The following is a 506,657-nucleotide window of genomic DNA, read 5'->3' on the forward strand; positions in this document are numbered from 1 at the left end:
CTCTCTTGTGGTTGCTGTGGCACCTTGCCATCTCCTGCCCATAGAAGACACCCCGCCCTCTGGCCAGCTGGCCTCTCCAAGAGCAAAATTCATGCCACCCATTTCTGTCCACCCTCAGTATTCCTAGGCAGGACTGGGGCAGTGGGAGAGGCCCAGCCTTCTGGAGACACAGCCCTTCACACAGTGATGGGTTATCTGGGGTCCTGAACAGCCCTCCACACACACACGTTTTAGAGCCAACCCACTGCCAAAGAGTTTCTGCTCCCATCTGAAACCCTGCAGACGTGCAGTGCCCCCCCATCCCCCTCGTGGCCCCATCCACAGGGCCTGCTCCCCATTCACTTGCCCTGGTACTTGATCTTAAAGACATGGACGGTGCTATTGGTGAGGGCTACCACAAAATGTCCGTCCCCGGCAATGGTGACCACTCGTGGCTTGAAGATGTTGTTCTCTGCTGTGAGAAAAGATCCCAGCTCCTCCCCGGCCTCTGAAAAGGCCACAACCTTGTTCAGCTCCCGAAGTACCACATAGACGATCCCGGGGGCATCAACACAGACGCTGCCCGGTTGAGACTCCCTCAACTGCCCTTCCTGGAATTCGGTCACCAGATCCCCATTCCTGGCAAGTAGCACCACACTATGTCGGTACCAGTCAGATGCCACAAATCCCTCTTTCCATCTGCCCAGGAATACCAGGCACCTGTCGTGAGAGCCCTCTGGCACAATCTTCTCCAAGAGTTGTCCTTTCATGTTGAACACCTCCAGATGTCCTTCCACAGACACGACCACGCAGTTCCCGTCACAGGTGGTCACTGCGTGGCTGGCCTGGCCCCCCTTGAGTGCCTTTTGCCATATAATCCCCCCTGTTTCATTTAAAACATAGAGCTGAGATCCAGCGGTGAAGACCACCTTGTTACCCACGGCAGCCACGCTGAATGGGGCCACATTGCTCGGCACTGGAATTGTGCCCTTGAACTCGCCCTGCAGAGAGAAGCGCTTCAACTTCTTGTTCTGTTCATCGGCCATGAGGATTTCGCTGGAGCCAAGTGGGCACAAACCCGTGATTTGTGGCTGCTTCTTGTCACTTGGGACTTTCCCCCAGAAACTGCAGAAAAAGACAGGCTTCGGGATCAAGCGGGGGACCTCTGGCCCATTGGAGGAAGGAAGCCCACCAACTTCCACCAGCCCAGAGCTTTCCCCATTTGGGGCCTTTTCCTGTCTGAAGGCCTCGCCCCCTTCTGCTCCCTGGGGCTGCTTCTGCCTCTGCTTTGCTTTCTTCTTAGCCAGTTTGGTGGAGTTCCTCACGTTGCACTCTGTGGTTGCTGTGGCCTTCTCATGAAATTCCAGGTGGAACAGGTTGCAGCCGCAGAGGAGATCTGGCTGGATGCGGAGCTTGGGGACCTGCATGGCGAGGGTCTCCCATGAGAAGCTCTGCAGCTGCCTCAGCCTCTCCGAGATCATCTGCTCCAAGGACACGATCTCCTCCTCTTGACCCAGATTCAGCACCTTCTGGGTGAAGGCCACTGTGGTAGAGGCCACCTGCTCCTGGAACCCTAGCTCACAAAGCAGCAGCCGAGAGGCCTCCTTCCGCTCCTCCAGGTAGCCAGAAAGTTGGCCCAGGACCTTTCCCTTGTGGTTGAGCAACTGTTCCATGGCCTTGGCACACGTCTGCTCTATCACGCTATGAATGTTCATGTTCCACACCTCCATCTCCTTTATCTCGTTCTCTAGGTCAGCCTTTCCCTTGGTGATGAGCTGCATCTTCTCCTCCACCCCAGCCAAGAGGCCTGTGATGACGGGACGGCGGGCTTTTGCGGCCTCCGACAGGGGCAGGGATGGGTGCTCTAGGTGAGGGCCAAGACGACACTCTCGGCAGAGGGCAGCAGCGCAGGGAATGCAGAAATACTGCAGGTCTTCGTCCTTGTGCTCTTTACAGCGTGAGGCCTGACGTTTCCGGACCTCCTCATTGTACTTCCCAGAACGGTAAGCCTCCATGTCTACCACGAGATGGCTGTGGGTAAGTCGGGAGCAACGGTGCCCAAGGGCACAGGCCTGACACAGATGGTCAGCACAATCGATGCAGTGAGACACAGCGACAGAGCTGGCATCTTGCCCAATGAGCGGGCACAGGCTGCAGGTGGCCCTGGCCTTCTCAACCGGAGGTACCAAGTCCAGGAAGCCATTGATAAAGAAGTTGGTCTTTAAACCTTCAATGCCAGCTGGGAGAGGCACCGGCTCACGGCATTCAGGGCACCGCAGTTCCCGCTTTGACCCACCTAGCAGTTTCTTCAGACAGTCCTGGCAGTAACTGTGGAGGCAGGGTAAGATTTTGGGCTGACAATAGTGCCCCAGACAAATGGTGCAAGTCAGGAAGCTGCTGGAAAGGTTCTCCCAGAGGGAAGATGCTTTGGCAGCCATCTGGCCACCTTCTGTCCAGAGAAGCAGGGATGAAGGCCAAGCTCACCTTGGCCTGCACCTGGAAGGGAAGGACAGAGTGGTGGAACCAGGTCCAAGCAGACACCCACCCCTGGCCTGCTCCTCTAGCGGTGCCCTGGGGAGCCTTGTGGGGCCATGAAGCAGAGGGGCTCTGGGACCCAACCTGGTTTTAGCCCCAGGGAGAGGGAGCTAAAGGTCAGGAGCTTGAGCGGTCAGGGGCCCTTGCTGTCCCAGGAAACCAGCTCTTCTTGCAAGTGGAAGCTGTTCTGGCTGACTCAGGGATGCCCCTTCCCCTTCAGGAACTCCCAGCATGGCCGTAGGACCTGCCCCCAACGCTTCCCCCACCCACAGAATTACAGAGTTGGAAGGGACCTTGGAGGTCTTCTGATCCAGCCCCCTGCTCGAGCAGGAGACCCTAAACCAAGAGGGTCCCCATGGTAAGGCAGGGAGAAGTCTTCCCTGCCGGGGACCTTGGCCAGCGGCCAGCGGGGCTCTGAGTCTCCAAAGGTGCAACCAGGGTGGATAAAAATCAATGATTTTTTTTAAAAAAATCAAAAAAATCAGATTTTTTTATTTAAATCGGATTTTTTTTAATTTAAATTGGATTTTTTTGATTTTTATTGAATTTATTTTAATAAAAAACTTTTGGGGTAAAAATCTATCGTAAGATAGTTTTCTATTTAAGATACATAAATAATTTAGTTTATTCAGCATGAAATGGAGCTTAGTTATGTAGCACAAGACGAGCCTTGGTAGTACAGTAGTCTAAAGCACCCTGTTATTAAGACCAGCTGCCTGCAATTACTGCAGGTTCGAATCTCGCCAGGCTCAAGGTTGACTCAGCCTTCCATCCTAGGTAAATTGAGGACCCAGTTGTGGGGGCAATAAGCTGACTTTGTATAAATATACAAAAGGATGAAGGCTATTGCTTAACGCATTGTAAACCGCCCTGAGTCTCCGGAGAAGGGCGGCATATAAATCAAATTAAAAAAAAAAAGACTGTATATTCTGCAACACTGGGACTATCGATGAGTCAACAGTGGGTCAAAGGAGTAGCAGAGATGACAGTTGCTCTTCAAAAATTATGATTTAAATCGAGTTGATTTAAATCAAGTCTTTTTACTAGTGATTTAAATCATGATTTAAAGGTTATTGCTGAGCACATTGTAAGCCGCCCTGAGTCTCCGGAGAAGGGCGGCATATAAATCAAATTAAAAAAAAAAATCGACTCGATTTAAATCAAATCCACCCTGGGTGCAACCTCCCCTGCGGCGGAAGACTGAGAGCCGGCCAGGGCTGCCAGGTTCCTACCTGGTCTGGAGAAGATATGGGGTACACCTTGGGCTGGAGGGCACCTCCTCTTCTCACCTTGTGGGGAAGCCAGTGGGGGAACCCAGAGAGCTGCCACTGCTGCAAACCACGGACTTTGTGGAAGCAGAAACAAAACCAAAAGAAGCTGCCCTGAGACACACGCAAAACCTGGAAGGGAACAGAGCCCATAGCCGGGAGGGGGAGAGCGCTTCTCCACTCTTACCCTCTGAGTGGCTCAGAGTCTCCCTCAACCTATCTGGGTCCCAGCTTCCCCCACAGCCGCCTTGCCTCAAATGGCCTTTCCTGACAGCCAAGCCAGGACAAGGGTCTTGGGGGCTGCGGAGGCCTTTCCTGCTTGGGTTGCTCCGGGGGGGGGGGGGTCTTCCAGAGGAGGGTCCCCTGTGAGGGAGCCAAGGGCTGTTTCTAAGGAGCCCTGGAACGCCTGGGGGGAGCCTGCTTTCTTTGAGGAGGTGGGGCACTTTGGAGCAATAAGAAAAGACCAGCTACTCTTGAAACGCTGGCAGCCACTCAGCGTGGGCTCATTCCATCCCATCCATTCCGGCTTTTACACCACTCCTCCATTCCCAAGCGCTCCGGTCCTCGGGCCCAGGAGTAGGAAGTGGGACGGGGAGCGAGAGTCAGAGCAGCTGTGCCCCCCCAAAACAGTCAGTGGACTTGGCCCTCCCCCCCTCCTTTCCCCAGCGCCTTCCAGCGAGAGCTGCCCTCAGAAGGGACAACTGAGTCAAAAGTCTACCTGTGGCCCTGCCAAGAAGTGAGGACTCACCCCCCCCCCTGCATACAGGTTAACCCCTGTGCAGCTGAAGGGGCCCTGCAAGGAGGCAGCAATCTCCCTGAGGAAGTCTGGGTGGCCTTTTCTGACTAGCCCCTTTTACCAGGCACCCCGCCTGAATCTCTGCACACACACACACACACACACACACACACACACACACACACACACACACACACACACAATGGGCCAGGCTCTGGCATTGAAGAGAGAGCCTGGGTTGGTGTAAAAATCGGAGTGGATGGGATGGAATGAGCCCATGCTGAGTGACTGCCAGCCAGCCTTTCAAGAGTGGCTGGTTTTTTCTTATTGCCCCAAAGCGCCAAAGCCCTTCCTCAAAGCAAGCAGACTCCCCCCAGGCCTTCCAGGCCTCCCTTGAAACAACCCTTGGCGCCCTCGCAGGGGACCCTCCAAACAGGAAAGGCCTCCGCAGCCCCCAAGACCCGGCTTGTCCTGGCTTGGCTATCAGGAAAGACCATTTGTTCCCTTCCCTGGCCAGATGGCTGCCAAAGCACCTTCCCTCTGGGAGACCCTTTCCAGCAGCTTCCTGACTTGCACCATTTGTCTGGGGCATTACTGCCAGCCCAAAATCTTACCCTGCCTCCACAGCTACTGCCAGGACTGTCTGAAGAAGCTACTAGGTGGGTCAAAGCAGGAGCTGCGGTGCCCTGAATGCCTCTCCCAGGCCGCGTTGAAGGTTTGAAGACGTTTTGAAAAAGCAACTTTGAGATAACCATGGCCTGGATGACTGAGAATCTCCCTAGATATCCATTGTATGTCTTAGCCTCCAGCCCCCTGATCTTCTTTCTTGCTCTTCTCTGCACTCTTCTTAGAGTCTCAGCATCCTTTATGTATCCTGATGACCAGAAAATGGCTTTGTTCCTTGGCCACCAGGCCCTGGTTCCAGGATATTCCACTCCAGTCTTCCACCTGCAAGGCTGGGGCCCACTCACAGCTCCTGGCAGGGTGGCCCTTCAGACAGTCACTCGTGTCTTGGTCACCTCACCGCTGGACTGCCGTAAAGTGTTGCCCTTGAAGACCAACCAGAAGCTGCGGCTAGTCTAGTGCAAGTGGCCAACCCCAGCCCAGCTCCCCCTTTCCTGCCTTTGGCGGCCATTTCCATTTGAACCGCAGTGAAAAGGCCCTCCCAATCCTGGCTCGCTTTGCCACCAGGGGGAGGGAAGAGGGAGTTGCAGGCAGACCAGGAGAGGGTAAAAAAGGACTTAGAGATTTCAAATGTATTGAAATGTTGAACAAATCGCCTCTCAGTTACTGACAGAGCCAGTAGAGATGATCCCAGAACCACTCTTGGACTCCTGGGGGGCTGTTGAGAGCCCCCAAGGGAAAGGAGGATTTATTTATTTATAATTTATTTATTTTTATTTTTTTATTTTTTTTAAAAAAATTGATTTATATGCCGCTCTTCTCCGGAGACTCAGGGCGGCTTACAATGCGTTAAGCAATAGCGTTCATCCTTTTGTACATTTATACAAAGTCAGCTTATTGCTCCCACAAACTGGGTCCTCATTTCACCTACCTTAGAAAGGATGGAAGGCTGAGTCAACCTTGAGCCTTGGCGAGATTCGAACTTACAGTAATTGCAGACAGCTGGTGTTAATCACAATGCCTTTTAGTCTGCTGATCTACCAGGCCCGCTATTTAATTTATATACCGCCCTTCTCCTGAAGGACTCGGGGCAGTGTACAGCCAATTAAAAACACAAGACACAAACAACAGTTTTAAAATAGTTAAAAGTATTAAACAATTTCGGCCCGAATTTAAAACCCAAAATTTAAAACACCCAATTTAAAATCATTCACATAGATAGCATTTACATAGATAGGATGGCAAACGTTCCCATCTTCGCAAAAGCGGAAGACCTGGGATATGACCGACCTGCCACTCTGACCTCCTCACTGGTCAGGCAGATGATCAAGGAGGCTGCCGAGTCCACCAGCCCAGAGATCAGGTCACAGGATGCCGTCTGGTGCTTCCTAGCCCACTGGCAGCCCTGGGTTCCGGACCGGAAAGGGAGAGGTTGGAGGAAGGGCTGTGGGGAGGCCATATTGAGACAGCAAAGGCTAGAAACCTGTCCTGCGAAGTGTGGTGGGGGGACAGCAAAGCAGCAATTGGGGGAGGTAGGAGGGCAGCCTTCAGGTGTCTTAAGGGTGAAGGAGAATCTCTGCCTCCTCTCGGGTCATGCTTGTTATGGGTGCTTCAGTGTCTGAAGAGCTTCCTCCGATTTCAGCCCTTAAGGATTTGAACCGCAGATAACGGCCGGCCAGCTGTTTGGGACCAGTGAATCTGCATGCGGACAAACTCCTCCCGCTCTTCTCAAGGAACAGGGCATGTCATTAAAGGGACGAGACTAGCGAGGAGAACTGAAGCTGGGCTTCAGTCCTCCCCACGGCTGCCCACTCACTTCCCTCTGCCGCAGGGAATCAAGCAAGTGCCCTCATTCGCACGCTGCATTGCGTGACCTCTTCATTGTGCCACACTCTTCCTCCATATCAACAGCATTTCAAAAACGCTCTTCCCCGGAGTGCTGTTTCTAAGGGAATCTCGGAAGAGCCAAAGTGACCCACGCTCTGAAAAGCTGCATTTCACTTCCCCAGTTTTGCTCAGTGCCGCCGGCAGGGGGCGCTGTGCTCTCTCCTCGGCTTGGAGGCTTAGCGTCTCCTCTCTCCAGGACGCCGCTAGAGGGCCTGCGCCGGAGCGCCTGAGCCGATAAGACCCCCGCAGCAGCCGGAGACTCCGCTCTGAGAGCAGTGAGCCCCTTGGGCTGGGGGATTCGCTCGGTGGCTCAGCAGCTCAGAAAGGGCCAGATGCCCTCCCTCTCGCCAGCAGGCAGGGAGGACTCCCCACAGACACGGGGAGGGCCCTGAGACCCCCCACTTTGGAGCTTTGCGTTTCTGCCCCCCCCCCCCAGCAGCCGGAGCTGTGGCAGGAACTCCAGCTGGGGCGGGGAGCAGCCCGCGCTGGGCTCAGCAGGAGGAGGAGGTGGGTGTAGCCCTCGTTTGCCAAACAGGAATCTCGGTGCAGAGGTTCGGCTGAGCTGCTGCCCCCCCTCCTGCCCACAAGAGACCCAGACGAGGCTGTTGCGTTAACTGCTTTTATTACCCATAAAGGCAGGCAAAGCACTGCTCCTGGAGCTGGTGCAAGGCCGGAGCGGGAGGGGCTGGTGGAGGTCATGGCACAGCACGGAGCCAAACAATTGCCGGCAAGATGCACCCCCTCCACCAAAAGGGCTCTAAGCCTGAGGTGAGCCGGTCGGTGTCCAGGGCCAAAACGACCCTCCCCCCTCATCATCAACCCCCATAGCAGATTCATGGGACTTGCATGGCCTGGGGAGGGGGGTTATGGATGTGCTCAGGGTCACCGTCACCGCCTGCAGAGACAGCGTGTGAGTCACGGGCGAGGGGGCAGCACACGCAGCAGTTTCTTGACCCCATATCTTTGTAAACTCCGACGGGGGTGAGGGTGCTGCTGGCAGAAGCGTCCCAAGTGCATTTCAGCATCCAGGCGTAGCAGAAGTCACACAGAGGCTCCTCCTCCTCCCACGGCCTCAGGAGCTGCTCCAAGGCGCCCCAGCCCCCAGTTCAGGGGTGGGCCAGGACCCTTGGGACGAGCAGCCCATCAAAGCTGCTTTGGTCCAATCTGGCCTTCCAAGGCGTCTTCAGAGCCGGGTTACCTGGGGTCGAGCAATGTGTGCCTGCAGAAGGAAGGAAGGAAAAGGCAATGGGGGGAAAGAGCATCAGGAGGGCAAGCCAGCTTTCCCGGCCCCCAGAGACAGAGGGGGGCCCAGGGAAACCCTGTAGGAGCCCTGCCTAATTGTCCTGGTGTTTGCAGCCCCATGTGGGATAGGGGCAGTTGGCCCTCTCCCTCCCCACCCTCTAGGACCTGTCCTTCCTGGTGTTCCCTGCCACCCCCCTCTGCCCCCTCCCCCAGCCGCTTTGTTCTGGGTTCCCTGGAAAGGTGACTGCTCCTCCTGCCTCCCTCCCTCCCATCCTTGTGTCTCCCAGGGAGGGTCCCCACCCAGATGCCCCTCCCCCTTCTGGACCTGGAGAGAGGTGTCCACTTGGTCGAGCCGAGGTTGGAAGCTGCCCTGGGTGGGCGTGGGGCAGGCATCCTCCCTGCTGGTGCTGGCAGAGGGGGCTGCAGGGAGAGAGTGGAGAGGGCGCAGTGAGACGAAGGTCCTTCCGCCAGAGAGGCATCCAGCTGTGGGGCACATCTTTGCCCTTCTCAGATGGTCAGGAGCCCTTGGACAGCCTCAGGAAGAAACCAGGATCCCTCTTCCAGAGAGGCTCCTGGCAGGACCTACCTGGCCGCTGTTGCTGGGCTAGGGGGCTCTGTGGGGGCAGGCCCTGAGGCCTGGCCGCCCAGTCCGAATCATTCTCATACCATTTCTCCTCGTTGGGGTTCGAATACAACTGCCTGGAGAGAGTAGGAAAGGCGGTCAGGGAGACCCAAGCTCTGACCCCCGGACTGGCTGGCAAGAGGACTCCGGACTGAGCCTGCTCCCCCAGCAGATGTTCCACCAGGAAAGAGGGGCTCCCCCCTCCCCACAATAACACAAGAGGAGGGAATCCTCTGCGGCTGCACCATTTGAACTCGGAACCCCAAATGCAGCACAGCCTGCCTTGGCACAGGTGCCACCTGGTGAGGCCTTCCCCTGGCCATCTTGGATGTTTGACAGTGCCAGGGCTGGGAGCTGCGGCTGGGTCCTGGCTTCCTCTGCCCTCATTGTGTGGGGAGGCATGGGCAACTGCTCCCAACCTGGCTCTGGGCAAGTGTCCTGCCCCAGTTACGGACCCAAAAAACGCAGCACACACAAAGTCCATAAAACTTTAATTTACTAATTAAAGACTACTAATGAGCTTTCTTAGTAGTTGTTAGAACACAAGTAAATAAATCAGTCTCTTCTGAACAAGGACTGTTAATTTAACTTCATTAACAGCCAACAAGAATTCAAAGAATAATAACTCAGTTCTGAGGCACAGTATTTCAGATAACCATAATCTTACTGGGGTTGGCAGAATGCCCAGAAACAATTTGCAGGAAAACTGATAAGAGAAATGAGCCAAATCAAATGTTTTCTGGAATCAAGATGCGAAGGAATTTGAATGAAGTTGTTTCCTGCAAATTGCATCAGTCGTCATCCTTCCTTAAATAGGCTAGGGGAGTGGCCAATTAGCCCCAAGCCTTACTCTCGAGAAGACCTCCTCCTGAGGAGCCACTCCTGCCTTTTCGCAGCTCTGCGCGCTCGTGCATTGAGAAGAGGCTCCTCCTCTTCTTCCTCTTCCCTTATGGGAGCTTCTGGAGGTTCTGAAGGCCCTGACTGAATCCCCGCCTCTGGCATCACATCTTCTCCAGCCTCCTCATTGTCCAACTCTAGTGCCAACTGCACAGGCTGCTGGCGCAGCATCACACCAGCCTCCTCGCTGTCGGAATCAGCTACTAACTGCACAGACCGCTGACGGGCCACAACAGTGAGCCACCTCCGGAGCCGCCCATAAAAGCAAGCAGCATTCCCTGGCAAGCGGTGCTGGGCACTGTAGTGCCAACCCTTCCAGCAGGACAGCCCCCTTTCAAGGCCCACTCCAGCTCTGCTTTCTCCGTGACCGCTCCAGAACCGCCTTTGGGACAAGCCTCTCTGGGTTAGTAGTGGCTGCTGAATGCCCCTTGCTGTTTTCAGCCTTTCAGGGCCGGGCTAGAAACCAGGCAACTGGGAGCTCTAGTCCCGCCTTAGGTGTAAAAACTGGCGGGGGACTTTTGGCCGGTCCCTCTCCAAGGGCAACCCGCCTTGGAGAAAACAGGGCCTGCAGACCAGTCGTGGGAAGGATATCCCCTTTCCAGAATGGCTATTAGTTCACTTTTTCAGAACAAGCCTGGATAAGCAAATTGTCCCAGTACAAATGTGAACGGGAGGAGGTAGTAGACGCCATCATCCCCCCTACCCAAACAGCTGCCCAAGTGACCACCAGACAACAATGCTGCGACCAGCAAGACCAACCTGCAAGCGATCTAACCATGAAGCACAAAACCAAACTGCTAGCAGACCCTGGTTCCGTGACAACCAACACATCTTGACAAAAAGGAGTGGCCTAGTATGGAAGGGGACAAAACTCTACTTTCCAGAGTCCCTACACAGCCTCGTCCTCCAGAGGAGCCATGACATCAAATCAGTGGGCCACTTCGGGTTCCTAAAGACCTTACACTTAGCACGGAGGCAATTCTGGTGGCCCGGCATAAAGAAAGATGTGGACAGTTATGTGCAAAGTTGCACCATCTGCACCACAATGAAAAAGCGACCAGGAAAACCCCCTGGACTGCTGCAACTGGTGGCAAAGCCAACGAGGCCATGGGAGGAAATTGGAATGGACTTCAGAGTAGTTTTAATCAGGGATCTTCAAATATCTGAATTAAATCTGAGTGCGAGGGGTGGTGCCTGCTTTTCTGCAGTGTTTCCCTTTGTAAAGGGCTGTACGTGGAGGTACTCCATACTCAAAACCAGTAGACGGCTCTCTGATGAAGAGGTCCCTGTTTCACAGGGGGAACCTTTGGGCTAGTTTCATGCCTGCGACTTGACCTTCCAATTGTTTGCTGTTTCTGTTTGGACTGCAGTTTTAAGCTGTTGGCAAATCGCCCCATGGAAAGGGTTGCCTTGAGGAACCTGCCCAGAACAAACACGCCACCCACAAACCAGGCCCTTGTCACCAGGCAGGCATTGGGCGGAAGACTCGCCAGGCAGCTGGGAGAGGCTAGAGAAGAGCTTCCCGAGCTCCAAACAGGAAATGCCCCTCCAGGCCTGGCTGGGAATGAGCCAACTTCGGCAGCAGCCCAGAGGACAGGGCCACCGTCACCCGGGAGGCCCCACCAACGTACCTGTGGTCTTTCCTTCGGCGTCTGCACTGCCAGCAGAGGAGGGCGGCCAGGAGCAGAATGAGGAGGAGCAGGACTGCCAGGCCCAGGGCCACCCCCACAGCCACCCCCACCTTGCTGATGCTCTGATCACAGTGGCGGCCAGTGTACCAGTAGGCATCCGACTGCTGGCAGCTGGAAGAGAAGGACAGAGTCCCAGGGCTGTGGGGCAGGTGCTGGAGAGTGGAGGGCCACCTTTCTCTAACTGGGAGGTTTTAGTTCTATCTATATTGCCTTTCAAACACTGAATGAGAACAGGGCACTGGGAAGGGGGGCCATGCCTGGCCATGAGACCAAGAGGAGGGCCCCGCCTTGCTCCCGGGGCACCGTGCCAGGAAGAAGCTGGGTGGAGCTCTGCAAGGAATGCTCTCCATGGCTGCTTTGGCAACAGATGCTCAGAGCAGCCACTCCAGATCCTTCAAAGTCTCATGGGCGGCTCTGTCTCCCCCTCCCACAACCAGCCCACTGTCCCAGGCCCTTCCGCCCTCAAGCCCAGGCGGGGTCCGAGAGCAGGGTCTGGAGTCCACTCTGCTGGCCCTGGGGCCCTTCCTCTGCTGTTCCCTTGGGATGAAGTGCCAGGGGCTCTGAATATCATGCTGGGGTTTCCAAAGGAAGCTCCATTGGTTGGGTAGTGACTGAGCGGAGGGGCCCACCTGCCTCTGACCTGCCCTTCCCCACTCTACTCACTAGCAGTTTGGCCCGTCTGCCTGGATGTAACAGCTTCCCTTGTCACAGCGGAAGGGATCCGGGTGGAAAAAGCTGCAGTTGGAGATGCACTGCAGCTGGTTGCTAATGTTTCGGGCCAGGTAATATGGCTGCAGCTCTTGCGTGACCACAGAGTCATTTCTGCAGATTTTGGATAAGTCTAGCAGGCAGGAGGAAAGGAGCTGAGTCAGCCAAGGACCGGCGCACCCCCATTGCAGTCTTCTGGGACCCCAGGGTCCAGTCAGCCTCTGCTGCTGGTTTTGGCCCGGAAATGCCACACAGCCCCTCCCCCACCTCTGGCATGGCTCCAGGTCCGTCTCGGCCCTTGCCTGCTTCCTTCACTCACCGACGGTTAAAATGCGCTTTCCAGCAGAAGGGCCTGCCTTCTTTCCCTTCAGTAGTTTCTCCCTCCGTGCCCAGGAAGGTTACCTGCGCAGCAGGCATCACCCTTGGCACACACACACTCTCTCTCTCTCACACAGACGCACACATGCACGCCAGTGGTGAAATCGAATTTTTTTTACTACCAGTTCTGTGGGCGTGGCTTGGTTATGGTGTGGCTTGGTGGGCGTGGCAGGGTAAGGATACTGCAAAATTTCCATCCCCTCCCCACTCCTGGGAGAAGGATATTGCAAAATCTCCATTCCCTCCCCACTCCTGGGAGAAGGATATTGCAAAATCTCCATTCCCTCCCCACTCTGGGGCCAGCCAGAGGTGGTATTTGATGGTTCTCTGAACTACTCAAAATTTCCGCTACGGTTCTCCAAACTGCTCAAAATTTCCACTACCCGTTCTCCAAAACCTGTCAGAACCTGCTGGATTTCACCCCTGATGCACACACAAACATTGCCTGCACCCACTCTCACCTTGAGGACTGAGAGGCACTTGAATCACCACAGAGTCACTCGAGTTGAAACACAGCTTCCCTGAAAGAGATCCGGTTATCACATTATTAAAAGCTCTGATTGCTGTTGGAAAATAGGTTCTTTTAAGGGCCCCAATCTAATCAAAGGGCCAGGAGGAGAAGTGAACAGAGGAAGCTGCCTCCGGAAAGGGGCTTTTCCCAGGCTTGGGATATTGCATGTCAACCAGCCCCCAGGAACTCTTTCCCTCCCCTCTCCCCCACTGGGTTAGGGTAACCCTAACCCTAACCCTCTTTCTCCCCCAGGGCACTGGGGCAATCGGGGGGAAGGGGAGAAGTGCCCCCTCCTCCTCACTCTCCTGTCTGCAGTAGTAGCAGCCAAGAGCTGCCACTGCCCTTCTGCCACCCCTTTTTGCCCAGTTTTCCAGCCTTCATCCTTTCATCTCAGGATTGGGGGGAGGTCAGACTCTCCGCACCCCTTGATCATGTGCCCAACCTTGCTGGCGTGCTGTCACTCCCCCCCCCCAGGAGCCAGGCCAGGGCCTCTTGGCCAGGAATTGGCCACCTGCTGGCCAGCTAGCCCAGAGTGAGTCCCTCCACACCCAGGGCTGCTGTGGTGGGGCTGAGTCCCCTCACCTTTCAACTCGGAGGAACAAACTTGCTCCTTGCTGTGCAGCTTAGTCTGGATTTTGTCCACGGCTGCATTGTAGAAGGCATCGAATTTGGAGAAAGGCACCTGCAGGACCACCTGGTGGTCCACGTTGATGCTGCCATTGCTGGTGGGAAGAGAAGGGGAGGAAGAGGCTGCTTCACTGGGTCCCGAGCCCTGCCCCAAGGGCACCAGGATTGTGGGCTTTGGGCCATCCACAGAGCCCCCAGGGGGGATGCCTGCTGCCTTGGGTGGGGCTTTTGTGTAAGGACAGGTGGAGGGGGGCAACCCAGCAACTGTCTCCCCCAAACGGGGTCCCAGCCTGATTCCAAAATAGCTCACCTCAGACGAATCACAATTACTTTCTGGTACCCAGGAATGTTTGCATAGAAAATATTCATCTGGAGAGAGAGGAGGGGGGGAGGGAGGGAAGGGGAGAGAAGGGGCAGTTACAGAAACTGACGAGACGTCATCATAATGAAAGTATCTCTGAGGATACGCAGTGAGGCTGTTGCCCAGCTCAACTGTGTCGTTTCACCCCAGAACTGTGGGGGTGGGGAGGCTCTAAGCAGGCATCAGTCCTTCCAATGTTTTCTCTAAGAGACTACAGGCAGAAGTCCAGGCCTCCACCCCAATGATGGAGCACCTGGAGCCTGATCAGCAATAGGTCCAAATGAGAACAAGGACTGGAGTTTCAGAACAAGTCTGCCAGCCTCCAAACTTCATTGAGCTACAAAGGCAGATCTGGGGATCCGATTTGGAGGATGTCTCCCTGCACTGAAGTCTGGTCAATAGCCAGAAAAGATCAAAGGGCTTCAGGGGAAAGCCGTATGCCTCTTCCAGCCCACCCATGGCCAGGCAGAGGGGAGCTAGGACAGCCGGCCAACTCTTCTTTGGACCGGGCAGCATCTAAGCGGCAGACCCCTGAGCCCATGATCAACCCTCACCCCCCCCCCCCCAGCTGCCCCTGGCTCTCAGGGACAGGGCAAGGGGAGCTCTGGTGGATGGACAGAGGGTCTCTTCACATCGCCCAGCCACCCTCTTCACCTGATGATCAAATTGGGCCGCAAAAGTCTGGAAAGCAAGAGAGCCAGGAATAGCCATCTCTGCGGTAAAATTCTCTTTGATCACTTTGACGAAGACGTTGATTGTAGCCATAATCGTCTCTGCCAAAAAGCAGAGAAGAGTGAAAACCTCCGGGTGTCTCTAAGCCAGGGCCCCCAGGCCTCTCCCCTCTTCTGGCCCCTTCCCTCTCCCCAACAGGTGGTAATCAAGTGGGCTTATTCACTTATCCAATTATTTGTAGGCCCTCCAACTTCCCCAAAGCCTGGCTTAGAGTCAAAGATTTGCTAACTCATAGACTCAGAAGTCCAGCTAATGCCATGGAAGTGTGGTTGCCCATGCGCCCATCTGGCAAATAAGCCCATAAAAACAATGTTCCCGTTAACTCCCTTGTACCTTCTGTGCCCACACGCCCTTGGATAACAGCCTGTTCATGGCCATGGCTGGGAGGGGTCCCTTCCTTGAGAAGGCAGGGCAAGCTGCGCTCTCCTTCTCAGTCCACGGGGTAGGAGGGAGCTCACTCTTTCAATTGCTCCTGAAGACCTACAGAATTGGGTCGCAGCCCTGAACACCCATAGCCCTGAGACCCTCCCTTCTACACCAGATGGGCTTCTAAAGCAGGCCCTTGTATGGTGCACTGAAGTAGTCCAGGCGAGCAGGACTGAAGGCCTCTCTATCCAGAGAGCACCGCAGGTGTTGCACCTGCCAAAGTTGGCAAGGGACCTTCCACAGTGGAAGTCCGGGAAGACCCTTTCCGGGCAGTGCCATCTCCTGAAGAGAGACTGTGGACCTGCCTGACTGAGAGCTGTGATGGACAAACCACACCATCTTGGTCGGGTCCCCTTCAGCTCCCACCCAAATCCTTAAGGCTGACCTCAGGAGGTTTTCTCTCACAGCAGAACAGCCAATGGTGTCCTTGGTGCTCCCTGAGCTGGGTGGTGTCCTTGCAGATGTTTCACGGCCCAACTAAGTAACATCACGAATGTGACCATCATTGATTAATGTCATCTGGCATTGATGTTGTTTCCTAGTTGGGTCATAAAACGTCTGCAAGAAAGCTCAGAGAGCACCAAGGACAAACACTCCCTCCCCCCAGTTCAACCCTGAGCTACAAAGCTTCTCTTCTACAACAGAGGAATGCTGTGGGTTTCTGACGGTGACGTGTGTGTGTGTGTGTGTGTGTGTGTGTGTGTGTGTGTGTGTGTGGTGAGCAGGTGCTCCACATTTGTGGTGGAAGAAGAAATAAATGATCCATAAGAGTATTTTTAAAAAAACACAGGTGATTAAGCATTTTAATTATTATCTGCCTTTACTAATTATCATGAGTCTACTCTAGGTTTCCCAATATGCTGCATTCATCTTTTTATTTCTGAGTACAAATATACAGCATTATTTTTTAAAACAGAATGGGAAGATGGGCAGGGAGAGATAGTAAAAAAGATGTGAAAAAGGAGAAAGTTTCCTCTTTTGTTTGCCTTTGTAGGTTTTTTTTTTTACTTTTTCCATCCTCCTTTTTCCTTAATTTAGCCTTTTAAATCTATTATTAAAACAGAGTATTTAATCCATTTTTTCTATTACTCTCATCAACACATAATTTATAAGAAAAAAGGACTGTTGATGACATAAGAGGATAAACCTACAGTATCAGACGATCTTTCTAACACCAAAAAGTAATTTTTTTGTACCCATCCTCCAGCTTAATAAATCTACACTTCTTTATAAAATAATGTTTCAAGTTTTTGGTATTTCCTCCGGATCATATTCGCATCTTTAAATCTTCTTCATCTTTCTGACAACACCTAAACAGTCTTAGAGGGAGCAAGACAAAACACAACTGTGGCACAAAAGCAGGGAGGCCTAAATCATATTATGCTTCCAATGTAAAGACCCATCTTTTTTAAAAAAAAATTCTCTGGGGAATCCAGTAATCTATGTTTTCTGCTGCATTTTTTTTTTCACTGAAATCTTGTTTTTTTTTTTATTGTATGCCACTCGGAATCATACTTTTTATAGAAACACTTTAAATAAATGAATCCTTAGCTGAATTTGTTTGATAAAAACTATGGGTTAATTTTCTGAAGACTATTAGTATTAGATTAGCCACAGATTAACATAATTTTCCCCAACTCTCCCTTACTTGCCAATAACTCTCATCAAGGGTCTTTCCCAGATCCAGTCAGAAAGATGCCGATACCTCCTTTCCATACTAGCTGATGCAGGAAGAATGACTGATGGTAACATTGTCTGTGATCATAGATGCCTTTGACAATGAAAACTACACTCTAGCTTGCAAAAACAGCAGGACCTCCCCCAGCCTTCAGAATCACAGATCTTCTCTGAAGAAGGCTGGAACAAACACTCTTGACCACGGGTGGAACTTGAACTAGAACTCAATCATGTGACATATTGTGATGTTTTTTGCCTTTGCGGAGCCGGGATGGGCATGGCCTGCACAGGATGCATCCAGCCCACAGGCCACCAGTTTGATGCCCCTGCTATAGGCTACCAGCAGAAGAGTCATGATGGTGTCAGGCATTTTTACACATTTGATAGATACGTAAATTAGGCCAAATCATTCAAAAGACACCTTATGCTACTCAATAAGGTAGTAATTGAACACACAGGATTTAAAAATCATCAGTATCACCAAAATAAATTCCAATAGGTCTGTTTTTATCTTAATAGTATGTTCCTATATGTGTCATTATCCAAGATGGCGCCACCAAAGGCTGCCTTGGTGAAATACTCTCTAATGGTTTCTTTATTTTTAATTATTCTCTACAACTCACTATGGATTTCTTACAAGACCATCTGCCAAACATTAAGCAACGTTTCTTTAAGGAGCAGCTTTCTGTGATCGCACCCTCCCCCCTGTCTTTACAAACGCGAAGGAGATTCTAACACAGGAAGAAGCAATTTCCCCGGAGCCATGGATTACCAAAACAACCAAATGGAGGAAGCGGAGAAAGAGAGAGAAAAAGGCGGGAATTTTAAACAGTTTAAGGAGTAGGAGAAATAAAACCTTTAATTTTCTGCCTTTAATTTTCCTAACCAGCGTATGTTCACTTGCTAATAAGATGGATGAAATACTCCTTTTAAACAGATACAATTCTGACTTTTACAATTCAGCAGCCCTATGCTTCTCTGAAACCTGGTTAAATGAATCAGTTGAAGATAGCAGCCTGCATATCCCAGGGTTTCAGATTCAACGATCAGACAGATTTGCAGAAACATCTGGAGAAAGAAGAGAGGAGGCTTATGCTTATATATCAATAACAGCTGGTCTCAGGATATAACTATAATATATAAATTCTATGACAAAAACCTAGAGACATTAATTATCAACTGCAAACCATACTATTTGCCTCATGAATTTTCCTCATTTCTTCTGATTGCTGTTTATGTCCCACCACAAGCCTGTGTAAACAAGGCACTACGAACTCTAGCTGACCAAATTATGGAGGCTGAAGCCAAATTCTTCGATTCACTGCCCATTATTTTGGGAGATTTAAACAAGGCAAACTTAAGGAAAGAGCTACCAAAATACTTTCAGCATGCCAATGGTCCCACTAGAGGCAAGAATACTTTAGACCATTGCTACACAACATTAACAGATGCTTATCAGTCTTTACCACAAGCAGCTGTAGGACACTCTGATCATTGCATGATTCACCTTGTACCTGCCTCCAGGCAAAGACTTAAAACCACAAAACCAACAATTAAATCAGTGAAGACTTGAACTGAGAAAGCAAAGTTAAAGCTACAGGCTTGCTTTAACTGCACTGATTGGAATATTTTTGAAGATACCTCTGCAGACCTGGATGAACTCACAGATACCGTAACTTCATATGTCAGCTTCTGTGAAGACTTATGTGTACTGACCAGGAACTTGCGAATATACAGTAACAACAAACCTTTGTTCACAGCTAAACTTAAGCAGCTACGTCATTCCAAAAAGGAAGTCTACAGAAAAGGTGATAAAATGCTGTACAATCAGGCCAGAAATGTATTAACAAGGGAGATCAGAGCAGCAAAAAGAAGCTACTCTGAAAAGCTAAAGAATCAGTTCTCAACAAACCAACAAACATGTGGAAAACTCTTAAAAATATCACTGGCTATGGCAAGCCTCCTTCCCAAGCTGAAGGAAATCAACAACTGGCAGATGACCTGAACGTGTTTTACTGCAGGTTTGAAAGGAAACTATCTCCACAACCCCCATCTCAGATGTACCAACAGCCAAGTCTCCTACAACTGACCCTATCCCATTAGGTTCACAACCCCTAGTGATCACAGAAAAGGAAGTGCAAGACCTATTTTGCAGACAAAAGCCAGGAAAAGCTCCAGGCCCAGACAAGATAACTCCTTCTTGCTTAAAAGTCTGTGCTGACCAATTGGCCCACATCTTCACCCATATCTTCAATAAATCACTAGAGATGTGCTATGTTCCTTCTTGCTTCAAACACTCTACTATCATCCCACCATCAAGGAACTGAATAACTACAGACCAGTTGTTCTAACATCTGTAGTCATGAAAACCTTTGAAAGGCTAGTGCTGTCCCACTTGAAAACCATCATGGACCCACTTTTAGACCCCTTGCAATTTGCATACCGAGCAAAGAGATCAACAGATGATGCTGTTAAAGTGGCTCTGCACTACATCCTACAACATCTTGAATCTCCAAAGACCTACGCAAGGGTCCTCTTTGTAGACTTTAGTTCAGCATTCAATACCATCATTCCAGACACTCTTCTAACTAAGCTAAACCAGCTACAGGTACCTGAACACACTTGTAAGTGGATCATAAGCTTCCTAACAAAAAGGAAGCAGCAGGTGAAGCTAAGCAGAATCACATCAAATACTTGTACAATTAGCACAGGGGCCCCCAAGGCTGTGTGCTCTCTCCACTTCTCTCTGTATACCAATGACTGCATCTCTAACGATCCATCTGTTAAACTGCTGAAGTTCGCAGATGACTCAACAGTGATCAGTCTCATTTGAGACAATGATGAATCCACATACAGATGGGAGATTGAACAACTAGCCTCATGGTGCGACCAGAACAATCTGGAACTGAACACACTCAAAACCGTAGAAATGGTGGTAGACTTTAGAAGAAAACCTTCCATACTTTCACCTCTCACAATACTAGACAACACAATATCAACAGTAGAGACCTTTAAATTTCTAGGTTCTATTATATCTCAAGACCTAAAATGGACAGCTAACATCAAAAATGTCATCAAAAAAACACAATAAAGAAAAGCTCAAACTACCCATGGAGCTGCTGATACAGTTCTACAGAGGAATTATTGAGTCTGTCATTTGCACCTCTATAACTCTCTGGTTTGGTTCTGCAACCCAACAAGACAGACACAGACTTCAGAGGATAATTAGAACTGCAGAAAAAACAATTGCTACCAACCTGCCTTCCATTGAGGACCTGTATACTACACGAGTCAAAAAGAGGGCTGTTAAAATATTTACAGACCCGGACTTCCGGTGGCAACCCGTCATCGATGGCAGCTCCTTTCGGAGCGCTAGCCCCGCGATCTTGTCAAAGCTACTAGAACAGCGAAAAACAGCTGTTTAGCGGCTTGAAAATTTTCCCCTCGGGAAAAGGGGGGAAAGAGAGCAGCCAGGCTTGGGTAGAGCTCCCCAAAAGTCCCAGGAATAACTCTTGGGGCACGAAGGGTGAGAGCTCCCTAGAAGCCTGACACAAGCTCCGGACCTGGGACGCTTCTGCATTTAGCAGAACAAGATGCCGCGACCATCCCTGCAACATTTTAACAGCATTTTGGATACAAAAGCAGGCAGAGCAAAGTGAGAAGGAACTCCAATTGCAAGTATTAAACTTTAACTCCTGTGTACTGAATACTTCCTTCTTGATTGCTGTGGGAAGAAAGTGAAAGGAAATGGCGCCGAGCCTTAATTGGGTGTGGTAACGAAAGTTAACTTCAAAGTATTCATTTGCGCTGACAGTCTCTGCTGCTAATAAACGGAACTTGTCTCAAAAGAAAGAAGAATTAAATTGGACTGTAGATAAATTTAAATTTACTGAGGACTGAAACTAATTGGAAACTGAGTTAATTTCTGGGATTGACTGTTGTAAAAGTTTTAATCTGGAACTGAAAATTGGAAAATGGCTTTTAAGCAAATAAAAACTGCTGGGGCTAAAATTACTGTGAGTTCCCCTATTCCACCACCCAAACCGCAATCTTTGACAGCTCCAGTAGAACCACAAGTTTTAACCCTGGAAGCCTTGCAGCAAGCCTTAAAGCTGCAAGACTTCTCTTTAGAAGGAAAAATTACTTCTGTTCTTGATGAAAAAATGAAAGTGGTGACTGATAAAATGGATGAAGTAACTGGAGAAGTGACAGAAATCAAGGATGAAATTCAAGCTCGAAATAAGGCAATTAGAGAAGACATTATTTTTGCATTTAAAGGTTTGGCAAGCCACATTGAAGGGTTAGATGAAAGATTAGAGGAAGTTAATCAAACATGAATTTGGAGAATAAAATGGGAGAGGTTCAGACACAGATAGAAAAAGCAGACTCAGAGGTGATGATGATACAATATAGATCGAAGGAATTTGCCATAAGAGTAAGAGGCCTGAAAGAAAATACCCAAGAGAATTTGAGAGAGATCTTTGCAGAAGCTTTTGTACAGATAACTCAAGAAAGAAAGGAGGATCTGGATTGGCAAATGGATAAAATTTATTGTGTTAATTCATGGGTGGCCAGGCAGAGAAATTTACCAAGAGACATTGTAATTTACTTTATAACAAGGAGGCTAAGAAACATGATATTGCAGGCTTCCTACAAAAATAAACTTCAAGTGGCAGGGCAGGAAGTTTTAACATTAAAAGAAATCCCTCCCAAAATGTTGAGAGCAAGGAAGGACTATGTCGGCTGGCGACGCCCAGGGGGAGGGCCTTCTCTGTGGGAGCCCCAGCCCTGTGGAACGAACTGCCCCCGGAAATTCGTAAGATCTCCGACCTCCAGGTGTTTCACTGTGCATTGAAGACCCTGTTGTTCTGCCAGGCCGGACTATCAACACAATAGTTTTAAATTGGGGTATTTAAATTTATTGGGGTTTTAAATTTGAGCCACTTTATTTAATTATTTTAAATTTTATATTGTTGTTTTGTCTGTGTTTTTAAATAGGCTGTACACCGCCCTGAGTCCTTCAGGAGAAGGGCGATATAGAAATAAAATTATTATTATTATTATTATTATTATTATTATTATTATTATTATTATTATTATTATTATTATTTTGTGGTGGATGAACTTAGAAAACGTCAGATACAGTATAGATGGGAGATTCCAACTGGACTGGATCTTCCACAAGGAAGATATATTGCAATTGAAATCTTAATAGAAGGGAAAAAAACATTATTGATTGGAATATATGCATCAAATCAGCAACAAGAAAGTTTTTATAAGACTTTACATGCTAAATTAATACAATGGAATTATAAAACACATATAATGATGGGAGATTGGAATGGAGTTTTGGATATTAAAAAGGACAAAAAAGGATCTCTACAAAATATTCAAACACATGCTAAATTGCCTAAATCTTTTTTTGATATGATGGAGAATATGGAGCTGAGAGATATTTGGCGTGAGAGGAATGGAGAAGAGAAAGATTTTACCTTTTTTTCTGATAGACATCAGTCATTTTCCAGGATTGATTTTATATTAATTTCTAATGATTTTTTTTCTAGGGTGAAGAAAACGAAAATATGTCCAAGAACATTAACAGATCATAGTCCGGTTTGGATGGAATTAGAATATGAAAAGGCACCCAGGAAGTCCTGGAGGCTGAATGAAAATTTGTTTAGATATGAGGAAAATGTGAAAGAATGTAAACAATTTATGAAAGAATTTTTTGTTATGAATTTGCATAAAGGTACACCTATGGAGATGGTTTGGGATGCAAGTAAAGCATATATGAAAGGTATTTTAATTTATTTGAATAATAAATATAGACGTAAACAGGAAAGGAAACCGAAGGAGTTAGAAGAAGAAATAAAAAATAAAGAGCAAGTATTAATTTTAAACCCAATTGACAAGAAAACAAAAGAAGCAATTAATTTATTGCGAGGACAATTTAATATGTTGATGGCAGACCAGGTAGCAACTAATTTGCAATATGCCAAACATAACTCTTTTTATAATGCGAATAAACCAGGCAGATGGTTGGCATATTTGCTTAGGAAAAAACAAAAGCTACGTACTATAGAGAAAATAGAATATAAGGGTAAAGAGGTGTATCAGCAAAATATGATTAAAAAAGCATTTTCAGAATTCTATATGAAGTTGTATACTAGTGATAAGATTCAAGGTATAGATATAGATAAATATTTACCCCTTCTGCGCATGTCCAAGATGGCGGCGCCCGCTGGGATCGCGATCTGAGGATGGGGCGCCGACCTACCCTTTGGGTCCTTTGGGGGCCATTTTGAAGAGCTTCGACCCCAGGACCAGTCAGGGGAGCTCCTGGCCAGCACAGAGAGGGTTTTCTTTCCCTCCGTGACTGAGCAGAGAGCAGAGAGGAAGGGGCGATGTGTGGAGCGTCAGGCTGATCAGCTGGGCGTCGGCGGCGTTTTCCTAACAGCCGGAGGCCATCAACTAACTGGAGCGGCATTGTGCCGGGGGCGCCCGCCGTGCGGCAAGTTTTCTAAGCCCGGGGGGTTGCCCGAAGGGTTGCAAGATGTGTCGGGCACCCCCTGAAGATCTCTGGGATGTCGCCAGGCTCTTTCGGGGGCTGGCGACAATGGCGCGGGGGCAGCGGTGATGGCGGTTGCTGTGGAGGCAAGCTGACGGTCAGACGGCGCTGGGGACCCCCCCTTTTGGAAAAGGAGCTGGGGGGGCAACAAACCAACAGGACTGGGAGACCTGCAACCACGGTTGGGGCGGAAAAGACCCAGAGTGATCTTCTGGGCCTTGGGAGGCCTCAATTTGTGGTTGTGTGGGGGCCTGGGGGCTCGAGAAAACTGCCCCATTTCTCTCTCCCCCAGCGTTCCTCTTTAGAACTGGGCCCACCTGGACCAACTGTCAGCCTGTGGGACTCATTGGCGCTATGCTCTATTACTATTCTGAACCCCCCTGACTCTGGAGAGGGCTATTTCCACCTGAATGGGAGACCGGTACATGGCTGCATCCCGTCGGCTGAGGGGGCTAGACATTGCCTGACCACCGTGAGAGGGTGGCCAGGTGTCAGAGCCCCTGGGGGCTGAACCGGGACGCTTTCTACATATATGCACTTTACCAGCTTTCTACATATATGCACTTTACCAGCGAGGGGACTTTACCAGCGAGGGGACTTTACCATCGGTCTTTACCACCGGACAAAACGCCGTGAGAGGGCGATTTTTGGACCCAACCTCCGGACGCTGTCTATATGCATTGGTTCATTGCTGCCACCCCACCACAAGAGGGGGCTGTCCAGCTGACCTAACCACCGTGAGAGGGTGGTTGGATCTATTTCCCCCTTGGAACTGTGGTCGTCCTGGCTTTGGACAATGTCCTCTGTTGTGAGGGGACAGGGGACTTGGTCCTGCAAATATGTCTCTGAGATCCCCCATCCCTTTGTCTTCTCCTCGGTCCTTTATATACACCCTCAGGATATGGTCGTGTCACCCATTATGATTAATGTACTCAGCAGCGGAGCTTCTTGGTCTGTGAGACTCCCCCCTCTCGCAGGCTTGGCCCTCCATTCTATCGAGGGCCTACCTCGATGACGGGCTCTGGAGTCCCGAGAGGTGGCATGCCGCAAAGAGGGGGCTGCGGGGTTTTGTTTTTTTTATTGAAAAAGTTTTCAAATACAAATTTTTCCCCCTTTTTTCTCCCCCTCCCCCTCCCTAACCCCCCCTCCCCACCCATCCCCCCCTGTGACTTCTTCATAACCAAAAACCTAATTCATAACAGATTACTTACTCCCACCTCTAAATACTGACCGTTACTTACTAGAAATATTATTAATATTATAACATCCCCCTTTAACCATACATTTCAAGAAAGAAAGAAAAACATTATACTATAACATTGTATGATAACTTCTAATTTGGCATAATATTATTATAACTCCCAATTTGGCAATAATCTGCCCTTTTTCTCCTCTCCCAAATTTATATCTATATATTATTACTACAATTCAAAACCACCTTCCACTTTAAAACTATACAATAAATCCTACTTTAGCATTTAATCTTTTATATATATTAATATAGCATTTCAAAGCGGCCTTCCCCATAAAACCTAATTTAACATTTATTCAACTCTATCCATTTCCATCTTCTTTGAAGTCTTTCCACTGGATTATTAAGACCATCATCCATAATAGGGTAACATAGCTTCCTGATGCAACAGTTTGTTCAAAATCTTCAATCATATCTGCCCCCATCAGTAGTAAATATCCTCATATATATATAAAAGTAAAAACAACCACCCGAGTGACATTATAATTATATTCCATATAGTTGTAATTGTGGCTTTCATCAGGATTTTTGATTCCCATCATCCTAGTGGGTAACAGGGCCTTCTCTGTGGGGGCTCCCACCCTCTGGAATCAGTTGCCCCCGGAGATAAGAAGAATCCATGACCTCAATGCCTTCCGTCGTTCCCTGAAAACCTATCTTTTTCAGCAAGCCGGGTTGGCTTAGAACAAATTTTTAAATTCTTTTAATTAGTTTGTGATTCTTAACTTCGGGCCAAAATTTATATATATTTTAAATGTTTTAATATTTGTATTCTATGTTTTTTATCTTGGCTGTACACCGCCCTGAGTCCTCAGGGAGAAGGGCGGTATATAAATTGGAAATTAAATTAAATTAAATTAACAACCAGATCTTCTGCATGCCCCAACGTAACTCTCTTGCCTTATAACTCAAGATAGTTATAATATATTTATCGATACAAGAAAAAAAAAAATCCAAAGTAGATAATTCAAATCCAACAGTTTAAGGCTCTTTTCACATCCCAGAATTACGGCAACGCAGAGGTCTGTCACTGTCCTCAGGATAATATTGACCAATACTTCGCCTCGGCTATCTTTTCACATATTCATTCATTTTTTAAAGTCACTGGCTTCACTGTTGCTTGATTTAGAAATTTCTATTTTTGTGCGACCTATTTCTTTTTTTCTTTTCTTTTTGTGGGTTTAATTTCCATCCTGGTTTCCTTTCTACAGGTTGTGTATCAACTAATCGGTTTTCATTCTGCTTTATAAGTTGATCTTGTTGGTTTTGTTTTTGTATCTCATGTTTCTTTTTTGCCCCTTGTATATCATCTAATTGGTTTCCATACTTGTCTTTGACTTGATAAGTCATCACGTTAAAGTCAGATACAAATTCTCTTGAATTTGTAGATAATCCAGCTGGGGTATCCAAAAGATCCAAAGGCAATTTATCTAGTGCAGTCTCTGTAGTTCGATATTTTCCCTTTATTTCCAACTCCTTCTGCTTATCCTGTATTATGCTTAAAGATGTTAAGTTCATTTTCAAAATGTTTTGATAAAATTCTTCCGCTCTTTCAACAGTATTTAGCTGGTATCTTTCTCCTTGATATCTCAGTATAATACCAACTGGGGCGTCCCACCTAAATGGGATATTTCTTTTTTTTAACTCAGTCACCAGAAAACCAAATTTCTTCCTTTCCGTTAATATCTTAGGTGGGAGTTCTTTGTAAATCCAAATCTTTCTTCCATACAATTGCAAGTTAGAATTGAAGGAATTTTGCACAATGTTATTCCTAATTTCTTTATCTGTAAAATAAATCACCACATCTCTAGGCAATTGCCTTTGCTTTGCAATCCAGGAGTTTATTCTGTAAACTCTGTCAATCCTACAGAACACTTCCTCAGGTTGAACCTTTAAAATCCCAGCTAGAATTTCAGAAGATATTTTCCTTAAATCATCTCTGTTATTTTCCTGCAAACCTCTCAGTCTTATCGCATATTCAGTGAAATTATATTGTACCATTAAAACCTCTCTTTCAATCCTCTGTTGCAGATTTTCTACATTGCCAGTCTTTTGATCAGCCTCCATTTTAGGTTTTTCTTCTGAGCTATTATCTTGAGTATTTATCAAATCATTTTCAATTTTTTGAATTCTATTGTCCAATTTATCTTGAGTTTCTTCCATTTTAGACTCTAATAACTTAGTATTTGTATCCATCTGTATCATAAATTCTGAGAAGCCATTAGCCATTTTTAAAATTTTTCGCTCCAAAAAATCAAACTTAGATTTCACCAATTCTTTAATTTCCTGCTTAAATTTTTCAAGATGCTGATTCACAATCTCATCCCTTCTTTCAATCTCCTCTAAGAGAAATTCTATTATGTTTAAATCAGGTTTCTGAGACTGGAGACTTAAAACTTGTTCCTTCAAGTTGTTAGTGGGGGAATCCCCCCCCACTGCTTGTTTGTCTGACTTTATAAGTCTCAGTGCCATGTTTCCACCCAGGCAAGCTTTGTTAAAAAAAAGAAAAAAAAACTTCTTTCCAACCAAAAGCAATATCAGATCTCCAGGAAAAAAAAAGAGAGAAAAAAAACACGGGAGCGAAGTTTTACAATTGTAGCCAATGGTATTTATTCCGCTACATTGTAATAATAGAAAACGGAAGGACTTTCCCTTTCAGCCTCTTCTCAAGCCGCGGCAGACGCCATTTTAAAAGTTTTTTCCTTTCCTTTTTTTCTCTTAAATAATTTTTATAAAATAAGTAAAATACTTGCGATTCAGTATCACAGGTCCAGCTCACATTTTCTTTAATTGATCTGTTAAATTCGCAGGCTTGCTCTTGTCGCCTGGCTCTGCACATAGCAGAGGTCTCCCAAAGCCCGGAGCAGCGGCTGGGGATATGGGGAATCTCATCCGCTCCACCCCAAAAGTAAAAACAAACTTTTGGGACTATGCAGAGAGTTCTACCCACCCCAGCCGGCTCTATCTCCGTTTCCTCATGGAAACGGAGTTTTTTCGAGCCGCCATTCCATTGTGAAGGCGGCTCTAAACAGGCAATGGAAGCTGACGATCCCGAGGGAACATCTGGCGGCGACCAGCAGCAAACCGGAAGTCTGCTGCGGGGTTTTTTAAAATTGTCCTTGATTAAACTTTTAAGGGGTTCTGGGAGGGGGGAGGGGGGTGGGATTGGAATTAGGGTTGTGGGTTTGGGGGATAACCCACTAGGGGGAGAGTCGGGCTTGGCCAGGACGTTCGGCGGGGGTGGTGGGGGATCCGGAGGGGGTCGAGCTGGTCCAGACTGTGTTTTTACCATTGGTACTGTGTGTGGGAGAGGTAGATATGGCGGGAGCAGGGGGCCATATTATGTTAAGGGAGCACGCACCCGCTGTCTTCAAGCGGTAGAGTGCTCCGGCCCCCAAGGCTCCACCCGTTCTCCAGGTAGTACAGACCTTCAAGGCCCGGGCCTTCGCCTGATGTTGTGCAACACCAGGTCTGTAGTAAATAAAGCCCCCCTCATCTGTGATCTTGTTTACGAGGGGGGAGCGGACCTGGCGGGTATTACGGAGACCTGGTTGGGCCCAGAGGGAGGGGTCCCTCTGGTAGAAATGTGCCCACCAGGTTTCCACGCATTCCATCAGCCAAGGTCACAGGGGAGGGGCAGGGGAGTAGCGGTTATTATTAGAGAAGGCCTTAGGCCGAGGGAGACCACTGTACCTCAGACAGCTGGTTGTGAGTCCCTCCTTGTGAAGTGGGGCCACGGGGTTCAGATGGGCTTGCTGATCACGTACCTGGCTCCCTGCCACGTGGCGGCAGCCCTGCCCGAGCTACTCAACGTTATTGCCGCGGTGGCGGTTGATACCCCCAGACTTATGGTCATGGGGGATTTCAACCTGCCATCCGTGGGTGAGGCGTCTGAGGTGGCTCGGGAGTTCATGGCTTCCATGACGGCCATGGACCTGACCCAACTAATTCATGGCCCTATGCACACTGGGGGAAACACACTGGACTTGGTTTTTGTCTCTGGACAGTGGTTGAGTGATCTCGAGATAGGGGATATAGTCATTGAGCCCTTGTCATGGTCAGATCACTCGCTCCTTCCCCTTGACCTTCGAACCGCGGCACCCCGCTGCAGGGAGGCGGAACCGGTAAGATGGTACCGCCCCAGGCGCCTGATGGAACCTGATAGGTTCCAGATGGAGCTTGGGCCAATCCCGGAGGTTCTGGCTCACGCCTCATCTGGGGACCTAGTGGCCGCCTGGGATAGGGCGGCTGCTGGAGCCCTGGATCGAGTCGTGCCTTTGCGGCCTCTGACCCGGCGCCGATCTCGCCTGGCTCCTTGGTTCACCGAGGAGCTGAGGGAGATGAAGCACCGGAAAAGACGCCTAGAGAGCTGTTGGAGGGCTAGTTTTTCTGAATCTGACCGAACACTGGTAAGATCTCATATTAGGAGTTACCTAGTGGCGATAAAAGCAGCAAAATGTTCTCATTTTACTGCTCTTATTGCGTCATCAGATAATCGCCCGGCCACCCTGTTTAGGGTGACCCGCTCCCTGCTCCACCAGGAAGCGTGGGAGGACCCCTTGGAGGGAAGAGCCGAGGATTTTGTTCAGTATCTGTATGACAAAATCACTCAGATTTGGACAGGTCTAGACTCTGACGGGATAGATCCAGCGAGGGTAACGGAGACAGCTCTTGAGACTGTTATCTGGGATGAGTTTGATCCTGTGACCCCAGATGACGTGGATAGGATTCTGGGTAGATTGAACGTGACCACATGTTTGTTGGACCCGTGTCCCTCCTGGTTAGTGCTGGCTTCCCGGGAGGTGACGCGAGGCTGGCTCCAGGGGATTATAAATGCTTCGTTGGGTGAGGGTGTCTTTCCCGCCGCCCTGAAAGAGGCGGTGGTAAGGCCTCTCCTCAAGAAGCCTTCCCTGGACCCGGCAGTATTGGCTAATTATCGTCCAGTCTCCAACCTTTGCTTCGTTGCGAAGGTTGTTGAGAGTGTGATTGCGCGACAGCTACCCCAGTACCTGGATGAAGCGTCGTATCTAGATCCGTTCCAGTCAGGCTTCAGACCTGGGTACAGCACGGAAATGGCATTGGTCGCGTTGGTTGATGATCTCTGGAGGGCTCGGGACAGGGGTTGTTCCTCTGTCCTGGTCCTGTTAGACCTCTCAGCGGCTTTTGATACCATCGACCATGGTATTATGCTGCACCGGCTGGAAGGGTTGGGGGTGGGAGGCACCGTTTTATGGTGGTTCTCCTCCTTTCTCTCTGACTGGTCGCAGTCTGTGTTGACAGGGGGGCAGAGATCGACCCTGAGGCCCCTTATATGTGGGGTGCCGCAGGGATCGGTTCTCTCGCCCCTTCTGTTCAACATTTATGTAAAGCCACTGGGCGAGATCATCCGTGGTTTCGGGGTGAAGTACCATCTGTACGCTGACGACACCCAGCTGTACACCTCCACCCCGGACCACCCCAACGATGCCCTTGAAGTGATGTCCCAGTGCCTGGAAGCTGTACGGATCTGGATGGGGAGAAACGGGCTCAGACTCAACCCATCCAAGACCGAGTGGCTGTGGTTTCCGACGTCCCGATATAGTCAGCTGGCGCCATCGCTGGCTATTGGGGGCGAATCATTGGCCCCCACGGAAAGGGCTCATAACTTGGGCGTCCTCCTGGACTCACGGCTGTCTTTAGAAGAGCACTTGACGGCCGTGACCGGGAGGATTTTTCATCAGGTTCGCCTGATTCGCCAGTTGCGTCCCTTTCTAGATCGGGACTTGTTACGCACAGTCACTCACACCCTCGTCACCTCTCGTCTGGACTATTGTAATGCTCTCTACATGGGGCTCCCCTTGAGGTGCACCTGGAGGCTCCAACTGGCGCAGAGTGCGGCCGTGCGGGTGGTTATGGGAGCAACATGGAGCTCCCATGTAACACCTCTCCTGCGCGAGCTGCACTGGCTCCCGGTGGTCTTCCGGGTGCACTTCAAGGTTCTGGTTACCACCTTTAAAGCGCTCCATGGCTTAGGACCTGGTTACTTACGGGACTGCCTACTACCACCAATAGCCTCCCACCGACCAGTACGCTCCCACAGAGAGGGGCTCCTCCAGGTGCCGTCGGCCAAACAATGTCGGCTGTCGGCCCCTAGGGGGAGACCCTTCTCTGTGGGGGCACCGACGATCTGGAATGAGCTCCCCCCAGAGATACGGAGGATTCCGGATCTGCGCACCTTCCGCCGCAAGTTGAAGACGCTTTTATTTCATCAAGCTGGCCTCGCCTAAATCTTCTCCCTTTTAAGTGTAAATTTTAAATTTTTAATGTATTTTAAAATTATGGGTATTTTAAATTATGGGTATTAATTCAGCCAAATTTATTTAATTCATTTTATTCGATTTTAAATTTTGTATATCTATGTGTTTTATTTCATGGCTGTACACCGCCCTGAGTCCTTCGGGAGTAGGGCGGTATAGAAATTCAATAAAATAAATAAAATAAATAAATATCTCTATAATTTCAGAAGAACAAAGGGAAGGTTTGAATCAATTGATAACTGTTGAGGAAATTATTTTAGCAATTAAACAATTGAAGGTGGGAAAAGCCCCCGGGACGGATGGGTTGACAGCGGTTTATTATAAAAATTTGCAGGCAGAAATGGTGGAACCACTTAAAGAATTATTTAATAAAATACAAACTGGAGGACAAGTGCCTCCTTTTTGGAGAACAGCATTTATTTCCCTGATCCCAAAGGAAGACCAAGATCATACTCAGCCAAAAAACTATAGGCCTATATCATTGTTAAATACAGATTACAAGATCTTTACTAAAATATTGGCAAATAGGTTGATGCCAGTTATGCAACAAATGATTCACAATGACCAAATTGGTTTCATTAATAGACGATATATGAAGAGTAATGTAAAACAAATAGTTAATATATTGGAGTATTTGGGGGAAAACAACTAGGTCCCTGCGGTGCTTATATTTTTAGATGCGGAAAAAGCGTTTGATCGACTGAACTGGAATTTTTTATTGAAAATAATTGAAAAGATGCAATTTGGAGAGTATTTTATACAATCTATTAAGGCAATATATCAGCAACAAACAGCACAAGTAATAGTTAATGGTAGTTTAACGGAAACTTTTAATATAGAAAAGGGAACAAGACAAGGATGTCCTTTATCTCCATTATTGTTTATTTTGACTCTGGAATTTTTGTTGAATAAAATACGAGGTTCAGATAAAATAAGGGGAATTAAAATTAGGAATGAGGATTACAGGGTACGAGCATTCACAGATGACCTGGTTGTGACTTTGACCCAACCAACAAATTCAGTTATAGGTTTAATGGATATAATTAATCTGTCACAAGTAAATGCCTTATTCTCCATTATGTAAATAGTACATGAACAGGGTATCAGGGGTTAACTTATTCTTCACTTCTTAATGTATTCATACTTCACCACTCCCATATCTAGCTCCACCCATTGTATATATAAGGAGCTGCATACATCCCTTCCTTGCTTCTATCTGTGAATATTCAGTGAATATAGAATGCCTTATGTAAATAAAGAGAGATATATTTGAACTCTTAATTCTCAAATTATTTATTGAGTCTGATCCTGAAAATATCGCAACAATATGGTAGCAGAGGATGGTTGAATTGACTCAATAAAAACTTAAATATGTCTAAAAGAGATAGGCCCAACACCAGGGCATACAGCAAAGAAATGGAAACGGATAAAGAAATAATCGATGAGTCCACGAACGCAATTTCAAGAGAATCTGAAGAATACACCACAGAAGACGAAGAAATAATAAATGGAAATGATGACCAAGAAGAAAACGAAATAGAAAACAACGAACTCAGGTCAGAGATACTAAAACTTTTAAAAAGCCAAAAGAGCGATGAAAGCCTCATTGCGAACCTCCAAGATATGCTAAAAAACAACGGAGCAGCGAGAGAGAAGCACATCACTACTGAAAAGCCAAAAGATTCAAAAATAGTGAGTGATACGCTTACAGACAAAAACGCAGTGAAGAAGAAAAACAACGATCCCGCGCAAAATTTTGAATGGCAGCCATCTTGGTTTCAACAGACCTCCAAGGTGAGCGAAGCAGAGCCAATCAGAAAGCTTGATTCAAAATTTCTGGCGCGAAAAGCATTACTCGATAAAGAAAATGAAAAAGAAAAAATATATACCTCAGAAGAATCAGAATCAGAGAACGAAGAAGATTCAACAGACATGCAAATAAAGTCAGCAATGAAAACGCTTTTTGCTGCATTTGGACCGAAACTGAAGATTACCAAAAAATCAACCAAAAAACGAACAAGCAAGCCAACGCCTCAAAATCTACCCGCTCCTATCCAGACGACGAGAGCACCGACACCTGAACCCAGAGAGCCCTGCAGATACCACCCCACGCCGCAGACCGATCCAAGGACCAGCGCTTTCAACAGAAGAGAACGAGCACCCGCTACCACCAGGACTCCCAAGATCGAGCCGGAGACCGATTCATCGGAAGAAGAACAAAGCGAACAAGCCGCAGCGACGAGAACCTCTCACGACGACTCCAGGAACGAAATGAGCAACGCGCATGCGCAAGACTACGCGGACGGCCCAGGAAGACATGAGACGCGGAGAGAATCATGCAGACTCGTTGCGAGCATTCCCACGCCGTTTTGTAACTTCCAGCATTTACGAGACCACGGACTACCCCCGGTTGTAAGTAATGGACCCAACAATGTTGGAAATTTACCCAGTGACTTCCCAAAGCTGAGAATAGATGGCATTAATTTGCAAGAATGGTATCAGCAGCTCCAGGTTGTCTTTATGAAAGAAAACTTACTGTTTTTTATCACTAATCCCCCAAAAAGACCTTGGACTCTAAAGTTAGATTACTTACACCATAGAGCATTTTTCTTATTAATTTCCAGTGTATCTCCTGCAATGTATCACAGCATTAAGCAAAATCTGACTGTCTCAGAAATTATTCAATGCATGTTCAACTTGTTTCACAGTGATAGTGTAGCTACTACCACAAGAATGTCTAAAGATTTCTTCTCTTCTAGGATAAAACCAGGGGTTACTATAAGTGAACATTTAATATCCTTAAACAAAATTAGAGCAGAACTGCATTTAAGGGGGGAGGTGATTTCAGATCAAACGATGAAAAGTGTTATCATCAACTCATTTGACCCATCATGGGATAATTATATGTCACATTTAGACACAATCAATCTAGGATACTTATCCATAGAAAGTCTATCCAATAAGTTAATAGCTGAGGACAATTCAAGGAGGAGTCGCTCTAACAACCACATAGAACACAAACTATATAGAAAGGTAGCATTTCAAGAAAGATATCATGAAACATTTAGATGCCACAATTGTGGATCTAAAGAACATAATAGGAGGGATTGCCCTAAAATTCCAAAGGAAAGACATAGGTCAGAATATAGAAATAAGTACAACAACAGACAGTCTTCCATTGATAGACATAGGTATAGGAGTCCACCCAATTATAAAGAAAATAGAGGGGGCAGAGATAATTCAAAGGATAGAAAATCTGGTTCACTGAATGGACTAAACAAACAAGACAACACTAACATACAACAACCAGAGAACAATAATTAGCTTATTGATTCTGGAGCAACTAATCACACTACAAATAATAGAAATATATTGTCTTCATTTGTAGAGGATAAATTTGTAATAAAAGTAGCTAACCAAGAAAAAGTCCAAGTAATAGGTAGAGGGAATGTAACCTTACCTGGCCTAGGAAAAATAGAGGGGGTATTACTAATACCTGAAATACCTCATAACATACTTAGTGCCATAAAACTAAGCAGAGATTCTGATATTAACATTGTGTTCTCAAAGGGAAAAGCAACATTAGAGAAAAATAGAATAGATATAGGTACAGTAATAATCAAAGGAGGCCTACCTTATTTAATAACAAAGGAGAAATGGTTACACAACATTGATTCAAATATGGATGATAGCATTGAAATAGATAATGGAAACAATAGTAACAGTGACAATGATGAATGTAAAGTAACTCATAATCACAAAGATACACATAATGAAAAAAAACCTAAAATAGGTAAGCCAATTCACGATGAGTGTGCTCATGTTTTGCATAGGAAGTTAGGACATGCCAGTTTTCCTGTAGTACAAAAGATGGCTGAACACGCAGAAGGTGTTAAAATAAAAAATTGTGAAAACTATTTGGAATGCTCAGTATGTAAGTCTACAAAGCTTAAAACTAGTCCCAGACCTAGAAAATCAACAAGGTCAACCAACAAAATTTTTGATTTGGTACACATGGACCTAGTTGGTCCACTAACACCATCAATTACTTATAAAAAAACGTTACTTTCTAACCATTGTGGATGTTTATAGTCGTTATGGATTTGTTTACACATTAAAACATAAAGATGAAACATTTCAGAAATTTAAAGAGTTTTACAAACGTATAGAAACACAGCACAATATTAAAATAAAGCAAATCATGACAGATAGGGGATGTGAATTCATGTCTAAGGAATTCTCCCAATGGCTAAAGGACAAAGGAACGTTACACTACACATCTAGCCCATTTTCCGCATTCCAGAACGGAGTGGTAGAGAGAAAGAACTCAACATTACAAACCATGATTAGATGCACATTAGAGGATGCTGGCTTAGGCAAACAATTCTGGTCAGAAGCCCTACAATATTCCAATTACACACAAAATAGAACTTGGTCCAGCATTGTAAATAAGACACCATATGAAGTAATGTATAATAGGAAACCAAAATTAGCACACATGCACATATTTGGAGTCACTGCAGACGTACACATACCTAAACAATTGAGGCGAAAAGGAGAAAACATATCCAGAAGACTTAGATTTATGGGATACGAGACAGGTACAAAAGGATACAGATTCATAGATAATAATAACAAATTTATAGTTTCCAGAACGGCTGTGTTCCATGAACAGGCCAACTGGTCTAAAATACATCTTAATGAAATATTCCCAAACACCAACACAGATACCAAATTCCAAGGAAGAAAGACTATAGAAGAACACAGTAACAACATGCATAGAAACAAAACCAAAACATGAACAAACAGTCAACACAAAATAAAGACAGATTCATTAACAAAAAAGGAAGCAAGGTACTTACACGACAATGATAGTAAGCCTGAAAAAACAATCAGAAGTACCAGAAATCAAATACCAAACAAATACAAGGATTATGTAATGCATATGGATGGAGAATCAACAACACCTAATACATATGAGGAAGTGTTAAAACTTCCTCCTAAAGAAAAGGAAAAATGGGAATCAGCAATGACTAAAGAGATGGATAGTTTACGAGGGCTAAATGTATTTACACCTGCAATTGCACCAAAAGACAAAACCATTATTGGCACTAGGTGGATATATAAAATTAAAAATTTAGAGGGAGGCAATGCCCTATACAAAGCTAGATTAGTTGCACAAGGTTATGCACAGAAATATCCCGAGGATTATACAGACACATACTCTCCCACAGTAAGAACTGAGAGTGTCAAAACAGCTCTAGTTATAGCATCAGCACTCAATCTCGATGTGTTCCAATATGACATACAAACTGCATATTTACACGCAAAATTAGATAAGGAAATATATGTAAGAGCACCTCACAGTCAATACACAAACAAAAATGAGACTTGGTTATTAAACAAAAGTTTATACGGGTTGAAACAATCTGGTAAACGATGGTATGATTGTTTAGTAAAAGTACTTAAAACTATGGATTTCAGTGCCACTACTGCTGATAACTGTTTCTTTGTAAAAAAGGATGATGATTCCATAGAATTTGTATTGATCTATGTGGATGATATTTTGTACATAGGTAAACATAAAGAGAGGAGAGAAACATTTGTAACAAAACTAAATGAACATTTCTCACTGAAATCTTTGGGCAAAGTAAATAAGTATCTTGGTGTTCAAATCAGTAAAACCAGAAGGGGATTCAAACTTTCCCAAAGAGATAAGATCATAGAACTCTTGAATAAATGTAATTTAAGTGATGCTAAGCCCTGTGACACTCCCATGCAAACTGATTTTCTAAAGAACGCAGACGAATCATCCCCTGAATTCAAAGATAATACATTTTATAGGTCAATCATAGGTTCCCTTCTTTACATTTCCAATTGGACTAGACCTGATATTGCTTTGCCTCTCAACTTATTATCCAGGCATGTCAGCAAACCAACATTATACCATTGGGAAGCTGTCAAAAGGATATTAAGATATTTAAAGAATAGTTTAGACTTTTGTTTGTTATTGGAACCTAATAATGTAAAGGAGCCCATCCTCACATGTTACGCCGATGCGGATTGGGCTGGCGATACTTCATGTAGAAAAAGTACATCTGGTTATATATTCCTTCTTAACGGTTGTCCAGTTTACTGGTACACTGGCAAACAAGATTTAGTGGCCACTTCAACAACAGAGGCAGAATATGTTTGTCTATCTAAAGCAGCAAATAACCTTGTATGGTTTAATGATTTACTTTCTGACATTTGGGAAAAACCCACTTTGCCATTTATCATGCATGAAGATAACAAAGCTGCTATCGAAATATCTAGATCTGATGCTATTGGACAAAGGTCCAGACATATAGATATAAAATTTAAACATGTGAGACAGTTATCTCAGGATGGATTTATCAAAGCAGTTCATTGCGAAACATCAGAGCAAATAGCTGACATATTAACAAAGCCTTTGCCGTCTAAGCAGCATAAATACTTGACTTCTAAGTTATATGTTTTATATTGTTCTGAATCTGAATGTAATTGGTGTGGTATATCGAATCGGCATTTAGAGGGGGATTTGTCACAAGTAAATGCCTTATTCTCCATTATGTAAATAGTACATGAACAGGGTATCAGGGGTTAACTTATTCTTCACTTCTTAATGTATTCATACTTCACCACTCCCATATCTAGCTCCACCCATTGTATATATAAGGAGCTGCATACATCCCTTCCTTGCTTCTATCTGTGAATATTCAGTGAATATAGAATGCCTTATGTAAATAAAGAGAGATATATTTGAACTCTTAATTCTCAAATTATTTATTGAGTCTGATCCTGAAAATATCACAACATAATCAATATGGACAAGTCTCTGGATTTAAAATTAAGCAGGGAAAACGAAGGTAATCATTAAAAATATGGTTACAAGTCAAAAAGAAGAAATTGAAAGAATAACAGGATTTGAATCAGTTAAGAAGGTTAAGTATTTAGGGGTTTATATTACAACATCAAATGCAAAACTATATAAATGTAATTATGTGGCAAAAAATCCAGAAAGAGATGGAAAGTTGGAAAAAATTGCAATTATCATTGCTGGGAAGGATAGCTGCAGTAAAGATGAATATTTTGCCAAAGTTCTTATTTCTTTTCCAAATGATACCAATATTGAAAAAAGATGGAAATTTGAACGAAGGGCAGAAGGGTATTACTAATTTTGTGTGGGCAGGAAAGAGACCAAGGATAAAACAAAAAATAATGCAAGATATACGTGAAAGAGGAGGTCTCAAAATGCCTAACTTAAGATTGTATTACGAGGCAGCTGTGCTCTCAGCAATTAGTGGTTGGATTAATTTAACAGAAGAGAGAATATTGAATATTGAAGGGCATGATTTGTTATATGGATGGCATGCATATTTACTATATGATAAAAAGGTGGATAAGAATTTTAAAAGTCATATATTAAGAAATGCATTATTACGTGTATGGAAAAAGTATCAATATAAATTAAATAATAAATTATCTGTTTGGACAATACCTAGACATATGATAGAGAATGTAAGCGTGGAGCAGAAAAAAGATGTGATTACTTATAAAGAGCTTCTTATTTTGGAAAGAGGTATATTGCAATTAAAGTCTTTAGAGGTATTAAAGGAAGAAAGGAAAATTCAAACCTGGTTTCAGTATGGGCAGTTGTATACTAGGTGGAAAGAAGATCAGAAAATTGGCATTTTATTTATTTATTTATTTATTTATTGCGATTTATATGCCGCCTTTCTCCCTAGGGACTCAAGGCGGCTTACAAAATGACAACTTCAATACAAATCACAATACAATACCAAATTAAAATCAGTAACCCAATTAAAAACGATTTAAAATTATACCAGTGTACCCCCAAACGGATCAGTTTAATTGGCGGAAGAGCCACGTCTTCAGCTCGCGACGGAAGGAAAGAAGGTCGGGGGCTGTCCTGAGCTCAGTGGGCAATCCATTCCAGAGGGTCGGGGCTCCCACAGAGAACGCCCTCCCCCTGGGGGTCGTCAGCCGACATTGTTTGGCCGACGGCACCCTGAGGAGGCCGACTCTGTGAGAGCGCACAGGACGATGGGAGAACGGCTGGAGATGGTCCTGCAAGTACCCCGGGCCTAAGCCATGAAGGGCTTTATAGGTGAGCACCAGCACCTTGAAACGTATCCGGAGTGCCACCGGTAGCCAGTGCAGCTCACGCAGGAGAGGTGTTACACGGGAGTATCTAGACGCCCCCGTAACTACCCGCGCGGCTGCATTTTGGACTAGCTGAAGCCTCCGGACACATCCCAAGGGCAGCCCCATGTAGAGGGTGTTACAGTAGTCCAACCTAGAGGTAACAAGGGCATGAGTGACCGTGGCGAGGGCATCCCGGTCTAGGAACGGGCGCAACTGGCGCACAAGACGGACCTGTGCGAAGGCCCCCCTGGTTACGGCCGTCAGATGGTCATCTAAAGACAGCCGAGAATCCAGGAGGACACCCAAGTTGCGGACCCTGTCGGAGGGAGCAAGGATTTCACCTCCGATCATTAAGGATGGAACCTCCAGATCCCGGGATGCCGGCATCCACAGCCACTCAGTCTTGGAAGGGTTGAGTCTAAGCCTGTTCCTCCCCATCCAAACCCGCACCGCTTCCAGGCAGTGGGACATCACGGAAAGGGCATCCCTAGGGTGGTCAGGGGTGGAGATGTAAAGCTGGGTATCATCAGCATATTGATGATACCTCACCCCAAAACCACGGATGATCTCACCCAGCGGTTTCATATAGATATTAAAGAGCAGAGGGGAGAGAACCGATCCCTGAGGCACCCCACAAGTGAGAGGCCTCTGGGAGGATCCCTGACCCCCTGCCCAAACAGACTGCAGACGGCCCGAGAGATAGGAGGAGAACCACTGTAAAACAGTGCCTCCTAACCCTATCCCCCTGAGCCGCTGCAGCAGGATACCATGGTCGATGGTATCGAATGCCGCTGAGAGGTCAAGAAGGACCAGGATGGAGGAGCAACCCCCATCCCTGGCCCGCCAGAGATCATTTACTAGGGCGACCAATGCCGTTTCCGTGCTGTGGCCACGCCTGAAACCTTCATTTTGCAAAATGAAGAAAACTTAATAAAACAAATCAGGGATCAAAGTCCAATGCATATTAAAAGGTTGTATAATGCATTGATAGAAATAGATTCAGAAACTGAGTTAGTGAAGGATTGTATGATAAAATGGCCACAAAACTTTGGGGAATCAATATCTATGGATGTATGGGAGAAAATATGGGTTAGAAATGTAAAATTTACTCAAGCCCAAAACCTGAGAGAAAATTTTTACAAAATGTTTTATAGATGGCATTTAGATCCCCAAAAGTTAGCCTGTATGTACCCGAGTTTACAATCTACATGTTGGAGATGTAAATGTGATGATGCAACGTATTTTCATGTATGGTGGACATGTAAGAAAATGAAGGCGTTTTGGATTAAGATATGATGGATTATACAAAATATTCTTAAAAGGAAGATAAAATTTACTCCACAGTTGTTTTTATTGGGTATAATTGAAGGATGTACAGTTATAGAGACTAATCTGATTTTGAATTTAATAACTGCAGACAGACTTTTGGTGGCGCAATATTGGAAGAAGGAAGAAATACCTACTTTTCATGGGTGGGTTCTAATTATTTTTACTACCGGTTCTGTGGGCGTGGCTTATTTTGTGGGTGTGGCTTGGAGGTCATGTGACTAGGTGGGCATGACTAGCTGGTCAGAGTAATTTCTGGAAGGTCCTCGCACTTACAACCAGTCCTCGCACTTACGACCCAACTCATTTGTTTGCTTTTAACACTGATCAGCTGTAAGATGGCCTTTTGAAGCCCCGCGGCAAGAGTTTAAACAGTTTTTTTCCCTCTAGTCATCAGCTGGGACTCAGGAGACAGCAATAGATTGGGGGTGGGACCAAATAAAAGGTAAGAATAACGTGGGGGGTGGGGGGGTGGGAGGACGGGGGGGAGAACCGATTCGGTGACGTCATATCGTCACCGCTACCGGCTCGGCCGAACCGGACCGAACCGGGAGGAAACCATCACTGCTACTATTGAAGAATGGACATTAAAAGTAGCTAATTTGGCGGAGATGGCTAAAATCTCGCGGCGGCGGCGGCATGGAGTGGGCCCTCTCCTCCCAGGCCCTGGTTATTTTTCTGGTGGTCCTGGGATATACTGAGGGGCAGGGTTCCGGACGGTGTCGACGGTGGCAGCTGAGGCGGCAATGGCGGCTGTGGCTCGATGGTGAGACGATGGTGGTGGTGGCGGCCTGGTGCTTAGCAGCAAAGTAGGGGGGGAGATATGGCCAGCTTGATTCTGGCCTTACCATCTATACCAGGAATAGACCATCTGACCTGGGGGCTGGAGTCTGAAGGCGGGAGACACGATTAGGGGGATTTATGAAGTTCTGGGGGTTGGAGAGGCTGGAGTGCAGCCAAAAACTGGTCATCTGGTCACCTCGGTTGGTCTCCCCCCCCCCCATGTCTGTGGCCTGGTCTCTGGCTTCCCACCTCCAGATTGTGTCCAGCTGCATGTTACCCCTCCCCTTTGAACATCTTCTCTCCCTCGGGTTTAATATCATCGTGCCTCTATGGTTCGGCTTCCTTTCTCATCTGAGCCCCCAGCTGGAGGGAGTCTGGGCAATTGTCATGCGGTAGCTGAGGGAGCTGTTGCCTTTCACCAATGGAGGAATAGACCATCTGACTTTCCTGAGCCATTTCCATCTGGGCTAGCCACTGTGAGAGGGTGGCTTGGATCCTTACCTCCGATTTTGGCGAAATGACACGGGACTCCTCCCACTGCCGTGAGAGGGCAGTGGAGTCCAGCTTACCGGCACTGAGATCCATCTTGCTCCAGAACCTTTAGACTATTTATCAAACTCCTGACCAGACTTTTTACCTCCCGTCTATGTATGGCCTATACCTCGGCAGACCTGCTTGCGCTGCGAGATGCCCCCCTCTTGCGGCGATGGCCTTCCACGTTATCAAAGGCCTACCTTAAGGACGGGCTTTGGAGCCCCGAGAGGTGGCATGTTTCAAAGCGGGGATTAAGGAGTTTTTTAATTAGGGTTTTTAATAATTTTTTAAGGGGAACTGGGAGAACGACCAAAGGGGATGGGGGAGGGGTAATCCACCAAGGTCAGAGCCGAGCCCGGCATGGGGTAAAGGTTTGGAGGGTACAGGACGAGGGAATGGGGAGGGGGCGGAGGGCTATCCTAATGAGGGATGTACCATCAGCACGGTGGTTGGGAGGGGCAGATATGGCAGGAGCAGGGGACCATATCATGTGTTGGGGGCGCGCACTCGCTGTTTGAGAGCAATTGCGCGCCCCAGTCCCCAAGGCTCCTCTCGGATACTAGGTGGCTCAGATACTCAGGACCTGGGCCTGCGGCTGATGCTGTGCAATGCCAGGCCTGTGGTAAATAAGGCCCCCCTCATTCACGATCTTATTCAGGAGGGGAGAATGGACCTGGCAGGTATTACGGAGACCTGGTTGGGACCAGAGGGAGGGGGCCCTCTGGTTGAGATCTGCCCACCAGGTTTCAGAGCATTCCATCAGCCGAGAGCCCAGGGGAGGGGAGGGGGGTGGCGGTTATTATTAAAGAAGGTCTTGGTCTGAGGGAGACCACTGTGCCTCAGATAGCCGGATGTGAGTCCCTCTTTGTGAGATGGGGTCATGGGGTTCAGATGGGCTTGCTGCTTACGTACCTGGCTTCCTGCTGCGTGGCAGCGGCCCTGCCTAAGCTACTCGACGTGATAGCCACGGTGGCAGTTGATACACCCAGGCTTATGGTCATGGGTGATTTCAACTTGCCGTCCGTTGGTGAAACGTCTGGGATGGCTCGGGAGTTCATGGCTTCCATGATGGCCATGGACCTGACCCAATTAGTTCATGGCCCCACTCACGGGGGGGGGAACACACTCTGGACTTGATTTTTGTCTCTGGCCAGTGGTCGAGTGATCTTGTTATAGAGGATATAGAAATGGAACCCTTGTCATGGTCAGATCACTCGCTCCTCTGCCTGGACCTTCGAACCGCTACACCCCGCCGCAGGGAGGCGGAGCCAATAAGATGGGTCTGCCCCAAGCGCCTGATGGATCCTGATAGATTCCAGATGGAGCTTGGGCCATTTCCTGAGGATCTGGCACACGACTCAGCCGAGGACCTGGTGGCTGCCTGGGATCAGGCAGCTGGTGGGGCCTTGGATCGAGTCGTGCCTTTGCGGCCTCTGACCCGGTGCTGATCCCTCGTGACTCCTTGGTTTACCGAGGAGTTGAGGGAGATGAAGTGCCGGAAAAGACGCCTGGAAAGGGCCAGTCTCGCTGAATCTGACCGAACACTGGTAAGGTCGCATATTAAGACCTACCTAGTGGCGATCAAAGCGGCAAAGTTTAACCACTTTTCCGCTCTTATTGCATCATCAGAGAATCGTCCGGCCGCCCTGTTCCGGGAGCGCAGGGCGGAGGCTTTCGGACAATATCTGTATGACAAAATCGCTCAGATCCGGGGGGAGTTGGACTCTGACTGGGTAGATTCGGGCAGGGTGATGGGGAATAGTCTTGAGAATGTTATCTGGGAAGAGTTTGACTCTGTGACCCCTGATGACGTGGAAAGGAGACTTAGTGCGGCCACATGTTTACTGGACCCGTGTCCCTCCTGGTTAGTACTGGCTTCCCGGGAGGTTACACGGGGCTGGCTCCAGGGAATTATCAATGCTTCGCTGAGTGAGGGTTACTTCCCCACGGCCTTGAAAGAGGCGGTGGTGAGGCCTCTCCTCAAGAAGCCTTCCCTGGATCCGGCAGTATTAGCCAACTATCGTCCTGTCTCCAACCTTCGCTTTGTGGTGAAGGTTGTTGAGAGTGTGGCTGCACGACAGTTTCTGCAGTACCTGGAGGAAACGTCTTATCTAGATCCGTTCCAGTCGGGTTTCAGGCCCAGGCACAGCACGGAAACGGCATTGGTCGCATTGGTAGATGATCTCTGGAGGGCTCGGGACAGAGGTTGCTCCTCTGTTCTGGCCCTGTTAGACCTCTCAGCGGCTTTTGATACCATCAACCATGGTATCATGCTGCACCGGTTGGAATAGTTGGGGATGGGGGGCACCATGCTACGGTGGTTCTCCTCCTTCCTCTCCGATCAGTCGCCGTTCGTGTTGGCAGGGGGGCAGAGGTCAACCTCGAGGCCTCTCATATGTGGAGTGCCTCAGGGATCGGTTCTCTCGCCCCTTCTGTTCAACATTTATGTGAAGCCACTGGGCGAGATCATCCGTGGGTTTGGGGTGAAGTACCACCAGTACGCTGATGACACCCAGCTGTACATCTCCACCCCAGGCCACCCCAACGATGCCCTTGAAGTGATGTCATGGTGCCTGGAGGCTGTGCGGATCTGGATGGGGAGAAACCGGCTCAAACTCAACCCTTCCAAGACTGAGTGGCTGTGGTTCCCGGCATCCCGATATAGTCAGATGACTCCATCTCTGATTATTGGTGGCGAGTCTTTGGCCCCCCGCAATCTGGGTGTCCTTCTGGATACGCAGCTGTCCTTGGAGGAACATCTGACGGCTGTGGCCAGGGGGACTTTTTGTCAGGTCCGCCTGATACGCCAGTTGCGGCCCTTTCTTGATTGGGATGCCCTGCGCACAGTCACTCATGCCCTTGTCACCTCTTGCCTGGACTACTGCAACTGGTCCAGAATGCGGCCGCGCAGGTAGTTACGGGAGCTGCATGGCGCTCCCATATAACACCTCTCCTGCGTGAGCTGCACTGGCTCCCAGTGGTCTTCCGGGTGCGCTTCAAGGTGTTGGTTATCACCTTTAAAGCGCTCCATGGCATAGGACCTAGATATCTTCGAGACCGCCTGCTGCTACCGTCGGCCTCCCATCGACCTGTGCGCTCCCACAGAGAGGGCCTCCTCAGGGTGCCATCAGCCAAACAATGTAGGCTGGTGACCCCCAGGGGGAGGGCCTTCTCTGTGGGGGCACCCACCCTCTGGAACCAACTGCCCCCAGAGATAAGGAGAATCCAAGACCTCGGTGCCTTCCGCCGTGCCCTTAAAACCTTCTTTTTTCAGCAAGCCGGGCTGGCTTAACTTTTTTTCTTAATTTTTTAAATGTTTTAAATGGGTTTGTTATTGTTCTTAAACTACAGGGCCAAATTTATATATATTCTTTTAATACTATTTTAATGTTTGTAATTTATGTTTTTATTCGGCTGTACACTGCCCTGAGTCCTCAGGGAGAAGGGCGGTATATAAATTGGAAAATAAATAAATAAATAAATATTTGAAGGACTGTTCGAATGAAAGATATGTACTGGAATGGAGAAGATGGATTGACTATATACAAAATAAATATGGGACTAAAAAGTTGCAAATATCTTATGAATGAAATATTTAGATGATTTTTCTTTTTACTTTGACATTTTAGTACCTATGGCGGAGTTAAAGAGTAAGGGGAAGTTAAGAGTTTATAGTTAGTTTGCTTATGTTAGATTATGTTTGTTAAATGCAATACCCTGTATTTTGCTCTGGGAAGTTGGGGGTGGGGGAGGGAGAGGGGAAGGGGTGGGGGAAGGGGGGGAATTTGTTTGTAAAACATTTTAAAACTTTTCAATAAAAAGAAAAGAAAAAAAAAAGAAAAAAATATTTACAGACCCCTCGCATCCTGGACATAAACTGTTTCAACTCCTATCCTCAAAACAATGTGATAGAGCACTGCACACCAGAACAACGAGACACAAGGACAGGTTTTTTCCCGAACGCCATCACTCTGCTAAACAAATAATTCCCTCAACACTGTCAAACTATTTACTAAGTCTGCACTACTATTAATCTTCTCATCGTTCCCACCACCCATCTCCTCCCACTTATGGCTGTATGACTGTAACTTTGTTGCTTATATCCTTACGATTTATATTAATATTGTTTCCTGATTGCTTATTTGTACCCTATGACTATCATTAAATGTACTTATGATTCTTGATGAACGTATCTTTTCTTTTATGTACACTGAGAGCATATGCACCAAGACAAATTCCTTGTGTGTCCAATCACACTTGGCCAGTGGCTAAGACGCTGAGCTTGTTGATCAAAAGGTTGGCAGTTCAGCAGTTCAAATCCCTAGTGCTGCATAACAGGGTGAGCTCCCGTTACTTGTCCCAGCTTCTGCCAACCTAGCAGTTTGAACAGCATTCTGTGCGCCTTTGGCATTGAGTCATGCCAGCCACATGACCACGCAGACGTCTTCTGACAGCGCTGGCTCTTCGGCTTTGAAACAGAGATGAGCACTGCCCCCTAGAATCAGGAACGACTAGCACATATGTGCGAGGAGAACCTTTACCTTTACAGTTGTTAACCACCCAAGGTTTAAGGATTCTGGCAGGATATAAATATATAAAGATGCAAATAAATAATTATCCGATTTATTTCATGGGCTTCCTCACAGCAACAAAGATAGCTGTCCGTGGCATCAGAAAAGAGAATTGCTAAAGCTCTTCAGATGCAGAGGAGTCCCAGCTGGGCCTGCAGAGACTGCCATGAATTCCACATGAAACTCAACACCCATCATCACCTTCATGGAAATCGGGAGGAGCACAAAAGAGGACTTACCCACTACAACTTCATTCCTTGCCTCACTGCAAAATGGCTCAATGTAAGGCGACGGACAGTTACAGCGATCTCCAATAGGAACCCCTCCATTAAAACATTTGGGGGGCAGAATTTCAGTTGCAGAGGCTCCACAAAAAAAGAGAACAAAATTAGTCAAAACAAAGAAGAAATCATTTAAATAATTTAAAACATTATGCATGGTTTCTGAAACAAAAGATATAAAAACTGGGCTCTTGGTGCTCTTCCAGAGGGGTTTTCTTGCAGACATTTCATTAGAAAAATAGGTATCATCAGCATTGCTAGTAGGGAGTGGGGGCACAAAAACTCCCACATCTAAGAACAAATTGATTATCAGAAAGTTCTGAATTACATCACCTTGCAAACTAAGCAAATGTTCATATACACAGGTTGACAAAGGGAAGAATCAGAAACTCTTCTCAAACTAGAGAGATCACCTGACTTCAGCCATGAGCAACTGGGGCTCCCTGATACTGGGACCCATGTGGGATTTCTAACACACAAAAATATAAAAAAGGAAATTATATAACCTCTATGACAGAGAGGAACATATGCCTGGAGGAGAAAGAGCACACAAAGGAACAGAAGCGGCCCAGCTCCCCACAGTAGGGATAACAATAATTGATGTGGGAGGAGTTGAAAGGAGAAGAGGAGAACTAGACACACCAAAAGCCGAGTGGAGGTAGATGAAGTGTATAAACCAAATGAAGAGGCATAAAACCAAAATCACACGAAGTATTAATAGCACTTTATGAAGCCTTAATAAGGCCACACCTGGAATACTGCATCCAGTTTTGGTCACCACATTATGAAAAAGATGTCAAGAGTTTGGGAAAAAATTCAAAGAAGAGCAACTAAGGCAATTAAAGACCAGGAGACAAAATCATATGAACAATAGTTGCAGAAATTGAATCAGGCTAGTCTAAAGAAAATAAGTTATTAGCAGGATTTTAGTATTTGAGAGGCTGCCCCAAAGAAGAGGGGGGTCAAACTGTTTTCCAAAGCAGAGGGCAGGAGAAGAAAAAATGGATGGGAAAAAATCAAGGAGAGAAGCACCCTGGAATTAAGGAGAAATTCCCTAACATTGAAAACAATTAACCAGTGGAATATCTTTCTCTCAGAAGCTTGGGGGGCTTCAAAACTGGAGGTTTTAAAGAACAGAATGGACAGGCACTTGTCTGAAATGGTGTAGGGCAGGGGTGAAATGCTCCCGGTTCGGACCGGATCGCCCGATCCAGTAGCGATGGTAGTGGGTGGTTCAGAGAACCAGTAGCAAAAATCCCTGCCCCCCCCCATGCCCAGCTGAACCGCGTAATCATCAAAGGCTTTTTTTGTATTTATTTTTAAAAGCATTTTTTCTACAACCTCTTCTGTCGAAAAAATGCTTTTAAAAGTTAAAAAAAAGCCTCTGATGATCACACGGCCCAACTGGGATTGTCAGAGGCTTTTAAAAGCATTTTTTCTACATCCTCTTCGGCCAAAGAGGTTGTAGAGAAAATGTTTTGAAAAGAAAAAAAAGCCTCTGATGATCAGACAACTCAGCTGGGATTGTCAGAGGATATTAAAAGCATTTTTAAACAACTCTTCGGCCAAAGAGGTTGTAGAAAAAATAGTTTAAAAAGTTGGCCACTCCCACTCAGTTCAATTCCTCCCCACCAAGCCACACCCACAGAACCGGTAGTAACAAATTTTAAATTTCACCACTGGGTGTCCTGCTTGAGCAGGGACTGGATTAAGTGCAAGGTCATTTAAACCTCTATTTTGATTCACTAAATTGCTAATAGCAAAAAAGGGGGCTCTTGGGAAAAATACTTGGAGGAGGAAGAAGGGAAAGAAAACAAAGAAATCCTTCAGTGGAACAGGAGTTCCAATACGATTCACATTGTACATATTAAAGACAATCTCGATACCTGTACTCAGAGTCGTGGATTGCAACATTCCCTCCTGGGATGTGTACATTGTAAATGAAGGGGAAGGGGATGAAAAGTAAATAGTACTTCGTTGCTCAATAGTCCGAGAAGGAGGACTTGGTAGCCCTGGACTGCCAGAGGTGACCACGTAAGGGCCAACGGTTACTGAGGAAGTGATGGACACTGGAGTCGTTTTCTGACTTTCAGGTGAAGAAGTGCTAGAGGCACTGGAAGTCGTAGGAAGTGATGTTGCCTTGGTTGATCGTGGTCTCCGACTGGAAGACACAGAAAAGGTTGAGGGAAAAGACACCATAGTCCTCTGTGATTCTTCCGAGGTAGGAGCTTGAGAAGGCGTTGTGATTTGTGACTGAATGGAAGTCGCCTCCGGTGTGCTGGGATGGGAGGCATTTCTCCCAGTAGTAATCTTGGGTCGTTGGGTTTGGGAGGTTGAAAACATAGAGGAAGAGCTGGTCTCAGGATTTGTTGTCCTGGAGGAGAGGCTACTGTGCACAACACTTGATGTCTCCACGCTGGGACTTAGAGTGGTGAATCTCAACGTCCCCTCCTGGGATGTGGTCGTTATGGAAGAAAGGGAAGGGGATGAAACGTGGCTTGTGCTTGGGTGCTCAGCAGTCGGAGAAGCAGTGCTCAGCAAATCTGAGCTTCCATTGGTGACCACTCGAGGGCCAGTGATTACTGAGGAAGTGATGGACACTGTAGTTGTTTTCCGCGTTTCAAGTGCAGACGTGCTAGAGGCACTGGATGTTGTAGGAAATGAGGTCTCCTGGGTTAATCTTGGTCTCTGACTGGAAGACACAGAAAAGGTTGAGGGAGAAGACACCAAAGTCCTCTGTGACTCTTCTGAGATAGGAGCTTGAGAAGGCGTTGTGACTTGTGATTGAATGGAAGTCGCCTCCGGTGTGCTGGGACTGGATGCAGGTCTGCCAGTTGTGCTCTTGGGTCGTTGGGTTTGGGAGCTGGAAAACGTAGAGGAATGGCTAGTCTCAGGATTTGTCATCCTAGATGAGAGGCTACTCTGCCCGACACTTGATGGCTCCACGCTGGGACTTAGAGTAGTGGATCTCAACGTCCCCTCCTGGGATGTGGTTGTTATGGAAGAAAGGGAAGGGGATGAAACGTGGCTTGTGCTTGAGTGCTCAGCAGTCGGAGAAGCAATGCTTGGCAACTCTGAGCTTCCATTGGTGACCACTCGAGGGCCAGTGATTACTGAGGAAGTGATGGACACTGTAGTCGTTTTCCGCGTTTCAAGTGCAGAAGTGCTAGAGGCACTGGATGTTGTAGGAAGTGAGGTTTCCTGGGTTGATCTTGGTCTCTGACTAGAAGACACAGAAAAGGTTGAGGGAGAAGACACCACAGTCCTCTGTGACTCTTCCGAGATAGGAGCTTGAGAAGGCGTTGTGACTTGTGACTGAGTGGAAGTCGCCTCTGGTGTGCTGGGACTGGATGCACGTCTGCCAGTTGTGCTCTTGTATCCGTCGGTCTGGGAGGTGGAAAAGGTGGAGGAAGCGATGGTCTCAGGATTTGTCGTCCTGGAGGAGAGGCTACTGTGCACGACACTTGATGTCTCCATGCTGGGACTTAGAGTGGTGGATCTCAACGTCCCCTCCTGGGATGTGGTCGTTATGAAAGAAAGGGAAGGGGATGAAACGTGGCTTGTGCTTGGGTGCTCAGCAGTCGGAGAAGCAGTGCTCAGCAACTCTGAGCTTCCATTGGTGACCACTCGAGGGCCAGTGATTACTGAGAAAGTGATGGACACTGTAGTCGTTTTCTGTGTTTCAAGTGCAGAAGTGCTAGAGGCACTGGATGTTGTAGGAAGTGAGGTCTCCTGGGTTGATTTTTGTCTCTGACTGGAAGACACAGAAAAGGTTGAGGGAGAAGACACCACAGTCCTCTGTGACACTTCCGAGATTGGAGCTTGAGAAAGCGTTGTGACTTGTGACTGAATGGAAGTCGGCTCCGGTGTGCTCGGAATGGATGCAGTTCTGCCAGTTGTACTCTTGTATCCGTCGGTCTGGGAGGTGGAAAATGTGGACGAAGGGCTGGTCTCAGGATTTGTCATGCTGGATGACAGGGTACTCTGCCTGACATTTGATGGCTGAACGCTGGGACTTAGAGTGGTGGAACTCAATGTCCCCTCCTGGGATGTGGTCGTTATGGAAGAAAGGGAAGGGGATGAAATGTGGCTTGTTCTTGGGTGCTCAGCAGTCGGAGAAGCAGTGCTCGGCAACTCTGAGCTTCCATTGGTGACCACTTGAGGGCCAGTGATTACTGAGGAAGTGATGGACACTGTGGTCGTTTTCCGCGTTTCAAGTGCAGAAGTGCTAGAGGCACTGGATGTTGTAGGAAGTGAGGTTTCCTGGGTTGATCTTGGTCTCTGACTGGAAGACACAGAAAAGGTTGAGGGAGAAGACACCACAGTTCTCTGTGATTCTTCTGAGGTAGGAGCTTGAGAAGGCATTGTGACTTGTGACTGGGTGGAAGTCGACTCTGGTGTGCTGGGACTGGATGCAGGTCTGCCAGTTGTGCTCTTGTATCCATCAGTTTGTAAGGTGGAAAAGGTGGAGGAAGGGCTGGTCTCAGGATTTGTTGTCCTGGAGGAGAGGCTACTATGCAAGACACTTGATGTCTCCATCCTGGGACTTAGAGTGGTGGATCTCAACGTCCCCTCCTGGGATGTGGTCGTTATGGAAGAAAGGGAAGGGGATGAAACGTGGCTTGTGCTTGGGTGCTCAGCAGTCAGAGAAGCAGTGCTCGGCAACTCTGAGCTTCCATTGGTGACCACTTGAGGGCCAGTGATTACTGAGGAAGTGATGGACACTGTGGTCGTTTTCCGCGTTTCAAGTGCAGAAGTGCTAGAGGCACTGGATGTTGTAGGAAGTGAGGTTTCCTGGGTTGATCTTGGTCTCTGACTGGAAGACACAGAAAAGGTTGAGGGAGAAGACACCACAGTTCTCTGTGATTCTTCTGAGGTAGGAGCTTGAGAAGGCGTTGTGACTTGTGACTGGGTGGAAGTCGACTCTGGTGTGCTGGGACTGGATGCAGGTCTGCCAGTTGTGCTCTTGTATCCATCAGTTTGTAAGGTGGAAAAGGTGGAGGAAGGGCTGGTCTCAGGATTTGTTGTCCTGGACGAGAGGCTACTGTGCAAGACACTTGATGTCTCCATCCTGGGACTTAGAGTGGTGGATCTCAACGTCCCCTCCTGGGATGTGGTCGTTATGGAAGAAAGGGAAGGGGATGAAACGTGGCTTGTGCTTGGGTGCTCAGCAGTCAGAGAAGCAGTGCTCGGCAACTCTGAGCTTCCATTGGTGACCATTCGAGAGCCAGTGATTACTGACGAAGTGACGGACACTGTAGTTGTTTTCTGAGTTTCAGGTGCAGAAGTGCTATAGGCATTGGATGTCGTAGGAAGTGAGGTCTCCTGGGTTGACCTTGGTCTCTGACTGGAAGACACAGAAAAGGTTGAGGGAGAAGAGACCACAGTTCTCTGTGATTCTTCTGAAGTAGGAGCTTGAGAAGGCGTTGTGACTTGTGACTGAGTGGAAGTCGCCTCTGGTGTGCTGGGACTGGATGCAGGTCTGCCAGTTGTGCTCTTGTATCCATCAGTTTGTAAAGTGGAAAAGGTGGAGGAAGGGCTGGTCTCAGGATTTGTTGTCCTGGACGAGAGGCTACTGTGCAAGACACTTGATGTCTCCATCCTGGGACTTAGAGTGGTGGATCTCAACGTCCCCTCCTGGGATGTGGTCGTTATGGAAGAAAGGGAAGGGGATGAAACGTGGCTTGTGCTTGGGTGCTCAGCAGTCGGAGAAGCAGTGCTCGGCAACTCTGAGCTTCCATTGGTAACCATTCGAGAGCCAGTGATTACTGACGAAGTGACGAACACTGTAGTTGTTTTCTGAGTTTCAGGTGCAGAAGTGCTATAGGCATTGGATGTCGTAGGAAGTGAGGTCTCCTGGGTTGACCTTGGTCTCTGACTGGAAGACACAGAAAATGTTGAGGGAGAAGAGACCACAGTTCTCTGTGATTCTTCTGAAGTAGGAGCTTGAGAAGGCGTTGTGACTTGTGACTGAGTGGAAGTCGCCTCTGGTGTGCTGGGACTGGATGCAGGTCTGCCAGTTGTGCTCTTGTATCCATCAATTTGTAAGGTGGAAAAGGTGGAGGAAGGGCTGGTCTCAGGATTTGTTGTCCTGGACGAGAGGCTACTGTGCAAGACACTTGATGTCTCCATCCTGGGACTTAGAGTGGTGGATCTCAACGTCCCCTCCTGGGATGTGGTCGTTATGGAAGAAAGGGAAGGGGATGAAACGTGGCTTGTGCTTGGGTGCTCAGCAGTCGGAGAAGCAGTGCTCGGCAACTCTGAGCTTCCATTGGTGACCACTCGAGGGCCAGTGATTACTGAGGAAGTGATGGACACTGTGGTCTTTTTCCGCGTTTCAAGTGCAGAAGTGCTAGAGGCACTGGATGTTGTAGGAAGTGAGGTTTCCTGGGTTGATCTTGGTCTCTGACTGGAAGACACAGAAAAGGTTGAGGGAGAAGACACCACAGTCCTCTGTGACTCTTCCGAGGTATGAGCTTGAGAAGGCGTTGTTACTTGTGACTGAGTGGAAGTCAACTCTGGTGTGCTGGGGCTGGATGCAGGTCTGCCAGTTGTGCTCTTGTCGGTCTGGGAGGTGGAAAAGGTGGAGGAAGGGCTGGTCTCAGGATTTGTCGTCCTGGAGGAGAGGCTACTGTGCACGACACTTGATGTCTCCATGCTGGGACTTAGAGTGGTGGATCTCAACGTCCCCTCCTGGGATGTGGTCGTTATGGAAGAAAGGGAAGGGGATGAAACGTGGCTTGTGCTTGGGTGCTCAGCAGTCGGAGAAGCAGTGCTAGGCAACCCTGAGCTTCCATTGCTGACCATTCGAGGGCCAGTGATTACTGACGAAGTGACGGACACTGTAGTTGTTTTCTGAGTTTCGGGTGCAGAAGTACTATAGGCATTGGATGTCGTAGGAAGTGAGGTTTCCTGGGTTGATCTTGGTCTCTGACTGGAAGACACAGAAAAGGTTGAGGGAGAAGACACCACAGTTCTCTGTGATTCTTCTGAGGTAGGAGCTTGAGAAGGCGTTGTGACTTGTGACTGGGTGGAAGTCGACTCTGGTGTGCTGGGACTGGATGCAGGTCTGCCAGTTGTGCTCTTGTATCCGTCGGTTTCGAAGGTGGAAAATGTGGAGGAAGCGCTGGTCTCAGGATTTGTCGTCCTGGAGGAGAGGCTACTCTGCCCGACACTTGATGTCTCCATGCTTGGAATTAGAGTGGTGGATCTCAACGTCCCCTCCTGGGATGTGGTCGTTATGGAAGAAAGGGAAGGGGATGAAACGTGGCTTGTGCTTGGGTACTCAGCAGTCAGAGAAGCAGTGCTCGGCAACTCTGAGCTTCCATTGGTGACCACTCGAGGGGCAGTGATTACTGAGGAAGTGATGGACACTGTAGTCGTTTTCTGCGTTTCAAGTGCTGAAGTGCTAGAGGCACTGGATGTTGTAGGAAGTGAGGTCTCCTGGGTTGATCTTGGTCTCTGACTGGAAGACACAGAAAAGGTTGAGGGAGAAGACACCACAGTCCTCTGTGACTCTTCCGAGATAGGAGCTTGAGAAGGCGTTGTTACTTGTGACTGAATGGAAGTCGGCTCCGGTGTGCTGGGACTGGATGCAGGTCTGCCAGTTGTGCTCTTGTATCCATCGGTTTCGAAGGTGGAAAATGTGGAGGAAGGGCTGGTCTCCAGATTTGACATGCTGGACGAGAGGCTACTCTGCCCGACACTTGATGGCTCCACGCTGGGACTTAGAGTAGTGGATCTCAACGTCTCCTCCTGGGATGTGGTCGTTATGGAAGAAAGGGAAGGGGATGAAACGTGGCTTGTGCTTGGGTGCTCAGCAGTCGGAGAAACAGTGCTCGGCAACTCTGAGCTTCCATTGGTGACCACTCGAGGGCCAGTGATTACTGAGGAAGTGATGGACACTGTGGTCGTTTTCCGCGTTTCAAGTGCAGAAGTGCTAGAGGCACTGGATGTTGTAGGAAGTGAGGTTTCCTGGGTTGATCTTGGTCTCTGACTGGAAGACACAGAAAAGGTTGAGGGAGAAGACACCACAGTCCTCTGTGACTCTTCCGAGGTAGGAGCTTGAGAAGGCGTTGTTACTTGTGACTTAGTGGAAGTCGACTCTGGTGTGCTGGGACTGGATGCAGGTCTGCCAGTTGTGCTCTTGTCGGTCTGGGAGGTGGAAAAGGTGGAGGAAGGGCTGGTCTCAGGATTTGTCGTCCTGGAGGAGAGGCTACTGTGCACGACACTTGATGTCTCCATGCTGGGACTTAGAGTGGTGGATCTGAACGTCCCCTCCTGGGATGTGGTCGTTATGGAAGAAAGGGAAGGGGATGAAATGTGGCTTGTGCTTGGGTGCTCAGCAGTCGGAGAAGCAGTGCTCGGCAACCCTGAGCTTCCATTGCTGACCATTCGAGGGGCAGTGATTACTGACGAAGTGACGGACACTGTAGTTGTTTTCTGAGTTTCGGGTGCAGAAGTGCTATAGGCATTGGATGTCATAGGAAGTGAGGTCTCCTGGGTTAACCTTGGTCTCTGACTGGAAGACACAGAAAATGTTGAGGGAGAAGAGACCACAGTTCTCTGTGATTCTTCTGAAGTAGGAGCTTGAGAAGGCGTTGTGACTTGTGACTGAGTGGAAGTCGCCTCTGGTGTGCTGGGACTGGATGCAGATCTGCCAGTTGTACTCTTGTATCCGTCGGTCTGGGAGGTGGAAAATGTGGACGAAGGGCTGGTCTCAGGATTTGTCATGCTGGATGACAGGGTACTCTGCCTGACATTTGATGGCTGAACGCTGGGACTTAGAGTGGTGGAACTCAATGTCCCCTCCTGGGATGTGGTCGTTATGGAAGAAAGGGAAGGGGATGAAATGTGGCTTGTGCTTGGGTGCTCAGCAGTCGGAGAAGCAGTGCTCGGCAACTCTGAGCTTCCATTGGTGACCACTCGAGGGCCAGTGATTACTGAGGAAGTGATGGACACTGTGGTCTTTTTCCGCGTTTCAAGTGCAGAAGTGCTAGAGGCACTGGATGTTGTAGGAAGTGAGGTTTCCTGGGTTGATCTTGGTCTCTGACTGGAAGACACAGAAAAGGTTGAGGGAGAAGACACCACAGTTCTCTGTGATTCTTCTGAGGTAGGAGCTTGAGAAGGCGTTGTGACTTGTGACTGGGTGGAAGTCGACTCTGGTGTGCTGGGACTGGATGCAGGTCTGCCAGTTGTGCTCTTGTATCCATCAGTTTGTAAGGTGGAAAAGGTGGAGGAAGGGCTGGTCTCAGGATTTGTTGTCCTGGACGAGAGGCTACTGTGCAAGACACTTGATGTCTCCATCCTGGGACTTAGAGTGGTGGATCTCAACGTCCCCTCCTGGGATGTGGTCGTTATGGAAGAAAGGGAAGGGGATGAAACGTGGCTTGTGCTTGGGTGCTCAGCAGTCGGAGAAACAGTGCTCGGCAACTCTGAGCTTCCATTGGTGACCACTCGAGGGCCAGTGATTACTGAGGAAGTGATGGACACTGTGGTCGTTTTCCGCGTTTCAAGTGCAGAAGTGCTAGAGGCACTGGATGTTGTAGGAAGTGAGGTTTCCTGGGTTGATCTTGGTCTCTGACTGGAAGACACAGAAAAGGTTGAGGGAGAAGACACCACAGTCCTCTGTGACTCTTCCGAGGTAGGAGCTTGAGAAGGCGTTGTTACTTGTGACTTAGTGGAAGTCGACTCTGGTGTGCTGGGACTGGATGCAGGTCTGCCAGTTGTGCTCTTGTCGGTCTGGGAGGTGGAAAAGGTGGAGGAAGCGCTGGTCTCAGGATTTGTCGTCCTGGAGGAGAGGCTACTGTGCACGACACTTGATGTCTCCATGCTGGGACTTAGAGTGGTGGATCTGAACGTCCCCTCCTGGGATGTGGTCGTTATGGAAGAAAGGGAAGGGGATGAAATGTGGCTTGTGCTTGGGTGCTCAGCAGTCGGAGAAGCAGTGCTCGGCAACCCTGAGCTTCCATTGCTGACCATTCGAGGGGCAGTGATTACTGACGAAGTGACGGACACTGTAGTTGTTTTCTGAGTTTCGGGTGCAGAAGTGCTATAGGCATTGGATGTCATAGGAAGTGAGGTCTCCTGGGTTAACCTTGGTCTCTGACTGGAAGACACAGAAAATGTTGAGGGAGAAGAGACCACAGTTCTCTGTGATTCTTCTGAAGTAGGAGCTTGAGAAGGCGTTGTGACTTGTGACTGAGTGGAAGTCGCCTCTGGTGTGCTGGGACTGGATGCAGATCTGCCAGTTGTACTCTTGTATCCGTCGGTCTGGGAGGTGGAAAATGTGGACGAAGGGCTGGTCTCAGGATTTGTCATGCTGGATGACAGGGTACTCTGCCTGACATTTGATGGCTGAACGCTGGGACTTAGAGTGGTGGAACTCAATGTCCCCTCCTGGGATGTGGTCGTTATGGAAGAAAGGGAAGGGGATGAAATGTGGCTTGTGCTTGGGTGCTCAGCAGTCGGAGAAGCAGTGCTCGGCAACTCTGAGCTTCCATTGGTGACCACTCGAGGGCCAGTGATTACTGAGGAAGTGATGGACACTGTGGTCGTTTTCCGCGTTTCAAGTGCAGAAGTGCTAGAGGCACTGGATGTTGTAGGAAGTGAGGTTTCCTGGGTTGATCTTGGTCTCTGACTGGAAGACACAGAAAAGGTTGAGGGAGAAGACACCACAGTCCTCTGTGACTCTTCCGAGGTAGGAGCTTGAGAAGGCGTTGTTACTTGTGACTTAGTGGAAGTCGACTCTGGTGTGCTGGGACTGGATGCAGGTCTGCCAGTTGTGCTCTTGTCGGTCTGGGAGGTGGAAAAGGTGGAGGAAGGGCTGGTCTCAGGATTTGTCGTCCTGGAGGAGAGGCTACTGTGCACGACACTTGATGTCTCCATGCTGGGACTTAGAGTGGTGGATCTGAACGTCCCCTCCTGGGATGTGGTCGTTATGGAAGAAAGGGAAGGGGATGAAATGTGGCTTGTGCTTGGGTGCTCAGCAGTCGGAGAAGCAGTGCTCGGCAACCCTGAGCTTCCATTGCTGACCATTCGAGGGGCAGTGATTACTGACGAAGTGACGGACACTGTAGTTGTTTTCTGAGTTTCGGGTGCAGAAGTGCTATAGGCATTGGATGTCATAGGAAGTGAGGTCTCCTGGGTTAACCTTGGTCTCTGACTGGAAGACACAGAAAATGTTGAGGGAGAAGAGACCACAGTTCTCTGTGATTCTTCTGAAGTAGGAGCTTGAGAAGGCGTTGTGACTTGTGACTGAGTGGAAGTCGCCTCTGGTGTGCTGGGACTGGATGCAGATCTGCCAGTTGTACTCTTGTATCCGTCGGTCTGGGAGGTGGAAAATGTGGACGAAGGGCTGGTCTCAGGATTTGTCATGCTGGATGACAGGGTACTCTGCCTGACATTTGATGGCTGAACGCTGGGACTTAGAGTGGTGGAACTCAATGTCCCCTCCTGGGATGTGGTCGTTATGGAAGAAAGGGAAGGGGATGAAATGTGGCTTGTGCTTGGGTGCTCAGCAGTCGGAGAAGCAGTGCTCGGCAACTCTGAGCTTCCATTGGTGACCACTCGAGGGCCAGTGATTACTGAGGAAGTGATGGACACTGTGGTCGTTTTCCGCGTTTCAAGTGCAGAAGTGCTAGAGGCACTGGATGTTGTAGGAAGTGAGGTTTCCTGGGTTGATCTTGGTCTCTGACTGGAAGACACAGAAAAGGTTGAGGGAGAAGACACCACAGTCCTCTGTGACTCTTCCGAGGTAGGAGCTTGAGAAGGCGTTGTTACTTGTGACTTAGTGGAAGTCGACTCTGGTGTGCTGGGACTGGATGCAGGTCTGCCAGTTGTGCTCTTGTATCCATCAGTTTGTAAGGTGGAAAAGGTGGAGGAAGGGCTGGTCTCAGGATTTGTTGTCCTGGACGAGAGGCTACTGTGCAAGACACTTGATGTCTCCATCCTGGGACTTAGAGTGGTGGATCTCAACGTCCCCTCCTGGGATTTGGTCGTTATGGAAGAAAGGGAAGGGGATGAAACGTGGCTTGTGCTTGGCTGCTCAGCAGTCAGAGAAGCAGAGCTCGGCAACTCTGAGCTTCCATTGGTGACCATTCGAGAGCCAGTGATTACTGACGAAGTGACGGACACTGTAGTTGTTTTCTGAGTTTCAGGTGCAGAAGTGCTAAAGGCATTGGATGTCGTAGGAAGTGAGGTCTCCTGGGTTGACCTTGGTCTCTGACTGGAAGACACAGAAAATGTTGAGGGAGAAGAGACCACAGTTCTCTGTGATTCTTCTGAAGTAGGAGCTTGAGAAGGCGTTGTGACTTGTGACTGAGTGGAAGTCGCCTCTGGTGTGCTGGGACTGGATGCAGGTCTGCCAGTTGTGCTCTTGTATCCATCAGTTTGTAAGGTGGAAAAGGTGGAGGAAGGGCTGGTCTCAGAATTTGTTGTCCTGGACGAGAGGCTACTGTGCAAGACACTTGATGTCTCCATCCTGGGACTTAGAGTGGTGGATCTCAACGTCCCCTCCTGGGATGTGGTCGTTATGGAAGAAAGGGAAGGGGATGAAACGTGGCTTGTGCTTGAGTGCTCAGCAGTCGGAGAAGCAGTGCTCGGCAACTCTGAGCTTCCATTGGTGACCACTCGAGGGCCAGTGATTACTGAGGAAGTGATGGACACTGTGGTCGTTTTCCGCGTTTCAAGTGCAGAAGTGCTAGAGGCACTGGATGTTGTAGGAAGTGAGGTTTCCTGGGTTGATCTTGGTCTCTGACTGGAAGACACAGAAAAGGTTGAGGGAGAAGACACCACAGTCCTCTGTGACTCTTCCGAGGTATGAGCTTGAGAAGGCGTTGTTACTTGTGACTGAGTGGAAGTCGACTCTGGTGTGCTGGGGCTGGATGGAGGTCTGCCAGTTGTGCTCTTGTCGGTCTGGGAGGTGGAAAAGGTGGAGGAAGGGCTGGTCTCAGGATTTGTCGTCCTGGAGGAGAGGCTACTGTGCACGACACTTGATGTCTCCATGCTGGGACTTAGAGTGGTGGATCTCAACGTCCCCTCCTGGGATGTGGTCGTTATGGAAGAAAGGGAAGGGGATGAAACGTGGCTTGTGCTTGGGTGCTCAGCAGTCGGAGAAGCAGTGCTCGGCAACTCTGAGCTTCCATTGGTGACCACTCGAGGGCCAGTGATTACTGAGGAAGTGATGGACACTGTAGTCGTTTTCTGCGTTTCAAGTGCTGAAGTGCTAGAGGCACTGGATGTCGTAGGAAGTGAGGTCTCCTGGGTTGATCTTGGTCTCTGACTGGAAGACCCAGAAAAGGTTGAGGGAGAAAACACCACAGTCCTCTGTGACTCTTCCGAGTTAGGAGCTTGAAAAGTCATGGTGACTTGTGACTCAGTGGAAGTGGACTCTGGTGTGCTGGGACTGGATGCAGGTCTGCCAGTTGTGCTCTTGTATCCATCGGTTTCGAAGGTGGAAAATGTGGAGGAAGGGCTGGTCTCCAGATTTGACATGCTGGACGAGAGGCTACTCTGCCCGACACTTGATGGCTCCACGCTGGGACTTAGAGTAGTGGATCTCAACGTCTCCTCCTGGGATGTGGTCATTATGGAAGAAAGGGAAGGGGATGAAATGTGGCTTGTGCTTGGGTGCTCAGCAGTCGGAGAAGCAGTGCTCGGCAACTCTGAGCTTCCATTGGTGACCACTCGAGGGCCAGTGATTACTGAGGAAGTGATGGACACTGTGGTCGTTTTCCGCGTTTCAAGTGCAGACGTGCTAGAGGCACTGGATGTTGTAGGAAGTGAGGTTTCCTGGGTTGATCTTGGTCTCTGACTGGAAGACACAGAAAAGGTTGAGGGAGAAGACACCACAGTCCTCTGTGACTCTTCCGAGGTATGAGCTTGAAAAGTCATGGTGACTTGTGACTGAGTGGAAGTCGACTCTGGTGTGCTGGGACTGGATGCAGGTCTGCCAGTTGTGCTCTTGTATCCGTCGGTCTGGGAGGTGGAAAAGGTGGAGGAAGGGCTGGTCTCAGGATTTGTCGTCCTGGAGGAGAGGCTACTGTGCACGACACTTGATGTCTCCATGCTGGGACTTAGAGTGGTGGATCTCAACGTCCCCTCCTGGGATGTGGTTGTTATGGAAGAAAGGGAAGGGGATGAAACGTGGCTTGTGCTTGGGTACTCAGCAGTCGGAGAAGCAGTGCTCGGCAACTCTGAGCTTCCATTGGTGATCACTCGAGGGCCAGTGATTACTGAGGAAGTGATGGACACTGTGGTCGTTTTCCGCGTTTCAAGTGCAGAAGTGCTAGAGGCACTGGATGTTGTAGGAAGTGAGGTTTCCTGGGTTGATCTTGGTCTCTGACTGGAAGACACAGAAAAGGTTGAGGGAGAAGACACCACAGTCCTCTGTGACTCTTCCGAGGTATGAGCTTGAAAAGTCATGGTGACTTGTGACTGAGTGGAAGTCGACTCTGGTGTGCTGGGACTGGATGCAGGTCTGCCAGTTGTGCTCTTGTATCCGTCGGTCTGGGAGGTGGAAAAGGTGGAGGAAGGGCTGGTCTCAGGATTTGTCGTTCTGGAGGAGAGGCTACTCTGCCCGACACTTGATGGCTCCACGCTGGGACTTAGAGTAGTGGATCTCAACGTCCCCTCCTGGGATGTGGTCGTTATGGAAGAAAGGGAAAGGGATGAAACGTGGCTTGTGCTTGGGTGCTCAGCAGTCGGAGAAGCAGTGCTCGGCAACTCTGAGCTTCCATTGGTGACCACTCGAGGGGCAGTGATTACTGAGGAAGTGATGGACACTGTAGTCGTTTTCTGCGTTTCAAGTGCTGAAGTGCTAGAGGCACTGGATGTTGTAGGAAGTGAGGTCTCCTGGGTTGATCTTGGTCTCTGACTGGAAGACACAGAAAAGGTTGAGGGAGAAGACACCACAGTCCTCTGTGACTCTTCCGAGATAGGAGCTTGAGAAGGCGTTGTTACTTGTGACTGAATGGAAGTCGGCTCCGGTGTGCTGGGACTGGATGCAGGTCTGCCAGTTGTGCTCTTGTATCCATCGGTTTCGAAGGTGGAAAATGTGGAGGAAGGGCTGGTCTCCAGATTTGACATGCTGGACGAGAGGCTACTCTGCCCGACACTTGATGGCTCCACGCTGGGACTTAGAGTAGTGGATCTCAACGTCTCCTCCTGGGATGTGGTTGTTATGGAAGAAAGGGAAGGGGATGAAACGTGGCTTGTGCTTGGGTACTCAGCAGTCGGAGAAGCAGTGCTCGGCAACTCTGAGCTTCCATTGGTGATCACTCGAGGGCCAGTGATTACTGAGGAAGTGATGGACACTGTGGTCGTTTTCCGCGTTTCAAGTGCAGAAGTGCTAGAGGCACTGGATGTTGTAGGAAGTGAGGTTTCCTGGGTTGATCTTGGTCTCTGACTGGAAGACACAGAAAAGGTTGAGGGAGAAGACACCACAGTCCTCTGTGACTCTTCCGAGGTATGAGCTTGAAAAGTCATGGTGACTTGTGACTGAGTGGAAGTCGACTCTGGTGTGCTGGGACTGGATGCAGGTCTGCCAGTTGTGCTCTTGTATCCGTCGGTCTGGGAGGTGGAAAAGGTGGAGGAAGGGCTGGTCTCAGGATTTGTCGTTCTGGAGGAGAGGCTACTCTGCCCGACACTTGATGGCTCCACGCTGGGACTTAGAGTAGTGGATCTCAACGTCCCCTCCTGGGATGTGGTCGTTATGGAAGAAAGGGAAAGGGATGAAACGTGGCTTGTGCTGGGGTGCTCAGCAGTCGGAGAAGCAGTGCTCGGCAACTCTGAGCTTCCATTGGTGACCACTCGAGGGGCAGTGATTACTGAGGAAGTGATGGACACTGTAGTCGTTTTCTGCGTTTCAAGTGCTGAAGTGCTAGAGGCACTGGATGTTGTAGGAAGTGAGGTCTCCTGGGTTGATCTTGGTCTCTGACTGGAAGACACAGAAAAGGTTGAGGGAGAAGACACCACAGTCCTCTGTGACTCTTCCGAGATAGGAGCTTGAGAAGGCGTTGTTACTTGTGACTGAATGGAAGTCGGCTCCGGTGTGCTGGGACTGGATGCAGGTCTGCCAGTTGTGCTCTTGTATCCATCGGTTTCGAAGGTGGAAAATGTGGAGGAAGGGCTGGTCTCCAGATTTGACATGCTGGACGAGAGGCTACTCTGCCCGACACTTGATGGCTCCACGCTGGGACTTAGAGTAGTGGATCTCAACGTCTCCTCCTGGGATGTGGTCGTTATGGAAGAAAGGGAAGGGGATGAAATGTGGCTTGTGCTTGGGTGCTCAGCAGTCGGAGAAGCAGTGCTCGGCAACTCTGAGCTTCCATTGCTGACCATTCGAGGGCCAGTGATTACTGACGAAGTGACGGACACTGTCGTTGTTTTCTGAGTTTCGGGTGCAGAAGTGCTATAGGCATTGGATGTCGTAGGAAGTGAGGTCTCCTGGGTTGACCTTGGTCTCTGACTGGAAGACACAGAAAATGTTGAGGGAGAAGAGACCACAGTTCTCTGTGATTCTTCTGAGGTAGGAGCTTGAGAAGGCGTTGTGACTTGTGACTGAGTGGAAGTCGACTCTGGTGTGCTGGGACTGGATGCAGATCTGCCAGTTGTGCTCTTGTATCCGTCGGTCTGGGAGGTGGAAAATGTGGACGAAGGGCTGGTCTCAGGATTTGTCATGCTGGATGACAGGGTACTCTGCTTGACATTTGATGGCTGCATGCTGGGACTTAGAGTGGTGGATCTCAATGTCCCCTCCTGGGATGTGGTCGTTATGGAAGAAAGGGAAGGGGATGAAACGTGGCTTGTGCTTGGGTGCTCAGCAGTCGGAGAAACAGTGCTCGGCAACTCTGAGCTTCCATTGGTGACCACTCGAGGGCCAGTGATTACTGAGGAAGTGATGGACACTGTGGTCGTTTTCCGCGTTTCAAGTGCAGAAGTGCTAGAGGCACTGGATGTTGTAGGAAGTGAGGTTTCCTGGGTTGATCTTGGTCTCTGACTGGAAGACACAGAAAAGGTTGAGGGAGAAGACACCACAGTCCTCTGTGACTCTTCCGAGGTAGGAGCTTGAGAAGGCGTTGTTACTTGTGACTTAGTGGAAGTCGACTCTGGTGTGCTGGGACTGGATGCAGGTCTGCCAGTTGTGCTCTTGTCGGTCTGGGAGGTGGAAAAGGTGGAGGAAGCGCTGGTCTCAGGATTTGTCGTCCTGGAGGAGAGGCTACTGTGCACGACACTTGATGTCTCCATGCTGGGACTTAGAGTGGTGGATCTGAACGTCCCCTCCTGGGATGTGGTCGTTATGGAAGAAAGGGAAGGGGATGAAATGTGGCTTGTGCTTGGGTGCTCAGCAGTCGGAGAAGCAGTGCTCGGCAACCCTGAGCTTCCATTGCTGACCATTCGAGGGGCAGTGATTACTGACGAAGTGACGGACACTGTAGTTGTTTTCTGAGTTTCGGGTGCAGAAGTGCTATAGGCATTGGATGTCATAGGAAGTGAGGTCTCCTGGGTTAACCTTGGTCTCTGACTGGAAGACACAGAAAATGTTGAGGGAGAAGAGACCACAGTTCTCTGTGATTCTTCTGAAGTAGGAGCTTGAGAAGGCGTTGTGACTTGTGACTGAGTGGAAGTCGCCTCTGGTGTGCTGGGACTGGATGCAGATCTGCCAGTTGTACTCTTGTATCCGTCGGTCTGGGAGGTGGAAAATGTGGACGAAGGGCTGGTCTCAGGATTTGTCATGCTGGATGACAGGGTACTCTGCCTGACATTTGATGGCTGAACGCTGGGACTTAGAGTGGTGGAACTCAATGTCCCCTCCTGGGATGTGGTCGTTATGGAAGAAAGGGAAGGGGATGAAATGTGGCTTGTGCTTGGGTGCTCAGCAGTCGGAGAAGCAGTGCTCGGCAACTCTGAGCTTCCATTGGTGACCACTCGAGGGCCAGTGATTACTGAGGAAGTGATGGACACTGTGGTCGTTTTCCGCGTTTCAAGTGCAGAAGTGCTAGAGGCACTGGATGTTGTAGGAAGTGAGGTTTCCTGGGTTGATCTTGGTCTCTGACTGGAAGACACAGAAAAGGTTGAGGGAGAAGACACCACAGTCCTCTGTGACTCTTCCGAGGTAGGAGCTTGAGAAGGCGTTGTTACTTGTGACTTAGTGGAAGTCGACTCTGGTGTGCTGGGACTGGATGCAGGTCTGCCAGTTGTGCTCTTGTCGGTCTGGGAGGTGGAAAAGGTGGAGGAAGGGCTGGTCTCAGGATTTGTCGTCCTGGAGGAGAGGCTACTGTGCACGACACTTGATGTCTCCATGCTGGGACTTAGAGTGGTGGATCTGAACGTCCCCTCCTGGGATGTGGTCGTTATGGAAGAAAGGGAAGGGGATGAAATGTGGCTTGTGCTTGGGTGCTCAGCAGTCGGAGAAGCAGTGCTCGGCAACCCTGAGCTTCCATTGCTGACCATTCGAGGGGCAGTGATTACTGACGAAGTGACGGACACTGTAGTTGTTTTCTGAGTTTCGGGTGCAGAAGTGCTATAGGCATTGGATGTCATAGGAAGTGAGGTCTCCTGGGTTAACCTTGGTCTCTGACTGGAAGACACAGAAAATGTTGAGGGAGAAGAGACCACAGTTCTCTGTGATTCTTCTGAAGTAGGAGCTTGAGAAGGCGTTGTGACTTGTGACTGAGTGGAAGTCGCCTCTGGTGTGCTGGGACTGGATGCAGATCTGCCAGTTGTACTCTTGTATCCGTCGGTCTGGGAGGTGGAAAATGTGGACGAAGGGCTGGTCTCAGGATTTGTCATGCTGGATGACAGGGTACTCTGCCTGACATTTGATGGCTGAACGCTGGGACTTAGAGTGGTGGAACTCAATGTCCCCTCCTGGGATGTGGTCGTTATGGAAGAAAGGGAAGGGGATGAAATGTGGCTTGTGCTTGGGTGCTCAGCAGTCGGAGAAGCAGTGCTCGGCAACTCTGAGCTTCCATTGGTGACCACTCGAGGGCCAGTGATTACTGAGGAAGTGATGGACACTGTGGTCGTTTTCCGCGTTTCAAGTGCAGAAGTGCTAGAGGCACTGGATGTTGTAGGAAGTGAGGTTTCCTGGGTTGATCTTGGTCTCTGACTGGAAGACACAGAAAAGGTTGAGGGAGAAGACACCACAGTTCTCTGTGATTCTTCTGAGGTAGGAGCTTGAGAAGGCGTTGTGACTTGTGACTGGGTGGAAGTCGACTCTGGTGTGCTGGGACTGGATGCAGGTCTGCCAGTTGTGCTCTTGTATCCATCAGTTTGTAAGGTGGAAAAGGTGGAGGAAGGGCTGGTCTCAGGATTTGTTGTCCTGGACGAGAGGCTACTGTGCAAGACACTTGATGTCTCCATCCTGGGACTTAGAGTGGTGGATCTCAACGTCCCCTCCTGGGATTTGGTCGTTATGGAAGAAAGGGAAGGGGATGAAACGTGGCTTGTGCTTGGGTGCTCAGCAGTCAGAGAAGCAGAGCTCGGCAACTCTGAGCTTCCATTGGTGACCATTCGAGAGCCAGTGATTACTGACGAAGTGACGGACACTGTAGTTGTTTTCTGAGTTTCAGGTGCAGAAGTGCTAAAGGCATTGGATGTCGTAGGAAGTGAGGTCTCCTGGGTTGACCTTGGTCTCTGACTGGAAGACACAGAAAATGTTGAGGGAGAAGAGACCACAGTTCTCTGTGATTCTTCTGAAGTAGGAGCTTGAGAAGGCGTTGTGACTTGTGACTGAGTGGAAGTCGCCTCTGGTGTGCTGGGACTGGATGCAGGTCTGCCAGTTGTGCTCTTGTATCCATCAGTTTGTAAGGTGGAAAAGGTGGAGGAAGGGCTGGTCTCAGAATTTGTTGTCCTGGACGAGAGGCTACTGTGCAAGACACTTGATGTCTCCATCCTGGGACTTAGAGTGGTGGATCTCAACGTCCCCTCCTGGGATGTGGTCGTTATGGAAGAAAGGGAAGGGGATGAAACGTGGCTTGTGCTTGAGTGCTCAGCAGTCGGAGAAGCAGTGCTCGGCAACTCTGAGCTTCCATTGGTGACCACTCGAGGGCCAGTGATTACTGAGGAAGTGATGGACACTGTGGTCGTTTTCCGCGTTTCAAGTGCAGAAGTGCTAGAGGCACTGGATGTTGTAGGAAGTGAGGTTTCCTGGGTTGATCTTGGTCTCTGACTGGAAGACACAGAAAAGGTTGAGGGAGAAGACACCACAGTCCTCTGTGACTCTTCCGAGGTATGAGCTTGAGAAGGCGTTGTTACTTGTGACTGAGTGGAAGTCGACTCTGGTGTGCTGGGGCTGGATGCAGGTCTGCCAGTTGTGCTCTTGTCGGTCTGGGAGGTGGAAAAGGTGGAGGAAGGGATGGTCTCAGGATTTGTCGTCCTGGAGGAGAGGCTACTGTGCACGACACTTGATGTCTCCATGCTGGGACTTAGAGTGGTGGATCTCAACGTCCCCTCCTGGGATGTGGTCGTTATGGAAGAAAGGGAAGGGGATGAAACGTGGCTTGTGCTTGGGTACTCAGCAGTCAGAGAAGCAGTGCTCGGCAACTCTGAGCTTCCATTGGTGACCACTCGAGGGCCAGTGATTACTGAGGAAGTGATGGACACTGTGGTCGTTTTCCGCGTTTCAAGTGCAGATGTGCTAGAGGCACTGGATGTTGTAGGAAGTGAGGTTTCCTGGGTTGATTTTGGTCTCTGACTGGAAGACACAGAAAAGGTTGAGGGAGAAGACACCACAGTCCTCTGTGACTCTTCCGAGGTATGAGCTTGAAAAGTCATGGTGACTTGTGACTGAGTGGAAGTCGACTCTGGTGTGCTGGGACTGGATGCAGGTCTGCCAGTTGTGCTCTTGTATCCGTCGGTCTGGGAGGTGGAAAAGGTGGAGGAAGGGCTGGTCTCAGGATTTGTCGTCCTGGAGGAGAGGCTACTGTGCACGACACTTGATGTCTCCATGCTGGGACTTAGAGTGGTGGATCTCAACGTCTCCTCCTGGGATGTGGTCGTTATGGAAGAAAGGGAAGGGGATGAAATGTGGCTTGTGCTTGGGTGCTCAGCAGTCGGAGAAGCAGTGCTCGGCAACTCTGAGCTTCCATTGGTGACCACTCGAGGGCCAGTGATTACTGAGGAAGTGATGGACACTGTGGTCGTTTTCCGCGTTTCAAGTGCAGAAGTGCTAGAGGCACTGGATGTTGTAGGAAGTGAGGTTTCCTGGGTTGATCTTGGTCTCTGACTGGAAGACACAGAAAAGGTTGAGGGAGAAGACACCACAGTCCTCTGTGACTCTTCCGAGGTATGAGCTTGAGAAGGCGTTGTGACTTGTGACTGAGTGGAAGTCGACTCTGGTGTGCTGGGACTGGATGCAGGTCTGCCAGTTGTGCTCTTGTATCCGTCGGTCTGGGAGGTGGAAAAGGTGTGGGAAGGGCTGGTCTCAGGATTTGTCGTCCTGGAGGAGAGGCTACTGTGCACGACACTTAATGTCTCCATGCTGGGACTTAGAGTGGTGGAACTCAATGTCCCCTCCTGGGATGTGGTCGTTATGGAAGAAAGGGAAGGGGATGAAACGTGGCTTCTGCTTGGGTGCTCAGCAGTCGGAGAAGCAGTGCTCGGCAACTCTGAGCTTCCATTGGTGACCACTCGAGGGCCAGTGATTACTGAGGAAGTGATGGACACTGTAGTCGTTTTCTGCGTTTCAAGTGCTGAAGTGCTAGAGGCACTGGATGTTGTAGGAAGTGAGGTCTCCTGGGTTGATCTTGGTCTCTGACTGGAAGACACAGAAAAGGTTGAGGGAGAAGACACCACAGTTCTCTGTGATTCTTCTGAGGTAGGAGCTTGAGAAGGCGTTGTGACTTGTGACTGGGTGGAAGTCGACTCTGGTGTGCTGGGACTGGATGCAGGTCTGCCAGTTGTGCTCTTGTATCCGTCGGTTTCGAAGGTGGAAAATGTGGAGGAAGGGCTGGTCTCCAGATTTGTCATGCTGGACGAGAGGCTACTCTGCCCGACACTTGATGTCTCCATGCTTGGAATTAGAGTGGTGGATCTCAACGTCCCCTTCTGGGATGTGGTCGTTATGGAAGAAAGGGAAGGGGATGAAACGTGGCTTGTGCTTGGGTACTCAGCAGTCGGAGAAGCAGTGCTCGGCAACTCTGAGCTTCCATTGGTGACCACTCGAGGGCCAGTGATTACTGAGGAAGTGATGGACACTGTGGTCGTTTTCCGCGTTTCAAGTGCAGGCGTGCTAGAGGCACTGGATGTTGTAGGAAGTGAGGTTTCCTGTGTTGATCTTGGTCTCTGACTGGAAGACACAGAAAAGGTTGAGGGAGAAGACACCACAGTCCTCTGTGACTCTTCCAAGGTATGAGCTTGAAAAGTCATGGTGACTTGTGACTGAATGGAAGTCGACTCTGGTGTGCTGGGACTGGATGCAGGTCTGCCAGTTGTGCTCTTGTATCCGTCGGTCTGGGAGGTGGAAAAGGTGGAGGAAGGGCTGGTCTCAGGGTTTGTCGTCCTGGAGGAGAGGCTACTGTGCACGACACTTGATGTCTCCATGCTGGGACTTAGAGTGGTGGATCTCAACGTCCTCTCCTGGGATGTGGTCGTTATGGAAGAAAGGGAAGGGGATGAAACGTGGCTTGTGCTTGGGTGCTCAGCAGTCGGAGAAGCAGTGCTCGGCAACTCTGAGCTTCCATTGGTGACCACTCGAGGGCCAGTGATTACTGAGGAAGTGATGGACACTGTAGTCGTTTTCTGCGTTTCAAGTGCTGAAGTGCTAGAGGCACTGGATGTTGTAGGAAGTGAGGTCTCCTGGGTTGATCTTGGTCTCTGACTGGAAGACACAGAAAAGGTTGAGGGAGAAGACACCACAGTTCTCTGTGATTCTTCTGAGGTAGGAGCTTGAGAAGGCGTTGTGACTTGTGACTGGGTGGAAGTCGACTCTGGTGTGCTGGGACTGGATGCAGGTCTGCCAGTTGTGCTCTTGTATCCGTCGGTCTGGGAGGTGGAAAAGGTGGAGGAAGGGCTGGTCTCAGGATTTGTCGTCCTGGAGGAGAGGCTACTGTGCACGACACTTGATGTCTCCATGCTGGGACTTAGAGTGGTGGATCTCAACGTCCCCTCCTGGGATGTGGTCGTTATGGAAGAAAGGGAAGGGGATGAAACGTGGCTTGTGCTTGTGTGCTCAGCAGTCGGAGAAGCAGGGCTCGGCAACTCTGAGCTTCCATTGCTGACCACTCGAGGGCCAGTGATTACTGAGGAAGTGATGGACACTGTGGTCGTTTTCCGCGTTTCAAGTGCAGAAGTGCTAGAGGCACTGGATGTTGTAGGAAGTGAGGTTTCCTGGGTTGATCTTGGTCTCTGACTGGAAGACACAGAAAATTTTGAGGGAGAAGACACCACAGTCCTCTGTGACTCTTCCGAGGTATGAGCTTGAGAAGGCGTTGTTACTTGTGACTGAGTGGAAGTCGACTCTGGTGTGCTGGGGCTGGATGGAGGTCTGCCAGTTGTGCTCTTGTCGGTCTGGGAGGTGGAAAAGGTGGAGGAAGGGCTGGTCTCAGGATTTGTCGTCCTGGAGGAGAGGCTACTGTGCACGACACTTGATGTCTCCATGCTGGGACTTAGAGTGGTGGATCTCAACGTCCCCTCCTGGGATGTGGTCGTTATGGAAGAAAGGGAAGGGGATGAAACGTGGCTTGTGCTTGGGTGCTCAGCAGTCGGAGAAGCAGTGCTCGGCAACTCTGAGCTTCCATTGGTGACCACTCGAGGGCCAGTGATTACTGAGGAAGTGATGGACACTGTAGTCGTTTTCTGCGTTTCAAGTGCTGAAGTGCTAGAGGCACTGGATGTCGTAGGAAGTGAGGTCTCCTGGGTTGATCTTGGTCTCTGACTGGAAGACACAGAAAAGGTTGAGGGAGAAAACACCACAGTCCTCTGTGACTCTTCCGAGTTAGGAGCTTGAAAAGTCATGGTGACTTGTGACTGAGTGGAAGTCGACTCTGGTGTGCTGGGACTGGATGCAGGTCTGCCAGTTGTGCTCTTGTATCCATCGGTTTCGAAGGTGGAAAATGTGGAGGAAGGGCTGGTCTCCAGATTTGACATGCTGGACGAGAGGCTACTCTGCCCGACACTTGATGGCTCCACGCTGGGACTTAGAGTAGTGGATCTCAACGTCTCCTCCTGGGATGTGGTCGTTATGGAAGAAAGGGAAGGGGATGAAACGTGGCTTGTGCTTGGGTGCTCAGCAGTCGGAGAAGCAGTGCTCGGCAACTCTGAGCTTCCATTGGTGACCACTCGAGGGCCAGTGATTACTGAGGAAGTGATGGACACTGTGGTCGTTTTCCGCGTTTCAAGTGCAGACGTGCTAGAGGCACTGGATGTTGTAGGAAGTGAGGTTTCCTGGGTTGATCTTGGTCTCTGACTGGAAGACACAGAAAAGGTTGAGGGAGAAGACACCACAGTCCTCTGTGACTCTTCCGAGGTATGAGCTTGAAAAGTCATGGTGACTTGTGACTGAGTGGAAGTCGACTCTGGTGTGCTGGGACTGGATGCAGGTCTGCCAGTTGTGCTCTTGTATCCGTCGGTCTGGGAGGTGGAAAAGGTGGAGGAAGGGCTGGTCTCAGGATTTGTCGTCCTGGAGGAGAGGCTACTGTGCACGACACTTGATGTCTCCATGCTGGGACTTAGAGTGGTGGATCTCAACGTCCCCTCCTGGGATGTGGTTGTTATGGAAGAAAGGGAAGGGGATGAAACGTGGCTTGTGCTTGGGTACTCAGCAGTCGGAGAAGCAGTGCTCGGCAACTCTGAGCTTCCATTGGTGACCACTCGAGGGCCAGTGATTACTGAGGAAGTGATGGACACTGTGGTCGTTTTCCGCGTTTCAAGTGCAGAAGTGCTAGAGGCACTGGATGTTGTAGCAAGTGAGGTTTCCTGGGTTGATCTTGGTCTCTGACTGGAAGACACAGAAAATTTTGAGGGAGAAGACACCACAGTCCTCTGTGACTCTTCCGAGGTATGAGCTTGAGAAGGCGTTGTTACTTGTGACTGAGTGGAAGTCGACTCTGGTGTGCTGGGGCTGGATGGAGGTCTGCCAGTTGTGCTCTTGTCGGTCTGGGAGGTGGAAAAGATGGAGGAAGGGCTGGTCTCAGGATTTGTCGTCCTGGAGGAGAGGCTACTGTGCACGACACTTGATGTCTCCATGCTGGGACTTAGAGTGGTGGATCTCAACGTCCCCTCCTGGGATGTGGTCGTTATGGAAGAAAGGGAAGGGGATGAAACGTGGCTTGTGCTTGGGTGCTCAGCAGTCGGAGAAGCAGTGCTCGGCAACTCTGAGCTTCCATTGGTGACCACTCGAGGGCCAGTGATTACTGAGGAAGTGATGGACACTGTAGTCGTTTTCTGCGTTTCAAGTGCTGAAGTGCTAGAGGCACTGGATGTCGTAGGAAGTGAAGTCTCCTGGGTTGACCTTGGTCTCTGACTGGAAGACACAGAAAATGTTGAGGGAGAAGAGACCACAGTTCTCTGTGATTCTTCTGAGGTAGAAGGCGTTGTGACTTGTGACTGAGTGGAAGTCGACTCTGGTGTGCTGGGACTGGATGCATGTCTGCCAGTTGTGCTCTTGTATCCATCAGTTTGTAAGGTGGAAAAGGTGGAGGAAGGGCTGGTCTCAGGATTTGTTGTCCTGGACGAGAGGCTACTGTGCAAGACACTTGATGTCTCCATCCTGGGACTTAGAGTGGTGGATCTCAACGTCCCCTCTTGGGATGTGGTCGTTATGGAAGAAAGGGAAGGGGATGAAACGTGTCTTGTGCTTGGGTGCTCAGCAGTCGGAGAAGCAGTGCTCGGCAACTCTGAGCTTCCATTGGTGACCACTCGAGGGCCAGTGATTACTGAGGAAGTGATGGACACTGTGGTCGTTTTCCGCGTTTCAAGTGCAGAAGTGCTAGAGGCACTGGATGTTGTAGCAAGTGAGGTCTCCTGAGTTGACCTTGGTCTCTGACTGGAAGACACAGAAAATGTTGAGAGAGAAGAGACCACAGTTCTCTGTGATTCTTCTGAGGTAGGAGCTTGAGAAGGCGTTGTGACTTGTGACTGAGTGGAAGTCGCCTCTGGTGTGCTGGGACTGGATGCAGATCTGCCAGTTGTGCTCTTGTATCCGTCGGTCTGGGAGGTGGAAAATGTGGACGAAGGGCTGGTCTCAGGATTTGTCATGCTGGATGACAGGGTACTCTGCCTGACATTTGATGGCTGCACGCTGGGACTTAGAGTGGTAGAACTCAATGTCCCCTCCTGGGATGTGGTCGTTATGGAAGAAAGGGAAGGGGATGAAACGTGGCTTGTGCTTGGGTGCTCAGCAGTCGGAGAAGCAGTGCTCGGCAACTCTGAGCTTCCATTGGTGACCACTCGAGGGCCAGTGATTACTGAGGAAGTGATGGACACTGTGGTCGTTTTCCGCGTTTCAAGTGCAGAAGTGCTAGAGGCACTGGATGTTGTAGGAAGTGAGGTTTCCTGGGTTGATCTTGGTCTCTGACTGGAAGACACAGAAAAGGTTGAGGGAGAAGACACCACAGTCCTCTGTGACTCTTCCGAGGTATGAGCTTGAGAAGGCGTTGTGACTTGTGACTGAGTGGAAGTCGACTCTGGTGTGCTGGGACTGGATGCAGGTCTGCCAGTTGTGCTCTTGTCGGTCTGGGAGGTGGAAAAGGTGGAGGAAGAGCTGGTCTCAGGATTTGTCGTCCTGGAGGAGAGGCTACTGTGCAAGACACTTGATGTCTCCATCCTGGGACTTAGAGTGGTGGATCTCAACGTCTCCTCCTGGGATGTGGTCGTTATGGAAGAAAGGGAAGGGGATGAAACGTGGCTTGTGCTTGGGTGCTCAGCAGTCGGAGAAGCAGGGCTCGGCAACTCTGAGCTTCCATTGCTGACCACTCGAGGGCCAGTGATTACTGAGGAAGTGATGGACACTGTGGTCGTTTTCCGCGTTTCAAGTGCAGAAGTGCTAGAGGCACTGGATGTTGTAGCAAGTGAGGTTTCCTGGGTTGATCTTGGTCTCTGACTGGAAGACACAGAAAAGGATGAGGGAGAAGACACCACAGTCCTCTGTGACTCTTCCGAGGTATGAGCTTGAAAAGTCGTGGTGACTTGTGACTGAGTGGAAGTCGACTCTGGTGTGCTGGGACTGGATGCACGTCTGCCAGTTGTGCTCTTGTCGGTCTGGGAGGTGGAAAAGGTGGAGGAAGGGCTGGTCTCAGGATTTGTCGTCCTGGAGGAGAGGCTACTGTGCACGACACTTGATGTCTCCATGCTGGGACTTAGAGTGGTGGATCTCAACGTCCCCTCCTGGGATGTGGTCGTTATGGAAGAAAGGGAAGGGGATGAAACGTGGCTTGTGCTTGGGTGCTCAGCAGTCGGAGAAGCAGTGCTCGGCAACTCTGAGCTTCCATTGGTGACCACTCGAGGGCCAGTGATTACTGAGGAAGTGATGGACACTGTAGTCGTTTTCTGCGTTTCAAGTGCTGAAGTGCTAGAGGCACTGGATGTCGTAGGAAGTGAGGTCGCCTGGGTTGATCTTGGTCTCTGACTGGAAGACACAGAAAAGGTTGAGGGAGAAAACACCACAGTCCTCTGTGACTCTTCCGAGTTAGGAGCTTGAAAAGTCATGGTGACTTGTGACTGAGTGGAAGTCGACTCTGGTGTGCTGGGACTGGATGCAGGTCTGCCAGTTGTGCTCTTGTATCCATCGGTTTCGAAGGTGGAAAATGTGGAGGAAGGGCTGGTCTCCAGATTTGACATGCTGGACGAGAGGCTACTCTGCCCGACACTTGATGGCTCCACGCTTGGACTTAGAGTAGTGGATCTCAACGTCTCCTCCTGGGATGTGGTCGTTATGGAAGAAAGGGAAGGGGATGAAATGTGGCTTGTGCTTGGGTGCTCAGCAGTCGGAGAAGCAGTGCTCGGCAACTCTGAGCTTCCATTGGTGACCACTCGAGGGCCAGTGATTACTGAGGAAGTGATGGACACTGTGGTCGTTTTCCGCGTTTCAAGTGCAGACGTGCTAGAGGCACTGGATGTTGTAGGAAGTGAGGTTTCCTGGGTTGATCTTGGTCTCTGACTGGAAGACACAGAAAAGGTTGAGGGAGAAGACACCACAGTCCTCTGTGACTCTTCCGAGGTATGAGCTTGAAAAGTCATGGTGACTTGTGACTGAGTGGAAGTCGACTCTGGTGTGCTGGGACTGGATGCAGGTCTGCCAGTTGTGCTCTTGTATCCGTCGGTCTGGGAGGTGGAAAAGGTGGAGGAAGGGCTGGTCTCAGGATTTGTCGTCCTGGAGGAGAGGCTACTGTGCACGACACTTGATGTCTCCATGCTGGGACTTAGAGTGGTGGATCTCAACGTCCCCTCCTGGGATGTGGTTGTTATGGAAGAAAGGGAAGGGGATGAAACGTGGCTTGTGCTTGGGTACTCAGCAGTCGGAGAAGCAGTGCTCGGCAACTCTGAGCTTCCATTGGTGACCACTCGAGGGCCAGTGATTACTGAGGAAGTGATGGACACTGTGGTCGTTTTCCGCGTTTCAAGTGCAGAAGTGCTAGAGGCACTGGATGTTGTAGGAAGTGAGGTTTCCTGGGTTGATCTTGGTCTCTGACTGGAAGACACAGAAAATTTTGAGGGAGAAGACACCACAGTCCTCTGTGACTCTTCCGAGGTATGAGCTTGAGAAGGCGTTGTTACTTGTGACTGAGTGGAAGTCGACTCTGGTGTGCTGGGGCTGGATGGAGGTCTGCCAGTTGTGCTCTTGTCGGTCTGGGAGGTGGAAAAGATGGAGGAAGGGCTGGTCTCAGGATTTGTCGTCCTGGAGGAGAGGCTACTGTGCACGACACTTGATGTCTCCATGCTGGGACTTAGAGTGGTGGATCTCAACGTCCCCTCCTGGGATGTGGTCGTTATGGAAGAAAGGGAAGGGGATGAAACGTGGCTTGTGCTTGGGTGCTCAGCAGTCGGAGAAGCAGTGCTCGGCAACTCTGAGCTTCCATTGGTGACCACTCGAGGGCCAGTGATTACTGAGGAAGTGATGGACACTGTAGTCGTTTTCTGCGTTTCAAGTGCTGAAGTGCTAGAGGCACTGGATGTCGTAGGAAGTGAAGTCTCCTGGGTTGACCTTGGTCTCTGACTGGAAGACACAGAAAATGTTGAGGGAGAAGAGACCACAGTTCTCTGTGATTCTTCTGAGGTAGAAGGCGTTGTGACTTGTGACTGAGTGGAAGTCGACTCTGGTGTGCTGGGACTGGATGCATGTCTGCCAGTTGTGCTCTTGTATCCATCAGTTTGTAAGGTGGAAAAGGTGGAGGAAGGGCTGGTCTCAGGATTTGTTGTCCTGGACGAGAGGCTACTGTGCAAGACACTTGATGTCTCCATCCTGGGACTTAGAGTGGTGGATCTCAACGTCCCCTCTTGGGATGTGGTCGTTATGGAAGAAAGGGAAGGGGATGAAACGTGTCTTGTGCTTGGGTGCTCAGCAGTCGGAGAAGCAGTGCTCGGCAACTCTGAGCTTCCATTGGTGACCACTCGAGGGCCAGTGATTACTGAGGAAGTGATGGACACTGTGGTCGTTTTCCGCGTTTCAAGTGCAGAAGTGCTAGAGGCACTGGATGTTGTAGCAAGTGAGGTCTCCTGAGTTGACCTTGGTCTCTGACTGGAAGACACAGAAAATGTTGAGAGAGAAGAGACCACAGTTCTCTGTGATTCTTCTGAGGTAGGAGCTTGAGAAGGCGTTGTGACTTGTGACTGAGTGGAAGTCGCCTCTGGTGTGCTGGGACTGGATGCAGATCTGCCAGTTGTGCTCTTGTATCCGTCGGTCTGGGAGGTGGAAAATGTGGACGAAGGGCTGGTCTCAGGATTTGTCATGCTGGATGAGAGGCTACTGTGCAAGACACTTGATGTCTCCATCCTGGGACTTAGAGTGGTGGATCTCAACGTCTCCTCCTGGGATGTGGTCGTTATGGAAGAAAGGGAAGGGGATGAAACGTGGCTTGTGCTTGGGTGCTCAGCAGTCGGAGAAGCAGGGCTCGGCAACTCTGAGCTTCCATTGCTGACCACTCGAGGGCCAGTGATTACTGAGGAAGTGATGGACACTGTGGTCGTTTTCCGCGTTTCAAGTGCAGAAGTGCTAGAGGCACTGGATGTTGTAGCAAGTGAGGTTTCCTGGGTTGATCTTGGTCTCTGACTGGAAGACACAGAAAAGGATGAGGGAGAAGACACCACAGTCCTCTGTGACTCTTCCGAGGTATGAGCTTGAAAAGTCATGGTGACTTGTGACTGAGTGGAAGTCGACTCTGGTGTGCTGGGACTGGATGCACGTCTGCCAGTTGTGCTCTTGTCGGTCTGGGAGGTGGAAAAGGTGGAGGAAGGGCTGGTCTCAGGATTTGTCGTCCTGGAGGAGAGGCTACTGTGCACGACACTTGATGTCTCCATGCTGGGACTTAGAGTGGTGGATCTCAACGTCCCCTCCTGGGATGTGGTCGTTATGGAAGAAAGGGAAGGGGATGAAACGTGGCTTGTGCTTGGGTGCTCAGCAGTCGGAAAAGCAGTGCTCGGCAACTCTGAGCTTCCATTGGTGACCACTCGAGGGACAGTGATTACTGAGGAAGTGATGGACACTGTAGTCGTTTTCTGCGTTTCAAGTGCTGAAGTGCTAGAGGCACTGGATGTTGTAGGAAGTGAGGTCTCCTGGGTTGATCTTGGTCTCTGACTGGAAGACACAGAAAAGGTTGAGGGAGAAGACACCACAGTCCTCTGTGACTCTTCCGAGGTATGAGCTTGAGAAGGCGTTGTGACTTGTGACTGAGTGGAAGTCGACTCTGGTGTGCTGGGACTGGATGCAGGTCTGCCAGTTGTGCTCTTGTATCCGTCGGTCTGGGAGGTGGAAAAGGTGGAGGAAGGGCTGGTCTCAGGATTTGTTGTCCTGGAGGAGAGGCTACTGTGCAAGACACTTGATGTCTCCATCCTGGGACTTAGAGTGGTGGATCTCAACGTCCCCTCCTGGGATGTGGTCGTTATGGAAGAAAGGGAAGGGGATGAAACATGGCTTGTGCTTGGGTGCTCAGCAGTCGGAGAAGCAGTGCTCGGCAACTCTGAGCTTCCATTGGTGACCACTCGAGGGCCAGTGATTACTGAGGAAGTGATGGACACTGTGGTCGTTTTCCGCGTTTCAAGTGCAGAAGTGCTAGAGGCACTGGATGTTGTAGCAAGTGAGGTTTCCTGGGTTGATCTTCGTCTCTGACTGGAAGACACAGAAAAGGTTGAGGGAGAAGACACCACAGTCCTCTGTGACTCTTCCGAGGTATGAGCTTGAGAAGGCGTTGTTACTTGTGACTGAGTGGAAGTCGACTCTGGTGTGCTGGGACTGGATGCAGGTCTGCCAGTTGTGCTCTTGTCGGTCTGGGAGGTGGAAAAGGTGGAGGAAGGGCTGGTCTCAGGATTTGTCGTCCTGGAGGAGAGGCTACTGTGCACGACACTTGATGTCTCCATGCTGGGACTTAGAGTGGTGGATCTCAACGTCCCCTCCTGGGATGTGGTCGTTATGGAAGAAAGGGAAGGGGATGAAACGTGGCTTGTGCTTGGGTGCTCAGCAGTCGGAAAAGCAGTGCTCGGCAACTCTGAGCTTCCATTGGTGACCACTCGAGGGCCAGTGATTACTGAGGAAGTGATGGACACTGTAGTCGTTTTCTGCGTTTCAAGTGCTGAAGTGCTAGAGGCACTGGATGTCGTAGGAAGTGAGGTTTCCTGGGTTGATCTTGGTCTCTGACTGGAAGACACAGAAAAGGTTGAGGGAGAAGACACCACAGTCCTCTGTGACTCTTCCGAGGTATGAGCTTGAGAAGGCGTTGTGACTTGTGACTGAGTGGAAGTCGACTCTGGTGTGCTGGGACTGGATGCAGGTCTGCCAGTTGTGCTCTTGTATCCGTCGGTCTGGGAGGTGGAAAAGGTGGAGGAAGGGCTGGTCTCAGGATTTGTCGTCCTGGAGGAGAGGCTACTGTGCACGACACTTGATGTCTCCATGCTGGGACTTAGAGTGGTGGATCTGAACGTCCCCTCCTGGGATGTGGTCGTTATGGAAGAAAGGGAAGGGGATGAAAATGTCCTCTGTGACTCTTCTGAGGTAGGAGCTTGAGAAGGCGTTGTGAATTGAAACTGATTGGAAGTCGCCTCTGGTGTGCTGGGACTGGATACAGTTCTGCCATTTGTGCTCTTGGATCCGTGGCTTTGGGAGGTGGAAAAGGTGGAGGAATGGCCGGTCTCCAAAGTTGTTCTGTTCATAGTTGAGGTGGTGTCTGAGGTAGATCCCTCTGTAATTAATTTAAACCATATGTATGTGTCAAAGATAGAATAGGATCAAGAGTTCAAAACCACAATAAAAGATATTTGTTTCTTTTAAACCATCTTGTTAAATCTTTTCTGAAATGCCATGAATGGCGGATTTCTCAGCCCTGTCTGGCTCCAGAGCAGTCAGGTATTTTGGGACAGGCAGAGTGCCAGTGTGAGTAATGGACTCTTCAGCCTCTTGGGCCAAAGACAGTCCTTAGCCCGGCTTCCTGTCTCCTGCCAGACTTGGAAAATGACACCATCAGTGGCTGTATGCTTTCCCACATGTTATGAATGATGGTGATGGAGGGGTCATTTATCAAGTGTTGTGGTATTTAATGCAGGTGATAGTGGATTAAGAAGATTTCACATAAATACATTTTTTGCTAAAAAGGGAGGGAAATCAAATGCCAAGATATGGCAGGAGGAGGGAGTGTCCTGGGCTTGGCAGTATGACCTCCAAAAAAGTTTTGCATAGTCCAGCAGCTTTAGGTCTGGATCCCAGGAGGGCCATTCCTATGCCATGTTAGGAGAATAACTGAACAGTGAGCCCAGCTTGGCAGGGAGGCCAAGGACCCCCACGCTGAGACTCCTGCCAAGAACCTGTTGAAGGGGGGCAGGACGTGTTTGGCTCTTGGGAAAGGGCTGTATTCCATGTCCCCAGGACCCGTTTCACTCTCTGTGAACCTATCGGCAAAGGGAAGATAGACGTGCCCCACAGGGTCTGATCTGCTGCTCAGGCCATGAGCCCAAAGGAGCTGCCCTCTCTTGAAGCTGAGCCCCTCCCATATGAGGAAGCATCTGCACACTTTCCTGAGAGCCCAAGGAACCCCTCCCCACATTTTTTTTTTAAATTCCCTTTACAATAAACATTTCATCATTCATTAATCAGTGTGTCATCTGAGTACAATTTTTTGTTTCATAATAGTTATAGCTTACTATTGAATTCTTTATAGGCATCTATTCTTATTTTAACATTACCACTTAACTAAATTATTTAATTTTATCTTCCTAAATCTTCCTAAATTTTATCTTCCTAAATTATTTAATTTTATCCTTTTTTCCATATTCATTTTCTAACTAATGATAACCCCATATCAGTGGTGGGTTGCTCCCGGTTCTATAGAACTGGTAGTAAAATTGGTGGGAGGCTCTACCCACTTCCCCAGATGTCATAAATGACTATCTGCACATGCGCAGAAGCTTCTGTGCATGTGCAAAAGTGCACACACGAGCGAAGCAAGCACTCACACGTGGCCCCGTTGCGAACCAATAATAAAGGTAAGTAGAACCCACCCCTGCTCAATATATTATAATAATCAGATTCTTCCTTCCCTTTAATTGCTAGTGTTAATCTACTCATTTCTGCACAATCTAATATTTTCTTAATCACCTTTTCATCTTTAGGGATTTCTTCAATTTTCCAATTTTGTGCAAATACAATTCTAGCCACAGTTAATAGATGAATAATCAAATATGCATTTTCTTTACTATATTTCCCTGGTAAGATACCCAACAAGAACAATTCAGGTTTTAAATCAATATGTTGCTGCGTCATCTTCTCCAACCACATTCAAATTCTTGCCCAATATTTTTTCGCTTCTATACATGTCCACCACATATGATAATACAACCCCGGTGTTTGGTGGCATTTCCAATATTTAGTTGATTTGTCTTTAAACATTTTTGCCAATCTTTCAGGTGACATGTGTCATCTATAAAACATTTTATACAAATTCTCTTTATATGCAGTTGCCATTGTTAATTTATAATTTCGTTCCCATAGTTGCTGCCATTTATCTAACTCTATCAAGTATCCAAAAAATTTTGCCCCCGCTATCATTGTTTCTTTTACCTGTTCTTCTTCTAGTTTAACTCACAGTAAATAACTATACAATTTTTTAATCATTTACTCTTCTGTTCCTGTATCTCATCCAATTCTGTCATCTCCATATAAAAACGATATAATTTAGCATCTTTTTCATATCTAGATAGTATCTGCAATTGTGTGTACCAAGCCATGTCAATCCCTTGTTCTTCTAATTCTTGTTTCTTTTTAAGTTCCCCCTTTTCTGTCAAAATATCTTTATATCTAACTATACTGTATTTCCCATATTAATAATATTTGGATGTGTTAACACTTCCATTGTCGAAAGCCAAGCTGGTATCTTCAAATAGTGTTTTTCTCTAACTTTCTCCCATACTACTAATAAAGCATTTCTTATATAATGTCTTTGAAAATAACCATATATCTTGTTTTTCCCATACCATCAAAAGGTATGCCAACCCAACTGTAAATCATGTCCCTCCAATGTTATTTCTTTTTTTTTGTTTTTTCTTTTTTTTTAATTGAAAAGTTTTATAAGAAATACAAACATTTTCTCTCCCCTCCCTTTTCCCCTCTCCTCCTTCCCCCCCACCCCCCTCCCTAGACTTCCCAGAACAGGCACAGGGTATAGCATTCACAAACATAAAGCTAAAATATGCTAACAAATTATTGCATTCATATTCTCCCTAAGTCTTTAACTCCTTATAACTCAAAAACTATAAACAAAAACTACTTAAAAATATTTCATTCATAAGCTATATGAATCTTCTTATTCGGATACTTTTTTTGCATATAGTCAATCCATCTTCTCCATTCTGATATGTATCTTTCATTCGAATGATCTTTAAGATTTGATGAAATTTTTGCCATCTCTGCCAGATGCACATCTTTTAAAGTCCATTCCTCAATGGTAGGTGGATCTTCCTTCTTCCAGTACTGTGCCACCAGTAATCTGGCAGCTGTTATTAAATTCAAAACCAACTTAGTCTCTATTACAGTACAATCCGTGACTATTCCCAACAAAAAAAACTGTGGCGTAAATTTAATTTTTTTTCTTAAAATATTTTTAATATCCACCATATTTTTATCCAAAAAGCCTTAATTTTTACATGTCCACCATATATGAAAATATGTAGCATCTTCACATTCACATCGCCAACACTTGGGTTGTAAATTTGTAAATTTGGATACATGCAGGCTAATTTTTTTGGGTCTAGATGCCATCTATAAAACATTTTGTAAAAATTCTCTCTTAAATTTTGAGCTTGTGTGAATCTTACATTTCTGACCCATATCTTTTCCCATGTATCCAACATTATTGGTTCACCTATATTTTGTGCCCGTTTTATCATACAATCCTTGACTAGCTCTGTTTCCGAATCTATTTCCACTAATACATTATACAACCTTTTAATATGCATTTGACCTTTATCTCTTATTTGCTTTATCAAATTTTCATCCTGCTGCAAAATACCAGTTTTTTGATCCTCTCTCCATCTGGCCTGCAGCTGACCATATTGAAACCAAGTCTTAATAATTCCTTCTTCTCTTAATTGCTCCATAGATTTTAATTGTAATCTAACTCCTTCCTTATAAAGGAGTTCCTTATATGTAAACTTATCTTGCTTTTGCTCCAAATTTATATTCTCTATCGCGTGTCTGGGTACTGTCCGTATTGGTAACTTATCCTTTAGTTTATATTGATACTTTTTCCAGACACGTAATAGAGCATTTCTTAATATATGACTTTTAAAAGTCTTATCTACTTTCTTGTCATACAATAGATAAGCATGCCAGCCGTAGACCAGACCGTATCCTTCAATATTCAGTATCTCTTCCTCCGTTAAATTTATCCAATCTGTAATTGCTGAGAGGGTAGCAGCTTCGTAATACAGTCTTAAGTTGGGCATTTTAAGACCACCTCTTTCTCGGGTGTCTTGCATTATCTTTTGATTAACTCGTGGTTTCTTCCCTGGCCACACAAACTTGTTTATGCCCTTCTGCCATTCCTTCAAATTTTCATCTTTTTTAAGTATAGGTATCATTTGAAAAAGAAATAAGAATCTTGGTAAGATATTCATTTTTACAGCGGCTATCCTACCCAGCAAAGACAGTTGCAATTTCTTCCAATTTTCCATCTCTTTCTGTATTTTTTGCCATAACGGTTCATAATTATGTTGATATCATTTCGTATTTGGTACCTAATCTTGCATTTATCAAATATTTTTGATCTTGTATCCTAATATGAGTCTCTTGTAAACAAATTACTTCATTCTTAAATTGTTTAAGATAGTGAAATATTTTCCTTCTCTTCTGTGGAGAATTCAAACCATTAACATTCCAGGTCAAAAATCTAGTTCCCACCTCTGGGCCTCTGAAGCGTCTGGAGCAATTTCTGATGATCTTGCCTCATTTGACCTTTAGGTCTTGCTCCTCCCACAGCTTCTATTTTGGTAGTTTCTTGGGTTGCTATCTGTTGTTGTTGTTGTTGTTGTTGTTGTTGTTGTTGCTGTCTTAATTCTTCCTTACGCTTAGCTATTGCTGCTCTGGTCTGTCTTTGATCCTTCGGTTCTGCAAATATATCAATTAAATCCAAATCTTGAACAGCCATCTGAATTTGTAGTGATTCTTCTTGACCAGTCAAAACTCCCCCCTGAACTACTGTCAATAGCTCTTCTCTCTCTCCTTGCATTACTTCTTTCTTTCTTTTTCCTTCTGGTGATTTGGGTGTCCCAGTCTTTAATACATTGATGTAAAAATCTCTTGCTTTCCATATTGTATTAAGCCAATATCTCTCTCCAGAATATGTCACCACTAAACTGGCTGGGACCTCCCATCTGTACTGTAATTGACATTTTTTTCAGCTCATCCACCAGAAAAGCATACTCCCTTCTAGCTCTCAACATCTTGGGGGGGGATTTCTTTCATTGTCATCACCTCCTGGCCTTCAACCTGAAGCTTGTTTTTAAAAGTAGCCTGTAAAATTTCATTGCGTACTCTCCTTGTAGTAAAAGGAGAGCCTTGGTAGTACAGTGGTCTAAGGCACCCTGTTATTAAGCTGGTTATTAAGACCAGCTGCCTGCAATTACTGCAGGTTCGAATCTCGCCAAGGCTCAAGGTTGACTCAGCCTTCCATCCTTTCTAAGGTAGGTAAAACAATGTCTCTTGGTAAGTGTTTCTGTCTGGCCACCCAAGAATTAACACAATATGCCTTGTCAATCTGCCAGCCCAGCTCAGTTTTCGTCTCCCCCAGCAACTGTGCCAATGCCTCTGACATCATTTCTTTCAAGTTCTCTTGTTTATTCTCCTTCACCCCTCTGAATCTTAAAGCAAATTCCATATCTCTATATTGTAACATGGTTACATCAACTTCAGCTCTCTCAAGTCTGCTGTGAGTCTCTCCCAATTTATTGTCCAAAATTTCCGTAGATTTCTCAATTTCTTCAACTTTATCATCCACCACTTCAATATCACCTGCCAAACAATTAAATGCCAATAATATATCATCTCTGATTTGCTGATTCCGAATTAAAATCTCATCTGAAACAGCCTGTATTTTTTCATTAGTTTCATTAATTTTTTCCTTAGTTTCATTATTTTTTTTCATTAATCACAGTAGCAATTTTATTTTGTGTGGCTTGTAGGGCTTCTTGTATCATCTCAAACGTTAAAGTCTGTGGGTCTGTTGGAGGGGCAGAGGCTTGCAATCTAGGAGTATGAGCTGGGGAGCTTCCAGCGCTCCCAGTTCCTTTAATAGGAACAGTCTTTACAGATTTTGAGGCCATTTTCAGTTTAAATTGATCATTGTATTTTATTCAGAAGCCAAAAAGAAAAGTTCATCAAAGTCAAAGAATTTTCCCAATCGTAAATTAATGTTTAAAATCCTCCTTCTCTCAACACAACAGTTCTTTCCAGGCAAGAGGCTACCAGGGAAATGAAACTTTCTGTAACTTTCCCTTTCTCCGCCCTTCCCTTTCAAGTTTCAATCGCCATTTTGTTGCAAATTGCTAACTTCTTATTTCTGAAGGAGGCTATAAACTTTGGAGTTAAGTGTAAATACTTGCAGTCTGACTTCTCCTGGCTTGTTCTGCCTGCAGCAATTAAAGATGTTAAAAATCCCCTCATTTGTTGTCAGCAGAGATGGTCACGGCTTCTAGCTCCGCTAAATAGCGGAGTCTTCCCAGGTCCGGAGCAGATTGGCAGACTTCTAGGGAGCCCTCGCCCTTCACGCCCCAAGATTTCTCCTAGGGCACTAGGGGGGCTCTACCTCCACCTGCCAGCTCTTCTCTCTCCCCTTTGCCTGGGGAGAGGGTTTCCAAGCCCCAGACAGCTGTTTTTCGGCTGTTCTGGGGCTTTTACGATACCGGGGATCGGGCGCCCACGGAGGAGCGTCACTGAAGTCCTTGGAGCCAACCGGAAGTCATGTCCCTCCAATGTTAATAACCAAGGAACCCCTCCCCACTTCAATGTGCCTCCGTTCAACTCAAGGGAGACCTGAATTTTTGACTTTCTCTCTGGAAGAGGTTCACATGCAATTCAGGGGTATACTGAACAGCTTCAGTTTCACCTCAAACTTCACCAGTGAAAGGGTCTCTTCTGGCAGACCCAGCAGGGCTACCTCTTAGAAATAAGCCAAAATGGGGAAAGAGGGCAAACACCTGACCACTTTCTCTGCCAAACATAAGCCTTGAATGAACATTGAAGGGGGGTATCGTGATGATGGGGGGCAATGGAAAGTGGTTTCCTTCTGCCAGAAGGCGTGGCATTGACTTCCACACGAGTCACAGGGCCACCAGCTTTCCAAAAGGTGCTAGAATGCAGTGTTTTCAATATTAAGCAAAAATCAAGGATGTATCATGGGAGCATAACCTGAAACTAACAGGAGGGAAGTCAAAAGTCATGTCAAAAAAGATTATTACAGATTATTACAGATTAACAGAGTTGGAAGCGACCTTGTAAGTCATCTAATCCAACCTCCCGGCCGAGCAGGACTCCTTACACCATTTCTGACGAATGACAGACCAAGTCTCAAGTGATGAAGCTCCCACAACATCCGAAGGGAACTTCTGTTCCATTGACTGATTGTTCTCACTGTCAGAAAATTTTTCCTTATTTCCAGGTTAAATCTCTCCTTGTTCAGTTTCCATCCATTATTCCTTGTCTGGCCTTCAGGTGCTTTGGAAAATAGCTTGACCCCTTCCTTTCTGTGGCAGCCCCTCAAATATTGGAACATCTCCCCTGGTCCTTCTCTTCACTAGACTAGCCATGCCCAGTTCCTGCAACCGTTCTTTATATGTTTTAGCCTCCAGACCCCTCATCATCCTGGTTGGTCTTCTCTGCACTTTTTCTAGAGTCTCAACGTCTTCTTTATAGTGTGGTGACCAAACTGGATGCAGGATTCCAGGTATGGTCTTACTAAGGCTTTATGGAGTGATATTAGTACCTCACTTAATCTTGATTGTATCCCTCTGTTAATGCAATTTAGGATTGCATTGGCTTTTTTGGCTGCCACTGCACACTGCTGGCTCATATTTAGCTGGTTGTCCACTAAGACTACAAGATCCCTCTCACAGTTACTGCTATTAAGCCTGGTTTCACCCAGTCTATATGTGTACTTTTGGTTTTTCTTGCCTAAGTGTAGGACTTTACTTTTCTCTACATTGAATTTCATTTTGTTATGACTTCACTGAAGTCATAACAAAATGACTTCACAGAAAGAGTAGCGGAGACTTCGAACCAACTTCCAGCAGAGAGAGTTGGTCGATCCTCAGTAACTGAGTTTAAACATGCCTGGGATAGAGACATGTCTATCGTCCAACAAAAATTAAAAAATAAAATAAAATAAATAAAAAATATAATCATTAAAAATAATAAAGAAAAAGAAAAGAAAAACATAAAAAACTCAAAAGGGCAGACTCGGTGGATTCCTGGGTCTTTTTCTGCCATCAGTTTTCTTGTTTCTAAAAAAGAAATGCAAAAGGCTGGCAGAGACAGTGGCTTTCTGGCAGGTGCCTATTCACTGCGCCAGGGGTGAGCCGGGGCACTTGGCCCTTGGCAGGAATGCCAGGGTGGGGAAGGGTCTGCCCAAGGCACAGAATCCTGAAGTCCTGGCTAGCCTCCGGTAGAAGGAGGGAATCAGCAGCTGCCCTTGTGGCACGGGAGCCATGGTCCACGGTGGGGCCAAAAGGTCAGGAGTTGGGAACACATTTTCCAGCTAAAACATTTAATCCAAAGGCAAAAGTTTTCAGAGCTGCCTCTGCCTTTTGATAGCAGGTGTTAGCAAAGAAGGTGCTATCAGCTTCCTCCTGATTTGGGAGTCTGCTTTGAATGACTTTTTCATCCCAGGCTGTCAGCTCCTTCCTGGTCCTTTGCCAAAGATACCTTCCTTTCCAGGGCATGGAGCACCCGGTCTTTCCCTGGACTTCAGTGGGAAGCCCGGCTGGCATGCTGGAGGGAGGTCCAGAAGGCCACCAAGCATGCCAGCTAGGCTCCCCGTTGAATTCCAGGGAAAGACCGTCCACCCTGACTGGGGGCTCCAGCCCTCCCAGGGATGTTTGGGGAAAGGGAAGTGAGCAGAGAAAGAGAAAAGGACAAGCGATTGGAATTCGTGTTGCCCCTGACTCCCCTTCCTTTCCACCCTTGCTAGCAGCCTGGCTTTCAGCCTGTCCTCCTCAACAGCCAGCGGAAGGAGCTGACCTCCCTGATGTAGCCTCTGAATAAGAGGGGGACACAAGAAGCCCCACAGCCAGACCCCAGAATGGTTGAATGAACGGGTGGCTCTCCTTCAGGGCAGGGGGCAGCAGGCCCCCCTGGACTCCTCCAGAGAACCAGCAAACGTGTCCTCCCCTCTTCCCCAAATCCTTACTCGCAGTGCTGATCAGGAGCAGTGCCCCCCAGAAGCAGAAGACTGCGGGATGCACCCCCATTCTCCTGGCATTGGTCCGTCCAGACAGAGAGCCACGGGGAGAGGGCAGGTCCAGGCACTTCCCAACCAAGGAACAAGGAACAAGCACAGCCTTTCTTGCTGCTCAGCACCCAGGCAGGATTGAAGCCCAGTACGCCAAACAAAGATTGCCAGAGGGAGTGGCGACACTCAGCAATGCCACCCCAGCCTTCGATGCTGAGTGGGCAAGGCTTGGCACACCCAGAGGGCAGCATCGATGCCAGCCCTGCCATACAGGGGAACCCTGGCAAATGGTGGGCTGGCCTTCAGAGAAGCGGGTTTGGCCAAGGAATCATGGGGCAAAGGCAGAGGGTCAGTTGCTTCTGACAGGCGTGTGGCATGAGTTAGCCCGCCCAGGGTAAATAACCTCAACAAAGGACACTGGGCAAATATTTGCTGGTAAACCTGTGAGCCCAGCTGGGCACTCCCAGAAACCTGGAAGTAGCAGAGAGGGAACGAAGAGGTGGGGATGGGGGTTAGAGGAGAGCAGGGCTCTTGAGACAGGTGAGTCTTCAGAAACCAGGAGAAGGAAAAGCAAAAGATCAGGCCAGCCGTTCCCACCAGTTGGTTGCAAAAGCCCAGCGCCAGCCCCAACCTCTCGGCCCCTAAAGAGGAGCCCCAGCCGGGGTCCTTTGACTTTGACTTTGACTTTTATTAGACTTCTATACCGCCCTTCTCCCGAAGGACTCAGAGCGGTGTACAGCCATATTAAAACACAGATAAATTACAAAATTTAAAAAAACCATTAAAATCGAATATACAAAAATTTGGCCCACAAATTAAAACTAACATACACCCATTTAAAATTCATATTCATGTTAGGCCAGCACGGCTTTTTGAAATAAGAGGGTCTTCAAGGAGCGGCGAAAGGTGCGCAGGTCGGGGATCATACATACATCTAGGGGCAGCTCATTCCAGAGGGCTGGTGCCCCCACAGAGAAGGCTCTCCCCCTGGGTGTCGCCAGTCAACATTGTTTGGCCGACGGCACCCTGAGGAGCCGCTCTCTGTGGGAGCGAGTTGGCCAGTGGGAGGCTGTCGATGGCAGAAGGCGGTCTCGTAAATACCCCGGTCCTAAGCCATGGAGCGCTTTGAAGGTGGTAACCAACACCTTGAATCACACCCAGAAGACCACTGGGAGCCAGTGCAGCTCGCACAGGAGAGGTGTCACGTGGGTGTGACGAGTCTCCCCCATAATCACCCGTGCGGCTGCATTCTGGACCAGTTGGAGCCTCCGAGTGCTCTTCAAGGGGAGCCCCATGTAGAGAGCGTTGCAGTAGTCCAGACGGGATGGGATGAGGGCATGAGTGACCATGCGCAGGGCATCCCGGTCCAGAAAGGGACACAACTGGCATATCAGGCGAACCTGATAAAAAGCTCCCCTGGCCACGGCCATCATATTCTCTTCCAAAGACAGCTGTGCATCCAGGAGAATACCCAAGTTGCGAGCCCTCTCTGAGGGGGCCAAGATCTCACCCCCAATAGTCAGCGATGGAGCCAACTGACTATACCGGGACGCCAGGAACCACAGCCACTCGGTCTTGGAAGGGTTGAGTCTGAGCCTGTTCCTCCCCATCAAGATCCGCACAGCCTCCAGGCACTGGGACATCACATCAAGGGCATCATTGGGATGGTCTGGGGTGGAGATGTACAGCTGAGTGTCGTCAGCATACTGATGGAACCTCACCCCGAAACCACGGATGATCTCGCTTCACATAAATGTTGATCAGAAGGGGCGAGAGGACCGACCCTTGCGGCACCCCACAAACAAGGCGCCTCGAGGTCAACCTCTGTCCCCCTGCCAACACAAACTGCGTATGGTCGGAGAGGAAAGAGAAGAATCACCGCAACACGGTGCCCCCCACTCCCAACCCCTCCAATCGTTGCAGCATGATACCATGATCAAAAGCCGCTGAGAGATCTAATAGGACCAGGGCAGAGGGACAACCCCTGTCCCGAGCCCTTCAGAGATTATCAACCAATGCGACCAATGCTGTTTCCGTACTGTACCCCGACCTGAAGCCCAACTTGAACGGGTCTAGATAATCAGCTTCATCCAGGTACTGGGGAAGTTGTCGCGTCACCACACTCTCAACAACCTTCGCAACAAAGCGAAGGTTGGAGACTGGACGGTAGTTCGCTAATACAGCCGGGTCCAGGGAAGGCTTCTTGAGGAGGGGATTCACCACCGCCTCTTTCAAAGAGGGAGGGAAGAAACCCTCACTCAAAGAAGCATTAATTTGCAGGGCAGTGGAGATGGAACATTGAATCCTAGGGCCGGAAGGGACCTTAGAGGTCTTCTAGTCCAACCCCTGCTTGAGCAGAAGATCTTACACACCATTCCAGACAACCCCTTCTTCCAGTGATGGAGCACCCACAGGTTCTGGAGGAAGCCGTTGCACCGGTTCATGGTTCTCACTGTGGGGAAATGGGAAGGGCAGGGGGCCCAGGGGCATCTTGCCCCCCCCCTTGCTGGCTCTGAGGGAAAAGGCAGAGCAACCCAAGGAGCTCTGGGCCCCTAGCAAGAGCAGCCCAGTTCAGCCCGTCCCGCAACTCCCTTTGCCTCGCAAGTCAGCTCCGGTTGTGCCAGGAAAGGCACCTGGTCTGCGGCTGCAGCAGAGGCTCATCGTGGATCGCTGTCCTCCTTTCTCTGCGGGAAACCCACCCGGCCTTTGCTGCTGGGCCCGGCATGAAGGGGCAGCGGGGCAGCTTGGTGCCCGAAACAGACTGCGGAAGTGGAGGGGACAGGGTGGCAGGAGGGTGCGCCTGTGCATATGCAGCACCATAACTCTCCCGCAACCATTCCCTGGAAAGGCCACTGTGAGCCTCGGTCGCTTTCTGGAGTCGCCCTGCTCTTGCGGACGGAAGGCCAGCAGCACGAGCAGGGAGGGCTCCTCCTGTGTGCTGCTGCCTAAGGGGAGCCACCGGGATGCTGTGCTGCTCTCAGCCACCTCAGGAAGCTCCAACCTGACAGGCGAGGGGCTCATGGCCGGGGTGGGGGCGGGGCGGGACAGGAAGGGGCAGAGTCCCAAGTGCTACAAACTAGGGCAGCCCGGTTGGGGTCGAAATACCTTTGGCCCCTCCCAGCCTCCTCTTCCACAGGGAGAGGCTCCGGGAACCCCACCTCATGGACCCATCACCCTCTACAGCCCCCTCCCGTCTTTTGTGGCAAAGAGATGCAAATCAGCCCTTGTCTTAGGCACTTTGGACAGGGGCGTCCGCAGAGGAGGCCACAAAAGAAAGAGAGGAGGGGAGGGGCCCGACTGGGGCGTCTGCTTCATCAGGAAGGGCTGAACCATGGCTATTCTTCCACCCTTAAAACAGTGGTGGGTTGCTCCCGGTTCGCACTGGTTCGCAAGAACCGGTAGTAAAAAAATGTAATAGTTCGGAGAACCGATAATAAGATTGGCTGGCCATGCCCCCGAACCAGTTCCCGGCCTGGTCGCCAGTCGCTTACCCCGCCCATTCCCAATCTATTGCTGCCTCCTGAGTCCCAGCTGATGGCTAGAGGAAAGAAACTGTTTAAACTCTTGCCACGGGACTTCACAGGGCCGCCCTACAGCTGATCAGTGTTAAAAGAAAACAAATGAGTAGACCGGTGCCTGCAAAAATAGAAAAAAACAGCCCCTTTCAGCTTCAGCATAGGTTAATTAGCACAAGTTGATTAGATCGGCCTCCCGACTCTCAGCTGATTTTCTCTCAGCTGTTTTGCGCAGGGCTCTGTTGCTAGCTGCAAAGAGTGCTGGAGCAGATTTTTTCCCCCTAGCTATGCTGAAAAAACGAAACTGAAAGTAAAGCAGGTTTTTTGCTGCAACGTGACAAAATGAGGCAGAGAGAGATTTCTTTTTCTTTTTCCTCACCAAAAAAGGTAGGTGCAAACAATGGGAAATTTAGGGCAAAAGAGGAGAGTTCAAGATTTTAAAACATAAAAGAAAAAAAAGCTGTATTTAACTAGGAAATTGTGTTAATTGAGATACTATTAATTGTATATTGTGTTGAAAGCGGAAATGGTTAAGTTGTGGTTTGGAGGAATATATGGGGGAAATTATTTGGTTTATCATTATTGGTAAATATAATTAATTGATTTGTAATGATTGCATGGAAATAATTGGAATATTCATGTTCATATTGATTAATATACAAAAAAGATAGTTATATAACTAATTGATTTATATTAAAATGTTGAATTTGTATTAAACAACTGTAATATTACATAATTAACCAATGTGAGGATGGATATAAAAATAGATGACAATGGGAAGGGGTATAATATAGAATAGAAGGGAAAATTGAATTTGATTAAGATTAGAGAGGAGGATGAAGGGTAATATTGGTTTTTTTAAAAAAATAGATGAGGAATAAATATGGCAAAAAGGAAATATAGAAATTGTAAATTTAATTGAAATGACTAAACACTGTTTAAATTTGTGAACCTGCCAAATACTCTGTTCAAAGAAAATACATTGTATGTTTGTATGTGTGTTTCTAATTATTGCTATTTATTCATATTTGTTCTCTTTTATTCTTTAAAGTTTAACAATTCATTCTTTATCTTAATATCTTTATATTTGTTTGGGATTGGCTTTCTTCCCTTTCATTTTTTTTATTGTACAGCAATCTTTCTCCTCAAACCTACCACCTCTCTCTTTTCTTTCCTTCTTACTTTCCCTTCCCTCCCTCTTCTTCTCCTCCTTACTTCCTCTTCCTTTCTCCTTCTCCTCCTCTCTTCCTCCCTCTCTTACCCTCACTCCTACTCTAATTTCCCTTCCTTTCCTTCCTCCCTTCTCTTCCTTCCCTCTCTCTCCTTCCTTCTTCCATCTCTCTTCTCCTTCCTTCATCCCTCTCTATTGCTGTATCCTTTTGTGCATATGGACTACTCAGAGGGCTGTAAAAGTTATTTTTGACTGGTCCTCACACTTTTGACCAGTTCTCGAACTTACGACTGTCCTCACATTTTACGTTTTTGCCCTATCTTGTCACCATGGTGAAGAGAAGCAGTTGTGAAATGAGTGACATGATTGTTAAGAATGCTGCACGGGCATAAATGTGAGGATGGTCATAAGTGTGAGGACCAGTCAAAAGTGCGAGGACCTGTCAGAAATGACTTTTTTCAGCCCTCTGAGTAGTCCCTATACACATAGCCATGGCCACCCGGTCACATGATCAGCTAGCCACGCCTACCCAGTCACATGACCTCCAAGCCACTCCCACAAAATAAGCCACGCCCACAGACCCAGTAGTAAAAAAATTTAGAACCCACCCCTGCCTTAATAGGGGGGGTTGGTGGCCCTCCTGAATCTCCCTCTGAACTGCAGCTGTGCTTATCCCAAAACTGCTACCCAGACATTTTCATTTCAGCCTAATGTTTGCCCTGTTCAATCCAGCCACCCCAAATCCACCAGATTCTCCCCAAAAGCCATTTTTTCACATCTGAATTTTGGATTTTTGCCCATCTGAGACTCTGCATGCCCACTGTCCCTCCCCCATTTTGCGTGCATTAATACTGAGCCTCACTGGGCACCTTCAGATACTTTCTCATGGCCTGGAAGAGACCTTTGGGGGCTCTGGTCAGGCTGGGTGAAAGAATTTCCATTTTCTGTCTGCAGACCCGACTCCTGGCAAGGCCCCAGATGCTGCCTTGGCTGTGCCATACCTGATACCTGAGGCGACTTGCCCAGAAGCCACCCACAGCAGAGGGGGCAGCCCAACCACCTCTTCATCCACAGAGAAAGCCATCCGAACCCAAAATCAAAGCAGAAATAGGGAGCGGCGAAGGGATGTGGGGCTGCCGCAAAGAAAAGGGAAACCTATTCTCCAAAGCACCCAAAGGCAAGACAAGAAACAAAGGAAACTAATCAAGGAGAGAAGCAATCCAGGAGAAATTTCCTGACAGTGGGAACAATTAACCAGTGGAACAGAAGTTGTCCCCAGAAGATGTGGGGTGCTCCAATACTGGAGGTTTTTAAGATTAGACAACCATTTGTCTAAAATGGTATAGGGTTTACTATTTGAGCAGGGGGTTAGACTAGAAGACCTCCAAGGTCCCTTCCAACTCTGTTATTTGGTTATTCTGAGACAGAGTCCTACCAACTGCCCCACCCAAGATAAAATTGCAAACAGGCTTGGCTGGATTCCACACTGCTGACCGTGGGCCCAGCCTGGAGGGGAAGAGGCCACAACACTCCTGGCTCCGAAAAGGAAGCAAAGTGTGCTTGAGCCCTGGGGGGCAGGCACGGGGGTGGGGAGGGGGGCAGGATGGGCATTGCCAAAGTGTGAGTCATGAGGGCACATGCTGTGACCGAAGTCCTGGTTCCAGTGCCAAGCCCAAGCACAAGAGAAAGAAAGGGTGAGGTCTTCGGGACTCTCCTTTTGGCGTCATTGTGGTTTCTGCAGGTGGCACAGACGGGAAGGGTAGAAAATGAAAGTGAAGAATGGGTGACCCGTCTCTCACAGGTGACACCCCAGGGGCTTGTATCAAAGCTCAAGACGGGGAGATCACAACCCACGGAAAGGGGGTGGGGGGCCTTCCGGCTGCAGTGTCTCCCATTAAGGCCACTGTGACCAAAGCAGAGGATTGGCTTGTCCGGCTGTCTCACAGCCCACCTGCTAGGAGAGCAACTGTTGCTCTGGGAACCTGGGAAGGTCCCAGATTGAGCTGAACACTGCTTACAGGGAGCTGGGGGGCTTCAAGGGGGGCAAATGGCCAAGGAGCTGGAAATGCCTCTGCTTCCCTTCTTCCAAAAAAGGCCGGGTTAGGCCTGGCAGATTTACAGATTAACAGAGTTGGAAGGGACCTTATAGGTCATCTAGTCCAACCCCCCAGCCAAGCAGGAGACCCTACACCGTTTCTGACAGATGGCCGTCCAATCTCTTCTTGAAAGCCACCAGGGATGAAGCTCCCACAATTTCTGAAGGCAACTTCTGTTCCATCAATTGATTGTTCTCCCTGTCATAAAATTTCTCCTTATTTTTAGGTTGAATCTACTAGGTTGAATCATTTACTATTTATTCATCTCAGGAAAATCATGGCCTTTAGACAGAGTATGTTACAATAATTCGGTTGCAGCGTAAGAAAGTTCTGATCCCCATTATTATCCTTCCTGTGAGCAGAGAGGGCTTCGTAGGTGGCCGCAGCCCCTCCCCCAGTCTTTGGGCCTCTCTGGCAGCCTTAATCCCCTCCAGCTGAGGTCACCTGGGAAGCGGGGTGTGAGCGGGTGGGCCATCTGTCGGAGCCCCTTGCTTTGACCGGGTTCAAGTGGCACCCACATCCTTCCCTCCCAGATTGCAAGCCTTCCCCTCCCCGTGGTAATCCTTCATTCCACCTCTCTTCCTCTTCCTCTTCCCAGCAGCTGCAGGCAGTCCTGCAACCACAGCCGAACCCCACATTTGGGCCGTTTTACGACCTTTCTTGCCACAGTTGTCAAATGAATCACTGCAGCTGTTAAATGAGTCACACAGTCGTTAAGTGAATCTGGCTTCCCCATTAACTTTGTTTGTCAAAAGGTCGCAAGTGGAGATCACGTGATCCCGGGACACTGCAACCGTCATAAATAGGAGTCAGTTGCCAAGCGTCTGAATTTTGATCACGTGACCATGGAGATGCCACAACAGTCGTAAGTCTGAAAAATGGCCGTAAGTCATTTTTTTCAGTCCGGTTGTAACTTCGGTCGCTAAATGAACGTTTGTAAGTCCAGGACTAGCTGCATTGCAGAGATTTTTTTATTTTATTTATTTTATTTTGTTGAGTACATATTAGATAATATATATAAGTATAAGCATGAATTGAATACATAAAATGAGTACAATTAAAGGGAACATTAGGACAGGGACGGAAGGCAACGCTGGTGTTCTTATGCACGCCCCTTACAGACCTCTTAGGAATGGGGTGAGGTCACCAGTAGACAGTCTTAGGTTAAAGTTTTGGGGGTTTTGGGATGAGACGACAGAGTCTGGTAGTGCATTCCAGGCATTAACAACTCTGTTACTGGAGTCATATTTTCTGCAATCAAGTTTGGAGCAGTTCACTTTAAGTTTGTATCTATTGTGTGCTCGTGTATTGTTGTGGTTGAAGCTGAAGTAGTCATTGACAGGTAGGACTTTGTAGCAGATGATTTAATAAGCTATGCTTAGGTCATACCGAAGGCAGCGTAGTTCTAAATTTTCTAAACCCAGAATTTCAAGTCTGGTGGCATAAGGTATTTTGTTGCGAGCAGAGGAGTGGAGGACTCTTTTTGTGAAATATTTCTGGACACGCTCAATTGTATTAATATCTGATATGCAGTGCGGGTTCCAGACAGATGAGCTGTATTCGAGAATTGGTCTAGCAAATGTTTGGTATGCTCTGGTTAGTAGTGTAATATTACCGGAGAAAAAGCTACACAAAATTAGGTTTACAACCCTTAATGCCTTTTTGGCAATGTTGTTACAGTGGGCTTTGGCACTTAGATCATTTGATATGAGTACTCCAAGGTCCTTGACAGAGTAAGGGTCATCTACAAGGTCATATCCACTCAGTTTGTATTTTGTGTTCTGATTCTTTTTGCCAATGTGTAAGACAGAGCATTTGTTGGTTGAGATTTGGAGTTGCCAATTTTTTGACCATTCCGATACAAAGTCAAGGTCTTTTTGAAGGATAGCAGCATTGTTGGTAGTGTTAAATAGTTTAACATCATCGGCGAAGAGAACGCAGTTACTTATAACATGATCATAAAGGTCATTTCTGTATAGTATGACGAGTGTTGGTCCTAGAATGCTGTCTTGGGGGACACCGCTATTAACAGGTGTAGGATTTGATAGGGTGCTCCCTATTTTGACCACTTGTTGTCTGTTTGACAGAAACACAGTTATCCAGTTATGGAGGGGTCCGGAGATGCCATAGGATTAGTTTTAGAAGTAGTTTGTTATGTACCACTGAATCAAAGGCTTTACAGAAGTCTATGTAAATTACATCTATTGCTTTGCCCTGATCAATATTTGTAGTCCATATGTTTTTGCAGTGTAGAAGTTGTAGATTACAGGATAATTTTTTTTCTGAAACCAAATTGTTTGTTAGAGAGTAGGTTGTTTGTTTCTAGGTGGAGGGTAATGGATTGGTTGATGATTGATTCCATGACTTTGCAGGTGACGCAGCATAAAGAGATTGGTCTGTAATTTTCGACTAGGCTGGGGTCTCCAGTTTTGAAGATAGGGATGACCGTGGCTAGTGACCCTAGGTTGGGTAGGAAACTGGTCCTGAAAGATTTTCCAAAGATTATGCTTAGGGGTTCTGCTATGGCAGTGGAAAGCTTTTTTAAGAAATATGCACATAGTCCATCAGGTCCAATGGATAGAAATGATTTCAGTCTACGTTGTGCCTTTTCAACATTATCTTCTGTGAATCTATTTGTGTTAGATCGTTGTAGTCATTAGTAGTACGACTAGGGAATGCTGGGCATGAGCCGAAGGATGTGTTAAACAAAGACTGAGCCGAAGAATTTGTTAAAGATTCATCATTGCATTCTTTACCGTTAGGTCCTTTTAGGGGTGGGATGGATCTCGAGTCTTTAAGTTTGTTGTTTACAAATTATAGAAGGCCTGATTGGATTTCGTGTGCAGAAGGTTTTCTTCTTGTTTGATGTGGTAATTGGTGCATTCAGTCTTTATTTGGTGGCATATATTTTTGTAGCGGTTTTTAAAGTTAGCTGAATAGCCAGTTTTGTTTTTAAGCCAAAGGTTTTTTTTTTTTTTTTGGATTGGAGCTTTCTTATTGATATGGGTAATTTGTTTTTCCTAGTTTTGGTGGTGATTAGTGGTAGAAAAAGTTTAATAACTCTATTGACTTTGAGCAAGAAAATATTATAATGGTCTTCGGCAGTGTTACAGTTAGAGAATAGAATTTGCTCTGAGCCACCTGGCTCCCAAGAATTTCACACCGCTGTGAGCCCGAGAGAGCCTCTGGACATCTGCGGGGAGCTTGCCTGGCCAGGAGCGACCCATAGCTGGAGAGAGGGGCCAGGGCTGCCTGGAGAAACAGCAGTTGTGAGTTTTCCGCGGGCCGCCCATGAGGTCAATATTGAGAAAAGACATGGACACGAGTTTTCTCGGGATGAGACGACCCAGATCTGACTCCGGGAGCCTCTTTTATTGTACATAAACAAAGGCAGGAGGGGTTTGTTAGCTTAAGCCAATAATATATTACAGCATGTCTCATGTAATGCATACGTAAGTACAAGTAATACATGGAAGCAATGCCCAAATTTGGGAAGATCTACAATCCTAGCTGCTAGTGAATTGTTGCAGCCCTTATCTATGAGTTGTTGCAACCTTTATCTAGTTTTTCGCATACGCGGTACAGCATGATTCTCTCATGCCTGCGCGTAGCTCCTGAGCATGTTACAACATCTCCTACTTTTTGTTTTAATTTTTTTTTGCAACAGGGTTAGCTGTGTTGTTATTATGATGTTCTCTTTATGCCTGGGAAACATGTTTGTCATCATAGCAAACAAAGCAGGAATACATTGGATACTACAACATACAGAAATAAGCAAAGCAATGATCATGAGTACAGTAGACAATATGTTCTTCAGCCATCCGGTTTCTGCAAATGTTTGTAGCTCACCCATCCTTTTATTACGGTGAACAAAGTTAGTGGAAAAGTGGCCAGGAGATGTCAAGCGAGGTAGGCCATCAAGTTTCTGAGTTGTATTCCAGTTATACATTTCCACAAATCGCTCGCACAAATTGTAAATCCATCCGGATCCAGGCACCCAAGAAAACCACGTCAGGAGTTTGTAACCTCTGAGTTATTCTGGAAGCCCTATCCTGTAAGTCCCAAGCACCTTCTCTGACCACACCTGATTTGTTCCTCCAGTTCCAGAAGGGCTGTGGTTTCACTTATCAGGACGTCCTTCCTATTGGAGGGAATAAAACCTTTGCACATTTGCAGAAGGGAGGGGAGACACTGGATACAGCAACAAAGCAAAACAAGCAGTACAATTATAGATACAATAGTTGGCATAATTGATTTCAACCAAGAACCATCCGGGAGCCATGACCAAAGAGCAGCCCAGATGTCAATGGCACCAGATCAATTGGATGATAAGGGATTGTTTTTGATCAAGTTTTCCATATGTTCTATGGTGTGAGTGATGTTATACTGATAATCAGATACATAGGTACAACAATGTGAGTGTATGAGGGCACAAATGCCTCCTTTAGCTAAGGCATAATATCTAAGGCATATCGGTTTTGTAAGACCACCTCCCTGATTTCAGCCAGTTCTTTGTTCATCAGCTTCAGCACCTTGATAGTCTCGTTGAACATATGTACTGTCCAGTTATTTAATAAATGAAGATCCCGATAGTTCATTGCCACCCGAGATTGGGCAAGATGCCTCTGGATATCTGAGTTTTTAATGAGCCACCCAGTGTCAGTGGTGGGTGTGGTTTGGGAAATAGGAGTAGTGGAGTTTGTCCGATTAGCAGCTATTTGAATGTCTTTTATTACTGTCCCATCATGATTGAATGTAGAGGCTGCTGACATGAAGGATCATGAGATGTAGGGGCAACAGATGCAAGATCGTGACTTAATTCCAGAATCCGTGATATATAGTCTCCTTTATGCAATTGTTGCAGAGGCCCATTGTCCTTATTCACTCCCCCTTCAGCTGGAAATGTCAATATGGGAACCTTAGGTGGTGGAGTAGACTTAGGTAGAAAGTAAGGACCTTGTGCATAGACAATGCGTTTGTGGCGGAAGCGTACTTGACTTGAAGTGTATGTATGTGGGGATTTTATGTTCCTTACATGGTCACTTGAGAGTCCCAAAGCTAACAATGTCCAAGGCCATAAACAAATCATAGTCACTTATACGTATGAAACAAAATTACTAGCAAAATTAGAAAAACAATTACCCACAATACCCACTCCCAAACTTCTACTAACATTAGTATGTGTAAGAAAGTGTTATATTAAAGCTAATAAAATGTATATCTACAATGTGAAGGTAGTTTCCTCCTGATGAATCTTCCGCTGTGCGTTGAGAGTCTGTTGCCGGTAGGACTCAACAAGGTGTTTTCTTCTTAAATCTCAGCACGAGGGGTTTCTCCTTCTTTTTGTTGTAAATGAAATGGTCTTACGTGTCTTCTGGGGATCCAAATGATGCGATCTTTGTACTGGACAGCAGGCCCCAGGTAATAAGGTCAGCGGGCCCTCTCCATGCAGGATCAGGTAGTTGGCGGAAAGAGACCTTCGGTTTTGGGGTAGCTGATGGAGAAGCAGAAAAATGACGGGTCGCAGCCGATGTGGGAGGCTGTCCAGTCAGGTTAAGAAAGTTCAAAGTATATAAGCAAGGATTGAGTTTGTTTTGCATGGCTGGGAGGCCGAGGCATTTTTCCTCTTTCAATTTATAAGCCAAATTTGTGTGTGATGGATCACTTGTTACAAAAGTCTGCAAAGGCAGTACTGGTGTATGCAGGTCCATTGTCAGTTTTAAGTTCAATTGGGCGTCCCATCGATGCAGAAGTCCGAATACAATGATTTATTACATGTTTGGTTGCTTTTCCCCTTTGTGGGGATGCCATGATAAATCCAGAATAGGTATCAATGGTCACATGCAGGTAGTTCCATGGTTTAAAGGAGTCGTACCTTGTGACGTCCATTTGCCAAATTTCACAAGCTTTGAGACCTCTAGGGTTTACACCCATAGGGATAGAATGAGCTTGTTGACTACAGGTAGGACATTGTTGTATGATGGCAGTCGCTTCGGCTGCCGTGAGACCAAATTGCTTCGCTAATGCTTTTTTATTTTGATGGAAATCTCTGTCTCCGCCACCCACAATATCTATAACCTTCCAATAAACAAATCTCCTTATAACACTATACATTCAAATCCTTTTCCCACTGCCATTCTGACTTCCAAGCCAGCCCAAGTCTGTGCAAACCAACTTACCTAAATGTCTTTTCTTACATGCAACCACTTTCTCTTACTTCCAAAAGTCAACTTTCTGTTTTCCTTCACTAACTCTCTCTTCCCTCCCCACTTCTGGGTTAAAACCCTCAAAGCCATACCCTTACATTCCCTGTAACACTGGTTCTTTGCATACCAGTCTTCATACAAATAGCACAATTATCTATTCACAGCCTACAATATCCAGTCAATCCTAGAAATTTCCTCAACTCTTCAGGTGTTATCTTCTTTCATTAATTAAATGTCCTAAGTATTTTACCTCTCTTTCTACATATTGTAATCTCTAACTTATCTCTGTGACAATTCCTAAAAAGGCAGCAATTTATGCTGCTGATAAACAAAAAAACAAATAAACAAACAACAGACAAACAAAGAACAAACATGCCATCTGTTAAGTATGCAAAATGCACGTAGACATAAAAACATTAAGGAGTATTTTGAGTCAATGCTCTGAAATAGAATTGGGTATGAAAGTATTTAAAATGTCAAAAATGTTCAGAAGGAAAAAAATCAAAATTGCATTCTGAGCCGTTCAGTGCTCTGCAAAGGCAGGTATCAGATATCACCCTTTCACTCCCGCCTTTCTCTGGCTGGTTCTCTGAGAGAAAAAAATGGTGAAGAGAACAAAAACTCATAGCCCCCCTCTTGTGCCTCTCACCTCCCAGGGAAAAAAAGGAGGGGGTGAGAGAAAGGAAAAAACTTTTTAAAACGGACAAGCCTCCCTCCTCCTGGGAGGACAGGAAGAGAAAGGAAAAAAAAAATGCTTATACACAAAATTACATTTCATGCAATCCAATAAATGTCTACATACACACCCATTCACATCTGTACTGCAATCAGACCTTTTGTATAATACGTCCTCCATGCAAATCAGTCATTAAAATTATTTCAATGAAGTAGCTTATTCCCAAAACTGGAAAAAATTTCAGGCAGCAGTTTTAATCACAAAAGGTGATATTGGGCCCATAACCATTGCCTGTTTTTCCACAGCCTTAAGTTCAAGCCCAGTCAATTTGCTGGCCAGCCAAGCATATCATAATTAATTCAACCACATACAATTCCACACACTATCATTATAGATGCACATCAACAAAATATTTTTAACAGAAATCACTTCAAGTTGATCAGTTCAAATTATCTGAGTCTTCCCATTTAGACAGGTTTTAATTTTATTACCTGCTAAACCCCGGGTGGGAAGAACAATAAACAATTTATTTTTTTTTTCAGCCTGAGAAACATACTGAGAGTCAGAGATCAGATTAAAAGGTTGTTGAGAAAAAGTGTGAAAGCTAAGATAGCTGCAGAAGTGAAAGTCAGATTTTGAGATAGAAAGAATAATATTTATTAAATCAGTTCCATTTCTTCGACAGGCTGGAATACGCCCCAAGGTTATAATTTCAGCAATAGCTTGGATAAAGGGTAAAACATTTTTAGATGGTAATGAGACAAATAAAGCCATTCAATGCAATATACTTTTTGCTGTTCTAAAGCAGCCAATACTCCTGTGGGTAGCTTACTAGTAGGAAATATTAACAAACTGACAATTTCTATGAGGGATCCAATCTACAAACTGAATACTCAAGATGTTAATTAAATCTCCTGGCTTTTTTTCCTTTAGTCAATAACTCAAATAATGGGCTAAGTAAATGCATAGGTAAAAAAATTATGAGCGGACCCAATTAATAGTACCCAGTAATTGTTGCAAATTTACTAAGGAAATAACTTTTGGTAACTTTATACAAGGGAAAGCCGGAACAGAAAGAAATTGCACATACAGATAAGGAGTGTACAGCTGTATTTTTTCTGGGGCAATGTGCAATTCATTTACACATAAATCATTTTGTATTTCAAAAAGCCAATTAGGTTGTATTTTTTGTGCTCCAATTAAAATGTCATCTATACGATGATAACCAGGATTTTGAGGGCAAGATGTTACAGACATGCCCCCACTTTTTGGATTTTTACACTTTTCCTTGAGGTTTTGCTGCCTGATGATAAGGCAGTGCTAACAAATTGGTTTTATACAATGTTTCTATATCCTGACACACTTGAACCATATCTGCCAAATCAAGATCTTTTCCCAGCCCAACAATTGCTCCTAGGCATTCAGAAGTGGCGTTCTTTGTAGCTTTTTTCCTTATGTTAGAGAAGGCTTGTTGACGCTTGCCAAAAACAGGCATTTTTCTGAAGGTTTGATAAGCACATTCAGAAGAAACTTGCAAAGTTGCAGCCGGTAGGAATTTCTTCTATATTCCACCCCCCTTTTTTTGTCTAACTGTTTCTTTGAATTCTGCTTAGTGGGGGTGTTACCAGCTCCTTCAGAAGGAACTTATGATTCAATTAAAGATGGTTTTGAGGTGACAATTTTAACTTTATAATCAGGTGGAGGACTTGTAATTAATTGTTGCTCTTCCAAGGCATCAGAGCTATATTTTCTATTCCTTGATGACATTAATCTAAAAAGGAACCATTTTCAGTGTCCTGAAGGCTCTTTTTTTTTCATGCATAATTAAACACTCTATAGCCAATCTCCAGAGTGCCAGAATTTTTCCAGGGCTCGGGGAGGTTCGTGGAGGCATGTTCCTATATGCTTCCACACTTTCACTTTTAAAGAGCCCTTTTCCGGATAAGCCGGATAATGTTGCCAAATGTATTTTAGTATGTTTTTTCGGGGGAATGGGAAGCGGCTTACCCGCCGCCTGGAATTACACTAGATAATTTGCAGATATCTCGAAGTTCATTGAGATGAACTGCCTGTTCCTTCGAGAAGCCCGATCCCATACTCACGATGTGGGAGGGTGCTCCGTTCACCAACGGCCGTCCCTGGATGCGAGGCTATTCCCAGCCGGGGGTGAGATGGGTGGGCGACACGGATATCACGTCGGGGTCACCAGATGTGAGTTTTCCGCGGGCCGCCCATGAGGTCAATATTGAGAAAAGACATGGACACGAGTTTTCTCGGGATGAGACGACCCAGATCTGACTCCGGGAGCCTCTTTTATTGTACATAAACAAAGGCAGGAGGGGTTTGTTAGCTTAAGCCAATAATATATTACAGCATGTCTCATGTAATGCATACGTAAGTACAAGTAATACATGGAAGCAATGCCCAAATTTGGGAAGATCTACAATCCTAGCTGCTAGTGAATTGTTGCAGCCCTTATCTATGAGTTGTTGCAACCTTTATCTAGTTTTTCGCATACGCGGTACAGCATGATTCTCTCATGCCTGCGCGTAGCTCCTGAGCATGTTACAACAAGCAGTGAGCAGGAACGTTCGTGGAGTACACGGTTGTGCTCTGCCCCTCCCGTCCCAGGAACTGCACGCTCAGAGGCAGGGCTCTGTCAGGAGCGCGCGCCCCAGGAGAAGAGGTGGGTCTCCCCGGAGGGATGGCCGAACTTGGAAAGAAGGCGCGATCGCCTCCCCGTGGCGAGCGCCGGGGTGGCAAGTGGGCCGCGCGGCCCGAGCACGGAGAAGTGCTTTAGCTGGCGCGGCTGCTCGGGGACTCTTCCCGCGGCAACCACCCCTCCCCGGTCCCTTTCTTCCGGGTAACCGGATCTACACGGCGGACTCTTGGGGTCGTCTCCCGAAATACACATTCGCCGCTCTCAGGCCAGGACTCGCTTTGGCCCCTCGCCGACCCTTCCTCGGCGGCGGCTGGACTCCTCCAGCCGGGGAGGCGGAGCTGCGCCAAGATTTCAGCTGGGCTGCAGAGCTGTCCACCGCAGAGGTGCTGGAGCGACAGCCAAGGCGAGCGCTGGCCTCCCGTCCGCCTGGAAGCCCTCTGCACGCGCTCAGAGGCAGCGCGCCATCCCTTCCGCGAGGGCTCCGAAACAGGCCCCTCGAGATGAGGGAGGGATCCAATTCCCTTCTTTCCAAGAACTTCAGATTTTTGGGTGCAAAAGACTAGAAATGTGGGTGGAGGGTAGCTATCTACACGTGAAACGCCAATGCACATTACCATTCGCTTCATTTCGCGATTGAGCCTCTGCCGGATTGCTCAGGGCTGCCCCTGGCACAGCGGTACTGAGCCACAATTGGCAACGGGGTACCCCATGGACCGACAGACCACGCAAAACGTGCTTGGTGGCACTTGGCCTCGGAATCGCTGGGGGGGGGGGGGGGCGGAGCGGGCACCCTGTGAGGTTGAGAATGTTTGAAAGCGGAGAGTCACCTGCCCAGAATTCGCCGGACTGAGGCCACCCAGCTCCGCATTTCGGCTGTTTCAGCGGTCAGGGAGTCCTGCAGCTGAGCAGGCCTCTGTAGACTTTCTGAAGGACGGGGCGCGGGGGGGCACAGGGGCAAAGAAATGCGCTTTGTACCCCCCCCAATTTGCGGTAACTGGGAGGGAATGATGAGGAAGGGGTCTTCTTCCAAATCTGGATCCCCCTCGGCCACTGCAAACCGTCGGGGGTGCCGGGTCTGGTCTCCCGGGAGGAAGGGGCAAAGACCAGCCTCTCCACTGGCTAAGGGGCCACGGCTGGCCGACTTCTCCTCCCCCTCCCGCCCCGGCGAAGGAAGGGGCAAGGCTCGCGAGACGTGGCCGCGGCCGCGGGAGGCAGGGCTGGGCCGGCTGGGCTGGGGGGGCGCCGCTGCCACCGCCCGCCCGGCGTCGCAGACGCAGCCCAGCCCGCGGCAGTGGAGGAAGCAGAGGCGCCCTCCTCCTCCAAGGTAACGGGATGGCGTCTGTGGGGGGAAACGGTTGTCGGCCGGAGAGCGCCCGCGTTAATGATGGCCCACCTCTCCCCCCTTCCCTGGGCGTTTGCCCGGGGCCTCGCCTCCTACAGCAAGACCCGCGTCCGGGAGCCGTCTCCCCTCCCTCTCGCAACCAGAGAGCGAAGCGGCTACTTCGATTCTCCCCCAAAGTAACGAGGAAACCTGGGCTCTCCCGCCGCCCGGAGACTCCCCACCGAGTTGGACAGAGGAGGGGCCGAGGCGTCCCTCTGCGTTTGAGCCTCTAGGAATATGCAGAGTGCCACAGCGCCCCTGATTATTCCTCCACCTCCCTCCATCCCTTCCCTCTAGCAGGTCGAACCGAAGGACTGGGAGAAGGCGCCGCATCCTCTGAAAGCTAGGCGGGGAGGGAGGAAGATCCGAGGTTGGAGGCTCCCTTGCGGGAGGGAGAGGCAAAGGGAGCCCTGGCCGGGACCCCTGGGACGGGCACGGGCAGCCATCTAGCTATCTAGCCGTGCGCTGCTTGGGGCGAGGGGTTCGGTTCTATGCCCCCACAGCTGCGAAGCTGTCCCCAGGGCCAACAGAGCAGCTGCAGGAAACCGAGAAGGGGGAGCCGGGGGGTGGCAGGGCTATTAAAAACCTGGACCGCCTGCGGCCGGACAAGGGGAGGGAGAGACTTCCAGAAGCGCCGAGACTAGCTGGCCCCGTCCCCCAACCCTTCCACGCATGCTCCCGCTGGACACGTGCAACTGCTCGGCGCCTTGAGGGGGTCTCCCCGGCATCCTCACCCTCTCCCGAGCGGCCAGGTCTCCCTGCCTGAGAGCATGTGGGGAAGACAAAAGCGGGTCGGGGGCTTCTCTGATGCTTGCAGGTCTAAAGTGAGTCGGTTCTGCCAAGCAAAGGATGGTAAGTCTACTGGAGGGGTGCCTCTCCCACTGCAAGGTAAGGGGCCCTAGGCTGAAAGGGAGCCAATGTGGGGCTGGCGGCTGCAGGAGAAAAGGCACTGTTGGAGACTTCTTTGGGGATGGCTCAGCAATGAGACACCCTGGCGGTCTCCACTCAAGCGTGATCAGCTGGCAAGCCTTGCTCGGCTTTCCAGCCTGCCCAGCTGTTGGGCACCTTTCTCTGGAGCTCCAAGGTTGCCCCTGGTCTTGTGAGGCAACTGAGAGAATTCCCCCTGGACAGCTCGGCTCCCTTCACAGCATCTCCTGGCAGCTTCTAAACAGGCTGCTTTTCCCAGGTCAAGCAGTCTCTCTCTCTCTCTCACACACACACACACACACAGCCATTAAGGATGTTGTCCTAAGGTCAAATTGCAAGAGGAAATTGCTTGCCACCCAGCACTTAAAGAGACATCCCCACAGTGCCCAAACAATGCTTGAATGTTCCAGTGCACAAACCGAAGCCCCCTCCTCCTTTCTCAACTGCCCCCCTGGGTGCACGGGCTCTTTTCTCCTCCGCAGGTCGTGGCATTGTGGCCCCCCCTTCCTTGGGAGCTTGGGTCATCTCTCCATAGGAAACCTGAGGGGTGGGGGAAACCCTCACTCGTTTGCCCCAAGCACAGGCCGCCACGTCTCCAGCTTCTGCAAAGGAGGAATGGGGGCATGCACTAGACACACCCTCTCTGTCCCAAAGATGGGGGGGGGGACCAAGTCAGATCAGTGGCTTGTGAGCTTCTCTGAGTGGCAAGGGGGGTGGGGGTGGGGGTGGGAGCCTTCTCTCAGCAACCACCAAAGAGAAGGAAGACGGACACCTATGAGATCATGCCCAACCTAGCTGGGCGGGGCCTCATTTGCTGATGTGGCTCAAGCTGCAGCTGCCATGTGTCCACCAAAGGGCCATACTTAAGGAGTCCTGGGTCTGCCCCCACACCTGAGAGCTTCACTTCCACCCGAGGGGACCAGGCTCCATCCTTCCCTGAGCGACCTGCTGGCTCCCATTCTGCAGACAGACTGAATGAGGAGGGCTGCCCATAAGATTGGCAGAGGTGGAACAACCCGTGGGCACATCACCTGCAGATTGTAGGCATCTGTTGTGGTAATCCTTTTTAGCTCCCCATGTGAGGCTAACAGAGGGTCCCCGACTCCATCCCGGGTCATCACCAGCCTGATCAACATAAAGAATGTGGGCTTGATCAGGTCACAACTAGGGGGGAGCCAGGGAAGGCTTGGGCCATCAGGCAGGCATGCCACTTTGCAGCCACACAAACCTCCGCTAAGGACTTTGGCGCCCAAGATCAAGGTGGGCAGGAGGGAAGGGGCTGAGCCACGAGCAAGGCTGCACAAGGAAGGGTCATTTCTAGGACCAATGCAGGACAGAGGGCCAGCATACCCACTGCCTGTGAGGCGGGAAAGCCGGGCTCTCACTTGGGGCAAGAGAGTGCTGGACTCCCAAGGGTCAAAGCCAGCAGTGGGCAAGGCAGCCCCCCCCCCGCTTCCTAGTGGAGGGACTAGGTGGTGTTGCCAGCTCACAAGACAAACAGACTCAGATGTCCTGGCTGCTGAGGCTGGGTCAGTTTTCAGCTGCTAATCCATGGTGGGGGGAGGGGAGTTCCGGATGAAGGCTCTCCTGACAGGTCAGTGATGCCAGTGGAGCTATTTTTCCTGCCTAGCCTCGCTGGGGAAGAAGCAACAGCTGCTCCCCCACCCCCACCCCTGCCTGAGAAGCAGCTACTTTGACCCCCAGCCTGGGCAGACACCCGAGGCCTCAAGTGGGACCCTGGCATTCTTCCTTTAAAGACTGTGCCAGGCCAAGAGAGGGCATTTCTCTTGCACATGCTAGGAGCCCACTGCAAAAGCTCCAGCACACAGACAGACAGACAGACAGACAGACAGACAGACAGAGACACAATTGTTTTGTCTCGCTTGCTGGCACTCTCCCACTGGCATAGAAAGCTCTGCTGGTTTATTTCTGACCCGAGTTCTTTAAATAGCTGAACAGCTGCCGGCCAACTGGCCTGGAATGAAACGGGGGGTCCAAATCCCCCTACTTGGAGGTCTCCTGTCCTTCCTCAGCCGGCCTGCAGTTAATTTCTTCCATAAGCAACGGCCGCAAACGAGAAGAGTTGAGAAGCCCAGGGGAGAATCTGGAAGTAATGGAGTTTGTGCTGCAGATGCCTCAACTTCCACAGACCCTTCAAGCCGCCTAGTTCAACCCTGCTCCACACAGGAATCCAATCCCCATCATCCCCAGCAGAGCCCCCTTGAACTCATGCAGCACAAAGCTCTACCTGGGTACCTTTGAAGATGATTTTCCCCCAACTCCCGCCTGGAACCAGCCTTCCCTGTATCCTATTGCATGCAAGAATTCTGCCCCCCCCCCACCCCGCCCCCTCACACACACACACACACACACACACCCTGCTCTCACCCCAACGGTTCCATCTAGAAATGCAGATTTTGACTGATCCTTCTGCAGCCTCTCCTTTGCTCGCCATTTTGGCTGATCCTTGTAAGGGGGCCTGTCAAGCAGCAGCCATAAAACACCCCCCCCTCAGCCCACTGTTCTGCCTCACCTGACTGTACAATGATGCAGCCAGGCCCTCTGCAGAGAAGCCCTTCCCCACGGCAGGCTTGGGCCCCACCAGGCGGCCCTTCTCATCCAGGGCTCCAAAACATGACAAAAGCAGGCCGAATCTCAACCGGTGTGGAGTATTCTTTGCAAGCAACCCTTGGGGATGCAGTGAGATGCCAATTGGTTTAAATGCCCGTTTTTCAGTGATCCGGCTACAGAGGACGTACAGGGAGAGGCCTGCAGAGGAATACGCAGAGGGGACCCCTGCAATAGCCACCCGTCTCCAAACTACAGATAGACTCTCCGCCATTTGTGGTAGGCTGACCCCACAAGAACTGCAGGACCTCTGCTTTATTCTCATGGGGTCCAAAAACACCTCCCTCCCTCCCTCCCTCCCTCCTGAAATTCACGAGAAACCCACCCTGCTGAGCCAGAGGGCCTGAGTCCTCTGAGGGTGGATGGTCAGGGGTGGTGCAGGGGTGACATTCTGAAGCAGCCTTGGATTACAGCGGACTAGTCATACACGCCCCTCTGAGGAGGCACCCAGACCCTGCCCAGCCAGTCCACCAACCAAAAAGGCTGAACGGATGAAAGGTGGGCCCCTCCATTGCCACAGCCAAGGCCTGGCAGCACCCCAAAGCCCCCCCCCAAGAGACAGGGTCCGAGCCACACCCTCTGCAGCCTGCTGGTAAAGGAAAAGGGTTCAAGTGACACAGCAGAGCCTTGCTGTACTCTCCCAGGAAAGCAGAGGCTCATGGGACACAAGGAGGAGGGAGCATCCTTTGCCCCCCCCCCACATATGGGGGGCCTCCAATCCAGTCAATGAGGGAGGCTGTGCCCCAAGAGCCACCAAGGAGCACAATTAACCAGGTTGGAGATAGACCAGATGAAATGTCTTCTGATGATAGAAAGATACAGATATGCGGAGATACAGGTAATTAATGCCTGGCCTATTTTAGCACAAGACAACCCCCCTCCATTGCCCCAGAAAGCTCGGGTCCTTTGAGTTGGCCTGTGGGCCCAAGGAGTCTCACTTGATAGGTGGGAAGGGAAACTTTCACTTGCAAAGGAATGGATTACTTGGAAGCAAGTTCCAAACAGGCATCATCACTCCCACCCCCAGCTTGGAGGGGAGCCCCTTCTATACAATTTTGAATAGCATTCCTTGCCAGGAGCCAATCATGGGAATGCACAACACTACAAACCACACCCTAAGAGCCACATCCCACACCCATCTCCTGTATGGATAGTGACACGGGTCAGCTAAGGGCTACCTGGTGGGCTGAGACCCCTATCTGATCCCCAGCCTTCCCCCTCCATCCACTCGATGGCCAGGTGTTCCTGAGCGGGGCAGGGGGGGGGACAGGTGCGCCTGCTCAAGTCGGTGCCATTTCGGCTGAACAAAGCAGCTCAGCTCCAGACTCAATAGGAAAAAGGCACTTTTCCTATGTGCTAAGTAACAGTACTTAAATATATGAATAATAAATAGTTTATCGATACACAAAATTAGCAAGGCTCAAGCAATTGGGCTGGCTTATCACCCCTTCCTACTTAAAGACAAAAAGAAGAAACAGCACCCCCCCACCCCAAAGGCTGAGGCTGGGTGGGCAGGGGGCCAATGAACCAGGCCCACCAGTGAACACTCTCGGGAGGGGGGGGGGCATTTAGTATTTCTTTTAGAAAAGCAGCTTTGTGATGCTCTCAACAGCCTGGGTCAGGGCCTTCTCCTTAACAGACCCCCCCCCTTCTTGTGGGGGGAGCCGCTCTTGGCTCCTCCCACAGCCGCTGCTATTTATCTGGCTCTAATGAGCTCAGTCGCTGGCTTGGGCTGAGCCGATAGGCAATGGAAGGGTCTTTATTGGGTGACATAGACGGCCAGGCTGGGGAGGTGCATTTCTCACTCTGCCCCCCTCCCCTGCAGATGCCCTCCTGCCCACCTGGCAAGATGCCTGTGCCATGGCTTTGGTGGCTCCAACTCCTCCTTTGTGTCCCATCCTCCATAGCGGTCTTGCCTGGCCAGGCAGACGAGCTGAAAGTGGCCACCCAGACGGGCTGGGTGCGTGGTATGCGGATGCCCGTTCTCGGAGGCCACGTCTCGGCCTTCCTGGGCATCCCCTTTGCGGAGCCTCCCGTGGGCAGGATGCGCTTCCTGCGCCCTGAGCCTGTGAGGCCCTGGCAGCACATTCTCGATGCCACTTCCTACCAGCGCGCCTGCTACCAGATGGTGGACAACACCTACCCAGGATTCCACGGCACGGAGATGTGGAACCCCAACTGGGGGATGAGCGAAGACTGCCTCTATCTCAACATCTGGGTGCCCTCCCCCCGCCCGAAGAACATCTCCGTCCTGGTCTGGATCTATGGAGGGGGCTTCTACAGCGGCTCTGCCTCCCTGGATGTCTATGATGGCCGCATCCTGACCTACACACAGAACGTCATCCTGGTCTCCCTCAGCTACCGCGTGGGGGCCTTGGGCTTTTTGGGCCTCCTGGGGAGTCAGGAGGCACCGGGGAACATGGGGCTGCTGGACCAGCGCTTGGCCTTGCAGTGGATCCAGAACAACATCCAGCATTTTGGGGGCAATCCGAAAGCGGTCACCATCTTTGGGGAGAGTGCTGGGGCCGCTTCAGTGGGCATGCACCTGCTTTCTGCCCAGAGCCGGGCCCTCTTCCAGCGGGCTATTCTGCAGAGTGGTGCACCCAATGCGCCATGGGCCACCGTGACACCTGCAGAAAGTCGGCGCCGCGCAACCCTTCTGGGAAAGCAGGTGGGCTGCCACTTCACCAATGATTCCGAGCTGGTCAGTTGCTTGCGCTCTAAAACCCCTCAGCAGCTGATTGACGAGGAGTGGTCTGTCCTGCCCTACAAGAGCACTTTCCGCTTCCCCTTCGTGCCGGTAATTGACGGGGACTTCTTTCCAGACACCCCCGAGGCCATGCTCGGCACAGGCAACTTCAAGGAGACCCAGGTTCTGCTGGGAGTGGTCAAGGATGAGGGCTCCTACTTTCTGATCTACGGGGTGCCCGGCTTCAGCAAGGACAACGAGAGCCTCATCAGCCGGGATGACTTCCTGGAAGGGGTGCGGATGAGCGTGCCACACGCCAACGACATCGCCACCGAGGCTGTCGTGCTACAGTATACAGACTGGCAGGACGAAGATAGCGGGGAGAAGAACCGGGAGGCCATGGACGACATCGTGGGGGACCACAATGTCATCTGCCCAGTCATGCACTTTGCCAATCACTACGCAAAGCGCGGCAACAAGGTGTACACCTACCTGTTTGACCACCGGGCCTCCAACCTCGTTTGGCCCCTGTGGATGGGGGTCCCCCACGGCTATGAGATCGAGTTTGTCTTTGGACTGCCCCTCAATGACACCCTGAACTACACGGCCCAAGAGAAGGAGCTGAGCCGCAGGATGATGCATTACTGGGTCAACTTCGCCCGGACAGGGTAACTGGGGGGAACGGGGCGGGGGGGCAGCCAGTGGGACCTGGCACTGCAGAGGGGGCCACTGGACAAGGAAGGGGGGGCAGACAGAAACTTGGAGGGCATGGAGGAAAGCGGGAGACCACAAATGCAGAAAACAGCTTTTTGTAAAGTAGAAATGAACGTTGGTGGCAAGAAAAGGTTCGTGCAGATCTTCGGGCTTCAAACTTAAACAAGGGACAGGGTGAGACATCAATTTGGGTGCCTTCATTCGATTATTGTGCTAGCTTTAGCAGCCACACCAGAAAAAGGGACTTTTAAAATATACTTTTATATGTTGAGACCCCATTGGAAGACTTGTCCCTGCACATCTGCATGAATACAGAATAACAGAGTTGGAAGGGACGTTGAAGGTCTTCTGGTCCAACCTCCTGCTCAGGCAGGAGGCCTTATACCGGACATCTGGTTCCAAATTGAAGTTGGAAATGGGAGCAGGCCCGGGGGATTTTCCTGGGTGCACTGGATTTGGGAATGAGAACCCCAACAGCGTCTTGCCTGGGGAGAAAGGGCAGGCCTGGAGGTAGGAAAGTAGGGTAGGCAAAGCATGATCAGGGTGTCCCACAACCCACAAATTGCAAAGGGAAGGAGGCCGTGGCAGCTGGGAGGCCTGTCTGTCAATAGCAGGTCCCCTTTCTGTCTCTACACAGGAGCCCCACTGAACCTGCTGAGGACAGGGCCTGGCCATCCTACACCACCTCCCAGCAGCAGTATGTCCAGCTCAACACCCAGCCGCTGGCCACCCAGCGCAACCTACGTGCCCAGATCTGTGCTTTCTGGAACCACTTTCTCCCCAAACTGCTGAGCGCGACAGGTGAGCCCTGGGGTGGTGGAGGGAGGGGTGCATCCAATCTAGTTGAAGGTGGGGAGAGTAGCTTCAAAGAGCTGGCCTTCCGCCTTCCTCTCAGCCGTGGTCTCCCACTTCACCAGACCTGACAGCTCTCTCCTTTCTGCCAGAGCAGCCCTTCTTCAGGCCAGGAGGCCTTCTGCCCCTCTCAGCCCAGCAGACCCTCCACCCGCCCCCTTCTGCAGCCTTGGGTGACGAAGCCATTGCTGGCTTCACTCAGTTAACATCCCTTGGGCTGCTCTGGCAGGCAACAGGCTCACCCACTCCCTCCCCGGCCTGGCTTGAATGCTGCATTCTCTTCTCCCTTGTAGTATTTGCCAGCATTTACAACAGTTCCCACCAGGGCCTCCCTTTGCCCCTCTGCTCTTGTCCTGAATGCCCCCCAGGTCTGGGGTGGGTGGCAGGAAGCGGTGCTGCCAGGAAAGGGAGTCCAGTGGAAGGAAAACTCACCTCAGCCGCGCAGGGCGCCTGTGCAAGAACTAGAGGAAGCCAGGCGGATGGTGGCCAGGAATCCTGGAGGGGCCCTGCAGAGAGCAGGAAGGGGGTCCTGAGTCCCAGAACAGCTGAAAAAGCCCCCTGGCCTTTCCACCCCACCTCCCGGAGCCTGAGAAAGACCAATCTTGCTCTAAAGAGTCTCTATGACTGTCTTTATGGAGCTTTCCCTGAGGTTTCTGAAGCATCAGAGAGCTGGCTTTCCGGATTTAGCCAGGGCCTCAGGAGGGGCCTTCGTGGTAGCTGAAGAGATGGGGGTCTCCAAGCCAGAAGCAGCACAGACAAGTGAGCACAGGAGGAAGGGGGCAGCTTCTGGACAGCAGGGAGGGCCTGCTCCAGATGCTTTCTCAGGCTCAGAGCCATGCTAGGACCTTGGGCAGTGAGGGATGTGGGATGAAGGAGAGGACAAAGTGGGGGTGCAGAATCAGCACCCAAGCCCACTCCACGCGCTAGGCTATGTTCCTTCAGCTCCTGAGGGTGGCAAGGTTTCAACAGGCACTGGACCCCCTTCCTCCCCAGGGGGCTAAGGGGAGATACATGTATGCCTTGCACGCCTCTTGGCTGGGACAAGAGAAGGCAATGGCAATGGCAATAGTGGACGGAGAGTGGGGAGGGGCTGCATTCCCAGCTCGGGAACAGAAGAGAGGCTGCCCCCTGCCAGCTGCATTGGTGCCAGCAGGGAGCAGCCTCAGCTGCCCAGGTATTTTTGAGGGCATCTCCTGACCCCTCTGGCAAGCAAGCCAGGTGCCGTTCAGCTCACGGTTATGGGTGCCCATGGCAAGATGGCATCAGACGGTTCAGGCTGGGGGTGTCTGCTGAACTGGCGTGCAGCTGTTCCTCCGCCAATTGTACTCAGCTGGGAAATGACCAGCAAGCCCTTTCCTAGCTGGGTTGTGTGAACCAGGCAGGGAGGAAACTGGCCAGGCCTGCTGTGCTGCTCCAGGTCAGGAAGGAGGCTGCTCACAGAAAGCAAAAAGAGGAGGGGGCTTCAGGAGGATCTTTGCATCCAAAATTCACCTCTCCCTCTGCCCCTTCCAGAGGTCATATCCTGGGCCCTTCCCCCTCACATTCTTGTGCAGCTCCGCTGGGCCCCAAGCTGCTTTGCCAAACAAGGGCGAGGTCTCTTCGCTCCCAGGACCAACCTGCCCCATTTCCTTTTCCAAAAGCAAAATGCCCCACTCCAGAACCTTCTCCAAGACAGCGCCATCCCTGCTGGAAACTGCCCTCCCACCACCCGCCCCTGGCACAAGGGGCAGGGAGGGGAGCCCCCCCCCACTGCCTCTCCAGGCTTCTGCCCAGAATCACAAGGCCAGTCAAGCGCTGAGCAGGCCGCCCCATTGCCAAGAACCAGCCCCCCCTCAGAGAAAACTCTGAGACCCCCCCCAGCCGGCCCTTCAGCCTGCCCCCTGAAGTGACCCCATCCTCACTCGATGGCCTTCCCTTACACCCTCTCTCCTTGCCCCCCATGTCCCTGGATGTTGTTGTTTCCCCCCCCCTCCCCCCTTTTCTCTCTGCTGGCATCCCCCAGACAACATCGAGGAGGCCGAGCGGCAGTGGAAACTGGAGTTCCATCTCTGGAGCGCCTACATGATGCATTGGAAGAGTCAGTTCGACCACTACAACAAGCAGGACCGCTGCTCGGAGCTGTGATGGGAGGAGCTGGCATCGGCCCCCAGGCGCCCTCCCCCACCTTCGCTGACAAGGAGCCGGTTTGTCTCTTGGTCCAAAGCACCCGGAGGAGCCCAGCACCAGCCCCCCACCCCCCGCAGCAAGTTGATCTACTGCTCCTTGGGGAGGCCACCCCCTCGGTCTCGATTGCCCCTTGCCGGCCCCCCCAGCCCTCCCCATCCTGTGCCCTGAGCCTGCCCACTCAGCAGGGATTTGTATATATTTATTTAAAGAGGAAATGTGGTAAATATATAGCTATATATATATATATATATATATAATCTATATCTATATTTGAACTGTATATAGCACCAGAGCTGCAGCAGATGCTGCAACAGGCGAACCCCCCTTCTGCTTTCTTCCAGTCGACCCCTCCCCCGCCGACCGCAGCCAGGGCTAACCGCAGCCCTCCCTCCGCGGACTCCGGGCCTCGGGACCCGCCCGCCACCCGCATGCCTGACCGCTGCACGCGGAGCTCTCGTCTGTGTTTGACAACAATAAACTTGTGGATCCCGAGCTTTGGTCTCTGCCTGGCTGGGCCGGAGGGAAGGGGAAGAGACGGGCACGTGCGGAGCAAACCGACCGGCCGCGTGGGCGCTGCAGGGCCTTGCAGGTTCCTGAGCCGGCGGCGTGCTCCTTCCTGGGCGGAGAGCGGGGGGGGGGGGAGGAATCCGGGGCCGGCGCATCCTTCGCCACGTGGCTGACTCCCCCCATCGCAATTGCCAGGAATCCTGCTCTAAGCCCCGGTTGGGGGGCACGAAGCGGTTGCAGGTGAAGCGCAGAGTCCTCGGAGCCTTTGCTGCACCTCCCCTGAGGCGCCAAATGGCCGGGCCCGCCGAGCCAAAGACCTCTTGCGCTCCCGGGATGCTGGCTCGGAGCTGGAGTTTCCGCTTATCCGGCGTCCTCAGCCGGCCTCGAGGCAGGAGCTCCGCCCGGAACCCTCCGTGGGGATAGCTCTGAGAACGGGCGGGGCAGGCTTACCCCTCCTCTCGCTCCCTGCCCCGAAGGCTCGGCGTCTGCGAAGCTGGGCTGGGGGGGGTTGGGGGTTAGTGCGCTCCTCGTCCATAAACATCCACAGCCACTGAGGAGCTGGAAGAGCTGAGCAACTCGGGGGGAGGGGGCTTTCCGGGATCCGCCAAAATGCGAGCCAAGCTTCCTGGTGTGGGAGGGGGGTGCCGCGCTCGCTCCTCTGCTGCTCCTTACTGGGGGGGGGGAGGCTGGGGGAAGCTCCTTGTAGCGGGCGTCCCCAAGCGCCCCTTGGCCGGAGGGTAACGGCTGGGCTTCCTGATTCAAACTCGGTTCGCCAGTGCTCACCCACCACTGCGGCCCAAATGGGGACCAAGGGCCAGATCTGCCCAGCACTGGGGTGGCGGGGTGGGGGAAAGCATTGCCCCGTCTGCCAGTCTCTGCCAGGGGCAGGTCACGAGGAGGGCCTCCTGCGGGAAAGGAGGAATTCTCTGGGAAATCCCTGCCCTGGTGAAGCACCCCCCCCCCTTCCTCTCATCACTTGCAAGGTTCCTCCTTTGGAGGGTCCAGACCAGAGGAAAAGAGGGTCTCTCGGGAAGGGCTCATTGAGGATATTGGGGAGACCTTTAAGAGAGTTGCAGTTGTGTCCCCAAACAGAGAAAGAAAAGCAGAGGGGGGGAGCCCTAAGTCCTGGTGCTGAACCTGCACATTGTAAAGGCACAACAGGCTGATTGTGTCACTGCTGCAAAAGTGCCAGAATCTCTCCCTCCACCTGAGAATCATAGATTGCTAGTTTTTTTTTTTTGTTTTTTTTTTTTTCAATTTATATACCGCCCTTCTCCCTGAGGACTCAGGGCGGTGCACAGCCAGAATTAAAAACATGAAATACAAATATTAAAAACAATTAAAATCTATATAAATTTGGCCCAAAATTTAAAAAACCACAAACCAATTAAACATTTAAAAATTTACAGTTAACTGTATTTGGGGAGGGGGGCAATTTGCAGAATTATTTTTCTTTGATATGTATTTTTGTACATGTTCAAAGATCTGCTTTGTCCCTTGGGATAGCCAGAGCTCCCCCTACTCCCCCACTTTTGGCATCTCTGTATTAAATGTCAGTGAAAGACAAGCCCCAGCTCTCTTCTCTGTTTACCCATAGGGTCCAGGAGCTGGGCTAGATGGGAGGAGCAGCAGCAGGGGAGACTATGGACATGCACTTCTTCAACCCCGCGGAGGGGGGGGTTCCTGTGAGTTGTGCAGATAGGGGTCACCAAGCAACTCTGGGGCTAGGGTTGGGGTTTCCATCTTGCCAGAGTATTGGCCTTTCCTGCCTCCCCGCCCCCATCCTTTCCACAGAGCCCCTGAATCGATGAGTCTGAGGGAAAAGAAAGGTGCTCTGCCAGGGGCCTTTGCCTGCCCTCAGGGGCAGCCTGGCATTGCCCAGACTATGTGGAAGGACTCTCCGTGGCTGCTGCTGCTGCAGCTGCAAATTGGGGCTCACACAGGGGCCCTGGCCCTGGGGCCAAGCCAAGTTTGCTGCCCTCTGATTCTTGCCTGCTGCCTGGAGAGGGCCAGGCCAGGGTGGGGGCGGGAATGGGGCTTGTATAGGGAGGGGATCGGTGCGGGGGGGCTCCCTTCCGTGGGGTGGCCTGTCCCAGGAATCTGTATGACCAGGCACGTCAGGAGCTGGGAGCTGCTGCTGCTGCAGGACAGCTGGTAAACCAGGCTCTGAGTTCACATCGGCAGATTCGTGAGTGGAGCTAGCACATGGATGCCTGCGCAGGCACACACACACACACACACACACACCCTACATGTTTCAACACCACCATGGCCTTCTATGTTAAGAAAAGAGCCAACCAGCGCCCTGCCCAGATGGGAGCTGGGGGTGAGGGCCATGGGGGTCCAGGGCCACAGGTGAGCCCTGCACAGGCTGGGGTTTCTGGGCACTGCTCAGAGACAAAGTGACCGTTTGAAATGCTGGGGGGCTGCCAATCCAGACGCACAAGTTGGCACCGCGACAAAGTCAGCTGGGGACGTTAAAGCTGGCGGGAGAGAGAGCCGTTGGAAAGCAAATTTTTTTGCTGGGAAACGGCTGTCTGGATCTGCTCCAAATTTCACACACATCCAGGGGGGTGCCTGGCCTCCCCTCTGAATTTTTTGCAGATTTTTTCCACCCCCCCAAAGGGGTTTATTCAAGTGTAGAAAGTTGCGTAGGGGGAAAAAGGACCAGGCTTTTCTCAGTTGCCCTGTTTTTCTCTCTCTCTCTCTCTCTCTTTCTCGTTGCCTTCCCCAATCGCAGCACGGAAGGGGCTGGCAGCTCTGGGGGGGATGCGGGGGCACCCTCTGTTTTTTTTTATTTTTTTCCAATTCCGGATTCCCTGAAAAGGGGTGGCAAATCTTTGGGGCGAACGGGAAGGAGCTCCCCAACTTCCCTAGTTGGAGCAGGAAGAGGGACAATTGCTCCCTTTTTGGGGGTGGGGGGACCGGGCCCCCATGGATCCAGAGAGAGCTGAATGCCAAGATCGGGTGGCAAAAGGGAACACCCCAGTCTTGGCTTGCCGTGGCTGCAAAATATTTTTTTAAGGGCTAAACTTAAGACTTCTGGAAAACACGATCCCTGATCATCTGGAGGGGGCAAGGGTCTGCAGAGCAGGTAAGCGGGGGGGGGTGTACAGGGATGGGGGTGGTATGTCTGTGGTTCAGAAGTAGGTGCTAGGCCAGAGGCAGGCAGGACTCTCGGCTCGGTGCCCACAATGACACCCTGACTGTAAAGGGAAGGCTAGCAGGCCCTAGTCAAGCGTTCGCCAGTCAGAAAATGGGCACGGCCCCTTGCATGAGCCCCCAAATTGCCATAATTTTCCCCCACCAGGAGTCAATTGGGGTGGACAAGACATGGGTGGGAGCAGCCTTACAAGGACAGCCTAATAACGCTGAGTAAAAGAAAGCCAGGCTGGATTTTGGGAAGGGAAGCTGGCAGGCACCCCCCCCCCCCCCCCGTTTCCCTTGCCACCCCACAACCCCAGAGAAGGCATGTTCCCTGGGCAGTCGATGCTGCTCCAAGAAGCAGCCCCTCTGTGCAAGAGAGTTGGATGTTTCAGAGGGCACCCTCCTTCCAGGGGCCAGGCCGGGGGGGGGGGCATAGGGCCAGGATGCCAAATGAAGGGCTGGGGGTGGAGGGAGCTCCCACCCTGCCAAGGAGCCCCGATTTATTTATTTATTTATTTATTAATCAAATTTCTATACCGCCCTACTCCCGAAGGACTCAGGGCGGTGAACAGCCAAGATAAAATACAGATTTGAATGGGGGCTGCAAGAGGATCAGAGAGGTCAGGCCCCAGAATGGTGGAAACCTCAGCCTTTCTCCCCGTATCAAACATTTTACTCAAAAATAGAAATAAGTTAACTGTTAGGGCCCCTCCAGCCCCTCCTCAGCACACCCAATTTGTTTACAAGGTTGTTTCCCAAGGATTTAGCCCAAATTGGTCTCCCTCCTCAGAACTAATCTCTTGATTTGGGTGTGCCCTTTGTTCCACTGCCTAGAAAAGCAGTGCCCCCTCCGCCCTCCCCCCCCTCCAGATTTTTCTTTTAAGCCGGTCAGCTATTCCAAGGCCTCCCCAAACTTTGCGGAAACTGATGCAATCACCCCACTTCAAGGCGCAGGAGTGGCAGGGTTCCCACAGGCGATGGCAGAAGCCTTCCTGTGCTCTTCCTGCCCCCCATCCAAGCCGCCAGGGACACGGGGGCGGGGGGTTGATGTAGTCTTGCCAGTGGGACTGAGGGGTGACTTGGGAGGTAAAATCAAGATAGCAGACGAGGCCCAGATTTTTTCTCCGGCCTACAGTTCGATTGACCCCTCCCCATCCTATTTTTCGGGGTGAACACTTATCTGTCCCAATTTAACCAAAAACTCCCGTGTGTTCAAAAGCTCCCACCCAAATCTTCTGATTTAGCAGATTGTGGGCTGACCTTTTCTCCCCCAAGAGCCCACAGATCAGAAAAGGCCCCTCTGCCCTTCCTTCCCTGCTCCCCCCCACCCCCAGCAAGGAGCTCCTCCCCTGGAACAGGAGAAGCAGCCCCTTCTGTTGCCATCCAAATGGGGGCCATTGCTGCAAATCTTACCCGGGGAGGCCCACTTGGGAACCGAGCATGCCTCTGGGGGGTGGGCAGGAGGAGGGGAGGGGAGAAAGTGGTTTGCTACAGCCATGTACGTGGCGATAGTGCAGGCAGGCAAGCCCCACCCATCAGAAGCAGCCAAGTCCCCTTCTGGACCATTGTAGGACTTTGGGGGGAGAGACAGGTCTTGGGTGCTGTCTTGACCTCTTCTGCAGAATGCCTGACTCTTCCTCACCCTGTGTTTGTGGGGGCAAAGGGGCACCAGGCCGCAGCACATCTGCTCCTTGGACTATGCAACTGCAGGCTGGCCGGGGAAGGAGGATCTTACACTGTGCTGGGGGCGGGAGGGTGTCAGTCCAAGGCAGCTCGGGCGTTGTCTCCATTTTCCATTCAGCACAAAGTGGGCCGTGTCACTTCTTTGGGGAAGTGGGGATTCTTCTGGCAAACTTGGCATCCCTATTGTTGGGACCACCAGCTGGTCCAGTTGTCCACCCCCACCCCTACCCTGCCTGCCCTTGTGACTTCCATCCATCCCATATTCCTCAAGGTCAGGGGTAGTGGGGTGGAAGCAAGGGTCTCCCCACCCTGGCTGAAAGATTTGGGAAAAATTGGGTAAGAGGTACCCCCCCCCCCATTGTGCCTCCGGGCACCCCTTCTTCTCTGTCCTGAGGACTGCTGGGAAATCAAAGAGACACAGGGAAGGGGCTCCGAAGAACAAGTGGGAGGCAGGCCAGAAGGCATTTGGGGGCAGGGGGCTGCTTCTTGCTGCAAGGGTTCCTCTGTTGTCTCTCTCACACACACGCACCGCAAAAACCTTTCCAAGCTATTGACGCTGGCGTACGCAACAGCAGCACAACATGGTTTGTTGGCAAACAGGAATCCACAACCCATTTTGTGGTGCTAATGCGAGCGGCCAGGACGCCTTCGACCGGCAGCTGGGCAGAGGCGCCCACACCTCCCCAGGAACAAGGTGGGGCGGGGAGGACTTGCCTTGGGGCTCCCGGCCCACCTGCTCTGCCAGCCCAGCTCTAGCAGCACCTCAATACTGGCACCTCTGCTGCTCGCAGCCAGTGTTCCTTGTGCTGCTGCAGTGAGGGGGGCCCTGCCGCGAGGTCAGGAAGGACAGCCCCGCCCCACCCTCCTGACCCCCAACAAAGGCACCCGGGAGACCCAAGCCAGAGCACAGCAGCCTTTATTGGGCTCCAGGACAAGAAGAGGCACAGACGCCTGGCGACCCTGAGGTGGGGCGCCCCCTACCGCCAGGCCCTGCCCGAGGTGCGGGCAGAAGCTGGGGAGGGGGGGCTCCGGAGGGCGGGGGCTCAGCGGGAGAGCAGCGGCAGGTCGGCTCCGCCGGGCGTCAGCAGGAATCCGGGCTCCAGGTTCAGGCTGTCTGCAAGAGAGAGAGAGAGAGAGAGAAAGGGGGAGAGCGCGGGGCCGGCGCAGCCGGAAAGGAGGGGGCAGCGGGACCCCCTCTCGCTCTCCCCCCCGCCCGCCCGCCCGCCCGCCCTTACCCTGGTCGAAGCTGAGCTTCTTGGCCGGCGGGGGCGCCTCGCCCACCAGCCCGTCGCCCTCCTCCCGGGGCGCGTCCGCCTCGTTCAGGGCGCTCAGGGTCAAGTCCACCTTGGGCTTCTTGGCGGCGGGCGGCTCGGGCGGCGGGGGCGCGGGGCCGGCGGGCGGGGGCGGCTTGCGGCCGGCTGCCTTCTTCGGGGAGTCGGCGCGGGGCGGCGGGGGCAGCCCGGAGTCCTCGTAAGCCTTGCGCTTGGCGGCCGCCTTGAGCTGCGCCCTGCGGGGGGGGGGGGGCGAGGAGGAGGCGGTCAGCGGGAGGAAGGGGGGAGGGGGGCGCGGCGGGGGAGGGGCGGGGGCCTTACACGGTCCGGTCCTTGATGAGGGCGCTGATGCGGTGCAGGTCGTCGCCGAAGCGCTGCACGGAGGCCCGCAGGAGGGCGATCTCGGCGTCCGTCCACTTGGCCCTGCGGGACGCGGACAATCAGCGCCCCGGCCGCCCTCTGCGCGCCCCCCTCCGGCCCCGGGACCCCCGCTCACCCGGCCGGGGAGGAGTCGGCCACCGGGTGCAGCTGCATCGTCAGCTCGCCCAGCTTGGTGAAGGCAGCGCCGGCCGCGGAGAAGATCTCGCCCACCTGCGGTCGGGAAAGGCGGTCAGCCGGGGCCGCGGGCGCTCTGCCCGCCCTCAGAGGCACCCTCGCCCCGGCCGGCGGGTACCTTGGTGGAGGCGGAGGTCATGGCGGCGGCGGCGGCGGCGGCGGTTCCCTCGATGGCGCGGTCGCGCGCATGCGCCCTCCCCCTAGCGCGCTCCTTCCGGAAGCTATGATGCGAGGCGTCAGGCGGGAAGCCCACGGCCCTGCGCCGGCCGCGGACGATGGGACCGGGGACCCGCCTCGCTCTCCTTCCGGCCCCCCACAGGAGAAGGCAATTCTGCCAGGATGACCCACCCACACCCCCCCACCTCAGGAAACCCTCCGGCAGCCTCCCCCTCCCCACTCCAAAAGACCCCCCCCCCATTTGGAAAGAAGAGCCAAGCAGCCACATCCAATGTTGTTTATTGCACACACGACTCTTCCGGGCACCGGCAACGCGGGTATCGGAGCAGGGCTGACACACCCCCGCACCCCCCCCCCCGCAGGGGCTCCCCTGAGCCTTTCCTTGCCCCGGGAGGAGGCAGGAAGTGGGGTGCCCCATGGCAGCCCCCTCCCCGGGTCAGAGGCTTCCTTGCTCTGCACGCCCGTTCCTTCCAGCCCCGGGGAGTGGCCTGGGCAAAGCATCACGATCAAGACAAAACAGACGCACGGAGACGGCTCAAACCGGGGAGGACTGGCTGCTGGCAAACCGGGCAATGGAGGCCCAACCTTGGAGCCAGGAAGATGCCAATGGGGGGGGGGGGGAGGGAGAAGACCTCGGCTATTTACACAACATGGCAGTTCTCTTTTGGTCAGCCGCAGGGCAACAGAGGAAGGGCGGTGCCAACTGACCTCTTCCTTGGGTTTAAATAAAGGGAACCAAGGGCAGAGCGGATGCGGAGGGGGCCGGAGTAAGAAAAGGGGCTCCACAGAGCCACGGAGAGCCCTTCCCTTCCCCGGGGCCCCTGCACAGGGGGGGGTCCGTGGAAGGGGAGGGGGGAAGGGGCTCCAGCAGAGGAAGGGGGCATTAGCGGACCAGGTACTCCTTCCGTTTGTTGAGGCGCACTTGGCAGAAGCAGAAGCCCCCCAGGATGAAATAGAGGCCGGCGGCAATGAAGCAGTTGTAGCTGACTTGGTCGTACAGCGCGTGGATCGCGGTTACCCCGGACCTGTGGCAAAGAGGGGAGACAGGAGGGCTCGTTGCGGAAAGGGGATCCTTGCCCCGCTCCCCCACGCACACAGCCGGCACCCGGATTCCCGGCCCCGCCGCCGACTCACGTGAACTCCTTTTCGGTGGCAGGAACGTCTTCAATCAGGACAGCGGAGTGGACGTTGAAAAAGAGGCCCAGGAGCACCTGCAAGGGGGAGCCGGGGAGGGTCGGCGGGGAATGGCAGGAGCCGCCCGCAGGAGGGTCGCAAGCCCACCCGAACGTCACCCTGCCGGGCCCGCGTCGCTGCAGCTAGGCACGGCTGAAAGGGGGGGGGCCCTGCGCCCACCCACCACGACTCCCTCGGGCGCCTTGAAGGGCCGGGACCGAGCGGCACCTTCCGGAGCAGCGGCCAGAAGCTCCGCGCTCCCAGCCCGACCGGGCAGGCAGGGCGGCCGGTCCGCTTCTTACCAGCATGATGACCCCCCAGACGCTGAGCACGATCCCGCAGGCGGCCATCTTCGGCCCGCAGCACAGCAGCGAAGCCATGGCCCGGCCGACACGCGAAGCCTCCGACCGACCGTCCCGCCGCAGCAGACTCCGCCGCCGCCGCCGGCTGCCCTTGGCAGGTCACCAGAGGAGCGGCACCACTCGCGCGCAGGAGCGGGGGACGACGCCGCTTCGCTCGCCTCCCCTGCGCCAGGAAGCGATGGACGAGGCCGAGGGGCGGGGCAGGACCGCAGCGGAGGCGCGTCGGCGGTTGCGCGCGGAGCGCTCCATTCCGACAGGCCAGAGGGACCGCGTGGGCTGACCGGCAGAGGGCGCCTTTGGAGCCTGGAGCGCGGGCGGAAGGCTGGGACAGGGCAGACGCAGCGGATCCCCCTGCTGGCGTCACATGGAACAGTCCGCAAAAGCCGCCGGTTCCAAATCCCGCCCCCCCCACCCCCTCCCCGTGGGGCAGAGAGCAGGCGGCGGCCTCCCCACCCCGCCAGGAGCGCAGGAAGGGACGCCGCCCGCCAGCCACAGCAAGCCAGACGCGGTTCACGTGCTCCAGGGGAAAACTTTATTGAACTTCCAGAGTGAAAAAACACCAAAGGCAACGGCTGTTTGGAGCAGCCCCCACATTTGCTCTTTTCAGGAGCAGGGCTGGGCGGGGTCTTTCTCTTCGTCCGGCGGGCAGTCCACGAAGTCTGCCAGCATGGCCTCCGTCTCATCCAGGGCCCTGGCCTGGGGGGAGAAAAGCCGCCGTCAGCTGGGCCCACCGGCTCAAAGCACCTCCAGGGTTCTGCTTCAGAGAGCGGCCCCGGCAGCCAAGGCTGACCAGAAGCCGCAGCTCCCCCCATGAGGGCCCAGGAGCACATCCAGGAGGAGGGGTGTGGCAGGGCTGCTCCCAAGGGGGCAGCCGGGTACTCCAACTATCCTGTTCCTGGTCGCCACTAATATTATTGCCATCTCCAAAAACTGGGTTTTCCACAGCAATTACAAATTTGGGCAAATTACCAGCAGCGTAAGAACCCCTGCCCCATGAGCCACTGCCAGACGAGGCCTCGGAGCAGCCCCTTCCCAGATTGGAGCAGGGACCCGCCAAGGGGCTCAGCAGCCAGCACTCCTCTGAAGAGGGGGGGAGGGTGCACAGGCAGCTGAGCCTTCTTTGCCCAGGGAATGGGGGACGGGGTACATGGAGCAGTTCTAAGGGGACCCAAGCCAGGAAGAACAAAACTCCCCTCCCCCTCTGGGTGTAGAACATTCCCTGGACTGCCCTGTAAACCAGAGGTCGATTTTGACAAAGCTGAACTGAATCAGACTCCCCTAATGCCTGGAGACCCCGAACTACCCCACAGCACGAAGGGCTCAGCGAGGAAACCCAGAAGCTCCACAGAAAAAGTCAGCAGTTCACTCAATGCTGCCAAGACACTCATCCAGGCGTCCTCGTGAACTTACCAGCAGTCCCAGCTTGTGCATTGTTTTTAAGCTCCCCTCAAACCTAGGGCCGATGAGGCAACATCAGACTGGCATTAGCACTGCCAAGCAGATCGCCAGAAAGAGGGTCCGAGCAATGGGGTGGGTGGCCCTTTGCTCTCGAACACAGAACACAACTCCAAACACACAAGCAGAGCACATTTGCCCCGGGGCTTCTGAGCCTCCATTCCAGGAGGAGGGCCTCCCCTCCTTTGCCCTCAGATGGCCCTCCCCGCCTCTCACCTCTTCCTCCTTCACTTCCACCACCTCTTCGTCTGGCTGCAGTAGCTTCTCTGGCTCCCCCTGCCCAGCCGCAGAGTCTGGGCTGGCTCGCGCCCGGTCCACGCTGGAGCCTGCGTGGATGGCCTCCTCTGGCTGCAGACACTCTGCAGATGCTGCCTCCACGGCGCCCTCCTTCTGCTCAGGGTGGCCCTCCTGATCCATGGGGGCCCCCAGCAGGCCAGGCCCCTCCTGCAGGGGAGGCAGAGGGAGGGGCTGGGCCCCAGGGAGCAGAGGCAAGGCCGTGTCCTCCTCCGCCTTCAGCAGCAGCAAGGCCCCCACCGTCCGCTCTCCTTCCTGCTGCTGCTGCTCCTCCTCCTCCTCCTCCTCAGGGGGGTGGAAGGCTTCCTCCTCGACCTCCATCAGCAGCCCAGCTCCCCCATCCTCCTCCTCCTCCTCTGGCAGCTTGAGGGGCCCGTCCTTCACAGCAGGCAGGAGCGCTGGAGGCTCATCTTCGTTCCTTCGGGGCAGAGGAGGAGGCAGCCCTGCTTCCTCCTCCTCCTCTTCCTCGTCCGTCAGGCCTTCTTCCTCCTCCTCCTCCTCCTCTTCCGTCAGGCCCTCCTCATCATCCTCATCAAAGTCATCCTCTTCCTCGTCCATCTCCTCAAAGTCCCCCTCCTCTTCATCAAACTCTTCCTCCTGGCCAGCCGGAGGAGAGAAGCTTTTGAACACCCCCACCCCCACAAAGCAGCTGCTCTGCCAAGGAATGGAGGCCGGCCACCCTCGAGCCAGGCCTGAGCCCAGGGACGAGAGCAGTGGGCTCCACCATAACCACACTTCCCCAAGGGACGCTTGACTCCCCTGCCCCATACCGGAGGGTGGGGGGGAGGAGCTTTGAGGCCAGGGCCACCAGTGCTGCCCCACCCCATCCTCACCTCCTCTTCCTCGTCCAGGTACTCTTCGTCCTCTGGGAAGTCATCGTCGTCCTCCTCCTCCTCCTCACTGCTGTTGATGTTGATGACAGTGGGGTCCTCCTCCAGCAGAGCAGGCAGGGGGGCTTCGGCAGCTACTGCAACCGGGGAAGACGGCAGCACCGGCGTGGCCGAGGCAGGCAGTGGGATCCCCAAGGAAAGAGGCGTTGGGGGCTCCAAGGGGGCCTCCTCACAGGCCACCAAAGGGGATGCCGGGAGAGGAGGGGGGACGGGAGGGGCAGGCAGGGGCGGGGGTGCTGGAGCAGCCGCAGGGACTGTAGCAGAGTTAAGGGCGCTGGTCGTCTTCCCCAGCTGCCCCTTGGGCACAATGACCACGCTGTCGTCTGAGTCGCTCTCCAGAGATATCTCAACATCGTCCTCTTCCTCCTTGTCATAATGGACGAAGACGGAGCGCCGTAACTTTGCTCCGGTGGCCAGAGCAGCTGCCTCTGCGGTGCCTGGAGATGGAGGAGGTAGGGGCTCCTCGGGGACAAGGCGGGGCGGCGGCTGAGGGGCTGCAAACCCAGGCAGGGGCAGGCCCAGCGAGTTGGGAGGGAGAGGCCCAGGGGCCGGAGGGAGGGGCCGTGGGGCAGGGAAGGGCACCGGGATGGCCGGGCAGAAGGGAGACAGGGTGGCAGCCGCAACTGCCGCAGCAGGGGAGACCTCCAAGGAGCCAGGCAGGTGGGCGGATGGGGCAGCTAGGGGGAGCTGCAAGGATGGCACCCGAGGGTGAAGGAGAGCGCTGCAGATGACTGCTGCCTCTGTGCAGAAGGAGGAGACCTGCAGGAGGAAGATGAGGAATGCCAGGCACGGGGAGAATCGACAGCCCCAGAGAAGAGCCACTAATTCAGGCCTCCCCTGGGGCAAAGCAAACGGCACCTCCCTAAAGGCCCCTGGAGATGCAAATGCCCAGGCTGGACCCCCCAGGCAGAGGGGAAGGGTCCTGGGGTTGTGCTCCCTGCTGCAGTCCAGCTAAGCAAGGGATCCCTGGATCTCCCTCCGGGAGAGGAAAACGCCTCACCAGAAGGTTGGGATCCGTGCGGCCCTGGCTCAGCAGCCGGAGGGCACAATGCAGAGGCGGGGGGCAGGCAGGGGCAGGAGATAGGCTCAAGGCCAGCAGGAGCCGGTAGAGTTCACGCCTGCAGCTGGCTCCGGCGAAGGGAGATCCCAGGGGCAGCTCCGCCTGGCCCAGTTGGATCAGCAGCGGGATCGCCAGCTCCTGCAACCTCTGGGGAGAGAGGAACAGGGCGAGGGCCTCTCAGCAAGAGCAGCAGGGGGCAGTGGGGCCGGGTAGGCAGACACACACTCCAAAAATGCTGAGCTGCTCTGTGTGCTTGGAAGACCTGAGAGGGCCTCCCCTGAGTGGCAGGCGTCTCTGAGCACATGCAAAGGGCCTCCCGCTCAACCAGAGCATTCTCCTCCCTTGGCACAGGTCTAACCCTAACCCTCCCACACCCCACATCCTGGGATGGCCGAGCCTGTGACCCCACCGGCCATGGGAATCGGCCTGGCTCACCGTGTGAAGCTGCTCCTTCATAAGGCTGCCAGAGAGGAGGATGATCCGGCTCAGACCTGGGAAAGAAAAGTTTTGCTTGGGCTGCCCTAGGCCAGATGTGGGTCACCACCAGCCCCTTTCAGGAAGGGACTGGGAAGAGGGAGCCCCGTCTGTCCCCATGCACTCCTGGCCGAGCTCTGGGCCAGGCCTTTTAGGGCCTCCGTGTTTCCCCTAACCCCAAAGCAGCCCAACCCCAGCAAGAGCCGCCTGGCGGAAAAGTCACCTTGCAAGGCGGCCAGGCACACGTCGCTGTTGGCCTGAGGGTCATGCTTACGGAATGGGCACCCGAGGCTGCCCACCGCTGACAGTTTGGGCTTCTTGGCAGCGCTGGGCTTCCCCTCCGAGGCGGGGCTCAACTGGATCTGGGTGGGGGCAAAGCAGGTGAGGGAGTGCAGCCCTTGCCTCCTGGGTTGCCCCCAGGGGAGAAGGTGGGGGGGTTTCTCACCTTCAGGGTGTCGCTCGGGGGGCTGATGTCGTTGATGAAATGTCCCAGCAGGGCATCGCTTTGGCTGCTGTGCCCCAGCAGGACCCCCGAGGCTGCTCCGGCCACTTGTACCCACAGATCCAGGACCTGGTACAGCCGAGCCCGAACCGCACTGAGGAGACAGGGAAGGGGCGAGTTCCTCATCATGCTGCCTCCCAGGGGTAGGGGGCAGGGGGCATCCCTGGCAGCAGTTCCAGCCAAAGGATCAGACTGTGGGAGAAGGGGACGGGCTCTCGGCTGTCCCACCCAGGGACAGAACAAAGGCCCAAGCAAGGGTGGCTGGCCTGGGACGGTGGGAGCCCAGGGCCCAAGGCTTCTGCAGATGAGGATCAACCCCTGTGAGGTGGGCCACAAGGGGGGGAGGTACCGGCAGCCAGCCCCAGAGACCTTCCATCACCAACCTGTAAGGCCGCTGCAGCCCAGGGGAGGACAGATCCTGGCCACCCCGCCACATGTTCAGCACCTGGGGAAAGAGGCGACAGAGGGCTCCCCCAAACCGCACCAAGCGAGGACCGCAACTGCAGAAGGGAGAAGAGAGGCTGCCTACTTTGAGGATCCGGCATGAGCCTTCAGGGCCCTAGCCCCTTTCTCCCCCCTCCCCCCACTTACGCCAAGATGAGGGCAGCCAAGAGGTCCAGGGCCTCCAGGTGGATCGAGGGGAGCAGCAGCATCCGGAGGGGTCCATCACCAAACCAGCTCTGAAAGCAGGGGGAGGGTCAGCCAACACCCTCCCTCAGTGCTTCCAAGGGGGTCTGATTAGCACAGAACCGGCACGGCTAGCTCTAACTGCAAAGCCTTGTAAAAACTGTTTAAATCCCACTCCCCAAATTATGAAGAAATCCATCTCTGGGTAATCCCAGCACTGCCCACTGCCTCCTAACACCACTCGGCAGCCCTCGCAATCCTGACCCAGAGGGTGGGGTCCACGAAGGCCTGCACCTACAGCACAAATGTGGAGAAACCTTTCTTCTCCCTGCGCTTCCTTCCTTCCTGAGTTGCTCTTGTCCTGAAGCCTTCCTTCTCCCTTTTGTCTGGAAATCAACCCAGTTATTGCAAGAAGAAACGGCACCATCCCACACTCACCATGTTCTTCACAGAGACGTCAAGGGCTCGGCAGACGAGGTCTAGGATGGCCTGGGCGGGAACCGCAACAGGCGCCCCAAAATCGTTCCTGAAAGAGCAGGGGAAACGGGCAGGTTGAGACGGGGCCCACAGCATGGCAGGAGCGCCCAGAGAGGAAGAGGCACGGGGTCAAGACTGGACCTTAACATCCGGCAGAGGCATTTGGCCAAACCCGCAAACCGGCGTTTCGCCAGGAGGAGGAGGAGGGAGTTGGTCTCTTCGTCCCGTGGCGGCAGCAGCACCTCCTCTCCAGGGCCATCATAGTGCAGTGGTTCTGGAGGGAAGAGCAGGGTGTAAAGCTTCTTTTTTCAGCTCTGGGCCATCGGCTGCCCCCAGATGGGAACACAACTGAGCTCCAAGAAAGCACCTCGGCCTCCATCAGATGCCCAGAGACACGGGGGTTCCCCTCCGGCAGACCACCTGCTCAAGCAGAGGCCAACAAGCTACCGCTGGGGACAAATGCCTGATGAGCGAGCCGGCTTGGCCTTGGAAGGCAGAAACAGCCAGAAGCTCTGTCACTCGTGCCCACTCACCTGTCTCGGCCCCCTCGTACAGCGTGCCCAGGAGGCGGTGCAGCGTGGCCACCAGAGAATGTGCTTGCTGCTCCCAGGACTCACGGTACTTGAGCCCCTGTGCGAAACCTGCGCCCAGAGAAGGCAGGAGTGCGTAGCATTCGCAGGCCAGCTGGGGGAAAGGAAAGCAGCAGGGGTGACATGAGCAGTTGAGGGGAGCCACCGCCCCGACTTTTCTGAGATGAGAACAGCTGGACAAGGAATGGAGAAGCCGGAGAGATACCAGCCCCCCCACCCTCATCGTAGCAGAGGCTGGACAGCAGGGTGCCAGGGACGCCGCTTCCCACAGCGTTTCCCACAACCAGGTAGGAAGGATCACGTCATAGCACAAGGCACCATGCTGAGCAATAGTGCAGCTTGGCCTCTTGGCGATCACAAGCTGAAGGTTGCCAACAGCTGAATACAATTGAAGAAAGGAAAAAAAACCAAGTGCGATCCCAAAACACTACACCAACTTCAAAGTAAAGCGCCATTTTCCTGTACTTTGCATTGATGGCAAAAGGAACAAAAAACAAAAAATGGCTGCACTGGAGTGCTTGGCAGATACTGTGCCACACATTTTGCCCAGAAGCATTTCTGGCGAGGCAACTCTTGCTGGCTCCAGTCCCCCCCTCGATGCCAGCCATACCACTCGCCCCACAAGCCGGTCACAACCGGGAGAATCCAGGAATGGGAATTTCAGCAAACAGGAATACTTCATTTTCATTTCTGACGCAAGCAGCGGCACAAATATAATCCTGCCTGCCTTCCACAGAGAACCAACCGTAAGTACCAAACAGGCCCCACAGACCAGTTTTTTACCCGCTGCAGGTGAGGCGTTTCTGCATCCATGCAAGACAGGAAATAGGTGGCCAATTTGCCCTGGGGTGAAAAAGGCGGCAGTGAGCAGGGAGGCCGTAGCAGCGGCTGCCCACGGTCTACTCTGCATCCGCGCCAGGCACTTACTCGCAAGGAGCCACAGGCTCGGGGATAAAACATCATGCAGGCCTGGCATCCTTCCAGGACGGGGAGCTGGCACTGAACAAAGGGGAGGAAAGAAAGAGGTAAGCCCAGATGGGCCTTCTAGGAAAGGCCCCTGCCCGGTTTGGGGAAGGGTCTCACCTCCGGTTTGAGGGCCAGCAAAGAGGTGAGCAGTCCGGGAATGTGGTTGGTGCCGATGTCCCGGGCCAGTTCTGGCAGCTGAGCAGAATACCGCAAGAGGTCACGCAGAACCAGGACGGCCAACTCCATGGTGGCAGGGGGATCCTGGGACTTGGGGGGAGAAAGGCAGCGGGTGGGGCAGAGCTCCCCTCTCCACCCTCGAGGCGAAGGTGAAGCACCGCGGGGGGGGAGGGGGGCTTCCCCAGACTCACCTGGAGCAGGTGCTGGAGGCTCCGCAGCCAAACCAGGCAGTTCTGCGCGAAGGTCTCCGAGCCGCTCTCCGTCACCAGCAGCGACAGCAGGCAGAGGCCCTCGAACCTGCCCGGAGAGCAGCGTCAGCCGCCCGGCCGTCCTTCCCGCCCCCCCGCGCGCCCCGGCCGGCACTCACCGCGTCTTCATGGAGCCCATCCGGGCGCTGCTAAGGACCAGCAGGCTGCTCAGCGACGGCGACGCCTGGGGCGGGGAGAGACTTCAGGGCGCGGCCGGCGGGGAGGGGAGGGGAGGGGGCTACCCGCCCACCGGCCCCGCCGCTCACCTGCGCCTGCCCACCGCAGTCCCGCGCGCAGCGCACCAGCCCGGCCAGCCCCGGGGGCGGCGGCGAGGGTCCCCGGCGAGGCAGCAGCAGCCCCGCCAGAGCCTCCAGCGCCAGCCCCGACGACGGCGCGAAGGGCGGCGAGGGGGAGGCGGCGCCGGGGGACGAGGAAGAGCCGCCGTCGCCGGGAGACGAGCACGACGAGGAGCCGCGCCGCCCCGCCGCCACCGCCGCCGCCGCCATCGCGTGCTCCGGGGCCGACTGCGCCTGCGCGTGGGCCGGGGGGGCGGGGCCGCCCTGCAGCGCGAGGCATGCCGGGAAGAAGGGCCCGAAAGGCGCCCCGCCCGCCCGGGGAACAGAGGCCGCCCCGCAGCCCTCGCCACGCCCAGCCCCCCCCCCGCGGGGACACACACACACACACACACACACCCGGCGAGCCCCCCCTCCTTGGCGAGCCCCGGGTGGCCTAGGAGGCGGCGGGGCGGGAGGGGAGGCAGAGGACGGGGGGGGGGGAGCGGCGGGGGCGGGGCGGCGGGCGCGATTGGCCGCTTCGGCGCCCACGTGACGGTGCCCGGACCGGCCATGGCTTCCCTGCGGTCCGCGCCGCCCTCCCGCCGCGCCGCGCCTCCAGAGCGGCCCCGCCAGTAGCAGCCGCGGCAGCGCAGCCGAGCGATCCGCCAGCCGAGCCCCGCCGGCATGGGGGAGAAAGCGGGCACCAGGTGGGCATGGGGGGCCCGCGTCCGTCTGCGGCCTTTCTCCCCGCGCGCAACCCGGAAGGGGCCCTGGCCCGCGGCGGCCGAGGACTGGCGGCCGGGGAGGGCGAGGGGGGCTCCGTCCGAGGGGCAGCCCCGCGGCGCCCTCGTTGCCCTCGGCGGCTCTGCTTGTGCGCGGGCGCTGCCCTGCCGGAGGGCCCGCTGTGCTGGGGGGGCTCCGGCTGCTGGGGCGGCGGGGGGGCGCAGTTCTGCCTGGCCACATCCTCTTTTTCCTTCCTTTTTCTGCCGCAGAGTTTTCAAAAAGTCCAGCCCCAACTGCAAAGTGAGTCTTTGGCTGCGGTTTTGGTTTTCCTTCCCTGCGCTCTGAAGGAAGAAGCGGGACTCCGCCGAGCAGAAGGGCGAACTTCTTTGCAACTCCCCCCCCCCCATGGGCCCCTGGTGGCCGCGTGAGAGGGGGCAGGGGGCTTTGGCTAATCCACCCCCCCGTTCCTGCCCCCCTGACTCCTCAACTGGCTCCTGAGCCCAGCTGCCGTCAGAGGGCCGTGGGGGTGGGGGCGAGGCTCCCCCTCCGTCTCCTCCGTAGCGACTTCCTGTCCTCCTTCCTCCCCGCCTGGGCAGCTTCCTTCCTCTGGCAGCATAACCTGCCTGCCTGAGAGCTGCTGGCTGTGGGGCCCTGCCTGGGACAGGAAGAAAGCTGTGCAAGCAACTTCAGCCCCATTTTCAGGGTGGCGACCCCTCTGGGGGGGGGGGGGAAGCAGGCAGAGGCAGGACTGAGCGGCGGAGGGGGGCCTGGGACTGGTGCTCTTAGCCATAGTGCTGTGCTGCAAGGTGAGGGGCAGGCCCTTCCACCTGAGGAGGGGCAGTCCTCTTGTCCACGGAGGGTGGCCATGACGGCAGAGTAGAGAAGCAAGGCAGGTGGGAAATCTTCCGCAGGGAGCAGGCCGGTTACTGGGGAGCTGAGGCTGCAGGGCCAGGTGGGGCTGGGGTGGCAGCTGCAGTGCTGGAGGCTTGTTGACACCCAGCATCTCCCTAGCGATGCTTCTGGGCCGGGCTGGTTGCTGCTGTCCCCAGGGGGAGGGGGAGGTGAAGTAACAGGTGCAGGCAAACCTCAGCATGATAGGGAGAGGGCTGCCCTGTTGGATAGAGGGAGGAGGAACAGGATGAAGTCCCTGGAGCTGGACCAGATCTGATGCGAGTTTTCAGGTGTATCGGAAGCAGTATCAGACAGCCATGGGGTGCATGCCCCAAAGGGCTGCAGGCCAGGGGTGGGGGAGTTGGGGCTTATGAGCCAGAGGAAAGGTAGCCCCAAATCGGGAGGGGAGGGGTTCCGCCTTTGAAGGCCATCAGGAGGGGTTCACAATTCCCTCCCCTTTGTCTCCACCAGCTCACTGTTTACCTGGGAAAGCGTGACTTTGTGGATCATCTGGACAGAGTTGACCCTGTTGGTAAGCAAGCGAGCCACGTAAGAACAGCCCCTGGGGTTTTCCTTTGCAAAAACAAGAGGGCAGCTGGGGACAGAGCGGGCTCCAGCTGTGTTTTGCTCACCTAAGAAGGGTGCCGCGTTCAGGTGGTGGTGTTAGTGCATCAGCTAAGTTGCCCCTGAGGTCCTGGAAGGGGGGGGTAGGGAGGCAGATTTTTTTTAAGCGTTCATCCCAGAAATCATTATACTGAAACTGTCAGGCAGGGGTGGGGGAGGGGGCTGCTCTTTCTGGGTACCATGGGGTTCTGTGGCTGTGAAAGGCCAGGTCAGCTGCTGCCATGAGACAGGGCACAGTGGGTCACCTGGGGTGGGAGGCTCTGCCCCACAATTGGAGCCAGTGGGGAGAGATGTTGGAGCTGGGAGGGCTGGGGCTCCTTGTCTCTTGACACCCCCTCCTGTTCCCTCCTTTCTCCCTGACAGACGGTGTCGTTCTGGTTGATCCAGAATATCTCAAGGATCGGAAAGGTGAGTCCGCCATCAAATCGGAAGAGGGGATCTTGGCAGAATCCTCCTGGTTGGGGAGGGGAAGCTGCGCTTGGTGTGGAAAATGAAATGAGATTTGGGGAGTCTGCCAGAGAAATCTGATCTCTGCTGCTTTCCTTCCGTCCGAGGCAGACCCTCAAAAGGCCTCAATGCAGAGACAGCCACAGCAGCTGGCTTTGGTGGGAAGCAGCCCGGCCTGTGGCTGGCCTTAGGAAACTGACGCTGCCTCCTCACCCCAAATGACAACAGAGCAGAATTAAGTGGGAGGGGGAAGGGGGGGAGAGGGGACCTCAAGTGACACTGATTACAAACAGGGAGTGGTCACAGGCTGCCCTTTGAAGGTCAGAGTTCAGTTGGCCCCTGAAGTCATCTTCACTCTGTGCTTCAGACCGGCTACTGGGTAGGGGAGGACCCAGGAGACAGCACTCAAGCATCCTGGCCTACGGGAAGCAGGACTGGCCCTTTCTGGCTCCTCTTTGCTTTTCAGTCTTGGGGACTGGAAGGAGGTGCCTCTAATGCAGCCTCCCTCCTGTCCAGTTTTCGTGACGCTGACCTGTGCCTTCCGCTATGGCCGTGAGGATCTGGACGTCCTGGGCCTCTCCTTCCGCAAGGATCTCTTCCTGGCCTCCTGGCAGGCTTTCCCCCCTGCCGAGAGCACCCCTGAGCCCCTCACCCGCCTGCAGGAGAGACTGCTGCGCAAACTGGGTGCCAACGCCCACCCCTTCAGCTTCATGGTAAGCCGGCCAGTCCCCGGAACTCCTTCCACCCCCAGGGTGGGCCTTTTCTTTGTCCCAGCAGCGATGGCCCCTCCCTGTGAAGACCCTCCAACACACCCTCCATCTCTTCCACAGATCCCCCAGAACCTGCCGTGTTCAGTGACGCTGCAGCCGGGCCCCGAGGACACGGGAAAGGTGGGTCTTGAGGTGGGGGGGCAATGGAGGGGTCATTCCGGCGGGAGGAGCAGTGGGGATGAAGTGATTGGATTGGCAGTCCCAGCCCTGAGATCGGCCCTTTCACTCGCAGGCCTGTGGTGTGGACTTTGAGATTCGGGCATTTTGTGCCAAAAACCTGGAGGAGAAAATTCACAAAAGGTGGGTGAGCAGCCCGTCCACCAGAGCCAGCAGAGCGTTTTAAAACAACGCTACCATCCCTGAGGCCCTGCCTGGCATAGGCCTCTTGGTTGCGCATCTCCTGGCATCTCCCTGCCCACCCCGCCTGGGAAGCTGCCCCCAGCATCGGGGCTTGATCCCCTGCCCTACCCCTGCTGACTGCTGGGCCCCCTCCCAGGAACTCCGTCCGCCTGGTTATCCGGAAAGTCCAGTATGCCCCTGAGAAGCCTGGGCCGCAGCCCATGGCTGAGACCACCCGCCACTTCCTGATGTCCGACCGCTCCTTACACCTGGAGGCTTCCCTCGACAAGGAGGTAAGAGCTGTGTGGGAGACCCTTGCGGGAGGCGAAGAGAGAAGAGACCTCCCTGCCCGGCAGGGAAAGTGTTTTGTGCCTGATTGAAAACTTAACAATTCACTCTTCAGGAAGCTCCACAGGAAGCGCCGCGGCTTCGGCCGGTGTCTGCAACTTCCCAAGTTTTGTAATAAGTTTGTAACTTGGGAACTGCGAAGAAGGAGGCTTCTGCTTCTAGAAATGAGCGTCTTACAAAACGCCATTTTAAAAAATCTATGAGTTGAATAAAGGAGGTAGAAGGCAACAAGAGTTTGGACAGAAAACTGGAAAACCTACACTTGGTGGATTTTCAGCCAGGGCGGCCACAGTCCACAAGCTGATTTTCACAAAACCTCTGCCTGTTTTCAGAGAGGGGGCTGCGGGGGGACCCATCGTGCAGGAGTGGGGGCCAACATGTCTGCCTGTTTTCCTTCCCCGACTAGCTTTATTATCACGGTGAGCCAATCAGCGTCAACGTTCACGTGACCAACAACTCCAGTAAAAGCGTGAAGAAAGTGAAAGTGGCCGGTAGGGAGGGGCCCTGCTGGTTGGAAGCCTGACGTGGTGGGGAGGGGGCTCAGCGTTGTGGTGGTCCTCTAGTATGGAAGCAGAGCACGGTGGGGGGGGGGGGAGCGGGACTGCCTTCCTCCAGCCCGTTGGGTGATGTGGGGGAGAGATTCCTTGGCCCCTCCCTGGGTTAAGCAGGGGAGGGTCTTCCCAACTGACCTGCCTTCCCTTCTGGCAGTGCGGCAGTACGCAGACATATGCCTCTTCAGCACCGCCCAGTACAAGTGTCCAGTGGCCCAGATTGAGCAGGAGTGAGTATCCCCCCCCCGTTCCCCCAACAGTGAGCAAATATCCCTTTTCAGAGCCCTGAGTGGGTCTGCCGTCTTCTTCCTCTTCCTCCTCCTCTTTTTCTTCCTCTTCTTCCTCTTCCCTCTCAGAAACCTCAAAGTTTTCCCAGTTCTGTTCAGAAAATTCAGTGTGTGTGTGTGTGTGTGTGTGTGTGTATTCAGTGTGTCTGACCTGTCTTGCGTGTCCCCCTCTCAGAGACCAGGTGGCCCCCAGCTCCACCTTCTGCAAGGTTTATACGCTCACACCGCTGCTGACCAACAACCGGGAAAAGCGAGGCCTGGCACTGGATGGGAAACTGAAGCACGAGGACACCAACCTGGCTTCCTCCACCATGTGAGCCATCTTGGCCAGGGGTGGGGGCGAGGGGAGGTGCCTGTTTTGCCATGCAGGCTGGGCCTTGCAGACTCCGGTTTTGTGGGGATGCTGCTCAAGAGCCGGAGAGCTATTTTTCCAGGGGGGGGGTCTGTGCCCCACCCCCAGCCCTCCTCTCTTTGCTTCGCAGAGTGACGGAGGGCATCAACAAGGAAGTCCTGGGCATCTTGGTCTCCTACAGGGTCAAAGTGAAGCTGGTGGTGTCCCGGGGAGGGTAAGTCATAGTCCTTACGCACAGTCACTCAGGCGCTCGTCACTTCCCGCCTGGACTACTGCAATGCTCTCTACATGGGGCTCCCCTTGAGGAGCACCCGGAGGCTCCAACTGGTGCAGAATGCGGCCACGCGGGGGATTATGGGAGCGAGGGGGCGCTCCCATGTGACGCCCCTCCTGCGTGAGCTGCATTGGCTTCCAGTGGTCTTCCGGGTTCAAGGTGTTGGTCACCACCTTTAAAGTGTTCCATGGCAGAGGACCTGGGTATTTGCGGGACCGCCTTCTGCCGCCTATAGCCTCCCACCAACCAGTATGCTCCCACAGAGAGGGACTCCTCAGGGTGCTGTCAGCCAGGCAATGTCGGCTGGCGACCCCCAGGGGGAGGGCCTTCTCTGTGGCAGCTCCTGCCCTCTGGAACGATTTGCCCCCGGAGATACGAAGGATACCGGATCTCCGGGTCTTTCGCCGTGCCCTGAAAACTTTTCCATCAAGCAGGGCTGGCGTGAACCCCCCCCCCCTTTTTTTTTTAGCCTTTTAAATTGTCAATGGATTTTAGTTTGAATGTTTTAAATTTTGGGCCAATGTTATATAATTCTTCCAAAAATTTTAAATTTTGTATTGGTATGTGTTTTAGTTCTGGCTGTGCACCGCCCTGAGTCCACTGGGAGAAGGGCGGGATACAAATTGAATAAAATAAAAATAAAAATAAAAATAAATAGGATGGGGGTGGGGGGGTGGGCTGGTCTTACCTTGTGCCCAGTGACCAAAGCCTGCTTCTCTCCCTGCCAGGGACGTGGCGGTGGAGCTGCCCTTCGTCCTGATGCACGCCAAGCCACCCGAGCAACCCTCCCCAATGCAGCCCACAGCAGGTGAGGTCCCTCCCCTCCCCTCCCCTTCCCCCACAGGGCCAGTTCATTGCAACCGCTTCACTCTCCCCTCTCGTCCCTCCCCAGATGTGCCAGAATCGGATGCGCCGATTGATGCCAACCTGATTGAGTTTGAACCCAAGTAAGAGGCGTGGGGGGGAAGCCTCTTGCGGGGGTGCAGAGTGCAGCAACTCCTCGTGGTAGATGGGGGGGCAGAGAGAATAGGGCAGCTGCAACCCTTCGGATCAGAGCATCGTTCTGGCCACTCCCTGCTTGAGCAGAGGCTGCCTTCATTCGCAGCCATGCCATGAATTCAGCCGGGGCGGATGGTGGCCCTCCCCGATTCCTTCACCACGTTCTCTTTAATGGGCCCTTTGGCAGAACATGCCCCCTACTCTGCCAACCGCCGTCCTGTTCCTGCTTCAGCATTTTTTTTCCCATTCTTCCGTAAAGCACATTTCTAGCCCAGAAAAAACGCCCTTGTTCAGGGCATCCGTGGCACGCTTCCGATCTTCCCACAGACAGGAAATAAAGTTCTTGGAGCAGCTTTCTCGGTCACCAGGCTCCAAGAGGTTAAATCTATAGGGAAGCTTTGGACACGGATGTCCCAGCCAAAGAAAGTCCTGAAAAGGGGTCCAGGGTTTTGCCCCATCCGGAGCCGCTGAATAGACAGCCAAGCAGAGGCTCAGAGCCAGACACCCATATGTACTTGGTTCCACTTGCAGAATGTGTGGGCCTCTAACCCCTTGGGTGGCAACTGGAACTTCCCATTTGGTGGGGAGGCGGCTAAACCCCCTTGCAGAAGTGCATCTCATCTGCCCCACCTCCTGAGCCCGATGCTGGGCTTTCTGATTTTGGGGGATACCCCTCCACCACCAATCGGCAGCTGGGTCTCTGCACAAGCAACTGCTTGGGGGGGGCACCCAGTCTGCCCTCACCACAATCTGCTCCCCTTTCTTCCCCCCCCCCCCCAGCTATGGGCAGGATGACGACATCGTGTTTGAGGACTTCGCCCGGCTGCGCCTGAAGGGCATGAAAGAGGACGACGTTGACTACTGCTAAGGAGCCTTTGGGGCACATCCCACCCCCAGCAAGCATCCTGTCCAATGACCACCTTCCCCTCCCCCCTCCCCCCGTCCAATTGCTGTAGTGGGGGTGGGGTTTTCATGTGACTAAAATTGGGGACAGGGTCCTCCCGGCTTCTGTCCTGTTTCCCTGCTTCTACCGCATACTTTTCCAAGAGGATTTTGATGTATATAACGAGCACCCCACCCCCTCTGTCTCGCGCACTGGAGTCATTTATTGGGCATTACTGTCAGATGGTCCTGTCCTCAAGTACCACTTTGCTGTTGTCTCCCCCTCCTCAAGTTCTTTCTTTTATATCTACTATTTTAAATGCTTCGGAAGATACCGATAGTAGAATTGGCCCCCACTTTAAAAAGGGGGGCACTTATATCCAGGGATGAAGAACGCTTTGGATGAGCTTTGCTCTGGGGGTCAGGACGGCTTGCTGCTCCAGCCCCAGTTGGGGAGGGGGGGCGACCCTTGGCCAAGCTCCCCGCCCCAGATGTGAATCTGCACCCAAAGAGGCACATGGCCGAGCAAAGAGCAACTGAATAAAACCATGAACTGAAACAGCTTTTTATTCATTTCCCAGGCATAAAAAGGGAGGGGGGAGGGGCAGCGCAGGAAGGCGTTTCTGCTCAGCAACATCCCTGCGGTTGGCTCAATTCCACCTGTTCCTGCAGGAGGCTGGCATTTGGGCAGCAGCCTTCAAAAGGCAGATCAGGGAGAAAAATCTCATCTTGGCTGCAGAAGCCGCGGGGGGGGGGGCGCCCTCACCAGGGGGGGTCTTCAACACCTCCCAGCACTTGGATCCCAAACCAGCAGAGCCCAAATCCTCAGGAGTGACTGTTGGGTTCAGGCTGCAGCTGTTTCCGGGTGCTGCTGCTCTTCCCTCACTCGGGTGGCTCCCAATAGTTGCCCTTCAAGATGAAGCCCTGCAGCAAAGACAAGCAGGTGTGGGACCCTGAGGCCGAGTGAACACACACACACACACACACACACACACACACCCCAGCAGCCGCCTACCTGCTTTCCCAGGGAAGGTGATCCGGATTGGGGTTGGGTTCCAACAAAGGGTCCCTTCCTGTTCCAGCCACCTAGCAGAGAAACAGCCCTCTTCCACACACGCACCTTCCTCTCCCAGGCAGGTGAGCTCCAAAGACGCCCCACACCCCCCTGCACGAAGGAAGAGCAGGGCGCCCTCCGCACAGGGGCCCTGCCCAGCTTTGCCTACCACTGCCTCTGCTTCCTCGGAGGAGGCGCTGAGGCTGCTGCCCCCCCTTTCATCTGAATCCACACCAGGCCTGAGGGCAAAAGGACAGGTTCAAAAGCTGCAGCTCCCCACTGCTGCCATCCCCCCCCCCCCAAAGGCTGTGCCTAGGCTTCCTGCAGGGTTGCTCTCCCCAGCAGCATCTTGGGGGCAGAGGGGCAGATATGCTGGGAAAGACCTGCACAAGACCCGTCTTTTCCCCCCAGCAGGACTCTCGAGGGGGCGGGGGCTAGAGTGCCCGGAGCAGCGGACTCACAGCCCAGCCTGGCCTCTCGCCTGGTCCAGCTTCTCCTGCAGACGGGTCACCTTCCTCCGGTACCTTGAAGGGGGGGAGAGAGAGATGGGGGGAGCTCCAAACACAGATTGCAGGGCTCCACCTCTGCGGGCGGGGGGGGGGGGGTTGCTGCCCACTCACTTCTCCTCCTGCTCGATGGCCCGGTTGACCCGCGTGGCCTCCAGCGCCTTCTCTCTCAGCCAGCGGGCCTCCAGGGCCAGCCTTCCCGCCTGGGCCTGCTGCAGAAGGGCCCGGGCCTGGCCCAGCTCCGTGCGCAGCTCTTCGTTCTCCCGGGCGAAGCTCCAGGCGCGGCACTCGGCCTCCTGGTGCCGTCGGGTGAGCGCCGCCAAATCCCGGGCCAGGCAGCCCAACCTGGCAGGCAGGCAAGCTGAGCGCCGCGCTCCGCGCTCCGGGAGCCAAGCCGAGGGTCTTCCTGACCCCGCCAAGGGCCACCCGCCTCTGGCAAGACCCCCACCCCCCCCACCGCGGGGACAGAGCCTGGACCCCGAGGGGCCCTTTCCACCTCCGAGGGCGTGGGTGCGAGTTCTGCGCATTGGGCGTCCTGCAAAAGGGGGAAGAGGTCCGCGCCCCCCCCCCCGCCCCCCGCCTCGGGGAAGGGCTACCTGGCGCGCTGCTCGCGGCTCGCGGCCTCGGCGCTCCGCAGAAGCTCCGCCTGGAGGGCGACCTGCTGATGTGACTGGGGCGGAGAAGACGGGAGCGCGTCGGTGGGGCGGGGGCGCCCCGCGGAGACCCCCCTCCCTCCCTCCCTCCCCGGCCCGGCCCGGCCCTGCCCTCACCTCGCCTTCCTCGCGCCGCAGCTGCACCGGGAGGGCGGCCGGATCCGCGGGGGGCCTGCAAGACAGCGCGGGACGGCGTCTCAGCCGCGGCCTCGGCCGGGCGCCCTCTCCCCGCCCGGCCCGCCGCCCAGCTCACCCCGAGGCGCCTCCAACCGGCAGTTGCGCCTCCAGCCGCTCCTGGAGCTGCTCGTCTGCGGGGCGAAGGAGACACTCAGGCACCGCTCCGGTGGCGGCGCGTTCCGCAGACTCCTCCGCGGCCCCGCCCCCTCCCGCAGCCCCGCCCCCGCGAGGGAGGCGCGCCGCTCACGTCGCTCCAGCAGCCGCCGCAACCCGCGCCAGCGCCCCTCCCGCGCCCGCAGCTCCGCCCGCACGTGCTCCCGCCAGCCCCCGCGCCGCATGGCCGCCCGCCGCAACGCTCGCCGGGACTTGCAGTCCGGCCTTTTCAAGCCCACGAAGGACGCAGGCGCGGAGAGGATGGCGGCGGCGGCGGGAGGGGGCGCCTACAGCCTGGGCCTGGCCAACGAGCGGCTGCGGCTGCTGGAGGAGCTGGAGCGCGAGATCGGGGCGGCGCTGCAGAGCGCAGGTGGGGCCCTGCGGGGGGGGGGAGGGGAGGGGAGGGAAGGGGGAGGAGGCGGCCCCCCTCCCTCCCTCCCTCCCTCCCGCTGACCTGCCCCCTCCCCTCTCGCCCCCTCCCCTCCCCCCAGGCACGGTGATCCTGGAGCTGTCCAAGGAGAAGCCGAGCGAGCGGCTGCTGGACCGGCAGGCGGCGCAGTTCGGGGCCTCGGTGCAGAAGGTGGAGGCGGAGCTCTCGGGCCAGATCCGCTACCTGACGCAGGTGAGCAGGGGGAGGGGAGGGGAGGGGAGGGGGGAGGGGCGGCGATGAGGTCCGGCTGACCCCCCCTTCCCCTCCCCCCCCCCGCAGGTGGCCACCCGGCAGCCGCACGAGGGCTCGAGCTACGCGGCGCGCAAGGACTGCCAGATGGCCCTGAAGCGCGTCGACTTCGCCCGCCTCAAGCTGGCCGAGCTGGCCCGCGGCTGCGAGCAGATGCTGGAGCAATAGCGCCGCGCCAGCCCCGGGCGCCCGTCTGCACCGGCAAGCCCCGAGAGGGCCGCGGAAGGCTTTAGCAGCCACCGGTTGCTTTCTGGACCTCGCTCCATCGACCTGGCCTTCTCCCTCGGAGACCTCGTGGTGGGGAAGCCCCGCAATTAAAGTGGGTTGATTCGGAAAAAAGTCCGGTGGATGAGCTGAGATGGGGGGAGGGGGGGTTGTTAACACCCCCCGATATTGAGCTGCAACTGGTCAAGGCTTGTCCGAGGCCGGGCTCTTATCTGGAGCCAGGCGGCTCTCAACCCAGAGACGGCCCTGAATCCTCAAGACTGCTTTCAAGGTATCCGTACCCCTTTCAAAGCCCCCCCCCTTGCCCCTTCCCACATCTTGCAGTAGGGAATGGCGCAGGGGAACAACGGCCGGGCAGGTGTGGGTGCAAGAGTGTCCCTTCTGCCAGCCTCTCCCGAATCTGGCTCCACTTCCCAGAGGCTCCCTTGGCCCTGGCGGTTTGACCTCGGCCTCCCTGGAGCTGAAGTCCACCACCTTAACATTGTCAAGGTGAAGAAATACCGGTTTAGGGGGAGGAGGGAAAGTTTCCCTGGCCGCTTCTGTGGGCCATAAAGGGTTGGGCTGATGGTGTAGTCCCGCGGCTGCCCTCCTTCCCAGCCAGAGCCACTAGCACTCCAGTCTGGCCAACTCTCCTTTGGGCTCCCTCCCCTGCCCGTTGCTCTTTTGTCTTTCAAGGTGGAACACCCCCCACGTAGAAGGCATGCACACGTCTGAAACTGACCCACAGATTTCCTCGCCCGTTTTCTACCAAGCCCTGACAGGCGGAACAGTCCCCACCCCCACCCCCACCCCCACCCTGAAAGGGTCTACGTCCTCCTGCCCAGAAACTTTCTGACAACCTCAGGATGCTGAGGACATCGAGGTGGCGGACAGACAAGCGGTTTCTTTTTCGGACACAATGGCCCTGGCCAGACAGCCACCCCTGTTAGGGCTCCCTGGGCACCAGCAGGCCCATTTCTCTCAGGCTGTGGGGAGGGGGAACTCCATTGGTCCAGCTACCCAGGGGGCTTTTTGACCAAGGGGGGAACTCCCCTCACCTGACTGTGCCCCTAGGTGAGCAGTCGGCTGATCTTGAGATGTGGGATGGGAGAAAGAAGGGTTCCCAGAAAGCGGGGAGGGGGAAGGGAGCAAAGGACTTTCCTCCCTCTCTTACCCTTTTTCTTTCTTCCCTCCCTCCCTCCCTCCTTCCTTCTTACTTGGAAGTTGGTGCTTGCATAACAGGTGGGTGGGTGCAACAACCCTTGAAAACAGCCTCCCCCTTTGGCACTCAGCTCAGGGCCCGAATGCAAGGCTTTGGCGGCCTCCCTTGACCGCCCTTCTTTTCTTCCGCCCTCCCTCCCTCCCTCCCTCCCATCTTGGGCAGGATTTTCCAGGAGGGGGGTTCTCCAGGCCCTCCATCTCCCACTGGGACCCTGACAGGGTTGCTCCTGAACAGGATGTGCTCAGGATCCCCTGGGAAATTCCAGACAAAGGCTGGGCAAGCCCTGAGTGGCAAGGAAGGAAAGGGGGCGGGAGGGGGTGTCATCCCAGGCTCTGTGCCACCCCAACGCAGTTGAGCAAAGACTGCCAGACACCCAGAGCTTCCTTTTACAGGGTCTACACAAAGATGTCATGCCTCTCTCTCACACACACACCTCCATCTCTTCTGGCATTTGTGGAGAAACCAGAAGGTGCCAAGTGTGGCCCTTGTCCTGGAAGGTGGGGGGAGGCGGGCACACCTCCAGTTCAGCTTGTTCCAACATCAGCCGGAAAATCCCTTGAAGGATCAGACGTGCTAGCAGAAATGGGGAAGGAAGCACTGGCCGGACATGAGTCATGCTCATGCTGAATCAGGGCTGCACAAGGAGGCGTCTGGCAGAAAACTCACTAGCGGAAGTTACGTTTTCTACAAAAATATACTTTTATTTGTCAGAAGGAAAAGTGAAAGGTCCACAAGAACAGCGTCAGCCACAGTTGAAGGGAGGACGTTCCTGAATCCACAGGATGCAGTTCCCTTTTGCAGTTCCCTTCAGCTCCCCCAGCCTGAGCCAGTGGCTGGATCTGCTCTGGGCCTGTAGGTGGGGCCCCTCTCCTGGTCTCTGCAACATCCACACCTGAAAGGGAGAATCAGAATTAGCTCCAGAAAGAAGCATTAGGGACTGCTGTGCAAAAGTGGGCATGTAACAAGATGGCTACAAAGTGGAATACAGGTGCTCATGGGCTCAGATCCCCCCTCCTTCTAAAGAGACTCCTCCCAAACAGCTGGAACATCAGCCTTTTCCCGCTTGAAATTCTGACCAGCCCTCTGGGTCTGAGCGCCCTTCAGAGCTGGCATGCGAGCCCTTTCTCCCCCCCCCTGGGACTGGCCATGCGCCTCAAAGGGAGGGCAGCTTCTCTGGTGGGAGACAGCCCCCAGGCCAACTCCAGAGGGAGCCTGTGGGGCAGAGATGGCTGAAAAGGATCCCAGAAAAAAGGGGCCCAGAAGGAGAAGGCTCCCTCCTTTCCAGATAGTGGCTGCAGCAGAGGCCCCTTCCCCTGCACCTTCCTCTCTATCTTGCCCCAAAGTTCCGGAAAGGAGTGCCATCACTCCGGGCATCCCAAATGCTGAGGGGAACCAGAGCAGCAGAGAAGATGACCCTGGGCAGGAAGCCCACCTGTTGCTCAGAGGTCAGGGCTGCCTGACAGCCTCTCCTGGGGGGCCTCCACCAGCACAGCAGACCAACGATCACGAGGAGCAAGACGATGCCCAGCGCAGACAGGACAGCAGTCTGGTGCCACCCTGGCACACCCTCCTCTTGGCCAAACCGGGTGGGGCTGACCTCAGCAACGGCACCTGCTGCAATCAGACCAGGAGTGAGTGCCCTTCCCATAAGCCCCTCCCCAAGCCCCCTTCGCCCCCAGCCTTACCATTCCTGGGCAGCACAACGCTCCAGACACTTTCTAGGGCTGGGACGGCCATTGTGTGGGTCAAGGCCGGCAGCCGCTGTGACAGCGGAGTCTCCCTCGGAACCAGCTGTGACGGTAGCGTCTCCATCGGAACCACCAGGGTTGACCCCATGGAGCTCAGAGGCTGAAGTGGGGCATGGCTGCTGGGGCTGGGTTGGGAACTCCTCTCAGAGGAGCTGACCTTGGCAGACCCCTTCCCTTTTGCGAAGAAAAGGAAATACGGTTAGGCAGGGAAGGGATGCAATAACTTCCAACTGGCAGGAGGGGTGGGGAAGAGAGCCTTCCCTGCCATTGCCCCTGGGGAACATTCTCTCCCAGAGAAGAGGTGCCCCCTCCCCAGTCCCCTGTCCTTTCAGAAACATCTGAAGACCTGACTCTGCCATCTTGCCTGGGGCTGGCAGAGGCCCTGAAGGCCCTCCTCCCACCAGCCTTTTCTTTCACTTTGTCAGACTTTAAGTAGCCTTTCCTCTTTTTCAAACTTTTAAAGTTTACACTCAGCTTTTATGCCTTAATATTTTACTTCTACAACCCCCAGAGTCCCCCCTGACAGATTCGGGGGAGGCGAGGGATGGACTGTTTTTAAGTCTGGCAATTAATGCAGGCAGGCAATGGAGCCTTGGTACTACAGTGGTCTAAGGCACCCTATTATTAAGCTGGTTATTAAGACCAGCTGCCTGCAATTACTGCAGGTTCGAATCTCACCAAGGCTCAAGGTTGACTCAGCCTTCCATCCTTTCTAAGGTAGGTAAATTGAGGACCCATTTGTGGGTGCAATAAGCTGACTTTGTATAAATATACAAAAGGATGAAGGCTATTGCTGAACACATTGTAAGCCGCCCTGAGTCTCCGGAGAAGGGTGGCATATAAATCAAATTAAAAAAAACATGGAGGCCCCTCTCAGATGCCTCTGCAGCGCGTGGGGGGGGGACTCTCAGTCCCACCCCTCTCCCTTTGGGGCAGACTCACGCATGTCCCTCGTCCGAGAGATGAGCCGGAGCACCCAGGGCGCGTCGTCCAAGCCACACACCAGATTCTTCGGAAAGATGAACCTGCCAAAGAGGAGGGCAAAGGGGGGCAGCTGGCAGCCAGGCTCAACTCCTGGCGGGAAAAGGAGGGCTATTATGGGATGGGGCTCACCTGATCAGGCCCCTGCAGCGCTCCCAGGCCACTAGACGGTCGGGGAACCGCCTGACCAGCGCCGGCTCGGTGCTGAATTTCTCACACCGGCAGCTCCCGGAGGCTCCCCCCTCGTTCCCCAGGGCTGTGGAAGGCAGAGCGGTGGTCAGGAGGGAACGGGGACGCCTCCCCCCGACCCGGGACTCCCGAGACCGTCGCCGGGGCGCCTCACCTGGCCGGACGGGTAGCAGCAGCGGCAGCAGCAGCAGCAGAAGTGGGCTGCGCCTCTGGGCGAAACGGCGGTCGGAGCCCCCGCTCCGCTCGCCCGCCGCCATCGCCAGCCCTCCTCCTCGGCCGAAAGCGAAAGGCGCCCAGCCGGGAGAGGCGCGAGGGGCTTTCCGGCGCCTCCAGAACTTGCCCAAGCGCCGCCCGTGCCCGGCCTCTTGGCACGCCAGCAAGCGCGGGGGAGAGCGGGGTTCCGGCCGCTTCCTGGGAGGGTGACACGGGGTCCCGTCCAGGGCTCTGGCCGGCGGCCTCTTCCGCTGCCCTTCCCATTTCGGCCATGGCGGGGAGGGCCGACCGGGCGTTGGCTGCTTAACTACGGTGCCCGGAATCGGCTACGGCGCTCTGGCCGAAATCCCGTCGCTTCGCACGTTGCCAGCCGCCCCGCCCGTTGGGGCTTTGTGGTGGGCGCCGCGGAACGGCTCTGCTTGGCGCCGGGTTGGGGTCCGCCTGCCGCTGACCGCGACGGCCTAAAGGGAGGCCGCCCCTGCAGGCTCCTTCTGGGCTTAGAGCCCCCACCCCACCCGAGGAGGGCGGCGGTTCTGCACCGGTGAGGTCAACACCTGGAGCTCTGTGATGCTACTACGGGGTGTGGCCGGAGCCCCGCCCACACCCAAAGGGCACGCCCACTGGCTCTGGAGTGCCGCATGGACTCCCTGGTGCTGCTGGTGTGCCTGCTCCTGCTGCAAGCGAGTGGTGCTCGTGCACAAGGTGTTGGGGGCATTTTGGGAGGGGGCTACTGGAGGGGGGGCTACTGGCAGAAGCGGTGGAGGGCGGCCGTCCAGCTCTCCTGAGGTCACAGCAGACTTGTGATGTCAGGGGGAGCTAAGGCCAAAGGCTGGCCCACCTGAGGCTGCCCCTGGCGACACATGGCCCCCGGGCCTTCAGAGCAGCACACCCAAAGGAGAGGCTTATTGGGGCAGGCCCTGCCCAGCAGGGTCAGGATGCCTAGCTGTCCCACTGGACACCCCAGGGAGGCCCTGAGCCCCCAGGCTGGGCTGCCAGGTCAAACCCACCTTCAAGGATCCAGAAGAGCCGCATGGGGCTCCGATTCCCCCAGAAGAGTGGGGTCTCTTTGAGGCGGACTGGCAGGGCATCCCGACCAACTCAATGAGTCCAGCGGACGGGGGGCAGCAGGGGCCACCTAACACGGAGGCTTCTTGTCTCTCTTAGGCTGCGGCTACCGACCAGATTTTGATGCGCCCCATTCCTCCCTTTTGGGCAATGCTCGCATTGTGGGGGGCACGAAGGCTCGTGCTGGGAAATGGCCTTGGGTGGTCAGCATTCAGACTAGCTCCTACCACTTCTGCGGGGGGAGCATCGTGCACCCCTGGTGGGTGCTGTCCGCAGCTCACTGCTTCACAGACAGAAGGTAACTGGTCAGGGGGACAGCTGGGGGGGGGCAGTAGGACATGACGGGGGCAGCCCTGCTTCCTTCTGCAGCCCTTGTCAGCAGTCTCCCTTGTTGCCTGGAAGCCCCCCTACATGGAGGCAGCAAAGACCCCTCAGTGACCAGAATGACCCCCTTGCCTGCAGATGCTCCTTGCCACTCTTCCGTGCCCACAGCAGAAGAGCTGCCCCTAGCAGGAGAAGAGCTTCTGTGGCTGTTTGATGCCAGGAAGGGTCGGGCTCTGGCTGGCACATTCCATCTCCTGCTTACACAGACCCCCCCCACCGACCATTCACCTGTCCTGTCCCCCTCCCCCATACAGGGAAGGCATCAGGGTGGCGGCAGGAAGCAACTACCTGGGCAGGAACAACGTCACCCGCTGGGTGCGGAAGATCCACCTCCACCCACTCTACAACCCCAAGACTTACGACAACGATCTGGCGCTGCTGCTGCTGCATAAGCCCATCCCCCACAGCTGGTTCCACACTGCCCTCTGCCTGCCAGACCGCACCATCGTCCCAGACAACAACATGTGGGAGAGCTGCTTTGTCGCCGGCTGGGGCCTCACCAAAGCTGGTGAGCCGGGTGCTTCACCCCCTCTCCCCCAGAGGGGAGCTGGATGTGGGCATCAGAGAGAAGACCCTCTCATGGAGCCATAGAGGGAACATCCAGGGTCATCTAGCCCAACCCTCTGCTCACCAGAGCACCCCACACTGCTGGGTGTGTCTGAGGACCCCCAGTGAGGGGGAAGGTTCCATTTCTACTGCAAAACTGTTCTTCCCAGTTTGTGACTTTTTTTTTTTTTTAATTTGATTTATATGTCGCCCTTCTCCGGAGACTCAGGGCGGCTTACAATGCTTTAAGCAATACTTGAATTTCCACCCAGTCCTTTTCGGCCCTTTGATTCTGGTCCTACCCTCCAGCATACGAGAAAGCCAGTCTTCACCCGCTGCCCTGTGCCAGCCTATCTCTCTCTCTTTCTGCTCAATCTCCATCGGTTTACAGAAGCCACTAAGAAACCCTGAGCTGCATGTCCAAGGCCTTGCCCTCGGTTGCTGGGAGAATCGCTGCAAAGTGTTCTGGCCCAGCCTTAGCAGAAGCAAGAAGCAGACCCTGGTCACGAAACCCTCCTCTTGATTTACCTTTTGTGAATTAATGGCATCCACCCACCGAAAAGTCCAGGCAAGAGTCCTGCAAGGAGATAATGGCAGTAACAGACCTTATCAGTTCCTTGCGATAATTGAGCTCCCAGCCAAAAGGCTGCAAATTAAGTTCTGGCCAGCAGTCTTTCTGGCACGAAACACAATGAGCCAAATCACCAGAAATACGAACGGTTGTCTCCTACGACAACCACTCCCCTTTCCTTCTGTTTATTCCCCAGCCAGGGAGGGGCCATTCAGCATCCACGTGTGCCTTTCTTCCCGAGTTGACTCCTTGTCTTCCGTTGTTCTGCGCATACGTGCATCTGTTACAGGCCCCAGCTGGTCTTCCTCCCCCTCCTCACTCATCTCAGCCTCCAAAAGCAGCTGCCTCTCTGGCGGCTGGGAAATGTCGGACGGCCCTGGCTCTATCTCTGCGTCCGACACAGAGCATCCGTCAGAGCCTTCCCCAGGCTCCAGAACTGGCCCAAGTTCCTCCCCAATCTCCTCATCATCTGAGTCTGCTGCCAGCTCCGCTGGTAGCTGGTGGGCCACTGATGTCCTGTCCCTCCTGCTTGCCAGTTCTCCTCCAGACATAACCTGGGTGAAGGGGCTACTATCAGCCTGGTGGTGGGCAAAGAGCCGAGACCGGTTACGTCTCCTCGTGCATTTTGGGTTCAGCTGTAAACATTACAATTGAGCAGGAAGTCCTCTGTTTTGCCTGGGGTCTTTTCTTCCCCTTTTCTAAAAGAGAAATTTGTTCCTCTAAACCTAATCTGCTGTGCTCAGCACAAATGCACGTGTCGTCGTTGTCCCACCCTCCCCATTAAACGTGACTCCCCGTGCCTCTGATCTTTAAGACCTGGTGATCCCAGAAGGGATCAGAACCTCATTTGCCTGGCTCCCGTCCTCCCCCCGCCTACTGCCCAGGGGAGAATCTCTGGGGCTGAGAGCTAAGCCACTTGCTACTGTCTCCCCCCTCCCCCGGCTTGACCTCCTCTAGGCTCAGAGTACGGCTCCCCTGAGTTGCTGGACATTCAGGTGGGCTTGGTAGACTGGACGCTGTGCCTGCGGTGGCTGCACTCCATCACCAGGAACATGGTGTGTGCCGGGTTCGAGGAGGGCGGCCGGGACGCCTGCCAGGTAGGAACCCCCTTGGCTGCCCCACACACCCCATGCATGTGCCTGGCCGAGGCTGGACCCAGACCCTGCCTCAGAGGAGCAGCAGCTCAGAGGAGCCTGAGGTCTGGTGGGGGGAGAGCTGGGCAGGCTTGCAATGCAAAGGCCCAGCAACCAACCTGCCCATCCCCCGGGTCAGACTCCTTGCCAAGGAAACCAGCTGATTCCCAGGATGGTTGACCAGTGCCTGGACTAGAGGATGCATGGGGCAGTCCCATGCACCAACCCAGGCTCCCCTCGGCCCCAGAGGCTTGTGCTTGCTTCCTCCCTCAACAGCCTTGTCTACCTACCTCGCAAGGGCTGCTGGGCTCAGTAGAAGAGTCGAAGGGACCCCTCCTCAGTACACGGGTGTGTGGAGGGGGTGGCATTCCTGCTCAATCCTGCCCCACTGGACTCCCTGCCCTCCCTCCTCCCCCCCATGTCCCAGCCCCTCCTCAATTCCCTCCTTCTCTCACCTCTGCAGGGGGACAGCGGGGGGCCCCTGATGTGTCTCCCACCCAGCCACAGCGGCCACGGCAGCCCCCGGCGCTGGTACCAAGTGGGCATTGTGAGTTGGGGTCGCAGCTGCGCGGCCGCCCGCAGCCCAGGCGTCTACACGCAGGTCTCCAACTACCACTCCTGGCTGGAGCAGACATCGGCGCACGATGGACGCCCCTTCCGCGTGCCCCAGATCCCCATCAGCCCCTCCCTGCAGCACGAGAAGCACAACGACCTCTGGGCTAACGTGGACAGCAGCAGTGCCCCCGTGGGCCCCCCACCCGTGCTCTGCTCTGCCGCCCTGGGAGTGCTGCTCTCGGGCCTGCGCTGAGGAGCAGCCAAAGGGAGGAAGGGCCACCGGTGTGGGGAGACCCAAAGGATGCCAAGCAATGTGGGGCATTCCCTCAGCTTGGCTTGGCGGTTCAATAAATATTCTTGGATACGCCTGGCTCTCTCCTCATGTGGGGTTGGGGGGGAAGCTCCCAAAGATAGTGGAACGGGGGGGGGGGAGGACCCTCGCCAGTGGAGCAGAGGAAGTGGCCGGGCAAGGACTGTAGGCTCAAGTCAGGGTAAGAAATAGGGATGCCCCCCATGACCCTCACCCCTCCAGCTGCAGATGAGCATTTGACGAGCTTCTCCGCAGGCTCAGAGGCCTCTTGCTTCTTCCATGGCGGCCATAGTGAGCCTTGGGGTATGTGGGAGGGCCTCGAGTTTGGTGTTTTCCTCACCACACCAGAAATGGTCACAGTGGGACCCAACAGTCAACAAGTACCCCTCCCCCCAGTCCAGCTGTGAGGAAAGAAGGCGGCCCACTGCAGCTCAGCCCTGCCTGTGGGGGAGGGGAGGGGAGGGGAGGGGGGCAGCTCATTCACAGTTGCCCAGCAGGAAGGGACTGGGGGTCTCTGCTGGGCCAGGCGGAGGGACCTCAGACCCAGCCCAGGTGTGGCAGAAGAGACCCACGTAGGGCTCTGGCACAAGTGTACCCAGTTATGTGCCATGATAAAATGGGCGTATGGTGGAGAGCCTGCCTTTAGACGGGTTCGTTGCCCCAGGGAGCCACCCTCAAAAATGGATGCCCTTAATCTTGCTCAAGTTGCTGAGGCAATGGAAGCAGGCAGAGCAATGTGGAAGGGGACTGGGTGATGCCCTCCCCCTCCCTGATCTGGAGGGAACCCCAAGCTGAGCACCCTCAAATCCCAGGGACGTGAATGAAGCCCACCGAGGAAGCTTGTGGCAGGTGCCAGGAGGTGCCTCTGCGGTCAGAAAGTGGCCTGGCTGGATGCGTGTGAGTGGGGTGGGGGTGGGGGCAGGGAGATCCTGGGAGGTGGAATGGATGGCCTCCAGGGGCCCTTCCCACTTGGCAGGTAAGGCCCTGGGGTCCTATGTGGGAACGGGGGTAGAGAAGAGAGGCTGCCTGGGGAACAGCATCAGGAAGAGGAGGGGCAGCCATGCAGGGGGGAGGCTAATGGGTGGAGGAAGAAGCTCAGAGGGAAACCCCCCAACTGTTCAGGCTGTAAAAGGGATTTGTACTTTCAGGTGTGCACAATTTTGTTAATGTGGCCTTTCAATAGAGTGAAGTTTGCTCATCAGAGTTTCCTGACTGGAAATCTAGTGTGTGCCCTGCCCTTTGCTTTTGGGGGGCCCTTGAGACCCCAGAGCAGCCTCCTGGACCAGCAGCCCTGATGGGGGCAGCAAGAGATGCCTCTGCCAGGGAGGGCCCAGGGGGCTGCTGGGCAGGAGGAGGCAGGTGGGTTCCGGAACCCCTGATGTCGCAGCGCAACCCAGGAAACCCCTGGCTATTTACCTTTGAAGAGGTGGCGGTACTCGCTTCAGGTAGACGGCAGGCAGGCTGGGCCAAGAGGGTGGGGGGGGTGGCCTGTCCCTTAGGCAGGGGCAGGAGTGGGGGGATCCGGCCTGGGCCGCTGTTGGGGAATGGACTGAAGCCGTGTCCCCCTCCCAGTGGCCATCAAGGACCCCCACAACTCACATCCCGGGAAAGGGGGGCTTGGGCCCCTCCAGGAAAGCAGTGCTCCTGCCCCAGCCCTGGCTGATCCCCCCCCCTCCCGGGCACTTTGGGGAGGCCACTTTGCCGCTTACAGGACGGCCTCCCTCCGCAGGCATGGAGTTTGTGACCGGCTACCGGGCAGAGATCCTGGACTTTGCCGAGCTTCTCTTCGGCTGGTACCAGCGCTTCCTGCTGGACGCCATCTGCCGCCGGGGCAGCGAGCGGCGCAAGAGGCAGGAGAGCTCCATCCGCCGCCTGCCGCCCGACCCAGCTCTCTGGATCCTGCACCTGCTTCCCAACCGCAACCTGGCCTTCACGGTGGCCGACCCCGGGCAGCAGCTGGGTGGCCGCTTCTACAGCGAGGAGGCGCTGGCCCTGCAGGACCTGGAGCGCTTCATCACCTTTGTGGGGGCCGGGGGGGAGGAGGAGGAGGAGGAGGAAGAAGAGGAGGACTCCGACGGCACCACGGAGACAGGTTTGTGGCCGAAGCCACCGGCCCCCCACGAAGGACTCGGAGCTGCAGCAGAAGCCGCTGAGCAGGGCAGACCCACGGCCTTTGATCTTCGCTTAGCCTCACCCCAGGCCAAGCTCGGGGGGAGGCAGTTGGGGACTTGTAAGCTGGGAGAAGGGCTCCCCAGGTGGTCTTGGCTCCTCCAGCCCCTCTTCCTCATCTCCTGTTTTCCCAGGAAGAGTTTTGTTTTTTTAAAAAAAAGACTTAAACCCCACTTTTACTTATTTTCTACCTTTCCAGTTATTACATTGCCCTGCCCAGCCCTCTCCCTCTCCCTCCTTCCCTTCCCTTCTCTCCCTCTCCCTCTCCCAATATTGATGGTTCTTCTAATCTATTCTTTGTTCCTTGAGCACACGCCAAAGTCTTAGCCATTATGTAACCACCATCAAGCTGGCTTGACTTGTTGTCAGCTGCTGCTGAAGCCTTGGTGGGAGAGTGATGGTCCCCTCCATCCCCCACTCGCTGGCTTTGGCCAGTCCTAGCCAGGCTGCGCTCCAGAAACCGTGGTGCACCTGCGCTCCCTCCCAAGAAAGTTGGAGACCCACAGACACTCCCAACCCCGACCCATGGGCTGCCCCTCCTCCTTCTGACACATCTACTTTCAGGTTAGGCCAAGAAAAAGCCAGGTTCTCCAGAGGAGCTGTGTTTATTTATTAGATTTATTTGCCGCCTATCTCGTCTTGGTGACTGGGGTGGGGGTGGGGGGCAAAATCCTGAGTCCTGCAGTGGGCACCAAACTGCCCCAATCTGCCCCTCCCTCCCCTCCCATTTTGTGCTCTGCAGGGCAGCCCCTGTGGCGCGTTGAGCACCTCCTGCTGGTGACTGATGAATACGGCACCATTCTGGGCTTTGACTTCCTGCTGGAAGGCTTCTTGGGGACAGCTGGGCAGGAGCCTCTGGAGCCCCGGGCCCTCGCCTTGCTCTGCTACAGCATGTTCTGCCCCCTGGGCGCTGGGGAGCCCCGCCGGCCAAAGCTGCTGACCGTGGGAGACCCCGCTTTGCACAAGTGAGTGGGCGGAGGGTGCTTGGGGTGTCAAGGCTCCTTGTCTCCCCCCCACCCCTCCTGACTCTCTTCCGCTCTGGCCCTGGCAGGTCCCTGGAGCCCCTGCTTGCTCGCCTGGGCATCCGAATGAGCAAGGGCCCGATGCGGGGCTGGGGCCCCAAGCCTACCTTCTCCTTCCCTACCACACGGGTGCGGGCGTGTCACGTGTGCAAGCGACACAGTTTTGAGGGCCAAATCGCAGCCTGGTGAGTGCAGAACACTCACCCCTCCTCTGGTCACAACCTTTTGCCTGAGCTGGGGATGGGGGGTGGACTCCCCTTTCCAGACCACCCAGATTTGGGGGCAGCTGCAGGTCTGCAGGTCTGCTCCAAGGCTTGGAAATGCTTCTGGTGCCATTGATGGTCGCCTCAGGGGGCACTGGAGGTTTTTAAGAAGACAGCCATTTGTCTGATAGGGTTGGACTAGAGCACCTCCAAAGTCCCTTCCAATTCTTGTTATTCTGGAAAGCTTGCTCTGCCTGTCCCATGCCCAGCTCTTTCTCTCCCCCAGCCAGCATTGCCGTGCTGTCTTCTATTGCTCAGAGAAGTGCCGGAAGCTGGACTGGAACCGCAGCCCCGAGGACATCGGGCACCAGTTTTGGTGCCAGCGCATGGCTGGGTACATGAGCCATGCCAGAGAGCTCGCCAACCTCCCCTTCACCTTTGCTGCCGGTAGGACTCCCACCACGCTCGCATCCCAGAGAGGGGAAGATCAGGGCTAAGCTGTGGGTCCAAACCTGCTTTCCCTCCTCAGAGGTGACCAGCGATACCTTCAACAAGGAGGGCTTCCTGCTTGCGCGAGGGCTGACCCGCGGATACTGGGTAGCGGAGAGCATGCTGGTGAGGGCCCCCGACTATGGCCTGGGGCTGCAGAAGGGCCCTGCAAAGACCCCTGTGCCCTTCCTCCAGAGTGGTGAGTGGGGATTGGAAGATGCAGCAGGCATGGGCAACTGTGGGTGTGGCGGGGAATGTGCCAGGTGCAAATAACCAGGCCCACGCATGAAAGAGTCCAAATCAGCTACTTTATTGCTTAGTGCCTATGCCCGGTTCATAGAAATCTTCCCGGATGCAGTTTTCCACTAAGAAAATAAGCCTCAGTGGCATTCTGGATCCTTTCACGTCTATGTAACCTTTCCAGACTAATAGCCTGCTTGATCCCTCCTCCCGACTGCGGCAGTCTCTGTCCAGCGTCAGGCCCACCCAATACCATTCCTTCACAAACTGCACCTTGTACATTTTTGGCTACAATTCAAGATGCTGGTTGTCACCTCCGAAGCTCTTCACAGTAGACGGCCTGTTTATCTTGAGAGACCAGCAGATGTGGCTGCTATCCATCTGATCCAGCTGGGCAGAATGGGCACCCGTCATGCCCCCTCGGTCAGGTGGAGCCGCCCTTCAAGCCCGGTCCCCCTCCAGTCTTTAGGCCAGAGTGGATGGTGGCAGATCTCTGCACTCTCTCTTATGCTACATTTCACCCTGTAAGCCGCCCAGAGTCAGGGTGAACCTGGCCAAAGTAGCACATGGCTCTCCAAACTTGGCGACCTGAAGACTTGTGGACTTCAACCTCCAGACTGCCTCAGTAAAGTGCACTGGCTGAGGAATTCTGGGAATGGAAGTCCACAAGTCTTAAAAGTTGCCAAGTTTGGAGAGCCCTAAATTAGGGGCCTATATGAAGGAGTGAATAAATTGGGTGGAGGAGGCCGTGCAGCCCCCTCCCTCCCCCTGCTGAATATGGGGCACATCTTGCCCACCAAGAGTGGCAAAAGTATCTCCTCATCTTTATCAGAGCCCTCCCCCAGGAACACTCCCTCAGGACACTCAGGGAGGGGAGGTGGCGAAGCAGGGGTCTCCTCACCTTGCACAATTGGGGGTGGGGGCTTTCTCTCTCTGCAGGTAACCCCTTTGAGGCACTCAGGCCAGAAGGAGGGACAGCACTCCCCCCAGCACCCCCAGAGCCCCCAACGCCTCGGACATTCTTTGGTGAGGGGGGAGCCTGGCCCCTTTCCCCTCTACTGTACTTCCACAGATCCTCCCCATCTGATCACTCTTCCTCTCCCCCAACCCCCCCAACCCCTTTTCCTCCAGCATCCTGGAAAGAGTACTACCAGTGGCGGGAGCTTCCTCTGGGGGCCCCCTTGGCCGTGCTGCTGACCTATCCCCTCACTGCCTACTACATCATCACTCAGCTGGCCCCCCAGCACTGTGAGTGGGGGTCCTTCAGCAGCAGAGAAGGGGAGTGGGGCCTATGGGGCCAGGGACCAAAACCTGGCCACCCCTGCAGGAATCTCGGGTGGCCACGGGTGCAAGATTTGGGACCACCTGCCGTGGCCTGGCCGAAGGGAGGGGACGGCTACTTCTGCTGCCTTAGGGGTGGGCGGGGGAGGGGCTGAGGACAGTGTCCCCCCTGAGGGTGGGGGGAGGTCCATGCAGAAGAACTGCAGGATGTTTGCAGTTAGGGGAAGGGGTCTTGAGGTTTCTAAAGTGGGGTCCCTAATTCCCCCCCCCCGCTCCTTTCAGTTCCAGAGCTAAACATTTTGAACAAACAGTCCCTCAAGATCCACTTGGTGGAGGCTGGCAAGGAGTTTGGCGTGCTGATGGTGTTCTGGGTAGGGAAGGGTCTCTGGGGAGGGGGCGTCCCTGTGCCTGACTGCACTGGAGCAGGTCTGCTGGAGAACCTCTGGCTTGGCAGCCTGGGAGAGATGGGAGCTGTAGTCCAGGACGGGGGGAGCCCCAGGTCAGGAGGAGGGCTTCCACCATTGGACTCCCCTGCCTCTCTCCAACACACCCTCCTCACCCCTCCCAAAGGATGCTTGCGGGCGGGGAGGGGCAGGACAGCAGCTGGGGCAACCTGGCTTAAAAAGAAGGCCCAAACATGATTGGCTGTTGCTAGCCTCTTTGCAATCTCCTCCCTCCCTCTCCCACCTCCCTCCCTCCCCCTCCCCTCCTTCCTCCCTCCCTCTCTTCTTTCCCTCCCTCCCTCCCTCCCTCCCTCCCTTGCAGGAGTTGTCAGTGTTGCTCCCTCACGTTTCTCTGGAGCTGCTCTTTGTGGGGGACACGTTGCCCCCTGAGCTGGACGGCCAGCAGTTCCTTTTGCAGAGAGATGTGAGTCTGCCTCCCTTCTGTTTATACCTACGGTGGGGGGGTGTCTTTCTTTCTTCCCCACTTTTCACCACCAGAGAATGGGGCCAATCCTGGCACATGGATTTTGAGGGATCTTCCGGCTGATTTGGCCGGGGACGATGGACGTCCTACTCTCCCTCTGCCTTTGGCCTTTCTCCCCAATGGGTGATCACCTCCCCCCCCGCCTCTTTTCAGGAAGAGCAGGGTGTCTCCGTCCTGCCCGGCTTGACCCCCAGGGCCAAAGGAGGCCGCCGGGAGCTCCAGCTGGGCTTCAGTGCCCGTCCCTACCACCTCCTGCAGGCTCCCAAACCGGACCTGGTGATTGGTGAGAGGACAAGGAGGAAGGGGGCGGCCAAGGGTGGGGAGGGGTCCTGTGCATCTAACGCAGCCCCCATTGTGCCCCTGATCTGCCCAGGGTTCAACTCCGGCTTTGCCCTGAAGGAGACCTGGCTGAGTGCTTTGCCGCGATTGCAGGTGAGCTGCTGCCAGAGGGAATCGGTGCCCAGCCACCCCAACCGAGACCTCGGCCCCAACGGTGGCTGCTCAGCACCCTCCCCTGGCACCAATGACCAGCTTGGCCCAGCCTGGACCTCCCCCCCCGGCAATGACGATGCTTCTCTGCCCCACAGTCCCTCCGAGTGCCAGCCTACTTCACCGAATGCAGCGCCTACAGCTGTGCCGTGGATGAGGCCGCGGTCTCCATGGCCACGGGGGGCACTGCCAGCCCCGCCCAGATCAATCCCTTCCGTTCACCCTTCCGACAAGCCGGCATTGACAACGCCATGCCCTGGTGGGTACGAGGCAGGCCTCGACCCCCTCCTGTGAGACTGACTGGCAGCTGCGTAATTCCCCTCCCCTCATCCTGGCACACGGGGAAGCCAGGCGTGGCCCTCGGGGCAGAGGGCCCCGCCTTTTGTGGATGGTGCCTTCCTGGCCCCGTGTTGCCACTGTCCCCCTCTTACATGCCCCTTCTCCCCGGGCAGGTACTGCAACGCCTTCATTTTCCACCTGATCTACAAGGCCTCGGCCAACAACCACCGGCAGAGCTCTGTGCCCCCTCCGCAGCCCCTCCTGGCCAGCGGGAACCCAGAGCCGCCCGAGCCAGCCCGGAGCCGGCGCAAGGACAAGAGGCAGATCCGTGCGGCAGGGCGCCGGCGCAAGTGACAGGGGGTGGACAGGAAATAAAGCACTGATGGACACACCGAGACTTTGTGCTGGTTCACACCTTGAGCAGGGGGTTGGTCTAGAAGGCCTCTGAGGTCCCTTCCAGCCCTGGGATCCTGGGCTCTCTTAAGTGGGCTGGCCTGGGCTCACGCTTGACGGCCAGTGTCTCCTCAGGGAAGGAACAGCCGTTCCTCTCCTCCGTTGGCCACAGGCAGAGGGCATCTGACGCCCCCGCACCCTCCACAGAAGGGAACATGCCCCCCCCCACGTGAAATGAGGCCCTCCACTAAGCGAGGCCCCAAAGCAGGCCAAGGGCTGCACAGATGCCCAGTGGCCACAGGAGAGAGGCTTGGACTCGTCTCCCCTCCCCCTCCTTGGACCCCCCACAGCCACGGCCCGTGGGGGAGATCCTGGCAATTGCCCAGCAGAGGGGGATCAACCAATGCCGGCAACCCACACACAAGCCGTGGGAGGCCGGTGGAGTCAGCCTCAGGAAGGGCTGGAGGTCTTGGGAAGCCGGGAGGCTCTCAGCGGCATCAGAGGGGGTGTGGAGGGGGTTGTGGTGAGTTGATGGCCCAATGACGTGACTGGAGACCCTCTTCCCCAGAAGGGCCGAGCATGTCTGGTCCCACTGACCAAAGGAAGACCCAAGCAGACCCCCCCCCCGCCCCCAAGCAGGGCTCCGAATTCTTGAAAGCAGAGCCACAGCTCATCTTGGTGCCTCTGGCTGGCACGAATCCTGGACTATGCCCTCTGCCCTGAGCCCGGGAGAGGCCAACCCTGAATCGAGAAGGGCTTCCGTGTGGCCCTCAGGCTCCTCCCAGCGTTTTGGGGCCATCTCGCCTGGAAGAGGAAGAAGCTGCTGGGCTCCGGTGGGTGGAGTGGCGGACTGGCAGAGGAGCCCTTTGGCCGAGTGATCTGAACAAACAAGCTCTCGCACAGCCCCTGCGCACTCCGCCATGTGCACCGGGAAGTGTTCCCGCCTGGTGGGCCTCACCCTGGTGGCCGCGGCCTTGGCCTGCATGGCCGCTAACATCCTGCTGTTCTTCCCCAATGCTGAGAGGCAGTGGACGCCGGATCACATCACCACGCAGGCCTGGCTCATGGGGGGTGTCATCGGCGGGGGGCTGATGGTGAGTGGCCCAGGTGGGGCAGGTGCTTCTTCCAGGGGACTTGCTGGACTCTTAGGGGCTGCCCTTGCCGAAGAGCAGCTTCACCCTGGGGCCTCCGGGTGCAGGACAAGGGGCAAAGGATGGCTCGCTTACTTGAGCTGGAAAGCGAAGAGTCCAGAAGAGTCCAGAGGTGCGCGAAGAGCTCCAGCCTGATGGTCTCGGGCGGGGTAAGACCGCCGCATGTCTGGAGGCAGAACACTTCCTGGATTGCCAGGGTGGGGAGGGGAGTCTTGGGGCGAGGAAGACCCCTGCCCCATCTAGACCTTTTGCAAGCAGAGCCCAAAAGGGCGTGACTCTTCCCCCTGCCCCCTCCCTCAGCAAAAAGGGCTTTGCTGGGCCAGCCGGTTCCCCCCAACCCTCCGCTCTGCTCCTTCTGGACTTTGAGCCAGGTGCTGAGCTCTGCCCTCGGTGCCAGCTGGTGACACTTGCGGGGGAGTGGGGAGTGCTGCGTGCCATGGCTGCCTGGCTTCTGCCTTCCCCAACGGGCTGTCCTGGGCAGAGGGGCACCTCCAAGCTGGCCACTTTCCTTCTCCACAGGTTCTCTGCACCGGCTGCTCCTCAGTGCGGGCCGGCGGGAAGGGATGTTGCGGCTACGGATGCTGCGGGAACCGATGCCGGGTAGGTGGAGGTGGGAGAGGCTCCCTGGGAGCTCTGTGGGTTCCCGTGATGCTGAACCCCAAAGTGGGCTTTGGCCAGGCTCGGACCAAGGCAGACAGGCCCCCAGTAGGGTCATGGGCAGTTCATGCTGAAGCCAGGTGAGCTAATACAGGTAGGAGTTGAGAATTCCCGGTGCACCTGTTGGCTCAACCGAGCCTCCTGGGCTCATCTGGAAAATGGTGTGCTGGCTGGCAGAGATGCCAGAGTTTTGTGTGGGGTGGCCTTCAAAACCCTCCTCGATTCACACAACACACAGCTGAGCCACTCAAACCAGCCAGGCAAACCAGCTCAACCGACAGCTAGGTGGCCCCACGAGACGGATGGGTGTGGCAGGCTGTGCAAAGCATGTTCAAGAGAGCTGCTCCCTCGGGACTGCCCAGAGAGGAAGTGGAGGAAGAGGCACAGAAGAGACAGACAGACACGCACACGCGTCCTGGGGGTCTCAGGTGGTAAAGAAAGTTTGTCCTTTCAGGTGTGCAGCCATCTGTCCCTGCAGCTTCTCCGTAAAGCAGAATTAGTTCCCCTGGTCAGGTCTCCCATCTGCTCTACCTGGCAAAGCTGGCAGGCTGGGTGCTCAGGGCTGCCAGGGAGGGCCCGTGGCAGAGAGAAGAGCCAGAGGGGCGAGCCCTCCCTCACCCCCTTTTCCTGCCCCACGGCAGATGCTGCGCTCCGTCTTCTGCTCCGTCTTTGGGGGGCTGGGTGCCTTCTACTGCCTGGTGGTCTCCTCCACAGCACTGGCCGATGGGCCCTGGTGTGAAACGGAATCTCAGAAGTGGGCATCCCCCTTCAAGGATCTCAGGTGAGCAGGGCTGGGGACAGGAAGCCCCTCCCAGCCCACCCCACCTATGGCTGGCAAGGTTTCTGCCAGGGCTGAGCCATGGGACAGTCTGTGCCCCGGGAGTGAGTGGAGCAATGTGGGAGGGGCTTCGGTGTACCCACCTTCCAGATCTGAGCTCTCCCCCCCCCATCAGTGACAACTATCTTCAAAACAAGACGATGTGGGAGGTGTGCCTGAACCCCCCATCCATTGTCCTCTGGCACATCGTGCTCTTCTCCATCCTGCTGGGGCTGAGCCTGCTGGAGATGGTGCTGTGCGGCATCCAAGTGGTCAACGGCCTCCTGGGCACCGTGTGTGGCGACTGCCGCAAGGCCGATGACCGAGACGTAAGTGGGCAGCAAAGGAGGCGCCTGGGATGGGCAGGCTGGAGGGAGGGGGCAGGAAGGGATGTTGGTGGGGGGGGTCAGGGAGCAGATGGCCTCAGGAGACAGGGGGGGGAGGGAAGTGGGGCAGCCTCCCTGGGAGCAAAGCCCCAGGCCCCATATCACTTGCTGACCTTGTATGGAGGGGCTTGCAAGCACCGGGGGGGGGGAGGCAGACCAGCATGGGACTCTCAACCCTTTGCAACCCTCTAACTCACTGGCACTGCCCTTTTGACTCCTGCCAGGGGGAAGGCCTGTGAGACCAACCGACCGGAGCACTTGCACCAACAGCCACTCCTCCACCCACTTGCCCCCTCTCTCCAAATCTCTCGGCTAACAGGGGTGCAATCTTGCAGGTTTATTGGCAGCCCAAGAAATAAACGCCGCTCTCTGTTGCCACCTCCGTCCGCTCCGAAGGGTCTTGGCAGAAGACTGGGGGTTGGGGAAAGCTGGGTGGTGGGACCTGTGGAGAAAAGGCCGGTGCTGAGCAGGGGGGCTCTTTCGCTCTCCCTGACCAGCCTCTTCCGTGCAGGGCTGAGGGATCCCCAGGGGCGTCCTGGGGCTGGAAGCGGTCTGCAGCTGAGCTGTGGGCATCTGGCCTAAGGAGGGCGGGAAGGACCTGCTGTGCGCTCCTGGACAGAACCACTCTGGGGCAGGGAAAGGAGGGGGGGTCTAAAAGAGGTTGCTCCCATCCTCCCCAGTGAAGGGAAGGTGTGGGGGTCCGTGGGGGGCTGCTGGAGGGTGGAACTGCTGGAGGCTGCGTGGATGGCTGGAAAGGGGGGCAGGGAGAGGAGGGCCTCCCCGGGGTGTCTGTGGGCTCCTGTCCCGTGAGACACTTTGGCCCCCCGGAGAGGAGGGGCTGGAGCAAAGAGGGGGCAGCTTTTGGCCTCTCTCCTCTCCCAATGGATCAGAAGGGGCCGCAGGGGGAGCACACGGAGCACTCACCCCCTGCCGGGGCTCCAGCTGAGGCCTCTGTGGGGTCACTGGGTGCAGCAGAGGAAGCGGATGTCGTTGAGGGCAGAGTCATCCACCAGGACCCCCCGGATGGCCTCCTGCTTGGTCTGGATCCCACACAGGCCCTTGAGGCAGGAGGGGCTCCAGGCTCCGTACTCCCCCCAGGGCAGCCCTGGCCCCTCCAGGACCTTCCCGTCTGAGCAGACAAAGCGGATGTTGGTGGCGCCCATGTAGTCGCTGAGGCCACGCCGGACACGCTCCACCCGCAGAGAGAAGCCAGTCAGGTAGCCGCCCAGGGGGCACCAGAGGGGGTTGGTCCAGTGGCCCCACCTGAGGGGAGGCGGAGGTGAGAAGGGTTAAATGCTGGTGACCCCCTCCCCTCTTGCCACCTTGTACCACCTCCTCTGTCGCACCACCTGGCGCTCCTTGGTGGATCGCTTTCCATGGAAGAGAAGCTTCCGAGGGGAGGCCCACTTGCCCACCCACCCACCCCCCGGGGACCAGGAGGGCCTGGTACCCGGAGGACATCCCCACACCCGCCCGCACACACACTGATGTAACGCTAGGGCCAAAGCGAGGCACCAGGGCTGGCAGGGGGCAGTGGCAATGGTCCTTTCTGCCGGCATTGGGGCCACGCAGAGAAAAGGAGAAGGGTGGTGGATGGCGTGGGAAAGGGGGGCTGCTGGGGGGGGCAGGGAGGCAAACTGGGGATTGACTCACACGTTGCTCTGGGACTCCGCTGTTTTGGCCTCAGACTTCCCACCATGGCTGCCACGGGTGCAATGCAGCCGGAGGCCATTTAGGGCCGTGTCGTCTTTCGCCTGCCCTTGATAAGGCTCCACCTGGGAGAGAAAGATGGAGGGATGTTCAGGCCACGAGGGGGGAGGGGAGGCCGGGAGCCAGGTGAGATGGGGTCAAAGAACAGGTCGGACCCAAGCTGCTTACCAAGTCAGGAAAACGGGGAGGGGTCTGCTAACCTGAGGGTGGGTGACAATTCAGAAATGGCTCTGTAGGTGCTCAGGAGCATTCGGCTCTTCCTCCTCTTGTCTGGTCAGTCTGCATTCCCTGGGGGGACCCCCTGCAGCCCCTCCACGCTTCTTCCCCTGGGCTCACACACACACACACACACACCCAGCATCTGTCTCTGAGGGCCTGGGCCTGGACCCCAATCCAGGGGAGAGGCAGAAGAGGGGTGATTACCTTGAGGCTGAATCCTGTGGCATAGGTCCCTTGGGGACACATCTCCTGCCAGGCCCAGGTCCCCCACGGCCCCCCATTGGACACCCCAATGGCAGGCCAGCTTTCCACGGCAGCACCAGTTCCTGCCAGGCCTGCCACCAAGAACCACAGCCCGAGAGCCACCATGGTGCCCAGCGGCATCTGCCCAGGGGTGCCCTTGCTCTGCTTTTATACCCTCTTGCCAAAAAGGGGTGGGTGGATGGCCAGGATCAAATGACTTCCGAGATCCCACCTGGGCCACTGAAGGGGACAGGTTCAACCGGTTAGGATTAGGCAGAACAAAACAGGTGCGGAAATCCTACCCCGGGTCTTGAACCCCTTTCTGGGAAAGACAAAGGCCGGGTTGGCAGGAGGCCCCTTGGGCGCTCCCTCTAGGCCCTGGGAAGCCCCCCTCTTTTGGCCAGGCCATCTCACCTGCATGGATAGGCAGGTCCCAGAGGGGCTGGGGGCTCTGGGGGTCCCAGGTAGGAAAATCAGCTCGGAGCCAAGGTGTCAAGAGTGAAATGACCTGTTGCCACAAGAAAGCAAATGGAGGGGTTTGGACTCTCACCTGGGCAGAAAATGGGGGGGGGTTGTTCTTCCTTTCCCTCTCTGCCAATGCTGGGAGTTGGGACCCTCCCCTCAATGACGATCAGAGTCCGGACAGAAGGTGAGCGCCAGAACACCAGCAGAACGGCTCACCTGGAACCAGGCAGCAGCTGCTGGTTCGGATGGTTTCAGAGGGATTAGGTAAAAACTAAAAAGGGAGGAGGGGAGTGAATGAAGGGGTTGAGCCGGGGGGGGGGGGCGTTAATATGACCCCTCCCATTTTATCCTATGCCCTGTGAGGAGCTAAAAAAGCTTAAAATGCTACAATGGGATGGCAAGGCAAAGATCTCCATAAGGTAGGGATGTTTATGGGGGGTTTAGAATAGAGGGGTGGGGGGGGCCACCATAAGCAACTGCCCAAGAGCCAGGCTTTTGCCAAAGCCCCCCCCCACTCCCAGGGAGGAGACTCCCCTGCCAGGAACAGGGGCCGGGCTCCTTTGCGACTCAGCCGGACTGGCAAAGCCAATTCAGGGATCCTGAGAGACCGGGGGGGGGGGGCTTCCAGCTCCCCCACATTTCTGAGCACAAGGAGCAGCAGAGACCCCTTGACCGAGTGGGCTGCAGGGCAGAGACTTTAGCCCTCCTGGGCTGCTTCTCGGCTGGTGCCTGGAGGCCGGCAGGTGGTGGGAGAGGTGCCAGGGGCCCTGACCCCTTCCTGACCCTCTGGAGTCAGAGAGGGGCTGGTGGGAAAGGAGCCATAGCAGGGATCTCGGGGGACCTCCTGGCAGAGACCGCTCTCCTCAGTAGATTCCCTGTGGCTCTTAGTCAGGAACCTCCTTGGGGCCAGAAGCAGCACCTCTGTGGCATGGCCATTATGGGGGGGGGGTTTCCACCTCCAAGTCCTGACACATCATCAAGTGGGAGCGTCTCGAGAGGGTGCATGAGTGGCAGGTCGGATCTTGGCCCACCAAGATGGGGAACTACATCCCCCCCCCCAAGCAGAATGTGCCAGCCCATCCTTCTCCTCCCTGATGGGGCTCCGAGGGGGAGCGCACTGCTAAAGTCCACCCTTTGATAATGCCAGGTGCCCCATGAGGTGCCCTGCCCTTCCCTTTCCTCCCTGGCACAAAGGTGGCCTTGCAGCCTGAACCCGTTTCCGCCTCTTTCGGAAGGTGGCACAAGAGGCTCCCATGCAGGCGATGCCACCTGGACCCTTTTGCTTCCAGTTCTAGATTCCACTGCCAGCCCCCCACCCGGGGCAGTTCCCTTCTTCAGCCCCCCCCCTTCCCAGGACAGCCTCAGGTGAACCTGGCCCTCTGGGCCCCATCAGCTCCCTCAGCCCGGCCCCCCTGGCTGCCACTTTCTTGACTGGTCTGGCCTACAAGCCTCTTGTCTGGCCGGTCCCGGGGGCGAGATCATGCCCTTTGAGTGGCCATCGCCCCCTCGGCCACATCTTGGACCTGACCCAGCCTTCCCTCAGCTCCACCTTTGCTCTGTGGCCCAAGCCAGGCCCCACCAAAGGGCTCCCTTGGGCTTGTGGGGCTGGCAGCCCCCATCACCCTGCCTGGGTCTCCCGGGAGATGGGCCAGAGCCACGGGGAGTGCTGTTTCTATGCCAGCCCCTCCCAAACACTCTGGACAGTTAAAAATCAGACACACTGCCCAGCCGACCCCCCCCTCCCCCAGAGAAAAAGACGAGCCTCCCCCTGAACTGAAGCAAATACAGCATCCAACTCCGGAGACGCCTTGGACTGGACAGAGGGAAGCAGCCCACAGCATTCCAAGCGGGGGGGGGGGAGAGAGAGCGGGGGGGGCATCAAAGTGCTATTTCTGAGTATAATTTTTCTCTTTACCTCATTACATTAAAATATTTCTAATACATTATTTTCAAATAAAAGCTATTTGATACTTTCTAGTTTGATATTTGTTCTGAACATATTCTATCCACCTTTTCCATTCCCATTCATAAGTCTCTTGTGAACAATCTTTTAAATATGCTGAAATCTTCGCCACCTCTGCAAAACTGGCCATCTTCAAAGTCCATTCCTCAATAGTGGGCAAAACTTCATTCTTCCAGTATTTACCTATCAACAATCTTGCTGCTGTTATCATATACAATATCAATTTTGTTTCACCCAATGTAAAACCCTTAACTATACCCAATAAAAACAGTTGTGGAGAAAATTGAATTTTTTTCTTCAAAACATTCTGCATGACCCACCAAATTTTTATCCAAAAAGCCTTAATTTTCCTACAGGTCCACCAAACATGATAATACGTAGCATCCAAACATTCACATCTCCAACATTTTGGCTGAACATTAGGGTACATACATGACAACTTTTTGGGATCTAAATGCCATCTATAAAACATTTTATAGAAATTTTCCCTCAGGTTCTGCGACTGTGTAAATTTAACATTCTGAACCCAAATTTTTTCCCATGTTTCCAACATCACTGGTTCTTCAAAATTTTGTGCCCACTTAATCATACAGTCTTTAACTAATTCAGTTTCTGAGTCCCTTTCTAGCAAAACATTATAAAGCCTTTTGATATGCATTGGACCTTTCTCTTTTATATGTCTAACCAATTCTTCCTCATGCAACATAATACCAGTTTTTTGGTCCTCTTTCCATCTCAATTGTAATTGGTTATATTGTAACCATGTTAGATTAATCCCTTCGTCCAACAGTGTCTGCAATGTCTTCAGCCGCCATCTGCCCGCATCTGTAAAAAGAACCTCTTTGTATAAAAACCCCCCGAGTGACATATTTGTATTCCACAAAGTATGACCAAGATCCAGCCATAGCGGTATTTTATAATCCCATTTGAGTCGGTGCTTCTTCCAAACTCTCATCAAAGAATCTCTAAGTATATGACTTTTAAATACTTTATCAACTTTGTCATCGTAAAATAAGTAAGCATGCCATCCAAATTCGAGATCAAAACTTTCTGCATTCAATATTCCAGTCTTTTTCCTTCCAAACCAATCACTTGTTAAAGTTAAAGCTGCTGCATCATAATATAGCTGTAGGTTTGGAAGTTTAGGACCTCCTCTTTCTGGAACATCTTGCATAATTTTCAATTTCACTCTTGGCTTTTTCTCGTTCCAGACAAACTTATTCACTCCAGTTTGCCAAACTTTCAATTGTTTATCACTTTTAAGCACCGGAATCATTTGAAACAGAAAAAGAAATCTTGGCAAAATGTTCATCTTAACTGCTGCTATTCTTCCAAGTAGAGACAGCTGCAGTTTTTTCCAAGTCTCCATGTCTTTCTGCACCTCTCGCCACAACACCTCAGTTATTTTGAAACAATTTAATGTTTGATTCTGCAACCTGAACTCCTAGATATTTTACCTTAGGCACAGTCTCAAAACCTGCCCTTCTTTCAAGCTCATGTTTACGATCTTGTGTCATGTTTTTAGCTATCATTTTGGTCTTTTTTGGATTCAGTCTAAAACCTGAAACTTTACCATAGTCTTGTATAATGTCCTTCATCAGGATTATTGATTCCATTGGTTGTGATAGGGTAACAACCAGATCATCTGCAAATGCCTTTATTCTGTAATCCTCTTGCCTAATCATTATACCTCCCAGGGGAGGGAGGGGTTAAGTCTACATATAAGTGTTATATTAAGGGTTCTTTATGAGTATGAGTATATTATAGGGAAGTCTGGGGGGAGGGGAGGGTTAGGGAGGGTTAGGGAGGTTGGGAAGTTTGGGGGGGGAGGTGGGGGGGGAAAAAGGGGTGAAAACGTAATTGTAAAACTTTTGCAATAAAAAAAAAGTGCTATTTCTGAGGTCTGCTGGACACCTTCTCCTGCCTTCAGGCCCAATCAATTTGGGGCCGAGTGAGACGGAGGTGGTCACTCATGGAAGTTCTGGAAGCCCCAAATGGGACTCAGTGGGGCACATCTGGCACCCTGCTCCAGCAAAGGGGGTCCAAAAAGGGGTGGCCTGGAGAGATTGGCACTTGTCCAGCAAAGCCCCCTCCTGTCCAGGGCCGGGTGTCTCAACAGAGCCCCATTTTCCCCAAACCCAGATGTTTCCAGGGGGAATTGTTTGCAGGCTGCCCCCCCACCCCATTTGGTTTCCCTGCTCAACACCTCCCAGCCCCTCCCCCTGGAGTGCCAGCAGCCCTACCAGACGCCCGGGGGGCCACCAGCCCTCTGACTGCCACTTCCCTGCTGGAGGGCCCCCCTCGGAGCCGCCCAGCTCAGCCCTCCCTCACCCCCCCTTCTCATCCTCCTTATCTTGCCCGGAAGAGAGGGCAGAGGGCAGGGTGCAAAGGCCTGGCTGGTCCTGCCTGGAGGAGGCAAAAGGCTTGAAATGGGGGCTCCCCCACGCCCCTGCCAGTTGCTGCTCCTGCTGGGGGTCTTCCTCCTCCTGCTCTACCTCTCCAGCCGGCACCTCCGTAAGTCGGGAACTGGGTGGCGGGGGGGGGGAGGCGGGCAGGGGCCGAAGAGCCCAGGCTGCAGCTCACCCTCCCTGCGCTTCTCCTCCTGCAGCAAAACTCTCCCTGGCTGCCTGTGTCCGGGGCAGGCATCGGTGCCCATGGCTCGGGGAGACGCTGCCCAAGGAGGAAGAGGTGAGATGAAGAGCAAGGCAGCTTTGCTTGTGGCAAGGCGGCAGTCTGGAGGGGGCAGGGGGGGAGCTGCACCTTCTTCCCCCTTGACTGGGAGGGTTGCCAGAGGAGTTTTGCGGCAGCTGAGGGACCTCCAGGCCCAATAACTGGGGGTGGGAGGATAGGCAGGGAAGCCAGGAGGCTCCCCCCCCTTTGAAATCCCAGCAAGGTTAGAGTCAAGGCGGTGGGCAGATGGAGGGAAGCCCGAAATGCCTTTGATAAGGAAGGAGGGTCAGCTGGAGGATGAACTGGCCCGGAGGGTATTTTGGGACTGTGGTTTCCCAACTGGGAAGTTGGGGGAGGGAACGGAACTTGAAACTGAAGGAAGAGGGGTTAGGTAACAAGGAAACCTGAGGGGGGAATTTAATCCTTTCCCTCCACCACCGCCCCACCCACCCCCAGCACTTCCTTGTCTTCCTGCAGCCCGGTCCTGCCTCTGCCCTTGCTGGGACCCCAACACCCCCCCTCCCTCTCTGCGGCGAAGAGTTTGACATCAGGCAGCTGCGAAGGGCTTTCTCGACCAGCCTCTCCCCCCGGGGTGAAATCCTCCTCCGAGAATACCTCCACGGCTGGAGGCAGCTGCTCAAGTGAGGATGGCAAGGGGGGGTTGCATTGCCTCTTGTGCAAGAAGGGGGTTCCGGAGAGACCTGGGCCCAAAAGACAGAACACGGGGAGAGCCCAGTGCCCACCCCAGAGCAGCTTTTCCCTCCAAGGCAAGAGAGACTCTCAGCGATCCAAAGCTTGTAATCGCCTTCCAGAAAGAGGTGGGGGCCGCCTGGGGGCCTTCTCAAATGGCTCTTCCCCTGGCATGGCTCCCTCCCGCTGTGTGCCTCAGCAGTGCCCTGCTGCTTGGAGCCTTGTGCCCCCACCGCTCACCCACCCCTGGCCAGGAGCCTCTTCTCCAAGGGGCCATGCACCTGCTGGAGGAAGCCCATTGGCCTCCAAGCAGCCCCCCCCCCATCCTCCCTATCTGGGTTAAGAGCCGTCAGCCCCTCTGTCTTTGCAGGGCTGGCAGCTCTGGGAGGGGAAGCCGCTGGGCATTGGCTGGCTGGGTGGGGAGCGTTGCTGCAGGCTTCATGGACTGCTGTGCTTTCCAGGTTCATGGACGCGCTGGGCACCGCCTTTGGGCTGATCTCCCAGGAGACCAAGTCCAAGATCAGCATCATGCAGCAGCATCAGGAGGGGCCGCACAGCCTCCACTACCACACTGTGCAGTCCATGGTGAAGTTTGAGCTGGCCTCGGGCTTGGTGGGCTTCCAGTCCCTGCCAGCCCACCAGCCTCCCTCGGGCTGCCGGACCCTGCTGCGCCTCCATCGTGCCCTGAAGTGGCTGGAGCTCTTCCTGCACAAACTGGGCACCAGCCAGAAGGATGAGAAATCCTCCCGGATGTGTGCAGAGGCCTACCGGGTGGCCCTCGCCCCGTATCACAGCTGGTGGGTGCAGCAGGCCGTTGCCCTGGCCTTCCTGGCTATGCCCTCCCGCCAGGAGCTGTACCACATCATTGTGCGGGGGGAGAAGCCGGCGGCTGGGGCCATTGTCCTGACCACGGTGGAGAGCCTGAGCCGGGTGTACAACGTCACCCAGGAGGTCTACTCTGCCCATGGGATGCTGGAGCTGCCCTAAGGATGCCCAGGGCACGGTCGAGGTTTCACGCCCACCACCTGAAGGACCGATCTGGGCCCAGTGGCCTGGGGGGGGGGGCTGTTCCTGCTCCATGGACCACCCAGATAGCAGCCCCCCTTTAGTGCCTGGAAGTCCCCAGTGGAAGACAGCAGGGTTCCATTCGGGGGAGGGGAAGACATTAATAAAGGGCCTTGGGAGAATTTACCCACCCAGGGACCCAGCACAAAGTATGCCTCGTGACTGTCCTCTGCTGGTCTGGCCGAGGGTCTTTTCCATCTGTACAGCAAGTGGCACCCCATCGCATCTCCTGAACCCCAAGGGTGGGTTAGAACGCCACCCTCTGGGCTGTGTTGCAGCTGGACACCGCCTGCCCCTCTACCCCTAGGCTGGGAAAGGGCAGGATGCAGGGGCTCTATGTGCAGGGAACCAGGCAGTGCCCTCCGACCCAGACAGAGCCCCTCTGCTCTGCAGCCCCTTTGCCTTTTCAAGCCAGGCAGGGCTGCTGCCAACCGGGTTTTTCGGGGTGCCTGTCTGGTTGAGTTGAGAAATTCAGAAAAACTAGATAACTGAGGCCCAAACACAATCATTACTGAAGAGGGAAAAAAAGGGAGATGCCTGATAAGACCCTGTGGTTGCACAAAGACCTCCCTGAAAAACAGAACCAGAAAGAACCACCACAAAAAATGGACAGATAACAAATGCTGCACATCAGGGAACAGGCAAGGCTGTGATGGCTCAGCATGAGATAAGGCTCGCTATCGATGCCAAAAATAACAAAAGGCTTCTTGGGGCATGTCCAGAAAGAGAGGAATGTCAAGGAGACAATCAAGGAAGCTAACTCACCACTGGGTAGTAAAGATGGAAAGATGGCGACAGCAACAGGGAGAAATCAGATCTTTTTTTTTTTAATTTGATTTATATGCCGCCCTTCTCCGGAGACTCAGGGCAGCTTACAATGTGTTAAGCAATAGCCTTCATACTTTTGTATATTTATACAAAGTCAGCTTATTGCCCCCACAAACTGGGTCCTCTGTTTAAATTCCTATTTTGCACCTGCTCTTTCACAAAAGGAATCACCACCCCCAACTTATCAAAAGTGGGACTGCAGGAAGCAGACAAAAAGTTCAGATCAAAAGGGGCTGGTGAGAGAATACGTAGGAGCTTTGAATGAATTATGGTCTCACGGGCCAGATGGCAGATGTCACCTCAGAGCCTCAGACTGAAATCTTTTCAGAAATCCTGGAGCTCAGGGAAAGTGCCAGAAGACTGGAGCACAGCCAACATGCTTCTAATAGGTAAGGAAGGGGGGGGGGGTGTAGCCAGGGAACTTCAGACCAAACATACCTGGGAAAATCCCAGAAAAGGAAAACAAGCAGCTGGTTTGAAACCCAACGAATAGAGTGATTACCAGAAGCCAGCAGGGTCCTGCCAGAGGAATCGTATTACTTTCTTTGATTAGATTAGTGGACCAAAGGAATTCTGTGGGTGTGAGTGTGGTTAGGCATTTGATAAGACTAGCCTCATTCTTGACAAAATCTAAGGGGGGGGGATTCATGGTGTCATTATCAGATGGAAACCCAGTTAGGTGGTCCTTCATGGGTTTATGTCTGTGTGGATGGAAGAAAGCGGTGGGGGAGCTCAGGGCTTGATCCTGGGCCAGAAGTTCTGAACAGTAAACAGCTCAGATGGGGGGGGGGGAGAGGGGTAGAAAGACATTCATCAAATTTGCAGATGACATCAAAGCAAATGGGGGTGGGGGGAGCAGATTGATACCAGCTCAGAAAAGAGTCTCAGGATCAAGAGGATCTCGACAGACCTGAACACTGGTCCCAATCCAGCAAAACGTCGCTCAGTAGTGAGCAATGCAAGATTCCGCAATCCAAGGCAGGAAAACCAAAGGCGCAGGTGAAAGGGGGGATCCGGGCGCCTGCGAGCCCCTCTTGTGCCGCAGCGGCCAGAAGAGCCAATGCGACCTCGGGCCGCATCAACCGAGACCCGGGGGTGGGGGTGTCAGGGACAGCAGCCCCGCTCTAGGCCGCCTCGGTTGGACTGCTCCAGTCCTGCTACGACGGGCCCAGCTCTGGTCGCCTCGGGGGCTGGGAGGCGCCGGGCGGAGGGCTGGGTAGGCTTAGCCTGGAGAAGAGAACGCGGCCTCGAAGGAACAGGGCTGGGCTTCCCCCCCTCCGTAGGCTCCGGGGTGAGACAAGGGCCCGCGGGGGCTTCGGGGCTCCACCGCTCAAGGCCTTCAGGGCAGCCGCGGGGTCCGGGGTGGACTCCCTAACCTGGGCAGGGGGTGGACTAAGTGACCTCGAGGGTCCCCTGGTTGTGCTGGGGATGCAAACAGCCTCCAATTCTCCCCAAATCAGCGTCTTCTCTCCCAGCGGGATTAGTTTTTCATCCTGAAGGGCACATTCGGCATCAACGGACAATTCCGCGTGTCGCTCAACTCCAGGAGGTTCCCAAGTTACGCGAGTCAAAGATGCTGTGCGCCGCGGTCGGAGCTGCAGGCAAAGCGTGGGCGCCGGCGGATGACGCACTTCCGCTGCTTCCATTCAAGGAACCGCCGGAAGTCTTAGGAGCCGGGCAAAAACGTTGCCGCTCCAGAACCTCTCCAGAGACTCCATTGGTTGAAGAGAGAGAAACGGCAGAGGCAATAAGAGTGGTGGGGCGGGCCCGGCAACCCAACCAAACGCACGAGCGCCACCAAGAGGACCCGCCGGTGGCTGCGCGGGCTCCCTCCGCTCGGCCTCTCCCACGGAGCCGTAAAGCGCCGTGCCGTGCGCGTCGGCGTTTTTGCGTCAGTGTCGCGCTCGGGCGAAGATGGCGGCGGCGATGGCGATGACTGGTCCGGCGGCGGGTCCGAGCCTCGGGCTGGCGGGCGGTTGTCCGGACTGGACCCACCAGGCGGAGAGCACCGGGGTGAGGGCGGGGGCCGGGGCGGGGTGGGGCGGGGCGGGTCGGTCCGGTCCTGCCCGGGGCTGACGCGCCTTCTCCTTCCCCTCCGCCGCAGACCACCATCATGGCCGTGGAGTTCGAGGGCGGCGTGGTCATCGGGGCGGACTCCCGCACCACCACCGGGTGAGTGGCTGGCGGAGGGAGGGAGGGAGGGGGGGGCGGCGAGCGGAGCGGGGGGTCCCGGGCGGGGATGACGGCTGTGCCGCCCGCAGGTCCTACATCGCCAACCGCGTGACGGACAAGCTGACCCAGATCCACGACCGCATTTTCTGCTGCCGCTCCGGCTCCGCCGCCGACACCCAGGCCATCGCCGACGCCGTCGCCTACCAGCTGGGCTTCCACAGGTGGGGAGGGGGCGCTGCGGGCTCCGCGACGGGGGAGGGGCGGAGGCGGCAGGACCACCCTGGCAAGTGCCCGGAGCCTCTGATCTGCCCGGGGAGCCCCCTCTGGTCTGCGGGGGCTTGTGGCGGCTGCCTGTGACCCTCCCTCTCCTCGCCCTGCAGCATCGAGCTGGACCAGCAGCCCCTGGTGCACACGGCGGCCAGCCTTTTCAAGGAGATGTGTTACCGGTACCGGGAGGACCTGACGGCCGGGATCCTGGTGGCTGGCTGGGACAGGCTGAAGGGGGGACAGGTGAGGGGCAGCGATGTGCTTCCCAGGTTCTGGGGGTGGGGGGGAGCCTTATGGGAGCCTGGTCCTTGACTCTTCATGTTGGATGCCCCCCCCCCCGCCTACCCGGAGGATGTTCTGCCTGGGTGGATGGATGTTCATCTGGATCCAGCCGCTGCCCTGGGTTGGCCTCGGGTACTTTTGTACAATGCCAACCAGCCACTGGCAACCAACCAGCCCTCCTACTTCCTGCTGCTCTGTAGAAGGTTTTTCTCACCTACCTCCACCCCGCTCCCCCTGCCTCTTCCAGGTGTATTCTGTCCCCATGGGGGGCATGATGGTTCGCCAGCCCTTCTCCATTGGGGGCTCTGGCAGCTCCTACATATACGGCTTTGTGGATGTTTCTTACAAGCCTGGAATGAGCAAGGAGGAGTGCCTGACTTTCACAGCCAATGGTAAGGAGACCCCAATCCCAGGGCCAAAGGGGAGGAGCCCCTGATTTCTGAGGGAGGGGGTGACTTTGCTTCTGCCTGCCTTTTCTCCTTACAGCACTCGCCCTGGCTATGGATCGCGATGGCTCGAGTGGGGGTGTGATCCGCCTGGCTGCCATCACCAAGGACGGTGTGGAGCGCAAGGTCATTCTAGGCAATGAACTGCCCCGGTTTTCCTCCGTCTGAGATGGGGGGGCAGGCAGTGTTGCCCCCATGACGCCTGGAACGGCCTCCAACTCTTAGAGACAGGACTGTCTTTTGTCTATGCATGTTTGGTGGGTATTAAAGGCAGAAATTTTCACTGTGTGGTTCTTTCTTTTGGTCCTTGCGGTGGTTGGGGTGGGGGACATGGAGAGAGGGAGGATGGCCACTTTTCTTTACTACCTTCAAATAGCAGCTCTTTTGCTATGGCAGTGTTCTAATGAGGTTAGAAGCTTTGCGGGCAACAGTCCTCATTCTCTGAGACAGAACAGCAAGGAAATGGCTGTTTTCACATACCGCATTAAGTCACCAGCAGCCAGGGCCATTCTAAGGGTTTGAAGGTTAAAGGGACTGAACCAGGAGAGGGTGTGGGCCCTTTCTGCCCGTTCTCCCCTTCCCAGACGGGATCTGCCTACTTCTTGTGGTGCCCAGATTGCTGCCCAGCTGTGATTAGATTGAGATAAGAGAGGGGCACACACCCCTTGGGGCTCACGCAGCTCCACCCTGTTCTGGCAGAGACTAGGAGAGGCCCAACGGCAGCAGCCTTTTTCAGGAGGTGGTGGTGTGTTTTGCATTTCTCTTGCAAGGGTGGGGGAGCTTGGTTTGGGGGCCTGGCCTGGCTTTGAGGGTTGGAGGGTGCTGCTCCCCAGCTCAGTGGGCAGAAGCGATTCTCCCCTGGGCTCGCAGTAGAGAGAAAGAAGCAGTCGGGGTGGTGCAGTTTATTCCTGGGAAGCCTCTGCCCAGCGGCCTTGCCTGCTGCCTCTCGGGAGGATCAGGTGGTGGAATCCCTCTCGGAGTCGAGCTGGTGGCGGAAGGAGACGCGCGCTTTGCTGCTGAAGTACGCCCGGCCACTCTGCGGGTCGCCCTCGCTGCTGGTGGACGGGGTGGACCGTGCTCGGCCTGCCGCGACGTCGGGGCTGCCTGTAGAGGCTGCTGGGGTGGGGGTGGGGAGAGAGAAGTGAAGGCTTGCCCCCCCCCTCCTCTGCCTGGCCGGCTCGAGGGAGGGCGTCGCCCGGCCACCTTACCTTCCGGGGGCTCTCCCTGGCCCGCCTTGCCGGCCCGCCGCGACCGTCCGCGTCTCGCGCGTGGAAAGCAGCTGGGGAGCTTGGAGCCCATCCTGGAGGGTCGGGACGGAGAGGGAGGCACCAGCCGGTCAGAAGAGGTCCGGGGCGGCTGCCGTCTCGAGTAGCCTCTTTCCCTTCCCTTTTGGGGCCAGGAGAGGAGCCGCCGAGTCCTTGCAATTACAGGGCGAGGGCGGGCGGAGGGGGGGGCTGTCCCAGAGCAGCCACGGCGCCAGGGAGGGGCACGGCCCCCGGAGGAGACGGGCCGCCCGCCCACCCGGCCGCGCGCAGCCACCTGCCACCGAAGGGTGTTTATGTCTGATTTCCCGCACGCGTGGCACAGTTCGCGCGACCTTTGGGGCTGCTTCTCGCAAGGCTGGAGCCTCCCCAGCCGCCCCCTTCGCCCGCTCCATCCCGGCGGTTTGGAAGTGACTCCTACCCATGGGGGTGGCGGCGGGCTGAGCAAGGCTGCAGGCCAGCCGGGCGGAGGGACCCACCGACCCAACAAGGAGACCCGGCCGAGGAATCTCCAGCTGCCCCGAGAAAGGGGTGGGACACTCTCGCGCTCGGAAAGTTGAGGGCTGCCGATCTCCACCCCTCGGATCGGGACACAGGGGAATCGGTTGGGCGGAGCCTCTCGGGTGGTCTCCGTCGGACACGACCCGGGACTGGCCGCGGACCGGCTCCGGTCAGCTGGCTTCCCGTGACTTTCTCCGTCTCCGGAGCGGCCCGGACTTTGGCGTGCGGGCCACTTGGCCAGCCGAGAGAGGGGCGGCGCTCTGCACATGCCCCGGGGCTCCTGCGTCAGCTGGGCGGCGCTGCGCTCTCTCCCAAAACTGGGACGGCCCTCCTTCCCGGGACAGGAGCCCAGCCCTTTCCTCTCCGGCCCTTCCTTCCCTTTTTGATTATCCCGGCGGGGCAGCTCCGCTCCTCCGCTCCACCCGCCGCTGCATCGCGGACCCGCCGTTCCCTCCGTCGGCAGGTATCATTAGCGCTCCCTCCCCACGGCCCCAGCGTCCGCGAGCCCCGACTCTCCTCGGCCTTCCCCCCGGCTGCGACTCCCCGGACCACAATCCCAGCTCCTTCCTGACGGTGGCGGGTGACTTAACCCCTCGGAGCCGGCCGCAGCGCTCCGCTGCCCGGGGGCCGCCCTGCGGGGAGGCAGCCCACAGGCCAGGCAGGCAGGCGGAGGGCGAGGGACGGGCGGGATACAATCCCGGCTGGCTCTGCTTTCGGCCAGGCAGAGGGAGAACGGGGCGCTAAGCTCGCGGGCACCGGGCTGGGCTGCCCCCCGGTCTGCACTGCGCGGGGCTATCCCAGTGAGACTGTCGGCACTGCCTGCCTTGGCCAACTGAGCCAGAAGAATCCCCGTGGAAGAAGTGGAGCCGGCGCAGGGGGGCAGGACGCACCCAGTGGCTGCACCCCATTTTGCCCAACAGAAGCGAGGCGGCTGCCCTTGTCTCAGCCTGCGCAGAGAGGGGGATGATTCAAGGTTTCCTGCCTCCCAGAAACTCCCGGAAATCTCCGCTTACTCACTCCTGGGTAGCGCTGGTACCCCTCCTGGCCTCCAGCAAGAGCGTGCCAGGAACCCCAGGGGCGTCTCTGCCCAAAGAACGGCAGAACAGCCCTCCTGGGAAGTTGGGCTGGCCTGTTTTGGCTTGCAGGCTGCCCTGAGGGTTCCTAAATAGTTCTGGAGCTGGAGTTTGCACTGAAGAGGCCAAGAGAAGTTCCTAGGGGCCTGGGGGAGGGAGTGTGCCCATAGCCCAACCCCAGTCAGTCCAGGGTGCTGTACAACATTCCCCAGTCAAGTAGGCGCTCCCTGCATGGGGCTGGTGGGGCTCCAGGTGAATGCAGCAGCTGGGAGAGTTCACTAGAGCTCCAGCCAGCCAAGGCTGCCCTGGGGTCAGAGCTCAGTGTGTGTGTCAGTCCCCTGCCATAGCCCTGCCTCGCTTGACCGGCCCTTCTGCCCAGTGTGTCTGCCTGCAGCCAGGCCCCTTCCTGCTCAGAACCAGCAGCTGCCTTTTCCCCTTCAAAGGAGTTGGGCAGCCTTGCAAGGCCTGGGCACCTACTGCCCGGGGAGGGGCTTCCAGGGAGAGGAGACAGTGGGGAGTCTTGCCTGGGCCCAGGACCACCTTCCTCCTTTCCAGGGCTGGCAGGCCACATCTGGCCCTGGCCGGGAGACCTCAAGCAGTTCAATGCATCCAGGAGAAGCCGATGAGAACGATGCCCTCCAAGCCCAAGTGGCTGCAGGTCAGGCTGGGCCAAGCGGGGGGGGGGGTTGTGGGTGGTTCAGGCCTTCCTTGGGGTCTCGTACTGAGCTCTTCCTCCTTTCCCAGGTCAGCCATGCTCTTTCCCCATGGTGGTCTATGAGCCCAGGCCGCTGCACTCCCAGGCCCCCCTTTTCCTGAAGGGGGTGCCCATCGTGGCACGGGTGGAAAGCACAGAGAGGTACACCTGGGGCTCCAAGGTGAGTGGGGGCTGTTGGGCACCTGCCTGTAAGCCTCATCCCTGCAGCTCCCATACAGGGCTGGCCTCAGGCACAAAACCAGGCAGTTCTGAGGAATTCCCTGTTTTAGGGAATAGCTCAAGGAGCCCTTTGTTCTGGCCTGGAGCCGGTGGGGAGAGGGCAGTGCCTGGCCCTGGTCTCGAGGCAGAGCCCTCTTTCCACTGCTGGTTCAGGGGTTACACCAAGCAGGAACGCAGGAAGAAGCCAACGGGGGGAGCGGGGACTTGGAGTGTCCTGGGGGCAGCCGAGCCTAGGCAGAAGATCACCCGCCAGCCATTGTGGGACACAGAAGGACTAGGAACTTGTCCCAATCAATAGAAGACTGAGAAGTTAAGGAACCTGTGGGGGAGAAAGGACTTTGGAGCAAATCGCCAGTTGGAAAAACAGCCATTTTACAGGCATTTTTGTTGCTGTTTCACTTTGCCAACACATAAACATGAGAAATAGTTATGTTTTGTGTAGGAAATTCATCTTTACAGGTAATCTTCAACTTATGACCACAATTGAGCCCCAAATGTCTATTGCTAAGTGAGACATTTGTTAAGTGACTTTGATCTATTTTACAACTCTTCTTGCCACATTTGTTAAGTGAATCACTGCAATTGTTAAATTAGTAACACAGTTGTTAAATGAATCTGGCTTCCCCATTGACTTGGCTTGTCAGAAGGTCTCAGAAGGGGATCACATGAACCCCCCGGGACACTGTGACGGTCATAAGTATGAGCCAGTTGCCAAGTGTCTGAATTTTAATCCCGTGACCACAGGGGTGCTGCAGCAGTCCTAAGTGTGAAAAACAGGCATGTCACTTTTTTCATTGCTGATGTAACTTTGAACGGTCACTGAATGAACTGTTGTAAATTGAGGACTTACCTGCATCGTGCATGTCAGTTGTTATAAATTGAGAAACGGTTTATTGAATCACGTTGCTCTTAAGAGCCCCCTTAGGGGGCTTTTGCCAAGGCAGTTCTTCGGGGGCCTCCCAGAATTCCCTGCCAGCATGACCAAAGGCCAGGAGTTCTGGGAGGAGAGCTCTGTCCTTGGGGCAGCCAAATGCAGGAGGATGCTTTCAATCCAAGAGATAACGGAGGAAGTTTCCCTCGGCTGCAATTCAGGCTTATGCCAAGAAGCCAGGTGTTTATTCCCCAGCTGCAAGATATAATTAATACTCTATTAACAGCTGCAAGGGAGATATTGAGCCACAGCTGCAGGCTCAGGCCGGGAGGGATTCAGCCCCAGCACCAGGAGGAAGGAAGGGATGGCTCCATTTCGGCCCTTTCCCTGCCTCCTTTGGCCCAGCCCCAAAGCCCGAGGGCCCCTCGCTTCAGCTCAACTCCGGGTGCCTCAAGAGGCCCTCCTTCTGCCCCTCCCTCCAGAACAAAGTGGCCAAACAGCCCCTGCCCAATTCTGCACAGGGCACCCCTGCTGGTGACGGGGAAGCGGTTGGCACGAGAAGGCCTGGTGGGCCCTGTTGTCCAGCTTTCCTCCACCCATCCAGGTGCGGCCCAGCACGGTCTACGCCTTGCAGCTCAGCCACGGCCAGTTCACCTGGAGCATGAAGAAACTCTTCCGGCACTTCCAGGAGCTCCACAGGGACCTGATGAAGCACCGCCTGCTCCTCAGCCTGCTCCCACTTCCCCGGTGAGATTCAGGTGCCACCGTAGCCAGGCAGGGCCTCCCCCCACTAGAACCAGAGACGCTGGGCATGTAGTAAGTGAGAGGGGTCCAACCTCGACCGCTTTAAGACCTGCTGGGGGATTCTGGGAGTTGAAGTCCGCAGGTCTTAAAGTGGCCGAGGTTGGACCCCCCCTGTTGTCAACCTTGGATTAGGGCCAACGTGGTTTCTTTTCCATTGACTGCAAGCCTCTCACGGGCGCTGGCTGAGATCACGTCCTCTGGCATCTTTTGTTGTGGGTGCCATCTGGGCCCGGCCTTCTAACACGACTCTCCTCCAAGTGTGTGAGGATTTGTAGAGGAGTTGTAGTTCTGAAGGGTCCCAGTTCACAGGGACTTTGTGCCAAAGTTGAATCTCTCTCCTTCTCCCTCTCCCGCTTTCTCTCCTCTCTCTCTCCTCTCCCTCTTTCTCTCTCTCTTTCTCTCCTCTCTCTCTCTTTCAGCTGGCTGGTTGACAGAACTGTCCTGCTGCTGTCTGCACAGTCCGTGTTTCTTTTCTGCGCAAGGGTCTTTTTTCCCTCCTCTCTTGCATGCGTGATCTTTCACGTGATCACAAGCAGATCTGACTTGCACCCCCAGCCTGGTAGAGGAATCCAGTCCTTGGCAGGAATAGGCCGAATTGCTTCACATGATTGTCAGCAGAATTAGCCCAGCGGTTTTATAAGCCCTGACCGGCACCCTCTTTTTGTGGTTGCTTTTTCACAGTCTTAACTCTTTGGGATATTAAACTTATTGGGTTTATATCCTGCTTCTTTGCCTTAAGTACTCTTGAATTGATAAGCCATAATACATTGATAGTGATTTAGAAAATCGATGCTTCGTTCAGTGCTTTGGTCTGTTGAAAAGTCTGGAGGCAGCGAGGGAGCCACCTTTTCCCTGGGCAGGAAGTTCCATAGGCGTCTTGCACACCTGCCTAACTTATTTCCAGGAATGGGGGGGGGCTTCCCTTGGCTCCCCGCAGAGGAGAAGCTCTCCAGCTCCCTTGATTCTTTGTTCATGTCTGGGGCTGAGTCACTGGTCTTCAAGCTGAGTTCACACACACAAGCTTGCTGAATCTTGACCCAAACACAGAGAGAGAGAGAAACAGGCGCCTCAGGCAGGCAACCACCTATTCCCTTAACAGCCTTGCTTATAGGTGTGGTCAAACTCCCCCAGGGCCCCTCCTTTCAAAGGGGGCCTCCCATTTCTCTTTTGGGGGACCCTCAAAGGCCTCTGCAGGGAGCACCTTGGCTTCTGCTGGCACTTCAGCTCCTCCTCCTGGAGACCCTCCAACCCGCAAGCCTGGCTCAGCTGCAGCTTGGCCTCAGCCCCAACTTGGCGAGGAGAGCCTGTCTCTAACTCCAGGGTTGTCTGGGGTGGGGGCTCTGCTGGGGTCTCCACTCGGCCCCCTCTGGGCAGGCAGAGGTTGGGTTGCTGAGGCTTTCTCCCTGCAGATTCGTCCTGCAGGGCTCCTGGCCAGTCGGAAACTCCCTGGAGTTGCCCCCCTTGCCACACGGGGGCAGCGAGGTCTCTCGGCGCCCGTCCAGCAAGCAGGTGAGGCAGCCGAGAGGAAGGTCAGCACAGCTCCCCTCACTGGGCTCCGGGGAGGTGCAGAAGGACCCCTCGGCCGTCTCCAATGACGGGAAGGATGCCGTCGGTGGAAGGAAGCAGGGGCGGGTGGTGAGGGATGAATGCGGCTGCCAGGTGCATCCAGGTGTCTGGGGAGGGGGTGGCAGCTGCTGACAGGCAGCTTGCAAGGGTGGGCAGCAGCCGAGAGCCCCGCTCCAGCCCTCCTCCTGGCTCCTTTCCCACAGAAACAGCTGGAGAGTTACCTGAACACCTTGCTGGAGATGAGCGCTTACCGGGACTATCACGCAATGGTACAGCCCCTTCCCGCTTGGCTCTGGTGGATAGAGGGTCGCCAAGCTGGCCCTGGTTCCCCTAGTACCCTCTGCTCCTTGCTCCACAGGCAGAGTTCCTGGACGTCAGCCGGCTCTCCTTCCTTCCGGACCTCGGCCCCAAAGGCTTGTGAGTCTGGCCTTTGGCATGGGGCAGGGGCTGGGCCAGAGGGCGATTTCTGACCTGCACCTCCACCCCTCCAGAGAAGGCATGATCCTGAAGCGGTCTGGGGGCCACCGCATCCAGGGGCTGAACTGCTTCGGACATCACCAGGTCTGCTACCGTTGGTCCAAGAGGTCAGTCCCAGGTGCTGCGGGGGGGAGGGAGGGATGGGGGGGGAGATGTTGCTTTTATTTTAGCCCGCTCTCCCCCTCCCCCTGCAGGTGGCTAGTGGTGAAGGACGCCTTCTTGCTCTACCTGAAGCCAGAGTCGGGTGTGATCTCCTGCGTGCTGCTCTTTGATCCAGCCTTTAGGGTCCAAGTGGGCAAGAAACCCACAGAGACCAAGTACGGGGTCCGTGTGGACAACAGCTGCAGGTCAGTCTGAGTGGGGGTGGGGGGGAGAGAGCAGGACTGCTGACCTGGGCCTTTCAGCCAGACGCAGTCTGTGTTTGCCCGAGGGGGGCAGCCGTGGGGCACAAGGCCCGCTCCGTGCTCTGCCGGGAAGCCTCACCCGATGAGCCAATGAGCAGCTTTCTCTCCTGGGTCTCTTTCTGCCCTGTGAGGTGGGCAGAGGCTTGGGCAGGCAGCCCAACGGGGTGGGAGGGCAGCCCAGAGCACCCGTTGCCAGCTGCTGGGAGAGGTCCGTGTCCCCCGCAGGTCCCTGGTCTTGAAGTGCAGCAGCTACCGCCAGGCCCGCTGGTGGGGCCAGCAGATCACAGAACTGGCTGCCAGCAAAGGCCACCAGCACTTGCAGCTCCACCGCCATGAAGGGTTTGCACCTATCCGCGAGGGGACCCCCACCCGCTGGTGAGGAGACCCCCCCCACCTGCTGCTGCTCCAGGGGCTGGGGGCGAGCGTGGCTGGGGCTGGCCCACCCTCACCCTGCTCTCTGCCTGGCAGGTTTCTCAACGGAGCCGGGTATTTTGCAGCTGTGGCAGACGCCCTGCTCCAGGCCAGGCAGGAGATCTTCATCACGGATTGGTGGTAAGCTTGGCGTGTCCCCCTGCTTCGGACGAAGGGGACTGGAAGGCCTGCTGTGCGGCCCCTTCCCTGCCCTGGGTGGAAGTGAGTGTGCCTGCGATGCTGGGGCAGTAGAACCTAGTCTCTGCTGCTGGTGAATTGCGGGGGGGGGGGAGGGGGGCTCCTCCAGCCCAGGAGCCTTGTCCAGACTGGAAGAGCTGCCAGAATTGGGGGGCGGGTACATCTCCAGGAGCAAGTTGCCAGCAGCCATTTTTGCTGGGGGGAGCAGAGGAGTGCAGGTCTCTTCTGAAAGCCAGAAGAGCAGCCACACCAAGCCCACTTCCTGCCCCCCAACCCGAGAGAAAGCATCCCCCACCTTCTTCCAGGCTCAGCCCCGAGGTCTACATGAAGCGCCCGGCTCAGTCGGATGAGTGGAGATTGGACCTCATCCTGAAGCACAAAGCGGTGAGTGGCCCCCGCAGGCTGTGTGGGGAGGGCCCCTCGCTGGCTTCCCTGGCCAGTGGGTGACCCCGCCATGAATGTCCCCCTTTGCAGGAGCAGGGGGTGCGTGTCTGCGTGCTGCTCTTCAAGGAGGTGGGGCTGGCCCTGGGCCTTAACAGTGGCTACAGCAAAAGGGCCCTGATGCTGCTGCACCCCAACATCAAGGTAAATGTGCCCCCCTCTGTCAGGCAGCCCCGAATTCGGGGGGGCTGCAGCCTTGTCTTTCTCATCCCTCTACCCAAAACCCTCAGACCCCCCAACAAACTCCCGGCCTCCTGCTTCAGCCATCTCCCATCTTGCATCCAGAGCAAGCAGGACGTGGGGGTGGGGGGTGGGGTGGGGTGGGCATTTCCTGAGCTGCAGCGGCTTCTGCATGAGACTCCCACCCTGCCTGGTTCCCCTGGGTTCCCCTGGCTGTAGGAGCCCCCTACAGAGAGAGCTTTCTCTCCTTGCCAGGTGATGCGCCATCCGGACCACGTCTCCTCCATCGTCTTCCTGTGGGCTCACCATGAGAAGTTGGTGGTGGTGGACCAGTCTGTGGCTTTCCTGGGAGGGCTGGATCTGGCCTATGGGCGTTGGGATACCCCGGAGTACCGCCTGACGGACTTGGAGGGTGAAAGCGGCCGTGGTGCCAAGGTGAGCCAGTGCCTGGGCTGCCCCAGAAGCCGCCTCCTCCCTCTGCTGCTCTCAGTCCCTTCCTTCCTTCCTTCCTTCCTTCCATCCCTCCCCTTCCTTCCTTCCCCACAGCTCAGGTGGCTGAATTCTGGGGTGGCTGTCTTGCCCTCCTGTCTGCTCTGACCTGCTCTCTATTCTCCCCTCTGCTGCTGCCCCCAGATCCCTCCCTCCCTCCCCCATCACGCCTCTCCCTGACCCTCTCTTTTGCTCAGGGTGGGGGCGCCCCTGCAGGCGAGGAGGCCCCCATAGACCTGGCCACAAACCAGCTGCTCTGGCTGGGCAAGGACTACGGCAACCTCATTGCCAAGGATTGGGTGCATCTGGACAGGCCCTTTGAAGGTACGTGGGGGGCCGGGGGGACGGACAAGGATGGGCAGGCAGAGACCCCTTGGGCTGGGGGTTTGATATAATCTTCCCAACTTCTGGGACCTGCTGGATTTGCTTTGCCTGAGAGCAGGTCTCGATGCTGATCCCCCCCTCCCCGTTGGAGGGAGGGACGTGGGGGAGCCGAGGCCCAGCCCCTGAGGAAAGGCAGCCCCGCTGTGCCCCCCCTTCTTGTCCTTTCAGGGTGAGGCCGGCCTGTGCTGGGGGGATCTGCCCCCCTCCCCCCAGTGCTGCGGTGACCCTCCCTGCTCTGGCCCAGATTTCATTGACCGGTTCCAGACCCCTCGGATGCCGTGGCGGGACGTGGGAGTGGCTGTTCATGGGGTGGCTGCGCGGGACGTGGCCAAGCACTTTATCCAGCGCTGGAACTTCACCAAGGTGAGCGGCCGGCAGAGCTGTGGGCAGCCTGGCTGGTGGGCAGAGCTGGGTTTGGCCTGGCCCAGAAGCTGCAAAGACGCCTGAGAGGCTAGAATATTTCAGCTGTTTGGGAGATAATTAGCAAAAAAAAGAGTTTTCAGTAACAGCTATTGTGAGTAATCAGTAACGGAAGCCAAATAACAACGAAAGTATCGATGAAACGGCAGCCCTGATGGTGCCCATAGGTGGGGGAGATTGCCACCCCCTCCTCCAGCCAAGGCAAAGAAACTGGCAGAATCTGCAGGTTTAGTTGTGAGCAACTGAAGGCTCAATCTTCATGGAAGGCCCCCCCCCCCCCGTTGCTGTTTTTGGCCAAACAGACTCAGAGAGCCAGAAGGGACCCCTGGTCTCCCCCCTCCCACTTTCAGAAGACCCCCAAAGGAAAACAGAGTCCCCGCTTCATGTGGGAGCTCACAGCAGACGGAAAAGTCCTCCTAATAGTTACGTTTACTGTTTTGGCTTGCTGAAAGGATGCCCCCCCCCTCCGGCCCCAGACACGGGGTCCCGGGGCAGCTCAGCAGCATGCAAGCAGGTGCACGTGCTGCGCTCACACACACACACACACACACACACACACAGTTATATCCCGTCTCATGCACTCTGGCGCTGGGCTCAACTCCTGGCCCGGCTTGGGGGAAGAGCCGGGCTTCAGGGCCAAGGGGGCTCTTGCCCTCCCCCCCTCCCCAGGGCCTGACCAGATGACCTTGTTTAAAGGGGAGCAAATGGTGCAGGGGGAAGGGTGCTATCTCACTGAGAATTAAAGATGGCAGACACCCCCAAACCCCCGCATCCACCCTGTGGCTTGGAGGGTCAACTCCCTTCGGGGTCCCCTCCAGAGCAGCTTCCATGAAGCCAGGAGCAGCACTTTTATGTGCCAATCAAAGTTTGCGGCACGGTTGAGGAAGACCTTTCCTTTCTTCTTCAGCTGCACAGGTAAGGGAGACGCTTTATGAGGAACTGCGAGTACCCATTTTATGACCTGTCCCTCTTCAGAGTGATAAAACAATAGATTGGCTTGGACACCTGTGCGTGAAAGCATTTGCACCAGTTTTTCTGCCTGCTGAGAAAGCAGCCAAGGGGCTCTGGGGCCACTGACACCCCCCCCGTTTCTACTCCTTAGACAATCAAGGCCAAGTACAAAGGCTCTGAGTACCCCTACCTGCTGCCCAAGTCCCCCCACGTCCCTCCAAAGGTCTCCTTTCTTGTGCCCGGTGCCCAGGTTGCAGACGTCCAGGTGAGGGAGCAAGGCCAGGCCGGTGGTTGGAAAGGGGTGGGTCTGGGGGCTTTTGAGGGGCCACGTTGTGTGCCTTGCTTGAGAACAAGAGGGGCTTTGGCCGAAGGGGCTAACTCTGCATGCCTCTTGCCCCTTCTGGCTTTTGGCACTCAAAAAGGCAGGACCTTTTGAGGGGGGAGCAGAGGAGCCTCCAGCCCTAGAATATCAAGATCCTCCCAGCAGGTGGGGGGGCAGCGAGTGGGTCCAGGGTCCGAGCCCACCCCTTTTGACTCAGAAAACCTCTGGCTGCGCCGTCAGGTGCTGCGTTCTGTGGACCGCTGGTCAGCCGGCCTGCACGAATGCTCCATTTACAACGCGTACCTGGATGTCATCAGGAGCAGCCAGCATTACCTGTACATCGAGGTAGGCCAGAGGAGGGCCGGGCAGCCCCAGGGCAGCCGGGGGACTGGCTCCATCGGAGAAGGTTCCCGAGGCCTTCGTGGGATAGGACAGAACGTTCGCCTTTGCCAAGGGGCCACTCTGCCCTTTCCCCTGGCAGAATCAGTTCTTCATCAGCTGCACAGACGGGCGCTCGGTGCTCAACACAGTAGGAGATGCGGTTGTGCAGCGGATCCTGCTTGCCCACAGGTGGGTTTGGCAAATGGGGGGGTGACGCACCCAGGTTGCGCGAGACACCATGTTGGTGGAGGGAGACTCTTTGCACGTGCTCAGAGCTGCTGTGCCTGTGTTAGGAAAGCTACCGCCAGGTTCTTGTCAGCCTTGTGAGGGAAACCAGACGGGAGACGGAGCAGATGAGCCAATTATACTTTATTGCAAGGGGGTTACATTAACAGAATCTTGCAAGTGTGGAAGTGCTTCCCTGCCCCCCTCCCCTTTACAGCCCAACCTCCAGGGAGGGCCTCTCCTAAGCCCCTCTGCCGTGCTTACATTCCTGCTGAGGGTCAGCTGCCTTTTAGCCCACCATTCACTTGGTGGCATCCAGGCTGAGCCCATTTGCTGACCAGCAGGCTCCACTTCCACCAGGAGCCCAACCCACCCCCAGCAGCCAAAGGGGGGGGGATACTTGGCGGTGGAGGAGATTCCAAAACTGCTGCGCTCTGCCCAGGATCAGAGAGACTCCAGTCAACCGGGGACAGAACCTTGTTCGTCTGTGGTAGCAGAAAACCAGGAGTTGTCGGCCCCTTTTCCGACAAGAGACGTTTGAAGGAGGGCAGAAGGTTGTGTGAGCTGCAGGCGCGCCCAGTGAGGCCACCGAAGTTTAACTGGTGCTTGCAAGCATCTCGCACGGAACTGCACCTGCGTTATTAACTTCCCTTTGCTCCCTACCTCTTATTGATCATTTCCTGCCTTTATTTTCACAAATAACTCAAGGCAGTGAACACATCCAACACACCCTCCTCCTCCTCTTCCCACAACAACCCTGTGAGGTGGGTTGGCCTGAGAGTAACTGGCCCGAGGTCACCCAGAGAGCTTCCATGCCTAAAGTGCAACTGGAACTCACTGTCTCCAGCCTGGTGCTTTAACCACGAGACCAAACTGGCTCTCAGTGTGAACCCACCAGAAGCCCAGCCTCCCCCTCCCCCATTTCCTGCTCAGAAAAGCTTCTACCTCTGAATCAAAGGTCCGAGTCGAAAAGAGGCTCTCCATTTTCTGTCGGTGCCAAGGACACCACAGGAACCAGGCAGGGAAGAGATGGGGGCAGGGAGAAACGCCTCCACCCATGTCCTACCATCTGACTCCCGGGGCGGGGGTCTTCCCCATTGCAGTGAGAAGAAGCCGTTCAGGGTGTACGTGCTGCTCCCCCTCCTGCCTGGGTTCGAGGGGGACATCGCCCAGGGGGGCAGCAACTCCATCCAAGCCATTCTTCACTTCACCTATCGGTGAGTTTGGACCCGGGGCTCAGGGTCCCAAGACGCGGCTCCCCTCTTCAAATGGCAGTGAGGAGGGAGATGGAGGACTCGGATTCCTTTTTTCGCTTTGCAGGACCCTCTGCCGTGGGCAGTCGTCCATTGTTAGTCGCCTCCAGACAGTCAGTGAGTACGGGGTGGGTGGGGTGAGCAGAGTTGACTCCCCCCCCCGGGGCCCTTGAGCCCCATCCTGACCGCCACGCCAGGAGTGAGGCTTCTCTCTCTGCTGGAAGAGGGGGAGCTGAACTGTGTCTCCCTGCCTTGGCGCAGGGGTGGGGGCTCAGGGCTGACGTCTCTCTTTTTCTCTCAAAAGTGGGGGAGGCCTGGAGGAACTACGTCTCCTTCTGCGGCCTTCGGACCCACGGGGAGCTGCAGGGTGCCCTTCTCACGGAGCTGGTCTACGTCCACAGCAAGATGCTTATTGCGGATGACCAGCGCGTCATCATTGGTGAGTGGGGGCGCTTGGGGGCGTTGGGCAGGGCGACCCAAGCCCGGGGCTTCGCTTCATGGGCCTAGCCCTCTGCCCAAAGGTTCTGCCAACATCAATGACCGGAGCCTGCTGGGGAAGCGCGACAGCGAGCTGGCCGTGCTGGTGGAAGACAGGGAGCTGGTGCCGTCTGTTATGGGTGGGCAGGAGTACGCGGCAGGGAAGTTCGCGCTCAGCCTGCGCCTGGAGTGCTTCAGGTGAGCGCTGCGGGGGCAGAAAGGGAAGCCCCCCCCTTCCCCTAAGAAGACCCAAAGAGCACGGAGATGGGTGGGCGGGGCAGAAGGGAGCCCTGGGGGTGATGGTCACAGCAAACTGACAGGAGGCCCCAGCAAATGGAGGGCAGCAAGATCCTCCTCTCCAGCTGCCCCACCCCTGGCAGCCCAGGGCTGTTGTGGGGTGGGGGAAGTCCTGCTCTTTTGCATCCCCGTTGCCCTTGAAAAATCCCTGCCAGGTGCCTCCTGGGGGTCACTCCAGAGGACGATGTCAGCATTCGAGACCCCATCAGCGACCACTTCTTCCATGATGTCTGGTGTGCCCGAGCTTTAGCCAATACCAGCATTTATGAGGAGGTAAGTCCCCAGGATTTGGGGCGGGGGTCTCGCAGGCGGAGAGAGATGAGGACATGGATGCTATTAGGATCCCTCTTCCTCCAATCTGCAAATCGGCCTCCAGCCCCTGTAGATTTCCCACCCAGTTGGCTGGGCTGAGGAGCACCTGGGCCATAAGCGCAGCCCTGGAATTATTGCGCGGGGGTTTCGGCTCCTTTCCTGCTTCTGCCCCGGCAGGAGTTAGTGCGGTGCCAGGAGGAAGAGCCAGCCTCCGCCGACGCTCATCTGGGTCGCTGCTTCCGGGGCCAACCGCTAACCCCCCTCCCCTCCCCTCCCCTCCCCCCATGCCCCGCGCAGGTCTTCCGCTGCCTCCCCACCGACGCCGTCCGGTCGCACCGGGCCCTGCGCGGTCACGTGGCGGCGGGGAGCCTGGCCTCGCTCAGCCCCGGCCGGGCCCGGGAGCGTCTGCAGGCGCTGCGGGGGCTCCTGGTCTGCTTCCCGCTGGAGTTCCTGGCCGAGGAGCACCTCCTGCCGCCCCTCAACTGCAAGGAGGGCATGATCCCCACCGAGGTCTGGACCTGAGCGCCGCCGGGCCCTTTGAAACCGCCAGCCGCGCTCCTCCTGCACGTCCGCACGCTCAATAAACACGCATTCCGCCCGCGCGCTCTTGTCCCGCGTCTGCTTTGACCGGGGGGGGGGAGGGACGTGGGCTGGGGGCGTCCGCAGGGCGCTGACCTTCGACCCTCCGGCTCGACTTAGCGCCCGGCACGTGCGACCGCCGCGCCTCTTCCCCGACTGCCGACTTCCGCCGGAAGTGCCCCGGAGCCGCTCCTTCCGCCATCCCGCTCCCGGACGACCGGCGATTCCGCGCACGCTCGCCTGCGCGCGCTCTTCCTCGATATCCCCCCCCCACCCCCTCGGAGGGAAGGCGGAGCGCCGCCGGGCGACAGAGCTCCGCCCCCCAGGCCCCGCGCCTGCGCAGTGCGTCGGCCCTCTCCTCAGGGCGCCGCCGAGTCGGAGCGAGGCGGACGGCGGGTCGCTGGGAGGGTCGCTCGGCCGGACGGGCAGCGCGATGGGCCCGTAGCCGAGCGGGGAGGACGCCGCCACCGCCGCCACCGCCATGGCCGACCCGGCCCCCGCCCGCAGCCTCGACGACATCGACCTCTCCGCCCTCCGGGTGAGTGGGCCGCCCTCCGTCCGTCCGCCCGTCCGTCTCCCCCGCCCGAGCGGCCCCGGGCAGCCGCCCCGCCGAAGAGCAGCCTCGCCCCCGCCCCCCGAGCGGGACAGGCCCGGCCAGGCCGCGGGAGCGTCTCCTGGAGCGCGCACCTGGCGGGAGGGGCCGCCTCTGCCTGCGGGGGGGGGGAGCCAGTCAGTCGGGGGGAGGGAGCGGCGGCGGCGGCGAAGGGCCCCGCGGGGGGTTCCCGGCGGCGGTCAGGCCAGCCCAGCCCCGCGGAGGGAGGAGGGGAGTCCGTGCCCGCCGCAGCCGGGGCTCTTCCCGGGGCTGCCCTGCCCAGGAGAGCGGAGCCTGAGAAGGAGCCCCTGCAGCCCGGAGGAGGCCCGCTGCTCGGCCCCCCGCCGGTCCCTTGCAGGCCCCTCTGCTGGGGGATCCAAGCGCCAGCCCAGCTCCAGGGAAGGGACGGGCCTGGAAGCCGCCCTGGGCCCGGGGAGAGCCGGGCAGGTGTGGCAGGAGCCCGGGGAAAGGGCTTTCCTGGGAGGCCGGGCTGCTGGCAGAGCCCCGGTGGCAGAGGGCGGCCGTGTTGCCCAGGAGGCTGCCCTTCCCTTCTGGTGCCTGGCCTCCCCACCTGGGCAGGAGGGAGGGGCGGCGGGCACTGACAACCCCGCACCCCAAACCCCGTTCAGGAGGCTGAGCTTCAGGGCAGGGTCCCGGGGAGGCTTTGGGTGGACGGTCCAGGGTCGGACTGCTAACCCCCCCCCCCCGTCTTCAGGGTAGAGGGGGGAGCCAAGGACTGCTTGGAGCTGCTTGGCTTTAAAGGAAGTTGAGGCAGCCACAACTATTTATGGGGGGGGGCTTAGTGCTTCCAGAGTGCCCCCCCCACCTCGCCCGGGAGTTCCCACTTCGGCTGTGGGCCTTCCCTGTGGGGAAGCCCTGCTCTGCTTCTGCAGGCTGAGAGGCCTGGTCTGCTGCCCCTTCTGTCCCTCCAGGTAGTCCAGGGCAGCCCCCCCCCCTTGTGTGGGTCTGGATCCCTGCTCTGGAGGGGCTGAGCAGAGCCCTCCCTCCCTCCCTCCCTGTCCCAAGAGGGCCTGACACCTACATTTGCCTTGGGCTTCTGACCTGATTCAATGGCCATGGGTGGAAATTTCCCATCCTATTAATTAGGAGCACTTGGGGGAGGCTGATTTTGTGGTGCACCTGCTCTCTGATTGAAGCTGAGGGGGGGAGGGAAGAGGGAGGTGCTTCAGCTTGGTGGGGGGAGAGGAGCTGCTGTATCTTTCCAGCCCCAGGGAGGGGGGGGCAGGCTGTTCCCCTCCCTTCTCCCATTTTGTCCCCCCTGGTGGCTTTGGGAGGCCGCTGCCGCCTGCTCCCCTCGCCTGGCCTCTCAGTCTGCCTGAGAAGAGTTCTGGGTGCTGGGCTCGCTCATGCCACCATGCCCGCTTGTTGCTAGGGAGAACTTGTTGACTGCAGCATGTTGGCCTTAATTGAATCACAATCCCCCCTTTCACGCTTGCCTATGCTGCCACTTCCTCCCCCCTGGACCTGGCAGGCCCTGCCGCCCTCTGAGCCAGGCGGTGGGGGGGGGGGTCTGCCCTCCAGATGGCCCACTGTCAAGCCCAGAGCAGGTGAAGGGCGTCCCTGCACCCGTGTAGTGCAGCAGGCAGGGGGGGGCTGAGTCTCCAGTGGTCTGGCCTCCCTGCTGGGCCACTTGGAGGGTCCACTCCCTGTTGGCAGCAGGGGAGCCAGATGGGGGTCCCTGGGCCCTCCTGGAAGCCCAGAGAAGGCGGCTGCCACAGGTTAGGCAGGTCAGCCAGCTCCCTCCTGGCTGCTGCGACTGGGGCGGTTCAGCTGGTTCGGGCTCCCCCACCCCGCAGGAGATGCGGAGGGTGGGGCCCCTTTCTTTGTCGAGGGTGGACCTGCCCAGACCGGCTTTTCTGTCTGTCTCTCCCGGCCTGGGGGGTGAATAAGCACCTGGTGGGAGGAGGGACACTGGCTGGGGGCGGGGGGGGGGGCGCTCTTTGGCCCAGCTAGGAAGAGGCTTAAATGGGGAGGAGGGCAGTCCCTGGAAGGGCCGGGCCCTTTGCCCCCCCCCTTCCCTGCCATCCCAGCAGGAGCCTGATCAGCTGGAAGGGCTGTGGAAAGCCTCCTGGGCCCTTTTCCTCCCTCTGGCTTAACCCACCTTGACAAGGCTGCCGCTGTTGCCATCACTCCGGGCTTTGTCCCACAAAACGAAGGAGGCCTTCTTTTCCTCTCTCCCTTCTTTCCCTCCCTCCCTCCCTTCATTCCCTCCCTCCCTCCCTCCCTCCCTCCCTCCCCAAGTGTCAGCCACCTTCCTTGCTTGCCTGACTTTGGGGGGCTGGAGCAGCTGATGTTCCTGCCTTGAAAACCTTCCTCAGAGCCTCTTCGGTCTGAGCGTTTCCCTTGCAGTGCCTTAAAAAGCCGTTTTCTGGTCCTTGTGAAATTGTTCCCGGGGGGAGGGGAGCTGGGGGGCCCCTGATGCAGGCTGGACCCCTGCCTCTGGCCTTGCTTCCAGGTGTTTCTCCCTCCCACCTCTGACCTTGGCAGGACTTCCCCTCCCCCCCCCCCAGTGGTGGGAACACAAGACAGGCTCCCAGATGCCTGTGGGGGGGCTTCCAGCAGGAGGCCCAGAGGCTCTTCTTCCCAACCCACCCTGGATGGGTGAAGCCACCCGAGCCCAGCGTGGCTGGCAGGCCTGGCACAGCTTAAGGAGGCCGTGGTTGGCCCGGCCTCCAGCCGGAGGTGTTGGCTCAAAGTGCAGCATCTGTGGGGTCTTCCTTGGAGACTGAGCTGCAGGATTAGGGAGGGAGGGGCAGGTGGGTGTGAAGCCCACCCCATCTCCCCTCTCTCCGCTGGCCGTTGGCTGGCCTGGGGAAATGGAGGTAGCCAGAGGAAGCTTCCAGTCCGGCTATGCTCCATTTGACCCCTTAAGCCTTGGTGATGGGAGCTCGAAGCTCGCACGCCAGGGCTCTTCTTCCCCTGGGCCAAAATTTCCCTGCTGCATCTGGCCGGCCAACCGGAGACGGGCAAGCCTGGCCCCAGTGCTGAGCTGAGCCAGAGCTGCCCCCACCCCCCTTCAAGAAGGCTGCCATGGAGATGAAGGCAGCCTCAGTGGGGGCGGAGGCTGGCAGTCTTCCTTCCCCCACCCCACCTGGGCACGATCTGGAGCCTCTCTGAAAAGGCAGGAGCCCTGGAGGGTCCCCCACCAGCTGGGGCTTGCGGGAGCCCCCCCCACCCCCAGTGGGAAGTGGCAGTGCAGCCCCTCCCCTCGAGGGGGGCAGCTGACCTGAGCTACGCAGAGCCCAGAAAGACAGCTCCCTTGGTCCTTCCCTGCTCTGCACCTGGGAAGAGAGGAGGTGGCAGCCCGGAAGAGCCTGCCCAGGGTTGGCACAGCGTCATGCCATCTGCAGAACTGGGTGGGGATGAGGAGCTGGCCTTGCCCGCTTTTGGGAGCAAAGGTTGCCTTCCTCTTCCCAGGGTGGCCGAGGCAGCTGCCAGGGAGTCCCCCCCCCCCAAGAAGGCCTGGCCTTGGGCCCCACTTGAGAGATGGATGGGCCTTCCTTCCCTCCTTTGCTCTGCAGGGCCCTGTTTGCATATGCATAGAGTGGGTGGGGGGGCTGCCAGAGACCCAGATGACTTCCTGGGATGTGCTGCAGGGGAGCTTCATCCTCAGTTGCCCACTGACTGCAGGTGAAGAAGAGGCATTTCTGACTGTCTCCAGCAGCTTCCATCCACCCCCACCCCCTGTGCCTGGCGTGGGCCAGGCTTGTGGAGGCAGCCCGTGGGGTGGGCAGCTGTTAGCAGAGGTCCCCTTGGCCTTTCTGCTGACTCACAGCCACCCCCAAACCCTCCCCCCCACGCTCGAGAGGGTTGGGGAAGCTCTCCATCCTCCACCACCTTTGAAGAAGGGGTGCTGCAAGGGACTGATTCCCCCCAAAGTAAACCTCAGCCTCCCCCATTTGCTGGGCTTTCTTTCTCTTTTCCCTTCAGGGGGGCAGCTCAGGAGGAGATGGGTGAGGGAACTGGGGAGGGGGTTTTACGAGCAACTTCGCAGAGAAGCCTGGAATTGTCGCTGGGGGGCGGGCAGGCAATAGAGGGTGCCCAAGGACTTGCCAAAGGAGCAAACAGAGCAGCTCCACTGCATTGTCTCCATGCCCCCCAGGACGGAGGGGCTACTGGGGGAACTCGTGGCCTTGTGAGTTTGGGGTGCTTTGGGGGGATGTCACAGAGGCCACCGCACCCCACAAAAGTGCTTCTTTTCAATGGGGGTTTCTGTAGAGCTTCAGAAGAGGGGGGTGGCCCCCATCATACCTGTGTACTGGGGGGGTACACTGGGACGGGAAGCAGGGAGGGAAGATCCCTTTGGCCAAGGCTGAGGGTTCCCAGGCCAAGCATAGACTGGGGGGGGGCGGCGAGCTCCCTTAACCCAGGAGCTTCTCTTTGGGGTTCAGTGACGGGCAGGAGAGTTCACAGCCAGCAGCCATGGGAGCCCAGTGCCCTTCCCCAAGAGGCCTCCCCCCATTCCCCTGCCCAGGCCATGTGCTCAGCTTTGATGCCCAGGGCTCACCCCCAGGCACAGGGCCCCTTGGGCAGCAGCCTTCCTGAGCCGAAGGCCCTGCTGGGGTGGGGGGACGTGGGGCCAGGTTGCAGCTGAGGAGGCCTCCCTCTGCCTGGCTTCTCTGGATGATTCTGGCCTGCAGCCGTGGGCAAGAGGCCTGGCCCAGCCCCACCTTTTCAGGGTGCCAGGATTGGGGTCGGGCCTGCCTGGGCCCACCCCTTCCTTCTAATGAGAAGCTATTAATACCTGTCCTGGGGGACCTGGCCCTCCGACGGAGGCGGCTCTTACCCTAGATTTTAGGCAGGGTTCCGCCAAGGACCGCACAGGATGCCAGTTCTGCAGGGGACCAAGAAAAAAAGCGGGGCAGCTCTGGGGAGGGCTGTGAGGAAATGGGGCCAAGATGCAGCAGGAGGCAAATTGGGATCACAGGAAGCCGTGGCAGGACAGAGCCCTGCTGGCCCCTTGCTGGCTGCCCTGGGCAAAGGCTGAGTCAGCCGAGGGGCACTCTAACCCGGATGCCCAGGTGGGGCAGGAGATGGAGCCCCTGGGCTGCAACGGGGGCGGGGGGGGCGGGCAGGCACCCTAGGCAGAAGTAGTTTTGGGAGTGAGACAAGAACAGTGTCTGCTCTGGGGCAACCCCTTCTCTGGCAGCAGAGCTGCCCAGCCCATTTTCTCTGCTCCCCGAGACTGGCCTTCCTTGCTGTGGCTGAGGGACGGCGGCCCCACACAGGAGGCTGCCAGCACGGATGGGCCTCTGCAGGTAGCTGGGGGGGGCGAGCAGGGGGCTTGCGAATTAGCGAGGTCTCTTAAGACAAGGTGCACAAGACTCTTGGGGGGGGGTTGTGTAGGGAGCTCATAGCTGTCTTGCCTCCCCATGGACACACACCTGTCATGCTCTGGGTGCCACACACTGGCATTTTATATTGTGGGAGGGCGGTTCCAGAGTGGGAAGCCTCGGCAGACCCAGGCCACCCCAGGGGGCTCAGCGGTAGACCCTCCCCTTGCCCAGAGATGGGGCACCCACGGCCTCTCCCCTAGGCAGAAGCAGGCCGGAGTTGGCCAAGGCCTTAATGGGCAGGAGATGCCAGGGTCTCATCCAGCACCTTCTTCCCTCCACAGGATCCTGCCGGTATATTTGAGCTGGTGGAAGTGGTTGGCAATGGGACCTATGGGCAGGTCTACAAGGTGAGTGACGGGAGGGGGGGCAGGGGGAGCCGTTTTCTCAGCTGGGATATTTCATTGTCCTGATGGCTAAAAGTCTGATACCAATGTTCATTTGTGCCCCACGGGAGGGGGAGGGGGGGGGAGCTGTTTTTGGGAGAAACTCTGCTGCCTTGGGGGAAGGCCAGGCCTTTCAGGAGCCTTGTGATTGGGTGGGGGGGGGGCACACCGGCCAGCCCCCACGCCTGAAAGGGTCTCCTGGGTGGTGGGCTGTCCCTTCCTTAGCTACTCCTGGCCTCCCCAGGGGACCCTGGGGGCTTCTGGCAAGAAAAAAGAAGGGGGGCTGGGGGGCCTTGTGGTCAGTCGTCCCACTCTGGGGGAGGGGTAGTTCCCTGCTTTGCAGGCCTCTGAGGAGCCCTGCTGGGGGGTGTTTGGAGGGGAGGGCCTTGGGGGCCTTCCTTGTCTGTAAGGGCTGCCCCACACAGGCCGTGAGCCTCTCCCCAGTATCCATGGGGCAGCCCTCCAAGCAGGCAGGAGGACTGGCTCTCTTTCCCCCCTCCCAGCTTCCCCCAGGATGCCAGGACAGAATCGAGGGCGGGGGGGGGGCGGGGGTGGAGGGGGCCAAATCAAGGGGGCTTCTGGATACTGGGGGGTTGGGTGGGAGTGGAGGTGGGGAGTGCAGACCGGCTCACTTGTAAGGCTTCCCACCGCCTGGGCAAGGGCTGCCCCCTCTCCCTTCCCTGCTTGCCCCCCCCCTTGAGAAGCGAGGCAGAGACCTTTCCAGGGAAGCCAAGCAGACACCCCCCACCCCACCCCCACCCCCACTTTAGCCTTGTCCGAGCAGTTCAGGGCCAGAGGGTGGGGGAGGGTTCCTCTCTGGCAAGGTTGGTTTTCTTTTTGCTGACCTCACCTCCCTGACCCCCCTGCCCAGCCACAAGACCTCTCCGGATGCTTCATTTCTCCCCATTGGGGGGGGAGGCAAGAGGAGCAAGTCGGCCCCTAGATTGGCCAGGGGACCTTTGTCCCCATGAGAGGGGCTCTGCCTCCCCCCCCCCGCATCAGGTGGTTTGGGATGGGGAAGGAGGGGAGGGGCTCTGTTGAGAAGATGGGGGTGGCTGGCCGGCTGCAGCCCTCCCTTCCCCCCCTTCCGTGCCAGGGAGGTGGGGGGCCAGAGAGGAGGTGTACCAGATCGCTCTCTTCACACTTAATGGGCGAGGGGGGGCCTTTTCAGCGCTGGTCCCCTTGAAAGGAAGTGGAAAGCGGTTGCCAAGCAACAGCTGCCCACGCCAGGCTGCATGGCAGAGAAGACAATGCCAACACACGGCTGAGGGCAGGGGGGGGGTCTGGAAAATTGCCCCATGGCTCGCTCCTCCTCCTCCAACATTGTGCCCGACGGGGGGGGGGGTCTGAGCTAGGTTGCTGCCCAGTGGTGCTGAGCTGGGGGGGGTCTCCCCCTTTCTGCAGCGGCGGCTGCCCTTCCTCGGCAGCAGCTGAGTCGAGGGCAGCAGCCTGGCTGTGAAGAGGGGTCCAGATGAGAGCCCCCCTCCCCCCCTCACATGAATGGAGAAAAAAGCGGTGCTTGGGCTACCCCTCCAGCCAGCCTTCAGAGGGAGGGGCAGCCCTTGGTGCTCCCCCCCACCCAGCACACAGGATCCCTCCTTGGGCCGGGGGGAGGAGCGGGCTTGGCCCTGGGTGTCAGCAGGAGTGCCCACGGTGCCCAGAGACCCGGGTGGGGGTGAGTGGGCTTAAGAGCAACGGGGACCCAGAGGCGTATTTTGGAGTCCCACCCTGCCAGCCTCCCTTTTTTCAGGTGCCAGTGCTGCCCCAGCTGACCCCTTCCACACTGAAAGAGGCAGGGAGGGAAGCAGCTGCCCCCCCCCCCGCAGCCTTGGTGGTGGGTGGCACAGGGCAGGAGAGCCAGGCCAAGAGGACTCCTGGGCTCCCTCTGCTGGCACAAAGAGCTCACAACACAGCAGGTGCCTGCCAAGAGAGGCCGCCCCCTCCTCCCTCTAGATTCAGCGCTGGGGGGCGCCAAAGCCAAGAGCAGCTTATCTTTCTATGGGGCTCGGAGGCAGAGCGAGAAACAGGGTTTCCAGCCAGGGGCAGTTGGGTGAGGTGGATGTGCGTAAAAGACCTGGGAATGGCAGCCAGATGGAAGAGCCCTTCGAGGGAAGGGGCTCGGAACCAGCGCTTGGGCCCCAGCGCCAGGGGCTGGAAGCAGCGACCTCAGAAATCGAGCAGCCTGATCAGGCCGTGGGGGACCCAGGCAGCCTTAGACCAGAGCAGGGAGCAGCAGTACCCCATGCCCAGGAGGGGCCACACTTTTCCCAAGGCTTCTGGCCTAGAGCAGGGTTGGGTGGGCCGCCTCAAGGGGCAGAGGGGCACCTGCTGACTCCCTCCTCTCCTCCTCCTCTGCCAGGGCCGCCATGTCAAGACCGGGCAGTTGGCTGCCATCAAAGTTATGGACGTCACCGAGGTAGGCGCTGGCTTGGTCTCCCTCTCTCCGAGGTCGGAAGGCAGGCATGGCCGCCCTGAGCCAGGCAGGGGGCTCCAAGGGAAGAGGCCAGACTGCCGGGCCCACATCGGAGGGGGCCTGTGCTCTTCTGCCAGGCAAGAGGTTTCCCCCACTGACTCAGCCTCCCCTCCCTCCCTGAAAGGATGAAGAGGAGGAGATCAAGCAGGAGATCAACATGCTCAAGAAATACTCCCACCACCGCAACATCGCCACCTACTATGGGGCCTTTGTTAAGAAGAGCCCCCCCGGGAACGACGACCAGCTCTGGGTGAGGCGAGGGGGGGTCCCCAAGAACAGCCAGAGGGCTGTCTGAGCTGCGCCGTGGCAGCCCTGACCTCCCCTGCCCCCTTTTGCCCAGCTGGTGATGGAGTTTTGCGGTGCTGGCTCTGTGACGGATCTGGTGAAGAACACCAAGGGCAACGCGCTGAAGGAAGACTGCATCGCCTACATCTGCCGGGAGATCCTGCGGGTGAGGAGGGGCTCCTGCAGCTGGGTGGGGGGAGGGGCCTGGGGCAAAGCATCTCACGGGCGACCCCTCCCCTGTGCAAGGCGTGATCTCCCGCCTCTTGCCCCCCACCAGGGACTGGCTCACCTCCACGCGCACAAAGTCATCCACCGGGACATCAAGGGCCAGAACGTGCTGCTGACGGAGAACGCCGAAGTGAAGCTGGGTAGGTGGGCTGCTGGCTCCCTTGCGGCCCAGCCGTGCTCACCAAGGGGTCTCTGGAACAACGGTTCCCACAAAGCCCAGAGAAGAAGGGCTGGACGTCCCTTTGGGGAAAGGGGGAGCGCTCCTGGGAAAGGCCCTGTGTCTGCCCAGGAGGGGGTGGGATCTGCCACAGGCCCCCTCAAGGACCAACCCGGACTCGGTTTCTCAGACGTCCCTGGGAATGGAGGCTCCCCTGGCCGTGCTGGCAAAGGGGGCGAAGTAAGAGCCAGCTTTCCAAGTGGGCCGGGAAACCCTGATATTCCTCTGGCCTTTGGGGGCATTCTGTGTCGTCCCCGCCCCCGACTGCATTTCTCACCCACTGAAGCTTCCGGGGTTTTCCCCAAGGGAGCCACGTGTGGAGCATAAAATCCAGAAGCTTCAGCAATTTTAGACCCCAGGGCCCCAACCCACTCCTTCCAGAGCTGATGCCACCGGATTGGGCTGGCTGACCACAAGCCCCTCCGTCCTGGGGCAGGTTCATCTCCGCTTGGCTCCTTTGGCACTGTCTAGATGCACCCCCCACCCACCCCGAGCAGCCTCCCTCTAGCCGGCTGAGTGAATAATGGGTGTCCTTGAGGGTCTCCTGCTCTGGAGCAGCAAGGGGTCTCCCTCGGCTGTGGGAGAAGCACTCGTCTCTCTCTCTCTCTCTCTCTCTCTCTCACACACACACACACACACACACACACACACACGGGACTCAAGCCCTGCTCTCACCTCCCAACTGGTGGCCTGGAAGTTGAGGGCATCCAATGCTGGGAGAGAGCAGCAAAGCCCAGGAGGAGGAGGAGGAGGACACTCAGGCCCTCTTACGTCCCCCAGAGTGACCAGGACCATTGCCAGGCTGGGCTCTGGATGCCTTCCATCTAGGAGTTGGAGGGCAAAAGTGGGCAAAGCCTGCCCACTGGCCTGATTGCTTCTGATTCCCTCTGGGTGTGGGGCAGGACCTGGTGCCAAGCAGTCTTTGGAGACCCTCTGGATCCCTGAGGAACCTGAGTCAGCCCTCGCCAAGTTCGTCAGGGAAGTCGTCTGCTCATGGCAGAGAGCAGAGGTTTTCAATTCCTGCCTCATCTGCAAAGTAAAAGCCAATTCACATGTTGCACGCCTGTGCAGTTAGGGCCAGGAACTCCCTAGGGGGAGACTCCCGAAGCACACACAGAACCAGTGCTAGAGAGCTCAGCAGAAGATGTAGTCTGTCAGCGTGGCAGAGTTCCACCCGGTGGTGCCTGCAGCTGGCATCTCCGGGAAAACGCGTTCTGCCCCCCTTTCAAGGGCCATACAATCACACCAACCCACCTTCCTTGGCCTTGGTGTTGTGGCTCCTGTCAGCCAAGAAACTGAGGCAGACCAGTCTCCGGTGAGGCAACATCCAGGTCTGTCAGTTCATCTGCATCGTACTGTGGTGGGCACAGCCCCCAACAGGCCAGCCGGCTGGGCCAAAGTTGCAGCAGCTAGCTTAGAGAAGGCAGCCTTAACCAACTGTGGAACCCCCCCCCCCTTCTTCCCTCGTCTGGCCTCTTGCGGATTTCTGGACTGCAGGACCGTTGGGGGCCCCTGCAACCTCCCAACAGGCCCCCGGGAGAGGAAAGGCTCGTTGGGCTGGAGTCTCACCTGACGGGGCTTCTTGCAGGTGGTTCCTATGAATTGTGGTGGGGTCCCATCACCCCCAAAACTGCACTGTGGGTGAAGCTGCTCTTGTTATCTGTGGCTTTCTGTAGTTGACTTTGGGGTCAGTGCCCAGCTGGACCGTACAGTGGGGCGTCGGAACACATTCATCGGTACCCCTTACTGGATGGCACCAGAGGTGATCGCCTGCGATGAAAACCCTGATGCCACGTATGACTACAGAGTAGGTCTCCAGGAAACCTGCGGGGGGCGGGCCATCTTGCATATCAGAGAGGCCCCGGGCGGGGGGGGGGGGATAGGAGATTTGGGAGGAACTGGCGAGCGCAAAGGAGCTGGGGCAGGGGGGAGGCGTGGCTGCCTGGACCTCACAGAGCTGCCATCGTACACTTGAGCTTGGCATTTGCTAGCTGCCGGTGTACATGAACTATGGGAGGAGGGAGCTGGACGGGCGGGGGGGAGGCTGCAGACTCATCCAACGTTCCAGAGGCACCACCTTGAGATCAAAGCCTGGAACTCACCAACCAGCCCCTCAACAATTTATTCAAATATAATTGGGCAATAAGAAACTAGGGAGGAGAGGAACTGTAGAGAGAAACCAGGGAAGTTTGCCGCGGGAGCTTCAGATCTGGCTTTGCTATATTTTAATCCGCTTGGTTTTTAGTAAAGTATACCTTTCACTACAAGTGGAGTCGAGAGTTTCTCTTAACTACAGGAGCAAATTGAAGCAGGTCTGACACCCTCTCTCCCTCCTCCTTCCCCTCTGCAGAGCGACATCTGGTCCCTGGGGATCACTGCCATTGAGATGGCCGAAGGAGCTCCTCGTGAGTGTCTGCGTCAGCATATCGGTGCACTCACTTTTCTAGGGAGGGAGGGGCCCGTCAACACCGGCTCTGCTCAACTCTCTTCCTCTTGCAGCCCTGTGTGACATGCACCCCATGCGTGCTCTCTTCCTCATTCCGCGCAATCCTCCACCCAAGCTGAAGTCCAAGAAATGGTACGTCCTCCCTGTGGACAGCGAGGAGGCAACGAGGAATGGGGGGGGGAATGGGGAATACTCTGTCTTCTCCAAGAGGGAACCCCCTGATTTCCTCCCTTCAAAGGGGTGGGGGATGATGCATGGCAGGGGGAGACCTCTACCATCACAGGGTCTGGCCGAGGTCACCATGCCTGACGGAGAGTCTTCCAGCAGAGCTGCTCCGTTTGCTCTCTGGCTCTGGGAACAGCTTAAGGGTGTTGGCCTCCCTTGCTTGGGGCCTGCCCCTCAGGGTGTAGGGGCTGGGGAGCAGTGTAACCGCAGCCTGTTCCTCCCGCTATGGGGCAGGTCTAAGAAGTTCATCGACTTCATTGACAACTGCCTGATCAAAGCCTACCCCAACCGGCCCCCCACCGAGCAGCTGCTCAAGTTCCCCTTTATCCGCGACCAGCCTACCGAGCGGCAGGTCCGCATCCAGCTCAAGGACCACATTGACCGCACCCGCAAAAAGAGGGGGGAGAAGGGTAAGTGGGGTGGGGGGTCTGGCTCTGGGACTGGCGGGTGGGGGATGTCTGGGTCTGCACTGGGCCGCCTCTTGCTATTCCCTCTGACAGACGAGACAGAGTACGAGTACAGCGGCAGCGAGGAAGAGGACGATGGGCGCGGCGAGGAAGGAGAGCCAAGGTACGGAGGGCAGAGGGGTGGAGTCCGCTCCTTCTGACCCTCACTGGGGAAGGGGCCTCAGACGTGCCTCTTGGCAGCTGGCTGAGCCCCCCTCCCTCTAACCGCCTCCCCCAGTTCCATCATGAACGTCCCCGGGGAGTCCACCCTGCGGAGGGAGTTCCTCCGCCTGCAACAGGAGAACAAGAGCAACTCGGAGGCTCTGAAGCTGCAGCAGCAGCTGGCTGCCCAGCACCGCGACTCCGAGGCTCACATCAAGCACCTGCTGCACCAGCGCCAGCGCCGCATCGAGGAGCAGAAGGAAGAGCGCCGGAGAGTGGAAGAGGTGGGCCAGAGGCTCCTGGCTCTACCGGCCCCCCCCCCAAGCTGTCACAGGGCTGGCCCAGGTGGCAACGAGAGCCCGCCTGGCCCTTTGCGCCCACTTAGCCAGCTGCTTCCCCCCTTCTGTCCACAGCAGCAGCGCCGAGAGCGGGAGCAACGGAAGCTTCAGGGCAAGGAGCACCAGCGGCGCCTGGAGGACCTGCAAGTGATGCGCCGGGAGGAGGAGCGCCGGCAGGCGGAGCGGGAGCAGGTGGGGGGGTAATCACCGGTGGGGCCTTTCTGCTTCCCTGTGTGAGGCAAGTTGGCAGGCAGGGGGGACGGGACTTTGCTGCTGCCCCTTCTTCACCAGCTCCTCCGCCCCCTCTTGTTCCCTCTTCCCCAGGAGTACATCAGGCACAAGCTGGAGGAGGAGCAGAGGCAGCTGGAGATCCTGCAGCAGCAGCTGCTGCAGGAACAGGCCCTGCTGCTGGTAAGGCAGGAGGGGGAGGCTGGGGGAGTTGTCTGCCTGCTGGGCAGGGGGGGGCTGCTCCCCCCCCCACCCAGTCCCAGGAGCCTCCCCTCGTTGTCCCTGCAGGAGTACAAGCGGAAGCAGCTGGAGGAGCAGAGGCAGTCGGAGCGGCTCCAGAGGCAGCTCCAGCAGGAGCATGCCTATCTCAAGTCCCTGCAGCAGCAGCAGCAGCAGCAGCAGCAACAGCCGAAGCCCCTCTACCACCACAGCCGCAGCAGTGCAGCCGCCCCCGAGAAGCCCCCCTGGGCCCGTGAGGTATCTCCCCAGGGCCCTTTCCCTGAAGCTCCTCCCCTGGCATGGATGGGGGGCGGAGAGGGCCGCAGAGGGGCAGTGGGCCAGCTCAGTGTCGCCCCCAGGTGGAAGAGCGGATCAACAAAGAGAGCTCCCCCTCGCTGGCAGCCAAGGCCAAGCTGGGAGCCCCCGGGCAAGACGCTGCCCCCCAACCCTGTGCCGAGTCGGGGTCCCTCGCCTCGTCCTCACAGACGCCCCCCATGCAGCGCCCTGTCGAGCCCCAGGAGGGGCAGCACAAGGTGGGCCCGTCTCTCCCTCCGCCATCTGCTCTGCTTTCACCACCTACTCCTCCCCACGCCGCCATCCCAGCTGCTTCTTCCCATTGGCTGCTTCTCCCATTGGCTACCCTCCGCCCCTTCACCCCCTGCCAGTGGCCGGAGCAGGAGGCTGCGGACCCCCGTTTTCCCTGGAGAAGAGAGCCTGGCGTCCCCAGTTGAAGGCCTCAGGGAGACACACACCCCAGCCCCGAGAGAGGGGGTGGTTGGGCAGCCGAGCCCAGGGCTGGGGTGTCAGGCACTCGCCCCCTCCTGCCATCAACCCCACTGGCCTGGGAAGCAGGGACCCCTCCGTGACCCCTGCGCATGGCCTCTCCCTCCACAGAGCCACCTGGCCCACCGCGTCCCGCTCAAACCATACGCTGCCCCCGTCCCTCGCTCCCAGTCGCTGCAGGACCAGCCCAGCAAGAACATGGCTGCCTTCCCTGTCCATGACTCCGCCTCCTCCGCCCCACCCCCTCCTCGCGGGGGCATGATCCGGCAGAACTCTGACCCCACTTCTGAGGGGCCTGCCCCACAGCCATCCCGGCCCACCGCTGACCAGCGAGGACCTTGGGTCAAAATGGACCCCAGTGCCCCTCCCCAGGTAATCAGTTGGGGAACGGGAGGACGGCCTGCCCCAGTGCACCAGGCCGGGCTCTCGGGTGGAGAGACCCCGCCATGGGCCACCCAGCACCTTCTCCCCCACCTTCTCTGCAGGCCAAGGGACCCCTTTCTGCTGCCTGGCCGGGGTTGGCTCTGAGCCCCTGGTGGTGGCCGTAGCATGAGGGGGCATCCTGGCAGGCGGAGAGAGGCGGGCCTTTCCCTTTCCTGCCAGCTCCCCTCGAGTCCTTGGCAAAGGGGGGGGGGGAATGATGGTGTTCAGCAGGGAAGCCCCTCCTCACCCTCTCCTTTCCCCCAGGTGCCCCAGCGGACGTCCTCCATAGCAACCGCCCTCAACACCAGCGGAGTGACCAGCAGCAGCAGCAGCACGAGGCCGGTCCACGCTGTCCGAGCCAGGTGGGTACTCCTACCTCAGAGCTGCCTATTTTGGGGAGTGGAAAAGGAGACCGGAAGCCCCTTGTTCCCCTTGTCTGGGCTGCTGCCTTGCTCGGAATTCCCCCCACCTGCCCACCAGCCATGGGTGCGGTCCCTGCCCTCCCCTGGACAGGCTGTGGGAGAAAGTCAGGCTGGGCTGGCTTGTGGGCAGGCGACCAGCATTGACCTGTGGCTGAGGCAGGGCATCCGGGGGGGAGGCAGCTGGGGAGGGAAGGGGAAAGGGCAGGCGTGGGCTGGAGGGCAGGGGAGCAGCACCCTCAGCGCCAGGCAGTGTCTGCTGTGCTCCGGGCTGGAGCCTCTGCTCACCTTCCGGCCCCCTGGCCACGGGGGGGTGGGGGAGGGGGGTCTAGATCCCGCCCCACCCCCGGCAGGCCCGTGACGCCCTTGTGCTCCCCTCCACAGGCCCCGTAGCAAGTCTGCGTGGCACATCCACATGCAGAGCCGGCTGGAGAGGGGGCCCCAGGGGGGGAACCCTTTGCCGGCCCCTCCTCTCCCCCCACCTGCCGGCCGGACCCCTTCCGGGCCAAACACCAGTAGGTAATGGATCCGCTGCTCCCGCTGGGGCTGCTGGTTGGCTTGCTGGTGTTTCTCCTGCCTGGGGAGGGCTTGAGTGCCGCTGCTGCTGCCACCGCTGGGCTGGGGCGGGGGGCCAGGCAGTCTGAGCACAGCGTCTCCCTCCTTCCCGGCAGCAACCCCGACCTCCGGAGAAGTGACCCCGGCTGGGAGCGCGGGGACAGCCTTCTGCAGTCGGGGGCTGCCAACTTGCCTCAGGCCGGCTCCCTAGAGCGCAACCGCGTGGCAGGTGAGGCGAGGCTCGTGTTGTCTTGGAGGGGGGCATGGGGGTACTGCAGGACCCCACATCCCACAGGGGCGATGGGCAATACTTCAAGGCCTGGCCCCAAACGCCTCCCAGCCCCTCTGGCTGCGGGGCTTCCCCCTTCTCGTTCCCTGGGTGGGAGGACGGCAAAGCAAGTGGCAGCGTTTCTGCTTGTGCCTGACCTGGCCTGCCTCCCACCCCCCACCCCGTCTCTCCTGCAGCTCCCCTGAAGCTGGAAGGCTCCCCCATCCTGTCCCAAGGCAGGAAGGCCAAGGCGGACGACCATCGCTCACGCCCGGGGCGGCCAGCAGTGAGTAGGAAAAGGGGAGCTTTGAGCGGGGCTCCTGCTGAAGGGCCCAAAGGAGCAGCCGTGCCAGGGAAGGCCCCCTGGTGGGAGGGGGGCTGAGGCGGCCAGAGACAGGCAGATCGACAGAGAGAAATTGGGGGGTTTGGCCAAGTAGGGGTGGAAATGCAGAAGGGGGCTTTGAGGGGAGATGGAGAGGAAGCCCCCTCCCCTGGTCTCCTGGGCCTGGTGCTGCAAAGGGAGGCCACCGCCCTGGTTGCTGGGCTGGGGAAGTGCAGGGGGGGTGCGTGTCCAAGAGTAGCCTAATCTTTTCCTCCCCCCTCCCTTTCTTTTTCCTTCCACATGACTCAGAGCTATAAGCGGGCAATTGGTGAGGTTAGTGCCACACACACACACACCCCTCTCCCTCTCCTGACCCTGGCAGAGCTTTGGGCCTGCGTGCACCTGCTGCCCTAACCCTCCCATCTCGGCCCCCACTTTCTTTTTCCTGTCCTGTTCCCTCCCTCTGCTGAGTCCTTTGTCCTGCTGGGAAGGTGCCCAGGGCTTGCTGGGCAGGAGGTGGGGAGCCAGCCATGCCCCTGTTCCTGTCCACCATGCGGGAGGGCGGTCGTGTCCTCAGGCTCCCCACTTTGCTCTCACAGCCACGTTCTTGGCAACCGAGGGAGGGGGCGGGAGGAATTGGGCCCTCCCAACAGCCCCAACGGTTTGGCGCTTTTATCAGTGTCCCTTGCCTGTCTCTTCCCTCCCTCCCTCTAGAATTTTGTCCTGCTCAAGGAGCGCCCGGAGGAGGCGGCCCCCAAGCCCCTCAAGAAGGCCCTGGACTACTCGTCCTCCAGCGAAGAGGTAGACTCCAGCGAGGAGGAGGAGGAGGAGGAGGAGGAAGAGGAGGCAGGCGAGGGAGAGCGCTCCGAGCCTGGCACGAGCACCCCTGGGGCCAGGTGAGGAGCTGGGGGCGCAGGATGTGTTTGGACTCTCTTCTGGTGTCCCCTTGTGTGTGGCTCACGGTCTCCTCCGGCCCCTGACGTTCCGGTCGGCTTTCTCCGGCTGCAGGGATGGCGACACGGACTCAGTCAGCACCATGGTGGTGCATGACGTGGAGGACTTGACAGGTGGCAGCGGTGGCTCCGAGAGCTCCTACGGCGAGGGCACCATGCTGGTGCAACGGGTAAGCAGCCTCCTCAGCCCCCTGAGCAGGAGGGGGGAGCCCCCTGTGCCCCTGTTCCTGTCTGCAACACAGGAGGGCGGTTACATCCTCAGGTTCCCCACTCTGCTCTCACAGCCACGTTCTTGGCAACCGGGGGGGGGGGGAGGAATTGGGCTCTCCCAAGACCCCCAGCATTGGTCCTTTTATCAATATCCGGACCACCCCTCACCCCCTCTAGAATTTTGTCCTGCTCAAGGAGTGCCCGTGAGCAGCCTCCTGGGCCGCCTGCGTCCCGGGGCAGCCTCCCAGGGAGACCCGGCAGGGAATGCAGCCAGGGGAGCCGCCCCCTGGAGAAAACCTTGACAGCCTTTAGTCTGCAGAAAGATTACCCTCCCCCCCCCCCCGGGGGGTGTCTATCTCCCACCTGATCAGCCAGGGTGGCTTGCACTTCTTCTTCCCATCCTTCAGCTGCAGCTCTCGGCTGCCTTTTATCTGCTTTCTCTGGGCAATAACACTCCCCCCCCCCCAGGCCCTTCCCACAGCCGAGCACGTCCTCTGCCCTACCTTGAAATCCGGTTGCCACTTGAGGGGGGTGGGGGCGGCCTGGAGTCACGGTTGTAGGGACTGCTGCTGACTGCCGGCCATGAGGGCCGTTCGCTGTGCCGGAAGCAGTGGGTGCCCCTGTCCTTGTTGGCAAACTTCCTCGTAGGCAGCAGTGTAATTGAGGGGGGAGGGGGGGGAGGGAGCTACCTCGTCTTTGGCCCGACCCAGCCTTGAGCCCCCTCTTTCTCCTCTCCAGACCCCCGAGGAGGAACGTGGCCTCCTGCACAGTGACAGCAATGGCTACACCAATTTGCCTGACGTGGTTCAGCCCAGCCACTCGCCCACGGAAGCCAAAAGCAGCAATGGCTCCTCCTCGCCTGCCAAGGACATGGCCACCGATGTGAGTGGGTAGGGAGCCCCAGGGGCTGGAGGAGGGCCCTGGGGCAGAGCCACGGTCCACTTACCACGGTCATTGCCTTGACGGGGCTCTGCCCAGGGCCCTTGGCATCGGCTGCTCCCTTGGCACCGGGGTCACGCTGGCCACCTTGGGTGAGAGTGCGCAGGATGTGGGAATTGCTCTGCCCTCTGGGAGTGTCCGTGGCCTGAGCCCCCCTCTTCCCCCTGCCCTCTCCTGCCTGCAGTACCAGTCGCGGGGGCTCGTCAAGGCACCTGGCAAGAGCTCCTTCACCATGTTTGTGGATCTGGGCATCTATCAAAGCTCCCCTGGGGGAGGAGACACCATCCCCATCACTGGTGAGTGGGGGAGGCTTCCTTTGCAGGAAGAGACGGGCACTGCTTGGCCACAATTTCAGAGCCACTCCTAGCGCTGACCATCAGGAGGCCAGGCTGCCCAGGGACTCTTTCCAGATCTGCTGGGGGGCCAAAGGGCAGGCTGAATGACCATGAAAGGCCTGAGGCTGTGCCCGCTGGATGGTAGGTCTCCCTGGTAGTTTCCATTCTGTGTCTGCCTTCCTGTGTGGGTGAAGGGGTCTCCTGGCCGAGGACCTCGGGCAGCAGCCTGGCCATAAAAGTCACCACCAGTGAAGTTTCCAGGGCCACCTGTCCCACCAGCACTGGATGGGTGGCCCGCCACTGGGGGTCCCCCTCTCCCACCCTCTCCGGTCCCTGAGCCTTTCTTCTTGGCCTCCCCGGCTGGCAGCATTTGACCCTGGGCGGCTGGAGCAGCTGCAGCTGGAAGCCCGGAAGGGCTCCGTGGTCAACGTGAACCCCACCAACACACGGCCCCACAGCGACACGCCAGAGATCCGCAAGTACAAGAAGCGCTTCAACTCTGAGATCCTCTGTGCGGCCCTTTGGGGTGAGAGCCAGACGGTGGGGATGAGGGAGGGGGCTCCTGAGGCATGATGCTCACCTTCTCCTTTCCCCTCGGGTGGGGTCCACAGGGGTCAACTTGTTGGTGGGCACCGAGAACGGGCTGATGCTGCTGGACCGCAGCGGGCAGGGCAAAGTGTACAGCCTCATCAACCGCCGGCGCTTCCAGCAGATGGACGTCCTGGAGGGCCTCAACCTCCTGACCACCATATCAGGTCAGGGGCTGATAGGCGCGAGAGGAGGGACCCCCCCCCGAGGCCCTTCGCTCCCTTTGGGCCCTTCGCTTCCCCCTTTCCTGCCTCGCAGTGACCCAGTGACCCTTCCCTGCCTCTCTAGGAAAGAGGAACAAGCTGCGCGTCTATTACCTCTCCTGGCTGCGGAACAAGATTTTGCACAACGACCCCGAAGTGGAGAAGAAGCAGGGCTGGACCACCGTGGGGGACATGGAGGGCTGCATTCACTACCGTGTGGGTGAGCAGGGGCCGGCCTGCCGAAGGACACCCCGTTGGGGGTTCACGGTGAAGAGCATCAGGGAGTTCCCTGGTCTCCCCTAAGCAACGGGAACTGCGCTCCTCCCCTCTGGGGGCCCTCTGAGAGTCTGGCCCTGACGGGGCTCCTTGTCACCCGCAGTGAAGTACGAGCGAATCAAGTTCCTGGTCATTGCGCTGAAGAGCTCGGTGGAGGTCTATGCCTGGGCCCCCAAGCCCTACCACAAGTTCATGGCCTTCAAGGTACCGGGCGGTGGGTGGAGGGGCCGGGGAAGGGGGGGTTCCCCCTGCCCCCCCGGCACCCCTGGGGAGTAATTTCCCTCAAAATCTCCCCCGTGGGTGCCCTGCAGTCCTTCGCTGACCTGCCGCATCGGCCGCTGCTGGTGGAGCTGACAGTGGAGGAAGGCCAGCGGCTGAAGGTCATCTACGGCTCCTGTGCTGGGTTCCACGCCATCGACGTGGACTCTGGAAACAACTATGACATCTACATCCCGGTCCACGTGAGTAGGGGAGGGAGGCCCTTTGGAGGAGTCTGTTTCCCCCCCGCCCCCCCAGCCCTGCTTTGCCTGGGGCCAGATGGGGATGACCATCGCTCCTTCTGGGCCCCCAGATCCAGTCCCAGATCACCCCACACGCCATCGTCTTCCTGCCAAACACGGACGGGATGGAGATGCTCCTGTGCTACGAGGACGAGGGCGTCTACGTCAACACCTTTGGTCGCATCATCAAGGACGTGGTCCTGCAGTGGGGGGAGATGCCCACCTCTGTCGGTGAGCCCGGGGGGGTGGGCTGCTTGGGTCAGAGCCTAGAGCGGGGAGGGGGAGCTGCGGAAAAGCCCAGCACAAATGCTCTGAACACCCTGAGACCGGAGGGCCTTTCAGGCCATGTCCACCCCGGGGATTTTGTTAAGGACCTCGGTGCCTTAGGGCCATTCGCTCCACACTCGTGGTCCTTGGAGCTGGGCCACGCGGCAAGCAGCCCCACGGGCGCAGGAGTGCAACTGAGGTGCTTGGCACGAGTTCTGCCCCTCCCTGCCTCGCACCCCCCCTTTCTGACAGTTCCCCCCACCCCCCCATCACCCCAGTGCGGAGTTCTTCCACCCGATTGGCTCTCCGGATTTCTCCCCAATGCAGCCCCATAGATTGCCCCACTCTGCTGAGTCTCTGCCTGGCCACACGGTGCAAGTTCCTTAAAAGGTTTATTCCATGTAATGGTGCCTCCCTTTGCAGCCTAAGACAGTTGCTCTCCTCTCTTCGTTCCCCTCCCCACTTCCGCTCCTTCGGCTTCTCTCCAGGATTGGCCCAGCAGGAAAAGACAGAAGGAGCCTTTCTTGCTAATCAGGATGCTTTGGCCCAAAGTCAGAGCTTCCCCCCTCCCACCCCCCACTCTTCCTTCTCTGGGGCAGGATGGGGCCTGGGGGCGCCTGGCTCTCTTCAGGGGGCCGTTCAGCACCGGAGCCCCACCCACCTTCGGTCCTTTCCTCCCCCTCCCCAGCGTACATCTGCTCCAATCAGATCATGGGCTGGGGCGAGAAAGCCATTGAGATCCGCTCGGTGGAGACGGGGCACCTGGACGGCGTCTTCATGCACAAGCGGGCGCAGCGGCTGAAGTTCCTGTGCGAACGCAACGACAAGGTGGGTCCCCTGGAGCACCGAGCCTGGCCGGGACCCCTAACTGAGGGTGGGGCTGGGGAAGGAGCCCTCGCTGGCCCTGCAGCCCCAGGCGGGGGCCGTCCCCTCCCCCGGGCCCACCTTCTAGCGGCTGTTTCCCCCCCACCCCACCCCCCCTTGCAGGTGTTCTTCGCCTCTGTGCGCTCAGGGGGCAGCAGCCAAGTCTACTTCATGACCCTCAACCGGAACTGCATCATGAACTGGTGAAGCCGCTCCGGCTGGACGGACCCGCACCTGGTCTGGCTCCTGACGGCCAAGAGGAGAGTCACCTTCTGGGAGGGCAGCTTCTGGGGAGGGGGAGGCTTTTGTGGCAGAGTCTCCTCTCTCGTAAGGGGCTACAGAGACCCCTGCTCCCCACACCGCCTCTTTCAACCGCCAGGCTGGTTTCCTCCCCCGCCTCCCTTCCCCTCCTGCCCCGAGGGCACCCGCACATTCCGTGGCAGCAGCATATCGGGAAGGCCGGAGGGGGGGAGGGCTCTCAGTCGGAGCCCCGCCCCTGTGACCCCAGGACCCCCCCCCCGCTGTCTTGAACTGGAGGAAGAACACCTCTCATCCCAACTGCAGGGAGGGGGGGTGAATGATGATGATGAAACAAATAAGACCCCCTCCCCTTACACTCACAGACACTCGACCTTCTAGCAATCTTCTGGGCACCATGGTCCCCACCCCACCTACCCCTGCTCTCCTCTGGCTCTGGAGCCCTTGAGGGGGAAGACTGGCTGCTCTCTGGGGGGTCCCCCCTCCTCCCCCCCCCCCCGCCAGCCCCCAGGTTTTGCTCCCTCTGGATGTATATCTGGAATTTTCTCCCACAGACCAAGAGGGGAGCTGTGTATATTTTGCTTTAATTATTATTTTGTAATGGCAATTTAAGTAATTAACTAATGAAGCACTTTAATGGCCCAGCCCATCAGGTTGGGCAGGGAGCACCCCCAGAGGCCTTGGCTGCCTTTACCCCACCCTCCTCCTCCTCCTCCTCCTCCTCCGTGGAGGCCTCTGCTGGCTCTGGGAGTGGGGGGGGCATCATTCCGCCTTCCCCAGGCATAGGCCCTGTCTGCTTTTGTCCCCCTCCCACCGCCCCCCCCCCTCCATTTTGGCTAGGCTTGGGGTGCTTCCACAGGGCTTACTCTGGTGGTCGCTGGTGCAGACGCAGGTCAGGAAACGGCTCCTGTTTGCAACTTGATTTTCTCGTGCAGTTTGCTTGCATTTGTATATAATCCCCTCCCCGACTTCTCTGTGGAAAAGGGAACTCTCCCCCCCCGCCCCCTCCCTCCCAGGGATCAGTGGTGGCCTTGGCATTTCATCTCTTGATAAAGAACCAAAATCCTCCTCTGGCTGTGGCTCTTTCTGTGCTGGGAAAAGGGGAAGGAGGGCGAGGGGTCTTAGGGGAGGCTGCTGCACGGACCTTGAGAGGGAGAGAAAGAGACGGAGGGGGGGGGCTGGCTTTGCTGCCCTTGGGGGGGTCTACTGACCCTGCGTGGACCGAGCAGGATGAATGCAGGATTGTGAGGGGGGGATGCAGATGGGGGGGGGGGACTGGCAGGAAGGGAGGCTCCTTTTAATCATCAAAATGCCAGCTCACCCAAGACTCGGTTTCCCTTCCGTGAAGGCCCTGGACTGAAACTGCTGGAAGGGAAGCCGCTGCCATTTCTCTGTGTTCCCACCTGGAGACCGAAGGAGGAAGAAGCAGATGGAGGCAGGCAAAGTGGTTTTATTCCAACTGGATGCCAAGGAAGAGAAACCTGCCCATGGCCTCATCCCCTCCCCACCCCCGGCCCTCCTGGCCGCACCCTGGCCCGGCTGTGCCCTTCAGCTGCCCAAAGGGGGCCTCCTGCTCCCCACCCCCACTGCTACGGGGAAGCACTCTGGGCCCGAGGTTGGCGGTGGGGGGCTTCCACAGGCCCAGCCTGCTCCACGCAGTGGCTGCAGGGTGGAGGCGTCCACTGACTTCCTTTGGAAGGCTTCCATGCACCCCATGCCAGAATCCCCCCCCCCCCCATAGGAGTCCCCTAAAGGCCTTGTCTGTTTTCCTCCTTGGAGGGACTTGGCTGGTTTCTCGGCTTTGTGGATGGCTAGCGCCCTCTGGTGGCAGCAAAGCTGATTACTGAATTTCTGAATGGTGGGGTTCACGCACATGTCTTTGGGGTCTCCTGCGTGGAGATGCTTTGGACCTTCTGCCTAGGCCTTTCAGTGCGAGGCGGCAGGGAGGGACCGGGTAGCGTGGGGAAAGGAGGTGTGGGTCTCAGCAAGGGCCTCCTCGGTGGATGAGTGCGCTGCCTCTTCCCCCTCCCACGGAAAGGGGTGGGGGTCTCGTGGGCAAGGATGCCCCAAAGGCCAGCCATAGCAGGGCAGCTTCCCTTGAGGGCATCCTGAGACGATGGCAGTCCGTGTGGACCCCGGCCTACCTCAAAGACCAGGGAATGTTGCAAAACCCTCACACACCTCCCTCTTTTCTCTGGGATGTAGGCCAGCCCTGCCTTAGCAGGCCCCTGGCCTTTGGTGGTTGGGGGCAGCGAAGGTTTTGCATGCATGTGAGCCATCAGCTGGGAGGGGGTCTGGGGAGGGGCAGAGTCGCAGCTGGGGTAGAGAGTCCTTCCCCAATCACTGCATCCCACAGCCACTGCAACTTTGTCAAGAGTTGGGGCAGGAATTGTCCAAAGGAAGATGGCACAAAAATACAGTAGTAATAACAACGGGGGGGGGGGTGTGTGTCTGAGAACAGTTGCAAGATTTGTGGGGCCAGAACCGTCACTTGGGACACTTGACTGGATTCATCATTGGGAAGAGGAACTGGGCGCCTCACACATGCATGTCTAGCCCCCCCCTCCCCTGGTTGGACTGAATTCCCATGGATTGCAAGCAGCCTGGCCAAGCCCCTCCCCCCCCTTTAAAGGGACATTGAGGGCTTCTGATCTTCCGGGTTGGTTGGCCCTTACAAAGAGGCCGCGGCGTATTTCACCCTCACAGCCCCCAGACTATCCTTTCCTCTGTCCAAGCTGTAGGAGGACAGCCTGGCCTGCATCTGTGCCCATTTTCCGGCAGAGCCAGGCAGGCTAACCAGCAGCCAGGTGACGTGGCGGGAAGGGGCCACCTGGAACTTCTTGCAGACGCGATAGATCCGGGGCCCGGGTGTGGGACGTGGGGCTTCGGCAAACTTCAGCTGCCATCCTTTGGGGGAGGCTTTCTGCAATTGCTGGGGCCTGGCCAGGCAAGACCCCGGAGCCCCTCGCACAGCTGGGCGGTACCAGCCGAAATAGAACCAGCCCAGCCAGCAGAGCAGGGCCAGAGTTAGCAGGGCCACCAACGCCAGGCATGCAAGGTAGAGCACCAGGCGCAGGAGGCAGCAGGAGCCAGCCAGCCACTCTGCATTGGACCCCTTACGAGCAGCTGCTCCGAGAACCCTGACGGGCAGGGCGGGGCAGAGACAGTGGGCAGAGGGCTTGGGGGGAGGTGGGGGAGAAAACTCGCGGGTGGAAAGGGGAGCAGAAATCCTGGGTGAGCTTTTGACATGGGTGGGGTTGGGGGTGGAGGGGCCCAGGGCTGCAGGGCTCGGAGGATGCTCGGCTGCGGTTGTCGTTGGCAGAGGGGCACTCGGGGGAAGTGGGGTGGTGAGCATCAAGGCAGTGGGGCTGAGAGCAAGTGGGGTGCGAGAGGTTGCCATTGCGGTAGGTACACGGGGGGTTGGGATGTGGGCCATTGAGGGGCCTGGGGTCGTCATGGGGCCATTAGAAGTTGCAGTTGACCTCTCCGCAGTGGCACCACTGGTGGAAAGGCCAGAAGTAACAAAGGCTGCGGTTGTCGTTGGCAGAGGGGCACTCGGGGGAAGTGGGGTGGTGAGCATCAAGGCAGTGGGGCTGAGAGCAAGTGGGGTGCGAGAGGTTGCCATCGCAGTAAGTACACGGGGGGTTGGGATGTGGGCCATTGAGGGGCCTGGGGTCGTCATGGGGCCATTAGAAGTTGCAGTTGACCCCCCCGCAGTGGCACCCGCAGTAACAAAGGCTGCGGTTGTGGTGAGGATATTAAGAACGGTGGTTGGACCAGGGCTGGTGGTTGTACGGGAGTGTGTCATTGTAGAACGTAGCGCTGAAGTGCTTGTGGTGGTTGTGAGAGCGGCACCAGTTGGGCTGATGGCTCTTCTTGGGCTGTGGGAGGAGCGCCTGGAGGCTGCAAGGAACGGTGGAGTCAGGGGGGCAGCAGCCATCGAAGGAGAAGGGGTCGGAGAGGGAGTCCAGCTGTCGCCCGCAGGGCCTCCCTCTTCTCCCACCTCCTGGCCGATGTCTCCGAGTTTACTGCAGTCAGCTTTGAAGCTCATGACGGCCTGGCCCTTCTCCTTGGGGGGCGCCTGGCAGAGGACTTTGTGGGGCTCATTCTCCGTGACCTCCTTGTCCAAGCCGTCCTGCACGGTTATGCGAGTATACACAAAGAACTCGTTGTCATTGATCCACTTGCGCAGGTAGTCCAGCCGGCAGTCACACAGCCAGGGGTTCTCCACCAGGTAGATGTAGCCATACTCGGTGCCCGAGAAGAAACCGTCCGGCACGCGCTCTAGCCGGTTCCTCTCCAGCCGCAGAATCTCCAGCTTGGGCAACTCGGCCAGCAGCTCTGGGGGCAGCGCCTCCAGGCAGTTGTCTGACAGGTCCAGATCCTTCAACATCCGCAGGCCTTTGAAGGCTCCGCCAGGCAGGTTCTGCAGCCGGTTGCCCTGCAACTCCAGGTCCTGCAGCTGCCCCAGGTCACGGAAGCCCCCCTCGGGCAGCTGGGAGAGCTGGTTGTGCCCCAATGCCAAGTGCGTCAGGCTGGGCAGCCCCGGGAAAGCAGGCAGGCTCTCCAGGCCATTATGGGACAGAAGCAGCTGCTTGAGTTTGGGCAGGGTAGCGCCGGTCTCCAGGGCTTTCAGGCTGTTGTTGGACAGGTCCAGGTCGCTCAGCTGTGGCAGGTGCTGGAAGGAGGCCAGGGCAACCTTGGCCAGCTGGTTGGAGGCGAGGAGCAGGATGCCTGTGTCACTGGGCAGCCCGCTGGGGATGCTGGTCAGCCCCTTGTCCACACAGCTCACCTCCAGCAGGTCCTTGATCTTGTTCATCTCGGAATTGCACTGCTCGGGGGGAGGCATGGTTGCCACTACAGCAACTGAGGCAGCCAGGAGGAGGGGGGCCAGCAGACCCTGCAGCATCTGTGGGAAGGAGGCCACACAGGGGGTCTAAGATAAGCCACAGCTGCTTGGACGCATTGGGAGATCGGCTGGGAATTGTTCTGACCGGCTGCAGTGGTTGACGTAGAAGCTTTCCCCTGCATCCCTCTGACCTCCGCTTGGAGAGACCCACAAGGAGAAGAGCCAGGCAGAATGACTCTCCACGGCTGGGGAAGATCCTTTACAGCCGCGGTCCCCATTCCCCAGGCTGTGGACCAGTACTGGGCCTGGGCCTGTTAGGGAAGCTTCATCTGCGCACGTGTGGGATCTGGGCTATGCACGAAACCGTCCCCCACAGTCAACCTCTCCCTGGTACCAGAAAAGTTGGGGACCCCTGCAAGCCCTCAGGAAGGAGGGGGGAAACTCCCAGGGAGTTGCTGAGCCCTGGTGCTTCCTTCTGAGCCATCAGCCCCTCCCTCGATGCAACTCTCATTGTTATTCTGAACTGAGACTTTGTGTAGCAAGCAGCAGAAAAGCAGCCAGCATTTCCTGCCATGTGGGGAGGGGGGATCTCCGCATTTGGGGCAGCCTTTCCCTTCCTCTTCTCCCACAGAGGCCCCCTCTTTCTTGCTGACCCTCTGAGGGGGACCCGGCCTTCTGGCTACTCTCCATGCTGAACATCTCAACCACAAGTGATGGATTATGCAAGACATCTATTGCCCACAGAGATGGACTTCCTTCAGAATCTACCTCCATCCTAACCATTCATCTTAATAAAAGCTGCAGGGCAATATGGGTGCAACCATAACAGATTCTGTTGGTTTCAGGCCAGGCCGAGGCCTCCGAGTTCAGCCGGGAATTAATGGACAACACTCGGACTTCGCAGACTTCAGCAGCTTCGATTCCACACCTTCCAAATATGTCTTGTGGCTTTTAACGCAGGAAATGCACCAAAGCAACAGCTAAAAATAGGGCCGAGGCCACTGTGATATCAAAACGGTTGCTGAATAACCCTAATAGGCCCGTAATTATGAACACCTGCATTCAATATTCATTCATCATGTGTTTTTAATAGGCTGTACACCGCCCTGAGTCCTTCGGAAGAAGGGCGGTATAGAAATTTATTTATTTATTTATTTATTTATTTATTTATTTATTTATTTATTTATTATCAAATGTTACAGATTACAGCATCTTTCAACCTCGGCAGTTTGTGGCTGGGTGGACTTCCAACTCCCAGAATTCCCCAGCCGGCACAGCTGAGAGTTGAAGCCCACCCAGCTTCAAGCTGCTCAGATTGAGAGTTGCTGATAGAGAATTATAACCGCCTGATCGATCGTATTCCTCCTTTTCTGCAAGTGATGTAGCACCAGGATGTGCAAAGTTTCTGAGGCGGAGAAAAACTCCGGTTTCTGTAGAGCGTTTGAACCCAGAGCCTGACGCCTTAACATCCCAGAGCCGTCGTGGCGCAGCGGTTAGAAGGCAGAATTGCACAGGCTAATTCTGCTAACTGCCGACTGCCAGCAGTTCAGTTGTGACCGGTTCAAGCTGGACTCAGCCTTCCATCCTTCTGAGGTTTGTAAAATGAGGAGCCAGATTGTTGTTGGGGACCATAGGCTGCCTATGTAAACCGCTTAGAGAGGGCAGTGAAGCGGTATATAAATCCGTGGCCTTCTGGCTGCTGCTATCTGAGGGCTCAAACAGGATGGGGCTCAATGGAACCACGTTGCAAAAAGAGGCTGGGGTCTGGACCACATAAAGTAGCTGAAACCTCCCATCATTACAGGAGGATTGTAATTTAAATAAAGCAAATCTAGTGGGGGGGGGGTTTGTCCTCACCCTAAAAAAAATCTTAATAGATTAGTAACCTGGTTGAACAGGTTAGAGGTGGTTTAATATTTCAGAGGAATGGCTTTAAGTAAATACACCACTGGCAAAACAATACTGATGTTATCTTTCCTGGGTCAGCAAACTGGAATTTTATCCCACCTTTATTTATCCCAAAGGTGCTCTTTCAAGAGGCAACTGGACTTTCTGGGTTTTCTTTTTTCTTTTCCTTTTGCTCCTCATCCAAGAAGCTTCTTCAACTCTGACTGGATTATTAGCTGATTAGCTCCTTTAGTTGGCAACAACATCCCATCCCATCAACAATTCACAGGACTTTGCCAGCAAGGCAAATGGGACCCAGATGAGACCATGGCTTCCTGTGATGCGACTTCCCTTTTCACCTGCATTCCAACAGCCGAAGCTGTGAAAAAGGTAGTGAAAAAATGGCTGCTACAAGGAAGCACTTTAAGTGCCAGAACCAACTTCAGCCCAGACCACATATGTGCCATGCTGGACCTCTGCTTGACCACTACCTACCTCTGGCTCCACACCCATTTGCACCACTCAGGTGACCCTGAAGACACAGATAAACCTCCAAGTGGCCTGGATGACTCTCTCAAAGGATGCAACTGACCAGCTGTCTTCCATTCCCCACCACTGGGTCAGAGCTGAAGAAGCTTCTTGGATGAGAAGTGAAACGTCGTCAAAGAAAACCCAGGAAGTCCAGTTGCCTCTTGAAAGGGCACCTTTGGGACACCCAGGACCTGGATGGCTGAGAGTCTCCGGAGACGTTTAAACTATTTACTTAAGCAAAATGCTTTTGGGCCAAGGGAAGATGGTGCCAAGGCCAGCGGGCAAGGGCTCCTCTGCCTGGAAGACGGAGGTGCCTGGCGGGAGGTCTGAGAAGCCAGAGGCTGCCCGGAGCCTCCCTGGTTTTAAGCAAGGGTAGCCGGAGCCCCGTCCTGCCCTTTGGTCTGGCAATCCCGCCACTGAAAGTTGGAGGAGAAAAAGGATTCGCCCTCCTGCCCGCCCTCCTGAGGGGAATCTCCAAGCAGCCGAAGGCCCTTCCTGCTCAGGTTCCAGCTCAGCACCAGGACCTGTCTAGTTGCACAAAGCTGCAAAGTTGCCACCTGGCCACAGTCCCCCCCACCCAGCCCAAAGCTTTCCGGCCTGCTCTGCACCCGTCCTGAGGCCCCCACCGGGAGTCTTTTGCTGGGTTTGTGGCTCGACCCTCCTTCGAGCTTTCCACGGCTGATTTCTGCCTCCATGAACCTACCCCACTGCCTGCTGCTGTTCTAGGCAGCCTACCTCGCAGGGCAGGTGTTCTCCGCTTGCCCTCCTCCTTCTCCTCGTCCCTTCACACCGGATCCGACTTTCCCTCGATGGGCTGAGCTGCTGGCGCTGAGGCTCCAAGCGGCAGTTCAGCTGTGCTGCGATGCTGGCGCTGCCGGCCTCTGAAGGGGCATCCAAGATGAGCAAAGGCCGGAGTGGGGCAAATCAGTTGGCAGAGGAGCTCAGAGAAAGGACGGTGGTGCCTCTCCCTGCTTAGTCACAGTGGTGGTGTGAGTGCCACGTCCTGCTCTCCCCACAGGAGACCGATAAGGCCAGCTGCTGTGGGGGAAGGATGGGGCTTTATCAATCTGCCCAGATGCAGCCCTTCCAGTCCTTCCTTCCCTTGATCTCTGCCCCCCAGCACGGCCTGGGAATGTCAGTGGGCCTGGGGAGTTGGGGGATGGGAAGAAGTTGCTCCCCCTCTCTGGCAGAGGTGACCCGTCTCCTAGTTCCATCCTGGCCCCTGGACAGGTCTGGCTTCATCCGTATGCATAGCCGGTCACAGAGACAAGCCCCCCCCCCCTCCCGGCGGCTCAAAGCTCCCCCACCTCCCACTTCTGCCCCTTGGACCACAAACGGCTTCCAGGAGTTGGGGCTGCCCCATCGGTGGAGAGGTTTAGGAAGGGACTGGACAGCCATTTGCCTGAAATGGGATTGAGACTAGACAGACCTCCAAGGTGCCTTCCAACCCGGTTGTTATTCTAAGTGTTGTCGCTATGCGTTGTGGGAACGCAGAAGATCAGTTCTGTGCAGTGGGACGGATGTGTTTCCACTGGCCGTTTTCCCTACCTCCCCCCACCTTGCTAGAACCGATGGACCATTGGGTGGCAGAGTCTTTGGCAAGTCGCGGGGCTGTGGCCAGCTGCCACCTCTCCGGGCCTGCTAGTGGGGCGCTCCCAGCAAAGGACCCCAAGGATTTCAGGCCAGCTCACTGGTGCCCTTCATCTCCAGCTGCTCTGCCATGGATGCCAACAGGCATGTGCCAACAGGTGCTCTGGAGCCTGGCAAGCAAATGCCTCTGATGCTTGGGGGGGGGAGGATATCCGGTGCCCCCTCCTCCCAGCCAGGAGCAGACTCAAAATAACTCTTCCCCCTCCGCAAAGCGTCTCTCAGACTGGCCATGCAGGTGGTGGGCACCCTGGCCTGGGGCTTCTGTCTGGGGCTCCTGATCGGCTGTGCGGCCCTCAGTAAGGAGCTGCCAAGGCTTGGCTGTGGGGTGGGGGTAGGGTTGCTCCCTGGAGTCTCATCCTGCCCCCCCTTCGCCCCCCAGGTTCCCCAGAGAGCAACAAGGAGCGCAATCTCTACAACCGCCTTTTTGACAACTATGACAAGTCCCAGTGGCCGGTCCAGAGAGTGGACGAAGTGCTCCAGGTCTTCTTGAAGCTGACCCTCACCAACCTCATCTCACTGGTAGGGGGGCCCTTTCCCCACCCCTGGAGGGAAGGGGAGATCCAGGGGCTTTGAGGGAGTTGAGAAGCAGTGAAAGGCGTGTTCCTTCCTCCCTCCCTCCCTCCAGAATGCCAAAGAGGAGACGCTGACCACCAATGTCTGGATTACTCAGGCAAGGACGACCCTGGGGGACTGCCCCATCCTGGACCCCCACTGACTGCCCACTGCTTGGGGCTCCCTTGGGGGGGCTTCATCTCCCACCCAGGCAGCCTTGGCAATTGACCTTCCAGGTCTCTGGGGCAGCAGCGGAGGCTCGGCTTGAGCCCCACCCCACTTGGCAGGGGGCTCCGGAGGGGTTCTGCCCTGCCGAGAGAGGGTCACCTCCACTTCTTTCCCCTCCTGGCCTCAGCAATGGGTGGACTATCGACTGAACTTCAGCAAGGAGGAATATGACAAAGCGCTGCGGGTCCCGGCTGACCACGTGTGGCTGCCAGACATCGTCCTGGAGAACAAGTGCGTGGGAGGGCCAGGGGAGCTGCCGAAGGGAGGTGCCTTCCTCCTCCTAACCTTAACCCTTCCCCCCACCAGCATTGATGGCAACTTTGAGGTGGCCTATTCCGCCAACGTCCTGATCTCCCACGGGGGGGAAATGTACTGGCAGCCTCCTGCCATCTTCCGCAGCTCCTGCCCCATCGAGGTCACCTTCTTCCCTTTTGACTGGCAGAACTGCTCCCTCATCTTCCGGTGGGTCGGGGCCCCCGTGACTCTGGGCAGGGGGGCATCTGCGACTCCTTGCTGTGCCTTGGGGATTGCTGAAGGAGAGTGGGAGGCCCGGCCTTCCCCCGGCCTCCTGCTCTTCTGCTCCTCCAGGTCCAAAACCCACAATGCCCGGGAGGTCGAGCTGCAGTACGGCCTCAGCGACACCACCTTCATGCCAGTGGAGGAGGTCATCATTGAAGACTTCACAGGTAGTGGGGGAGGGGGCCGCCAAGCCAGGAAGCAGGGACTGAGGCCTTGGCTCCCCTGGCCTTGGGGGGCCCTGGGGAGCTGCCAGCTGCAATGTCTGGGGGGGGCTTCTATTTCAGAGAATGGGGAGTGGGCCTTAATATATCGGCCGGCCCGCCGGGTCTTGGCCCCCATCGCCGGGCTGGAGGCACCAGGCTTCTCCGAGATCCACTACTTCCTCATCATCCAGCGCAAGCCGCTCTTCTACATCATCAACATCATCGTCCCCTGCGTGCTCATCTCCTCCCTGGTGGTCCTGGTCTACTTCCTGCCCGCCCAGGGTGAGCTGCCGGGGGGGGGGGGTGTCACACAGACTGGAAAGGAGGCTGCTGGTTGGGGGGAGAGGGAAGGGCATCGGGAGGCCCTGGGCAGCCTCGTTGCTCTCACCCACGAGATTCCTGCCTGGCAGCTGGTGGCCAGAAGTGCACGGTCAGCATCTCGGTCCTGCTGGCCCAGACGGTCTTCCTCTTCCTGATTGCCCAGAAGGTGCCCGCAACGTCACTCAGCGTCCCCCTCATTGGCAAGTGAGTGACTGTCAGCCTGCCTGGTGGGGTGTCCCCAGGAAGCGGCCCGGCCCACCCGCTGCTTTTCTCCTCCCGCTGTCAGGTACCTGCTCTTTGTGATGACGGTGGCCACCCTGATCGTCACGAACTGCGTCGTGGTGCTGAACATCTCCCTGCGCAGCCCCAGCACCCACCTCCTGTCCCCCAGGCTCAAGCGCGTGAGGAGGGGAGGCAGGGAGGGGGGGCTGCTGCTTGGGGGGCAGAAAGTGAGGCCAGGGTGCTTTGGCTGAAGCCAAGCAGACGGGCACCCTCTCTTAAGTGCCGAGGGATGCTGAAGAAACCCTGCAGGTGGTCTCGTGGCGGATGGCTGAAGACTTCAGAGTGGAACCGGCTGATGGCCTTGCCCAGGCTCAGGATGCAAAGCGAGCCTTCAGGGTCAATCAGGGCTGGTGGACTTCAATTCCCATGATTCCTCAGCTACCTTTGGGGGGGGGGTGTTTCTGGAAGCTGACCTCTTAAAGCAGCCAACGTTGGCCGCCTCTCAGCCAGTTTAGAAAATCAGGGGCTGAAGAAGGGGGGGAACTCTGCCAGCACCTCCATACCCCCCACCCCACATCACAGGGTTCCTCCCAGAGGGCAGGAAGGAAGAAGCCCAAAGGCAAGGCAAGGCAAAGAGGGGAGCGAGGAAAGTCATTTGACCCATTCAGCCACTTTGTTTTGCCCTGTCAGTATAACAGGCAGCCCCTCTCTCCCATTTCCCCATCTGCCAGGACCCCCCTGGTCCTCAGACAATTCACTGCCGATGCAGCTTCTTTCGGCCTCCTGACCTCTCCTGCAAATATTTTGGGCCTCAGCCCAGCAGCTTCTGCACATTAAGACACGAATTTTAACATCAGTAGCAGCTTCAGTTTCACCTGCCTCTCCTTTGGCTTCACCCACAGAGGGGAGAGGGGTCTGGGTACACCTGACTGCCCCTTCCTGTTCTCCCCCCTCAGCTCTTCCTCAAGATCCTCCCGCACTACCTGGGCTCCACCATTGCCCCTGCAGACGACGAGTTCCAGGGCGCCCCCTGCCCTCGGCGCTCCCTCTCCATCTTGGTCAAGGCTGAGGAGTACATCCTGAAGAAGGCCCGGAGCGAGGTCCTCTTTGAGCACCAGGGCCAGCGCCACGGGCTGCAGAGGGTGCCCGATTACGGTGCGGGACATGGGCAGCGGGCAAGGGGCAGGGGGGCTCTTCCGGAGGTCTTGCTTCCCACTTGCCTGGCTGCCAGCCGACTCGGCAAGGACCACACGCCCTTGCCCTGCGCTGCCCTGAGAAGGCAGCCAGTCTCCCCATTCCTGAGGACACCCGATGCCCGTCAAGCCCTTGAAATCGTACACTTGACGGGGGGGTGGGGGCAGCGGGCAAGGCTCGGTTTAGGCCAGAGGTCTTTGACTTTGCCTGAAGCTGCCAACCTTTTGGATATGAATGCTACCTTGGCTCCTCACTCACGGCCTCTGCCAGGTCCCTGCCTAACAGGTGGTGAGCAGAAATGCCCCCTTGGAAGGAGCGTCAGGGCAGTGCTGGCACTCATCGCCCAACACGCTCCAGAAAAATGACCGGAGAGCTTCGGTGCACATGCAAGAGATGAAGGCTTTGCACTACCTTCATTCTCCCCCCCCCCAGATGGGCTGGACGTGCAGATGACCACCATGCTGTACAAGAACCTCTCCAGCCTGGCTCCAGAGATCAAGGAGTGTGTGGACGCCTGCAACTTCATCAGCAAGAGCACAAAGGAGAAGAACAGTGACGGGGCGGTGAGTCAGTGGGACCAACCCAAGAAAAGCTGCCTCCCCACTCTGCTCCCCCGCCCCACCCCGCTGACCTTTGCCCCTCCCTCCCAGGAGATGGAGAACTGGATGCTGATCGGACAGATGATTGACAAGCTCTGCTTCGGGCTGGCCATCCTGCTCTTTACCATTGGCACCCTGGCTATCTTCTTCATGGGACACCTTAACACGGTGCCCGAAGACCCCTTCCCCAGCCAGTAGGGCGAGGGGCTCCTCTGCAGCCTCCGGCCAGCCGCGAACAGCCTCACCACCTCTCTCTCGTTTGGTATGGGGGACTGTGCCATTCTCAGCCCCAGATGCATCTGGGGGTCAGCAGCCGCCCCTTCTGCTCAGCGATGAAGGGCTTTGTGCAGCCCCAAAGCTTGCACCTGTGTGTGGACACCAGCCTGCTTCATTTGAATAAAAGCTTTGAGCCCTTCTTTCTCTCCAGAATTTCCTCTTTCGTTTTTTCCCTTCCCCCCTCCCCGGGGCAGCCAAGGACAGGCTCTCCGGCTGGGTCTGGCCAAAGGACTTTGGGGTGGCTCCTCACTTCCACCTCGGGGTCCCTCGCATCTGGTCGCTCAGCCCATAGCCACGGGGCCAGAGGCTGCACAGGCCCTCTTTGTGGCTGGCAAGCCTGGAGGCTCACTTGCTGCACTGCAGTTGGACAACAAGTTTGCCCCTGTGGAGCCCCCCCTCCGCCCCCCCCCGGCTGCCTCGCTTGGCAGGGCAGCAGCAGACCAGACGGAAGTCACGGAGAGCGCCTGGTGCCCCGCAGGGGAAGGGCTGGTCCACCATGCATTTCCAAGCTGCCTGCAGTCGAGGCGGAAGAGCCCCAGGTGACAGCCTGCCCTTCATGCCTGGGATGTGCGGATGGCAGCCGGGGGAGGGGAGCACCCCAGCACCACGTGGGCCGTCACAAGGCAGCCCTATCCAGCGCGCCTTCTGTCAGAGCAGGGCAAGGGGACAAGGCCGGCTCTGTGCGGCTGCTCTGCCCCGCTGCCTTCTGGAACAAGGCCTGGACGGCTTCCCAGCTGCACTCGGTTGTGCCTCCCTGATCACGTGCAGAGGGGATAGGGGATCTCCCCAGGCAGGACCCTGCCCCAGTGGGAGGCTGCATTGCCTGCCTTGGGAATTCAGGGACCCCACTAGGACAGGGCTGAAGGCCTCCCTGAGAGGACGACACTCGGTGGGAGCCCCTAAGCGCCCTCCGCCTTCTGCCCCTCCTCCGGCCCCACACAACACATGGAAGGGCTCAGGGGGGCAGTCAATTCGGAGCATGATTGCGTTTACTCAGTACAAAGCGAAGAGAGGCGGCTGCTTTCTCTGCAGCCCTCCTACAGCGGGCCCAGGGCCCATGTGCATCCCCTTCCTCAATAAATAGCGTCCACCCGCCATCCTGGGAGGAGTCAGCCGGTGCTCGGGATTGGTGGGAGAAGAGAAGGGGGGCCCTGCCTTGCATCTGCCCTCGCCCCGGGGGGGGGGGGAGAGGGGAATGCTGGCCTTGGGGAGCTGGGCCCCTCAGGTCCCGAGGAAGAACTTCCCGTAGAACTTGTTCAGCTGCTCCAGAAAGATGAAGGTCAGGACGGTGTGGGGGCCGAGGCGGGCGTAATAGGGCGTGAAGCCCTTCCAGAGGCTGAAGAAACCTTCGTAGCGGACGACCTTCGCCAGCACATCCTGGAAGCAGGGGGGGGGGAGAGAGAAGCCCCCCCACAAGGTCATGAGCAAAATGAGGAAGCAGCTTGGAATCCCCCTCCCCAACATGGGACAGCAACTGCCCCACCCAGCACCGGGAGTCTTTGGCATAGGCAACCCCTCCTCCGGCTGAGCCTGGGAGGGAAAGTGGACAGGGCACAGCAGCCAGGCAGGATCACCCACAGTGGGCGGGCACAGCTGGCCTGGAGCCCCATCGCCAGCACCCACAGTGCCCCCCCCTGGACTTTGCTTCTCCCCAAGGTCTGCTAAAGTCCAGCAACTCCCCCATCCTGCCATGGCCGGCTTGCACAACCAGACCCCTCCCCCACAAGGTAGCAACCCTGCAGGGCAAGGCACACATACACACACACACAGCGTCACCCCCCCCAAGCAGCCCCCCCACCCCCGGTCTTGGCTGGACCAACCCTCCCCCCCCCCCAAGCTTATCTCGATGTTAGCTAAATTCAGGCTCTGCAGGTTTTTTCCTGCTGCCTCCGCTGCAGACCGGCCTGGGAAGGGCCTGGCAGAATCACGGAAGCCAACCCCAGTGGCCCTGGGGCCAAAGGCAGACAGCCCTGACTGGCCGGGGAATGTCCCCAAAAGACCAGGGCTCTGGCCTGAATGGGAGGGGGGGAGCACAGGGGTTGGTCCTCCGCTTAATTCCTCCATATTTTCATTCACGACAAGGTGAAGTTTATGAAATTTGCAAATGGCTGAGGTAGTTAGTATCCTACAGAAAAAAGAAGTTAAAGGCTAACACCATTTAACACAAGTACTTTTGGTCAAAAAAAGGGGGAACTCAAACACCAAGGTATGGGGGGTGGGGGGGGGGTGGCCTTGGTGGCAGGACCGCCAAAATAATCTCAAACGGCCCAGCAGTTTTAGGCCGTTTAGCAGTTTTAGGCAGAAGCCGAATTTCCCAATGATAAACTCTTCCGGTGGGCTTGGAACAGAGAGAGCTCTACAGGGCTGGGAGGGGCCTTGGAGGTCTTCTATGGCAGGAGACCCTGTGCCATTCCCGACATTTTTGGGCTTAATGGACATACATGATCATAGAAATAAGTGAGCAGAATAACGGAACTTGGCCGGCCTCCACCACGAGTAGCCCAGAGAGCGAGGAGGGGGCCTGGGGGAACCAGGGCTTTTCAGAGGTGAGCAAGCGCCATCAGAGCTGGAGAGCCTTTCCCGAGACCAGAACTATCCAAAACGGCTGGCAAGCAGTGGCCGGGATCAGCTCTCCCCAACCTGGCCCAAAGGGGCTACTAAAGTACCACTAAGGTACCACTAAAGAGGCCCTGCAGAGATCCTGCCGAGGATGGTTGGGGGGCTTCTGCTGGCATCATCCCTGGGGCAGGAGGACCTGGCTGCACCTTCCGTCGGAGCTTGTTCCCCCCACCGCCAAAGGATCCAAACTTTTGAGGGATGTGGGGGGGGGGGATGGAGGAAGTTCCTCATCTGCCCCCTCCCTCCCTCCCTCCCTCCCTCCCTCTCACGCAGCCGAAGGGCAGGGCTGCAGCCACTTCTATCCCAGACACAAATCGGCTCTGGGGCCACATGGGTCGGCCTGACCACACTCACCAGTCCGTTCCGGTACTCGGGCTTCCCGTCGATCATCCGCATGTTCTGGATCCTGCAGAAAGGCAGAAGGGGTGGCGGTGGGGCCAAGGCAGAGCCAGCCCTGCCCCAGTCAGGAAAGACGATTGGGGATTTCTGAGAGGCGCCTAGTGCAGCGTTTCTCAACTTTAAGAAGCAGGTGCTGCTCTAGCAGATTCCCCCGGGGGCCGTCTCCCTCTCCCCAAGACACCCCACCCGGGCAAGAGGCCCCAAGAGCCCGACCTGGTCTTGGCGATGTCCACGGGCATGGAGGCCGCTGTTGTCACCAACCCACTAATCATGCTGGCACAGAAATGGCACAAGATGTTGTCTTGGAAGTACCCTGGAGGTGAGGCAAAGGGAGGGGGGGCTGTTGCTCCTGCTCCCACCCCAAGCAACGCTGGCTGCCCAGGAGCTCTGCGTGGGAGATGAGCTGCTCAGCCTCAGCAGGCAGGTGGGCAGAGACGAATCCCCTTCTATTGCTTGGGGAAGTCAGCCCGGGCACACAGAACCCACCCCCCTAAAGGCTTCTCAGACCTCGGCCACCTGGAAGGGCAGCCCACCTACCGGAGTCCATGAGGAATTGCTTCGACTGGGAGTAGGATGCCAGCTGGGCTGCGTTGACAACCACTGCCCGGGCCATGGTGGGCACGCATCCCTAGGGCAGAGGAGGAAGGGGGCAGGGAAGGCAGGGCTGGGCCCCCAGCTGCCTGCCTGCCTGCCTTCCTGGGGGGAGGGAGGGCCGGGCAGGTGCTTCTGCCGCAGGGGGGCAGCGAGGGGAAAAAGCGGGCAGGGCCCCCAAGAGGCCATCGGGGCTCCCTCCTATTCCCCAGGCGGCCCCAGCCCCGCCTACCCTCCAGAGCGTGGGGATGCCTTCCTCGCGGGTGATCCGCAGCAGCGCGTTGAAGACGTTGGTGTAGCCGCGGCGCTGCTCGGGAGGCAGCCTGCGGGAGAAGGAGGGAGAGCGAGAGGAGCCGCTGCCGCCCCCGGCCGGGGACGCCCCCCCGCCCGCCCGCCGGAAAGCCCGGCCCCCGGACGCACCTGCCGTCGGCGGTCATGCGGATGAGGGCCACCTCGGCGGGGGTGCCCACGAAGGCCCCGGTGGCGCCGGCCGTCATGCCGATGAGCGCCTTGAGGAGGAAGCCGGGCGGCGTCCCGTCGGCGCCCGTCAGCCGCTCGAAGAGGACCGTGTAGATGCCCAGCCGGGTGGTCGTGTAGGTGGCCTGGCGGAGCAGCCCGGCCGAGAGCCTGCGGGGGGAGGAGCCCGGCCGTGAGACCCCGCCCCCTCCTCCCTCCCCTCCCCTCGGGCCCCCCCCTCCTCCCTCCCCTCCCCTCCCCCCCGGGGGCCCCCCTCCCTCCTCCCTCCCCGCCCCCCGCGGCCCCCCCTCCCTCCTCCCTCCCCTCCCCCCGGGCCCCCCCTCCTCCCTCCCCTCCCCCCGCGGCCCCTGGCCCCCTACCCACCCGGTGTAGATGCCGCGCAGCCCCTCCTGGCGCAGGATGCTGCCCACCGCGTGCAGGCTGGTCTTGTACTCGCGCGTCTTGGCGCCCTCGCCGCTCAGCTGCATCCGGTTCTTCACCAGGTCCAGCGGCTGCACGAACACCGTGGCCGCCATCCTGCGTTGGGGGGGGAGGGAGGGAGGGAGGGTCGGTCGCACCGGGCGGGGCTCTTCCCGAGAGCGCCGCCCCGCCCACCCCGGGGGCTCACCCGGCCAGGCCGCCGAAGAGGAACTTGACGGACTTGGGCGAGGTCTTGGGCTTCCCCGGACCCGCCGCCGCCGCCGCCGCCGCCGCCGCCGCCATACCGGCTCCGCTGGCGCCGGGATCAAGGTGACTCGGGCCGGCGTGCGCGCGCAGCGGAGGGGTCGTGGGGGCGGGAAACCGGGGGAGCCCGGAGGATTGTGGGCGTCGTAGTCCGGGGTGCCGCGGCGCAGTCACGTGGGGGAAAGGGGTAGAGTGCGGAAGAACGGGGCGGGACTACAACGCCCGGCATCCCCCGCGCCCGGCCGGAGAGGCGGAGGCTGCCCGGGGAGGAGCGTCGCGTCCCGCCTCTCGCGAGAGCGTCGCGTCTTCCCGGAGCGCGCAGGGCTTGTAAACAGAGCGGTGGGCGGCGGGCGCCCCTCCTGGAAGGTGAGGGGGGGGCGGCCGGGGGGCGCTGCGGTGGCTCCTCCGGGGGGGTCTCGGGGCCTTCCCGGCAACCTCCCCCCCCGAGCCCCCTGCGCCGTCCTGTGTGGGCGGGGCTGCCTCGGGAGGGGGGGCGCCTGGGGGCGGGGGGGGGGTTCCGGGGCCGGAGCGGCGGAGTCTGGCGGCCCCCCCCACCGGTTCTTCGGGCTGGGGCGGCCACGGGAGGCGGACGGAGCGGCAGCTGTCGGGAAAGGGGCGCCGGGGGAGGCGGCGGGAGGAGCGGGGCTTTCCCTGGTGCGGGCCGGGCTGGGAAGCGCAGGAGCCGGGATGAAGCGCAGGCCGCTGGCTCCGAGGGAGCAGGAGGGGGAAGCTACGCCCGGCTGTCCCCAGCCTAGATCCAAGGGGGGTCAGTTCAAGCCAAGCAAAGGGGAGACCCCCGCAAGAGGGGAAGCGCCGAGAGCGGAGACCCTTCGGCTGACTGGGAAAAGCTGAAGGCGACGAAATGGGGGGGGGGGAGGAGAGGGAAGGGGGGTCGGGGGGGGAATCCTGCAGACACAGGCAGGGCGGCTGACTCAGCAGAAAAGCCCCTGGAGCCCTGATGGACCAGTCCTTTCAAGGGATTTGCTGGGAAATCCGGAGGGGATCCTGGGAGGGAAAGTTGTTCAGAGGATCTCGGAGGAGGGGGGGGCGGGGCACCACCTGGGCAAGCAAAGCCCCGAGGGAAGGGGAAGATGAGCCTGCTTTAGAGCCCCCCCCCCAAGGACAATGAGCTAACCTATCCAGGGAGGCCAGAGAAGGGTTGGGGAAGGGGATTATGCAACGGTGAGCAATTCTCAGCTGCTCTCCGATGGGGTGGGGTGGGGCAGGGCAGGGCCTGGTTGAGAGCAACCTCCTGCAGGCAGGCCCACCAACCTGGCTCTGCTGTCGGAGTAGCCTTTGGGGCTGAGCTCAGCAGGGGGGTTCTCCCTGGGGGGAAGTGGGGTGGGTGGGGGGGGCTGTATTTGCGGGAGGCTGCCACTGTGGAAGTGGGGCCCTAGGGTGGGAACAGAGGCCTCTGATTGGGGATGGGGGGAGGCCACCGGCAGAAGGCAAAGGATGGGCTCTTAGGCTGCTGGCATCAGATGCCCACCGGTTCTCTCCCTCTGCGGTGACTGCCCTTTGCTCTGCCAGCAGACACCATCTCTGAGCATCCCCTGAAGGGGAGCCTGGCACCTCAGCACACAGGTCGGTGCCTTCTGTCTGGAGGGAAGTGGTGACATGTGGGTTGTCCTCCTTTAGCAACCATGATTGGAACTCCGTTGTTAAGTGAAGCAGTTGTTAAGGGGTAACTGCAGCGGTGCTTATGATCAGCTTTCCTTTGTTTTACAGACATATGATGGGCGTAAATACAAAGAGTTATTGCAGAGTGACTTTTTCGTTGCTGTCATAACTGCAAATGTTCATTGTGTGAGGCAGTCGTTAAATGAGGGCTGCTTTATAAGCCCTCCAAGGGCCTGAGAGAAGTCTGGCTTGGACTGCATGGTGGAGGAAACCTCCCTGTGATGGGCCCGTATACCCTGCTCAGCTCCTGAGGGTCCAGAATGGGTGCCCCGACTCAGCGAGGGTTGGCGCTTCTTTGTCCCACAAGATGCTTAGCCATGTTGCGGCTCCTTTGGGTCTGCGTGTGAATCCAGCCGGTTGTGGCTTAATAAACTCTACTGAAGCAGACTCTGGTTTAGCGTGATGAGTGGAAGGCCTCCTTTGGCCTTGCTGCCCTGCAAAGCCCCTGGCAGCCAGCCTGCCAGCTGTTCTTGGCACCTTCTCTGGTGCCCAGGCCCACCAGATGCCCCACAAAGGAGCTGGTCAGAAGGGAAGAAGAGGGGTTCCTGTCCTGAGTTCTAGAAGGGGCAACCCTGATCCTGACTCTTGGGGGGGGGGACACAGCCTAGTGGAAAGAGGGGAGCAATTCTGGGGGGGGACCAAATAGGACCCTTTGGGCCTTTTGTTTGGGGGTGTTTTGGCCCTCTCCCAAGGGGCCGGAGCAGCTTGGCCAGGCAGGCCCTGCTTCAGGGTTGACCCTTTCTCTGAGCCCATGGGAAGGCGACCAACCTTAAAATGGTGGGCAAGGATAGGGGAAACCTGTTCGATCCCAAGGAAGCTCAACTAAATGAGGGGCCTTCAGAATGGGTGGGGGGGAGGGGAGAAGCTTTGCTGTGCAGGAAAGGTGCTGGGGAGGGTCCAGGAGGAGGGGGCTGCTGACCCCCCACCCATGAGTGGAGGAAGCCATTTGCCCCTTATCTGCGTCTGCAGCCCCCACCCCCCAGGAGCAACCAAGGGGGACTCCAAAGGCTGCATGAGCTGATGGGTGGTCAGATTTATGGCAGTCGGTCCCCCCCCTCACCCACTCCCTCCATCAACCGGGTTGGCGCTGGGAGATCTTTTTGCCCGTCAGCAGTTCTTTGCCAGGTTGTCTGGAGGTTCTGTGTGCCCCCGGCATGCCAGAGCTGAATGCCAGTCTCTGTCGTGTGCGTGGGCAGCAGGAGGCAGAGAGTCGGGCAGGGGGGCTGATGGGCCGATGATCTTCGTGAGTTCATTCGGAGGAGGAGGTGGGGCGCAGGCAATAGCTGCCTAGCAGGAAAAGCAGTGCTGCTAGTCCCTGGTGGGGCTCAGGGCCCGGCTGGTCTGGCGGGCACCTCCCTGCCTGAGTGAGCTTGGGGCAAGAAGCAGCCCCTTTGCCTGACGGGCTCTGCCACATTCTCCTAGGAGCTCCGACTGCCCCCCACGCTTCAGGATGCAGCCCAGGCACCTCCTGCCAGCCGCAGCGGCCCTCGTCCTGCCAGTCTGCCTGTTGTGGGAGCTGCCGGCCGTAAAGGGCTACATCCACGCGGTGAGCTCCCCTCACTCAGCACAGCCTGGGGTCTCTGGTGGGTCTCATTTCCCTGCCCTTTCCTGAAGTGCTGGCTCCCGCCACTAGAGGGCGGTTGGACCACGGCAAGGCCCTTGCAGTGCTCCACTGGTAAGATGGCCTCCTGGTGGCGTTTCAGCCTGGGGTGCTGCTTCCCTACCACGAAGGGGCTGGTTGGTGCCCAAACAGCTGGGCTGGAGAGGAGACGAATGGCAGGGTGGGGAGTGTCTAAAGATCGGCTCCCTGGGGCTGCTAAGGGGGTGGAAGGGGCCCACGGCTGCAGCCAGCACACCTAAAGAGTGACTGGACTCTGCCTCTGCCCCCTTCACTCCCTCCTCCCTCCTCAGGTATCGGACCACAATACCAGCATGGAGTTCTCTGACCTGCCAGCCGTTTTCGGGTACCCGCTGCCCCGGGAAGGACTCGTGGTGGGTATCTGGGCAGGTGGAGAGCCATCCCTCCCTCTATGCACCCCCTCCCTCCTCCCTGAGCTGCCTGCCTCCCCTGCAGGGTCTTCTAGTGGAAGCCAGGCCGGCCAACGCCTGCCTGCCCCTCCAGGCGCCTCCGTCCAACAGCAGTGTCTTCATCGCCCTCGTCCGGCGGTTCAACTGCAGCTTTGACATTAAGGTGGGGATGGGGGTGGGGAGGGGCAAACCCCTTCGCTGGGATTTCCATGCTGCACAGGACAAGCCAAAGCCCTGGGCCCGGGAGACGGGTTGCCCCCACCCCGTGTGTGGACAGAGCCAGGGCGGCTTCTGGAGAAGAGGCACTGGGGGAGCCGCCTCAGCCCCTTCCGTGTCTCCTGGCAGGTCTACCATGCTCAGCAGGCCGGCTTCCTGGGCGTCATTGTGCACAACGTTGGCTCGGATGACCTGCTGAACATGGTCTGGGAGGACGGTGAGTGGAGGCGGGTGGCTTTGCTCTGGGCCTTGTGGGTCCCCCCGGCTCCTTCCCCCCCTGACTGCCCCTCTTCCTTCTCCAGACCAGCTGCGCAGGCACATCACCGTCCCCTCCGTCTTCACGGGTGAAACAGCAGCCACCTACCTGCGGAGCCTCTTCACCTACGAGAGAGGGTAGGCCCCCTGGCACGGTGCGAGGCGGGGGGGCTGTGGGGAGGACGGGGGCTCCCCACAACTGGCCTGGCTCTGGCATCCCAGCCCGTATTTGAGGGGGCTCACTGCGGGGCTCCGACATTGGAATGACGGGCAAAGAACGAGGGCACCGAGACTGGATGTAGTCATGGCGGCTGCAAGGCGAAACTTAGAAAGTTGTGCAGATGCACAGGGATGTGTGGTTTGGGGCTTCTGGCTTGGGGGGTGAAAGGGAGCCGGTTAAGTTCCTGCTGAAGTTCCTGCAGAGGCATCCTCGGGAGCCTCTGCTGAGCCTTCAGACTGTGGGACTCTAAGGGGGAAGCTGCCCCCAACCCTTTCTGGCCATGGGGGGCCTGTGTGATGCAGCCGGGACCATTTTTCTCAGGCTGGGTCTGCTTGGGAATCTTTCCAGAAGGGAGGGGGGAGGGATCTCTGCCCTCTGGTCCCCCAGGGGCCTAATGCTTCTGGCTCCCTTCCTCCGCAGGGGCCACGTCGTCCTGATCCCCGAGTACATTTTCCCGCTGGGCTACTACCTCATTCCCTTCACAGGCGTGGTGGGCGTGGTGATTGCCGTGATGTGCACCATCCTGGTGAGGGGCCACTGGGGTCCGGCACAGGGGGAGGCCGAGGGGGGAGCTTCTGGCTCTTGATTCTGCACAATTCACCGGAGCCCCCTGCAGCATCTCCTTCCCCACAGTCCAGAATGCAGAATGTGCAGCCAAACAACTCACCAGGGCCAGGTTGTATAGCGAGACAACCAGGGTGCTGATCCTGTCAGGCTTCACTTCTGATCTGCTCTCCAGAATCTGTGTGTGCATTCAATCCCCCCCCCCCAACTGCAATAAGATTTGAATCTGGGCAAACCCCCCCCCCCCTGTGTGGCAGATTGTTCGGTGCATCCAACATAGGAAGAGGCTGCGGAAGGACCGTCTGTCCAAGGAGCAGCTGAAAAAGATCCCCCTGCACAAGTACAAGAAAGGTCAGGGGGGGGTCCTGGGGGGGAGGGAAAGAGGGGCCTCCCTCCCTCCACTCACCTTGCATACCCAAAATAGCGGGGAGGGGGAGGGCTGAAGGGGAAGTTAGATGACCCAGCCAGAGGGGGCCCCACCTGGCTCCCCCCCCCCCGCATTTTCTTCCTTCCCTTTTCAGGCCTGGGGGAGGGGCTGCCATGTCCCAGGCTTCTGCCCTGGAGGCCGGTGCAGAGAGAGGCGGGTCCCATCCTGGGTTGGGGGAGGAAGGGGGTCTGAATGCCGAGGATCGCATTCAGCCGACCACTTCTGTGAGCCGCCCCTTATCTTGGGCCCGCAAGACCTTGATCTGGCCCGGGGGGGGGGGGGGGGACTTTGAGCAAGCCTCGGCGTGCCTGGAGGGGCTCCTTGGTCCTTCCCAGCAGCCAGGGCTCCGCGGAGCCTCCAGGAAGGGGCAGTCGGCACCCCATTCCCCGGGACCCACTCCACATGGAGAACCCCCCCCCCCCGCTTCCCTGCTCCGCTTAATTTGGAGCGCTAATAAAGCCTGTTCTAGCCGCGGAAAAACCCTGCGTGGATCCAAGCCAGCGGAATCCGCGGGGCCACGTGCTCTGAGGTTTAGGGACGCTCGCTCGGAGACAACCGGACCGGCCTCCCGACGGGGAGCCTCGCGGGCAGGGGCCGCTGGGGCGCCGCCTTGGCCGAGGGCGCGGGAGGGGGTCTCCGCCGCTGCTGCTGCTGCTGCTCCAGGCCAGACCCTTCCGCCCCCCTTTCCCTCCCGAGCGCCGCCGGCCCGGGCAGGCGAGGCAGCGGGCCCTCCGCGGGATAAACGGGGGCCGGGGGGGGGCGGCGGCTCCGAGGCAGCGCGGGGGGGGGGGGCTTTTCCGGGCGGGGCCGGCGGGAGGAAGGAAGCGGCGGCCGCCCAGCGCAGCGCAGCTCTTGCCTTATAAGGCCGGGCGCGCGGCTCTTTGGAGCTCCGCCGAGGCGCCCGCCGACCACTTCCCTTCGCGGCCGCTGCGAGCCGCCCAGCTCGGCTTCCTGTTTTCGTGGCCCGCAAATTCGCGCGAAGATGGCGGGGCTCCCCTTCCTCCCCTTGCCCGGCCTCGTCTGGGCGCAGAGCCTCCCGGGGCCCCTCAGGGGCCGTGAGCTGTCCGCCCTGGGGCTGCCCTTCCCTGGCCCCAAGAGGATTGCCGGCCAACCTGCGCCAGTCTCTGGCCGCCCAGTGGCGCCCGTGAGCGTTTGCAATGGGGAAGAGCCCCTAAATGGTTGGGGGGGCTAATGCCCCCCATCTTTTCCCCCCAGGGGACGAGTATGACGTCTGCGCCATCTGCCTGGAAGAGTACGAAGATGGGGACCGGCTGCGAATCCTGCCGTGCTCCCACGGTGAGCCAAGGGCTGGCCGGTGGTCTGCCCAAGGGGGTGGCTCTGCGGCCAGCCTGGCCAGAGGTGGCCAGCATCCGCTTTCCACAGGCTGGCTGAGGGCCGACGGTTGGTGGGGCGGCACAGTGGAGGACAGGGGTGAGCCTGGAACCCTTTGTTCCTCTCTAGCCTACCACTGCAAGTGTGTGGATCCGTGGCTGACCCAAACCAAGAAGACCTGCCCGGTTTGCAAGCAGCGGGTCATCCGGTCCCCGGAGGACTCGGACTCTGAAGGGGAAGAGGGCAGCGATCCGGCCGTGCCTGCCCAGAGTGAGGCGGGGCCGTTGGACTTGGGGCACGAGGAGGAAGAGGACGATGATTCTGAGCGCACCCCCTTGTTGCGCCCCTCACCCAGCACAGCCGTGGCTCCCCCCTGCTTTGGCAGCATGGCCCGGTCAGTGCCCTCCAGCCCCCAGGGGCTCCTGGCTGAGGGTGGGGAGGAGGCGCCCCCCAGTCCTCCCCCACAGAACCAGCTGCTGGTCTAGGCCACTGCCCCAGCCCTAGCAGTTTCTCACCCTGCCTCCTGGGGCAGGCAAGCCCCCTCCTCTCAGTGCAGGTGGGAAAGGCACTCCGGCTGGCTTCCAGGATTTGTCACTTTGCAGTGCAAGGTCCTAGTTCTTGCACACCCACCCACCCACCCACCCCCTTTGTGTGGTGTAGAAGACGGAGGTCTTCACAAGAGAAGCAGCAGTGGGCGGCTGAGCCTGGCAGGACATGTGGCAAGCACCCTGGGCGCCAGATCGCCCCTCTTGGGGCTGCTCCCAGCCCTCTGCCAGCCAGCGTTCTTGCAGGGGGGGGGGGGCAGACACAATCCAGGCCTCCTGCACTTCTGGGTACACTGCCAAGCAGGAGGGCCTGGAGCAGCTTCCTAAGAGCCTGGGGGAGAGGGCCTTGATCCCTACCCCTTTTGCTGTGCAGGCCTAGCTTCCTCGGCTGGACCACTTATGTGCCAACCGAACCCCTTTTCCCACAGAGAGCAGCCCTTCAGAAAAGGGGGGGGTTAGAAACCCCCCCCCCCCCCGACCAAAATTTTCCCACCATGCTGCTGCCACCCTGGTTGCTGCCAAACCCCGGGGGGGGGGGGTGGATTTTTTACGTTTAGCAACTTCCAACTGATTGGGCAGGTTCTGCCAATGGGCAGCAGTGGGAGGGGGGCCACAGCCTGTGCAAGGGCAAAGGGAAGATGGAAGGAGCAGGCAGCCCTCCAGTCAATCAATAAAAATACAATTTACGTTCTGTTGCGTCCCTTTTTCTTTAGCAAATGAAACTGGTGTGAGCAAATTTGGAGAGGAGAGACAAAGCCCTCCAAGTGTGTTTGTGGAGGGAGGGGGGAAGGGAGAAGGGTGCTAGTGAACAGGCAAGTGGGGGGGGGGCTATGGCCACACACCTGGCTTGGCTGCGTATTTGGGAGCAGTGTGGCTGCAGGAGGGCTCAATCCCGGCCTGCCAGGTCAGCCGCACAAGAGGGCCGGGAATGCCATCCAAGCAGCTCCCAGTGCCAGGGAGCAAAACACCTCTGGCTCCTGGCTAGGGCTGACTCTCCTCATCCATCCGGCTTCTTTGAACTGGCCACAGAGAGTGACCTGTTCTGCAGCCAGAGCTGGAGGGCAGCTCCCTCATTGTCTGCACAAACAAGCAAGCTTCTGTCCCAGCCCCGATGGCTTCACCATTGTTTTCCAGGCCGCCTCTTGGGGGGCAGGTCCAAGGGGATGGAGACCCGGGGAGTGGGGGAGAGAGAAACACGCTCGCCACGTTCAGAGAAACTCCCATGTTAGAATTCAATTCATTTTTATTTTTTCTTGTTCCAATATAGTTTTCTTCGTCAAAAAAGCTACACCTTGTAACAACCAGAAAATTTGGCAGCAATAAGGATTTGTGGTAGAAAAAAAATGGCAAAAAAGAAATGGAGGGCAGGAGGGGGGTTTGGGGCAGAGTGGGGGCATTAGAAAAAAACAGGAGAAGCGGAGGAGGAAGGAGAGGCTGTGAGCAGGAAAAGTTGGAATAAGCGGCGATCGTGTGCCGGGGTTGGTCCCGCAGTGGCAAGGCCGGGCGCCCCGGGCGGTCGCTGCCGTCTTGGACATCCTCACACCGTTCCATCAGTAGTACCACAGATGGGACCAGCAGGCGGGTCAATACTGCGACCGCCGCAAGTGGTTGGCCATCTCGTAACACTTCTTGTTGATGCAACCGCCATGAATGCCCTCCTTGCCCATCACGAGCACGATTGCTGCAGGGGGGAGAGAAGCTGTCAGTGGCAAAGCCAGGCAAGAGAGTCCTCCCTCCCCCCGAAGCGAGTCCTCTGCCAAATACGGGCTGGTGGGTGGTCGCCGATTATGGCGGGGGAGTTAAAGAAACCGGGTGCCCAGGAAGATTAGAGCCATTCCATTTAGGGACCTACACAGATGCAGGGCGCAGTTGAGGGTCTGGAATGCAGCATTGGTTTAACCAGGCAGGGGAAAGGTAATTGGGGGGGGGGCAATGGGCTCTGACGGGCTACAGCCATGGGATGCCCCCCCCAACACCCTGGGTCTGGAAAGTCCAAGCTCCTCTGCCCCCCTCCCCCACGGGCTGGCCCTGAGCCAGATTTATGGCCCTTCTGGGCCGGAAGACAGGGGCTGCCTTAAGCCACAGTTGTCTGCCCCCCCCAAGCCCCTCACAGCTGCGGGCAGGGAAGGAATGCGGCCCCTCCCAGCGGGGCAAGCCGGGCAGCTGCGGCCGCCCCTCCCCCTCCCTGACTCACTCTTGTTGGTCATGGCGGCCGTGATGTTGTAGGTGGGGGCCCCGCCGGTGCTCTTTGTCCGCAGGTCCATGGTGCTCTCGCCGTCCATGTGCAGGCTGTCCCGGATGACGGAGCACTTCTGCCCGCCCAGCGTCAGCCCGTTGACGAAGAGGTTGCTGCGGTCCTTCCCCACCAGCACGCTCACTTCCGCGGGCTGCAGGAGGGAAGCGGGCGCCGGTCAGTCCCCGAGGCCTCCCGACTCCCTCCCCGAAAGCAGAAGCGGCCCAGGCTCGACGGCGGGACCCCCAACCGCTCCAGGCTCGGCGCCCGACACAAAGCGCCCCGCGGGGCTGCCGGAGAGCGGCGGCCGGGCTTCCCCGCAAGCGGCCACGGGGCGGGAAGGGCGGCCCGGAAGCGCAAGGCGGAGGCCCCCGGGGAGCTCGGCGGGCGAGCAGGGCCCCTTCCGGAGTCTGCGAAGGCCGCTTCCATCCCCTCCCGCCCCGAGCCCCGCCAGGCCGCCCTCCGGCTGAGCCCCCCCCCTCCCCCGCGGGAGCCCCGGAGACGCCCGAGAAGCGGAGGACGCGGCGCTTCCGGCCTCCCCTCCCCCCGCTCGCCCTTCCGCTAAGCCGGGTGACGGAGCCTCCCGGCCGCCCTTGCCTCGCCTGGCGCCGCCCGGGGAAGCCGGCAGGGGAGGGAAGGGAGGGAGGGCCGCGGGGCTGCCCGGCTTCTCCCTCGCGCCGAGACGGGGATCCGGGGCACCAGGAGGGCCGAGCCGCGGCCGTGGGGACGTGGCACCAGGGGACGGCGGGGAGGGCCCGGCCGAGAGGGCAGCGTGGCCTGGGTCTCCCGCCCGCCCGTCCCGGGAAGCGCCCTGCAGGCGGCGGCGGAAGCGGCGAGGGGCGCCACATGCCCGCGGGGGGCGGGGCGGAGAGGGGCGCGGCAGGGAAGTTCTCTCCGGGGGCGCCTCCCGCCCTCCGCCCGACCCCCCCTCGCTGGGCCCGACCACCCACCCCCCCCACCGCCGCCCCTGGCGCTTCCTGGCCGGAGCCGGAGCCGGAGCCGGGCCGGGCCGGAGAGCCGAGCGGAGCCCCGCGGGCGGCACAAAGGCGGCCCGGCGGAGGCGGCGGAAGAGGAAGCGGAAGCGGCGCGGTCCGGCCGCCGCTCACCGTGATGCCGGCGAAGGTCTTGCCCGGGGCGGAGGCCCAGACGGAGGGCGCGTCCTTGTAGCCCACGATGGCCGCGTCCTGGCAGGTGTTGTCGGCCATCAGGCTGTCGATGTAGCAGCTCCAGCCGCTCATGGCCGCAGCGAGCGAGGCGCGACGGCTGGGGCGCCGGAGGAGCGGGGCGAGGCGGCGGGGGCGGCGGGCGCGGGGCCGGGCGGAGGAGCGGGGCCGGCGGGGGTCGCCGCGGGGCTTTCCTGGCGCGCCGGGCGAGGCGTCGGGGAGCAGCTCTGGAGCGGACTGCGCCGAGGACTGGAGGAGGCAGCCGAGCGCCCGACCAGCAGCAGCAGCAGCAGCAGGAGGAGGAGGAGGAGGAGGAGGAGGAAGCGGGGGGCGGGGCCGCGCAGGCGCTCCTCCCCTCCATTCCTGGCGCTGGAGAGCGCGGCCCGGGGGAGGGGGGGAAGGGGGAGGGGGCGCCGGCCGCCCCGGCCTCCCTGCTCGTCCCTGAGCCGTAGCCGAGCCTGGGCTCCCCCTGCCCCAGGAGGCCCGGCAGGCGGAGGGGGCCTCGGACGCCAGGGACGGCCGAAGGGGCAGCGGCTTTCCGAATGGAAGGAGGGGGCGGGGAGGTTGTCCGGCGTTGCGAAAAGGCGCCCGGAGACGAAAGGCGGGCGAGGCGGCGGCTCTGCAAAGTTTCGCCTTCTCTGTCGGGGGGGGGGAGGCGGGGGCCGCGGGACCCTTTCTGGTGTGATCCCCTCCCCCTCCCCGGCTCAGCCCCACTTGCGGCTGTGAGTGGAGGTCAGCCCTTGGGAAAGGCTGCCGAGACCCCCGGGGGGGCGGGAGAGGAAGGGCGCCTGGGAGGCAGCTGCTTTGTCTGCCACTGCAGGGCTGGTGCTGGGCAGGCCCTCCCTGCGATGCCCACCAAGTCCCGGCTGGCTGGCAAAGGATTTGTGGGGCACTTTGCTACCAGCCTGGAGGCTTTCTTGGAGCCCAGAGCATGTCAGAGATTGTCTGCAGCCCCTCATGTCCCACTCAGCTGATCTGGGGGAGGGGGAGCTTCTGCAGGATCCTCTTGCTGGGCCTTACCGGGGCCCAGGTGCTCCACCTCATTATCAGAGGAGATGGCGAGGCCAGCACCCTCCTTGCCCCCCTCAGCTGCCCTCCTGCCTGAGGAAACCCCACCGGGCCATCAGATCTGCCACCAGCCTTCTGCAGTCCTAACTGAGGGCTCCCTGGTACTCTCTGAGCTGGTTCTTTTCTTGCAGACTTTTCATGACCCAAACTAAGTAACATCATCAGAGTTAGCAGTAACATTTTCTAGCACTGATGATATAACCTAGTTGAGTCATGAAACGTTTGCAAAAAAAAAAAAAGAAACCCAGTTCAGACATCACCAGGGATCCCCTTAATTCACCCCCGAGCTATATATATATTCTCCTTTATTGGCAGTCTTAACACTACAAGGTCCTCAACTGGACATTGATCCTGGTTTAATTAAATGGTGAATGAACAAACCTGGTTTAGGGGGAAGCCGGAGTGCAGCACTGCCTGTTTCTTCCCTGGGTACAAGAAGGGGCTTTTGTGCCCCTCCCAGGAAGAGAGCTGCAATCTGATTTGCATCTCCTGGATTCCCAGAAGGGGCAGGACTTTCCTGGCACCAGAAAGGACACCCCCCCCCCAATGAAGTAGACCTTGGGGTTTGACTCGTGGGGTGCAATTCTGGACTTTTCCACCGAGTCTTTTTGGAAATGAACAAACGGCGTTCACCAAACATTGCCTGCCTCCTAAATAAAAACCACAAGCTGCTTGCATCAGTTGCTGTGTTGGAGGCTCACTTCCGTTTAGCCGCCTGGCTTCGAGGCAGCGTTTCAAAATGTCAAAGCCCAACAGCCCCACTGGAGGCGAGAGTGGAAACGTCCCTACTGCAGGCACGAGCCCTCCGATCTTCTGGTGCCCCTTTGCCCTTAAACAGCCTGTGGCCAGCTAGAGAAGGGCATGGTGGCGGTGCAGCAGGAAAGAGCCCCATTGCCCAGCCTACTGGTGTGTGGATGGCCTGGGTTTGAATCCTGGTGTTTGGTGGGGCCGCTGGAGATCTGCCTCCTTGCTGCAAAAGGGGGGGAGGGGAGGGGATCCAGAACTCAAGGAGGCCAGGAAGCAGATTGGGGTCTGGGGGATATGGGGAGTCCTGACCCCAGAGGGGCAGCTGCAAACTGCTGCAGTGGGGTCCTAGCAACAGGGAGGGGGCAAGGGCTGAGATGTCACAATGGGGGCTAGGATGGGGGCACAGCTGATCCTGGGAGGCTTCACGTACAGGTCTCGAGGGCTGCAGGGAGGGGCAGCCAAAAAGGGGAAGAAGAGCGGAACAGCCAAGGACCACAAAGCCCAGCAGGTGAGTGTCGCAAGGGACGGGATGGAGCCTCGGAAGGGGCCCAAAGAACAGGAACAAATCACCAGGTCAGCCGCCAAAGCAGTTCCTTCTAGAAACTGCCAGACTCTGACTCAGGCAGGAACTTTTGACATGCCTGTGGTTGCTTTGCTTAGAAGCACTAAGGTGGGTGGCACCAAGGCACGGGCCGGCCGCCTGGGCCTCGACTCTTAAGGGCACGTGGAGTCCCCTGCCCCGGAGGAACAATGGCAGCCAGCAGGCCTTCAAGCAGCCCAAAATAAAATAATGCCAAAAGCAAAAATCCAGTACGGAGTAAGAGGAAGAAAAAGGAGCACAAACAGCAGCTCGAGCAGGGAGCATCAATTAAGTGTTCAGTTTTGGAAATTCCCGACTGTTTCTCTATCCCCCCCCCCCATTTTAGGCAAACCTGGAACTCGGCCACCAAACTAAGTTTCAACAGCCAGCCACACACAGAGGGGGTGGGGGTGGGTGAGATGCATCCAGAAACTTGCAACCTGAAAGCGCCCAGGGGTGCCTGTGTGTGTTGAACCAGGCAGGCGATGCCAGGGGAGACTCCATGGGCACAGGCCAGACTGCTCCAGGCAGGGGCTGAATGGCTGGGCAGGGGGCTTTGCGGGGGCAGCAGTGGCTGCCCTCTGGTGGTTGATCCAGGGCAGTGTGCTGATGCCAGGCAGGATGGGGAGGGGCTCCTGGGGCCCTTTGCTCCTCCCAGGAGGCCTGGGCAGCGTCTCCCTCTGGTTCTTTTCCAGCAGGCATTCAGTGACTTTCTGGGTAATGGCTGAGTGGGTGGGGCACAGGGTGGGGGTTGCTTGCTCTGCCTTGCTTTCCTGAGTAGGGAGACCCTCTCTTTGACCATCCCCTCCCACCCACACCGGGCAGTGCCAGGCCCACCCGCAATTTCAGGAGCCACGGAACGACTCGCCGCCCAGGGAGGAAACTGGTCGCTGTCGGTCATCTTTCACGAACCGGCTGGACACCAAGGAGGATATAAGAATTACATTTATTTCATTTAACTCGTTTTTTAAAACCGTTCAGTCGTAAAAGACTCAAATAAATAATTTGAAAAAGCTGAAATAAAAAATGTAACATAAAACAAGAAGTCGCCCTCTTGAGCAAAGACGGCTGACGACGGGATTCTCCTGCTCTACCTTTGGACGCTTCAGCCTCTTGACCGCGTCACCCACACGCACCCGGTGTGGGGGAGGGGCGGCTGATACTCCAGAACCCACAGATCTGAGCAGCGCCCGGGGGGCACAGAAGGGATCCTAGCCCGGGGGATGGGGGGCTGGCTTGACGGGAGGCGAAATCACCGCCCCCCCCCAAGCTTCTTGTCAAGACGAAACTGAAGAGGGGCCAGCAGGGGGCAGGCAGATGCTCCTCAACAGGGCAATGATCGGGGGGGGGGGGGGCGTGGGGAGGAAGAAGAGGAATAGAGGCTCAGGAGATCCACTCCCGATTTGCAATCCTACAACTGGCCAGAGCATTGCAAATTTGCCCCCCCCACCCAGAAGACTCCCAAAATGCCGCACCCCCCACCAGTATCTTCCAGCCGGCCTTGGAATGCAAACCCCAGCCAATATCTTCCAAGTGGGGGGCGGAGACACCCGCCCTCCCCCGTTTCTTCCCTCTGCAGCCCCCCCCCTTGTTTCTGTGCCCCGTGCCTCCTTTCCTTTGCCTTCCCCGAAGGGCCGCCTTCTGCTCTGCCCCAGACAGGCGGAAATGCACCCGGTGCAGCCCCCCCCCCAGGTTCCCCGCCTCTCCCCCAGCTGCCCCTATCCGCCAAGTGGGGGGGGGGTCGGGGGGCATTCCGGGCTGAAAGCTGAGCGGCCGCGGCTCCTCAAGTTGCCGCCTGTCCTTTAAGCGGCTGCTTGGAGGGAGCCGCCGACCTTTCGCGGGGCTAAATTTAGGCCAAGACGCTGGCTGGGCGCCCAGGGAGCGGCGCGAAGTGGCCGACGGGGCTAGGGCCTCCCCGCTCCGAAGCGTCCCCGGCAAGGCCGAGAGAGCCGCCCTTTCCCGCCCGGGGCCAGAGGGGGCTCGCCCCGCCGCCTGCCCGGTGTCCCCGACGGCCTGGGCTGAGCCCCTTCCGAGCAGCCCCGCGCAGGGCCGGCGCCGAAGCCGAGATGCCGCGCAGGAAGGCGGGGCTGCTCCGGCCGGGAGTCCTCGCGAGGCGGCCGCCTTCGGGCCGGGGAGCCTCGCCCTGCCTTTGGTCGCCGTCGCCCGTCCGCCCTTTGCCGATGGTCCCTAAACTGCGGCCGGGGGGGCGGGCCTGGCGGAGCCCATAAAGGCTTCCGGTCGCCCCCGCCACTGCCAGCAGCTCCGGTGCAGCCAGCCCCGATCCCGCGCAAGTGAGCCCTGGACCGGGGGGGGGTATCGGGGGGGTCGTGGAGGGGCAGGTCTGCAGGCAGCAGCACTCGCCTGCCCTGGGGTCTCTCCAGCGGGGGGGGGCATAGCTGGACAGGGATTGGCTCCCAGCTTTGTTCTCCCAGAGGGAGCTGGGGGGGGGGCGGGGAGCGCAATTCCTGGCTGTGCAGATATCATTTGGGAGCCCCCCAGAGAAAGGCCCCCTCCTCCTCCCACCTCTCCTGGGATCCCCACTTCTGGCCTCCTGCAGGTCTTCCACATCCCCCAGTGGGGCCTTTGCAGAGCCCCCTCCTCCGTTTGGGGGATCACAGAGACCCTCTTGGTGTCGCCTGCAGCTGCCCCTGGCAGGTCGGACCCAGCTGGGCAGGAGGAGAAGCGGGCTGGGGGCTATTTTTAGTCTTGGCAGCTGTGCCCTTCCTTCCACCTCCGGCCCACCCCCCACCCACCCCCCACCCACCCATCAGCACAGGGACCGAGCCGGCTCTTGGCTCCGCACAAACGGGGATGGGCAGCTGGAGGAGATGAAGCCGCCATTCATGCCCGCCCTCGCTTGCCCTGCAGGATGTCAATCCAGAAGATCCATGCCCGTGAAATCCTCGACTCCCGGGGGAACCCGACGGTGGAGGTGGACCTGCACACGGCCAAAGGTACCTGGAAGGGCGGGGGAGGAGGCCTGGATGCCCTCCCTTCCAAAAAGTGGGCCTGGGGCCTGCTGACCCCGTCTCTCTCGAGCAGGTCGCTTCCGGGCTGCAGTGCCCAGTGGGGCATCTACCGGCATTTACGAAGCCCTGGAGCTGCGGGATGGAGACAAAGCCAGGTACCTGGGCAAAGGTAAGGGGAAAAATGGGAGGGGTGAGACTCCCCTCTCCAAAGCCTCTGTGGGGCTGGCCAACCCCCACCCTTGGGAGGAAACGAATGCAGGAGGATGGGAAGGCTCTGACAGGATGAAGCCGCCCTTATTGGGGGGAGGCAGAAGGAAGAATGGGGGGGCATTGGTGCTCCCTTGGTGGGCATCCTCTGTCCATTCTCCATGACAGGAGCTCTTTGCCCTCCGCTTAGTATGGGGTATCCCTCCTGCTGCTGCCCCCAGGAGGCCTGGTCCTCTCCTGCATGCTTCTGGTGACACCCCCCTTAATGCTGGTTGCTTCTCCCCCAGGGGTGTTGAAGGCCGTGGAGCACATCAACAAGACAATTGCCCCAGCCCTGATTGAGAAGGTGAGGGGGGGGGAGAACCATGCCAGTCTTGGGCAGCAGCCCTGCCAGGTGTGTGTGTGTGTGCGCGTGTGTCCTGTGGTGGAGGTCCCAAAGACTCTGCTGCATCCCTCCAAGGCCTGACTGCTGGTGGCTTCCAGCTGATGCTTTCCCTTGACTCCCTTGCTCTTCTAAAGAAGCCACCCCCACCTCAGAGTGCCCCTTGTTGATTGGGGGGAGGGGAATGTGACCACCCTGGAGCAGGAGGCTTTCAGTGGGATTCTGTGTTTTTCAGGTGGGGGGGTGGGGGGGTAGGAATGCTGCAGAGCTGCAGTCGCCTTCTGTCCCCATTTCTCTTCCCAAAAGGGACTTTTTGCTAAATTTTAAGGACCAAATAGGGAGCTTGGCATCTTTTCGTCATTTTGTGGCTCCACATTTTGGTATTTCCTGAAGATAATCCATTTTTCTTTCCTTGGCAGAAAATTAGCGTTGTTGAGCAGGAAAAGATCGACCGTGTCATGATTGAATTGGACGGAACGGAGAACAAATGTAAGTGGGGGATGCATAAGACCTCCTCTGTCTCTCCCCCTCCCCCCGGGCAGAGAAGCCTTACCCTGAGGCTGGGCTGGAGCTCACCTCTGACCCTTTTGCCTTCACAGCCAAGTTTGGGGCCAACGCCATCCTGGGGGTCTCCCTTGCTGTGTGCAAGGCCGGGGCGGCCGAAAAGGGGGTCCCCCTCTATCGCCACATCGCGGATCTTGCTGGGAACAAGGAGCTCATCCTGCCAGTGCCGGTGAGTGGGCCAGATGGGGGGAGAGAGAGGAGGGGGCTCAGCAGCCTCAGCTCATAGGGCTCTTGCAAGACAGGAGCGTCTGTGGGTCTTCCTGGGGGCGGAAGGGCTTCCCAAGAACTGAGCTCTGCCAGGACATGGGGCAGACCCCCAGCTCTTCCGCAGCTAGTCCGAGGGGTCAGCACCTGCTTGCCCCCCACCCAACCAGGCTTTCAACGTGATCAACGGGGGCTCCCACGCGGGGAACAAGCTGGCCATGCAGGAGTTCATGATTCTGCCGGTGGGGGCCACCACCTTCAAGGAGGCCATGCGCATCGGGGCCGAGGTCTACCACAACCTGAAAGCCGTGATCAAGAGCAAGTACGGGAAGGACGCCACCAACGTGGGGGATGAAGGCGGCTTCGCCCCCAACATCCTGGAGAACAATGAAGGTGAGGGCGTTGGGGGGGGGGATATGTGGAGCAGGCGTATTCCCCTCTCTCACGACAGGCTGCTGTCAGCTGGACGCTGCTGCCACAAGGATTGTGTTTCACACACACACCCTGCACCCCTTGGCCTTTGTGTGCCGGGGCCAAATTACCTCGTGGGCTCTAACCGGAGCCTTGGCTGGGTGGGGATGAAGGCTTCATGGGATGGGGGGAGCAGGCTGGAGCAAGGGTCAAGGGGCCCAACCCCCCGCTTGTCTCCTGCCCTTTCACCCAAGGGGCATTCAGAAAAGATTTTCACCCCTAACACAAGTTCCCTAAAAGTAATTCATGTTTTGTAACATTACAAAAAAGTAATGCCAACCAAGGGTGTGCAACTTTTAAGACCTGTGGACTCCAACTCCCAGAATTCCACAGCCAAATTCCAAAGCTGACTCTGGAATTTTGGGAGGTGAAGTCCACAGAAAGTTGCCAAGGTTGCACACCCCTGATTTAAGCAGACAAATTTAGGAAAGCCTTTGCTGCCTGAGCAGAGTAGGTGGAGAAAGAGGAAGCCCATTTTTTCCCCCAGGGGTTCCTGGGGGTCAGGGTGACGGAATCCTAGAGTTGGGAGGGTTCCCAGAAGTCATGAAGTCCACCCCGCTGTCAGCAGGGATCCAGCTGAAAGCATCCCTGACAGTCTCCTGTGGGTACATGCCCTGAAGGGGATTCAACCTCCATCGTGGAATCATCATCTTCAGAATGAGGGACATGCCCCTCCATGAACCCTATTGAATAGACCAGCTCCGTCTCCACTCAGCTCCACTGCCCTCAGCCCTTCTTCATCTTGCTAAGCGAAAAGTCCCAGGATAATAAACAGATTGTGCCACCTTCTACCAAAGTCACAGCTGCAAAGAATTGAGAACGGTCACTATGCCCTTGGCAACTATCTCCCCTAATTGATGCTGGACCGACTGACCAATGTCCAGAGGAACCCCCCCTCCGCCCCAGCCTCTTGGGAGATTGGCTGTCCCGGCCTCTGGTGCATGCTCTGCTCCCAGGATGCCAGGAGCAAGTTCTTGGCACCTTGGGTGCAATTAATCCAGTTCTGGAAAGCTGAACTCTTTTCAAGCCTTTATGCCCCGATCAACTTTCTGTCCAGCTCCGGCCCTTGATCGGAGGGAAACTCAACCCTGGGACTGGAGAAGCTGACCGGCTCTGCCTTGGCTGCCCTCCTCCTCAGCGCTGGGCTCCGTCTCCAGCAGATATTCAATAGGACCATTGATCTTTTCCCCATTTGCTTTTGGGGGGAGGGGGGAGTGGCTGTAGGCAAAGTACAAGCAAATGAGCCATCAAAGGCATGAACAGGGCACGCACGCACACACGCATCCCTGTTGCTCTCCATGTACTCTGCGCTTGTGCCCTACGTTCCGCGGGTCCTCCAGATCTGCCCCCTCTCTTCTGTGGGCCTCCTTGGCACCTTCCAACCAGGACCTGCTTGCCTCCCCTTTCCCTCCCGGCCTGTTCACACGCCCTGTGCGCAATTCAATCTTCACGCAGGGATCAAATCCCCTCCAAGTATTCCTTTCCTGACATTCATGTTTTGGATGCAGTCCACATTCCTTGGGGGGGGGGCTTTCACCTCCCCTTCTCAAGGAGCCCTTTTGCAACTTGCTTTTCTGCTTCTCTTGACATTCTCAGGTTTAACATAACATAATGAAGAAGGTGGGAACCTTCCTTCCGCAGCACAATTTTTGCTTCTGTTCAGACACACACAACCCAACTCTCAACCACAGCATCGACATACAAAAGCAGACACAATCGCATCTTGAGACAAGACATCCAATATCAGCGACACACAGCAAACCCCTTGACTGTAAAACAACTAAGAACAGCCCCACCCCGGGTCAATTTCTCACTGGCAGTGACGGATTCGCCTCCTTTGCTTTCTTCCTGCCCATTTTCCACCTGGGGGCCACCCCAAAAATGCTCCCCTGGCACTCAGAGCGGCCTCTCACTCTCGTTCCCTTGTTGGTTCGTCATATGCAAATCATTCCCATTTGTATTTGTTCTTTTGCCGCATGCAAATTATGGGCTTAACCCACATATTCAAGCCAGCTGACGTTTTGCCTCTTAGGATTTGTAAGTCAGGGTTCACTTGTGGGGCCCTCTGGGCTGAGTGTTTTTCTTGCAGACATTTCATTACCACACGAGAGAATATCATCAGCGCACCAATATGTTACCTGCTTTGGGTAAAGAAATGTTTGCAAGGGAACAACTGAGCTGGGGGAGCCTTTAGCCTCTTCTCTTGGCTTTTGTGAGGATTTGCCACCAGCTTCCCCGAGTGGCACAGACCGGGGGGGGGGAGGGGGGATTTCCTGCAATCCAGACCTGCCCCCTTTGCTTATACTGGGAGGGGTTCGTTTTGCTGAGGAGCTACTGTCTTCCCCTCCCCCCCACAGCCCTGGAGTTGCTCAAGAGCGCCATCGAGAAAGCCGGCTACCCAGACAAGATCGTGATTGGCATGGACGTGGCCGCCTCCGAGTTCTTCCGCAAAGGCAAATACGACCTGGACTTCAAGTCCCCCGATGACCCCAACCGCTACATCTCTGGGGAGAAGCTGGGCGAGCTTTACCAGAGCTTCATCAAGAACTACCCAGGTGAGGAGGGGCCGGAGGGGGGGCACTCAGCCCGTAAAGGTATTGGGGTGCGACTCCCGGTTGCTCCCTTGCAGTGGTCTCCATTGAGGACCCCTTTGACCAGGACGATTGGGAGACCTGGAAGAAATTCCTGACTCAGGTGCAGATCCAGATCGTGGGGGACGACCTGACGGTGACCAACCCCAAGCGGATCCAGCAGGCGGTGGAGCAGAAGGCTTGCAACTGCCTCTTGCTCAAGGTCAACCAGATCGGCTCCGTCACTGAGTCCATCCAGGCGTGAGTCCCTTGGTGGGGTGGGGGTGGGGCGAGGATACAAGCTGGAGGCTCGGTCCCCTCTGTAAGCGGGGTGGGGGTCTCTCGGGTGGAGGTGACCTCCGGCTGCTTGCTCAGGTCCTCCCTTCTCTTCCAGCTGCAAGCTGGCCCAGAGCAACGGCTGGGGGGTGATGGTGAGCCACCGCTCTGGGGAGACCGAGGACACCTTCATTGCCGACCTGGTGGTGGGGCTCTGCACTGGGCAGGTGAGACACTGGCCTCCCCTCCTCTCTGTCCTTTCGGGCCCCTGGGGGGCACCCGACCTCCTCCTAAAACAATCCCTCCGTTTGTAGATCAAAACCGGAGCCCCCTGCCGCTCAGAGCGCCTGGCCAAGTACAACCAGCTGATGAGGTGAGGAGAGCAATTCCGCCCCCCACAGACACACCCCTATCCTCTTTTTTGGGGGTGGGTGGTCTCTGCTGCTAATGGCCTCTCTGCCTTTCCACAGGATCGAGGAAGAGCTGGCTGATAAAGCGCAGTTTGCCGGCCGCAAATTCCGGCACCCTCTGGCCAAGTGAGAGCTCCAGACTGTGAGCCGGGTGGGGGGCTGAGTGGAACCGCCTCTCTGCCTGCCAAAACGGACCCCGCCCTTCAAGGCCTGGTTCTGTCTCTTACCACCTACAAAAGATCTGTGAAATCGCCCCAACTCCACCCTGGGGGGCTGAATAGAAAGGCTGCTATGCCAACTACTTTGCACTGAGTGTGTCATTCTTGAGTGAAGCTGCCTGGGCTCCCCCCACCTGTGCCTGCTTTCCTGCCATGCCTCTTAGATCTGCCTAAGGGTCCCACGTTCACCAGGCCAAGCTCAGAATCCCCACTGCGGGCAGTCAGGAGGGCAGCAAAGTGAGACCCAAAGCCCAGTTCCTGCCCTCCATCCCCCCAAGCCCCGAGGGCCCAGGCCCACCCCATGCTGCACAACCTCCACAGCCTAATTTGAAGAGGCCTGGCTCCCCACTCATCTCAAGCTACAATGTGGGACGCACCTCGACCGGTTTCTCTTGCCTGAGCAAATGAAACTCTTCCCAAAGGATTGGAGGCAAACCAAGGACAGCACTGACAGGAAGAGTTTAATGGGATGGGTACACAACACCCCCTCCAGATGTTGCAACCTGGCTTCTGGGCTGCCTTCCATCTGTGGGCTCCCAAAACAAAGGGACAGGGGGAGGAAGGAGGGAATAAAAACCTGGCATTATATACACATACACACACACACTTACTGAAGCCGGCCAAAGGGAGCAGACCAGGAAGTCTGCCCTGCCGCCCCAAAGGAAGCCAAGCGGCCACTCTCGGTGGCCATTCTTTCCTACCAACTGAGCTGTGCGAACACCAAACAACGGGGCACTTGGCCAACAGGGGTGGGGCAATGAAAGGAGAAGGAAGCTCAGCTCCAGATATTCCAGGGACAGGAGGAGATTCTTCCTAAGAGGGCAAAGGTCAGCCCCAAGACAAGTGGGATGGGAGTGGGGAGTTTGGGTGGCAGCGCTGGGGGGCTGCAGCCCCACAACTAAGCCAGATGGGGACCCCCCGTGGCTCAAAAGCGACCTGCCAAACTGGATAATGGAGCTCAATCGGCAGAAAAAGGAGGCAACTGTGGGAGGGGGATGCCTAGTCACACACAGACCTCGTCCCCACCGGTGGGCACACCCCTTGCCACCTTTCCTCGCTTGGCTAAGGCAGCCTTTAAAATGCTTTTTTACCGCATTAAAAAGCAAATTCTAGCTAGAAGTTTGAGGGGGGGAGGGAGAGGAAGGGAGGATGAGAGTCTCCATCGGATCCCCCCCCAACACGAGCTGGGCTGGAGCAGGGCCACCGGGCGCCCCTAGGAGCTCTTGGCCTCCTCCTCGCTCTGGCGCAGCCGCTTCTTGGCCCGGATCTCGTTCATGGCCTCCTCGATGGAGCGCGTGTCCCTCTTGTTGGCCACCGGCACTGCAGTTGGGGGAGGAGGAGGAGGAAGAGTGAGGGGCTTCCAGAGGGGGCTCCCCTCCCCCCACCACCAGCGCCCCCTTCCCCTCCCCCGCTCACCGCAGCCGTAGGCCTTGTTGGCCTCCATGGCCTGCGCGGCGGCCTTGGCGGCCACCCTGCCGATCAGGTGGCTGTACTTGTCCTTGTAGTCGCTCGGGGGGGTCACCTCGGCCGGCCCGCGCAGCGCCTCCTCCGCCGCCTGACGCTGCGCCGCTTCCTGGGGAGCAACGGGGGACACCAGCCGCCCCCTCAGACGCCGGACGGACCCCCTGGCGCCCCCCGCGACCCCCCCCCGGCGCCCCCTCCCCCCGCGCACCTTCATTCGGCGGCGCTCCTCGGCCTGCCGGGGGTCCCACTCCTCCCCGCGCCGGTAGGCCTCCAGCTCCTCATCGCAGGGCGCGAACTCCTGGGGGGGGGGGCAAGGGGGGAGAGGGCGGTCAGGGGGGGTCGTGGATGCGGGGGGAGGGGGCGGCGGGGGGAGGGGGGAGGGTCCCTTGCCTTCTTGAAGAGCATCACGTAGCGGGAGTCCTCGTCGTCGCCGAAGGAGAAGGACGCCAGCCCGGCCACCTCCGCCACGTCGTGCCTGCGGAGTCCCGGGGGGTGGTGTGTGTGTCAGCCGGCGTTTTCCTGCCCCCCTCCCCCACCCAGCGCCCCCTCCCCTCCCCCCCCCACTCACAGGATGCTGCGCTCGATCTTGCTCATGGGGCGGAAGCGGCGCCGGGGCTCCGCGCTCTCCTGCAGGAAGGCCGAGACCTCCCGCTCCATCTGGGGGAGAAGCGCCGTCAGAGACCCCGCCGGAGCCCCCTGCCTCCCGCCCGCCCGCCCGGCCCCCGAGGGAGAGGGAGGGAGGGGGGGAGACGGACCCTCTTGCGGAAGGCGGCCTTCTGGCGCTTCTCCTGCTCCTGCAGCGTCCGCAGCCGCGCGCTCTGCTCTGCGGGGAGAGAAGCGGCGGAGGGGCTCAGCGGGGGCGGGGGGGTCCCGGGCCCTCGCCCCCTCCCCTCCCGCCCCCTCCCCCACCCACCTCTGGCGCGCCGGGCCTCGCGGTCGTCCAGCCCGGGCGGCGGCTCCATGGAGCTCAGGATCGAGCCCAGCAGGTCCGCCATCTTCGCCGCCGCCGCCGCCTTCGGCCCCGCCCACTCGCGCGGCGCCCCCGGTGACGTCACCGCGCCGGAAGGCCTCCAGCTCCTCTTCGTTCCTCGGCGGGACGGACCACAGTTCCCGGCGGGCCCCGCGCCGCCCCCTCCCCCTCGGCCGCCCCGCCCCTCCGGTCGGCGGCCAGCAGCGCCCGCACCGCGGCGGCCATTCGGGGCAGGTCCTGGTCGTCCATCCCGCGGGGGCAGCGGAGCTCGGCCTGGGGGGGCGAGGGGAGGCGCCGGTCAGCGGCGGGGGTCTCGCCCGGGGCCCCTCGGAGCCCCCAGCCCCTCCGCCCGGGGCAGCCCGGGAAGCGCGCGCCGGCGAGCAAGAAAGCGAGACGGAGGCCGAGATTCCGCTTGGGAAAATCCCCTTTTTTCGGGCAAATACAGGAGGAGCGTGGGGGGGGGAGGGGAAGGAGCTGCAGCCCCTGGGAGCCTTTCCTTCCCGCGGGGAGGAAGACGATAAATAAGAGGAGATATTTACAATATATGGTACAAGTGGCAGAAACACAAATCTTCACAACCTCCCATAGATCTTCAAATATACATATACATATATATATGTCTCTGTGTGTGTAAAAAACATATATCATTTAAGGGACTTAAGGCAGCCTGGCCAGAAAGGGCAACCGTTAAGGCATTTCCCCTGAACTGGAAGAGCAAAGGAGCTGGTGGGGCCAAGGCGGGCCAGGCCGAGAGGCTGGGGGCACACGGGGGCTCCTCCCTCCCACCTTCATCCAGAGGAGGTCCCACTCGCGGACCCTCCAGCACAGGCGGCCTGAGATAGAGGAGGGGCCCTGCTGTGCCCCAGGGTCAGGCTGCTGTTGTGGCGAGCGAGTGCCCGGGTCTCCCAGGAGGTTGGGGCCATTTGCCCCGCAGCCCTTGAAACTGCCAAGCTCTGAGCGGGCAAAATAGCCCACCAGGCCTCCTTGCAAAAGCTACAAAAGGCTCCAACTCTCGGCCAGCAGACCAGAGCGCCCACACTGGGACTGGACAACCCAGAGCTGCTGTGCTCCAAGCAGCTCGGTTCCTGCGGGCCAAAAGCAAGCGCAGGCCTCGGGGTTGCCAGGTGGGGCACGCCAGGGCCATCCTGCCCCAGGAGGCGCTTGGGAAGGGGAGCCAAAGGGGCACGGGGGAGAGAAGGTGCTGGGGAGAAGGCACAGGTGTGACCAAGAGGGCCGTGGTGGGTTTGAAATGGGGGGACCGGCAGCCTCGGGTGGGGCGGGGTCAGGAGACCCTGACTGGAGAAAGGGACATGGATTGCCGGGGGTTCTTCACCGCCCCCAACCCATTGGGCTGCCTGAAGAACGGAGGCCTGGGTGAGCGAAGCCGGGAGGGTTGCCGGTTAACGGTCTGAAACCAGAGGGCAGATTTCCCTAGCAAGGGGCAGCCTGCCTGCGGCCGGAGTCTCTGACCGGGTAATGCAGGGTCTGGCTCCGCAGGGGCTGCTGGGAGCCGGGCGGTCCTGCTCAGTTTGGCGGCCGTCAGGACGAGCGTCCAAGCGCTCAGCAGCAGCAGCAGAAGCCACACAGTTGGCAATAGGCAAAGTACAACAGCAACATGACGCAGGCATAGAAGACACCAAAGCCGGCGAGGTGGCCATGGAGGGCAGCGGGGGCAAGGGGCCCCCCTGCCGCTGGGTGTAGCAGCAGCAAGGCCTCCAGCAGGCACAGGAAGCCACGGACGTTGCCTTGGAGGAGGAGGGCAATGTCTGGGCCACCACAGAGAGACACCTGCGGCAGGCGAGAGAACACAGGCACAGAAAGACGGACACGTAAACGTTAAGAGAACACGGAACAGAAGCGAGGAAGGGCGAGGGAACGCCTGCTTTTGCTTGGAGGGGGGGAGGGCAGGCCCTGAAAGAAATGGTGGGGAAGGGGCCCCCCAGGGACCGCCTATCCAGCCTCACCTCTGGAATCCCAAGCTGGCGGCAGGCGGCCAGGAAGCTCTGCAGATTCTTGCGGCTCTTGGCGGCATTCAGCTTCGGCTGTGGCAAAGAAGAGAGAGGGGTGTCGGTGGGCAAGGGCAGCGAGGAGGCTCAGCCTGCCGGGCACGCACAGGCAGCAGTGGCCCAGGCAGAGGCACTTTCAGCTGCAGTGGAGCCCAGGCAGCCTGTTGCCAGCCAAGGCTACCCTGAGGTAGGAGTGAGACCCGTTCTGCCCCCCAGCCCTTCCAAAGAGAGGCTCACCACAGCAGGCGAGGGCACGTGGATGAAGGGCACAGAGCGTGGGCACAGACGGTTTGCCAGCTGGCAAAGGATGACCCCGTCGGCCAGGGCCTCGCCCAAGTCCTCCGCCAGTATTAGGTTCAGATGGGACTCAATTGCCTGGGGGGAGGGGAAAGAGAGGCTCCAGAGGCCGACAGCTGCCTTTGAGGCTGGGGTGCCAGGCTTGATAATGTACCCCAAAGGCTCCCCTTGGGGCCCAAGGCCTTGGCAGCAGGATGCCCAGCTTGAGTGCCAGCTCCGTCCCCTCCCCTCCCTCTCAGGACACCCCAACTTCCAGCTGTGACCCTCCACCCGGAAGCCATTCTCTGGGTTTGGCCACACCTTGCTTAGACGTGCCCCGCCCCAGATCGCAGCTGGGACAGAGCCACCAGAACTCCTACCTTGCGCAGCTGTCCAAGGAGCTCCCTCTCGTCTGGGGCCTGGGATCCCGCACGGGACCTCGAGGGGCTGCTGAGCTCAGGAGACGGGGAATCTGCAAGGAGGGTTTGGCAGCGCTCAGGGAAGCCTATAATGCTGAGCCTGGCTGGGGCCTCCCAGAAGAGCAAGCTTGTCTCCGGGGAGCTGCAGCCAGCTAGGAGGATTGCCCCGAGTGGCTGACTGAGGACCCGACTGCTGACGAGAAGAAGCGGGGGCAGCAGAGTAGCTTCCGGGGGCTGCCCCTCTATTTGGCCCCTCTCAGCCCCATCAGGCAGACCAGGCCCCACAGGGAAGCCAAAGGTGCGGTGGCTGAAACTGCTGAACTGACAGAATCCTGCCAGTTGGATTACACTCTGCTCCACTCCCCCCCCCCCCCCCGCCCCTCAGTGCATTAGGGAGTTGTGTGCCAGCCGCTTCCAAACGTTCTCCGGACCGTCAAAACTTGAAACGGGTTTTGCCCTTGGAGCAAAACGGAGCTTGCGTTCCTCTCCCTGCTTCCGAAGAGACCCGTTGGCGTCTCAGCTGGCTGAGCCCACACCTTGGCAGCCCTCGCTATAGTTATGCTGCAACTCTTCCTGCCACCCTCCTTTCCTAACCCCGGGGTCCCCCCTCTCTCCTCTGCCCTTTTCAAGCCCCGTCCCGATGCCATCAGCAGCCAGGAGCTACTTTTCAGCGGTCAGAGGGAGCTCGAAGCCGCCCGGATGGGCCTGCCAAGTGGCATGGGGGAAGAATCCCGGCTTCTCTCGAACACTCACCCGAACTCCGCTGGGTGCTCTTTTGGGAGGAAGAGCGGAAGAGGAAGCTGGAAGGCCTCTGCGCCAAGCTGGCATCGCGGGGCGCAAGACTGGCCGCCGTGGAGCTCTGGCAGAGCAGAGGGTCTGTACGGGCAGAAGGGCTCAAGGTTGGCCAGGGACTCACAGGATTCTGGGAGCCAGGGGAGGGGGCAGTGTGTGTCCACGCACCTCACACACCACCTAGTTGGTGGGGCACAGGCATCAGGGTGTTTATTTACTTATCAAACCATTCTGGGTGAGCTCACAAGAGTCAAAAAAAGGATCTACAATAAAATCAAAGAGAAGGAAGAAGAGAGAGAACAGAAGAAGTCAGGAACGAGAGAGCAGAGGGAAACGGAGCAAAGGCCAGGGGGATCCATGCCTGGCAGGGAAGCAAATTAAGCCTTCGCTCGATGCATCGCTGCGCCTTGGAAGGCGGTTTGCCAAGAAGGGGAAAGTGGGCAGGGGAGGCTTGGCCGGCAGGAAAGCAGTTAAAGTATTCGTGGCCTCTTGGAGGAAAGAAATGGGGACCTACCTCTGCCCGTTTCCTTACCTAAAGGGGGGGGGCGAGGGTTTTGGCAAAAATTCGCCAACTGGATTCAGTGGGAAAGGGCCACTGAGCATGCAGCCGCCTGGAGGGAATGGGAGTGTGGGTGTGGGTGTGAACGGGTGTGAAGCGAATGCAGTGAAGTGAGCGGCCCGCGTGAAAAGACTCTCCGGGCGACGTACAGAGAGAAAGGAGGAAGGAGGAAAGAATGCTAAAGAGACACAAGAAAGAGAGAAACATTGAAAAATGAAAGCCTGAATGGAGCTTCTGAGATTCTCAAAAATGCAAAATGAAGTTTTAGAAAATGGAAAGCAGCGACTGGAGTGGCAGGCGGGCCTGGTGGTTGACGGCAAAGAGCGAGAGGTGGGGGGGGGGGGTAGGACACTAAATGGGGTGAAATCAGGCCCAGCTGCCTGGCCTCTCCGCCCTCCTCTCCACCTCTCCTTGCCGTGTCCTTTTCCACCTAATGCCATCTACCCCGAAGGGGAAGCATACCGTGCGTGGGTGTGGATGGGGGCCTGGGAGGCAGGCTGAGCCATCCCCAGAGCAGAGGCCTCGCAACAGGCCCTCGGCCGAGTCTTCCCGTCCGTCCCTCCCCCCTTGGCTGTCAGGACAGAGCAAGGAAGGGCTCGGGAGGTCCTGCAGCTTCTCTTCTGGGGTGGGGGTGGGGGGGACCTACCTGCAGAGCGTGGACTGTGCCTGGGGGAACCAGCCGGCTGTTCGGCTCCCTGAAAGGCCACAAAGGGAGGAGGTCAGGGCCAGCGCCTGCATTCAGACGGGGTGCAGAGCCAGGGGGTTGGCCAGGCCTCTCCCACTGGACAAGGACGCACATCAAGCGGGCGGCTGCCAGAAGACCCAGCATCCACAGCACCAGCCCTGCCCTCTCTCCAGGACCCAAACAGCCCCAGCCCCACCAGCTGAATTCACACGGCACAGAGAAGTTCATACAACACGCAGGGCCCAAGTAAACCTGTTCCGCCTTCTCGGCCCACCCTGGTTCCCACAAGGGGCTGAGCCAGTGGCCGGCTCTCTCCACCTGCCACCCAGCCCCACCTTTCCCTAGAGGGTGGTGCCAGGGCAAAGGCAGCACTTGTGGTAGCTCCTACCTGGCCAGGATGCTTCGGCTGAGGGAGGCCACTGCCCTTCTCGGCCAGGCTGCTGCTGCGGAAACAAGAGGTGCCTTCAGGACAGAAACCCAGCCAGCCCCACAGAGACCCTGGGTGCCCTTTGCCGGCCCTCCATCTCTGGCCTTTGGGAAAGAGCAGAGCCCTCCGAAGGAGCCAGGAGGAGGACAGGCTGTGAGGCAGAGAACGGGCAAGAGGGGCCAAAGCCTCCCTGTTCGCTGAAGGTGACCGGCTCCTGCTGCGCCCCCCACCTAATCCTGGAGGTGTCTGAAGTCAACTAGGAGGCGCTTAGCGATTTAACTGAGCACATGGGGAGGAGGCCAATTCCTTCCAGAGGTTGGAGGGGCACTTCCTGGAGAGGAAAGGCTGGCAGAGGGCATCTCTCTGGTCATCTAGCAGGAGGCACAGTGGCTTCAGCTGCCCCTGCATATGCCTGCAGACCCATGGAGAGGATGCCAGCCAATGTGGTCTCTGCTGACTGGAGACTGGTGGACGGACCGACTCCCCCAGCTGGAGGGCTCCAAAGCCGCCGATGCCAGGGAGTCGCAGATGCCCACCTGTCCGGCCTCTCGGCTCCCTGTGTCCACCGCTGGTGCTGGCGCTCCCTTTCCTGCCATAGCTGCAGGAGTTCAGGGCGACGGCGCTCCTCGGCTGAGAACTCTGGCTTGGCGAGGCCGGCCCCACTGCTGCTCCTAAAAAATGGGGAGGAAGAGTCTAAGTCCACGGGGGGGAGCTGCTCAGGCCGAGCCAGTGGTGGGGCCCCAAACCACCCAGTCCGCAGAGCCAAGGATCGACTGTGCTAGGAGGGGGGCATGTCCGGAGAGGCAGAAGAACTGGCCTGCCCGCCCCGCGATTCCTGGAGGAGGACCAGCCCCCTCTTGGCAGAGACCTGGCAGGGCAAGACCCCACTTTCTGCTGGCCTCCCCAAGGCAACACTGCTGGCCAGGGAGTGCCCCGTACCTGCCAGTCGTCAGCCCTGGCTCTGCAGCGCCCACTCTCTGAGAAGGGATCCTGGCGTGTTTCTGGGGCTCCTATGGAAGACGGGCACAGGAGTCAGTGCGGGAGCTTCCCTCCTCCCCCCTCCATTCCCCTCTCCCCCAGGTCAGAACCAATCTTGCTGCTCGGCACAGGAATCAGAGTATTTTCCCACGGCCTCCCGGAACAGAGTCCCAGCTGCTCTGCTGATTGAGTGAGAGGTTCCCCAGAGGCAGCCCCCTTACCTCGTGGGGCGCTGTCCCGGGGAAGCCGGTCCATGCCTTGCTGGCCCTCCCAGCCGGAGGGGGCCCCATCGCCTCTTCCTCCACCAGTGAATCCTCCTCTTCCTCCTCCCCGTTCACGCTGCTATCAATGTAGTCGATCTGCTCCAGTTCTCCGGCATCGCCTGGGGGTGGGGATAGGGAACAGCTGTGAGCAAGAGCTGGGCTCCAGCTGCCTTGGCACTCTCCAGCCCTCCTCCGCTATGGCAATGCTGGCGGACACACAACCCCCATCCTCTCCTGTGCTCACCTGCCCCTCCACGCTTCTCCCTCAGCTGCTTGGGGTCACGGGCCAACTCGGCAATGCGGAAGGAGAGGTCAGAGAACTCGTCGGTGGACTGAGGAAGAGAGAGGCCCCCAGTCAGGGCAAAACCTAGGGCCCCCCTTTTCAGCCCTGGCTGCAGGGTCTCTCCTGCTCCTGTGAGGCTCCCTCCTCCAGCACAGGAAAAGGGCGAAGGGAGTTCACCCACCAGGCACCACGTACCTCATTCCCCGACCACCGCTTGCTGCCACTGTCCACGCTGTGGAAGCCCGAGTCGAGGCCGCCATGTTGCCGTGCCGGATAGAAGTCATCTGGGAGGCTGAAAGGCAGGACAGTAGCTGAAGCGGCCCCAAGAGTGAGGCTCTGGCTATCACCGAGGTCCTTCCCTCTGACTGGAGGCTGAAACCGGCACCATGGCCAACAGCCCCTTCTGGGGCCTGCCCTTGGCTCCTTACCACGTGCCAAAGCCGGCGGGGCGTCCCTGGGCGAGTTCTGCCAGGTCCGGCCTGCCTTTGCCGCAGGCCTCGACATTGAGGTATTTGAAGATGTGGATTTTGCCTTTCAGGCAGACCTGCGGAAATGAGGCCCCATCAGACACGGAATGGCCATCCCAGCTGCTTGGAAGGAACGGCCAGGCCTGCATCCCTCTGCGACTCCTCCCTGGCCTGATGAGCTGAGGGGACCCCCAAGGGCCGGGTGAAGTCCTCTGGCCAGCTGGCCAAGGAGCAGTAGAGCTCCTTTCCAGGCTGTGGGACGAAGCCCCCACCCCACGACAGGTGTGGCTGATGTCCCTGGCAAGGAGGCTCAGAGGACAGGATCCGCTCTGCTGGATCACAAGAGCAGAGACCGCCCTGCGGAAATCGGGCAGGTGAGAAAAAGAGGGAACCAAGGTTTTCTCTGTGGCAGGGGAGGGAGGATTGCCCACTTTTCGAGACCTTGCAACAAAAAAAGTGCTGCCATTTCTCTCCTGACCACTCTGCCTCCTGGGCTGGGATTAGATCCCTGGCAGAGGAGAAAGCAGCGCTTGAAGGCTGAGCAGCCCCCTTTTCTCCCTGGGGTGGCTGGCAGGATGGAAGGCCTCGGATGAGGGAGGGGCAGGCGCTGTTTCGACAGATTGCAAAGTTTACACTCACAATTTCCTCTTACGCCAGTAACTTTTACATTAAAGTTTGTTTTGAGGCTGCACATCATTCTATTATAGGAACCTTTATTTTATTTTCAACTTCCTTTGACTGCCGCATTTCTGGCACATTTACCTTAGCCTGAAAACTAGAGGGGCAGATCGCAGTTTCCTTTATTCTGAAAGATTTTGAAAGCTTCCGCGTGTTTCAAATATGGAACAGGGCAATGGGGGCTCGAGCCAAATACAGTAGCACCTTCATGGTCCTTTCCCATTTCTTATTTGATCAGAATTTATTATTTATTTACATGCGATTAGTGTCTCCCTTCAGCCAATCGTATTGCCGTTATTTTTTCTCATTTAATTTTTTTTCCTCCTCCTCCTTTTCTGGGCCACCATACTCCCAGCCTCCATCCCTGAAGCAGCCTGGGATTAGCCGGGGGTGGGCAGGGTCAGCCAGATCCAGGGGAAAGGCCCAGGTGCTCAATGAGGGCCCCAATGGAGCTGGGGCGTGGCGGGTGGGCCGCCTACCTGAGCAGGTGGGAACTGCAGGGGATTGTTCTCCAAGAGGAGGCACTGCAGGGATCGCAAGTGGCGGAAGCAGACCGGAAGGCGAGTGACCAGGTTGCAGGAAAAGTCCAGCCGCACCAGCGGAAGCTCAGCCAACTCTGCAAAGGCAAAGGGGGCAGTCGGAAAGGCTCCGGGGGCAGCCAGCGCCCCAAATGCCCCAGGTGCTCAGCGGACTCGACCCGGAGAGGCCGGCTGGCCAAACTGCTGACCTTCAGGCAGGATGGTGATCTGGTTCCGGCGAACATTGAGATCCCGAAGACACTCCAGACCTCCCATGCTCCCCGGGAGGGACCGCAGCTCATTGCTGCTGACATCCTGGCCAGGAAGGGACAAAGGGAACTGAGTGAACCCCCGGCCTCTCCCCAAAACAGACTGCTGATAGGAAGGGCACAGGCCAGAGCTGAACCGCAAGATGTTGGCCACTCCGAAGAGCCCTCCGAACCCCTCCCTCAAGCCCCTGCCCATCATCGCCACATCTGGGCAGCCACAAGAGGGTTCTGCACAGTGCTGCAGCCACATGGATTTGGGCAGCTTCCCCATCTCTGGCTTCCAGCTTGGAGCCCCAAAAGCCTGTCCTGTCCTGGCTTGGCCTCGGCCTTTCTCTGAGGGTCCCTCTGCCCACCCAGCAGACTCACCAGCTGGCGAAGGCTGCCGAGGGAGCCGATGTCCTCCGGCAGGGAGGCCAGCTTGTTGTTGCTGGCAATGAGAACTTTGAGGGGCAGGCGGCACAGGCAGGCGGGCAGGGCGGAGATCTGGTTCCGGCTGTGGGGAGGAAGGCAGGCTGGCTGAGAAGGTCTCCGGAGGCACCCGAGAACCTGCCGGGACCCCGGCACAGCAGCCCGGCCCTTTGCTCCAGCTGCCAGCTGCCCCCGGCTGCCTCCCTTCCCCGAGTACCTAACGTTCAGGTGGGTGAGGGCCTGGAGGTTGGCAATGGCTGGAGGGAGGCTGCGCAGGCAGTTGTGGTACAGGCTCAGCCCTTCCAGGGACATCAAGTGGCAGGCGTCTTCAGGCACTTCGGCAAAGCGGTTCCGCGAGAGATCTGTGCGGAAGGAGAATCGTGAGATCCCAGAATCCTTCCCAAGGGGAGCTGCTGACTCAAAGGGGAAGATGCCCTACTGTGACAAGGCTCCCCTCATTCCCCGGACCCCTCTGTGGGTCCACCAAAGCCTGGAAGTAGCTGGTGCTTTATCTCTGCAAGGCAGGCAGGCTGGGGGGTGGGGACCTCTGGGGAAGCAACGCCAAGAGGGTCTGCAATAAAGCCTCGATCTAAGGGCCGGAGGGCAAAGGATGCCTGAGAAATCACATTTGCTTGAGCAGCCTCGATTTGCATCATTCACCGGCTCCCGAAAAGCAACTTTTCCTTCAGAAGGGAACTGACCAACCCACCCCTGCCCTGCCAGCAGATCAGCTGGACACCAGCCCTCTGGGAGGGGGAGGGGTGCCTCTCCAAGGTGTGTCCTCCCTAGGTGAGCCTCCCCAGCCTTGCAATACTTTCAGGGCCCACATCAGCTTCTGAGATAATCCCTCACCGTCAACCCCACAGCCCCCGCCCCGGTCAGGGCCGAGTCCTTCCTCTTCTTTTGAGTCTGGGGGGGGGGGAGGATAGGGAGTCTGGCCATGTATGGGAGAGGCCAACCTGCTTTCTATTCTTTGGACAGCTGAGAGGAGCAGGTCCCAAGGACAGGCGACTCTGACAGAACAGCAGAGTTGGAAGGGACCTTGGAGGTCTTCTAGTCCAACCCCCTGCTCGAGCAGGAAATCCTGTACCATCTCAGACAAATGGCTGTCCAAACTCTTATTTAAAACCTCCAGCATTGAAGCCCACACAACTTGCTGACTTGGGTTGCTGCTCTTTAGAGTTAAAGAGTGTGAGGGAGTTTTGAATCTTGTAGTAAGTTAGTACATTTTAGCTTATGCTTGTTTAATGTTACACCCTGTTTTTGCTCTGGGAAGTCGGGGGGGGGAGGGGAGGGGAGGGGGGGGTTGAAGGTTGTTGGGGATAAAATTGTTGTTTAATTTTTAATAAAACTAAAAGAGAGATAATAGAGAAGTAAGAAATGTGGGGGAAATGTCATAATAAAGGAAATGATAATATTAAGATATGATAAATATTGGAGGAGTAAAAAGAAGATACAAAAGATGTACTCAGAAGATATATTGAATGACTGATTATGTATTGTTTGTTTGTTTATAAAATAAAAACTTTTAATTAAAAAAAAATTAAAAAAAATAAAACCTCCAGCATTGAAGCCCACACAACTTGCTGACTTGGGTTGCTGCTCTTTAGAGACACAAGCCCAGCCCTGCCCTTTAAGCTGCACTTAAACCCAGTTGGTACTGAAATGTGGGGACTCCCTAATTTCAGAGGGAGAGAGGCCAAGGGGGGGGGGGAACAACCCCCCCCCCTTGGCCTCTCTCTGGGCTGCCCCTGCTGGAGATGCCAAAGCAGTCCGAATACTTTGTCCTGCTTAACGTCACAAAGGGACATTAGAGGGTAAGCGGTGCTCACAAGACCCAATTCCCAATGACCCATCTCTGGCCTTCCCTCCCTTTCAGCTTTGGAAGAGTAAATAGAACTGTCCAGATCTCTCTCTCTCTCTCTCTCTCTCTCTCTGTCAAAAATATAGTCATCTCTATAGGAGAAGCTTGAATTAGGGTCTCCAGACTTGGCCACTTTTAAGACTGCTGGATTTCAACTCCCACGTGTGGCTGGCTGGGGAATTCTGGGAGTTGAGGTCCACCAGTCTTAAAAGTGGCCAACTTTAGAGACCCTGAGATAGACCAATGTTTCTCTTTGGCTGAGAAAGGGGGGATGGGCAGGTGGGACATACAAGAAAATAATCTTGACGTTCTGAACTTGGACTCCTCTGGGAGGGAACTCTCATTTCCAAGAAACCCATTCCACTTAACGAAACCGGGCTCCCTTGTTCCAGGAGCAGGGAATCTTCTTCCCTGCGGTCTTGAGAGCGGATCCCCCACCGGGAAACATGCCAGCTTTTCAGCCTTCAGGGAGCTCTCTGACACAGGGAAGGGGGCTTTGTGGCCGTGGAAAAGAAACAGGCCCCAAACGGAGGGGATTGCAAGCCATTCCTTGCCAGAGCCTCTGGGGAGGGCAGGGAAGAGCCAAGAAAGGCCCAGGACTGACCTCCGAAATGCTGCTGCGCACTCCGGCTTCCGGGATGCTCTAGGGCTAAATTTAGAAGCCGCTCCAGCCCATCCAGGGAGCCCGGGAGCAGCTCCACCAGGAGGGGCTCTTCAGCCGGAGCTGCCTCTGAGCTACCTGTCCAGGGCCGTTCGGCCAGGTTAGCCTAGTTCCATCTTCTTGAAACTTACAATGCAGGTATAGTGTTCAAAAATGTAGCATTTCAACCATCAACCCAGGGAAACGTCATGGCTGTGTGGCCAATCCTTCCTTGAGAGATCGCTGGATCCCCCCCCCCCGGGCTTTTTCAGATGAGTTCAGAGAAAGCAGGGGGTTGGACTAGAGGACCTCCAAGGTCCCTTCCAATTTTTATTCCGTGTTCCAAAGGCACAGGAGATCCACAAGACTCACTCAGCCCAGGAACCTGTGGATGCTGCTTCCATTCTTTCACCCCAAAATCCTCTCCGCCCCCCCCCCCGCCCCTTAACCCTGGGGGTTTTCAAGTAGAGGCTGGACAGCCACTTGTCGGAATGGCATAGGGTTTCCTGCTTGAGCAGGAGGCTTGACTAGAAGACCTCCAAGGTCCCTTCCAACTCTGTTATTCTGTCTTGTGTCCCCACTCGGCCATCTAATTTTTAAACAGTTCCTCGTATACCATTAGGAGCCCCAAACCTCCCATTATCTAATTGCAAACCTTCCCTAATGTAGGTTACCTATCTTCAACTCAAGGGATCTTCTTTGGGGGGGGGGAGAAGTGATGGCAGCTGGTAGATGGTAGCACGGAGCCAACTGCCCCCCACCCCCACCTGAACAATAGCGACAGACCGGCTGCCCCACGTGACCTTCCCTGGACACAGATGGCCACTGTCAGGCTGACCCGGAGGGGAGGGGGCCAAGGCACCGGATGGTCTTCAAGGACACTTCAGGCGCCCCACCCCCACCCCGTGCAAAAGCCTGTGGACAATCATTCCCCGGGCAGCCCTGATGGACTCAAAAGCCATGTGCCTTCCCCCAGCCTCCCTGGGAGCCCGTGCTCCACCTTAGCAGGGCAAGCAGACTGATGTGGGGGTGGGGTCGTCTGCTGGAGCATGTGCAGAGAGCACCCACCCCCACTTCCCGGAGCTTCTCCCTGCTGCTGCTGCTACCAGGCTTCCTTTACTGACCGCAGAGGCAACCTGTGGCTTCAGCCCAGAGACCCGGGCCAGGAAGGGCAGCCTCGGAACCAGCCAGCAACTCCAGCAATGCTGGGCAGCCCCCCAAGAGAGAAAGAGAGGGGGCCGCTTGGGCACCCGCCTCCCCCGGTGCTGCTCTCCGTGTGAGGAGCCCCCCGCCAAGGCAAGAGAAGGAGAACCCCCGCCAAGCCACAGACAGGCCCCCGGAGTCCCAGAAGGACACTGCGGCTTCTGAGCGGATGGTGCCCCCCGAACCCCTTATGCAATTGGGGATCTCCCCCCCTTCCCCAGGAGAAAAGTAGGGCCTCTTCATGCAACGGACACCCATCTTTGTTTGCTACGAGGTCTCATAGGAAGCCCACTTCCGAAAGGCCCTTGGCAGACCCCCAGGAGGCTTCCGTTTGCAAAAGACCCGAGGGGCAAACATCTACGGGCCTAGCGGCTGAAGAAGCCTTTAGCCTCTCCCTGAAAGCAGGAACTCGTGTGGAAGGAAAGGACCAGGGGAGGGGGGGCTCCCCCAAAAGACCCAGTTTCACTGGGGGGGGGTCCTCATCGGAGGATAACTGGGAGCCAGGCCTGGCCGCTCGGAAGAACTTGGGAGCAGGAGGGGAAGCAAGTCGGCCACCAGCAGAGGCTGACCTGGGCTGTTTGGGGATGATGGGTCCTGAGGTACAGCTGCTGGAATCACAGTCCCAGACCAGAGAGGCCCTCCCGTTATGCTGGTGTACACGCCACACTTTCCTGCACACCAGGCCCCGACACAACCCAGACCCGCAGGCAACGGTGACGTCTGGGTATTTATTTAGGATAATGTTTTATTTGGTCTAGGCAGGCCTGGGCCTGGCCTTGGAGGAGTCTAGGCAGCTCCAACCGGAAGGGGAGCAACAAATAAAAACAAATCTTTGTCACAATCAAAAGACCATCGAAACCAAAACCGACTCCAGGCGGCCAAAGGGCTCCTGCTGGGTGGCTGGGCTTGTGTCTGAGAGACCGAGGGGGGGGGGGATGGGGGGTTCGGACAACCTCTGGGCTTCATGGCCTTATATGTCAGCCTCTGGGTCAGCTCCCCCCCCACAGGGCCTGTCCCCTGCCCCCTCCCCCCATGGTCCAGCTGACGGGGGCCTCTCAACGGGACCCCCAGCCAGCAGTAGGGCCCAGCACAACAGGAGGCCTCTCCCTCCCGCCAGGGAAAGGCCCTGGGGCGTCTCTGGGATGGAGGGGGGTCCGTAGCCACCATGAGGACGGCGGCTTTGCCCCCCAGGAACTCCCACTTGGGTGGGGAGCCTGGGGGAGCCCTGCCTGATTCCACCCCACCCCCACCCCCACTCTGGAGAGGAGCCTTGCAGGTGTTGAATCTCCTTGCAATCCCTTCATTGTGCAATTTCCAGCCTGCCCAGCCTCAGCTCCGACTTCAGGGCAGGGATCCTCCGGCCCTCCCCCTCTGCTCCCTCCCAGCACAGCCCCCAGGCCACTTCAGGGCCCCAGGCGCCCTCACACTGGGCACCAGGTGTAGGCCAGACCATTGCACCGGTCCCCAGAAGCCCCATCTGCTTCAGGGCAGCCCAAGAACCCGTCAGAGGCCCTCCAGGCAGCCATGAGGACTAGCAACCTGATTTTCCAAGGTTGATCTCTGGCCCAGGCAGGCAATTGCAGGGGCCTCTGCAGTCATGGAAACTGCCTGTCAAAATGGCCCTTTACGGTGCTTCTGAGTAGGGCTTGGGAGTCCCTTCCGCAGTGGAATCCGTGGGGCAGCTGCTGCTTTCTCATTCCCACTGGGGTGGGGAGGGGGAAGAGAAGGGCCGGCTGCAAGCGGATCCTTCCCAGCCACGCAGAGTATTTCACAGCTGCCCACCAAGGTCCAAAATCAGAAGCAGCAGCTGCCCCTGCTCTGCCCCGCTCAGCTTTGCCCGGCGCACCCAGGCAGGAGATAATATCTCGGGGGGGGGGCCACGGGGGAGAGCAACTCCAGACCCGGCCTAAAAATAGCGGCCAGATGGTTTCTTCTGGGATAAAAGGAGAGCAGCCGGACCGACACAGGGAAAGAGCGTGGGCTGGAAAGCAAGACCCCTTCATCTGCGGGGCACATCCTGAGGAGGGGGAAAGAGAGGGGGCTAAAGAGTAGAGTCCAGAACAGGCTCAATACAACGGGCCAGCTCTCCCCCCACCCCCCCCACACGAGGACATCAAAGCCCCCTTGTGGAAACAGCCCAAGGATCCTGGAAGTGGACAGAGAGTGATGGGAATGGAGAAAGCTCTCCCCCCCCCCCGCCTTCCTGACTCCCAGAAGGACCCTGTGGGTGAAGAGCAGTAGCCCAGAGCCCCCACTGCCCCCCAGGTGCCAGGGCCCACTGACTCCGGGGCCCTGGGCAGGGATAACGTAAGATGGCTCCTTTGAGGCCCTCAAGACAAGCCGGGAAGGCCCTGGGAGGGACTCAAAACAGACCCTGGCAAGAGCCAGCTGGTGGAGGTCCCCAGGGCCCCCCCCCTTTGCCTGGGCCCGTCTTGTCCAAGCAGATGGCGACCAGACTGGCAGGACCAGACAGGCAAGGCTGAGGCCATCACTTCTTTCCTGGCTGGTGGCTTGCAGGATGGCACAATACCCCCCACACCAGTAGGGTGAAGGGCATTGCCTTGGGGCAGTCGGCCCTTTTCCTCTGGCTTCGGCCTCTCCTGAATCCCCCGTCAGGTTGTCACTGGGGGTGTTCCTTTCTCTAGGAGAGGCTGCATCATTGGGGGCAGAGCCGGTGGGATAAGGGGCAGCCAAAGGTGGGGGAAACAGCCCAACCGCTCAGCTGGGGGATACTTTGGGCCCCCGAGAGCCACGGGGGTGCCAGTGCCCCCAACGGCTTCATTCCTGCCAGCCCCCGAGAGAAAGGCAAGGTCACCAGCCACTCAAGGCCACCGGAGAGAAATGAGCCCAGAAAGACGTTTTATCAGCACGACGTCCAGATTTGAATTGGTGGAATCCAGATTCTCTGCTCCACAAAGCGGCCGCCTCCGGCTGTCAGCAGACGGGCACAGCCTATCCTGGCCCAGCTGGGCCTCGCAAGCGCCGGAGAAGGGGCCCCCTCACGAGTCATCGGGCTCTGCTCTTCCTCATTCCTTCAAACCACAAGCAGCCACCTTTCCATTTTTGGCAAGGACGAGAGAACCGGAATAAACTCTTGAAATTCTGAGACGGCCTCAGAAAGCCAAGCACCAATCTCAACTCTGAGGCACAGCCAAACAATCCCTCGACTGGAGGAGACGGTTTTTGTCCGGCTGCTGCAGCCCTAACCTCTAGCCCCCTTCAGAAGGGAAGCCCCCCTCCCCCCAGCAAAGGAGCCTCGGGACCTTCCTCAGAAGTTGGGGCTGCTTTGGCCTCTTTGTTCTGGAGGGCTTCCGTTGGTTTGTGTGTGCCACAGTGAGGCCCTGTGGCTGCCATGCTCTTTTGGTGGTTTCGGAGGCCTTTCTGACCCACGGCTGCCTTGCTGCCCATTTCGTAGCCGTTGGGTTCAGTGGTCAGGCCCTTTTGGATACAGCCGAGTGGGCGTCCATTTTGTGGGAAGGTGTCGTGCTGGCAACCTGCTTCCTTTCTTTGGCGCACCGGGTGGCTGTGGTGTGCTTGTGCCCGTCTGACAGATGCCATCTCCTGGGCGGCTGGCTTCTAGCTTTGGCACTGGAGCACCTGGCGAGCGGGGGAGGTTTTACGGCAGACCTCTGCTTATGAGTTGCCGCCATTTCCTCTGCTGATAAGGATATCCCGGAAGGGCGGTGCATATCGAGCCATAAACAATGCCCTAATCAAGGCACACGAAAAGAGTGTGAGTCCAATCAGTGCGAATCACACCCTTGGGGCTTGTGCAATGGGGCGGGGCACATTCCCCCCAAACCTCCGCCCTGCCATGCATCGAGAAATGCTTTGCATCTCTGGAGAACTTGTGTCCGTGGCCCAGAGATGAACGGGGGGGCCTGGCTGGGCCCCCCGTTTCCTTTTCTTTTGCAACCCCTTCTGTTGGCCTTTGCTGCTTTTCCTAACCAATTTCTTTGCTGCACGCAGGCACGGGTGCCATCTCAAACTTGCTATGAGCTGACCAGGGGGGAGAAGGCCCCACTTCACCTGCAGGCACGAGGAAATGAGCGGGGAGGCCGGGTACTTGCACATGGCCTTCGACAACAAAAATAGCCAGAAGCCACATTGATATCGTGAGGGAGATGCCAGATGGCATGCTGGGGGTCTTCAGGCTCCCCTGGTTAGCTTAAAGTATGAGATACCCTTCCTTTTATTATTAGGGTTCTTTGCAAAGTCAGCCAGATGTTCAGATTGGATTGGGCATTTTTGTCTTCCCAAGGACCTGGGAGAGGCAGATGTGGATGTTGGACAGTGTAAACTATTCCGAGCAAAGCTGCCTTTTGCAATTGACTTGTAGTGAACTTGTTGATGCCGATGGTGTTCCAGTGGTGCTCCAGATGTTCTGGGATTGCACCCAAGGCGCCTATTGCTATTGGTGCTCCCTTTGCTTCCTTTTGCGACAGTCGTTCAATTTCTATTTGCAGGTCTTCGCATTTTGTTCTCTTCTCTGGTTCTTTCTCTTCTGCTGTCTCCAGATGCTGCCACGTTATTATCATTATCATTATTTATTAAATTTCTATGCCACCATCTCCCCTACAAGGTGACTCTGGGCGGCAAATTGGCAGGCATTTAAGCCTCCTGATGCTGAAAGGCGTTGAGGGCGGCTGGGGGAGGGAAAAATTGCACCGGAGGCAGCAGGAAGTGAAAACACACACGAAAAACAAACTTCTAGTAAGTCAAAGGGAAGTTGGGGGTGGGGGGCAGCCCCATCCAATCACAGGGGAACCAAACCTGATCACTGGTGGGGGGGCGGGGGCGGGCGGGAGAGAGCACATGCTGGGCCCATCCTGGCCTGCCAGGGTGAAGAAGGTAAATTGGTCTGAGCCACTGGAAGACTCTGGATCCCTGAAAGGTACTAAGCTGGAGGAATGTGATTAGCTCCTTCTCACTGCCTTCCCTAAGGGAGCACCTGGGGGGATCCGAAGAGACCCCCTTGCCCTCCGAGTGGGCAAGGCACAGGCACTGCGCCAAGCCAGAGCAGGCACAACTCAGCTTTCTACCAGTTGCCCCTTCATACAAGCCAGGGCTTCTGCTGGCAGGAACCAACTGTGTAAGCCTAGCAGCCATGTAGCTGCCCGGGGCTGAGCTCGCACCGTGCCTGCCTTGGGGCAAGGGAGGGCTGTAACATCTCCTGGGCAACTACACGGCTGCCAGGGGAAACGAGTGAAGGGCGAGCAGGGCTGAGAACCCGCCCCAGGGACACTGGGTAGATTCCTCAGCAGGAACCGATCACCCGTCACGGCTCTCCTGCCTCCCCTCAGGTCGCACGCAGGCCACAACAACACAGAGACTTCCTCATTCTCCCCACCCTGTTGCCCTTGCCACGCCTGTGGGGCGGCAAAGAGGAAGAGGCCACTTCCTGGTGCACAAGACGCTCTTGCCCAACTCCCAGCACCCCGGTTCTGCTGGAGATGGGGACCCCACAGAGGCCCATCCCAACTTTCACACACACACACACCCACACCCACACCCACACACACACACAGAGGCACGCCTGGCACACAGGCTCCCTCCGAATCCTTCAGAGTGTAAGATTCACCCTTGACTCAGACTTATGCTGCTCATCAGAGGGGGGCCTCCCTGGCACCACTAGCTGGGTGAAGCGCATCTCCTCTGGAGAGGATGCCAAGCCCTCCAATCGTGCCACCGGAGTCCCTGGTCAGCATCAGGCCCGTGACACTCAAACATCCAGAGGCGGCATGACAAGGAAAGCAGGCTTGGGGACTTGATTCCAGCCGCCAGAGTCTCGGCTGAAGGTTCCTGTTCCCCACCGAGGAGGAGCGACCTCACCAGCCTCTCATGAGAATGATAAGCGTCCCGAGGGCTCCTCCGAAATCCTGGCAGGGAAGAGAGGGCACCACGGAAGCATCGCATAGCCACACAATCCGCTCCTCTTAAAGCCGAACCGAGTGTCCTTCCGTCACACTGCGAGCGCTGCTTTGGCCTGACCCTGGCCGAACCGAGCGTTACTTCTACAGGCCCCGTGGGGCAGACGGACAGCAAAGGGGCTCGGATTGGAAGCCTCGCTTGGTGGATTTCAATGGAGCCAGACGCCCTCCATTCGGTCAGAGCCAGAACTGGCTCTCCGCTCTGGATCCAGGCTCACCCTCACGCCAGCTGCCCAGCCACAGCTCCTTTTCTCTCAAGGGTGCCGCCTTGCCTGTCCTATGCGGCCGGGGCCTCCACCCCACAGAGCGACTCAAAGGGAAGGCAGGTCCTTCTCTGTGCAAAAGACCTGCCCTGGTTGGGGGGGGGTAGAATGGGGGGAGCTGAGTGAGTCTCCCCTACCCGGCCAAGAGGCCCCTTGGACAGGACCCAGGTATCAGAGCAACCCGTGGCTGTTTCCAGTCAGACTGGCATGCATCCAGCTCCTGGTTAGGGGCCCACGGAGCCCTTGACCATCCCACAACTGAGAGGGGGATGGGCTCCTGGGGCAGAACCAGAGTCTCTTGATAAAGTAGCCCCCGGCCCCTCTCCTTTTTTGGGGGGGTTGACAAGTACCCATAAAAAAATGGGACAGTTATATCACCCTCCCCAACCCGAAGCTGTTCTCCCCACCAGTTTGCTCAAATGGAAACTAGGCAGCCACCCCGCTTGTTGGGCTCCTGAGTGATAATGAGGAGGGGGCTCCCATCCCACCCCAGCTATTAGGAGGAAGAGGACAGCTGTTCAAAGCTGACATAGGGCAGGGGCTCCCTGCTGCTGGTGCTCTCTGCTCTCCAGGGAATGGTAGCCCCCTTCTCTGCAGGGCTCCATGGCACCTCTGACAGCAAGGGTCCCACCAGGAACAGGCAGGCCCCCAGGCAAAGGGGAGCGAGGGAGGAGCCCCTTCTTGGGGGGCTCGGGGGAGAAGGTTTGCCCTGGCCAGGGTCAGTCTGCCCAGCTCCAGAAAGGCAGCCCTGAGCAGCCTCAGGAAAAGGCCCAGCAGCCGAAGAGGAGGGAGGGGCCGGGCTCCCCTCGGCTGGAGGCGGTCAGGGGTTCACCCTGGATTCTTCCACCAAGGGAGAAGCAGGGAGAGCCAGTAATTCTCCTAATTACTTTTTGGAAAGCTGCCTCAGAAGAGAAGCCCCTAAGTCGGGGGGGGGGGGGCTGCCAGGTTAGGGTTAGGGACCTGGGGATCGATTTTGCATCTACCCTAAGCCTGATCCACCCAGTTTGGCTCCGTCTGGCTCAATTTCCAAAGACTCACCCACAACAAGAAGGGGGAGCAGGAGTGCCCCCCCGGCCATGACCTTTGGCCTGAGGAACACAGCCAGCCCTCCCCCCCCCCCAATTCCTTTCTCAAGAGCAACAGGCTACAAAGGTCTGGGCGCTCCAAGGGTCACTCCAGAGAGCGGGATTCCTGGAGACGCACCAGCCCATTGCTCACCCTCACTGGGTGGTGGGCTTCCCTGAGGAGGAGACCCAATGAAAATGAGGGGCCTGGCCCAGCCTGCGTCCCCTGGGTCCTTCCATCTGAGGAGCCAAGGGCAGCTGGAGGAGGCAGCCGAGGCCTGCAGAATGGGTGGAACCTCTTCTGCCCCGCTGTGGCTGAGCCATGGCTTGCTCTGGTCCAGGCAAAGAAGGCCCACCCTGAGCCCCTCGCCATCCCCCTCCTCAGATACGCAAAACAGGTTTACTTTCAAAGAGGTCCCATCAGCCTCAGCTGCGGAAATGCCTCCCACAGAGTTAATCTGTAGCTGAACTGGCTGCCCCAAAGGAGGACTGGCCTCTCTCACTCTGCAGATCTCCCCACCACCACCCGTCAGTTTTTCCACAGCCCTCCAGCAAGATCTGTCGGTGGGAGCCAGCTGGACTCGGTCGGCTGGGAAAAAGGAACGCAGCTCAGAACCTAAAATGGAAGAACCCTCTTCCCCTGGCAGCTCTGCCTGCTTTAGCCCCACTTGATCTTCTGGCTACCCGGCGGATAAGATCTCTGTCTTCTTCTTCTTTACGGGCTCCGGATTCCTATCTTGTGGCACAGAAAAAGTCTGAGTGACAAGTGCAAGAAGCACCAAGACGGAACCCATTCATCCAGCCAGTCTTGACGTTGTCAACTTTTAAGATGCTCGGACTTCAACTCCCAGAATTCCTCAGCCAGCCTGACGTCCACACCTCTTAAAGGTGACCTGGTGGAGAAACTCTGGCCTGCGCAAGGCCCCTGCCTCTACGCTGAGCTGCCCGGTTCTCCATCGCGCCTTGTAATCAGATGCCGCCAGCCCAACCTCCAGGTGGGAAACACCCCACTCAACGTCTCCATAGAGAGAAGGAGGCACTCTAACCTCTTCCGTAAAACACAAGGGTGCAGCCAGGATGTCATGCCGTGGCCTCTAATCATGGCTTGTAGAATAAACCAGAATGAGCCGAATTAATGGAACAGTCCCTCTAATGTGACTGAGAAATCACAATGTGGGTTTGTGTTGGATGACCTCAGCCAATCCAGGTTTCACACAATGCCCAATTCAAATATCACACCAAACCACAATTTATGCTCTCCACTTATCCCAGTTTTCTTCTTCAAGACCTTTCCTGATGGCTTCCTTTAACTTTATCCCCGGAAGGAAAGCTCCCAGGGAAAGCTAAGGATTGGGTCATAAAGGGGGGAGCCGGAGGGACGTGGCTTTTGTTCCTGAGGGAGCTGCTGCCTGTCTCAGGATCAGACTCGCCTCAGGGTAACATCTGAACGTAAACCAGATGCAGGAAGAAACGATGCAGCTCCTTACAGCCAGCCAGCCAGCCAGAGGCCGCTTTCCACATGGACTTACAAACCCTGGTTTGTGCCAGCCATGGCCTGGCGTGATTGGCAAGGCCCAAGGCTCCTCTCCTGGGGGGGCCTTTCCTGAGGACGAAGCGGAGCAACCTAGCCAAGGCCTGGGGGCCACAGGGATCTGGGGGGGCCCTCCAAGCTCCGTTTCTGGAGGGAGGAAGCTGAAGGAGGAAAGAGCTGAAGGCCGCAGCTCCAGCCAACAGTCAGCGGTTCTTCCCGGCCACCTGGAAGCCGAACAAGGAAGTGCTCCTAATCCTTATCCAGTGATCAAATTTCTCGGCTGCTCCAATCCAAGCCAGCTCTGGGCAGCTTCGCCAGATGAGAAAACAAGAAAAAAACCACCTTAACCGGCAGAGCAATGATGCCCAGGAAGCCTCTCCCTTTTCACCCCCAATTGCAAAGTCCACGGGCACACACACCCCCTGCCGAGGCACGGAGTTTGGGGGCTCACAGGAGGGCGGGTGGGGTGAGGGGCTTACAAATCTCAGGGAAGGGGAGGAGGCTTTACCAGAGAGCAGGTGTCGTGACAGAGGAGAGCCCACCCACCTCAGCCCCAGATGACATCGACCCAAAGGGAGACAGCTCCGTCCCATGGCACAGGATGGGCAGGTGCTGTGGGGCTGTCAGGAGCGCCCCCAAACCCGGGAGGCCCAAACTTGCTCAGGTCCCATTCAGACCCAACAGTCTCCAGGCCCCACCGGAGCAGAACTGGGTGGCCCTGCATGGTTGGCCAGAGGAGGTTCATCCGCCTACTTGCAGAGATGAGATACCTGAGCCCAGACTGACCAGTGACCCCCCCCTTCCCCAGGGACCTCCTGTTCCTGTCAAACCAGAGCCTCAAGCCAGCCGCACACCACAAATCAGGGGCTTTGGGCTCAACCCCTCCCCCTGAAGACCGGCTGCAGAAAAAGAAGGAAAACCACAGTGGCACCATGCTCCCCCCCCCCCCCCAATGACCTGGTACGAGGAACAATGGAATGGAAAGCCTCCCCCAGCAGTGGGATCAATGCCACCTCAGCCCTGTGTCCAGGATGAAAAGAACCCATCGGGCACCTGGGCAGGCTGATCTAACAGATCCTGCACGGGGGGCGGAGAGGACATAGCAAGCCCACAGGCAACAGGGTGAGATCTCTCTTTGGGAGAGATCTGATTGCAGCCAAGGCAATCAGACCCTCCAGTCGGGCCCTGCTTGTTTTGGGACATCTGCATGGCTGTCAGAGGCACCCAAAGGGGGGTAGCAATTATGGTTAGCCCCCATTGCAATCCAGCTGCTCAGGGAGGGGTGGGGGCTGCCCGGCGGTAGTAGGTCAGGGCAGCCACAAGCAACCCACTGCCCCCCTCCCGGCCTAGGCCCCAAGGGTGCCCAGGGTCTCCCGCTGGTCATCTCTGGCACTCGGCCTCTGAAAACCATCCAGGCTGCCTCCCCGGCAACCCCAGTAATTCCTGGCTTACAAAGGGGTCAAGTTCAAAGAGGGGTGGGGGCTGGGCGCCATTCCTCCCGACTGGCTAGGAGTCTCCCACTGACCGCTGAGGCGATGGGGATGCCCTGGGCGTTGCGCCAGAGAGATGTGCCACCAGCCTCTGGCTCTCACCATGCGGCCCCCATCCAAGCCAAGCGCGCCCCAGGGCAGAAATTCCAGGAGCCAGCAGGCCCAGTGGCTGCAGGAAGAAGCCGCTGCCCTGCCAGCCTCGGGTGAGTCACTTCCCCCAGTAAGAAGCCGGTTCCTCCTTGCCCTCCATCCCCGCCTCTCTAACGAAGCAACCTGCACAGGCACATGGGGAGGGGGGGAAGCCGCAGCCGGACCCCGGTGGTCAGAACTATGTCAGTCAGCAGGGAACGCATGCAAAGCAGAGGGTGAGCCCACAGAAGATCACTCTAGCACGCCGGCTGTCACCCACCTGGCAGAGGAGCCCCTGCCCGCTGCCCTCCGTTCCAGCTCCCAGGAGAGACTGGTGGGAGGTTAAAGGCACCGAGAAGGCCCTGCTGAGGCTTCCCCACAGGGCCTCCCGGTGCTTAAGCTACAACTCCCATCATCCCAGGCGGCGCGGATGATGGGCACTGGAGTCCAGGGGGGCGGGGAAGCGGCCGGTAGCCGCAGAAAAGTCCCAGCCGCTTCTTCGGAGGGGCGGGGCACAGCAGGGGGCGTGTCCGAAACACAAAGTATAACGGGGAGGGCGGGGCCTGCGGGCAGAAGAGATCCGCTGGGGGCGGGGCCAGAGAACTAAGGAGGGGTAGGGGGCTTCGGAGGAGGCGGCGCGGCGGCGCGTGGCCGGGAGGGGGCGTGGCCGAGCACCTCACCCGCTTGCGTGGTGTCGCTGAGGTCCCAGCGCCGAGCGGCTCCTCCGGGGAAGTGCCTCAGCCGCCGTCCCGCCAGGCTCAGGCTGCCCGAGGCCACCGCTTCCTCCAAGGCGCGCTCGGGGCCCGGGAGGGGCCCGGGCAAGGAGGGGGAGGGCGGGGGCAGCGAGTCGGCCCCGCCCTCGCCCGCCGCCATACCGTAGGCTCCGCTGTTTCCGCTGCGGCCGTCGGGAGCCGAATGAGAATAGGGAGGCAGAGACAGCGAGACCCCAGCCAAAGGGGGCGGAGCCAGAAGGATAGCGTTCGCCTATGAGAGGCCGGACATGCGGAAAGCGGCCAATTAGAAGGGCCCTGGCCGAGACGTTCCACGCCCGACAGCCAATCCCGTTTAAAAGCTTCCTGACTCTTCCTCCTTTTGCTCCAATCGAATGCCCGGGATGGAAGGGAACTGGGACCTGTGCGAAAGCGTCTCGGTCCAACCAATCGCTTACGAGGGAGGCAGATTCCTCCGGATCCAATTTGCCTGACCGACACGTGAAACTGCTGCGCACGTGCCTCTGTCGCCCTATCACATTCAAGGAGGCAGGTAGGGAAACGATTGATTTAGCTGGCGAGTCGACAACGGGCGTATCACGGCGCGTAGAATCGAGAGAAGGCAGGCCTCCCTCTGACGGATGGCTGAGCTGCCAATCAACAGGCGCTCGGCTCTTGGCGGCAAGCGGTTGAAAGCTGAGCGATCAGCCTCGATAGGGGAGAATGGCAGCCACGGCAGCCAGTCACCGGCCACACGGCCTCTCAGTGGAGCTTGTCGACCAATCGGGACAAAAGGCGCCTCAGGGGAGGCGGGCCCAAGCCTGAGGAAAGGCGCGGCCTCGGGAAACGGAGAGAAATAGGCGCGGGCACGGGGTCCCCGGGGCATAAGCAGAGTGCCTCGGCCGGATGCCTAATGGGTAGCCGTAGATGCACCGTGGCTGCAGCCAAAACTGCTGAAAAGCCCCCGGGAGCCTCCGCAGGTTCGCCAATGACTTGAGGAGCGCTTGTCCTGCGCGGGTCGCAGCCGGAGGGGAAACTTGAACGGCTCTCGACCTTCTAAAAATGATTTTTAGAGTGTTTTTTTTTTTTTTGCCAAGCCCACCGTTATAAATAACCCAGAACAAGCCTAACACTCCCCCATCCTCTGTTTCCCCCCCCCCCAACAACCAACCCTGGGACGAAGAGAGGCCCAGCCGCCTTCCAGCCCTGTCAGGATTAGAACTCGGTCCCCGGGCTCCTAGGAGAGGAACCGCCGGGCCAAGCTCTCCCCCGGGCAGCCTCTCCACACGAACCCCAAGAATGGTGAAGGCTTCGTTTTGTCTGAAACGTCACGTGGGGGGGGCAGGGGGAGGACTAGATGGCCTCCAAGGCCCCTTCCTACTGTTAACTACCCTGGGCCTTTTAAGAGGGGCGGGCTTTGCTTTCGCTGCCCGGGGGGTTCTGGGAGTTGAGGCCCACCGCTCTTCAAAAGCCAAGAGGGCCCAGCTATTGCTCTGCCTGCCAGGTCCCCGGAAGGGCCTTGACCCGCAGGGGCCGATGGAGCCGCCCTGGGGTCTCCAGAGAGGGTGGCCGGCAGCCCCACAGGCAGGCTCCCCAGGCCCAGACCTGCAAGGTGGGCAGCCAAGGGCTCTGCCCTTCCTGCACCCCCACCGGCTGCAACCGGCCTCTGGGCTGACCAGGATGCCCTGAGAAGGAGGGCCCCCCCCTCTGGACACCCCTATCCATGGGGGGCATTCTCTCAAGGGACAGGGGTTGCCTTTAGTCTCGGCTTAGCCGGGGGGGGGGTGTCTCTCAGCTTCCCCTCCTAAACGGAGCGCCTGCCTGCTGCTTTATTCTATAATTTCCTCTCAACAGTAGCGGGAAATGCTGGATGTCACATCTAACATAGGTATTCCTTGACTAACGACCGAAATGGAAGCCGCCGTTTCCATTGCTAAGCAAGACAGTCGTTAAGTGAGTTTTGCCCCATTTTTTACAACCTTCCCACAGTTAAGTGAATTGCCGCAGACGTTAATTTAGTCACATGGTTGTTTAGTGAACTTGGCTTCTCCATTGACTTGGTTTGTGGCAGAAAATTGCAAAAGGGGACCACGGGACATAGTTGCCTGGCGCCCAGATTTTGATTAAGTGGCCACAGGGAGGTTGCAATGGTCAGGTGAAAAACGGTCATAAATCCGTTTCTTTAGTGCAGTCATACCGTAGCTTTGAACGGTCACTAAACGAATGGTTGTTAAGTCGAAGACTACCTGTACATCAGGAAGTAGGAGAAACCTCTTGGGAGAAACTAAGTGGCATGGTGGTGTGTGTCACGGGGTTACCCTTGATCAGTGAATCCTGTTGGTGTCCAACACATCATTCTTCCTCGTGCAGCCAAAAAAGGCCCAGGTCTCTGGAGGTTCAGTCCGTGCCCGCTTGCTGGCTCAGAGGAGAATGCCTTCTGCTGTGCCACCCACACAGCCAGGCTCTCGCATCTGTCATGGCCGCAGCACTGCAACATTGCATTCGTGTCAATTGAGAATAGAGGAGGAAAACCCGGGAGTTTATGAACCGGGTTCATGGTGGCTGGGGGGAGGGTGTGGAATGGGTGGCTGTTTGGATAGGGAAACAACTCTGCTATACAGTTGAAATTGTAGTGTGATTACTAATTGAATTGCTCACAACTACTGAGACTTGTACCCACGGTATAATACATCTGATGAAGTGAGCCACAGATCACGAAAGCTTAGGGTTTCCCATGGATTTGTCAGCCTGGAAAGTAGCTACCAGATTCCTGCTGGCTTCTGTCAGCTAACTTGGTTTTAATCTGACAACTGCATGTAAGTCTTGTGCTTTTCTTTTCCACTCCACTATGTTTCCTCATGTTCTAATTCTCAGGTTTCCCATGCCCACTGAAGGGAAAGCTCCAGCCCATGTCGGACTCAGGGGATTGCAGCAAAGCGTTTGCAAGTAAGACCATGGATAAGAAAACCCAGAGTGCCGATAAAGGAGAATATTTGTAGCTGAGGGTTGAAGCCCAGAGTGCCAGCTGGTGGTGGTGAGGGGATGGGGCCTGGGATCAGGCAAGAAGGTGGAAAGAACCCAAATGGCTCAGAGCCCGGGCACTTCATGTTCTCAGGAATAAGATTCTGACTGGAACCCCAGCAGGCTCTAGAATTCCTGAGTTCTCTGCCAAGGCAGGGAATCCAGTGGGTGGACGAAGCTTTTCATCTGAACTCAGCAAGGGGTTTGGGAAGAGCCAACTGTTCTTTCTGATCACCTTTGAGTATTGCTTTGGTAAATGCAAATATTTCCACAGTCTCTTCAATACATTTGGGAAGCTTTAAAAAATAACCTTCCTAATCACTTAATTCCCTCTACCCCCCCCCTCCCAAAATGACCTCATAAGAATTTACAGGAATTAAGCTAAGCCCTCCCAATGACTGCAAGTAGCACAGGCTGCAATGAAGAAAAAAACCCCAAAGGAAATTCCTTTTGATCAGTCGCAACAACCCCAAAATGCAGGCTGGAAAGAGCTTGGCCAGGAGTTCTTAACAGGAAAACTCACAATGATTTCAAGGAGAGGAAGGCTGGCTTCTGGTTCCTGCCCCTTAATGTGTCTTATGCAGCAATTTGAAAGAAACTCTCAGCACAGGAAGAGCCAGAGCCACCGTTTGTGGGATCCCTGCCCCTCAGGCTAATCTTTGACCCGAAGACTAGATCGATCTCTCGTGTCCAGCTCACAAAGCATGCCCCAGATGGGTGCTGATGTCACAGTGCCCCAGTTACCAGGGGAAACCCAGTCTCTGTGAAGCCATCAAGACGGCCATTATCACATAGGGCTATGTCCCCCAGGGTGACAGGCTTGGTGGGCAGAGGCCTTCAAAAGCCTTGGCCATGCTGGGCTCAGCAGCAAGGGTGGGTCTGAGAGCTCACACCCACCGCAGAGTCTACGGCTGGGTGGGCAGACATGAGCGACAGGCGCATCGCCCGAAAATTCAGGAGGAGAAAGCCCCAGCGCTTCTCCCTCATCTCTAGCACTGAAGAGCCGCTTGGAGTGAGCATTTGGACCGCAGGGTGTGGAGGACGAGGAAAACTATGAGGAAGTGCCGGGGGGGGGAAGGGAGGGTGGCAGGAAGTTGCTGAATGAGGGAGGGGCTTTCTCTGTGAGTTTGGCGTGCAAAATTTCCACTTCTCCCCTTCCTCGTTTGCATATGCAAATTAATTTACAAGCCTTACGCACCTTCTTTTAAAGCTGGAGAATTCCATAGCGATGGACTTTTATTGCAAACGTTACCTTTAATCAGAACAAGTTAGTCAGACCTGTGACTCACAATCTTTTGCAAAAAAAAATCTTGAAAAGCAGACTCATGTGGAGTTTGGCAAATTCGACTGACCTTATTTCAAAATGTTTTTAGATCCAAGTAACAGTACAACAGAGCAACTGCAAAAAAAAAAGGTAAACTTGTCCTAAGCATGCAAAAAAAGTCTTATGAATCAGCTATAATGAAGTTGAGTCACTTTTCAGACATGTAAAGGACTGTTTCCTCCGAAATTAGGAGCTCCCTCTTTACCTGGTCAGTCCTGCCACCTGGTGCCCATTGTAGGAACCGCACCCAGAACGTTGCGTTCCCCTCCCCTTTCTCTGCCCAAGAAGCCAGGGTCCTCTGGGTTTAATTGATCATGGCTGCTTCCATAAAGGAATCCGGGGAATCTCAGGTTTCTGCGAGGTCAAAGATTGGGCGCCTTGTCTTGGAGTTTTAGAAGTAGCAGGAGTGAGGCAGATGCTTCTTATTTCTTCTTTGGCTTTTCACGATGGTACGTCAGGCATAAGTCCACCAGGTAGTGCCCAGCCTGCCAGGGAAGATCTTTGCCCACTCAGCTGACTCCCGAGCAGCTGCTAAGGGCCCTCCAGACCCCTTGAGAGATGAAGCACCGGGAGATCCAGGATAAGGGGGCTCTTGGCTCCTCTCTTCTGCCTACAGCAGCCCAAGAAGAAGCGGCGCAGCTCATCCACGGAGGCCACGGAGGACAAGAAGACCAGGGGAGAATCTGCCTCTATCCAGCTCTTCCCTCCCGAGCTGGTGGGTGAGCCTTGGGCAGGAGAAGAGAAGGGGGCACAGAGGGGCAATATATCAGCTGTGCCTGAGGAAGGCCGGGGACGCATCCTGACTGGCTCCCGCTCCTCTTCCAGTTGTACTACATCATCTCCTTCCTGCCAGTGAGGGACCTGGTGGCTCTCGGCCAGACCTGCCGGTATTTCTATGAAGTTTGTGACAGCGAGGGGGTCTGGCAGCGGATCTGCCGCCGTCTTTCCCCTCGGCTGCGGGATGAGAATTCGGGTGGCAGCCGGCCGTGGAAGAGATCAGCCATCCTCAACTGTCAGTATAGCGTGGTGTGAAGCGGAGGGAAGGGAAGGGAAGGGGGGAGGAGCAAGAGCCGGTGTCCTCCGAAGGACGAGGGAAGTGGGCCAAGGCTGCGATGGCCTCATCCCCAGGCCCCACCTGGAAGGGAGAGCTCTTGCCCAGTCGGCTCCTCTAGACAGACCCAATTTCCCTGCCCTCGGGCCTCTCTGTCCCACAGACACCAAGGGCTTGTACTTCCAGATGTTCAGCGGCCGGCGGCATTTCGTCAGCAAGACAGTGGCCCCCCTTCTCTCGCACGGCTACCGGAAGTTCTTGCCCACCAAGGACCACATCTTCATCTTGGACTACAACGGCACGCTCTTCTTCCTCAAGAATGCCCTGGTCTCCTCCACCATGGGCCACATCCAGTGGCGCCGGGCCTGCCGCTACATGGTGCTGTGCCGCAGTGCTAAGGACGTACGTGCCTCTGCGGCGGAAGAGGAGAGGGGAGCCAAGTCCTCCGGGCGGGTGTCTTGGCAAACCGGGTGCAGGGGAAACACAGCGCTGGTGGGAGGGAACCAAGCTGCTCTTTTGAAACCCGGTATCCCCTTCTTCTGTTTTGTGCCCAGTCCCTCCTGCCTCCCTGATGGTTTCTTGGTTTCTCCTGAACCGAGAACTACAAAATCATGGGCAGAAAAGAGGGAAATGTCACTGCCAGCCAACTCTCCCCTCTCCTTTCTGCCCTACGGCAGGCGAGAGGAGGCTCGTTCTGTGGCCTCTCGCTTTCCAGAGCAACTTGTGGCTAATGCAGAAAGCGGCCACGGACCCCCGTTCTCTTGCAAGGGGGCTCCCCAAGCTGAGGGCTTTCAGTCTTAACTTCTGGCCATGACTCCCAAGCCTCCTTCCTCTCGGGTCCTTTTCACCACACAGAGTCTCTCCATAAAGCGTCATGCTTTCGTGCCAGGGTTTCTAAACCCAGCCCGGTGTTGCACCTTGTTTGCACAGAGTCTCAATGTCTGGTGCCCTTAAAACAGAAAAGGAGCTGCCCTTTGTGAGAAACTCAGCCACAGATTTGCTGCATGCCCCCTTAAAAGAGCACCCACGCAGGCCTTGCCAGGCTCTTGGCTGGATCCCCTGGAGACCAGACATGAGGATGTGTTCGGAATAACGATGCAGAAATGGTGGCGGCTGCCCCCCGTCCCCTTCCTGCCACAGTCCATGCCACCTGAGGGGGTGACTGAGGGCAGCAGCTTTTCGCAAAGGGCTGGGATGGGAGAGGGAAGTGAGGCCGGAGGAGCCGCTCTCTGGCTCCTCCCCTCTGAGGAGTGACAAAGAGCACCCCCCCTCTGGAGGACTACAGTGGGGGCTCCTCGTGTGCCAGAGGACTCTTGGTGGCCTTCTCTGCAGCACTTCCTGTAACTGCAGACTCCTTGATCCCTACTGGAATACCTGTTCCAAGAGGAGCAAGCGGGGGTGGGGAGAGAGGGGCATAGGAAACCCCTTCCGTTTCCACCCCCGAGGATTCGCTGCAGCCTCCTGATGCTGGGTGCCTCCTCCTGCCTCTGCCTTGCAGTTTGCCACAGACCCCCGGAATGACACCGTCTACCGCAAGTACCTGTATGTGCTGGCCACCCGGGAGCAGCCGCCCAGCCCTGCCTTGGGGCGCAGCGAGGGCTCCGGCCCGGCCCCCAGCAGCCGCCTCTGTGACTGCGTGGAGGTGTACCTGCAATCCAGTGGGCAGCGGGTGTTCAAGATGACCTTCCATTTCTCCATGAAGTTCAGGCAGATTGTGCTGGTGGGGCAAGAGACCGAAAGGTCCCTCCTGCTCCTGACAGGTGAGAGAGCGAGGAGAGCGGGCACGGGAGCCACGGGGGGGGGCCGCAAACCCTCCTTTGGGGGCCCTTCCCAGCATTCAGCCGTGGGGGTGGGGACAGAGCCTGCTGCTTTTGCAGGGCCCTGCGTGGGTTTCCCCACAAGCGCAGAGTCCGCGTACTTGAGCATTGACCCGTTTGGCCGTGAAAGGAACCAACCAGCCGGTTTGTCACCCGGGCCTTTGGGACTGGCCCGAGCGGGTCCTCCGGCCGGCTTTCATGCCCGAGGCAGGACTCCCCCTTTGGCTTGTATGGATGCAGCAAAATATTCTTCCCTGCCATCACCTGCCAGGGTGGAATTTTTCTCTTCGCAGAGGAAGGCAAAATCTACAGCTTGGTGGTGAACGAGACGCAGCTGGACCAGCCCCGCTCCTACACGGTGCAGCTGGCCCTTCGCAAAGTGTCCAAGTGCCTTCCCCACATCTCCGTCCGCCACATGCACTCCAACCAGAGCAGCGCCGTCTACCTCACAGGTAAGGCCAAGAGGGCACCTCCTACCCAAGGCCTCCCCGTCGGGGGGCTCCGGTGGGGCCTGGCTGGAGGGAAGAGGGATAGACAGACAGACAGATATTTAATCTGCTGTTTGATTGTCTTGAGCTGCCTAGCATGGTTCTAGGAGACGGGAGGCCATATTGGGGTCTTTTAAAAAGAAATAAATGGGAGCCTTAAGAGGAATCTAGGGGCTGTCCAGCATCCGGGTGCAACAGAGACCGACCGGAGGGCCCCCCAATCTATAGCAGGAGGTTGAAGATGAGAAGAGGCCGGCATGGACCTGGCATGGCAGCCTTTGAGAGAAAGGCGGGGGGGGGTCAGGACCCGGGCAATTGAAGCACGAAGCAATAGGGCTGGAAGCCAAGTGGGGGAGACGGCTGGGCGTGGCAGCAAGCAGTGGAGGCAGAGAAGGGGAAGGGAGAGCAGCTTCCAGTCAAGGCCCATCCAGAGAATCGGGGCCAGGTGGAGGGGAAAGAGCCGCCGTGCCGGATGGCAGCCCTTCTGCCCCCACCTGAGGTCGGCTGGACTCTGCTTCTCTCTGGAGCTGGCTTGAAGCCAACTGTGGTCTCCCCATCCCAGGCGAAGGCACCGTCTACTTCGAGGTCCACTCCCCTGGGGTTTACCGTGACCTCTTTGGCACCCTGCACGCCTTCGACCCTCTTGATCAGCAGATGCCCCTGGCCCTTTCTCTCCCAGCTAAGGTAACACACAGGTGGGACCTTGGGAAGAGTTTGGCTGACCTGCAGAAGGACTTGTGGCATTGAGATGGGCAGATCCTGGATGAGATGGTGGGCAGGAAGCAAGGAAAGGGCCCAGGCTTACTCCTCCTCACCAACAGGCCCCCCAGCCCCCTCCCTCCCCCTCCCGTTTCCTCCCTCCCCTGTGGAGCCCCATTGCTCTCTCCTTTCTGGGTCGGGGTGGGGTGGGGGTTCCCCACCATTGCTTTCACCCAGGTTCCTAAGGCAACAATTCCCAAGGGGAGTCTGGAGAGTTAAGCTCGGACTTCCACTTCTAAGGATGTGGCCTGAAAATTAAGTTGGCCACCCCCATCCCTACTTGCAGCTCCGGGGAGAGAACGTTGCACATGCTCAGAGGCACCCTTCTATATTTCCACCCTGGACGGTCTCCAGAGACCTATCCATCCTTCCCTCCCGCCCCCTGAAGGCTGCCTCTCTTGCCCCCCAAGTCCGGCTCAGGCTGTCTCAGCCCCGCTGCCTCCCTCCACAGGTGCTCAGCTGCGCCCTGGGTTACAACCACCTGGGCCTGGTGGATGAATTTGGACGGATTTTCATGCAGGGAAATAACCGCTACGGTCAGCTGGGTACGGGGGACAAGATAGACCGCGGGGAGCCTGCCCAGGTACAGTTTCAGCCCCCCCCCTGGCCCGTTTTCCCAGGAGTCTCCCTCACACTGAGCTTTCAGTCTGTAAGCCAAGCTGCTTCTGACGCCCCCACCCCCACCGTGCTTCTGTCCCTCACGGGCTCTTGCGGGGTTTGGGGTGTCCCTACATTTGTCTGGCCAACAGCCCCCCCTTCCCCTCCCCCGGCAGACTGGAACTGGCTGTGCGATGTCAGAGCTTCCCAGGATAACAACTGGAGAAGGAATCCTTAAATCTTGGGCCAGATTTCTGCCTGGAGTGGGAAATGCGTTTCATGGAGGGGGGGCAGTGTGTGTGTGGGGGGGGGGTGTGAGCAGAGCCCCCAGCCCTGCTCAGAGGCCCTGTCGCTGCCCCCACGCAGGTACACTACCTGAAATGGCCCCTCGACCTGTGGTGTGGGCTGAACCACACACTGGTGCTGAGCCAGAGCGGGGACTTCAGCAAGGACCTGATGGGCTGTGGCTGTGGCGCAGGGGGGCGCCTGCCAGGATGGCCGAAGGGCAGCGCCTCCTTTGTCCGGCTGCAGATCAAGGTGAGGGGGGCTGGGAGAGCATGGAGGGGGGAACAGGCCGGGGTACCCGGAGGCATTGCCCACCGCCCTTCCCTCCTTGCTTTCGGAGTACCGGCTGCCTCTTTCTCCAGGCCTTCTTAATCGCCCTTCCCCTATGCCCGTGCAGGTGCCGCCCTGTGCCCGCCGTATCTGCTCCACCCGGGAATGCCTCTACATGCTATCCAGCCACGACATCGAGGAGGCGCCTGCCTACCGCGAGTTGCCAGCCAGCAAGGCTGCTGTGGCCCCCGGCGACTCGGAGGCTCTGGCCGCTCGCACCTGCGAAGAGTACCTCAGCCAGCTGCACAAGTGCCCGACGCTGGAGGGGCGCATGGCCAAAATGAAGGAGGCGGTGGGCAGCATGCCTCTCATGACCTTCCAGAAGGACTTCTTCTGGGAGGCTCTGGACATGATCCAGAGGGCGGCCGAACTGCGGGAAGCCCCCCCGTCCAGCTAGCTCATGGACCCCGGCTCCCTCTGGCCCCTTTCCCCTCCCCCACCCCCGATATCCTTCCCTTATACGCATCATGGATCATGATTGACAGATAGAGAAGACTTCGCACTGAACAATTGGGAATAAATAAAGCACAAGCACAGACCAATGCAGCCTCTGCTGACCCCGGCAGGAGTTGGGGGGCGAGTGGCTGGACCGGGTCTTCGGGGGGGGGACTGAAGGGGAAAAGCAGGATGCTCTTTGGTTGAACGTCTTTCGCGTCTTTGGGGACCAAATGTAAAGAAAAAAACCGATGGAACAAGAACTACTGTCACCTTTCGAAAGAGCTGGAACAAGCGGATTAACCATGAGGGCACAACTACACACCGGCCTCCATCGGAAGCTTTTGGCTGGAGCGGAAGGGTTCCACGGGGTCAGTTCAGCAGCCCGGAGCGCATGCACAACCCCCCCCCGCTTCCTCCACGGTCCCTGGGGCCGGTCTGTGGCAGGCAGTGCCCAGGGGAAGAGCTGACCCCTGGAAGGCAAAGCTCTCCATCTGCCCCTGGAAGAAGCCGGGCACAGCTGGCTAGGCCCCCCCGGGGGTCTTCGGGCAATCTTTCTGTGGTGGCCGTGCCAAACCTGGGAGCAGCAGAGGCCGAAAGGTGGCAATTGCCATTAGGCGGGTGCCCAGGCCTCCCCAGGACAGGATGGTAATTTGAGGGGCAGTGCCATGATGGAGCAGCTCCCTCTGTGAGGAGTAGACCCCTGGGATGTCCGAAAAAGCTTAAGTAGGGTCGGACCTGGCCTGAACGAAAGGCAGGATTCGGCCAGAGACACCCCATTGTTGTAGCTCTTGACCCACTCTCCTCTTCCGGGGGTGGGAGCCCTTCCAGGCGCCCTTGCAGGGGTAGAGCTCTGCCCGAGGGAGACCCCAGCCCCACAGAGTTGCAGCCGCTTCTCCGCAAGCCAGCTGTGTACAATTGGTTCGCCCACCTGATGCTGCATAAAAGGTGCCCCCCATCTGTCCTCACCCCCACCCCTGGCAGGAGGCAGCCAGGAGCAGCGGGTAAGGAAGGAACCAATTTCGGAGCTAAATAAATTGCTTCAGCCCCAAATGCTTAAACCCCTCTGAGCAGATTTGGGCAACTCAAGCCCTGGCCAGAAAGCAGGGCCACCCTGGGACAGGAGAGAAGGGGCTCGGTTCCCTACCCACAAGGGGGTCTCCCACCAGGAAGGTCGGGGGACCCTTCTCTCCCATTAGAATCTCAGCCTGGAGCCTGATTCTCTGCACATGCCCCCCCTACACCTCCCAGCAGCTGTTGTGAGCCCCCCAGCGACCTCCGTAGCCTTGAGGGCTGAAGGAGGCGAAGGAGGAGCCACGGCCATCCTGGAGCATCCTCCCTTTGGAAAAAGCCACAGGAGAAGCAAAAGGCAGCTGAGGTTTCCACGGCAGTTTTTACTCCCCCCTCCCTCTGAAAAAAAACTAAGCAATGTCCCCATTCCCCCCCCCCCGGGTTCTGCGCATGAAAGAGAGCCACTCGGTTTGCACACATATATTTTGGGAGATCCCCTGCCATGCCAGCTGAGAAGGGAAAGGGGGGACGGGCTCAAATGGTCCTCCCAGCCCTTCCTCTTGCAAGCTGCACCTGTTCCTCCTCCTGCAGTCCTGGGTCAGCCCTGCTTGCTTGACTCTGCCCCTCTTGGAGTGGGGGGACTCTGCCCCTCTCTTCATTTCATGGGCTTGAGTTCCAAAGGAAACTCCTCTCGGTTCAGGTTTTACATGGCGGGAGCCCCGATGGCAGCTGGCGGGGAGTCTGCCTCCTCAGTCCCCCTTCTGGGCTTTGCTCTGGTCTCGGTAGTGGCTGCCATGTGCCCGAACCCCGAACCAGGCGACAATAGTGGCAAGCAGCGCCAGTGCCAGCAGCATCACCCCGAAGGTGGAGAGGAAGGTGGGGGCTCTGGACAGTAGGGGGGCCCCTTCCGCCAGCAGCTCCATCTCCCCCCGGATCATATGCAGCTCATCCAGGATGCTCATGAAGGAGCAGCAGTGGAACCACTGGTGGCTGTGGCCCCAGATGTCGAACTTCCCGGGGCTGAAGCGCTCGGGGGCCTTGCTGACGTTGAAGAGCCCGGAGGCCAGCAGCCAGAGGCAGTGGCGCAGGAAGAGGTGGCCGGTCTCCGGGCTGCCCCCCTGGCCCCAGAGCTTCTGGAAGACCGGCATGGAGACCACCACGAAGGGCAGCAGGAAGATGAGCGTGCGGAGCAGGTACCGGTAGCGGGGGCACCGGCGGCGGGTGCTGCAGCAGGCCAGGGTGCAGAAGAGGGCCACCAGGCAAGAAGTGGGCACATACAGGGTCTCAAACCAGGTGCCCGCATGGCCGGCCACGGCACAGAGCTGGCTGGCACACTCTGGGTAGCCCGAGGAGGGATTGGCGGGCTCCGGTGCTGCGGGTGGACTGACGTAGTAGAAGTAGGCCAAAGAGGCGCCCACCGTGTAGGCGCTGATGGTACCGTAGTCGATGTAGAAGCAGATCTCCCGGACGGGCAGCGACATGGCGTTGAAGAGGTGCGCCATGCTGCTGGCCGCCAGGAGGCCGCAGACGCCCAGGCAGTAGCTCCAGAGCGGGTAGTAGAAAGGCTCCAGGGGCCCCGGGGGGAGGGGTCCTCCGGGGGCCCGGAAGGGCTCCAGGAAGCAGAAGGCGAAGACCAAGAGGGCCACGAAGTGGGTCCAGAAGTTGCCCGTCTCGTTGGTGGGCCGGAAGGCAGAGAGGAGGCACTGGGCAGCCGAGGAGCCGGGGCAGCGGTAGCCGCTCAGGATGAAGCGCTCGGCCACGCCGGGCGGAACCTCGCTGGAGCGCAGGAGGGGCCCCCGGCAGCCCATCCAGGCCCCGGAGCGCCGCGTGCAGGGCCCCGCTCTGCTCCTCCGCCTCTGCTGCGGGGCCGCCGGGAGCGGCTCCCGCGGGGGCTCGGAGGGGCATCGGCCGCCTGGCGCTCCTTCGGGCAGAGCCGGTTGCCGCCCCGGGGAGGAGCTCGCTGTCTGCCGCCGCGGGACGGGCGGGGAGGGCGCTGAAAACGGGGCCGGTGTGGGCCGGGGAAGAGCCGCGCCGCTTGCCTGCGGGAGCCACGGGCGCTCCGCCGAGCCCATCCGACCGCGGGGAGGGCCCGGGCAGCCGGCTGGTGGTCGCGGCCGATTTGGCGGCAGGGGCGGCCCCTTGAGCTCTGCGCCGAAGCCGAGCGGGGCGAGCAGGTGCCGCTTCCCCGGAGGATGCGGGGCTGGGCGGACTCCCTCGGCCGCTCCGCCCTCCCTGCCGCTGGGCGGTTGCGGGCACTGAAGGTGGGGGGGGGCTCCTTCCAGGCTCCCTAGGTGGAAGCTCCGGCGGCCACCGGCCTGAAACGGCTCCTCGGGACACCTCCGGGCCGCCAAACGTCGCCAGGGCCCGCTGGAAACTGCGCGGCGGCGGAGTGAAGGGCAGCAACCTCCCCCCCCCCATGGCTCCGAGCTCCGCGCTTCCCCCACCCGGACGGTTTCCTCCCGTGTAAGGCGGCCCCTCCCCCGCCTTTCCTCTCCGCGGCGAGGCCCGCAGGGCAGCCTCCGGGGCCGGAGCTCAGCCAGTTCTACGGGGTTAAAAAGGGGGTGCGGAGAGAAGGAGCGCGCAGGGCAGCCCCGGGCTCAGTCCCCCTTTCCTGGGATGGAGGTGGGGCTCCCAAAGGGCTCTGGAGGAAAAGGCGGCTGGGGCTTTCAGATGAGCAGGAAGGGGGGCAGGGCGGCCCAAAGAGGAGGAAGCTGGGGGGCAGCGCAGTTGGCTCCGGGTGCAAAGGGAGGGCCGGTGATCCCCTAGAAAGCTGGGACTATTTTTAGCCCTCCCAGTGAAGTCAGCCAGAGGGGAATGCTGCCCCTCCCCCCCTTAAGCCCTGTCATTTTACCGGACCCAGGGAGAGGGTCTTCCCAGGGATGGCCTTTGCCCTCCAGAATGAGACCCTCCCCCAGGTCCAGTCTGCCCCCTCCCACCCTGTTGATTTTGCACAGTGTCCTGGGGATCTGCTTTTCCCCCCAGCTGTTGGGTAGAAGCCCCCCTCCTTGTGTTTCTTTCTGCAATGGGCTGGACTTCTGGTCGTCTCCCTCTTCTTCCAAAATTTTAATTTTATTTTTCTATAAACTGCCCAGAGTCATTGCAGAGTCCAGCAGAGCCCCAACATTGAAATATTAAAATTAAAATGAAATGCAGCTGTTGCTGACTGGAAGCCGAGTTTTCTCTGCCCCAAGGTGAGCGCCCAGGACCTTCCAGTGCCGTCTGTTTTTAGAAAGCACCCCCAGCCCTGCCCCCCTCCGGTCACCCCCCCCACCCGAAGGACAGCTGGGCCATTGCTCTCCCTGGCTGCAGGCCTGGCCGGGTGACTTCAGGACAGCAGGGAAAGGCCAGTCTCTCTGCTTTCAGCCCCCACATACGCCACAAGGGGGCGCTCAGGCCCTGCTCTCCGAGCCTCGGGCCCTCTGGGGAGGGAATGAAGGAGGGGAAGCAGGCAGACTCCCCGCTTGCTGTCCGTGGCCCAGGCCTTTGGGGCAGAGACAGCAGGAGGGGTCCTTGTCTTGCCTGTCGGCAGAACTCTGGGAGGAGCCCTTTATCACCTGCCCCACTTTGCCACCAGCCGAGGGCAGAGAGCAGCTGCCAGGGGGCCTGAAAGCCAGAGTCAGAGGGAGAAGCCCAGGCTCCCTCCCCTCCCTGAGCCTCCGACCCTCCTCCTGCAGCCCAGCCCCACTGAGCCCCCCACCCCACCCAGGAACCGCAGCCAAGGAGAAAACTTTTTGGGGAGCTGCTCTTGGGGGTCAGGAGGGGCAGCTGGGGGAGGCCTCCTGCCAAAAGAACAGGGGGCAGCAGCCTTCGGGGACAAAGCAGTGGGCTCCAGCCCTGAGGACTTGGGGGCCAAGGAAGCACCAGGTTGCAGTTTCCAATCCAGGCCGCTGTAGGAGAAATGCGACTGAGCCTGCACTGCTGACGTGGAAGAGACGAGCTGGCAGAGGGGATGGAGCCTTTCTGCAGCCACCCCAAAGCTGCAAGCCAGATCGGAGCGCTGGCAGGTCCAGTTTGATGGCCATCCCTGAGCCAGGATCCCAGCACTCAGAAATACCCTTGGGAACTGGAGTAGCAAGGCGCGGGATGGGGGGGCAGGTGGGGATGGCAGCCAGAACCACCTTTTTCCCACCTGGCCTTTCCTGCCCCTCACCTGCCCCTAAGCAATTGGGCATCTCCCTGGTGGGGGCTGCATCTACAATGTCAGGCAGCAGGAGGGGGATAAGAGGGATCCCCACAACGTCACGGAACAACAAAGGCTTCCACGTGTGTGTAAAAATACCTTTAAGACAGCGGTGCGGGTGTGAACAACGTAGAACAATAGGTGTCATTCCCCACCCTGGAGTCCGTGAACTGCTTCCCTGCCTGTTTATTGGTTACATGGTTTTGCTTGTGGGCGGGTCCTCAGGTGCGGTTCCTCCTGGCTCGGCCAGTGCAGGGCCGCTTGCTGATGTTGGTGAGAATCTGCTGCTGCTGCGGCCGGAGGGGCACCACGAAGCTGGTGGGGGGCAGCTGCCCGCTTCCGTCGGCCTCCACCCTCCCCATGAAGACATAGCTGGCCCCTGCGGAGGAGAGAGAGGAATGAGGCAGAGGCAGGGGAGAATCCGAACTCAGCTCAGCGGCCGGATTCCCTTACCAGATTTCCCACTAATCTGTGCAGCCGGGCCACTTCTGCCACAGGTGAATGTTGTGTAGTTGTGCAGAGTGTGAAGGGGCTCCCAAGAAGTAGCCTGCCGGCCTCTCACCTTTCTTGAGAATGGGGCACTGTCTGCAGGGCACGTCCAAGCGGAGAGTGGCGGCTTCGGCTGCTTCCGGGGGAAGGCTCAGGGCCCCCTTCTTGTAGGCGTGGATGAGCGTCACGGTGGCTGTGACCCGGGTCCCCTCTCTTCGCTGGAGGGCTTGGACGGTGCCGCTGACCACTGCAAGTGGGATATTGGGGAGAGGGTGAGAGGCTGACCGCGAGGGTGGCCTCTGCCTGGGGACAGGAGGTGCCGTGCAGAGATCTGGGACTTTGGGAATCCCCTCCCCCTCCGATTCTGAGATGACTTTCCTCCCACTACTGGGGGCTACTGGGCAATGGCTCCTGGTGCTGGCAAGGTTGGGAGATGGGAGGCAGGCGGGAAGACAAGCTTACCAAAATCACTGGCGCAGAAGTTGGTCTGCAGGGTCCCCGTCCGCTTGCAGCGTTGCGGGCAGGTGACCTCACCTGGAGGGAGACAAGAAAAGAGCGGAAAGAAAAGGCCAGTGACCCCCTTTGGCCAAGCGTGGTTTCACTGCTTAGAAGGCCAGCACTCTGCACATGTTTCCTGGTCCAGGCCGGCTTCAGCACCAGCACTGGGCTCGGGACATGGGCCAGGCTGGGAGCAAAGCATCACACACACACACACACACCTCCCTCCAGAGCTCTTACCTGCAGTGGGAGTCGTGGGGCCTGCAGTGTCAGGACGGGTTTGGGCTGTCGGCTTGGGGCGCGGAGCTGGCTTGGGTCGGTCTGCAGGCTTGCTGGGAGGTTTGGGCTTAGGGGGCACAGGCTTCCTGCTGGTCTGCGTGGGCCTGGAGCCTGGGAAAACCGGGATCACGGGCTGGGTCCTGGTGGCATCCACCGGCTCATCGTGACTCTTCATCACGTACGAGGCAGAAAATCCATCAGCCGTAACGCTCAGATCTGAGACAAACTGGATCAGAAGCTCGTTGCCATCCGAGCGGATGGAGCTGCAGGGAGGAAGGCAGGGAAGAAGCACCCACGTGCCCAGCCAGTCTGAACTGAGCTCCATGGCCAGAGTCCTTTTGGCGAGGGCAGCCTTGGGGGCCGAGGAGGACCCATTTATGAGAAGGCCCCTTAAGCTGCCGAAAAAGGAGGCTCTCCAGCTCCAATGAGTAGGGCCACGGAGACACACCTGTTTTGCTGTCATGCATGGAAACACACCTGGGTGACTTGTCTCCACAGAATTTGCCAACGCGGCGCGAGTCGTCTTGCTCCCCACCATTGAAGACGGCCACGTAGTCATATCGGCAATAGGTGTCAAACTCCACATCAAACTTCCCAAAAGTCAGGACGATCACCTAGGCCGGAGGAGAGCCAAGGGGTCACCCTCCTACTCCTCGGTTGGGATGAGGAAGGAGGGCTTGCAATTCTCTGCCCCCAGCAAAGGGGAGGGCCAGGGAGCCTCCCGCCACTTTACCTGGCCTTGTGGGGCAATGATATGCCAGGAGCAGCTGATGCCAGGCGGGGTAGTCACTCTCAGGCCAGTTGGGGGTCTTGAGAGACCCTTGGCTTTTCTCAAGCTTCCCCCCACAGAACTGGTTTTCTGCAAGACAAGAAATGGGGGTTAGTGAGAAGAAGGAGCCCCAGGCCTCTGCAGGGTCTTCTCCAGCAAGCGATGCTTGGGGGACTGGGGGAGAGGCTGGCAGTTCTGCTTTTTATTATATTTATTTAGATTTATCTGTCCTCGCACTCGCAGCGACTCTGGGCTTTCTCATGTATAATGCAGCTGTCGGGACAAGACCCTGACTTTCGGCTTTTCAAAGGGCCCACAAGAACGCAGCCCTTTGGGGTCAAACCTCCATTTTTTTTTTAAACTGAATATATGGAAGTGAATTTAGCACCATGGAAGCTGCAGCGATAGGCAAGTGCCCAGGCCAGGCATAGTCATCTTTTGGGTAGTTCTGGAGGAAGGAAGCCAAACTGTTGCCTTCAGAAGTTGTGGGAGCTTCATCACCGGAGGCTTTCAAGAAGAGATTGGACTGCCATTTGTCAGAAATGGTGCAGGGTCTCCTGCTTGGGTGGGGGGGGGAGCGGGGTTGGACTAGATGACCTACAAGGTCCCTTCAAACTCTGTTAATCTGTTCAAGTGCCTGATCCAACTCAGGACAGACATTCTCACATTCTATAAACCTGGGCCATGGGCAGGGGCTCAGCATAAACACACATGCCAAGACACACGGACCCAGGGCTCCTACGGTCAGAGATGTTTAGGGGTTCCAGCAGACACATGTCCGCATGCAATCATCTCTCTCTCCGCCTAGAACGGGGAGCGTCCAACCTTGGCAACTTGGAGACCGCTGGACTTCTACTCCTCAGATTCTGGGAATGGAAGTTCACAGGTCTTAAAGTTGCCAGAGTTGGACACTCTTCTTCTAGAGCCAGGAGATAAAATCCATCCTGCACGCATCCCTGCCTGGGTGCTGCCAATCCACACCAGGAGGAGGGATCTGGGCACTCAGCTAAACCCTCTGGGACAGCCTACTTTTGGGGGCGGGGCGGGGCGGGGCCAGAGGGGAAGAGCCGGCAGGAATGCTGGCTGAAGTCTCGGGAGGGCCTCTGGGGCTGGGCTGCGAGGGGAGGGGAGGGGAGGGGAGGGGGGGTGCTGCACAGAGAGAGGCCGGGGAGGGGAGCAAAAGAGCAAAACATTCATTTTGGAGACCACAGAATTCTCGCTAATGACCAGTTAGGACGGAAGTGGAAGCGGGGAGCCGCTGAGCCTTGTCCAGCTGGACGTGGGAGGCGAAGAATGCTTGGAAGGAGGAGGGGGGCGGGGGGGGGGGCTTAGCTGGGCTGCCGCTTTTTTCCTTGCAAGCCCAGCCGGACCTCCCATTCCTGAGACACTTTGGCAGCAACTGAGCAGCAGCGTCACTCCCCCCCCATGCCCTCCCCCAAAGCCTTACATTGCTTAACGCATTGTAAGCCGCCCTGAGTCTCCGGAGAAGGGCGGCATATAAATCAAATTAAAAAAAAAAAAGCCAAGCCAAGTGCTGGTCTCTCTTCAGAGGCTGCCAGGCTGAAGATGGGGGGGGGGGGAGGGTGCCGTGGGGGCGGGGATTCCCATACTCACCATCCCAACAGGGCAGGGCTCTTGGCAGCGGCGGGGGGGGGGGGAGGCTGGAGCCTCCTTGCTGAGGGATACCCCTCCCTTGGCATGGGGGAGAGAGGTGCCCCCGACTAGACTGAAAGGCCAGCTCCTCTTTTGCTCCACCCATCTCTGGCTCAGGACCGCTGATCCTCCCGTCCTCCATCCCAGCCTGTCCGGGAAACATCTGGGGAGCCAGCTACCCCCCCTCGACTCAGCCGCAGGCATTCCTGTGGCCGGTCCCTGTAGAAGGCCAGCATCCTTGGCCTGCCAGTTGCCCCCCCTCCCCTCGCCTTCCTTGGCTTCGTAGCGCTTGTCCAGGGGGTGGAGGGTCACCCCAGCGCAGTTTGGGAAGCTCTCGGGGCGGCCCCCCAGCAGGGAGAGCGGCCCTTACCGTCCACGTGGGGGAGGCCGCCACTGAACCAGACGAGGAAGCCTCTGCCGCCGGTCCCTTCGTCGGACACCATCCGCAGCAGCATCCGGTGGCTGGTGGCCAGGATGGCCCCGGGGCGGAAGGTCCCGCAGAAGCGGCCCAGGCGCTGCGACTCCAGGGCTGCGTGCCCGTTGAACACCTCCAGGTAGTCGTAGCGGCAGATCGGGTCGGGTTCCAGGTCGAAGACACGGAAGGAGAGCATCACCACCTGCCCCTCGGGCACCTGGAGGGCAGAGGGCGTCAGCCGGGCTCCCCGTTCCCTTCCTTCCCTCCGCAGGCGATGGGAGAACGGGGGCCGCGGAGGGGTGGGCTTACCGTGATGGTCCAGGTGCAGGTCTGGCCGTGCGGGTAGTGCTCGGGGAAGCCCTCGCTGGCCAGGTAGCCGTTGCTGGCGTTGTAGTCGCCGCCGCAGAGGAAAACGGGCCTGCCGGCGAGAGGGCAGATATTGCGGGACCTCCGACGCCTCCCCTCCCACCCTGGGCGAGCCCGGCCTGACCTCCCGGCCTGGAGCGGATCCCCTTCCCCGCCACCCCGTTCAGAGGCGCCGGGATTCCGCTTGGCTCGCCTGCCAAAAGCCTCTCGGAGCGCCTGCCCGTCCCTTCGACGGGGAGCTGGCAGGCGGGCCGGGGCGGCGCAAGGTGGGTCTACCTGGTCTGGTTGGTGGCGGGGGGCGGGGGCGGCCGAGGGGCTCTGGCCGCGGCTCAGCTGCGACAGGCAGAGCAGCAGGAGGGCCGGGAGGACGAGCTGCATCGTGGCGGCGGCGTCGGGGCGCTTGGAGGAGTAGTTGCGGGGCCGGAGCGGGAGTGCTTATGGCAGGCTGGCGGGGCGAGGGGAGGGACCGCGGGACGTGGCTGCGAGGGGGGCGGGCGGGGGCGGGCGGAGCAGCAGCCCCGACCCCGAAAGGCCCCGGAGGCGGAGGGGGACAGGGCTGGCGGCCCTGCCGAGCATGTGCAGAGGGCCCTCGGCCGCTGGCCCGGCGTTAACCAAAAGCCGTCTAAGAAGCTGCCCAGCCGCCCCAGGACAGCTCTCTCTTCGCTTCTCACAGCTATCGGGCCGCCGCCGTTAACGCGAGTCCTGCGAAAAACAGGCCCCACCCCACGCCTGGCGCTGAGCCGGAGGGGGGACCCCCCGTCCGAATATGACGTGGCGGGCAGCTCCTGCCAACCGGGAGGGGCGGACAGGGGCTTGCTGGGGGTGGGGGGAGCGCCAATAGATAGGCGCCGGGAGGAAGCGAGCCCGCTGGTGGTGCGCGGGGGTCCCGCCGCCTCTGACGCTGCCTCCCCCTCCCCTCCGTTCCCCAGGTTGGGCTAGCCTCTGAGCACGTCCCGAGTGCAGCACGCGCTCTCCTGCCGGACCGGTTGGCAAACAGACCCCTACCCAGCCCAGGCAGCTCCCCACACTGCAGAGATGCCCTCCCCGCCTGTAGGAGTGCAAAAGGCAAAAAAATGGAAATGGATGAAAAACAAACTTCTGGAATAGAGAGATTTCCTTCGGGATGGCCCCCATTCGGGGTGGGGGGTGGGGGTTCAAAGCCTTGGGGGAAAGATGCCCCAGAAGGCAGGTCCTGCATCCGAGTTACCTTCCTGGGTCCTGCCAGGGCACCCGCTTCATAGACAGAACAGGAAGGGCCCCCCTCTGTCAAGCCTCTGGGCTAAAACGGGGGGGGGGGAAGAGTGAGGAAGGCAGCTGGTTCTAGGCATTGCAGCTGCTGGAAAGGAGGATCTAGAAACAAGGACGTTCCACCACGGCAACTTGGAGACCTGTGGACTTCAACTCCCAGAATTCCCCAGCACAGGAATTCTGTGGCTCAGGAACTCTGGGAGCGGGAAGTCCACAGGTTTTAAAGTTTCTAAAGTGCAACTCCCTGATCTAGGGGGATAATCAGCCCCTTGGCATGCACCAGGAGGAATGGGGGGGGGGCAGTGAGGCTCCAGTCACCCCTCCTGCAGATGCTGAGGTAGGAACCTTTCAGAGCAGCGGTGGGTTCCAAAAATTACTACTGGTTCTGTGGGTGTGGCTTGGTGGGCGTGGCAGGGGAAGGATACTGTAAAATCTTAATTCCCACTCCAATCCAGGGGAAGGTTACTGCAAAATCCCCATTTCCTCCCGATCAGCTGGGACTTGGGAGGCAGAGAATAGATGCGGGTGGGGCCAGTCAGAATTTTTACTACTGGTTCTCCAAACTACTCAAAATTTCTCCAGAACTGGGCAGAACCTGCTGAAACCCCACTCTGTTGCAGAGTGAAGCAAGGGCAGCCCCAGATAGAACGCAGTAGTCTAGGACCAGCCCATGGAAGGCCTCCCAGCCGCAGCTGCCACCTGCCCTTCCAGCAGGGGCTGAGAGGACCCCCAGATTACGCACCTGTTCTTTCTGGGGCAGAGAAAAAGGAAACCATCCCTGCTCAGGTAGAGCCGCAGCCTGTCCTTCCCCATCTGGGTCCCTGCGCATGGATGAGCCCTGATCTCGAGTGGCAGGTCACTCAGCGCCCACCCACCCCCCACGTTATAGAAGTCAGGCCTTGGTGAACCCCAGACCCTCCCTGTGCAGGGAGAACAATCGCATCATCTTGCCATCCACCCCCAAACCTGGACACCAATCAGGGTGGCATGATGGATGGTACTGAAAGCTGCCAGGATCCGGGCTGAGTTGGGGCCACCTGGGTCTACAGGCCCAGGAAATGTCATTCGGGATCCCCTTGAGCTGCAAGGAGACCCTCCCCTGGAAAAACTGAACCACGGCTTCTCTAAAGCAGGGAGCTGCCCCCTCCCTCCAAGCCGCAGCATTTGCTACCCCCACGATCCATTGGCCGCCAGCTGCTCAGGGGGCTCCACCCAGAGAGCTCGCTGCCCCCAACGGCCCTGAGCATCCCCTTCCCTCCCCCAGGACTGGCAGACTCACCCTGGACAGTCCTCACAGGGTCACTGTGCCCCCCTTGCAGATGCTCCTGCCTGCCCCCCATTCCTAGGAGAGGTGGGGTTGCCGTAAACAAGGCAGCTGAGGAGGGTCTGACTGGGAGGGCACCTCCAGACTCAGAATTGGGGGGGGGGGGGTTGTATGTGCTGTAGGGCATCGGGGGGGACGGTGAGATGTGCTTCCGAGGGGGCAGCCTCCCCCAGGCTCCCCACCCCAAAGAGCTGAAGGCAAGAGGGAGGGTGTTGTACCACCTTTATTATTCAGGAACAGGTAGCCAACCCAAGAACACAGCCCCACATCTCCCCCCAAGCACCAAGACCCCAGCTTCAGATGTAGCTGCCCTCACCCCCAGCACAGCCTCCCCCACTGGCAACCTCTAGGGAGTCTTCCATGGGGGGGGGCCTTGGACACCTGCTCCCCCTGAAAGCTGATGCAGCGAATTGGGGGGTGATAATACCCTCAGAAGCGGGGCCCCTCCCTCTCCATCCCCCTTGGCAGGGGGGTCAGGGGTGCCCTAAAGTGGCAGAGTGCGATGGGGAGGGGGGCTCCCATGAGACGTCAATTAATAGAATCAGCAGGAACACGAATATTTGTGCCCTTCCACCCCCCCCCCCCCAAATAGAATGAGGCTTTATACAGCCTTGGGACTGTTGGGGGGGGGGGCTATCAGCAAAGTTTGAAGTTCTGCCTTTTCGCCCCAAGAACGGATTTTGTTTCACACTACATCTGCCCCTCCCCCTTTAGGACCCCTCCCTTTTGCCCCCATTTAGGAGATCAAACAGGTTCATCGTCCCCGACCCACCTACCACACAAAGCAAGGGAAGACCCCTCCACAAGTCCCTGCTGCCCTGGATTCCCCCATCGCCCCCCTAAGGCTGCTCTGGGGTGGGGTGGGGGACTGCAGAATATCCCTGCAGCTGCGCCCAGGCAGGCCCCCATCCTGCCCCCCCACACAGAGGCTGCACCTGGGCCCTACAACTACTACGCCGATGCAAGCAAACGGCAGTGCAGCCCCCCCCCCAAGGACCCCGCAGACTGCAGAGACAGCGTCCTGCCCATCGGGGGCTGTGCTGAGCCACCACCCCTCCTGCGAGAGGGGGGCTCCTCCCCACTGCCCCCTGGAAAAGGGGGTGCAGGAGCAGCCACTTGGCAGAATCACTGAGCGCCGGCATTCTCCTGCTGCAGGTTGGGCGCTGATCTCTGCCGGCGCATGCGGGGTGGGGTGTGGCCCTCCAAGACTCCCGAACGGCGCTGTGGGTAGGGCTGGTGCTGGTAAGGGTAATAGTTATGCTTGCGTGGGGGATGCTGTTCCTGCCCCCTGCCCTTGTTGCGCCTGCCCCGTGGCCCCCCTTCCAGGGAGTGGCGCCGAGTGGGCTGCTTCGGTGGCGCAGTGGGACTGCCGTGGTTGTTGGGGCTGGGGGCCCGAGGCGTCTCCTCAACGGGGGGCCCTTCCTTCTCCTCGCCCACCATGAAGGCGGTGCTGGGCCCCCACGAGTAGCGGTGCTGCGGGTTGCTCTTGAAGGGGAAGCGGAGCTTGCAGTCCTGCGGGGGGATGAAGCGGCTGGGCCCCCGGCGCTGTTGTGGCTGCTGCGGCTGCAAGTTCTGCAGGCGCAGCTGCTCTTGGCGGAGCCAACGGAGGCGCCCCCGGCGGAAAGCGGGGGTCCTTCTTCATCAGGCGGGAGACCCGGTCGCAGGGCAAGGACCCCTCTTCTTCCTGGGGAGTCATGGCATCCCCCGAGCCCCCGGTCTCCCCCTCGGCCACAAAAGCTCGGCCCTCCTGTGCCAACAGCAGCGACTGCCACTCCTGCTCCAGCTCTTCGTCTTCCTGGGGGGGCAGAGAAATGGGGAGATGGCAAGGGGGGTCTGGAGGAAGGGTACTTCTTCCCCGGAGTGGGTCAGGCCAGACACAAGGTGGGGAGGAACTACGTGGGGTGTGAGGGACGCTTGGCCAACCCAAGACTCTACACAAGAACAAGTGGGTGTTTTAGTGAGGGACACCAAGGGTGTGCGGTGTCTTCAAGCAAGCCAGAGTTACACCCCCATGGCACAGCAGGAGGGGTAAATGGGCCTTGGGGAAACCCTGCTGCCCACCTGGGCATGTGCTCTACCTGGGGCGAGACCGGGATGACCTGCTCCATCTTGACCACCCGGTCTCGCAGTGACCGGATCTCTTCGTCCTTCATGTTGTTCTGGATCTTCACTTCCTGCAGAATGTCCGTCAGCTTGTCAATATGTGCCCGGAGGTCGCTGACTTCCACGCCTGGTGTGCTGACCCGGGTTTCCGTGTTCCCAGGTGCTGGACTGCCTCCTGTGGGGCCCTCCGACTCGCCCACGCCCACTGTGTCCCAGATGTCCCTGGCCACGGCGCGCCAGCTCTCACGCTCGTTTGTGTCGCGCCGGCCGTAGAGACGGCAGAGTTCCTTCATCTTGACGATGCTCATGGCCTCGATCTCCTGACGGGAGTGCCGGAAGTCGTTGAGAGCCACTTCGTAGCAGATCTCCTTGACTGCCTGCATCTTGAGGTCAGCCAAGGTCAGCCAGCGGGGGTCCTTGGCCGCCCGTCTGCGCTGCGGGATCTGGTACACCCGTAGCGGCTCCCGCTTCTTGCCTGAGCTGGGCAGGCCGCAGCGGCGCACAATTGTCTGCACTTTGGTGGCCGGCAGCTTCTCCCGCAGCGAGGAAATGAGACGCCAGCTCTCCTCACACGAGCGCTTGTCCGAATCGTCGCCACTGTCCGAATCTGCATACTGGGAATTGAGGGGAGGGGTGTTCCAGGTCAAGTGGTTCCAGCAGAAACAGACATTAAACACAAATTACTCCTTCACTTACAACCACAACTAAGCTCACAATTTCTTACTGAGACAGTTGTTACGTAGGTTTGGTCCAGTGGTGGGTTCTACCGGTTCGCCCTGGTTCAGGCTCCGCCCACCTGCCCGGACATCATCATGGGTGCTCTGCACACGCCCAGAAGCACCACGTGCGCTCCCGATTCCGAACCAGTAGCAAAGGCAAGTGGGACTCACGACTGGTTTGGCCCCATTTTACAAAATCTCTTGCCACAGTTCTTAAGTGAATCACTGCAGTTAAATTAGCAACGTGGCTGTATAGTGAATCTAGCATTGATTTTGTGTGGCAGACGACCATAAAAGGGAATCGACTGACCATCGTAAATATGAAGCAGTCACCGAGGGTCTGAATTCTGACCACGTGACCACAGGGACTCTGCAAGGGTTGTGTGGGAAATGGTCCTAAGTCCCTTTTTTAGTACTATCCGTCCGTTTCCGTTCCCACAGAGAGGGTCTCCTTAGGGTGCCATCAGCCAAGTTATGTCGGCTGGCGACACCCAGGGGGAGGGCCTTCTCTGTGGGAGCCCCAGCCCTGTGGAATGAACTGCCCCCGGAAATATGTAAGATCTCCGACCTCCGGGTGTTTCGCTGCGCACTGAAGACCCTGTTGTTCCGCCAGGCAGGGCTGTCAACATAATAATTTTAAATTGGGGTATTTTAATTTTTGGGGTTTTAAATCGGCCAAATTTATTTAATTATTTTAATTTTTAATCATTGTTGTGTCCTGTGTTTTTAAATTGGCTGTACACCGCCCTGAGTCCTTCGGGAGAAGGGCGGTATAGAACTAAAATAATAATAATAATAATAATAATAATTATTATTATTATTATTATTATTATTATTACTACTACTACTACTACTACTACTACTACTATTACTATCGTAACTTTGAATGGCCACTAAATGAAAGATTGTTAAGTCAAGAACTACCTGTAATGCATTGTACAGATAGTCCTTAACTTATGACCACAACTGGTGCTGTCATTAATTGAGTCACGCCCGATTTTATGACCTTTGTGCTGTGGTTGCAAGCTGTCATTAAGCAAGCCTGGCTTTCCCCACCGAGGCTGCTTGGGAGGCCCCGAACACAGCCACGTACCAGCCTCTGCTGCTCCAGGATCAAGTCCGCTTCCTCCTTCTCTCGGCGGTATTGCGTCTCCAGGTCCTGCAGCCTGACCCACAGGGGGCAAAGCCGGACGTTCAGATGGGGACACTGAGCAGCTTCAGCCACACAGAGCCCTCCAACCCCCGTCCCCAGGGCCCCACCTCCAGAGCGGGGTCAAAGCCCCCACCCAGGCCTTGGAAAGGAAAACAGCCCGAGGAGGGGCTGAGAAAGCAGGGCCCACAGCTTCACCCACCTCTTCTCCATCTCCAGCTTGATGTCGATGCCCTGCTTCTCCAGCAACTCCCTCTGGGCGAAGTTCCAGTCCACGGGCTCCGCCTGGCCCTCGGGGGGCAAGCTGCGCTCCCGCTCCAGCCGGGCCTGCTCAGGGTGGTTGAAGCGGAAGACGTGGTTCTTGCCCATCACCACACGGTTGCCTGATCGGGGAGCAAGGCGAGTAGGGGGAGGTCAGCTCTGGAAGGGGAGGCTTCAATCACAGCAGCAGCTCCAGGGACCGTGGAGGAAGCGGGGGTGGGTGGCCCCGGCACATCCAGCCCCTCCCCTTTCCCCCTTACTTAGGCTGGCTGCCCACAGAAAGGACCCCCAAGCAGCGAGGGGGCCACCATGGGCCCTTTGAGGGGGAATCTCCCAACCAATGAAGGAGTTTTGAAAGCCACACAACCCTCGGAGCAAAGGTAAAGGAGGGGCTTTGAGGCTGCAGCCTCCTTCGCTCGAGGCCCCAGCTGGAGATGCTCTCGGCAGCCCCCTTCCCTGGGCAGGATGGCCCCCCAGCAATACCTGATCGCAGCACCTGGGGCTCCATCACCTGCTTCCCGTTGATGTACGTCTCAGCCCCTCTGCACGGCTCTAGGGTGACCACGACTGCGGAGGAGACAGGCAGGGATCAGGGCCGGGGCCCTCGGGAGGCAGCCCACACCTGTGGGGCTGAGGAAGAGCCGACCGTGCCCCAGGCTGCCCTTGAGCGACACTGGTCCAAGGGACATTCTAAGTGCCAGGCATGGAGAAGAGTGGGTGGCAGCTGGACCTTGGGGCGGGCAGGATGGTGACCGGGATTCCTCCCTGCCCCCCGCAATCCGGTAAGACACCCAAAGAAGGCAATACCTGCTGCTGCCTGCTGCCCCGTGGCTGGGCCCCCCTGCTCCGGGCAAGCACAAAGAGAGGGGAGAGGAGACTTGGTTATCCTGACCGCCTCTGGCAGTCACACCGGAGGGAGGAGCTGCGCCTGTCCCGAGCCTCACCTTCTCCCGACTCGCAGGTGACGCTGCGGAAAACGCAGTGCTGCTCCTGAATGAACTGCCCGCTCAGCCGGATGTCCGCGTTCTGCTGGCCAACTCTAGGCGGGAGAGTGGAGACGATCAGGCCCGCTGACCTCGCCCTGTCCGCCAGCTGGGAGACCAGCCCTCTGTCCATCGGCGCCAGGCATGGCGCAGCCTCACCTGGTGACGCCGTCTTTGAGGTGGTAGAGCAGGCACTCTGACATCAGGGGGTCCTCGTTCAGGTTCACCAAGTGGGGAGTCTGGGGAGGGCAGAGACGGGCATCAGCGTGGGGCACAGTCTCCCCCTGGCCCAGCTGGACCTTCCTGCCCGTTTGCAGGGCTGGGACCCTGTGTAGCCAGGCTTGGGGTGGAGGTGGAGGGGGGCTGCTTTTGTAGGTGCACAAGGCAACACTTTTGGGGCTGGTGGGGGGGGGGAGATTCTCCACAGGGCAGACTCCCAAGGAGTCCATTCTAAGTGGCCGCACTCTGGCACACCTTGCACACAGAGCTTACCTTCTTGGGGGAAAAGACCCCAACGGTGCCCCCGTCCTCTCGAAGAGCCACGCCCATCTCTGCTAGGAGAGCTTCTCTGCAGCAAAGACAAGAGACCCCTGCCACTGAGAGCCCCTGGCTGGGTCACTGGGAGAGCTACAGGCCTGGGGCCGTTGATCTCGTTATAAGGATCTTGCGAGACCCGGCCACGAATTGGAGGGCCTGCGGTTTAACGTTTTTCAAGTTTTTAATGTTTTTCTTTTTAACATTTTTTATGGGATTGTTCGCATTGTTTTATTCTTTGTTGTAAGCCGCCCAGAGTCCCTTGGGAGTTGGGCGGCATAGAAATGCGACAAAATGCATACATACATACATACATACATACATACAGACAGACAGACAGACAGACAGAAAGTTTGCCTGGGGCACCTCAGGGGTCCTGGGCAATGGAGCTTCTGCTTGAATGAGCACCAAAACCATCGCTGGGGAAGTGGCAAAGCTACGGCTCAACCTGTCAGAGCCGGCAGCCGGCAGCTTCTCCCGCAGGGAGGACATGAGCAGCCAACTCCCCCCGCCGGGGCTTCTCTGAGGCATCACCAACCGTGCACAGCGGACGATGGCAGCTCAGATGCCCCCCGAGGACTCCCCTGGCAACCTGATGCCTTTGGGCCCTTATTGCCCCCCCACCCCCCAGGAAGGAAGCTGCAAATAAACCTGCAGCCCACTGAGCAGGCCCTCCAGGGTCTCCCTGGCAAAACTGGAGCACAGAGGCGGGGGGGGGGGCGGCACCTGCACTCACCTCTCCATCCGCATGGCCTCCGTTTTCCGCAGTTTTTCCTCCCAGGTTTCATTCAACTCTGCAATGATCCTCTCGGTCTCCTACAAGGGGGGGAGGAGGTCACGTGGGTCCTGAGAAGCAGCCCCTCTGCCCAAGCTCCCGTCGCTGGGCAGAAGGAGGGGACTGGCTGTGCTGCAAGGGGGGGGGGGAGGGATCTGAGCCACAGCGGCTGCCTCTGTATCGCCAGGGAGGATGAGAAGCCACCGACAAGGGCTGGGCTGCTGTGGCTGTGGAGGATGGGGCGGCCTTTGGTAGCCAGGGAGCCTTGGGTGGAGGCTGCTCACTGCTGGGAAAGGGCCCCTCAGAGGGCAGAGACCGGAGGGTCCCTGATATCAGAAACCAGGCAAAGGGAGGGCAGCCTCCCTGCCGGGGAAGACCCTGGGCGCTTGTGCCCCAGAGGGAAACTGGGGCACGAGCAGAGGGCCCCTCACCTGCAGCCTCTCCATGGCCTCCTCCGTGCACAGCATCTGCTCCTCAGAGTCCGGCAGCTGCAGCTCCAGCTCCCCATTGAGGGCTATGGGTTCCAGCAGGAGGGAGGAGGGGGCCATTGAGGCAAAGGGCGCACTGGGAATGCTCTGTCCGCCGCCTGGATCGGCCGACTCGGGCCCTGCAAAGACACAAGCCGAGCGATGGACGCGTCTCCCGGCTTCCACCAAACCCTCACTTGTTCCCTCCGCCTGCCTCGCACTGGCCACCACCTCCTCTGCACCCAGAGCTGCCCCTACCTGAGAAGCAGGCGCCCGAGAGTCCCTGGGCGGAGAGGAGGTCCCGCAGCCTGGCCACCTCCTCCTTCAGCTCACGGATGAGCCGGGCGTTGGGGTCCTCGTTGATGATGGCGTTACAGCGGATCTGCTTGGCACGGTCGGCGTAACTGGGGCAGGAGGAGACGGGCACTGAGACAAGGGGGGCCTGGGGGGAAGGGCCGGGCCTTGGCATGGATCTTTGCCACAAGGGGGCCCCTCTCCACATTCCCCGACTCCCCTCCGGGGTCCCCCTTCTCACTCACCGGAGGGTGCTCAGCGTCTCCTCATAGTTGATGTCGGCTGGGCTGAGGGCGGCGATCATGGCCGTGCGGGAGTTTCCTCCTGGAGAAGGGAGGAAGCGGAGAGGAAGAGACCCGGCTGCCTTCTCTCTCCCCCCCCCCCACAGGAGTGGAAAACCGGAAGTCCCTCTGCCCGTCAACCCTTAACAAGCACTCTTTGTGCCTCTGAGCTTCTGCTGAAGCCTTTGGGCTGGGGAGAATCTGGAGAGCTCTAGCCAAGACATCCAGAGGGGGGTTACAGATAAGGGGGGCCCTCCCCTCTTCTGCCTGGCCAAGGCTTGACCAGACCTTCCCTTCCCTGCTTTGGCTGAGCTGCTGCAGAAGCCTGTTTTCCCGCTTTCCTGCAGGAGCCCCTAACTACATGTCCCATGGTGCCCACTCATAAAAGAGTGTGTCTGTGTGTGTGTCCAGGCCTCCTCAGGTGTTGCTGAGCTACTCACCCAAGTTCTCCTTCAGCAGCCAGGTGAGCACCGAATCCCGGTAAGGGATGAATTCGGATTTCTTCTTCTTGTGGTTGCTTTGCTGGGAAGGCAGGAGGGGAAGTGAGCCGGGGAAAGGGGAAAAGGGTCCCCCAGGGCGGAGAGGAGGGAAACGCACCCACAGAACCTGCCATGTCTACCCTCGCTCCCAATGTCTCCAGCCAAGCACCCAAAGCCCTTGTCCCATCTCTCGGTCCAAGTCCCCCACCCTCTGTCCCCAAAGCACACCCCCACACCCCCACAATCTCTGAAGGAGCCCGGCGCTTGCTCACCATCTCGGCCAAGGCGGAGATGACCTTGCCCAGGGTGGTCAGGGATTTGTTGATGTTGGCGCCTTCCTGGAAAAGTGGGCGTAGAAGAGATTCCACACTTAGCCCCATGGACATGGAGAAAGGACGGAGCTCGCGCTGCCCACCCACCCGCCTGAGACCCAGGAGACCCGGCCCAACTCTGCCTTCTTGCCTTGAGCCTCATGCCCTTCGCGCCTGACGAGTCCGCTCGCTCGCTGCCCGCCAGGTCCACCAAACTGATCTTGCTAACCTGGGGAGAAGGGGAGGGGGCACAGGGTGAGGACTGGAGTCCCCCGGGGGCTGTCTTCAGGGGTCCCAAATTGATGCAGCAAGAGTTCCCCCGTGCTGACTGACCCCGGCCATGCAGCCACAGATCAATGCTCCTTCCCACCAGAGCCCCCGTGTGGGAAGGCCACCAGTGTCAGGCAAGCACGCAAACCAGCTGGACTCCATTAGAAATACCCATCCCACCTCGAGGGTCTTAAAGGGGCCCCTCCAACCTTGGGCACCTCATGGGAGACCCCCGCAGGTGGGCCCACCTCCTGGACGAGACCGGCCCTCCCACCTTCTCAGCGTCCAGGTCCGTGAGTTCATCATGCCGGCGCTGGGTGAAGACGATGGTGAAGACGGCGTGGGAGCGGCTGCTGGTTTCGTTCATATTGGTTGCAGCCACAGTCCTGGGAGGGCAAATCAGTGAAGGGGGGGTTGCGTTTCTTTCCTGGAACAGCCACCGATTTGGGATCGCTTGGTCCCATTCCAGGACTCCCCCATGCCCTGCCTTTGGAGCAGCCCCCCGTACAGGCCTGGGCACTGGCTGTCTGGGTGGCTGTGGGAGGAGAGTGGAGGAGGAAGGCCCTCCTTAGCCCAGGGCCCAGACACCCCCAGCCCCCCCACCGGCAGGGGCTCACCTGGCTTTATTGCCGCAGTCCATGAGGTCGGCGATGTCCTCGAAAGACGTGACGGCCAGCTTGGAGAGGCCCTCCACATACGGCCCCATGATGGGGTGCTCACGCACACGCAGGTTCCCACGGCTTTTGGGGCTCAGGAGATCCCGCACACGCTCACAGTAGATCTCCATGTAGCTCACCTGGGGAGAAATGGGGGGGGTTTCAGACTGAGGATCGTGGGGTGGGAGTGAGGTGGGGGACAGCTGCCCAACGTACCTCCACAGAGCAGGACAGGGAGGGCGACGCTTCCTCGGCCACTCGGAGGAAGAGGTCTTCACAGAGCTGGAGGGAGAGAGGGGGGGTCAAGGCTGGGCAGGTTGCCTCCCCTCCCTCCTTAGCCCCACATCCCAGCGATGTAAGATGGCGGAGGGGTTGAGGGGCTGCAGGCCGGGGAGAAGCAACTCGTGGCAAGGCGGCTGTGAAGCGCCTCCCCTGCCGGCTCCCGAGGGCAGCCGCCTCCTCCGCTCCAGGCACCTGAGGGATGATGCCCTGCTGGCCCTTCTCCTGCTTGCCCATCATGGTGTACGACTTGCCGGCCCCCGTCTGCCCGTAGGCAAAGATGCAGACGTTGTAGCCCTCAAAGGCGTGGAGCAGCATCTCCTCCCCTATGTCCTTGTAGACCTGGTGCTGGGAAGCGAAGTGGGGGTCGTCCTCCTGCAAGAGAGGTGGGGTGCCTCACGTGGGGTGCCGGACGCGGCTGGCCCCGTCCAAGGAGGGGGGGAGGGAGGGACCCCCACGCAGGACAGCCAAGCGCAGCCGTCTCCCCACAGCGACACTCACCGAGGTGTGGGACCAGTAGGAGTAATCGAAGGTGAAGCTCTTGGGGGCGTCCTTGGCCTGCTTGGGGTTGGCAATGCCTGCGAGGAGGAGAGAAGGGGAGCCCCTCTGCCACATCCGCAATGGCAAAGGCAGCCCTGGCGGGAGGACACGGCTGCCTTCAAGCACCAGAGGAGGCTCTGCTGGGAACCCGGCTTCAACTGCCTGGGCAACCAGCAGCTGCATCTGGAAGGCTCACAGGCCAGGCAGGGGGGGGGGGGGCTGCTTTGGGCTAGGATACCCAAGTGGGCAAGTGAGCCAGCTCCCACCCTCACCCAAGTGGGCCCTGCCTGCCTCTCTGGCAGGAGCGCAGCCCATTCAGGCATGGAATCGGGGGCCTTTCCTCACAGCAGCCAAGCCGGTTGTGAGAGGCGAAAGGAGGGTAGGATGGGACTCGAGGCCACGAGCCGCCTCCCTCCTCCACTGATGCCACTCCTTAACAAGTCAGAGGTAGACTGCCATTGAACCTGGAGGCTCTTATTCACAATCGCTTAGGCTTTGGAAGCCAAGCAGAGCGTCAAGGCTGCCAGCTACGTCTGAAAGTTATTTGCCCGGGGCCCTTTCATCACAGATACCCCTCCAGGGTGAAATGCTACTGGTTCGCACCGGTTCGGGCAAACAGGTGCTGATAAAAAACTACGGGTTCAGGTGAACCGGTAGTTAAAAAAAGCTACTGGTTCCTCCAAACCGGCATTTTCGACAATCAGCTGCGCCACGCGGTTTATATTCGCTAGAAAGCAGGAAATCCTCCTTTCTAGCAAAGCTAAATCACGGCACAGCCCTTCCCCCCCCCCCGCTGGTCTACTTACCTTCCCAAGCCTTTTTCCGTGTGAAGCGCACGTTTGGCATGCACTGTGCATGTGTGTGCGTGCAGCGTGCTTTTGGCGTGCACCGCACATACGCGGGTAGCGAACCAGTGGCAATCCACGGAGGATTTCACCACTGCCCCCCCCAATACCACCCCTGCTATATGGCTTCATCTTGCCCCCTTCGGTCCTTGGGGAGCAGGCGGGAAACTCACAGGTGGTGGGTCCTTGCATCTGGATGACGCAGCTGGCCGCGTGGCTGATCTCTCGGGCGTTGAAGGGCCGCACCCGGACGGCCACTTTGACGGACGCGCCGGCCATCCTGGCTCCCTCTGGGCAGCAGCTGGGGGGGCAGTTTACCTGCCGGAAGAGGAGGGGCAGACGGGGCCCTGAGCTTCTTCCTCCCAGCTCGACTGGGATCAGGCCTCGCACGGGACACTCTGGCTACGCCCCAGGCAAAGGGGGGGGACTGGTTACGCCCCTCTCACTTTGTTCCCATCGGAACTTTCCTGACGCTGACCCTCCGCCCAGGAGGCTCCCCACAACCCACACGCTTCCGAGGGCCAAACGCAGCCAGGCGAACCACATGCCAGGACCGGGCTGGGCCCTTCCCAGGAACCGGCTGGACAACCCGCCCGCCCCCACTGCACACACACCCATCCTCAGGAAACGCAGCACACACCCCCTCCCCATTTGGGTCACTGAGCAAAAACCTCCAGGCGGTGCAAGCGTCTGGGTGTGGTTGTGTGTGCGTGCGCGCGCACTTGGCTCCACCTGGCCCTGGCAGTGGTACGGGGGATGACGGAGCAAAACCCAGAGACCCCCCCCAAGGCCCTTGGGAAATGCACCCCAGGATGGTGGCTGCCCGTGTCTTGGCTTGACACGAAACCATGGCAGCGCATGGTGGGTTACGGCTTAAAACTGGTGGGGAGGGGGATTCAGCATTCAGGAGATGCCAAATCCCACCGAGGAAGGAGGTCAGCAGTGCCAGGCCCCCCGAAAGACCAAGCGAGCGTCTCATCTGAAGACCGACAGGGGCCCCCTTCCTTCTCTCCAAAACCCTCCAACGCCAGAGGGGAGGCAGGCAGCAGGGGCTGGCAATCCCTGCAGAGCCTCTTCTCAGGGTTAGGCCTGCTGAGGGAAGAGGGGCCTGTTGCCAGGGCCCCCCCAGATTCCCTCAGGAAAAGCCAAAGGCCTCATTTGGGGCCAGCCTTTCCTGCCTGGAGGCCTTCAGGGGGCCGAGGGGGGGGTTGCTGTGCAAGCAGATACTGCCCCGGAACGGCCTGACCTGCTCGGCCCGCTAAGGAAACCCTTCCAGGCAGCAGAGGGGAGGGCAAACCCAGCTTGGAGCCCAGGAAGACGCGGCTGGATCACGAAGCTTGGTCCACTCTAACCTTTTTGAAGATCGGAGAGCAGCTGGAGGGTGGGGGGGGGAGATGGCTGGGGTGGGGTGGGGGACAGAGACGACCATCCCTGTCCCGGCCAGAAATCATACAGGGAGGCCCAGGCTTCTCCTCCTCCTTGCAATCCCCCTCCCCCTGCCCCAGAGCCCCCCTTTTCTGGAGCCTGCGCCTAAGAAGCACCAGCCGCCTCCCAGGCCTGTCCTCTAAGCAGTAGATTGATGGGTGGAGAAAAGAGGTGGGGGTTCCATCGTAACCCCCCCCCCCCGTCTCCCCAGAGAGGCCGGTGCCCAGGCACCAGCCCCACACCAAGGGAACAGCCGAAAGGCCCCTTCCTTTCTGAGCTCACTGAGTGGGCAGCTCCAGCTTTGCAAGGGCCCCAGCCGGGGGGCTCTAGCACTCGCCACTCCAGGCCTCTGCACACCCGAACGTGGCCCCAACCAGAAGCCCCCACCTCCATCAACACCAGACCCCGTGTGGGCGCCTGACGGCCCTCCGCTTTGGGCAGGGACGGGGCCACAGCCGTGACGTCAAAGGCTTCCCTGTCAGCCTAAGCCATCTCGGGCCACCCCAGCATCGGCCTCTTCCTGGCCGAGGACCAACACGCAGGAAAGGGAGAGCCCGTCCAAGCAGCGGCCTCCTTTGTGAGCCGGATATCTGTGGAGTTTTCCCCCTGCCTGGAATTGGGGATGAATGCCAGGTAACCATGCCGGCTGCTCACCACTTGCTTCTGCTCAATGGACCCCCCCCCCTCCATGGCCCCGCAATTTCCCCCCCCTCCAGGAAGAAGGGAGCAGCTGCTTCCTTGGGAGGGGAGCCAGCCCCCTCCCCCTCAGCCAGGAGGTGGGGCAGCAGGCAAGGAGAAAGGACACCGTCTGGGGACCCCGACCGGACATATCCGTTTCCTTCCCTCCCACGGCCCTTTATGAACCTCTTCCTGGAAGCCCAAAGCGCCCCCCCCAGCTGGATGGGCCCCAAGGTCCCCCCTTTTGGCCAGCCAGGTGTCCTAGGAACCTGCTCAGGTCAGGCTAGATCCTTACCCTGAGCCACTTCCACATCCTCCCCCCCCCTTGCCCCACAGGTCAGCCAGCTGCCCCAGCAGGCACTGATGAGGGTCCCCAGGGGTGGGGCAGCAGCGGCCTCTTCCGTAAAGCTGCCACGGCAGTGCCGGTGCCCCCTTCTATGCACATCCGGCCTAAGGGCCAACCGTCCAGCGACTCAACGGCCCAGAGCCCCAGCTGCATCTTCCACAGCCCCACTGACCCTCACGGTTCCTTCTGCAGACCTCCTCCCTCCCTCCCCCCCTCCCCAGGATTGTGGGGGAGCCCATGACACCAGCCCCAGATGTGGGCTATGCGCCCTGCCACCATGCCAACATTGTCACAGAATTCTTGCCAGAAACCTACAACCACTGCCAGTCAAAATCACCCTCGGGAAGTTGGGGTGGTGCCCATGCCAACCCCACCCTCTTGCCACTGATTTGCTGCCGGGAGCTTCCAAGGTCGCTGGGGGCTTCCCTGCCCCATTTGCAGGTCTCCCTCTTCCCCAGATCGCTGACTTCCCCCCATTGTGCAGAGCCCTCCCACCCCAGCTGCACTTCCTGCGCACAACCGAGCCTAGATAAACACCAGCCCGGCCCTCGCCTGGCAGGACAGGCTGGGTGAGTCACAGCGATGCCAGGCCTGCGGGGTCCAGGGGCAGGAGGCCCGACTGCCTTCTGCCGAGAGGTCTGGACCCCCTCCCAGACCCCCTCCCAGGAACCTCCCCAAGGCTGCCCCCCAGCCTTGAACCCGGCCGCAGAATCAGTCGGGGTCTGCCAGGTGCCAACTGGGGTCTCCGCCTGGGAGTGGCCTCTGCCCCCCCCGCTGTGGGTGTGGAGCGCAGGACCCCAGCGCCCCTCCTCCCACAATGTGAGCCCAAGGGCATCAGAGCCAGCCCGGGGGCCGAAAAACAAGCCTCTTCGCTCACATGACGGCTGATGACAGCGAAAAATCAAATTATTTTTAGCCGAGACAGCTGTTCCCTGGCAACCGAGGCCTGGAAGAAAGAGGGAGCACCGGCTTGGAGCCTCCTTTTCCACGGCCCCAGGCACACCTACGCACACCCGGGTGCCGCAAGAGACGTGGGCCCTTGCACAAGCGCCCCGTTCAGGGAAGCCCCGCCCACCCGTGCCCAAGCGCCACTGAGGGGCCTTTCTGCTGGGCACTGAGATGAACGGGCCCTCCCCGGCCTCATGCCCCCCAGCCAAACCGGCCAGGAGCCAGGCCCAGCTGGCAGCAGACGGGGGCCTCCACCTGGGCTGCTTGGGGGCGGGGGGGGGGGGCGACTGCCAAGATAAGAAGCAGCCGGGGGGCAAAATATTTTATTCATGTCTGCTTCTCACAGGGAGGCTCCAGAGCGTCTTGCCGGGCTAAACAGAAGCCGGAGTTGCCGAATGTGCCCTTGTGCAGACAATCCAGTTGTGTCGGGTGTGAGTCAGGCTTCCCGATTGGGAGCTCCTGGTTCTTCTGGGTTCCTCCCAGCCCTTTGCCCCCTGAGGCTGGGAGGAAGGTCTGCACAGGGGGGGAGGGGGCATGTGAGAAGAGGTTGCTGCTACCCCCCCCCTTCCTCAGCAGTCTCCTCCTTGCAGGCCTCTCTTGCCCTCTGCCCCCCCCCCGAGGAAGAGGCTTTGGGGCACAAGAGGGAACCGCTTGAGACCCACCTGGGTTCCCTGGCAGCAGAACTGCCCTCCTCTCAGTGCCCTCCTGCAGTTCGGGGCAGAGGGGCAAATGCGGCCAGCAGCTGCTCACAGGAGCTGATCTTGGCCTGCCCATTTCTGCCAACTGCCCCTCTTCCTCCGAGGCAAGCCGAGTCCCTTCGCTGCCACCCACCCCACAGCAGAGGTAGGACTGAGGCTAACTTCAGCCCCCCCAGCTCCCTCCCCCGAGAAGCCAGGCAACCAGAAGGGACAAGCAAAGGTGGTGGGGGGCAAGTCAAGCCATGCCAATCTGCCCAGGTTTCCATCAGGAACTCTGCTTCCCTGCCCCCCAAGACAGATGGCACAGCTTTGGCAAGTATTAAATAAGCCCCTGCCCTTGCAAAGACCCCAGCCCCCAAAGCTGTGGGATCCTCATCCTGGGTTGGAAAACACCCCCCAGCTCTTTCTCCCCCTCCCCCCCCCCCGCTCTGGGGCCCCAAGGGCTTCTCAAGGCCTCTTGGAGGGCACTGCCAGGCTGCGTCTTGCTTTCCCCCTTCAGCCCCAGGAGCAGGGCTGAAATGCTCCCGGTTCGGACAGGATCACACGATCTGGTAGCGATGGTGGCGGGTGGTTCGGAGAACCGGTAGCAAAAATCCCTGCCCCCCCCCCATGCCCAGCTGAGCCGCGCGATCATCAGAGGCTTTTTTTTTTACCTTTAAAAGCATTTTTTCTACAACCTCTTCCAACGAAAAACTGCTTTTGAAAGTAAAAAAAAAAGCCTCTGATGATCGCAGAGCTCAGCTGGGATAGTCAGAGGCTTTTCAAACCATTTTTTTTCTGCAATCTCTTGGCCGAAAAGGTGGTTAAAAAAAATGTTTTGAAAAGTCTCTGACGATCCCAGCTGAGTTGCCTGATCGGCAGAGGCTTTTCAAAGCATTAGAAAAAATGCTTTGAAAAGTTAGTTTTTTTAAAAAAAAAAGTTGGCCACGCCCACCCAGCCACATTACCCCCACTACCACCAAGCCACGCCCACAGAATCGGTAGTAACAAATTTTACATTTCACCCCTGCCCAGGAGGGGAAAGTGGCCCCTCCCCTGCCTGTGGCCCCTGAGCTCCGTGCTGCCACTGGCTGTGACCGACCCACACAACCGCCCGCCTGCCGGGCAAGCGAGTGAGCGACTGTCCTTTCCCAGAGAAAGCCGACTGTGTGCCAACCCAGAGGGAGCTCACAATCCCTTGGCTATTCTGGCCCCTCACCAGACAGAGCCATGGATGCGAGGAAGCCCCCTCCTCCTCCTCAGGCAAGTTCCCCCATCTGACTGATCCCCAGCGAAGCTCTTGGGGCACAACACAAAAACGGGTGCTTGGCACTACGGCCTCTTCCCACGCTCCCCTTTCCCTCCTGCCCTGTTCAGGTGCACCAGGGAGACTCAGCCACCGGGGGGGGGATTCCAGACCTCCCCCCTCCTTTGGGGCAGATGGCTGAGCCTGCAGAACAAAGTCCCACATGCTGAAGCTGGCCAGCTTCTGCCAGTCTGGCTCACTGGGGGTGGGTGGGGGGTGCCAAGGATTCAGACCACTCTGGGGCCCTCAGCCTGTGGGGGAGCCTGCCAGGCAACCAAGGGGGGGGCAGTAAGACTTTAATTGATGCTTCTCCACCCCGAGTTCTGCTAATCCCTGTAATCACCTGCCAGGCAGGTAGGAAACAGGGACACGCCCTCTGGAAGATGCCCCAGCCCCTTTGCTCTGGCAGGAAGGGGCACTGATAACTTCTCCCCCCCCCCCATGGAGGGCCAGGCAGTCCCCACGGAGAGGAGAGCGAGCGTCCCCCAAAGCGGAAGGAGGCTCTTAATCCCCGATTTTGCTCAGCTAAATTACAGGGCGAGAGGCCCTTTGATGCCAGTTACTGGTAAGTGAAGGAAGGGCTATGATCAGGCACGGGACCCCTGCAGAGAGCTGGAAGCTGGCGTGCCAGGACAAGTGGCAGCCCAGGCATGGCAGAGGAGGAGGGAGGGGCTGCTGAGCCCCTCAAGGAAGGCAGACCATCCGAGAGCCGAGCTTGCAGCCATTCCTCCCTGTTATCAGCAGGACTGAGGCGGGCAAAAGGCAGGGCAGCGCCTGGCTGTCAGTGGGCCAGAGCCCGTCTCTCCCTCTCCTGCCCCTGGAGGATTCCTACAATACCTAACTAGCATCTGACGGAGGCGCTAAGGAATCCGGCCCTTCGGAAGGGAGCAGCCCTCCTCCTCCTCCTCCTCCTCCACTGGCGAAGGCAGGGCAGAGAGAAACCGGGACCCTTCCGTGGAGGTGGAAAACCTTGCAAATCAGAGTCTCCCCTCACTCTCTTGCAATTTGGGGGGGGGGCAATGGCTGCATCTGGCCTCGATCCCACTGGCCAAGACAGGCCGGAAATCTGGACAAGGTTCTCCCAGCACAACGGGTGGAGTGGTCAGAGGCGACAACGGCCTCCCTGGCTGGGTCTCCCTGCTGTGAAATGTCACACAGTCCCAGAGCAGGGCAAAAGTCAACACACACACACACACACACACACACACACACACACGCCCATGTTTTGATCTCAGCTTTCTGACAGCTCCAGAGGGGAACCCAAACTGCCGGGAAGGGCAGAGAGAAGGGCACGGCTGCATTCTTGGCTGATTCAGCCTCAGACGCAGCTCTCAAAATTGCTGCTTTGCGCCAACCAGCCCCGAGAGCGGATCTCGGCACACGGGGCAAGCGGAGAAGTGGGGGGGCTGCTGAGCGGCAAAAGCGGCAGCAGTGGGTCACGAAACGGTCACCACATTTCCAGGTCTAATGGCACAGCCGGCATTTACACAGGAGGCCGAAAAGGAAGGGCACCCAAAGCCCAGGGAGCTGGCAATCAGGGCAGCGTCACGAGGGTCCCTTCCCTTCCTCAGGGCAGCTCTGAGCACCCGGCTGCCCAGCTCAGCCTCATCTACAGCCTCTCGGGATCCCTCCGCCACGTGACCGACCGTGGCCCGTGGACTAGGCTTTGCCCACGTTGGCTCTGCCCAGGGCAGAGGCCGAGGCAAGCCAAGCTCCGGCAAGGTGCCCCAGAGAAGCCTGAATGCCCCAAGGCCAAGCTCAGGGCACTGAAGGTGGGGGGGGGGGGCCTGGGGAGAGTGCCAAAGGCCAGGAGGGCTGCCCTAGATGCAGAAGGGACCGGGTTTCCAGAGGAAGGGGGCAAAACGGCAGCCACAGCAATGCCAGCCAAGTGTGGCCAGGAGGCAGAGCCCAGCTCCTCCAGGCACCTGCTTTCATTGCAAGACCCTCGGATCTGCCACCCAGTTGGCAGGCAGGGAAGGTGAGCTGAAGCAGCCAGGTGGGGGCATTATGGGATGGCCTCCCTCCCTCCCTCCCTCCCTCCCAGATCGGCCTTTGGAGCCCGAGGAGGAGGAGGAGGAGCCGGAGGGGGGAGGGGGGCTCAGCTCATCTTCCCAATGCAAGAGCAGCTCCCCCTCCCCAGAAAGCGCCGGAAAAGCCAAGAGGCAACGCCTGAGCCCTCCGAGGGGGCAGCCCAGCCTCTCCCGAGCCCTGGCACAGCCGCCGGGCGAGCCGCTTCGGGATAGAAGCGGCCGAGGGACCAGCGCTTCTTCCTCCAGGCCGCCCAGGGCGGGATCCGCTGCAGTCCCTCCCCGACGGCCCGGAGAGAGACCCCCTCCCTCCCCTCCCCCTCCCCCTCCCCGCCTGGCGCGCCTCCCGCCCAGCTCAGCCCCTGCAAGCAGCGCCGCGTCCTGCGACCCCCCCCCACCGCCCCCCCGAGGAGGGGGAGGAAGGGGGGGAGGAGGCGACCGCAGCGAGACCCCCTCCCTCCCCTCCCCCACCCGCAGAGTCCCGGGCCGGCCCCCCCAGCGCCCCCTCCGGCCGCCGCCCACCTTCCACGGCCGCCGCCGCTGCTCCCTCCGCTCGGCTGGGCTCGGCGTCCTCGGGCAGCGCCCGGCAGGCGAGGCAGATGCCGGGCGGGCGAGGGGCGGGGCGGGCAGGAATGTCGCGAGACCGGAGAGACCCGGCCCTCCCCGGCTCTTAAAGGGGCGCCGCGCTCCGGCCCAGCAACAGCCCCGCCAGGTAGGACGCCCCCCCGCCCCCCCCCCCGCCCCCCCCCCGCCCGCCGGCGGCTCTGCAGCAGCAGCAGCAACGGGAGGGGGGGTCTCTCCCGCGGCCCCCCCCCCGGACGCCCCGCCCAACAACAGGGGAATAAGCCTCCTGCCCCGCCCTTGCGCCCCTCCCCCAGCCGGAGGCCCCTCCCCTCCGCTCCTCCCCCCTCCCCCCCCGCTGCCTTTTGTTCGCGGCAGCCGCCCTCTGCGGCCTCGGAGCGCCCCCTGCCGGCCGCCGCTGGGTGTTGGCGCGCTGAGGGCGGGAGCGCCTCGCCCTTCGCTCCCAGGGTGCCCCGCGGCGCCCGCGCAGAGCCTTCTGGGGCCGGTAGTCCACTCGGCCTCCTGTCAGGGGCGGCTGAGGGTTCGTCTGGGCCTTCCTTTTTACGGGCCGACCCCCGGCCTGAGCCCCCCTCCCTGGTCCGCCCTCTGGGCTGCTCTGCCCGGGCCCCTCTCTCGCGGGCCCGCAAGATGGACGGAGGGGGCCGAGCGGAGGCCGTGGGGGAAGGCGGCGGGGCCGCGCTGGGGCCCTTCGTGAAGTACGTGCCCCTCGGGGGCCCGGCGGATGCTCCAGGGAAGGCGGGGAGAGCAGCCCTCGCAGAGGCTGCCCAGGAGGCCGGGGTCCCCTCGGGGGCTGCTCCGAGGCGGCTGGGCAGGGAAGCCGAGCGAGGCGGGCTCCTCTGGAAGCTGCCGCCTCAGGAAGACGCCCTCGGGGCCCCGCTGGCCTCACAAACGTTCTTCCCCGAAAATGGGGGAAAAAACGAAATATCGGGGATTTCCGTGCAGGCCGAGGGGAGTCCAGCTGAGCTTTCTTAATTTTTTTTTCCTTGAAAGCCTTTCGCTTCTCATCCGGAATTGAAGAAGCTTCTTGGATGAGAAGCAAAGTGTTTTCAAGGAAAAAAAGTGAAAAATTCCAGCTGCCTTTTGAAAAAGCCCCTTTGGGACAACCGTGAGCTGGATGGTTGGGAATCTCCATAGACCGTTATTAAGCCAAGTCATGAAGTTGGACATCTGTGGAGCTTCTCAACCATCCAAGTCACGGTTGTCCCAAAGGGGCTTTTTCAAAAGGCAGCTGGGCTTTCTTGTTTTTCCCCTTGAAAATGTTTCACTTCCCATCCAAGAAGCTTCTTCCGTGCGGACTGAAGGGTGAGGAATGGAAGATCATCCGGTCATCAGTTGTTGAGGCCACTTGGGGGTTTACCTCTGCCCTTCAGGGTCACCTGAGTCAGGATGCAAAGTCCAGTTGCCCTTTGAAAAAGCCCCTTTGGGACAACCTGGATGACTGAGAAACCCTACAAATCGTAAGCTATACCTTAGTACAGATAGTCCATAACTTACAACCATTCGTTTAGTGAACGTTCAGAGTTACAACAGCACGGACAAAGGGGATTTATGACCAGTTCTCACACTTGCGACCATCGCAGCATCCGTACAGTACATGATCAAAATGTGGATACTTGGCAACTGGCATGTACTTGTGACAGTTGCAGTATCCCAGGGTCACGTGATCACTTTTTGTGACCTTCTGACAAGCAGAGTCAGTGGGGAAGCCAGATTCACCTAACTCTGTTGTTAAGTGAATCTTAACAACTGTGGCAAGAGAGGTTGTAAAATGGGGCAAAATTCACTTAATTGTCTTGTTTAGCAGTGGAAACTTTGGGCTAATTTATGGTTGTAAGTCAAGAACTACCTATCTCTGACACTGCTTTATGGAACAGGGATCCACGGGCAGGGCAGACAAGTGAGCCATGTGGCCTGAGTGACCGGCAGGCAGCAGGGAAAGCTGATTGGAACGGCCCACATCTTAGCCACAGTCTGCAAAAGATTCCTCCTCTTTCTTTGGCAGATTAGGAGGTGCCTCTTGCTTTGGATTAAAGCTGCCTTTGCAGACATTTTTTAGATCTTGTGATATATTTATTAAACCAGTTGTGTTTGACTTCAGTCTGTGGCATCGCCGCACTCCAGAAGCAGAGGCAAAGGAGCTATGAATATTAGTGGAAGTGTGAACTCAACAAGAGACACGTGGGCATGAGTTAACATAAAACCAAACCCTCCAGGAGCTTCTGCTCGTGATGGAGATGATGAATTCGATAATATTTTCTGCCTCCAAAGACATCACATGGCATGTTGCTGATTGCACGGTTGTCTAATTCTTTTCCATATCTTTGAAGCTCTGAAATGATTAAAAAGGAATTGAATTAAACTGTGCCAATAAATATTAATAAGTTAACGCCAAAGAACTCGGGGAACAGACGACAATAAATGAGTAATGAAAATTAAATCCATTTTCCAAGCTATAAATACGTTGCAAAGTCTTCCCAATTGACCTGAACTCTGTTTGAATATTTGCATTTACTTAGTTGTGGGCTTTAAAAATTTAATGCTATGCAGGGAGTCCTTGTTTATCAACTGCCTTATATGTTCATCACCATAATGAAAAAGTAACTTTGTGACCAATGCTCATGTGCATGACCTTCACAAGTCTGTAAAGCAAAGAAAAGCTGAAGGAAGATTATAAGCGCAGTTGTGGCTCCGCTTAGCAACCACTTCACTTAACGACCAAATTGCGGGTCCCTATTGTGGTTTATAAATGAGAACTACCTGTAAATCAGTTGTATGAAAACAAGGATGGGTATTCGTGCATCTGTTATACAACCTGCATTAGTAAAACCTGCAAAAGTAAGTAAATAATGCAATACAGAGCCAAACTAGTATCTCAATGGATCTCTTATTCGTTGCCATATCTGTAAGCCCAGTTACTCCTTCAATCATTGTTTTGAATTATAATTGTCAAGTATCACTGTCGCCAAATACCAACCACAAGGCAGATGCCGCTCGGTAGCCTTAAATTTAGGGCTCCCATTTCTGGATAGCAGAACTGCAGGCCACCCCTAGATGGCAGGAGGGAGGAGGGTTTTTGGTCTCTGCTGCCACCTGGTGCTTAATTTCTGTGCAGCCTCGCACACATTTCCACAGATAAATTCCACTCTGCACATTGGACTTTTGCACTGGCCAAAGGTGTTTGAACCCTCAACTGTAATATGACCTCTTCCTCTTTTGCACTGCTTTTAACCCTTGGACCAGAAATGAGTGCTTCATCAGCCACTCTATGGCTGTTAGTCCTTGCCATTTGACCCAAGAGAAATTCTGCTAGAAGTCATAACTGATTATAACTGAATTTCTGCCTTTTGTTGAACTTTAATCCTTTCAAATGATTGTGTTTCTTAGGCTCTCTGTAGAGTATCTTGTGTAGCTTCTGATAAGCTATTTTAATCTTTCTTCAGTATTATTTTACTGTTACATATTGATAAAAGATGAGCTTTTTCTTGGAACAAATTCAGTCTGCTCTGCTTCCTTTGACATTGCCCCAAACTTTGAGACAACTCCATCCATCACCGCAGGAGGAACTTATTGTTCCTTTCCTTCTTAGGCCGAGCTTGCATTTCTGTAGTGAAACGGTTGACTTCCAGGAAAGGCTGGTTCTATTACGCCTTTTGATTCCTCTCCTGGAATTGTGTCAAAAGGAAGAGGAAGTGGCCTGAGGGAAAGGGACAGGAGGGCAGTGCGATCCAGGGACGGAAGTGCTTCCATGCGTTGGTGCCACAACCATTGAATGCTCCCTCTCCTTTTCCACCTCTGAGCAACGTCAGGTGTTTTAATAGCACACCAGATTCTGTTGGTAATGCAATGAGGACATTTTCTTGCAAAATAATTGGCTGAAAACTAATGGCTTTGCACCATCCTGTTTTCAAGGCAGTCCAAGATGGTCAGCAGAGGCCAGCCCGAGGTTGCCCCCTCCAGCGATGCCCATTGCACCACGGACTTTTGGGACAGGCTTGTTCAGCAGCCGAGGTACGTTTCACGATCCTGGCAGGTGAGATCGGTGGGGGGAAAAACACCGTTCCAGGTTTCTCTTCCTGATACAGGTAGTCCTCGACTTATAACCTCCCACTTAGTGACCGAAGTTACAACGGCACTGAAAAAAGTGACTTATGACCGGTTTCCACACTTACGACCACAATTACATGCTCAAAATTCAGACGCTTGGCAACTGACTCATACTCAAGATGGTCACAGTGTCCCAGATTCACGTGATCCCCTTTTGTGACTTTCTGACAAGCACAGTCAGTGGGGAAGCCAGATTCATTTAACAGCTGCATTACTCACTTAACACCTGCAGTAATTCACTTAAGTGTGGCAAGAAAGGTTGTAAAATGGGGCAAAACTCACTTCACAGCTGTCTTGCTTAGCAAGAGAAATGTTGAGCTCCATTGTGGCCGTAAGCCGAGGACTACCTGTATTACATTGGGAAGCTATGGCTCACTTTTGTTTGCAAGAAGGAAGATTTTGCTCCCTGTTTCTGGAAAAGTTATTTGCTGATGAGACTAAGAGACTCTTCGCAAGCACTAAATCAGAATTTTAGCTTTGACTTGCCATTCTAACCAATGATTCCAAATTTAAAGATTTGCACCAGGTCCAGCTGAGTTCCTACAGCTGATTATTTCTCCTAAATTTAATATATAAGGAATTCCGAAGTAAAAGCCAATAGTACTTCCCTGCCCGTTTCCCTTTCAGTTCCCTCTGGATGGAAGAATACCAGGAGGCCCCACCTCTGCTGGTAGGTTTTAATGGCTTGGATGAGGCCTTCTTTTCAATCATTGGTTTTCCTCCTGCTTCTTCCCTGTGAAAAGTAGAAGTCACAAGCAGAGTTTGTCTGTTGGTTAAGCTGGGCTTTGTGTGGGCCTTGGGGGACCCCAATGCTTTATAGGAGACCCCACGGAGCAAGGAAAAGGAAGGCCATGATTTACCTGGAAAACCTCCGACACACAAGACTTCGGCCTGCGAAGGAACCCCTGCCTGGCTGAGCCACCTGGGAGAGGCAGCCTCTTTGGGCAGAGGGTCTGAGCGAGCAGGGGGTTGTCCAGAGGATGCTGTGGCCGCAGAACCTCCTCCCTTTGCTGCCCACCCCTGATGAGGGCACCTTTGTCTGCATCACCAGATGCCCCGACCGCCACTCCCAGGGAATAACTTCCCTACGGTGGGATATCTTTGCCACCGTTTGGGGCTCCCACCAGGTGTAGCATTGGGCTGCCCTGGTCTTTGGGGGGGAAGTCTCGGAGGCAAGATCCCAGGCCTCCCCTGATCCCATGGGCTGAGATGACACTGACCCTCTGGGCGGACGGAGCAAGGCCGAGGCTCCCCCCTTCCCTTCTTCAGAGGGAAGACCAAAGACTCTGGGAGGAAGCAACAGGGGATCAAGCTGATCTGGATCCACTCTGGTCTGGAAGGACAAAGATACACACAGACACCCTGAGCTAAATTACTCCTTTAGCAAAGCCTGGTGGGGGCTTCGGGCTGAGCATTTGGGGTTCCTGTCTTTGACCTCAAACCCAGAATTTGTAGGGCAGGGCCATGTCTTGCTGGACCAGCCTTCTCCCTGGTATCCACCCTACAAAGGCACCCCTTGATTGCCCGGCTCAGGCCCATCCTTTGTTTGATGGTTTCCCTGCTCTTATTCAAAGGCTGCCTTTGAAATGGAGAAGCCATCCTGGCCACAGACAGATGACAGACAGATGGATGCCCTGCTCAAGTCTCCTTCTGGTGGGGGTGGGGAGGGGGCCCACGTGAGCTTCAGCAGCTGCCACCATCTCCTGAAGGAGAATTGCTGCCTGAGACCCATAAAGAAAAGGGAGTGAATCTGGTTTCTAAAAGCCACATCTCCTGGTAAACTTGGAAATATTCTGCTTCTGTCCTCCACACTTCCCTTTCCTGAATTAAATTACCTTCTGAAGTGGGGCAGAGCCTGGGTCAGGGGTCAGGATTTTGTCACGCTTAGCTCACCCGGAGGTGCTAATTAGGGATGTTCATGACTTTGCTGGGTGGGAGTGGGGATTAATGGGGCCTGCTGACCCAAAGAGAAATCTTCCCTCTGACCCCCAAACCTTACCACCCTCCCTGGCCTCTGCCCAGCCACGGTGCTTGGCCCATACCCATGGTGGCGTGCAGGATGGCAGAGGGCTCCCCAAACCACCCCTGATCGAGGGCAGTTGGAATCCAGTCTGGCACAAGCCACAGAAGCCGAGTTTGGTTCAGCGCCATGGGCTTTGCGGAGAAAAACATGGGGCCCCCAAGATCTGAGGAGCCATGCTGGGGGGCACTGGGGGGGCTGTGAAATAGCTGGGCAAAAGGGTTTCACCAGCCCTGCAGAGCCCAAACGGACACACTCCCATGCCAGAGAGATGAATCTTGGGGAAGGGTGGAATCGGGGGTCCAGGCCCACTGACCAACCCCCTTCTTTGTGGGCATTAGTATTCTGTAGCATTTCAAAGGAGCTGATCTTTGGAATGTGGCTTTTCCAGAGGAAGCGATTTGCATACAAAAGGCATGGCCTGGGCTTAATAGCCCCTTTTTTCCTTAAGGCCCCTCCCTAAATATCAGTCTGCAATGGTTCAGCTGAGTATGTGTGGAGAGTACAGAAGAAGAAAAAAATATGTTTTCTTTTCAAGAGGGATGAGAGGGATTGTACGGTCCCTGGAAAAGGAGTGTTTCCTCTTCCCCTTCTCCTTTCATAGGTGTAGAAGATAATTCCTTTTTTAACTTGATCCGTGTTCCCACTAAACGTAGAATCACTTCCAATACTTCCTTTATTCCCCAGTCTATGGGCCAGACACGTGTGTGGTTACCCTCCGAGGGGGCTGCTCCATCCCCACAGAATTCTTGCTGAAGGTTCAACAATGAAGCCAAGGAACCCACGTCTTCTGATTGATAAGCAGGGGGTCCCTTCTTCTCCCTGGATTGAAATGAACATTATTTCTAGATCACTGAAGCGTGAAGTCCTTCTAAGCAGGGGTCTCTCTAACCTTGGCAACTTTAAGCCTGGAGGACCAACTCCCAGAATTCCCCAGCCAGCAAAGGAATTCTGGGAGTTGAAGTCCACCAGGCTTAAAGCTGCCAAGGTTGGAGAGACCCCTGCTTAGTAGGAACTTGAGCAGGACCAACATAAAGCCGCTTGCTGAGTCCCCCTTGGCTTCCCTCTCTTTAGATGTCCGGCTGTGCAGCCCAGCGGCCTGAAGGAGAGGAGGGGGGGCCTTGGCCCTGGGAGGCGGCCCCTACTCCGCTGAGCCTCCCGTCCCCCAAGGAGCTGTGTCAGAAGAAGAGGAAGGGTCCGAAGCAGAAGGGCCTCGGATGCCTCCGTGGCTTGTCCGTGTTGTATCATCTGGAGGAGGTGAAGAGACGGCAAAGCAACATCGACAAGTAGGGAACCCTCATCTTTCATAAAGGCAGAGGGAACTTGGGGCACGCGCAGGTGGGCAGGAGGGGATTCTGGTGGCCCCGGGGCCAAAGGTCAGGGTCCGGTTTGTAGACGAGGAAGTCTTCCGGGGTCTCCAACCCCACGGCTGGTTTGTTTCCATCTGGCTGCCAGAGCCAGTTCCCTTAGGACTCTGCACAGGGGTCAGCTCCCCCCCCCCACACACACACCCTTCAGGGCATTTGACATATAATACAGGTAGTCCTCGACTTACAATCACAATTTCTGTTGTTAAGCGAGACTTTTGTTAAATGAGGTTTGCCCCATTTGACAACTTTTCTTGCCACAGTCGTTAAGCAAATCATTAGCAGGTACTAAATGAGTACCATGGTTGGCTTTGCTGGTCAGGAAGTCGCAAACGGGAATCATGTGACTGCCCCCGGGACATGGTGACCGTCATAAATACGAGCCAGTTGTCAAGCTCCATGAATTTTGGCCCCATGGCCGTGGTGATACTGTGATGGTCGCAACTGTGAAGAATGTGAAGAATGAACCAAATGAACTGTTGTAAGTCGAGGACTGGCTGTAGCAGGTTAGGGAAGGCCGGAGCCTTGCAAGCAGGGAAAGCCCCAGGTGACCCCCGGCCTCCCTCCACTGCCGGCCACCTCTCGCGACCTTGGCCTCTGGCTACTCTCACCCAGGCCTTGCAGAAGGTCCTTGACTTATAACCACAACAGAGCCCGCCTATTATGGGTCATAAGTTGTAATGGTCACAAAGTGGGTCATCTTGTGACCGGACCTGATTTTACAACTCTTTTTGCTATGGTCGTTAAGCGAACCCATTGTTTCCTATGGGTCATTTTGCCCAAAACTGGAAGCCAACATCGGTTTCAGCAAAAATGGGACGCTGTGAGTGGCCATAAACGCAGACCGGTTGCCGAGCACCCAACATGTGTCCTGTGATCGTGGGGGGAGGGGGGGACAGCCGTGACCAGTCGTAAGTCAAGGACTACTTGTGTATCCTCTGCTGCATGGAAATGGCTGCTGGAGGTTGGGCTTCTGTTCTGTCCCAAGTGGCCCCTTCTGGGGATGCAAACCCTGGTTACTCCTTCGTTTAAGGGAGGGGCCACAGTACCCCTGGTTCACCCATCCGCTCCTTTCATCAAAGCAGCTGCCCCCCCCCACACACACACACACTGTGCTTCTTGCCTGCTTCACACCACCTTCTGAACCCCGAGTCTGGTTTATCTCAACCCCCAAAAGGCTACGTTCGCCTGACCCAGGCAGCACGGGCACCCTCCTGCTTTGCCCAAAAGAGCCAACCCTCCTGAAGCTTAGGAGGAGGACTCGATTCCCACTACGGAAGGGGCAGGGAGCGCACCAGACCCTCTCCTGGGGGGCCGTCTGCAATGCTGGCGTGGGATTGCAAGGGGCAACCTTTGCCTGTCCTGACCCAAAAAGCCAGAGGCCGGTTCCGCAGCTTGCGACCCAGGTTCACTGCCCTGCAAATGACACTGTATCCCTTGCAAACTTGGCTCCCCTCCCCTTGCTTTGCAGTCCTTTCCTCAGCCTCTGTCAAATGTAAGGTGCCCCCTCAGAGACCAAAGCGAGCGGCAGCCCTCCTGACCTCCCCTCCCCTCCCCTCCCCTTTGTTTCAAAGGCAGAAAGCAGCACAGGAGAGGGGGGCTCTGCCCCAGCTCTCCCCACAAAGGAACGGGATGGTCGGGGACCTGCCTCCATGCCTGCCGAGCCCCGCCCGGATGCCAGAGCCCTACGCCAGGCCCTTCCTGGGCAGAGGCACCAGTGCCCAGGTGAGCAGTTGGCAGGTGGGGGCGGCAAGCAGTCCACCAGGTTGCGGTGCAAGCCAGGTGGGAGGCCACTGTTGCCTAGCAACATCACCCGCCGTGAGAGATTCGGAGGGGTGGGTGGGGTGAGTGGGCAGGCGGTGAGCTTGGTTCCTCTTAAATGATGTTTCTCAAACTTGGCAGCTTTGTGGGCTTCAACTCCCAGAATTCCCCAGCTAGCAAAGCAAAGAATTCTGGGCATTGAAGTCCACATGCCCAAAGGACACCAAACCAGAGAAGGAATTAATTGTTCTGAAATAAATTGAAAAGGTCCATTAGCCCCATCCAATCTTTCCACGAGACCCCAATCCTAATTCTGCCGCCCGCCTGTCCCTTCCAGAGGAAGAGGGTTTAATTATGGGATACACCCCCCTCCCACTGACTCCCACCTTGCCTTGCAGCTCCTCCTCCACCCGCAGTGGAACCCCAACCTGAGGGAGCCCCTGAGGTTCCCCGAAGAAAGCCCCCTGGCCTTCTACGCTGTGGCAGCCCACCACCGCTCTCTCCACGGAGGAAGCACTGAGCTGCAACCCGAAGAATAACCGCAGCCAGGTGGACGTTGTGTGTGAATGTGGCCTGAGCCAAAAGGGGTTCAGGGGTCCCCGTGCGTGTGTCTCTTCCCTGGGAGCCCCCACGTGTCTCCTCCACCCAAGGCCACTCCTTCTCTCCTCCATCCATGCTTGGCCTTCCTGTTTGGGGGGTGGGCTTTCATTTCCCTTTTGCAAGTCTGCCAAGGCCCCCCCACCCCCTACGACTGGCACGCCAGAGAGCGTCTCTTTCTTCTTCTTTGTGCTGTCAATAAACCTTCCACCGTGGGCTGAGGAAAGAAAGCGAATACCAGGGGAAACTGAGTAGGGTTTCCATAGTAATCCTGGTTCTGGCGAAGGCCGGCTTCTCTCTCCCTTGGCTCTCCTCCTCCACCTGCATGTAACGTAGGAGTAAGCTGCTCCTCCGAGGAGCTCAGCGAGGTGTTTGGAAGAAAGAGGAGCCCTTGCCAGCCTTGTCAATGTTTTGCAGGGCTCAGGAGTGGCAGAGTGTCTCTTCTGACACCCCTAAACCTCCTTTTCTGCTGCAAGGAGAAAGTTCTCCTCCTCAGACCTTTGGCCCACCCAGTTGACCTGTGCCCCCCTCCCCTTTTCTTTCTGCCCATCTTCCACACCCTTAAAGCAAATTATAAAAAGCAGCACAATATTTCCTGCCAACAGAGAGAGAGAGGCGGACTTGGTGAGGACACATCCTCAGAAAGTTAATAGGAAGGTTTCACCCTTGTAGTTTGAGGATCAATTGTTGCCCGTTTACAGGGAAATCAGTTCTTGGGAGTCTGATAAAGGCTTTCCTTTATGCACACGTGCACACATACGCACGCACCAAGGCCAACATGGGCCAACATGATCATCCCTCCGGATGACAAGAGGGGAGGTGTGTGGAAGGCTTCCTGGCCTGGCCGAAGGACTGACCCCCAGGAGCCCACTCTGTCCTTGTTCACGAGGCTGGCGGCCTCAGCCAAGTTGGCTTTTCCAAGGTGGATTTTTGGGAGCAAATAAAGCCTTGGACTTTTTTTCCCCCACGGGTTAATCCTTTCTGCAGCCTAGAGTGTTTATTTTTCCACTAAAAAGGGTGGGAGACTTGGCTTCCGTTTTCCAGAAACCGGCCATCCGATCTTGACTGAACCATCTCAGGCAGACATTGCCAGCAGAAAGGGGCTGGGGACAGATGGCTGGCCTTCACTTCAGTTGGCTTGCAATGCATTTTTAAAATACAGACCTGTTTTTAACTGGAGGCCAGCCATCTCTCTGGTTTCAAGGCGCTGCTTGTAAGGGTTCTAAACGCACAGCTGACGAAACAATGCAACTGATGTTCCTTAAGGGCAGGGAGAGTTTGCAGGGGAAGAAAACGCCCCCTCCCTTATTCAGTACAGCCCCCCACCCCCACCCCTCCTCAGCAGCATTCAGCCCAAAGGAATCGCAAGTCCTAATTCGAAGTACGTGTTTGCCACCAAGTGGGACCCCTCTGCTGCACGGAAAAGACCAACGGATTAAGACGGCTCTGAATGCTCTGGTCGTGCTAATGGAAGAGAGAGCGAGTTTGGCTGTTACCCTGTTCATCAAATACATTTGTGGAACTCAATTCTGATCGTTGGTTTTTGCTTCCTTTTAACGTTAACTGGGGGAAGCAGGCTGGGGGTCTCACCTGCCCATTCCACGTGGCTCGGCCCTCCCCAATACGACACCTTCCAGATAGCTGTTCTTCAGCTGCCCCATAGTGCAGGTAGTCCTTGACTTACGCCCATTTGTTCAGCAACCCAAGGCCTCCCCACCCCCACACACACTCCCCAGGCTCCACATGCTCCAAATTACAACTGCAACAGGGAGAGCTGGGATTGCCTAGGCATCTTGTTTTAACCACCACAACGACATAGGATCATAATTCTGAGCTCATTTGTGGTCGTAAGTCGAGGACTACCCGTAGTGTCCAATTCCCTTGCAGGGTGGGAATTAAGGGGATCCCTAAGCCCTAAGCTAAGATGGGAGCAGATCAATCATTCCCCTTCTAACCCTTGGCCACTTTAAGACTTGTGGACTTCAACTCCCAGAATTCCCCAGCCAGCAATTCTGAGAGTTGATCCACAGTGGCCAAGGTTAGACATTACCTGCTTTATATCCTGCCCAAAGATGCGCACGCTTGTCTTCCCCACTCCCAAGCCCATTGGCCTGATCCCTTCCTCAGACTGGCCCCTGCAGGATCATTTCGCCATGCTTCTCATCCCTGGCAGCTGGGTTGCTTTTGTTTTTCTAACTCGGCCCCTTTAAGACGGGCGGCCACCGCCTCTGCTGCCTGGGGAATTCTGGGAGTTGAAGTCCACAAGTGGCCGGGAAAGCCTCTTCCTGGGATCCTTTCGTGGGCTCCTTGCACCGGGGCTGACCAGAGGGCGGAAATGCCGCCTCCAGCGCCCCCTTTTCCCCTCCCCCAAAGGGCCTAATGTCCCCTGAGCGAAAGGGGAGGGGCGGGGGGGCAGCAGCCCAAGGAGCACAAAATGCCCCCCCTCGGCGTGCACCCGGGGGCCTTCTCCCCCTCCCCGCCCCGAGGTTCCTGGGCTGAGCCGGGCATCTGCTGGGAGGCTGCGGGCTCCCGTTCTCCCGCCGCCCACGCGGGAAGCTGCGCTCTAGGCGGCATCAGGGCAGGATCGCGGCGCCCCGCCCGGGTGAGACCCCGGGAAGCAGGCGGGATCGCCCCCGCAGGTGGGCGCGCTGCATCCCGGCTGGGCGCTTCCTTCTTTCAGCCCCGGCAGGCTGGGGCGGCGGGGCGAGGCGAGGCGGCCGAGGGCTCCGCGATTTCGCGCGGGGCCCCTCCCGGCCAGCCAGGCTGCTCCGCCGCCGCCGGCCGTGCGCGCTGAGCTCAGGGGCCGAGCTGTCACCGGCGGGGCGGAGCGGAGCCGCGGCAGGGCGTCAGCGGCGGAGGCAGGAAGGGGCCGAGCAGCAGCCGGCGCTGGGCGCAGGGAATGGCGGCCGGTGGCGAAGCCGGAGCTGCGGGCGCCTCGGCAGGTGCCACCCGGGCGGGGGTTCCGGGGCAGGGGCGGGTGCGGGGCAGGCCGGCGAGCGGGCGGGGCCGAGGGAGGGAGGGAGGGAGGGGGCTGCCGGTGTCCGAGAAGGGGCCGCTTCCCCTCCGCCGCTGACGCCCTGCCGCCCCCCAGGCTGGTTCGCGTGGAGGCTGCCCGGCAGAGCCCTCTGAGCGCCCCGCCCGCCCCGAAGATGAATAAGGCGGCCACGGAGGTCTCCGGTGAGTCGGGGTCTCGGCCCGCGGAAAGCCTGGAAGCGGACGCTCTTTTCCCACGGGGAGGGGCCGGGACCAAGCCGCCCGGAGCGGGAGGGCAGGGGGCGGCCCGACCCCCGAGCGATCCTTGCGCAGACGGGCGTTTGCACCCCCCTCCGTTGGCGCTGCGCTGAGTCTTGCCGGGGCGGGTGACCCCGCCGCCTCTGTCCCCCCCCCCGTCCCCGCAGAGAATAGCCACCACCTGAAGGTCTTCCTGCCCAAGAAGCTGGTGGAGTGCGTGCCCAAGTGCCCGGCCCTGCCCAAGGAGCGCCTGCGCTGGAACACCAACGAGGTAGGGGCGCTGGGGGAGGGGGGCGCAGGCCGCTGGTGCTGCTGCGGAGCCCCAAATCCGTCCTGGGCTCTGGGTCCTCCGGGGTGGGCGGGGAAAAACTGCCCCATCCAACAGGCAGGCTCAGGTACCAAAGGGCCCCTCTGGATGGGGGCTCTGCCCTCCGCTCGGGACTCCCACCGGAGGACCCCGCCTGGCCCCGAATAATTCGGGCTCCTGTTTCCTGAGCCCCCCCCCCACCCTCCACCCCAGCCTCCGGAGTTTTTCTCTTCCGAGTCTCTGAGGTCGAACTGAGCTTCGTTGGCACCGACTGTGGCCAGGAAAGAGCCCCCTCCCCTCTTTTAAGCCAATCGCCCAAAGACGCCTGTGAAAAAAAGGCTTCCTTCGCCTCTTAGCCCAGCGCCAGGGGTGTGGTAAGGGGGGGGGGGAATATGATCTCCACTATAATCTTTGCAGAAGGGAAGGTTTTGTGTGTTTGTGCACAAAACAGGGAAGTGGTTCCTGCAAGGTGCTATTTTTGATCTGGAACAAACAAACTACATTTTTATGCCTTAATATGAAGCCAAGTGGGCCTCCCTCCTCCCACACGTTATCCAGCCCTCCTGCCCTTCTCCATCCTTTTTGCCTTCCTTTCGAGACTCTCCACCACGTGCCTGAAATTCTGATTCAGGAGGTCCAGGTGCCTCTCCCTTCCCCGCCTTCTCCGCCTCTTTCCTGTAAACGGCCATTTTTGCTTTTCCTTTCTGCACCTTTGCTGGCATCTCCTGCCTCCCCCTCTAACATCCCAGAGGCTCCCTCACGTGCGCAGCTTTGGCCTCTTTGCTTTTGGGGAACGGGCCGGCCTTAGTAGCGTTAGTGCTGCGTTGGCATTTCCCGTGAGGGAGATGGGTGCTGGCCAGAGGGGAGGGTGCTTCTGCTCTAAGAAGGATGGACCAGGTGCCCTTTTGGGGGGCTGCAGCTGCTGACCCTTCGGTCCCGGATCAGGGCAGAGAGGAGGCCGCAGGGGTTTCCACAGAACGGCGGGTTAGAGGGTGGTTCTCACGGGCCCTGAACTTGGCTTGACTGCCAGCATCCGGGGTATCGGCCTGGGCAGCCTCGGGAGGCCTGCAGGAGACCAACATTCGCTGCTCGCCCAGAGGACACTCGGACATCTCAGCTGCAGACGGACTAGCTTCCCTTCCTCCAGGCAGTGAGGGGACCCCGGAGATGGGAAGGGTTCCTGGGTGCCAACTCAGGGCAATCTTGGGGGTGGGAGGGGTTGGGGGGGACCTGCAGAAATTGTCGGAATCCAGTAGATTCTGGTCCAAAGACAGGAGGCTGCTGGAGTCTGGAAGGGGAGGGGGACGCCCTGCTGGCCTCTGGCTTTCGGCTGGCAAAGCTGACCATTGCAGAGAACCTCTGGCCAGAGGCTGCCCAAAAGGGGAGGGTGGGGCCAGCTGTGGGTGCTGGAGGTCGGCCCACATTTCTGTCAAGGCTGCCGGGTGGAAGGAACCTCCTGTTTTGTCCAGGCAGTCCTTGAATTGCAACCATTTGTTTTCTGGCTGTCACAAGTCTAGTCAGAAAAAAAGTGACTTAGGACCATTTTCCACACTTACGACCATTGCACCAGGGTCACTTGATCAAAATTCAGCCGCTTGGCAACTGGTTCATAGTTATGACGGTCGCAGAGTCCCGGGGTCACGTGATCCCCTCTTGCCACCTTCTAGGTCAGCCAGATTTACTTAACAACGGTGGTAAAGAAAGGTTGCAGAGAGGGCCTAACTCACTTCACAATTGCTTGGGCTCGGTTGTGGTCGTAAATTCAGGACTGCCTGATCGCCCAAGGGGCATTTTTGGGGAACCCTGCAGATCGAGAGCCCTTTTCCTCCTGCACCCCCAGCTCTGCCTTTAGACCAGGGGTCTCCAACCTTGGCAGCCTTGAGCCTGGCAGACTTCAACTCCCAGAATTCAAAGCAAAGCTGGCTGTGGAATTCTGGGAGTTGAAGTCCGCCAGGCTTAAAGTTGCCAAGTTTGGAGACCCCTGCTTTAGACCCTGGGATGCTGGGGGTGTTGGGGGAGGTGGCCTGAGGGACACCCACAGTGGCTCTGTCCTTAGGCAAGGCTCCCTTAAGTGCCAACCAGGTGGAGGCTGACGTGGGGAGGAGGGAGGGGGGGCTTGTTTTTCAGGGTCCTTTGGTTGCCCTTCAGAAAGGTCATCAGTGCGAGACTGACCATAAGTCGCCTTTTTCCGTGCCATTGTCACTTAGAACGGTCTCTAAACGGCAGGTGGAGGGCTCCCCGTTTCTCTTGTTGGACCAAGCCCTTGTTTGCCCCGAGTGCTCGGACGCTTGTCCAGGGAACAGGGCACCCAGGGGGGTCATGGTGTGGAAGGGGGCACTGTGCCCGCTTCTGCTTCCTGGCCCACCCAAGAGACTTAGGCCCTCCTGGCCCCTCGGTCCCCACAGCGGCTTTCTTGGGGCGCAAGAATGGAATTGACAGAAATGCAAAATGGGGGCGGGGGAGGTAGCCTGTGCCAGGGGCTTCCCAAGACCCAACGGGGAGGGTCCCAGCCCCTTCCGGCTTTTAGGGAAGGATCTCTTCAGATCCCCAGCGACTTATTGGAGCCCTTTTAGGTCATCTCCACCCTGAGTTTGGCCTGACCCTCTCCTGGCTGCCCGGCCTCTGGGCATTTCCCAGGAATGGGGGGCTGGCTCTGAGGGGGCCACTCTGGGTCTCTCTTGCAGGAGATTGCTTCTTACCTGATCACCTTTGAGAAACATGAGGAATGGCTCTCGGGCTCCCCCAAGAGCAGGTAAGGGGCTGGTCTCTGCTGCCTCAAGGCCAGGGCATGGGGGAGGAAGGTTGGTCAAGGCACACCCACCCATCCCTGGTGGAGCAGATGCATCTGGTGCTTTGGGGGCCCTGAAATCTCTTCTGGGGGGGGGAATCTGGGGCAACCAGCACATCCTCCCCACTTCTAACTGGCCTGCTGGTTTGGTCCAAGCCACTTTCGGCTGCAAACATGCACGTTTAAAGAATGGAAAGAAAGAGAAAGACCCCTCCCCCCAAAAAATGCCAGCATACAGCTGTGGCAAAGCTGCTTTGCAGGGAGGCTGCCAAAACGGGTGAGGGTCCTTGTCCCCTCCACCTCAGCTGGCCACTTCCTTCAAGGTGGGCTACAAGATGCCAGACCCTCCTTGGCTGCCCCGTCCAGACATGGCAGAGCGGAGAAGCCCCTGCTGCCCAGACGGAGACCCTTGCTGGGGAAGGGGTGGGTGATGGCTGCGCCCAGAGGAGTTTTTGGCCCTGCTGGCCCCCAGGCCCCCCTCCCAAGGGGATCCCTGCAGACCTGGGTGGGCTCCGGGGCCCCCTGCTCACCTGGGGTTCCTCTCCCGGCAGACCCCAGAACGGCTCCCTCATCCTCTACAACCGCAAGAAGGTGAAATACCGGAAGGATGGCTACTGCTGGAAGAAGCGGAAGGATGGCAAGACTACGCGCGAGGACCACATGAAACTGAAGGTCAAAGGGGTGGAGGTAGGACCTCTCCCCTCCAGCCCCCCACCCCACCCCGGAAGGGGCGGTGAGGCGCCGCAGAAGCCCCAGGCGCTCTCTGGGCAAGGGAGCCGCATAAGGGGGCCCCAGGGGGGTGCTGGGGGTCTTTCCGGGGTCCCGGTATCAAGGAGGCTGCAGAGCTTGAGAAGCTGCAGAGAACCATGGGAGTGGGGGAGGATCCGGCCCTGGGAGGGGTGGGGGAGGGGTTTAGAGGTGGTCCTTGACTTACGACCACAATTGAGTTCAAAATTTCCCATAGCTAAGCAAAACGTTTGTTAAGTGAATTTTGCCCCATTTTGCCACCTTTCTTCCCATCGTTGTTAAGGGAATCACACGGTTGTTAAGTGAATCTGGCTTCTCCATTGACTTTGCTCATCAGAAGGTCACGTGACCCCGGCACACTGCGGCCGTCATAAATACAAGTCAGTTGCCAACATTTTGGTCAGGTGGCCGTGGGGATGATGCAACGGTCGTAGGTGTGAAAAAACAGCCGGAAGCCACTGTTCCCAGTGCTGTTGTAACTTCAAATGGTCACTAAATGAGCGGTTGTAAGTCGAGGACTATCTGTACTGGGGCCTGCTTAAGGAAGGAAAGGCCCCCTCCAAATCTTTGCTGCCTCTTCCCAGTGTCTCTACGGCTGCTACGTCCATTCGTCCATCGTTCCGACATTCCACCGGCGCTGCTATTGGCTACTCCAGGTCAGTCTCCCTGCCACTGCTGAGGAATGGGGGTGGGGTGGGGTCTCCAGAAGGAGGAGAGCAGCAGGGGAGCTGCCGTCCCCTCCTCAGTTCCCTGCATTTCGGAATGGCCGCCTTAAATTCAGCTGAAGAACGTTATAATCTGTGGAAAAACGGAGATCAACGCCCTCGTTTGAATTATGCCTTGAAGGCTAACGTAGCATTTGTCAATCTTGACAACGTTAAGGGATGCAAATTTCAACTCCCAAAATTCCCCAGGCCAGGATCCTGGGCTGAGGAATTCTGGGAGTTGAAGTCTGCACCCCTTAACGTTGCTGAGGTTAAGAAACTTTACTCTCAATACAGGGATCTCCAGTTTGTGGACTTCAACTCCCAGAATTCCCCAGCTAGCTGTGCTGCCTGAGGAATTCTGGGAGTTGAAGTCCACAAGTCTGGAGGCCCCTGCTCTAATACAACAAATGATGATTTTAGGAAACTATTTATTCACTGTTACTAAGAATACCAATGACAGCAGGAGAAAAATGTCCGAAATACATAAATTCATTGTCCAAGAAATATGTGGGTCTGGTATCCTGCTTCTCTGGGAGGGGGGGGGGTTTGCCTGGCCTTCCCTGGAGAAGCTCCTGGTTTCTCATGGCTCCTGATATGTGATGAACTGCCGTGAGGAGGGGGATCCCTTGGAGGGGAGGGGTCCATTCCCGAGGAGGAAGAGGCAACTCAGCCCAGAGATGAACTGTGAGAGAAAGAGGGTGAAGACAGCTGCTCCTTAATAGTTCCCAGAGTACATCTAGATGCAGAGAGTCTTGAGTCTTCAATCTGGCCAGATTCTGTCTACAGGTTTGAAGCAATGAAGAACTTGACTTGGAAGAATCATCAAGGTTATTCTTGGTTTGGGGGCTGACATGGTGTCCTTTTAGGACTCCCCAGTTATTCTTCAGAAGTTCTCTTAACTGGGCTGGAGAGTCACCAAGGCTTAGCTTACCACCCCCAACCCCAGTCTCAGTTTGAGAGCTGGAATGTGGGTTGGCTCCATCCAAGTACCGGTGAGAAGCAGGAAGGAGACCAGGATTCAAGGCTTAGGAAAAGTTTTCTCTCTAGACTGCCTCCTTTGCTCTCCCCCAAGGAGCCCCCTGTGCCCGCTTTTCCTCCCACCTGGTCTCCCCTTGCTCCCCCCTGCAGAACCCGGATATTGTCCTGGTCCACTACCTGAACGTGCCGGCCATCGAGGACTGCGGGAAGATCTGCAGCCCCATCCTGTGCTCCATCAACAGTGACCGCAAGGAGTGGCTGAAGTGGTCGAAGGAAGAGCTGGTGGGGCAGCTGAAGCCCATGTGTAAGCAGTGCCGGGACGGGAGGGGTACAGCAGCAATAGCCGTAGTCCTTAGACTTACATAGCGCTTCACAGGGCTTTTCCAGCCCTCTCTAAGCCTGTTGCCCCCAACAATCTGGGGCCTCCTTTTACCCACCTCGGAAGGACGGAAGGCTGAGTCATCCTTGAGCCTGGTGAAATTCGAACTGCCAAACTGCTGGCAGCCGGCAGTCAGCAGAAGGAGCCTGCAGTACTGTAATCTAACCACTGCGCCACCACAGCAGGTGCAGGAGGATGGGTTTTAGGGTTCTTCGTGGAGGGAGGGAAACTACCAGTAGTCCTTGACTTATGACTAGTCGCTAAGTAACTCTTCAAAGTTCTGATTGACCTACCTGGGAGTGATTTATGACCCGGATTCGAAATTCCAATGACCAGATCCTTCCCCAGGTCACATGACCACACAGGGGCCACATTTGCCGCCGTTTGTGGTGTCCCACAGTCACGTGATTACATTTTATAACAGGTTTGCCAAAAAAGCAGCATTTCGCCAGCCCTGTAGCACAGCAGTCCCCGGCCTTTCAGAGTTGGTGGGCTGGCCGGTTGCAGGGGGGGGGGGGAGAGAAGAGAAGAGATGGTTTTGTGTGAGGGAGGGGAGGCCCGCCCCTTGGGTGAGTTGGGCTGACCACACGTGCACCAACCCACCCCTCACGTGGCCCGGCTGTACAAAGGCCACGGCTGCTGCCCACGGGTGAGGACCCCTGCCGTAGCAAACAAAGGGTTTGCTTAAGAACTGTTACAAAAAGGCCACAAATTGGGCCCGCCCACTTCATAGCCATCCCGAGTTACAAGCTCCATTATGGTTGTAACTTGGAGACTACCTGTCCTCTCTTCCTGGAGTGGGGAGCTCCAAACGGCCGGCCGCCCCGCCAAGGGCCGGTGGCTGTGCTGAGCCTCTGGCCTCCAGCAGGTGCTGCTCAGAAGCACCAGACCGTCCCCAGGAGGCTCCGGCTGACCAGCCGCTGGACGCCAAGCCCTGGCTGGGCAGGCCGGGTGGTGTGACCGGCTGGGAGCTGCCGTCTTCTGGGGGAGGAATTTGGCCACAGGGTGCTCCAGAGGGCTGCTTTTGAGAAGAAGCTTCCTTTGGCCCATCCAGTGCCCGAATGCCCGTGGCAGGGGCAGCACCCCCTCCTCCTCCCTGGGAGGGCCGGGCGGGGAGGGTGGGTGACAAGGCCGGGATCCTGGGCTGGACGTGCTGCGCTCTTCCCTCCCGCAGTTCACGGGATCAAGTGGACGTGCAGCAACGGGAGCAGCACCGCCGACTTCTCCGTGGAGCAGCTGGTGCAGCAGATCCTGGAAAGCCACCAGGCCAAGCCGCCCCCCCGGACACACGCCTGCCTCTGCAGCAGCAGCCTCGGTCAGCGCCCCCGCCCCCCCCTTCCCTTCCGAGGGGTCCCCAGGGCATCCCACCAGCTGAGAGGCTCTGGCCACAGTCGCTCTCAGAGGGAGCTTGGTGGGATCAAGGAAGAGCCTCTCCAGGAGGGTCAGGGTTAGAGAGGCAGGGCCACCTAGGGCCAGCTTAGTTTGTCCGTGGGTGTGTGTGGGTGTGTCTGTGAGAGGGAGGGAGGGAGGGAGATGGAGTTGCCATGGCAGGAAGTCAGGGCCACCAGGAGCAGAGGGAAACACCATCTGGATTGGAAGTTGCCCAGTTATGGGGCACAAGGAGGGGCACTGCCTGCAAATAAACCAGGATCCTCATCTCAGGCTGGAAATGGTGGCTGTAACCCCCCCTCCCTCTCCTCTCCTCTCCTCGCAGGGAGTCCCGGCCACGTCCCGCACAAATGCAACAGCATTAAGCACCGGATCATCTCCCCCAAGGTGGACGTCCGTCCTTGCCCCTTCCCGGCCCTGACAGAAGTACAGAACATCTCGGGCAGCCCCGAGGCCAGAGCTGAGGCTGACCTGGCCAAGGGGCCTCTCCTGGACAGCAAAGGCCCCAAGCCGGCCAAGACCAGCTCCCCCACCATGGCCGATGCCATCCCCGACTCCACACAGCCGTCCCCTGCTCTGGCCCGGCCCGGCAGCTTCCCCAAACAGGAGCGGCCCCCGGGCACCCTCTCCGTCAGCCTGCCCGGCAGCACCATCTTCGTCATGGCTGGCCCGAGCGGGGCTGAGAAGCCGCTGGCCCTGACCCCCAGCCAGCACCTGGTCTCCGGAGAGGGGGGAGTGGCCCCCACAGCACCTCTCGGCCTGGCTGTCCTGCCCGGCCTGGTCCTCTCGCAGAGCCTGGAGTCCGCCATGGAGACCAATGAGGGGGCCTCGGACGCCTTCGACCCGGACCGCTTCCTGAACAGCCCCAAGCAAGGACAGACGTACGGGGGCGGTCCGGGCCTTCAAGCCGAGCCAGAACCCACTGATAATGCCCCGGCCTCAGGCTACTCGCTCTACGTCTCCACCAATCGCTTCTTCATCCAGGATGACGGGGCCAGGCAGGGGCCCACACCCGTCTCGGCCAGCCCCACGGTGGTGGCAACGGAAGCCAAGAGCAGCACAGATGCGCCCATGGAGACGGCGGGCGAAGGGGACTCCCGGGCCGAGGTGCTGCCGGGTGAAGTGGGCGGAGAGGCCGGGGGGGTGCCGGAGATCTCTCCCAAGGAGCTGCAGGAGGAGCTGTACTCAGTCATCCAGAGAGTGGCTGCAGCGGCCGCGGGAGGCCCCTTCGGCCTGTCCTTCGACAGCCATTTCCCAGACCTCATTAGCGAGCTGATGATGGAGGGCACAGTGGCAGATGGTGCAGGCAGCCCGAACGGCCCCAGTCCTGGGCCGGAGAGCCCAGAGCCGGTTCTGCCGGAGCCCCTGGCTGAGCCTTGCTACGCGGCGGAGGCCGTCTTGGGGTGCTCCGCTCAGCCCTTGGTCTCCATCACCGACTTCTCACCTGAGTGGTCCTACCCGGAGGTGGGTGCTCAGCTATGGGGGCCAGAGTGGCCCCAGAGGTCTGGCTGGAGGGGCAGAGTGGCAGGGGGTATCGGACCCTCTTTGACTCCTGCCTTTTCCTCCTGGGGGGCCAGGGGGGCGTCAAGGTGCTGATCACCGGCCCCTGGATGGATGAATCAGAGTCCTACAGCTGCCTCTTCGACCAGATCTCGGTCCCTGCTGCGCTCATCCAGTCTGGGGTGCTGCGCTGCTACTGCCCAGGTAGGTTAGCCGAGTGGGGGTGGGGGGGGAGGGGGAGGGAAGGGCTACTGCAGCCCTCTCGGAGCAAAGGGCCACTCCGCCCCCCCCCAACCATGCTCTCCCCCTTCCTCCCGCAGCCCACGAGGCGGGCCTGGTGCCGCTGCAAGTCGCTCAGGACTCCTGCCTGCTGTCCCCCTCCGTCCTGTTCGAGTACCGGGCGCGGAACTTCTTGGCGCTGCCCAGCACCCAGCTGGACTGGCTCTCCTTGGACGGTGAGTGGGGGATGCCGCAGGCAGGGGACCCGGTGGGCTTTTTCCCTGCAGGGCTCCCACACCCCATACAGGTGGTAGCCCTCCGCTTACAACTGTTCCTTTTAATGACCGCTCAAAGTCACAGTGACAGTGAAAAAAGTGACTTTTGGCCATTTCTCACTCTTACGACCGTTGCAGCGTCTCTGGTCACGTGATCCAAAGTCAGACTTCTTTTCTCAGATGGCCCAGAGTTATGACAATTGCCGTATCCTCGGATTATGTGAGCTCCCTTTCCAGCCGTCAGACAGACAAAGCCAATGGGGCAGCCAGACTCACTTAACAACCGGGTTGCTAGCTTAACAACTTCAGCGATTCCCTTAACAACCGGGGCAAGAAAAGTCGTAAAAGGGGGCAAACCTCATTTAGCAACTGTCTCGCTTAGCAACAGAAATTTGTTGCTTCTTTGCGGCCGTACGTTGAAGACTGCCTGTGGAGCCATAGAATCTCAGGGCCAAAAGGGACCTTGGGGGTCTTTGCGTTGCCCCTCGGAGCCCACGGCGGGCACTGCCCCATGGCCAGGCTGAGGTCTGGGGCTCCGGAGGGTTGTTTGTGTCGGAAAAAGCAGCGCTGGGCCTGGCCTGGGTGTCGCCTTACGCGGATATTCCTGGCATGTGCAACGGAAAGGCTGGGAGGGGCCAGGAGTTTCCATGACGGGCTGCGCTGGCCCCACAGCTCCCCTCTGGGGAGGGTGAGGCCAGGCCACCCCCTCCTCCTCCCTCGACCCTCCCAGCCCCAGAGCCCCTCACCCTGCTCAGCAGATGCCCAGGGGTGGGCGGGCACCCACCTCTACTGCTCCCCCTCGGTGCATTGGAGTAGCCCCCCCGCTTCAGTCCCAGGGGGTGCAGCTGACCCATCCCCCCTGCCCTGGCTGAATCCCCTCTCCCCACCCCCCCACCCCCAGCCTCTGCTGGCCCAACCGGGCGGGCTGGTGCTGCTGTGGATGCCGTCCTGCCTGAGGGCAAGGAAGGCCTGGGAATCTCCAGGTGAAAAATCATTGCCAGCCTGGAGGGGGAAATTTTCCCGATGCCAGGAGGGGGGGAGGGGGAGGTTCTGCGCCCCTCCCCCCATCCAAGGGGCTCAGTTGCCCAAAGCAGCAGCCCTGAGCAGGTTGGCCAGGTAGTTCCCAGCCCGCCTCGCAGGGAAAGCTGCCCTCAGCCAGAGGGGGGGCTACCTGCTTCTGACCCAAAGGAGGGGAGGGGGGGAAGCAGCCTGAGCCCAGCCCACCCCGGAAAGACCTCACCTGGCCAGAATCCGGTCAGAGCCTCTGCTGAGCAGCGTTTGCCAATCGGGCAAAGAGGCTTTGAGGGGTGCCTGAAGACCGCCCCCTCCCCTGCCTGTGCCCGAGGGCATCTGTCCAGGCACGCACGCCCCCCCCTCCCCCCCTGTGTGACCTGGAAAAAATCCCTTTCTGAGAACAAGCCTGGCTTTGACAGGCATGACCTGCCCGATCGCCCTGGCAGAGGCCTGGCCACCTCTCCCTCTCCCTCCCTGGCAGCTGGGGAAAGGGGGCAATGGGGAATAGGGTCCCCCCTTAGGTGGGGAGGAGAGGGGCCCCTTCCTCCTAGAGGAGGCCGTGCTGGGGGGGCTCCTCTCAGCCACCCGCTGCAGGCAAAGGTCCCTCCGGCTGACGGTGTCTGTGAGAGCTCATTAAAGGATTGCCGCCCGCCCGCCCTCCCCCCACTGCCCAGGCCGGTGGCTATTTTCGGGAGGGCCGGAGCTGGTCAGGCTGCCGTCTCTGGCTGGCGGAGGAAGAGCCGGGTCCCCTCCCACCGGCACGTCAGAGGTGGGGCAGCAGCCCCCTTCGCCCTGTCTTCGCATACCAGGAAGGCTAGCGGTGCCCTGATCTCTGCCCCCCCAGCTGGGGGGCGGGCCTAACCTGGGATTTCTTTGCGGTCCCTGGCAGCTGCCTTTGAGTCCCGCCGGAGTTGAGGAGCAGAGCGCTGGGCTTGGGGGTCAGGCAAGGGGGCAGCCCCGCGTCCTCTGGCAATGCGCAGAGCAGGTACTGGCCCTTGGGCAGGTGGGGAAGGGGCCGGAGCAAGGAAAGAGGGGCATGCTGCTGGAGGGAAGGACCTGCACCCTGGGGGCTTGGGTAGGGGGTCCCCAGAAGCACCCCCCTGCTCTGGGGGGAATGCCTTCCAGCCGTGGGTCCTTGGGCTCTAATGTGGGCCGGCAGAAGCAGCCCACTCCCCCCCCGAGGGTCAGCAGTGGGGTCTCCTGGAGGCCACTTCCTGCTCTGGGGGGCAATGAATGAGCCGGGTGGGGTTGCGTGGGAAGGGGCAGGGGGCGTCTCCAGCACCTCTCCTGGCAACTGGGGTTTCCGACACTTTGGGGGTGCTCTGTGATTAACTTGGGTTGTATCTGCCGTGGCTAGTTGGCTTTCCTAGTGGGTGCCTGTCATTGTTGCGTGTGGAAGGGGCGTCTTTCCATTCTACTATTCGGGGAAGGGACCCCCAGCTTTACTCTGCAAAGGGACGGGGGGGGGGCTGGACGTCCCTGGCCTTTGGTGAGGCTGAAGTCGCCTTTGCTTCATTTGGGATTTCTTGCCATGGACTTCATTTGTTTATTCGTTTAATTTGTTTATCTGAACCCCCCAACCTTCCCCCATCACGGAGAATACGCGAGCTCCCTTCCAGCCCCCCCTCCCCACGGGCTGGGTCCACTCGTTCCCTGGAGCAGCAGCAGGACAGGGGGGCTCCGGGGGCCCCCTGGATGAACCCCGTTTTCCACTCGCCTTTCTGAGACCGAGCAGACTGGTCAAGCCTCCCACCCACCCATTGGGGGCAATGAAGATGCCCCCCTCAGCTGGGAAAAGGAGGCCAGCCCAGCCTGTTAATCGCCCCAAGTCAGGATTAGCTTAACAGGATGCCCAGCAGCCTCTTGACCTGCCCCCCCCCCCCGTTCACCTGGGCTGGCCAGGGCGGGGCGGGGCTGCTTCTCACCAGCCTCCTTCCCCCCCCCCAGATAATCAGTTCAGGATGTCCATCCTTGAGCGCCTGGAGCAGATGGAGAAGCGTGTGGCTGAGATGGCCGCCTCTGCCTCCCATGGCCCCCAGGCCCAGCCCCAAGGGGAGAAGCCCCCTGGCCAGGTGAGATGTGGGGCAGGGGTGGGGTGGGAGGCCGAGCTGGTGGCAACCAGAGCATGGCATCAACTGCTGGTGCCCAGCTGCCATGGCCAGCTTTCTCCTTGACTTGAGGGCTTCCAGTCGGGCATTCAGGGGCACACATTCTGCCAGTCTTTGGTGGGGAGGGGGGCACCTGGATCTGGCCATGGAGGTGCAGGGTCTCCTTTGGGGCAGAAGCTTCCCTGCAGTGGGGCCTATGCCTGCCCTCCACTCATGCTCTTCTCCTGGGGTTCCACGGGGCCCCTGGGGGTCCCCCATCCGGGCTCCCCGTGAGGCTATTCTCCAAACAAATAGGGCTGCTCCCTCCCTTTTCACCCTTCGGAACACTTCTTCACCCCACGGCTCCCCTCTGGAGGCTGTGGGGAAGGAGCTCGGGGCCCCTGCGCAGGCCCCATCGGGCCCCTCCAAGCCATGATTCTGGAAGGGCAGAGGGCGCAGGTTTTGCTCAAGGAGACTGCATGGAAGAGGGGCCTTGAGCTGTGGTGGTGCTCCCCCCTCAAGGGGGGTCAGACCGATGGCAGGACCCCCGGTCATTGAAGGGGCTGGATGGGGGCCTCTGAGCCAGGAGGTCCGGGGTGTATGTGTGGCACTGCTGCTTGTGAGGTGGGGGGGGTGGATCTTGGGGGGGGTTTGCTGATGTGACCCTCCCACCCAGCCCTTCTGGAGTACTGCTGAGCTGCAGGTGCAGAAATGATAGGAATTTTCAAACCCCCCTCCCCACCCCTCCCCTCCCCCCACCAGGAGCCCCTCTGGGAAGCTCCCAAACCAGCCAACGTGCAGACAGTGTCTGGGATGGAGGTCCCCCCCCCCGTCCCCTTTGTCCCAGCCCCACATGCAGCAGCAACCGCATGTATATTTAGTGTGCATCCCGCCCCCCCGCTCCCCCCCCCCGGCCTGGATCTCGGGTTTCGCTGAGATTGGCACCTGTGTGGTCAGCCAGCCCAGCTATTCTGGAGCTGCCCGGGTGGGGAGATAAGGCCAGGCGGCCTCTGGATGGGATTAGGGAGGCGGGAAGGCATCTGCCCCCCCCACCCCCCAGCCATCCAATGGCCCCGAATTCTTTCCGTTGAGATCAGCCGCTTGGCCGGAGGGCAGGGGCACCACGTGGAGCCTTCTGGGCAAGGGGCATAGCCTGCCTCAGCCTTCTTCTGTGGTCAGAGGAGAGCAGGCACTACACATGCCATCATCCCCAGTTGGAAGGGTCCTGGTAGAGCTGACACGAGTAAGGAAGCCGAGGGAGGGGGGCGGAGGGGGCCTGGCCTTGGCCCAGGAGCTGAAGGGCACCTCAGGGACAAGGTACCACTGCCCACCAAGACCCTCCACTGCAGCCTCTGCCCCTCTTGGCTGGCACGAGCTGGGAGTTACAGAGGAGGGCACCTTTGAGCAATGTGGCAGCCCACTCCTCACTTTTCCCTCAACTGGAGGGCTTGAGCTGTCTGCATGGAATGCCAGCCCACCACTGGGTCCTTGGCGCCCCCCATCCATCTCACCAGTTGTGGGGGGAGGTTGTTGCCACGTGTGGGGCAGGGGAGCTAAGGGGTTTTGGGAGGCTGTGCTGCTTTGGGTGGGAAACGCGTCCCTGGCGCCTTGGGGGAGGAGCCTGGAAGGGGCTTCAGAGGCCGCCTGTTCACCCCCCTCCTCCTCCCCCCCCCCAAACTAGGCCGCCTCCGACTCCTTTGAGGAGCGCATAGTGGCCGTCTGTGAGAAAATGATGCTGTCGCAGTCGTGGCTTCGCTCGGAGACCCTCGTGCACCACGTCAGCTTCCGAGGAATGACTCTCCTGCACCTGGCAGCCGCCCAAGGCTACACCCGCCTCATCGAGACCCTGATCAAGTGGCGGTGAGTCCCCCTGCCCGGCAAGCCGAGGGCCCTTTGGGGTCTCTTGCCCAGAAAGCTGCTTTCCACCCAGTTCTGTCCAGGACCCCCAAGTAGAGGAGTCAGGAGAGAAAGGAGGGATGGGGTGGAAGAGAGAGGGCTTCTTCTCGTGTGCAAATTTAATAAATAGATTAACTGTTACCTCTGGACACGTACAGCTTAGTCCTTGGCTTACAACCAATTGCTTAGTGGCCATTCTAAGTACTGATGGACAACACCCCCTCCCCAAAGGTCACATGACCAAACACCCATTTGTGGCATCTGTGGACCGTGTTTTACAACAGTTTTGCTGAAAACTCGTGTTTATTTCTGGGTTTTGGCAAAACTCATACTGGATCCCTGGTTTGCTTAACAACAGTCACAAAAAAGGTCATAAAATTGAGCCGGCCCCATCTTACTATTGTCACAACTTACAACCGTGATGGGCAGGCTCCCTTAAGGTCGTAAGTCGAGGTCTGCCTGTATCCCATTCTTCTGCCTTCTGAAATAGGAGCTCAGGAGGAGTCGCTTGTTCTCTGGAGGGAAAAGAAGTCGGCCTTTTTAAAAAATAAATATGGCAGTGAGCCTGGATCGTTGGTTTCGGAGTCCTGCATTTGATTCCGTAGAAGGAACCCTGCAGGTCATCTAGACTGACCCCTTGGCTCTGCCCTGCAGGCCTGCTAGGAAGATCCAGGAGTCTTCAATGGAGATACTGCCATTTTGGGGGTCTTCCCCTGGACGGATCTTCCGTCCCAGCAGGGCTGAGCAGACCCCTCCCCTCCGGGCCTCGGTGTGCAGACCCTCCACCCATCATGGCAGGTCCGAGCCTTTGCCTACCTAACAAGATACTGTACGTGCTCGGATAAAATCTGCCACTTGCCCGGGTCCAGCTTGCCAAATTTTGACCCTCTGAAATCAGGGGGTGTGCAAAGACCAAAGCCCCCCAGCCCCCCTGCCCATTGCTGAGGCTGCTCAGAGCTGGCCTGACGGCTACTCTCGGTTTCCCCAGGAGTCTCAACGCCCAGAATCTGGACCTGGAGCAAGAGGTTGATCCCCTCAACGTGGATCATTTTTCCTGCACCCCCTTGGTGAGTGCCTCTCGGTGGGGGGGGGAGTGGCGAAGGAGGGGCTGGCCCTGTCCCGCAAGACAGGAAGCCAGATCCCCCCGGGGCCCCTCCTGCTGCTTTGCCTCAGCCATGGGTCTCATTCCTGTTCTTCCCCCAGATGTGGGCCTGCGCTCTCGGCCACTTGGAGGCGGCCCAGCTGCTCTACCGTTGGAACAGCCAAGCTCTGGCCATCCCTGACTCTTTGGGCCGCCTGCCGCTCACTGTGGCTCGTTCGCGGGGCCACGTCAAGCTGGCCACGTGCCTGGAGGAACTGCAGCACCAGGAAGAGGCCCTCCCCGAACCTCTGGAGCCCTCGGCGGATGCAGCCGGGTCGGCCGGCAAGGCCTGCGTCGTTGGCCTTCAGCACCCCATGGAGGGGCTGCACGTCCCCTCCCCACTCTCAGCCAGCCCAGACACAGGTAGGGGGCTTCCTTCCATCAGGGGAGCGGCCTGCAGCGATGTTCAGCGCCAACTGAACCCTTACTCCCTCTCTCCCCAGGACTCAGCACCGCCAGCGGGGTCTCCTCCCCCTCGGAGCGCTCGGAAGGCTCCCTCTCGGTCACCTCAGCCTATTCCAGCGGGTCAGCCCTGCGGGAGTCGCCGGCCTACAGCCCCGAAGCCGAGGGAGCCATGGATGTCTGCCAGGGCCTGCCACCTGGCAGCCTGGAGGGCTGGTACTTGCAGGAAGCCACCAGCCCGGCCAGCCTTCCCCCTGCCTCCTTCTTCCTGAGCTATGGCGAGGGAGGCTCTGTGGGGCCCCCGGGAGGCCCCGAAGCCCAGCTGGAGCCGGAGTTGCTGGCCTACGGGGAAAACGCTGAGAATGAGGAGCAACTGCCGGAGACGGACGTCCTGCAGGTCTGGCATCCGGGAGGGCGGAAGTGGTTGGCCATCCATTCACCGGGCAGTCTGGGGACAACACCGCTGCCTCCACCCAGAAACCCACCTGCCTTCTGCAGTGGCCACGTGGGAAAACCCAGGCAGAGCCCCATGGGTGGGGGGTGGGCTTAGCAGTGCAGGGAGGCGTCCCTGCTTCTCCTCCTTCCGAAAAGACTTGGTTGCCAAAGAGAACCAACAGCCAACCTCTCCTGCCATGCGGGGGCCCCCATTCCCTGCAGTCCAGCAGCGCACCCCCACCCCAGAGGGCTGTGCCCCTTAATGCGAGCGGCTGCCTCAGCCTGCCCTATTGGGGGATACTGACATGGAGTGCCCCGGGCTTCATCTCCCATCCCCCCCCCCGGGGTGAAATGCTCCCGGTTCGGACCGGATCATTTGATCCGGTAGAGATGGAGGTGGGTGGTCGGAGAACTGGTAGCAAAAATCCCTGCCCCTCCCCCCCCCATTGCCCAGCTGAGCTGGGCAATCATCAGAGGCTTTTTTTTTTATTTTTAAAAGCATTTTTTTCTACAACCTCTTTGGCCGAAAAAATGCTTTTAAAAGTAAAAAAAAAGCCTCTGATGATCACGCGGCTTAGCTGGGATCATCAGAGGCTTTTAAAAGCATTTTTTCTACAACCTCTTTGGCCAAAAAAATGTTTTTAAAAGGAAAAAAAGCCTCTGGCGATCAGGCAAGTCCGCTGGGATTGTCAGAGGCTTTTAAAAGCATTTTTTAAAAAACCATTTAGAAAAAATGGTTTTAAAAGTAAAAAAAAAAGTTGGCCACGCCCACTAAGTCATATTACCCCCCAAGCCACACCCACAGAACCGGTACTAACAAATTTTACATTTCACCACTGCCCCCCCCCCCCGTGGCCCTGCAGGTGGACGTGATCACGCTGGCCAAGCAGATCATTGAGGCCACGCCGGAGCGCATCAAGCAGGAGGATTTTGGCTGTGCCGAGGTGCCTCTCCGCGAGCGATCCAGCAACGTGGGCCTGAACGAGACCATGTCCTGGCTGGCCAGCTACCTGGAGAACGTGGACCAGCTGCCCAGTCTCCCCCAACGACGGTAGCTCTGCCAGACCCTCGGGGGGGGGGGAGAGGCTGGTGAGGTTTTGGGAAGAGGAGCTCATGTCCCCCCCTTCTGCCTTCCAGAGGCTTGGCCCCCTCGCCCCCTGGGCGCTCCTGCCTCAGCCCCCTGCAGTCCCCCCTGGCGGACCTGTCCTTCGAGCGCCTCCCTCCACCCCCCACCGCCGCCAGCTGGGCCGAGTTCCTCAACGCCTCGGGGAACGGAAAGATGGAGAGCGACTTTGCCCTGCTGACCCTCTCTGACCACGAGCAGCGAGAGCTGTATGAAGCCGCCCGCATCATCCAGACAGCCTTCCGGAAGTACAAGGTGAGCCTCCCGGCCGGGGCAACTCAACAAAACTCACTTTACAACGGAAATGTTGGGCTCAATTGTGGTCGCAAGTCAAGGACTACCTGTATTGGGGAGGATGGGGAGAAGCCTTGCTGGGGAGAGAGGAGAATAAGGGCTGACACCCCCCTCTCCTACTGTGCTGATGTCCCCCCCCCACAGGGCCGTCGCCTGAAGGAGCAGCAGGAGTTGGCAGCGGCTGTTATCCAGCGGTGCTACCGGAAATACAAGCAGGTAGGACTCCATTGGGGGGCAGGCCCATCTCTGGCCCTTCCAAGCCTCCTGGGAGGATCCCACACACGCTTGCAAGCGCCCCCCCAACTAACCTGCTGTCTCTCTCTGTCTTGCAAGCTAACCTGGATTGCCCTGAAGGTACTGCAGGGAAGTGGGGTTCTTGCTCAGAGGTCCTGGGGCCACTCCTGGCAGGGGAAGAGGGGAGGCATGTGGGGCTGGAGAAGCCTCTGGAAGAGGAGGAGTTAGGGGTTTGGGATGGACTGGGAAACGGAGACTCCGTCTTTGCTGCGGGTGGCTTTGGCGAGCCCTGGAAGGGGCATCTCGGCTCCAGCTGAGGGAGGGGGGCGGCTGGATAGGGGCAGGAGCCCCACTGGGGACCTAATTGGGAGGACGCAGTGTTTTGGCTTTGGGGTGCTTTCCTTGAAAGGGTGAGGATCCTCTCCCTGTCCTACCCTTACCCCCACCCCAGCCCCCCCCAAAAAGCCCCAGGGCCCCTGAATCAGGACATTTTCCACCAGGAATTCAAGGCGTTTCAGTTGGTTGATTCTGGGGAGCCCAGAACTCCCTTGGGGACAGGGGGCAGAGGGGTGTCCTCCTCCACCCCCCACAGATTAAGGGACGTGCCTTTGATGGGAAGGCCGTGGGTGCTCCGGGATTGGCAAGTGGGCACCGGTGCCTGCCCCCCCCCCGTGCTCGGCACCCAGCCCCTCTCCTCCTCCCTCCTGGCACAGTACGCGCTCTACAAGAAGATGACGCAAGCGGCCATCCTGATCCAGAGCAAGTTCCGCAGCTACTACGAGCAGAAGAAGTTCCGGCAGAGCCGCCGTGCCGCCGTGCTGATCCAGCAATACTACCGCAGCTACAAGGAGTACGAGAGGCTGAAGCAGGGCCACCGTGCTTCGGCCGCCATGCAGCAGAAGATCAAGTGGGTGCCGGGAGAGAGCGAGTGGGGGGGCTGGTTGTAAGGGGGGGGCAGGAAGGTAGGAGCAGACCCGGCCTGGGGCACTCACCCTGAGACCCTCCCCCTGAAGCCCAAGACCCCCTCCTGGCAAAGTCCATAGCCATGGCATCCTCCCTGTCTCTGATCCTCGCCAGGGCTTCTCAGCCCGCCCGCCCCCCCCAGACCGAACAGGACAATTTCAGCCCTGTGATGTGACACCCCCCCCAAGGACTGCTGGCCCCCTGCAGCTGGGCCAGATGCTGTCCTGGGACAAGACCCCTCCTTCAGCAACAGCCCCGGAGCAGACAGCCTGGGTGGGGCAGCTCCTGCCAGCCTCCTGTGGGCCCTTGAACCACTGGGCAGCAGCTGGACGCTGGCAGCCCCCTTCCCCCCCCTTCATTTCAAGCTTGGATCCCTTTCTCCACCCTGATGCCCAAAGTGCCTTGGGGGGCTGGGGGGCTTCCCTCTCTCTCTGGAGGGAAGGGGAGGCCTGGCAGCCCACACCAGAACTGAGAATTCTTCAAGCCGCTTCATATCAATTTGGGAGAATTGGCTATTGGTAGTCCTCAACTTATGACGGCAACTGAGCTCACATTTTTGGTGCTGAGAAAGTTGTTAAGTGAATCACTGCAGTTATTAACATGGTTGTTAAGTGAATCCATTCTCTGCCAGGAGAGGCCTGGTCCACTCGGGCCGTTTGACCCCCGTCTCCTCTCCCGACAGGGGAACCTTCCTGACCAAGAAGCAGGATCAGGCCGCTCGGAAGATCATGCGGTTCTTACGGCGTTGTCGGCACAGGTACAGCAGAAAGGGGGGGGGAGATGGGGGGAGGGCAGGGATTGGGGGCCTTTCTGCAGTTGCTGAACAGGCCTCATAAACACTATAAGGAGCCACAAGATGAGACCCAGCGTGAGAAGCCCAGCCAGGTGCCGGTGGGGTGGAGTATCTGGGGGGGGGTTCCCCTTGCTCTCTTTCACCCTCCCAGTATCTGCAGACCATGTGCAACCCCTTTGCCCTGGGAGGGGTGGGGGGCAGCCAGCTGCAGATAGGGCGGGTGCTTTGTTCTGCTCCAGGGATATAAGGGCGTCCCCCTCCCTTCAGAGGTTGCCTTCTCTCGCTTCCCCCCAAACAGGATGAAGGAACTGAAGCAGAGGCAGGAGATGGAGGCGCCCCCACAGAAGCGCGGTGTGGCCACTTAGCCTGAAGAGGAGCCCGCAGAGGAGAATCCTGACCCCAGCCAAGCCCCCAAAGGACTGGGAGGCTGGGGGGTGGCCACGGGTCTCCCCGCAGGAAGGAAGGACTGTGCAATAGAAAACCACCTGGGTCAGAGCTTGGCCCCTTCCCGCCTGGGGTGGGTGCGGAAGCTCTCCTGGCCGGGGCCCCAGACCCCGGGCCCTCGGCTGCGTCACAGGAGCCCCCGGTGAGCTTGCCTTCCATCTGTGCCAAGGCGTCTCTGCCACGCGGGAGCCTTTCTGGGGGTCGGAGGGGGCTGCCGGGCGGTCGGAGAGGGATGCCGCACCCCGGGCTCCATAAGGGGGGAGGGGGGATTCTCGGGGGGGCCCACTGCCTTCACGCCAGCTTTCTGGAGGACCTGCAGCAGCCCCCAATCGCAAGGGGTTGGGTGGAAGACAGCCTCCTGCCATGCACTTTTGAGACCCCATCTTGTTTCCTTCTCCCCTCCCTCCTTCCCATTAGTTGGGCCAGGCTGGGATTTGAAGAGGGTCCCTCCCTCTCCTGCCCCCTTCCCCGTGCCTCTGTACATACTTGTATGATATGGGCAAAAGAAGGCCAGGTTGGCATCTATTTAACCCAAAGGCATCTTATCCCTTGGGGTGGCGGTAGGAGGCTGGGGAGAAAGACGCAATGGTTGTAATTTTGGAGCCCCTCCACTCCCCCCCCCCCAATCTGCTCTGTGTATTTCAGCCCAGCCTCTGGGTATCACTCCATCTGTCACATGCATGACTTTGGTTGATTTGTACAAATTTACATTAAACTGCAAGAAAATCGCCAGTGTAAACTCCTTGCAAGAGTATTGAGTGGGCATCAGCCTGGCAAAGAGGGGGGCTGGAGCCTCTTGGCGGGGAACAAGCTGCAGACACCACCCCCCCCCCCATGCCCTGGGAGTGGGAAGCAGCAGCCGAGGGTCTCTTCACCCTCCAGGGGACAAAGCCCATTTTCTCAGCTGGCCCAGTGGAAGGGAGGAAAAGCTGCTCTGAGGAACTGGGAGGCAGAAACTGGGGAGGGAGAACTCCAGGCAGGCCAGACTCTGGCGTCAATTCTGCCTCACCCTCCTTAGCCAGCAAGGAGCCTTCCCCAGGCTGAGGAAGGCGAGGGGCCCTCCTGGTCCCCTGTGTAGCTGGAGGAGGGGCTCCTTCTAAGCGAGGTGGCTCCCCTTCTGCTCTCAGCAGGCCTGCCCAGCAGCTGTGTGGCTCTGGCCACTGCCCGACGTCCGGCCCCTTGATGCAAGGGGGCTTCTGTCCCCCTCGCTTCCTTTTCAGTGGGTCTGTGGGTCTCGGGCATGGCAGGACAGAGACTCTTGGGGACCCCCGAGGCAAGCCGTCTCTGCCCCAAGGACCAGCTCAAGCTGTGGAGTGCCAGGAGCCCCCCGCCCCCTGGCAGAGGGGAGGAGGGAGGCTCTCTGCAGCTGCTGCCCATGGGGTGAGGTGGGGGGTTGCTGTGAGGCAAGGGGCATCTCTTGGAAAGGGGCAGTAATGGAAGAGGCTGAGCCTGGCAAGGTGTGCCCTGCCTGTCTCAATCTACCACCCACTTAGCAACCAAAGGGCGGGGGGGCTTGGAGGGTGGCTGGAAGGGCCCCCAAAGGAGCATTTGGGCTTCTAGGCTGAACTCTGGGCATTGTGCCCACCTGGCACCCGCCTTGTCATGCCAGCCTTCCCTGAGAAGGCCGGATCAGAGCCTGGCTGGGCGGGGGGCTTTTCTGCCAGACCCTCCCCAGGAGGGGAACCTGGAGGGGTTAATGTGTTGCAGCTGTTGCACCGGGAACAAACCGCTTGCACGGGTTTAAATTTAAATCAATAAAAAAAAATTGAAATGGTTGAGCTTGCATAATAGTCCGGGGGGGGGGGGGGAAGCTAGCAAAAGTGGCTGGAAGAGGAAGGCGCTCTCGTCTCCCACTCGCTGGTCGGTGACGTCATGACGCCGTGCCAGAACCCTGACGGGATACCGAGCTCCTCCTCCTGGGGAAAGGGGGCGGGGCTACTGGGAGAGAAACCTGGCGGGGGCGTGTCCGGCTGCTCCGCTGCGCTAATTTAGGGGCGGGGCCGCGGAGGGAAACCGATCGTGATTGACGGGAGGCGTTTCCCCCCCCCTTCCCCCCCCCGGTCCCGCTGCCCGACGAGTCAGCCGGAGACGCGCGGCTGAGATCCGGCTCCGAATACGGCACAAGGGCGTCGGGAGGGTCCCTGGAGGTCTTCTAGTCCATCCCCGCCGGACAGGCGTTCCCTTCGGGCTGCCTTGGCCGGAGATCAGCCCCGGAGCCCGCATCAATCAAGGGCCCGAAGTCGCGCACAAGCCCAGCCGACGGGAGGGGCGGGGGGCTCGGGCCGTGGCGGGGTGGGGAGGGGGCTGTGTAGGGGGGAGGCCCCGCCGGTTCCTGCCCGCTGCCGTCGGACGGAGTGGGCGGCCCTGGGGCCGTCGAGGGCGGAGAAGCGCGGCTGTCCGGCAGAGCCCGTGGTGAGGCGCCCGAGGTTGGGTGCGCGCGTTTGGCCACGGGCCCCGCTGACCTCCTGGCGCTTGGCAAGGGACCCGGGGGCCGCGGGGGACCGAGCTCCTTTCCCCTTCGGGCCGCCTTCGGAAGCGCTGCGGGTCCCCGACCGGCCGGGGGGCTTCGGCGGCCTCGGAACTGGCTGCGCGGGGGCCGCGGGGGCGAACTCCCGGGGCTCCGCTCCGACTCTCGCGACGGCGGGGCGCGCTTGCTCCGTCCTGCGCGGTGGGCGCCAGAGAAAGCGGGGAGTTGCAGGTCGCTCTTCGCCCCGAGACGGACGGCGAGCCGGGCAGAGACGCTCCTGCCTCGTGGGAAGGCGGCGGGGGCTGCGTCCGGGAAGAGGGCCCGGAAAGCATCGTTGAAGATATTGGACGCGGGGTGCGTGGAACTCCCTGCCACGAGGCGGCAACATCCTTTCGTGGATGCGCTGCTGGTCAGGATGAATAGCCGCCTCCCCCCCCCCAGACATACACCCCTCCTGCCCTCCGGCGCCTTCCTGGAGGAGGCCTGAAAAGGGGGTCGCTACACTTGGGATCTGCTGCTGGGGGGGGGCAGCCGCCTCCTGGTGGCCTCTCCATGCTTCCTTCTGGGGAGCTGCCCTTCCTGGGGGACGGAGACGATCCCTAAAGAGTCTCTTGCGGAGGGGGAGGGCGCCCCAGGACCCGAGGGGAGCTACTGCTCATTAAAATGTAGATTTCAGTTAAAGGACCGTCTATTTTTCTTCTGAATTTGCCCTGGATAGTCTAAACCAGGGTTGTCCAACCATGACCACGTTAAGACTTCTCAACTCCGACTCTGGCTGGAGAATTCTGGGAGTTGAAGTCCACAAAACGTGGCCAGGGTTGGACACCCCTGGTCTAAAAGGAAAATTAATCTTTAATAAAAACATCAATAAAGCCACTTCTTCTAGAGGAGTAAGTTGATAAGGAAATGTGCTTGTCCACCAGTGATTCTCCTTTGACCAGGGAGAGCTGAGCTGCTGCTTCTTGGGCCACAGTCGGTGTGTCTGAGTGGGTGTGGAAACAGGCTGGAGCTCTGGATGGGGGCTGCCGCTCCCCCCCCCGAGGGAAGGGCCCCTGCAGTCCCTGGATGCACCCCTGGTTGTGTGGGCCCCCTTGCCGAACCCTCCTTCCTGCTTGCCCTCCAAGGGGCCCACCCCACCCCAGAAATCTCTTTGCAGGAAACTCTGGGAATCCCTGCTGCTCTTCTGCAGACTTGCAAAAATGTTTGAGGAACTCTGGGGCCGGGGAGAGGAAGAGGAAGAGGAGGAGGTGACAGGAGCTCCCTCAACCCAGACAAGGGACCCACCCCTGGCAGGAAGGGATCCGGCGTGGCAGAGTGTGGGAGCTGGTGAGTGGGGCTCAGGGCGAGCTGGGTGTTTGTGACCTGGAAGCGCTCTGGGGCTGGGGGGCTTCTGGGGTCTCAGTCAGGCTGGATCAAGGGGAGGATAAGATGGGGGCCGCGGGGAGGGGCAAGGAAACTGGCACTTAGGCCAGAATGGGGAGCTTGGCAAGGCCCACAGGGTCTGTGCTCACCCTAGCCGGAGGGAGGGTTTTGCCCACACAGTGCCAGGGCCAAGGAACTGCCATCCTCTGCTGATCCTTCCCCAAAATGCCTCATTCTGGTCCTGCCTTCTGCATCAGCTTCCTCTCCCCCCGCACCCCGCCATGGAAAAGCAGATCAGCCACAGCAGGGGAGGGTGGCAAGGAGGGGATGCCCTGCCCGCCTTCTTGTCTGAGGTGCCAGGAGCCAGCCCTGCTGCAGTGGGCAGCCTCCCGCCCGTGGTCCTTTGCAGGACTCAGGCTGAGCAGGTGGCCTGGAGGGGCAGTGGGGCAGAGGCTGATCCAAGGAACCAGGTTTGGGGGCATAGCACAAGGGTCCCCCATGGACACCTCACAAAAAGCCCCTTCGGCTTCACTGTTGTCCCCAGCAGCCTCCAGCGCTTTCCCTGCATAGAAAACTCTCTCCCAGCGGGGTCTACATCACAGGGTTGTTGTTTGGGGACGGCAGCTGGGCTGGGATGTGTGGAGTGCAAAGGTGGGGGGCTGCACCTTGTTTTATCAGTGGGCAGCAGGGAGAAGGGGAAGACCCTGTGTGCCACGGGTCTCTGCGTGTGAGAGAGAGAGAACAAGTGACTGTGAGTGGGCAGGCTGGACCCTGCCCTCTGGTGCCCCTTTCCTTGAAGGTCTGTGGGGCTGACCAGGCCCAGCCTCCCACTGCAGTCTCAGACATGGGGTTCCGGGGGGGGGGGGAGGAGAGCAGCCAGCACTTCCTTTCCCCCATTTGCCAGCCTGACCTGGGTCTGGTTCGCCTTTCACGCTGCCTGGGCTCCTGCCGGACCCTCTGCCATCCGTCCTTCCAGCCCTTCTACTCGGCTATCTTGGGCTGCACCCGCTGCTCCCAGCACCCCCCTCCAGAAGGCCCAGCATGGGAAGCGGGTGAGTGGTGGGGGGGCAGGGGGGGATTCTGGGGAGGGACAACTGTATGGGGTCCTCCTGCTGCAACAGGGGAGAAGACTTGGCCTGGTGGAGACGGGAGGTGGCAGCCCCTGGCACAGGTGCCTCCGCTGGGGAGGAGCAGTTGACCCATTGCAATTAACAGGGTGGTACCTCTGCTCCTTTGGGCTCTCAGTAGAGGAAGGGAGGGGGCTTTCCTCTGCTAGGAAGGGGCAGGGGTCCCAGAGCCTTCCCCCTCTCCACCTAAGGTGAGGTTTTGCAGATTGGGCCACTTGAAGATGGATGGGCCAACTCCCAGCATTCCCCAGCCAGCATTTGGAAGAATCCCCCCCCCACCCACACACACAGCTGTCTCCAAGAGGCCCAGTTTGAAACCCCCTCTGAGATGATCTCCCCACCCTGTTTCCTTGCAAGGACCCCCGCCCTTCCTGGACTGCAGCAGCTGCTTCTACACAGACCCCACCCAGCCCCCCGGATACCGGATCTACAACTGGCTGTCCTGTTGCTCTCTGGAAGTAGGTCCCATGGGGGTAGGGGCAGCGGGGGCTTAGAAGGGGGCAGCAAACAGGGCCAAGGAAGGCACCAATTGCTGGGGAGGGGGCTTTGCAAACAACACGGAGGGGAGGGGGTAACACTGAGCCCACCGCAGCTCCGCTGTGCCCAATTCCCCAAACTGTAATGGGGCTGCCTGGCCCGAAGAAAGGGCTGTGGGGCAGCTCTCCCCTGCCTTTCTCCCTCCAGGTCCTCCACCGGCTGCATTTGGACACCCCGGCCCCCATCATGGCCCCCCGGGAGAGCCCTCCCGCTCCCAGCCTCTGCACCAGGAGACGCTGGTTCTCCAGCGAGGAGCTGCAGGCCGTCTCTGCCCTTCTGGAGCTGCCAGCAGCAGCACAAGCTGGACCCCAGGCTGACAGTGGGGCCGAGCGGGGGGGCCCTTAAGAGCCCCTGGGACGGGGACACACACACACACACACACACACACACTTTCTGTTATGTGTCCAACCGTGGCAACTTTAAGACTTGTGGACTTCAACTCCCAGAAGCCAGCTATGCTGGCTGGGAAATTCTGGGAGTTGAAGTCCACAAGTCTTAAAAGTTGCCACGGTTGGCCATCTGATTTGGGGAACTGAGCCGCCTCCTAGGCTTCACGGACAGAATAAAGTTAAATTTCATCCTTTCAGGTCTTTGCTCTTCTCCCAGGAGACATTCGGGCCGGACTCCCGTGAACTGGACTTTGGCCTGGCCTGGCCCAGCCATGGGGCCAGGTCTCCCTCCCCACTATTGTGGGGGGCTCTGCCTACGGAAGGCTCTGGGGAGGGCACATCCCATTTGCAGCCATTCTGGGCCCAGCCACGTTGCAGCTCTGGCCACGCCCCCCCCATTCTCAGATAGCTTTGTGGGGGCCCTACCCCCCCTTCCTACTCTTTTCCCCCGTGGCCCCACTGCAGATTCATTTAAACCTTGGGGAACCCCACAAGCGCCTGGGAATTAGCCGTGGGTCCCTGAACAGCCCCCCAAAAGTCACCCCAGGAGTTGCTCCCCCTTTAAAGTCAGATGAGGGTGAGAGAAAGACCCCCAGCTGGGGCTCCTTGCAAACCGAGGTCTCGCTGCCGCCTTCCTTCTGCCCCATGGATTCAGGACCCTCGTAAGTTGACCCCCTTTCCTGCTTGCTGGAGACCCAGGCCCCAGACCCAGGGGCTGCACCCCCCCGCCCACGTGGCCGCTATTGGCGAGGGTGGGGGGGAGGGGGGAGGTGGCCCCCTTTGGAAGGGGTGGGGGAGAAAAGAGCCGTGGGGCAAGCGGTGTCCCAGGGCCTCTTTATTCCATGGGGCCCGGAGACTACGTCCCTCTGCGGCTCCTCCGCCGGCTCTCCAGCCTGTGCAGGTGGCGCCAGGTCTTCTCCATCACGGCATCCAACAGGTGCAGTGCTTCCATCAAGGCCGCTTCTTCTGGGTCTACTCGCCGGGCTGTCGTCTCCTCCTTCCCTTGATTCTGAGGAAGAGGAGGCTGGGGCTGAGGAAGGGCTGGCCCTGCCCTTCGGAGCCCCCTCCCCCAAGATCCCTAGGGCCCTTGCCTGGCCTGCCTCAAAACCTTTATAATTTTCTCCAGGCGGCGGCAAGGATTTAGGGGGGGCAGGAAGTGCCATGTACCAATGTCCTAATCATGGTTTGATGGGCCCCTTTTAAATTTGCAAAAGAAGCCAGCCCAGAAATTTGACCGGGAGAGAGAGAAATGCAAAGGGATTTGAGAGAGGCTCATGTGGCAGGGAGTTCCGCCAGCTAATTTTGCTTTGAATGCTGCAAGAGCTGAAGAGGCGGGAGGTTTGGGGAGCCCCTTAACTTCTTGGGGGCCTGAACTGAATCCCGCCTAAGCAAGGCTGCTCAGTTCCCCCTTTCTAGGTTGGAGGGGAGGCTCCTACTCGCACGGGGGGGCTCGGTGCAGGAAAGGCCTGGGCAAAGGCAAGGGTGCGGCTGGGGACCCTGCCCAGGACTTCTAGGCCAGGGGATGGATGCCATGGGGTTGGGGGGACACTCCTCTCCGCCAGGGCCTCACCTGCTGGGCACGAAGAAACTGTTGGAGAAAGAGGCCGATGGAGGAGACGGCAATCACACCCAGCATGCTGATGATCAGCCAGTAGGCGTACCAGAGCAGGGCCTGGCTACTGAGGGCAAAGCCCCCGGGCATCTGGGAGGGGTCGAGGGTCTTCCCAAAGGGGGCCTCCAGACCCCCGTAGTACCAGCCGGGCCGCTGCGACCAGCCGAGGCGCCACAGAGTGCAGTTCATCAGGAGCCCCACAGCCCACCCTGCCGCTCGCCCCATGGGTGCCCACGCAGAGCCTCCAGCCGCCGGCCTCAGCCGCCTTCCGGAACCCCAGGGTGGTCACTGGGCAACGAGGGAGGCGGGCCCTCCATCTCCAGGGACCTCTGGCCTCCTGTCACTCTTGAGGGCTGCAGTGGGGGGGGGGCACACAGCGAGTGAGGCCGAGGGGGCCGGCTGGGAACCACCAGCGCCTGCTCCCGCCTGAGTGACTGTGGGAACTCCAGCCCTTCTTTCCGCTTAAGCAGGGGTCTCCAACCTTGGCCATTTTAAGCCTGGAGGACTTCAACTCCCAGAGTTCCTTTGCTGGCTGGGGAATTATGGGAGTTGAAGTCCTCCAGGCATAAAGGTTGGAGATCCCTGCGCTAAAACGTTTACAGGTTGTCCTCGACTCGCCACAACTGAGGCTAAAATGTGTTGCCAGGTGAGACAGTCGTTAGGTGAGTTCTGCCCAATTTTGCGACCTTTCTTGCCATAGTTGTTAAGTGAATCCCTGCAGTTGTAGAAGCTGTGAGGTGAATCCGGCTTCCCTATGGACGCTGCTTGCCGGAAGGTCGCAAAAGACCCCGGGACACTTGCAGTCGTCATAAGTGTGAGTCAGTTGCTAAGCATCTGAACTGTAATCACGTGAACGTGGGGATGCTGCAACAGTCGTAAGTGTGAAAACTGGTCGTAAGTTTTTTTTTTACAATGTCACTAAGCGAATAGTTGTAAGTTGAGGACTGCCTTTCTGGAATCAGATGGTGGACATTTTCCTGTGTGAATTCCAGGCATCCCCCTGCTCTCTCCTGGGGTAGTTTTGGGGTTGCCCCAGGGGATGGGGCGGGGAACGGGCCCAGCTCCCCCATGGACGAGGGAAAGGGCTGAATCTGCTGTTTGGGAAAGTCTGGCCGGGGACCCTCACCAAGGAGAGCAAATGAGGCTCCCGGGCTGCTCTTGTGGCCCCTGGACAAAGGGGAGACGGGCTTTCCAAATGGGGGCCCATCTGGGCCCTTCTCTCTTCCCTCTAGGGAGGGGTCCCGTAGGGATGCCAGGAAGCCGAGGCTGCCCTGCCCAGGGGCTCCCCAGGGGTGCCTGGCACAGACTCATCCGAAGGGTGGGAGCGACTGACGGTGGGCACAATAGGCAGCGGTGCCCGTGCAGAGTTCCAAGAAGCCCCAAAGCAGCTGCCCTCAGGAGGGCAAGGGGATCCGGCCACAGCAGCCCTTAGAGAGATGCCCGGCCTTTGCAAGAGACGGCAGCCCCCCTCTCCCCCCCAGAAGACAGTCCTTGAAATGGAGGTCATTTTGTCACACACACACACCTAAAACTGACCATTCCCAGCAGAAATCCCCAGATCTTGCTGGCCATTTGCCCTGCTGCTCCCCCGCATGGCAGAAGAGCTGCCATCAGCCAGCCGTTGCCCCTTCCCTGGCTCCCAGGAGATTCTGCCAGACCCCCCAAGTGCCACAGGGAGGCTCTGGGTGCAAACAGCTGTCTGCTTGGCTCCCAGCCACCCTCAAGGGAGGGGGGGGTCTGCACAGAGGGTCAATAAGGAGCTTTTACCCAATTTTGGTGGGGGTGGGTTGGAAGAAAACAAGAGTCCCGCCTTTTTCTTCCATACTTAAAATGGTCTTTATTTTAAAGGCCAGAAAGCGGGCACAGAACGGAGCAGAGTTTCTTTGGCCAGCCCAGACAACGGGGGTCTCTGCAGGAGGGGGGAGGCTGCACCCACCGAAGACACTGGTGGGGCCAGGCCTGTGCAAAATGCAGCAGCAGCAGCAGCAAAAGGGGGGAGGGGCAACCAGCCTTGTATGGGAAGGCTGGGAAGGAGGAATGCAGCTGACATTTGGGGAGGAGGGAGGGGTGGACCGAGGTTACAAGTCTGAGGGGAGGGGGAGGGGGGTCCCAAGGCACAAAGCCACACCGAGGGTCAAATCCATTCCTTTCCCTCATTCCCAGCAAGAAGGGCTTTGGGGGTCTTCCCCCTCTTTGCCCACCCCTCCCCAGTCTCTCTCTCGTGTATGGGCATGGGCAGAGGGCCAGGATGGGGGGGGGCAGAAGGGAGAAACGGCTTGTCCCGCCCCCGAGGGAGAGGAGAGGGAGGCCATCCGATGCCGAAATGCCTTGGAGCTCCCGCAGAAAGTCAGAGTTCTAGAAGGAAAGAAGGAATAAAGTTTTTAATGTTATTTTTATTTATTTATATTTTATTTTATTATAATCATTTTATTTTTATTTTATTTTATTATTGCATTTTATTATTTTTTAATTTAGGGGTCACCATCTCACTATAAAGTGAATCTGGGCAGCTTCCAATGCCATAAATACTGACATAAAATAATTAAAAACATCAAAGCATTGGGCAATTATTGAACAAATAAAGAAAGTTAAAACATGAAAACTAACCCCTCGCTCACACTCAGAAAGGCTGGGACTCCCAGCAAAGATGCCCCCCAGAGACCCTCCCCAGAACTGTGCATATGCAGAGGTGGACAAGACTGGATGCCAGGGACCCCCAAGTCTGACCACACTCCAGAACAAGACAGAAAGCAAAATGGGAATTGCTAGAGGAGCTTGCTCACTGCCCTCCCCCCTCTGCTCAAATAATGTAAATATGGGGCGATGTGGACTGCAGCAGCCCCCAAATATATCTGGGGCAGTGCGTGGAACCAGCTGCAGTCGTCCAAGAAAATGCCTGCGCCCCACATTCCCTACAAAACCACAACATCTGGAAGAACAACTGGGAAATGCCCATAGCTCAGGTGAGGCACTCTGCATGCCCTCAGAGGGCATTTTGCACAGGCCTGGCTCAAAACAACCAGAAGGATGGTTTCAGAAACGGGTTTTCTCCTAAAAGTGAGCAGCTGGGAATTTCTGAGTACCCCACAAGGAAAGGTGGGCAGGGTGTCCGGCCCCAGCTTCACTAGCCCATCGTCCCCCAGACTGACCCGCCAGCAGTGCCCAGGGGAGCCACCTCTGCCGTGAGGGCTCAGCAAAAGGGACAAGCCCCCCTCCAGCTCAGCTCCCAATTTGGAAGCAGCATCACAGCTGCCACAGTGGGAAGAGTCCCAAGTGGGGGTGGGGACAGGAGAGGCTTGCCAAGGGAGACCGGAGAGAGCCCCCACCCCACCTGAGAAAAGCGATCAGGAGGGCACCCTCTCTGGACCCAGCCTGAAGCTTCCCCTTCCCCTTCACAAGAGGGGACTTTGTGGGCAATGCGGGCATCCCTGAAACACCCCCACCTTAAGAAAAATGGATGCCAGAGGGAAGATGGGCTGAATCACGAGGAGGAAGCAGAGAGGGGGAGAGAGAGAGAGAGACCAAGTGGAAATGGGGCCATTAATAATAATAATAATAATAATTTTATTTCTATACCGCCCTTCTCCCGAAGGACTCAGGGCGGTGTACAGCCAATTTAAAAACACAAGACACAACAATAATTAAAAATTAAAATAATTAAATAGATTTGGCCGATTTAAAACCCCAAAAATTAAAATACCCCAATTTAAAATTATTATATTGACAGCCCTGCCTGGTGGAACAACAGGGTCTTCAGTGCGCAGCGGAACATTAAATGGCCCCCCAGCTCAGAATGAGGACCCCACAGGAGGGCGGAGGGCACGGAGTGCTCTCTGGGGTCCCCCCCCCGTTTGGCACACCTGCCCCACCAGCCCAACCTCTGGAAGGAGCTCCCTGCCTTTTGCCTACCCCCAGCTGTTTCCTAACAGCTGGACAGGCCGGTTGATGCCCATCCTAAAACAGTTGCTCTCAACTCACCCCAATCCCAGCCTGAGAAAGCCTCTTCTGCTGGGAGGGTAAATTTAGAAGAAGGCAGCATCTGCCCCACCCCCCCGACCGCCTTGGCCAACCAGAAGAGGGGGCTGTGTGAAGGGGTCTGGCTCCCTCGGTTTCCCCCCAGATGGCTTGTGGGGTGGGGTGCCCAAAGCCAGGGAAGCCTCTTCAGCCAACACAACCGGCTGCCCAGAGACTTCAATCCAGGTCAAACTACGAGGTGCTGCCGGTCAGCAGCTGCAGCCCAAGCCCCCCCTTACCTGGAGGCCCCTTGGGGCTTGCCTCCGGCCCTGGCAGCTCCCCCAGGCGCTGGAAGTCAATGCTGGCATAGCTGTGGGGTGGTCCCGCCTGGCTGGGGCCGGTAGACGGACGCAGAGGGCGGGCCAGGTCCGGGACAGCCTCTCTGGCCAGGTCCAGGTCGATGTAATTCAGCCCACTCTCCCTTGGGTCCGAGTCCAGTGGGGCGGTGTTCCCCTCGGCCTCGCAGTGGCAACTCGCAAATGGGGGGCCAGGCAGCACCTCAGTTGAGTTATTGGGCACTGGCACCTGACTGGCGTCTGCTGGCATCACTCGGAGCGCCAGGTTGACGTAGTTGGCTCCCGAGCAAGATGCAGCTCCCTTGGCACCTCCGGGCAGGTCAGCAAACAGGCTGAGGGGGTAGCGGGCAGCCTCTTCCAGGCTCTCTGAGCTGGTGGACGAGGAGCAGGAGAGACGCCGAGGGACTGCGGGGTGCCAGGGGGCTCTGGGGCCACGCCTGGAGGAGTGTGGCGGGGAGAAGACCGGAGGGGGGCCCAGGAGGGGCAGCAACAAGTACTCCGAGGGGGTGTCGGGGGCTGCCTGCCCAGCTGGGGACATGTTCATGTATTCGCTGGCCGGAGACTTGCTCTCCCCACCCCCCACGGCCCATTGGCCCATCCCGTCCGGGGAGCAGCTCCTGCTGGGGGACATCAGCATGTAGCCCCCGCTTTCCCGGGGGGGAGAGACGCTGCTGGGTGTCATGGGGACATAGTCCTGCTCCTCGGGGCCCAGGGCCGCTCCTGGCAGCATGGCCATGTACCCAGGGTCCACGCCATGGAGGTTCAGTCCTTCGGGGTAGCTTGCTGAAACCGCGGCAGGATTGGCGCTCTGCCTGCGGCGCAGGAGGCCAGGGGTGCCCTTGCCCAGCACTAGCGGAGGCAGAGATGCCCGCTTGACGGCCACGCCTTCTGAGGGCCACTTTGGTAGGCCGGCTCCGTCGAGGGAGGCCCGCTGGCCCATGCTGATGTAGTCTAGCTCCCCATCCACCACCATGGTGCTCAGGAGGTCGGGTGTGCTTGGGGGGCGCAGCTCCCCCGGGCTGGAGCCACCTTCGTCAGACGACATGGCACTGTAGTCACTCAAGGAGTCCGGCTTCCTGGCCGCTGGCTTCTTTTGCCCTGGGGTCGCGGGGCTCCAACCCAAAGAAGGCGTCCCCCCCTCGGGGCGGCTCCTCCACAGGAAGGCCCCTTGGCCAGGGAGAGGGTTGCCCTGGGGCTGCCGGCGCGCAGGCACCAGGATGGGCGTGGAAGGCAGCGCCTGACCCCTGCCGGGGCCCCGGAAGTCTTCACTGAGGGCCTTCATGGCCTCCAGGATGGTCTCGTGCATGTTCTGGGCGACCACCAGGTCCTCCACCTGCATCCAGAGCTCCCCGGGTCCCGTGGCCGCCGAGCGCCCCACCTCCATGAAGAAGTAGTTTTCCGAGTGGCCGCAGCGCCGGATGTTGAGCAGCTGCAGGACCACGGCGGCCTCGTCCGAGTTCAGCCTCACGAAACTGACCGTCCTCTCAGTCAGGCACAGCAGGTAGACGCCCGCCAGGTTCCGGGAGTGGCCCAGGCCCCGGGGGCGCAGGCTCACCTGCCAGACTTCTTTGAATGCTGGGCCGGGCTGGGCAGCCACACCGTGCCCCTCCGAGGGGGCTGTTCCTACAAGGAGCAAAGGCTTGCATGAGAGGGGGGCCCACGGCAGGTAGACATGGGGAGGGGGGTCTCTCTTAGGCTGCGGGGGGGATGAACACCCCATGTCTTCTCCATGCCCGGCCAACCCAGCCAGAGGAAGCACCAGATGGGATCCAGACTCTGCATGGCTGCAGGAGGAAGCCTGGGGAAGGGAGCCGGAGCAGACGCCCCTCCCCCATCCAAGAAAGGGAGAAGCAACACTGGGGGGGAGGGGAGGTCAGGGGAGCAAGCAATCCCTTCCATCACCTGGAGGAAGGGGGAGGGACGGTTGCCAGGGAGACCCCAGGGCTGGATCCCTGCCTGGGAAGCAACAGAGCTGGTTCCAGGAAGCAGCAGGGCAGGGGGGAGCCGTAAGGGGGCCCTAGGTGGCCCTGGGGAAGCATCTTCGCCACACGCCACACACTCTGGGAGCTGCTAGGAGACTCTGCCCTGCCCCTCCCTCCCCTCCCCTGCCCTCCCAGAATAGAACACTCTGTACTGAGCCCTACCTGTATGCACATGTGCCACACACACACACACACACACACACACACACACACACACACACACACCAGCAAGAGTGGGCGGATGGCTGCTGGCCAGAGAACCAAGACGGAAGCTGCGGCCGGCCGAGGGAGGACTCCGACTCGATGGCCAGCAGCAGCCCAGCCTCCCCTAGAGCGAAGTCCAGGTCCCGCCCGCTCCTCCCCACAGCCGGCCTGCCACTGGCAGGCCGAGCACCTGGGCCTCTTCCAAGCCTGGCCATGGAAGCAGTGCCAGTTCCTCCTCAAGAGCACGCCGGGCCTCGGTGGTGGCGCACGGCAGCAACTCGGGCACGGAGCCGACTCACCCAAAGGTCTGGAAGGGACCTTTGCTCTCCAGCCTCTGTGTGCCGAGCTTCTCCCCAGGCGGCGGCTCCACCACCGGCCAACCCAGCGCCCGAGGCAGGCAGAAAGGAAGCAAAGTGGCCCTTCGCGGTGGGGACGCGGCAGCCTTCGCTAGTATTTCTCAGACATTCCCCAAATAACTGTGTTATTCAAGGCCTCCACGGGAGGGCTTTGGGGTCTCCCAAGGGGTCGGGGATCCCCAGGGGCCTCCGGTCCCACAGCTGACAACTGGATGCCCCACACTCAGGGGAGGGGCAGACGATGGGGCGAGACTGCTGGGAGGCTCCCCTGAATTATAAGCGGGGGGGGGGCCTTGGGGGGCCCAGGATGGGGGAAGAGACTGGCACTCCAGAGGCAGCTGGAAGAGATTCGCCCCAGACAAGCTGGAAGCTGGAGGAGGGCATGGAGGGGGGGAGAGTTTCCCAGCACTGAGGCCAGCCGGATAGTCTGGACCGGTCCCCTTGGTGAGGAAGGGCCGGGAGGGAAGCCAAGTAAAACCAGGAGCCTGATGGGGAACGATGGGCTCTGGGTTCCCATATCTGTAGCCCAACAGCCCTGGTGCTCTGCCTCCCCACATGCACTCCAACCATGCCGCAGCCACCAGTATCGGGCGGGGGGGGGCTCCTGGGATCAGCCCTCCTCAGAGGGCCTCCAGAGGGGGCAGGAATGAGGCAGCAGTGCAACCAAGCCAGTCTGCAATAGGTGGACACTTGGGCTCAGAACCAGCTGAAGATGTGGGGAGCATCCTGGCCATGAGCACAGACCCCCTTCCAGGAGGGGAAGATCCCCATCAATCGCTTGCTTCTTCAGAAGCGATCCCCGGATGGAGCCCGGCTGGCACGGAACCTGAATCGGGTTTGGCTGAGGCTCAACCACAATGCCCCTCATTCCCGGTTGGCATGGCTAAAGCTGGGCTGGAGGGCTGATGGGTGCTGCAACCCTCGGTCTCCCCCAGAAGACAACTCTGGCTCTTTCAACTGGCCCCCCACCCCGCTGCCCCCAGACTCACCTTTGCCTTGCAGCTCCACCATGGCCAGGTACCATGCCTGCTGCTCCTCGGCGCTCTCTGCGGCCACACCAAAGGTGCCCTCGCGCCCACAGAGGACGATCAGGTGCTGGTGCCGGGCATCCGCACGCTTGTTGATGGTCAGCATGCCTTCGAGGAGGAGGGTCTTCTTGGGGCGCGAGCAGAGTCCCCCGGCCCGGAATTTCTTCTCGTTCTCATAATACTCCAGTCGGGGGGGGCCTCGCTCTCCCCCACAGCGCAGCACGAAGTAGCGACGGCGGCGGGATTTCTGCTTGCGAAGGTAGCCGCACAGGCGGACGTCGGCAAAGAGGAGGGGGTCGTTTCCAGGGTCCATGGTGGGGGAGCCAAGTGGAGGGTGAAGCCGGGGGGGCTGTCAGCCCAGGGGGGCAGCCACTCTGCATCCCTCTTGGGCAGACCAGAGCAAAAGGGCCCTGCCTTGGGGGCCAAGCAGGAAAGGCCCCTTCTGCCCAGATGCCTGTCCCAAGGACCACCTGCGGCTGCCCCGAACACCAAGGGGAGGGGGCTTGGCTCTCTTCTGCCGCAGAAGAACCAGACACCCCCCCACACCTGGCCGCTGATGCCCACTGGAGGTCTCAGGCCAAAGGATCCTTTCAGGAGTTAATTCCAGGGGGGGCAGCTTGCTTGAGAAAGTCTTCCTCCAGCAGCAGAAATCTCAGCCGCCTTCCTTCTCTTCCTCCTCACATTCACGCCAGAAAATGATTCCCGTTTGTCACCAAAGCCCCCCCCCAGCTGACCAGCAGAGTTCCAGAAGGAAAGGAACGGCCGGGAGATCCCGCTCCCATTCGCGGCAGCCGCCCCGAGATCTTCTACCAAGGCCCCATCTGGGCCTCCGCTTTGCAGGGAACCTTCCCGGCTCCAAAGTCTCCTCGGTTTGCAAGGAGTCTGAGTGGAATCAAAGTCGGGGAACGGCAGGGGAATCACGCGCAGCCGCCCCAGCCTTGGCCAGGCGCTCCGGGGCCCTTCATCGACTTAGCAGCCGGTTCCGTCTCGGGCTCCGGCGCCCGCTTTCCGTCGGCAGCTGCGCGGAGGAGCGCAAGGTCGCCTTTCCGGGGCGCGGGATCCCTGGGGAAGGAAAGGGCCGGAGGGAAAGCAGGTCAGGGGCGGCGTTTCACGGAAGTCCCCGGCAAAAAGCAAAGCAGCACCGGGGGGGGCGGGGGGTCTCGGCGGCGTCCCAGCTTTGCCCCCAGAGCGGACTTGGCCAGAGTTGCCAGGCAAAAGGCCAGCGGCGGCGCTCGGGCAACGGGGCCCGCTTGGCATCGCTCGGGAGGGCCCAGCCCAGGCCTTTCTCCCTCCCCCCCGTCTGTTTCAAGGCCCTTCCGCCAAAAAAAGAGGGGGGGAGAACGGAGCCCCCTTTGCTTTCGCCTAATCCAACCAGGCAGCCCCGCCAGCCGGTCGGGAGGAGGAGCGGAGCGGAGCGGACTCCAAAGTGGCCACGGAGGCGTCGGCGTCGGGGGGGGGTTAGGGACAGGACCCCGCGCCTCTTCGGCGCCCAAAGTCGGCCAGAGCCCGGCGGCGGTGGGGAGGGGGGCGCTCGGCGGGGCAGGCAAGGCGGCAGCCTCTCCCTCCCCCCGCGACTCACCCGCCCCGCCGCCTCGTGCCAAGAGGGCAGCCCTCGCTCCGGCCGCTCGGGGGGCTCGACGCCCCTGCGCGGCCGGCTGCCCCGGCGCCTCCAGCAGCGGAGGGTCCCGGCCGGGCACGCGGGAGGCGGAGGGCCGACCCGCCCTGCTCCCCCGCCAGACTTTATACACAGCGCTGCCGCAGCCCGAGCGGGCCGCCACCGCCGCGGTCCTAGCGCCCCCGGCCTGGTGCCCTCCCCGGGACGCCAGTGGGAGTCCCCCTCCCTGCGCGTAAGGCGCCGGCCCGGCTGCAGGTCCGGAGGGGCGCGATGCGTGGGGCAAGGCCGGCCCGACCCGCCAAGCCCCGCCCCTCGGCTCGTGCTGGGCACGTCGGGGGAGCCCACTTGCCCGGCCCCCGGCGCGCCCTCCGCCCAGCTGGGGGGCTCCGGAGTAGCGGTGGGGAAAACGGCGCTCCGCAGGGCGGGCCTCACCGCCTTCCGAGATCCCGGCTCAGATGGGCAGAGTTGGAAGGGCCCTTGGAGGGCATCTAGTCCAACCCCCCGCCCTCCTGAGAGCGCAGCCTTCCACGGGGCTCCTGGAACCCAGGGGGACCCTTTCTCGGGGCCTCCCGCCGAGGCTTTGGATGGCGACTCCCCCCATCGGCCTCGGATCGGGCGCCAGCCCAACCGGGAGGCCGCTTGGCGACCCTCGACGACCGTCGGAAGTCCGGCCGTGCGGAACTGGCTGAATTTGAGTGACTTCGCTTTAAGGCGTTAAGCGGGTTGCAGAAAGAAGCCACGGGATTTGGGGGGGGGGGGGTCAGTAAGTAGCCAGAAAGGACGACAGCCCCCCCCCCGCCGGGCTGCCTCCTTGCCCCGGATTCGGACACCGACTCGTCCAGCCGTGCAAACGGGGAGGGGGGCGGCTGGCTTTGCGAGACTGCTTTGCGCCAGCCCGAATTGCCCCGGGTGCGGTGGGCGAAGCTCGGCTTCCCTCTCCCGGGCTTAGCGAGGCCGAAGAGGCGGCTGGGCGTGTGGATGTGGCGGGGCTGGCAGAGCCGCGCTTGGGCGTTGCCGCTGCCGGCCAATCAGCGGCGGCCCCGGTCCTCCGGCCAGCTGAAGCCAGGGCCCGGCCAATCGGGAGCGGCCCCCCTCCGGCCCCCCCCGTGCCTCTTGCGGCTGCGGGAGGCGAGCTGGGCGCGCCCCTTCCCCCATGGAAGGACGGGGGTCGTGGGGCTGGGGCCGCCGGGGAGCCCAACTCAGCAGCTTGTCATGCGAGGCTCCCCCAAATCCGGATTCTCCTTCGGGGCTGGAGAGTTGCTGCTTCCTTTGATGGCAGAACAACAACCCCGCAGGGGGGACCTCTCGGCCCGGCTCAACCTGACCCAGGGAGCTTCCGTGCCCAGGGATGGCCTGCCCGGCTTCTGTATTCCCTGGTATCCAAAAGAGGTTGGATGGGTCGGAAAAGATTGAAAAGGTTTTCAATCGGTCCAGGAGAAGAGAGCTGGAAGGGACCCTGGAGGTCTTCTAGTCCAACCCCCTGCTCAAGCAGGAGGCCCCTCCCACAGGCAGCTGTCCAGTCTCTTCTTTTGTTTACATTGTGGAAGCTTGGACCAGATCCTTCCAACAAACAGCCTCCGATTCCTGACCCAGCTGACCAGATATTATTATGCAATTATTCAAACTACGGCAACCAACTTAAGTCTGCCTGACTCACAACAATGAAACAAATAAGAATACCCATGAAAGATGAAAGATTGGAGGGGCCACGGAGAGAAGCCCAGGCCCCCTGAAGAGCCAGCCCACGGGAGGGGGCATCCAAGGCCTCCCTTGCCCTCCCACCAGTCTGTAGGGGGGGTGTCAGACTAGGAAGCTAGCGGGGGGGGAGGCGCAGGAGACTCTGGGGACCCCTCTTTGGGAGGCAGCTTTCTGGCAGGGTGCTCAGGCCCAGATGAGCTGAGTGGCGGCTGATGGTTATGTTGTTGTTGTGTTGTTGCCCCCGGCAGGGAGTGGAGGCCGCTCCCTGGGAGGAAGGGAGCCGGCGTTTCCAGGCAGCCACGGAGGATGGCATCTGTGGCTGGGAGCTGGCAAAGGGCACCGTGGCCAAACGGCCCCTCATGAGGGAGTGCCGGTAAGAAACCCTGCAGGTGGCCTCCCCTTTTCTGGAAAGAAAATGCCCCCCTTGCCCCCCCCCCAGGCCAGTGACTGCAATTCCGTGTTCTCCCCAAGTCATCTGATGCCTCTCGAGTTGCAGCCAAGCAAGTTGCCCTCTGCGAAAGGAACGGAGAAAAAGAGGTTTTAATGTGGCAAACCAGGGAAAATAGTTTAGGGCTCCCAGTGGTGGCTGGAAGGTCCCAGGAGGGTCCCACTTGCCTTCTGCAGCTGGGGGGGAGGGGGAAGGAAGCGGAAGGAGCAGGCTGCTGCCCCTTCACCAACCACCCAGAGTAGGGAAGGACTGGCCAAGGGCAGAAGGGTGGTATTTACAGCAAACAGTGGCCCCCGATAAGGAAGACCTCTCTGCACGGGGGCTGCTCCCTCCCAGCCATGACATTTCCCTGCCCCCCCGCCCCCCCTCCATCAGCCCAGACCCTACCAACCCACAGCTCCCAGGCAGACTCAGGATGGAAAAATCATCTTCCACTTTCCAGGGTGGGGGTGGTGGGTGGGGAAGGGGTTCAGGCCCCATTTCCCCCCCACCAGGGCTCCTTTGGTGGAGGGGGCCTTAGGACCATCCCCTCTACGAAGGGTAAGAGAGCTGTGGGCTCACAGGGGAACCGTCTTCCTCTTTGTATTCATGCTGTGCAACGGGTGCCCTCCACAATGGGGTACTGGGCCCCTCCCAGGAGGCAGAGAAGCTGGGGAAGGGGAGGCTACAACCCACCCATGGGGTGGGGGTGAGCTGCAGAGGAACATGGGTGCAGGAGTTTATGGAGCCCATGTCTGATCCTCTCCACGGGCATTATGGCTTGGAACAGGAAGCGCCACCCGCCATGCGCCATCAGCCTTCTCTCCGCCATGGGGCAGGCCGGGGGCTCTCCTCTGGCTTTGTGGGTGAACCTAAATGAAGAAGCGATGTGGCTCTGCTGAGTGTCGCAAGAGGGACAGCGCACAACCCTCCTCAGACCCAGCGCCCGGCACTCACTGCCAAGGGGCAGAAGGAGCCCCTGGCTCCAGTGGCTCAAGGCGTGATGTGCCCCGAGGTCTCCTGGCGTGGCAGGCACAACCCCCGAGCTGCTCCCTTGGGGGCTGCCCCACCTGCCTTGTGTCTGGAGCAGCTTCAGGGCTGTCTGGGGACTGACCCAAATGGCTAAGCTTCCTTCGGTTTATTCCCAGAATAAACACAGCCACACCACACACTAAGCCATAAACCAGGGTTAGTGAGCCACAGCTCCGGTTAAGCACTGCAGGGGGCCCACGATGCTGTGTCAGGGTTAGGGTTAGGGTTAGGGTTAGGGTTAGGGTTAGGGTTAGGGATAGGGTTAGGGTTAGGACGAAGATGGCTAAAAGCTTTCTAAAACCTGGTTAAGCGCCAACCCTGTTTCATTCACAGGTTCTGAGGGAGGCCCAGGAGGACTTGAGTCGTCTTGAAATGGCAACCCTGCGTGGACCATGGTCTGCCCAAGGCTACAGTGTCCTTCAGCCCCCCCTCCCAGGAGGAGCCAGCCCCCCTCCTTCCCTGCCCCACAGGAGCAGCCTCGAGAGTCATCCCCCCCCCCAAGAGGCGTGGGGTGATGTTTTGAGTCCCAACCCTGGCCTGTTTACTAAACCTGGCCTGCTGCAGGCTCCAAGCCCAGCGTTTGTGGGCAAACACTCGGCTGTGGTCCGGGCACGAGGGGACACTGCCCTGATTACAGTCAGCAGGAGGGCCCAGCTTCCGGCAACTTGGACCTGACTTTCGTTTGCTTTGAGAGCAAAAGAGACAAAGGGAGAGAGGCAGAGAGAGAGAGAGAGAAAGAGAAAGAGGGAGAGAGACAGACAGACAGACACACACAGAGAGAGACAAAGAAAGAAAGAGGCAGAGAGAGAGAGAGAGAGAAAGAGGGGGAGAGAGAAAGAGGGGGAGAGATATCTTGGCTCTTGCTTTATGGATGAGCCCCAGGACCAGGGCAGGAATCTAAATCAAGGGGTCGAGCCTCTCCTCGGCTGACTGCAAGCTGTGGCTGTTGGATCCACCATCAATTCCACCTCTGCTTTTTGGAAGGAGGCAACTCCTGGGCAGGCCCGGATCGACCGCTGAGTGGCTCCTGAGGTGGCCGGTTTATGGGGCAGGAGAGCATGGCTGAGGGGGGAGATGCTCTGGGCAGGCAGACTGAGCCCCACCCCCACCCCACCGGACCCCAGCAGGGGCCTTTCTCAGATGCCCATCGGCCCTAACTGGGCAGGGACCACAAATGCTGCCGCCCCCTTAACCCCTTCCCTGGCAAGATCTTAAGAGGGGCTTCCAAGGACCCTGGCAGTACAAGCCCTAGGGTGCTTGGCCCCTGGGAGGCATCCTTGCAGGGCCCCATCCCCAAGGCAGGGTCCCAGGGTCAAAGAAGGGGGTGGCATCAGCCCTGAGGTCACAGAGCCCTTGCTCTCTCCCTTGCCAGGCTGCCCAGCCAGGGGGGAGGCTGCCCCATGGTGCCCTGGGCCACCCTGGCCCTCGTGGCCACCAACGTGGCCTTTTTCTGCCACCCTGTCCACCCCCCCAGCGAAACCTGCCTGAGTGTGCAGTCCGTGTGGGGCCAGGGCCAGTGGGGCCGGCTGCTTTGGGCCCCCTTCCACCACCTGGGCATCTTCCACCTACTTCTCAATATGGGCACCCTCTTCTGGCTGGGCTGGGGCCTGGAGCAGGAGGTCGGCACCCTCCGGACGGGGGCCCTGCTGCTGGCCCTGGCCCTGCTGGGGGGGCTGATGCACCTCGGGCTCAACTCTCTGCTGGCGCTGGTGACCGGGCACCACTGGTACTGGGAGCACTGCGCGGTGGGCTTCTCAGGTGCAGCTCCCTCTCCCTGGGGTCTCAAGCCCAGAAGTGAGCGGGAGGGCAGTGGGGGCTGGTTGGAGACCCCTGCAGAGCCTCTGAGCCAGCTGCAGGTCCCTGGCACAACGGGAGGGGAGAGGGCAGCTGCCCTCCCTTGCTGCTTCCCAGGATCCCTCCTGGGGGTCTTACGGCTGTGTGATACAGGGAGGGGGTGTTGCCCCTTCCTCAAAGTTCAAGCCCAAAGTCCCAAGCGGCTTCTCTCCAGAAGGGTGAGGACTGTCGCTCCGGGCCATTCATCCTGGGACCTCTGTGGGTGCCAGAAGGGGAAAGGAGTGGTGGTCTTGGGATGGACCCTCCCTCCTGCCTCACACGGCCCCTCCTGTTTCCACCCTGATGTGCTGCAGGAGTCCTTTTTTCCCTGGAAGCCATGGGCAGGCAGGTGGAGACCTTCCCCGTGGCAACCATGGCTACAGGCATCACCATAACCACCAGGTGGCTCTGCATTCTGGAATGCCTGGCCCTGGCGCTCTTCTACCCCAGGTGAGGCCCCGAGGCCCCTTTGGTCCCCTCTTAATCCGGCAATGGAGGCCAGGCGGCCAGGGGCTTCTGGGATGCTCCCAAGCAGGGTCTGGAGACATTCCCCTAGATGTGGGGCTTGGAGGCCTCTTCTCCCACCTGGCTGGCAACCCTGAATCTCCAAGGCTGATGGGATGGACCTTCCCTCCATGACGCTCTTTGAAACCATTCCAGTTAGTGGCTATCACTGTGTCTCCACAGACGTGTCCTTTTCCACCCACCCAAGGGCCATCCTAGGTCAGATGCCTCCAAGGAGATGCAGATGGTCCCCTGTGGGTGGGACCTGCTCCCAATCCTGTGTCTTCAGAACTGCCCTCCCCTAATCTGCCTTTAAGGCCATCCCACTTACTGGCAACCAGAGTGGACCATGGAATAACATCATAGACTCTCCTACCCATCTTCGCCTTGATGGCTTCCTGGCCATCTTTATGGCACCTGATCTTGTGGATTTAATTAAGCATTCAGTTAAAGGAAAAAATTAAAGTTGGACTTGGAGGCATCTCAGCCTGGCCTACTCCACTGAGCCACGGAAGAAGAGCAAACCTCATGCCCAACTTAAGCCGCCTGAAGAGCATCAAGCGATGTGGGTTGGGAGCCTCAGATGCTGCTTCACCTCATTCCCAAACTTGGGAGTTGTTGTCAATAACCACTTAGGGGGACGACATCCAGGAGGAGCCCCACAGTGGGTGGGAGATGGGTGGTCCACGATCAAAGCCACAATTACGTCCTTGTGCTTCTCTCCCTGACACAGGAGCTCCTTCACGGGTCACCTCTCTGGCATCCTGCTTGGGCTGGCTCTGTCCGGCACCGACGTGCTCTGCGAGATCATCTGATGGATGTGCCCACCCCCCCCCCCGGCTCTGGGGTGGGTGAAACAGAAACAGGAGGCCAGGCACCCTCCCCAAATACAGCCTCTTCCCTCCCCACGTGGCTCTGCATCACAGTGGTCTCTGTGGACAGGGAGGAGCCACTGGCCTTACCCTCCAGCCGGCCCCCTGCAATGCCCCCCCCAATGCTGAATTGGAGCCCTGGCATGGGCTGCCTCTGCACCAGCAGAGGGCGCCCTGGGGCCATGGCTGAAGGAAGGCCAGGGACACCCCCGCTTCCCACCCCCCAACTGGGCCTATGCAGATTCAGCCTCTAGGACTCCCCTCCTGGGCAGGTCTGGCTGGCAACGGGGGCTCCTACAGCCATCCTGGGCTCTGCTGTAGACCCATCGTGTAGACCAGGCACGTCCAACCTTGGCCAGATTCAAGACGGGTAGACTTTCCCACCAGCCTTGAAAGTGGCCAAGGCTGGACCCCCTGGAGTAGAGCCAACTGAGTGGGGTCCCAACTTCTACTTCCCAGGGGTTTCCCATCTGAGCAGCCAGAGAGTCAAGGAGGGGAGGGGTCTCCCCATAGAATTTGGGCTGAAAAGGCACCACCTCCCCAATCTGTCTCCAGGGTATGCGTGTTCCAATGTGTGAGCATCCCCCGCCCCCGCCCCCCCACACACAACGGGAAACCTCAGCACGAGGCCGGTTCTGCAGTCGCAAAAGGAAAACACTTCGGCACATTCGTTAAATACACTTTGTTTCTCCTCCTATAGATATTCTATAGACATTTTGAGTGCAACACATCTGTGTTTGCTATATATAGATTTTGTGAGCATATATAGATATAAGCTTTAAAAACGAAGGTCCATATTTTTCTTGAAAATATAAACTCCAGTCTTCTTTGGGGGGAGCGAGGGGAAGGACCGGGGGGGGGGGGGGGGGAAGCAGTTTATAAAAAAAAAAAACTGAGCACAGTGAGTGGACCCTTCCTTCCCCCCCCCACCGGGAGACCCCTGAAATGAGGTGGTGCAAAGAAGGAACAACGTGTCAAGGACGCATCCCCCATCCTTATACCCCCACCCAGACGGTGGCTTTGCTACGGGGGGGGGGGGGGGAGTCTAAGCGTAAATAAGCAAGTCCCTTTGGCTTGCAGTGCAGTTCGGGGGCGGGGGGGGGTTAAATTTGGCCCAGTCAGATTTTCCAAAATCCGCCCCCCCCAAGACAAAAGCAGGACACGGGAGTGGGGGGGGGGGAGGCGGCTTCCGAAAGCAGAAGTGTCACTTGTGGACATGACTCAGCAGGCACTGATTGACAAGGGAGGGGGGTTGGGGGTGGAAGACTTTGTGAGGGGGGAGGGGGCAGACTCTGGGGGAGAGTTCCCCCCCAAAGAGCCAGTCTCCCATGGGGCAGGTGAGGGAGGACATCCAGGCAGAAGGAAGCTGGGGGGGGAGGTTGACTGCCCCCCCCCCAAAAAGGCTCCAAACCATATGGCACATGATAGGAGACCCTCCCCTCTGAAAAGGACATCGGTGGGAGGGGGCAGCTCCTAGTGCTACAAAGCTTCTCTGCAGTGCTGGGAGGGGGTTCCCGCTTCTCTCTCTCCAGGGTCCCTCAGGGGCCATGGCTGATGGGGGGCACAAAGCTCCCTCACGGAGGCTCACTAGCTGAAGCATCCCTGACTGACCCCCCCCCAGGTTTAGTGCAAGAAAAAGGTGAGAGGGAGGAGGGGCAGCTGAGGGGTCTCTGGCCTTCTCCCCCTACTAAACTTCCCTTGACCAGACGCTGCCTGGTGGGCAGTGGGAAGGGGGGGGCAGGCCGAAGAGAGGAGAAGTGGCACCAGATTGCACACAGATTAGGCCAATTGTACTGACGACCCCCCCCAGTTGAAACTGCAGGGCCTCCTGGGAGTCCCCAGGGTGGGAGGGGCCCCAAGCCAAGAAGCTGCCGGAGACCCACCTCAGGGGCCCCTTCGGCAGGCTCTGGGCTGGGGGGGGAGAGGAGGGGCTGATTCCGGGGGGGGGGAGCCCTCCAGCCCTCCACAAGGTGTCTTTGGCCTTGGCTGCCAACCCTCCCCTCCCACCCTCTGCTGCCCACGTGACCCGTTCCTCTGAGGCAGGGGCCCTGTCATTCCTGGGGACGGAGGCCCTGCTGTGCAGATGTGAGCCCCCCCCCCCCCCCAGCTGAGGGTCTCCATCCGCTCTGGAGGCCGGAGGGTGCTAGGAGAAAGGGTTGGTGGGGGGATGCTTTGCCTGGGCGAAGGGGGGCGAAGGTGCTGCGGCCATCGGGTTCTGCGGGAGAGACAGGAAGAGGGTGAGGGATCCTCCCAGCTGATCTCTCAGACCCCTCCCCAGAAGCCTCCCTCCCTCAAGGACCAAAACAGCGGGGGGGGGGAGGGAAGGCAGGCCGGTCCCCCTTACCACAAAAGGGTTGGTGGAGTAGCCGGCAGGGAGTCCAAGTGGCCTCGGTCCGTCTCGGGCGGCAGGAAACCCACTGAAGGGCGACCCTGAAGCCAAGAAGGGGGGTCACGGGAGGGAAGTGGCCCCACAGCCCTCTGCCCACTTGGGGGGCTGTCTCCCTCTCTTACCCCCATTGTGCTGCTGACCCACGACTCCTTGTGTGGGGAAGAACAGCGGCTCCTGCTGCAGCGGGGAAGTGAAAGTGGCGGAGAGGGGAGAGGCCGAGAAGCTGCTGGGGGACCCGACCATGAAGGTGCCTGCCAGAAGAGGGTCCAGAGTGAGGGAATGTGGAGGAACAGGGTTGGAGGGGGCCTTGGAGGTCTTCCCCATTCCGTCCAATCTCTTCTGAAAAGCCTCCAGGGAGGGAGCACCCACAACCTCTGGTGGCAGGCAGTTCCACTGGTTAACTGCCCTCACTGTCAGGAAGTTTCTCCTTGGTTCCAGGTTGCTTCTCTCCTTGGTCAGTTTCCATCCGTGGCTTCTGGTGCATCCCTCTTCAGCCCCTGAAGGTGCCCGGAGCACGACTGGGCCCACCAAGACCCTGGCACTGAACTAACCACTGGAGAAAGGGGGCTCCACCTCGGCTGCTCCTCTGGCAAGGGGTGCCAGGGGGTCCCGATACGGGTGCGTGGCCAGTCCCAGTGAAAGGCAGGGAAGGCTTACCTTGGGTGAAGCCGTTGGTCTGGAAGGGGTTGGTGGACGGAAGCGTGGGCTGGGAGACCACCGGGCTGGCAAAGGGGTTGGTGCAGGTGGGGACTGCGTGTGAGAGAGAGAGAGGGAGAGAAGGGCATCCCCTGTCAGCTCCTGAAGGTGCCCGGGGTCCCTCGTGCCCGAACCACCAAGGAGCCCTACTTACCCCCAAAGACCGCCGCGGGGCTGGAGGGGGGCAGAACGGGGGACTGGCTGAGGGGTCCGAAGACGCTGCCAAAGGAAACGGCGGTTCAGCTGAAGGAAAGGCTGCCCCACGGACGAGCCCTTGCTTGGCCCTGGGGGCAGCCGAGGGTGGGGACCACATGGGCACCAGCGGGAGAGGAGCTACCTGCTTGGCACCCCTCCCACGCGGAAGGCTCCGCCCAGGCTCGAGATGCCCATCCCGGGCTGGCTGGCAGGGGAGGCGGGGAAGGCTCCCACGTGGGCACCACCTGCAGGGAAAGGAAGAAGAAGGGTAGCGGACAGGGGGACCCTCGCTGGCAGGACAGCCCCAAAGACCCCTGTAGCTCACTGCACGTGACACACACACCCCCGATTCTAACTTTCAGTACAAACACTTCCATAAGTAGTTTGGCAAAGAGCCCCCCCCCTTTTCTCTCCTTCACAGCAGGCAAGCGCAGGGTGCCCCCTGCAACCCCCCCCCCCGATGAGGCTCCCGGGAATGGCTGAGAAGGCAGAGATCCCGGCGATCGGAATCAGACTCGGGGATCACCCCAGCCCCATCGGAGGGTCTCTCTCAGGGCCTGAGGGCAGGGCAGGGCAGGGGGTGGGGGTTGAGGTTACCTGCAGTGATTGGGTGACCCTGGAAAGGGCTCTGGCTGGAGGCCAAGGGGTCCCCAAAAGTCGACACTGATGGGCCTCCCGCAAAGGCATCGAAGCTGGGGAAGGCGGGGTGAGCTGCTCCTGGGCCTGAGGGCGCAAGTGGGGAGTGGGGGAGGGGGAGACTTAGAAAGCCTTGTTCAGCCTCAAGGACCACAGATCCCCTCCCCACCCCCGAGGCATTATGGTGACCAAGCACAGGTGTTGCCTTGGGGGGGGGGGATTACTCCAGCTACACTGGAAGCCTGAAACCAGGACGGTGGCGTGAATCCGATGCCGTTTCATGCCAGTTCACCCAGTCCACCCTGCCAGCCTTCCTGACTTTCCTACATGCTCAGCCCCTACCCTGCTAGCCCCCAGCCCCAGCCCCAGGCGGAGCCCCTCTCCCTTTTGAGACCGCCCAGGTCTTCCTCCCCAATAGCCTGTGGCTCCCCCATGCTCAGTAGGGAGACCCCCACCTGCACGGCAAGAGCCCCTGCAGCCCGGCCCCCTTTCGAGTCCCCGCCAGAGGGACTCACCTCCAAAGGCAGAGAAGGCAGGCCTGGGTGGGGGGGCTGCAAAGGGGTCCCCCCCTATGTCCGCCAGGAGGTCTGTGCTGGCCTTCTTGGCCGGCTGGGCGGGCAGTGCTGGGGCCTTCTCTGACACCTGCAAGAAAAGGGGCCACTGAGAAGCAGAAAGCCCCCACCCCACCTGGGAGTAGCTGCCCCACCCTCTGGATGGCATGAGGCCAGCTGCTTCCCCTTGGGGAATGAGGCAGGGGCAGGGTCTATGGGGGAAACGAGGACACTTCTAGCCCTCAAGTGTCAAAGGCTGCGGAGCTGAATACAGGAGCAGAGGCCGGGGAGGGGGCAGTTGTGGGGGAGCCCTCCCACAAAGGCTCAAAGGGTGCCACCCACTTTCCCCAAAGTGCCACGGGGGCCTGACAGGCAGGGGCCCCCTCTGATAGAGCACCGGGGGGGGTCCTCGGGAGCAATGCTAGCCTGCAGCCAAGGATGGAGCCCCCGGTGCGAGTGGCACAGGGCCAGCCTCTGAATCATGTGCCAGCTTCACTAGGCCCAAGCTGGCAGGGGCCCTTGGTTGAACTGGGCCCCCAGGGGAGCCTGCATGCCAGGTGTCTGGGTGGAAGGGCCCAGCGGAGCCCACCCCCCCTCCTTAGCCAGGAGCTCTGACCTGGGGGGCCTTGGTGCCCATCTTGGCTTCTGCAGGGGAGCCCTGGGCACTGGGAGTGGCCAGGCTTTTGGCTTGGTCAGGCGACACATACCTGCGAGAAAGATCAGGAGACAAGTGAGCCTCGAGGGGGGCTGCCTTGACTCTCCCCCTCCCTCTTGGTGAGCTTATTCCATGGGACAGAAGCCCCTCAAATCCTGGAATATCGTGGGCCCCCTAAGTCCTTTTTTTTTAGATTTAAGAGAGGCCGAATTCCTGCAATTGTTCTTCGTATGTTTTAGTCTCCAGGCATAGTTCGTTTTTTTTAATCTTCAAGACTCCCTCTTGTCTCCAAATCATGGGCAGTTTGTACAAGCCCCGGGAGTTTTACTACGCGTTCAAATCTCAGGTAGCTGTCCTTTCAATGGGGGCAGCCAAGCTCTATCCTACTGGTTCTTATTGGATTTGCTGTTCATGCTTTTTTTTTTTTTTTTAAATAATCCCTTTGGTTAACTTTTCTGCACGTTGGTTGGTTGGTAGAAAATAAGGAGGACTAGCAATCCGCCTAACTCTGGTGCCTCTGGGATGAAAAAAAAAGGGAAAGGACTTGTTTTTATGGATGGAACAGCCAAGCTTTATCGAAGTTTGCTCTGCTGGAAGCCAGCCAAAGGAAAACCTGCAATGGAGCATCTGAATTGATGGCTTTTGTTCCGAGGGAGCCCCACATATCTATCCCCAGCTGCACGCCCAGATGGAAGGGATCACCCAGCTGCACCAATCAAGACAGCAGATCCCACAGGCAGAATCCAGAGTCTCTCCCACCCACCCTTCTCACCATCGCTTCTTCTCGTATTTCTCCTGCAGAAACTCCTTCACTTTCTGAGGGTCTTGAGAATCTGGCAGCAGGGACGACCGTGAGTCAAAAGACCCCAACCAGATCTTCCGGCAGGCCTGGGGAGGGGATCCGAAGGAGGGGAAACAGCTGCAAATCACGATGCCTGAGCAGATTCTCCACCCCCAAAGGTGGGTCTTTCCCCAAAGGAAGGCAGCCAGACTTCCTTAAGGCTGGCTGCCTTTTGGAAAAAGCTCCTTTGGGACTCCACCGGTCTTCTAGGAAGCCAGCTCGCCTAATAAAAGGGTGGGACCGAGAAGCAGAGCCCCAGAGGGACGTGGCCTCTCCCCACCTGTGGCAAACGAGGGCTGGTTCCTTTTGCGAGCCTTCTTAAAGGGCAAATCTGCTTCCAGCATTTTATACCCTCACACCCAGCTTAACCTGCCTTGGGGCCTCGGGGCTGAAATGACTTCATAAATTTATATGCCGCCCAGAGCTTGTAGGCAGACAACTGTGGGCTGGGCGCGGAGTGTGGCCGGAATCAAAGCCTGCCTGTTCAACAGTAGATGGCCAAAGGTAAAGCGTCCGAGACCCCCCCCCCCACTCACTTCGTTTCCACGGGACTGGAGGAACTGGACCTCGGCCTCTGTGAAGGTGGTCATGGAGATGGACTTCACCCTGTGAGGGGGATTCAGGCCACGGCTACATGGGGGGAGAAAAGCATTCACAAGTTACAGTAATGTGCAGGTAACACAATAACGGAGCTGGAAGGGACCTCGGAGGTCTTCTAGTCCACCCCCCTGCTCAAGAAAGAGACCCTGTACAATTTGAGACCAGTGGCTGTCCAGTCTCCCCTTAAAAACCTCCAGTGATGGAGCACCCACAACCTCTGGTGGCAAGTAGTCCTACTGGTTAATTGTCCTCACTGTCAGGAAGTCTCTCCTGAGTTCCAGGTTGCTTCTCTCCATTGTTTCATCCTGCCTTCAGGTGTTTGGAGAAGAGGTGGATTCCCCTGGGGCTTTTTCCAAAGGCAACAGGACTTTGGTTCTGAACTGAAGCAGCTTTCCTGAACAAGAAGCCAAACGTCTTCAAGCAAAAACCAAATCCAGTTGCCTTTGGGGAAAGCACCTTTGGGACCTGGATGGCCGAGGATCTCCGTAGACAAGTGGGGCCCCTCTTCTCTGTGGCAGGCAGCCCCTCAAATATTGGAAGACTGCTATCCTAGCACCCCTGGTCCTTCTCTTAGAGGCACCGACCGGAGCCGGATGCGCCTTAGGGGACAGGGTTGAGTCAAGGGCTGACTCTTGGTCAGGACCCACCTCCCCTCCCACCCTCCTCAGCCCCGAGATTCGGGTCTTGGCAGAACGGGGCCAAGCAGCGCTCAGTTCCCGCCCGCAGGCTCTTCCTGGCTCAGTGGTAGCCAAGTTTCCACTCTTCTGACCTGCTGATTCTTCTTCGGCCGATGGCAGTTAATGATTAAAAGGACCAGCAGTGAAGCTCTCGGACCGGCCTTCAAAGAGGGGAGGTGAAGTGACTCGGGGAAGGACCCGGCTCAACATGGTTTCAGAGGAGGGGCAGATCTGTGTCCTAAATCTTTGTGTTCCCACAAATCGGACACATCCACAGCTGGCTGGGGAATTCTGGGAGTTGAAGTCCACAAGTTTCAAGGTTGCCAAGACTGGAGCCCCCTGCCGTAGATGGTCTTTGTGAAGGAAAATGCAATACAGGCCTCGCTTGCCCCAAATCCACCCACACCCCGAGGACTCCAAGCTCCTACGGTTGAACATTCCTATTCCCTTGAGATGCTCTGTTACATTAGGGCCATGTCTCCCTCTAAAACAGGCCTCCTTCCCCCTCAGGCCGTATGGCAGAGACGAGCCAGTTTACAGCCCATTTTCAACACAGAAACGTTCCTGGATGCTCCACACACCTTCGCCTTTTCTTCCTCCAAGTTCAAGCTGCTTGTTTTCATGGCATCCCTCCCAGATATCAAGGTCCCTCTTCATAAACTTTGTGTGTTGTGAGCAGACAATACAACTTTCCACTTCCCCAACCCTTATTTTTCAGAAACAGGTCAAAAGTGTTGTGTGAATGGTCTTTTTAGATCTTGTTTGTGCTTTCCAAGCTTCTGTTTCATGTTATTATCTGCGATCTATCCACAGTATGTTAAGTCAGGGCACAAATTATGTCCGCTCCCATCGTTGCAGTTTCCATCTGCCAAAATCGAATTAAGGGAGTGCCTGGACAAAAAAACGCCTCCTGTCCTTGCCCCAGAGCTGCTGGTAGCTCATATGTGAATTCCTATCTGAGGCAGGATCGGCCACTGAGGGTTGCAACAGGCTGCAGGACCAAGGAACCAAATGCAGAGCTGAAACTCCCGGCATTGGAAGAGCTGGCATCAACCGGAGGCAGCGGGCCAGGGGCTACCAGCCCAAGGGCGACCAGCAGGGTGGGAGGACAGCGGCAGCAAGTAGGACATTTCCTTTTGAGTCGGTCTTTCCCCGTCTGATGGGTGGACTTCAACTCCCAGAATTCCCCAGTGAGGTGACCGGATATGGATCTCTCTGATCCCTTGTGGGGCTGACCTTGAATGGGGGGGATGCAAAACAACCCAGAGGCCAGGGTTGCTCAACCTTGGCCACTTGCAGAGGTGTGGACTTCAAAGCCCAGAATTCCACAGCCAGCATCCTGGGAGTTGTAGTCCACCCCTCTCCAAGCGTCCAAGGTTGAGAAACTCTGCTCTTCCTGGTAGAAAATACCTGCAGGGAGGTAGGTAACGTTTGCACCCTGCAGGTGCCAGGTGTGCTGCCCCTCCCTCCTTCAAGGGAGGGGGGAGGGCTCCTCTTCCCTCCCCCCAGGCAAGGGGAGGGAGGAATGGGTCTGCCCCCACCCGCACTCTCAAAGGGGGGAGATGCCAGGCGTGCTGCCCCTCCCTCCTGCTCCCCCCCCGCCTTCAAAGGAAAGGGGGGCAGGTCCCCCCTCCCCCCTAGAAAGCCACCCAGGCAAAGGGGAAGCCCCCAGAGAGGGAGGAGGGAGGGAGGGAGGGAGGTATGGGCTTCCCACCCACCCACCTCAGACCCTGCAGGTGCCAGGTGTGCTGCCCCTCCCTCCCTCCTGCCCCCCCGCCTAAAAGGGGGCGGGGGGGCAGGGGTCCCCTTTCGCCTCCCTGGAAAGCCGCCCTCCCCTCCCAGGCCCACCGGGCGAGGAGAGCCTCCCCCCGAGGAGGGAGGGGGGTCGTGGGGCGCCCCCCCGGACTCACAGCGCCCCCGAGCAGGCGGTGCAGACGAAGCTGCCGATGGTGATGTCCACGTAGGTGACGCCGCGCTGCCCGCACTCGAAGCACAGGCGGCTGGCCGGCTCCGCGCTCACCAGCTCCCGCACGCGGCGGGACCACACCTCCGACTCCGAGTCCCGCGGGGAGCCCGGCTTCCTCGACCCGGACGCGGAGCCGCCGCCGCCGCCGCCCGTCGCCGCCATCCGGGCGCACCTGAGCCCCCGGCTGCCCCCGGACGCCGCCTCCGCGCATGCGCCGGGCACCGCCCACCTCTGGCGGCGCATGCTCGCCTCGCAGACCCGCTCGCGCGCACCGTTAGCCTAACGGTCGGGCGGAGGGTGTGGCCTGAACGCGCCTGCGCAGAAGCGGTCGGCGTGCTCAACCTGCCCGGGGGGTGGTTTCCCTTGAGGCGCATGCGCACTACTGGCGAAGAGCCAAGATCCCTTGCGTGCGAACGATCGAATGTCTCTCCGGGACAGGGATCCATCAGGTGTCTGCTCCCCGGGACAGGGATCTAGTCTCTCTCTAATCCTTGCCTAGGCTGACTTTGCCAAACGGAACAGAGGCCGTTAGGAAGTTTAAGAGGGGTGGACTTCAACTCCCAGAATTCCCCTGGTTGAGGAATTCTGGGAGTTGAAGTCCAACCTCTCTTAAACTTGACAGGTTGAGAAGCATCAGTGGGGGCCTCCTCCAAACTAGCCACACATTACAAAAATCTCGGTAGCCTCCTGCACCCAGCAAGAAACCCCCAAAGCCCCCCAACGGGCAGCGAAGTGGGCACTGCCCGCACCCTCAGATGCCCAGGAAGCTTTTCCCAAGTGGGTCCCCTGTCCTCAGCTTCCAGGTCCAGAAGGCATTAGGCCTCCTCCCAGAGACCAGGGGCCAGAGAAGAAGCTGGCGGGGTGGGCATGCCAAGGCAGGTCGGCTGGTGGGTACTTGGAGGGGCACCTTCTTTGGCATAGCCCCTCTGGGGCATTCGGCCCTCAGGATTGCGGAGGACCCCGACCCGACTGCCTTTCGCAAGGCCTGGCGGACCTTGCTGGATTGACATCTAACCACAGCATCTTTAACTCATCTACCATGCATATACATATATATTTAATTTGTATTATAATCGTTTTGGATTGTTCACTGCCCAGAGTTGCTCGCTTGAGATGGGCAGCTAAAGAAATGAATAAATACACTCATTTTGCAAATGAACAGATTGCAAACTCACACATGCCTGCATCATGTTCTGTAATTAATTAATAATTAATTAAATTTTTTTGCCACCCATCTTGTTTTGAAGTGACTGGCGGTTTACAGCATAATAACATTAAAATAATCAGAAATGAATGTTCCTATTGGCAGTTACACAGAGATATTCGTCACCAGTCGATTATCCTTCTTTTATTAAAACTTTTATGCATTTAAATTCCTGGGGCATTCCAACTTCCAGTTTAAATCAAGATAAATGTCTCTAAAAACAGCCAATTTTGCTTCGCCCACAAATAGCTTCTTATAGTTCTTGTTAGGGGATTATTTTCTGTGCTTTGTTTCATCAGTTGTTCTTTGACCGGTCAAGAACCAAAATAAAGTTTCTGGCTCTAGCAGAACAAGAAGCCTGCATTGGAAAGACTGTAGGGGGTGACACAGTAGCAGTCTTCCAATATCTGAGGGGCTGCCACAGAGAAGAGGGGGTCCACCCGCTCCCCAAAGCCCCTGAAGGCAGGACAAGAAGCAACAGATGGAAACTGATAATCAAGGAGAGAAGCAACCTAGAAATAAGGAGGAATTTCTTGACAGAACCAGTGGAAGGATTTGCCTCCAAAAGTTGTGGGTGCTCCATGACTGGAGGCTTTTAAGAAGAGAAAATGGGCAGCCGTTTGTCTGAAATGGCATAGGAACTCCTGCTTGAGAAGGGGGTTGGACGAGGGGGTTATTCTGACTGTACTACGACCCTTCTCACTGTTGCCAAAAAGCCTTGTGACGCAAAGCTAATATTTGGGCAGGCACCCGTTGTGCCCTGGGCTGTTGGAAAGATTTTGGCTTCGGGACAGTCTTGGAACCGTTGACAGTCTGAAATCATCGGAGGTGCTTTCCTTCCTTCCAATGCAGGAGCCAGGCTGCTTGCAGGGTTCTGCCAACCCAGGAGACGGAGGCGGGAGTGACGGGCTGACGATTCACACCCTTGCTGTAAATAAACCTTGCAGCCCCCAAAACTGGTGGGAATTCACAGCTGTAGTGCGAGTGAGGGAGGAGGAGGGGAGGAGGTGTCCGGCCACCCTGACTGCGCCTGATCGTGCTGGCACCTTCTTAGCAGGGTGTTCATACACATCCCAGTCGTGCCTTTCCCAGATTGGTTGTTTATTCATTAATTTATGCATCAAGTTTTCATAAGTCTTCCTTCCCCCCATCTATGCAATAGGCACAATGCCTTCTCTGAGTCCAGTGCCCATGAAACCCTTTTGGGATGTTCTCCAATCTAGTTGGATCCTTTCTGTGGGAAAAAAAAAATCTTCATTCTCTCCCCCACCCCCATCCCATCCCGTTTTGTATTTTGGAGTTGGGTGACTTGTGGACTTCTACTCCCAGAATTCATGCTGGCTGGGGAATTCTGGGAGTTGAAGTCCACAAGTCTTAAAAGATGCCAAGGTTGGACACACATGGCCTAGAACTTGGACACTGCTAAGTTACAGGTACTAGAACCATGTCAAAAGACAGAATTATGAACAGGAACTCAGGAGAAAGTGAAACACAATTGTGGTTACATTAATAATGCCAATTTACAGAGCGTTTCTTGAGTGCCAGAGCAGACAGCCTTGCAGAGGGGAGCTATCAATGCACACCGTAGTTGCACGGAAGGCAGCCAAGCCATGGGCAGAAGACCCCGGCTACCCCTCAAAAGCCAAGAATTTCCTGGCCCCGGAAAGGGTTATAAAACATGGATGCGAGTTCTCCCATGGAGTGCAGGACAGTGCCCAGAACGTAACGCCAAGCTATAAAAAAGGGAACTACAGGTAGTTCTCAACAACTCTTAAAGTAAATGAACTTTTTACTGGCCATTTGAAATTACAACGGCACTGAAAACAGTGACTTATGGCCATTTTTCACACTTATGAAGCATCCCCATGGTCACGTGATCAAAATCCAGATGCTTGTCAACTGACTCATATTTATGACGATCGCCATGTCCCACCGTCATGTGATCCCCTTTTGCGATCAAAGTCAATGCAAAAGCCAGATTCACTTAAGAACCGTGTTACCAACAACCATTGCGGTGATTTACTTAACAACTCTGGCAAGAATTCATATAATGGGGCAAAACTAAGTGCCTCGCTTAGTGACAGAAATTTTGGGCTCAATTGTGGTTGTACGTGGAGGACTACCTGTACTAGAATTAATACGGACAGTGGAGAAATGTAATCTTTCTTTCCTGGCGGCCTCAGGAAGGAGGCAACGACCAACCACTTCTGAAAACCTTGCCAAGAAACTGCAAAGAGTTTGGAAGGCATGCTCCCCCACAGACGGAGAATCCCACAGCTGCACCATTTTTTCACTCTGGGACATTGTCCCATTAGGTCCCAACTTTTCCTTAGCTTGTTGACACCGTGAGCTTCAAATTATGGAAGTGCATCGAGGACTATAATGGGTCCAGGCTTCCCTCAACCAAGTGACACTTGAGCAAAACGCCCTCCTGCAATTCTCAGTTGAGGCTTTTCCCAGAAATATGGTGCAACAGTTCTGTAAATGTCAGCTGGAACTAAAGTCTCCGCACCAGGTGATGGAGTATATTGCAAACTTGGTAGAGCTTATTCCCACCCACCCCCCAGCCCCAGGTGTTTCCGAAACAGAGAACGCCTGTCCCTTTCAGGAAAAGATATTCCTCTGGCTCCAAGTCTGTTACCCAAAGGCCACTGGTAGCCCACCGGGCTGCTCTTTCCTCTAACAAATTGGCAGCTTTGAATTTTGAGCAAATCTTATCACGTGCCCGGCTTCTGCAGCTGGCAGGCGGCTCAGCTGAAGCACAGGCGCAGATTTTGAGCCCTGGGAAGATGCTCTCTACCTGCAAGTCTCATTTGAAGGTCCCCATCTTGGTGTCTCTGGAGATTCTCCGTCATCCAGGTCGTGGTTGTCCTCAAGAGGCAACTGGGCTTTCTTTTTTTTTTTCTTTTGAAGATGTTTTGCTTCTCATCCAAGAAGCTTCTTCAGCTCTGACTTGATGGTGGAGAATGGAAGGATTTATACTCCTTGCAGGCAGCTGGGCATTTGCATCCTTTTTTAGGGTCGTTGAGGCCAATTGGAGTTTACCTGTGTCCTCAGGGTCACCTGAGTGGTGCAAATGGGTGGCAGCCTTCTTGGAACTGCTGGAAGGACTTGTGTTGTGGAGCTGTGCTTTCTACAGGATGTTTTCTGCCCTGGGTCCCTTCACCGTTGAAGAGAGGCTCAGGCTGTTGGGGATGAGCCTGTGCTGTCTGCATCTCCAACTGAAGTGCAAATGGTTCCTGGGATCTGCAATTTTTCTTGGATGAGAAGCAAAATGTCTTCAAAGAAAAACAAGAAAGTCCCATTGAAAAAGCACCTTTGGATATCATGACCAATGGAGGAACCACTTTATAATGCTTTGGTAAGACCACACCTGGAATATTACGTCCAGTTTCGGTCGCCATGATACAAAAAAGATGTGGAGCCTCTAGAAAAAAGTGCAGAGAAGAGCAACAAAGATGATTAGGGGGCTGGAGGCTAAAACATAGGAAGAACGGTTGTAGAGATTGGGTATATTCAGTTTAATGAAAAGAAGGACCAGGGGTGACATGATAGCATTCTTCCAATATTTGAGGGGCTACCACAAAGAAGAGGGGGGTCCACCTATTCTCCAAAGCACCTGAAGACAAGAGAAGAAGCAATATATGGAGAGAAGCAACCTAGAACTAAGGAGAAATTTCCTGACAGTGAGAACAATTAACCAGTAGATCAGCTTGCCTCCAGAAATTATGGGTGCTCCATCATTGGAGGCTTTTAAGAAGAGATTGGGCAGCAATTTGTTCAAAGTGGTACAGGATTTCATGCTTGAGCAGGAGGCTGGACTAGAAGATCTCCAAGGTCCCTTCCAACTCTTTTATTCTGTTAGTACTTTTGCACAAAACCCTTCAAGCTTGCAAATGGCCAATGTCAGCTGTCGGGCAGGGACAACGGAGAGGTTGATGCCACAGAAATCTCCTTCCTGATGGGTTATAAACTTTACCTTGCCAGCCAGGTGTTGGGCTAGGTGCCTTCTGGAGCAAACATAGTCTGCTAATCTGCCCACCCACCCAAAAGCAGTAAACTCTGGAGCAGGAGTATGGCCCCTTTAAGACCTGTGGACTTCAGCTCCCAGAATTCCAGAAGGGAGAGCAAGACAGCTGGCAGGGACCAGGCTGTTTCCCTCCCAGCCGAAAGAGCTTATGCCCTTTGGCATATTCACAGCTGAAGCACCGGCATCCAGTGGGTGGCATGGGATCTGGCAGCCTGGTGTGTGTGTGTGACCTCCAGGACAGGACCCCGCTGAAAAAGATGCCAGCTGGACGGAGCCCGCAAGGCTTGAGAAAGAAGCCAGACGGGGTCTGTCTGGCAGAGAACAGGGGGAGGAGAGGCTGGGTTGGGCCAGGCGTCCTTAGGTGCCAGCTAGTGGCACAGAACCGTCTGCTGTTGGCTCTTAAAGGCCTGGCACAAAGGGAGCCATTCTGCCATCATTTTCCCACAGATGGGGTCCTTGGGGGGGCTTTTAAGACTGGCACCAGAGGAGCCATTCCCTCCCCCATTCGTGTTCACCCATGCCAAGAGAAGTGACGGGGGAGAGAGGCAGATCTGCTCAAAGCATCTTTCCTGGACCACAAACCATTCCCCCCTCCCCAATTTCTTTTTCCAGATGGGGCCTGCTCAACAGCACTGGGGGTGGCAGCTCAAAGGGCCCTTCCCTTCTTTTGTGGGGAGGGACGGAGTTTTCCCCCCTCTCCCATAGAGGACCCTAGAGAACGGGGGAGGCCCAACGTAAGTCACATTCCTCTGAAGGTAGCCTTTGGAAACCCCCCCCTCTCTTTTGGAGGGCTGTTGGTGTTGAAATGTCCCCACAGATTAGGCCCAGCAGCACCCCCGTCTCAGGGGGGAGACGGTCATTTTCAGATGGGGAGACGCTGGCTGCTTCTGCCTAGTGATGCTTCATTGATGGGGGTGGCAGGCAGAACGTGGGGAGGAAGTAGACTTTAGGGGGCGCCAGAGGACCAGGTGCTCTAGTGCTTTTGGCCCAGAAAACTGGCAGAGGGGCACCAACACACCTGTCCTGGGGCTCTTAGGGAAGGGTGCTGAACACAGGGCAAAAGGCTTTAACGGGGGGGGGGGAAGCACTACAGAACCTCTCCCCCTTCCCTTTCGCCCTGACACAAGGGGATTCCCTGTCAGACAGGAGAACTCTATCCAAACAGCTACTCTCTGCCACAGCTCTGTAGCCCCATAACTGGGTCTGGCAGGGTTGGGGAGAGAAGGAGAGAGAGAGAAAGAGGGATAAGAGAGCAACAGAGAGGGATAAAAGAAAGAGAGATTCAAGGGAGAAATAAGCGAGAGAGGGATAAGAGAAAAATAAGAGAGGGAGAAATAAGAGAGTGAGAGAGAGGGATAAGAGAGAGAAAGGGATAAGAAAAAGGGATAAAAGAAAGTGAGAAGAGAGGGAGATAAGAGGGAGGCACAAGAGAGAGAGGGATAAGAAATAAGAGAGTAAGAGAAAGGGATAAAAAAAACAAGAGAGAAGAGAGAGAGAGGGATAAGGGAGAGGGAGAGAAGGGGGTGGGGCTCTTGGGCACCATAGGAGAATCCTGACAAAAGGTGAATGACCCTCAGTGGCTGGAAGGAGCAAAGCAGGTTCCCCCCACCCCAAGCTTAAATTCCCTCTGAGGTGGAGCAGAGAGATGACCTGCACTGGAAGGACCCTTGAGAAGGGGAACAAGTCATCCTTGGTGTCCTTTAAGTCCGGTTGCCACCCCCCAGGCCTTGCAGGAGGCTCCGAACTGACTGGGGATAAGGGAGGGGGCCTAGGCCTAGGTTAGTGCTGATTAAAACCCACCAATCCGAGCATCCACTAAGCTATAGAACGAGGGGAGGAGGGAGCTATGGCTCTTTTATGACTTGTGGACTTCAACTCCCAGAATTCCTGGGCCAGCCAGCTCAGGAATTCTGGGTGTTGAAGTCCACAAGTCATAAAAGGGGCCATAGTTTCCCACTTGTGCTGTAGAAATACAGTTTCATCTTGCAGCGTCTGGGCTCTAAAAATACCGGCCGCACGTTGGAGTTCTTTCCAAGAGGCAACACATACACACACACAACCCTCCTCCCATCTGCAATTTGAGATTTGTAAAATGCCCCAATGCTCCCCCCCCCCCCAAAGATCCTGGGAGGCGGAATCCACCAGGTGTCCTTCCATGTGCAGCTTTCGCAGCCAGCCTGGTGCCGCTTGGCTCACGAAGCCAGACAGCTTTTGTTTGTGGTGTTTTGCGCTCTGGTGTGTAGCAAAAAAAATTTTTTTTTGCAAAGCACCACAAATGTGACTGTGAAGAGAAAGGATGCGCTGGGATCGGGAAGAGGGATCAGTAGGAAAGCCTGGGCAGGGTCAGCCCCACCCCCTGCTCAGTCCCAGGTCCTTCAACCTTCCGTGGTGCATCGGTGTACGTGGCTAGCAAGAGCCCCTGGCCTCCCCCGGACCTTCTTCAAGCCCCCCTTGGCCTCAACGATGTAGAAGCCGGAGGAATTTTCTCCAGGATGACCCACATTTCCTTGGGGGTAATCTGCAGGGATATGGGGTCAGGTGGCACCCAAAGTGGCCAGGCCACCTTAGATGTCCACTTTTTCCTTTCCTTCTACAGACTTTTACCTATGCAGTTTGGGATGAAGACCCTTGGAGTGGTGTGGGAGTAGGGATGGATTTCCAGAGGGGAAAAAAAATGCAGACTACAGGAACCAGGAGCACCACTCAGGTGACCCTGAGGACACAGGTAAACCTCCAAGTGCTCCAAGGACCCTCTTAAAAGGATGTCTGCATCCAGCTGTGTCTGCAAGGAATATAAATTCTTCAATTCCCCTCCATCCAGTCAGAGCTGAAGAAGCTTCTTGGATGAGAAGTGAAACGTCTTCAAAAGAAAAAAACAGAAAGTCCAGTTGCCTCCTGAAAAAGCACCTTTGGGACAACCATGGCCTGGATGGTGGAGAATCTCTACAGACTTCCCCTCCTCCTGGTTTTCTCCCTCTCTGCCTCCATGTAGTGTCAGAAGGAAATCCACAAGGTCTTTCTTGGCCAGGGACAACATCCATAAACAGGTGGTGGAACATGGGCCCCAAATTTGCTTTGTTTTTCTCTCATCTCCCTTAATCCCCTTTTTTTTGGGGGGGGGGGGGTTCCATTGCAAGCCTGAATGAATCCGTTTTACTTTCTTGGTGGGAAGAGTTTACCGAAGAGAAGGGAAAAATCTGAGACTCCACTAGCTCAATCCAGAGCACCTCACACCTTAACACAGGCCTCTGTTGAAGATGTTAGACTCTTAGCAGGTAAGGGGAGGGAGGAACCCTAATTGTATATACACTGCTTGGAACAGGGTGCGGAATTCAGTAAACCTCCCCCGCCCCCTTTCCCCAAAGATTCTTCAGCCTGAATCCATTTATTTTAAATTAATTTTTATAATGTAACCCACTGGCCCTTGCTGCCCCTCAGCTGCAACTGGAGAAGTCTCCTCTCTCTTTCCTTACTTGTATTAGCAGACCTTTCTCTATTTAAACTCCCAGAATTCCCCAGCTGGCTTGCTTTAAAGTGGGTGGACTTCAACTCCCAGAATTCCCCGGCCCATGCAAAGCTGCGACTTGAGCGAACGAAAGTAACCCAGAGAGGAGTAACCAGCCTGACAATTTTATTTTCTTTCCTTCAGTTTTTAATATATAAATACCCTCCCTTGAATTCCCCAGCATAAATATTTTTGCAAAGCAGTTTCATCTTGCTACACTAGACAATCTTGTGAAATATTTAAATCGGGGGATGGGGGCAGGGTGGGGGGTTTGAGCGTCGGACCCAGAAGTCCCCAACTGGGTTCCCCTCGTGCCCCACCGTGGTGCCGTTTCGGTTTGGGGGTTTTGCTTTTTTTCATCTTTTTTAATGTCGCTGCTGTGTCTGTCATCCTAATTTGTAAAACGGATTCACGCCAGCGTCGAAACTGGTCCAGCCAAGTCTTTGGGACGCTAACAGAAAACTGGGGCTTTTACCAAGCCACACTTGGAAGCAGAAATGGGACACGTTGGGTGGTGCTAAGGGGGGATGGGTGGGAGGACGAATCCTAAAGGGGTCCGGAGCCTTTTGAGGGGAGGGGGGGGTAACTTCAAAGAGGTTGGTCAAATCCTTGCAAGGCAGACAGGATTCTTTGTCAGCTTGCTCAGAACAGGGACACCTGGACGCAAAGCAAGGACCATCCAGACTGGGAGGGGGGGAAGGGCCGGGAAACTTATAAGAGACCTTAAGAGACTGGGCAGCCACTTGTGTGAAATGGTTTGGAGTCTCCTGTTCGAACAGGGGGTTGGGCTAGAAGACCTCCGAGGTCCCTTCCGGCTCTGTTCTGAATCTGACGCCCAGCCTGGGTGGCACAGCGAACAAAGCATGGCGGGCACCAGAGCTGGTGGAGAGACTGTGCCCGGAGCGTGGCATGAACCGGGAAGGGCCGCTGAGTGGCTAAAAGGATGGAAGACCACTGACTGGTTGCCGTTAGCAATGCCAAATGCAGAGAGGGAGGAGGCTCCCCCCCCCCTTCCTAAAACTGGCTGGCTGGCTCCCTCCTCCCTCGACTCTGGGACGGGGCAAGACGGGCCTGGAGAAAGCGGGGTTCCCACCCTGGTCCGGGCGAGAGGCTGAGCGCATGTACATTGAGCGTAGAATGGGGGTTTGGCACGAGTTTAAACCATGGTCTACCCTGTGTTTGACCTGCTAGGAACCCAGGAGTTCCCGAGTCTTCCAGAACCCAGAAGAGGGATCCAATCTCCTGTCATGCCTCCGAAGGGGTTTCTCAAGGTTTGTGAACTTTTAAGACGGGTGGACTTCAACTCCCAGAATTCCCCCGTTGAAGTCCACCCATCTTAAAAGTTCACAAAACCTGAGAAAGACCCATCGGGAATTAGAAACACAAACTTCCTGCTAAGGACAGAGAATTAATTCACCCACCTTGATGTTCTTCGACAACCGCAAAACCCTAATTAACAACTGCAACAAACTCTTTTCCTCCAGAATCAGATCCAATCCCAAGAATTCCTTATTTCCCTTCAAACTTTCTACTTTTTTTGAGGGGGGGGGAAATCATTGGTTTCAGCAAACCGGCTAGTAAAAATTGAAAATTGCCATCTCCAGATGACAAGAGCTGGTCCACCTTCTAAAAGGGAAGGAACTTCGGGGGGGGGGTATTTATCCGCTAACTGCTTCCCCCCCTGTGTAATCCCCCCCCTTTGCTTTTCCACCGATTTTGAGAGTTTGGGAAATGCTGTTTTAGGATTCCGTCGCAGACCTAGGATTTAGGATTGAATTTTGCTAAGAACGGCATCTTCAGAGCTTTCTTAAGAGCACAGGAAGTCCTCGAGTTACAACGGTCTGTTTACTGACCGCACACCAAGTTGCAACAGCACTGAAAAACAAGTGACTCAGGGGCCATTTTTTACGACTGTTGCAGAATTCCCCACGGTCACACGGTTAAAATTCGGACACTTGGCAAACTGACTCCTATTTATGACGGGGTCATCTGATCCCCTTTTGCGACCTTCTGACAAGCAAAGTCCATGGGGACTTTGATGATTCACTTAACAACCAAATGAGTAACTTATCAACTGCATTGATTCCCTTAACGACAGTGCCAAGAAAGGTCGTAAACTGAGGCAAAATTAACTTAACAACCGTCTTGCTTAGCAATGGAAATTTTGGGTTCAATTGTGGTCATACGTCGAGGACTACGTGACTCAGGAATGATTCCTCCACTCTCATCCACAGTTTCTCTTTCCCATTCTTTCTCTTTCTCTCTCTGTTTTTCTCTCTCTCTCTTTCCGAGTTCTGGCAGAACAAGAACTCGGCGCCACAAGTCTTGAGATCCGCACGTCTTTAAAAATGGAAGGATTTGCAGGCCTTGAACGGGGGGACAGTGGGGGGCACCTCCAAAATTGGCACACCCGTCTTTTCCCACGGGCATTTTCAGGGGTGGAAGAAAAACCGGGGGTGGGTGGGTGGGTGGGTGCACTGGACCCCCTGCACTCCAGCAGCTTTTGGCCCAGAAGAGGAAGGACTCCTTAGCCCCACCCCCCACCCCCTGCCCCGCCCCCTGAGACCGGTCAGAGATGGTCCTGCGGAACCGGTCGCTCGGCACCAATGCTGCGGGCAGTGGTGCTTCCGGTGTGCCCGGCCTCTGATGCCCAGGTGCCCCCTGGCGTGGAGCTTCTTCTCACCCTGCCATGAAAGAAACGTGTCCGCCCGGCATCCTTCCAGCCGCCGTGCGGGAGGGGCAGCCCCCCAGTCTCCGGAGGGTCCCCAGTGGGAGACACACTGCCAGCAGTCAGCCCTGCCACCAGTTGGGCTCGGCCGGCACAAGGCACCAGTTCTCGGGGCTCAGCCCCTGCCCGCTCAGATGGCCGTGTCCCAGAGCACCGTCTGCTGGCGGCGGCAGGGCGGCGTGCCAGACTTGCGGCTCTCCGTGCTCCTCCGCCAGCTGGGCAGGATGGGCATGCTCTCCTGCTTGCAGAGGCTGCGCTCGGGCCGGTGCCGCGCTTTGATCTCCTTGCAGACGCATCGCTTGCGCTCAATCACCTCCAGCAGCTTCCCGTCCCTCTCCCGCGAGCTCTGCAGTGCCTCCGGCGGGGGAAGCGGGGCGTAGGGCAAGGCCTGCGAAGAGGGTGGGGTGGGGGGTTAGGAGCCCGCTTGGCACACTCTGCCAGCCCCGCGTGGCCTTTGCCCCTCCTTGGCTTCAGAGCCGGAGCAGTCGGGCATCGGAGCCTCCCTCGCAGGGGGGCAGGAAGGCTGCAGGCACAAGCTGGAACTCCCGAGACGGAAAAACTCTGGGTTGGCGACTGAAACCAGCTCGGCCGGCAAAAGCTGCTTTCAGAAACATTTGGGGGGGGTGTCTATGTGTACGTGCCCACCCGAGACTGGGTCCACCGGCTGAGGGCTACAGATGCCCCTTCCTCCGGCCTTTGCCCCCTCAGGCGCCTACTTGATGGCCGAGGAGAGGCCCGAATTGCTGCTGATCTGTCTGGATCTCCCTGCGCCAGGGTGGGGAAGACCGGACGGGCCTTGGGGTGAAGGGGGAGGACTGGGGAGGGGGTTTCCCAGGGGGTTGAAAGGAGGGGCCCTTGGTGCTCCCTGATTTTGGTGGGTTATTTTGCAGACGTTTCATGACCCAACTAGGAAACATGATCAGTGCCAGATGATGTTCATCAATTATCATTACACTAATGATGTTTGCTAGTTGGATAATAAAACGTCTGTAAAAAATCAACCAAGGTCAGAGAGCCCCATGGACCCCCCTCTTCCGTTCCCACATCAGATGTTTTGGTTTTCCATATTATTTCCATCCCTGAGATAATAACGTACGTTCTGCAAAAAAAATTTGCCTCCCCCCCCCCCCCCCGCCCGGTGGCTTGTCCAATGTAGCTGAGCAGGCAGGCTCTCCACTCCAGGTGCCATTTCCGTTCTGACCGAAACCTCCCCTGGGCTTCCTCTCCTAAGAGCCCCTCCTGCGGCCCCTCCCCACCCCTGCCCCCCACCTACCGGGCTGCCTGGGTCCCTGGAGTGGCTGCACAGCCTCTGCGTGTGGGTCACAGCCTGTCGGACGCCCGAGGTGGAGGCCGAGCGGCCCAGGAGGTAACCGCCAGTGAAATCTGGGCAGGGGGTGGAAGGAAGAGACCTGTGAGTCCTTTTGCCTCATGCCCCCCCTCAGCTGACCCCCACCCCACCCCACCCCACAAGAGTCCATTCCCCCATAAAGCCGAATTCTCCCACGGGCTGCCCTCTGGCCCACTCAGCAAACAGAGGAGTTCCCGTGTGTGTTTGGGTGCCTGCAGGCTGTGTGCCTCCTCCTTCCCCTGAAGGTCAGCGGCCTCTTTGCAGCTGCATTAAGGACCCCTCCTGCAGCCCCCAACCAGCCAGCAACCTACGGGGGATCCTTCGCCCCTCCCCACTGGCCGAGAAGCCCCCCCACCCCCTGCCCTGGCTCCACGGCTCACTCACCTCCGTTGCGGTGACAGGCAGGGAAGGTCTGGCAGGGGATGGGCAGGTTGGTCCTGCCGCCGGGCATCTTGGCAGCCAGGCACTCCAGGGGGGGCGCACGGACCGGGATGCCAGACTGCGGGTGGCTGGGCACAACTTTCTCCTCCTTCTCCAGTTTGGGCTGAGTGGTTTCGCTGCCCTCCCATGTCTGGGGGCAGTCTGGGAGCTCTGCAAGGGCAGGAAACAAACGGGCAGGGGGGGTGGGCACACCCAGAATGCCCAGCTCAGCCCCCCCACCACCCGTGCCCAGCCAGAAAGACGGGGTGCGAGGACAGAAATCCCCTCAGCAAACAAGCCCCTTGGGAACACCCTTTGTGACCCCAAATGGGAGAAGACTCCTCCCCACAAATTCCTCCCTTCACCCCCCCCCATTCCTGACCACAGAGCAGCCCTCTGTCCCTGCCCCAGTCAAGACCGAGCCCTTTCCCCACCCTGGGCCCAGACTCTCTGCGTCCTTCCCCCCACACCCCCTGGGACCCTTGCCCACCCTTACTGTCAGGCTCCTTCCCCTTCCGGAGGCCGGCCCTCCTGTGCAGCATCCATCCAAAGGCTTCTTCCTCCCCGCCTGGCCGGCCGCACTCCTCCCCGGCCACCACCTGGTGGATGCTGGCGAAGGCCCGGTCCCGCAGCTGGATTTTCACGGCCGAAGAGGCCTTGGTGCCCATGCTCTTGATGCTCTCATAGGCCGGGGGGCGCTTCAGCCCCGCGCAAGGAGCCGGATAAGTCCAGACCATGCCCAGAGGGGGCGGCTCGGGCAGCGTGCAAATGCGCTGCACCTGCCTGCAAGCGGGCACGGGAGACGGCCGGGTGCACAGCATGCCCTGCAGCACCGAGATCTCCTCGGCCTTTTGCTCGGAGGGCGCCGTGTGAGTCGTGACCTTGACCGCCGAGTAGACCATTGTGTAGGAGACAGCCGGCTTGTCTTTCCCTGGCAGCCCGGAGGGGGCAGAGGCTGCTGGCAGGGCCGGGGTGGGGGGCGGCTTTGCAGAGGGGCAGATCATGCTGTGAGACACGGGCAGATCCTTGTCCGGCTTGCTCTGGCCGGCCGGCTGGGGAGGCAGCGGCGTGGAGTGGCTGCGAGCCCGTCCGGATGGCGCCAGGGCCGGGTTCTCGCCCCCCCGCTGCTGGTGGTGGCTGGGCACCTGGGGAGTCATGGGGGCCGAGGGGGTGTCCTTGGCATGGCACAAGATGGGCAGCTTGGAGCCGTCGGGACCTTTGTACCCCTTCTTGCCCTGGGGGAAGGCCAGCAGGGGGGCCCGATGCTGCAAAAGGTTGGGGAAGGGGGGTGGGATCTCGCACGGGGAGGTCTTGCTGCTTGGCGCTGCCTTGGCGGCCTCCTTCTTGGGTGGCCGATGCCCGGGGGAGGCGAGGGCTCCGTTGGGGCGGGGTTCCCCCCCTTCCTCAGGCAGCGGGTACTTCATTTCTTCGTAAATGGCTTCGCTCTCGTCCGAGTCGTCGTCCGCAGCGGTGACTCCTTGGGAAGGGGGCCCTGGTCCCCGGAAAATGTCCCCCACCATCTCGATGTAGACCGGCTCGTCCTCCTCGACGTCGGAGCCCTTGGCCTGGCCGTGGGACGCAGCACGGCCGTAGCGCTGCAGAGCGCCCCCCGGAACGGGGCCCGGAAGGCGCCCGGAGTAGGTCTCGTCAAAGGACACGGAGAGATGCGTGTTGGGGCTGCGTTTGGGCTTCTGCGGAGGCACCTTGCGGGCGGCCTCTCGGCTCTCCACCCCACCAGCCTTCGGGCACCCTGGCGGAGAAAGGGAGGAGAGGATGGCAAAAGGCCCCGGGCCTCACACAGCCAGGAGGCTGGAGGAGAACCAAGACCACCTTTCTATGACCCCGTCTCAGAATAACCGAACAGGATAACAGATCTGGACGGGACCTCGGAGGCCTTCCTGCTCAAGCAGGAGACTTTATACCATTCAGACAAATGGCTGTCCAATCTCACCTTGGAAACCTCCAGTGATGGAGCACCTTCCGAAGACAAGCCCTTCCACTAGTTAATTGTCCTCCCTGTCAGGAAGTGTCCCTCCCTGATGCGTTTCCATCTGTTGCTTCTTCTCCTGCCTTCGGGTGCTTTGGGGAATAGGTGGACCCCCCCCTCTTCTCCTTTGGGGCAGCCCCCCAGACATCGTGTCCCCCCTGGTCCTTCTCTTCATTGAAGTAGACCATCCAATCTTCATCTGTTCTTGCCTCCAGCCCCCTCATCCTTTTGGTTGTCCCTCTCTGCCTCTCGGGGAAGGGCAGCCCCGACTTCCGTATGGCCCTAAATTCTGACCCCTCAGAAAGTCAGACCAGCGGCAACTTTCCCATCCAGCCTTCTGGGCTCTCCTCCCTCCCCTGCTTTCCCCCCTGAGTTTCTTGCTCTCTTGGTGGAGAACCTGGACGTGGCCACCATCTTCCTTCCTCCAGCTGCAAAGCGGCCGACATGCCCAGCCCCGTCCTCCCCTGCCCAGCATACGGCATACTTGCTGAAGGTTTCAACAAGTCACCCTTAGAATTATTCTATGATTCATTTATTTTATTCTACCCTATTTCTTCACCCCCCCACCAAAGCCCAACGGCTGTGAACAAGAAAGTGAACACAATTAAAAAATAGAAAGAAGGGGATAGGCCCATCCTGGCCAAAGGTTGGACAAAGAGCCAGGGCTTCAAAGGCCAGTGGAGGGGGGCTCATCTGGATCTTGGGGGGGGGAACCTGGTTCCACAGGGCAGCCACTGAGCTGCTGGGGTGCCCATACGTGGCCTTGTTTTACCAAAGGAGCCCCCCCCCCCGTGCTACCACCCTGCCAGATCAGGTGTTATGGGAGACAGGTGGCCTGTCCAGGTGCCTCAGACCCCCTGCCGTGGAGGGCTTCATAGGTAACCATCAACCACCTGAACCACACCTGGAAGCGAAATGGAAACCAACACAACTTTGTGAAGCTGAAGTGTTGCAGGGGTGTAAGGACCAGGGCCGTTCCTGCTCACACCGCTGCATTCTGGACCAGTTGAAGCTTCTGGCTAGTCTTCAAGGGTGGCCCCACGAAGGACACATTACAGTAGTCAAGCCTCAAGATGAGCCCCCGAGGCTGCAGGCCAGGCTTCTCTCAAATCCCCCCCCCAGAAACGCGTCCGAAGCGCCACCTCACCTCCTTTCTTGCTTCCCATCAGCTCCAGGGCGCTCCTGGCCTCCGTGCTGAGCTTGGTGCTGGGGTGCCGCTTGGGCTTGGCGGGTGGCTTGCGAGATCCCACCGCCCCATCCGCGGGGCCGCTGTCCACGCTGCCCACCGAGTGGCAGGAGAGGGAGCGGGGCGCCATGCTGCTGGCACAAGGGTGTGGGGCATGCTCCTGGGAGGCTGGCATGGTCATGAAGCCCATCCTGAAATGCCGGCGGAAGGAGGCCACGTCGCGCACTTTCCCCACGCTCGTCTCCTTGCCCGAACTGCAGGAGGGGGGAGGAAGGGAGGGGAGGCCACGTTGGCATTCTGGACTACAGGTGCTAAACCAGGGTTGCCAAACTCAAGGCCCGCGGGCCGCATCCAGCCGACATGGTACTTACCATAGATCTGGGCCAGGGTTGCCCTGGAAATACCAAAGGAGCGGCCCACGGCGCCTCTGCCAGCGAAAACAGAGCCTGGGAGGACCACGCACGGCCCTCCCCAGCTCCGTTTTCCCTGGCAGAGGGCTGCAGGAGGATGCCCCCAGCCCCACCCGGGCCACCACAGGTGCCCCCGACACGAGTGACGTCGAGCTGGCCACACCCACCCTGGCCATGCCCTCCCCTCCCTGAGGTCAAGCACAACCCTGATGCGGCCCTCAAATCGAGTTTGACACCCCTGTGCTAAACTAACTCCCTAGTCCAGGGTTCAGCTATCCTGGCAACTTTAAGATGTGTGGGCTTCAACTCCCAGAAGTCTGGCTGGGGAATTCTGGGAGTTATCAAGGTTGGACGTTCCTGTCGTAAACAAATGTGGGATCTGTTTGTGCTTCACCGGGAAAACAACACTGGATCTCAAGTGGCTTTGAACACGTCAGTCAGGCAAGCAGGGGTCACTGGAAGGGGGGGGAAGCTGAATTTGTGCAATTCCATACCCTGATTCTGCCCCATAACCCGAGTCTGGGGCCCAGACCCGCAGCATCGGAATCCGTCTCCCATGCCCCCTCATTCGCATGGCATCCGTGCCAGTGACAGACATCAGAGAAATACACTTTGGCGTCCCAGCCTGCAGCTGGCAAAGCCTCAGGAGCAAGGATGGCCGGCCAAGGGCCCCTCAGCCCTCCCCAGAGATGCTGCTGCCCCTCAGCCCCACCTCTCCTTGGCACCATGGCAGACGCCGCTGGGCAAGGGAAGAGGTCCCCACTGCTCCCTTCTCTGGAGACAGCGAGCCTCGCCAAGCAGCCAGTCTGGCACCCCCCAGGCCCATCGGAGCCAGGTGGGAGCCCAGCCCAGGCGAGGAAGAAAGGGAAGGAGGCCTTGGACACCCCCCCCTGAGGCTCCTACACCCTTGGGGCAGGCTGGAGAAAGAGGAAGAGGCAGCAAACGATCCGCTCCCAGTCAGACCCCTCCTCTGGGCCACCGAACCTGCCCCCATCACCTGATTCCCTGCCCTGGCATCACACAAGGCACGAAACTGGGTTAATACGACACGAGGGCCACATTCCAAGCACACACAATGCCTGAACAGCCACCAAACATTCCGGCTTAGCGTGTTTCAAAGTCCACCCCCCCCGAACATCTTAAGTCAGCTTTCTCGTCTGGTACCAATGGAGACCCTGAGAAGCAGCGGCAGCCCCCCAGGGATCAGCCCCACAAGAGGCCCCAGTCAGTGGCTGGTGTTGGGCCGGCTTTCTCCCCCACCGGGCCATGCAGCGCCCCTTCCCTTCTCTCAGCATCCATACAGGAGGGCCCTGCCCTTCCCGTGGTCCTCCCTGCCCCTCCCAGCTGGCAGGTTTGGAAATCTGTCCTCCTGTCGTCGTTCCCCCCTGTCCCCCCCAGGCTTTATTCGCAGGAGTGAAGGGTCCTGGGTACCAAAAGCACGAGGATGCAGCAGGATGCTGGCTGATGGCCCAGCCGTTTCCATGGAAACTGTGTCTGGGTGACCTGCAGGAGCCGGCAACATCAGCCTGCTGGCGGCTTAACCCCTTGCATGCTGCCACTAGGAAGGGAGGGGGGGACGTGCCAAGCAGGGGAGAAGGAGGGGCTCCTGTTCCTTCAGGCACCCCCAAAGCCACCTCACCCTTGGAAAGCATCCCCAAAAACTGAAGACATGGCAAACCTACAACAATCAAGTCCCATCTCTCTCTCTCTCAATCTTGGTATCTTTAAGACAGGTGGACTTCAACTCCCAGAATTCCCCACCAGCAAAGATCTGGACCGAAAGTGCAAAGGGGAGGGGCCCTTGCTCCAGGGTCCAGCGAGGGTAGCACAGGAGACGCTGCCCAGAGGGCCCCAAGCCCTCCACTGGCACAGCACACACATTTAAACCACTGGCACCCGACCCCTGATGGGCATCCTCCCCCATGAGCCCCCATCCCCTTCCCCCCCCAAGCCCCACCATGCTCTGAGGCATTGTGGAAGTCAATGGAGGGCCTGATGCTTTGTGTCTGCCCCCCAAAGACAGGCCCACAAGGATGCCCCTTAGGGATAATTTCACAGCAGAGGAAGGGATTCCCTTACAGCTTCCGATGCTCTTCCCGTTTGCCAAGAATTCTATCCTGTTGGCCAAGAGCCCAACCGGAGGCTGTTTTGGAGCAGAGACCCTTCCTTGACCTCAGAGTAGGCTCTCCAGTTGGACCCCCATCCCGGGAGTCTTAACCCCACCTTCTGCAGGAGGGGACCTGGAAAAGCTGCAAAGGATGGCCTGTCTGAAACGGGCTGCTGATTTCCAGCACTTCCTTGGCCCGATACAGACCATCCACATCCCTCTGTCAGGGATGGTTAGTGAAGTCTTTATCAACCTTGGCAAGTTTGAGATGGGTGGAGTTCCACGCCCAGAATTCCCCAGCCAGCGCTGAGTAACTTGAGTAACACTGGTGTCGTGAGCAATAGCGATAGCCCTTAGACTGACATACCACTTCCCAGTGCTTCCCAGCCCTCTCAAAGCGGTTCAGAGAGTCAGCCTCTTGCCCCCAACAATCCGGGTCCCACCTCGGAAGGAGGGAAGGCTGAGTCCACCTTGGCTGGCAGTCGGCAGAGCCAGCCTGCAATACTGCATTCTAACCACTGCGCCACCGTGGCTCTTTAATTAATTAATCTTTAATTAGTTAATCCTGCTACGACCTGCTACCTTTTTAGACCCCCTCCTAAGTTATGATTCTATGACTTAACCGAGGGTGGATTAAAAGAACCGATCCCCAGTCCCTCTGTTCCCAGCATAGGATGACAACAGGCCAGTGAGATCATCACTTCAGTGACTCGATCCACTTCCTTGGCTCCAACACCCGATCCATGTTGCTACACCCGCAGGATGACATCACGAGGCCCATTTCAACCCCAGGCCCCTTTGCCACTTCCTGCTGAGCCCCTCAGCCGTCAGAGGATCGTAAAACACCACAGCTGCCCTCGCACAAGGCCAACCAAGGAGCCACGCTAAGGATTTTGCACAACAGGCCAGCGACAATCTCTTCTGGCCATTTCCTAGGTGGCCTTCTCCTGCTGAAACTAGAGTGTTGCAGCCACCTGGGTGCTTCTCTGAGCCTGGGGGTCCATGCATTTGACCCTGTCTCAGACCATGATGGTTTGTTGGGTTTTGGAAAGCTTAGAGTCGAAGGCAGAATAAGAGAATAACAAAGTTAGAAGGGAGTTGGGGTTTTGCCCCGTTGCTCATACGCAGAGAAGGTGAAACGCATTACAGAATAACAGTGTTGGAAGGGACCTTGGAGGTCTTCTAGTCCAACCCCCTGCTCAGGCAGGAGACCCTAGCCCATGTCAGGCAAATGGCCTCCAGCGATGGCGCACTCCCAACTTCTGGAGGCAACTTCCATTCCATTGGTTGACTGTTCTGTCAGGAAATTTCTCCTTAATTCTAAGCTGAATCTCTCCTTGGTTAGTTACGCCTCAAGCACCCTTTGAGTTGGTCCCACCTGCCTCACTACTAGAGGCAGCTGCTAAGACGTGAGGAGTACCTGGCGGTCCCTGAGCTTGGTTGTTTCTTTACGGACATTTCATGGCCAAGCTACAGAACATCATCAGTGCTCGAAGGGAGGAGGAGGAGAAGGATGATGACTGGGACTGTGGGGTCCCTGGGGCTCTCTGAGCTTGCTTGTTTTCCTGCAGACGTTTCACGACCCAGCTAGGGAACATTATCAGTGCTAAGCAAGGAGTGGGGTTTGCTCTCAGTTTACAGCCTAGTGGCTTGCCCTGTCCGTGTTGGTGGGGGGAGGGGGGGCTGGTCTTGGACGTTTTTTTTGGCTGGGCCGTTCACGGTTGGCTTACTTGGCAGTTCCTTGATTGGGCAACTGTTTACTTGATTGTTAATCTGATGTTAATCATGGAGTTAATATCTGCTCATCTGGGTGCCAATTGCTGGTGGGGGAGGGGCCTTGATCCTTTTGTTCCCTTTTTGGCCTCTTTTGCAGCGTATGTAGATGCCTTTTAGCTCTATGTGTCTATTGATGGCTAATTTGTCAGAGCACCAGACAGACAGGGCAAGCACTAGAATATGAACTGAGAGTAAACCCCCTTCCCTTCTAGCACTGATGATGTTCCCCAGCTGGGGCGTGAAATGTCTGCAAGAAAACAACGCAGTTCAGGGACCACCAAGGACCCCACAGTCCTCCTCCTCCTCTGCACAACCCCCTTCCCTTCCAGCACTGATGAAATTCCCTAGCTGGGTCGTGAAACATCTGTGAGAAAAGCGCCAAGCTCAGAGAGCACCAAGGGCCCCTCATCTCAATCCTGAGCTGCAAATATTCCCCTTTGTTGCTTCCTAAGACAGTCCGGCCAGAAGCGAGCCCCTTTTTTCCCTCCATGCCTCACGTGTGGGGAGCAAAAGGGGCTCCTCGCTCTGCTCAGCCCTGTTGTGCGAAAGGAACATTTTGCGGCTGAAGCCCTTAAGAGCAGCCTCCCCGCGTCTTCGGCAAGCACATCCCAGCAGTTCCCGAGAAGCAGAGTGGTAGAAAGGCCTCTGGCAAATTGCACAATTCATGGACGTCCTACCTGGGGTTAAGGCTCTCTGCTTCCCCCCCCCAACCCTCAATCTGAGAAGCTCTTTGTTTGGATAAACCCAGATTCTGGGGAAAATAACATAATTGCTTAAATGCGGTCTGCACACCCTCAAAACTTTTCCCCCAGTACCGGCCAGCCTCGAGGGGCTCTTGCTGTTCTCTCCTCTCCTACAAGCCCCCTCCTCCAACTCCGAAAGTCCCGGGGAAGCTGGCATCTCAAGGGTACATTTTAAAGGAGCCCACAAGGATTCGGGGACTCTCTGTGGAAGGAAAGATGCTGCACCCTGCAGGGGGGCTGCCTTGAAGGCCTCCCTCCCCCTGAGGGAAGGGGGCCTGGGGCAGAAAGGGAGAAAAATGGGGTCGCCACTGCCTGGCTATGGGGAAGGCAGCGGGCAAGCAGAGGAGAGCCTAGCAAAGGTTGGGCAGGAGGACAGAATTTGCGTGTGTGTGTGTGTGTGTGTGTGAGAGAGAGAGAGAGAGAGAGAGAGAGAGAGAGAGATTTGGGCCTCCCCAGAGTCAACTCATCCCCCCCCCAGGGACTATCAGGATGGGGCTGCCTGTGGCACAGGTAGGCCTTGACTCACAACGGTTCTTTTAAAGACCGTTCAAAAAAAGCGACTTAGGACCATTTCTTACACTTATGACAGTCGCAGGCACCCCAAGGGCCGTGTGATCAAAATTTGGATGCTTGGCAACTGACTCGTATTTATGACGGTTGTGGTGTCCCGGAGGGCTCATGTGATCCCCTTTTGCGACCTTCTGACGAGCCAAGTCAAGGGGGGAAGCCAGATTCGCTTAATGACCCTGTTGCTCAGTTAACAACTGCAGTTATTCACTTAACAACCATGGTAAGAAAAGTCGTAAAATAGGGGAACATTCACTTAACAACTGTCTCACTTAGCAACATACATTTTGGGCTCAATCGTGGTCATAAGGCGAGGACTGCCTATACTTTTTTTCAGCCCCTCAGCTCCCTCAAAGACAGGTGAGGCCACCTTATCCCAAAGGCCCCCCTCATGTTGAGAGAGAGAGAGAGAGGGAGGGAGGGAGGGAGGACTAACTGTTCTAACCCTAAGCCCCCCCAACTTCCACGATGGCCCTAGAGGTGGGGAGGCAGCACCAAGGGGGCAGAAAGGGAGAGAAGGAGAAGCGCTGGGCCTCATTGACCAGGTGAACTGGAGACTGACTTTCACTCCCACTGGAGAGGGACTTCAGGAGGTGATCTGTGGAAATTGGTGAATTCACAGCCTCTCCTGCCGCCCACCTCAGTTCAGAGGCTGCAAACAGGGTTTCACACTGGTCTCAGCCCTCACAATTTTGTCATCCTTAACGCTCCAGAGCAGACCATTCATTTCAAAGATCCTGGGGTACACACATGTCCATCACTGGACAAAAATGTAAGTAAATAAATATAAAATCAACTAAAAAGAGAAAGAGACAGAGAGAGAGAGAGAGAGAGAGAGAGAGAGAGGGAGAGGGAGAGGGAAAAAGAAAGAAAGAAAGAAAGAGGGGAAGGGAAGGGAAGGGAAAGGAGAAAGGAGAAGGGAAGGGAGGAAAGAAAAAGAAAGAGAAAAAAGAAAGAGGGAAGGAAAGAAAGAAAAGAAAGCGGGGAGGGGAAGGGAAGGAAAAGGAGAAATGGGAAAGGAGAAGGGAAGGGAAGAAAGGAAAGAAAGAAAGAAAGAAAGAGGGGAAGGGAAGGGAAGGGAAAGGAGAAAGGAGAAGGGAAGGGAAGAAAGAAAAGAAGAAAGAAAGAAAGAAAGAAAGAAAGAAAGAAAGAAAGAAAGAAAACAAAAGGCAAACTCAATGGACTATTAGATATTTTTCTACCATTCAGATTTCTGTCTTTCTATCCTGATCCTATGCAGTTTATCCGTGGGGGGGGAACGCACCCGACAAGGCCAAAACATGACCCACAACAAAGAAGAGATTTGGGTTACTCTGCTCCAAAGACCATAATCCACAGCCCGTGATCACACCAAAGCCCCACTCCGTAGACAGACACCAGAACTCCAGACCACCGAGAGAGCCATTCAGGATGCGAACCGGCTGAGGCCCCAAAGCCTGGCAGGAAATCAGTGGCAAAAAGCAGACTTGGCAGCCAGGTGCCCCTTTGCCACTCAGCACCAATCAGACACCCAAACCCTCCGCACGGCCACGCAATAAGCTCCGCTTTTCAACCTTCTCACCTTACGGGACCAAAACGGGAGCATCACAGCTACACCTTTGCCCGAACAAAACGCCCCCCTCCCCTCTAAATCAGCAGGAGGGAAGGATAACCTGCCGGACATTCATTCATTGCCCTTTGCCATCCATCAGCTCAGGCCCCCCCTCTCTGCCAGGGGTGGACAACAACTGTAGGACCTGTGGACTTCAGCTCCCAGAATTCCTCAGCCAGCAGCTTCTGAAGTTGCTCACCCTCTTCTACCCAATGCCAATTGTGCCAGGGCCCCCATCGCCTCCCTCACACAGAAACAGCCCTTTGGGAACTCACCCCAACCAGATCTGGGGTGAGTCTCTGCCCCCCCCCCGGGCTCAGGAAGGGCTGCTCAGCCCCCCAGAGGGAATTCCAGACCCCTCTGCCATATTCCGACCCCGTTGAAAACTGCGCTCCCCTCCCCAGTGTGGATTAACAAGGCAGGCAGGGTGGAAGCCTCCCTTGAGCCGGGAGCCCTCCGGGGCGGACCCCTAGGGCAGGTGGGCTTCCTAGGCAGTTCCTGGGCCAGGGCCGGGCCCAATCCACCGGCTGCTCACCCCCGCTTGGGCTCCTCGTCCTTGCCCGGCTTCCAGTCCACCTTGCCGCTCTTCCGGTAGAGCAGGTTCATGTCGCTCCGCAGCCGCAGCTCCTGGGGGTGGCAGGTCTGGCTCAGCGCCCCGTAGCACCAGCAGCCCCGCGCCTCGATGAACTGCAGGAAGACGGAGACCAGAGCTTCCTGGGGCCCGGCATTCATCTTCTGCGGGCTGGCCAAAGGCGGGCCGGGGGCGCCCGGAGGGGGCGCTGCTGCGGGAAAGAAGCGCCGTTAGCCAGGGAGGCGGAGGCGGAGGCGGGGGGGGGGGGGGCGGCAGAAACCAGGCCGCCTCTGAGCCCGTGCAGAGCGCCGGCCCTCCTCGCGCCTGACCTGCTTCGCTGGAAAACAATCCAGGCGGGGGCCTCCCCCCTCCCCGCCCTGCCCGAGCGAGCACCCGAGCGAGCAGAGCGGCGGCGGCAGAAGCCCCGGAGCCCCGGATGCCAGTCCGGGAAGAGGCAAGCAAGGCCGGCAGCCGCGCCCCCCCCCGCGCCCCCCGCCACCTACCTGCGGGGCGGAGCGTGGTGTGGGGGAGCGGGCGGGGCGGGGGCCGGGGGGCATCGCTCCTCCGCCGCCGCCGCCCTGCTTCTCCTCCCGGCCGCGGCCCGACTCAGGCGCCCGCCATCCTCCGGCCGGGCGCGGGCTCAGGGGGCCGGCCCTCCATGGCGCTGGGCGCGATCGGGCCTGCGGGAAGGGCGCGGTCCTGGCCGGGGCTGCGGGGAGAGAGGGAGGCTGAGCGGGGCAGCTCCGCGCCCACCCCGGAGCCCCCGCCAAGCGCCGCCGCCGCTCCGGGAGAGGCACCTGCTCTGCGCCGCCGCCGCCCCTGCCGTTGCTCCGGCGACGCTGCTGCCGGGCGGGGCCAGGGCGGGGGACGCGGCGGCAGCGGGGATGGCGGGAGCTCCGAGCCGGCCGGCGCCGCCGCTCACCTGGCCTGGGGCTGCTCCCCGCGCCGCTTCCTCCGGCTGACGCAGCGTCTCGGCGCGCCTCCCCCAGCCGGGAGCGCGGGCGCAGCGCGGGCGGAGGGGAGGGGAGGGGAGGGGAGGGAGACCCCCGCCCGCCGGGGGCGCCTGGAGGAGGCCGGCCCGCGGGTCCCGCTCGCTGAGCCCTCGGCCCGGCCTGACCCGGAGCCCTGCGCGGCCGGGGGAGGGGCGCCGCCGCCTTCTCTGCAGCGGCGCGGCACGGCCATCCCCGCGCCTCCCCCCGGGCCCCGCCCGGCCCGCCTCGGATGGACCCCCGGCCGGAGGGCCGCCGCCAGAGGAGGCGAAGGAGGCAGCGGTGGCCGGAGGTGAGCAGCGAAGCCCTGGACGGGGTCCCCGCCGCCGGGCTCTCCTGCCCGAGGGAGGCGCGGTCTGGCCCCGCGGTGGCCTCCCCTCCCTCCCTTCCCTTCGGGGGGGCGGGCTGCGGGACCAGGCGGGAGGCCGCTCCTCGCCGGCGCGCCTTCCCCAAGCTGGCGCCCGCCGCCCTCCCCGCTCCTGCCCTCCGGGGAGCGGCGCCCGGGGCACGCGGAGCCGCCGTGCTTGCCGTGCCTGGGAGCGGAGCGGACGGCCGAGGGGAGCCCCGAGGGGCCGCCGGCTCAACGGTGCCCGGGGTCGCCCCGAGGACGCTCGGCTGCTGCGCCGCTGCTGAGATGCCGCCGCCGGCCTCGGAGATGCTGCCCGACCCGCCGAGGCGGAACGGCGGCGTGGCTGCGGCTTCTCGGCAGGGCTGAGCGAGGCCCGGCTCTGCACGCGGACTCCGGTCGGCCCGGGCAGCCCTGCCTCGCTCGCAGCGCTTGCGGGTCCCCGGAGCCCGCCGAGAACGCCGCCTCCCGCCCTGCCTGTCCGGATGGCCGGAGGGAAGCTCGGCCGGCCGAGGAAGCGCTTCGGCCCCCGGCCACGCGCGGCGGAGGTCCCGACTCCCACCTGCCGGCCGAAGGTGGCCCAGCGGCCCCCGGGCGAGCCGCGCCGCCTGCCCGAAGGAAGCGGACCGGGGCTGCGCTCGGCCACCAGGGGGCAGCAACGCCCCACCGGAGCCTTCACGTGATGCCGGGCAGCCTTCCCGGGGCGCCCCCGCCGAGCCCCCCCTTACAGGCGCTGAGGCTTAGCTGGGGGGCGCGGGAGGTGGGGCTCGGGGGTTCATGGCCGAGGCAAAGGAGGCGGGGGGCTTGGGAGGAAGGAAGACCCTCCGCTTCAGCCCAGGCCGCCACCCTCGGACCGGCTCCCTGGCAAGGGGAGGGCGACTCCCGGGGCCCAAGACGGGGATCGGGGGGGGCGGGGGGGAAGAAGCCGGCGGCCAGGGGACCCCGCAGCTTTTCCCCTCCGGGTTCGCTCGCTCGCTCGCTCGCTCGGACAGCGCCCCTTCCTTCCCCAGGCTCCGTCCGGGATGGCGGGCAGGGGGCGGCGGGGGCGCCTTCCCAGCGCTGCCGAGGCGGCTGGGGGTGGCCGGCTAGGCGGGACCCCCTTGCGAGGCGGCCGCCTGCTTCTCCCTCCGAGCGGGGGCTCCGCAGGCGGGCAGGCGGCTGCCTGGCGGAGGTGCCGGCGGAGGGAAGCGCGGCTTGGCCTGGGCCCAGCTGGGGGGAGGGGGCGTCACCCAGTCAGCTGGTTGGGAGGGGGCTGGACTTCCTGGTGCTGGGACTTGTCAACAGCCGAAGAGGCGAGGAGAGGAGCGGAGCGGAGCAGGAGAAGGAAGGCGAGCCAGCCAGCCAGCCCAGCGCAGCCCCGGCCGCAGCTTTGCCCGCGGAAGGCCGGCCGTGGCGAGGGGCGCGCCGTCCTGCCTCGGGGGGAGAGCCGAGCGCTACGATCGGTCCCGCCCGGTGGGTGGTCGCAGCCCTCAGAGCAGCGGGGATGCCCTCCGGCCCAGCCCCGCCATGCCCTGGAACCGAGCCCAGCCCCGCCGCCCTCTGAGCCGCTGGCCGGGCCGGGATCGAGGGGAAGCGAGGAAGGAGCGGCCGGACCGTTCAGCCGAGGAGCCGCCGCCGGAGAAAGTTGCAGCTGGGAGTGAAACAATGCGGGACGCCTGCCAGGCAAATGCCCCTTAAACTGGCTTTGCTCCTGGCCAGGGCGCGCCGACCTCTCGCCGCTGTCGCCAACCCGCAGGAGCCGCCGAGGGCCACCCGCTCACCAGGCGAAGGACCCAGCCGGGGTCTTTGGGGGGCCTGCCCTGTCCTCAGATCAGCCCGGGGCGCAGACTCCGGCCCTCTGCTTCTTCGCCCTTGCGTCGGGTGCAGCCATGGCCTGGGGGTGGTAGCCCCCCCCTCTGTTGCCTGGAGAGTCGCTGAGACCCCCGCCCGGTCAGGATCATGAGCGTGGGGAAGAAGAAAAGCGGGTTCCAGATTACCAGCGTCACCTCTGACTACGAGAAGGAGGGTCTGTCCGGAGGAGACGCCAAGGGCCCCTCGGAGGAGCCCAACCCTGTGGAAAATGGCAGTCACCATCTCAATGGTGGTGTGGGGCCAAAAAACGGGCCCTCGGCTCCTGGCTCCCCGGGTACAGCTCCCTTGCACCCGGGCTCCATCGGCAGTGTGGCCGGTTCTCGCTTTCGTGTGGTCAAGCTGGACCATGGCTTGGGAGAGCCATACAAACGTGGGCGCTGGACTTGCCGAGACTTCTACGAACAGGAGATGGACCACCACCTGGTGGGGCGGCTGGCAGACTCTGCCCGGCAGCCTCAGTCCCTGGACTCGCGGCTGGAAGTGGCTGGCCTCCTGGCGAAGCCCTCCTCGCCCTTCAGCCCTCAGATGCCACGGCGGGGAGGGCCTTGCCTGCAGTCCCTCCTGGTCCTCCCGGTGCCCGCGGCCTCAGCCCACCAGGCCCGCTCTCTAGGGGGTGGCCTGCCTGTTCTCCGCCCTGGTAGGACCCCCCCCAGCCCGGCATCTCTCCACAGCACCCGAGTTGTGGCAGAGAAGCGGCCCCTGGCTCCAGAGGAAGGTGCCCAAGAGCCTGGAGACCCTCCCCAGCCTGGCACCATCCCGGTGGTGAGAGTGGAGGAGCACCTGCTGCCCAAAAGTGTCACCCAGCTCATCCCAAGGGAGACGGAAGAGCGGCACAAGGTGAGGATGTGGGGTCTCGTGAGCTGTAGAGAGGGGTCCTGGCCACCCCTCCCCCACCTCAACTGAGGACGGGCACCAAGAGAGTCCAGGGACCTTGGCTGGGAGAAGCTCCCCTTCATGAATGTCCTCTGGCCTCTGGTTGACCCTGCCTGCAACTTGCACTCCCTTGTTCTCACAGGGGTGCCCACTTCTGCCTGTCCTCCTGGGGGCAATTCCTCCTCCTCACTGGGACCACGGAGACAGAGTCCCCCTTTTACATGGGGAGGGATGGGCTGCGGGGTGGTGAATCCCTCTGATGCCCTCAGGGGAGAAGTCCTGGGCCTGCACCTGTGCCCATCAGAGGAACTTGGCAAGCCGTGGCTGAGCACCCACCACGCCCTGTGCCAAGGGGAAAGAGGGCTGAGAAATGGGCCCGATTCAGCAAAGTTTGGGGTGAACCTTCCTAAGACCTCTCCAGTAGTGCTTGGGGGAAGAGGAGGAAAGGGCACTGGGGGTGGGGGTGGGGTAAGTCCACTCAGGTGCCCTTGACCAGGAACCGCTGTCCATCTTGGGTCCTAGTGGGGTCCTAGTGGGGTCACACTGCTCTTCAGAGATGCCTTGGGAGCCCAGGGAGCAGGATCACTGAGCTCTGGGCCGGGGGAGAGTGGCTTGCCCTGCCCTACCCAGCCACCAGCCTCTTCCTCTGCTTCTCTGGCTATGCAAACAGGCAACCCCCCCCCCCCCGCCCGTGACTTGGCTTTCCCTTCCACGCGGGGCCCACTGCAACCCCTGTCCAAAGAGGGCCAGAGTGGAAGTTCCCCCGCCCGCCCTCCCCAATTCCTCTCCCTCCCCGGGGAGGCTCAGTTCTTTCTCCCCCACGACAGATTTTGCCCAGAGAGACCCGCTCGCGCCCATCTTCCCCGGCTCCCCTGCTCTTCCGCGATGCAAGCCCCCACCGGAGAACCTCGGACCCCTTTGGCGTGGCCCGCTTCAACCTGGCCCGGTCGGTGTTTGGCATGGGAACCTCCCACGACAGCGACGATGACAGGTGGGGGCAGGAGGGGGGGCGTTCCGGCACATCTCGGGACGGCGGTGCCCAGTCTTGCGGGGGTGGGGTGGGGGAGAGGAGTTTGGGTCTGACCCTCCCCACCTGCTCTCTGCCAGGCGCCTGGAGTGGAGCCCCCCCGGTGGGTGAGGCTGGGAGGGGGCGGGGGGCACATGGGTGAAGAGGGTGCGCTGGCGACACCTCGGTCGGAGGGAAGCCACCTTCATGGCTCTCTGCACGCGCCTGTGGCTGCCCTCGGCACGGGCTCCGCCCAGCGTAGTTCCCCTGTTGGGGCTTGGGCAAGAGGAGGAAATGAGGAAGAAGAGGGGTGTCAGAAGGCAGGAGCGGGTGTGCCCGCGGGTGGTTGCAAGCGCTGGGAGGGGGGGCAGCCGGCACCCCCCTCGGAAGTGGCTCCGGGTGCTGCAAGAGCCGGCGGTCAGAGGGCTCGGGAGGCGTCGGGGCAGCGCTTTCTGGCCCCGGACCATTTCCCCGAAATTGGCCCGTCTTTCTGCGGAGGGCTGTTTCTTCACCACCACCTCCTCCTCCTCCTCCGCTCCGGCGACGCCCTCTGTGGCTTTTTTCTGGCGCAAACAATCGGTGCTCTGGGGGCCGGAGAGCTATGGGGCAGGCCGAGACGGAGGGAAACGGGAGATGGGGAGGGGAGGGGAGGGGAGGAGCGGGTAGAATTTCAGGATCCGGATTCCGGCCCCCTTCGGCCGCCTCCCAGGTAGGTGAGGCCAGCTCTCCCTCCCAGCGCGGCTGCTGCTATTTCCATCCTGGCGCAGCTGGGAGGGCAGGAGGGGGGCTGAGGGGGGGGACAGAGGACAGTCTATTTCGAGCCTGACCCACGGCAGCCTTCAGCCAGCCCAGCCCCAGCAGCCTCTCCGGAGCTCTCCTGCGCCTGGGTCAGGGACCCACCCCCACCAACACACACAGACCTGACGCCCCTGCCTGGCTTCCTTGCCCTCGGGCCCCTGCTGGCTGCTGCGGGTGGCAGCTCTTTCATCCATCAGAATAGAGCTGGGAGGGACCTCGGAGGTCTTCTAGTCCAACCCCCTGCTCAAGCTGGAGACCCTGTACATTTCAGACAAGTATCTGTCCATTCTCTTCTTAAAACTTCCAGTGATGGAGACCCCACAACTTCTGGTGGCAGGCTGTTCCGCTGGCTGATTGTCCTCACTGTTAGGAAGTGTCTCCTTAATTGCAGGTGGTCTTCAGATTCAGCCCTGACTGCACCTCAGCATTTCGGATCCCACAGCCGGCAGTTTAGCTCCTGGAAGTGGGGGGGGGGGGACAACATCCATTCCTGGTGCTTTGCCTGCTTCTGTCTCCCTACCCAGAGGGAGCTCCAACTCTCATTCATATTTCTGCCTTGAGGACCTGCCTTTCCGTTCCCCCCCCCCTCTGGGGACTTCCAGGGGCCTCAATCCCATTCCCCACATCATGCCAATTCACCCCCTCCCCTTTTAGCCCACCCCCAAGGTCGCTCAGAGAGCTTGGCTGGCATCAAGGGCACCCCAAGGCCAAAGCGGATGTTGCCTCCCGATTTCTGCCTACCTCTGAGCCCACCCACCCCGTGTGAGCCCCCTGGCCTGCTTGCTTGCTCCCGCCCAATCATCTCTGTACTTCCCCTCTCCCCAAAAGCTCAATGGGGGCCACTATCAAGATACAGCACACAAACACACACAGAGACCGCTAATTCAGTCTAGCACCCACTACATTCCTCGGGGGTGGGGGTGGGGTGACTCTACTATTCTTAGCCATGTTAAGTGTCGGGGGGGGGGAAGAATGGGGAAGGAATGAGGGGGGGTAAACTTTAGCCTGAAGCAGGGCTGGGTGGGACATTTGGCACAAGTAGGTGGGGGCGAAAGAGTCCTGTGCCCAGAATAAATCCTTCCAAGGGCTGGCAGAGCCGGTTACGGTTTAAGATGTGGGCATCTGAGCAAGGGAGGGGGGGTATCAGTTGACGGAAGCGCCTTTCCTGCCACCTCTGCTCTCCGCCCCACAGCGGAGAAGGGAAACGGGCCCCTTCAGGAGCAGCACATTTTGTCTTGACACCCAGCCTGTCCTGCCCCACCGGCTCCCACCCCTCCCCAGAAAGCATGCCCTGGGTGATGCCAACACCCCTGCCCTTCCAGGGCATTATTGGCCTCGAATGCCCAGCCATGGGGAGGGGGTGAGGGTGGGCTTTGGGTTTATGGGAAAAGATGGAGGATGTAGAGAGGACTACCCGCCTCCGAGTTCTCCTCTCGACATTTTGCAGGGAAGAGGTTGGAGGCTTTACACTCTGTGCATGCTCAAGGGGAGTCAAGGCTCAACTTGGTGAGTGGCCCATAGGGGGCACTGTGAGGGAGGGGGGACTGGGGCTCTTATCCCAGGACAGCGAGACAGGAAATGCCACGGATGTGTCATTGTAAACAATGCTTCCCTACTTGGTTAGAAAGGGGCTCCTCCAGTGTGGGGAGTCTGGCTGGGGGGGGAGGTGGTGGCTCCTGCTCCACCGACTTCACCTGTCTGGGAAATTCTGGGAGTTGGAAGTCCACCCATCTGCTAGTTGGCAACCTTGAAAACCGCTTGTGCTGAACCAACTGACCCACTGCTAAGCCACAAAATAAACCAACTGCATCCAGTTTTGGTCGCCACGATGTAAAAAAGGATGTGGAGACTCTAGAAAGAGTGCAGAGAAGAGCAACAAAGAGGATTAGGGGATTGGAGGCTAAAACATATGAAGAACAGTTGCAGGAACTGGGTATGTCTAATTTAATGAAGAGAAGGACTAGGGGAGACATGATAGCAGTGTCCCAATATCTCAGGGGCTGCCCCAAAGAAGAGGGGGTCAAGCTATTCTCCAAAGCCCCTGAGGGAAGGACAAGAAGCAATGGAGGGAAACTAATCAAGGAGAGAAGCAACTTGGTGCCCCCCGCCTACCATTCAGCTCAGCCGGCAGAGTGAGAGTTCCCGTGGGCGGGGGAGGTTGCTTTGATTCTCCCTCCTAGATTCTCCCCCCCCCCCATGCCCCACGGATTTATTCGGTCTGCCAAGGGCGTCTTAGTCTGTTGGCACCATTGCCCAGGCTGGGGGGCAGGCCCAGGCCCTCATTCAAGGGTTATGCAATGTGCTTGGACTCCTTTCCCTGTTCCCATGACAACGTCCCACCCCCGGCACCCCCCCCGCCTGGACGGGGACTGGCATAAACAGAGGTGGCAAGTTTATAAAGGTTCCTTTGTGCAGCCCCCCCACCCCCACCCCCTGCACGCCTTCTGGGCCACATCTGAGCCAAGAGCAAGGGGGGGGGTGGAGAGCGGAGGTCCCACAGCCACTTCCGTCCTGGGCGCGGGGGACGGAAGAGAGTGCGCGGGCAGAGCACGGCTGCTGTGGCGCGCCTGGCAGCCTGGGCAGCTGAGGCCCCAGTTGCTGGCTGGCTCTGCTTTCTCCCGAGGTTGGGAACGGGGCGCGCTCCCCCCTACACCCCAGCCAATGAGAGTGAATGAGAGGGGGCCGAGAGCCCGGCACAGAGATGGCTATTTATGTGGAGCCAGGAGCCTGCTGGCTAAGCGAGTGCCCATCGCCTGCCCCGTCTGGCGGGAGCTGCTGGGCGCACCACCGGCCTTTCCCCAGGCCGGCCGGCCTTTTGCCTGCTGCTGATGGATTGGGGGGGATCGAGGCTCAGAAGGGCTGGCGGGTGACTGGGGCACAGGAAGACCAAAGGAGAAGGGGAAAGGGGCCTGCCCAGCAACTGCCTTTGGGGGTGCCACCCTCAGGCGCCCCACAGAGAGCTGGAGGCAGGAGGAGAGGCGGGGGCGATGTCTCTGGATCGCCGACGGACATCTGTCCGATCCCTGGTGACCGCTTACGAGTCTCGGTGGGAGCACCCCGGCTGTGGCTGTTGCCTGCTCCCTGATCCGGGGGCCTCCCCTCGCCCCAGGCAGAGGGGCTGCACCTCTCCGGCTTCATCCAGGGAGGCCTCCCCAGCGCGGGTGACGAAGCCAAAGGAGACCCCGCCAAACCCCCGGAAGCTGAACAGCTGCCGCCAGAAGGAGGCGGACCAGAGGCTGCTCTCCCTCCTGTTGGTCCTCCACAGGTAGTGGGGAGGTTCTGGGCTGCGGGTGGGGAGGGGGGTCAAGAGAGGGGTGAGGGGCCCGAGGAGGTTCCTGTGGAGGAAAGGAGGGATGGGGCCTGCAGAGGGCTGGCTGTGTCCTCCGCTCCTTTAGCTGGTCTCCAGGGTGGAATCTTGTGTGGGCCCAGAAGGGGGTCACGCAGGGCGGGTGAATGCTGTGGCTGCACCAGATTTGGGGAATTGTCTCAATAAAGGGGAATCTTTGTAGCCCCGGGTAGGAACAAGGGGCCCTCAGTGCTCTCTGAGCTGGGGGGTTTTCTTGCAGACCTTTCATGACCCAACTAGAGAACGACATCAGTGCTAGGAGGGAGGGCGGTTTGAGGGGGAGGAGGAGGACTGTGGGATCCTTGCTGCTCTCTGAACTTGGTTAGGGTTTATCCCCCAAACTGATGATCTTCCCTAGTTAGGTCACGAAACGTCTGCAAGAAAACAACAAAGCTCAGAGAGCCCCTAGGAGCCCCCCGCCCCCGTTCATCTGTCTTTTCTGCTTCTCTCTCTGCTTCTTGAGCATGGGGATGGGGGGGGTCTCATTCTTAAAACAACTGAGAAACGCTGAAAGCGCTTTGGTTTTGTTCCTTACTCCGGTTGCTGTATCTCTGGACCCCACCCGGAGAACGGCTGACTTAACCAATCAGAGCTCTGCAGGCTTAGCAAGGCACACCTGGACTCCTCGGGGGGAGGGGGGAGCCAGGCCAGGTACCCCCTCTGGGGGACGACTTGAGCTGCTTGTGCACAGGTGGAATGCCTGGGTGGGCTGGCCTTTTATCCCACCCGGTGGGGCAGGCATATCCCCGTTCAGGCAGGGATCCCAAGGCCACTCATGGCCTCCCCTGCTGCCCCGGAGCTGCTTAATCTGCCGTTGAGGGTCCCTGTGGCAATCAGGCCCCTTCTGCTCTGGGATCCTGTTCCTATTTGAGAAGGGGGCTGGACTAGAAGACCTCCGAGGTCCCTTCCAACTCTGTTCTTCTGCTTTTGCCTGGCTGGCAAACCTTGGGGGGCAGCAGAGCTGACTCTGGGGAGCAGAAGCCCTGTGGGGCAGCAGCAGGACTCAGGGGTGAAATGCTACTGGTTTGGACCAGTTTGTCCAAACCGGTAGCGATGGCGGTGGGTGGTTCGGAGAACCGGTAGCTACGGCAGCACGAGGCTCCGCCCACTCACCTGGTCGTCGTCGTTTTTTACCCTCTGCGCATGCACAGAAGGCTTTGCGTGTGAGCAGAGGGTGTGCGTGCACTTCCAAACCGGAAGGGAAGGTAAGTAGATTTCACCCCTGGCAGGACTGCACGGGGGGAGTGGGGCTCCTGGCACAAGTCAGGGCAGGTTCCCCTTTTGGGGGTCAGTCCGATTCACGGGTGCCTCTCTCTCCCGCAGCGGAACCAATAGCAGCATGATCGCCATTGACAACAAGATTGAACAAGCCATGGTGAGTCCAGAGACGGGGCAGGAGGGACGGTGGCCCTGGGCAGACGGGCACGGCCCTTGGTGGGCATAGGCGGGCTGCAGGGTCCGAGATCAAGAGGCAGCTTCCGTCCGGGAGCTGCCAGTCCCTAACCCTTGGCAGGAGCCGAATCCACTTCTCAGATAACGTTTCTGGATGTGCCTCTGCAGATTCTCAGCCATCCAGGGCACGGTTGTCCCAAAGGTGCTTTTTCCAAAAGGCAACTGGACTTTTCGGTTTTTCTTTGAAAATATTTTTTTTTTCTTTGAAAACGTTTTGCTTCTTATCCAAGAAGAACCGAAGAAGCTTCTTGGATGAGGAGCGAAACGTTTTCAAAGAAAAAAGCCCAAGAAAGTCCAGTTGCCATTTGAAAAGCCCCTTTGGGGGTTTCTGGATGTGATTGTCCAGGTTTTATATGCCCGGGAAGCCCCTGACGAAGTCACCGTTCCCTCCGGTCAGTTGGCAACCTCTGTGGGAAGCAGAGCTCTGGTGCAGGCTGAGCGAGGCCCAACATTCCCGAGCTTTGCCAGAGGCCAGAGTGGCTCCCGGTGGCAAATTCTGCTCTTCGTAGTTCTCCCCAGGGGAGAGGCTGTGGCAGCCGGCTAGAGGAAACTCCGGAGCCTGCCAGGAAGCGTCTGCAGATGGGCGTCAGGGAGGCTGCGGGGACCCTTCGGCTAACAGGCCAACCTTATCAAGACGCCCAGGGGCAGCTTGGTGGGCGTCGCACCCTTTTGGCCCCTCCTTAGTAAAAGCACTGTGCAAATGACCCCCTTTGCTGTGGAATCAAGATCACAGGAAGTGTTGATACCATTGGAGAAAGCCTTGGGGGGAACGTTGACTATGGCATCCAATTTTGGTCATATTGGGACTCTGGAAACAGCGCAGAGAAGAGCAAGGAAGAGGAGAAGGGGGTTGGAGGGTAAAGCATACAAAGAACGGCTGCAGGAATTGGGGGTGTCTGGTTTAATGAAAAGAAGGATTAGGGGGGGACATGACAGCAGGATTCCAGTCTTTGAGGGGCTGCCCCAAAGAAGGGAGGGCAACCTATTCTCCAAAGCACCTGAAGGCAGGACAAGAAGCAACGGATGGAAACTAATCAAGGAGAGAAGCAACCTAGAAATAAGGGGAAATTTCCTGACAGTGAGAACAGTTAACCAGTGGAACTGCTTGCCACCAGAAATTGTGGGTGCTTCATCCCTGGAGGGTTTTAAGAAAAGAGAGGCCATCCACTTGTCTCAAATTGTATAGGGTTTCCTGCTTGAGCAGGGGGCTGGACTAGATGACCTCCAAGGTCCCTTCCCACTCTGTTATTCTGGCCCTGTCAGAGGCCGGATGACAGAGCCGGCCGTCAATGTGGTGGGGGAGGGGCTGGCGTTCTGGGGTCCTGATGAGCCTTACAGCTGCTGCTCCTCCTGCTTCCCCAGGACCTGGTCAAGAGCCACTTGATGTTCGCCGTGCGGGAAGAGGTGGAAGTCTTGAGGGAGCAGATCAAAGACCTGTCCGAGCGCAACGCTGCATTGGAACAGGAGAACAGCCTCCTGCGCTCCCTGGCCAACACGGAGCAGACCAGCCAATTCCAGGCTCAGCTCCACGAAAACAAGCCATCCTCCAGCGGCTCCGCATGACCCTGGACAGGTGGACGGATGGACGGACGGACAGAGAGCTGCTGCTGCTGCTGCTGACGACACTAAGGAGCGCCTGATGAGAGCTCTGGAGCTCGCCAATGCAGTCCCGCTGATGTGAACTTGCCTCTTTGGGGTGGGGTGGGGGGGTCGTGCACACCTGTGCGTGTGCGTTTGTGAAACCAGCCTTTGGGGTGGGGTTGGGGAACTGGGCTACTAACACACATGTGCCTTCCGGGGGTGCAATTTTACCCCCAGCTCTGAAAGGAGCAGGATATATTTCCTAGCAGGGAGGAGAGATCCAGAGGGAGAAACCCAGCCTCGGATTGGGGGATCCCTCCCTCGCAGGGATTGCCCTCCCCTAACCTGGGGGGAGACTGCTGCACTTACCCCCCTCGAGACTGAAGTAGGAGGGGGCTTTTTTAAGGTACTACAGACCTGGCTGGAAATTGGGGTGCAGAACTGAGGTTGGGGTGTGGAGAGCTGGCAATACTTTTATATCCAGGGCACTTTTGCAGTATTTCAGGTTATTAAAGTCCCTAGCTGTTAAAAGTCGCTCCGTGTTGTGTGGGGCGATTTGTGGGGTGTTGAGCAAAGAAGCGGAGGTCCCGGTGAGGAGGGGGCTTTGCCAGCATCTGCCTCGGGTGGTAGAAGACCCTCCGTCGTCCAGGGCCTGGTGGTCCCAAAGGTGCTTTTCCCAAAAGCCAACTGGACTTCCGTGGGGTTTTTCCTTTCCTTTTTCCTTCTCTGGGATGAGAAGTGGAACATTCTGAAAGAAATAAAAACCCAAGAAAGTCCAATTGCCTTTTGGGAAAAGCTGCAGAGCGTATGGAAGATGGACTGGCAACCTCTCTGCCCCCCCCCCCAGGGACGGCTCAAAGAAGAGCCGCAGAAGAGCCATTGCAGTTCCTTGGTGCTCCCCCACCCACCCCGGCGTCCTTCCGCGCCCTCCCCCCAGCGAAACGCTCCCAAGCACAGGCCGTTCCTCTCCCCTTGTTTTGACCCCCAAGGCAGCGGCTGAGTCTCAGGCCTGCTCAAACGGAGCCATTGTCCCTCGGCCGAAGCACGTGGCCGCCTGCCGAGCGGGAGGGAGGGGGGCCAAACAGCTGGAGGAGTCCGGCACGTGGACGCCCGCCCGCAACCAGCAGGGCAGGGTGACAAGGGCATTGTTGTCCGCCGTGCCCGCCTCCCTCTTCCTCCCTCCCGGGATCACGGTGTTCCCGAGGGCAGGGAGAAACAAGGCCACCCTCTTTGCCAGTGGAAAGCTCCCGTCGGGGCGTTCGGGGTCAGGCCAGGATGGGGCAAACTTCCATCCCACCAAGCGAAAGCCGTTTTGCAATCCCACACCGAAACCCCCAACCCAATTCAACATCGCTTTCCCCAGGCGGCACTCTCAGTCTGTAGAACCCAGCAAGAGCGAAGATGGTGGGCCTTGCCAGACTGCGTGGGCAACCCACTGAAGCTTCCAATGGCCAGTGGGGGGGGGGATTCCCTGCATGGCCAGAGCCAGGGATGAAGAGGTCAGTCCCAGGGCCTGGGTCACAGACCCTCTGGTGAACTGGGCCAATTCCAGCCCTGCAAATGGGTGCACCTGGACAGGAAGAAGGCTGTAGCTGTGGCTCCCCCCTCCATCGCACCCCCCCCCATCCTCAGCCCCTTCCCCTGCTTGCTTCAGGGAGACAATGGCCGTGTTGGTCCATGGAAGCTTCAGACTATGGTATCCCTGGCAACCGGTTCCCTAGCAACCAGTCTCTCCGGCACATCCCTTGGGAAGGCCATGCCACTGCGCCGGTTCTCCCTGCTCTTCCTGGCATGTCTGTCTGCCAGCCGGGCCCAGCTGAAGCGGCAGAGAGTTGGTGAACTGGAGCCAGCTCTGGGGGGCATGCAGGGGTCCGCCTGCTCCCAGGGGGACGGCGGCCCCACAGAGGAGCCCTTGGTGCTGCTGCCCTGGGCTCTGTTGCTGGCCTTGGCGGGCTCCTTGGTGATTTACCTCCTGTTTGCCAAAGTGCCGGGGGTGAGCAGCTCCCTCCCGCCACCAGGAAGCCCTCGGCCCATTGTTGTTCCGCACACCTGCCTCCCCGCTGCGGATGTGCCTAGGACCCACACGTGGGCCGGGCAGGGCGTCTGTTCCCCCAGCTAATGATAGATTGCCTAGCGAAGGCCTTTCGTTTGGGTTCCAATTTTAGCAGAAGGATCCCGTTGAAGGCAGGATGGGCCGGCCCTCTGGCCTAAGAGAGGGTTTCCCTAAGGGGAACCCAGTCCCCCTTCCTGATTTATGGGGGGCCACAAGGAGTCCAGGTGGCAGCTCTCCTGTTATCAGTCAATCTTGAGGTCAGACCGGCTGGGAAGGGTGGACTCAGACCCCAGCCAGGTCCCAGCAGCCTTTGTCCAGCACCTCAGGGACCCTTTGTGGGGGCCACCACTGTTCCCATCATTTCCTCCTGGTCAGGACGCCCCCCCCCACCTCCCACAGTCCCTCTTGGCCCCTTTGCTGGTGTTAACAACACACCTGAAGGTCTCTGGAGCTTCTCCGTCATTCAGGTCACGGTTGTCCCAAAGGTGTTTTTCCAAAAGGCAACTGGACTTCCTTCGTTTCTCTTTGAAAAAGTTTTCCTTCTCATCCAAGAAGAGATTCAGCCTAGAAATGAGGAGAAACTTTCTGACCGTGAGAGCCGTCGACCCATGGAACGGACGTTGCCTTCGGAAGTTGTGGGAGCTTCATCCCTGGAGGCTTTCAAGAAGAGGCTGGACGGCCCTCTGTCAGAAACGGTGTAGGGGTCTCCTGCTTGGGTGGGGGGTTGGACTAGATGACCTCCAAGGTCCCTTCCGACTCTGTTCATCTGTTAAAGAACTGAACCGAAGAAACCTCTGGGATGAGAAGCGAAGGGTTTTCAAAGAAAAAAACCAACAAATCCCAGTTGCCTTTTGGAAAAGCACCTGAAAGAGAGACCAAGACGGTGCAAAGACCCGTGACTGAGCAGGTGGGGACCGGCCAAGCGCATTGTGGACGGTGGGAAACGACAGAAGGGAGTCAGTGGGGTTCATGCAAATCCAGGGGGTGCCCAAATCACCCCAGGAGCCCCTTTTCAGCTGCAGAGGTCCCTGTGGCGTCTTCCGTGGCAAGAAAAAGGAATCCCACCACCCTCGACCCAAATCTCCATTCTCATCTCCCCCGCTTCAGGCAGCGACAGGTCAGGTTTGGCCCCTGGCACCCATTTCATCTTGGTTGAAAGACAGGAGCCTCCTCTCCCTCTTTGGAGACACCCCAGAGGTAGGCCCTTCGCTTTACTAAGGGCCCCCCACGTTCAGGGCCAAGTCTTCGGATTTTCCCCCGAGTGAAGCTCCGACGCCAGGCCCCTGGCTGTGGGGCCACGACTGTGCTTCCCCCTTGCAGGCTGAGGATGCGGGTGCGGACCCCGACGCCCAGCTGGAGGAGACGCTGTTGCGCGATGTCTCCGGAGTGCTTCACATCATCCGGCTGCGGCTGTGGAAAATTGTGCGAGACAGGCGGAAACACCAGCAGCTGCTGCACGAAAGCCACTGAGGAACAGGACGGAAGCTGCCCCGTCGCTCGAGAAGGAGGCGCCCCTGCTCCGGATGAAGGTTACGCCGATAGGGAATAAAGAGGAATTGACGAAAATTGAAGGGATTGTCTTGTGTGTGTGCCAAAAGCTGGGACTTGCCTCCACCTGCTGCTCCCCTCCAAAGGCCACCGACCCACTCTGCACCCACAGGATCCCCCGCCTGTGCCAAGAGCTGAACCCATGGCTCTGCCCTGATTACGGGTTGCTGAAAGCGGCTTCCGTTTGCTCTGCCACAGCCGGCCTTCCTTGGGTTCCAAAACACACCGGAGACGGTTCTCTCTGCCCTTCACGGCTGCTCTGCAGGCTTTCCGAGGGAGCCCTGGCTGTACCCCACTTCCCTTCCAAAGATGGGGCGAGTTGCAAGAGAGAGGCCAGGTCTCAGCCACAGACCTCCCCCCTCCCCAACTCAATCCCGGCATCGGGGTGCGGGAGAGTGGATTCAAAGCAATTATTTCCCAAACCAAACTCGACATAATCAAACTTGTAATTTCTTATCTGGCCTATAGTTTGATCGCGAACACACAGCTTGAAAGAAGCAAGAGATGTGAATTTGCGCCTCTGAATTTTTATTTTTTTTGGGGGGGGAATCTGTTTGGGGGAAGCACAGCCATACTGGAGAGGAAGCTCTGATCCAAATGGCTTGGGCCTCTCCGGATATACATCGGTTTGAAGCTTGCACAATTATACACCACGTGAAATGGACCGATTTTGCCTGTTAATTTTGGGGGCGACATTGAAACTGGCAAAAGATCCTAGGTAGAGGCAGATATTTCTCTCTCTCTGGCCACATTGAGAATATATCTGCTGAAAAAAAACTCCGCACTGGCAACAGGAAGGGCATCCGGCCAGGAAACACTCAGGTCCGTTCAGTTGCCCAGACTCCACCCCGAAAGGGATTATGGGGTCGTTAAAAGAAGATGACTGAAAGTGGCAAAGGAGCTGCTTTTAAGGCCTTGGCTGTCCACAGGTAGTCCTCGACTTACAACCACAACTAAGCCCAACATTTCCGTTGCTAAGCGAGACATTTCTTAAGTGACTTGCCCCATTTTGCAACCTTTCTTGCCACTGTTGTTAAGTGAATCACTGCACTTGTGAAGTTAGTCACATGGTTATTAAGTGAACCCAACTCCCCCATTATCATGTGACACCCCCCCCCCCCGGGACAGTCGCTTTTTGCAGTAACTTCAGTCATTAAATGAACTGCCTGCCTGCACGTTCTCTTTAGAGAAACTTCCCCAAACGGAGCCAGGGAAATTGGGAAGGTGTGGCCATGTTATCTCCTTCTCTTGGCAAGCTCTCTCACGCAGAGGGAACGCCAAGCCTTCCCTGCCCCTCCAGCGCCAGGCAGCCAGCAAAGTGCTGCCCGTCTGTCTCCCTTGCCCTGGCAAAGTGCCATCTTCCTGCTTCAGAGGCCCCGGAGCTCAGGAAGAAAACAGGGCGCTGAGGAGGGTCAGGCCAAGTCCTCTCTCCTCCACTCTCTGCCCGCCCAGCCCCACAACACCATAGGTGCCCCTCTTGGGTGCCCAGAGCAGCTGCCCAGGACCCTTCCTGCCCCCCCCAGCCTTTGCCTCCCAAGGCTGCCGGGAGCTGGGCAAGAGCGTGGGCACCCTGGAGAACCCAGCCGAGCTGACTGCTGACGGACATCTTTCAGAAGGATGTTAATTAGTCCCGGGTTTAATTAAACATGGCATTATGGAGGGAGGTAATTATACGGTAGGATATCCAAACAGGACAGGGAGATCCTATTGTTTGGATCTCTCTCTATCCACCTCACTGTCGGCTCTGCCACATTACGCAGCGTGCTGGGAAGATGAGTCAGGGGTGCGTAGAACAACACGAAGCAGGTCGGTTGGTAAGACTCAGAAAAGGGAAGGAAAGAAACATTCGTTCAGCTTTCTTTGCTAGAGTTCTCCAGAGCCCTCTGCAAACAGCCCACGTTTCACAGGGATTCGCACTCGGCCTCCCCTTCCCTCAATCCAGAGCCACTCCTGATTCCTCCTTTTATCCAAGCAAAACGTTTCGAGGACTTTCTGCTTCGTTGGAGGTCTTGGGTCTCCAATCTTGGCAACTTTAAGCCCGGAGGACCTTCAACTCCCAGAATTCTTGGAGTTGAAGTCCTCCGGGCTTAAAGTTGCCAAGATTGGAGACCCCTGTTCTACTTCAACCCCCTGCTCAAGCAGGAGACCCTAGCCTAAACCAATTCAGACTGTTCAAACTCTCCTTAAAAGCCTCCAATGATGCACCCTTAAGTTCTGGTGGCAAGTCATTCCACTGATTAATTGTTCTCACTGTTAGAAAGTTTCTTCTTAGTTCTAGGTTGCTTCTCTCTTTGTCTTGCCTTCATGAGCTTTGGAGAATAGGTTGACCCCCTCCTCTTCTTTGGGGCAGCCCCTCAAATATTGGAAGGCTGCTATCAAGTCATCCCTAGTCATCTCATAACTAGACTAGACCTACCCAAATTCCTGCAACCGTCCTTCGTATGTTTCATCCTCCATCCCCCTAATCATCTCAGCATGCTTTTGGAGACATTTCCAAAGTCGGGGCTTCCGGAAGCAACTTAAGTGCTGCCTGCAAACCTCCTGCCTTCATTCACACCATTTGTGAGTGAGGAGTCCTTCCGATCGGTGCCCCCCCGTAGCCCAACCTGTCTCTCTTCCTGCAGGTTACCCACCATGGCCGTTGCCCCAAGTTGATCAGAAGCTCTGATTTTTGGGTGGGTCTCCCAGTGTCCGACTCCCATCCTCTGCTCCCAGTCCTCCAAGGCAGGCAAATCAGGCTCCCAGAGCGGCCTCTGCGTTTTCCCTGCCCGGCCTATGAGGTCCTAGATTCAACCTAGAAATAAGGAGTCATTTTCTGAACAATCAACCCATGGAACAGAAGTTGCCTTCAGAAGTTGTGGGAGCTTCATCACTGGAAGCTTTCGAGAAGAGACTGGACTGCCATCGGTCAGAAACGGTGGAGGGAGGCCGTAGGGTCTCCTGCTTGGGAGGGGGTTGGACTAGATGACCTACAAGTTCCCTTCCAACTCTTGTTAATCTGTCTACTGTTGCATTGCACAATCTCTCCAACAGCCCCTGCAAATTATTCGGCTTCTCAGCCAACCGCAGGGGACACCCCCCCCCACAAGCCTCAGGAGTGAAAGGGAGGCTGGGGGGACACAGGGGCCCCCCTTGGCAGAGACACGTGTCATGCCCCCCCTCTCCTCCAGGCCTTCCCTTCCTTGAGCCCCGGGTGCTGCAGCTGACCCCACAAAGGAGGGGGAAGAGCTGGGAACTGCCCTCTTTCTCCCCTTGATGTCATGTCTCGGTACCCCCATGGATACGTGGGTGCCCTCCAACCCCTCCCCCGGCCAGACGGACTACATTTCCCAGGATTCCCGGCAGGAGGAAACGGGGGGGGTGTACGGGGAGAGCCAGCCGATGGGCGCCTGCGCATGGCTCGGCCGGCGTAGAGGGGCAGCGGGGGGGGGAAGGGAGGAAAGGCGGCGCATGCGCGCGGGGTCAACTCTCGCACTTCTGTCCCGGACGACGCGGTGGACTCGGCTCCTTCGCCCCTCTCGGGCCCCAACGGCGCGAGCGGTCGCGCCTGCGCTCTCCCGCCCGGGCTCGCGCTCCGCCGAGGGGGCGGCCTCCTCCTCCTCTCCGGCCCCGCCCCTCTCGCGCCCCCTCCCCCTCGCCGGGAGATGTGATGAGGAGCCTCCAGCGGGTGAGTCACGTGGGTCGCGGCGCGTTCGGCGGTCACGTGGGCCGAGGCGGGAACCCGCGTCTCGTGGGAACGCGACCCCGGGAAGGGATCTTGCGTGCGGCCGGGCGGGAAGGCTGGGGCGGTCCCGGGCGAAGGCGCCCGGCCGGGAAAGGCTCGATCCTCGGCTGGGGAAGGGAAGGACGGGCTGCGTCCCGGGCAGGAGGGCACAAAGCGGGGAGCCCGGCAGCCCCTTCCCCTCCCGCCGGACGGAGCCCCCGAACCCCCAAATGCAGGGCATTGACTGCCCCCATCCTGCGCCCCGGCCGGCTGCAAGGATATCGGAGCGCTTGCTACACTTTCTCCGAGTTCCCGTGTTCTCTCCATCCTGCACTTTATACAATGTTTCTGCCCTGTTTCCCAACCTTGGCAACTTCAAGATGGGCGGACTTCAACTCCCCGAATTCCCCAGCCGCTCTCAGGTCCCCAGAGGACCGTAGCACAGAGCTGGAAGGGCCCCTGGAGGTCTTCTAGCCCACCCCCTTCCAAGCAAGAGCCCCACAGCTTCTGCAGGGAAGCCATCCCCTCCCTCTGATTAATTGCTAAGGAATGAATGAAGCACTGGCTCAGTCTTGGGGTTGCAGAGGGAAACCTCCCCCACCCGTACCCCATGCTCCTCTGAACCCGGGGCTGCCAGTTTTGGGGTGCCCCGAGTGGCATCTCCCAGGAAGATGACAGAGTCACAGGACTGGATGGGACCCCCTGCCCAAGATTGAGACCCTGGCCCTGCCTGTGTGTGGGCACGCCAACCCCATCTTGGCCTCCCTCCCCCATCCCTGTACAGGTGCTGCTCAACTTACAACCGTTGAGTGACCGTTTGAAGTTACAACGGCACCGAAAAATGGGACTACTGACCGTTTTTCACACTTAATGACCGTTGCAGCACCCCCATGGTCATGTGATCAAAATTCAGACACTTAGCAGCTGGCTTCTATTTACGACAGCCGCAGTGTCGTGATCCCCTTCTGAACCAGCAAACTCAATGAGGAATCCGGATTCACTTAACGACTGGGTTACTATCTTACCAGCAGCGATTCACTTAACAACGGTGGCAAGAAAGGTCGTAAAACGGGGCAAAGCTCACTTAAATATCCTGTTTAGCAGCAGAAATGTTGGGTTTCAAATTGTGGTCGTATGTCGAGGACTCTCTGTAAAGGCGGCATGATTTTGGGGCTAGATAAAGCAGCCAGACAGCCCTTCTCTCCCTCCCTCCCTCCTTCCTTCCGTCCTTCCCTCCCCCGAGGCCTCAGTTGCAATTAAATCAAGCTAAGCACTGGGTTGGGTCTCCCCATAGAATCTGCTGCCCCAGAGGGTGCTTGGCACCCAGACTGCCGCTGTTACTTCCTCCTCCGGGCCAGACCACACAGCGGCACGTGCCACGGGGGCCCCACCTGCGCTCTGCCCAAGCCCAGCTCTTCCTGGGTGGGGGAAGGTGGTGGCAGAGAACAGCTTGGGGGGTGAAGGGACGGTGGGCGTCTCCGGGTGGAGGAATGGGGGAGCCAGGCCCACCCTCTGCCCCAACTGGGATTTTCCCATTTTTAGAAATGGAGTTTTCCACAGGGCTTAAGCGCCTTCCTTTCGCCCACCTGTGCCAGGCCCATCTGAAGGGATGAAGGCCATGCCAAGCTCTCTGGCACGGGGGCCTAGACGGTTGATTCAAGCCCAGGAAGTCTGTGGGCTTTTGGCAGCCAAAGCAGCCCTGGAGGGAAAGCCGTTGTGGTAGGAGAAGCCGTTAACAAAATTGGCAGCCTCAACCCTTCTCCGGGGCAGGGCAGGGGCTGCCTCTCCCAGCTGGGAAGGGTCCCCGGGAACTTCCTCAGGTTGCCTGGCCTGGTTGGGGCTGCCAGGGGCTTCATTCTCGTCTATGGTGAAGGAAGAGCCCCCCCCCCCAGCCCCTCCCCACCCTGGACCACATCTCTGCATTGGAATTTCTTTCCCTTCCTTGTCCCCATCCTCCCCAATACAGGTAGTCCTCAACTTACGACCGCAATTGAGCCCAACATTTCTGTGGCTAAGCAAGACATTTGTTAAGTGAATTTTACCCCGTTTTGCGACTTTTCTTGACACGGTTGCTAAGTGAATCATCGTAATTCTTAAGGTACTCGCACGGTTGTTAAACGAATCTGCTTTCCCCATTGACTTCACTTGTCAGGAAGTTGCCAAAGATGACCACGTAATCCCAGGACACTGCGACCGTCATAAATGCAAGTCAGTTGCTAATTTTCATGAATTTTGATCACGTGACCCCAGGGATGCTGCAACGGTCATACATGTGAAAAAGTCTCGTAAGTCACTTTTTTCAGTGATGTTGTAACTTTGAACGGTCACTAAACAAACTGTTGTATGTCGAGGACTACCTGTAATTGCATGAAAACCGGTGGTGGGACGGTTAGAGCACTGTTTTTCAAGCTTGGGTCACTTTAAGATGCGTGGACTTCAATTCCCAGAATCCCCCAGCCAGGAAAGCAAAGCTGGCTAGGGGATTCTGGCAGTTGAAGTCCATGCATCTTAAAGTGACCCAAGCTTGAAAAACAGAGAGAGAGAGAGAGAGAGTCTGAGGACTGAATGGCAATTATTGTGGGTTGGGCACCTAGTTTTTTGTTTATTTATTTATTGTACTGTTTGTGTTTCTATACTGTTGTCAGTTTCTCGGGTGGGGGGTGGGGGTGGGCAGAGGGCCTGGCAGTCCAGCTGGCTGATCTTCGGGGCCTGCGGTGGCATGAATCCCTCCTGCCTTAGCAGTGCCTGGTGCCTGGGGGTGGAGGGTCCTGGTTGCTGTGCTGCCCAGGCTTTGACAAACATGTTTTGGGTCTGTTTGCAGCGCTTGGTGCTCCAGAGATGCTGGGGGTTTGGTCCCCTCCCCCAGTTCTGAGGCTGAGCCCCCTCGGAGCCTGGGTGGGCTGCAGGGAGGCACCCACAACTGCCTAAGACCTGGACCTCCTGAGAGGGCTCTCCCTGGGCAACGGAATCTCTCGGGCTTTCTTTGCCCCCAAGCGTCTCTCTGCAAAACGGGGGTTGCACTTTCCTGCGTTTGGGGCGGGCAGGAAACTCTCCTGGCTGGGATGCCAGCCCAAGGATTGTCCTCGCCCTCTAAGCCAAGGCCCGGGAGGCCCCACCAGCCCTTTCCCAACCTCTAGCCGTGCATGCCTGCCTGCCTGCAAGGGCACCCCAAAGTTGTACAGTTACTCCTCGACTTAACAGCCGTTCGTTTAGTGGCCATTTGAAGTTCCAACAGGACTGAAAAAAAAGTGATTTACGACCATGTTTCATTCTTACGGCCATTGCAGCATCCCATGGCCATGGAACCCAAATCCACAAGCTTTGTATTTATGACAGTTGCCCTGATCTTCTGATGAGCCCAGTCAACGGGGAAGCCAGATTCACTTAGCAACCGTGGCAAGAAAGGTTGTAAAAGGGAGCAGAGCTCACTTAATGTCTCACTTACCAATGGAAATGTTGGGCTCTGTTCTGGTCGTAAATCGAGGACTGCCTGGATTATCTCCAAGAAGAGACGGGGGCCTGATGGTGCCAAAGGCTGGAGAGGCAGAGGGAGCCGGGTGACGCCCTCCACCGGCCAGCCTCGTCCCAGGTTCCTCCGGGCTCTTCTGCCTGTGTCCTGCAGGACCAGGAACTTGAAGCTGCCTTGGGGGAGGTGGGGGGGTGGCAGAGGGCAGCGAAACCTGCCCGTCCAGAAAGGCTGGTCTGGTGCTGCAGAAGAGGCCGCCTGTGCATGAGATCCTTTGTGGTTCCCTGGCCTGCGGTTGCCAGGTGTTGTGGGAAGCGCTCCGTGCCAAGAGGAAGCTGGACAGAAGGAACTGAGGGGAATGGCGGTCAGGGGCCTCTCAGGTTCGGGTACATGAACTTGCCCATGGTGGCTTCTCCTGCAGGATCTATCCTGCCTTTCCTTCCTTTTAGTTACTCTAAAAGGTAGACTGCTCCTGTACAGGGAGTTCTATTGCTCTGACTGTCTGGGTACCCCTGTCCAGAGCAAGGGTCTCCAATCTTGGTAACTTTAAGACTTGTGGACTTCATCTCCCAGAATTCCCCAGCTAGCTTTGCTGGCTGGAGAATTCTGGGAGTTGAAATCCCCAAGTCTTAGAATTGCCAAGCATGGCTGGTTGAGGAATTCTGGGAGTTGAAGTCCACAAGTTTTAAAATTGCCAAAGTTGGATACTCCTGGTTTAAAACCTGACCTGTTGGACAAATGCAGCCTCTGAGTTTGCAAGGGGTGAGTGTATTGTGTGGAAACAGCTGACTTTTGAAGACTCTGGCAGGAGCCGGACTGTCTGGGGCCGAAGCCGACGATGGGCACAGAGGCAGCTGCCCACAAAAGAGGCCACCGCCACATTCATGCCCAGGACGGTGTCCGAAGCGGGGTGGCTCCCAGGCAGGGCTGGCCTCTGCTTCCTATCCCCCCCAGGACTCCTTCATGGCTCTCTTTCCTTGTCCCCCCTCCCCCGGCAAGCATGGGCAGTGCCCGTCCGCCTGCTGGTGCCCCTGCTGAGTCTGGCCTCTGTTCTTCCAGTTGCTGACCACGCTGCCCGCCTTCCCCTGCTGGATGTGGCCAGTGGACCCGGGGCCCTACAGCTGACACAGTGACAAAGGCTGCCGTAAGTCCCCCCTCACCCCCACCCCCCACCCACCCCCGGCTGAGCAGACAGGGCCGGCCTCTCCACCCTCCCCTGGATGCCCTTGGGCCACGGCCACAGCCTGCTGGTCGGCCGCCTGAAACCACAGGCTTGAGGGGACAACAGGGGACTCATTCATGACCAGGACAGCCGTCCGGCAACCCGGGCAGGGCAGGGCGCCAGAGTCAGGAGGGACCGGCCAGGCAGCTAAGGGGCTCGGTTGGAATTTGGGGGAGCCGGAGGAGCATGTGGGGGGGGAGGTTCCTCCTGCCAGCCACCTTTGGCCCGGCTGTGGGGCAGGGGGGGGTGATTGGCTGAATGGACAGCTCTGACCCTCTCCTGCCCCACAGGAGCTTGGCAGTGGGGTAGCCACGTGACCCACAGAAAGGAAGCATGGAGAGAACGGCTGCGGCATACGTGAACGGCAATGAGGAGGGTGAAATGGTCAGTGCAGCTTGCTGGGGGTGATGCCAGGCGCTGGGCGGGCCCCCTGTATTCTGGCCCTCTGGGCTGGACCCCCTGGTGCAGTGTTTGAGGCTGGCACTCGGTGCCTTTCCTCTCCCAGTGGGTGCCATCAGTCCCCCTCCCCAGGAGCAGCAAAGGGGGGCTGGGGTCCTCCTGTGCAGGGGATGGTTCCTCGTGGCCCTTGGGGGGGCTGGCCTGTGCCCCACCCTCACCCACCCACCCACCCACAGGAGTCGGTCTCAGAGACCAGGGGAGGCTCTGCTCCCTCCTGAGGTCGTCCCTAGGGGGCCGCGGCTGGCCTGACTGCCCTCCCTCCCCAGGAAATCTGGGGCTACTGTCCCTGCTGCTGGAAACTGGTGCTGGTCTCGCTGGGCACCGTCTGCAGCGGTGGCTTCCTCCTCCTCTTCCTCTACTGGCTGCCGGAGCTGAGCGTCAAGTGGACCTGCCGGGCAGTGCCTCTGCGTGACGCCCAGGTGGTGCTGCTGAGAACCACGGTAGGGGCCCCTGCGAGGCCCTTCCTGCCCAATGTGGCCCCCTTGCCAACCGGGCTTTCCGCAGGCGGGAGGGGGAACTCCGGGATCTGCCCAAGGCCAGCAGGGGAGCCTTGTCAGGCCGGCAACGGGCCTCCTTCCTGGGCCCCCAAGCAAGCGGGCATCTGGATGGGTGCAGCGTGGCCTTCTTGAGTTCTGCGCCCCACAGACGGGCAGCTCTGCACCCCAGCTGTGGCGTGTTTCCTTGTGACCCTGGGCTGTGGAGCAGGGAATGGTTGGAGGGACACCCAGGGCAGACTTCAGGTTCTCTGCTTCTTCCTCCTGCTTTTTGTCTTCCTTCCTCTCTTCCTCCTCCTCTCTCCTTCTCCCCTTCTTCTCTTTCTCTTCCTCCTCCTCCATCATCTCCTCCTTCTCCCCTTCCTTGTCCTGCTCCTCCTCCCCACTTCTTTCTCTTCCTTCTCCTCCACCTCATCTCCTGTTCTTCCTCCTGCACCATCTCCTCCTTCTCTTCCCTCTTCTCCACCTCCATTTCCTCCTCCTCCTCCTCTTCCTTCTCCCCTTCCTCCTGTATCTCTTTTTCTTCCTGCTCTGCCTCTCCTCCTCCTTCCTTTTCCTTCTCCTCCCCCTCCTCCAGGATGAGTTCCAGACCTGGTCCAGAGAACGGGTCTCCTCTCTCTCTGCCCCCGGCACCGACCCCTTGGGCTTCCCGCAGCGGCCAGAGAACAAGTGGCCCCTGTGCCCGGCAGGGCTGATGGACGATATGGGCTGTGAGGAGCGGCTTCTGTCCCCTCTGACCTGTGGGGAGCAGGCGCAGGTGAGCCTGGGTGGGCCCCTTGCAGCAACCCCCTTCCTCCCCCGGGCCCGGGGAGGCCCTTGACCGTTCGCTGTGCCGCAGGCCCGCTTCTTCACGCACCACAACGTGCGCTACCTCTGGGGAGCAGAGGCCCAGGCCTTCCGGCGACTCACCGCTCTGGACCGGGGGCAGCCATGCTCCTCCCTGCACTTTGGCCACGGAGGGGGCCTCCCTCGCAGCACCCAGGACTACCGGTGAGGAGGGGCTATTGGAGCTGGGGGCGGGGTGTGTGGCAGGTGCAGGAAGAGGAGACGGGCGAACACGCGATTCTCTTCCCAGGAAAATTTTCTACGGGGCCAACCAGATCGACGTGCAAGTGCCTTCCCTGGCCCACCTGCTCATCAAAGAGGTGAGTCGGGGTCCCGAGGGGAGAGGGGCCCAGGAGCCCCGAGGCCGAGTCCTGACTCCCGGCCACCTGTCCTCCCTCCTCAGGTCCTGAACCCTTTCTACATTTTCCAAGCCTTCAGCATCCTCCTGTGGTCTCTGGACGACTACTACCTGTACGCCTCGGCCATCCTCTTCATGTCCTTTGTCTCCATCTGCTCCTCCCTCTACACCATCCGCAAGGTGGGGGCTGGCGGGGGAGGGCCAGGCGGGCAGGGCGGGCAGAGGGGGAGGCACGCAGGGGCACTGAGGCCGGCCCTTCCTCTTCCAGCAATATGTGCTGCTGCACGGCATGGTTTCCACTCACAACGTTGTCCAGGTGACCGTCTTCCGAGGACCCTACGGTGAGTCAGCCCCAATCAGAATAGAGTGGACGGGACCTTGGAGGTCTTCTAGTCTAGCCCCTGCTCAAGCAGGAAACCCTACATTTCGGACAAATGGTTGCCCAATCTCTTCTTAAAAACCTCCAGTGAGGGAGCACCCACAACGTCTGGTGGCAAGCAGTTCCACTGGTTAATAGTCCTCACTGGCAGGAAGTTTCTCCTTAATTCCAGGTTGCTTCTCTCCTTGATTAGTTTCCATCCGTTGCTGCTTCTCCTGCTTTGAATAATCAGTTGACTCCCTTCTTTGTGTCAGCCCCTCAAATACTGGAATATCATGTGCCCCCCAGTCCTTCTTTTCCCTAGACTGGCCAAACCCAAATCCTGCAGCCGTTCTTCCTATGTTTTAGTCTCTGGGCCTTTGATCATCTTCGTTGCTCTTCTCTGCACTTTTTCCAAAGGCTCAACATCTTTTTTTGTAAGGTGGTGACCAAAACTGGGTGCAGGATTCCAAGGGGGGCCTTACTCAGGCTTTATAAAGCGGAACTAATCCTTCATGCAACTTTGATTCTATGCCTCTCTGGATGCAAGCAAGGATTGCACTGGCTTTTTCGGCTGCTGTTGCACACGGCTGGCTCATGTTTAAGCGATTGCCCACTTCTGGGCTTCAGTCTGCAAGGGGAAACACTGAGGGGGCTGTCAGGGCCCACATTGGACTGGGGTTGGAACGAAGCCCCTTTGCTGTGGTTGGCGGACCAAAGCTTTGGAGCCCACTGCCCCCTTTGCCGCTCCAGTGGGGTAAGCCACAGCAAATCCCCCAAATCTGGAGCCTCGCCTTCTTCCTTGCAGAAACAGAAGCCGTATTGTCCACGGAGCTGGTGCCGGGGGATGTGCTGCTGGTGCCACCCGAGGGACTCACCATGCCGTGCGACGCGGTGCTGCTGAGCGGGACGGCCATCGCCAACGAGAGCATGCTGACAGGTAGGGGCGGGGGCTGCGGGGCATCCTTAGGGAAGCGCATCCTTCCTGGCATCTGACCTTCCTCCCTTGCCAGGGGAGAGCGTCCCTGTCACCAAGACGGCCTTGCCCGTCCCGGCCCAGGAAGCCGACGGGGCCCTCCGGGATCCAGATTACGACCCAGACGAACATAAGCGGCACACGCTTTTCTGTGGCACCTCTGTCATCCAAACACGGTACTACTCCGGGGAGCCGGTACGGGCGCTGGTGATCCGGACAGGTGAGGAGGCCCTTCTTGGCTCAGGATGGTGGGGGGTGGAAAGGTGCTTTCCTGGGGTCTGACCCTCAGCCCTTCCCTCTCCAGGTTTCTCCACCTCCAAGGGTCAGCTGGTCTGCTCCATCTTGTTCCCGAAGCCCACCGATTTCCGCCTCTACCGAGACGCTTTTCGGTTTCTCCTCTGCCTGGTTGGCGTAGCTGGCATCGGCATGCTGTACTCCGTGATTCGCAGCATCCAGCAGGCGGTGGGTGCCCACGCAGAGGGTGGCACAGAGGGCAGGGGCTGGTTCAGTCGCTGCTGCTGAGGAATCCCCCTCACAAAGGGAGAGAGGGGCGGGCCAGGGGGATTCTTCAAAAACACCCCCCCCTCAGTTTGTAAAATGGGCAGCACCCGGGTACAGTGGCAAGGAATCTATCTTACCATAATTTGTGAGATGCCCAGGGTCACTGGGGGAGATGGGTGGCATACAAATTTAATAGTGGGGGAGAGAGAGAGAGAGAGAGAAATTAAATATTAAATATAAATATAGATAGGTGATATAAATATAAATATAGATGATAGGTAGATACATATAAAGATAGATAGATAGATAGATGTAAATGTAAATGTAGACAGACAGACAGACAATAAATCTTAACTGGGCATCTCTAGAACTTTGTGGGAGGGGGAGCTCTGACCGAAGGGTCCCCCTTTTCTCGCCAGGAGCCCGTTGGCCGCATCATCTTGGAATCGCTGGACATCCTGACCATCACGGTGCCCCCTGCCTTGCCGGCGGCCATGACGGCTGGAGTGGTCTACGCCCAGCGGCGCCTGCGCCGGAAGCAGATCTTCTCCCTCAGCCCCCAGCGCATCAACCTGTGTGGGCAGCTCAACCTGATGTGCTTCGACAAGGTGCCTCCTGGTCCCCCGGGGAGAGGGGGAGGGGCCGGCTTTCCTCCGACCGGCTGACTGGGGGGGGGGCTCTCCTCCTTGCAGACCGGCACCTTGACCGAAGACGGCCTTGACCTCTGGGGCTTTGTGCAAGCGCAGGAGGGGCGGTGAGTGTGGTGGGGGGACGCGTGGCGTGACGTGGCTGTGGCTGATTCCCATGCTGCAGGAATCAGCCGATCGTGGTGGGTGCCTTGGCCGAGCCTGGCCTGGGCTCCCTGCAGGGGTCTTGGGCTGAATCGGCAGAGGGTCCCAAGGCTTGGAACGGGGGTGGAATTACAGACAGGCGGTCCTCAACTTACCACAGTTCACTTAGGGACCTTCAAAGTTACAATGGCACTGAAAAAAGTGACTTATGACCCTGTTTCACGCTTACGACCCTTGCAGCATCCTCATGGTTACGCAATTTACATTTGGATGCTTGACAACCGACTCACATTTATGACAGTTGCAACGTCCTGGGGTCGTGTGTGATTCCCTTTTGCGACTTTCTGACAAACAAACTCCATGGGGAAACTGGACAGACTTAACAACCGTGGCAAGAGAAGTCGTAAGATGAGGCAAATTTACTTAGCAACATAAATTTTGGGCTCAATTTTGGTCGTAAGTCGAGGACTAGCCGTATATATTTAGCGTGCGATGAGAACGGGACCAAAAAGAAGGAAGCACATCCACACAATCCAAGTAATGATGTAGGAAACGTCTACGGGGGAAGAGCAGCGGCCTCCTCCTCACCGGATGTCCAGTTCAGCCGTCCGGGCGATGGCCTCTGGGGCGGCTTCCTGCGGATCTTCTCGGGAACCAGAGAATGCCCATCGTGGGCAATCTGGCTCCATACCTTTGATAGTTGGCATATCAATACCACAGTCGCCACAAGGGGAATCTTTCCATCCCCACTGATATAGGGCAGAGGCACCTCTTCCCGTGTCCAAAAGCCCACATTTGTGTCCAGTAGTGAAATGGGCCATGTGCTGCTGCAGGGTCCTAATCTTGTCCCCCCAGAAAACATCCCTTTGGCCTCCCAGGCCCTGCTGGGTCCTCTGGGCTGGTCGGCAAGGGTCAGCCGCAATCTTTCCCTTCCCAGCTTCCTTCCGGCAGGACTAGATCTCCGTGACCCCCGCGTGGCCAGTTCCCCGTTTGTCGCCGCCATGGCTGCCTGCCACTCGCTCACCACTCTGGAGGGGCGCCTCTCGGGGGACCCCCTGGACCTCAAGATGTTCGAGGCCACCGGCTGGGTAAGGCTGTTGCGTGTTTCCTTGTGAGTCCCTCTCCCAAGGCCTTCTACTGCCCTCTGTGGCACTTTAGACACATACACACCCAAGCGATACAGAATGGCGGAGGTTGCGCAGGGCGCCCGAGGCAAGGTGGCTCTCAGAAATAAGCCTGTGCTTCTGGGAGCTGTGGAGGCTCAGCTGTTCCTTCTCCCCGACCAGATCCTGGAGGAACCCACCCAGGAGGAAACCGCCCTGCATGACCGGATCCAGCCCACCGTCGTCTTCCCCCCAGACTGCCGGCTCCCGGCACCCTCAGAGGCACCAACGGGGGATGAGGTGAGCAGAGGGCCTGGAGGAACGCGGGGGCCATGAGGATGGGCTCTGGGGCCCAGCTCTGACCCCTCATTCTGCTCTCTTTTCAGGAGCTCCTGGACCTGATGGTAAGTGGGGCAGCCCCTTCTCCTCCGGGGCAACCAGGCGGCCCTCTGCCTTCTTGTGAGCTCAGCGCTCTGACCCGCCGTACCACCTCCTGTGTCGCGCTTCCCTTGTTCCTCTCCCCTTGCAGAGAGGCAGCCAGATTGGCATCCTGGCGCAGTTCCCCTTCTCCTCCAGCCTGAGGCGCATGAGCGTCGTGACCCGTACGCTGGGCGAGAAGCGCCTGGTGGCCTACATGAAAGGAGCGCCAGAGACGGTGGGCAGCCTCTGCCGCAAGGAGACCGGTAACCTTTTGTCTTCTGCAGACAAGGGACACGGGGGTGGGAGGGTTGGGGGGGACATGGCAGAGGTTGCTAGTGCCCCCTGGCCTGCCGAGCCGTCCATCCCTCCAAGGCAGGCCCTGCAAAAACTAGGCGTGGTTTGAGAGACGTACAGAGGGATGGCTGCGGGACACAGACTCCTCGGGATCTTGGTCACAGCCGGAGAGGCTCTCCAGCGTGGGCCCTTTCCTTCCCCGAACACCCAATGCCTTTCTTCAGTTCCAGGCAATTTCTCCTCTGTGCTGGAGTCCTACACGCGAGGAGGACTGCGGGTCATTGCCCTGGCCAGCCGCCGGCTGGAAAGCAAATACATGTGGCACAAAATCCACCACATTTCCCGGTGAGTCGTGGCTCCCCCGTGGCCCCGAGGCTCCCCCCTTTCGATGGGGCCCTTGCATGCCCAGCCCGGCCCCAACGGTTGCCCCTTTCTCCCCCAGAGACGCCATCGAGGTCAACATGACCTTCCTGGGCTTCGTCTTGCTGCAGAACAAGCTGAAGCCAGAAACGGTGCCGATCCTGGCCGAGCTACGGAGGGCTGCCATCCGTTCCGTCATGGTGACAGGTGGGCTGGGTGGGCCGCAGGTGTGACTGGCGGGTGGGCAGCAGGGGGAGAAATATCTGCCTTTATGGTGGTGGATGAAGCTCGGATTTGTGTTCCATAGTGAAATAAGGGAGGGGGAGAGGAGAGGAGAGGAGAGGAAAGGAAAGGAAAGGAAAGGAAAGGAAAGGAAAGGAAAGGAAAGGAAAGGAAAGGAAAGGAAAGAGAGAAAAAGAAAAAGGAAGGAAGGAGGACGGAAGGACAGAAGGAAAGAAAAAGAAAGAAAGAAAGAAAAAGAGAAAGAAAGAAAGAAAAAGAAAGAAAGCTGGACCTTCTCTTCTTCCACCACCACACTTTCCACCTGTGGGCAGGAGGCATTCCTACCCTTCACTCAGCAGTTTCTGATTTTGTTTATCTTATTCAAAAGATTAAAACACAAAATTCAAAAGTAAAAATTAAAACAGAGACAAAACACGAGATTAGAATATTTAAAAAATGAACTGGAAAAAATAACAAAAGGCAGAAACGCATATTATTTCCCCCTCCCCACCAGGTTAAACACTGGCGACTCTGTTGCAACAATAATAGTTTCCCCCTTGCAAAGCAGGTCCAGAATTTATAGGGGAGGGGGGCAGTTCCTAAACCAAAGGGCTACTCTCCTTGAGTGGGGAGAGATTGGGGGTCTTGCAGTGACGGTGTTCATTTTCCCTTCCTCCTCCTCCTCTTCCTCCCCCTCCCCCTCTTCCCCTCCACGGCCCAGGAGACAACCTGTTGACCGCCATTTCCGTGGGCCGGGAGTGTGGCATGATCCCAGCCAAGGGGAAGGTGGTCCTGACGGAGGCTCTGCCCCCCAGGGACGGGCAGCCAGCGACCATCCACTGGCAACACGCGGACGAGCTCCCCACGGTGGAGGCGGGGCTGAGCAAGGTGAGAAGCCTCTTTCTGGCGTTTCCTGACCCTCGTCCAGGAGACGTGGGGGGCAGGAGTAGCTTTGCCCACGGCGCCCTTTCCCTTCTCTCTCTCAGGGGCCTCCGGAGATGAAGCTGCTGGTGGAGGAGGCAGAGCCCCCCGCTGCTGCCCACCCAGCCATCCCGGACATCAGCTACCATTTTGCCATGGGGGGGAAATCCTTCGCGGTTCTCCTGGATCACTTCCCGGACCTGCTGCCGAAGGTGCGGCCCTGCCCTGCCCTGCCAGGGACGTGGGAGGCAGGGGTTGCGGGGTGGGGGGCCTGGCTTTCTGGAGGAAGATCCTGCCCCCCCCCATCCCTCACGTCAGGGCTCTTGCTTTGTGTTGCAGTTGTTGCTTTGCGGCACCATCTATGCCCGCATGGCCCCCGATCAGAAGACGCAGCTGGTGGAAGCCTTGCAGAAGATGGAGTACGTCTCGGGGGGGGGGAGAAGGGTGGTCTCAGTGGAGCAGGGTAGGGGGCAATGGGAGCCTTCCCCTCCCCTCTCCTGACCCAAATGTTTGTTTCAGCTACTGTGTGGGCATGTGTGGAGATGGCGCCAACGACTGCGGGGTGAGTGGTCCCATCTGGGTTTCCCCCCACATGGAACGAAGGAGAGGGGCCTTGGCCAAAGTCTACTGGCTCCAGGAGCAGGGTGGAGAATCTAAACTGAGGTTATTTGAGGAAGGGTCTCGCCTCCCCACCCAATGGGAGTGGTCTGCCCCACTCACTCCAGCAGAAGGGGCCTCCAGATCTCGTCAGCCAAGGTCTAGGACAGGCATCCCACCTTGGCAACTTTAAGCCTTGTGGACTTCAACTCCCAGAATTCCCCAGCCAGCAGATCAGTTTCCTGTTTCATTGTCATGCTATGCAGCCCATGTTTAACCTGTTTATTAATTCAGCTTGTCATGGGTGATTTTTTTCCATTTTGCTAAAGTCAAGATATATTATGTCAACTGCATTCCCACCACCTATTAAGAAAGCTACCCTATCAGAAAATGCAATAAAGATAACCTAGCCACATTTCTTCTTGCCCTATCTATGCTGAATTCTGGTAAAGCCTTATTGGCTGGGGAATTCTGGGAGTTGAAGCCCACAAGTCTTAAAAGTTGCTAAAGTTGAAAAAATATTGGTCTCATCCAGGGGTCTCCAAATTTGGCCACTTTAAGACTTGTGGACTTCAACTCCCAGAATTCTCAGGCAGCAAGGTTTTAACCAGAATTCAGGACATGGCTGGGTAGGGAGTTCTGGGAATTGAAGTCCACAAGTCTTAAAAGTTGCCAAGGTTGGACACCAGAGGTCTAGGAGAAGAGCCTTCTCTGCTGTGGCCCCCACCCCCTGGAACATCTTGCCACCTTCTAGCCTCCTGGAAGGATATGGAAGCCCGGCTGTGCTGGACGGTGTGGGTCCCCCAATGGGACAGGCTTGGCTGGAGATGGTTATGGCAGAGAGAGACCAAATCCCCCCATCCATCCATCCGGGCTCTTCATTTTTAGCCTTTCCTGAATTGCACTTAATGTTCATATTTTCAGCAATTTCATATTGATGCGTTTATGCCCTGATCAGCAGCTCAGTCATTCAGGATAGTGACACAGGCAGCATATTATTAGTTAAAGCAATAAAAAAGAAAATAAATATTTCTATTTATCTTTTTTAGTTGTAACCTGTATTTTTATTGCAATTTTATTGTGATTTTGCACGTGTGTGTGTGTGTCTAACGGGGGGCTTGGAGCCAAAACTTCCCAGCTGAGCTTTGCCCTGCCCGGGGGCATGGTGTCCTTCCCCTCTGTAGGCTCTGAAGCGGGCACACGCAGGCATCTCCCTGTCGGAGCTGGAGGCCTCGGTGGCCTCCCCCTTCACCTCCAAGAGCCCCAGCATCTCCTGCGTGCCGGACCTCATCCGGTAGGTGGCTGCTCTGGGACCCTCCCTGGGGAAGATCCGTCCCGGGTGGAGGAAGACGCTTTTGGCTGTCCACCCCCTTGGAAGGCCTCTCTCTTCCTCTTCCTCTTCCTCCCCTCAGGGAGGGCCGAGCCGCCCTGGTCACCTCCTTCTGCGTCTTCAAATTCATGTCCCTCTACAGCATCATCCAGTATCTCAGCGTCCTGCTTCTCTACTCGGTGAGTCTCGGGGCTCGGGGAGCCCCGCTCACTGAGATGGGGAGGGGGGATTTAAGGAAGGGTGGAGCCAGGGGATGATGAGAGCCGTTACCCTCTCTTCCAGGTCCTGGGCAACCTGGGAGACGTCCAGTACCTCTTCATCGACATGGCCATCATCCTCTCTCTGGCCTTCAGCAGTAAGTGCTCCTCGGCCCACGAGGGCCACTTGTCCAATTGATTGATTTAGATTTTGTTGTTTTAAGCCCCTTTGATGGACAATTCAAGGGTTGTGAACACACAAAATGCAAGTAGTCCTTGATTTACAACAGTTCATTTAGTGACCGACGTGACAAGGGCACTGAAACAAGGCACTTACGACAGTTTTTCAGTTACGACCATTGCAATATCCCCCCCCTGGTCACGTGGTCAAAATTCAGGCTCCTCTTGGCAGCCGGTTCCCTATTTATGACGGTTGCAGAGTCCGAGGAGGGGTCACGTGATCCCCCTTTTGCAACTTTCTGACAAGCAAAGTCAGTGGGAAAGCCACTTAACGACCATGTGACTCACTTAACAACTGCAATGATTCACTGAACAACTGGGGCTACAGAGGTCATAAAATGGGACAAAACTCACTTAACAGCCATCTCACTTAGCAACAGAAACTTGGGGTTATAAGTTGAGGACTGCCTGCACTCCTTCCTGCACTGCGGTGGCACAGTGGTTAGAATGCAGTCCTGCAGGCTCCTTCTGCTGATCACCGGCTGCCAGCAGTTTGGCAGATCGAATCTCACCAGGCTCAGGGTTGACTCAGCCTTCTACCCTTCCAAGGTCAGTAAATGAGGACCCAGATTGTTGGGAGCGATAGGCTGACTCTGTAAACCGCTTAGAGAGGGCTGTAAAAGCACCATGAAGCGATATATAAGTCTTAAGTGCTCTTGCTATTCTCCTCTTTTCCCCACCAGCACAACAATCCTGTGAGGTGGGTCAGGCCGAGAGAGGAGGAGGGGCCCAAAGTCACCCAGTCTTTGAGTGGATCTTTCTCTCTCTCCATCCGCCTCTCCTTCCTTCTCTCGCTCATCTGTTTCATTTCTGCAGCCGTCCATCTCGGCAAACGACTCCACCTGGTTCACAATTCAAAGCATATTTTACAATTTAAGTTTTTAAAAAAGATTTTAAAGCAACAAAAAGAGTTAAAAAGCATGAAAACAATTAAAAAAAAATAAAGCAGATCTAATTCAAAGGACCCCTTAACCACACAAGTCGTCCTCCACATACGAATAACGGAGCCCCAAATTTACGTTGTTAAGCAAGACACTTAGTTAATTTTGCCCCGTTTTATGACATTTCTTGCCACCGTTAAGTGAATCACTGCCGTTGTGAAGTTAGTGACCTGGCTGTTAAGTGGATCTGGCTTCCCCACGGATTCCGCTTGTCAGAAGGTCACAAAAGGGGATCACATCACGTGACCACGGGACACGGCGAACGTCATAAATACGAGTCAGTTGCCAAGCGCCTGGATTTTGACCACGGGGGATGCTGCTGTGGTTGTAAGTGAGAAAACCTGTCCTAAGTCACTATTTTTCAGCGCCCTCCTAACTTCATTCACTAAATGGATTGTTGTAAGTGGAGAACTACCTGTACAGCTGGGATTATTTTGATTATTTTGCCTCCTTGAAACTCTGGCTGTGTTGTGGCCCGTCAGCGGCCAGTGCAGTTAGTAGCTGATTCCGACAGCGAGGAGGCTGGTGTGGTGCTGCGCCAGCAGCCTGTGCAGCTGGCACTCGAGTCGGACAGTGAGGAGGCTGGAGAAGATGTGGTGCCAGAGGCAGGGATTGAACCAGGGCCTTCAGAAGCTCCCATAAGTGAAGAGGAAGAAGAGGAGGAGTCTCTTCTCGATGCAGGGGCACATGGAGCAGCCAAAAGACAGGAGTGGCTCCTCAGGAGGAGGTCTCCTCGAGAGTAAGTCTTGGGGCTAATTGGCCACTCCCTTAGCCTATTTAAGGAGGAACACCGATTGAAGCAAGTTGTAGGGAACAACTTCATTCACTCTCTTTCGCGTCCTGATCTTAGTTCTCTTATCAGTTTCCTGCAAATTGCTTCTGGGCTTTCTGCCAACCACAGTAAGATTACGATTATTTACTCTTTGGATTCTTGTAGGCTGTTAATTAACAGCCTTTGTTTGAAAAAGACTGCTTTCATTTAGTAAAAGTCTGTACAAACCTTAGTGTGCTGCGTTCTTTGGGGTTCGTAGCTGGGGCAGAACAGGCTGCTCTGGGCCCTCCTGTTTGTTTTTGGCTGCACACAAAGCCTTTCAGAGCTGGATTTCTGGCTGCGGTGGGCAGTCTGGGTTTGCCCGCCTGCCTAAGCAGGAACGGGGGGAGGGGGGGACTAAACTGTCTGCATGTGGGAGGTCTCAGGGGCTGCTGTTCCAGCTGGAAGCAGCTGTGGGGTTTTAGGGTACACAGAGAGGGGGAGGGGTCTGCCCCTGGATTGGGCCGGCTTCTGACCCACCTCCGCATCGGCTGTTTCCCCCCCCCTAGTGAGCCTGAACAGCGCGTGGAGGGAGCTGGTCCCCCAGCGGCCGCCCAACAGCCTGGTCTCTCCTCAGCTGCTGCTCTCCGTGCTCGGCCAGATCCTTCTGTCGCTGGCCTTCCAGGTGGGGGGCTTCCTCCTCGTCCAGCGGCAGCCGTGGTACCTCCAGCAGGATGAGTAAGTGGGGGGGCTGTGTGGGTGCGGAGCGTAGGAGATCACCGATCTGAGCCCGAGGGAGGGAGGGGTGAAGCACGTCACCAGTCTCCAATCCCTTCGTGCCCACGAGAGATCTGAGTCCAGCCCTCCTTGAATTCCACCGACTCTTCTCTGCCGCCTATTTGCTTTGACTGTTACTACAGGTAGTCCTCGACTTACAACCACAATTGAACCCAAAATTTCTGTCACCAAGTGAGACATTTGTTGTGAGTCTTGCCTTCTTTTACGACCTTTCTTGCCACAGTTGTTAAACGAATCCATTCATTAGTCATTAATTAAGTGAATCACAGTAACGTGGTCGTTAAGCGAATCCAGCTTCCCCATGGGCATTGCTTGTCAGAAGGTCATTAAAAAGGGGATCACGTGACGTCAGGACCCTGTGACCGTCATAAATACGAGTCGGTTGCCAAGCATCTGAATTTTGATCAGGGAGCGTGCAACGGTCATAAGTGTGAAAAACTTTTTTTCAGTTCCATTGTAACTTCGAACGGTTACTGAGCGAAGTGTTGTAAGTCGAGGACTCCCTGTAGTTCAGGTTCTTGTAGTAGAGGGTTTCAGCTTGCAGTAAATCTTTATGGGTGGGTCATCCCGCTGTCCCCTGTCCTGGGCTGCTGCGATGACCACTCTTGCTTCCCCCCGTAGGAGCTGCAGCGGCCTCTCCCCCAACGGCTCAGCCTCTCCAAACGCCACGGCCCCCCCAGATCCCGGAGGCCAGGACCCCGACTCCGTGTGCAGCTACGAAAATACCACCCTCTTCTTCCTCTCCTGCTTCCAGTACGTCTTCGTGGCCCTGGCCTTCTCCAAGGGGCGCCCCTTCCGGCAGCCCACCCAGACCAACGGTGAGGGGCTGGCTCCGCCGGACACTCCCCCTCCCCCTCCCCGGGCTGGGATTTCAGCCCCTGGGTTGACACAGGGTGACATTTAGCCAGGGTTTAAGTGGAAATAGGACAACAGGGAGATTCCTCATTCTATTGTCCCAAAGGTGCATTTTTCAGGAGGCAACGGGGCTTCCTGGTTTTCCTTCGAAGACGTTTTGCTTCTCATCCAAGAAGCTTCTTCAGCTTCACACTCACAGAGCTGAAGAAGCTTCTTGGATGAGAAGTGAAACGTCTTCGAAGGAAAATCAGAAAGTTCAGTTGCCTCTTTAAAAAAGGACAACCATGACTTAGATGACTGAGAATCTCCATACATATCCTAAATTCTATCCTATCCTATTCTATTCTCTATTCCATTCCATTCATTCTCTTCTATGCTTTATTCTATTCTATTTTTTTGTTTTATCCTATCCTATTCTTATTTCTATTCCATTCTATTCTTTATTTATTCTATATTCTATTCTATTCTCAGGATAGAGCTGGAAGGGATAGAATCGAATCAAATTCTATTTTATTTCTATTTCTATTCATTTTATTTACACTTAGTTCTTAACTTATGACCACAATCGAGCCCAAGCTTTCGGTTGCTAAGTGAGTTCTGCCCCATTTTACAACCTTCCTAGCCAATTCAGTGAATCCCTGCAGTTGTTCAGTTCATAAGACGGTTGTTAAGTGAATCCGGCTTCCCAAAGGGGAATCACATGACTGCAACCGTCATAAATATGAGTCCTTTGCTGAGTGTCCGAATTTTCATCACGTCACCACGGGGAGGCTTGCCAGGGTCGTAGGTCTCTTTTTTCCCGTGCCGTTGTAACCTTGGAGAGTCACTCAATGGCCTGTAAGCCAAGGGCTGCCCGTAATGCGCTTGTGTGGCCCTTACGATTTGGGCCACGATCTTTTCGGCCCCTCTGTAGACTGGGGGGCTGCCCCTCAAAGCCCCCAACCCAAGTGACCCCGGGCTCCCTCTCCTGCAGGCCTCTTCCTGGCCTCCCTACTGCTTGTCTCTGGCTTCCTGCTGCTGCTGCTGCTGTGGCCACTGCCCGCCCTGGACAGGCTGTTCCAGGTAGGCCCTCGCCTGCACAGGGGAAGACGTGAGGGACGTGGCCAGCAGGCAGCAGGCTCTGGGCTGCCCCCGGCCCGGCCCTCTTATCTGGGCAGCTGCCTCCAAGGAGGGGCGGCAGATAGACGTGGCCGCCTCCCTCCAACGCCCTGCCTGGAGCTGTTGGCGGCTGCAGAGGGAAGAGGCTTCAAGGGGAGGGGGCTCATCTCAGCAGCCCGACCCCGGAGCCAGCCATGCCCCTTCCCCAGGAGAGAGGCCATCCCCTCCCAGAAGGAGCTCTGGGTCTTGGGTGGGGGGCATCCCAATGCCGCCCATTCAGAAGCTCAGCATTCCTACTCCCTGGGGGAGGCCCCAGGATCTGGGGGAGATTACAGGAATGGGGAGCCAAAGGGATGCAGAGGCCATTATACAGGCAGTCCTCAACTTACGACCACGAATTTCGGTTGCTAAGTGAAACGTTTTGTCCCATTTTACGATTTTCCTTGCCCCCGTTGTTAAGTGAATCACTGCAGTTCAATGAATAACACGGTCATTAAGCGGATCTGGCTTCCCCCTTGATGATGCTTGTCAGAAGGTCGCAAAAGGGGATCACGTGACCCCTGGACGCTGCGACCGTCATAAATATGAGTCAGTTGTGCCATCGGAAGTGTGAAAAATGCTTATAACTCACTTTTTTCAGTGATGTAACTTTGAATGGTCACTAAACGAATTGTTATAAGTCGAGGACTGCCTGTACATTTTGGGCAGGGTGGAGGGGGCGCCAGAAACAAAGCAGGAACAAGCCTCTCCCTGTTTGAGTTGCTGTCCCAGGCAGGAGCCCAACAGGGCACAGGCCCTACCTGTGAACTTCCACCTGCTGTCTCCGCAGCTGGCCTGCATCCCCTACGAGTGGCGCCTGGTTCTGCTGGTCCTGGCATTTAGCAACCTGGTGCTCTCCCTCTGCCTGGAGGTAACAACCGCCCCCCCCAGTTCCCCTCGCTTGGGGGGCAGGAGGGAGGATCCGAGTGGGGAAGGGAGCCCCCGCCCCAAGTCCTTCCACGGCTGACTACTTTGTCTCCTGGACCCCCAGAACTTCGTCTGTGACTGTGACGTCCTTTGGCAGCAGCTCTGCTATGGCTGGCGGAAGGAGGACTATCCCAGGCAGGCCGCCTTCCCACAGGTAGAGCCCTTCCATTTTAGGGTGGGGGCAAGGGGACCTGCAGCTTGGGAATTTGGCTGCTGAACTGCAAGCTGACCAAAAAAAAGGCTCCCCCCCCCAAGGGCCTGGAATATGCGAGGGGGGGGAGAGGTGGGCTCTGTCTTGCACAGAAGCCATTGACAGGCAGAAGAGCCCCCCTCCCAATCTGGTTGAAGCCCCCCCCCTCAGGCTTTGCAACCAAAGAGACCCTGTGGGTGGGAGTTGGGGGGGGCGGACCAAGAGCTACCAAGCTAACTGCAGCCCTTCGGATCCTTATTTGATTGTAACAGTCCACAATGTTTGCGGAGTTGCACAACCTCCTGTTTTGGGGGGGAGGGGGGGCTAGGAGAGGAAGGGGGCCTGGGGCTCGCAAGTGACCATCTGCAGGCCAGGAGGGGTGAGTGGCTGAGAGGCAACTGGGGGGGGGCAGCTGTGGTCCCTCAGCCTGGCATCCATCAAGAGGTCCGAGTGCCAGGCTTGCTGCCACCTGCTGCCCTTCCTGAAGCCCAGCCGGGCACTCAGAGGCTGCTGCCCCTTCTGTGCCCCACAGCTGGAGTTGGGGGAGACGGACCCTGTGTCTTCCTGCTGCCGGCAGGCGGCACCCAGAGCCAAGTACCAGCGCCTGGCCCAGGAGCTTCTCTTCGACCCGGACTGGCCTCCGCCGCCGAAGACCAGCACGCGGGCGAGGGTGCCTCCCGCCGAGACCCACGCCTGAGCGGGCCCTTCTGGTGGGCGCAGAGTGGAGCCCCCACCGCCCCAAGCAGGATGCCTCCCCGGCCAAGAAGCGCCTGCAGAAGGAAGGGAAGCCGGGAGCCGCCAGGATGGAGCAGCAATGGCCCTCTAGCCCCCTGCCCAGCTGGGGTTGCCACATGGGTGGGGGCTTCCTTGGAGGCGGAGGAGATGGGGGTCTCTGGGTGTCCAGAAGAGCCTGGCTTGGGGGGCAGGCAGGAGCTGAATTCATTGGCTGGGAAACTGCATTGTGGAACTGGTGCCCCTTCCCCTCTCCTGGGAGCCCGGCCTCCGACAGACGTTCAGGACTGGGGGCCGCGTCCATTTCCAGTTGCGGAGAAATTAAACGGGCGAACTCTGCCTGGGCTGCTCTCCGTCTTTGGGCTCGGGGGAGCGGAAGGAGGAGGGGGGAGATGCCTGGGGAGCGCCGGGGGTTTGGGGGGGGGCTCGGGGCAGCGGGGGCGGGCTGCGGGCGGAGCGCTGCGCCTGCGCGGGGGAGGCGGCGGCGGGGACTCGGCCAGAGGCGCCACGACAGCCGCGCAGCCCCCGCTCGCTCCCCCTCGCCATGTCCGGCGTGCAGCGCATGAAGGTGGCCAACGAGCGGCACAGCAAGAGCATCACGCAGCGCGGCGGCCCCCACCGAGCCCCGGTACGGGGAGGGGGGGAAGGCGGGGGCGGGGGGGCTGGGAGGGGGCGGGAGCGGACCGGCTTCTAACCCCCCCACCCGCCATCTTCCCCTCCCCCCCAGGCCCCGCAGGAGGAGAAGGCGCCGGTGGGGCCGTGGCTGCTGGCCCTCTTCGTCTTCGTGGTCTGCGGGTCAGGTAGGCTGCGACCCCCCCCCTCTCCCCGCGGGACCCCTCGAGGTCCTCTGGCCGCTCCACGGGGCAGCCCCGCCCCTCCAGGTGCGCTGCACGCGGCCAGGAGCCCTGCCGCCGCCGCCGCCGCCTCCTGCACAGCAGCCCCTCGCAACGCCGGGCCGGAGGAGCCGGGGAGGACCTTCTCTTGCCGGCCTGCCCCTGACGGCCCCCTCCCCTCCTCTCCCCTCCGCTTTCCCCTGCCAGCCATCTTCCAGATGATCCAGAGCATCCGCCTGGGAGGCTAAGCGGCCCATGGAGCGGCGGTCCCGGCACCGGCAGCCCTCAGGGACTCTTGGAGGGGGGGGCGCCTTTTCTGGACCCCCCTGGATATGTTTACAGCCATGAGCGTCGTCTTCCTTTGCTTGCCGCCCCAAAGCGACTCCCGCCGCCCCCTTGTCTCCGGAGCCCCGCCGGGCTCTCGCGGGCCCTGAACTGAAGGACGGGGCGCTTCCTGAGGAATTGGAGCGGTTGCTTACGAGGAAAGGCCGGGGGTCTGCTCTGGAAGCTGCTTTTGCTCCGTGTGTTAAGCCCACCGCCCCTTTTCCCTAGCCATCAAACGGTTGAGCTGCTGAATAAAAGTATTACCATCTTGGGCAATTTGCCACAAGCCGAATTAATGTGATTTTGTAAGAAAGCGCTGCTTTCCTGCCAGCTGCAAGCCCCCCCCTCCCAAGCCCAGCAACTACATTTCCTGCCCTCTCAAAGGGGGTCTTCCAGAAGAGAGTCCAGCATCCCTCGTGCCCCGCGGTTCCTGCCGTCTGACCAGAGCTCGGGATCTGTTTATGTCAGCCACATCGGAAGCCTATAAAGGCCTTCCCCACCTGACCCTCATCCCCAACAGCTGGACTGCAGCCTGGTCACTCCACTCTCGGGGGTGAGGCAGCTCCTGATGTGCCAGTGAAGCAGCTCAAGAGAGGATAAGAGCGCTTAAAGAGAGGGAGGGGCTCTGCTGAGCCTGCCAAACTGCCTTTCAATCCCAGAAGTGGCAAAAGCCCCTCAGAGCAACAGCTGGAAACTGCCGAGATGCTCTGGCTCTAAGGGAATAATAGGGAATTATTCTGGAGAGAGAGAAGTTGGGCTCCGACACCAGCCCAAAAGTTCACAGAAGAATAAACTTCTGGTCCCAGAGACCGACCCAGACTGGATCCTGCAACGTTATAATGGGACACATCGTTCGCGCAATAGGGCATGTTGGCAGGCCAGGGGTGAGTTTGTCCTTCCTCTTGAGTTCGAATCCTTGGAGAGCCAAGAAGGGTGTGAGGGTCCCAAGCCTTTTTCCTTACAAAGTGTCCCATGAAAAGTCTCCGGACTGACTTTCGACCAAGAAGGGCAAAAGTCTCCATCAGTGGGAGTTTCATCTCTGGGCACTGCCAGTGGGGCTCTATTTGAGCTTTTTTCAAGCTTCCCAGCTCTTTTAGCCCTGGGATTTCCTGGTGGTCTCCCATCCAACCGCAATCCCAGATCTGCGCCTGCTTAGCCTTTTGCGGATGAATGGGGGTTATTCAAGTGTCGTAAAGGAGGTGGTGGCCTAAGGACGTAACGAAGGAAGCAGAATTTCCCCCTTTCTGAGGTTGCAATGGGGAGGAAAGCGGAACAAAGTTTGCAAAGTCTGTAAAAGGAGAGGAACCCCCCCCAACTGAAAACAGTCCAGGAAGTCCCGCCTCCTTCCACGTGGGCAGGAAGCGGCATCAGAACCCGCCAATGACACTTTGTGGGGTTGGGGAGATGACTCTTAATTTTCCTAGCTCTCCGGTCGCCGCTTTGGCGGACTAGTCAACCTAGCTGCCTCTCTAGGCTTCCCTCGCCTTTATGATGAAACGCGCTTGGCCCAAGCGTTTTCCGGAAATAGACCTCCAAGAGGCTAGAGCGTCCTTCTAATAAGCAACACGGTCTCTCTCTCGCTCTCCTCCTAAGTGGGGCTGCGGCCAGCGCCAATTTGGCCCACATGGCCGTGGATGATGGGAACTACTGTCCCCCCTAAAGCATTGCACAAGAGAAGACCTGGCGGGCTAGAGAACCGCCAGAAGCTCGCTTAGCCCCCCCCCGAGGAAGGCGGGGTTTCCGGCGCATTTGACCTCGTCTGGAGGCGGGGCCGGAAGTGCGTCCTGCAGACGCGGCGGGCTTCCGGCGCGGGGAGCGAGGTGACCGCGTCGCCGAGGCCGCCTTTCGGATCCTGAAAATCAGCGGCGCCTCCGATCGCCGGTGAGGAGCGCGGCGGCCTCCCGGCCCGGCCCGCCATTTCCTTCGCGGGGTCCCCGCTGGGCTGGGAAGGGCCCCTCGGGAGCTCCCGCCCGCCGCTCCCATCATCCCCGGCCGGCGCGGCTGTGGCTTCTGGGGCCCCGGGGGCGGCGGGCCTTGGCCCTCCCCGCAGCGCTTCAGCCCGCTTGGGCCCGCCTCGAGTAACGGCCGCTGCGGAGGGAGGGAGGGAGGGAGCTCGGCCAAGGGGTGTTGTTTGGGGTGGGTGGGTGTATAGATACGCAGGTCTTTGGTTATTCGGCTTTTCTCCCGCGTAAAATTGGAGGTGTCTTGGCGACCTTTCGAGGAAGTCTCATTCGTCATCTTCAGGCTGCTGTTTTCGGCTTCGTGCTTCTAGGAGCCATGTGTGGTCGCAGCTGTTTCTCCTCAGAAAACCTCAACACACAACACACACACACACACACACACATATATATATGTATGCAAAAAATTAAAATCTCGGGTGTTTTCTCGCGTCATTATAAATAAGTTGGTTAAAATATTTAAAATCCTGGTTAAAATCCCAGCTTAAAATCTTCTAAAAATCCTTACAGAGCACTCTGCAAGGTCCTTTAAAACCTCAGCTAAAATCCTGAGTTTTTCTTAAAGCAACTTTTCGACAGGCTCACAACCCTGTCATCTTCAGGCTCTGTTTCATGTAGAAGCTATGGGTTCTAAATATTTTAACCAACTTATTTATAATGACGCGGGGAAACACCCGAGATTTTACTTTTTTGCATATGCACACCCACGAAAACTTAACACACACACACACATATATATGCACACGTGTGTGTTTGTTATGCATACATATACACGTGAATACTACACAGGTAGTCCTCGACCTACAACGGTTCATTTAGTGACTGTTGGGAGTTACCCTGGCATTGAAGAAGGTGACCTATGACGGATCTCCCACTGGCACCTGATCAAAATCGGGACCCTTTGCAACTTAACTCACAGGTTATGATGGTTGCAGCGTCCCTTTGGCCACCTTCTGAGGAGCAAATTCACTGGGGAAGCCACTCAGAGTCCCTTAACAACCAGGTTACTAACCTAACAACTGCTGTGATTCACTTAACAGGTGGGGCAAGAAAAGTTATTAAATGGGGCGAAATTCACTTAACAAATGTCTCGCTTAAGAACAGAAATTTTGGGCTCAATTGTCGTAAGTCAAGGACTATCTGTGTGTATGTATGTATGTATGTATGTATATATATGTTATCAATGTACTCTCTTTGCTTTTTTCTTGTTTATTTTCTTGTCCTATTTTACTTTCAATTTCTTTCAGTTTCCTTTTTATGTTTTCGTTTTTATTATTGTGGCTGCCTAGAGTAGCCTCGGGGTCAAATAGGAAGCAAGTAAGATAATAATTATAGGGCTTTTTTCTTGACGTAAAATACAAGTAAGGACATTGGGAAAGGAAAGAAAAGAGAGGGAATAAGATGAGGGAAACGGGGGGGGGGAATAAAAAGGGAGGAAAGAGCAGTGACTTCCAATTTTTTTCGGTGCAGTAAAATCCTTAATAAAGGTATAATATCAACTTTTTAGTTTTGCCAAATAATAATCACTGTCTGTTTCTATAACAATAACCCACCGATGAACTCCTGGGATGTTGTAAACTGCTCAGAGTCCCTCAACTGTGAGATGGGCATTTTATAAATTTAATAGTAAATAAACTCCTGCAAACACAGGATCCTTTCCCCCACTCTCCCGAGTTCTTGAAAAGTAGTGGGGGGTCCTTGAAGCTTCTGGTTGCTAAGAGAAGCTGGACATGGTTTAGCGCTCATGCCCAGGGTCCTTCTGCTCCTTCCAGGCAAGCCATCCATTTCCCCTGCAGGCAGACTGATCTCTGCTTCCTTCTGTCTTTGTCCTCCCTCCTGCTCTCCAGATGGTCTTGACCCACCGCAATGGGGGACAGCGATGATGAATACGATCGCAGGCGCAGGGACAAATTCCGACGCGAGAGAAGTGACTACGATCGCTCTCGAGAGCGAGATGACCGACGCCGAGACGACTGGAGTGACAGGTGATCCCTGGGGAACAGAAGGAGGACCGGGTGGGGGAGGGGAGATGGAGAAAGGCCCAAACAGACCGAAAGCTCTTTTTTGCCTTTGGGACCACTGGACAGGCCTTCAATTTGGAAAGCAGATAGGACTAATAAAGGACAATATTTGCAGCTCAGGGTTGAAATCAGGAATCGTTGGTATTTTCTGAGCTGGGCTGTTTTCTTGCAGATATTTCATGACCAAACTAGGTTATACCATCAGTACTAGAAATGTAAGCCCCACTCTCTTCTAGCGCTGATGATGTTCCCTAGTTGGGTCTTAAAACGTCTGCAAGAAAACCACACAGCTCAGTGAGCACCAAGGACCCACAGTTCTCCTCTTCTTCCTCCTCCCCCATGAACCCCACTAATGATAGCACTAATGATATTGTCTAGCTATGGTAATGAAATATCTGCAAGAAAACAAGCCAACTCGGACACCACCAAGAAGCCCTCCAGCAGGTAGAAATATATGCAGGGTTTGGGAGCAAAGAGACCTGCACAAAATACGTTGAGGCTTTTACCCATACGTATGGAAAGAATCGTTCTTTGTCCTGCCAGTTGCCAAAAGAATATTTAGCAGGGGCTAAACCATTGTGTTACTCCAGATTAGGGGCATAGATAATGCTCCCACGATTTAGAAAGGGGAGCTAGAAGACAGTGTCTATCTGCACTCGGTTTCTGAAGTTGCGGGGGGATGGCAGGGTCAGCAGGATGCCAATATTAAAATCTTTCCTTCCGCTAGGGAATGGGACCGAGGCCGGGAGCGCCGGAGCAGAGGGGAATACCGTGATTATGACCGGAGCAGACGGGAACGCTTCTCCCCCCCTCGTCACGAGCTGAGCCCGCCACAGAAACGCATGAGACGGGATTGGTGGGTTCTCTTGCTGCGTCTTCTATGGTGCAATATTGGACTGGCCACGGCAGAGGCGCAGGTGCCCTCAGCAAGTGGGCCCAAATACCTAATTGTGACTGGGGCCGAAAAATGAACTATCCAACATGCGACAGAGTGTTAAAACAGAGCCTATAATAGAGATTTCCCTGGTTCCCTGGCTTGCGACAAATGAAGTAAAAATTATATTTACAACTTAGGTATATGTTGGTAATCTTCCTCTTAAGATTTCAGATTTTATACTTTTGTATTTTAGTATTTTATTCCTGTGTTCCTTTTTATTGAAATTCGATGCGGATGTGCCCTACGATAAAGAATAATTTGTGTCAGGCAGGCTTTGGGTCTGCCTCCCCACAGGGAACTGAGCCTCCTGCTCTGTGGCTTTAGTTGCAAGCCCCTCTCTCTCTCTCTCTCTCTCGGGAGAGGGAGGCCCTTTCTGAGCACGTGTGAAGCGGTTTCATTTCTCCTTCGGCAGGGATGAGCACACAGCAGATCCCTATCACTCTGGCTATGAGATGCCTTACAGCGGGGTCTCCACGGGCCCATCTTATGGGCCTCCCCAGCCTTGGGCACACCCTGAAATGCATGTGACGCAGCACCACATCCTCCCCATCCAAGCCAGGTAAGAGGGTTCTTGGGGCCATTCTCTGCTCGATCTATGTCTGTCTGCCTGTCTGTATCCCATCTTTATTATTTTACAAATAACTCAAAGGTGACAAACATATCTAACAAGCTTGCCGCCTCCTTTTTTCCCCACAACACCCTTGTGAGGTGGGTTGGGCTGAGAGAGAGGGATCAGCCCAGAGTCACCTGGCTGACTTTTATGCCTAAGGCAGGACTAGAACTTCCCATCTCCTGGTTTCTGGCCTGGTGCTTTAATCGCTGACCCAAACTGGGTCTTTGGTAGCTCTGAGATGCCAAAGGCAGGAGAGCTGTGCAATTCTTCTTATTCTGAGCCCATAAACTGTGACCACGGTTGATTGGAGGACTTTCTTGAGAAGGAAGCAAAGGAGCAAAGGTTTTGAGGAGGTGGCTGTGAAAAGGCTGTTCGGCAGAGGGGATTTTCAGAGAAGCCCCCGTCCCTTGGGGTATCCTGCAGCTTCTGAAACGTTTTCTTCTGCCCTTTCAGCTGCTAGCTTCAGTTTTCCTAATGAACAGTTTAGAGCTACCCTCCTGAGTTTCTTTGCCCTTGTGGCAGTCGGGATGCCACTGGGAAGGTCGTGGCGTGGCTGGCGAGGTTCTAGCCTCAAAAAACGATTCTTCTTGTTTTTACATGCTGTTTGCGCTTGCATTTTTACTCTTTATTTTGTGTGCTTTTTTTGTTTAATTCCATTCCAATTCTGAATATTCTATATTCTCTGTTCTGTTCTGTTGTGTTCTTTTTTCTATTCTCTTTTCTATTCTATTCCGTTCCTGTGCCTACTCCTCCTCTTATTCCATTCCGTTTGTATGCAGGAACACAGTGGTTTATAGTAGTGGTCTCCAAACCTACAGCTTTAAGACTTGTGGACTTCAACTCTTAGAATTCCGAATTCAGTTCAATGAACTAGAACTCAGTGGTGACTTCTAGTCCCTCCGTAGGCGTGAAAGCTGACTGGGTGCCTTTGGACCAATCACCAGGAGACGATCCACAAGCCTTAAAGCTGATGATTTTGGAGAGCCCTGGCTCACAGGTACGGATTTAATTTTCTCAACCTTCCTCTTGCTTTGACGCTTGCGATCTTCACTCTGCCTGCTTTCAATGACCTGTGTATTCTTGATGCGTAAAACAGTGGAAAGGAAGTGGTGGTTGAGAGCTAATCCCTGCTCTTCCTCCTCCGTCCAGGTTGGGGAACATTGCAGAGGTGGATCTGGGCATCGCTCCGCCCGTCATGAAGAATTTTAAGGAGTTCCTCCTCTCCTTGGATGACTCCGTGGACGAGACGGAAGCCGTCAAGCGCTACAACGACTACAAGCTAGATTTCCGCCGCCAGCAGATGCAGAATTTCTTCCTGGCCCACAAGGATGAAGAGTGGTAGGTCTCTCGTGGGCTGGGCTGCCCACCTCGGAGGGCAGGGAGGAGGGAGTTTGATGCGGGCAACTATCCAAAATGTAAAGACCCCAGGAGAGAAACGGATTTCTCAGGCATGGGCTGTTTCTGGGTTGAGACACCAAGGAGGCCAGGTTAGGCCTTTCAGCCATGGGTGGTTTTTTTTTAATTTATTTCCTGGCCTTCAGTGCCACACACCAATCCTGGCTGGTCTGAACAATGCACAGGCAGTCCTCGACTTACGGCCGCATTTCTGTTGCTAAGTGAAACATTCCTTGAGTTTTGTCCCGTTTTACCACCTTCCTTGCCACAGTTGCTAAGCGAATGACCCGGTTGTTAAGCGAATCTGGCTCTCCCCATGGACTTTGCTTGTCAGAAGGTCGCAAAAGGGAATCACGTGGCTCCGGGACAATGCGACCGTCATAAATACGAGTCAGTTGCCAAGGGTTCAACCTTCGATCAGGTGACCATGGGGGGGGGATTTGCTGTAACAGTTTTAAGTGTGAAAAAGCTGTGAGTTTGAATGGTCACTAAGTGAAGGGACGTAAGTCGAGGTCTACCTATGCATCCCCAGGTCCTTGGATTAAAAGCAGGATGGGTCAGGCATGTAGACGTGTCACCAGCAGCCAGGCCCACTCGGTGCTTCCCCTCCTGGCAGCCTCTCCTCCTCCAGAGGTTTGCCTGAAGGGGAGGGGGCTTTCCCACATCCTTGGGGTCCCGGGGTTTTGCATCTAAATAAACCAGCTGAGGCAGCACCCCAATGCGTGGCAAGCGCCCCCCTATTTACGGAAGAGCAACGTTTCCTCTGGTCTCTCGGGAGCTGTGACCCCAAATGTCCTTGTAAGCAGAAGGAAGGGGAAGCCCCTTCCCCAAGAGCACTCGTCCCACCCTTGCCCGTCATGGAGAAAGAGCGCCTGACCAGTTTCTAAATTGGGGGGCCAAAATCAAAGAATCCATTAAAGCTGGGAACATTTAGGGGGAAGCGGTTGAAGGGGGGGGAGATCAGGGAGGGAGGGGCACAAGTCTTGAGAAGTAGCAGCAGCGCATCTGAAGGGGCCAGGTGGAAGGGCTCTGGGGCCCCTCCCCATGAGAGAACAGAGGGAGGTGGGCCAGCCGGTCTCTCTCCTTCCTGGTCTTGGGGAACTTTGAAAAGTTACAGGAGGTCACAGTTTACAAATCACCTTCAACAATCCCTTTTTCTTCTCCTTTGAGCTCCTTATTTACTGGAGAGAATTCAGGGCTGGGCAAGGAGGTTTGTTTATTTTCTTAAATTTATTTGCTGCCTGTCTCGCCAAAGGGGCCACTCCAGGCAGCTTAAAAGGAAGAAAATGAAAGCAGTATAAACGGAACAGAAATAAAACAATAGAGCCAGCCAAACAGAGAAGGAAATGGGAACAGAATGAGAAACGAAGGGGGGAGAGAGACCCTTCCTCTCCTCCCTTTCAGGCCTGGCTTGGAGAGAAGCCAACCGTTTGCCCACCAGAGGCTCCGAAGGCCTCTGGGCCTCTGCTTCCCAGCCCCTTTAAGCTGCCACAGTATCTAGATTTTAAACTTTTTTTTTCTTTTTTGGCAACCAGAAGAACCAGGCAGGAGTCGGTACTGACTCCCGGGTCCCTGTGCTTTCCTGGGGTGCCATTGCCTGCTCTTTCTCAGGGCTGAGAGGGAGTGGCCGGCCCGAGCTGGCTTTGTGGCTGAGGTGGCCCTTGAACTCACCGGATCGTGGTTTGCTTTCTTAACCACAATACCAAGCTGGCTTGATAGATGAGGCTGCCTGCCGTTATACAGGCAGTCCCTGACTTATGACCGCCCGATGTACATGTAGCCAAGTGAGACATCGGTTACGTGAGTGTTGCTCCATTTTACGACCTTCCTTGCCACTGAGTAACACACTTGTTAAGTGACTCTGGCTTCCTCCATTGACTTTGCTTATTGGAAGGTTGCAAAACGTCTGGATTTTGAACACGTGGGGATGCGGCAATGGTCATAAGTGTGAAAAAATGCTCATGTCACTTTTTTCAGTGCCATCATAACTTTGAACGGTCACTAAATGAACGGTTGTAAGTCGAGGACTGCCTGTATCTTGTTTTGCCGTTGCTGTGTAATTTTCCTGGACATCCACAGAATATTTGGGGTCCCTCTGCAGGTGGGGATCCTGCCCAAAGGGCATATTCATAGCTGGGGGGGGGGGGGAAACAGGGAGAATTGCTAGCTAGGGTCGCCTTGTGTGTGGGGTGGGGGGAGAAGGGAGGTGCTAGAACTACAGGAACCCGGCTCAGGACTCCCCTCCCCACTGAGTGCCCCACGATTAAAATAGGATAGGCTGGTCCTGCCAACGTTCCACGGAAAAAATTAAAAAGAGGCCTCTTGTTTTCCAGCCCGAAGCACGGAAGAGGCTTTCCAGCGGCTAAACTCGGCTGCGGGGTTCTCCTCAGAAGCTGCTGGAGTCATTTGGGGAGGGGGAGCGGGGGGGGGCAGCTGCAAAGGCTGGAACAGCCCGGAATCCCAGGTTTTTCCAGCCCTGGGAAAACCTCGCGTGTTGGAAGGCATGGAAGCGAACCCCGCGGGCTGCGGCAGGAGGGAGCCAAGGGGTATTTGTGGAGATAAGGCACAAGGGCTCCCCCCTTCCCCAAAATCAGTGGGTCCTTTGCCCCGGCACTGGCACAAGAGAAGGCCCAAAGGATGGACGTGGGTTTTTCCCATATTCTGTGGGGGTGTCTGATGTACTTGTGTCTCTCTTCACTTTAACCACTTTTGATTTCCTTAATAGCTTTTTTTTTTTTTAATTTCCTTTTGTTTTGGATGTTAACTGTAATAACACAGCCTTTTCTCCCCTCCTCCCACGAACCTCTCGCAGGAGACTCCAAAAATCAGCCGTCCTCAACCGGGAGAATCCATAAATAAATCAAAACACACCCAAGAGCCTTGAATCTGGTTTTCTTTTTCTTTTTTTTTTTTTCCTTCCTCTCTCTGCTGGTAGTGGTGATTTTTTTTTCCTCCGTAGCTTAGCCAGTCAGGGCCTTCACTGTGCACAATGCAGTGAGTAGCTGAATGTGAATCTGTAGGAGGTAGACAGCTCAGGTTCGTGCAGGCTGGCTCCTCTTTTTCAAGTCCTGCACCCCAGCACGAGAGAGAGAGAGAGAGAGAGATTCCAATGTTCCTAAATCCGGGCGGTTTTTCTTAAAATCCGCCGAAGAAAACTCTCTTCGCTTGGAAGGCTCGCAGTGTGACTCCCTCAGTGTATGTATGACGTGTTCTGTCTTCTTAAATCAGAGCTGAGAGAAAGGAAACTAACTTTTCTAAGGGCTCGTTTCCGGTTGGCAAGGTCAAATTATATACATAGAAGGCGTGCTTTGGCTTTGGTTGTGTCCACTCGGTCCCTCCCGTTCAATTCCTGTTCCCCCTTGCCTGCAGCTTTCACAGCCCTCCCGCCGGTGCCTCTCCATCAGGTTTGGCGCCCGGGGCAGCAGAGGGCCTATCCCCAGCCCAACCAGCAGAGGGTGCAAGCTCACCACGCAAGGCGACAGCTCTCTGACCAAGGCGATCCTTCTGGGGAAGCCCAGAGAGGCAGGCTTCAGGAGGGTGGACCAGGGCTGGGTGGGGAGCGGCAGGGCCTCGCAAGCAAGCATTAGAACCCCTTGGCAACTTTAAGGCCTTTGGACCTCAACTCCCGGAATGGGGAATTCTGAGAGTTGAAGTCCAAAGGTCTTGATGTTGCGGAGGGGGAGACCCGTGCTCTAAGCGAATGCTATGAAGCAGCAGGCCCAGCTCCGTGGGGGTGTCAAGGGGGGGCTGAAATCCAGAGTGGGTCCGAGCGATGCTTTGTGGGGCCAGGGATGGGGTGCGATGCACTTCCTCGCCCGTCCCCTTTGCTCGGGGAGAGCAGCGCCTGGCCTTCCACCATATGATGGGAAACCACCACGCTCATCCTCTCACCCCAGATGCCAAGTATAGGGTGGGGACGATGGGCATTGGCATTCTCAAGCATCTGGTAGGAGAGGCAGCAAGGGAGCTGCATTGAAGGTTGAGGAGGAGGTGGCACCTCGGCTGCCCCCGTTGGCAGGAGAGCCCCCGAGATCTGCACAAAACAGCCGGGCTGTTAACCAGGATTTTGGAGTGTCCAGTATACAGTAGCCCGCCTCTGGCTGGTTCTTTTAAGGACTTCAGGTCCCTCCCGTCCATCCGTCCCCCCCGTCCGAGGCCCCCTTCTTCTCCCTGCCACTTCCTTCCCTAGCTTTGCATGTGTGGACGGTGCCCAAGGGGCAGCATGCTCTGTTCCTCTCCGGCTAAGGCGTGTCTCCCTCTGCCTTCCTCTCTGTCTGTTTCCACTCCCTTCCCTCCTCGCTTGGACCCCGTTCAGGTTCCGGTCCAAGTACCACCCGGAAGAAGCCGGACGGAGGAAGCAGGAGGCCCAGAACGCTCTCCAGAACCGGCTCAACGTCTTCCTCTACCTGATGGACAACAGCTGGTTTGAGGGCCTGCAGCTGGACATCGACAAGGCCAACGCCATCATCAAGGTCCTGGATGCCGGTAGGTGCCCAGAGGCAGTGGGCTGCGCCTGGCACTGGGTGGCTTGTTTGTTTGTTTGTTTTATTATTAAATTTATATACCGCCCTACTCCTGAAGGACTCAGGGCGGTGAACAGGCACAGAATAAAATACATAAATACGAAAGTTAGAAACAATTTAAAACCAAATTAAATAATTTAGCCCAAGACAATTAAAATCCCAATAATTTAAAACAAATTAAAATTTCAGTTTAAAAATTAAAAAGAAAGGGGAGAAAATTAGGCCAGGCCGTCTTGCTGGAATAGGAGGGTCTTAAGAGCACGGCGGAAAGTGCGCAGGTCCGGGATCCTCCGTATCTCTGGGGGGAGCTCGTTCCAGATAGTGGGTGCCCCCACAGAGAAGGCCCTCCCCTTGGGGGCCGCCAGTCGACACTGCTTGGCTGACGGCACCCGGAGGAGCCCCTCTCTGTGAGAGCGTACTGGCCGGTGGGAGGCTGTTTGTGGTACTGGCGGTCCTGTAAATAACCAGGTCCTAAGCCATGGAGCGCTCTAAAGGTGGTAACCAGAACCTTGAAGCGCACCCGGAAGGTGTTAGCCGCAGCAGCAACAGCAGCCCTCGTTTGCGGTTCCCTCACCCCTGGTGGTGGAGGACCCTCCTCCATGTTGGGAAGATGCCTGGAGTCTTCCGTGGTGGGTGAGAACCGGGTAGGGACGGGGCTAGGGGTGGTATTCACTTACCTTAGCTACTTGCAAATTTGAGCGCCTGAGCCACCTCCACGCGTGCGCAGAGTGTCAAAAACGGGACATGATGATGTACGGGCAGGTGGGCGGAGCCTCCCGCAGCCACCGCTACCAGTTTGCCCAAACCTTTTTTGTTTTATTATTATTAATTTTATTAAATATACGATTTAAAAACATTAGACTTAGTGCGACTTGTCTGGTACATACTTTTCTAACAGTTTTTCTTTCATGTAAATTACAATATAACATCATGCGTATTCCATATATGCTTTTTGTACATTCAGTCACACTTCAGTTACATACATATTCCCTTCGTACCTATTCAAATCCAATTTATTCCTATCTAATATTTCTTAATTTTTTAAAATTTATTTTTCTCCCCTTTCCTTCACTCTGTTCTAATTCTCTCTCCCTACATTCCTCCTTTTCTCTAGCCATTTATAAAATGTATTCCAGGTTACATAGAATTCTGATTCATCTTTATCTTTGAGCTCCTTTGTTAACCTGTCCATTTCTGCACAGGTCAATATTTTGTTGATTATTTCTACCTCCTGTGGGTTCTCTCTGCATTTCCAATTTTGTGCGAATATCAACCTCGCTGCCGTTAATATGTGTACCATTTATTTATTTATTTATTAATCACATTTCTATACCGCCCTACTCCCGAAGGACTTACCTACCATAAGATATATTTCTTCTTTTTTTGTAATTATCCCTTATTATACCCAGAAGGAAGAGTTCTGGCGTCATATCTATCGTCTGGTTTAACATCTCTTCTAGCCACTGTTTTATTTGGCAGCAAAAGTCCTTGGCTTTCGGGCACCCCCACCACATATGATAATAAGTGCCTAGTGTTGCTTTACATTTCCAACATTTTGGTGAGCAATTTTTGCACGTCTTGGCTAGTCTTGTGGGTGGGTAGTGCCACCTTGTAAAACATCTTGTATTGATTTTCTTTATATGCAGTGGCTAGGGTAAGTTTTCTGTTCCTTTCCCATTGTTTTTGCCAGCTATCTAGATCTATGCCATACCCAAAATTCTTACTCCAGGTGAGCATGGTCTCTTTTCACTTGCTCTTCTATCATGTCATAATCCAGTAAATATTTATATAATTTCCTAATCATCTTCACATCTGCCGCTTGTAGGATTTCGTCCCAATTCTATCGTTTCTGTCCGGTCCTTATGCCCCATTCATTTTTATCTCTCATGTATCGGGATTGAATCTGAAGATATGCCCACCGTTCTAGTTATCTCTCTTCTTCTTGCAAGTCCTGTCTAGACCTCCTTTTTCATTCAATATGTCTTTATACGTGGTCACTCTTCCTAATTTCATGAAATTAGGATGTACCAACATCTCCAGAGTCGACAGCCAATTGGAAATTTCAATAGAATTTTGTTTCTTAGTTTTAATCCAAACGTCCAATAGAGCTCTTCTGATGAGGCCCAAACCGGATAGAACCAGCTGAATCACACCTCTGGACAGGGCAGAGCCAGGCTCCTTGCCTCCCTGGGGCTTTGAGGGAGAGCGGAGGGCCAGGTCTCCAGCTGCCATGGAGGACTCCATCCGATTCACGGCTTTTGCCTCCGCAGCTGTCATCAAGATGGAAGGCGGGACGGAGCACGATTTGAAGGTCTTGGACCAGGAGGAGGAAGAGGAGCGTCCGGAGAAGGCTGAGCCTGGGAAGAAGGAGGAGAACCGGCTGCCGGAGCAGGAGCGAAAAGTATCCGAGAAGGAGGAGAAGAAAGAGGAGGCCAAGAAGGCCAAGGTGGGGAGGGGAGGGGGGAGGAGATGCACTGGGTGGGGGGGCAAGGCCTCCTACCACCCCCACCCCGGCTGAGCACCAGGTTGGTCTCTGACTGACTGAACAGGCCTCTTTTGCAGACTGCCGAGGAGGAAGCTGTGGAGGAGAAAGGCAAAAAGGAGGAAGAGGAGAAAAGGGGGGAGAAGAAAGAGGAGCCTGAGAAGGAGGCAAAGAAGGTGGGTGAGTGGGGAGGGGTCCCTCCACCTCTACCAGATATCCATCAGGTCAACTCTGTGTATGTGTACAAGAAGAGGGAGGCCAACCACATGGGATGATGGAGGACATCTTTGGGGGGGGGGGGGAGAAATGACCTGGTTTGTCCCAGGAGACCAACCTCTGAAGGAGGGAATACCTGCAGGCCTCCTCATTTCCAGCTCTTTTGGGGCGGGGGCAGTAATAGGAATGCGGAGACACATACAGCCCTCTCCCTTCCTTCCCTCCCTCCCTCCCCAGGGTTCCAGGCCAAAGTGACTATGGGGTGGGGGGGAAGGTCTTTGGTCCCAAGGAAGCATGCCTTCTCCTTTCCAGACCACCCACAAGCACAAGCGGAAGCGCAGTGGGAACGACAGCTACGATGAGGGGAGCGTTTCAGAGTCCGACAGCGATTCCGAGAGCGGGCGCCCCCAAGGAGAAGACAAAGGTGAGGGGGGAGGCCCCAGGGTGAGGGTCTCGGGGGGGTCCCAGGCCCTGGAGGGAGAGGCCCGGCCTGATCTGCGTCCTGTGCGGCCACAGACAAGAAGCCCAAGGAGGAGCCGGCCGGCCCAAAGGACGGGGAGGGGTCCCCCAAAGGCAAGGAGAAGGACGGGGAGCCCAAGCCTCGCGCTCTGCACAAGACCTGCTCCCTCTTCGTGCGCAACATCGCCCCCAATATCCCCCAGGCTGAGATCGTGGCGGTGAGTGGGGGGAAGCGAGTGGAGGGGGGTGGGTGGGCAGGCAGGCGGATTGTGCATCCATCTCAACACACCTTTTCTGCTTCCTCAGTTCTGCAAAAGGTACCCCGGCTTCATGAGAGTGGCCCTTTCAGACCCTCAGCCGGAACGGAGGTAAGTCTCAGCGGTCCTTCCACCCCATCCCCAGCCTGATTATTTTAAGTCAGGGTGAGCTTTATTGAAGCAGTGACGCCCCCACCCCCACCCCATCCTGCTATCTGTGCAGAAATAAATTCCCTCTCCAGCCTGTGGGGGGGGGGGAGTGCTCAGTTGCAGCTGTTTCCCCTTGTTTTAGAAAAGCCCCCCCCCCCCCTTTGAGGTGAGGAAGGGATAATATAAGGATTGTAAGCCACCCAGAGTTGCCCTGAGTGAAATGGGCAGCCAATTAATGTTATGGGTGGGAGGGAGGGAATGGAAGGAAAGAAGGAAGGAAAGAAAAAGAAAGGAGGGAGGGAGGGAATGGAAGGAAAGAAGGAAGGAAAGAAAGAAAAAGAAAAAAAAGGAGGGAAGGAGGAGGAAAACGAGGAAGGAAGAGGAAGGAAGAAATATTTTTTGTTCTTGGTCATTTCCTAAAATCCAGAAGAGCCGGGCGCATATGGCTCAGCTGCCTGGGTTTGCTGGGTTCCTGCCAGGGCCTGGGTCTGCAGCACCCCTTCCCTCACCAAACAGCCCCCCCCAGAGCTCCCCCCTCTGGACCTGCAGTGCTGTTCTGGCCAGGGAGGGGTGCTGCGGCCCCTGCCCCTTGCAAATAAGGGGCAAGGGGGGGGGGTTGCCTCTCTGCCTGCCGGACACCCAGCAGAGCCTCCGAACGGTCCTTCTCCCCTCCCCAGGTTTTTCCGGAGGGGCTGGTTGACCTTCGACCGCACCGTCAACATCAAGGAAATTTGTTGGAATCTCCAGAATATTCGGGTAAATTAGGAGGGGGGGAGGAGAGAGAGAAGGCGGGGGGGGGGCTTGGTGCTCCCCGACCTGGCCCTTCAGAATCGCCCACTTCTCTGGGGGGGGGCAGAGTGGGCGTGTGGGGAGGGTTCCTGCCCCTCACCTGCCTCCCCCCCTCCAGCTGCGAGACTGCGAGCTGAGCCCCGGCGTCAACCGGGACCTGACCCGCCGTGTGCGCAACATCAACGGCATCACGCAGCACAAGCAGATCCTGCGCAACGACATCAAGCTGGCGGCCAAGCTCATCCACGCCATGGACGACCGGACCCAGCTGTGGGGGGCCGGAGAGGCCAAGCTGCCCTCCGAAGTGTCGGTGAGTCTCGGGGAAGGCGCTGCTGGCACACCTGCCCCGTTTTACAACCTTTCTCTGCCCCCGTTGATCGGTGGGAATCGCTGCCATTTTTAAGGGAGTCACACGGTTGTTAGGTGAATCCGAGTCCCCCCTCGACTCTGCTTGTCAGAAGGTCCCCAGATCCCGTGACTTTGCAGCGGTCGTGCAAAGAAACAGTCACCTGTCCCTTTTTCTAGCGCCTTTGTAGCTTGAAATAGTCACCAAACGGTCGGTTGTTAGCCAAGGACCCCCTGCGTGACCAGGGGAAGGGGCCGCGGTGGCAGCCGGGCAGAGGTGCGGGCGAATGTGGGGCTGCCCCTCACCCCGCGTCCCCCCTCCCCAGAACCTGCCCTCCCAGAACCCTATCCTGAAGAACATCACCGACTACCTGATTGAGGAGGTCAGCGCGGAAGAGGAGGAGCTGCTGGGCCGAAGCGGGGAGCCATCCGAAGAGACCCCCAAAGAGGGGAACCCGGCCGAGATCACAGTGGAGAGGGACGAGAAGCTGGTGAAGGTGAGCCCTGCGTCCGGAGGGAGGGAGCTGGAGGGGCCTCCCCCACATGTGGCACCAGGCGGCCTGAGCCTCTCCCCATTTGTGCCACGCAGGTCCTGGACAAGCTGCTGCTCTACCTGCGCATCGTCCACTCGGTCGACTACTACAACACCTCCGAGTACCTCAACGAGGACGAGATGCCCAACCGGTGCGGGATCATCCATGTGCGGGGGCCCATCCCGCCCAACCGCGTCACCCACCGCGAAGGTACGGGGCCTCTCTGCCACCCGCCACGCTCCCTGGGCGCCTCTTTCGCTGCTGCCATAGAAAGAAACACGGGTGTGGGTGGGTGTCCTCACCTTACGACCAACGCTGAGGCCAGAGTCTCTGGGGCTAAGCAGGGCGGTTGTGAACGGAGCCTTTTTTCCTTAACCCGGAAACCCAATGGTCCCGGAAATCACTTCAGTCGGTAACTGTATCGGGCGATGGTTAAGCAAACCCGGCTCCCCCCCAATGACAGCTAGTTGGGAATGGCGACCCCTTTGACCCCACGGATACTGCCACAGAGGTCAAGGCCTGCCGGTTGGCCAGTGCCCGGGGTTCCCATCCTTTGCCTGGAGATGCCAGGGGAGGCGCAAGTGGGGTGAGGATGGCAGGAGGCCCCTTTTCTCAGTGCTGTTGCGACCGCAAATGGTCGCTGAACAGATGGTTGTAGGTCGAGGACTGCTTGCACAGGTGGTGCTCCACTTTATTTATTTATTTACTTACTTACTTACTTACTTACTTACTTACTTACTTACTTATTTATTTATTAGTTTGATTTATATGCCGCCCTTCTCCAGAGACTCAGGGTGGCTTACAATGAGTTAAGCAATAGCCTTAATTCTTTTGTATATTTTATACAAAGTCAGTTTATTGCCCCCACAATCCGGGTCCTCATTTTACCTACCTCAAAAGGCTGGAAGGCTGAGTCAACCTTGAGCCTGGTGAGAATTGAACTCGCAGTAATTGCAGGCAGCTGGCAGCTAAATACTACTTGAACAGTAGTTTAGTCCACTGCACCACCAGGCTCCTTACGACCACAATGGAGCCCAAAATTTCCATCGCTCTGTGAGACAGTCGCTAAGTGAGTTTTGCCTTATTTGATGACCTGTCTTGCCACAGTTGTTAAGTGAATCACGGCCGTTCTTAAATTAGTCACGCGGTTGTTAAGTGAGTCTGGCTTCCCCGTTGACTTTGCTTGACGTCAAAGGAGATCACGTGACCCCGGGACACTGCGACCGTCGTAAAAATGAACCGGTTGTCAAGTGTCCCAATTTTGGTCAGGTGACAGGGATGTTGCGGTGGTCGTAACTGTGAAAAATGGTTGTAAGTCACTTTTTTCAGTGCCCTTGTAGGAACCATCACTAAATGAATGGTTGTAAGCCGAGGACTGCCCCAAGGTGGGGCTGGGGAGTGGAACACAGAAGCCGCCTCTTGGGATTCCATCCGGAAGACCCTCCGCCCTGCCAGCCCTAGCAGGGTCCGCGGTCAAGAGTGGGCCGGGGTCTGCCTCTGGATGAGCCCCTCTGCCCCGGGGGTTGTGCCGGGGGGGTCTTTGGGGGTGGAGGGGCAGAGCTCCCCCCTCTGAGGAAGGTGGGGCCCTGTGGGACGGACTCCTTGCCCTTCCAGTGGCCGAGTGGCAGAAGGCCTTCGAGGATAAGCTGCTGCCCCTCTTCAGCATCCGGGAGTCCCTGTCGGAAGAAGAAGCCCTCAAGATGGGCAAGAAGGACCCCGAGCAGGAAGTGGAGAACTTCGTCACCTCCAACACCCTGGAGCTGGGCAAGGACAAGTGGCAGTGCCCGCTCAGCGGGAAGAAGTTCAAGGTGCGCCTTCCTTCCCCGGGAGACCGGCACCTCGTTTGGCAGGCAAGGCCAGGCTGCCCCGAGCACCAGCCCCGGCTCTCCTGACACCCTCCTCCCCTCCCCTCCCCTCCCCGCCAGGGCCCTGAGTTTGTGCGCAAGCACATCTTCAACAAGCACGCTGAGAAGATTGAGGAGGTGAAGAAGGAAGTGGCCTTCTTCAACAACTTCCTGATGGACGCCAAGCGGCCGGCCCTGCCCGAGTTCAAGCTGAACCAGCCGCCCGTCCCCGGACAGGGTGAGTCGGGGGGAGGGAGACCCTCGGGGCCCTGCCTGGGAGTGGGAGAAACCCCTCCCCAGCAAGCCCCAGAGCCCCTCTTACCACATGTGGCAGACGAGAACGGTGGCAAGGAGGCGGCCAAGGAAAGCCCCCACTCCTGCCCAGCTGGTTCCTCCATCCCTTCCTGGTCCCAAGCATGCTGGTGCTCCCCTGACAGGGGCCAAACGTTGCCTTCCTTTGCCCTCCTCAGGCCTGGCACCAGGGTTGCCCTACCCACCGCAGGCCCCCCAGGGACTGATGCCCTATGGACAGCCACGCCCGCCCATCCTGGGATACGGAGGTACGTGAGATAGTTCCACTCCTGGGCAGCCAGTGGGAGGCAGGGACGGAGGTGCTGCGGTCTGCAGGCCCCTCACCTAGTGGGCATCCTCTGGAGAGGCTGGGCTTCCCCTCCAGGGCCCCTTCAATGGGGGGGAGGGGAGAGGACTCTAAAATGGGCAGGGCTGCCAGGTCTGATGTACACCTTAAACAGGCGACTAGAGTTTCCCTCTCTTAGTTATAAGTCATACCATTCTGTTTTGTCCAGAATGGGATAGAATCTCCCAATCGAGCAGGGGTTGGACTTGATGGTCTCCAAGGTCCCTTCCAATTCTGTAGTAAGTTCAAAGGAGGTCACCGTTTCTCCTTCTCTCTTCCCAGGCGGTCCTCCGTACCCCCCGGCTCCCTATGCCGCCGGGCGGGGCAACTACGACACCTTCCGAGGGCAGGCTGGATACCTGAATAAGCCACGGAACAGGTAGCTAGGAGGGAATCCTCCCCGTCACCTGTGCGAGAGGCAGGGCTGGGCCCCAAACCTCCCTGGTCACCACAGTATAAAAAAGATGCTGAGAGTCTGGAAAGAGTGCAGAGAAGAGCAGCTAAGAGGGTTGAAGGCCTGGAGACTAAGTGGTCTAAAAGGATGGGGGTCTGGCCAGTCTAGGCAATCGAAGGACTTGGGGGGACCTGATAAGCATCTTCCAATATTTGAGGGGCTGCCACAAAGAAGAGGGGGGGTCAACTTATTCTCCAAAGCACCTGAAGGTGGCACCAGGACGCAACGGATGGAAACTAATCAGGGAGAGAAGCCACCTAGGAGGGATTTCCTGACAGTGAGGACAATTAACCAGTGGAACAACTTGCCACCAGAAGTGGTGGGTGCTCCAACACTGGAGGTTCTTAAGAAGAGACTGGACAGCCACTTGTCTGGAATGGTGTAGGGCAGTGAGGGCTAACCTTTTTGCCATCTTGTGCCAAAAGCGGTGGGGGTGGGGGGGAGGTCGTGCACACCCATAATTCTATGCGCCATGCGCGTGCAACCCCCAGCACTCCCCTGTTTTTGGCACGTGATGGCACAATGCCCCCGGTCCCACTGGAAGTTGGCAAACAAGCCATTTCCAGCCTCTGGAGGGCCTCCAGGACTGTGGGGAAGGCTGTTTTTGCCCTCCCCAGGCTCCTAGAAAGGCTCTGGAGCCTGGGGAGAGTGAAAAACGGGCCTTTCCCCCTGGAGGCCAGAAACAGCCTGTTTCCTGACTTCCGGTGGGCCCAGAAGGCCCGAAAATCAGTGGCTGGCGTGCACATGGACTCCCGAGCTGAGCTCGCATGCCCACCAATATGGCTCCAGGTGCCACAGATTCGCCATCACGGGTATAGGGTTTCCTGTTTGAGCAGGGGGTTGGACTATAAGACCTCCAAGGTCCCTTCCAACTCTGTTATTCTCTTACTCTCTTCAGGATGGTCCGAGGAGACCCCCGCGCCATCGTAGAGTACCGAGACTTGGACGCACCTGAGGACGTCGACTTCTTCTGAGCCCCACCGCCTTGGCTTCACATCCCCCCACCCCCCCTCCCTCGCTTTTTTTTTAAAACAACGCCGTCATCCCGCTCGCCCCTCCCTGTGTGTGTGCGTGTGTGAAGCCAGGTCCGGATCCGTGTCTTTGAGATCCGTCCGCCAGTTTTACATGTTTAGCTGTATTTGGATTTCAATAAAAGCCTCTCCGTTTCCAGGGCTCTGCTGTCTTTGCTCACCGTTACCTTACGGGGTATCTGTGCCAACGAAGGCCTCCCTGGCCAAGCAACCTGCTGCCCCTCCCCCCCCTCCACTGAAGGTGTTTGGGAATGGGGGCTGCTGACCAGGGACCCCTTTGGCCCTTGAGAAGTTGGACTCTGGGGGAGGGGGGTTGTGCGCCTCACTTTGGGGGTTTAGATAGGAATTGCATGTTTTCCCTCCCTTTCCTGGTCCACATTGGAGCATTTGAACATTGGCTTGCAATGTTGAACATGGCCCAGGGCAGGGGTGCGGAACGATGGCCCCTTGATGACTGGTGGACTTCAAATCCCAGAATTCCCGAGCTAGCCAAAATCTGGGATTTGAAGTCCACCAGTCATCAAGGGGCCATCGTTCCCTGCCACTGGTCTAGAGTATGCCAGCTGGAGAATTCTGGGAATTGAAGTCTGCAGGTCTTAAATGTTGGCGAGGTTGGAGAGTCCCGTTTTAAACGAATAAATAAAATCTGGAAAGGCATCAAAAGTTGCTTTTCCTGCACTGACTGACCTCTGTATGAGCTCAGAACACTCATTTCTCCCTACAGCTGTTTTGTTTTTTCCCCCTTTATCGATTTATTGATGGTTATGACACCACGGGCATCTTGGCCTCCCCTCTGGCATGGCTGGCTGGAGAATTCTGGGAGTTGAAGTCCACAAGTCTTAAAAGTTGCCAAGGGTGGATGCCCCTGCTCTAGAGACTGCACTTACTTGCAAGCATTCACACAGACCCACCTGCTTGGGAGACTTTTTAATAACAGAATATGGACAACCAGCTTTGAGAAATGCGAGCCTTGGCAACTGCTCGCCATCTGGCGAGAGGTTGTAGGAAGCCAGTGCCAATGGGTGGCATCACCTTCCCCGGGTCCAATGACCAACTCCGTCCTGGGCGAAGGGCAGCGTGTGTGGGTACAGCTGCTCCTGCGTTCACTTGGGCCATCCCCGCGTGGAGCCCCTGAGCTCCCGCCACACTTTCTCCATCCTCTCCATAGAGACCCCATGGACCATCAGGGATTTCTGGTATAAGGTGAGGTGGTCCTCCATCTTCTCCCAGGCCCGGAAGTCTCCGCTGTGCTTATGGGGCAACTGGACGGCCAAGGCTAGGAAGCCCCAGTAGGCACCACTGAGAGGGAAGGTGGGCAACCAAAGGGAGGCCTGATAGAGGGCAGGCAGGGCAGCACCGGGCACCAGGAAGCCCTTTTCCAAGGCAAAGTGGGGGAAGTGGCCCAGTGGGAAGAGCGGGAGGGGGATGGCGTCCCGCCCAATCCTCTTCACGGCAGGGTGGTAGTGGATGTGACCGTGGATGAAGTGGGAGACGTTGGGCGTCTGCCGGAGGAATTTCGTCAGGGCCACAGGATTCACGAAAACGTCGTCCTCTCCTGCAAGACAAGGCCACTCCGGTTGGCTGCCATGTCTCAAGCTCTTCTGGTTACAAAGCTGGCACTGAGGCACTCCCTGCTGTATCATTGCAAACCAGAAAGCATGTTCACAGGGCCCTGGGGTCTGTCCATTTGGGGGCAAGGAGGGGATGCTCTGTGCCCTCTGAGGGGGCTGCAAAGACGATGGCAGGAGTGTCCAGCGTTGGCAACTTTAAGAGCTGTGGATTTGGACTCCCAAAATTCTGCAGCCAGCTTTTTTTCCCCCCACTTTACTGAAGACAAGATATATTACGTCTACTGCATTCCCACTATCTATTAAGAAAGTTAATCTATCAAAAAAATACAACAATGTCATTTAGCCACATTTGTTCTTGTCCTATCCATATTGTTCTGGGAAACCCTTGCTGGCTGGGGAATTCTGGGAGCTGAAGTCCACAAAGCTGGCAAGGTTGGACACCCCTGGACTATGGGGAAATGCCTGAAAGATCGACCTTCAATGGCTGCTTTTTCTCAACCTCGGTGGACACGACTTGCTGAGCAGCACTAAACTGGGGCTACCTCAGAAAGGTGTTAAGGAGCCATTCACCCTCCCTGCAGGGTCTCCTGGAGGGCAAGCACAGAAACCCACTCCGCCCTGCTTCCCTGGCAGCTCACCTTTGAAGACGAAGGCTGCCCGCTGGCAGTGCCCGTGCACCCACTGGAGGAAGCAGCGCTCCTTGAGGGAAAGGTGGTGATGGGACTCCACGAAATCCCACATCAGGATGTCGCCAAACACGCGGCTCTCCTGCACCACCAGCTCCAGCTGCTTCTGGTTGGACGTGGCCCCCAGGAGGAAAAGGGGCTGCAGCCAGAAGCCCCCCACCTCCGCCGTCTGAGCCCAGGTGCGTCGCAGGGTGGCCCTCCTGCCCCCAGAAGCCAGGTGGGATTTGATGGCCAGGAGCAGCAGGGGCGCCCGGGAGGGTCCCTGGCACAAGTCGTCCCGGGCAATCACCTCCTGGCACCGGTAGAGCTGCAGGTGAGGGAAGAGGGCTTCGTAGACGCTCCAGTTGAAGTAGAAGGTGAAGGTGCCGTCGGTCAGGGCTGAGATGGGCTCAGGCATTGCTTGGAGAACAAACTTCTTCCTCAGGGCGGACGTGATCAAGAGGATGGCTGCCAGCCCCAAGATCACCTTCCAGAGGGAAACATGGCTGAGCCTAGGAAACAAGGCAGGATTAAGCCAAGTCAATTAACCTAAATGGGGTTGAACTCCGTCCTGACAGGCCTGGCCAAAGAAGCCAGAAATTGCTCTGCCACCTGCACCCAGAGCCCAGGGGGGCACTTTGGGCACCCAGGAAACGGTGGGCGCCGCAGTGCCCATCAGAGGCAGCTATGGCAGCTGGGAAGGCCAAGACACACACACACACACACACACACACACACACACACACACACACACCAGGCCTGCCGAATCCCTCAACACCCTCCAAATGCAATAAGGAAACTCAAATCATAAAACCACATTTGCACATTAGGCTGTTTAAATAGAGACGGGTTTGAACTGGTTCCCTTTTGAAAACGATAAATCATAAACGTTCATAATGATTCATGACTTCGACGCATGGCGGCGCCTGTACATTTCCAATTATATGCCGAGCAATGGTTAAAAATGTGAGTCTCTTTTATTTTTTCTCAGTTCACAGGGTTCGTAGCCTGCCCCCCCTCCCTCCCCAGCCAAGAAAAGCTGGGGGGTGGGCTACAGCAATGTCTACAGAGGGGTGATAAAAACAGAGATGGACAATAACACTCAAAAATAAAAAAAAACCAGAAAGGCTACACCCAGGTGCAAGTCCATCGTGCAAACGTCACCCTCCATTGCCAAATTTAATCAAGGGCCGTTGCAAAACCCAAAGCTGGAGGAATTTTTTACTTTAGGTATCAGTGGGACAATTGTACCAGACAATTGAGAGAACAAGAACACAAACAATCGTGTCTTTTGTCAGAAGAATCACTGATCGATGGCTGCGCTGAAAGGAAGAGTCACCCCCTGCGAGCACCAGAGGCCCCGATCCAGCCCCAGATATTTCTCTAAAAGAGGTTTTTTCCCCCCAGGCCTTTCTGAATAGAGACAAGAAGCCTTTATAGAGGCAGATTTGTTTTTCCCTGGATGGGCAAAGAAAATTATTTTTCCCTAAAAAGGGAGCCAGCCTCCTCCCTGCTGGAGTCCTCCAACCCTCCCCGCCTCCCCCCCCCCATTGCATCAGGCTGGGTTGGGGGGCTGAGAGTGGGGCCCTTTGCAAGCATACAATTGGAGCTGCCTCCCCCCCCCCCGGCTTGGGTTGGGGGGCGAAGAGGCTTTGCAAGGGAGGCAGACGGCTTGCAGGCCTCGGGCCCCATAGCTGGCCAGCCCTTCACCCCGGGGAAGCCAGCCCGACCCAAAAGTGCACCCACTTCCTGGGCAGCAGCCTCCTGAAGCACCTCTGGGGAGCCATCTTGGGGGAGGGTTTCCCCAGAGAGCCCTCGCCCCCCCAACCAAACCAAGATGGCCGCAGGCAGGCGCTGGCTTGGCAACCCGGCCTCACCAAGCAGGGGACTCCGCTGCCCATCATCCAGCACCAGGGTGGGCTGCAAGATGAAAAGCCAAGCCCCCCCCCACCAAATATGGCTTCAGGAAGCACCAGCCCCCCCCCACCCCTGGCTCTGCCTAGCTCATCTTTTTTTTTTTTTTTATAAAAAAGTTTTTTTTATTTTTTAGCCAAAGAAACATTTAATACATCAGTTTTCTCTTCCCTCTGACATCTCGGTGTTATCTTCCAAAATTCTTTCTTCTTCTGTATAGTTGTCATTACTTCTATCTTGATTCTTTTCCAATCCACAATATCAATTAATCACTAACATAATATTCTACTCATCACGTATTTTTACATACTTATATAATTAATCATTTATATCTCTTCTCCAACCAATAATAAATATCATTACATATTTTAAAATATTCTGAGTCTTCTCTATCTTTAATCTTCAGAGTTAATCTATTCATTTCTGCACAATCTTAAGATTTTTTTTAAATTACTTCTTCTTCCAAAGATAGCCAGACCGTGCCCCCCCCCCCCCCCGGGCGAGATCCCTGATTGAAAAGTTGCCAAGATCTTGGCAGTTTCCACCAGGTGGGCTGCATTCCTATGGGGCTGCTCTAGAAAAGGGGGCTAGGTGTGGGGGGGGAACAGCTCTGGAGCTGGGGGGACGGAAAGACACAGGACTGGCTCATTCTCATCGGACTAGCCGGAAGTAGATGGGAAAACCTGTGGGTGGAGGTGAGAGGCTCTGTCCAGACCCAGCCTGAGATAGTGATTGGCTCCTGATGGTGGGACCGGGGGAGGGGGGACTGGGGGTGAAGAGGAAAGACCCCCAGAGGAGGCAGACCAGGCTGCCTCAACCTTCCAGGGCTGGGAAGGGTCCAACTCCAGGAACCTGGAATGACCCCTAAGAGGGCACCAGCAGTTTGGAGGGGAGGGGGCTACTGTAAACACAGCTGTAGGATTGGGAGCTGCCACACCTCCCCTCTGCAAGAGGGTCCCTCTGGAGTGGGTCAGCCCCCATCCACTCACCCACCATAGAGAACTTTCTGTTCATAAAGCTGCTTCCAGCCTACCCACCCAGCCACCCACCCCCACCCCACTCCACCAGGATTCCTGCCTGCTCGGGACCAAGCTTCCCAGAGGCTCTCTTAGCTGTGGGAGGTGAGCCGAGGAAGGTGGGTCTGCCCCGTTCCACCCACCCCCACCAGACCCCTTCCCCTCCCTCCCAAATGTCCCCATGGCATCTCCTGAGGATGGGGGCGCTTTCCCGCCTCCCCCTCCCAAAGCTCTCACAGGAAGGAGGGTGCAAAGCAGAGGCTCTGGAAGTCCAGATGTGCCCATGGCAGCCAGGGTAGGGGCCACAGAGGTTGGCCAGGGATCAACCTCCCAAAATACCCCCCCTCCATTGCAGAGAGCTGAGCTGCCTTATCCACCTTCCTCCTTGCCAAGAAGGGCACCTCCGTCACCCGGAGCCGAGGGAGTTTCCAGTTCTAAAAATTGCAGCTGGACAGGCTGATCCACTTTGGGGTCCCTTCCCAAAGCAGAAACCCAGATTGGAACGTCAGAGAAAGGAAGAAAGTGGGGAGTGTCCAGCACAGCCCCAAAATGTATTTGTCAGGCAGGTCTAGCTTCTTCGCTTCGCTGGCATCCTGCCATAAAACCAGCCATAAAACTCAGGGGAAGGGGGGAGGAATTAGGGAAGGAAAAGTTTGAGCATGGAAGTGAGGAGACAAACGGGGGGGGGGGAGGGAAGACAGTTGACAAAAACCAGAGGTGTCCAACCGGAATAAACCAACCGCCAAGGACACCTGGCCTGGAAACAGAATGCAAAACTATGCAAAATGCAGAATGCAAAAATTGAAGGTGCCAAACATCCAAGCAGTTCCCAAAACATCAAAAAAGCATCCTATTAGACACCGATGAACAGATTGGTGGGGGGGGAGGGAAAGTTGAAAAAGTGTAACCTTTGCACGGGAATACTCAGATCTAGCTTTACTTTTGCTGCAACCACTTAACTTTAGTAAAAAAACCTCTAACACATCAATCAAATGGAGTCGAGGGTCTTTCTTTCCTAAAAGTCTAAGTTGGGGCAAGTCTGACAGTATTGCTAATTTTTATGTCCGCTTCGTCGCAGTGACGTGTTTTCTAATTCCTGGGGGCTAGGAGGAGACAGTGTTGTGGCCACTCCTGTCCTGTTCATGTGGAAGTGACCCAGAGCCACGCCGGAAGTGGACCAGCCTTCTGGTCAAGGTGACCCAGAGGCTACCGAGAACCTGTTCCATCCCCCAGTCGGGTGGGAGGCCTGGTCTGTCTGCAGGCATTAAGACGAGGTTCGGAAGTCCTTTGGGGGGCTCTCCAGCTGCTTCCAGACTTCCTCGATCCTCTCCATGCTGACCCCGTGGATGGAAATGGAGTCCTGGTAGGCCGAGAGCTCATCCTTGGGGATTCCCCAGACGCGGAAGACCTTGTCATGCCGGTGGGGGATCTTGGCCGCCAGCGCCAGGAAGGCCAAGTAGACATCATCCAAGGGGAAGACGGGCAGCTCCAGCGAGGCTCGGTAGAGGGCAGCCAGCCCCAGTTGCGACATGATGAACCCCCCTCCGGAGGCAAAGTTAGGGTAGTGGTCCAGGGGGTAGAGGTCCCGCGAGACGGCATACTTGCCCCACCTCATGACCACCGAGTGGAACTGGATGTTGCCATGGATGAAGTGGGAGGCATTGGGCGTCCGGCGGAGGTAATCAGTCAGCACCTTGGGGTTCACAAAAAGGTCATCGTCCCCTGAAAAGCAACGTGGCATTTACTTCCGTGGAGTGTGGCAGATTGGCCCCTGCATTGGTCCTCATGCTTCAGCTCAACCTTTGGTGGTCCCCCTCCCCCCCATCCCAAAGGAATGGCATCAAGATGGAGCTTTCAGACTCTGGAACCGAAACCGGCCAGGTGGGAGGGTCGGAAGGTCAAGATGGGAGCCTATTCCCCCTCCTCATGAAAGCTCTTGCAGATTAAAAGGGGCGGGGCTTAATCCACCAGGTGCATCTGCCACCTTGACTTTCTTGCCACCCCCTCCCAGCAGGTAACTCTTCCCCCTGCTTGTGCCAGTGCCAGACGGGGGAATGGTCAGTGCAAGGAATGTATGGATGAAGAAGTGAGGCCGGCCGGCCAGGCAGCATTTCAAAATTTATGTCAAGTAATAGTTCTAGTTCTACATTGATCGCAGGATTGGGGTCCGGCTTCAGCCGCCAGTCAGCCTTGGCATTCGCCATGCGGATGAAGCGTCTCTCGGGCAGCAAATGGGGCCCAGGGGCTTCAAGAAGGGTGTGTCTGGGTAGGCAGGGTGAAAACAAAGCACCCAGAGAGAGCGTGGGAGCCCAAAGTGTGACGGAGACCTTAAGGCTTAGATTGCAGAGGGAACAGAGGAGATTAGGAAAGCGTTAGAAGACTCTGGCAGGTGTGCAAACAAAAGCAACACAGATGATTTAGGGGCCTGGAGGCTAAAACATACAAGGAACGATTGCAGGAAATGGGTGTGTCTAGTTGAATGAAAAAAAGGGCCAGGGGTGACATGATAGCAGTCCGAATAACAGAGTTGGAAGGGACTTGGTAGGTCATCTAGTCCAACCCCCCACCCTACTCCATTTCTGACAGGTGGCAGTCCAGTCTCTTCTTGAGAGCCTCCAGTGATGAAGCTCCCACAACTTCCGAAGGCAACTTCTGTTCCATGGGCTGATTTTATTTATTTTTCTTTATTATCAAATTTATATACTGCCCTTCTCCCGAAGGACTCAGGGCGGTGCACAGCCAAAGTAAAAAACATAGATACAAACATTAAAATACAGTTAAAAAATATATATGTGTTTGGCCCCAGAATTAAGAGAACAATAACAAACCTATTAAAAACATTTAAAAATTTGTTAAGCCAGCCCGGCTTGCTGAAAAAGAAAGGTCTTAAGGGCACGGTGGAAGGCACCGAGGTCTTGGATTCTTCGTATCTCTGGGGACAGCTGATTCCAGAGAGCAGGTGCCCCCAAAGAAAAGGCCCTCCCCCTGGGGGCCACCAGTCTACATTGCTTGGCCGATGGTACCCTGAGGACGCCCTCTCTGTGGGAGCGCACCGGTCGGTGGGAGGCCTTTGGTAGCAGCAGGCGGTCTTGGAGATATCCAGGTCCTCTGCCATGGAGCGCTTTAAAGGTGATAACCAACACCTTGAAGCGCACCCGGAAGACCGCTGGAAGCCAGTGCAGCTCACGCAGGAGAGGTGTTATGTGGGAGCGCCATGCGGCTCCCGTAACTACCCGCGCGGCCGCATTCTGGACCAGTTGGAGCCTCCGGGTGCTCTTCAAGGGGAGCCCCATGTAGAGAGCATTGCCATAGTCCAGGCGAGAGGTGACGAGGACATGAGTGACTGTGCACAAGGAATCCCGATCTAGGAAGAGCCGCAACTGGCACATCAGGCGAACCTGATAAAAAGTCCTTCTGGCTACAGCCATCAAATGTTCCTCCAAGGACAGCTGCATATCCAGGAGGACGCCCAAATTGCGAGCCCTCTCTGTGGGGGCCAAAGACTCATCCCAGTAGTCAGTGATGGTGTCAACTGACTATATCGGGATGCCGGTAACCACAGCCACTCAGTCTTGGAAGGGTTGAGTCTGAGCCTGTTTCTCCCCATCCAGATCCGTACAGCCTCCAGGCACCGGGACTTCACTTCAAGGGCATCATTGGGGTGGCCCAGGGTGGAGATGTACAGCTGGGTGTCATCAGCGTACTGGTGGTACTTCACCCCGAAGCCATGGATGATCTCACCCAGTGGCTTCACATAGATGTTGAACAGAAGGGGCGAGAGGACCGACCCCTGAGGCACCCCACATATGAGGCGTCTCGAGGTCGACCTCTGTCCCCATGCCAACACGAACTGCGACCGGTCCGATCTGTCTGGGCCAAATTATTTAATAATTCGATTTTATTTCTGTTTTTTAAATTTTGTATGTATGTATTTTATTGTTGGCTGTTCACCGCCCTGAGTCCTTCGGGAGTAGGGCGGTATACAAATCAAATAAAAGTAAAAGTAAAAAGTAAAAGAAAGGAGGAGCTTGATCTCACTGTCGGAAAATTCCTCCTTATTTCCAGGTTGAATCTCTCCTGGATCAGTTTCCAACCATTATTCCTTATCTGGCCTTCGGCTGCCTTGGAAAATAGCTTGACCCCCTCCTCTCCTCTCTGTGGCAGCCCCTCAAATACTGGAGCACTGCTATCCGTGTCTCCCCTGGTCACGAGAGCAGTCTTCCAGTATTCGAGGGGCTGCCCCAAAGAAGAGGAGGGGGTCAACCTATTCTCCAAAGCACCTGAAGGCAGAACAAGAAGCAACGGATTTGGTGACCAAAACTGGATGCAGGATTCCAGGTGTGGCCTTACTAAGCCTTTATAAAGCGGTACTGATACTTCACGTGATTTTGATTCTATGCCTCTGTTGATGCAACCAAGGATTGCATTGGCTTTTTTGGGCAGCTGCCACAAACGGCTAGCTCACGTTTAAGTGATTGTCCACCAGGAGCCCAAGGTCCCTCTCACAGGGACTGTTTCCAAGCCAGGTTTCACCTAACCGTTCCTTGCACTTTTGTGTTTTTTTTCTCCCCAGGTGTAAAGCTTTGCTTTTATAAAAAGACTGGGAGAAACGTTACCTCTATAAGGGATCATAAATGTCACACTTTCTGTTCCTGCCACAGAACATATTTCTCTTCTAACGTCACAACTTCATTCATTATTCGGTCTTATCTTAGTTTCTGCTCTCTTTTAATCCAAATCAGTTCAAACGTAAATACTGAAAAGATAAGAAGCAGAGCAGCCCCGGATAAGAAAGAACAAAGATCAAACCTCTCAGAGTAGAGGTTTGGGACCCTTCAGTCACCTGGCTGCCCCCTTCCTTGGCTACGGGGCCATTTTCCCTTTCCCTCTTAAGCGCCCCCCTTCTCTTGGTTTTGGGGGAGCTCCATTCGTCTCTCCTGTGTCCCGACAGTTTTTTTCCTCATGGCAACTGATTGCAAGCGTTGGGAAGTCCCGCCTTGGGCAGGGGGTTGGAATAGAATAATGGAGCAGAATAACAGAGTTGGAAGGGACCTTGGAGGTCATCTAGCCTAACCCCCTGCTCAGGCAAGAGACCTTAAACCTGTCCAATAGCTATCCAATCTCGTCTTGAAAATCTCCAACGTTGGCGCACCCACAACTTCTGGTGGCAAGTGGTTCCACTGGTTAATTGTTTTTTTAACTTATCAGGAAATTTCTCCTTTGTTCTAGCTTGGATTCTTGCCCTGCCTTCAGGTGAAGGCAGAAGACCTCCAAGGTCCCTTCCAGCCCTAGGACTCTATGATTCTGACTTCTTAGCACTGCTCGGGGCTGAGAACTCCCCCTTCTGATGGGGTTCCACATGTGGCATCTCCTGGTCCACCATTTCTGCCCACGGCTCTGCCTTCGCTCCAAGGTCCACACCTAAGATGGCCGGCTAGTCGTATTACAGGTAGTCCTCAACTTATGGCCACAATTGAACCCAACATTTTTGTTGCTAAGCAGGACAGTTGAGTTTTGCCCTATTTATGAGTTTTCTTGACATAGATGTTAAGTGAATCTGGCTTCCCCATTGACTTTGCTCATCAGAAGGACGCAAAAAGGGGGGGGGTGTCACATGACCCCAGGTACACTGCAGCCGTCACGAGCACAAAGCAGGTGCCCAGTGTCCCAATTCTGATCAGGTCATAAGTCCCGTTTTCAGTGATGTTGTAAGTTTGAAGGGCTCCTAAATGAAAACTTGTAAGTCAAGGACTCTCGGTATTTGTGGGAAGGGAACCGCACCCCCACAAAGGATCCCTCTGAGAGAAGGGGGGAGAGGCACGGAGCCCCCTTTTCCCTTAAGGCTTTTGAGGGGGAAGCTTCCTGAGCAGGGGGGAGGGGGTGCACGGAGGGGCTGGGCTGCTGGGGGAAGGCAGAGGAAATGAGGGGCAAAGAGAGCTTAGTCACACTGGGGCAGCTCCATGCAAGATGCTTGCAAGCACCAGTTAACCACGGTGGCATCACTGGGTGTGCCTGCGAAGGGAGCTGCCATCTGTCAGAAATGATATAGGACAGCAGTGGCGAACCTTTTACGCACAGAGTGCCCAAACTGGAAGGCGCACATGCGCCCCAGAGCACCGGAAACCTCACAACTAGCTGGCTGGCTCCCATGCGCGTATCAGAAACCTGACGACCAGCTGGCTGAGCTGGAGCAATGGCGTAGGTGCCCACAGAGAGGGCTCTGCCTGCCACTTCTGGCACATGTGCCATAGGTTCTCCATCATGGATATAGGGTCTCCTGCTTGGACAGCGGGTAGGACTAGATGACCTACAAGGTCCCTTCCAACTCTGTTAAAATAATATTCTCCAAAGCACCAGAGGACAGGACAAGAAACAACAGATGGAAACTAATCAAGGAGAGAAGCAACCTGGAATTAAGGAGAAACTTCCTAACAGTGAAGACAATTAACCAGTCAGTGGAACTGCTTGCCACCGGAAGTTGTGGGTGCTCCATCCCTGGAGGTTTTTAAGAAGAGACTGGACAGCCACCTGCCTGAAATGGTGTAGGGTCTCCTGCTTGAGTAGGGAGCTGGACTAGTCCTCCAAGGTTGGTGTAGGCGCTTAGCAAGCCCATAAACCTACCTTCTCTATCACCATCTGTCCCTACGTAGATCTTCTTCATAATGAACTCTCCTGGAATAGGGTCTCCTGCTCAAACAGGTGGCTGGACCAGAAGACCTCTGAGGTCCCAACTCTATTTGTCTATGTTCTATGAGCTCTGCAGCTGGCAAGCCTGTTTTTTGTCAGATTTCTCTCTCAGAAAAGCGGCTGCCCCCTTTTTTGTTGGATCTTGGGCTGTCCAAGACTAACCTGGCTCCCCCCTCCACCTCAAAGACCCCCAGCTGAGCAAGGGAAGGCCTTTCCCAAAGAGGAGATGACAAAATGCTGAAGGGGAATCTCCCTTCCGAAGGGCAGCCTTAGTAAACTCTCCGGTACCTTCAGATTTGCTCCTTAGCACTGGGTGGGTGGGGTGGGGGTTGCATCCCCTCCTTCACCTGCATTCCATTAGAAGTAAATTCACCTCCAACCCCTTTGCTCACCAGGCATGAATTGTCTTCCAAGGAAAACAGATCCAGTTCAACCCTTGCTGGGCTCGGACAACCAATTAGCCTCTAGGATGAACGCGGCTCAGCTTAGGAGGTGTTTGGAATCAGCTTCCAGATGACCAGAGCCCCACTTGGGTGGCACCTTGTCCACCTACCTTTGAAGACGAAGGCTGCCCGCTGGCAGTGCCCGTGCACCCACTGGAGGAAGCAGCGCTCCTTGAGGGAAAGGTTGTGATGGGACTCCATGAAATCCCACATCAGGATGTCGCCAAACACGCGGCTCTCCAGCGCCACCAGCTCCAGCTGCTTCTGGTTGGACGTGGCCCCCAGGAGGAAAAGGGGCTGCAGCCGGAAGCCCCCCACCTCCGCCATCTGGGCCCAGGTGCGTCGCAGGGTGGCCCTCCTGTTCCCAGAAGCCGGGTGGGATTTGATGGCCAGGAGCAGCAGGGGCGCCCGGGAGGGTCCCTGGCACAAGTCGTCCCGGGCAATCACCTCCTGGCACCGGTAGAGCTGCAGGTGAGGGAAGAGGGCTTCGTAGACGCTCCGGTTGAAGTAGAAGATGAAGGTGCCGTCGGTCAGGGCTGAGATGGTGGGTCTGGCGGGGGCAGTGGTGGGGGCCAGTTGCTCCCTGTGCCAGCTCAGGAACAGGATGACGGAGACCAGGGTCCCCAGGGTCAGCCTCCAAAGCTGGCAGGCTCTGTGCCTGGTGAGCTGGGGGAGGGTGGGGGGAGCCATGGGCAACGAGGAACCTGTGCAAAGCAAAGGGAGAAGCCCCCTTTGAGGAAAGACCCAGAGCCCCCCCACCCCGGGCTCTGCCCTCCCTCCCAAGTCCGTCTTCTGTTCCCCTCCCTCCGAAGCCCCCGTGCCTCACCTGGCTGGGACCTCCTCTTCCTCCCGGCTTCCTCGCGGCTTCTGTGCCCGGCTGCCAAGCGAGTCCGCCGTGGGGGGGGGGGGCTGAGCCCCTCCTTCCCTTCCCGACCCTTCCCGAGGAGGAAGCTGGGAGCTGCTCCGCTTTCCCTCCCTTCCCAGCACCTGCCTGCCTGCCTGTCCTCGGCTGGACTCTGGCCGCCCAGATGAGCCGCCCACTGCCCCAGGCAGAGGCGGAGGCGGAGGTCAGGCGCTCCTCGGGAAGTTCGACGGCGCCTTTCTCCGACCGAGCGGCTGCAAAGCTCAGGCGCGCTGGAGAGCCCGAGCCCCTGGTCCCAGCCCAGCCAGCCCTGCCGGCGGCTCCCTCGGGGAAGAGCTGGCCGTTTGGGGACACTGCCTGCCCTCCGGCGTGAGGGTCGGAGGAGGAGGAGGAGAAAGGAAGATGGAGAGGAGGAGGAGGAAAAAGAGGAAGAAGAGGTGAAGAGGTGAAGAAGGAAGATGGAGAGAAGGAGGAGGAGAAAGAGGAAGGTGAAGAAAAGAAGATAGAAAGGAGGAGGAGGAGAAAGAGGAAGAAGAGGTGAAGAAGGAAGATGGAGAGAAGGAGGAGGTAAAGAAAGGAAGATAGAAAGGAGGAGGAGGAGAAAGAGGAAGAAGAGGTGAAGAAGGAAGATGGAGAGAAGGAGGAGGTAAAGAAAGGAAGATAGAAAGGAGGAGGAGGAGAAAGAGGAAGGTGAAGAAGGAAGATAGAAAGGAGGAGGAGGAGAGAGAGGAAGAAGAGGTGAAGAAGGAAGATGGAGAGAAGGAGGAGGTAAAGAAAGGAAGATAGAAAGGAGGAGGAGGAGAGAGAGGAAGAAGAGGTGAAGAAGGAAGATAGAAAGGAGGAGGAGGAGAAAGAGGAAGAAGAGGTGAAGAAAAGAAGATAGAGAGGAGGAGGAGAAAGAGGAAGAAGAGGTGAAGAAGGAAGATGGAGAGAAGGAGGAGGTAAAGAAAGGAAGATAGAAAGGAGGAGGAGGAGAAAGAGGAAGGTAAAGAAAGGAAGATGGAGAGGAGGAGAATCTGGGCACCGCGGAGCCCCGAGGGCGGTCCTCTGCCCTTGGGGCTCGCTCTCCCTCCCGCCCGCAGTCCCAAGCAGAGGGAAGGGGGGTCCCGAGGTCCAAGCGGGCCAGCGGAGGGGGAGCCTCTTCTGCGGAAGCCGCCCCAGCCGCGTCTTGGCGTGGAGGCTGAGCTCGGCGGATGAAGGGCGCTTCGTCCCCGGAGACCAACCGCTGCCCTCCGGCGCCCCCCTCTCCTGCCCGGGACTGGTGGCTTGTGGACGGGATGCCCGGGCAACGCTGGTGGAGCGAGCGGCTCAAGGCTGGCCCAGGGATCAAGGGAGAGGGAGGGGCGGGCGCTCAACCTCCCAGAATCGCCAGCCAGCCAGGCCTGAAGTCCACCCACCTTCAAGTGCCCAGCCTGCCTGCCCGCCCGCCCGCCCTCCAGGCTCGTCCCCAGCAGGGCTCCAGTCTTCCAACGTCGCCAGCGTCTTCCAGGTCACACCAGAGAAGCAGCCCCGTGCGTGTAAACTAGGGAGCCTTGTGGATGGCAGCCAACCGCCTCTACTTCGGGGAAGAGCTGCAGAACCCCCATCCGACAGCGCTGGAAAACGTTAATGCTAGCACTGATGATGTTCCCTAGCTGGGTCCTGAGACGTCTGCAAGAAACCAGCCAGCTCCGAGAGCCCCAAGGACCCCACAGTTGTTATCCTCCTCTTCCTCCCTTCTAGCACTGATGATGTACCTAGTTGGGTCATGAAACGTCTGCCAGAAAATCACCCAGTTTAGAGACCACCAAGGACCCTCCAGGCCTTTCCTTCCTCTCCCCAAGCCCCACTCCCTCCTAGAACTGAAGAAGTTACATACTTGGGTTATGAAATGTTTCCAAGAAAACCAACCAAGCTCAGAGAGCACTAAGGACCTCCAGTCTTTCTCCTCCTCCTCCTCCCTTCTAGCACTGATGATGTTGCCTACTTGGGTCATGAGACATCTGCCAGGAAACCCTACCCTACAAGGAGCCCTACCCGCTCCTTCCAGCTGAGACGTCGGGTTCAAAGAGGGCAGCTTTTGTGAGCTGCTGCAGCGGCCTTGTCAGCCGCAGGGGGCTGAGGTGGGATTTAAATGGGGAGAAGAAGAGGAAGAGAGGCCATTGTGCAGAGGCAGGTTACATGGTGAGTCAGCTTATGGGTAACATGCCAATTAGCTGCGCTTAAGAAAAAAAACCTCCGCTTGTTTGCTCAGAACTTCTGAGTCCTTTTTATTGGAAATTTAATAGCGTGGATGCAAAGTCTTTTTCCTCCTTCTCTGACGTCTTGAGCCGAGCATCCTGGAAGGTTTAAGCACCCACATTGCTTCGGCTGGGTGTTGAGTCCGGGTGTGGGAATTGCATTGCGCAAACTATTATGCCACTTACGAATTTGAGATTGCTGGACGGAGGCTGGAGAGTTTTACCTGAGGAGCACCTGACCTGGGAGGCCCTTTCGAAATCCCCAGGAGGGCAGCCTGGTCTGCAGAGCCCCTGAGAGGAACCCCCCTCCCCCCCCCCAGATCCTTCCTCACTGCAGAGCCTCAAGGTTGTCTGGCACCCCGAGAGCCTTAAGGGCTCTTCTAAAGTTGAAACTGCCACTGCTGGGGGTTGCCATGCAGACCCCCTGCAAAACCTTACTTTAGAAAGTAGGATAGGGCTGGAAGGGAGACTGGAGGTCCTCTAGTCCAACCTGCTAGCTCAAGCAAGAGATCCTAGACCATTCTGGCAACTTCCTTCCTTCTTTCCTCTTCCTTTTTTCCTTTTACCCTTTTTCTTAAGCCCACCAGACTTTCTACAGAGATGAAACTTTTGCTAACCTTGCAATTCCCCAGGCTTCAACCTTCCTAGCCCAGTGTTTCTCAACCTTGGAAGCTTGAAGATGGGTGGACTTCAACTCCCAGAATCTGGGATTCTGGGAGTTGAAGTCCACCCATCTTCAAGCTTCCAAGGTTGAGAAACACTGTCCTAGACTACCTTCTAGAACCAGAACATCTGGGAGTGATCACCCATTTATATTTAAAATCTAATTTGATCTCCCATTAGCTTCCTGGGCTTCATCAGCCTACCTGACTCTCAGATGAGCCAATGGTTTAATCTTCCGTTAATGATGGCCTCCCTAAATTCATAAGTGGGCATCCACCAGCACACAACCACCTAACCTGGGTGTCAGCAACCCGCGGCTCGAGATGCATGTGGCTCTTTGGGCCCTCTGCTGTGGCTCCCTGTGCCATCACTGGCTGGCCTTGCCCTCCCCGCCCAGTCACTCCTCGCCGGGCCTTGGAAATCCGAGAGATAAGGGAGAGGGGGGAGACAGAGAGGAAGAGGGGGAGAGAGATACAGAAAGAGAGGAGGGAGAGGAGGAGAGAGACAGAAAAGGGTTTTGTGGTTCCTGGTGTTTTTTAACAACCGATTCTCTGCCCTAATGACTGCCTGGGTAGGAAGGAAGGCAAATAAAGGTTTGGTTTGAATTGAATTGAATTGGTGAAGTAAATCTTCCTGATCAGAAGGTCACAAAAGGTGATCAAACATCCGGGACATCAGAACCGTCACAAAGATGCCTCCGTTGCCCAGCCTCTGAGTATCGATCCTTGGAGATGCCACAGTGGGTCTTGCTGGCCAGAGAGGGAGGAACCAGACCCCAGTTCTTGTTACCTTCTTCAAATTTATCTCTCACCTGTCCCCCCACCCCCAAGCATCCCTTCCCTGCTCCGTGGAATGCTGGAAATCTCCTCTCCTCAACCGCCGCCTCCTGGCCTCCTTGCCAGACGATATTTTCTTATCTTCACAGAAAATAATTCATCAATTGTACAAGTCACACAAATGGCATTCCTCCAACTTCCACCTCAGGTTGAATTATGATGACATTTGTGTCCCAACCAGTCACACAATTACAACACCAGTCCAAGAATAGCATATTATTTTTCAGTTGTTAGTAACAGTAAAAGGAGTTTGTCATTGTTTTCTTAACTTGGGTGTCCTCCTGTCTTTAGAAGAGCACTTGATGGCCGTGACCGGGAGGATTTTTCATCAGGTTCGCCTGATCCGCCAGTTGCGTTCCTTTCTAGATCAGGACTCCCTACGCACAGTCACTCATGCCCTCGTCACTTCCCGCCTGGACTATTGTAACACTCTCCACATGGGGCTCCCCTTGAGGAGCACCCGGAGGCTCCAACTGGCGCAGAGTGCGGCCGCGCGGGTGGTGATGGGAACGACATGGAGTTCCCATGTAACACCTCTCCTGCGCGAGTTGCACTGGCTCCCGGTGGTCTTCCAAGTGCGCTTCAAGGTTTTGGTTACCACCTTTAGAGCGCTCCATGGCTTAGGACCTGGTTATCTATGGGACCGCCTGCTACCACCAATAGCCTCCCACCAGCCAGTTCGCTCTCATAGAGAGGGGCTCCTCCAGGTGCCGTCGGCCAAACAATGTCGACTGGCGGCCCCCATGGGGAGAGCCTTCTCTGTGGAGGCACCTACTATCTGGAACGAGCTCCCCCCGGAGATACGGAGGATCCCGGATCTGCGCACCTTCTGTCGCGCGCTTAAAACGTTTTTATTTCATCAAGCTGGCCTGGCCTAAATCTTCTCCCCTTTTAAATGTAAATTTTAATTTATTTTTAAATTATTGGGTATTTTAAATTTGTCTCAGCCAAATTATTTAATTCGTTTTTATTCTATTTTAAATTTTTGTATTTATCTGCTTTATTCTGTGGCTGTTCACTGCCCTGAGTCCTTTGGGAGTAGGGTGGTATATAAATCCAATAAAATAAAATAAATAAATAAATAATGTAACAACATTTTTCATCGTTAGAGCAACCTCGGCTGCCGTTTCCTGCAGACCCGGCCCTCCCCCTTTTCTCCCCCTCCCAAGCCACAGGCCTTTCTCTGGTGCAGGGGTCTCCAAATTTTGGCAACTTTAAAGACTTTTGGACTTCAACTCCCAGAATTCCCCAGCCAGCTCTTTTTTCCCCACTTTGCTGAAGATATATTATGTTTGCCGCATTCCCACCATCTATTAAGAAAGTTATCCTATCAAAAAGTGTGCTAATGGTAGCGTAGCCCCATTTTTTCTTGTCTTATCCACGCTGGATTCTGGCAAACCTTTGTGGGCTGGGGAATTCTGGGAGTTGAAGCCCACAAGTCTTAAAGTTGCCCCTGCTGCCCTCGCAAAAAGGAGAGGCCAGCTGGGAGAACAGCTTCTGCACTTAAAAGCGATTAAACCAGCCAGTTCCATGCAGCACTGACTCTCCTCAAATCCCAGCCAGATTAAAATAAACCCATTTTAGTCCTCTGGCATTTAACGGAGCCGGTTTGGTGTCCTGGCCAGGGAGGGAGGGCCGGGTTCAACCCAGTCCCAGCAACGATCTGCCAATCCAGCAACCGGAAGCCAACCAGGCTTGACTGACTTTATCTGTCTTGAAGCTGCAGGGAGTAGGCAGGGAAGCAACCTTGAAGGGCTCCCCAGGGCAGGACCCCATGCTGGTTGGTGCAGGAGCTGCCGCCCAGGCTTCTCCTTCCGTGTTGAGGCCCCCAGCACGTGCCAAGGGTGTGATGCCCGTCCACAGCCAGTCCCTTGGAACTGCTGGGCTCAAACCGCTGGGAACGAATGGCTCCTACGTGTTCCATGCCTCTTCTCACGAACGCCTCTTCTGCACGGGGGGCCCTTTGGCCCTGAACTGGGGCAAACACAGGTTGTAGAAGGAGGTCTCCTCAAAGGAGCCGAGCGCCCGCCAGGAAACCCACCTCTTCGCCTGGGCTTCCTGCCGGCTGAGCGAGCCTGCCGTGCCGTAGAAGTGCGGATCCAGAACGAGCAGGTGGTGTCCCTCGGAGCCAGAGCAGACCCCCAGCAACCCCTTGGAGGCATGGTCCCGGCCTCCCCCCATCATGACGGGCCCTCCGCCTCCCTGGAAGTGGGCATACAACGTCTCCAGCTCCCCTTCCAGATCTCGGCCAAGGCGGACGTGGAGCAGTTTGCCCGGCACGTCGTAAAAACAATCCATACAGAGAGCGGCTTCCACAGTGCCGATCCAGTCCCGCGAGCCTGAGAACGAGGGGGGCTTGTCACCCATCTTCACCAGGGAATCCTGGATCTCCTTCAGGGACGGAACCGGGCGGTGGGCGGCGTCTTCTCCCCCGGCTGCCACCAGCCAGGAGCAGATCATCTGGAGGGTACGGTAGCCGCAGCCCCACCCTCGGTCGTCCACCCCGTCGCAGCCGTAGTGGTGGTAGTGGTAGGGCCCGGAGACGAGGGCCAGGCGATGCGGGCAGCCGGGAGGGGGAAGGCCCAGGTGGACGGTGGACAGCAATGCCATGCCTGAAGCTGGAAAGAGGACAAGAACAGACGTGTGGGAAGGAGAGCGGGCGCGGGGGTGGCGGCGGCTTCCAGTGCAGGGAATCCTTGACTTACGACCAAAATTGTGCCCAAAATTTCTACTGCTAAGCAAGACAGCTGTCAAGTGAATTTTGCCCCATTTTACGACCTGTCTTGCCACGGTTTTTAAGTGAACCACTGGGGTTGTTAAGTCAGTCACAGGGCTGACAGGTGAATCTGGCTTCCCCAGTGACTTTGCTTGTCAGAAGGCTGCAAAAGGGGACCGTGGGACCCAACACCTAAGCCAACATCTCCCACTTGCTTGCAACACCCAGCTGGGGGGCCAATTTTGACTCCAGGAACAAAACCAGAAACCTCCCTGCATCTTTTCAGCTACCTGAAGACACCTGAAGTTCTGGCTGCCCCAGTTTTTCCTTTAGCTCAGAATGACGGAGTGGCATCATACAAACAATGGTTTGAAAGACAAGTTTCTGAGAAGGGAAGGGTGATATCAGGGCAAGACTGAGTCACCAGACGAGGGGAAAAAATGAATTGCATCTCCGGAGATTCTCTGTCATCCAGGACACGGTTGTCCCAAAGGTGCTTTTTCAAGAGGCAATTGGACTTTCTGGGTTTTTCTTTGAAGACGTTTCCCTTCTCATCCAAGAAGCTTTTTCAGCTCTGACTGTCCCCACCATCCAGTCAGAGCTGAAGAAGCTTCTTGGATGAGAATCAAAAACGTCCTCAAAGGAAAAACCAGAAAGTCCAGTTGCCTCTTGAAAAAGCACCTTTGGGATAGTTATCTTTGCATTGGGTGGGGGAGGGGAAACTTGGATTCTCTCCCAAGCGCATCACACCCAAAATAGGCGTTCAGTGACTAGGTGAGAGGTCCAGCTGACCAAAGATGACAGCTGGTTCTGAGCTCCCTTTAGTGCCATCAGGTGCTCATCCGAAGGGCTGCAGCCCATCAAGTGTGGACAAGCAGACCTGGCTCTTCAGGCCGGCAGCTGAGTCAAGGAACCCGGCTGAGGCCCCTCTGTCCAACCGTTACATCCCCAAGACAAATGCAGAAAAAACTAACCCAAACCCCACCAAAGTCGTCTCGGACAGGGAGACGATATGGTGCATAAATTCCATAAATAAAAACCAAGGAGGATCAGGCTGCTGGCATATAAATCTACTAAGATGTCTCTTTGGAACATCTTTTCCGCCCAGAGGGAGGTCAGTGCTGACCCTCCTTACCTTCCTGAAAGATTCTAACTCTGGTGGCTGGATTAGGGCTGTAAGGGTGGTGGTGGTGGGGAAAGCAGTGGTGAAATCTAAACCAGTTTGCTACCAGTTTGCAGGCCGCACCCACGGGCCAAAAGGAGGCTTTGCAAGGTAAGTAGAACAGGAAGGGGAGGGAATCAGCTGTGCTGCACGATTTAGCTTGACTAGAAAGCAGGATTTTCTGCTTTCTAGCAAAGCTAGATCGTCGGAAATATCGGTTCAAGTGAACTGGTAGCTTTCTTTTAACTACCGGGTTGACCGAACCGGTAGATTTTATCACTACCAGTTCACCTGGAATGAACCGGTAGCATTTCACTCCTGGGGGGGAGGGGAGGTTTCGCATTGGGGGTGGCTGATAGATTAATACCAGATCCTCCCTCTCCCCCTCTGCTCATCCTATTCCCTCCCTTCCCGTCTTTTCCTTAGCCTTGAGTACAAGCAGTTCTCGACTTATGACAATTGAGCCCCAAAATTTCATTGTTAAGCGAGACAGTCGTGAGTTTTGCCCCGTTTTATGACTTTTCTTGCCATAGTTCTAAAGCGAATCACTTCAGTTGTTAAGTGAGTCACACAGTTGTTAAGGGAACCCGGCTTCCACATTGACTTTGCCCGTCAGAAGGTCGAAAAGGGGATCACATGACCCATGCAACCATCATATGAGTCACTTGTTAAGCGTCTGAATTTAGATCATGTGCCCATGGGGGAGGCTGCAAAGATCACTTCTTCAGTGCCATTGTAATTGAACGGTCACTAAATGAACTGTTCTAAGTCAAGGGCCGCCTGTATTTGCGTTTCTCCTGTACTTTATATGAATTTTTTTATAGATTTATATTATTAGAAAGACAAAACTATGCAACCCTACAAATGTACTGTAAGCTACTCAAGAGTCACTCTGGGGGTAAGATGGGAGGCCAATATATTTAATAAATACATACATACATACCAGGATCAGGATCAGGATCAGGAGGGGGCTGGGACGGGCTCTTGGGGGGAGGGGTGCAGGGGGCTTTTCCTGCTTCGGGGGGGGGGAGAACCCCTTTATGCACCCCAAAAGTGGGCGGGGGGCTCTGAGCTATTTCACCCTCCTGGCAGGTGCTCGATTAGACTAGAACAGAGCTGGAAGGGACCCTGGAGGTCATCTAGTCCAGCCCTCTGCTCAAGCAGGAGTGAAAGTCAGATTTTGGGGGAGGGAGGGGCTCTTCTCCATCCAGACAGCTGGACTACAACTCCCATCACTCTCGGTGGTCCGGGATGATGGGAGGGGGAGTCAGGGCTTGGGGCTCTCCCGCATCCGAAGAGGCGGCTCCTTCCTGCGGGTTGCCCAACGCCGCCTGGACTCACCTGGCGAGGCACACCTGCAGGCCGGAAGTGACAGCCGGAGAGCTTCCGCCTGGTTATGGAGACCGGACCGCGTTCCTAGAGCGTCCAGCTTGTCGGGCTCTCACTGGCAGAGGGAGGAAATCGGCCTCAAGTCCTTCCGTCCGCCACCGGAAGTGGGAGCCGGCCATCTTGGGAGGGGCCCAGTCCAAAAGAGACACATCCCGTGTGTCTCTCCCGCCCCGGGCCCGTTCTTTGCCCCCATTCAGGCGCAGCGTCGTTGCGTGAATTAATACCTGCGAGTCGGATGCCGGAGAATCGCACCTGCGTTCGGACCCGGCGCCGTGTCAGACGGCCACCACTCCGCCCCGTCAGGGAGCGCCGCTCTACACATTGCGCCTCTATGGCACAAGCGACCTGGCGGAGGTCCTAGAGTTACGAAAGTGAAGAGTGACGCTCTAGCCCTCGCTACTGTGCAACTTCTGGGCTCCTTCCTGGCTGTCGCCCTGGTCCCTCCCCAACCATTTAGGACTCCAGGTCCCATAATTCCCTGTCAGCGAATTATGAGATTCCCTGATCTCAACCCGGCGCCTGATGTACGCAGGATCCTAAGGCGGCGTTTTTTAAAAAAAACCATGGCAACTTGTAAGAAAGGATAAATTAAAGTGGACTTCCCTGAATTCCCCAGACAGAAAGGATTCTGGGAGTTGAAGTCCGCCCGCTTGGAAAGTTGCCAAACTCGAGCAGGTGCCTTGAAAACCAGCCTCTTCAGCGAGTCCCGCCCGCTTTCCGACCGTCCCGGCCGCTGATGCGAGGCGCTCCCTCCCCCCTCCCTTCTCCGGGGGCTGCATCATCGCGGGGACCGGGCACCCCAAGCCGGGCTCCTCCTGCAGCTCCGCGGCTGCCCAGGGGAAGGGAGCGCCCTGCCAGTTGCGGGGCCAGCGCGCCCACCTTCCCGGCTCCTTGCAGCGGCGCCGACCCCAGCAGGGACCGCGGGGCTGGCGGGCAACCGGGGCGGCCGCTCTCGCCTCCAGCCCCACCGCTTTCTCCGGCCCCCCTTCCTGGATGCTGCCGGGGAGCCCCCGACCCGTTTCTGGCCGATATCCGCCGGGGCAGGCGGGGAGACCTATAAACCCGCGGGATCCACGCGATCCTAAATCTCCATCCAGGGGAAGACCGCTTCCCCGAACCCCGCGGACCCCCGACACCCCCGCAGGCTCAGCCCAGGGAGGGAGAGCCTAAATCGGGGCTTTCCTCCCGAGCAGCCGGTCCGGGAAGATCGCGGCCAACCCCGCTGATCCTCCGCTGCGGACGGAGCCCCGGGGGAAGCCAGCAAACGCCGCAGCTGAAAAGCAGAGACGGTCCGCTCCTCGAGTTTCGCTTTTATTGCCCGGGTTGATTCCGCAGGAGCAGCTGCCCTCCCCTCCTCCCTCCCTCCCCTCCTTCTGTTGGTGCTGGGGCTCCCTTGCCGACCCCCCCTCCCTCTTTCCAACCCAGCACCCGGTTTTCCCAGGCGCCCCCTCCCCTCCCCTCCCCCCCCCAGCCCTGGCTGGAGCGGCAGCTGAACCCGGGGCCAGTTAGTGGTTAGTAGAAGCAGGAGAGAAGTCAACTCTCTTTTGGTTAGGTGCTTGTCTGTCATTTCTAATCCGCTAGGCTAATGGCCTGGGTGGAAACCCCCACCAGGGATGGGGAGGGGGCGAAGGAGCTTCAGTCCTGACTTTACCATGGGGGAGGGGGAGAAGAGGGCCCCTCCTCCCGAACCGCCTGGTCTCCTCCAGCTGAAGGAGGAGTGGCTGCTGAAAAGGAGGAAGCCCCCCACGGAAGGCCACGCTTGCTCACTCTGGATCGCTTTCGATAAAGGCCTCTGAAAGGGGTTGTTTCCAACCATTTGGAACACAAAAATGTGCGAGCCAAACAGAACTGTCCTGGGTTCGAAACACCCCCAGAAACGACCCAGTTCAAACTCAAATCGGAAGCTTCACACGACGTTCCCGATCCAAATGGTCCCCAATGACGCCGAATGCACTTCTTGGTACGCGGCACTGCAAATCCCATCATTCCTGCCATCACAGCCGCCCTCGAGTGGCCCACCGTGATGGATGGGAGTTGTATTTCCCCACATGGGGAGGCGGGCAGTCTTGGTCAAGCCAGCAGAGAGAGCCTGGGGTGAGGAGGAATCGCCTTGAAGTCCAAAGAGGCCCAGATGTTTCCTTTGCCCAAATATCGGTGCCCGCTTGTCCTCTCGGCCTTCTTGCACAAGGAAATGGGTGAGGAAATTATTTCCGGCTCTGGAAATCTGGGGGAGAGCTCAGAAGAAGCCCTCATGCCTCCAGGGGTACAGGAAGATCTCCCGGCTGGGACCCCCAGATGGTCCCACGAAAATTGTCCCGAAATAGTGGAAGACATTTGTGTCCCGCAAAACACAGTCCTTGTTCCTCCTCTCCTGGTTCAGCAAGCCGCCTCAGCTGCCCCGAATGTCTCCTTCTCCCCCCACATCTTCAGCCAAGTCGCGCTCGGCCCGGCCTCCTCGTTTCTCCCCCATCCCCTCCAGAGACAAAGGCACATTTTGTTCATCGGTGACAAGGCGTTTAGGGCCACGAATGCAGGGCCTGCTGCCGGCCACTTACAGTTCAGTGCAGGTGACGGGGGTCAGCCCGTGGATCAGTAGGGTGGGCCCCAGGTCGGTGGTGAGAATCTCCAGCTGCTCCAGGTAGCGCTCGTACTGAGAGGTGTCCGCGGGAGGCCGCGGCAGGTAGAGGAACCGCACGGCCGTCTGACCGCCTTGCTTCTGCAGAAGCTCGTTGACGGAAGTCAAGTACTCGTCCGTCACACGGAAAGTGGCCGCGTTCAGGAACGTTTCCCCCAAGCGCTTCTCTTTGGGGGGAGAATCCGGGGGGCCCTGAACCTCAGCAGGGCTTGGCTCCCCAGGGCCCGCAGGCTGGGCGTGGCTCTGGAAGGTGGCCACCTGGTCCCAGGTCACGATCTTGATGGTGGCCTTAATCCTCAACTTGGTCAGTAGCTCCCGCAGTTTCTCCTCCTTGCTCACCCAGCCCACGTCCCCCGACTCCACGCAGATGAAGAGGCGCAGCCGGGCGCCTTTCCAGGAGCTGACCATGGTGAGGATGCAGGCCATCTGGAGGAGGAAGAGGCTGCAGATGTCCACGTAGGTGGGTGTGTTGGGGCGCAGGAGGTTGAGGGGCCAGACGTCGATGTAGCGGCCTTCCAGGCGCTTCTTGGAAGCCGAGGACGAGAGCAGATCCATGTCCAGCAGGTGGAAGTAGCGGGCCAGGCACACGTTCTTGTGCATCTTCACTGCGTCCGAGATGATGGCCACGTACTCGGAGGGCTTCAGAGCCCGCTGGTTCGCCGTCACCCGCACGGGGGGGAAGTGGGCTTGCAGGGCCGTCAGGTCCACCCCAAACTCGTCGTTTTCCCGGGCTTGGCTGAAGGCCGGGTCCTGCAGGAAGTAATCCTCAGGCACGCAGTCGTCGTAGAAACCCAGGACCAGCGTATTCGGCTTCATCCCACCTGCAGACAAGGAAGCGCACAAACCACCTCGACTCAGGCGGCCCGAGTGGGTCCCAAAAGGGAGAACCAGCTGGGCTCCCCCAGGCAGATCAAGATGCAGCCAACCAGGGTTTATAATCCAGGGTCCCTCTGGGGACCCCGCCAATATTTTGGTCTATGGAATGAGGGCAGCCCTGCTTAGTGTGACAGGAGGCTCCAGAGGGCAGCCTTCTCGCCACGTCAACTGAGGAGTCCCCCCTCCCTCCTTAGTGCTGAGCAAGCATTGGTTTTTCCTCTTCTCCTTCTGGAGGTGCCGAGAGTGGCTACCAATGGGGGGGGGGTTTGGGTGTCAAGGAAGCCATCCTGTGGCAGAATTTGGCCCAGTGCTGAAGGTGCTGGCTTAAAAACAAGGAGCTGGTGAGTTATAGTCCCACTTTAGGCACAAAAGCTGGCTGGGTGATCAGGCAAATCACCAGGAGAGTGGGAATTCTAGTGCCGCCTTAAGCATGAAAGCCAGCTGGGTGACTTTGGGCCAATCACTAGGAGACTGGGAGTTCTAGCCCAGGCTCAGGCAGGAAAGGTGGCTGGGTGACTTTGGGCCAATCCCTCTCTCTCAGCCCAACCCACCTCGCAGGGTGGTTGTTGTGGGGAGATAAGAGGAGGAAGGAGCATCAGGTATGTTGGCCGCCTTGGTTCATTCATAAAAATAATAAAGGCAGGATATGAATGAACGAATAAGTAGATTGGTTTGGTTGGATTTCCCCAAAGCGTCTGGCGGATCTGTGGTTGGGAAGGGGCAGGGCCACCTGGGGGTGGGGGTGGGGGGCACAGGGTGCTTCTTTTCTTCGCACGCCCTCCATTCTCAGGGGCTCCCAGGGGCAATCTAGGCCACCCTCAAATCAAAGGAGTTCCTAACTCCCAAACTCCCAAGGACCCTTTGAAAATAACAGAATCAAAGAAACGCCAGGCTCCTTCATACCAAAGGCTGACCCAGATGCCCTCATTGGGGGGGGGGCTCTCTCCTCTCCTGTCACAGCCCCCCCCGACTCCCCACCCCGGCTCCTCACCCAGGCCGGTGATCCGGAGCAGGTGCTGCGTCCCCTGCCGGACGGAGGGTGACAAGGTCAGGTCCACGAAGGCCTTGATGTTGAGTTTGTCCACCAGGCTGAGCCAGAAGTTGTAGTGAGCCTGGATGGGGTCCGAGGGCATCGTATCTGCGGGAGAGGCAGCAAAGATGGCACCGCCAGGACCTGCTGGCAGGGCGGGTGCATAGGCCAAGGGGGCAAAAGATGCCTCCCCCCCCATGATTCTGGGGTTCGGTCTTTCTGGACCCTGCAACCCGCCCCCCCCACACACACACCCAGGATCCGTGGCGTCCCACGGAAGGGCAGCCCCCGGGAGTCTGCAGGGCCCTACCCAGGTCCCCGATCTCCACGTGGCCCAGGACAAAGAGGCCTCCCTTCTTCAGGTGGTTGATGAACCTCATCAGCTGGGATCCACCGCGAGGGTTGGCCACCATCAGCAAGATCTGCGGCCGCCAAAACTTGACATGGTCCTTCCGGATGTCGAGCAGCAACAGGTACTTCCGGACCTTCGGGGGTGGGGGAGGGAGAGGAAGAGGGGAAGAGACCCCCTGTTAGCCCCACAGGAGACATTTCCCCCCCTGGTCTTCAGCTCGCACTGCACACGTTGCCGCCTTCTCTGCAGGTGGTCCTTGACTTACGACCACAACTGAGCTCAAAATTGACTGAGAGACAGTCGTTAAGTGAGTTTTGTCCCATTTAGCACTGGCCCTACAGACTTATATACAGCTTCACAGCGCTTTGCAGCCCTCTCTAAGCAGTTTACGGAGTCGGCCTCTTGCCCCCAACAATCGGGGTCCTCATTTAGTGAGCTTTCTTGCCACAGTTGTTAAGTGAATCACCACAATTGTTGTTAGGGAGACGGTTGTTAAGTGAATCTCGCGTGCCCATTGGCTTTGCTCGTCAGAAGTGGCAAAAAGGGATCGTTTGACCCCAAGGCAGGGAAACTGTCATAAATACGAGTCAGTTGCCAAGCGCTTGAATTTTGATCATGTGACCACAGGGATGCTGTAACGGTCATAAGTGTGAAAAATGGTCATAAGTCACTTTTTGCAATGCTGTTGTAACTTCGAATGGTCACTAAACGAGGAGTACCTGTACACGGCCACCAAAGTAGATCCTGTCCTGCTTTTAGTTTGCCTGCTTTGCTCCCACCCTTGTGCATTACAGGTAGTCCTCAACATACGACTCCTCATTTAGTGACCATTCAAAATGACCACAGCAACGACCGCTGCAGGACCCCTATGGTCGCGTGATCAGAATTTGGGCCCTTGGCAACTGGCGTGGATTTACACGCTTGCAGTGTCCTGGGGTCACGTGAGCAACACGTGTGACCTTCCCAGCCGGCTTCAACGGGGGAAGCCAGATTTGCTTAATGACCATCTTTTTCACTTAACGACCAGCCATTCACCTAACGACCGTGGGGAAAAAGAGCCTTGGTACTACAGTGGTTTAAAGCACCCTGTTATTAACACAGCTGCCTGCAATTTACTGCTGGTTCGAATCTCTCCAAGGCTCAAGGTTGACTCAGCCTTCCATCCTTTCTAAGGTAGGTTAAATGAGGACCCAGTTTGTGGGGGCAATAAGCTGACTTTGTATAAATATACAAAAGGATGAAGGCTATTGCTTAACGCATTGTAAGCCGCCCTGAGTCTCCGGAGAAGGGCAGCATATAAATCAAATAAAAAAAAAAATAAAAAAAAAAAGTTCGTAAAATCAGGCCTGCCTCCCCCGGCTGAGCCACAGACTGAGAATTGTGGTTGTGAGTTGAGGCCCACCCTCAGCCACTACCCGAGGCCCCCACGATGCCCCCTCCCCAGCCTGTATGGATCGGCAGAGCCCCTTCCCCGCAGGAGACCCCTCGCCCAGCGCAGAGCCTGACGGGCCTCTTCAGGCCTGAAAGGAGCCGCCGGCAGGATGAGACGGACCCCCGGCCCCTTCTGTCTCCTGTTCCCCTTCAGGGGGAGGGTGGCCCCGGCCCCACATCGCACCTGGTGGAAGATGAGCGCCTGGCTGATGTAGCCCCAGGAAGAGGCGGCCGAGCGCAGGTGGATGAAGCCCAGCAGGAGCAGCATCAGCCCCAGGCTCCCCGAGGCCCCCGCCGGGCTGATCAGGAACATCATCACCAGGCAGGAGACGATGCCAAGCAGGCAGGTGTGCCAGGAGAAGAGCTGGAAGGTGGGGCTGTGGAGACAGAAGAGAGAGAGGGAGAGAAGAAAGGAAGGAGAAAGAAAAAGAAAGAAAGAAAAAAGAAAAGAAAGGAAGGAAGGAAGGAAAAGAAAGAAAGGAAAAGAAAGAAGGAAAGAAAAAAAAGAAAAAAGGAAGAAAGAAAAAAGAAAAAAAAAGAAAAGGAAAAGGAAGGAAGAAAAAAAGAAAAAGAAAGAAAAAAGAAACAGGAAGGAAATGAAAGAAAGGAAAAGAAAGAAGGAAAGAAGAAAAGAGAAAGAAAGGAGGAAAAGGAAGAAAGAAAAAAGAAAGAAAGAAAAATAAGAGCCTTGGTACTACAGTGGTTTAAAGCACCCTGTTATTAACACAGCTGCCTGCAATTTACTGCTGGTTCGAATCTCTCCAAGGCTCAAGGTTGACTCAGCCTTCCATCCTTTCTAAGGTAGGTTAAATGAGGACCCAGTTTGTGGGGGCAATAAGCTGACTTTGTATAAATATACAAAAGTATGAAGGCTATTGCTTAACGCACTGTAAGCCGCCCTGAGTCTCCGGAGAAGGGCAGCATATAAATCAAATTAAAAAAAAAAAAAAAAAAAAAAGAAAGAAGGAAAGAGAAAGAGAAAGAAAAGAGGGAGGGAGGGAAAGAAAGAGAGAGAGAGAGAGAGAGAGAGAGAGAGAGAGATGGATGTGGCTGGCAAGCTCTCTCCTTCCCCATCTCTTCTGGGACTTGAGGGCCCAGCTGAGCCCACAGACTCCCCCCCACCCCACCCCCGTGTGCTGCACCCACCGGAAGTTGGGGGCCGAGGCCCACTCGAGGGCCAGGCAGGCCAGGTCCACGGCAGCATAGGCGACCAGGTAGAAGACGGTGACGATGCCAGCGATGGTGTTGAGTTTCCCCACCAGCAGCACCAGCTGGGGAAGGCAGAGCTCCTTAAAAGGGGGGGGAGGGGAAACCCGGAAAAGCCCCCACAGCCCCTCCCCCAGACGGCAGGTGGGTGCCCGTCTTCCATCCGTGACCCATCCCCCGCTCAGGGCCAGAAGGGGGGCAAAGCCATTGGAGCAAAGAACCGGCCAAGGGATCTTCTGCCTTGAAGACCCCCGGAGTCAGCCCACATGGGCCAGGGGAGGGAGGGATGTGGGGGAAGGCAGTTTGGGGTCCCGGGAGGGAGGGGCTGCTTTCCCCAGGGGGGGCAAAGAGTCAGCGGAGCGTGGCGCGTCTGGGAGGCAGGAAGGAGGTCGAGGCGGCCCCTCCCAGGCAGCTCACAGGAGTCGGTCTCTATAGTTCTGTCGGGAGTTGCTTTACTCTGGCAAGATCCTGTGTACAGCTAGTCCTCGGCTTACGATGGTCCATTTAGTGACCATTCAAAGTTTCAGTGAAAAAAGTGAGCCATGACTGTTTTTCCACACTTTAGACCGTTACAGCATCCCCGGGGTCACGTGATCCAAATTTGGATGCTTGGCCACTGACAGTTGCCGTGTCCCAGGGTCGTGAGATCCCCTTTTGTGACCGACGCCCCCTGACAAGCAAAGTCACTGGGGAAGCTGAATTCGCTTGTTGCTAACATAACAACCGCAGTGTTTCACTTAACAAGGGTGGCAAGAAAGGTTGTAAAACAGGGTAATATTCACTTAACAAATGTTTCACTTTAGCAACAGAAATTGGGGGCCCAATTGCAGTCGTAAGTTGAGGATTCCTTGCATAAAGCAGGAATCTACAAATGTGATTTTTGAGACTTCTGGACTTCAACTCCCAGAATTCCTAGCTCGCTTCTTCTTGCTGGCTGGGGAATTCTGGGAGTTGAAGTCCAGAAGTCTTAAGGTTGCCAATTGTGGAGATCCTAGCTATAGAGGAATACCAAAGACAACTAACTCCACCTGTTGTGCTTGGTTCTTAGGGCCTGATGGGGGGGGGGAGGGGGACGTTACCTGTGCGAGGCCCCAGGTGTAGAGGACGGCCACCCAGGGGTTGCCTCCCCTGGAGACAATCTTGGCCGGAGCCAGGACAAGCCCTGCGGGGAGAGGAAGCAGCATCAACTGGGCCTCCCTGGCCAGGAGGAGGGGAGGGGCTGCCGAGGGGCTTTGCGGGCAGGGGGGGTTCGCTCACCAAACAGGTCATCCTTGGCCAAGGCGTGAAGGATGCGGGAAGCGCCAATCAGGTTGCTCATGGAAGCCGAAAGCGAGGCGGAGTAGATGCCCATCAACACGAAGGGCGACCAGACGTTAATGGACCGGAAGAAGCCATAGTCGCCTTTCAGGAGGGCCCTGGGGGGGCCAACGTGGGGTGTCAGGCTCTCTCCTGCCAGCTACCCTCCACCTGACAAGCCTCACCTGGAGACAGCACCCCCCCCAATTCTTCATTCCACTAAGTCTGCCCCCTCCATGCCAGCCTTGAGTCTCCAGCTGAGAGCGAGGACAGGAGGCTTTGCAACCTGCTGCGTGGGAGGGGCTGTCGCTCTCTGGGTTACCTGGAGCCACTCACCTCTCGCAGGTGAAGCTGGTCATGAAGAAAAGGAAGAAGTAGATGATGAAGGTGTACAGGACAGCCACAATCGTCCCCTTGGGGATGGAGGCGCTGGCATTCTTCAGCTCCCCTGCGAGAATCAACACCGTTACCCTCCCGTCTCCCCAATGGAAGCTCTCCTGGGACCCCCCGAGCCCCTCCCCGGGGTTTTCCACGCCTCACCTGACATGTTGGAGCCGGCCATAATGCCGGTGCAGCCGTTGAACATGACGGCAAAGACGGTGGCGAAAGACATCATGTTGTTGGTAGTGTAGTCCCGTGAGTACATGGCTGGGGCGGGGGGAGAGAGCCAGGCTGTCATGGGGGCACATGGCTGCATTCAGCCCTCTGTTCCCCTCCCTGCCTGCCTCCCTGTGGCTTCTTAACCTTGCCACAGGTCACCCAGTATTGGCACCAGGCAGCCCCTGCCGAAGCTGCTGGAGATCCCTCTCCCCAACCCAGAAAACTTCATCTTCATTTAATGACCCCATAATCCCTTGCGGGGTGGAGTCTGGGCAACTGAATGGAGTTAGCAGAGTGTTTTAATGGCCGATTGCCCTTCCTGTTGCCAGTGCAGAGTTTCTTTCAGCAGATATATTCTCAGTGTGCCCAGAGAGAGAGAGAAAGATCCTCCTCTACCTAGGATCGAACTCACAGCCTCCTGATTGTGAAGCGAAAGTTCCACCTCTAGGCCACCGCACCACTCCGTCCCCGGCCCAGGAAACGCCGGGGCTGAAAGCAGCCCCCCCCGGCCTCCCTCCTCGCCAACCCGGTCGAAGCCCCCCTACCATACATGTTGTCCCTGAGGGTGGAGATGTTGAAGCCCGTGAAGGAGGCGTTGAAGGTCTGGTTGCCGCCATGGGAGACGGCGATCTCCCGAGGGGAGACGGTGAAGAAGCTGACGAAGATGGTGACCAGGACCAGGTTGACCAGGAGGAAGATGAAGAAGGCTGCCCGCGAGTAGATCTGGGCCCCCACCAGGCACACCAGCAAGCAGAGCAGCAGCACCAGAGAGCTGTAGAGGAAGCTGTACAGGTAGCCCTGGGGAAGCGTCTTCAGGCCCGGCGGCTCCGATCCATCTGGGCCAGGAGCAGGAGAGAGAGGGGGGCTTCAGGGGGAGATTCACACCCGCGTCCAGAGCAGAACAGGACGGACAACTGCCCTCGCTCTCCCCCCCCAGCCCCAGGGCTCTGTGGCTGAAGCCCACCTGCTCCGAAAACATCCAGAATGGCTTCCACCAGCCCAAGGACGTAGACGCCGCAGGCACAGACGTTGGCCAGGTAGAACATGAGGCCGATGCTCCCCCCGAACTCAGGGCCCAGAGTCCGGCTGATCATGACTGGGGGGCAGTTAAGGGAAAGTTTCCGTGAAAACAAACACAAAACACCCTTGAGGGAGTGAGCCAAACGCCCCCCCGCCCCCCCAATGGAGGCAGAGTTGGAGGCTCCTGATGTTGAGGGTCTCTCCCTCATGCTGGACTTGGGGGGGATTGAGTGGTGACCCTGGAGAGCCCCCAACACCCTCCCCATCTGGGCAGCCCCCCCTCCCTTGCCTGCAACTAGAAGGAGTGGAGAGGCACTCAGCCCTGGGTGAGATGCCAAAGTCCGACATCAGTGGTGGGCCAGGGGCACGTCCTCTTCCTTCCAAAGGAGCACAAATCCCATGTGCCACATCTCCCTCTCTGCACGGTCGGGGGTTGGGCAGGGCCCCCCCTCAGGCTGGGGTTTGGCAGTGCCAGCGTTGAGCTGACCTCAGCTGACCTGGAAGAGCTGAGCAGGGCTGCACCCGGCTGGCACTGGGATGGGAGACACCTGCAAGGCCGGACTTGGGCATCTCTGCCAAGGAAGGTCAGCCCTGCCACCCCCGGAGCCCCTTTCGGTGCTGCCACCCTCCATCTCAGCCCCAAAGGATACAGTAAGCCCCCCCAGCCTGGACGGCGCCGTTGGTGGAGATGGCGCAGACGGAGAGGACCGTCAGGGAGATGATGACATAGGCGACCACCAGCATCAGCAGCGACTGCAGGAACCCCGCGTGGCCCACCACGAACCCTGGGGAGAGGCGGGGGGGGAGAAAGGGGGGTGAGCTCTGGGCTCCTCCCCTGCTGGGAAATCCCCCCCCCCAAGGACGGAGCTTGTGCCGGATTCTTCTCCCAGCCGCGGTGGAAGGGGGGGGGGCGGCCAACCTACCGACTCGCATGAAGACCACGATGCTGAACATGGAGAGGACGGTGGGCACGATCACCCCGAAGAAGGTGGAGAGCTGGCGGGCCGGGTCGGGGCCGCCGCCGCCGGAGGCCGAGCCCACCACCAGGGGCGCCTCTTCCTGGGCGACCCCCGCCATCTCCGCGTCCCCCGAGACCCGAAAGAGGCGGTAGCTGAGCAGCGGGGAGCTCTCGGTGGACATGGCCCGGGGGGCTCCCGCTTATCTAGGGGGGGAGGGGGCGATCAGAGGCTGCCGCAGGACCCCCCCCCCCCCGCTTTCCTCGCCCCCCTCCTCCCCCCCTCCGGCGCAGGAGGCAAGAAGCAGACTTCCGCCCTTGGATGGAGCTTCCGTGTTCAGAGCGAGGAGCTCTCGGGGCATCCATCGCCGCGATCCCCGGGGGGGGTTTGGGTTGGGGTCTCCTGGCGCCCCCGTCCCCGGCCTCGTCCAAGAAGGAGCCCTCTCCAAAGTGGGGGAGGCAAAGTGGGGAGGGGGCCTGGAGGGGGAGGGGCGCAGGGGAAGCTCCCCGCTTAGGATGGAGCAGCGCCACGGAGGCGGCGCAGCTGTTTGTGCCGCCGGGGGGAGGGGAGGGGAGGGGAGGGGGCGCGGGCGGGGGCGATGCCCGAGCAGCTGAGCGCCCCTACCGGGTGGGGGAGGGAGGGAAGGGGGGGTTGGGCAGCCCGATCTTCTCCCAGCCGCTGCCCTCCCTCCGGCTCCCCAAGACCGGCTCCGGGAGCCCCCCGCCCGCTTCTCCGCGCCCCTCGCCCACCTGGCTCCGGGCTGCGCTGCGGCTCCGGGCTGCCCGTCACGGGCTCTGCATGTGACCGGGCCGGCCGGGCCCTTGGCCGCCGGGCTGCATCCTCGGCCGTGAGCTCAGATCCTGCCGGGAGGGGAGGGGCGGGGAGGGGCGGGGGCGGAGGCGGCGCCAGGGAAGGCGGGCGAGGGGCTCCCGGGCCGCCCTCCGCAGCGCCCGCCGGCCACGGGGAGACCCCGGGATCCCCTCTCCGCGCCCCTCCTCTGC

General features: G+C 57.1%; 47 protein-coding genes across 68 annotated transcripts; 22 read left to right on the forward strand and 25 right to left on the reverse strand.

Annotated features, from left to right (window-relative positions):
* Nucleotides 1–338: 338 nt before the first annotated feature.
* On the reverse strand, nucleotides 339–2,417 carry TRIM56 (tripartite motif containing 56). Its single transcript, XM_070954661.1, has one exon. It carries the CDS (start codon nucleotides 2,415–2,417, stop codon nucleotides 339–341), a length of 2,079 nt encoding a protein of 692 aa, XP_070810762.1.
* An 11,986-nt stretch (nucleotides 2,418–14,403) lies between these two features.
* Nucleotides 14,404–63,421, reverse strand: LOC139324768 (serine-rich adhesin for platelets-like). Its single transcript, XM_070954512.1, has 4 exons — nucleotides 51,950–63,421; nucleotides 48,673–51,895; nucleotides 14,721–14,839; nucleotides 14,404–14,457 (listed from the first exon to the last, which is right to left on the reverse strand). The coding sequence occupies exons 1-4, from the start codon at nucleotides 63,419–63,421 to the stop codon at nucleotides 14,404–14,406; spliced, it is 14,868 nt and encodes a 4,955-aa protein (XP_070810613.1).
* Nucleotides 63,422–63,641: 220 nt separating this feature from the next.
* On the reverse strand, nucleotides 63,642–79,000 carry LOC139324769 (serine-rich adhesin for platelets-like). Its single transcript, XM_070954513.1, has 2 exons — nucleotides 63,785–79,000; nucleotides 63,642–63,698 (listed from the first exon to the last, which is right to left on the reverse strand). The coding sequence occupies exons 1-2, from the start codon at nucleotides 78,998–79,000 to the stop codon at nucleotides 63,642–63,644; spliced, it is 15,273 nt and encodes a 5,090-aa protein (XP_070810614.1).
* Nucleotides 79,001–105,346: 26,346 nt separating this feature from the next.
* On the forward strand, nucleotides 105,347–115,946 carry ACHE (acetylcholinesterase (Yt blood group)). 5 transcript variants are annotated; one of them, XM_070954675.1, is made up of 5 exons: nucleotides 105,375–105,430; nucleotides 109,151–109,261; nucleotides 110,868–112,399; nucleotides 113,083–113,246; nucleotides 115,300–115,946. In XM_070954675.1, the coding sequence occupies exons 3-5, from the start codon at nucleotides 110,868–110,870 to the stop codon at nucleotides 115,419–115,421; spliced, it is 1,818 nt and encodes a 605-aa protein (XP_070810776.1). In that variant the 5' UTR covers nucleotides 105,375–105,430; nucleotides 109,151–109,261; the 3' UTR covers nucleotides 115,422–115,946. The 5 variants fall into 5 exon arrangements, with proteins under 5 accessions (XP_070810775.1, XP_070810776.1, XP_070810778.1 ...); XM_070954674.1 differs by lacking the exon at nucleotides 109,151–109,261 and having other exon boundaries at nucleotides 105,347–105,430; XM_070954677.1 differs by lacking the exons at nucleotides 105,375–105,430; nucleotides 109,151–109,261 and adding an exon at nucleotides 106,241–106,339 and having other exon boundaries at nucleotides 115,805–115,946.
* A 5,753-nt stretch (nucleotides 115,947–121,699) lies between these two features.
* On the reverse strand, nucleotides 121,700–122,951 carry BACC1 (BPTF associated chromatin complex component 1). 3 transcript variants are annotated; one of them, XM_070954744.1, is made up of 5 exons: nucleotides 122,745–122,951; nucleotides 122,568–122,662; nucleotides 122,393–122,494; nucleotides 122,036–122,307; nucleotides 121,700–121,910 (listed from the first exon to the last, which is right to left on the reverse strand). In XM_070954744.1, exons 1-5 carry the CDS (start codon nucleotides 122,763–122,765, stop codon nucleotides 121,906–121,908), a joined length of 495 nt encoding a protein of 164 aa, XP_070810845.1. In that variant the 5' UTR covers nucleotides 122,766–122,951; the 3' UTR covers nucleotides 121,700–121,905. The 3 variants fall into 3 exon arrangements, with proteins under 3 accessions (XP_070810845.1, XP_070810844.1, XP_070810846.1); XM_070954743.1 differs by having other exon boundaries at nucleotides 121,700–121,914; nucleotides 122,745–122,947; XM_070954745.1 differs by lacking the exon at nucleotides 122,393–122,494 and having other exon boundaries at nucleotides 121,700–121,914; nucleotides 122,745–122,947.
* Nucleotides 122,952–123,065: 114 nt separating this feature from the next.
* Nucleotides 123,066–124,429, reverse strand: RNASEK (ribonuclease K). The gene is made up of 3 exons (XM_070954755.1): nucleotides 124,279–124,429; nucleotides 123,938–124,014; nucleotides 123,066–123,828 (listed from the first exon to the last, which is right to left on the reverse strand). The coding sequence occupies exons 1-3, from the start codon at nucleotides 124,354–124,356 to the stop codon at nucleotides 123,687–123,689; spliced, it is 297 nt and encodes a 98-aa protein (XP_070810856.1). The 5' UTR covers nucleotides 124,357–124,429; the 3' UTR covers nucleotides 123,066–123,686.
* A 418-nt stretch (nucleotides 124,430–124,847) lies between these two features.
* On the reverse strand, nucleotides 124,848–132,611 carry PELP1 (proline, glutamate and leucine rich protein 1). Its single transcript, XM_070954636.1, has 18 exons — nucleotides 132,365–132,611; nucleotides 132,218–132,282; nucleotides 132,042–132,147; nucleotides 131,791–131,940; nucleotides 131,635–131,706; nucleotides 131,491–131,550; nucleotides 130,651–130,801; nucleotides 130,259–130,391; nucleotides 130,079–130,166; nucleotides 129,605–129,693; nucleotides 129,397–129,513; nucleotides 128,957–129,107; nucleotides 128,735–128,873; nucleotides 128,473–128,528; nucleotides 127,978–128,184; nucleotides 126,921–127,736; nucleotides 126,010–126,684; nucleotides 124,848–125,034 (listed from the first exon to the last, which is right to left on the reverse strand). Exons 1-18 carry the CDS (start codon nucleotides 132,602–132,604, stop codon nucleotides 124,942–124,944), a joined length of 3,408 nt encoding a protein of 1,135 aa, XP_070810737.1. The 5' UTR covers nucleotides 132,605–132,611; the 3' UTR covers nucleotides 124,848–124,941.
* Nucleotides 132,612–132,911: 300 nt separating this feature from the next.
* Nucleotides 132,912–140,419, forward strand: ARRB2 (arrestin beta 2). Of its 2 annotated transcripts, XM_070954691.1 has the most exons (15): nucleotides 132,912–133,080; nucleotides 133,366–133,396; nucleotides 134,459–134,519; nucleotides 134,975–135,019; nucleotides 135,575–135,771; nucleotides 135,889–135,948; nucleotides 136,061–136,128; nucleotides 136,325–136,460; nucleotides 136,922–137,006; nucleotides 137,224–137,296; nucleotides 137,529–137,666; nucleotides 137,836–137,919; nucleotides 138,708–138,787; nucleotides 138,872–138,926; nucleotides 139,759–140,419. In XM_070954691.1, exons 1-15 carry the CDS (start codon nucleotides 133,058–133,060, stop codon nucleotides 139,844–139,846), a joined length of 1,224 nt encoding a protein of 407 aa, XP_070810792.1. In that variant the 5' UTR covers nucleotides 132,912–133,057; the 3' UTR covers nucleotides 139,847–140,419. The 2 variants fall into 2 exon arrangements, with proteins under 2 accessions (XP_070810792.1, XP_070810791.1); XM_070954690.1 differs by having other exon boundaries at nucleotides 138,708–138,926.
* LOC139324770 (uncharacterized) lies at nucleotides 140,410–142,588 on the reverse strand. The gene is made up of 8 exons (XM_070954514.1): nucleotides 142,498–142,588; nucleotides 142,327–142,381; nucleotides 142,191–142,245; nucleotides 142,017–142,090; nucleotides 141,535–141,765; nucleotides 141,376–141,438; nucleotides 140,876–141,153; nucleotides 140,410–140,784 (listed from the first exon to the last, which is right to left on the reverse strand). Exons 1-8 carry the CDS (start codon nucleotides 142,586–142,588, stop codon nucleotides 140,705–140,707), a joined length of 927 nt encoding a protein of 308 aa, XP_070810615.1. The 3' UTR covers nucleotides 140,410–140,704.
* MED11 (mediator complex subunit 11) lies at nucleotides 142,553–143,421 on the forward strand. The gene is made up of 3 exons (XM_070954750.1): nucleotides 142,553–142,773; nucleotides 142,895–143,025; nucleotides 143,113–143,421. Exons 1-3 carry the CDS (start codon nucleotides 142,587–142,589, stop codon nucleotides 143,248–143,250), a joined length of 456 nt encoding a protein of 151 aa, XP_070810851.1. The 5' UTR covers nucleotides 142,553–142,586; the 3' UTR covers nucleotides 143,251–143,421.
* A 1,799-nt stretch (nucleotides 143,422–145,220) lies between these two features.
* On the reverse strand, nucleotides 145,221–147,747 carry LOC139324940 (C-X-C motif chemokine 16-like). The gene is made up of 6 exons (XM_070954717.1): nucleotides 147,581–147,747; nucleotides 147,370–147,493; nucleotides 147,199–147,281; nucleotides 146,194–146,430; nucleotides 145,941–146,122; nucleotides 145,221–145,400 (listed from the first exon to the last, which is right to left on the reverse strand). The coding sequence occupies exons 1-6, from the start codon at nucleotides 147,681–147,683 to the stop codon at nucleotides 145,251–145,253; spliced, it is 879 nt and encodes a 292-aa protein (XP_070810818.1). The 5' UTR covers nucleotides 147,684–147,747; the 3' UTR covers nucleotides 145,221–145,250.
* Nucleotides 147,748–148,277: 530 nt separating this feature from the next.
* On the forward strand, nucleotides 148,278–152,247 carry LOC139324937 (serine protease 55-like). The gene is made up of 5 exons (XM_070954711.1): nucleotides 148,278–148,341; nucleotides 148,804–149,002; nucleotides 149,343–149,596; nucleotides 151,163–151,302; nucleotides 151,802–152,247. The coding sequence occupies exons 1-5, from the start codon at nucleotides 148,278–148,280 to the stop codon at nucleotides 152,144–152,146; spliced, it is 1,002 nt and encodes a 333-aa protein (XP_070810812.1). The 3' UTR covers nucleotides 152,147–152,247.
* Nucleotides 152,248–153,934: 1,687 nt separating this feature from the next.
* Nucleotides 153,935–159,656, forward strand: ZMYND15 (zinc finger MYND-type containing 15). The gene is made up of 13 exons (XM_070954671.1): nucleotides 153,935–154,295; nucleotides 155,115–155,337; nucleotides 155,424–155,579; nucleotides 155,884–156,044; nucleotides 156,127–156,285; nucleotides 157,266–157,352; nucleotides 157,458–157,574; nucleotides 157,890–157,978; nucleotides 158,373–158,474; nucleotides 158,688–158,817; nucleotides 158,908–158,966; nucleotides 159,122–159,282; nucleotides 159,476–159,656. Exons 1-13 carry the CDS (start codon nucleotides 153,935–153,937, stop codon nucleotides 159,654–159,656), a joined length of 1,986 nt encoding a protein of 661 aa, XP_070810772.1.
* An 837-nt stretch (nucleotides 159,657–160,493) lies between these two features.
* On the forward strand, nucleotides 160,494–163,082 carry TM4SF5 (transmembrane 4 L six family member 5). 2 transcript variants are annotated; one of them, XM_070954740.1, is made up of 5 exons: nucleotides 160,494–160,789; nucleotides 161,366–161,446; nucleotides 162,145–162,284; nucleotides 162,457–162,649; nucleotides 162,931–163,082. In XM_070954740.1, the coding sequence occupies exons 1-5, from the start codon at nucleotides 160,616–160,618 to the stop codon at nucleotides 162,943–162,945; spliced, it is 603 nt and encodes a 200-aa protein (XP_070810841.1). In that variant the 5' UTR covers nucleotides 160,494–160,615; the 3' UTR covers nucleotides 162,946–163,082. The 2 variants fall into 2 exon arrangements, with proteins under 2 accessions (XP_070810841.1, XP_070810842.1); XM_070954741.1 differs by lacking the exon at nucleotides 160,494–160,789 and adding an exon at nucleotides 160,848–160,995.
* VMO1 (vitelline membrane outer layer 1 homolog) lies at nucleotides 163,059–165,019 on the reverse strand. The gene is made up of 4 exons (XM_070954739.1): nucleotides 164,840–165,019; nucleotides 164,360–164,481; nucleotides 163,631–163,969; nucleotides 163,059–163,148 (listed from the first exon to the last, which is right to left on the reverse strand). The coding sequence occupies exons 1-3, from the start codon at nucleotides 165,017–165,019 to the stop codon at nucleotides 163,666–163,668; spliced, it is 606 nt and encodes a 201-aa protein (XP_070810840.1). The 3' UTR covers nucleotides 163,059–163,148; nucleotides 163,631–163,665.
* Nucleotides 165,020–169,680: 4,661 nt separating this feature from the next.
* On the forward strand, nucleotides 169,681–171,880 carry GLTPD2 (glycolipid transfer protein domain containing 2). The gene is made up of 4 exons (XM_070954718.1): nucleotides 169,681–169,820; nucleotides 169,915–169,994; nucleotides 170,433–170,617; nucleotides 171,128–171,880. The coding sequence occupies exons 1-4, from the start codon at nucleotides 169,736–169,738 to the stop codon at nucleotides 171,651–171,653; spliced, it is 876 nt and encodes a 291-aa protein (XP_070810819.1). The 5' UTR covers nucleotides 169,681–169,735; the 3' UTR covers nucleotides 171,654–171,880.
* Nucleotides 171,881–174,254: 2,374 nt separating this feature from the next.
* Nucleotides 174,255–176,009, forward strand: PSMB6 (proteasome 20S subunit beta 6). The gene is made up of 6 exons (XM_070954731.1): nucleotides 174,255–174,572; nucleotides 174,664–174,731; nucleotides 174,821–174,952; nucleotides 175,112–175,241; nucleotides 175,528–175,672; nucleotides 175,767–176,009. Exons 1-6 carry the CDS (start codon nucleotides 174,474–174,476, stop codon nucleotides 175,892–175,894), a joined length of 702 nt encoding a protein of 233 aa, XP_070810832.1. The 5' UTR covers nucleotides 174,255–174,473; the 3' UTR covers nucleotides 175,895–176,009.
* A 612-nt stretch (nucleotides 176,010–176,621) lies between these two features.
* On the reverse strand, nucleotides 176,622–177,937 carry CUNH17orf114 (chromosome unknown C17orf114 homolog). Of its 2 annotated transcripts, XM_070954710.1 has the most exons (3): nucleotides 177,410–177,488; nucleotides 176,935–177,026; nucleotides 176,622–176,842 (listed from the first exon to the last, which is right to left on the reverse strand). In XM_070954710.1, exons 2-3 carry the CDS (start codon nucleotides 177,023–177,025, stop codon nucleotides 176,682–176,684), a joined length of 252 nt encoding a protein of 83 aa, XP_070810811.1. In that variant the 5' UTR covers nucleotide 177,026; nucleotides 177,410–177,488; the 3' UTR covers nucleotides 176,622–176,681. The 2 variants fall into 2 exon arrangements, with proteins under 2 accessions (XP_070810811.1, XP_070810810.1); XM_070954709.1 differs by having other exon boundaries at nucleotides 176,935–177,937.
* On the forward strand, nucleotides 177,506–190,940 carry PLD2 (phospholipase D2). 2 transcript variants are annotated; one of them, XM_070954642.1, is made up of 25 exons: nucleotides 177,506–177,519; nucleotides 179,118–179,220; nucleotides 179,307–179,437; nucleotides 180,972–181,114; nucleotides 182,581–182,680; nucleotides 182,941–183,006; nucleotides 183,096–183,154; nucleotides 183,229–183,321; nucleotides 183,409–183,561; nucleotides 183,844–183,993; nucleotides 184,087–184,170; nucleotides 184,533–184,611; nucleotides 184,702–184,812; nucleotides 185,104–185,283; nucleotides 185,535–185,661; nucleotides 185,966–186,084; nucleotides 187,244–187,357; nucleotides 187,655–187,759; nucleotides 187,896–187,984; nucleotides 189,124–189,237; nucleotides 189,341–189,390; nucleotides 189,578–189,712; nucleotides 189,795–189,948; nucleotides 190,203–190,320; nucleotides 190,657–190,940. In XM_070954642.1, exons 2-25 carry the CDS (start codon nucleotides 179,166–179,168, stop codon nucleotides 190,879–190,881), a joined length of 2,754 nt encoding a protein of 917 aa, XP_070810743.1. In that variant the 5' UTR covers nucleotides 177,506–177,519; nucleotides 179,118–179,165; the 3' UTR covers nucleotides 190,882–190,940. The 2 variants fall into 2 exon arrangements, with proteins under 2 accessions (XP_070810743.1, XP_070810742.1); XM_070954641.1 differs by lacking the exon at nucleotides 177,506–177,519 and adding an exon at nucleotides 177,876–177,952.
* Nucleotides 190,941–191,316: 376 nt separating this feature from the next.
* On the forward strand, nucleotides 191,317–213,761 carry MINK1 (misshapen like kinase 1). Of its 6 annotated transcripts, none has more exons than XM_070954626.1 (34): nucleotides 191,317–191,476; nucleotides 197,169–197,234; nucleotides 199,630–199,686; nucleotides 199,868–199,993; nucleotides 200,084–200,194; nucleotides 200,306–200,396; nucleotides 202,150–202,280; nucleotides 202,824–202,878; nucleotides 202,973–203,051; nucleotides 203,379–203,554; nucleotides 203,645–203,714; nucleotides 203,829–204,036; nucleotides 204,166–204,282; nucleotides 204,415–204,501; nucleotides 204,607–204,795; nucleotides 204,897–205,070; nucleotides 205,432–205,692; nucleotides 206,008–206,105; nucleotides 206,547–206,681; nucleotides 206,834–206,946; nucleotides 207,183–207,271; nucleotides 207,617–207,640; nucleotides 208,022–208,203; nucleotides 208,316–208,430; nucleotides 209,209–209,352; nucleotides 209,594–209,705; nucleotides 210,112–210,270; nucleotides 210,356–210,499; nucleotides 210,621–210,755; nucleotides 210,915–211,015; nucleotides 211,123–211,272; nucleotides 211,383–211,542; nucleotides 212,267–212,406; nucleotides 212,566–213,761. In XM_070954626.1, the coding sequence occupies exons 1-34, from the start codon at nucleotides 191,420–191,422 to the stop codon at nucleotides 212,647–212,649; spliced, it is 4,140 nt and encodes a 1,379-aa protein (XP_070810727.1). In that variant the 5' UTR covers nucleotides 191,317–191,419; the 3' UTR covers nucleotides 212,650–213,761. The 6 variants fall into 6 exon arrangements, with proteins under 6 accessions (XP_070810727.1, XP_070810730.1, XP_070810728.1 ...); XM_070954629.1 differs by having other exon boundaries at nucleotides 205,492–205,692; XM_070954627.1 differs by having other exon boundaries at nucleotides 204,169–204,282.
* A 369-nt stretch (nucleotides 213,762–214,130) lies between these two features.
* On the reverse strand, nucleotides 214,131–220,889 carry GP1BA (glycoprotein Ib platelet subunit alpha). The gene is made up of 2 exons (XM_070954672.1): nucleotides 220,703–220,889; nucleotides 214,131–217,609 (listed from the first exon to the last, which is right to left on the reverse strand). Exon 2 carries the CDS (start codon nucleotides 217,607–217,609, stop codon nucleotides 215,372–215,374), a length of 2,238 nt encoding a protein of 745 aa, XP_070810773.1. The 5' UTR covers nucleotides 220,703–220,889; the 3' UTR covers nucleotides 214,131–215,371.
* A 944-nt stretch (nucleotides 220,890–221,833) lies between these two features.
* CHRNE (cholinergic receptor nicotinic epsilon subunit) lies at nucleotides 221,834–225,870 on the forward strand. Its single transcript, XM_070954758.1, has 12 exons — nucleotides 221,834–221,913; nucleotides 221,997–222,136; nucleotides 222,243–222,287; nucleotides 222,525–222,628; nucleotides 222,704–222,859; nucleotides 222,986–223,083; nucleotides 223,201–223,401; nucleotides 223,530–223,644; nucleotides 223,727–223,841; nucleotides 224,619–224,817; nucleotides 225,289–225,419; nucleotides 225,507–225,870. Exons 1-12 carry the CDS (start codon nucleotides 221,847–221,849, stop codon nucleotides 225,651–225,653), a joined length of 1,518 nt encoding a protein of 505 aa, XP_070810859.1. The 5' UTR covers nucleotides 221,834–221,846; the 3' UTR covers nucleotides 225,654–225,870.
* Nucleotides 225,871–226,702: 832 nt separating this feature from the next.
* On the reverse strand, nucleotides 226,703–230,539 carry SLC25A11 (solute carrier family 25 member 11). Its single transcript, XM_070954749.1, has 8 exons — nucleotides 230,425–230,539; nucleotides 230,181–230,333; nucleotides 229,761–229,967; nucleotides 229,573–229,663; nucleotides 229,287–229,377; nucleotides 228,963–229,062; nucleotides 228,705–228,756; nucleotides 226,703–227,108 (listed from the first exon to the last, which is right to left on the reverse strand). The coding sequence occupies exons 1-8, from the start codon at nucleotides 230,517–230,519 to the stop codon at nucleotides 226,953–226,955; spliced, it is 945 nt and encodes a 314-aa protein (XP_070810850.1). The 5' UTR covers nucleotides 230,520–230,539; the 3' UTR covers nucleotides 226,703–226,952.
* Nucleotides 230,540–230,759: 220 nt separating this feature from the next.
* RNF167 (ring finger protein 167) lies at nucleotides 230,760–238,438 on the forward strand. Its single transcript, XM_070954704.1, has 10 exons — nucleotides 230,760–230,846; nucleotides 233,583–233,706; nucleotides 234,072–234,152; nucleotides 234,235–234,351; nucleotides 234,534–234,621; nucleotides 234,707–234,797; nucleotides 235,300–235,405; nucleotides 235,701–235,794; nucleotides 237,086–237,166; nucleotides 237,332–238,438. Exons 2-10 carry the CDS (start codon nucleotides 233,611–233,613, stop codon nucleotides 237,685–237,687), a joined length of 1,110 nt encoding a protein of 369 aa, XP_070810805.1. The 5' UTR covers nucleotides 230,760–230,846; nucleotides 233,583–233,610; the 3' UTR covers nucleotides 237,688–238,438.
* Nucleotides 238,439–238,972: 534 nt separating this feature from the next.
* Nucleotides 238,973–241,418, reverse strand: PFN1 (profilin 1). Its single transcript, XM_070954751.1, has 3 exons — nucleotides 241,087–241,418; nucleotides 239,942–240,134; nucleotides 238,973–239,428 (listed from the first exon to the last, which is right to left on the reverse strand). The coding sequence occupies exons 1-3, from the start codon at nucleotides 241,216–241,218 to the stop codon at nucleotides 239,331–239,333; spliced, it is 423 nt and encodes a 140-aa protein (XP_070810852.1). The 5' UTR covers nucleotides 241,219–241,418; the 3' UTR covers nucleotides 238,973–239,330.
* A 4,303-nt stretch (nucleotides 241,419–245,721) lies between these two features.
* ENO3 (enolase 3) lies at nucleotides 245,722–251,899 on the forward strand. The gene is made up of 12 exons (XM_070954692.1): nucleotides 245,722–245,829; nucleotides 246,407–246,492; nucleotides 246,581–246,676; nucleotides 247,002–247,060; nucleotides 247,516–247,585; nucleotides 247,696–247,829; nucleotides 248,035–248,257; nucleotides 250,693–250,890; nucleotides 250,965–251,166; nucleotides 251,300–251,408; nucleotides 251,496–251,554; nucleotides 251,652–251,899. Exons 2-12 carry the CDS (start codon nucleotides 246,408–246,410, stop codon nucleotides 251,719–251,721), a joined length of 1,305 nt encoding a protein of 434 aa, XP_070810793.1. The 5' UTR covers nucleotides 245,722–245,829; nucleotide 246,407; the 3' UTR covers nucleotides 251,722–251,899.
* Nucleotides 251,900–252,927: 1,028 nt separating this feature from the next.
* Nucleotides 252,928–254,378, reverse strand: SPAG7 (sperm associated antigen 7). The gene is made up of 7 exons (XM_070954732.1): nucleotides 254,187–254,378; nucleotides 254,029–254,096; nucleotides 253,842–253,930; nucleotides 253,664–253,748; nucleotides 253,482–253,571; nucleotides 253,226–253,382; nucleotides 252,928–253,129 (listed from the first exon to the last, which is right to left on the reverse strand). The coding sequence occupies exons 1-7, from the start codon at nucleotides 254,266–254,268 to the stop codon at nucleotides 253,023–253,025; spliced, it is 678 nt and encodes a 225-aa protein (XP_070810833.1). The 5' UTR covers nucleotides 254,269–254,378; the 3' UTR covers nucleotides 252,928–253,022.
* Nucleotides 254,379–254,894: 516 nt separating this feature from the next.
* On the reverse strand, nucleotides 254,895–278,272 carry LRCH4 (leucine rich repeats and calponin homology domain containing 4). Of its 2 annotated transcripts, none has more exons than XM_070954659.1 (18): nucleotides 278,066–278,272; nucleotides 263,489–263,633; nucleotides 263,230–263,356; nucleotides 262,804–262,909; nucleotides 262,556–262,692; nucleotides 261,360–261,475; nucleotides 261,127–261,223; nucleotides 260,893–260,980; nucleotides 260,607–260,767; nucleotides 260,347–260,417; nucleotides 259,944–260,078; nucleotides 259,369–259,420; nucleotides 258,942–258,990; nucleotides 257,698–257,820; nucleotides 256,906–256,997; nucleotides 256,487–256,624; nucleotides 256,208–256,285; nucleotides 254,895–256,031 (listed from the first exon to the last, which is right to left on the reverse strand). In XM_070954659.1, exons 1-18 carry the CDS (start codon nucleotides 278,256–278,258, stop codon nucleotides 255,804–255,806), a joined length of 2,136 nt encoding a protein of 711 aa, XP_070810760.1. In that variant the 5' UTR covers nucleotides 278,259–278,272; the 3' UTR covers nucleotides 254,895–255,803. The 2 variants fall into 2 exon arrangements, with proteins under 2 accessions (XP_070810760.1, XP_070810758.1); XM_070954657.1 differs by having other exon boundaries at nucleotides 259,369–259,423.
* A 736-nt stretch (nucleotides 278,273–279,008) lies between these two features.
* Nucleotides 279,009–288,164, forward strand: FBXO24 (F-box protein 24). Its single transcript, XM_070954678.1, has 12 exons — nucleotides 279,009–279,075; nucleotides 280,970–281,041; nucleotides 282,490–282,530; nucleotides 283,057–283,155; nucleotides 283,266–283,452; nucleotides 283,655–283,893; nucleotides 284,990–285,251; nucleotides 285,602–285,760; nucleotides 286,359–286,480; nucleotides 287,007–287,138; nucleotides 287,519–287,689; nucleotides 287,835–288,164. Exons 1-12 carry the CDS (start codon nucleotides 279,009–279,011, stop codon nucleotides 288,162–288,164), a joined length of 1,881 nt encoding a protein of 626 aa, XP_070810779.1.
* Nucleotides 288,165–289,716: 1,552 nt separating this feature from the next.
* On the reverse strand, nucleotides 289,717–291,285 carry LOC139324915 (membrane progestin receptor epsilon-like). The gene has a single exon (XM_070954687.1). The coding sequence runs from the start codon at nucleotides 291,283–291,285 to the stop codon at nucleotides 289,963–289,965; it is 1,323 nt and encodes a 440-aa protein (XP_070810788.1). The 3' UTR covers nucleotides 289,717–289,962.
* Nucleotides 291,286–293,488: 2,203 nt separating this feature from the next.
* Nucleotides 293,489–298,447, reverse strand: PCOLCE (procollagen C-endopeptidase enhancer). The gene is given in 13 exon segments (XM_070954705.1): nucleotides 293,489–293,772; nucleotides 293,956–294,129; nucleotides 294,345–294,416; nucleotides 294,621–294,922; nucleotides 295,137–295,273; nucleotides 295,393–295,440; nucleotides 295,442–295,518; nucleotides 297,452–297,713; nucleotides 297,806–297,914; nucleotides 298,139–298,158; nucleotides 298,160–298,296; nucleotides 298,299–298,357; nucleotides 298,359–298,447. Coding segments are annotated over 13 exon segments (1,635 nt in total). The 5' UTR covers nucleotides 298,439–298,447; the 3' UTR covers nucleotides 293,489–293,614.
* Nucleotides 298,448–300,641: 2,194 nt separating this feature from the next.
* Nucleotides 300,642–319,392, reverse strand: KIF1C (kinesin family member 1C). The gene is given in 23 exon segments (XM_070954637.1): nucleotides 300,642–302,063; nucleotides 302,065–302,229; nucleotides 302,513–303,151; nucleotides 304,350–304,422; nucleotides 304,609–304,789; nucleotides 305,151–305,234; nucleotides 305,612–305,706; nucleotides 305,810–305,889; nucleotides 306,143–306,218; nucleotides 306,921–307,000; nucleotides 307,391–307,566; nucleotides 307,685–307,830; nucleotides 307,966–308,044; nucleotides 308,442–308,523; nucleotides 308,753–308,818; nucleotides 308,943–309,020; nucleotides 309,336–309,447; nucleotides 309,679–309,857; nucleotides 309,934–309,999; nucleotides 310,192–310,371; nucleotides 310,498–310,574; nucleotides 311,555–311,699; nucleotides 319,311–319,392. Coding segments are annotated over 22 exon segments (3,324 nt in total). The 5' UTR covers nucleotides 311,661–311,699; nucleotides 319,311–319,392; the 3' UTR covers nucleotides 300,642–301,559.
* A 41-nt stretch (nucleotides 319,393–319,433) lies between these two features.
* On the forward strand, nucleotides 319,434–330,194 carry INCA1 (inhibitor of CDK, cyclin A1 interacting protein 1). Of its 3 annotated transcripts, none has more exons than XM_070954736.1 (6): nucleotides 319,434–319,500; nucleotides 323,280–323,378; nucleotides 324,102–324,144; nucleotides 326,569–326,780; nucleotides 328,436–328,586; nucleotides 329,021–330,194. In XM_070954736.1, the coding sequence occupies exons 2-6, from the start codon at nucleotides 323,290–323,292 to the stop codon at nucleotides 329,159–329,161; spliced, it is 636 nt and encodes a 211-aa protein (XP_070810837.1). In that variant the 5' UTR covers nucleotides 319,434–319,500; nucleotides 323,280–323,289; the 3' UTR covers nucleotides 329,162–330,194. The 3 variants fall into 3 exon arrangements, with proteins under 3 accessions (XP_070810837.1, XP_070810835.1, XP_070810838.1); XM_070954734.1 differs by lacking the exon at nucleotides 319,434–319,500 and adding an exon at nucleotides 320,793–320,827; XM_070954737.1 differs by lacking the exon at nucleotides 319,434–319,500 and adding an exon at nucleotides 322,156–322,205.
* A 1,633-nt stretch (nucleotides 330,195–331,827) lies between these two features.
* On the forward strand, nucleotides 331,828–353,292 carry CAMTA2 (calmodulin binding transcription activator 2). 2 transcript variants are annotated; one of them, XM_070954634.1, is made up of 22 exons: nucleotides 331,828–331,858; nucleotides 332,311–332,396; nucleotides 332,618–332,721; nucleotides 335,442–335,509; nucleotides 336,097–336,232; nucleotides 336,877–336,948; nucleotides 338,128–338,281; nucleotides 339,531–339,671; nucleotides 340,071–341,209; nucleotides 341,323–341,449; nucleotides 341,566–341,700; nucleotides 344,701–344,825; nucleotides 346,522–346,700; nucleotides 347,725–347,803; nucleotides 347,940–348,240; nucleotides 348,321–348,676; nucleotides 349,578–349,765; nucleotides 349,852–350,092; nucleotides 350,276–350,347; nucleotides 351,079–351,272; nucleotides 352,011–352,085; nucleotides 352,420–353,292. In XM_070954634.1, exons 2-22 carry the CDS (start codon nucleotides 332,369–332,371, stop codon nucleotides 352,484–352,486), a joined length of 3,981 nt encoding a protein of 1,326 aa, XP_070810735.1. In that variant the 5' UTR covers nucleotides 331,828–331,858; nucleotides 332,311–332,368; the 3' UTR covers nucleotides 352,487–353,292. The 2 variants fall into 2 exon arrangements, with proteins under 2 accessions (XP_070810735.1, XP_070810733.1); XM_070954632.1 differs by lacking the exon at nucleotides 331,828–331,858 and adding an exon at nucleotides 332,085–332,161.
* Nucleotides 353,293–355,443: 2,151 nt separating this feature from the next.
* Nucleotides 355,444–358,637, forward strand: SAP25 (Sin3A associated protein 25). The gene is made up of 4 exons (XM_070954757.1): nucleotides 355,444–356,358; nucleotides 357,327–357,446; nucleotides 357,879–357,979; nucleotides 358,206–358,637. The coding sequence occupies exons 1-4, from the start codon at nucleotides 356,232–356,234 to the stop codon at nucleotides 358,401–358,403; spliced, it is 546 nt and encodes a 181-aa protein (XP_070810858.1). The 5' UTR covers nucleotides 355,444–356,231; the 3' UTR covers nucleotides 358,404–358,637.
* A 3,163-nt stretch (nucleotides 358,638–361,800) lies between these two features.
* Nucleotides 361,801–368,319, reverse strand: LOC139324898 (insulin receptor substrate 1-like). Its single transcript, XM_070954660.1, is given in 4 exon segments — nucleotides 361,801–362,414; nucleotides 364,313–365,992; nucleotides 367,901–368,285; nucleotides 368,287–368,319. Coding segments are annotated over 4 exon segments (2,106 nt in total). The 3' UTR covers nucleotides 361,801–362,406.
* Nucleotides 368,320–377,958: 9,639 nt separating this feature from the next.
* On the reverse strand, nucleotides 377,959–385,321 carry AGFG2 (ArfGAP with FG repeats 2). Of its 2 annotated transcripts, XM_070954688.1 has the most exons (12): nucleotides 385,071–385,321; nucleotides 382,420–382,513; nucleotides 381,815–381,930; nucleotides 381,004–381,094; nucleotides 380,352–380,478; nucleotides 379,798–379,923; nucleotides 379,343–379,445; nucleotides 379,160–379,224; nucleotides 378,967–379,059; nucleotides 378,432–378,560; nucleotides 378,265–378,350; nucleotides 377,959–378,135 (listed from the first exon to the last, which is right to left on the reverse strand). In XM_070954688.1, the coding sequence occupies exons 1-12, from the start codon at nucleotides 385,286–385,288 to the stop codon at nucleotides 378,064–378,066; spliced, it is 1,320 nt and encodes a 439-aa protein (XP_070810789.1). In that variant the 5' UTR covers nucleotides 385,289–385,321; the 3' UTR covers nucleotides 377,959–378,063. The 2 variants fall into 2 exon arrangements, with proteins under 2 accessions (XP_070810789.1, XP_070810790.1); XM_070954689.1 differs by lacking the exon at nucleotides 378,432–378,560.
* Nucleotides 385,322–395,516: 10,195 nt separating this feature from the next.
* NYAP1 (neuronal tyrosine phosphorylated phosphoinositide-3-kinase adaptor 1) lies at nucleotides 395,517–409,349 on the reverse strand. The gene is made up of 6 exons (XM_070954655.1): nucleotides 409,264–409,349; nucleotides 401,496–401,788; nucleotides 398,858–400,111; nucleotides 398,326–398,532; nucleotides 397,867–397,976; nucleotides 395,517–396,981 (listed from the first exon to the last, which is right to left on the reverse strand). Exons 1-6 carry the CDS (start codon nucleotides 409,332–409,334, stop codon nucleotides 396,724–396,726), a joined length of 2,193 nt encoding a protein of 730 aa, XP_070810756.1. The 5' UTR covers nucleotides 409,335–409,349; the 3' UTR covers nucleotides 395,517–396,723.
* Nucleotides 409,350–409,410: 61 nt separating this feature from the next.
* Nucleotides 409,411–412,177, forward strand: LOC139324771 (collagen alpha-1(I) chain-like). Its single transcript, XM_070954516.1, has 3 exons — nucleotides 409,411–409,528; nucleotides 409,653–410,580; nucleotides 410,743–412,177. The coding sequence occupies exons 1-3, from the start codon at nucleotides 409,411–409,413 to the stop codon at nucleotides 412,175–412,177; spliced, it is 2,481 nt and encodes an 826-aa protein (XP_070810617.1).
* Nucleotides 411,917–421,610, forward strand: TSC22D4 (TSC22 domain family member 4). Of its 2 annotated transcripts, XM_070954698.1 has the most exons (5): nucleotides 411,917–413,322; nucleotides 414,186–414,349; nucleotides 418,119–418,427; nucleotides 419,832–419,883; nucleotides 421,323–421,610. In XM_070954698.1, exons 1-5 carry the CDS (start codon nucleotides 412,573–412,575, stop codon nucleotides 421,521–421,523), a joined length of 1,476 nt encoding a protein of 491 aa, XP_070810799.1. In that variant the 5' UTR covers nucleotides 411,917–412,572; the 3' UTR covers nucleotides 421,524–421,610. The 2 variants fall into 2 exon arrangements, with proteins under 2 accessions (XP_070810799.1, XP_070810798.1); XM_070954697.1 differs by lacking the exon at nucleotides 418,119–418,427.
* An 11,788-nt stretch (nucleotides 421,611–433,398) lies between these two features.
* On the forward strand, nucleotides 433,399–450,649 carry LOC139324882 (polyamine-transporting ATPase 13A3-like). The gene is made up of 32 exons (XM_070954635.1): nucleotides 433,399–433,455; nucleotides 433,824–433,917; nucleotides 434,259–434,432; nucleotides 435,064–435,243; nucleotides 435,325–435,476; nucleotides 435,562–435,631; nucleotides 435,715–435,849; nucleotides 435,938–436,010; nucleotides 436,836–436,967; nucleotides 437,041–437,223; nucleotides 437,308–437,465; nucleotides 437,924–438,112; nucleotides 438,197–438,258; nucleotides 439,233–439,383; nucleotides 439,582–439,698; nucleotides 439,785–439,802; nucleotides 439,928–440,081; nucleotides 440,337–440,457; nucleotides 440,555–440,679; nucleotides 441,416–441,582; nucleotides 441,681–441,827; nucleotides 441,955–442,034; nucleotides 442,135–442,177; nucleotides 443,397–443,506; nucleotides 443,625–443,721; nucleotides 443,825–443,897; nucleotides 446,241–446,409; nucleotides 447,091–447,287; nucleotides 448,298–448,386; nucleotides 449,252–449,332; nucleotides 449,453–449,542; nucleotides 450,111–450,649. Exons 2-32 carry the CDS (start codon nucleotides 433,867–433,869, stop codon nucleotides 450,273–450,275), a joined length of 3,753 nt encoding a protein of 1,250 aa, XP_070810736.1. The 5' UTR covers nucleotides 433,399–433,455; nucleotides 433,824–433,866; the 3' UTR covers nucleotides 450,276–450,649.
* A 144-nt stretch (nucleotides 450,650–450,793) lies between these two features.
* On the forward strand, nucleotides 450,794–451,735 carry LOC139324971 (stress-associated endoplasmic reticulum protein 2-like). The gene is made up of 3 exons (XM_070954756.1): nucleotides 450,794–450,938; nucleotides 451,038–451,110; nucleotides 451,351–451,735. Exons 1-3 carry the CDS (start codon nucleotides 450,855–450,857, stop codon nucleotides 451,389–451,391), a joined length of 198 nt encoding a protein of 65 aa, XP_070810857.1. The 5' UTR covers nucleotides 450,794–450,854; the 3' UTR covers nucleotides 451,392–451,735.
* A 1,528-nt stretch (nucleotides 451,736–453,263) lies between these two features.
* Nucleotides 453,264–472,250, forward strand: SRRT (serrate, RNA effector molecule). Its single transcript, XM_070954643.1, has 20 exons — nucleotides 453,264–453,348; nucleotides 455,273–455,410; nucleotides 456,174–456,302; nucleotides 456,796–456,942; nucleotides 458,146–458,334; nucleotides 462,707–462,876; nucleotides 465,185–465,360; nucleotides 465,477–465,572; nucleotides 465,925–466,036; nucleotides 466,129–466,289; nucleotides 466,378–466,439; nucleotides 467,156–467,234; nucleotides 467,386–467,577; nucleotides 467,939–468,109; nucleotides 468,202–468,355; nucleotides 469,760–469,953; nucleotides 470,071–470,227; nucleotides 470,460–470,549; nucleotides 470,909–471,005; nucleotides 471,979–472,250. The coding sequence occupies exons 2-20, from the start codon at nucleotides 455,292–455,294 to the stop codon at nucleotides 472,052–472,054; spliced, it is 2,571 nt and encodes an 856-aa protein (XP_070810744.1). The 5' UTR covers nucleotides 453,264–453,348; nucleotides 455,273–455,291; the 3' UTR covers nucleotides 472,055–472,250.
* Nucleotides 472,251–473,173: 923 nt separating this feature from the next.
* Nucleotides 473,174–476,248, reverse strand: LOC139324772 (beta-1,3-galactosyltransferase 5-like). The gene is made up of 3 exons (XM_070954517.1): nucleotides 476,094–476,248; nucleotides 474,321–474,859; nucleotides 473,174–473,666 (listed from the first exon to the last, which is right to left on the reverse strand). Exons 1-3 carry the CDS (start codon nucleotides 476,246–476,248, stop codon nucleotides 473,215–473,217), a joined length of 1,146 nt encoding a protein of 381 aa, XP_070810618.1. The 3' UTR covers nucleotides 473,174–473,214.
* A 2,293-nt stretch (nucleotides 476,249–478,541) lies between these two features.
* Nucleotides 478,542–485,097, reverse strand: LOC139324932 (N-acetyllactosaminide beta-1,3-N-acetylglucosaminyltransferase 3-like). Its single transcript, XM_070954707.1, has 2 exons — nucleotides 484,518–485,097; nucleotides 478,542–478,999 (listed from the first exon to the last, which is right to left on the reverse strand). Exons 1-2 carry the CDS (start codon nucleotides 485,095–485,097, stop codon nucleotides 478,542–478,544), a joined length of 1,038 nt encoding a protein of 345 aa, XP_070810808.1.
* Nucleotides 485,098–489,859: 4,762 nt separating this feature from the next.
* UFSP1 (UFM1 specific peptidase 1) lies at nucleotides 489,860–491,597 on the reverse strand. Its single transcript, XM_070954733.1, has one exon. It carries the CDS (start codon nucleotides 491,595–491,597, stop codon nucleotides 490,920–490,922), a length of 678 nt encoding a protein of 225 aa, XP_070810834.1. The 3' UTR covers nucleotides 489,860–490,919.
* A 4,146-nt stretch (nucleotides 491,598–495,743) lies between these two features.
* SLC12A9 (solute carrier family 12 member 9) lies at nucleotides 495,744–504,752 on the reverse strand. The gene is made up of 11 exons (XM_070954644.1): nucleotides 504,645–504,752; nucleotides 504,226–504,516; nucleotides 503,621–503,728; nucleotides 503,417–503,528; nucleotides 503,042–503,199; nucleotides 502,864–502,946; nucleotides 501,725–501,849; nucleotides 500,763–500,955; nucleotides 499,106–499,280; nucleotides 498,757–498,903; nucleotides 495,744–497,710 (listed from the first exon to the last, which is right to left on the reverse strand). Exons 1-11 carry the CDS (start codon nucleotides 504,724–504,726, stop codon nucleotides 496,806–496,808), a joined length of 2,379 nt encoding a protein of 792 aa, XP_070810745.1. The 5' UTR covers nucleotides 504,727–504,752; the 3' UTR covers nucleotides 495,744–496,805.
* Nucleotides 504,753–506,657: the final 1,905 nt, after the last annotated feature.

Source organism: Pituophis catenifer, unplaced genomic scaffold (genome assembly GCF_029215685.1).
Source record: "Pituophis catenifer annectens isolate HBS135680 unplaced genomic scaffold, rPitCat1.0.hap2 SCAF_15, whole genome shotgun sequence".
In the NCBI taxonomy this organism is placed as follows: Eukaryota; Metazoa; Chordata; class Lepidosauria; order Squamata; family Colubridae; genus Pituophis; species Pituophis catenifer.

Excerpts from the sequence above, each read along its gene's own strand:
- GP1BA (XM_070954672.1), bottom strand. The coding sequence starts at position 217,609 with ATGCTGCAGGGTCTGCTGGCCCCCCTCCTCCTGGCTGCCTCAGTTGCT.
- AGFG2 (XM_070954688.1), bottom strand. The coding sequence starts at position 385,288 with ATGGCGGCGACGGGCGGCGGCGGCGGCGGCTCCGCGTCCGGGTCGAGG. Across the intron at positions 378,561-378,966 it reads GACCAACGGCTTCACCCAAG|GCACCTTCATGGTCGGGTCC; the intron begins GTAAGCCTTCCC and ends CTCTTCTGGCAG. Across the intron at positions 378,351-378,431 it reads GGGTCAGCAGCACAATGGGG|GGTCGCCCTTCAGTGGGTTT; the intron begins GTAAGAGAGGGA and ends TCTTGGCTTCAG.
- ARRB2 (XM_070954690.1), top strand. The coding sequence starts at position 133,058 with ATGGGGGAGAAAGCGGGCACCAG. Across the intron at positions 135,949-136,060 it reads GCCCCGAGGACACGGGAAAG|GCCTGTGGTGTGGACTTTGA; the intron begins GTGGGTCTTGAG and ends TTTCACTCGCAG. Across the intron at positions 138,927-139,758 it reads CTGATTGAGTTTGAACCCAA|CTATGGGCAGGATGACGACA; the intron begins GTAAGAGGCGTG and ends CCCCCCCCCCAG.
- CUNH17orf114 (XM_070954709.1), bottom strand. The coding sequence starts at position 177,757 with ATGTGCAGAGCGCCGCCCCTCTCTCGGCTGGCCAAGTGGCCCGCACGC. Across the intron at positions 176,843-176,934 it reads CCAGGGAGAGCCCCCGGAAG|CAGCCTCTACAGGCAGCCCC; the intron begins GTAAGGTGGCCG and ends CCCCCACCCCAG.
- TM4SF5 (XM_070954740.1), top strand. The coding sequence starts at position 160,616 with ATGTGCACCGGGAAGTGTTCCCGCCTGGTGGGCCTCACCCTGGTGGCC. Across the intron at positions 160,790-161,365 it reads TCATCGGCGGGGGGCTGATG|GTTCTCTGCACCGGCTGCTC; the intron begins GTGAGTGGCCCA and ends CCTTCTCCACAG. Across the intron at positions 161,447-162,144 it reads GCTGCGGGAACCGATGCCGG|ATGCTGCGCTCCGTCTTCTG; the intron begins GTAGGTGGAGGT and ends GCCCCACGGCAG.
- LOC139324882 (XM_070954635.1), top strand. The coding sequence starts at position 433,867 with ATGGAGAGAACGGCTGCGGCATACGTGAACGGCAATGAGGAGGGTGAA. Across the intron at positions 436,011-436,835 it reads CGTCTTCCGAGGACCCTACG|AAACAGAAGCCGTATTGTCC; the intron begins GTGAGTCAGCCC and ends TCTTCCTTGCAG. Across the intron at positions 437,466-437,923 it reads TTCGCAGCATCCAGCAGGCG|GAGCCCGTTGGCCGCATCAT; the intron begins GTGGGTGCCCAC and ends TTTTCTCGCCAG.
- LOC139324770 (XM_070954514.1), bottom strand. The coding sequence starts at position 142,588 with ATGCGGCGCGGGGGCTGGCGGGAGCACGTGCGGGCGGAGCTGCGGGCG. Across the intron at positions 142,091-142,190 it reads TGCGGCGCGAGGAAGGCGAG|TCACATCAGCAGGTCGCCCT; the intron begins GTGAGGGCAGGG and ends TCTCCGCCCCAG. Across the intron at positions 140,785-140,875 it reads CACCTTCCCTGGGAAAGCAG|GGCTTCATCTTGAAGGGCAA; the intron begins GTAGGCGGCTGC and ends TCTTTGCTGCAG.
- BACC1 (XM_070954743.1), bottom strand. The coding sequence starts at position 122,765 with ATGACCTCCGCCTCCACCAAG. Across the intron at positions 122,308-122,392 it reads CTCATCAAGGACCGGACCGT|GGCGCAGCTCAAGGCGGCCG; the intron begins GTAAGGCCCCCG and ends CCCCCCCCGCAG. Across the intron at positions 121,915-122,035 it reads GAAGCTCAGCTTCGACCAGG|ACAGCCTGAACCTGGAGCCC; the intron begins GTAAGGGCGGGC and ends TCTCTCTTGCAG.
- MINK1 (XM_070954626.1), top strand. The coding sequence starts at position 191,420 with ATGGCCGACCCGGCCCCCGCCCGCAGCCTCGACGACATCGACCTCTCC. Across the intron at positions 204,283-204,414 it reads GGCAGGCGGAGCGGGAGCAG|GAGTACATCAGGCACAAGCT; the intron begins GTGGGGGGGTAA and ends CCTCTTCCCCAG. Across the intron at positions 204,796-204,896 it reads AGCCCCCCTGGGCCCGTGAG|GTGGAAGAGCGGATCAACAA; the intron begins GTATCTCCCCAG and ends TGTCGCCCCCAG.
- ZMYND15 (XM_070954671.1), top strand. The coding sequence starts at position 153,935 with ATGGAGTTTGTGACCGGCTACCGGGCAGAGATCCTGGACTTTGCCGAG. Across the intron at positions 158,818-158,907 it reads CAAACCGGACCTGGTGATTG|GGTTCAACTCCGGCTTTGCC; the intron begins GTGAGAGGACAA and ends TGATCTGCCCAG. Across the intron at positions 158,967-159,121 it reads GTGCTTTGCCGCGATTGCAG|TCCCTCCGAGTGCCAGCCTA; the intron begins GTGAGCTGCTGC and ends TCTGCCCCACAG.
- CAMTA2 (XM_070954634.1), top strand. The coding sequence starts at position 332,369 with ATGAATAAGGCGGCCACGGAGGTCTCCG. Across the intron at positions 341,450-341,565 it reads GCTGCGCTGCTACTGCCCAG|CCCACGAGGCGGGCCTGGTG; the intron begins GTAGGTTAGCCG and ends TTCCTCCCGCAG. Across the intron at positions 341,701-344,700 it reads GGACTGGCTCTCCTTGGACG|ATAATCAGTTCAGGATGTCC; the intron begins GTGAGTGGGGGA and ends CCCCCCCCCCAG.
- LOC139324772 (XM_070954517.1), bottom strand. The coding sequence starts at position 476,248 with ATGGGCAGCGGAGTCCCCTGCTTGGTGAGGCCGGGTTGCCAAGCCAGC. Across the intron at positions 474,860-476,093 it reads AGGAGGCTGCTGCCCAGGAA|GCTCAGCCATGTTTCCCTCT; the intron begins GTGGGTGCACTT and ends CTTGTTTCCTAG. Across the intron at positions 473,667-474,320 it reads GGCAGCCTTCGTCTTCAAAG|GAGAGGACGACGTTTTCGTG; the intron begins GTGAGCTGCCAG and ends CTTGTCTTGCAG.
- LOC139324932 (XM_070954707.1), bottom strand. The coding sequence starts at position 485,097 with ATGGCTCCCCCCACCCTCCCCCAGCTCACCAGGCACAGAGCCTGCCAG. Across the intron at positions 479,000-484,517 it reads GGCAGCCTTCGTCTTCAAAG|GGGACGATGACCTTTTTGTG; the intron begins GTAGGTGGACAA and ends GTTGCTTTTCAG.
- TSC22D4 (XM_070954698.1), top strand. The coding sequence starts at position 412,573 with ATGAGCGTGGGGAAGAAGAAAAGCGGGTTCCAGATTACCAGCGTCACC. Across the intron at positions 418,428-419,831 it reads CTCCTGTTGGTCCTCCACAG|CGGAACCAATAGCAGCATGA; the intron begins GTAGTGGGGAGG and ends TCTCTCCCGCAG. Across the intron at positions 419,884-421,322 it reads ACAAGATTGAACAAGCCATG|GACCTGGTCAAGAGCCACTT; the intron begins GTGAGTCCAGAG and ends CTGCTTCCCCAG.
- SAP25 (XM_070954757.1), top strand. The coding sequence starts at position 356,232 with ATGTTTGAGGAACTCTGGGGCCGGGGAGAGGAAGAGGAAGAGGAGGAG. Across the intron at positions 356,359-357,326 it reads GTGGCAGAGTGTGGGAGCTG|GCTGCCTGGGCTCCTGCCGG; the intron begins GTGAGTGGGGCT and ends TTCGCCTTTCAC. Across the intron at positions 357,980-358,205 it reads TGTCCTGTTGCTCTCTGGAA|GTCCTCCACCGGCTGCATTT; the intron begins GTAGGTCCCATG and ends TTCTCCCTCCAG.
- RNF167 (XM_070954704.1), top strand. The coding sequence starts at position 233,611 with ATGCAGCCCAGGCACCTCCTGCCAGCCGCAGCGGCCCTCGTCCTGCCA. Across the intron at positions 233,707-234,071 it reads TAAAGGGCTACATCCACGCG|GTATCGGACCACAATACCAG; the intron begins GTGAGCTCCCCT and ends CTCCCTCCTCAG. Across the intron at positions 234,622-234,706 it reads GAACATGGTCTGGGAGGACG|ACCAGCTGCGCAGGCACATC; the intron begins GTGAGTGGAGGC and ends TTCCTTCTCCAG.
- LOC139324769 (XM_070954513.1), bottom strand. The coding sequence starts at position 79,000 with ATGAACAGAACAACTTTGGAGACCGGCCATTCCTCCACCTTTTCCACC. Across the intron at positions 63,699-63,784 it reads CGACTTCCACTAAGTCACAA|TCAGAGACCAAGATCAACCC; the intron begins GTAACAACGCCT and ends TGTGTCTTCCAG.
- UFSP1 (XM_070954733.1), bottom strand. The coding sequence starts at position 491,597 with ATGGCATTGCTGTCCACCGTCCACCTGGGCCTTCCCCCTCCCGGCTGC.
- LOC139324971 (XM_070954756.1), top strand. The coding sequence starts at position 450,855 with ATGTCCGGCGTGCAGCGCATGAAGGTGGCCAACGAGCGGCACAGCAAG. Across the intron at positions 450,939-451,037 it reads GCGGCCCCCACCGAGCCCCG|GCCCCGCAGGAGGAGAAGGC; the intron begins GTACGGGGAGGG and ends CCTCCCCCCCAG. Across the intron at positions 451,111-451,350 it reads CTTCGTGGTCTGCGGGTCAG|CCATCTTCCAGATGATCCAG; the intron begins GTAGGCTGCGAC and ends TTCCCCTGCCAG.
- INCA1 (XM_070954734.1), top strand. The coding sequence starts at position 320,805 with ATGACTGAGAAACCCTACAAATC. Across the intron at positions 320,828-323,279 it reads ACTGAGAAACCCTACAAATC|GCAGTCCAAGATGGTCAGCA; the intron begins GTAAGCTATACC and ends CCTGTTTTCAAG. Across the intron at positions 326,781-328,435 it reads CGGCAAAGCAACATCGACAA|GCAGAAAGCAGCACAGGAGA; the intron begins GTAGGGAACCCT and ends TTTGTTTCAAAG.
- ACHE (XM_070954673.1), top strand. Across the intron at positions 112,400-113,082 it reads GTCAACTTCGCCCGGACAGG|GAGCCCCACTGAACCTGCTG; the intron begins GTAACTGGGGGG and ends GTCTCTACACAG. Across the intron at positions 113,247-115,299 it reads CAAACTGCTGAGCGCGACAG|ACAACATCGAGGAGGCCGAG; the intron begins GTGAGCCCTGGG and ends GGCATCCCCCAG.
- PELP1 (XM_070954636.1), bottom strand. The coding sequence starts at position 132,604 with ATGGCGGCGGCGGCGGTGGCGGCGGGGCGGCGCGGCTCCTCGTCGTGC. Across the intron at positions 131,941-132,041 it reads GCCTCCAGCACCTGCTCCAG|TCCCAGGATCCCCCTGCCAC; the intron begins GTGAGTCTGGGG and ends TCTCCCCCCAAG. Across the intron at positions 128,185-128,472 it reads TGAAGGAGCAGCTTCACACG|AGGTTGCAGGAGCTGGCGAT; the intron begins GTGAGCCAGGCC and ends CTCTCTCCCCAG.
- GLTPD2 (XM_070954718.1), top strand. The coding sequence starts at position 169,736 with ATGGGGGCTCCCCCACGCCCCTGCCAGTTGCTGCTCCTGCTGGGGGTC. Across the intron at positions 169,821-169,914 it reads CCTCTCCAGCCGGCACCTCC|CAAAACTCTCCCTGGCTGCC; the intron begins GTAAGTCGGGAA and ends CTCCTCCTGCAG. Across the intron at positions 170,618-171,127 it reads GGCTGGAGGCAGCTGCTCAA|GTTCATGGACGCGCTGGGCA; the intron begins GTGAGGATGGCA and ends TGTGCTTTCCAG.
- SPAG7 (XM_070954732.1), bottom strand. The coding sequence starts at position 254,268 with ATGGCGGACCTGCTGGGCTCGATCCTGAGCTCCATGGAGCCGCCGCCC. Across the intron at positions 253,572-253,663 it reads ACGTGATGCTCTTCAAGAAG|GAGTTCGCGCCCTGCGATGA; the intron begins GCAAGGGACCCT and ends CCCCCCCCCCAG. Across the intron at positions 253,383-253,481 it reads AGGAGCGCCGCCGAATGAAG|GAAGCGGCGCAGCGTCAGGC; the intron begins GTGCGCGGGGGG and ends GTTGCTCCCCAG.
- LOC139324771 (XM_070954516.1), top strand. The coding sequence starts at position 409,411 with ATGAACTGCAGGAAGACGGAGACCAGAGCTTCCTGGGGCCCGGCATTC. Across the intron at positions 409,529-409,652 it reads TGCTGCGGGAAAGAAGCGCC|GCGGGGGCCTCCCCCCTCCC; the intron begins GTTAGCCAGGGA and ends AAAACAATCCAG. Across the intron at positions 410,581-410,742 it reads GGAGGCAGCGGTGGCCGGAG|CTGGCGCCCGCCGCCCTCCC; the intron begins GTGAGCAGCGAA and ends GCCTTCCCCAAG.
- SRRT (XM_070954643.1), top strand. The coding sequence starts at position 455,292 with ATGGGGGACAGCGATGATGAATACGATCGCAGGCGCAGGGACAAATTC. Across the intron at positions 465,573-465,924 it reads CTGAGAAGGAGGCAAAGAAG|ACCACCCACAAGCACAAGCG; the intron begins GTGGGTGAGTGG and ends TCTCCTTTCCAG. Across the intron at positions 467,235-467,385 it reads GGAATCTCCAGAATATTCGG|CTGCGAGACTGCGAGCTGAG; the intron begins GTAAATTAGGAG and ends CCCCCCCTCCAG.
- PFN1 (XM_070954751.1), bottom strand. The coding sequence starts at position 241,218 with ATGAGCGGCTGGAGCTGCTACATCGACAGCCTGATGGCCGACAACACC. Across the intron at positions 240,135-241,086 it reads AGACCTTCGCCGGCATCACG|CCCGCGGAAGTGAGCGTGCT; the intron begins GTGAGCGGCGGC and ends TCCCTCCTGCAG. Across the intron at positions 239,429-239,941 it reads GGCCGCCATGACCAACAAGA|CAATCGTGCTCGTGATGGGC; the intron begins GTGAGTCAGGGA and ends TCCCCCCTGCAG.
- RNASEK (XM_070954755.1), bottom strand. The coding sequence starts at position 124,356 with ATGGCTTCGCTGCTGTGCTGCGGGCCGAAGATGGCCGCCTGCGGGATC. Across the intron at positions 124,015-124,278 it reads TCTGGGGGGTCATCATGCTG|GTGCTCCTGGGCCTCTTTTT; the intron begins GTAAGAAGCGGA and ends TCCCCCTTGCAG. Across the intron at positions 123,829-123,937 it reads GCCACCGAAAAGGAGTTCAC|GTCCGGGGTAACCGCGATCC; the intron begins GTGAGTCGGCGG and ends TCTTTGCCACAG.
- MED11 (XM_070954750.1), top strand. The coding sequence starts at position 142,587 with ATGGCCGCCCGCCGCAACGCTCGCCGGGACTTGCAGTCCGGCCTTTTC. Across the intron at positions 142,774-142,894 it reads GGCGGCGCTGCAGAGCGCAG|GCACGGTGATCCTGGAGCTG; the intron begins GTGGGGCCCTGC and ends CCCTCCCCCCAG. Across the intron at positions 143,026-143,112 it reads AGATCCGCTACCTGACGCAG|GTGGCCACCCGGCAGCCGCA; the intron begins GTGAGCAGGGGG and ends CCCCCCCCGCAG.
- PSMB6 (XM_070954731.1), top strand. The coding sequence starts at position 174,474 with ATGGCGGCGGCGATGGCGATGACTGGTCCGGCGGCGGGTCCGAGCCTC. Across the intron at positions 174,732-174,820 it reads GACTCCCGCACCACCACCGG|GTCCTACATCGCCAACCGCG; the intron begins GTGAGTGGCTGG and ends TGCCGCCCGCAG. Across the intron at positions 175,242-175,527 it reads ACAGGCTGAAGGGGGGACAG|GTGTATTCTGTCCCCATGGG; the intron begins GTGAGGGGCAGC and ends TGCCTCTTCCAG.
- LRCH4 (XM_070954657.1), bottom strand. The coding sequence starts at position 278,258 with ATGGCGGCGGGCGAGGGCGGGGCCGACTCGCTGCCCCCGCCCTCCCCC. Across the intron at positions 260,418-260,606 it reads CCGGGACAGCGCCCCACGAG|GAGCCCCAGAAACACGCCAG; the intron begins GTAAGGGGGCTG and ends CGTCTTCCATAG. Across the intron at positions 257,821-258,941 it reads GCACAGTCCACGCTCTGCAG|ACCCTCTGCTCTGCCAGAGC; the intron begins GTAGGTCCCCCC and ends CTGCCCGTACAG.
- VMO1 (XM_070954739.1), bottom strand. The coding sequence starts at position 165,019 with ATGCCGCTGGGCACCATGGTGGCTCTCGGGCTGTGGTTCTTGGTGGCA. Across the intron at positions 164,482-164,839 it reads CCACAGGATTCAGCCTCAAG|GTGGAGCCTTATCAAGGGCA; the intron begins GTAATCACCCCT and ends TTTCTCTCCCAG. Across the intron at positions 163,970-164,359 it reads GCGGAGTCCCAGAGCAACGT|GTGGGGCCACTGGACCAACC; the intron begins GTGAGTCAATCC and ends GCCTCCCCTCAG.
- CHRNE (XM_070954758.1), top strand. The coding sequence starts at position 221,847 with ATGCAGGTGGTGGGCACCCTGGCCTGGGGCTTCTGTCTGGGGCTCCTG. Across the intron at positions 222,288-222,524 it reads CCAATGTCTGGATTACTCAG|CAATGGGTGGACTATCGACT; the intron begins GCAAGGACGACC and ends TCCTGGCCTCAG. Across the intron at positions 222,629-222,703 it reads GACATCGTCCTGGAGAACAA|CATTGATGGCAACTTTGAGG; the intron begins GTGCGTGGGAGG and ends TCCCCCCACCAG.
- FBXO24 (XM_070954678.1), top strand. The coding sequence starts at position 279,009 with ATGGGTAGCCGTAGATGCACCGTGGCTGCAGCCAAAACTGCTGAAAAG. Across the intron at positions 279,076-280,969 it reads GCCCCCGGGAGCCTCCGCAG|GTTTCCCATGCCCACTGAAG; the intron begins GTTCGCCAATGA and ends TCTAATTCTCAG. Across the intron at positions 282,531-283,056 it reads AGCAACTGCAAAAAAAAAAG|CAGCCCAAGAAGAAGCGGCG; the intron begins GTAAACTTGTCC and ends TTCTGCCTACAG.
- SLC25A11 (XM_070954749.1), bottom strand. The coding sequence starts at position 230,519 with ATGGCGGCGGCGGCGGCGGCGGCGGCGGCGGCGGGTCCGGGGAAGCCC. Across the intron at positions 229,063-229,286 it reads GCAATTCCTCATGGACTCCG|GGTACTTCCAAGACAACATC; the intron begins GTAGGTGGGCTG and ends CCTCACCTCCAG. Across the intron at positions 227,109-228,704 it reads CCGAGTACCGGAACGGACTG|GATGTGCTGGCGAAGGTCGT; the intron begins GTGAGTGTGGTC and ends CCCTGCTTCCAG.
- PLD2 (XM_070954642.1), top strand. The coding sequence starts at position 179,166 with ATGCATCCAGGAGAAGCCGATGAGAACGATGCCCTCCAAGCCCAAGTG. Across the intron at positions 179,221-179,306 it reads CCAAGCCCAAGTGGCTGCAG|GTCAGCCATGCTCTTTCCCC; the intron begins GTCAGGCTGGGC and ends CTCCTTTCCCAG. Across the intron at positions 190,321-190,656 it reads ATACCAGCATTTATGAGGAG|GTCTTCCGCTGCCTCCCCAC; the intron begins GTAAGTCCCCAG and ends TGCCCCGCGCAG.
- LOC139324915 (XM_070954687.1), bottom strand. The coding sequence starts at position 291,285 with ATGGGCTCGGCGGAGCGCCCGTGGCTCCCGCAGGCAAGCGGCGCGGCT.
- TRIM56 (XM_070954661.1), bottom strand. The coding sequence starts at position 2,417 with ATGGCTGCCAAAGCATCTTCCCTCTGGGAGAACCTTTCCAGCAGCTTC.
- LOC139324940 (XM_070954717.1), bottom strand. The coding sequence starts at position 147,683 with ATGGCGGCGGGCGAGCGGAGCGGGGGCTCCGACCGCCGTTTCGCCCAG. Across the intron at positions 146,123-146,193 it reads CGTTGTGCTGCCCAGGAATG|CAGGTGCCGTTGCTGAGGTC; the intron begins GTAAGGCTGGGG and ends GTCTGATTGCAG. Across the intron at positions 145,401-145,940 it reads CCCTGACCTCTGAGCAACAG|GTGTGGATGTTGCAGAGACC; the intron begins GTGGGCTTCCTG and ends TCTCCCTTTCAG.
- LOC139324937 (XM_070954711.1), top strand. The coding sequence starts at position 148,278 with ATGGACTCCCTGGTGCTGCTGGTGTGCCTGCTCCTGCTGCAAGCGAGT. Across the intron at positions 149,597-151,162 it reads CTGGGGCCTCACCAAAGCTG|GCTCAGAGTACGGCTCCCCT; the intron begins GTGAGCCGGGTG and ends GACCTCCTCTAG. Across the intron at positions 151,303-151,801 it reads GCGGCCGGGACGCCTGCCAG|GGGGACAGCGGGGGGCCCCT; the intron begins GTAGGAACCCCC and ends TCACCTCTGCAG.
- NYAP1 (XM_070954655.1), bottom strand. The coding sequence starts at position 409,334 with ATGAACCTGCTCTACCGGAAGAGCGGCAAGGTGGACTGGAAGCCGGGC. Across the intron at positions 401,789-409,263 it reads GACGAGGAGCCCAAGCGGGG|TTCGGGCAAGGAGACGAGCG; the intron begins GTGAGCAGCCGG and ends CCCCTCCTGCAG. Across the intron at positions 398,533-398,857 it reads GAAGGGGAAGGAGCCTGACA|AGCTCCCAGACTGCCCCCAG; the intron begins GTAAGGGTGGGC and ends CTGCCCTTGCAG.
- ENO3 (XM_070954692.1), top strand. The coding sequence starts at position 246,408 with ATGTCAATCCAGAAGATCCATGCCCGTGAAATCCTCGACTCCCGGGGG. Across the intron at positions 246,677-247,001 it reads AGCCAGGTACCTGGGCAAAG|GGGTGTTGAAGGCCGTGGAG; the intron begins GTAAGGGGAAAA and ends CTTCTCCCCCAG. Across the intron at positions 250,891-250,964 it reads CTTCATCAAGAACTACCCAG|TGGTCTCCATTGAGGACCCC; the intron begins GTGAGGAGGGGC and ends GCTCCCTTGCAG.
- SLC12A9 (XM_070954644.1), bottom strand. The coding sequence starts at position 504,726 with ATGTTCTACCTGGCCAACGTCTGTGCCTGCGGCGTCTACGTCCTTGGG. Across the intron at positions 503,729-504,225 it reads CCTCAGGGACAACATGTATG|CCATGTACTCACGGGACTAC; the intron begins GTAGGGGGGCTT and ends CCCCCGCCCCAG. Across the intron at positions 498,904-499,105 it reads CGTGGAGATCGGGGACCTGG|ATACGATGCCCTCGGACCCC; the intron begins GTAGGGCCCTGC and ends CCTCTCCCGCAG.
- LOC139324768 (XM_070954512.1), bottom strand. The coding sequence starts at position 63,421 with ATGCAGCCATCAAATGTCAAGCAGAGTACCCTGTCATCCAGCATGACA. Across the intron at positions 51,896-51,949 it reads AGAAAACAACTACAGTGTCC|TTGCCGAGCACTGCTTCTCT; the intron begins GTCACTTCGTCA and ends GGAAGCTCAGAG. Across the intron at positions 14,458-14,720 it reads CGGCCCAATTTGATCATCAG|ACTTCAGTGCAGGGAGACAT; the intron begins GTGAAGAGGGTG and ends GCTATTGACCAG.